Here is a 576,716-nt window from a genome sequence, read left to right on the forward strand (position 1 = left end):
ATGTGTGTGTGTGTTTGTGTTTGTGTATGTGTATGTGTGTATGTGTTTGTGTGTGCGTGTGTGTTTGTGTGTGTGTGTGTGCGTGTGTGTTTGTGTATGTGTGTGCGTGTGTGTTTGTGTGTGTGCGTGTGTGTTTGTGTGTATGTGCCCTACCGCTAGAGGGCGCCGCTGTATAATGTTGCATAGGGTATATGGAAAAGGTACAGGATAATTTCACAACTTCTTACAGTGGCGTGCATTATTATTTTAAATTCCTTGTAATACTCAGAATGATGGTTTTCGTTGTTGTCTGTCTTGGGGATAAAGTAGAAGCTGGGATATCACCTATCCATCCAAAACTGGATTATGGTATCATACATGTATATGTATTTATATATAGATAGTGTTTCAGAATAAAACAGTCTGTTGAGCAACCCACAATACACACGTTACAAAAACATGGCAGATTGCTCCATATAGAGGGCTGACTGAACAGCATGCATGCAGATTAGGAATTATAAAATCATGTCAATCTGTTCCTGTGTGGCATTATCAAGTTTCGTGCCAGTGCTGGTGTCTTTGCCAGGCTGTTGTAAACGTTGTTGTGTAGAATCAACCATTTTTTTCTCCTCTTTCCCTGCAAAGAGGAGATTCGTTATTCATTATCATGATTAAAAATACTATAATAATCTGAGAGGATGTATAAAGCACCTTGGAGTAAATCAAATTTTAGTGGTTCAATGCAGTGACCCTTCTTTACCCATACTAAAGATAAACCCAAGATCAATCATTACAAGATCATTTAAGAAAGTGAATTCTTCAAAATTGATAGATGGAAAGATAAAAATCACTGCAGGTCAATCCTGTCCTGCACTCACTCTTACCACACTTGGTTCTGTGGCGACGGATGCAGAGTATCACGGCAGATGCAATCAGCAGGACTAGGATACCCACAGACAGAGCAACTGCCAAGGTGCTCACTTCACTTGTTTTTTCCATTTCGTTGCACTGCAGCTCACCTTTATAGAAAAATAAGACAAAGATGTAATTTAATTCGGCTTTAAACGTGACAAAGCTGTCAGCAGGTAACCCTCCCTCTCAGTGACATGAACTCCTTGAGTCAGTATTCACCCTCCCTTCTGGCTTCTTTACTTCACTTCTGCGCTAGCAGCTGGAGTAACCTGGAGAAGAGATGCTGGAAACATCTTCAGGAAGCCTTTACCCAGAAAAGGCGGACAATGATAATATATACATATCTATCTATGTATCTATCTAAAAGTAAATTAAAACAAAACTCACAATTCTCACAAGTGGCCAATATTCTGTTCAGCTTGTGTCGCATCTCCAGGTGGCTCACATTGTTTTCAGCTACACAGACAAGCTCTCCACAGTGCTGGGACATGACGATGACCTCGGCCTCCTCAAAATCCCTGAAGGAGCGCCAGACCTGGGAGGATGAGTTGACTCCCTGCCACAGCACACGCAGGTGTCTTGCTTTCGGTGCCTTGCACACCAGCCTCGCACTCTGCCCGGAGCCGGAGGGGTTAGGAATCTTTTCAATTGTCAAGTTTTGCACTCGGTCTGTGGTACACAAGGGAAACAAATGGACAAATAACTCCATCCTCCCTCTGCTTTCTAACTCCAGAGCAGCACGTCTGCAGGTGTAATGCCCTGATACTGCCAAGTGTTGAAATGAAGGCAAAAGATGACATCATCCAATAATGTTCTTGTAATCCAAACAAATGTTAAATGACATATGACTTAAGCAAATAAACATTGCTATTTTCATTAATTACGCTGTGATCCTAGGTACCATAATCAATCAATCAGCACTGATCCTCCCCCCACCTGTCCTCGCACAATAGACCCAGTCTGAACACAGCACAGTTTACTGGCCTGAGACTACATGGAGGTGGTGGTTGTCCTGAGCAGCTGAGTGCTCAGGTGAATACAATACTGGATGTCAGAGGATCTCCATTAGAGGAATATTACTATTCTGTCAGTTCACTTTGACACACTTGACTGCCCCCCTACATTTCACAGCACAGTTTCCCATACAGATCCCCAGTAGTGGAAAAGCGTATTTTTCCATCTATATTGATGACATACAGAATGACAAGCGTCCAATACATACCCTCAATGCAGAGATCAACAGTGGCTTCACGCTCCTCTCCACTTTTCAGAGCAACACTGAACGTGTAGCGGGCTTCATCCGAGGACCTGAGATCTTTCAGCAGCAGGGAGCCGTTGGGGAATACTTCCACTCTGCCTTGATAGGCTTTCGTAGTGCTAGAGCCCCGGTATATGCTCATGTATGACGTGCTGCTTTGCATCTCCCATGCTGTATCTAACAGATTATTCCTGGGCAGGTTGTAGCTCACAGACAGAAGCACGGACTTCCCCAGCTCCCCACAGACCTCCGCTCGCTCACTTTCAACTCTGATTGAGGTGTCTGTGTCTGCCAGAGGAACGAGTGTTGTTACTGGCAGGGAGCTGCAGGGCACACACTTTGCATACTTCCTAAAGTTGTGGGTTCCCCAGACATTGAACATCTCTGACCACTGTTATCGGCTGCTTCTACTGATGGGGCTTAAACTAAATCTTTAATTCTGGGAAGGCAAAGAGCTTTCTTAAATGTAAAATATTCTTTACCACAGTGTTTCTCAACCCTGGTCATGAAGTACCATCTACCCTGCTGGTTTTTGTTCCAACCAAGGTCTCAGTTACTTAATTGAACCCTTAATTGAAGTAATTTTTTTTTACATTCAATTTTTTAATTGTGTAACTGATAAAAAGTTGGTTCCTTATACAATTTTATACCTAATGTAAAACCCTGTTAAAATAATTAAAAGGCTCTGATTTAGGAAATTATTACTTCAATTAAGGGTTCAATTAAGTAATTGGGAGCTCAGTTGGAGCAAAAACTAGCAGGGTAAGGAGTCCTCAAGGACCAGGGTTGTGAACCACTGCTTTAACACTTGATCAATATAACCCTACTGCTGTTGATATTAGATGTACTAATATGAACATGTACAATGCACGCTTTCTGGTGCACTCGTGAGGTAATCCTCCTGGCAAAACCCCACTGGAAACTCTTTCGATTTGTTTGGTCAGCTGATTTAGAGTGTAATAAAAAGGCTTTGTGTGGATAAAAAAAAGGAAGCAATATAAACGACGATCGGCAAGTCCTACATGTTCGCTACAGCAGGACATTCCGTGGGGGGGTTTTGCTCCTATTTCACCATATAATATCAGGAAGCCACCACAGAAACCCGGCGAAGAGCAGGTGCATGGGAATACTACAGGCAAGATACGCTGGATGGTCTAGCCCCATGAGAACAATCTGTCAAAGGCACAGTTATTGCAACACACATGGCAAGCTGTCATCTAATAAAGTGTGGGAAAAATCCTAATTCAAAACAAAGAGCCCTGTGCAAGCACGGACTTGCTGAAGCCTGCTATTATTAAACTGAGCCTGGCTTACCTGTGCAACCCACACAGGTGAGCACGGAGAGCCACACGGTGAAGATGCATGGCTTCATTTGTGCCGAGTCCCAATCTATCTCAAATCAGCAAGGCACAAACATCTGAAAGAGAATTAACAAAGCGAAAGGTTAAACAAACAATTGCGAACTGAATATATAAAAGGATAGAATAAGTGTCCTCCGGTTTATTACCACTACTATTACTAATTTGTATTAGTATCCAATGGATTTATTCGATTAAAAGCAAATTAACTTGATCTATGAGAAAACTAATGTTATAACAAATAAACTCACTACGCATCAGAAGTTCCTGCCAGGTACACGTTGCCATATTATAGATTTATACATTATTTGATTTTAGATTAATGTATATTTTGGAGTTTAAGTTGACCCTCCCTGCCTAGAAATAGTAATTGCATAGTAACTGAAGAGTCGTAGAAATCCAGAGAGAGAGATATATTTCCAATCAAAGGTTTTTATTACAAGCAGCTGCAAGGAAGAGGTTAAAGAGGCAATCTCAAGAACAGTCTTAGAGAAGTTACAAACTACAGGCACTTTTATGCTGACCGGACAGGAGAGAAAGATAACAGCCCCACATGTCTGTCCCGTGATGAGCGGAAGTTCAGTTTCTGCCTGACAGCTGCTCAGGAAGACCCATATACAGTGAAACCGGGGAGAATTAAGGCATACGTAAGTTTAATATAAGGGGGCTTATTGAATATACAAAGCCCAAATGACTCTGTTCCTCTGGGTATCAGGGTTGTACTATAGCACAGTACCGTAACACAGCAAGGCCGTGAGACAGTGACCTTGTTTACACAGACACACAGGGAAAGACATGCAGTTCATCAGTAACCAACACAAACCTGTGGTAAAATAAAATGGTTTGTGTCCATATGGTTATATGGTTTGTGTTAAAAAGCTATTGTCCCAGGCAATAAGTCTTAATTTTATTTTTTATTTTTCGCAGTTTAAAAAGCAGTATTCAAATTTAGGCTATACTTTTTGTTGCATGACATATTTTAGATGAAATCTGAAATCGACATTAAACATATGTGGTGAAAATATATTGGTTTGTGTAGCCACAATCTATTTTGTATAATGAAAAGTATGACCACTATACCATTCAATAAATGTAAACTGCCTGCAAATTCAGATATTGTATACAAAAGTGAGAAGGTTAGTATCTGAGTATGATGGTATGTAAAATAGATCTAGTGTAATTTAGAAATATGTAATATTTTTAACAATGCAATTATTAATAAAAATAACAGTGCTGTTGCTAAACACAGAAAACTCTGAAGTACAGTTTTACTCTTCAGTCGCTGTCCATTTACTGTTGTGCCATCTATAGCAGAAGTGTAATATATTGAATACTTACTTTTCAGCACAGAGCTTAGATTGAACGTGTAATCCATTCACAAACTCCCACGTTCACAGAGGATCTTGGTTTTTAAAATGGTACCTTTATATACTAAGGAAAGAAAAGTGTATGTCTACCAGTATATATGAGATCAAATCTGTTTACCTTTTCAACAAAACTATTAACCAACCCAAAGCACTTTTCGAGTTGCTTTCCTTGCTGCTGAATGAAAACTGAAACTGAGTACTCTAAAACTCACCTGACAAGAGCAGCACTCCGTGTGCCAAAACTGGCCCCTGCGACACTGTTTAAAAAAAAAATTAAAAAAAAAAAAAGCATGAAACAACAAATAAGAAATGGAGGTAGGTGTTAAGACTGGTCTGACTGAAATGATAACATTCTTCACGCAATGTGCAACAGGCTGAAAAGCTATGACAAAAAAAGTTGAGCTGAAAAGCAGAACACAGAAACAAAAAAAGAAGTAAGAATGGAAATTTTCATTCAATCCTACAGAGATTCAGAGCACCTGCACCGTATTACCACAGAGCACCCAGGTGCACAGATTGTTACCCTTTTGACACATGACTGATCTGACTGTAATTCAGTACCCTGTTCGAGCTGCCTACCCGCTGATCTCAGACTGCTGGCTACGGATGAATCCCTATGACTGTCACCACTGTTCTAGCTGGGCTTTTTTGGGGCAGCCTGTGTCAAGAAATGGTATATATCTGGTGTCCAACAGCTACAGCAACCGCACAGAGTGACTTGATTAGTTTCATGAAGAATTGAGAGAAACCAGGTCAGGAAGAGATGAGAGCCAGATGTTGGACTACACTGACCACTCAGCCAGATCTGTAGAAGTGTATATGTCAGGTGAATGAGAAACGTAACACTCAGTGTCCAGTTTTAAGTGTAGTCAACATGGAGAACAGTATAACACAATGGGAATGCAAGAGCTTTTCCACATTGAAACATCAGGTATAGACCAGAAGAAGGGAAAGCTGTAAGTGCTCCAAATCATGCCACAGTTTCGGAGTAAGAAGTAGCCGTTCCTTCCGTGCTCACATCAGAGATCACGTTTCGAAAACATTGGCCTGTGGTTTTGTGGATTGATTTTTCTCTTACATGCATTGAGAGAATGGCCAAAATTAAAGCAGTTACACAGAAGTGGCTCCACACGATGGGCCACGGCCCCAAATCAACTGGATGGGACTTTTACATTTTCAGTCATAACCTGAAACTCATTGCCACAGATTTTTGGCACAGTTAACAGCTACTTGGTTAACAGCAGGAATATGTAAACAATCATCAATATATTTGTCATTCTATTGGAACACAAACTCTCACTTTTTATTTTTTTATAAACCAGCCCTGGGACTATACTGAACTTGATTCTCTTTGGTTTCTCTGTGAAATCAGCAGTTTGATTACATGTTCATCTGTTCATTTCTGCATCATGCACACAACAACAGTTATTTTCAAGTTTCTTTTTTTAAATTGCATGTCTTTGCATGCACACTACACCGTACCCACATACTCACTGATGTCTCATGCGACGCAGTGGCAATTTAGATGATTGATTTCAGTAATGTTTTAACAGTAATACAATGCCAACATTGGTGCTCATTTCAAGCAATTTCTCATTTCAACATTTCAATCTGTTCAATAGTCATTTTTAATTCCCCACATAATTACTAACATACACACACAACGTGCATCTCTGTATACATGGAATCCATAATGAAGCTCATTGAAATAAATAAAATGTATATATCTTCCTTTTCCATGTTACTGGTTAGCTTGTGGTGTCCACAGCTGTGCTTATATCTCAGGCACAGTCATGTCCATGGCCACTTTATCACTGTGTTCTGTTCTGCACATCAGAGCTCAGTCTACGATGAAAGCAGTGGGACCGGTGTGCTCATACTCCGGTGTTGCCTACCTCTACTTCCTCTAAAATCCAGAGTGGCTATAAATGACACTCTCTCACTTCCACACTCCTTACGTAAGCACTTGCTAGGTTTAAAATGCTACCCACAGGCCACAGTGAAGTTAATCACAACAGGACAGGATGGGAAGGGATGTATGGTAACGTGTCTACCCCAGACAAAACCCTCGTCATCACTTTCAACCACAGAATGAACCATAAAAATTGTTTCTGCTTTCAACGTGTAGTGTTCAAATCCCCATTCCCAGTCTTACCTCACGGCTCACACACTCATAAAAACATCAGTTGTCCCTGTGTGTCTTTCAGGGAAGGCTTGGAAATGGTTGGGGTGATTCCCCTCTCACAAGGCTTGACAGAAACAGCAGCCGTGAAACAAAAGCATACAGACACCCAAATATCTGTAAATATGCATGCCTAAAATTATGCTGTTACTCAAACCCTTCCCAAACCTAGGTGGTATGTTTAGGGTTAACTTAATACTTAAAAAAATAAAAGAAAGGTAAAGGTTTAATAGGAGAAAGTCAGAGGAAAAAGTGGCCCAGGCAGCATCCTGTCAAAGGAAATATGTAATACAGGAAAGAAATACAACTGAAACTGTTGAGAATTTTCAAGTTATATTAAGAGAAGTTAAAGCAAGGGAAATGGAGCACATGAATACAGAAAGGCAGTTTAGGCAAACGCATCAGACATTTGCCAATTGATCATTACCTTGAAGCAGCTGTGCAGGAACCTGGTTTAGCAGTCTGTATTGTTGCCTACAAATGAACAGTACACTGTTTGTATGACTCTGCTCTTACTCCTCCAGGATCTGTTTCCTGCCCATCCTGGCAGGAACATGACAGTTCAGATGAGGAATCTGGATGCCACTCCTCACCAGGACGGCTGAGAGCTGAGACGACGCTTACAGTAATAAAATAAAAAAGCTGTTTCCTGCAGTGATCTCAGGGAGTTTTCAGGGACTGTTTTGAGCCCCTTGGGAACCTCTAGGCTACTTTTACATGTGAAACATATAGACACAGTAGCAGCTACAAATTGGCAAGTGTTTTTCACAGCAGTTGGGGTAGAGGGTCAGTAAGACTCGCTGCATACTGCCAATGGGAGCTTACAGCTGAAGCCTATTATGGGAAAATATAGACTGAACCTCAATACGTCAAGGAAATACAAGGATGAAAAAGCACTCATCCGACCTGTGGCCAAAAGTGGTGCCCATTGTATTCAAACAATACTGGTAATACTACATACACAATTATAAAAAGCAGTCCTAGGAAAAAGTAGCCCACATACAGTAAGGCATGTATTGTTTATCAAGCAAAACAGGTGAGACAAATTTCCAGCACAGATTTAAAACCACAAGGAAAACACTTTTATGATATCAGAATAAAACTTTTCCTCGGTGGGGACTTTTTTTTCCTGCACTAGGTCATACCTATACAGACATTGATGTGAAATGTGCATTACATAAAAATTACACAAAGCTTTATTCCAATTGTATATTAATCCAGAATATTAAAATGGAGATGATCAGTGAAAAAGTGTATATTCTGACTCGCAGCAGGACTGATCTACTGGTCAGCCGAAAATAAAAGTCTAAAAACTAACCTGATATGTCTGCCAGACAAACCTGTTCACCCTGGGAAATCACCAAGTCCCTGCCTTTGTCCTGCTCCCCCATCCCCCCAACACACTTTAATTCTCTCAACAAAATCACAACAGCTCTACTTCCCCATTCCCACAATACTGTAAGCGTCAATCTGCACTCCTGTCAGCGGTTACCACAAAAGCAAGTGGCAAGTCAACAAAATAAAAAAAGGTTGTGGGCAGGTTTTTGTAAGCTAATCTGTTCCAATCGATCTGTAGAACAGATATTAAGGCCTATCTGCATTCCATTCAAAACAATGAAGGTAAATCTTCTATCCATTAACATGGGGGTGAAAAATGTACATAGTGAAAAATGTAATTGCATGAGGCATGGATTGAGGTGATAGGGGATTGTGTGTGAAGGTATTCATACAAGCTTTGCATGTTCATGTGTGCCTGTGTCAATTGATTGAAGTGTGGAAAAGTCCTCGTTACCATCCTATCAAATTTGGGGGAGTAAAAAAAAAAAAAAAAAGGACAGCTTCCAGTTTGTAAGAATTGTATCTGGGTTACACATGCACAAGTGACAGATTAATACTAGACTCGGGTACAGAAGACCAACAAAATAAACACAGGAGAGAAGTTTGTTTTCCTTTCCTTTTAATTCACCAGGACTCAAAATGTACAGCCAACTTTAGCCAGCTTCAATACAGTACAGTAACTACCCAGCCACCTGCAGCAGCTGGAAGATTCAAGTAATTTCAGCAACATAAACTTAGCAGCTAAAAATGGGTTTAAATAAATAAGGGAATAGCCAATGGCCAGCCTTGGCTTTACAGATTGGGTCCGTGGGGTTACAGCATTTCGTTTTTTTGCATTAGGGGTTTTAAAATTAATCCACCTCCTCAATGGTTGGGCCTGAGGACCCACCGCCCGAGGGAGCACCCCCCGCCCCAGGGAAGCCCCCTGGCATCCCGCCAGGCATCCCACCAGGCATGCCCCCTGCGCTCTGGTACAGCTTGGTAATGATGGGGTTGCACACCTTCTCCAGCTCCTGCTGCTGGTGCTCATACTCTTCCCTCTCCGCCGTCTGTAAGAGGAGAGAGTTTGAGGTGAAGCAAAAAGTTTCAAAACAGAGATTCAGAATTTGTGCTAGATTATCCAGGATTTATGCAAGTTTAAAGCTAAGGGGTTTCACTCGCTAAAACAGATTTCCCACTGCCCTACCAAAGATTTGAAGTGCCAAGTGCCTACAGTGTGAACTGCAGTCTGATTGCTGAAGGCAGACTAGGGCAATGATGATATGATCTGCAGGAATCCAGTGTCGGACGATTTGTTCCATGTGAAGCTGTTTTTGCACTGAACCTCAATAATGGTTTAAATTAGACTGATCTCAAAGGCTAGGAATGGGGAAAAATATTAAGTCTAGTACAGGGCTAGCCAACCCTGATCAAAGACAGCCAGAGTATGTTTGTTATATCCAAAGAGTTAACAATGGATTTCATTGGGCTCTGTCAAAGGTTTTTATTGACTTCTAAAACCTGAAGGATTGTGGCTCATTAGGAGCAGGGTTGGCTACCACTGATGTAGCAAGACTTTAAATCAAGACTTTATTCCTGGCCCTATTCTAGACTAAAAAGTAATTGGAACAGTGAAACAGATCAAGGACTTTAGGGCAAAAATTCCAAGGCTCGAGGTTTACAGAGATTAATCCCTGCATATGGTGTGGGCTTTGAACATACCTGGTTCTTGTCCAGCCAACCAATGATCTCATTGCACTTCTCCAGGATCTTCTGTTTGTCCTCATCACTGATCTTGCCCTGCAGCTTCTCATCCTCCACTGTGGACTTCATGTTGAAGGCATAGGACTCCAGAGAGTTCTTTGTGGACACCTTGTCACGCTGGACGTCATCCTCAGCCTTGTACTTCTCAGCCTCCTGGACCATGCGCTCAATATCCTCCTTACTCAACCGACCTGTTATGGGGGAGGGGGAATTAAAAAAAGAGCTTTAGGACAATTCATACATTTACCAAAACGTATCAAGCCACTGATGCATTTAAAAGTTGAACTCCATGTGGATTCCTGCCCTGTACCTTTATCATTGGTGATGGTGATCTTGTTCTCCTTGCCAGTGCTCTTGTCAACTGCAGAGACATTCAAGATCCCATTGGCGTCGATATCGAATGTGACCTCAATCTGAGGAACGCCACGGGGAGCCGGGGGGATGCCGGTCAGCTCAAACTTGCCCAGCAGGTTGTTGTCCTTGGTCATGGCTCTCTCACCTTCATACACCTGAACCACACATAAAAGAGTTAATATAAAATCAAGTGAAAAGGGTTTATTATGCTTAAGGTTTTCAATACAGGTGGGCAAGATGAAGGTCAAGTGCTCGCTCAGACATCCAAGGAAGGTACTTGGGGCCGTCTCTGGCCTTTCAGCCTCAGGTGAACTACTACGAATGGCTTAGGAATCTACTTCATCACAGCGAGCAGCATTAGACCTCAACACTGAAAACCTTCTGAATGAGCTCAGCTTGGATCTGCCCCGGGATGCCCCTCCCTGCCCACCTGAATCAGCACACCGGGCTGGTTGTCAGAGTAGGTGGTGAAAGTCTGGGTCTGCTTGGTGGGGATGGTGGTGTTCCTCTTGATCAGGACGGTCATGACACCGCCGGCTGTCTCGATACCCAGGGAAAGGGGGGTGACGTCCAGCAACAGCAGGTCCTGCACATTCTCAGATTTGTCACCAGACAGGATAGCGGCCTGGACAGCTAGAGGGAAGAGAGAGAGAGAGAGTCAGACACCTGGAAGAGGAGGACTGCAGCTGTCTGCATGGCAGTGCTCTCGCTCAGACATCCAAGGAAGGTACTTGGGGCCATCTTTGGCCTTTCAGCCTCTGGTGAACTACTACGAATGGCTTAGGAATCTACTTCATCACAGCGAGACATTGGAACAAACACTGATCAAATCTAGGACATGCAGCCAACATCCTGACATTTACCTGCTCCGTAGGCCACAGCCTCATCAGGGTTGATGCTCTTGTTCAGCTCCTTCCCATTGAAGAAGTCCTGCAGCAGCTTCTGGATCTTGGGGATACGGGTGGAGCCCCCCACCAGCACGATGTCGTGGATCTGGGCCTTGTCCAGCTTGGCATCACGCAGGGACTTCTCCACGGGGTCCAGGGTGCCACGGAACAGGTCTGCGTTGAGCTCCTCAAAGCGCGCCCTGGTGATGGAGGTGTAGAAGTCGATGCCCTCATACAGGGAGTCGATCTCGATGCTGGCCTGTGTGCTGGAGGACAGGGTGCGCTTTGCCCGCTCGCAGGCGGTGCGGAGACGGCGGACGGCCCTCTTGTTGTCGCTGATGTCCTTCTTGTACTTGCGCTTGAACTCTGCAATGAAGTGGTTGACCATGCGGTTGTCAAAGTCCTCTCCACCCAGATGGGTGTCCCCAGCAGTGGACTTCACCTCGAAGATCCCATCCTCGATGGTCAGGATGGACACGTCGAAAGTGCCGCCGCCAAGATCGAAGATCAGGACGTTCCTCTCTGCGCCCACCTGCAAAACAAACCAGTACTTTAGCACCATTATTTCCCCCAGGTATGGAGAGAAGGGGGGGGCGGGGGCACGCTTTGAATCTCAGGAGAAGCAGCAGTGTTCGCTCAGACATCCAAGGAAGGTACTTGGGGCCATCTTTGGTCTCAACCTCTGGTGAACTACTACGAATGGCTTAGGAATCAACGTCATCACAGCGAACTTTCATATTAAGTGTAACAGGAAGGGAAGCTACGGGAACAGCATTCAACTTTAGTCCATCTACTGAAGGGATGCCTTGGTTGTTGATCTTACCTTCTTATCCAACCCATAGGCAATGGCAGCCGCAGTTGGTTCATTGATTATGCGCAGTACATTGAGACCAGCAATGGTACCAGAATCCTTTGTGGCCTGACGTTGGGAGTCATTGAAGTAAGCAGGTACAGTAATGACAGCATTGGTTACAGTCTGAAAGAGAAGATTAGACAATGCTTTACATTTCACCAAGGCAGAACAGGAGGAGTCAATTGCAGGTATAGGAATTCAAGCACCTAGAATTTAGAGACAACTCCACTCACCTTCCCCAAGTACGCCTCTGCAATTTCCTTCATCTTTGTCAGGACCATGGAGGAGATCTCTTCAGGGTAGAAGTTCTTGAGCTCTCCTTTGTACTCAACCTCAACTTTGGGGCGACCACTGTCACTGATGACATTGAATGGCCAGTGCTTCATATCAGACTGAACTACGGTGTCTTCAAACCTGCGACCAATTAAGCGCTTGGCATCTGAATGAAAAAAATAAAATAAAAATCAGCAGCTGAAGCAGTGACAATTTTAAATTTACTTTCTCATGGAAAGACCTAGGTGCTCACTCAGACATCCAAGGAAGGTACTTGGGGCCGTCTCTGGCCTTTCAGCCTCTGGTGAACTACTACGAATGGCTTAGGAATCTACTTCATCACAGTGAGCACTAGGGGTGCAGTTTTATTGAGCATACACTGAATCTCAGCAAACACCACATTAAACACAGCAGATTGCCATTGGCTTCATTACCTTGCATTTTATTTAAATAAGAATGTTACTAGATGCACCTCAAAAGGCATACAATTACAGTTCCAGTAGCAACAAGAGGTCACAGGCTCTGCTAGGCCATGTGAGGAGCTAGTTATCTTACCGAACACTGTGTTGGTGGGGTTCATGGCCACCTGGTTCTTGGCGGCATCTCCAATCAGACGCTCAGAGTCTGTGAAGGCCACGTAGCTGGGCGTGGTCCTGTTGCCCTGGTCGTTGGCAATGATCTCCACTTTGCCATGCTGGAACACCCCCACACAGGAGTAGGTGGTGCCCAGGTCAATACCCACTGCTGTTCCCTTCGACATGGTTTCTGTATAGAGGGGAGAAAATTCCATGATACCTCTAGGGGCGGTAGTGAGCAGTATTTCAGAGAAGGTTGGCATCCCACTACCAGGCGTTCAGGCAAGAATGCACATCAAAGCAAACCAAGTGTATGCTAAAAGGCACTTGCATAGAATGCATTAAATACACAACCTAATTATAGAAACACATTGTCCTTTCATTCGAGATGTCGGTGTAGCAAGAACAAACAAAAATAATCTGGCAAGATATAAATTCGTTATAGTGTACATATAAATAAGCCCAATGTCCGTTGCGTAACTGTATAGGATAACACGAAGGTCAAACACCAAATCCCTCCGGTACAGCTACTGTCAGTTCACTGCTGTAATCTGACTAAAGGGAGTGTGCGACTGCCGGACGCCTATATTCATACATTTTATATAGTAATTTAAAACGCTATACATACAGCGGCATCCGCCCTATCGATGGAAAGTCCTGACGCTACAATACACACTGAAGGGAGAAGGGTTAAGGGAAGCAAGAGCACTGGGATTAGGATCCAGAGCATTAGTGGATAGAATAAACTGGATTCTCCGCTCCAGCCTCAAAGGCGCGGATCTCCATTGTGCGCATCTGCCGTCTGAAGGATGCGCGGCGCGGCATCCCGCAGATGGCGGGGGGGTCGGGGTGGAATATGTTCCAGAATGACATAATGCGATTAGTGATCCTCCCCGGCCATCTGCACCTACACACGTGGTACACCCCCCACACCCCCCTAAGGACAAAGCCAGGATTACACTGCAGCACGCAGCCCCGCACCGCTCTACACCTCAAACTGGGGCGGACTGGGCACTTACAGGGGATCAGTATGGAGGTGACATCGCACAGATCAGCAAACCCGAGAAGGTGCAAGAACCGTGCGAGCGCATTGCATCAAAACCGCGTCAACATCAGACAAAGACCCGCGTAAAAAGGCACGAAGAAACCCTTGCATTATTAAAACCCCACCGCTATAGATCAGCTGACGCCCCCGCACAACACATTTAAAAGGTGGTATCTTGGTTTCTCCGGGCTTGATACAATTTAGCAGACCGAACATTTACACATGAACTGGCAGTTGTATCTACAGACACACCGATCACACAAGCGATGCCCGAGATGAAGTGCAAATCCCCATATAGATCATGGATTAGACGAAAATCCACTATTCTTGCACAATGGTCTAAGCTTTTTTGGAGACCATTTGGAAGGGGAAGAAAATTGTGAAGATGTGGTTACCTGACTACAGTGTAATTAAGTGCCGAATATAATTACCTGATTTCAATGTAAATATGCGATGCTCTAGCCGTCTCCGCACTGCACTGAGAGCGACCCGCAAACCGGTATCTTCCTAAGTAGCAGCCCCCGCATCTCTGGACCCACAGAGAGCCAATCAGCGTCCTCACCGGCCAAGGACGACGCCTCTGGACCCACACACAGCCAATCAGCGTCCTCACCGGCCAAGGACGACGCCTCTGGACCCACAGAGAGCCAATCAGCATCCTCACCGGCCAAGGACGACGCCTCTGGACCCACACACAGCCAATCAGCGTCCTCACCGGCCAATGACGACCCCTCTGGACCCACACACAGCCAATCAGCGTCCTCACCGGCTGCTGAAGAAGCCTCTGGACCAACACACAGCCAATCAGCGTCCTCACCGGCCACTGAAGACGCAAGCCCAGAAGCCAACACTTCCACACAAATGGTCAATCCGCCATGGAATAAATTGGTAGTGAGATTTGGAAAAGCAGCAACTGCAACAACAACAACAACAACAAAAAAAAAAAAAAAAGATAAAAATAGAGAGTTTTTGAAGTCAGCTGCCTGCACTTTGTAGGAGGAAACTAGCAACGTGTGCTGGCGAATATTAACACCTTATTCGGCTAATTTAAGCGATTTTCAGAAGAACGGCTATGCACATTATTTTGCGTAGTCCATTACACATCATTCTGCCATAGATGGTCACATTTAGGTCCAGCCCTCCTCCTCACATCAGTAACAGTGTGTATTTTGAAGAGCCACACACTGCACGATAAACAAATGCAAGTGCGTCTTGTGTTTGAACCTGGAAGATGAAGGAGTGAATAATTGATAGGGACGGGAGTCGAGATGTCGGGTGCATCTTATGTAACCGGCTCCTGTTACCCCTGCAGTCGCTATAGGCTTCTTACTGGTAGAAAACCACACATTTATATATTCAATTAAGGATTGCACCCAGGATGGCTTGTTTTAGATGAGGATTTTACAAGAAATGTATGGGAAACAATCCAGAAGGGAAACACTTTTAAAATTAAAATAAATAAAATTAACCATCACAATTTGCACATCCCCGCTAGCATTACATTAAATGGTCACAGTGTTAGACTAGGGTTTCAGGTTTTACGCTGAAACTGGAGAGAGCACTCACTCGGATCACAAGCGGGGATTTCTATGGTCGTCCATTCTGCTGAACCCTTCCAAAAGAAAAGTGAGATTAAGCCTAATGGAGCTATTTTAAAAGCCTGGGGTCTTCCTAAAATGAATTACTTCCATGAGTCAAACCCGAGGAGTGACTAGGAAAGCAGTCGGTCGGATATATTAAATGTAATTGCTTTGAGGCGCCCATAGATTTACAGGCCAGTGTATTTATAACCAAGAGCGGTGGCGCTACAGTTCGCGAATTGGCATTATTGACCGGCCACAATTACGCATGCGCAAGATACTTGTCAAACTCCCTGAGGAAAACGACTTATTTTCTCTTCGTAACCCATAACTATAAGTTTGTGCAGCCATTGACGCTGAAGCCACTGAGCAGCATGACACTCAATGACCCTAAGCTTAACAACTTGAGCTTTTCCCAGCGTCTGGAAGGTTCAGTGAAAAAGTTATTGCCTCACCTATTCGTTTAACTTATATAGGCTCCTTTACATTTCAGTTTATAAGTTTTCAATTCTGTAATACAAATATATACTGTATTATTATTACTATTATTATTAGTGGTAGTAGTAGGACCTTAATCACTATTATGGGGTTTAAAATGTGTGCATTGTTTAACGTTATAGTTAGTATGACTGTATTCCTGAAGACAATGTTGTGATTGATATTAATCAATCAAGCCATTTGCATTTGTATAGCGACCTTTGCAGGGTAGCCACAGAGCGTTTTACAGAGTGATACACATACTACAAGAAAGTACATACAAGCTTTAACAGTTTAAATAAAATACAATAAAGTAAGCCAACATAAAAAATAAAAAAAAACATCAGGCACGGAGGAGATAAAAACTAAAAACTCCTATGGATGGCACTATCACTGTCCTGTGTGCTCATGATGCCCATGAAGTCATTCAAATGCCACTAGGTGGAGTCCTCCCACACTTGTTTTAACGCCAGATATAAGCGAAACATTGTCTTCTGTCCTCCTCAGATGTTAAGTACTTTAGAGAATTGAATTCAAAAGTTTACATATAATCCTGATTCACTCGGTATATACATAGAGCAAAACTGACCCAAACTTGGGAATTTGTGAGGCTTAATTTGATGAACATCAGTCATTGTTCTGTATAACAATTAGTGGGATGACTCTCAGAGGAAGAAATTGAAAACTGGGCCTTGCTTTGCTAAATGGCAATTTGAAACATTTATCCACTGGATTATTTTAGTGATCATATTAAGTGATCACCTCCCTGTGTCAGATTTATTTTTCTCCTGTTTCTCCTGTTTCTTTTCCTGTTTTTTGAAGGGTGTGTGAAATATTTCTGTCTGGAATGGAAAGTCCCAAGAAGCCAGCATTTTTTTTATTATTATTAATTTGAGGAAGTTGATAAGTGTGTGTCTAATATGTTGTTTTGCTTTTGTGGGTGAAGCACATCCCCTTTTCTTTAATTTTATTTCTTCTCAGTAAAACACAGTTGAAATTCTTGACCTGGAAATCCCCATATAATTGGTATTTTTGTCACCAAGTCTTGAGTCTTGAGTTAAATTCTGAAAATTGTCCTCTTATGTACATTGTCCTAATCCCAATTTCTGGAAATTCCAGGTGGGTGAAAGTAAAAGAAAAAGAAGAGAAAAACAACTTTTCCTCTTAATATTTTCCGACTGGTATATTTTCTAGCTATTCATTTGTTTGTCTATTGGATTTTAATCTTGCAGAAGCTAGATTTCAGAATGGCTTACACTTTGTCTTCACAGTGTACACATGACTTTGTAACTTTATCCTTTAATTGTTTTTCTTTACTGTTTGAGTTAGAGGTGTCTTCCACTTTTTTCAATCAAAAGGGAAGTTTTATCTCGGTATATACATTTTTAACTCCCCACATATAGAACATTGACTTTAGAAAAGTATGGATCACAGATCCCCTAAAACAAGCACTATACTGAACTGTGCCTTCAACCAAACTGGGTCGTCTTTGTCTATGGTTGTAGCTGACACTTCACATCCTTAATCTCACAGTGTTATTCAGTGATTCATTTAATCAATATTGTTAAACTATAGTTATCAATACTGATGTCTTTTTAGAGCTTGTTGAAACCTGTTTGCTGCTCACTGTAGAGAGTTAAGAAAATTGTAAACCTTTAACACTCTGTATTAATCACCAGAGTGACTGCACTATGTAGACCCTCGTAAATGTAATCAGGTGCTGTGGTTGATTAAAAAATAAAAACATTTAAAGGAAATACACGAAGGGTTGTAAACAGATCGCCCCGCCTCACCCCAACGATTTCTTCATCAGGGGGATCCAAATGTTATCAAATAAAAATATAAATGACTTAATGTTTTTGAGACTGAACTGTGTGAGTGGAAAACCCACGGCTGCAGTGTTGCTGATGTCACGGAAGCCCCCGGCTTGATAAACGCCTGTCAGAGCGACTGCAGACAGAGGAAGTGTGTGTGAAGTGGCAGGTTTGTCAGAATGAAAATGGCTATGAGATTACAGACGTTCGTTCTTCTTGTCTTCATGATTGCGAAGGGTGAGTAAAAAGTTTGAGATATATTGGTCTCCTGATGAAGGCAATTTCTTCAACCCTAAAAGTAGAACTAGGTAGAGTAAGTACCTTTGTTGGTTTAATTGCATGCGAGTCGGGTCGATGCAGTGTGGGGAATGGTGTTGGGTGGCTTTGGAGCTGTCCTGGGTTCCAGTCCATGGTGTGAATGCTGCTGTTGTGTGCCAGAGCTGGAGGCTTGATCACTGAGAGGCTCCTGTCACTCACCCAGCAATGGCTCACTGTAATGTCCCATCTGGGGTTTCCCGATTAACATGACAAAAATTGATGGAGTGAATGCCATTTGTCTAGTTCATAAACATTATGGACATCTCAGGTGGATGTGTGGTTATGCAATGCAATAAAGGATTATTTACAGAAAAAAAAGCAAATGTAGCAGTTGTAGTAGTAAACACAGAAGTAGTAGTTTAGATCCTAAAGGTAAATGTGTAGAAATGTATTTCAGGAGATCTGGACAGGGGGACTTATACAGTACTACACCTTCCCCTCACAGCACAGCAAACTGAGGTTGCATAAAAAATAACTAAAATAATAACTAAAAGACAAAACTCTAACCTATTGTTATTGTGTTATTGTGCTTGTGGTTGAGTGTTGCATACAGGTTTGGGATTGATAACGATACCCACATCCTGAGTGTAAGATTTCACATTCGATTATGGCAGAATCCTCAACTCTGCTCACCGCAATTTACAAATTGCAGCACGATTTCAGGCTACCTTGACAATTAATTTGTAACAAGCAGTCACTTTCCTTTCCTTTCCTTTCCTTTCTTTCCTTGCCTAGCTCAGCTGTCCCAGGGACTTTTGGTGTACAGGCAGCTTTTCAATGATCAGAAATCCTGTTGAACCAGAGGCTTTTTGATTGACTCAGGACTCTAACTTCTTCCTAATAAAATCCCACTGTCGCACAAGTAGTTTGTAATTTGTGATCGGTTTTTGGGTAGTGTTTGAATTGTGTCAGAGGTCTTTGGGGGGGTCCCCAAGGTGGATGGGGGGAATAACACTATGAGGTAAGGTGTAACACATCTGGCATTAAATAAGAAATATATTTTAGATTACCAAATCAACCATTCCATAAACTTATGGATAATTATTTCCTTTCCTATATCCTTATTTAAAAGGATACATATTTACATTAACCTCAATGTACACACTCTGCATGAACATAAATAACTTTTAAACTGTCTTACAACCTTATTATTTTAGATAAATTTCACTTAAATCATAATGAGGAGAAATTAATAACTAGAATCATTTCATTCAGAATGACGAAGTTTGCTCCATGTAACTATTTTTTTTCAGGTTAATGTTAGCATAACTAGCTACCTACAATTGTCTGATAGATAGATAGCTAGCTAGCTAGTTAATGTTGAAGAAAAAAAAAATCAGCTAGCGGCTACATTACAAACTAGCTATTGCTCAGCACAAAGGTGAAGAATTGGAAAGTTATAGTAACTCAAGTGTAACAACAATCCTAAATCAGAGAAGAATTTTATGTTTACACTTACTTAGCAGGTGAACACTTGACGAGGCTCTGCTTTGTCAGTCACCTGCTAGAAACTGCTTGACAAAACTGCGAGATTGCGCACATGTGATTGTTTAGAACTTCACTGAGGAATAAACATCTAATTTGGAACACTGATGAAAATTGGGAGAAGAGGATAAAGTCACATTGTGTCAGGGCACTAATTCCGACAACAAATTATAATTGTATTCAATGAAATAGCATGGGACCCCCCCAAGTTCAATTTTGTCTCTCTTAACTCTTACGGGGGTCCGGGCCCCCTACAGCCCCCCTTCAGTTTGAACACTGGTTGGGTAGAAGTCTTAAACATTTGACTAATATTCACTATACCTGCTGTAAACCAACAGTAAACAGTAAATACAGTAGACTTGTTGGGTCTTTATTTTACAAACCTGAAATATATAATATGCATGGTTTATGGCTGATGATTAGTTGCTTGAGTTGTGAATTCGTTTTCAGTCGGCAGTGTTGAGACTTCAAATGTTTTTTATCATCCTGTTATCATAATCTTGTCAGAAATCAACCAAAGAATCATTATTGATGAGAAAGAAACATTCTCTGTAATGTATTGTAATAAAAAGAGAAAACAAATTCCACTTAATGGTTTTAACACCTTCGTCTGCCACAGAATGGAGAAAAATTTTCTGACCTTTTCCTTTCAAAGATCCCCAGCCCACCAGCTAGAGGTGTGAATAAGCCCCCTGTACCCACATCATCATTTACAAGAACAATACAGTTTTCTCTCCCCAGCTTCTGGTAGTTACCAGGCCCATGAGTAGCCCCATGGGTAGCAGTGCAATTCATTATGTAATAAACAGGAGATTTTAACCGTTCAGAGTTCTAAGTGTACCGTTCATGTGAGGGACCCCGCAGGTCTAGTGCTCAATGACACCACAGGCTTCCTGTTGTGAAGCAGTGCTGCAGCCAGTTAAATATAGAGCCGCTGTGAAGCTCCGTGCAGGCGGTCTGCCGGGGCTGTGGGCAGTGCACAGTGCACAGTCTGTCACCGTTTCCAACGTGGAGCCCATGCTCTGTGTCGGCATCAGTTGAGGGGGCCGGTGGCATCATGCGTCACACTACTGTACACTGTGACTCACACTCACTGCTGCTCTCCCCCCTCTCAAACAGGAGGAAGCAGGGCTATAATAGGGGAAAGGTTTCCTGGGATATTTATTCTTACAGTTCCAGTGGAAAAGGGGGTGTGGGGCAGGGGAGAGTAAAGATGTTAAGAGGCACAACCTGGGCTTGAGGTGGCAGCCTTCCCATGCCATGCTCTTTTTATTAACCTCTGGCCCCCCTAAAAGAGGGGCGACTCATGGTTTTCATCACGTACATCAGAACACTCTGCCTTCAGTCCCTCTATTCCTTCACCCAGGTTTTCTCATGTTGGCACTTGTTTATTTTTTGTTTCTCCTCCTGCAGGCAGCACAGAGCCTGTGGCGGCAAGCGTGACTCTGGTGGAGGGGGGGACACTGGTGCTGCACTGCAACATCGACCGTGGGGACAGGACACACATGGAGTGGAAGAACCCACGCGACTTCGTGGCCTTCTTTAACAACCACAGGGGTGAGTGTGCTCTGCTCACACTTCTGCCGGGGATGGGGTTTAAGAGGGACATTCATTACAAAGTACGCAGTCAGAACAGAAGCGCCCCCCTTCTCTGACAGTTGCCCACTGTTACGCCACCAACCCAGTTATCACAGTTGTGTTTCCTTTGCATGGTGGAATAGTGAGCTGTCACTTCACAGCATCAAGGTCACACTATGACATGTCTACTCCTCCAGCCCATTCTGTGTGAACTGGAATCTCTTCAACGGCTTGTGGTCTTCAGTGTCATTTCTGAAAACACCAAAACATTTTTTTAAATGTTACCTTTAAAAAGCCCACTCACAGATTTAATTAATTCAGTGACAAAAGCAGGGGCTGTGGGTGTGGGCGGTTGTAGTTTTGGGGGCTTAAACCAGCTTTCCATTACTTAGCTCAGCATTTGTAGGGCTTGAAAGAGGATCTAAAATGACCCTGCAAATTGTTTGTATTTCTCACAGAATACCTACATTTTTTTAAGTTAATGTCAGGTTAAATTTAGTTTGACCATGACTGACAAGAGCGATCCAACACAAAACTGGAAAAATCAAAATCAAAAGCACAGTTGCTCAAGCTGTCTTTGTGGAGTAGTGGGAACAGTTTTTATCGGGCTGTGCTGCACCTGAGTCTGTCCCTACAGCCTTGAACCCTGTGCTCTGGCAGGCGAGGCTGACCAGCTGCTGACAGAAAGACGCTTCTCTTGCATTACATCGTAGTGCGGTACAGTAGGGTGCAGACCTGCTCCTCGAAGGCCAGAGGGGCTTCTACTTCACTGATTTAAACTGAACTCTTAACCACTTGAACTGCTCCCACGGGCCTAATGCATGGGTTGATAAGAGGAGGAATGTCAACCTGCTGCATGGTGGTGCTCCAGGACTGAATATGAAGTGTACACATGGCGTTTTAAAGTGTTTTTGTTTCTGCGCCTGTTCTGTAGGTCTCAGAGACCAGCGCTACCGTATGGTGACCTGGTCTGCCACGGAGTTCACCATCAGTCTGGCCAACGTCACTGTGAAAGACGCAGGCGTGTATAAATGTCTACACTACCCAGAGCCAGTCACAATCAGGATGGTCAAAGTTACAGTTTTAGGTAATGTCTGTTAAAGCATCTCTATCACATATCTCTTGAAATTTTCCAGTTCCTTGTTTGTCTCATTGTCTCTGCTTTTTCCCCCCACTGCTATACAAGTATTATTTTAAATCTGTTTAAACATGTCTGAGAATAGGTGCTCTGATTAAATTTAGTTTCCTTCACACACAAGCAGACCTCTCAGTATCTGTCATAGGATGAGTGCCGATGTCTATATTTGTCTTCAGCAAACAGTTTTTTTTTTTTTTAACTTGGTCTTTTTATCTGCTTTGTAGAGTGATGGAAATTAAAGCACAGTCGCTCTTCTGGTTGTTCCTGTAAATGAAAACACAGCCTACATAGAAATAAGGTTCTGTCTGCTTTTCTTCCCAAGGTGTCCCAAAACTGGAGATGGAAGAGACAAATGACAGAAAGATAATAAAGTGTTCTGCATATGCCAGCTATCCGTCACCCAGAATCTCCTGGCTGTTTGACAGTGGATTAGAGCTGGATGGTAAGCAGAATGAACTGTGACCTTTGGGGAAAGCCATATGAGCTCTCTGAGTCACACTGGGAGATTGTGGCATCAGTATGGGATGTTTGAGGCAACGTTCCCCTTTCAGGGCTATTGAGAACAAGGCAGTGGCATTCAGATGACACTTTAAACAAGAGATCTGACAGTTTCATTTTCTCCCTTCCAAAAGAAAAAACTAGCAATGAAAATTCAGAATTAGATAGAAGACTATATATATATATATATATATATATATATATATATATATATATATATATATATATAAATGGAAAAAGGTCACAAAATGCAGAAATGAGGAGATAACAAATCGCCACTGTAAATCCCCACACTGGGAATCAAAATCTCACTGAAGAAAAGTGAACCGAGAGTCTGTATTTCCCCCAGCAAGAGATGAAGAAATCATGAGACACTGTCCTGTCCTGCCATGAGCTATATCTCTTATCAGTTCCCTATGGTGCATGAGCAGGCCTATTCATCGCTGACCAATAGCTCCTCGCGTGTAGGTTTTGAAACACACAAACTTTTTAGTAGTTGTAGGAGTATTGTTGCTGAAACAGATGTTCCCCCTTAATAATCATCTGTGTTTCCCGGCGTGACCGTGTCTGTCCTGTGTGTGCCCTCAGCTCAGCCACAGCACCACTGCAAAGGCGACGGAGAGGCAGCCGCCTGCTCCTCCATTGGCACTCTGGTGGTCAGGTCTCATCGGGGGAGGGTGACTGTGGATTGCGTAGTCCGGCACGCTGCTCTCCATCACCCATACTTCAACGGATCAATCAGTGTGCACAGCAGCTGTAAGTATTAGTTTTGATTTGTGGGCCCCTTCAATTATTCAGGGTGATGTGAAGTTCAGACGAAGGCTGCCCCTCTCTCAAAATACCCTTGTAAGTAGGCTAGTTATACTGGTGATACTGACATTCATTTGTCAGCAAAACAATATCCAGCCTCAATCCAGGAAGCTGCTTGTTGGGGTCTGTGCTGTATCTTCTGCCCAGTGGAACAAGACAGTGTAAACTGACAGCGGATAAGGGGCTTTGGGAGTCCTGGAGTTCTGGTGGGGGACCCAAGTCTGGGGCGAGATGATGGTGTAGTCCAGTGAGGTCATCCTCATTACACATCTGTCTGCCCTGCATTGCCTAGCTCTGAAGGCACAATTGGAGAAACTAGACTAAATTACACGCACACCAATTAGAAACAAAACAGCCTAAATAGCATGTCTTTATGATCAGGAGCCTCCGGAGAGTGTGGGACTGGTACAGTCTGCCTTTCCTCCAGTGAGCAGGCATTTCTCAATCATTGCAGTCTGCTGAGGGACACGAGGCATTTCAACAGTCATCGCAAGAATGATAATGTGTGCCATGCCTTTAGTCCAGTTTCTCCAATAAGAGGTGATTTTTTATCTAATCTTGAGAACAAGTGTGAGCAGTGAAATGCTTTATGTATTTTAGACCCCTTCATGTTCTCTGTTACCTGTATTGTTTCTAGTGGCAAGGCTTAGAAATTACTCTAAATAGCTTCCTCTCAGGCTTACATTTGTTTTAATAACTGTACCACGGTTTCCTGCTCTGTCTTGGTTTCCTGTCACATTGTTTTATTCAACTGCAGCTCTTTTCACAAGCTGCCAACAGCACAGGCTTTTTCACAACTTAATTGTTAGAGAAGGGAAGGAATAACATGAAAACATTTTGTTACATTTCACATTTATAGCACCAAAACTAGTTCAGTAGTTCACCACATTGTGCCTTTCACATCAAAAATAGTTTTGTTCTCCTTGTGAGGTTTTAGATCTGGGCTTTAATGCTGATGTTAGTGATGCCATTTCTTTACATACCTAAGAGAATCTGCCCCTGCCATTACTCAGACCAAATGTGCAAGTAAGTCCAAATGGAAAGAAAACCATCAACCTACAAAGCATGTGCAACTGAATTTAATTGTCTGCACTCACGGCTAAGCTAAGGCGAGTGAGAAGCACGGGTCTAAGGTTATTTCGGTTTGTGTATTTTCAGCTGAAGAGAGAGGCATCACTTCAGCATCCCCTACAGAGTACAGTAGCAGCCCTGCATCGCAAGAAGCCACAACCCAGCATCCTGACACAGCAAGTGAGTACTGGGGTCAGCAGACAAGTGCGTGGGAGGGGGGCGGTGGATCCTGCAGGTTTCAAATGCATTTCATGTTAAGATGCAGGCATTGTGGCACCCCCTTGTGGTACACATATTTTCTTACAAAGCAGGACTGAATGAGTGCAGTCACACTAAATACAGTACTGGTGTCGAGAGACACAGTGTTTCACCTGTACCACTACCAGCAGCAAGTTAGTTGTACATAGAGATCTCCCATGCCTGTGCTGTCCAGGCCCAGTCCTGCTTAGCTCTTCACAATGTAAAACTACAAATCAATATCTGTATTCCAGTTGCTGTTATAAGGCTGACATCAGCATCCCCAGCTGATTCACTGGTAAATGTACACAAAATTGCATGTAGGGTATAAGCTCAAATTAAAACAACATGCTTGACAGTCTTCCCTAGATGTAGTGAGCTCTGTATTAAGTCACTGTGATCTCTCTGTAGACGAGACTGTTGCCTCCCCGGCAGCTGTAACTACGGAGTGGGCCTCCGGGAACCTCACCAACAGCACTATGGAAGGTAAGAGGAGGGCGGCGACATTTACTGCTTTTCTTCACCTTCTGGGTTCTTTTCAATATAATGCAAACGTTCCCGGACAATAATTTTTCGGGAAGTATTGTAACATCTCTCAGATTACATGTCTGATACACTTATCTTTGAAAACACAACTAGGGTACCATCTCCCTGCAACTACTTGGTGCTTAAAGGGTTTTAAACTACAAAACCTATAGTTCAGAAAAATATGAGCATAAGTAGCCGATTCACAATGACCATAATAATCATAATCTGGTTAATCTGAGGGACAAGAGGTTATGCTTGAGTTTAGTGGGGAAGAAAAAAAAACTTGTGACATTCAGACATCTCCCCACATAACCACTTAGGATATAAATCCTTTTTAGGTGAAAACTATCAGTTCCTCCGGGCGTTGAGGTGGGTTGCTGAAACCTTTGTTTTGGTTCAGCTTTCCAGTTGCAGTGCAGTCTTAGCACTCTTAGTGTTCCAGATTGCTGTGTGTGTGTGTGAGAGATCCACAGGGTTACATAGCTGCTGGTCTAGATTGTTGTGTGTAGTCCCCTGCTGCTGTGGGGCTTTGGAGTCATGAATAGATTCTCCCTTGCTGCTTGTTTAATCAGAGAGGCCCCTTCCTTCCCATTTATTGTGATCTGCCACAGTCAATCCACTGTTTCCATCCAGCCCCAGATCCCTACTGATCTCTGCTGCCTCTCTAAACATGAGCTACTGTCCAGTTTTTAATGTCCTTGCCCCTGGGTGTCAGTTTCCACCTCAGTGACTACAGCAGTGTTTCTTGTTCCTTCTCAGAGTGGGACAGGAAGCGGCAGGAGTGGAACGGCGCTGTGCTGCTCTCCCTGGTGGCGATTCTCATCTGCGTGCTGCTGCTGGTGGTCCTGCTGTTTGTCAAGAAGTTGAAGAAAGCCCACACAACGTGGAAGAAAGGTGACCAGCGCCAGGCCTTCTCAGCTGTACCACACCTGTGCTGCACTGCATTGTACTGCACTGCTGCTGTACCCGATCACTGGGCACTTCACTGTGCTACACTGTACTGCTGTTGTTCCTAATCACTAGACTGCCACACAGCATAGATTCCTTTGCACCATCTAATGCTGGGGTCTTTTCAAGCTCCAAGGCAGGTGGCATCTTACTAAACTTATCTATTCTTGCTTTGACATTTCTTACAGAGAATGAAGATTCAGACCAGTCTTTGGAGAGCAATAAATCCAAGTCAAGTAACGAAGACAAACTTTCACAGGAAAGGAAATGTCCAGGTAAGAACTTCACCACCAACAGTTACTGCTGTGATCTGCAGACTATTTTGGTGATCCCTTTGGCACTGTGCCTGCTGGGTACACTGTACATGGCAGAAATGTGATTAATACTGTACAGTTAAAATAAAGAAAATCTTTATGAACATAAATTGCAGCATGACCATGTGTGCATCACACCCACACTGGTACAGGGGCATGAGCAGACACAGATCATTGTCTACCCTGTCTTCAGGGCGAATGCTCAGTGATGTATCACCGTGCTGGGATTAGTGTACAGGGCAGAAACGCCCATTCACCTCACTGAAATGGAAGTTAAATGACTGCCTTAAATACACATTGATGCCCTAATATATGTGCATGTGTGTTTGTCTGTCTGCATTTGCCTCTCACTTCCAAAGTAATGCAGGACAGAACACGCTTAACCTCTGTTGCTTTCCCCTCTTTGCAGGATTTTATAACTTAAATTTCATGAAGTACACTGTAGAGGTGCACAATGAAACGGAGACTGAGGTCAAGAAGCCAGTGGGGGCCAGGAAGCCAGAGGAGGCAGAAAAGCCAGCGGGGGCCGAGAAGCCAGCGGAGTCTGAGAAGCCAGCGGGGGCCGAGAAGCCAGCGGGGGCCGAGAAGCCAGCGGAGTCTGAGAAGCCAGCGGGGGCCGAGAAGCCAGCGGAGTCTGAGAAGCCAGCGGTGGTCGAGAAGCCAGCGGGGGCCGAGAAGCCAGCGGAGTCTGAGAAGCCAGTGGGGGCTGAGATGCCAGCGGGGGCCGAAGAGCTCCCAGAGTTTCCCAATCCCCCTGCTGCAGAGGCCTGGGTGGCCCCTGCGAGGGAGACGGAAGTGTAGGAGCTGTGCAATCTCCTCTCAAGACCAATTTGCACTGTGAAAGCCTGCACCATGCACTTTACAAACTTGACAGTGTTGGACAGTCCAAGTCCTGGGGAAGGAGGGACTGCAGTACAGGGTCTCCTGTTTTTTGTTGGACCAAAGCTCTCCATTAACTTGGTTGGATATTTAAATGTGACCAGTTAAGCACAGTTTCCAGGCTGACTTCTGGTGGGCAGCTAAGGAGACCCAAAACAATGGACGTTCTGACCAGCACTGACACAGGGACACAATCACAATCTTGGTTGTACATCCAAGGATAAATTCTAAAAGAAATAGCTGCTATCACTGCTGGCCCTGTACTGTGAAGAGAGGGAAGGTGGCGGACTCTCGTTTCTGAACATCTTTGTTGTATTTTGGTTTCAGTAATGGGAATGTGTGGGTTTGGAATGTTTTGTTGAAAATAACCAAGCACTGTTAAACTGTGAATATGTATTATTTTTATATATAATTTATTTCAAATGTATAGAATAAATGAAATTCTCTCACGTGAAGATAATTTATCAATTGTATTAGGTCCCTTTGAACATTTTATTTTCAAGAGGAAAGTGGAAAAGGAATTACTTTAACAGCTACCAATAAACTAGCAAGATAAATGACTCGTTGATCTTAACAGGACTTCCCAGTTAGATTTCTACCTTACCCACACTTTTTATGTGAAGGGAAGTAGTGTAAAAGCCCTGACATGGTTATGCAATGATACGTCCACATCCACCCCTTAGGAACATGAGAGCTCCCATGAGCCCCAGTCATACAACCACCACTTTGACTGGCAAAGGCTAACTTGTATTTGCACTTGTTTTTCTGTATTATTTATTCTCCCATCCCCTTTTTTAATAATACCCAGATCTGTGAATGTTCTGGAAGGTGGATTTGCAAAGAGTCACTTCATAATTAATATCCAATGGTTTTCTGGAATGCCCTTCAACACAAACAGTTCACAGTTTACATCTTACCGTCTAAGTGTGTATTGTGGTATGTTGAATTGGGGGTAAAGACAACACCTTGAGAAATGCAGAAAACATTGGACTTTCAATCAAGCCTGGTCTCTTGTGTGCGGTTGAAGTTACCAGTTGAACACATAGTTATCTGCGCAGGACGGCCGAGACCAGCCCGAGAGGCACGCTGGATAGGAGCGGCTCTGAGGCCCGCATGTGTCGCCCACTGCCTGCCCATGGGACACGGATGTGTTCATGCCTTATTATAGAAAGTGCTAGAATTGACGAAGCAGGAAATGAAAAATGTGGGCGATTTCGGTGTCAGAACTAAGTAATTAACCGGATTTAACAGGCGATTACAGTGAGAACCGTGAAGTTAATTAAAGCCATGTAAGATATGTATCTTACTCTAACTCACACCAGGGAAGTTATTCGGTTAGCAGCGGTAAAAACACACACAGAGCCTTTCCCATTCTGGTGATTTATCGATGTCGATCTTAAAGTTTAAACATGGGTTAACGTAACATTTATGAACTCCACACATACGCAAATAATTAGCACATTTACAGTTATGTATTTTTAATTCAAAGAATTGTAAGTAAATGATTTCAACGGACAAAAAAAAAAACGAATCCCCTCCCCCACTACTTCCAGCGCCCGACCAAAATGGGGTTACGAAGCAATGCGAACAGCGTGATTGGTCACCCGGTGGCCTCGCCCTCTCTCGTCTTCATTGGTCCGGAATCACCCCGTTACTTCCTGGGGGAGGGTCCTGGCCTACTATTGGCTCATCGGGTTGATCGTACCGTGTGATTGGCCGGGCCGCTGAGGATATGTTCTAGAAGCTTCGCTTGCTTCTTTCTTTCTCGTTATAAACGCCGGTGTGGAAGGAAGGCCTCCGCCCGATTGTCCATTCACCGAATCATCAACCTCCGCGACCAGCCAAGGTGAGTCTCTTCGGAGAAAAAAAATAAAATATATATATATATATATATATATATATATATATATATATATATATATATATATATATATATATATATATATATATAATGAAACTTCATGTTTGTACGCGTTTTTATGTTAATTTAAATGTGTATCTGTAATTCAAGTGGAATAGCTCCAGCTTCAATTTCCTTGCAGTTTATAGACTGGTTTAATCTCGTTTAAATAGTTTCGATAATTAAAACATTTCGTGTTCTTGTTGGATGCATACGATTTCTTCCATAAATGATCAAAAACTCTATACTTCGGGATATAAAAAGGTTGGCTTTGCGGTTCAAGGTATTTTCGCATTTATGCAGATGGTTGAGAAACAAAGGTATAGTTTGATGTAACATTTTTTTTAAGTTTGTTTCGTTTTTAGTTTGCCGGATAAAAGTAACTACTAAACAAACATGGATAATTAGGAAATGTAACTCCTCCGGAATGTCCTGGCGTTAAAAAGCACGGACACGGTCTATTGTTACATTCGGTGAACTTCTTCAGCAGGGAAAGGTGGTTTATATATTAATTAAATAGTCCAGGGAGAACAGACTTCCAGAAGGTTCCGTTGCGCCATCTTTCTCTTGCTCTGAAGTTGCGGGCTGTTCATTTGCCGGAAAGTGTCCACCATGTGCTCAGTCCCCCCGCGCTGCTGCTCTCTGCGCATGCTCCGCACCACGTTGCTACAGCGCGAGGGTGGCGGCTGACGTCAGGGCCGCCATTTTGCTCATGTTACCGGTTTTTGGCCACAGCGGGAATGTGGTGCCTCTTGCATCCGGCAACGGGCGCCTGAGGCACCATGTGTCCTACCTCGTCTCACGTCGGCTTTTGTTCTCCAAGCTCTCAAATATAAACCTTATTATATTTATTGTATCCTATCCAATTTAAAGGGGGAGGCAGCTTTTTAATTCAGGTTGGTGCATGCAAGTTGTACTTCATTCTGTTTGTAGCAAATCTTAAAACTGGGCTATTTTTTTTTCCTTTCTCTTTAGGCATCATGTCTAAGGGACCAGCAGTGGGTATTGACCTGGGCACCACCTACTCCTGTGTGGGGGTGTTCCAGCATGGCAAAGTGGAGATCATTGCCAACGACCAGGGCAACAGGACCACGCCCAGCTACGTGGCCTTCACAGACTCTGAGCGTCTGATTGGAGATGCCGCCAAGAACCAGGTGGCCATGAACCCCACCAACACAGTGTTCGGTAAGATAACTAGCTCCTCACATGGCCTATTGAAGCTTGATGATCTGCTGTTAGTATTGTTAGTATTCATATAGTATAAAAGGATGAAACTAAAACATGAGGTGTTAAAACCAAATGGTAATCCACTGTTTGGCAATCAGTCATGTGGTGTTGCTGAGATTCAGTGCATGTAAAGTAAAACTGCACCCCTAGTGCTCACTGTGATGAAGTATATTCCTAAGCCATTCGTAGTAGTTCACCAGAGGCTGAAAGGCCGAAGATGGCCCCAAGTACCTTCCTTGGATGTCTGAGTGAGCACCTAGGTCTGTATGTGAGAAAGTAAATGGATCCAATGATCACACTGTGCTTTCAGCAACCTTTCATAAAAACAAAATTAAATCCACAGATGCCAAGCGCTTAATTGGTCGCAGGTTTGATGATGCGGTGGTACAATCGGACATGAAGCACTGGCCATTCAATGTCATCAACGATTCCACCCGTCCCAAGGTCCAGGTCGAGTATAAGGGCGAGTCCAAGTCTTTCTACCCTGAGGAGATTTCCTCCATGGTCCTGGTCAAGATGAAGGAAATTGCAGAGGCCTACCTGGGCAAGGTGAGTCAGTTCCTCTGGTTGTTGGTTATAGTAATCAGCTTTTGGAAGAGCGGCTCTGAAAATCAGCTGCTCAGTATTCCAATGTAATTACCTTTTCAGCTTTCTTGGTACTTGAATTCCGGACTAGTCTGCTTAGCTTCAAGCTGCCAAACTTTTTTTAAATCTGGCATTGCTTATAATAAGGAAAAGTGCTTGTGGCACATGGGTGGCTTTGTTTTGTGAAGCTTAAATGTGCACAGATTTGATGTTTGTGTTCTGTGCAGAAATAACCTAGTGTCTCCTCCTGCAGACTGTTACCAACGCCGTGGTCACGGTGCCAGCTTACTTCAATGACTCTCAGCGTCAAGCTACTAAAGATGCAGGGACCATCTCAGGGCTGAACGTGCTTCGTATCATCAATGAGCCCACCGCTGCTGCTATTGCCTATGGCTTGGACAAGAAGGTATTCATACGTGCTTGTATAGTTGCACCTTTAACTTGATTCAAATGTATGCTTTACTGTAGCATATTTACTTTGTCAGTTTGAAGCCTGTAACCTCTTTACAGCCAAGCCTCTGCTATAAAAGCAGTCTTTTTGCTGATTATGGTATTAAATGTGGTCATTTAGGACACCCCATCAGATTTCCCCAGGTGAAAGTTCGCTGTGATGACGTTGATTCCTAAGCCATTCGTAGTAGTTCACCAGAGGTTGAGAGACCAAAGATGGCCCCAAGTACCTTCCTTGGATGTCTGAGCGAACACTGCTGCTTCTCCTGAGATTCAAAGCGTGCCCCCGCCCCCCCCTTCTCTCCATACCTGGGGGAAATAATGGTGCTAAAGTACTGGTTTGTTTTGCAGGTGGGCGCAGAGAGGAACGTCCTGATCTTCGATCTTGGCGGCGGCACTTTCGACGTGTCCATCCTGACCATCGAGGATGGGATCTTCGAGGTGAAGTCCACTGCTGGGGACACCCATCTGGGTGGAGAGGACTTTGACAACCGCATGGTCAACCACTTCATTGCAGAGTTCAAGCGCAAGTACAAGAAGGACATCAGCGACAACAAGAGGGCCGTCCGCCGTCTCCGCACCGCCTGCGAGCGGGCAAAGCGCACCCTGTCCTCCAGCACACAGGCCAGCATCGAGATCGACTCCCTGTATGAGGGCATCGACTTCTACACCTCCATCACCAGGGCGCGCTTTGAGGAGCTCAACGCAGACCTGTTCCGTGGCACCCTGGACCCCGTGGAGAAGTCCCTGCGTGATGCCAAGCTGGACAAGGCCCAGATCCACGACATCGTGCTGGTGGGGGGCTCCACCCGTATCCCCAAGATCCAGAAGCTGCTGCAGGACTTCTTCAATGGGAAGGAGCTGAACAAGAGCATCAACCCTGATGAGGCTGTGGCCTACGGAGCAGGTAAATGTCAGGATGTTGGCTGCATGTCCTAGATTTGATCAGTGTTTGTTCCAATGTCTCGCTGTGATGAAGTAGATTCCTAAGCCATTCGTAGTAGTTCACCAGAGGCTGAAAGGCCAAAGATGGCCCCAAGTACCTTCCTTGGATGTCTGAGCGAGAGCACTGCCATGCAGACAGCTGCAGTCCTCCTCTTCCAGGTGTCTGACTCTCTCTCTTCCCTCTAGCTGTCCAGGCCGCTATCCTGTCTGGTGACAAGTCTGAGAATGTGCAGGACCTGCTGCTGCTGGACGTCACCCCCCTTTCCCTGGGTATCGAGACAGCCGGCGGTGTCATGACCGTCCTGATCAAGAGGAACACCACCATCCCCACCAAGCAGACCCAGACTTTCACCACCTACTCTGACAACCAGCCCGGTGTGCTGATTCAGGTGGGCAGGGATGGGCATCCTGGGGCAGATCCAAGCTGAGCTCATTCAGAAGGTTTTCAGTGTTGAGGTCTAATGCTGCTCGCTGTGATGAAGTAGATTCCTAAGCCATTCGTAGTAGTTCACCTGAGGCTGAAAGGCCAGAGACGGCCCCAAGTACCTTCCTTGGATGTCTGAGCGAGCACTTGACCTTCATCTTGCCCACCTGTATTGAAAACCTTAAGCATAATAAACCCTTTTCACTTGATTTTATATTAACTCTTTTATGTGTGGTTCAGGTGTATGAAGGTGAGAGAGCCATGACCAAGGACAACAACCTGCTGGGCAAGTTTGAGCTGACCGGCATCCCCCCGGCTCCCCGTGGCGTTCCTCAGATTGAGGTCACATTCGACATTGATGCCAACGGCATCATGAATGTCTCCGCTGCTGACAAGAGCACTGGCAAGGAGAACAAGATCACCATCACCAATGACAAAGGTACAGTGGGCAACGTGTGTTTGACTGATGGGGTCGGTGGGGAGACTTGCTCTTGCCTGCAATTGATATTTGAAAGATTATGCATGGTCTAAAAGCTGTCTTTCTTCACAGGTCGCCTGAGTAAGGAGGATATCGAGCGCATGGTCCAGGAGGCTGAGAAGTATAAGGCAGAGGATGACGTCCAGCGTGACAAGGTTTCTTCCAAGAATGCACTGGAGTCCTACGCCTTCAACATGAAGTCCACAGTGGAGGATGAGAAGCTGAAGGGAAAGATCAGTGACGAGGACAAACAGAAGATCCTGGACAAGTGCAATGAGGTCATTGGCTGGCTGGACAAGAACCAGGTGAGTGACATAACAGGCTGGTTATTCCTTAGTGGTGACATTCAATGCAGAAAAGATGGGTTTTAATGCTCGTTGGCCATGTTATGTACCTGGACTAAACTGTCCCTCTTCTTGCAGACTGCGGAGAAGGAGGAGTATGAGCACCATCAGAAGGAGCTGGAGAAGGTGTGCAACCCCATCATCACCAAACTGTACCAGAGTGCAGGGGGCATGCCTGGTGGGATGCCTGAGGGAATGCCTGGTGGCTTTCCAGGGGCTGGGGCTGCTTCAGGAGGAGGAGGATCCTCTGGACCAACCATTGAGGAAGTGGATTAAACCACTCCACACTACCTCAATCAAATGTTTTTCTTGAAACCACAAATTTACTTGAGTCTTGATGGTATTGGGCTTCTTTTAACATACTTTTCCCTCCCCTCTTCAGGTGTTAATGGTCACCTCACTTTACATTTTGCACCATTCAGACTAATGTTTGTCTGAGTTGATGGTATGTTTAAAGATGCCCCTTGCCATTGTCTGTATATTTAAAAAGGAATAAGACTACTGGGCTTTTTTTTTTTTTAAGTAACTCAATACTGTTAAAGGAATGTGCATTTTTCTGTTTTGTTAATGTTTGAACTTGACAAGTGTTCGTGGCATTTGCATTTCCACTGCTACAATGCATCAAAAGTGAATTTCTGGTTTCATAAAAAAATAAAGTAAAAAGACATGGTCCATCTTCCTCTGTGTCTGATTATTTCACCCTTGCAAATCCACACTCACTTGACTACTCTGCATACATGTACTTTTAAAAGTGAGGTTTTTGTTCTCGCATACCTGATTTCCCCACCCCCCACCAAAGCTTGAGGTAAAGTTCTGTAGATTTGCACCAAATGACAAGGCCTGTAACCTTCACACAGGTATGTATGTAAAACTGGCAAAGATGGGAGTTACTCTGTAAAGCACATGCATAAGATAGTCTGTTGTACATGTTATTTGCTGATGCCCATAGGTAGGGTGATTTACAGGTTACATACACATTGCAGAAGTGCAGTAATGCAAGCTATAATTGAGATTACACAAAGTGATTAAATGCAAAGCATACATGTAGTTTGAAGAGATGAGAGATGAGGTCTTTGAGAGGGGTGTATGAGAAATACCAGTCCACTGATTTACCATTGCATAAGGAGCACAATGTGTAATATAAAGTGCAAAAATATATGCTCGAATAAGACCCTATATAACGTAGTCTGCGCAGGTGTCTTGTTATCGGTTCTGTAATCTGTTCAGACTAGATGCCGAAGTTCCTAAAGTGGCGTAGTTGAGTATAATAATGGAGGCGCTGCTGTGTTGATCTAAACACTTGTGGAAAAGGCATTTTTACTTTTAATTTATCTTCAATAAAATGCTGAGAGCGTCATTGTTGTAGTGAAATAAATTTAGAAAATAATTACATATTAAATAATTACTTCGCTCCACGCTCTACATTGGAATAAGCATGCCGCTGCTTTCTTGTATCCACGGTTACGGTACACCTTATTTTGTGTGTTTATATATATATATATATATAATTTTTTGAGATAGAAACCTATATAGTCAGCCTAGATGTAACATCACAAACCTTGTGTAGCTTTGAATTAACAATGTGAGGGTGAAATGCTTCCCTCACCAACATGGCTGCCCCTTCCGACATCTTTATTCTGTACCGTGACGACAGACGTGCGTTGCCAGGGCTGCGACGCTGTTTACCTCCGCGAGCCGGGCGCGGACTTGGTGAGTCTTTCTTTCATAATTATCTCCGCGTTATAAAATCTCTAAAACGGGGTGTTAATTGTATTCAGATGTTTTTATCTCATTTTAGTCTGTTTATTCATTTTTAATCTTAAACCTATTTTTGAAATATACGTTAGTAGTAGTATTCTTTATAGTATTTTTAACAAGGTTTCTCATTTTGAAGTCTCCATTTTGTGATAATGAAAGTTTTCTTAACCATCCAAATCTTCAATTAATAAATATATGTCAATGAATGAGTCTTTTTACACCTAAATAATATTCAAAGTCTTCATTCTGAACTGTGATATTGCATTGAAGTGCAGAAAGCCGACACTTCTCAGAACATCCTGTATTACTCTTAAGAAGGTTGCCTAATGAATACTCTCCACAATCCAGGTCTTATTTCCTTTGTGCAATAGGTTAATTTTGAAAAACACGAAAATGTGTATATTACATAATTAAATATCTATCCGAATAAAACATCTGTACATTAGGACGTTTCCCAATGAAAATACGCCGTTTTAACATTCAGTGCAAAGGGTGACCGCCAGAGGGCGCCGTACTCCACATTTGGTTTCATTGAAACAGTCCTGCTGCTTGTGTTTTCATTACTACTGAACTAATTAGCTAATTTAACCAATTATTCACTTAACTGAGCTGAGTTAACACCCATAATCCTAGATGTAGTGTAGGTGGTGATTTAAAGAAACCCACAGCATATGAATGAGACCTACTGGATTGTGGTCCTCTGGGGATGGATTAGAGCAGCATTGATGTAGTGCAGACCACAGTACAGTGTCTTTACCTTCCCATTGCTGCCTGAGCTCACCGATCAAATTCCTAACCAATTAGCCCTTTTCTAACTAATTCAGCTCCTGTATTGGCTTAATTGGGCCAATTTGACATAATATCCCCAGTTCTTAAGGTTCAGCTGTTTCGAAGGAGACCCATAATTCCTGAGTCGAAAACTGCTGTGGTAGAGGATGCATCAGCCGACCACCACGGAGATGAGCAGCAGCCCAGGTCGACAGAAGGTGCCCAGGGCGGGGGCTTCCTATGGACGGCTGAAGGGGGTCCCCGAGGGGCCTTCCTCACTGGAGGAAGACCTGCACCTCAGTCTGTGGGACTCCCTGGAGTCCGACACCGAGAGCCTGGCCCAGGAGAGGCGATACCAGCTGGAACTGCAGAAGCGGATCCATGAGAGCAAGGAACTGCTGCTGAACCCTGCGGAGGAGGAGGAGGAGAGGGAGGAAGGGGAGCAGATGCAGGGGGGCTTCAGCAGACATGACAGTGGCGAGGATGAGGAGGAAGAGGAGGAGGAGGAGAGCTATGTGTTTGACAGCCTGGATGGAGTGGCTTTCAGGCCAGAGCAGAGACAGCCAGCATCAGATGACACACAGCCACGGGACGGGGCTCTGCAGGAGGGCACGGAGAGGACAAGGTAAGCTAAAACAACTGACTTCATTCATCTTTCTTTCTTTCTTTCTTTCTTTCTTTCTTTCTTTCTTTCTTACACCAGTTATTTAAGTCTGAAACACTATCCGTGACCGTGACCACTATCACTGAAACCACACGTTCCAACAACTCTGCCAATGAACATGCCACCCTCACTGACAGGGCTCTAATGGAGACATTATGGAGAGAACAACAGTCCCTCTCTGTAGGGAGCACTATGAGTATTAGCCCTTCTTTGGAACATTTAACTTTGAAAACTTGATTTAAAACACTTTAGGATCATAAGTGTTGTGTCCACTAGGTGGCGTCAATGTTACACAATGCAGCCATAACTGGATGCCCAGAGTGGAATCGCAGTTTGCTCTGTCCTTGCTGAAGTAATTTGTATTACAGGCGTCCAGCTGTAATGCAGTTTGGAAAATGTTTGCACTGTAATGAAACCTGAGCTCCGTAAGGGATAGGGTTGTGCTCTACTGGGTTAACATAACCAGGCGGTATTGGAAAACAGGTGAAGAGTTTGGTGTTGGCGAGGACTGGACTTTTGGCTGTTGACATGGGTACATATGTGTGTATATATTTTTATTACATTTTAGGATTGACTCAACTGATAATTAATTTAATAAGAGCTACAGACACCGCTTATACATGTTTTCTGGTGCATGTGGGGTGTTTTGGAGTTGTTTTCAGCAGTTTATCTTAGTTTTGTACTATTGGTGCTAATTCAGGTGAATGTGATTCAGACCATTAGATCAGGGATGCAAATAGAAGGAGGAAATCCCTACATCTGCAGTTAAGTTGTTTCTGAGTGATACTGCAACTTGTTAAATCAGTTCCCCTTGTTTTTTTCTTTAATTACTTAAGATAAGATGGATACTCTTCAGAAATCTTAAAGGCATTTTTTCATGTACTTTTTAAATTGGTAACACATATACCTACCTACATACATAAATATATATATAGATAGACATGATATAGCTCCTGCACAATCTGTCAGGGTATATTGTCTAAACACAACAGGATAAATAATTCCACTTACCCCTGAAAATAGCAAACAAACCGTTTGAGAGCCAATCAACTGTAAAATCATCGAAATCCAATAAATAATAATAATAAAAAAAAGCTCATTACCTAAAAGTCCAAGCAGATGCAAACTCTCATAAAGGTTACAGACCAACATATGGTTCGGTGTATGAGGGGGTGTGTGTGTTTGAAAACAGAAGAGCCTTTTCTAGATCGGCAGCCTATAGCATAAACATTCAGGCAAGATCCTCATCACAATACACCTAATGAATATAAATGTTTTGTAATTGGAAAAAAAAAATGTAAATAACACACATCAATTTACTGTACAATTATGTAAAAAAGCTTTAACTAAAGAGTTATTAGAAGTGTGCTTTCTCATGGTTATGAGGCTAATGTAGTATAAATTGAGAATAACGTTTCTATTAAAGGAATTTAATTAGGCCTAAACTGATAATACGATGGGGAGTTTTTTTTTTTTTTTTAATTAACCACAGAGCACTCTTAAAATAATGTGGCATTTGTTGCTAAATAACAAACAAAGGATAAATGGTTTACAACATGCTTTTATTCACCTGCCCCACAATGGGACGGGGGCAGCAGTTGAATACATTTTGAGAGCAAGCGCTGTAATTGTACCGGGGGGGAAGAAAGGACCCTAATTTTAGTCATTTCTCTAAAGCTGGCTCAATTTAATGGAAAATTGATTTGTATTTTGTTTGATGTTGTCACAGTAAGCACTAGTAATGTAGTCCATTAGCATTAGCATGTGCACACCTTGTTACACATGCATACGAGCGCCTCTCACTGCGAACCCGCCGGTGATCCGGGAGTGGTGAAGTGGCTCTGCTCTCAGTGCCCTGGCAGCGGTGTGCCGTGCCCATTATCCACGGTGCATTTCAGTCCACACAGAACAAAGCGGGCTTTCTTTCAGCTGCTGTGTGTGTGGATGACCGCCCCCTTCACGCTGGTTCTGTTCCCATGCAGTGACCCTGGGAGAGGACATACAGGGTCCGCCACTAGAGCCAGTAGCCAGCCCTGTCCATGGACAGTGCTCCCTGTCCGGCGACACTCTGGGCAGTGCTGCTGATCCCGAGAGACCAACACTGAGCTTTTTCTGTAAACCTTCCCACCCTCCTCTCTGTCTATCTACTGAGTGTCTGTTTATCTGTCTGTCTTTCTACATGTCTTTCTGTCTGTCTGTTTGCCTGTCTGCTTGTCTATCTGACTGTCCACCCATTTGTCTAATCTGATCTGAGTTGAACAGTTCTTTCAGAATTGGCTGGATATGGTCTGTAGTCTGTGGGAATGGGAGAGAGGGGCGGATTTGCTATTTCTTGTGGGTGTTGTTGGCTGAAATGTACACTGTGTTGGTTTTTATAGAGAGATTAAATATACACCTGATTGGGTATGTAGTAAGAAATCATTTTGAGCTTTAGATTTCAGAACTCGTTTGTTTGGTGTGTGTTTTTAGTCCCGGGTTGCTGGCCATTGAATCTATTCCTCTTTAATATCAACAGCCTGTCTTAATGAAGATGCATCTTTTATATCCTTACACTATTAAAAAACAGGTCAATAACCTGGAAATTTTAATGCATATTTCACACAGCTGTCTACACCAGTTAAAATGAATACATTCATTAATCAATTAATGTGAAGCTCCATTAAGCTGAGTCATTATAGAACAATTTCCGCCCCCTCTCACCCTTGTGTGCTGGAGTGCTTTACACCCAGGCATGTCTACATATAGAAACATAATCTAAGGAGGAGGTCTTGCTCAATTCACAAGGAGACAACAAAGAACTCCCCCAGTAATTGATTTAATGAGTTCTCCTCTGTCATGTTGGAAGCGGTGTATTAGGTAACAGTTTCATTGCAGGATCATGAATGCCTCTTCAGTTTCATTAGCCGAAAATTGCAAGTTTAATAACAAATTAAAACATTTTTGAGACGTATTTTTGCAGCCTATATTTTTAGGGCATTTAGATTAAATAAAACTGCCCCTGAATTTTCGGGCCATTAAAAAATCACAAATCTACTTTTCTCCTCTTTTTACTTTTTCTTTCTTTCTTTCTGTGGAATGACGCTGCTTCTCTTGTGTCTCACCCCTGCAGTCAGGCCCACTGGGAGGATGAGTACGCAGAGCTGCGATACGACCCCAACTGGAGAAACAACTTGCAGGGAGCTGGGGTCTTCAGGGAGGACCAAGACCAGCCTGCCGCCAGCCCTGAGGAGACACGGGCACTTGGAGAGCCCAGGGAGGTGGCAGGGCTGGAGGTGAGCGGGGTGCGGGCGAGAGGGCAGCACAGCAGCCCATGTGTCCGCTTTAATGTGAGCGGGACTGACAGGCAGACAGACACCTTGACCAGGCCGCCTCTCACTCCCCACCACCCCGGGCGTGGAAAGCCCCGTGAGGCTCTACAGCAGGAGGGCCCTGTGAGGAGCAGGGCTGGCAGGGCTCCCCGAAAGCAGGAACCAGAGCCTCCATGGGACGATCCTGTTGAGCTGTTCTCGGACAACAGAGAGGAGCGCTTTGATCAGCTGTACCACAACTACAGCAGGCAGCAACAGCGCACCCTGCAGCCGGAGCCTGGGTGGGGCGGCAGCCACCAGCCCTGTGCAAACAAGCAGCACAATAAGAGAGAGAGCCACGCTCATCGATCACGGGCCAACCCCCCAGGCCCCCGGCAGGACTTTGTGGAGCGCAACAAGCAGACCCTGGGGGTTAGTGCCCCCAAGCCAGGCTCGTACCTGCACACTCACGGCACCAGGAGGGAACAGAGTCACATCACACAGGTAGGTAGAGAGAGCTTTTTCCAGAGTTGGGGATCAATTCCCCCCTAGAATTGGAATGGAAATTGACTAGATTGAATGGAGGTGGAATTGGAATAGAACAATTTACACTGACTTTGGCTTTTTACACTTCTGCAAGTCAGCAGTGGTGTAGCCATAGGCATAGGTCTTGGGGGCAGAGTGGGACGTGTGCCTGGAAATTGTGCCCCTCAATAGTCTGTGCCCATTTCCATATGCGTAGTGAACGTGTGTCCCCCAATATTGATAGGGTCCCCCTCGCTGCTCAATAAGAATATTAACTAGTCCCCCCACTACACAACTCTGCTCACCCCCCCCCACCTGCGGAGGACCCGAAATGCATGTCTCCCCCAATTGTGAAACCAAACCTACACCACTGGGTGCAACATTTTCATACTGGAATGTGAGCGCAATGCTTATCGACCTGCGTGAAGGGGCAGAAATTACTTGTGATAGTTTTTTGTGTGAAATTGGTTCACACTACAAAAAACGTGACATGCTTTCTAGAAAGGTAGTACTTGTGCCACAATGGAACCATCGAAAAACAGATCTGCTTTCTCGCCATATATGTGAGTTTAGAGACTATAGATGTGAAAAGTAAACAGATTAGCTGAAAGTCTCTCCCTGGGCAATAGCTCCCTGGGCATTGCAAGTGAGTTTTAAAAGACTAAAGAAAGAGATATAAATGCTAAGCAGAGTGTTATATTGAAAGGCGCTTTTAACAGTGCTGTGCAGAACAGCGCAGAACTTGGTGCCCTTTGACAAATTACCGCCAACCTCTGTCAATTAACGGCGGGAAATCAGTTCAAACTCATTATGTATTAAATGGTGCTGAACACTTATATCATAATTACTTGTTTATTAGCGGCCTATTAAACTTTAATTTCACACAGAAAGGCTTTCAACAATTGCTGCAAACCTTTTGTTTATTCATAAGCCTATAAAAAAGGTGTCAGGTGACCTCCTCTAACAATTCCTTTAGATTCACAGCTGATGCGAACGCAGGCCTTTCCAGTGTATCCAGCCTTTCGGCATTGTCATGGTGATGAGCATTGTTGCCAGATGTGCTGTGCTTTTTGTGCTGTTGTTGTTAAGTGTTAAATGAAGAGTTTGCAGTGGATGTTGTAAAGGAGCAGGGCACTGGGCCTCATGCCCTTATCAATGGAAACCCTCTCATTATTGTTTTTTTATTTATTTTATTCTATTTTGTTTTTGTTTATTCGGGGGGGGGGGGCGGCTGTGGATTGATATTGTAAAATGAGCGATAAGAGGGAAGAAGGAGTTTTAGAAGTGGTTTAGGATAATGAAAGCATGGTGATCCAATACTATTGGTTGATACAATGCAATTGAATATAAACCGATCCACAGGGTATATTCATGTCCTCAGAGGGTTGATATTCAGAGCTTTGTGTTAAAAGAAAATGTTTGGCACTGAAAATGATTACACATGGAAACAGCATGTTATTTATGTATGTATTTATTTACTTATAATTATTTTAATTTCACTTACACCTTGGTCCAAATTAACTCCCTTTCACAAAGAAGCAGTAAAACAGGACACAGTTCCATTGTCAAATAGTGGTTTAACAAAACAAACAAACAAAAACTAAATACAATTCAGTTAATCATACACTGGGGCAAAACACAGAGAAGACTAAGCAAATATAGTGTCTGTTTGAGGTCATGTGATTAACGTATCACTGAAAAACCGACTGAAAACGTGAATAATAAACACAACCAATATACAGGACTGTTTGGTACCATTAGAGTGTGTGAGTCCTTGGATCCACTAGGGGGCACACAGATATTACAGAAATGCTCTTTCAAACAGCCTAGATCCGTTTTTCTGTTTGTTCTTAAACTGACTAAACTGACATTGAACGCACTCTCAGATAAACCATTTTACAGGCACCCATATTGCTTCAGCTGAGTTATCATATGTTACATGTTGTGCTGCCATTGTCATTGGTAAAGTTTTGTAATTTTAAAGGAGAATTTTATACACTTTGCTCAGTTTCTTTCTGACCAGCTGATCGTTGTGCATAACTAATCAGATTTTAATTTTAATTAGATTTAGGCTCATGCTTGTTCTTCAGCCTATGCTCAACACTCAGCCATCAACCTGACATTGAATGAAGGAACCATAAATATAAACACTAACAGCTGGTTTCATAGCCTTGATTGGCACTAGTCTAAGACTACTCTACCTACAATAGCATTGGGTAGTCCCTGACCAGTGCTAATCTGGGTCTGTGAACAGGGTCACAGGGTCTGTCATAATTTTTTATTTCTGGTTGCCCAGCAGGGAAGGTGCCATTAAATATTACTTGCCCCAACCCCCCCCACCCCAGAAATGTACCTGCCCGACTGTTCGCGTGAAGGTTATAAGCAATGGTGTCCTGGTGTGGCAATGGATTGATTCCATTTGGAATCATGGACCCGGGGGGCTTGGTTGATGGATTCCCGACCTGGGCTGGTGGGGGCTGCAGACGGAAACTTGCAAAGGACTGCCCAGTCCCAAAAATGATAATCGGAAATGAATACTTTGTAGATAGCATGTCCATTTCCAATATAAACAAATCAGCAATGGTGACATAAGGTAAAATTATCACTTACCCTGTTGGGCATGTAATACAGCAAAGAAAGCCTGCCCTACAGAACTTGGACCCTGCGTCAGGCAGATGGGTGGTCCCTTATGTCGAACCATGGGTCAGATTGGGTCAGAAAGTGGCCTCGGAGTTCAATGACAGTAGCAGGCCAATAGTGGGGGAAGGGGTGGTAGTGAATTGTTGACCCGGGTGTTTTGGGTGCTGGCGAATTTCCAAGGGGGGGGGGAGGGTGCTGGGGTTTCTGGCGATTTGTTGACCAGGGGGACGGGTGTGTGTGGGGAGTTTCCAGTAATTTGAAGACTGGGGGGCCAAAACAGTCCACTGATCCACCGGCCCACCGGGGGATGGGGGGTAGTCCAAACATGTCTGATGGCACACAATCGGACAATCCGGGCTTGTCTGTGAAACCATCCCTTCAGGTTTCAGATATCTGTATGTTTTATAACAGATTTGTGTTATAATTATAATTATATATACAACTGGGGTAATTTACACTTTATTTATCTGCCTTAAATATATTTGACTACACCAGTTTGAGAGTTAAGTTTAGTTTACACTGTACAAAAAACATTGTTTTGTTTGAATTAACTATCCTAAAATGTAATCACAGGGAAGCTGTGACAGAGACGTACTGAATTTGAGAACAGGATGATGTTTTGTTTGTACATGAGAGCGACTGGAAACCACTGCATTTATTGGTAGGGTGACCATACATCCCGGTTTTACCAGGACTGTCCTGGATTTTAATTAAACGTCCTGGTGTCCCAATAATTCTCTAAAATTATTTTAGATTATACAGTTTTTAGCTTTCCCTTGTTTAGATTCACTTAAAGCTCTTAAGCCTTTAAAATAGACAAGGCATTATTTATGTCAGGGGTTCCCAAATTTGTTTTGCCCAAGGACCCCTTTGCCAACCACATTCTGTCTGAGGACCCCCACCTACAAAAAATGCTGCAACTGCCTCATTATACTATGTTGAAAACTGGAGAACATAGAACCTTATTCTTAGCTGACAAGATTCAAAGAAGAGCTCATCTCACTCCTTATTAGATGGATAGGCCTGTACATTCTTTTGTAATTGATCAACTAAAATAAGTATTTTTAAAAATATATTTTTTGCGCGGTGGGGGGGAGATCACGGACCCCCTAGCGACCCCAGTTAGGAACCTCTGATTTATGTGATCACATGAAGAAGCGAACATTTTCTAACTACATGTGATACAGTAATGCTAATATAGACTGTTTTCTGGACTGTATATTTCATACTGATATGCTAACACACATGACAGATTTAAGCAACACAAATGGGGACTTTTAATTAGGTAAGTGCTAGTTCTCCCGCAGAGGACTAATAAGAGAAAATATCTGGGGTACTTATTGTCAGTGTAATTGAGACATGAGGGAGAAATCATGTCATTTTTGTAAACATGTTGCCTAAAAAACAAAGGTAACTAGATGTAACAGCAGCAGATATCTGGACATTTTCAATATGTCCCGGTTTCTAATTTTGAAAATCTGGTCAGCCTATTTATTGGTGTATTCAGTTTCTTTCCAGAAGTTCAGATCCCCTCTGGGGGTAACTCTGGAGTGGTTTGCTTTGCTCTGAGACAGATTGACTGACATTTAAGCACAGATATAGAAATGTATTCACTATACATATATATGTATGTATGTATATATATCACCATCAACATCAGCCCATATCAATTCACTGCTGGATGAAGTCCTCCCCAAGATGTTTCCAAGTTGTGCAGTTTAGGTGTGATTTATGACTGTGATTCTAAAGAGAAAAACACTAGCACAGTTTTAGCCCATGTGCTGTTAAACTTCAATACATTGTGTTGTAAAGTTTTGAATTTTAGGTTGTATATTTTACATGATGGCTAATGGCACTGGATTACTGTTTTTATACGTGACCTTTTAACCTTTTACGGTGATGTAACACATAATCTTATCTGATCCATACTAGGCAATAACATCTATATTTCATCCATTAAAAAATAAACCAAAAAGTGTTTCATGAGTCACAATGGCAAGTGAATTGGGCAGAACACAACTTTTTAAATAAGTGTCTTTAAATAGGAGTGGAATCTAAACATTTGAGTCAGTGCTGTGTCGATTCTACACTGCGGTCTGTTAATAATAGCACAGGTCTATGAAGGAGAGCACAGCTGAGTGTCTGCCAGTGACCTCTGGGATATCCGAGCACCTGGCACAGGGGTACACGTGACTGGGGTTTCTATAGCGCTGCGTTACGTGCGCATCCCTTACATCGTCAGCGTTCACCAGTGCAGAGGAGCCTGGCGGTGTCATAATGCTGTCTATCATCCACATTAACATACTCGAGTGCTGCTCACAATGTGGCATTGTCAAGACAAAAGGGCCTCCCAACCCCCCCAGCATGCATGTGCCCTGTCTCGCGGCCTCTAATTGATCTCTGTGTTTGGGGGGGTTTCCCCTCTTCAGCCGACCAGCCCCTGTGTCTCAGACGGATGGGGTGAGCTGTTGAGGAGGGCCCTGGTCACCCGATCGCATTCAGAGTGGCTTGTTCAGCTCGCTAATGCCTAAATAATCACGGCTCATTCACATCAGCGAGTGGCGCTTGCAGGGGCAGCCCGCGCCAAATCCGATATTGATTTCAGAGTGACGGCGCTTGTGCTAGTCCAGAGCACTTCTATTAAATACTCCCAAAAGATGACAGAAAAGAGAAAGAGAAAACCCAAAGCAGAGCAGACCGTGATTATCTTGTTTTTCTGCATTTCAATGGAGACCAATTATTTCCCTTTTCAAATAAATAATAAATTAATTAACAAGCCCATGAACAATGGTGAAAACACTGAACGCTTGGTGCTTAAATACATAATCATGTTCTTTGGGAAACAGCCTGATACAATTAATTGGCCACTTACACTGTGGGTTGAAATTGTGCTAGCGAATAGGCAACTTCTGTGTTTATCGCAAATGCATTTGTATTGCGCTGGAATACGTAATAAATGTGTGTACCCGTGACACAGCTACTGTGCTCCTACTTGCCATTGTAAAGCGTTGCTCTGTTTTGCGTCCTGAGCGAATGGAGACTAATGGGTATTTTACAAAGGATGCCAGAGATAGGGTTCTCCAAGAGAAAGCTATTAAAAACATTTTATACTGTCATTTAAAACTGTGTGCATGTTATCTCACTATTTTAAGTTTATTGTTATTATTATTTTATTATTGTTGTTGTTGTTGTTGTTTTTTCTACTCCTACTTCTTGCATTTTAAAAATCTGTTATTGTTAAAGGATTAACTTTAATTTATGAATGAGGTGTTTCTTATGTATTTCTTTATTTGTTTGTTTGTTGTTTGTGTATATATTTAGCATACGATACCCTACAGGGAACACTGCATTGCACAGGTAACTGGTGTAGGTACAGAGCCACACTAAGCTATTTAACTGTGTGAACTTCAACAGTCACCAGCCATTATGACAGTGACAGCTAACACTTTGTATCCGATCACCCTTTTCCTCTTTTAATGATGAGCGGGTTTGTCCAGTTGTACTTACACAAGGTAAGGGTGCCTGTACAGTTCCCTATCATTTTGGTCTAAAGTTTACAACCTGTTTACAAAACTTGATGTGAGCTGATTCAAAACAATTGATGGTCGATAGAGTCAAAGTCCTGAATATTTGCTGTACGATACACACTGTTCTGACCATTAGTAGTGTGTTCTGAGCTTCATTGTTGGATTGTTCAAATATCTGAAAACTCTCAGTCCTTATTTGCTTTACTCGAGCATTCTGTGTTTTTCTTTTGTTCTGCTAACGCATTACTCATGTGGTTTAGTCACTGTATTCTCTCGTTACCTGTCTGCCCCGGTTTGCTTTATCTTTAAACACGGCCCTCAGAAGAACAATAACATGGAGAAGAAAGAAAAGGAGACAGAAGAGAAAGGAGAAGAAAGAAAAAAAGGCCCCGGAAATAATCACATCAGTTTATCGGGCGTCATCGCTACTTGTTTCCAAGGCCAGGTCTGAGTACGCTCTTGGGGCTTTTGAAATGCACTATTTGGTCTTTGACAGGAGTTTCTGGCTCATTAGACCTCGATAATTAGGGATGTTATTAAACGTGCGCAATCTCGTAATGCTCCAACTTTTAGCCGATGAGCTCCGAAGTCATGAAGAGGTCCTGCCGAGTCCCTTTGATAAGGATGGAAGCAGCAGAGCAATCTTCTGCCTCGGCTCTCAGGCCCAGTCCCCCGTCATCCCTTCGACTCTTACTTCAAAGCCGAGAACATAATGTACAATTCCTTAATAGCCCCCGAGCCGGGCTCTCGGAGCTCTCTGCTACTGTACGCCTTCCCTCAGTGTAAACACCTAATCAAGATTGCCTGGGACCGCCACAATAGCAGCCAAATGCAATTCAAGATCCACGGGCCTTTGAAGTCTTCATTGCAAAGCTGTGTTTCCCAGTCCGGGGGGAAAAATGGCACACCGTTATTGCCGGGCTTTGTTGTGCCTCGTCTGCAGAGGAGCAATTACTGGGCCTCAATTTAGCAGAATAGACATTACACAGCTTACCGTGCTCGAGATGCAATTTCACTTGATCATTTTCTCGATTTGATTGGGATTATTAAAATGGTTTACAAAAGGCGCTGGCGGCGGTGTGGGCAGAGGTTGAGCCCTGTTTCATTTTCGAAGAGATAATGAGGGAGTGTGTGCTGCCCGGCGCCGCTCCGTACACACCTGTTGAAGCAGCCTACTGCCTCTGCCTGCCTGCCTCACACAGCACCAGGCCAGCCCAGCAGGTTGACCCACACACAGGGAGCATGTCCAGGGCCTGTGTCAGACCACCCCAGCACACTGCTCTCACGCTCAGACACTGCTCTCATGCTCAGACACTCAGACACCGCGCACAGTGCTCACTCTCTGATACTGCCCAGCAGTCAGTTTTTTTTTGTTGCTTCATTATGTTTATCAGTTTATAAATGTAATACAGTGCAGTGATAATACTTTTGTAGGAGGTACATCGTGATAGAGACGTTCCTGGTGTTCTCAGAAATTTCGGACTTTTGTGATTTTGGGATGTTATGCTGCAGTTCGATTCAGAGGCTTGTCACCTGAATTCGAACCCTTTTGCAATGCTCAAACGTGGCAGTCTCCCATCTGAAGTTCGGCCCACAGACTAGGCCAGCCTGGAACCTGGCAGCCTCAGCTGAAGCAATGAAACCCCCCAATTGCCAGGCTGCTTAATGTGAAGATCGCCACCCGCAGAGACCCGGAGACAGAGAGGACACTGTGGACAGCCCCCGCTTCCCTGCCCTTTCAGCAGATAGATAGAGCAGTGTGGGGGAGTCTTTATTGATGGATATATTACAGCTCAATCCACTCGCTGCAGCACGGCTGTCTGTGACCTTAGCCTATTCACAGGCGCTTTTAGAATTAGCGGCATGCACTGAAGAACTCTTCAAGCTGTCAATAGTATCGATTGAACCAGATACTTCTTAGCAACCAAAGGCACCAAAAGTTAACTAAATGATTTTCATTACAGCATTAGAAGCAAATGTGTTCAAGTGCTTTGATCTGTGGGGCTTGCCGAAAAAAAAAAAACACCCATGTAAAATCTTAAATACCCATTTGTTTGTCTACACACCCCATCTTGTTGTTTGCAAATATTGAACAGCACTGGTTAAAAATCTGTATAGAGACTATAGTTTGTGTGTTAATCAGCGTATTGTGTGTGTATGTATTTTTTCTTTCTTGACCAGGTGATAGAAGCTGCACAAGAGAGCAGCAGCAGCCAGGAGGGTGAAGAGAGCAACTCTGACCCAGAATATAGGTGGCAACGGAGAACACAGAAGCTGAAGGTGCGTCGTGGTATGCACTCCAATATTATTGCTCTTTCCCCTGTTTGTGAGGCCTGAAAGTCTGTTCAGTCCAGGGCTACTCCTTCCTTGCAGACCACATCTCTTATAAATGGTGTCTGCAAGGCCACCCTGGGGAAAACAGCAGCTTCAGGGACTGACACACCTGGTCTGGAGCTCTGGGGCACTTCTGTGTATTCAAAAGATAGTTTTAACCTTTAACATTATTAACTAATTAATTACGAAATTAACTAGCAAGCTGGAACTTGCATGTAGATTACCAAATTATTAAATATAATAATTATGATGATGAAGTTTGTTGCTGATGTTGTTGCTACTGTGCTGAGCATCGCTGGAATGTGTGCTGTGTTCCTGGGCACAGAAATACTTCCTTGTGATTGAGTCATCTTTACCAGATGCCACCCTTCAGTATGCTATTACAAGGAGCGCAGGAGGCTTTATCCTGTTAGCGCTGACCTATTCCTGTTCACTAGCTTTTGCAGAGCAGCGCATAATAACCTTGTGTTTGTTTTCTCTTGAGTTTCAATTATTTTGATTAGCAACCAGCATGTGAATTAAATAGATTAATATTTATATATCAAGAGAGTTCTCTCGCTAGCTATACATTCCTAACAGAAGCAGCTGCGTTGGTAGATCATTTCCAGGTTCTTGATTAAGGCCTGTTAAATACTGAATTCATAACCAGGAATTTCAAATATTGCCATTTCATGCTTTTTACGTTATCCATCTGTATAATGTATTTTTTAATGTATTTACTTGCAGCTATATTTAAAAATGTACAACCAAATGCAAATTGTTTCAACTGTGGTCCTATTATTTCCTTTATTTATTTTTATCTGCAGTGTTTTAAAGACACCTGCTACCACAGAGTATCTTACTATATGTACGTCACTTTAGTTCATCTTCAACATTCTTTCCTCTTCAAAATATTCTGTGTCATATTCATGGTACCCATTTTTAAAACAAACCAGCCCTGCCTTACTGCTCATGGCTGTGTGTGTGTGTGTCTGGCCCAGGCCCTAGCTGAGCCCCAGAGTGACATCAGTGACCAGCCGTCTCTCCCCAGGGATTCAGAGGGAAAGCGTCAGAGAGGCGAGGCCTACGTGCCACCTTCAGTGAAAAGAAGCCCTCCTGCATGCCAGGCACCCGGAACCCCTGGGGGGACGGTGCACCTTGGGGGAGCGAACAGACTCAGGCCCTGAACAGCCCCAGGGGGATACACGCGGCGCAGAGGAGAGAGAGGACAGTCAGCGTGGGCAGGGCCCAGGTCCTGGTGATTGAGGAGGTAGATGGTCACGGGGCTGGAGCTGCACAGGACCTGGGCAACTCCCGCTCATCAGGAGTGTCAGCTGCCCCCTGGCCCAGCGACACGGCAATGGATCGCAGGGCCCCCGCGCTGCACCTGAACATCAACCTCAACACTTCTGCTGACCTGGTGCCCTACATCCCACACAGGCCCAGAGGCCCCACTCTACCCCCTCCTTATCCTGCCGGCAACTGGGCTGCAGACAGGGCAATGGAGGACCACAGAGCAAGGTCTGGCATCGTTGGTGTCGTTCGCTCTACCCCCAGCTGCACACTGCTGCTCTTGCAGCTGTTCTCAGCAGCCCTTACTGGCAGTGTCTGTGTTGCAGGTTCACACTTCCACAATGGCAGGACCACACCCTCTCCCTAGGCTCCCAGGAGCCGGATGACCAGGCACACACTTACAGTCTGGGCTCTCAGGGGTCAAGGTCCTACGCTGTCCTGCCTCCTATTGGCCACACAGCAGGCAGTGACTCGCAGCTGAGTGGGCGAGCACGGGGGCACCTGAGAGGCGACATGCAGCGCAGCAGCTCAGAGGGGTACCTGGCCCAGCTGGAGAAACAGAAGCAGCTGAAGGAGAGAGCCAACTACAAGGTGCCTAGGGGTGGGTGCATGCGGGCGCGTGCATGCAGGTGTGTGTGCGTGTGCGTGCGGGTGTGTGTTGGGAATGCTTGTATGTGCAGCTCACTTTCATTTTTAAATCTTAGTATTATTACATAATATATATATATATATATATATATATATATATTGCTTTTTATAAACCCATGAACAGATTTACTGAAGTGCACTTTTCTCCCTGCCCATGGACGCATCAGATGAATTGCATAAGTAATGTAAGATGCAGTTAATTGCTATAAGATGATGACAGGGGACACGGCCGCAGCTTATCCTGACCGTATTAGATGGTAACGTGATTAGGAGAAAGCTGTCTTTCTAATGCCAGCCTGCTCAGAGGGATATGTGCGTGTAACATGACTCTCCATGGCGTTTGCCAGCTTGTCTGAGTTCTCCCAACATTGACCACTGGAGACTTTGTACTCCCTCAACTGGAAGGCACAGGAAATGTTGGTGATGAGGCTTTTTTCAAACTTTTACTATTGCTCTCATTGCAAAGTTAAAATAACAAATAAGGAAACCACCGCAAAAAGCTTTTTAGCCTTCATTTAAGGGTGAGTGGCGGGGTGATCAACGGCAGATCAACAGCCAGAACTTTGCAAACGTCTACAGTATCCTTGTCCCATGTGAATGACATGGGTTTAAACAAACGGTTGAAAAATATGAACATAATAATAACAGTAATCATAAGTTGTGTAACTGACTACTTACAACATGCATAGCTGTAAGTGGGAAGTTCTTGCAGTTTGCTCTTGAAATTGTACAAGAGGTATTTTATGTCATCAACTTATATTTAGTTGCCTTTTAAATTATTATTTTTTAATCCCTGTTGTTGTTTTGTTTTATTTTTTGTCCAAAAAGTTGAAACATAAGTAGCTAGCAGCCAGCAAGTTTTTTTTAAATCCACTACAAACGTCCCACTGAAAATGAGGCTTACTGAGCCCAGCCTGCTGAAACAGTAATTAAATTGATCTGCAAGACATGTCTGTGGTGTTTAAGCCATTGGGGCATGTCTAACACAGACCCTGTAGCATTGTCTTGCTGGAGATTTAAGGACAAATTTGTGAATTGACAGCCAAAAGGAACCCAGGAGCCGATCGCTTGGAGAAATGCAGATCTTACAGTATCCGTGACCAATGGCTGATTTAGAAGTCATCTTAAAACCTTAAAGGAGACAGTCTGATCTGAAATAATTACCCTCTTTTGTTCAGTGCAGCTTGTGTATTCCAGCCAGAGTACCCTGTGGATTTACACAAGGGATTAGAGCCCAGCCTGTCCTCAGAGTGCTGCTCCCAGCAGCCCACACTGGGGGACCAGCACTCGCTGTGCTGTCTCCCTAACCATCAAGCCCTGCAACACAAATTGGTTCAGATTAAATAACGAAAATCAAATAATAATTGAAGAAAGCAAACAAATGTCTGAGGGGTGCAGCCATCTGTAAAGAAATAGTCAGGCTTCAATTTAGGCTAGTTGGTTGAGATTGGCCGAGATAAACATATCGCTTCCTTCAGCTCAGTGATGGAGGAAGGACCCTGGCGCAGTGAGTTCAGGGAGACAGTTTGTGCTGCCCGATCGCCAGTGAAACCAGGAGCCCAATCAAGATTGTGATAGTGATTGTGTGGAAGCATGATTGGGCTGTGCTGGACATTCCACAGTCATGTGAAATATGAACATACAAGCAAAATCAAATACAGGACATCTATGCTTACCATATCCATTGTAAATTTAACTGAGTTATGACCACGGGGGTGTTGACTTCTGCCTGACTCTCTATTTCCATTCTCTCCACACACCCCGGCTTGGCTTTGCACTGTCCGCTGGAGCCCTGCAGATTCCTCTGGGCTGAAACGGTGGTCAACAGACTTGGAAGAGATGGGAATTGATAAATGAGAGCAGTTGAATGAAGTACACGTATTGAGCTAAATGAGCAACAGAATCACATCGTCTCAGATCAAGGGTGTGAATGCTGTCGTGTAGAGCTGTACATACATTAGCTGTGAACATCCTTTGTGTGATGGGCAAATCTCCCTGCAGGCCTACACGCTGGAAGACTACAGGAACTTCAAGCAGGACGTGAAGCTTGGAGGTCTCGGACCCAATCACCAGGTGTCTGAAGAGACTGTGAGTGTCCGGTGTTGGTCATGCCTCTGCCTCACCAGCGCATGTTATCTCATATTTATATTTTTAAATTCTGTTGCATAATTACACAAAAACAATGAAATTACCAAATATTCTGCCGTGTATATTATCAGTTTAAAGTTTTTTTTGGGGGTGTTTTTATTAACCTGTGCAGATTGAAGTGAAAAATGTCATATTGCAAGTGCCTATAAAATGTTTATGGTAATTCATTGATTGTAAGAAAATAGACATTTTTACTTTCATTATTCACATTCACTGAATTCATTGGGCGCAGTGACGTTGAATGGAGAGCTGTATCACTTGTGACTGATGTGTGTCGTTAGATTGAAATAGATGTGTCTGATGAGGGAGGTTTTTTGTTCTTGAAATGTTGTGTCTCAAGGGAAATGAATGCGTAAATAATCAAAACACACTGAGCTTTCCTTTTCTTCTCTTTGTGTGTGTGTGTCTGTTTTCGGGGGGAGGTGTTATACTATAGGTCATACAAAGACAGGAGGCTTTAGAGAGAACAGGGCGCTTGTTAATTAAATCCCCTTTGTAATCTTCCACCGCTTGCTTGTTCGCTCGGCCGTTCACTTGCTGCGTTTGGCAGGCGGAGAAGATGAGGCGCCAGAGGCAGTACTCAGAGCTGGTCCGGCAGCAGAACAGGACACTCAACAGAAACCCTCTCCAGCCCTCCAGTGTCCCAGCAGGCAAAGAGAGCCGGCCCTGTGCTCCTCGGAGGAAGGTGAGACTCCAGCCTATCCAGCAGGCCAGCACTCCCTCTCACTGTGTCCGGATACCTGTGGAAATAAATCAGATCATCAACACATATAAATACCTCTTTCATAAGTATAGTTTATATATTTATATAACCATTTTCCTTGATTTGTTGATAATTTTGTTGTCTTAATTTTTAATTAAATTTGTATTATGTTATGGCTTTGATTTTAACTCCAGAAATACTCAGATGCCTAGTGGGTGAGTCACGCTGTATAAAACATTGAGTCATGATGGAAAAAATCATGACAGAACAGTGGAAAACAAAAACGAAAGCTTAGGTCCGGTGACAATCTCTCTAAGACATGCTTCATTGTCGGCACACCCTGCAAGAGCCTCTTCAGCACACTAAGCAATTTAATAATGAGTGAGGATAGTGCTTGTGTTTATTAGAGTGACTGTAGCACAGCTTATCTTTACACTCAAAACTGTGCCAGAAAGCACCCCTAAATGATTTGAATTTTTATACATATTGCTAAAAATATTTAAATTAATTCATACAACTGTTTTACTCCTGAGTGGCACTTTCACAAACAGTGGAAAATCAGGCCTTAAAGCTAAACAAGTATTGATATAGCCAAGCAGGACACAGCCCAGCTGCCCTGGTCTGTCTGGGTGTCACGGCTAATAGTTAATAATGCTGCGACTCGCACAGGCACACAGAACATGCCCTGTACACGTGTGACTACTGAGTTTTAGCTGAGAAAGCCACGCAGGGAGTCTGGGGATCTTTAACATGCCTGCTGTCACACTACATCTCTGTGCTGCAGGCTCTGGAGTATGCCAAGAACATTCCCAAACCCAGGCCGCCCCCTCAGCCCAAGGCCAATGAGAAGGCAGGAAGGATGGGCTACACTGAGCATACCCAGTACTTGGAGGACTTGGATCTGTCCCAGCTTGCAACGCTGGAGATACTACAGAAGAGACATGAAGAGGAGAAACAAATAGTGGCCAATTTGAAAGCCTTACATGCCATCTAATCCCTGAGCTGACGTTACTTATGGCAGCAGTTGCACAAGGAACCTCTGGCTGTAACCTTGGCGTCTCTGATGTAAGGTTCATAAGCACTTACTGAGGTAAATGTGCTTAGTCCCAGAAGTGATGCGAGTAATGACACCAGGGAACATACTTTATAGGCCTTGAATCTTACTAATCTTATATATATATATATATATATATATATATATATATATATATACATACATACATATTTTGTTTATATTTGTATTACTTTTAGATAAATACGAATCTGATATGACCAATTAATTGTATTTCATTTTTATGCATAGTTGTTTATGCTTTTATGTTTATTAAGGCCGTCTCTTTGGATTCTATTCGGTCTTGTCTGAATAAATATAGTGTATCGATATCATATGATTTAGCATAATGCTAATAGGATATTGTAGTACTATTTAGCATTACTTGTGAATGCGATTTTGAAATCAGAGGATTAACAGAAATTATGGAAACAAAAAAACAAAAAGAAGTATAAATTCACGTTTCAGATTAATCCTGTTTTCAGATTAAAGTTTCATAAAATATTGTCCCCCACACAGGCCTGAGAGCACCGAGGTGGACCAAAGCAGTGTGTCTTGCATCTCAAATTGTAGCTCACCTCATATCACGCAGGCTGGAGTATGACTTCAGATCTGTGTAGAGCTAAAGGTTATACACTGCAGATTAAAGATTTGGATCCGTTTTCGAAGGGGACACAGGTCTCCCACTGTAGACTGCAGAAGGGGAAGTTGCACAATATCGGGATGTTTCGAGTCGCTCAAGAAAGGCAGGACAGCGGAGCCTTTAGTCTTTGTGCATCAGCAATGAATGATCGCTGTGAATTTAGATGTCCACATTGTGCGCTGGCTGTGGCAGATATGAAGCATTTGAACTGAAAGGGGTATATTGGTTTCAATTGAAGAGGTGGTAATTAATTAAATTACATTTTCCCCGGCCCCTTCTCTCAGCGTGCACCTGGTTCCACTGCTAATCTCGAATAATCCACAGCCTTTTCAGTTCCTGATTCTGTCTCAATATTTCCTCTTTTTTTTTTTAACTAGTCCTGAGAAAAAGAAAGACAAAAAAAAGAAAGAAAGAAAATGAAATGGCAAATGGGTCAGAGAAATGATGGCACTTTGAAGCAGTTCTGATTAGAGACCCCAAACTTGTTTTCGGTACTTAAAAGTGATATCCCCCCTCCCCATAATACAAATCTCAAGCACCTATTTCTTAAATGGAACCTTTAGATGAATATCAAAGAGCTATTTACTCATATGTAATATTTTAATTAGATTATAGTCTCTATTTAACCCATCATGGCTCCCTTTGATGCTCTGTGTTTTTAGTGTTTAGCCTCAGATGCGCGAGGTAATGAATACTGGACCTTTTGATTTAATGAGAAATGCTGCCTTTCCAAACCAACTCTCTTTGCATCTTTTTTATTTTTCCTCCCCAGCTATAGAATTCGGTTAATTGAAGGAGTCTCTCTCCACCACACATTAAGGAGGCTAAATTAGCATTCCTTTTTCAGACGGCAGGGCACAGGCAGGCGTGCTTGCTTTGATCCAAGGACTCTGCTGAAGTGGGTTGCAGTCTCCTGAAAATGAGCTGATGGCCTTGCTATTAGAATAAAATGCAGATGCACCCATGTGTTGCAAAATGCTTAATCTCTTAATTGATCACCTTCCACACTGTCTATTCTCTCCCCGCTTTTTATTTTCTCAGTAAATCAGAATCACGTTTTGAAATTAAATGAATTGCTTTTCAAAGGGGAAAAGTAATGCACATCCTCTTTGAAAAGAGAAATCAGCCCTATTAATGTAAACCTCCCAAATTAATGTGAACTGCCTTCCTGGTACAAATTTAAATGACTATATAAGCTCCATAATCATGGCCATTTAGTGATAAAAGGCTAGGTTTCATGCGTGTGTGTTGTTCTAAGGTGAAATTTCTATAGATGTGCGCAGACTGTGTACCTAGGATGACTGGGGGATCTTTTGATCTTCTTGCTAAATACTAATGCAAATGCTTTTCTCCTCTTCGGCAAGCTGAATGGGTGCAATTTACACAAAAGGAAAACAAGAACATTACAAGCTTCCATCTGGTAGAAGTAAACCTCTAGAACTAATTTCGTAAGGCTAAACAAATAGACAGCGACAGGATAAATGGCCAGTGGACCCTTGGGTTGGATGTAAAGTGAGCCACAAGTGAGCTCTGTCTCTGGGCCTTGTGCTCTTTATACAGATGGCTTGTTAGAAAAGCAGGGCTGGGTGCAGCAGGGGCCTAGCAGGACTTTTTTGTCCTTGCCCATGTAACAAGCACGAAAACTATGTGCAATACTAGTATCATGATATCACTCTGCAGTGTGCAATGTTAAATCACATGACTGGTATCCCAAGCACTATGTTTTCAAAGCTGTCTTCTAGCCCTCAACTGTGCAGTGTGGGTACAGTAGGACAGACTGGCTCTTGTGCACTGCTCTAAACTGTCCCATGGTGAAACTGAAATGTAGGATTATATTAATAATAATAATAATAATAATTATTATTATTATTATTATAATTATAATGATGAGCATCATCATCCTCACCATCATTGCCTTCATCGTGTTCATTTGGTTTTGTTCTGCTGGGAACCAAGTGACCTGTAGTGACCCTGGGTCTGCACAGTGAAAGTGTGACCTTTGCTATCCTGCCTGTCTGGTAAATAACAATATCTCTGGGAATGGAAAATTATAAATAGGCCCAAATAAACCATTAAAATAAAAACATTAACTCAATTGAACACTATTGAAAAAGTTTGGGATTCCTGAGTGCTGTTGGTGAGCATTCACTCAATTTGATGTAATTATTTGTAGTATTAGTAGTAGCAGTTGTAGGAGTATTACTGCTAGTAGTAGGTATACTGATTTAAGTTTGTATTTTATTTTTGTATAAAATTATTGGAAATAATAATAATAAAAAAAAAAAACATAACTTCGTCTGTGTACATAACATTTTAAAACCATCCCGTTCAAACTGTGTTGATAGTGTCATTTATCCACACACACCCCGCCCGGCCAAAGTACTGTATTTTGTTTTGTGAACTGCAAGATGCGACAGATTTTTGCGATAACCGTTGTCTCCGTGCAGATTTTGATGCACTTTGAATATGTAATGTTTTAGAAATAATTTACTGTAAAATGTAAATATATCAATCAAACAAATAAACAGTTTGTCATCATTGTGCGTATTGTGTCGTTGTTTACTACACTGATACCTTTAGCAATATTATTAGGAGGCTTCTGGTAGATAATAACTGAATTAAAACTACCCCACCCCGCTCTGTTGCGCACTGAGCTCCAGTGGGGATGGTGGCGGTGTAACTCCCTCCCTCCTGCGCAGGGCAGTGTTGCGTCCCTTTCGCCGGCCTCGTCCCAGGACTGTCTGTCTGACTGTCTGTCTGTCTGTCTGTCTGTCTGACTGTCTGACTGCCTGACTGCCTGATGCGCTACACCTGCGTCTTGTTTGAAGTCTGGACTTTGTGGAAATATGTATCGTAAATAATAATAATAATAATAATAATAATAATAATAATAATAATATCATTAAGTCAACCGCACAAATCGTTACCCCCCCTCCTCCAGATTACAAACCATTGGAAACCCCTATTAATATAACGAAATTAAGTTCTGAAGAACACATTGCCATAGACTGCGTGTAAATCTCCCAGTTTAACAGCCTGGCAGCAGGTTTAATGATCATGACAGGTTACAGTGAAAAAAACCCCACAGCTGCAAATGTTGAACTGCACGCTCACCTGCGCTGCGTATTGCCTGCCCCGTTATTCCAATACAGTTTCCAATACAGCTTTACACTCCCGCCGCCTCCACACATACCGGACTGCATGCGTACTTATTTACTGTTTCTTCTGTCAATGAGACGATTTCAAAGGAGCCTGACTGAGAATGTAAACGTCATCTGGGGTCCTGTGGTGAGGTGTGTGAGAGGGATGAATGCCATCATCATCATCATCATCATAATCATGCTGTCCTCCAGTACGCAGCGAGAGACAGCGACTTTTGAAATAAACCCACATGGGATTAGGCAAATCACTGAAACGGTGAATAATAATAATAATAATAATAATAATAATAATAATAATAATAATATATAGAGGGTCCATTTACTAAAGCAAAAATTAACCGCGCCAAACTTCAGGGAGATTGATATTAGCATTGCCGTCCTGTTTTTATTTTTTAACAAATTGATAATTTGATGAAGCAATCACCATGCAAATCTGATTGCAAGTGTTGTTTCTTTTTAAATAAAATTATGCTTAATATTTATTATTTTATTGTTAATTGTATTTTTACTTTTAATTGTATTGGTGTTGATGATAACATTGTTTTTTCTCCTATTGCATTGTAACTCCTTTTAAAATACATGAAGTGTTGTCCTGTTGACGCACATTGTAAAAAAGGATCCTGCAAAAACAAAGACGTTAATTATGAAATCTGTGACCATTATCTGATCCATTATTATTATTGTTATTATTATTATTCACAGTATTATTCAGTTTGGTTAGTTTTCAATTTTCTGCAGATTAGATTGATCTTAAAGTTATTCAATCTTGATACGAAATCGTAATGTCTGGTTCGTTGAAAACTTCTGTTACGGTTAAAACTTGGATAAATTTAGTAACATTATCATTATTCCCTTATTAATATATGTGTATTAGTTTATATTATGTTCAAGCCGCTGTGGCAAACATCAAACGGCGTAAAGTAAAGGGTTCATAATTATCATGTATGTCTGCAGAAGGAACCAAATATCTGTTTGGTTAAAAAAACAAAAACAAACAAACAAGCAAAAAACACAACAACACGAACTTCTAACGAAAATTATTAATATTTGCACATATATTTTGTTTTGTAAATGTATTTACAAATGAGATTGTACAGCGTTGTTTAATCAAAATGTTAACTTATTTTCAATTCTGTGGCATGTTATTGTCTGGACAATAGTGGACAGCATATTCCTGTAGTGGTTTCGCATTTGAAATCTAAATCACCCAATGGAAACACATTTTATAGGAAATGACCACATGTAAAAGGTTGCTTTTGAAATTTAATTAAGATAAAGCAATTGAAGGTATAAAATAAAAATACACCTAAAAAATCCCGAAATTAAATCAACATATTATAATTTAATGGACAACACGACCTTTGAAAGGACTTGGGCAACGTCATCACAATGCAAGTGCTACAAAATAGGAACATGAAGAGAAAAGGAAGTATAAAACCGCTCTGTAATATCCATCATACTCGTTAGACGTTAAAATGTACATGGTAAAAAATTAATAATTTACAGATTGTCTTTACAATATACAGAGATGATCCTCCGTTGTCTCACATAAATAAGTGTAACAATAAAAGCGCACAAGAGGCATCTGTTTTCCGTGAGGATTTATATATTTAGGATCATCGATATTTGTATTGGTGTAAAATAATGTAGAGAATGAGAACATATCTGGCCCCAAAAATAAATTAAAACAAACCAAAAATGATATATATGTGTGTGAGAGAGAGAAAGCATTTTCAATAAATAGAATAACTTTCACATGTCTTTGGTTGACTTCCAACAATAACAACAACAACAACAACAACAACAACAATAATAATAATAATAATAATAATAATAATAATAATAATAATAATAATAATATATTGTTATATGAACACAAAAACAAATAGATTTTGCACTTGAAAGTACTCCAGTATAAAGCTTATGTTGATGTCCTGTCGATACGGCTTTTGCGCTTTTCTTGTTATTGGACTTGGAGAGCGGAGTTAAGTACATCTCAGTAAGTGTTATCTCATGTGATGAGAATTTGCAATAAATATGAGTTAATATGATGATCGATATTTACAGTCCAATAAAGACAGGACGCTCCGGCATCTCATTCCTGAAGGAGTCACACCCGCCCGTCTCTCTGCTCCCCTTCCGACCAGCGGTCCGGTGGAGTTGGGTCTGAGTCCGGATCCGTTTCTGCCTGAGTCCGATTTATAATAAATGATCAGGGGAGCAGATATCGTCGTCCTCGATGTCCACGTCGTCTTCATTCTCCTCCAGCAGGTAGGAGTCCTGTCCTCCGGAGATCTTCCCCTCCTGGGGGTTGTTGTCCGCCCCTGCGCCCTCACTCTCCACAGGCGGCTCCAGGGCGCCCGGGCTCTTCTGCTCGTCTTGCGTTTTCCGCAGCTGCTTCTTGTGCTTCATCCTTCTGTTTTGAAACCACGTTTTTACCTGCATAACAGAGGACGTTAAATATACAAACACGTGTGGCTATTCAAGTGACATATGTTGGCATACACAGTATATTATAAGGTGTATAATACACTCTCATAATATACGCTATGTATATTGTGTCTGACCTGTGTCTCCGACAGGCTGAGGGCCGTGGCCAGCTCCACCCGCTCCGGGGTTGACAGGTACCGCTGTATCTCGAAGCGCTTCTCCAGCCCCGATAGCTGCGAGTCGGAGAAGACCGTCCGGGCCTTCCTGCGGCGGCAGTGCTTCCCGGGCAGCTCCGGGTGGTGCTGGAACAGCGCGGGGACCTGCATGCCTGCACAAGTATTATTATGATGATTATTATAATTATGATTAGTATTATTGTTGTTGTTGTTTAGTTCTTGGCAGATCGAGGCTATTTACAGGTTACAGGAGCAACACAAAAGAATGGCACAAAAGGGCATTTCGTTTTCCAGGGATTTCACAATTGTTTGACTATTTTATTTTATTTATTTTACATTTATTTCGTTTTATTTTTAAGTTTTAGTAAAACTTAGAAGAAAATGAACTGAAATGAAGTGAAAACGTCAATGTAATCCCCAAGTTATACGATTGAGATAACTTCCATACTACGTTTATGCAGACATTAATTAAAATAGGAAGAACAATATACATTTATTATTGGGTCCAATGACTAATTAAAATAATTTTTAAAATACGTTTTAGAAAAGTATGTATTCGATCAAAATTAATTATGGATGAAACTGGAAGAAGGACAGTTGCTAAATTCAAGGTACAGTTAATGTGGGGCATTAGGACAAGTAACAAATAAGGTTTGTTTAAGTGACCTTCGGACAAAAGACAGCAGTGACCTATATTGGGTGATTTTAATGAGACGACGTTTAAAATGTTCCACACGAAACGAAACCAAGACAGTTTTGAAGCGCATTTTCAGTTTGTTCTGACACAATCACTATTTGCATGTATGTATGCGTGTGTACAGATGTGTATAAGACAGTTATTCATTTCAAATGTGTCCAGCTTTATTTTCAGTATTTTCCTCTCTCTATTTAAATCCATGCACAATGAACAGTGAAATTAAGTGTTTCTGTGCTCAAATTCCGTTTGGTGTAGATTAATGTAGACTTGAGATTCACAGATTTTCAAGCACTCTCGGCTCTTTATTACCATATTAAAACGTTAACTCTCAAATAAATACATTGGTCATTTAAATAAATGTACAAATACAAATATAATATATATGAGCAAACATTCCTAATTTCTAAATCCTAGTTTGAATAATTATGCTTTTACCAAAACGTATATTTCGTTCCTTCAGCCTACGTATATGATCATCATTTACCCTTTGCCTTACCAGAGAAAAATGCCTTTTGATGTTTGACACATCGGCTTTGGATATAATATAAACTAATACACATATATTATTAAGGAAATAATGTTACTGAATTTAGGCAAGTTTAAACGCATAATATGCTGGACGTTTTCAATGAACCAGCCTAAATTAACTTCTGTATCAAGACTGAATAACCCTGAATGTCAATGTAATCTGCAGAAATTTTACTTTTTTAAACTTTTTTTTAATGACTGGTAATAATAATAATAATAACAACAACAACAACAACAACAACAACAACAACATTACTAATCATTTCCCCGAGGCCCGTCTGCACTTACCCGACGCGGTCAGGAAGTAGGGGTGGTGCTCGGGCTTGTGCAGTGCGTGGTGGGGGTGGGGTGCCAGCAGCGTGGGGGCTGGCATCAGGGGGTACCCATATTCTAGCAGGGGCACCCGGGACGCCAGGGAGCTGCCGAAGGGCGAGGAAAACACTTCCCTCAGAGGCTTGGGCTTGTGCAGCAAGATGTCCTCAATGAAGAACGACGTTGGCCTCTGAGCTGGCATGGGGTGGCCAGGGGATGTGAAATTGAGGTTCATCTCCGCTCTCTTCTGTGAGCATGCACTAGGTCGCCAGTCTCCAGCAATGAAGTGCCCTGGGCTGTTTTTAACAACACCTTACTGTGTCAGTCAGAGCCACTGAGAAGCAACGTAGCTCTTCCACGACCAACACAATCTTGTTAGTGCCCTAAAGTTATAATCACCCGAGCAGAGGCAGGCAGGTGAGTATTTATTGCTGCAGATGGACAGCAGCGAGCTGTGAGACGGATTTGCGCTGAGCCAATAGCAGGAGCGCAGGGCGGGGGAATGAATTAGTTCTGTATGAACTCATTATACTGACGGAGACGGGGGGCGGGTCGCTCGCCATGGTGCTGAAAGGGTCTTTCTGTGGGGAGCCCCAAAGACTGCGAGGAGCCCCAAAGATGGCAACGAGCCCCAAAGACAGCAAGGAGCCCCAAAGACAGCAAAGGGGCCCCAAAGTATACGAGAAGCTACCCAAAGCTGTCTGGACCCCAGCCGGGGGACACACCGAGTCCCTCACAGACCAGCACGTTGTTTCAGGAGTTATGAAACAGGACATTCAAGATCAAGACAGTAGGAGAAGTATGTGCAACTTGATGCGTCTTCATCTTCTTCTACTACTACTGCAATTATGAACTATTGTATATACTATTGCTGCTGATATACTACTACTACTACTACTACTACTACTACTACTACTACTACTACTACTACTACTACTACAAATAACAACAAAAATACCAATAGTAATGTTGTTATATAGAGGCTTGAAAATTAATGCTTAATGAAAACTACGTGTAGTCTGCACGCAGATGATAGTAGATGATAGTAGAATACCCACATATAAATGCATTAAAATTGTTTCTGTTGTTTCTTATAATTTATTATTATTGATAGTATTAATGCTATTATTATTATTTCAGTCATTGTTGTGATTAGAACAATTTAAAATATAAATTTCTGATACGTGTATACTTTTGATTTATTTATGATGGAATCGGTTTTCCATGGTGAAATAACACTCCTAAAAACGAGCAAACAAACAAACCGCAAATTGTAAAGATGAGTGCAGCTTCTCTCTTTTCTTTTCCCCAGTTGATCATCTTTCGCAGTCACGCGTTCTAGCCCCGCCGGGTCTTTTCGTGGGGATTATTACATTGTACTAAAACAGAGCGAGAGATCATTTCAGCTCATTTCCCGCTAAATTGGCTCTAATTATTGAGATTAAACTCTGTGAAAACACAAGTAGGCACTCCTTTTGCATCTCCGCGGTGGAGGCGGTAATTTGCTGAGATCCAGTTGTCCTCACATATCCAATCTGTACGGCTAATGGTGAAAGTGTCCTAATAAAACACAGACTTGTCGCTGCAATGCAATTAGCTGATTAGCCGAGATGTGCTAATCCTTGGGCGCAGGGACGGGATTTCCATCCGACCAAGCAGGTAGAGCAAATTAATTACTGGATTCAATTAGTCCTGAAAGTGCATCACTCCAGCAAGTGTAAGACATGTCTTCCATATGGATGAGCCGGTATAAGGTAAATAGATGAGCACCTGTAAGTGACTACAAATGGCAGGGCCGCTTTGGGTTTAATGGAGCTGGAAATGGGAGGCAGGATGAAGGAGTGTTTTTTTCTTTTCTTTTTCTATTTCTTTGTAATTGTGTTGCTTTCACAGGAGCTCATTTTGAGAAATATATCTGTATAGCGCACCAATAAATACATAGCGGAATAAACAAATAAACAAATTCATAGCTAAATAAATAAATAAAATCGAGTAAGAGATACTGAAGTTCAGATGCAGTATAAAGACTTTTATTAGAACATTAACTTTATTCTTATTAAATTAATAATAACGCCCAAAACATTGCAATTCTTACTGTGACACTTCCCTTTATAGGCCCACAGTACAAGATCCACATGTTTTTGTTGAAAGTTTAGAGAACTGCGCAGAGAAGAGTTTCACATGTATATCTTAAATTTGGTTTAAAAATAAAACAAACATACATTCAACTAATACTACACTAAAATGAAATAAAACAGTTTGGTTTAAACAGAAACAAGTTATAAATGGGAATGTCTTAATTCGGTGATCATTAGTGCAGTCTTGCATTAATGTTGAAATTGCTCACAAAGTGCTGTTTTATACTACTGACACAGTCCGTGTAGGAATCTGTGCGTCTCTTAAAATGATCAAATACTATATTGTTCTTAATTACACACGATTAACAACATTGTTGTCCAACTATTTAGTTCTAATAATGTTGTTGTTTGATGCCCTATTTATTTATCCATGTTTGTTCATTTAATGTATTAAGTATTTATTAATTTAATTCTAAATAAAAAATAATATTTGTATGTGTGTATAATATTTTGTATATATATATATATATATATATATATATATATATATATATATATATATATATAATTTATGATTATACATATATCATTTTATTAAACTTTTACGTTTGACATAGCTTCAATATTGATGCGTATGATATGAAATCTGGTGTTGTTTCCCAATTGGCTGTGTAATTATACAGAGTTGATTGAGACCTCTATGCAGAAGTGAGTCCTGCCTCTGATGACCTTGTAGGGTGGTTTGTCTCACAATAGGGTAACTGGGTGCTTTTGGAAGTAAATGGGAAAATAAATGAATTAATGGCGATGAAAGTGTCTTACAGCATCGACAGTCCAGTGCATTAATCCAGACGGTTGCGGGGGGGTTAAGCCGCTTTTTTATGAGTAATTTAATCAAGTGAAAATGGGGATGCTTGCAAACGCCGCGTCACTTTTAAGCGACGCGTTTGTTGTAAGAAGCTTGTGGGGTTTAGTGCAACTTGTATATTAAAGCAGCCCAGTTTAATTCCCACGGTGCCCCTGTGTGCTGGGGATCTGTGTGTCCCTGTTGTGTGTCATTTCTACTACAAAGTGTAATTTCTAATACGTTGCAAACGGTTACATAGTATTTCCTTAACGTTATATTACCGGATTTATGCATTTATTTGTATTGCAAATACGAAACAAATGACAAGAAAATATTATTATAATACAAGTAATATTGCTACTGTAAAACACCTTCCAATGGTTAGTCTTCGACTTCTGAGACGCATGATAATTATAAGGTATTTCCCTTAATCATTATACAGTAAAATAGTAATTACCGTGTGTGTTTTCGAGGTTTCCATGTTTTTATAATGTTGTGCTATTATAAAGGCTTTAGATGAGTTGTTTTGAAGTCTGTTGTGTGATCCAGCTCTGAATGGGCGCCAGTTCCTCATTGTGTCAATAGACGGGTCTCTATGGGCCGGCGAGCTCCAAAGCTTGTGAGACTGACTCTAATTATGTCTTTTATTTTAAATACTTTTAATAAATAATCACCCAGGATGATTATATATATATATATATATATATATATATATATATATATATATATATATATATATATATATATGTCTTTCAACTTCATCATATTGTTGTTCGTCTGACAACATGGCTTAGCTGAAGTGGGTTTTCTGTCTTTACTAAATGTGAATATTTTTTGTTTGTACGAGGAACACATACACAAAAATATACATATAGCCTACGTGTGTGTGAATAATGCACATGGGGGCGAATTAAAATAAAGCATTTGCCTTCAGAAATATAAACTTGTAGTTATCCTAATTCTCGTACCTGTCGTGCATAACGTATGAACTCAATGTTTAACAGTTAGCCTAACGTGTTTAAGTACATAATACTGGATAACACAATAATGTATGTTTCAGTAAAGTTTATATATATATATATATATATATATATATATATATATAGATAGATAGATAGATAGATATGTATATATATATATAGATAGATAGATAGATAGATATGTATATATAGATAGATAGATAGATATGTATATATATATATATATATATATATATATATATATATAGATAGATAGATAAAATAATTCACCTTGCCTATTAATATCGACAATATAACCTACGTTCAATTAAACATTTACAACGGATGCCAGTGCTATTTTTGCTGTTGTTGATTATGTTATTATTATTGTATTACTATTATTACTAGTAATAGAAATAGAACCATAACGGAAAAAGAAATCGCTGCTGTATGTATACAGGCTGATAATGAGATGTGTGTCTATGAAATGTGACTGACTGAAGAGGACTCCGCGCTCAGGACAACCTCCCGCTGCTGTCCACCCAGGCCCTGCGTGTGAAACTCGTGCTTTAGCCTGATATATTACTATTATGAATAATAATAAAATATACCCTATACATATATTTGATTATTAGCAGAATCAAATCACGATTAGAGAAGTGTAGACCATAATGTCATATAGCCTATTGGTTAGCTATTAGTATTATCACTTTAACTACATAAGTATTACTATTCTAATGCTGTTTATTTAGCCTCTCTCTCACACGTGTATATATATATATCTATCATTGTCCATTGCGCGCACCCTCCGGGCTCAGGAGCAGCACGCAGTGAGACACACGTCCAGCCCTGTCTTCCTCCACTCGGGGCTGAGGGGCAGGTCCTGTTCGGTAGATACTGCCAGGGTCTCCCGTCCCTTCCATGCTGCGCTGGGCTGCACCAATGGCCTCCCGCAGTGAGTGAGTGTCGCCTCGGAAAACTTGCACCTCAGCAATGTAAAGTCTAGAGTATTACCGGCAAATATAGTATAATACTTAGTCTTCTTATGTACCTAGTCCATGTACTGTACAGCTTCAGTGTAAGCCGTGTCTCTGTCGTGTTGCGAGCACTGTGACTTCAGTGGGTCTGTTTCTGGTCAATCCCAGTTCAGTCTCCGAGGGGGATCACATAGTGCATTATTGCACACCTGGCTTACTGCACACGGGGGCCGATTCCAAGAAAGTGTCTTCGCCTGCTTCACAAATACAAACTGCGAGTTATAGTAAGTCATTTATGAGGAATTACCTCAATGTTTAAGAGTTAGCCCAACGTGTTTTTAAACACATGAGATGGATAATGCTTTGATCACATAATGCTGGATGAAATAGGTTTGAGTAAAGCTATCTATAGGATCTGTAGGATTTGTAAGAGTGCATGTATCTGTTCTCACACCCAAAACCCCAGCTGTGGTTTCCTGTCATTTCTTTCACATACCTTGTGTGCGTCTGAAAGGGGTTGTGTGTATGTTTGTGTGTTTTATTATTATTATTATTATTATTATTATTATTATTATTATTATTATTATTATTATTATTATTATTATTATTATTTTAATATAAAACCAAATCTGGACCTATGAAAATGTTCCCTCACTTTTACATACAGAAAAGTAACTCTGGTAACAAGGTGTCTGCAGAAGTTGCTTATTGTCCATTCATAATTCATCCTGGCCTGAACAGTGTGGGCTTCCAGTGAGGTTTGGTGTTGGATATGCAGGCGGTTGATGATGTAGTTGGTTTTCACAGTGGGAGCAATGGTGGGCTTGTGAGCAGGTGGCGTCACCTTGCAACAAAACAGCAGGTACGGGTCCTGTGGTACAGCAGCAAAGGCAAAGGACACACACGTCCGACAGACACAGAAGACAAACTGTGATGCACAGGGTAGACTTTTTTTACTGTCATGGTTACTGCCACACAACCTGTTGTTTGATTAAAACTGTCCAGTTACTGGTGACACAGCCACATTGTTATTGTAACATTATAGGATTGAGAAGCTTTTGGATGTTTAAGAAAAGAGAAGGTTATTATTTTTGTTATTGTGTTGTTTTATTTGTGTTGATTCAAAGTTAACATTCCAGTTTCAGCATGAACTGGAAATATTTTTTCTATATACTTTTTTAATTTAAAAAATGTTGTGTGGCTAATTCATAAGTATCCAGCAAAGAGATCAGATTTGTTTTTTGGAAGATTCTTCTAGTGGGGGTTGGGACTTCTTGGGCATTCATGCATACGATAGGCACACATGTAGAAAATACCTAGGGAAAATAAAATGATTAGTGTAAAAAAAAAAAGAAATACTCACTTAGACCACTTTTCAGTTTTTTTTTCCTCCGACACAGACATGAATTCTCACCACTTTATGCGTTCTTAAATATAAAAGGTTAGATATCGACAAATTATAGTAGTGGGTATAGAAGACCAGTATGTTGTAAATGTAACAAGTTTTTGTAGGTTCTGCAGATTGTCCTCTGTTCTTTGGGTCTGGGGAAAGGAAATAAGTCCTTGCGAAACAAATATTGGGGTTTGACATCAGTGAATTGATGTTTTGGTTTAATATTCATGCAAAGATGGAACCTACTTAGTCTCTCATTCAGTTTTAACTCATTTGTTTGTTTCTGTGGTTTGGGATGGTGGTTATATGTATATAATATTTTATAAATACCAACATACATGTTCTTTAATATGTAATATGTAGGGTTGCATGAATGGTCTTTTATTTGACATTTCCATTGAAATCCTCAAAACTGACCTGAAAAGAATGTGAGAACCACCGCCACCCAGCCGATGATGTAAGACCAGGAAAACCTCCAGTTTCCATACCGTTTACCGTAGTAGTTCACTGTCACTCCTGTATAGACAGCCATCGCCAGCAGTACAAAAAAGCCTGGAACCAACAAATAACAATGCCAGCTAAAAGTGTTTGTCATCTGTCACTTGGTGCACTTTAGTTTTAGGCTCTGTTTTGGTGATCAGTGTGCACACTGCTGCTGCAGAGAGTAAGCTGGGCTGCTTTTCTGTATTCAACCTGCAGCAAGTCTCTGCCTGTAAGTGCTCATTACGGGGTTCAGAAAGCCAAACAGTGGATATAATAATGCAAATAGACAACAACAACAACAACAACAAAAAACACTTACATGAGATGAAAAAGAGGATGCCTGCAGCAAAGGTCTTGTCAAACCTGTCGAATGAGGAGTAGTGGATGAAGGCCATGATCCCGACGATGATGCCAATGAAGCAAGCCAATAAGGAGAGAATCATGAAGGCCCGTGTTGCGTCCCAGTAGGCTGCAATATGGAACATGCGTGACACAATGGAATGCACCCTGATGATTTTCTGCATTGTTACAGTAATTTAACTCTCTCTTCTATACAGCTCAGTCCATTAAGCATAGCATTTACACAAAACCGATTGTGTCATTTCTGAGCTGGTGTGGAGAGACCAATATGCAATGTCCCTGAGATCAGGTGTCTGAGCTCTTTGACATGATGATGTTCTTTAGAGGAAAATACAAAACAAAAAATTTTATTCATTCATTTATTTTTTCCATGTATGCTAGTTGTCTTACCGATGCTGTCCGTGTGTGTGAAACACTTTCCAGGCACACAATATCGCCATAGGCCATGATGCATATAGTTGCCTGACTGGCGGTACTGCATCCAATAATCAGTTGCTGTGGAAACAATCAGGAGTATATTCCCCACGCCAGCACAGAACAGCCCTCCTCCCATGAAGCTGTACATCCTGCACCAGACAAAACGAGAGTGCATTCACAACCATGCTCTTATCACAGGCAGCCCAGGGCCGTTGTGTTCTTAAGTTGTGTGTGCCACAGAGTAAGGCAGACAGAAATACTGGCAATTTGCATGAAATGCTTTTGAATGTTGTGGTTCTTTTCTGATTACAGTGAGAGAAGAGAAAAAAAAACACAAACGAGAAGAAGGAGTAAATTGTTTTCCATGGTTTTCTCTCAAAGAAATTACGCTATGATGGAACAGTGGTTTGAAACAGCAGCATTGTAGGGAGCCAGCGAAAGATACATATTTTGCAGTGTGTGTAAAGAGGTTTTCATATTCACCTACCATGACATTTACAACTCGCCTCTGACACATTTGTCCTCAGGTCTTTGAGAGACATGAAATAAAATATACATTATTTTACTTAACTCTTTGCATGATATGATAACCAACATTAAGAATGCTGTGTACAACCAGTGACAGTGGAACCAAATTCAAAGTGGGGTTGGGGGTGGTGTTGGGGGTGGTGTGGGGTGGTGGTGCAGGGGGGCACAAGGTTGAGTGACGCCCTAGGTAAACATGGCCCCCTACACAATATCCACACGGATGTCTCCCCCTTCGGTTTTATGTGGATTTTTCTGATCATAGACTTCACTGTAAAGTCTGCAGCTTTCCAGTCCTTCAGCTGCGTTGTCAGGAAACCACCAGGTGGCGACACATGAAATGTCAGAATCGGCAATAACTCACACATGGTCAGATTTGAGGAAAGCTTTTCAAACCAAATGGGCAGACGCCCCTGTGTGTGTATTTCAGTGTTCCTGGTGAACATGCACCCTTGGGTGTACTGGGTGGTGTGTGTCTACTTAACCCATTTTCCCACCTGGCCCAAACCATATATGTTTAACATATGGTATAAATCTATGATCCTTATGTGACTATTATGCCCAAATTACTATTTGTTTTGTAATACATATTTATATCAAATGTTGAAAATATTTGGTAGAAATTAATATAAAATAAATCTATGGATTACAGAGAGATGTATTTAAAATATATTTCATATAATAAACAAAATAGGTGGACAGTGACATATTAATAGTATAAACATCATACATTTCTACCATGTGCTATAAATATATGATTGTTCAATTGGGGGGGTCCTGATGAGGATGAACTCCATGATAACTGCATTACCAATTAGTTTCTTCCTCATATTTAACAAGTTACATCTAAAGAATCCCACTGAGAAAAATTAGGCTTGCAGATGTTTAACATATGAGCTTGTTAGCTTGTTTTGTAATGCTAGCATTACATCTAGGGGAGGTCTAAATAAAGGGGAGCTGTGATGAATGCAGGTGAGTATAATCTGACTCTGTGAAAGTGCTGACCTGACACTTTACATCAGAACGCGACATGCACCGTGTGTCGCATCACCCAGGGCAGAACCTGGACAGGCACAGAATTAAGTCCTGTATGTGTTTTATATAGGAACTTAACCTATGTGTAAAGATATCCCTATATACAGCTTGGTTCTAAGCCAATAGGGCAGCATCAATATAATTACCATCCCAAAAAAATAAATCGGAAGCCATTTTCTTTGGTTAAACATGTGAATTAAGTAATACAGAGATGCCTGTTTTAAAAGTAAGCTCCAGTTTTTAAAGATAAAAAGACATGCACAATCACATAAATTACCAAGTGGCAAGTGAATTATTGATTTGTTTTTGCCAGCTGCATGGGTGTCAAAATATACCTTAAGAGTCTATAGCTGATATTTTGATAATAAACTGTGAAACTTTAATAAGTACACTGGAGAAACAAACTGGAGTAAACCTGAGATAATTAGATATTATATGTCTGGATTTAATTATGGCACTTTTCAAAATTAACTTCAGCTACAAGACCTTGACACCGTAAGCAACAGCTGTAGCAGGAATTTGTAGAAATGTTGTAAAGACACTTAATAATAATAAACAAAACAAAAAAGACATACCTTTATGGATTTCTTCTAGGAAGACTAAATGACTCCGTATTAAAATTCAGTTCAGTAACAAAATACACCAAGAGCCAATACTACCAAAACAGGCAGATTTCCAGCAGCTGTTTCCAGTAATGTGTTGATAGTGAATAGGAAACACAGAAAGAACAAGTCAAGCTGGCAGACAATGGGACAGAGAGATGGGAACAGCCAATCAGATGGCACTAGTTTTGTAGTTTGGGAATCTGCTGAAAAAACAAAAATATTTAGGGATTGCAAGTTTGAGTAAACTGATGACAGCGTGGTTTGATTCAAAGTGCAGCACGAAAATCTCTTTAGTACAGAGGAGGTGAGCTGTTAAATCGGAGCCCCTGGGAATTTTTATTTTGCCTTATTTTTATGTTGTTTTAGTTAAAATTGCATGTGTTAGTCCTGCTTTCAGACTGACGTTTTAATAGAGTTTGCTGCACAACAGAAACTTTTACCTATTACAATACTATAACGATACAACCTACAAATGACAAGACACACACAAACACACACACATCCTGGAGTGCCACGGACAGGAATAAAGTGCAGTTGTGTTTTTATAGGAGTAGCTCTGTGTCACACATGTTGTTTAGATAATGCAATCTTGTATGACTGCAAAAAAACATTGTTGTTGGATAATAAAGAACTTAAGAGCCGCACACATGCACACAAGCATGGAGGCGTGTACACACACAACTCTTACACTGTATACACCCTGACATGGTTAAATGTCTACATGCAAAATATAGGTGAGCATCAGAGTGATTAAAAGTAACAATGACTTTTAATTAAACTAGATTTGATCTGAAGGAGATAAAACTATCTGTGCATATATTTATTTTATTTTAAATACTTTTTAGTGGTAAACAGCACTTTCATACAATAAGCACTAATGATCTTGGTAATTTACTATACCTCTTTTAATTTCAAAATCGCACACATGAATAAATATTAACAGCCTGAAGAAGGAGAGAATAGATGCGGCAGCATACAACCCATAATAAGGACCTGCCATTAATTGTATAAATTAGCAACAAATTAGTTTGATTATGTGCACTTTGCTGTGTTTGGATAACACCCATAATTGAAAGCAGATGTCTCCGAGACTAAAATAAAATGCTCAATAAAAAAAAGAGAGAATTCAAATGAAGAATTAATGCATTAGCTGCTTATTATATTCATAGTGAATCAGTCTGGGTTTCTATGAATTTTCTCAGGTTTCTCTCTCACACCTAGAGAGCGCTTTTTCAGGCCCAGTTCAAACACAGTTCAAAGGGAAACACTGCCGGTGCTCTTGTCCTTCCCTGCACCGAGCTGCAGAGCCGGGTTTGCGGACCGTCCTAGTGTTGATCCGTTCAGCAGGATTTTCACAACGGGGACAATAGGAGATTGGTGGCAAAGTGATATCTAAAGCCTGACATATGTAACCAAATCACTGCTGTTATATCTTCCAAGGTGCAAAAAGTGAATGCATGCTGAACACTTTATATAAGCTTTGAAAGGCCTTTACTACGTGACCCGAATTCGGTTTCAGAAACTAGCTCATCTCCATTGAGAATCAGCCTAAAAGTGTAACCTTCCATTTGGCTAACCAAGAACCAGCTAATATTATTATTGTTGTTGTTGCTGCTGCTGTTGTCTGCTTCTCTTATTTCTAATTTCACACGCTTTTATCATTTGCTGCTTCCATTACTTGAGAATAGTTCTGTTTTTTTGTTTAGATTTTTTCCAACTAATGATAGCAAGTATCATCATAATGTCTTGGTTTCAGGCAGGGTCACTTTTGCCTGAAAGGATGAGGCAGTGTTGTGGATGCTATTAGAAACTTACTGCGCGAGTGGTTTTCAGTGAGACCCTTTTTATTTCCACAGCCCGCATCCATGGGCATTCACATGGCAGAAGCACACTAATCATCGAGGTCTAACCCCAGGAAACTGGAGAAGTGTCCGTTTATTGCAATAATGTTAACTATAGGAAAGTCCTATTTCAGGCTTATTAGCTTGTTAGGCAGCACAAGTCTGATGCTGATGGCAGTGACTAACGGTATACCTTTTACTGTGCCTTTGTGTTTTCAGTGTTCTGCTGTGTCCACAGCCAGGTGCACAACCCCCCCAGTGCATTTGTTTAAGGCCCTGCACAAAGGAGGGGATGGATTGCTCTTTTCATGACTTCTGCAAAACTAAAATGAGCTGCAGCCCATAAAGTCACAGCCCATAAAGTCACTGAGTTGACAAAACCAACCAAACACAGACTCAGCCCATAAAGTCACTGAGTTGACAAAACCAACCACACACACACCCAAACACAAACTTGGCACATTAAGTCACTGAGATGACTCCTCTTTATGCCAGTCCAGCATGATAAATCTTGTAACTGCTTTCCTCCTTGAGGTGACTTATTCATAATATCTAAGGAAAATCGATCAATAAATCAATCTTGAAATACATCAATAACTAAAACTGTGTGAGTGTACATATTCCCCTGTCTCATGTGCACATTTACTTACATTGTTTACCTGGCAGAGAAGAAGCTTGCCACTGGGCTCTGATGTGGCTTTTGAAGGCCTTCTGCCAGAGCTGCTGTCTATTGCTGTATCAGTTAATGTGCGTCAACCTGGCTGTCACCGTGGGTCACTGTGTACTGCGCAACAAAACACTTTTGATGTCCCCTTGCTTTCTTTAATCAAAGCACTTCGGTTTCCTCGTCAACCCTTTGATGAACAAATTGTGCATTGAAATAATGCCTGGAAAGTCAGTTCAGACGGCCCTGGATGCGTGTGCCTTCTGCAGTGCTGCTGGCCCTGACTGTGAAAACTGCTTCGAACAGAGATCCTTAAATTCTCTGACTTATTGCCTTATTGTAATATGCTTTCCTACCAAAATACAGGGCTTTTGTTTCCGCAATGGTGGTGTCATTTTAATTCTAGTGCTGCTTTGAAGTACCTGCGTTCTGTTTCTGGTAGGGTGCTTGCGTTCGAACACCTTATTGTTAACAGTCACAAACTACAGCTGCTATTATTAGCTGCAGTGCTGCTACTTATACAACTGCAACTAATTATTATTCTTATTGTTGTTATTATTAATATTATTATTATTTTCCACCCTTCCCCTTTATTATCCAAATTGAGATTTCTTTAAGGGATGTAGGGACACTGCATCACAGTTAACCAAGCTATCTGGGGGTATGTTGAAGCGCTTTCCACCCAGGTTTTAGCAAATTTAATGAAATATTTGTTTAATTTCAGACTCGGATGAACAAATTCTTTACAGTGCGAAATTAAGAAGGGCATGTGTTCTTTTCATGTCCGCTCCACATTCTTTGTCGTTCCAGATGGACTTGTTTCCCCTTGTAGATAACCTTCTAAAGATGAAAGGAAGACTGTAGGTCCATTACATGCATTAGAGAGAGTTTCTCAGACCAATTGATGACTACAGAATACAGCAGGAATGGATTTTTCAAAGATGTGAGTGGCACACTTTACTCCTAACTTCATTTTTATAGACTGCCGCCTATTTTGTTCTATTTCAACTTAGCCAGTATGAGGGCGTTTTATATCATTCTGTAACCACAAAGTGGACAATATGCTTCAGCGATGGAAAAGCAATTCTGGATCAAATGCATCTTGCGATGAAGGTTTTTCAAAGATGAATTCTGTTATGAAAAGAAAGCATTTGTATGTGTTCAAGGCGAAAGAGGTCAGATACTGGAGATAGGAGGGGGTAAAAAAGCAGATAAAAAGCAGACTATTGAATTAATAGATCTCATCTAAATCAGGAAATTCGTTTACAGGTTTTAACACAACGTGACTTTTATTTCCTGCTTTTTGGTGTGGTTAACTGCAGCTAACTTTACTTAAATTCTGTGAGTCCAATGTATGATTTTATAGTACAGACAATCACAAATTAATTTCCAAGCGGAAGCCTTCCAGAACAAAAAAAACAAACGGAACAAAACCAGGACATTTTTGACTTTCTCTTCTCTGTATTTCAGTGTTGCTGCTCATACTGTCTGTGTCAGAGTACTTGAAATCAGGAATGGCTGAATGCATGGCTTGGCTGTCTCCCAAAGTATGCTGGTGTGGGTAGCATGGTGCCAGGCTGGGGCTGGGGAGGGGGGTCTGGGTAGGGGGCCAGTCTGCACATCTGGAATCACAAATATATATATAGGCCTATATGTGTATGTGTGTGTATTAGGGGTGTGAATCTTTTGTCATCATATGTATTCAGCTTGATAATTGTTTAAGACCAGGTCAATATTCCTTTCAAAGCACACCTAATCAAAATATAATTTGTAACAACCCTTGTTAAAAAGTAGTGTACTAAACGTATGCTTGGGTCAAAACAGTATACTAATGGTGTACTATTTTTGTAATATTTTGGCCCAGTAAATGTTACATCGGTTTGTTTGTGCTCTCAAACTTGCCTTGCCTAAAGCTAACTTTCTTGCTTTTTAAAAATGATAATGAAGCAAGAATAGCATTCAAATCATCATAATTCCACAAACCCGTCTAATTGTAAAAATAACATACAAGTTATAAAACCTGTGTGATTGTAATTGTAAATAAAGCATGCTACTTTATACACAGTTGCATCTGCTGATTACTGACCTCAAAACTACTCGCTATCCATTAACTAACATTAACTAATGCCAACTTTAGTAACACACCATCATCACAAAGACATATTTGTTCATGAGTCCCTCCTCTTTGTTTTTTCTTCTGCCTTACTTTTATAAATGAAGAAGGCTATAAAAAGTGACTGAAGTTCCTTCTGCAGGTGATTGGCCACATAAAAAAAAAGTTTACAAGCATTGCCTGCAAAGTGTTTGGCTCCATAAAAAATGATTGACAGTTACTCCAATGACCAATGCCAGCACACAATCCTGTGTGGTTGTAGCTTGCCTGGGGAAGGAGTGAGTTTGGAAATAACGCAAAGTGGAGCGGTCTATACATGTCAGAGTGTGATGTTATACCATGCATTAGGGGCGAAGGCTGGCTAAATGGTGGTCAAGTGTCTATCATATGGAGCCATTTCACAAAAAGAAATAATGAAATATCAGAAAAATACGTGATGCACTCAATTTATTAGATTATAACCATTTAAAACTCGATTTATGGCCTATGTTACCGATTCCTTTAAATATTGCAATTTGACGATCGATGCAGTTGAATCGTTAAGAATTCTGATTGATGGATCGAGAAAACGAGAATCGTTACACCCCTAGTGTGTATATATATATACATATGGATACAGAAACTGCAATCAACGCAGAGAAGCATGGAAAGATGTATGCTTGGAATGTGGTATGTGACATTACTGAAAGAGTGAAGATGTTAAAATGGCAATGGGCCAGAGACATTGCAAGAACAGACCAAAGATAGACAATAGAAGCTACAGAACGGACCCCAATAGATGGAAAAAGACCTAAAAGACAACCAAAGAAAACAAGTACATTGAAACTAGTGGATGATGATGATATGTATATTCCATATCCATTCCATTCCATCTAATCCTCAATTATTGAAGTGTCCTTAGGCGGTAGGTCACTTAAGTAATTAAAGTCCTGGTCAGTTTACAGTGCTGCTGAGGCAGGGTCTACTAGAGCAGAGATAACCTGCCTCCCTACCCCCCTGTCATGGAGGTCTCTATGCATGGAGGGGAGGGAAGGGCTGGCAGGCAGCGACAGGCCAAACCCTTCAAGTTTCCCTGAATAATTTTGTTTGCTCTTTGAAAGCCTTAAGTTGACAGGTATCTTTTTAAAAGGAAGGGAACATGCTGATCTCCTGACAATGACATGACGAGCTGTCCAATTCCTTCTCCCTCTTACCTGTCTGTTTTTCGGAAGCAGGCAACGAGCAGGAGAAAGTGCTCAGGGCTCATCTGACTGAGAAAACTGACATCATTACTGCTGAAGTGCATTTGTTTATTTTTATTTATTTATTTAGGCATTTATCCTTTTTCTTCTTCTCCCCATCAGTGCATGGCTGTTGTTGCTCAGTGGTGAGGTACTGACAGCAGGGTTTGGAATAGGGATGAATTAACAACTGTCGCATGATTATTATAGCCAATTCATGCAACTGAATCACTTTATTTATTTTTTCCTGTTTCTTATTTTTACGGATCGACAAGCTGTTATGCAACATATTATACATAAACCTTTTTTGTACACTCATTCTGGATAGACAAACTGCCCTGTAGCCTTGTTCTTATATCAGCCATTTTGAAAATGCTTCCACGTGATTTGTGTTAGCCTTTGACTCTTCTTTGTTGTTGTAGTTGTTGTTCATCTTCATCTTCTTCTCCTTCACTCTATAAAACCTACAGTTTCCCTGGATATTCATCCCCCGCCTCCTCCTCCCTTACTCACACTGTTGGCCCAGGTCCCTGATCGCCCTCCTGCCTGCGTTGGCCACAGGAGCCTTTTTCATGTCACATTTCCGGCTTTTACATTAAGCATCCCACTGCCGCGGCACGCTCTGCCTCTGTCTCCCAGTTTCCCTTTCCATCCTCCTCTCCCCAATTACTTAAATCCTCAGCCTTAACAGCCTCTTCTCATCCCACTGATATAAAAGGACGCCCACTCCTTCTGTCGGCAAGCAGAGAACCAGGCGATGTAATCATTTTAATGAAGGAGTTTACACTTTGTAATCACATTGCTTGCTGCTTTTACCACCACAAACCACAAATCAAGCAATATATTTATTTATTTTCTCAGTTTGAATTTGGCTTAGCTGCTCAGTTGTTCAGACACCCTTTTTGAGAAATATATAAAATAAAATACCAATCCAAAGAAGCAGAATACTCTAAATCCGTGGCCAACACCTGCTCATTATTGTAAGGATAAGATTCTCTTTCCCCAGCCATCTTTCACGGTTGCTATAAAAAGAAGTTGATATCTATCCAGTGTCTTACTATTGCTATTCTCATAATGGGAGTGAACCACCAGTTATGTGCAGCTCTTGTTCTGTCTGCTCTGTGGTAAAATTATGTTTTTCAAAATTAGTTCATCTTTTTATTTTTGCACATTCAAGGATCTCATCACTAATAGAAGCACAATTACTTGGAAACAGATTGTATTGTTTATCAAAATGTTTTTTTAATGCTGCAGGCTTTATTTGCCGATCATTTTGAACATTACGAAGGGTTATATACACACATACATACAGTACTGTGCAAAAGTTTTAGGACGGTGTGAAAAAATGCTGTAAAGTAAGAATGCTATCAAAAATAGACACGTTAATAGATTATATTTATCAATTAACAAAATGCAAAGTGAGTGAACAGAAGAAAAATCTAAATCAAATTCATATACCACCCTTTGCCTTCAAAACAGCATCAATTCTTCTAGGTACACTTGCACAAAGTCAGGGATTTTGTAGGCATATAGTCAGGTGTATGATTAAACAATTATACCAAACATGTGCTAATGATCATCAATTCAATATGCAAGTTGAAACGCAATCCTTAACTGAAACAGAAACAGCTGTGTAGGAGGAATAAAACTGGGTGAGGAACAGCCAAACTCAGCTAACAAGGTGAGGCTGCTGAAGACAGTTTATTGCAACAAGGTAGTTATACTGCATCAGCAAGGTCTCTCCCAGGCAGACATTTCAAGGCAGACAGGGGTTTCCAGATGTGCTGTCCAAGCTCTTTTGAAGAAGCACAAAGAAACGGGCAACGTTGAGGACCGTAGATGCAGTGGTCAGCCAAGGAAACTTACTGCAGCAGATGAAAGACACATCAAGCTTACTTCCCTTCGCAATCGGAAGATGTCCAGCAGTGCCATCAGCTCAGAATTGGCAGAAAACAGTGGGACCCTGGTACACCCATCTACTCTCCTGAGAAGTCTGCTCAGAAGTGGCCTTCATGGAAGATTTGCAGCCGAAAAGCCATACCTCCGACGTGGCAACAAGGAACTGGGGTGCAGAAAAATGACAGCAGGTGCTCTGGACTGATGAGTCAAAATTTGAAATATTTGGCTGTAGCAGAAGGCAGTTTGTTCACCGAAGGGCTGGAGAGCGGTACATGAATGAGTGTCTACAGGCAACAGTGAAGCATGGTGGAGGTTCCTTGCAAGTTTGGGGCTTCATTTCTGCAAATGGAGTTGGGGATTTGGTCAGAATGAATGGTCTTCTCAATGCTGAGAAGTACGGGCAGATACTTATCCATCATGCAATACCATCAGGGAGGCATCTGATTGGCCCCAATTTTATTCTGCAGCGTGACAACAACCCCAAACATACAGCGACAGTCATTAAGAAATATCTTCAGTGTAAAGAAGAACAAGGAGTCCTGAAAGTGATGGTATGGCCCCAACAGAGCCCTGATCTCAACATCATCGAGTCTGTGTGGGATTACATGAAGAGAGAGAAGCAACTGAGGCTGCCTAAATCCACAGAACTATTTGAAAGATGTTTGGGCCAACCTACCTGCCGAGTTCCTTCAAAAACTGTGTGCAAGTGTACCTAGAAGAATTGATGCTGTTTTGAAGGCAAAGGGTGGTCACACCAAATATTGATTTGTTGTAGATTTTTCTTCTGTTCACTCACTTGCATTTAGTTAATTGATAAATATAATTTATTAATGTCTATTTTTGAAAGCATTCTTACTTTACAGCATTTTTTCACACCTGCCTAAAACTTTTGCACAGTACTGTACATACATGCATATACAGCTCTGGAAAATATGAAGAGACCACTTAACATTGATTTATGAACTTGGAGTGGTCTCTTAATTTTTTCCAGAGCTGTATATAAACAGTGTGTATATATCTTCTTCATCATTGTTAGCATGTATCGTTCCACTGATGGATTCTAGGTCTTTTACAGTCTTTTAGGATCCATTCAATAACTTCCTTTGTCCATCTTCTTGCAATGTGTCCAGCCCATTGCCATTTTAATATTTTCACTCTTTCAATTATGTAAATATTTTTCATTTGTTCTCGGATCCATTCATTTATTTTTCTATCTCTTGTTTCGGAGCCATAAGTGAGCACTGGTAATATGTGATCAAATATGTTTTTTCCTATATATATATATATATATATATATATATATATATATATAGCTAATACTAAATAATAGTATCACACACACACATACACATAAATGTATATCTATATAGATGTGTGTGTGTGTCAGTGTGTTTTTGTTTGTGTTCGCATGTGTTATTAGTTTTTTGAAATTCATAAAAGACATAGATTGACCTGTCTCACACCATATTGAACTGAGCTTCCACACATGAAATCTGAAAACTCATAATAATGGCTATAAAGCCTTTCCCAATCCTTTAAATTCAGGAGCCAGATTCCCCTTAAATGCTTAAATCAACTCTTTAGAATTTCATCCTGGAGTCCTCGAATGTCTAATTTGTACAGCGAGCACTTTCTGCATTTCCTCAGCATTTAACAGGTAGGCTTAATCAAAACAGCATACAGATGATTTTGTCTTCCCTGTCTGGCAGCACTATGTTTGTAGGAAAAAAAACCTTCCACTTAACCACTTAAATGAATATATCAAGAAACTAATTTGCCATTTTAATTGCATGATTTAAGTAGATGCTGCTTTATTTTTTCCCTCGCCCTTTTGCTTGATTTCCAATGTGCGCACACATTGGATTGATCTATGAAAAGACTACTAAAATCACATCACTTAAGTCCTTTCATTTCCTTCGTAATGAAATAATTGAAATTCCTGTCAGTGTCTGCACTTTAGTGCCACACAAACATTGTGTGCACTGAAGGAGGGGGGGGGGGTAGTTTTTTTTTTTTTTTCTTGAAAGCATCAGAGATTCATTCTATCAGCCAGCCCAAGAAACAGATCAGTACTTGTCTATTTCGCTGAAATGTACTGCTCCCATTAAGTGATTGGTTGGAGAAATGATGGGAGATATATTTTTTCCCCCTCTGGTACATCTCTTCTGTTTTGTAACACTGCTAGCAGGCATTAGGTATAGCTCCTTGTGTCCCAATTTTGACCAGCTGCAAAGATATCCATTAAGGAGGCTCACAGCCCTAAATTTTTCCATTTTCTCTTTCACTGAACTTGACTCGCCTATTATTCCTGTCTCTATTTTGTAATTCTGTGGTACAAATTATATCAGTGAAACCCTATCTCTCTTTTTATGTTTCTTACTGCTGTAGCTATTTGCTGTGACTGATTTTGAAGTGTAAGATTGGAAGCATTATTATGGTTAATAATGATGGATGGATAAATATATAAAAGTTTTATCTATGTCTAGTCTTGACAACATTCAGGACACAGTGAAATCATATTTAACCATCAGTGTGAATCCTTATTTTTGTCAGTATCTGAAAAGCATGAGAGATGCCTGAGTGTGAGTGGGCTCTGAGCTTTACATCTCACACATCCAATAATAAAGACATATACGGTATATTCGTGGTGTCAGATTGGGAGGTATTGAAAATGCTGCACCCATTCTGGAGCTTACCTCCCCCACACCTTCTTAAAAATAAATTACAAAATGTTGATCAAGAAAAGTTAATTATTTTTTGTCCGTGAGCTTACCTACTGCTGTATTTTGTTGTCGTGGCACCGATGCTTTAACATGACATTGATAGTTGTTATTTTCACCATATGCCAGCAGCACTCCATGTGTTGAATCTCAGAGTATTTCTTTTGCAGTTAGGTTTAATCTACACTACAGCATGTGAGATGTTTGGACTTAATCTGAATTGCTCATTGCTCAATTTAATTTAATTGCAAGAAAATTGCTTTTTAAAATGTTGTATTTTTTATTAAAGAATGTTCTTGAAGCAACCTAAATGTAACTGTCAGCGCATTCTACCTAATGCTCTGTCTTTAATTAAAATTTAATTTAAGATTTTCTTTTTTTTTTTTTTTCTATTCAACATCCGAACCATTGATGAAAATTTATATTAAAATAAAATTACAGGAAACCATGTGTTAATACATGTAGCAATCCAATGGAATCGGATTCACATATCAGAGAGCAACCTAACCAGACTGATGTCCAGAGGGACGGGTCATAGGTACTGACCTGCCATAAGCGTGTTTCTGATCAACCCTAAATCAATTCAATATTCAGAAGTACTACTGATAAAACATTCATAAATAAATAAAAACAACAGCAGAACTGTTTTTTTTAATTGTAATTTAAATGTATGTATGTATTTATTTTAGGTGACCCTGTGCAGAATAGCTCCACTGAACAAGCCTTTTGAGAAATATACCTCCTGGGTCCTGACTTCACCTTCAGTCTGTCTTAATTACACTATTGTCTGTGCTTGGGCCTCCTGGGGTCCCATCAAAGGGTCAATAGAACTACTACTTAAAAAAAACAAAAAAACAACTCAAAAATTCAATTGCTTCTCAAAGCAAGGGACAGATGACCAGGGAAAATAACTGAGTGTACAGATAGCAGAGTGACTGCAGAGCTTTGTCCAGGACCCTCGATGAAAAGGAGACCTTGTTACCTTGTAGAAAAGCAGCAGTCGAAATCAATTAGGCTACTCAGCATCAGGCAGATGGCACTTTGTGTCACGATTCATCGCAAGGGGTGCAGGCTTAACTCGTCCTCGCCACGCCAGGAGCCCCCAGACATGATACTAATTGAGTTCTCACTGGCAATTTTACACCCCTATGTGAGCAAGAAAAATACACTGCCAAGGCATGGACAAGCGCAATGTTTCCCAGAGCTGCAAATGAGCAGCATAATCCGTGGGCAGATTGGAATGAGAGAAAGAGGGTTATCAGGGCACATAGAGGAAAGCTGGGGCGTAGCAGTGGGTTCCCCTCTTTCTTTTTTTCTCCTGTCGTTTTTTGGCAACCTTGTTGAAGCAGGGCTTAATGTTTTGATATTTTTACATAATTAATTCACAATAAGAAATCAAGTCTTATTAAATCAAAGCAAAACCTGAAACATCTCTAGAATAAAATGAACAAAAACCAAATAGGACTCATGCGTTTAATTATAATTAGTTTTTCTTGCTGACTGTAATGTTACTGTTCATAGCTATTGATAATGAATGAAAAGATCTAACCAGCTTACTTTGGGCATTCTTTGAGCTCTAGGACTCTCTTTGGAAATCTTGGCTGAGCAAGGAGCGAGCTAGTGAGGCGGGTGTGTCTTTGGTGTGACCGCTTAAAAAGCCCGCCTTCTAACTATAGAAAGAAAAGAAAAAAACAAAGCAGCTAATTTAAATGGACTGTTGGATGGCGATCTCATGACTCACTCGCCAGCACTTTTGTTGCAGCTAAATAGGAAAGGTCTTTCTGGGTCAGCAGAGATGTATTCGGTTAAATGCTTGTGTTTTTGTGCCGTGCTGACATGGGTCTTGCGGTGGAGGTCCTTGCTCTTTGCCAGAATGTGCACAGTACTTGCCAAACATTTCCTTGACCTCTGCCTTCAAGCCGGGGTACCGAGACACACGGCTTCACGTCAAGAAGATTAAACGGCAGCAGTGGGAAAATTGTGTAAAAAGGGGGTTAATACCATTCCTTCCTGTCCCCCCTGCTATCCCCTTTACTTCTCCTAAATCCCCCTCTGAATTGGGGGCTGGGTTTTAAGCAGATGAGCAAATATTGTAATGTGGGTATCTGTAATTGAAACAACATGTTCTCCTAATAGGGTGAAAGGGATCATGAACTTAAACATGAACTTGCGGGGCACATCACTGGGGGGGTTTCTTTGGGAGCCTCCATGATTTAAAGACATTCATTCATGTAAGGAAGGCTAAAAAGCTGATCATTAGCTGTATATAAATTAGAAATTATTACTTGATGAAAAGAAGGAGGAAAAAATTATAATAAAACATGCGATTTAGCATCACTGAGTCCAGTGACAATAAAATGCATTGCCACAATTGTTTTTCCATGTGTATATGTAATTTTCTATGGTGTATTAAATAATCCTGGTTAAGTCAACATAGATAGTGTTATTTTATTTGCCTTTTATTTTTAAACTTAATAACTGACTCTTCTGAAAAGGTAGTAAGAATGTTATTGATTTTATTTCATTTTTAACAATGACACCCAGCATACAAATTAAAATCCCAATAAGGCTGATATGTCTATAAAAATAAAATAAAAATAAAAAATCCCTGTGCCATTAGGCTCTGTTCGGAGAGGGGGTCTTATCAGGTTCAATATGTAGTTTAAAACAGCATTGATAAAAACATTTTATTTATTAATATATTTTTATTAAACAGGTGTATCAAATTGAGGTCTGGGGGGGATTCAACCGAAACCTACCCGCTAAGAGCAAATTACAAGACTATACCTCATAGTGGTTACTAAAATTAAGCTGCTACTAAGTACAGTTCTGTAGTTTTCTATTACCAGATGAGTCAATTTTTTTATTTAATCTCAGCCCTAGCTTTTATGACATCAATTTGCTGTGAAATATTATGTTGTGAAGAATGAAACCCCACAGTCACCTGACATAGCATCTGAGGTACTGTACTTCCTGTATTCAGTGTTGTTCAGCTTTGGAAAGCTGAGGCCTTTCCGGGTTTCACTTCTTTACCTTTTGTAAAAGTGCTTACTGCTACTAGTTAGCAGCACATATGGGATGATATAGGCTATTTATTCCCTTAAAAGGCCAATATGAATTGAAAAACAAAACAAAAATGAAAACAATCAAACAAAAAAGTCTGTCAGACAGGAAAAATTAAGAATTATTATTATTATTATTATTATTATTATTATTATTATTATTATTATTAACGAACCTGATGTACTTATGTGGGAATTCTTCAGGCAGGTTAGAATAGCTAGGGTGGAAGGGAGCCGGACCATGCCAGTTACAGTGCACTGAAATGCACAGTGATGTTGTATCCACATTCAGCAGGCAATGTGTGAAATTACGTGTCGACCAGAGTCTCCACAGATGACCCACCTTGGAGATGTGCAGTTCCGTATTCCTGTCTGTGTGTCACTGTGTAATAACTTATGGGCAATGTTGATGGCTTTAGGGATGAAAACATGTAGGTTGTTTTTTTACACAGTTCTGCAATGTCTCTGTCTTTGGCTCACGCAATGTATAATATTACAAAACAGAATAATGATCCTTAAGTTCCATAAACAAATAAATGAGTCAGCTTTTAAACAGTACTACCAGGACCAGGAAAATTATAATTACCATTACTAGGAAAATGTCCGCTTTTAGAACTGGAATTCAGCAGCAGTCTGCAGCTCATAATGCTTTTGTACAGCTTAAATACCTTCATTGAAGCAATGACCTCAGTGCCATGTTTTGCAAAATGGGAGTTCAATTTCATGAGCTGTTTCTCTGCATTCCCTTATTGTAAGAGCCAATAGGTATACTATACTTATTATTATTATTATTATTATTATTATTATTATTATTATTATTATTATTATTATTATTATATTTTTCCCCACTCCACTTTATTAGTTTCTTGTCGAGCCTCATTGCCCCCTGACACACAATAAAGAGCAATAACTGGAGACGCATTACTTATCCGTTTGTTTTGCATTTGTAACCCTACCCTGCTGTTAGGGTCTAATTATGAGTGCATTTGTGTTTTATAGTGCAACTTGTTCTTCTATCAATTGTGTCAAGGCTGAAGCTAAAGCGCAAATTTGCCACTTCACAGATAATCAGGGCCAACAGTCAGTAATTAGTGTGTTTATGAGGCAATCTTTTCAATTATCCCCTCCAGTACTGATGGCACAATCTGGACTTCCTGATTACATGCTTGTTGCCTCTGAATTGTAAGGCTACATGATCCTTTACTGAACTTCCTAATGGAGGGCTGACATAAGAGTACTGTCTGAATGCAGGCTGCATTTTATTAATTTTTAAGCACTCTGCTATGTATTTCAATTCTCCCCGAAACGTGATTTACTTTTAAAAACCTCCTTTCATGCGTCTGACTGAGGTCCATAAAGACATCAATACCTGTATGTCACTTTCAATTAGTGCTAATGATTTAAAACACTTTTTTTGCCCCCTGTATATATATATTTTTTATGTTGTTCTGCATTTGCACAGGCCGTGCAGAGAGAGAGACTCCAATAAAGCAGATCTAATTGATGCAGAATGGAGACTCGCTGAATGTGGCTGTTGGTCGCAGAGTAAGCGTGTTTCTCCTGTTGGAGATGTGCTGCATGCACCGCATTGTATCACTTGGCACCATAGTGAGGTTTTATTTCCCATGTTGAGATCAGATCTGTCTTTAAAAAAGAAAGAAAGATGTAATACAGAATTACTTTCCATTTCACAGTTTTATACTTCTGTGTTCCTATGCATTTTAAACTTATAAAATAAAATAAAATAATAATAATTTAGTTGGTTGTTCTGTCATCTGTTGTTCCATGATGTGAATGATAATAAATGTCACAGTACATTTTCCCCCAGCTTCTCATAATACTTCTACTACTAATAATATTGTTAGGGACTGGACAGGTTTAATGCAATAAAAAAAAAAATCACTGGACTAATATCCTAGACAAATGTAACTAGATGCCCTAAGGTCAAAGAGAACAGTGCTGGGAGCAGCCTGCAGTCAAACAGGTTTCCAATCACTTGAGATTTGTCAGTTTCGCTGGCTAGTTTTTTATGTCTCGCCAGGGAAAATGGAAATGAACAATTAATTCAGGTTGCTGTGATCACAGTCCCAGGTGATTGGTGAAAGTGACTTCACACTTTAGAGCCATTCCAGTTGTGCTAAAGGTCTGCACCCGGGATGTTTCCTCATGCCTGTGTTTGTGTACTGAATATGACGATGGCTGCACATGGCGATTGCAAGGATTGATGATGCTGCATTCTGTTGTGTTTAATAATGTATTTCTTTCTGAGAAAAGCACAATGGACATGAATGTTGAATTCCTGCCTTTATAGGAAATGTCTTAAATACCTGTCTCTGTGACAATTGTATTCAATTTTATATTTATGATTTTTTAAAGTTAAACAATATAATAATATAAAGGAAAAAATGCATGCCATGTTAAATGTTTGTATGGAAACAAAAGTGACTATATTAAATGCAACCAAATTTGTATTATAATATTCTTTAAAATAAGAGAGAAAAAAATCTGTCATTGATCCCAGTGAAAAAGGACAGGAGTGGCAGAGGGGCTTATTATGTGTAAACAAACATGTATTTTTAATCTACTAAGAAACATGTGAGGGTTGTTTAGCACCACTGGGTTCCTTTAGTCTAAATGCTCAAGAAATACAATACTGTGCTTTGTGGATGTCCTATGCGTATTCGAAAGTTCAGCTAAAGCTGGGGAAGAATATAAATTGAACCAAAATAAATTAAGATGTTTGTAAATCCTTCAATCAACTATTCAGTACAAAAATAAAATATGAATATGCTGCATATTTGTCCATACCAATTATTATCCTGTATGTAGTAGTTATTGGATGCAGTAATGTGGGTAATGCATTGTGCCATTGCACAGCGAGAGTGATGGAGTGGGGGATGAGAGATTAAGGTGATTTTAATCATAGATTCATCCCAGTTATTTTCTTCTCATTTTCACATCTTCCGTTAAACATTTGAATAGCGGAGGAGCCAGCAAGCTCACAGTGAAACAAACAAAAAAAAATCCTTTCCAGCAATTAAAACATTTAAAAGCCCTCACAATAAAGACTTAAGAAATGTTTAATGCAGGCAGATGTAAGTTTCTCTGAGACCCTATTGAGCCACTCAGCATGTCTGTAAATGCAAATAATGAAGAAATGGGAAATGGAGTACAAATTGACCCTTTCTCAGCATGGGAAGCTAGTTTGTACGGGTACCTGTGGAGGACATTTCACTTCCCATCAATAAAATAATTTAAAAACACATTATACTCTGTTTAAAAGGAACCATTTGTCTGACCAGGTGATTTTTAAAAGACCTACTGGATTAGTGCCATACTGTTTCAGGTACTTTTAAAACAGCACAGAAATCAATAAGACTTAGGCAACTATTGTATTTGAAAGGATATTTAAAAGTGAAAGAATTGTTGGTTAAAATACTGCATTGGTTAAAAATAAATACATAAATGGGTGAACATTGTCAATATAATATAAATAAAAAGGTAAATTATTATTTTATGAAAATCTTTTTTGTTTTAAACTATTATTACTTTTTAATCTCTCTCTTCCATCATTCAAAGTAATGTAATAACTGTGCCACAGTTAAGGAAAACAATCAATTTTGTTACTTTGAGTTTTTTTTTTCCCTATTTGCCATCACAGTTTTCTCCAATTACATATCCTGAATGTTTTAAAATTTTAATGTACCATTTTTTTAAAGCAGCAGTGGGTCTTGTGTAGAGCGATCCTGCGTCTTGTGGTTCAGTCGCACAGAAGACAATAAGCATTTTTTAGATGGCAGACTACAGCTGGTACACATTCAATCAGAAATCTCTGATTATAAATGCCTGCCTCATTTAAACTGTGGCTTTCATCTACCCTCACATAATGCAAAAGGCTTAGCTATTGTACTACATTAAGTAACATACAAAGTGATTTAGCCATGTGATTTAATTAATTATTATAAGGCAGGGGTGTGTGGACACTTGATTGTAGTGTAGTTGGAAATGGATCCCCATGACTCTCAGGCATTTTGTTTGCTGTAAACTTCTAGAAGGTGTGCTTAGGTTCGAACACTGCGGTGATGTGTTACATCACGTGTAAACAATAATTTCAGGACCAGCTTCACTCTCATTTCTGCATGAATCCATGGGTCATTCAGTGTGTATTGCTGAAGTACCTCACATTGTCAGACACATGGATAAAAAAACGCAAAGCAGAGGGAACCACTTCCTTCTCGTTAACACACATGCCATCTGTCCAACGATTAACACCTAATGACAAAATCTGCAGTCGAATTCTATATATGCTAATGCACTATTACCAGATTGACTGTTGCTTTCTGGTGTGGCTTTAATTCTCATTAGTACAGCACTGTGTATAATGGAAAGAGGGTTCAATGTACAGTCTGCACAGGTTTTTAGTCTTCACTTGATTGCATTTTAACACACCTTTTTAGTTACATCTTAACCCACCCTTGACCCTTAGGAACCCAGAGTGATACATATGTAACACACAGAGGCCTGGTAAATTGGGATAATATGTTTTTGTCAAGCCTGTTAAATGCCTGTGACATAGATATGTCACACTGGGTTCTTTAGGGTTAAAGACGTTGTTTCCAATACGCAGAACATTCTAGATGACGGTTTATTATTGAATTGCCATCATTATTGTATCAGACCAGAGAACACACTTATCTTGTGGTGTTGAAAATTACAATCATTTACATAACAAAGTAAATTCCAGAATTCTGTGGAATACCGGGATGTATTTGCCAGGGATGGAACAGTATAAAGCTCTTCTGTAAATCAATAAATAAAATATGAATTATATTATTAATAAACATACATATATTTGGGAACATTGCCTTTCACATATTTACAATTAGTAGTAAAGCTAGTCAAAGTCAAATGCAATCATGTACTTCATTCAATCAGATACTTCAGTCATGCTGGTGTTTGATCTCCTGGAATCGGGGTCCTCTTCTCCCTTGCATTACTCGGGGAGACCAGAGAACTTTCTGGGACTGTGTTTTGGTAGTTCCACATTAAGGTAGCTGCTATAGAATCAGGGTGCACAGTAATAATCAGTGGGATCACAGTGGCTGGCACTGACAAGTGCTTCTCGACATGCATCGTTTTCTGTTTTTATTTTTTCATTCACCCCTGTTTTTGTGCACTGTTTTAAAATTGTGCTTTCACCTACATCACTGCAAAGGGTAAATGATACGAGGAGGTTTGGCTTGCAACCGTAGTGATCATGTGGAGAAAATTAAATGTATGATTACAAATATTGTTTTATTCAAACACGTAAAAAAAAAAGTATTCTCACATAGTTAAAAACAAGGGGAAGCAAGTATATTGATTGTCTTTTGTTCTGTGTTGCCAGTGCTAAGCTCAGGCTGACCTCTCATTTGTGACCCTGTTGTGGGGTAATGAAAAAATAATAATACACATCTCCAAAAGATATGTAAAGCGTAAGGGATATCGGTGCACCCCCCTTCTCATGTGAGAAGTAGTTTGCATCTGCTGGGTTTCTGTAATGGAAGTATCTGTGTGTCTCACGGTTGCGATCTGAAGTTCTTAGCGTCTAAATGAAGCAGTGATTTGGCATGTTAGTAAGTGTGTTGGCGCTAATAAGAGATGGGGGCAGCGTAATGGAGGAAATATCGGCGAGATCACAAATAGACAGACTGCAGCAGGAGCAAGTAATAAAACTAATTTCTGCTCCGTCTCTGTCACTGAGGAAAGGAAAATGGGGTCAACAGAGGTTGAGGCAGCACGAAATGAGCAGCTGTTGCCTTACGACGGGGAATAGTGAAGGGGGAGTGACACAGGAGAGCACAGGCAGTCTGCCCAAATGCAAGACTAAATACTTTCAAATCAGAAATACGACCTGCGCATAGTTATTTATGTATTTGCCTATTGTTTTAACCCCCCCCTTCAAACCACAGTGCCCTGAGAGTGGTCAGGTGTGATGGAGTGCAGACTTTCTTCCCCTCCACTGCTCTTCACACCTGTGGAGTGTCTATTTTATCCCCACGTCTGTGTTGTGTGGTAGACGTGACCCTTACCTGCAGGACAGAGCGGTACAGTATGAGCTGACTGTGGTATGTGCACTGGGGGGGCTCTGTATATACCTGCGCCTTTGTGTGCCAGCTGTTTGTTAGCCACACGTTTGTTAATGCAATAAATCTATCCCTATGTCTTCTACTATGCAGTAATTTAATAATGTTGATGTACAGTGGAGGGCTGAGTTGCTGAGAGATACTGCTCCCTCCATCTTAACAGGAGCTATGCTGTAACATGCCATTATCGCTATCTGCATGTGGGCTCGAGTCCTACAGTTTAATTGGTATTCTGAGTGCACCGCGGGGGAGCAGGGCATTTTGATTGACTGGTTTATTTACATTTCGTGTGCTTGTTTCTCTTCTGCTGGGCTGCAGTTTGCCCGAGACACCCTCCTAGTGGGCTTCCTTAATAATCAAGGCAATGTCCCTGCAGCACACGCCATTAAACCTTACCTTTGCCGTGCTACAGCTGTAAAGTGACTTGGGGAAATTCTTGTCCACCATTTTAGAAAAAAATGACATGAAGGAGACTTTTGTTTTATATACATATATATTTATGTGTGTGTGTCGGTGTCTGTGTGTGTCATGTGTTGAAAATGAAGGGTTAACTTAAAAAGATGAATGACAATAAAGCAGCAGTGGGTTTTATACATATTTTAGCCTAGATCAGGGTTCTCAGGCCAGAAATCAACATATCTCCTGAACTGCTGTCCTGTGTTGCAGTTGCTTTTAACCTTGAGTGACTACTTTAAAATACAGTTATTGAAGTTTGGGGGTCTGTTGTGCTAGCCTACTTTTGTAAGGTTGTGAAGATACTTTATGCTACTAATGGCTAGACCAAATCAAACATTTGGCCTATCTGCGAATCGCAAAGTTCAAACCTTAACCATATTCTGGTTTATTTTATATGTTAGTAGGTCGTGTGAAGGGTGTCTTATTGTATAACAGATGTTATCTCGTGCAGTTTCGGGGAGAGGACCAAGAAGCAAAGCTGAGCTTATACAATAAGATACACCCTTCACACCACCTATTAACTTATTATAAATCACACATGTCAGGATTAGACAAAGTAGAGAAGAATTTATTTTCATTAAATTTTACAATCAATCCCCTTCCTCTCTGTCTAAAAATGTTTTTGTTCAGGACCTGCTGTAACTGATCTACAGTATAAGCTGTGTTGTGTTTTCATGCTGCTTAAACGTAATGAAACTATTAAAAACAAAACAAAAAACAAACAAATGTAGGCCTACATCCTGTGATGCTGTGATGCTGGCACTACTCGCATTAACTGTCCTGAACCGTTGCTGGTAACTGAAGAATTTGTAAATCCTGATAATTCTATGAACTGGATGACATTCATACATAATTGGTTTGGTTTGGTAATGCTGCTCTGAATTTGTTTTTTAATGTGATTTATAATACTGCCATATCCTTCCGTCTACTGCTTCTAAATCAGGACTTGATAGGGTACAGGTCAGCTGTTTACTATAGCATTTGATGTCTGCACTGAAGTTCAAAGTTTAGGTTTGTGTTAATTGATCATATTGCAAACACCAGATGAAAAAAACACAGCTCTTAGAACTGTCTAAACCCCAGTTTGCTGCAATTACTGATTTGTTTTTGCTGGCTGTCTTCAAGACACTGTTGAGACCTTTAGAAGTGTTGTCTGTGTTCCCTTTAGAAACGCCTGCATAAAGGAACGGAAGTGGTTGTAATTTGGTTTTAGTAGAAAATCAAGCGCTATTTATCTGCTTATAAGTGGGAAAACAGGGTTAACTAAACAAAAATCAATAGACGCTACCAGTTAAGACGGAGTTCAGAGCGTCGAGCCACTCTGACAGTGACACGCAGCAGGTACAGAGAAGGAGACCGAATGCAAATGCAATTCTCAATGAAGTTGCATTAAGCCTTTCCCATCAGGAACAGTGATGGATTAAAAGGCTGCTGCCGCTCCATAGTTTGCCAGTCAATGCTCTTTATTTCCTGCATAACCCCAATTTCATCTTCTTCCCACACCATTAGAAAGAGTCGATTTGCTGTCAACTGCCATCTCTGCAGATGCATTAATGCGAGCTCACAAAAGGATGACACACTGCATTATCACCTCACTTGCTTTCAAATTAGAGAATATTGCTGCCTCCTCGCAGCTTGTGACATGTTAACACTATCAGCTATTTGTTGTGATTGGGCTTAATACATTGTGTCTAAAGATTTCATCAGGCATTTGATGACAGAAATAAACCACTGCCCACTGGGAAATTGGTCTGATTAATAGAATTAGGCATCGGAAGGGAATCAATAAGAGAGGGGCGGTCACGTGACCTCCATGGAGACACGAGTCACCGAGAAGACTTTTGTCACAGTGGAGGAGGCCACAGCCCGTCCTGAGCACCGAGCACAGTGGCTAATAGGGCCTCTCCTACTCAAGCTTCTTAAAAAGCTGGGGATTAGTACTCTCCCTTCATTTTTTCCCCTCCACTACAGCGTGCAATCTGTTCAGTAAATAGCCGAACCATATGGGTCCTGTTGGATGTGGATTATTTTAACACAATGCCGTTGCGCACAAAGGAGAGTACAGTATGGATTTTAATGTGGGAAATAACGGCAAAAAATAAAGTCTTATTATTTTTTACTTTTCTTTTAGCCTTTCCTTTATTGGCATTTTTTATCATTATTATTTTTTTAATATTATATATTTTTTCTTCCCTTTCATAAACTGTAGTGAGTTAAGTGCTCTCAGAATGGAGCAGTTCTGCTAATGTATCTATGTCCTGACTTAATGCTTCCATATGCCCCCCCTTCACACACACACACACACACACACACACACACACACACACACACACACACACACACACACACACACGCACACACACACACACACTCACCCCCCACTCCCTCCCTCTCTCTCTTCACCTCAGGACCTGCGCTGACTGTTTCACTGTAGATGGAGATGTGATGTGAGCTGCCGTTTGCTTAGAGCTGAGGAGTTGGAGTTGAAGCGGAGGACGAATATTTCCCCATTGACCAGTTCTGTCCAGACCTGTACTCAAATCAGGCTGCAGCACTAGAGACATAGTCTATGATCTCTGGGAAGTCAAAAACATTATGCTTGTTAATAAATATAATTAGAGTCTTAGCTACGGCTTCAGAACTACAAATAAAAGCTGCAATCTCAGGACTTAGTGTGATACTTAAATATTTAAATATCAACAGTAATTCAAAAGTATTTAGGTTGTTAAAGAAGAGAAAAAAGATTGATGACAAATTAATTGAAATATACACATTAAAAACAAATGAAAGTGCTGAAAAAGCAAACCATAATTATTAAAATGCCTGTAGGGTTGGTTCTTTATTATACAATCTAAACACAAAGATGTGTATAATTTTACTGTTGCATATATGTATTGATTATTATTTTATTTGAATTAAATATGGCTGAGTTAATTAGCTGTTGTTTTGGCTGTTTTTTTGGGGGGGGAGGGTGTATTCTAATTAGGTTAGGAATTATATTGTTTGCACTCATTCAGCTGTTAAATGAAAGACAAATCTCTTTATTAGGGAGAAATCACTGTGAACGATTGAATGTACAATTTCTATATAAAATACCTAAAAAATTTGAATGTGCCTGCTAATCACATATTATTAATATTAAACAACAGTTATTATTTTATAAATGCATGCAAACATAAAAGTATTTTCTGCCAGTTGTTTTCTCTAGATTGTTTAATTAATGAAATCAATATCTTAATAGCATTTTTAAATTATTAAATTAAAATGAAAACCCAACAAACTGATCAGTTAAAAACAAACCACTTTATATATCAAATATATTATATAATTTCAATTTAAATAATCTTCTTCCTAATTATCAGTGCCCTGTTTTCTGCCTGTTGGTCCTCGCCCTGCCTTTGACAGTGTGTAAGGAGCAGGTCGGGCTGAGTGATGGGGGATGCAGCTCAGATCAATGTGTTTGTCAGGAGCACACCCTTGTGACGGGAAGGTGCAATGGAACCGAACTGCACTTTCATTCCCAGGCCTCCGTGGGGCCCTTCTGCTGAGACTCCTGTAATCTGAAAAGCTATTTTGGTGCCTTTACTGCAAGGAACCTTTTTGAAAACTGTCAAATACATGGTGTATCTGCTGTGTATCCCACACAAATCCACCATGATTGGTTTGAAAATGGGTTTTGTACTCTACTGCATAACTGCTGCAGCCAGGGCTGCTACAACCACTGCTACTAACACTACCACCCCAGCCACTGTGCTGTGCAGAGCGTCTCGAGGCTAGAGTTAAACTCAAGAGGTTGGCTTGACAGCTGACTGATCTGTAGTGAAGCTTGTTTTCAGCACTGTTCTCATAATAAGAAACACTGACCTCTTGTGGAAATAAAGGTTTTAGTAAAAAAAAGTGTTTTCTTAATCATCTGCCTCTGTCAAATCATCTTAACATTTCAAGGGTCAATATATAATTATTAATGTCACCTTAAGCCCTTGCTAATCCACTGCTGCATATAAATTACTTCAACTAAAATGCTGAATAGTACAAACATGTTTAATTCCTTCAGATCTCTAGATTTTTGTAGCATTTTAAGTCCAGAAAACAACAACAATAATAATTTTGTTTTATATTATTATTAAGTTTCTTTGCTCAGTCCACTGACAAAGTGAATACAGTTCCCAGAATAAATAAGTAAAAAGTAGAAACATCACTCCAATATTAAATAAATGTGTGTTCTGTTTGCTCAAGGGGAAAACAAAACCACATAATTAATAAATAAGACAATCAAACAAATCAAACAAAGAGTAACTATAAAACAATCAAAAAGTACCTCCTGAATTGCTGGACTGCGTATTATTTGTCATCCAGCCAGCAGATTGCTGTGTTAGTGAAGGTCTTGACTTGCACTGCTGTTTAACCTCATAACCCCAGGAGAGGCCTACAAAGACATATGACTTTGTTAGTTTTATCTACTGCAGAACCCCCCTCCCAAGACAAACAGCTCAGCGATTCTGTCTGCAGACATCAGGGCCTTTTAACCTTCCGATTTGTTCTCTCTTTGTGTGTCTGTGTTTTTTTTCTTAACCAGAAGCTGTTTCGGATGAAGCCTGGGCAATACACCATTGCTACTGCACTAATCTGGAATTAATGGTCAGGACCAAAAGAGAACAGAAGATGGCATTTTGGGAGCAGTGGGCGGGTGCTCTTGAGTCGACAGAGCGGGAAGAAAGGAGCTGCGAGGTAATCGCCACAGATTTGTTTTTCCTTGTTTCATCTCCTATGAAGATTAGGGACATAAGGTCTAATGGCTTGAGCTGGGAACGATAGAGAGGTAAGGAGAGAGATGGGGCAATGCACAGGGGCAGTTATTGGTAGGTATTTGGATTTTTTTTTTTGACGAGCACATGGAATTCCAAAACAATTGTGCACACAGCTGTACCCGACCTGGTTTGCGAGTCCTGAGGTGAGGGTGAATTTAAGTAAACCAGCATCTGCTACAGTTTCCGCTTCTCTTCACATGCTTTACCAGCCATAGACATTCATTGTAAAGGTTTACTACAGCTAATGGCACTGAGGAAGAAAAGGACAGCAGCCACAGTAATGGTGCTGTAGTAAATCCCTTAGGGCTGGTTTCACAGGCCCAGATTAGCACTAGCACTTGAATTACCCAATGCTATTTTAGGTAGAGTAGTGCAAGACTAGTGTGAATCAAGGTCTGTGAAACCAGCTGTTAGTGTTTTATCAACACCTTTAAAGTATGGTACTGCATTTCTGGGGCTTTATTATTATTATTATTATTATTATTATTATTATTATTTAGTTTTTTTCATTCTTTAAAACTCAAGTTGATGAATCTCCTTTAGAAGATACATTTATATTTTTAAGAAAAGCATTTATGAGCAGAATTACACAAGGAAGGAGTAGACTCTCCGGTTTCATCCAACATTCACCCTCATTTTCTCAGTGACCGGTTTATTGTCTGTTTCAAATTGAGTCAGTAAGAACCTCCAGTACAAAAATGCATGCACTGATTAAACTGCCACTGTTGTGGTGCATTGTGCATAATTCTGCCAATGAAAAGAATGCCCTCTCTGATATTGGCAAGTGCTCTTTTTTAAAAATGTAATTCATTTAAATTCAAATAAAAAAGGCAGTTTTCTGTGAGTGTGGAATGTCTGCTTGCAGTTCTTTCTGCCTCACTGGTTCCCTGTTGATGCCCCACTGACCACAGCAGGGCAGTGCTAAAATATGTGCTTTAAACCCCTTAAAGTCCAAGTTAGATAGTAGAATTCTCCCAAATGGATAGAAAGGAAATGCCCCCCTCGGCTGGTCCCACATCAACGTTTTCCCAGTCTGCTTCCCAGACGCTGTTGTGAGTGCTAAGCAATCTTAAAGCCATGAAAAGGATTTGCTTTTATACCTTGAAACTGTATGCACACATTTGTAAAAAGGAAAGAGAATGAAAGGGGGGGGGGGAAGAAGTGTGTGAACTCAGATCTCTGACTTTCCTCTGACTCTTGGATTTATCTTGTATGAAAATGTGACATTGATTTAATCTGTGTTAAGCAAAGTTTATATCATCGGTATGGCTCAGTGTGTCATCGGATATTGTGTTTCTTGATGCACTCAAAGATTTTCAGATTGTTTCTTTTTTTTTGTACCATAAACTCATGCATTTATTTGCAGCGTGTAGGAATGCATCAGGTTTTAAGATTAGCCTGTATTTCAGTGCAAATGGTCCTCTTAATGGAGTGCAAATTCAATTCAGATGGGGTGCTATAGCTTGGCTTATGTGCGAACCTCCAGTGCTCTAATAAGTTTGTCTTGGTCAGATCTCAGGAGCTGTCAGGGCTGGGTCTGATCCTGGCTTTGATGAGTAAATCTCACCTGTGAGATCACCTTTTAAATCCCACACTCACTGAAAGTGCTCTTGGAGGAGCAGAACATATTAATCAAGCAGGATGAAAAGAAAAAACAAAACATTAAAACAATGCTTTGTGCACAGCGCCCAGCTTCCCAAGGGAGTGACTGGGCTGTGTAGCAATTCAAGGTCAAACCACTTTAAATGGATTTCCCTCACACTGGACAGGTTCTACAGAAAGAGAAAGTCTTCTGGTTACCTTTCCACGTTTACTCAGACCAGTGCTTTTCTTAATTAGTTGCAAATGAACATGTTTTTAATGTTTGCCACTGAGCAGTCACAGCTGCCTTTAAATCCTGCATGAGATGATAAGAGTCAGGATCGCTCACCTGTGGCCACGTTGATCCCTTGGCTCAGTCAAAATACATACGTATTGTTTTATTATTATTATTATTATTATTATTATTATTATTATTATTATTATTATTATTTTCTCCTCATGTTTACACTTTTTTTTATAAAGCAACTACAACTCAAACAAAAACTACAGAAATCTGTGTGCTGCATGCAGTTTGGACTTTTGACAGTTATTTCTGCATTGTCTGGGTTCCTTTCAGGAGTGAATCAGGTGGATCAAGTTAATCCCATTTATTCCCATTTATGTATGGGTCAATTGTAACCAACTCACAGAGTTAGTACGGAGTTCCGTACTAAGTTGCGTACTAGTTAGTACGGTACTATCTGCGTACTAAAGTTAGTACCATTGCAACAGAGCTAAGTTGGAGACTGGCTGATCCTCAGCTTTAACACCTGCTAAGGATTGAGTGTGTTGTTGAGGTGCAGTCAGTGCAGAGGCCGGGCCTCGGCTCCACTAACACACCTGAGCAGAGCTAATGACGTGCTAATGCGCCTGCGCTTTGGCAATGTTAATCGTGTTAAAATGCGAATGCCATATAACACCATATAATGATACATTAATTTTAGTAGCATAATCAATAATACAATTTCTACAGAAAATGTTTTGTGATGTTATATATATATATATATATATATATATATATATATATATATATATAAATATATTGCATTTCCCATTGCATTTTATTTCACCTAAGGAGACCCCAAAACATTATCTAGACTAAACATGTAATACTTTGATGTGAATTATTTTGAAGAAAATAACGGGTGTGATGCACAGGCAGCCAGTGGAGCTCCAGCGCTTGGTACTGGTACTATTGGCATACACTAATATACGAAGTCGTCTACAGGATACATACAGCGCAAATGTATTATAACTCCATAGTATTCATATAATATTGCATTGCAATTCCAGTTGAGTAATAATTACTGTATAACATTCAATCTCTTATTTCAAAGTATTTCATAAAACCTTTCAACGACAATTTGTACACTGGTTATTTGAATTATGTTTTTTTGTTAGCTGTGGTGTCAATTTCACCAGTGTACACCAGAACATTATTAATAAATTACATTTTGTCAGTGTCACAAACAAAAACGTAACTATTTGATGTGTAAAACAAAACGATTAGTGGTTATGAATCGAGTTATGAGTAGTTCATTTACAAAAGTTGTGATTTGGCACATTTTGTTCCCCTTAATACGGTACTCTCCTTAGTTAGTCCATAGCTGGAGTAGGACTAAGTTAGTACCTGACTTGTTCTCCTCTAGGGGGCAGCAGCAGTGATTTTGGGCTTCGTTGCAGTGGGTATTAAACCTGCGGACTAGTTCACTACGGAGCTGCGTACTAACACGCATCATCTCCAGGTAGTGCGCAGCTCTCATGTCGTTGCAGTGACCATAGAGAGGAGAGGGCCTGCACAGATGGGTTTGTTCAGACCGAAGGCATTCAAACACTGTCTTCTCTTCTCGTGTTATTGGACCTGGCACGTCTTATTGCGGGAATGAGCAACATGCTCCCACTGCTCATAGTGCTGCTGGTGAAGTAGTGCCTCTGGTCCGAATCTCTCTCTGCGTTTCATTGGCAAAAGTGTGAGACGGCAGAGCCCTCCTGCTTGGCGGAACGGGCCAGGATTATCTTCAGGTGCAACGAAAGCATGTAAAATTGCACAAATACCTTATTGAAAAACAGAAACCACCTGCCTTCCCAGCCCCTTCCCTGCTTTCTGATTTTTCTTTCTATATACTTTCTCTCTGTCTGTCTCTCTTTAAGACTCACTGAATGATCTGACAGGGCCAGAGATCCAGCTAATGGAAGTGAGTCTCTAGATCATTGCCTGCTGCCATCCATCATTTGAATCAGACACTTTTCTAATCAGCTTTATTGATCGGTACTCTGGTGGCATTGCAGCACAAGCAAAACACGGGGTGAAGAGAAAACAGGGTAGAAAACTTTGAGAAATTCTTACAGGCTGCAACTAACACTTAAATCATAATCATATATTTATTTGATATACAGTAACACATTTGTTTCCCTTTGTATTAACGTCCACATAAAAGGACAGCTGAAGTGATTTTAGTAACAGGCCTTGATAACTTTGGCCTTCAGTTTTGAACAGTGACAGAGCATAAGGAGCATCTGAAACCCACCGTTTCTCCACTCAGCGTGTTAACGTTTGCCTCAGTACTGTATCTTTTTTCTCCATATTACTTATTACTTGGTGTTGTGTTCTATCATGTGCTGTGCGACTAAATATATTCTGTGCAATGTTTGTAAGGCAGGTTGTGTCTTTGAAGCTGAGTTGCTTTTATTGAAGGTGCCAGCCAGTTACATAGCAAAGCTAATAATAACACATTGCAAATATGTGGGATATAATGCGCACTAGGAGATGAGAATCACTGAAGTGTGTTATGAGTGTGGCGATTATGCAGGAATCAGCCACTCACTCCCCCGACTGCAGGATGTCATGTTTTTGATGGTCAGATCCTTCTGTTATCCACTAGAGTGTGCTCACAAGCCTCCGAATAATGTATTTCTCAACAGAGTACCTTAATCCTGTAAACCTTAACTTAAAGACCCTTCAGTAGAAACAAGACAATGGTGTAACAAGCAAGCACTAATAATTATACACATCAACCACAACAATAATAATCATAGCCATAATAATAATCATGTATAATTTCATCACCTTAGTTCCTCCCACACCAGCCTCTATTTTCTTTCTGTTGTCGGTAACTCACAGACTAATTCCTCTGTCTCTCTGTCTCCTTCTGTCTGTGGACAGTGGGAGCTGCAGGGACATGCACCCAGCACATACTGTAACAGGCCTCTGAGAAGCGGCTGGGTTATGGGGCAGCAGGCAGGGCGGTGGGGAGCTGTGTGCGTCAGGGCCCTCTCTGCCAGAGCTGTCCTTTCGGTTATAGTGGACAGCAGGTGGTGCCATGGTGCCAAGCACAACCCTGCCAGGATAGAGGCAGCTCAGCAGGGCAATCTGCACATCGTCCAGCCTCTCTTTCATCCCCCCTCCCATGTGCATTAATCTGGAAGCAAATTAAGCTATAACGAATTATATAATAATAGGCTTAATAAACAACAACAGGAACATGCATTGGGGCATGCGGTGCTTTCTACTTTCGGGATTAGGTTGAGTGTCTTTTTTTCCTTTATCTTTGTATTATTATTATTATTATTATTATTATTATATTGCATATTTGAAAGTTAAAAACAATTAGACCCTAATTAATACATTTCAATATGCAGTTATTGTACTAATGTAAATATTACAGTATGGACACCTAAAGCTTTGTTATTATTATTTATACCTTCTGAAAATAATCTACAAAATAAATGAATATTTACAGTGCCTGTGGTGTTTGTAGTTATGCGTGTAATCTAATAAGAGGATCTTCCTCATGAACACTGAGACGAGGAGAAGAATATGGCAGGGAGCTGCACAAGTGAATGCAGTGCATTAGTCACCCGTTTGCCACTGCAGGAACACCAGCACAAAAGCACACAACCTGGTTCTACAGAAAAGAAAATTAATCGATTGATGGATGGAGAAGTAAGGCCAAGTTCTGCTCTTCACTCCCATAATAGCGTAGTGTTCACAGAGTGGCAACACCATCAACACTAGACACCACTTCCTTTCAGAATTCACTCATGTTTAAAACCAAAAGAAAAACAGAAGCACAAAGAACAGGAGGAGGAAGGTCACAAATAATGGATTAATTTCTTCTTGTGTAATTGAATTATAACGATCTGGCATTATAAACCAACTGAAAATTCAGAGAGCTTGAATAATTATAAATAAATACATACTGTATTTGCTGTACATTTGTGTGGATCAACATAGCAAGAAGGACACACTCGAGTATCTAGTCATGAATGCAGAGCTTCATGATATTAGGAGCACCTTTGCCTTCCCCCCCTTCCTGCCTTGAATAACTGAGTTTATTAAGAACTGCTGGGCAGATTCTCCCTTCTTGTGCATTAAAATGTGTACCGATCCGAGTGAGAGAGAGAGAGAGACATGTATAATTGAAAGTCTGAGATGACAGTCCGAACCGTCATAATCAGCAAATGGAAAATAATAATAAAATGCAGCCCCCTTCAGCCGAAGTGATGAGGCAGCACTCATCAACAATAATAAATACAGCATCAAAAAACTGCAGAACAATGCAATTCTGAAGATTTCTCTGGAAAATAATACTGCTATCCTCAAAAACCGCTCCATGCTGCATCACACTGGTACTATGTCTGCCTTCCCTATCACAGGCCTTGCTTCAGAGGAGGGGGGAGTAGTGAAATGAATTAGTCAGTTACTGATTGCTCCTTTCAAATCTTGTGGACTGTCTAGGGAAAACGGTGCACCACGTTTAAATAGAAGTATAAATCCAACAAAACAAAATTACTGACAACCTGCATTTGAAACATGACTTTATTTAGTTGTAGATCTATGAATATTTGTCAGCGGTATCTTTTCAAAGTTTATTGACAACTGATCAGGCCAAGTGAGAAGCAGTGAAGACTTCCGTTGACTGAAAGAAGTTAAAATGTCACTGCACAGATGACTATGCTGCCCTCTCGTATACATTATATGGCATATCTTGAAAGCCTACAGTTAAGTTTTAATGGTTGATGTGTTTTTAACCTTCCTATCCTGTAGAAAGGTTACACATTGAATTGGATTTTCATTTAACCCTGTGTCATATTCATAAAGGGAGATTGTCAGTAAGGTTTTTGTATGTGTAGAGGGGGCAGTATATTTAGAAAGTAATCAGCCATAAAAGGTCTGACAATTCTCCCGCTGAGTTTAATCCCAATGTTTCAAATAATCCCAAAGTGACAGGAGGAGTAGAGTAACATGCTGTCCACACCAGTAATATCACACCTTCAGGAAAGCCCTGACAAGGAGGGGAGGGGAGAAGGGGAGCAGTTTGGCGACGGCATGTGGTGATGTTTAAATGTTGATCATTTTTGCCACCATTTTGATCCTCGCTTAACCTGGAGAAAACCAAGTTAAAAAGATGTAAACCGTGGACTGCCACTCCACAGAAATCAATGAATCACCAAATAACAGGGTTTGAAATGAGAGGTGTGAATACCTGTGACTACAACTTGGTGTGTGTGGTTATAAATGCTGAGGGGTGAGCTCTCTTTCACAAATTCTAAAGTGGGTGACGGCCCAAATGGGCTTTTGGATTTTGAATAAGCCAATTATATTTCCAGTAAACATTAGCATTCAGTCATGCACCAGTATAAGTAGAGTCGGGTAGGTATCTGACTGAATTCTTCAGTTCTGCGGAACACACAGATATGACATCCATTCTAAATTTAGTTTGCACAGCACAGCGACTTGTTTCTGAGGAAGTTGCCGTGCAAAATGTCACAAAGAACAGCGAATATGTGCAACCTGTGGAGTGATGAATGCAAATAGGTAAAATAAATTCACACAGAACTCAACAGCTATGAAGTAGGATGGAAACACAAAACCTGACTTGGAAAATAAATAATTTTCAGTCACTCTGCATACTTTGGGTGCTTGTTCTTTTCTTTTTTCTCTCTCTCCTTTTTAAGGAGATGAGCTCAAGCTCTCTTAGGAAATAACTCACTCTTCCAGCCATCTAATTACTTACGGTGGAAACGAAGATAGAAAAACCATCAGGATCTTGTTGTAACGCCTTTTCTGTTTTCTATTCAGATTGTATACTCTTTCTGGATCGTGTTTATTTTAAACACACACCGTTGCATATGAACTTAGTTTTGAGTTCAACAGCAACAACGATAATTGGTTATTATGATTATTATTATTATTAATACACTTAAAAACCATGCAGACAGGCCTGATGGGGAGAAGCCAGGCAGGGATGTGGCAGTGGGAAGTGTTGTGCTTTATGGGTCTATGATGTTGAGAGCATAATATGACGCTGAACAAATTACAGTGCTAAACCCAAATGTGGCACACTGCTGTCACTCATGGCTGTCATCTACCTGTGGGCATTTTTATTATTTATTAATGGCCAGTGCTCTTATTTATTATGTTTATGAGGATGGTTCCTTAATATATTGTTCTGACTATTTCCTCTCTCCAAATTAGAATTGAAAAAAAAAAGACAGGTAGCTTCTGATTCAGGTCAGAAAGTACCATGTCAATGACAGTAAACATGATGACTCCTCGTGCTGTGATGAAGTGACGCCTGGAGCTCCGTGACCTTACTATCCGCACAGATTTTAAGTAATAATTCGTCTCCCTCTGTGTTTTGCAAAACCTCGCTCTGCTTCACAGCGTTTCCAAACAATTTTGTGTTGATTGAGCTCCTGACACAACTCCGTCTGAAAGAAGAAAGTGAAAGAGTGACAGAAAGTTGAGGTCTGCAGTTATAAATAGTTGTAGGTTCTCAAAGCTATTTTCTGCATATCTTTCAGCATTTATTTTTCTATTTCAGCTTTTGTCAAATGGCTTAGTCCTCTCATACTTTATTGCCTGTTCTTATCTTACACTTTTTACAAGGATTTTGAAACTATATTTTGAAAGACTTTGCTCTTAAATGGCTTCTTTAGGATACAGTCCCCCCCTGGTGAAAATGCAGCGTCTTACATGTGTTTTAGTTTTGAAGCTGTAGCCGGAAGAAAAACGTCTCTTAAAATCTCAGATTGACCTCTTGAGAGTACATGTACCTTTCAATTTATTTAACCTGTCTCTTGCTGCGTGATCCACGTGTCTACATTTGCATATGACAAAGAACTCGCTTGACAACTGGGGGGGAAAATAGAATTAAGGATAACAATATAAAAAGCAAAACTCTTGAAATAGGAAGTTCTCAGAAGCAGCAGCCACCGTGTTTCTTCCGTGTGCTCTGCGTGGGCTGTGTGAGTCTTAAGCAGGTGGAGGTATTTATGGAAGTCAGATCACTAAGTGAAGCAGATGAGACATTAGCGCACACAGTAACAGCCTGTTTCCTGGGTTTGTCTGTCTCCAGGGGAATACACCTCAGTTTCTTCCCTGTGTGCTTGAAGGAAGAAGGCACCAATCTTTTGCTTGTTTCCATTTTATTGGGTTTTGGTTTTGGTTTTTATTTTGTTCAAGATAAACTTCTGCAGGTCTGGTTTTAGGTATAGGTATTGACTGGTGCACAGTGCTGCATCCCGGTGCTCCAGGAAGTGTGGATGCATGTCAGATAATATTAACCGGACTGTCACCCAACACAATCGCTTGTATGGTTTTGTATTTTTTGTTTAGTTTTTTCGTGTGCCTTAAAGTAGCTAAGTGGGCAGGGCTGCCTCCTGATTTCCTGAGCCAGTCTCTGCTACAGAGCAGGCCTCGATTGCCATTAGTGGACTGAGTCACTTTATTGATGCAGTACTTCAACTCTCGTGCTCTTAGTGGTAATAGGGTTTCATTGAACAATGTAATGATTTTTCACATTTACAGTAAAAACAAATTCACTTCAGAATTACCTCCTTTGTTTTGATGTAAAAGAAAGAAAAGTCAATACTGACCACCTGATGTCTGCCATCGTTTCATTGATTCATTTTTCTTTATTTTTTTTCCCCTTCCTGTTTATGTTGTGTATAAATGGAGCAGTCTATGTTGCCTTAATGCATCCTGTTTTAATAACCTGGAGCTCAGTGGTGTGAGTCGAGCAACCTATCCTGGCTCTAATCAAGAAAACAGCGCTTGGAAGCGTTTGCACTTAGTGGGAGCTCATCTGGTCCATTCATCTCCTACAACATCCTCCTCTTTAACGGGTTTAATACAGTGGTCTCCTCAGGATAAAAGCTGGAGGCCTGTGCATATTAGCAATGGAGTTGATCCCTCTATCAAACTGTCAGGGGGTGCTGCCAGAAAATGTGTTTAATTTATTGAATTACTCTAAATTGCTTTTCCTGCACAGGCTGCATTGAAGGACAACACTTAGTTTTCTGGGGAATACCGGGAGATGGTGAAAACTTTGAAAAGGTGTTCAGGTGTCGAGATAAAGTGAGACAGAAAGCTCTTATTTGTTAATTTTCCCAGAGTCCGGTCTGTAATAGATAAATAAATGAATGAATAAATACAGTTACAAAAGGCTTTTCTATCCGTTGCATTGTACCTCTAATCTCATTCGGTTCCCGCGGTGTGATGTATGTGATTTCCCTGCTGCCTTTTCTGCTTTGACTGTACGGGGAATGGAACTGAAAAATAGCTGGCAAATCCTTTGAATATTTCTGCAGAAAGACAAAAACATTTCTCAGCATGCAGATGGTTATACCATACTTACCATTATCATTATTTTCATATTATTGGATGTGGTGTACCATTACCCTCTTACCTTACCCCCCCACCCATACCGCATACAAAAAACTATTTCTACAAACCTGCCACATTATTATTATAGTTATTATTATTAGTTTAGCAAGTACAGACCATACACAGTATGTAGAGAATCCCGAGATTTAAATTGTTCCTCCAGAAGATGGATGGGAGACTTTGTGAGACACATTGTGTGCTGCTGTTGGGAACTTTTTGATTAAAAAAAAAAAGAAAAAGTGTATCAGCTCTTCTGCAGTTCAGCTCTTCATACATTCATCATGGGAAATAACCTATTGTACATCGAGGCAACAGTAGTCACACTCACAGAACTCACATAACAGAGTACGGGGCGAGTGAGGATGGAAGTGGAGAGAGGCTACCAACTGATAAGGGGGGGGCAGAGCCCGTCGGCACAGCCTTTAAATACAAATCCATCAATGACCCTCTGCCAACAAACAAACCAACAAACCCTTTTTTTGCATGTCATTTCTTTTAAAGATTTAACTTAAACCTTGTGTATTTTTTCCAGATTTAAGAAATCAGTAAGCCTTTTTTCAACATTTATAATTACTGCACCAGTTTCAGTTTTTTTTTTTGTACTTTAAAACCTAGGCCAATGAAAAGGTCAGTAAATACATAGCATAATCACAGCTTCCTAATATTTTTTTTGTTCTGGCGTTAATAATGTGCTCCGATACATCCATGACATTTCTCATTTGTGCAGTCTCTTTTGATCACTCTTGACTAAGCTAAATCGTTCTGCAGAGAAAAGGGCATTTCAATCACAGTGGCTTTTTTTTTTTTTTTTTTCCTACCAGATTTTACAAAGTTGAATTACCTGAAGGCAGGGAAGCATGTTGTGTGAGAGCGAGGGAGGTGTTTGCACTTAAATTGGAGTGACCTTTAACTAGTTAAAATTTGGGATTTTTCAGACTGGCAATTACTGCTTCAGCTTTATTGGGTTAAAATTTAACCATTCAATAGTCTCTTGCTCTCTACAACTAAACAAACAAACAAACAAACATACATATATATATATATATATATATATATAATTATTTTTTTCAATGCATTTACTTTGTTGTACCCTCTTCTATTCTTAACAAATAAAATAATAATCAGTTACCCAGCCTACATGATCAGTAAATTGGCCTAGATAATGGTGGTACATGCATTAGACTTCACTGCACTTATCTTTGTACTTCACCTGATATTCATGAACACAGAACCCAACCACTGTGACATTTGAACATACTGATGAGAAGCACATCCAACTTCTTTAACAGCAGTGGGAATTAATTAGTCAGGGGATGCAAACATTAGAATTTAGTTGCAGTTGGCTTGGTATTTTGAGGCCTTCATTCTTCACTGTAATTTAAACTACATATGTAGTTCAGGAGGACTGGTTTGAAATAAATAATGTATTGTGAACAATGTGATCAGTAAAAAAAAAGAAACCGAAGCCACACAGTCTGGAAGTGCTGAGCGCAGTGCAAATACAGTAATATTAATCTCCAAAAGTGAGATATTGCAATACAAAGCCACGAACAAGTGCAGTATCAATAAAAACAATCATAGATATTTCATCACATCAAACAGGAATTATTTAATATCTTCTAAACTGATCCGCCAGTCTTGGGGAATGTATAGTATTTATTACAGGGAATCTGAGTTTTGTGTACAGATGTTTGAGATGTTCGGTTTGCCTTTGAGTCCCTTTAATACCTGCTAAATTGATGTATTCCTTTTGAATCTATTGTGCGATTTCAGACCGAAGGTAAACTTTTTTCCCTTGTGTAGATATTCACATTAAAAGGCAGATCAGGTCTGAATTCGCCTACTGAAAAGTGAATTATCTGTTTCATGACATGCCTCTCCCCTCCTATTGTTTTCAACAGAAAATAATCATACATTGGTTTCATATTGACACAGTGAAACAGGTGGCAGTAACTGTGAACTGAGGATGGCCTGCGCTATGCATTATTTAACACAGCCTTGTTGTCATTTCAACAGACCCATAACCTCAGGAACCTTAATTGTTTTTTTGCAAAGCAGAGATCTGGAAGCATTTTGCAGGTATGAGATTTAACACTAAAGGGTAGTGACCCTCCATTGCAATAACCAATAAATACATAGAAATAAAAAATAAACCCGCAAATAAATAAATGATGTACTTGTCTGTTCTCTTCTGAAACACCATTAATTTGGCTCCTCAGCAGCAGGTCAACATGAATGACCTTTAACCTTTCCTACATATGATGGAATGTAACGGACAGAAATAGGCATAATTGTTACTGATGTGAATCTCTCTCCACAAGTGTGCTGCAGCATTCAGCATTCACGGAGGTGGTCCCTTTGGCATTCTGGAAATAGAAGGAAAATAATATAGTCAGATATTTTTAATATGTTAAGATTAACTTTTTATTTTTTAAAGAAATTGCTTTATGAATACATGTATAACATTGTGAGGGTGTAATTATTTAATTAATCCACAATGCATCTGAAATACTAGCCTGCTTCTCAGAATGCAGAAACGGTAACACTTTACAATAAGTGTCTATTATCTATTATTCGGACCGAATGCAATGATTGGTCGATTATTTTTTAGTCCTATCCCTTCCACAGAAGATTGATTGATTGATTGATTGATTGATTGATTGATTGATTGATTTATTTAACATTTAGACCACTTACATTATTGATTGCTATCAGGATGTGAAGAGACTTTCAACCAGTATAACAAAAAATGTTTCTGGAAAAGATTGCATACCCTACCTTTTTAAGATGAAGAAGTCAGTAACTAATGCATCAACAAGACATTTGTTGAAAAGTATTTGTTAATGTTAAGTAATTAAATAACTACTGCATGGATTAAATTTTTGGTTTATCTTTCTTCATGTCTGACTAGTCGGATGCAATAATTAATGCAACCATGAAATATAAGTAAATATAATAACATTATTTATGGTAAAGCCAGTATTTATTTAGTAAGTATATAAAACTGTAAATTTTACTAATATTTCACGGTTTCACAACCTGCTTCCACAACGTTTGAAAAATGCAGTAGGCACTCTAAACTCCTGACTTTAGTGGTGATTCACCAATGGCAGGTTAGTAATCTGTGCCCTAATACAGGAGACATGGTTGTCCAGCAGGGGTCACTTGTTGCAGCTCTCAAAATGCTTCTTCCCAGACACAGTCTTCAAGTGACGTCTCTTCCTTGCACACCATTATTTCATGTCAAAAGCAGGTGGCTTTCAGTCCTTTAGTAAAACTAGTTTCAGTAATGCTCTGGCAGACACAGCTCAGGCCTCTCTGAGAGACAGCCTCTGCCCAACTGTCCTGGAGCTGCTTATAACAATCTGTGGCTCGGCCAGGGAGATCTCCCGGGCCACGAGACACCCCCACGATCCCTGGCTACGTTTGAACAGTTGCACTGGTGAAGAAGGTTATCTGTCGCAGGCTGGTTACCAACCTGCAACCCCCACGGAGTGGGACTGCGCCAGTGCCCGCTCACAGTCTTTCACCAGAACAGCCCCTGGGGAGTTCCCTCTGGAATCCTCTTCAATGGAAGTAAATGAAACATATTTGAAGAAGGAATCTGGTCTTAGAAGATACTGCAGTGACACATCATAGCCGACACTCTCACCACATCCCTGCACTGTTAAAATCTGCAGATGCCAGTTCTTTGCATTCAGTAAACATGTGGAGTGTCTGCTTGTGATCAGTTTTAAGTGGGCTAAGCAATAGCAAGAGAACTTGCTTGGACCATATACTTTGGGCTATGTTTAGCACACATTTATTTTGAGAAAAAATCTTATACTTTCACAGAATTGAAAAGAAACATTTAAACTGACTGTAGTGAATTAGCATCCTACAGGATTAATGTGACACTACTGAATTTATCATGCTGCTGTCTACTGAGGAAGAAAACTGGTTTACATTAAGTTAGGTGTTAAGTGTCTTCTAAAAACGTCCATTTGTCGGATGTCTTTATGTGGTCTCAAAAATGCTTAGGTGTTACATTTTTCAAATGCTTATTAAAATGTAACAATGTTTTGTTTTTTGCTCATAACACACTATCCACCCCCTTCACTGAGTAATGCTTCCGTACAGCCTCAAGGCATTTTTAGATGCTGCGTTGCATTAGCTAAATTAATCATGATCCTGTAAGATTCCTTTTCCCCCCAAACAACACAGTGTAGCTGGGAAGCAGAAAACGAATGAGGGTTCAAATGTCCTCGGTTTTAGGAGCTCCCATGTCCTGATTGCCTGATAGGGGAATGTTTCCCACAAGGAAAACTGCTATTGGGTTAAGGCTGAGGCACCAGTTGCTGTAGTAGTATCTCCCTGCAGGAGCTGTCCAGCAGATCGCTCGCGTTTGGCATCATTAACACTTGATCCTGCACTACACATGTGTACATGTATAGGTGTATATGGTGTGTGCATGTTGGTGCATACCTGTTGCTATTTGGGAACTATATACAGCTCTGGAAAAAATTAAGAGATTCTTTTTTAAAAGAGCTGTATATAAAAAAAGTGTCTGGGGTCCCTGTACTTTCACGTTTAAGTGACCTGGGAAAGATTTGACGCAGAGGATGGGGCTCCCAGCACGGATTGAACAATTTACAAAACTCAGACCTGTTTAAGAACTCATCAGCTTGCTATTGCCATTGACAGAGGTTAACACTTGCACACTACATACACATAGTTTTGTAACTGAGACGCTATGAAAAGAATAATTGTACTGTATCTCTTCTGGATTGACTTCTAATCGTGCAGCGTAGGGAGACGGTGCATGCGTGTGTAAGGCGCCTTAACGCATTTGGGTTATTTTATTATATAATTTATACGTTTTCACTATTAAAACATATTGTAAGGCGCATATTAGCTTGTGAATACATGCAACAGACAGGTCGGACAGTGCAATGTGAAAAGCAGCTCACAGGGACGAGTGCACATCTTCACACATACATCAGGCTGTGTATTCAATTTGCACTACACGAAATATATCTGAAAGAGCTGACCTTTACCTGTATGCTAACCAGATACAGACTACATTTAAAAGAAAGCTTAACTGGTTAAAAGGGTCGCATTTTAATAAAATGTTTGTATTACCTTTGCTAGATAGCATATGCAATATAAAGGAACAGCCTCCTGCTGCTGTTGCGCCGACTTCAGTAAGTGTAGTGCACTTTTATTTAAACAAACAAACAAACAAACAAACAAACAAACAAACACACAGAAAAAAAAACTTAAAAGGGGCAGACGAGACTGAGACATAAAGTAAATCAAAACAAGGAAGCAAGCAAACACAATCTCGCAGTTTTATTTGTGCTTTCTCTAAAATGAATGCATAACTGCCTCTTGCACTGTACCTTTTAAAGCCAAGGGAAGCCTATCCACGGCCAAGGCTGTAAAGTCTTTCACAAGGCTTAACCAATAGCTCGGGTATGAAGGAGGGACTCTGAGCTGCCTGCGTTGGAGCTGTTTCTCAGTCCGTGTGAGATTGAGAATAAGCAGCGGGACACAAAGCCTGGCTACCCATCACTGTACAGTGGATTTTAAAACCAGAGCGACAAGAAACTACTGACTGAAGCGCCATGCACAATCCAGTGTGTTGGGTTATCCTCACAGGCATGACTGCTCTGATTCTTCATCAAGGTATTTATTTATTTAATTTATGCTGTACATCTCTTTGAACATGAGACGCACCTCACCTGTGGAAGATTGCAGCTCCACCGCATTCTTACACGCGTTACAAGTGCGTTGTAAATGTGGCAATGGCAAGTGTGTTGTAATTGCATCTGACACTTGGAGGCTGCAGTGCTGCCCATGCACAGGCTGAGGTGCTTTTCTATACTCTGTCTATATGGCAGGTAAATCCGGAGCTACTAATTCATTTAGCAGGCTGTGCGCTGCCGATGTGCGTATTCTGCGGCCGTGTGCTCTGGGCACGGGGAAGGTCCCTATAAGTGCCTATCAACTTTTCTCATGAGAACATCTCTAAACTTTAAATGTGATCAGCTGAAGTTCACAACAGAACGCCCAGAACTCCAATTTAATTTTGTATGTATGCATATGTATGTTTGTAACTAAAGTTTAATGCAAGTAAGTCATGCGCAATCTTTAATATGAAATTGCGCCATTTGGGTTGCCTGCATGCTGCACATTATTTCAATTGAAGTCATGTTCGCAACACAGAAACATTCAGTGCACAGTGGCTTAAAGCCTGGTTTCCTCCCCTGCTTTCTTAGCCTGTGAAGTGTTGCTCGGGACGGCGAGGAGGTCATTGCATAAAGTTGATTAAACGCTGGTTGTTAATCCCCCCTGACAGCGTGTCCAGGTCACCAAACTTAATCCCAGTGAACCGAGCAGCACTCTGGGGCGATTAAAGACCCAGCGCAGCTGCCTGGCACATGAAGGCGTTGATGATTTAGGTGTCCACAAACTGGGGCCACTGTCGGCGTTTAAAAGTCACCCCAGAAGTGATATACCTGTACAGGTTTATTTAATACATTCATTAATTTACTAATGCCGTTATCTCATCAGGTTAGCTTTGATAAGAACTATGCTCGGTGCCATCGTTAGCCTGGGCTCTGCATATCAGCCCGTTATTCCCGGCGTTACGGGGGATGTTTATGTGGTTTGAAGTGGAGCCGTGCTGAATTACAATTGAAGTGAAACAAAAAAGAGCCTTGATAATCATTACCGCCGGGCATAATGCATAATCATATTTTCACTACAAAAGCCAGCTTGTTTTTACACGAAACTTGATGTATTTCCAGTGAATCCAAAGACATCTGCAATGTGGATCCAAGCCATATTCAACGATGTGGCGTTTAATGTGGCTCATTAAATACTCTCTTTTTGTTAGCGTCTGTCTGATCCACATAGGAAGTGCCAGCAGCCAATAATGAAAATATATTAAAAATGAAGCAGTTTTCCAGTGAAGTTTGCCCTCCCTCTCTGCTTCACTTGCATGTGGCAGTGGCAGATGATCTGATCTGAAATGAATGGTGTTGTGGGCAGACTGCTGCATCTCTGGGTCTCCTCAGCCCTTCTGCTTTCATGGTCCTGTACCAGATACCACACTTCACACTCGCAGGTAAAACAAATACACAAATGAAGGCAGGAATACATGCATACTTAAGAGCCGACTCACAGAGTGTGAGGTAACACAATTGGCCCCTTTTATAAAAAGTTAAACTTGACATTAAACATGGTCAGAAACCAAGTATGCCAAGTTTGCCAGGGGGATAGTTTGCTATAAAGTGAAAAATCATATCAGACAAAACAATAAGGATTGTGTCCAGCGAGCTCCTTCTCTCTGTAGATTGGGGTGGGAGTGCACCTCGCCTCTCCTTTTGCAGCAGCAGTGGAGCACCTGATGCCAGCGTGCAGCACATCTGCCTGCAGTGATCAGCTCTGTGCTCCGGGCCCCTTTGCCACTCACCTGTTTTTGGGGCTAATCACTGGTGCCCTGGCCCTTAGTCTTTCAGGACACTACCTTAGTGTGTTCTGAATATGCCCAAACCTTTGGGTTATCACCCTGGCCTGCCCAGAAACACGCTGCCAGAGTGTGTCAGAATGCCCAGGTGGCTGTTGCAATGGCAGCCGTCGACAGTCTGCTCATCTCTGACTCACTGATTGCAGGTATTTCTCAAAGTGACATCATCCTCCCAGAGTTGTGGATGCACAATGTGTTGTTAACCAAATACAATGTGCATTAGGCACGCTCGTAACGTCAACAACCCCTTCTGAGTGTGGGATCAGCACTTTGACCATTTCGCTGGGGGGGTAGTGGAGGGGTGGTAGAGCACCCGACCTTATTGTGAAGTGTGGGAGGGGAAGGAGGAGGGCATTAGAATGCTGAATTTGTAGTAGGTGAGTTATACCTATTGATCGGAGCTGCTGATATCTCCACCATTTAAGCAACTGGTGTTTGAATGAGGTGGAAAAAAAGCCAGCTATTTGTACTGGTACATTTTGTGTGTTAAATATGTGTGAAAAAATAACCCATAGCGAGGTTCAAGTATGTAGTTCTATGTTTCTTTTTCTTTTCAATTTTAGTTGTGATACCCATCCTGCCTTTGCAGCACTGTGTGCCATGTTTAAGATTACACCAGGGCTTTGTAAGACCTTGACGGGAAATGCAGACTCTTGGTTCATGTGGTGGCTTCCTGGAAAATATAAGTATGTGAATCAACTGTAACTTAATGTTTTATGTATTTATTTATTTCAGATGGAGTTGCTTTTTTAGCTGCAGGGTCCTCAGTTATGTAACTGTTTTGTGCTCCACTTTCAACCTGGTTTCTTTCTATAGGCAAACTCTCCCATCCCTGTTAATTAATCAGAAATGAAATGTTACTGAACATTCAAAGCAGTTGAAAGTAACATATATTATTTATGTCAATCGCTTTTGAATTTAACTTTCATGCTGGATCCAAATTGTCATTTTTTAAAAATGTTTTTGCTTGCTTTTGTAACTGGTTGGAAAATTAAAATTATCCAGGGTTTTCGCCCCAGTTACTCAGATAAAACAAGAGCAAGGCACCATTACAGTACTCAAAATCTCATGGTAAAACTGGTTCACCCAAAGGAAGTAGAAACTGATATGTTATTTTCTTATGACTAACCTTGAATTGTCCCCCCACACCTCCAAAGTTATACAATTTTATAGATACACCTTCAGAGTAGATATATTGTGCAAACATAAGAGGCTTCCCAACTCATAACATTTATTGTAGCTCTGCAGATAAATACGGTAGAGACAAACACTCTTGGTAAAGGCCTGTGCTTACTGGAAAATAACTCCTTTAATAGGTAACAAGTCAATCCCCCAAAGAGTTAAGCTATTGGAAGGGCTGATTGCACACTTGAGAGAGTCAAGAGAAAAGTGTCAGTTTGGTGACACTGGAAGATTTTGCCTCCCTGACAAGGAGGGTTAATAACACAGCCAGGGTTGTAGTTAGTCACGCAGTACAGTTACAGTAATGTAGATTGGGCATTCTTCTCGGACTCTGAGGAAGCAGTGTCCTGAATGGAGAATTAATCTTCTGAATACACTTCTGGAATTTTGAATAAGCACTTGCAAGTAAGAGGTGACAGATTTGGAGATGGGTCCTTGCACAGGCAACCGCAGGTCCATCTAGCTTGAACTGGCTGTGATTGTGGAAGAAGATTGTGTGGCGTGGAATTAATGGGAAGCCTATCTCTCCGACATGTTCAGCTGTAAGGTAAGCATTGTGTACCTGCCCAGCAGGAGGTTTGTTTTGCCTTTTATGGGAGAGATGCGGGAACAACTTCCTGTGCACTTACCATTCCCACCTCTGTTCTCCCACTCTGTATTTTAAAGTGGGGAATGGGAATTAGAGAGAGCACAGGAATGCAGCATAGTGATTGGCAGGGGAGTGTAATTAATGCTTAACTGACTGGAAAAGCTGAGAATAACAATTAATTTGCATCTTTAAAAACCTGCAGGCATTAGCGATTTTGGTTTTACTTTCTAAAGAATGTGTGTGCACTTGTGCATGTATACACGTGTGTGTGTGGTATTCTGGAAAGTGTCAGTCAGTGAGATTTTAGCCTGCTTGCTGCATCGTCATATGTAGGCAGAGCAGTCCGTGTTTGTTTTTTCCCCCCTCCAGATGTGAGTGTATAGTTGCCTAAATGGACTCTTATACTTATTAAATATACCAATAGATATTTTTTTTCTTGTTGTTGGAAATGTTTTCATAATTGTTTCATAATAATTTCATAAGGTGTTGGGCCACCACGAGCTGCCAGAGCAGCTTCAATGCTCTTGGCATAAATTCTACGAGTCTCTGAACTCTACTGGAGGGATGAAACACCATTCTTCCAAAAGATATTCCCTCTATTGGTGTTTTGATGATGGTGGTGGAGAGAGCTGTCTAACACATCAGTCCAAAATCTCCCATAATTGTTCAATTGGGTTGAGATCTGGTGACTGTTTAGGCCATAGCATATGATTCATTTTCATACTCATCAAACCATTCAGTGAGCCCTCGTGCCCTGTGGATGGGGTATGGTCATCCTGGAAGAGACAAAATGATAGAAAAGGATATAAATGTTTCATAGGATGAAGGTGATCACTCTTTGTAATCATTTGCAGTGACTCTTCCCTCAAAGGGACAAGTGAACCCAAACCCTGCCAGGAAAATGTCCCCCACAGCATAACAGAGCCTCCAGACCGCCTCACTGTAGGGGTCAAGCAGTCAGACCTGTACCGTTCTCGTGGTGTATGCCACACATGCACTTGCCCACTTATCGTGAACACTAGCCAGTTGAGCGTCTTTGTGACTGAAGCTCCTGCCATTTGTGCCCCAATAATGACCCCTCTTTCAAAGTCACTTAGATCCTTTCCTCTTGCTATCTTCATCCAAAATCGAGGTCAACTGGGCCTGCTCAGTTTCAGTTTGCTCCTGGTAAATTCCTGTATTGTTACTTGGAGTGCAGTATCAGTCTGTATTTCTTATTTTTCAAGTTGTTTTGGAGTATTGTGATATCTCTGTTAAAAAGCAGCAGGCAACCAGTAAGAGGAGGCTGATGGACAACTGAATGCAAGTCATTTTTTTTTTTTTTAATGAATGCTATTCAGAGAATCTGCTGACCTTGAGAAATAATTACCAAAACAAACCATATTATATTTATTGTGTATGAAGTATGTAATTTGTAAAAAAATAAAGAAAAAGATGACTAAGATGTCAGGGACAAGAATAAATAAATTAAGAAATCATTAAATGTGATGATGCATTTAAAAATCCAAGGTAATGGTTATGTGATCCATCATGAGTTATAGAGATGTCTCAAATGACCGTCTTGTTGAAAACAACTTGTACAGCACATCTGCAGCAAACAAAATGTATTTTTAAAATAAATATATATATTCTATGAAAATAAATGCGAACACCAATTTACTGCATGTATGTGTGTGTTTGTGTGTATATACTGTACATATACACTCATCTAAAGGATTATTAGGAACACCATACTAATACTGTGTTTGACCCCCTTTCGCCTTCAGAACTGCCTTAATTCTACGTGGCATTGATTCAACAAGGTGCTGAAAGCATTCTTTAGAAATGTTGGCCCATATTGATAGGATAGCATCTTGCAGTTGATGGAGATTTGTGGGATGCACATCCAGGGCACGAAGCTCCCGTTCCACCACATCCCAAAGATGCTCTATTGGGTTGAGATCTGGTGACTGTGGGGGCCAGTTTAGTACAGTGAACTCATTGTCATGTTCAAGAAACCAATTTGAAATGATTCGACCTTTGTGACATGGTGCATTATCCTGCTGGAAGTAGCCATCAGAGGATGGGTACATGGTGGTCAAAAAGGGATGGACATGGTCAGAAACAATGCTCAGGTAGGCCGTGGCATTTAAACGATGCCCAGTTGGCACGAAGGGGCCTAAAGTGTGCCAAGAAAACATCCCCCACACCATTACACCACCACCACCAGCCTGCACAGTGGTAACAAGGCATGATGGATCCATGTTCTCATTTTGTTTACGTCAAATTCTGACTCTACCATCTGAATGTCTCAACAGAAATCGAGACTCATCAGACCAGGCAACATTTTTCCAGTCTTCAACTGTCCAATTTTGGTGAGCTTGTGCAAATTGTAGCCTCTTTTTCCTATTTGTAGTGGAGATGAGTGGTACCCGGTGGGGTCTTCTGCTGTTGTAGCCCATCTGCCTCAAGGTTGTACATGTTGTGGCTTCACAAATGCTTTGCTGCATACCTCGGTTGTAACGAGTGGTTATTTCAGTCAAAGTTGCTCTTCTATCAGCTTGAATCAGTCGGCCCATTCTCCTCTGACCTCTAGCATCAACAAGGCATTTTTGCCCACAGGACTGCCGCATACTGGATGTTTTTCCCTTTTCACACCATTCTTTGTAAACCCTAGAAATGGTTGTGCGTGAAAATCCCAGTAACTGAGCAGATTGTGAAATACTCAGACCGGCCCGTCTAGCACCAACAACCATGCCACGCTCAAAATTGCTTAAATCGCCTTTCTTTCCCATTCAGACATTCAGTTTGGAGTTCAGGAGATTGTCTTGACCAGGACCACACCCCTAAATGCATTGAAGCAACTGCCATGTGATTGGTTGGTTAGATAATTGCATTAATGAGAAATTGAACAGGTGTTCCTAATAATCCTTTAGGTGAGTGTATGTGTGTATATGCTTTTATATAGTTTGTGATTTTTACCATTAATTTATTCAGTAAATCTCATAAATTTGTTTTGTTGTAAATACATGATGTACAAATGTGTTCAAGTAGCTGTTTGTCTTCTGGAACCTTCTGGAGTGGCACTGGTAATGAAGGAGATTACCAAGTAGATGGTGGATTGGTTCTTTGTAGTCGTTTTGTACCATGAGGTTGCGCCGTTAATCCTGCTGTCTGTGATTACTGCTTGGCTGGCTGGTCATCTGTCTGAGGGGGGTGGGGGGAAGGCTTAGAAATTTCAATTAGTGCTATCACTTATTGTGGTAAAGCACATTCAAAGCAATGATTAAGATAAATAAAACCAGAGGACCTACTGCTTAAGTCTTTAGGTCTGCCATGAGTTTGCTTTTCACCTATGGAGATGCACAAACCAATACCCCCTCCCTCTTCCACCTATAGGCAAAAACACAGATAGTGACACCTGTAATTACCCATGATTATATTGATTTATTTATGGATTAATTGATTGCCATCCATCCATCTTCAAGAGAACTTATCCTGGTGAGGGTCACAGGGAAGCCAGAGCTGATCCCAGCACACATAGGGCACAAGGAAACACCCAGGATGGCAGGCCATTGCTGGGCAGCACACATAGGGCAATGTTAGAGAGACCAATCAACCTAACCCACATGTCCTTGGACAGTGGAAGGAAACTGGAGTGCCCAGAGAAAACCCACACAGACACAGGGAGAACATCCACTAACCACTGTGCCACTGTGTCACTCTGGATTAATTGATTGATTTTCCCAAAATACTGCAGTAAAAACTTTAGTATTCACATTTGATCTTTAATAAATTAAAGTAATTTAATTAATACTAAAAAGAAAACAAAGAAAAAAACCATAAATATATTTTGGACCATCAATATATCAGAGTAACTACAGCATAAGGAAACAGCACCCAAAAAACTGTTGATTCACTTCTGTATACATTACTTTATACAGTTGTGCTACATGTAAGTGGTGTATTTTGTTGTAAATCACTCAATGGTAAGTCTATTGTTGGATACATTTTTCTTCATGGGTAATGCCAGCAATGTTCCCTAGACCTCAACAGAAATTGTGCACGGCCCCTTATAAAAGCTCAATGTGCTATATCATGCACACAGAACCTACAAAGTTCACCCTGGGTAAGAGCGACTGCTTAGAAGTAAAAGCTGTGGTAACAAAAGCAGAGCTATGGTAGATCAGGATAAAATCACTGCAGCAAAGTCAATGAAATGTGTGTGATATGAGTAAAGTGGGAGATAAGTTCTCATACCTGTGTTACCGCTGTAAATGCTGCACTGGCACACAAGCGTGTCCAAGTTAATGTGTCCTGTGCAGAAGTATGAGAAATTATGAGCGATTTAACTCGATAACTAATAGTGTTGGAACCAAAGGCATCTGTGAGCCAGAGAAGTGAGAGAGAGAGAGAGAGACGTCTTGCATGCATCCAACTTGAAAAAGTATGCAAATTGGGATGATTGTGGAGTGCAAAAGTACTACAGCTTTGTAGTTGAAAATAATGTTCTGTTTCTGAAGTCAGTCTCCGCGTGTCAGACAAAGCTGACATTGTTATGAGCTTATCACCGTGTCTAACAATTATTATTCTTGGTGCACTTTTAGTAAGGCATGAATATGCATTGTAGTGACACTGACATGCATTTTTCCTCTGTGCTCTTACATACATTTGGGAATAAAGCCAAATAAAGGCCTGACAGAGTGGAGTCTCTCCTCGGGGATTGAGCACAGTGAGGCAGGAGAGCACAAAAGCGACTCGTCTGTGCAGCTAAAAATGGGAGACGCCACAGCAGTGCTGAGGCAAATGGTGTTGTTAAACTGATAATGCTTTTCTTCTTAATGTAATGTATCAGCATCTGTCACAAACTGCAACACAATACATTAGTTTCCTTGGCATTAACAAATAAGATTATTGATGGGATGTATATGAAGTCCAGCATCCAAGTACAGAGAGACATACATCTTCGCTCCTTTTGTTTGTTGCTATCTCACTTCTTTGGACATCACCCCCCCCCCCCTTAATGTTTAGCGGAATGATTTTAATTGAAATTTCTAGCTCAGTTTAGGTCCAGCCCAGAATTTCTGCTTTGATTTCACGTCAAATAAGCTTCATTTGAGAGGAGTCATGACCTTGCTGAGAGACATTTTTTGAGAGTTTCATGCAGGTTAATTATGCCTAGACTCTTGTTTGAGCCTCAATTAACTGGATTGGAATTTCACCGTATTTTAGTCATCAAATTGATTTTTTTAAATATATATATATTAGCTCCTGTATGATATAAAAGTAAGACAGCTATTAATACCTTTCCTATTTAAGTAAGCTTGATAAATAGTCTAATGGCATGTTTAGGCTTGTATTCATTGCTCTTTATTAAAATGGTTCTACTTGTGTGATTAAATCAACTGTCTGGCAGCTAAACGGGACTTTTATAAGTGCTGTTAAAAATCAAAATAAATTGGTCAATAAGAGTAAGAAAATGTTTTCCTGTCGACTGCTTTATAGCAATGCTGTTGTGTAAATATCTAGCCTATCAATGTGTGCTTGTTTGTTTCACAAAGTAAGGGAGTAAAACAATGAGAGAACTGTCTTTCAACCTTAAACCTTCAGACCTGAATTTGTTCGTAACTTTAATGCAACCAGAAATGAGACTGAATAAAAATAAATGTTTTATCAAAGCTCCTTGATTGTTAAACTTTTTGTCCATTTGAATGGATATCTGGTCTGAACAGTTCTAAAATACCAATACCAACATTATATGATAGCATCATATATAGCACTATAGTTACGGTACAGTGTGAGGTCATTAGACTGCACCATTTTATAAAAGGGTATGTTATTCCTTATTATTTTATTATTTGTATTTATTATTTTATTTTATATTTTATTTTATAGTTATTATCAATTCATTTTCTTGTTCTGATGTGCTGTTTTTATAGTAGTAAAGTACTTAATCAGTACTGGAGAACTGAGTGCAATAACAAGGTTTCCAACCTACTGTGCATTGTAATGGATGGCAATATTTGAAAAAATCCTGTATAAAAACTTTAAATCAAACATCTAATATTAAAGTTTAATTAATAAGTTCCATCTTTAAATATTTTATTAAAACTATTAAATCTTGCAACCAACATCAATACATTTGAGTAAAACATGCACTAATGCTCTTTACTTTGCCATGTGGGGTGGAGTCCTGTCATGCCACTCTTCAATGAGGTGGATGTTTTTCAAATTACAAGATGAGCTATACTGCCATTTGATTGGTTGTTAAACAGACAATAAAAGGAACTTTAGGATATAAGGGATGTTAACTTCTACAAAAGCAAAAAAAAGACAAACTACCGTGTGACATCCATTATAATGGACACAAAGTCTTAAGGGGTTAAAAAAAGACACAAAAAAATCATAATGTTTGTAGATATTTCAGTAAGAGACAGGGTGGTTCCTGATGGTTAGAAACAGGCTCCCATTCATGGCCAATGTGCTCCTGATGGTTTCAGTTCTTCTTCAGGCTGAAGTTTCTGGGCCTTCTCCCTGATTCTCTCTCCTTTACTGGAAAAAGGGGCATATGGAGACAGTGTCACAGGGCGGTTAGGGTTAATCCAAAACCGGCCTGCTGTGGGTGACATAGACCAGCAGGGGCAGGCCTAACATTGTCAGATAGCCTTTCTAACCACGGTCAGTTTGTTTGTATGGGCAGCAGTTATGTTTGCATGGGCGCATTGAGGAGCTAAAGGCAAAAGACGTTGGTTTACTCTCATTGCACAAATCTGGCTTTGATAAAACGTTGATCTGCTAATAAGACTAGATTTTCAGTAACAATTTCTAGTCACTGTTACCACTACTGCTGCTGTCACCTCCAACAGTAACAACCAGTGTGAAATTGTAATCTGTTCTCTGTAAGTCACAAATTCAAATAATTAATGTAAATAAATGCATTCACTAATTAAATAAACAACATACATACATACAAAAATACAAATCAAGTAAAGATGAAAAATAATAGTAATAATACAATTCAAATCCCCTTATGGCTTATTGGACAATACATTTTAATTGTATCTTTTGATTAGGTAACACAGTTAATCTGATTCATGGATTGAAAGAGGAAGGAGAATATTCAAATAAATACATAAATAAGAACAAGCTGCTGCTCTGTTTTTTTCCTCATTTGACATCTATTGCCTTTAATCAATATTAATACGGACTGTGTTTAGCAATACAAAAAGTCTAGTGTTAATGAATGGGGAAAAAAAACCTGTTGTCTTCTATTAAAGTTATGTTCCTTTCCCTGTGTTGCACTATTGATAAAAATACACAAATGGGTCCTAGTGGAATAAAATGGTCAGTAATTTGACGTTTTCAAAATGTATTTGCGAATCTTTGCATTGCTTCATTGCGGCTACCGCAGTGCTTACTAAATGCCATTAAAGCTTATGGGGATGTTCATAATTAATGTTCAACGCCTCAGTAGCGATCTTAATGGTACTTCTAGGTCAATATAAAACTGAATATTTCTCATTAATCATGCGGCTTCGTTTGGGCTTCTTGACGAGTTTTTGCTAAACTAAGAAAATGGATATCTTTCATTCTGACCTGGAACGTGCTGTACTCACGGGTTTGAAGAACGATACAAATACATTAGTCTTTTCCAGCTTGCCTCTCATACCAGATTTTAATTAACCCAACCAGTGCATTAAAATGCACTCTCTCTCTCCTTTTTCCAAAATGGGACATATTAGAAATGTACATATTCACAGCAAGTATTTCTTAAATATCAGCAAATGAGTCCAAATATGAAGTAACCACAACATGATCTTCTCTATATTAAATAATAAAATAAAATAAAAATGCAGGAATGTGGAATGATGAGATTCAGCATTTTTAGAGTAAGCTAGAAGGAACATGCATAATTCCTCGCATTATTACAATACTCAGATGGTTATGCTAGAAGCGTCCTGATTCTTCAGAGGCCTGCCAATGACTTACCCAATGACCTGCTCCTGAGACAATGGATGAATACCAACCATCCAACCAACAAACAAACAAACAAACAAACAAACAAACAAATAAATTGTGTAGATGTGCATGGCTTATTGAGGGCCATCTCAGAGAATATAGTGAGGGCAAGCGATGTCCTTGCTGGAAAATGTACAGTGAGGGAAAAAAGTATTTGATCCCCTGCTAATTTTGTACGTTTGCCCACTGACAAAGAAATGATCAGTCTATAATTTTAATGGTAGGTGCATGTGTTTGTTTGTCTGGCATGCTTTTGGAAATTATCTTCTAACTATCTAAAGTGCCTGCCCTATTTTTATATTTATTTATTTAGCTCCAGAATGTACTGGAGTCGAGGATTATAATGCATTTGCAGATGCGTGCAGCAGTTGCTCACATTCACAGTGCTATATATATATATTTTTTTTTTTTTCCCCGAAAAGGCCTATTTATCAGTGTCATGGTGTTCAGAATCCTACTTGTATAAGTTATTCGGGTGGAAAGGATGTTGATGCCAGCACTGTTTGTTTACTGCTCTCCTTTTATTTCCATTCTTAACCTGAGAGTTCATTATGGCCAACTATTATGAATGCAGAGCACTGTAAGGCAAAAGATGTCCACCACTCCTCAGCACTCCACGGCATCTTTAATTAGTTGCATGCTTCTGCAGCATCCCCATGACTTACGCCGTTTTCATGGGCGATGACCCGCTGCTTCCTGTTGTCTCATACAGAGCACACGTCTTCACTGCTAAGCTGACAACTGATAATCTGTTTTCTATGTACAGGAGTGTAATGAGGAGGAGTGTGTAATACAAGTATTAGAATGCAATAGCATAGCAGGGCTGGCTTTCTGTGTAAGCTGTTATAATTTATATTGCATTTTATTAAGTAACAGAAGTGAGAAAGTACATGTGTGGGTGCTACAGTTAATTTGAGAATAAGCTTGCCCTTGATATATATGTCAGTGAAAAGAGAGAGAGAAGGAAAAAAATCTAGATTTTTTTGTGTAACCATTACATTCATTCCTCCCTTGTGAAAATGTACATCTTCCTTTATTCTTTGTCTCTTTACACAGTTTAAGGGAGACAAAGCTTGGAAAAAATATATACAAGTGGTTGCTTGGTGTGTATAGCGCCAAGTGCTTCAGAAACATATATTGCCTTTTTAAGTGCTGCAATTACTGTGTCTCTATGACTAAATCGCTAACCTCTTATAACACTCCGCTTCCACTCCCTGTCACTTTGCTGTTCGAAACACATTACTGAATTTGTCTCTTTGAAAGGTATAGTTTTGAAGAGCTTTTCGCTTACCCTTCAGGGCATGGAACGTGTGAGGTATGAGAAGACCTTAAAAAACACTCAATCTCCTGGGTAACTGCTGGTCAGATGGCGACATACGGTTAAATCAAGTAATGCCGTAAACAAGATTGAATCCAGACTGCTGTTTCATATTTAGCACTGAGGGGCAAAGAGCACTTTACTTGGAGCCGGCCAGAAGTTCACAGCTGGGGTCAGCTTGTCCCTGTGGTGAATGGCATTCCTGGAAGAGGAGAGCTCTGGAGAGCAGAGCAGCGTCTTGTGGCTATAGGAGCATTTTTCTCAACTTTTCAAGGTCTGTCCCTGTCAAATTTCCCTTCAGACAAGTGGACCAAGATGGCTGTGCTCCTGTCCATTGATTCAGAAGGAATCAGGAGACTTGTAATAAAGGACTTCGCACTTCTTAAGCCTCATGAATCAGTAGATTTCAATCCAATTATGGACCTGTGGGATGCACAGAGAGGATGCCTCCTGGCCAAACCACATCCTGTTCTGTATGATGATGATGTGTTGTGTGTGTGTGTGTGTGTGTGTGTGTGTGTGTGTGTGTGTGTGTGTGTCTGTGTGTCTGTGTGTGTGCATGCATTTCTAAGCAGGCTGCTCCAAGTGACAAATCCTTTTCAAATCAGTTTTTGTTTGGTTTGAAAAGCGTTTTTTCAGATGAAGGTCAATGTGAAAACACTTGTTGCCACATCTATGACGGTGACTTTCAGAATTTATAATCCTTCTAAAATACATAAATAAATATATAATTAACTAAGATGTTCTCAATGTCTTTACGATTAACAAATTTAACAACAATTTTGAATAATCCTAAAAACACAGACTTGCTTAAGGACTGGTGTCTCCCTCAAAATAAACTCGGATTGAAAGAGCTCCCCACACGGCAACTGAGGGAGTCAGGACCTTGGACAGGAACTAATCTCCAAAGGTACTCGGTGTCCCCACTGCTGCATTCAATGTGCATTACAGATTCAGCAGCTGTGGAGTTAATAGAAAAAGTAGGAGGCTGACACACCTCTTTACCTTGAATGTCTTTTTCAAAGTCTTTTCTACTGTTCATATATATTGAGAGATGATTTCTTTTCACAATGGTAAGGACTGCTCTCATTGGCAGGCAGTAAGTAAACTGACATTGATAATGATGTTGAACACTGATAATATATTAAGCTTATTGTGTGTTTGTTTGTTGTTTCTGTTTGCTGCGGTTGTTTGAGGATTGCTCAATGTGAGTTGTGCATCTTAGATTCCAATTTTAGCCCTAGATGCTCTGTAAAGCTCAGAGGGCATAGAAGGAGAATTTCTTGCCACTTAGATATCCACTGACATATTCGACAGGCATCTTATTCTTGTTTCCATTTTTAAATCTTTTTGTAATTTGTATTAATTTCTCTTTGGTGTTCTAATGAAATTAGGTCTCGGAGGGAGCAAGTTTTCTAAAAGTAAATATTTTGTATTGAGAAACTGTAATGCGAATCAACTCGATCTAGTTAACAGTGTCCATCAGCACCTTCTGACTCTAAAATAACTGCAAAATATAACATTCATAAGATGAGAGTTACATTCAGAAACTCAATATGATCTGGTTTCCTAATATATATATATATAATTTGTATTTTAGAAAGTGAAAGTGTTTTTAAAAATAAATCAAAGGCTGTGTTTTTTTTTCTCTCCATATTTGTATTTCATAATTACGTCACATTCTTATCTTATATGTAGCACATACAGAGCTGACATATGCAAGTGGTAACACTAAGGTATTTTGCAATGACAAATAGGTGAGTATGCAAACTTTCTATTCCACAACTGTGCCAAACTCATAGTGCCAGGGCTGTAAAATCTGCTGATCGTTGGCAATTTCTTTATAATTATGTTTTAAACTGTTATAAAATTTTGGGGAGGTTGAAGTCTCTATTCCCAATAGCTTACTAAAATTGAATTCCCTCTAATGAGCTCCCTTTATGGTCAGTGGGTGATTACAGGACATATTAGAATGTACTCCGCCAGTGATCACAGGGAGCTAATAAAGGCCTAATGGAAGTGTCAAGATTTTAAATTCCTTCACAAAAAAGAAAGAAAATGCAATAAAAAAAACCACTGCTATGTAGTTGAAGTGAATCTCAGCACGGCCCAGATGAGTGTAATATCACCTGACACAGATCGCGGCAGAGTGCAGACAGTGGCAGGTAAAATGCAGCCATCAGCAGTAAATCCCCTTCCTGTTTTTGAAAGAATTTCTTACCTCTGCTTTTTGTTCAAGCAAGTCCTGGAGCCAAGCTTTGATGAAAATCACCATTCATTTGCACACAGAGGACAGGTTTTTTCCTGCACATCGTGCTGCTGATAAATGTGTCAGTGTCAGTGGGAGAGGGGAGACTTTCATTGTGCTGCATTTATTTGAACAAAACAAACAAATAAACAAACACAAAAACAGTACAGCTGAAGCCTTAAATCTAATTTACGATACCCTTGTTTTTTATGTAAAGAACATTTTTTTTAAAGAATAAAAGAAAACCATATTTGCAAGCTGTGGCAATGGGAAGTTTCCCCTGCAGCCTGCCCAAAACCACCCCTGAGGGGAAACACAGCTTCTGAGCTGGGAGAGAAGTCAGGTGATGTCGCCTCACAAATCAAGTTAACCAAGGAAATTGAAAAGTGTTTTTTTTTTGTGTGTGTTTTTCCTCTCCAAAGCCTGATCAATACTAGCAAGTGTGTGACAGTGGTGGCATTTGAGCTCCCAGGCTAAACGTGCAAACTTAAACTGAGGCTTCAAACAGAAAATGGGGAAACTGCTACAGTAGGTGAGTTTGTCAGGCCTATTTATTATACAGTTGCACTCTCTGCATTGTGGAAGTGGATAGCTGGTCTGTTGTAAACTGTGTGGATTACCCTTGGAAATAAATTGTATGGTTTACAGTTGCAAAGCTTCATCATAATCCAGTGCACTGCAAGTCTTATCCTACTGCTGCTAAGGACCTTCTGTGAACACTGCCTAGTTTTGTGGAATTCCTCTGCTAATCTATTTGGTTTTGATTGGATTTACTCTCTCGAGCCATCTAAGTATCACTTTTTTAAGTTACATTGGTGACACTTAATATTAACAACACACACATGGTGAGTATACACAGGGTTACTCAATATTTGCACCCAAAGACTGTCCACTTAATGTAAAGTGTCACGTAAACTTCTTAATCTTTGATTCAGTAGTGTTAATTTCTGTATTTGAACTTAATGTACAAAATGTAATAGATATTGAATTCCAATTAAGTACACTTTGTGCCTCACACGTATAACAGTCCCCCTGGACTAATGAACAGGCTCCTGTTTAATATCTATGTTTTATTCATTAACTGCACTCTTTTGTATGGGGTGTTTGTTTCACAGTGAATTGCCCATAATGGATCATTAATATCCTGCATTTTAACCATATGGAGAGGAGCAAGGAGGTCACGGTAGTACCTAAATCAGGAAGGCTGGTGCTTAGCAGTAGAAGTGAGTCACTCTAATCAGTTAGTAAGGCAGGGTTCACTCCTGACAGAGACCGACAGGGAATGCATGAACAGCCCACTCCTGCCACAGAGCTACTGCGTGTGGACATGCGTCTGTTATAAACATGAGTGGGTAACATACACGCTGACATGCAGTCTTATTCAGGAGTAACACTTGCTCCCTGGTGGGAGTTAATTAATTTGGGAAACGAACAGGCTACCCCCGGAGCTGGGGTTGGAGGAGTGGGGAAGTGTGTCTTGGGGCTCACCAGACACCGCTTTATGCTGGATGCTGGAGATACAGACTTAAGGCACAAGCAATGAAAAGAGAATCAAATAAATAAATTAACTCTCCAAAGTCCAACTTTTTTTTTACTTATTTGTTTGCGCTGAAGCAAGTAAATCATTAAAATTGATTTTCTGTCTCCTGTGTGGTCTGCCTCAATACTGTTTGTTTCTTCCCTCTTTTCCTCCTATAATTATTACTGATATTGCTGCACTGCTGACTGCTTCTGCTACTTCCAACAACATCATACATGGTTAGTCAAGATAGATATTCCCGGTTCCTGTCCCAGCAGGCTGTATTTCTACACAAAGGACTAACTATTGTTGATATGTTTTGTGCCAACTTTGGTTGTGAAAATGAATTGCTGACTGGAAGACATTCAGTTCTGTCTCCTTATCTATCTAACTGTCTCTCTCCTGTGCTATCTCTCTTTCATTCCAACTCTCTCTCTTCCTCTTTATCTGTCCATTTTGCGAGGTCCTCTTATGTGCAGCTCAGAGATCCTGGTGTAGGCATTAAGATCAATAAGGTATCTAATTGGCTGATAGATGATTCTGTTTGCTGAGCCCTGGAAGATGAAATTACAAAAAAATAACTCCAAACCGTCTGCAATCAGAACAGCGCATTGTTCTTGTGGAGGAATTCTTGCACGGAGACAGGCTCAGTAGAGAGCTCTATCTCCATCTCATCTCTGCTTCCTGAAAGCAGGAGAATAAGGCAAGATTTTTTTTTTTAACAGATCAAATAAGAGATATCAAACCTGGGTCTGTTAGCAGTGCCCACAGAAGTATTTCAGCACAGAAATGGCTGTCTTACGTGTGACATACTCAGCCCTGCTCATTTTCATTTTGCATGTTCATAACCGAGAGTTTAAGCTAGATTAGTGTGAAGATGGCATTTCGAATTGCTCTGCGAAAAGGTGAAATTAGGAAGTAAGAAAAGGTCAGAACTATAAAAGAAAATATTAATACTGTGCAAAGCTAACCTTGCACCTCCGTAGCATTCGCCCACCATCTTTTAATTTAATATGACCTTAAAAAATCTCGACAAAATCTGAAATGGTTTTGCTGGTACTGTGTTCCTCCATCCAAATACGAACAGAAGTATCATGTCATCTCCGAGCCTGCAGGGCAGTCTGCAGTCAGTGACGAATGGTGTCTTGTTTATAAAGTACCATGGCCCCTCTCTGCTTGTCTGAAAATGTCATTGAGACATTTGGCTGATTATAGATTGATTCTCATGTTTAACCAGATGGGTTCCAGCTGTACCCTTTCATCCTGGGAAGTGAAGTATGGGCTGGCTGTCCTGTGGGTGACTGAAAGATTTGCGAGAGATGTTTATACGCAGGCAGAGAGCATCAACACACCCAGGAAAGTGCTGTCCAATAGGCACTTGTTTACCCCTTTTCCACATACCTCTGATGTGCCAGGACACAAAAAAGGTTTGCTGTTCATTTTATCCTCATGCATCTTAATTATCATTTATAAATGCATTTGAGTTATTCTTCTCTATGTGTAAAAGAGCTACAGAGCAGTTGCCCATAGAAGTATAAGCATTAGGCTGAGGTAAAATGGGCTGCTACTTAATTCTGATTGACAGACACTGCGAGCCTCGTTATCACTGCCTGATGCCAGAGCGCTGTGGGGAACAACCCTACAGACAAGGGCCGATCACATCCATGCCCCCAACACTGTCACAGGGATGTGTGTTCAGACAGGGCTGAAAGCATAGGACACTTCTTTACTTTTTTATCTTTCCTGCTTTTTTTGTTTTCCTTCTTTTTTTCACCCAAATGATGCCGATCACAAATAATTCAAGATGAGATAATTGGATACTGCCTCTGAACTCTGGAAGTGCCCAGAGAAGTCTTGTGGAGAAAGGAGCAAACTTGGGAAGACTCATCCAAAATTAAACGCGAATCATGGACTCTTTGTGAATATCTAAAACTTTCTGAGGGGGCTTTGGCCTTGTCTGGAAGAAACAGAGCACTGATAAAAGAAACAGCATATACAGCTCATTCCATTTGAACTGTGGCAAGAGGGTTTCCAGGAATAGGATGGAAATCGTGTTTTAGAAGTGAAAGACGCTGGAGGTGCAGCGGTGTGCTGGGACAGCTTCCCGTCTGTATGGACAGTGGACAGGCGTTTTATCAATCTTATTAGGATGACTTGGTGAGACTGAAAAATGGGTGGCTGAATTTAAATGCACAGCAGTTAATTTCACCTTGCTTTTTACCGTGTAGAATTAAAGGTGCACTTTTTGTTTTGCTGGTTTTGGGGGTGGACTGAGACAGGACCAACATGCTCCTGTTGCTCAGGACATACAATGACTAGTTGGTAAAGCACAGATTAAATTGATTGGCAGACTGTGGAGATTGTTAGCCACTGCACTTTTAGGACATTTTGTTTAATCCAGATTAAAGATAGAGAAGCAAATAAATAAAAGCTAGAAACAAAAAAACTACTTTTCAAATTTTCTAATGAACACACAGATACATATAACCAAAAAAAAAAAAAAACTTGATTTTGTTTATGTTATTCTTGGAGAGCTCAGTGTGAACATCACAAACGTGAGCTAAACTGAACCTTTTCCCAGTGGGAGCAGGAGCCACATAGTCTGGAAGCGGGTCATTTCTGAATTACTGAAGCTGCACAATGCACTGAATTCCTTTCCAATAGCTGTTTGACTCCACTGGCCCTTTTACAGGAGACACCCTATTGAGGTGTTACATATTTTTATATTAAAAATAGGCTCACACTGGCTGAAGTGCACTCAAATAATATTAATAAATAATATAAGAGCTCATAGCATAGATACAATTCAAAGTATACCTGAAATAAATGAGGATGCCTCTTTTCTGAAAACTGAACAAAAGTAAAGTGAAAAAAACAACAACTGTTGAACAATCAGAGATGGCCTTCGAACAGTACTATAAATAAATTAAAGTAACCGCATGAAAAGAGATCTTTCTGTACAGCATTTAATATGCGCTAACACAGAACCCACAAGAGTCTTTACTGTATGGGATGATTTGAATAGTATTACCACAGGAGAGTTTCAATGTGAACTGTGTTTTCTCTTTAATGGGTAACCTTGGTAATGATGAGCGTGGGGGGGAGCAACTAGCAAGAAAATGCCATGTTATCTTGAAACACAGTCTACCCTCTGTGGTGCACTTAATAACCCATTCCACTGCCACAGTGGCTCTTCTTTAAAGCTTCATTGAAGATGCATTCTGGACGAGGAATAGAAATTCCCCTTTAAAGTCCTGAATTTCCATCCTTATTAGAAGCCAATATTTATTTAACATGCAGCGCGGAGGGAGGGAAGGGGGGGTGTGGGTGGCGGGGGGCCACGCACAGTTTATTCTGGTGGACTTTGTTGTGGGATGATCATTCATCCTGACAGATTTGAAAATGCGCTGACATCTGGGGTTAAAGTTCATCCATATCAACAAATAACTAGCCTTCCTGTGTCAGCTTTGAAATTAGCTTCACAAACCACCAGAGCTTTCATCTGCGGCAGGAGCCAGCAGCCTAATCCTATTACAGGACACATTGATGTGCGCGCTTCTGGTGGCAAATTTAATCTGTTGTGCTGTTAGAGTAAGCATTTTTTTTGTTTTTCTTTCTTGTGCATTTTTTTTAAGAGAAAATAGGTAGATGTATCCAGTCTTAGAAAAAAAACAGACTAGCGAAAAGTAGCTATAATCTTCAGATTTCTCTGTGTCAATGGTTGGCTTCTGATGTATGTAACGGTTTAAACGGGCAGAGCAGGATCAGAGGCCTGGCTGTGGTTGCGGTACCATGCCCTGCCACTGGGTGTCCTAATACAGCAAGCTGCTCTTAAGATATCGACAGAACTGCCAATGCGTCTGTCAGCGGGAATGAGCAATAGACACGCTAACAGACGCGGTTATGAGTTTTCAGTTGAAGTAATAACATTTCGCCTCTCAGCACTGCCAAAGCTGCAACGTACAACAGTGAAACGAGAGCGGCAGCAGCAACATCGAAACGACTCTTCCCGTTAGAAGGGGAAAGTCCACACAGCCCACGATCTCAGAAACGATTCTAACCGTCTGTCTTCATCTCAGCTTCCCGTCCCCACAGTGGGCGTGCTGAGAGCGGTGCAGGCTGGCACTCAGAGTTTGGCGCTGGTGGAGATGGCTATGCTGTAGAGCACAATGGTGGGTCTGGCTGGGCTTTGCATTGAATTGCCTTGGGATAGTTGGCAGGAGGAAAGTGACGCAAGCTGTAAATGTGCAATTCAGTCATTAATGAAGCAGCAGCCAGAGTGGTGGAGCAGGCTTCAAAATTAACACAAGGCAGAGTGACAGTGTGTGCCTGGAGCTCCTGCAGGTTTTAATTCCTGTTGTAAAAAAACAAAAAAACAGAAGGATGACGACAACCACAAAACTGTAATTACTGCAGTTGTTCAATAATGTAGTTTAAGAATGAAATGCACACAGTTGTCATACTGCATGTCATACAGGCTAGGTGAAATAAAATGCTTTTTTCTCTCCCTCTCTCTCTCTCTTACATAGTTTGTGTTGTTGTTAGACAACTTAACACTTTTTCATTAAAGTGCCGTACTGTAAGATTCAGATGATTAATGGGGGTTTCTGTCAGCTCACATTCAAGGGACATGTGATTTATGTAATGATATGTGTGGGAGATTAACATGGCCCCTATGCAAAATGCAGTGTAGTGATTTTTGTTTGGGTGTAGAAGCGGTGTTGATTTTGTTTCTTTTTTTCTTTCATGTGCGGCAGCCACATCTCTGATGCTTTGTCAGCACTGGGAATAGTGACATTTTTCATCAGTCACGAGCTGAGCTTAACGTGCAAGTATTGTTTTAGACTTCGAATACATGGAATGCCATTGAGCAGGGGAGGGTGGAAGAGCAGTGCTTTGAGTTTACACTGAACAGCCAATAATGCGCTTTCAGGAAGTCGATTGTGTGTAAAGCAGTCAACTGAATCGTGAATCACAGTACATTGTTGGTTTTCTGTTGGCGTTCGTGCAGCTCTCCCTAATAAACTGCGGTTTGGCATCTAAGACACCCCTGCAATAAAGGCGTTGGAACCTGGGGCACAGCGAGGCTCAGCTCAGCCCGGGTTGATCAGTCTTTCATGGAATTACCAGCCATTCTGGAGGAGCGCAGTCGACACATTTACATTCATGCTCTCGGTCATACTTGGCATTCAGTGTTGTGGAGTTTGAATTGATAAAGCTTTACTCTGTAGCCACTGAAGATGTGTTAACAGCACTGCAAGAAAAACGCAATTAGCCGGGGCAAGATAGTCATCTGGAACAATGGGCCTGTGCAGCTCGTACAGCAGGAGAGAGCCCCGGTGTTAAATCTGTGAAAGCGAGATTATTTCCGTGGGTTTATTAAAGTTACCGATCAGATCCTAAACATTTGTTTTGGGGGCACGTCTTTCATTTGCACCTCTTTATCTGCGTTGGTCCATGATGAGACTTCAACACCCCCCGTGGCTGTTACATGTGGCTTTGTGTTCTTGGATGACTGCAAATGCTTTGTGTTTGTCAGGGGTGAGGTTCGCACAACGTGGAGCCAGACAGATATGGACAAGGCAACGTGCTGCTTGGTGATTCAGCTTTTGCAAGTCTTTCTCTTTTTAAAACTCACTCTTGGGGGAATATCATGGTGGGGAAATTGTTAGCTTGTCCTGTTCGACACTGACAGAGAAAACTTAAACGTCTGAGACCACAGCAGTGGGTGAACCATGTGCTGCTTTCATCCTGACAGAGATAGTGTCTGCAGTATAGATCCCAGAGCCGATTTCCCCAGCTAAAATGTTATTAAGATACAGCTTGTGTACAGGGAGATTCAGCACACTTTTGGTGTTAGCATATGAACACCTGTAATAGCAGGGAGCTGTGAGTGTACATTAAGTGTAGTTAATCCAGAATTAGTGAGATTGTACAGGGACACTGCCCCAGCTTGCAGTGTGTGTGGGGGTGGGTGTGTGTGTGTTTGATTGTTTATGTCTGTGGATGCTCACAGTATATGTTTGTGTTGGTGTGGTGTGGAATGTGTTCATGGGGTTGTGTATGTATTTGGTGTTGTGGTGTGTGTGTAATGGATTGTTCTGTGGATGCTTGAAGTATGTGTTGATGTGGAATGTTTATGAGCTTGTCTGTGTGTGTGGTTATGAGGTGCTGTAGGCCCTATGTGTGTTAATGAAGTTGTGTGTGTGTGTGTGTGTATTTGTGGGGTTGTTTGTGTGTCTTTATGAGGTTGTGTGTGTTTCTGAGCTTGTGTGTGTGGGGGGAGGGGTGTTAAACAACAAGCTTCCCCTGTCCTTGTGAATTTAGTTTACATACGTCCTCCAGAGGTCGGTTTAAAAACAAAAACCTCAAAAACAAGGTATCATTACAGCAGCTAAACCCACACCTGCACGGCTCCCCGTCTCTCTCAGATCCTAATATATTACTACTGACCTCCAGATTGCAAGACCCCATGCAGCTCACAACACACTCTGCTCTGTTTCATTTCCTCAGATCTCATCTGCAGCACACAAAACATTTTAGCATCTAGGCAGCTTCAACAATTTAAAGAGAAAATTCAGATTTCAGAGGAAGCGCAGTGTCCTGGAGTCCTGTAATTTAAAATTAATAAACAAATAGATAAACAGACAAATAAATAAATAAATACATACATACATACATTTACAGGACTGGAGATTAAAAGTCCAGGCATTTCTGGAGAGCCATTATTATTCATTGCGCTCGTTACACATTCTCCTTTTGAAAAATGTCTGCAAAGCCAATACAAGAATTGTTATATGTGGTATATTCTAAGCAGCAGCATACTTGCCCTTTTCAGATAGAGAAGCAATACCTCTAACCTATTTGATTGATGGCCACAGTCCTTGTACTAATGTCCTTTTTGTAGGAGAAAAAAATTGAGGAGGCTTCAGCAATCTGCTGTCAATTTGCAGTGTTGATTAAAGTCAGTTAGTATCAGGATTAGAAACACCTTGAAGAAAAACAAAATAGGACTTGAGTGCTGTAGAAATACTGGACCATAATGTCCTGTCCAGCTGCTGTTAGCACCCAAATGACATTTCAATCTGTCCATGAATGAGATTTTAATGCAAGTCCAAGTTTTATTTTAGAAACATCATTTGCATTGACCTGGTACCTGAAAGAAGTGATACTAGTGACAATAGTCATTTATTGAAAGGCTATTTATTTATGTATTTACTAACCAAAAGATGACAGTGAAGTAGTACTTTAAGCGATATTCATGTTTTTTTCCTCTACAGTGAAGGGTGAAGGGGACTGTCAGAAGCAATACTTTATGTACATTTAACAGAAAACTAAAACAAAATGCATTCAATAATCAAAAAGGACAGAACAGTAACTCCGGACATGGAATAAAAAAGAAAAAAGACTCATGTACTTCTGCAGATCCTTCTTTTCAGATCTCCTGCTGCAATTCATCTCACTCGGGGTGCAGAATTAATTCATTTTCTTGAGTATGTGGATTGATCCGAGCATGCTTTAAGCGCCACATTGATAGACTGGTAAACAGTATTCATTGTAAACTTGGCGAGCTGTTCTGAAATAAGAGCTGCTTGTCCCCTGGGGAATGTACACAGAGTCTGCTAAGGCCTTGCATTTTAACCTTAGTTGGAGCGAGGCAGTTGTTTTGTCTCGTCCGTGATGCATTGCAAATGTGTCGACTTGGGGGTTCTGTGGTGTACAGGCACCCCTGGTCCTCTCCCAAAACAGCCATTCCCATCTCCATTGCTTTACATTGCTCCATTCTATATTATTATTGTTATTGTTGTTGTTTTAATTGTAGCCCTTATCCATGGTGACTTACATGATATTTCATGGGTTCCTTACAAGAGGTAACAATATCTCTGTAGATAGTTAATCTGCACACGGCAAGTGGACACTCTCCTTCAAGTGCTAGCTGTGTAGATTGGTGGGTGTGTTGTAACGTGGGCCTGGTGGTGGGGCAGTGACGTGGGGGGTGGCTCCACTATGAGAGGCAGGGTTTACCACGGTGCTGTAGCTGGCAGGCACCTCCCCCTTCATTCTGTTGGGCTTCAACGTACTCCGGGCTTCGATCGCATAAAGCTGAGTCATATTTGGTGTCATACCCTTGAACAAAGTCCTTTACCAAAATTGCTCCATTATCCGTATAAAAGGGCACTCATGCAAGTGGCTTTGTACATAAGTGTCAGCTGAATAAATTAATTGTATTAATAGAAAATAAATAAACCTAATACTTAACTTAACCTGGCTTCTGGTTGAGGGTCTGCCAAAAGATATAAACTTTGGTCAGCAAACATCTGTTTTTCATCTGCAGCATATGTCTCCGTCTGCTATTATTAGTGGTGTTCCAAGCGATCGTTGGCTAGCCCAGTTGTGCGCATTGATAAAAGCTGAATGATGTCCACTGTGAGAAAACGCAGGTGTGGAAAAGATAAATTTAATTAATATGCTGGTAATTGAAAAACAGTTTGGCAAAATTAGCTGTAGTTAATTTGGAATCAGAAAAAAAATTGTCAGTAAGCAATACGCTCTGACGGTAATGTAAAAATGAAAAATGATAAAAAAAAACTGCAGCTGACTCAATTGGAAAGAAGTATAGCAAAAATAAATCAAGGTCATATTTTTCTCAATGTGGAGGACTGCAGAGTCTCCAATCCTGTGTGCTGTACAGGTTTCCTGGTCTTGCCTGTGATGGTTCTGCACATTCAATTTGTTTCTTACAAGCCTGGATGAGAAATTATTGCCATGCTGCATTTCAGGAAAGTCAACTTTCAATTTAGAGAATAAAAAATAAAAAGAATAAAGAATAAAGCTGGGGGCTTTATTTGAGTGTTTTGCCCTGTCAACCCTGAACGCTGGGTTAATCCCAGCCAGCAGCTTCACCCAGCGTGGCCCCCCGTCTCAGGGGGAGCTCTGTCAGCTCTGACTGCAGCTGCTTCTCACACACAGGAGCAGGGTTTTCTGAACCCCGTGAACGATAATGGTACCGATTTAGATTTCATTTAGTCAGTCAAAATAGCTTTTTTATCTTTTATTGCCTCTGCAATGTTCATCTCCTGTTATAGCCCTGCCACACAGCCAGGGGCATGGCACAACACACTGGGCCAGGATTTGACACATTATGGTGTTTGTGCCTTCTCCCCTTCATGCTTTGTATTTTACACAAACTTATTACCTGAACAGTCTTGCCTTTTTATTTCTTTAATACTGTTGGGTCCTGCATGCAAATTGTCTTTGAGTGCAAACGGAAGCAAGCTGTTGATGGGATTTTTTTAAGGATTAAAAATTCCCCTCTTTTGGAGCTGAAAAGTTTCTGCTTTGCCGCTGTTTAATGTCAAGGGCCAGGCTGTACACTTTTTATTAGAATGCAGAAACATTTTCCATTCAAGCTGTCAGCTTGATAGCTTCCCTGCACTCCCAGTTCTCTGCGTTAATTTAATACATTGCTCCGTGATCACTCAGAATTAATAAGGAAATCAACTGCAATAACAGCATATTTCCCTGTCATCAGAAATGCGGAATATTATGTCAGCTAGCAGCTCTGACTCTCTGTCAGCCTGTAACTGATTAATCTACTGCTCTCCTATTTTTTATTTGGGTTTGAATAATTAACCACATCAGATGTCCACCATGGGCAAATCATTGCATCACTGTATTAGAATTTACTTTTGAAAAGTGAGAAATGTGCAGGCATCCGTTCCTCTATCTAAAGTGTTGCGTTTTCAAGTGCCTTCTACTGTGTGTCATTGGTTGCTCCATGTCACATATTGATCCTCCCATTAAAACATAGTATCACGCAAAAGGTTGTTACCATTGGCTCCTCTTTAACAATGATAACAGTCACAGTAACAATGATAATAATTCACAACAAAATATCTTCCTGGTATATACACAAGCTCCCACTGATCTGTCAATTGGATTGTAGTCAATGAGACTACGGCAAAACTGAAGGTTAAAGCTAATGTAATAAGCATGTATCCTAAATGACTTTCATTGAAATTGTATGGGGACATGATGGCATGCTTTGTCAGCAAGTGCAAGGTTATCTGGGGAGGAGTTTATATCTCACTAATATGACTATGGGATGAAATACTCAGTGTAACCTTATTCTGGGTTGACCTGTGGACATCAGCTCTGCCTCTTTGCAGTGTGAAACATAAGGAGTGGATTCGGGCTTCAGAATATTATTTGTGGAATTGCTTCTCTGCTGTAAATTGTTTGGAGAAATTGGGGACAAACCAGGGGTGCAAAGCCAATCAGATTACCTTTTGCTATCAAAAGTAGGTTAGGTGTTGACACTGTCGTTGACATGGCTCCGTTAAAAACAGACTAGAAATAAAAAAGGAATACCTATCGTTGCTCCCCTTAAGGTAATTAATTTAACAGAGCCACTGTCTGGGTCCTGTGAATCACTGCCTGGGAGAGGGGGTCTTGTCTGCAGTCCCGCTTTTAGGCAAACGCATAAATTGTATTAGCACTGACTTCATAACACACCAAGTGACAGTCACTCCCACAGTTTTCAATGCATTCTTCTGAGCTGTTTTCAGCCCACTGCAGCCAGAGCTCTCTAAAGATGATATTTTATGAAGGGATTTTCATTTATTTAAGAAACGTGGAGGAGGGTTGGTTGAGAGGATTTTATCCTCATCTGTTCTGGTAGCTCTTTGATTCCACCAATTTAAAAACGTTGTAGGGCTCCACCGCTCTATCAGTGCACATATACATAGTAGCTAAACAAGAGCAGATTAATTTGCAAGCACATACCAATAAAACAACTACTTTTACAGGTCTAAAAGAGACAGCTAGATCCGATCTGTGCCTTCATCTATGGGGAATCATTGCAGATATAGGCTACTACGGGACTCTTTTATCAGCCAGATCAGCATGCACTGTAAATGGTTAATAATGTTTACTGATCCAGGCCTGTTTTAATATTTGTCAATAGTAAAGACAGACTAGAGGGTGAGGGAGGACAGTGAGATCCTTTGGAGAAATTAGTTAATGAATGGATAATGGCCAATGCATACTTCTGAGTATCACCGAACAATAATAGGATCCGGAGTCAGGGAGCTCTATTTCTGTAGATGATACCACGACTCGACGTCCTATTCCATCTTTTTTTTTTAAACTGACAGATGCAGTTGATTATGTGTTAACATGTTGGTAATGCAGAAATATGACAGACCTCTTTTGGTAATCTAGAAAAATGTAAGGCTGGTTTTGAAATGGAGGTATCATTAATATTAATACGTAATATATAATCCTTGCCCTCCTGTGTGTTTCCTTCCTGTCTTGTGTGTGTGCTTCAGAGTTTCAGATAAGCTGAACCGCACCCATGGGTATTACTGTCATATAAACTTAGTGAAATCAATAATAAACCAACAAGCTCCATTCATTTACAGACTCAGAGTGTTCCTGTCCCCTGTGTGTCAGTGTTTTCCCCCTGGCTCGGCTCTGTTCTTGCCCCGGCCTGCCCCAGGTCACATGTGATGAGACTCTCCCCGCTGTGTATTGAGCATGGCACAGTTATATGCTCTCCTATGTGAACACACAAGGCATGCTCTGTATGCCCTGTAGATAGTACTGCAAGCCACACTGTGTTGGGTAGCCTGCACTGGTTAGTCCTGGGACAGGTGTGGGAAAACACTGCTCCACAGGAGACTAGACAGGCAAAATCCCTTGATGTGTCTGCCCCCCATTACCCCCCTGCCAACCCCCTTGTTTTCCCATACTTGGCTCTGTGTTTGTGTGCCCTTCAGCATGCGTTTTCTAGGTTTCAGGGTGCCGGGGGTCAAGATGTGCAGTAAAAGCCCATTTCCTCATGGAGTCCTCACACTTCATCATCAATCCTAAAGGGCCCTGCACACTCGACCGCATAGCTCTCCTGATTGCAGATTCTGCACTCCCATTCTGAAAGCCTGTCATTAAGGAAAAGGTCAAAGGGGCCACTGTGTACTGCTCTTCCTGATACTGTTGCAAAAATAAATGAATAAATACACGCTTACATACATTAATGAAACTGTAAAGTTTTCCATTTAGACAGAGGATGGGGGTTACGGAAAGCTAATGACAATAATAGAGAACAGCACAGTACTGCTATCACTTAACTGCAGGAGCGGTGCCATTTACCCCTCAAATTTGAAAATAATCAAAGAAGAATCACTTACAAACATTGTGACCTTTTCCAGTGACTGCGGTTGAAGGCACCCTTGAAAATCTCTCATCCATTCTTCGCGTTCTTTCCATTTTAACCCTTTCACCTTCTGGCAGCCACTCGATATTAGGAAGGTTTCATGAAGTGCTGCAGTTAGTTAGATTTGAAATAGTATACATACGTCCTAAAGTGAAGTGATTATCACCCATTAGGATAAAAAAAATTAAATGAAAAAACAAACATGCAAACTCAAAGACGTATGAACTAAATGTTTATTCATTTCACATGCAACATATTTTGTCAACCCCATCTCCCTCTCTCTCCCTGCGATCAGCTGTGCTTTCACAATAATGTCTCTTTGGGAGATAGAAACCCTGTTCAGATGTTTGCTGGACCAGCTGTAATTCAGTACTCAGCACCAAGACAGTGGTTTACAGCAGCAGTCAGGATCATCTGTGCAGATTAAACTGTAATACCCACTTTCTCATCACAAGGCCAGGAACTTCAGAATGGTAGGTTTTCTTGTCCCTTTATCATTTTCCCAGAGACTGAAGTGTCACAAAGACAGTCATCCACGATGGCCATTACAGTGTCAAAGGGAAGGCTGGATTCCTGTGCAGAGCATTGTGCCGCTGCCGTGTTTGGTGTCTGAGCCCTTTTAAACATCTGACTGTGTTCCTCTTGGGCTTAGCTAATGGATGTGGAAAGCAGGGAAAAGTTTGATGACAGCATAATACTAGCTCCTGAGGTATTAGTGTCAAGCTGGTTGAGTCATTCCTGTTTTCAATTTACTGCTCTACTAAAAGAAAAAAAGAAGCATCCATTCTGTTCTATTTTATGTAACAATCCAATAATGTTTTCAGAGCCTTTGTTTGCTCGCTGAGAAAGAATTTCATTTGCTGCAGAGGAATATTAGAGGCTAACATTCTTTATTAAATAAATGGAAATCTAAAATGGCTTTGTAATGTTAACTTTTATCAATATGTTGTTGTTTTTCTTGTTGTTCTGGCTTAGTTTTCTACAGTACTTTGCAAGCTTAAATATCAATTTGTTCTGGATTTTATATCTGTATGAACTTTAAAAGAGAAAAAGTAAATAGCAAAATGGATAATTTACTTAACTCACAATGGTAACTTGGAACAGCAATTTTCTAGGGCTCTACAAAAGTCTAGCTTAACAAACTTTGGAACTGTAAACTCAATAATAAATAACTATGCAGGCATTAACTTATTAACTTACCATAGATGCAGAGCATCTGCATCATGTTAGATAATCGTTCGGTAATTCAAAATTATATTTCAGACCTCATGCCATCATGTGTTTAATACGAGCTGTCAGCTTCAGCTGTGATCCTATCTGAAATCTTTTTTATATTGGTGTCCTTTTAATGCCGTTCTTGAACTCTGCAATGAATTTCTTTCCCAGCATTTGAATACTTAATGCTTAATATTTAAATTATGGAAATAGGTCAAGATGAGCTTTTAAGACGCTAGAATCATTTGTGTGTGTGTGTGTGTGTGTGTGTGTGTGTGTGTGTGTGTGTGTGTGTGTGCATGTGCGTGTGCATGTGTGTGGTTAAAATAGCACTACAGTGCTGAGGATTCTTCTCGCATGACGCACTTCCTCACAGTCTAATTCCATACAGAATGCATTTGGTTCCTGTCTTATGCAGGTTGTTGCATTGGCGGGTTATTGTTTGGTCTCCTTTTGGGCTGGCAGACCACACCTTGAATGATCCTGCGATATCCCTGAGAAAGACGGACAGATTGTGTTGTTAGTTAAACAGTCTGCCCCGTGAGCATTATTGGTTACAGAGCCTCAGGCCTTTGCATACCTTTTACTGCAGGCTGCAGGAATGTTGACAGCTGCTGTGGTGGAAAGTCTGCAGCACTGGAACTAGAAGCCGTTCTGGTCTGTGTAAGCGTGTGTGTGAGTTTGTGTGTGGGTGTGTCTGTGTGTATTTATGTGTACGTATGTGTGCAGGTTTGTGTGTGTGTCTTGTGTGAGTGTCTGTGTGTATGTGTGAGTTCATGTGTGTCTGTGTTTGTGTGTGTTTGCATGTGTGTGTGTGTGTGTTAATGTGTGTGTGTCCGCTTTACCTACCCGTCGGGATAATTAATTAAAATAAAGCCCTTGTTTTAGTGCAGGATGTATTTTTTGTGGCCTTTACCACATTAGACTCATTAAGGACTGATTCATAATGGTAAGTGCTTGCGCAGCGCTCCCCAACAGAGGGGCATCTGAGAGTGCCATGGTTACGGCAGGGTGCTCTTTCCAGAGCCTCCCACACACACTGACCAGGCTGTGGTGGCACTCGTCTCGGCGCTGCGTCTCCTTGCCTGGCAAGTGAAACCCCAGCAGGCAGAAGAGTTAAATTCCCCCCAAAAACGGGCTAAACACCAAAAACACTGACCTCACCCTCCTCGATGAATTTATGCTTTCATGCTTGTTATTATTAATCTCTCAGAAATAATCTGCCTTTTCTCAGCTTCTTACACTTGTATGCACCTAATGTGGAGAATATAGGAAAGTGGATTAATGGCTGTGATTTACTAAGTCTTCTCCTTGAAGCATGTAGTCTAAGAGTATTAATGGCTTTGACTGTGGCTGGGAGAGCTAATAACAGAGTTCCTTAGATCCTGTGTAAGCTGCAGCCATTTTTAGCCATCACTCTTCATTTGCTCTCCTCTAACAAAACAGAGTAGAGCCTATGCAGGTCTTCACAAAGTGGCACGTAACGTAAGTAAATAGACACACATTCCTAACCCACAAAGAGAGATGAACATGCTCCAATCCAGTGCCTTGGTGAGCACACACTGCACAGGAGCCACCACCAACCAGATGATTCACCCGGTTGGAGTCAGTACTGTAATGGAAGGATGTGGGTTCTTGGTTCAGTGCTGCCATGCAGTGTGAAGACGGCGATAAAGTAGAGGAAGAGGGAACTTCAAAGGCTCTCCAACAGTGCCATGGCCTGGATGCTTTCAGGACCCCTATGCGAGGGGTATCCTTGACTGAGCCCCTTCAAAGTCTCCCAGTAAACCCACTGTCTGGGACTCCTCTGCACACACTGTCTGCCAGGAATGGGCTGCAGGAGTCTATGCCAGAATAGTGGGAATACACAGATACCATCCGAGCGTGTGCCTGTTTACTACTAGAGTTAATGTTCTAATAGGCCAAATTACACTAATTAATTTTGGATACATTTGGACTCCCTGTGGTTCTCAAGACCCTGCAGAGAGGGGAAGTATGGAGCGGATAAGTTTAGATGGAGGAGGACTTGCTGTAAGGAAGGTTACATAAGAAGTGTACCTTGCAATTATAAGTGTGATTTGAATAAGTGTCTTTGTAAGCTTTGATTACTTGCATTAATATATACATCTGTTACTAAGCAAAATAATTGATCACACAACCTATTTAATTCTGCAAACTGTCTAGAAGCTGAACTGGCACTTGTTCAATTTTCAGGTACCTTATTTATTTGTTTATTGAGATATTTTCAAAGATGTTAAATAAGGTAATTCGGGTGTGGGTGTCACGGTGATTTAATGGAAAAAAATAACTATAACGTAATCTTCAAATTCAAAAAGGCTGAATTACAGAGCATGTTTCTGATCTATATAATAATCATTATTTTCGTAATTCGGCAAAACGTATAGTGTGTGTGTGTATACGAAGGGAGTTCATTTTGGTTACCATGTGTACGATTGAATGTGTTCACTAGAATACAGTGGCCATAAGGAGCTGGGCTTGGAGTAATTAACCCTTCAATCCCCTTGCCAGCCACACATTCCAAATACTATACTTGCTGCCAGGTTTTTACTGGGTGGATGCAGGTTGCCTCTCACAAGCCAAAATCCATTTGTGTTTGGCAGGTGGGCTGAGGTTTTGATTAAATCTGGGCTTGATCAGTTAAGCTGCAGTATCTCAGAGGGTTTACCGCAGTTCCTGTCAGTGGAGAGGCTGGAGCCCAGAGATCCAGCACGAACGAGCTAGGCGTTCGGCAGCCTTCCCGTTTCACTGCACCTCCCAGTCTTGGGTGCCTTGGCGAGTGGCTACATTGTTAGATAGCAACATTTCATAAGAAATTAACGGAACAGTAAAGAAGATTATCCTTAATACCTCAATAAAATAATTAGATGGGGAGAAAAATGTCTACAGCATTATTGTCTTTTTCACAGGAAGACTAATTGCACAGACTCAGTTCTGGATAGTGCTCTTGGCTTTGAGCGCCGGGTAAAAATGTCATATCTTGGCAAGTTTATCCATATTGCAAAAAAGGATTAATTATAGATTTGTGTTTTCTTTTCTGTGCAATTAAATACTTCATTTCCCAGTAGCTAACCGGGATTTTATAAAGTAATACAGGACTATTCAACTAGGAAAAGGAAAAAAAAAAACATGACTGAATATAATGCTTGTGCTTATGAAAACAGATGAAGGATTAGGTTTGGTCAGAGAGTTTGAGATTGAGTTTGAGACTTCCAGCTTGTCTTTGTGATCAGGGGTTGGGATGAGCGTTAAGGTACTTGCGATAACTAAGGGTTATTAGTGGTAAGAACCGCCAGAATCCCAGCCCTAGACAACACCACTGTTTGAAGATAGCCCCAGTCCAAAGCTCATCCAGTCTTGCCTTCCATACGCGAAACACAACTAGAGTTTCTTGTTACCCTAAAACAAAACAGGAGGTAAAATACTGTGAGCTATAGATAACGCCAATAAGATTGTCAGAGAGGACAGGCACACATTTATTTTACATTTCAACCATCTGTATGTGACACTACCTGGAGGATAACAGGTACGTTGTCTTAACTCATCAGTAGACATTGAGATGAGTCTCTAATACCTGAAGACTTCAGGACAATGCTGGAGGCTTGTCATAACTACAAACAAACAACGACTGAAAAAACGACCCCGGACAACATTGGACAAAGTGCTTGTCTTGTAAAGCATTGTACTAACTGTCACCGTTTCTTGGTTTATATTTTTCTGCACTAAATGTAATGTTATTTTCATTATTATTACTATTTTTTATTTTTTTTATTTCTTGGCAGACGCACTTATCCAGGGCGACTTACAACATATGTGCAATACAAAGTGCAAGAATACAGATAAGTACAAGGCATGTCAGTCTGGCGTAGGTTGCAATATTGATAAAATCTAAAAAAAATAAGGGCAGAAACACACACATTATGATTACATTTCCAAAAAGTAAACTGTTCTCTCTCTCTCTCTCTCTCTCTCTCTCTCTCTCTCTCTCTCTCTCTCTCTCTCTCTCTTTCTCTTTTTGTCTCTCCCTGTCTTAGTCACACTCTACCTCTCGCCTGCTCTCTCTTGCAAACTTCCACAATCGGGGAAAGAGAGAGAATATGGAAAAGGCAATGCTTACCATTACATATATATAATACATAATAATAATAATAATAATAATAATAATAATAATAATAATAATAATAATAATAATACAGACATTTTAAACATACATGGGGGGGGGTGTGAAGGTGAAAATCTCCAAGATGAAAATGAATCGAATTTTTGTTAAATGAATTACCAAAATTAGCACCTCTCGTTGATGTAGAGTATGTTAACCTTTCATTGAAAGCCCACAGACAAAAAGAAAGCGAAAGGAAAACAACGGCAGTGCACCATTTTACAGTAGAAGCACTTAACTGAAAGACGTGCAGCCTGGGGTTTGTCTGCCCATCATGAAACTGCCAGAGTGGACTAGCAATTACACATTTCAGAACTGTTAAGTACCGAGCTGCAGAATGTGAAGGAGGAAAAATAAAATAAAAGGTGCAAGATCTCCATGGCGTGTGAAGAAAATTCAAAACCGTAGTGATGATTTTTACATTTCTCCGGGCTTTCGCTCGGAACCCAGGTGGCTTTTTTTGTACCAAGAGAAGGCCCACTTCTTATTCTGATTCAGGTTTCCATTAAAAAAACAACTATGGCAGTTCAAACATTGCTCAGGTCATGTTTTTGGCAACTTCATAAAGATCCTTAGTTATCGTTAGGTAGGACCTTTACTCTTAAGTGTGAAACAGGAACACATTAAAACGCAAACCACAACATCAGCAAGAACCCTTGACAATCCTCTGTCTGCACTGTACTGCAATCACAGCCTTTTTTTAAGAATAGGGTGGGGTGCCTGCTCTAGAAGGATAATTGACTGATTGATTTACCAATTCAGAGACCTAAAAGACTGCATTCCTGCACCCCCCTCCCACAGTTTCCCCTCCCCACCTCAAGTCTTTATTGGCAGGGGAAACTACACAACATGCATACCTATTGGATTTAATTGTACACACCTTTACCTGGATCATACGCCAGCACTCTCTTGGAGGAACGCCCATAGAGAATAATTCAAGCACTGCCGCTGGAATATTTTGGGGTGTCTTGATATATGCAGTCAAATAATCATAACCAGGGGGGTGTGTAAGAATCCAAAAGTGACACCAGTTCCTTTTGAATTCCATTCACGCTTCCAAACAGTGCCCATTGTTTCCTTTAAGCTGTGAACTTTACAACCCCCTGGGTGCCCTCTGCCACTGACCTTCTTTACATTGATCTGTGTGGCTCCCAAGAGCCCTCTCACTTCACTTTCACAGGCTGCATTCCAGGGCCTCCAGTGTGGCCGCGAAGTGGTGCTCTGCAAGATAAAGACGGGGGGTGGGGAAACAAAACAACACAGTATCCTGCTAGGCTGGTGTTGGTATTCGTGTAGTTGTGAACCTGTAGTTCTAGGCTATGTGCTGTCAGTCTGGTGTAGGTTGCAATATTGATGAAATCTAAAAAAATAAGGGCAGAAACAAACACACAATGGGTTACAATGTGTGCAATTAAAACAAATGTGATTCTATAGACATGGTTGAAAAAATTAATTTATTTTTTCCAGAGCTGTATTTGGAACCGGTGAGGTCCACTCAGCCCTTCGTTGAGGGCACGGGCCTTGCTCAAACTAATCTTCTCAAGTACCTTATACTCTAGATTAGGGTCATCTGTATTATGAATTGGCACATCGCAGGCATGGCTCCGAGCACCGGGAACTCGACCTTGAGCTGGAGGCTGATAAATATAAATGTTGTAGCGGAAGCAATCGCTCTCCCTTTGTTACTCATAATGAGAACAGAAGAGATACCATCTGAAGCAGGTGGGGAGGAGGGCCGCGTGGAGCTCCATCTTTTTCGCTTGAGGGACTCAAACATTTAGGAAATGGCCTTCTTAATATTTGCATTAGGAAATGAGGCTTACCAAATGTAAATACATGACTGTGGCAATGTACTTTGCTTCAATTTGCTTCCTTTAAATATATTGGCACACATGAGTGAATGGATGATTAATCTGCACTGCGTTTGTACTGACAATGTAGTCTGAGCTACTTATGCTTTTGCACTGTATAAAATATATAACAACTATAAAACAGGACAGAAAATACAGTGTACTGTGAGCTGCAGTCTTTCATATGTTAAGTGTTTTTGTGTTTGCTTCATCTGCTCCTTTACATCACATAAGGGTAAAATGATGTGATTTGAATTAAACATTGTGTGTTTTTTTTTACATACAAGGTCGCATGCTTTTTCTCTGCAGATACATTAAGGGGGAAAAAAGGAAATGTCAGCTTGTGAAAGAAATAAAAGCAGGCAATTACTATAGTGTAGAAAATGCTTTTGAACACTGATACTTTAATGTGACTTGTGAGTACAGCTGTTTTTTGTTTTTTCTTTCTAAATGGGTTGAGTGTAATATTTTAGAAAATAAAGCATCAGAATCACTTTCCTCCTCATTTCAATTAATGGGCTGTGCGAGTAGGAAGATGGCACTTTCTTGCCGGGTCCTGAGTGCATTAAACTGAATTATGACGAAGAGGCAGGCTGTCTTCCCAGTCCCATCCTGTGGCATAACAATTGCCATTGAGGATAAGCCCCAAAAGATCGAAGGTCTGATTGATCTTGGGCTACATGCAACGCTGAAATGTCTGGCTTATAGAAAAAACTGTTTCCATAGTTGTAGTGAGTACTAGGTGTGCATTACAACAGAGTAGGATGATCTCTGTTCGATGTCACACATCCAGCATTCCTTAAAGAAATTAAATAGATAAGAATAATAACAATAATAGTATTCATGAAACCACCACCCTCTTTTTTCAGAGTTTCAGTTGCTGAGTAAAAGGTAGATAGGGCAGAAAAGAAAAAAGTAAATGTTAAGAGGCATTAAAGAGATGGTGAGAGGAGAGTTTGTAAAGGGTCGCTGTGGTCATCTGGAAAGAGGAGAAGTGTAAAATTGCTTCAGATACTTGGAGGTCCGTTTTAATTAGTTTCCCTAGACTGAACTCCCTTTAGTGTAATGGAGACAATTTCACCCGCCATAAATCTGAGACGGCTCTGTGAAAGGAAAGAGGCTTTCACACTCTGGGTTTTTTCGATGGCTCCCTCCTTCCATTTGCAAAGTTTTTGTTTTGTTTTGTTTTTTCTTCTAGTGAGTCAAACAGTCATTCTTACAAAGTCGTCTCTTCTTGCTCTTGCTGTTGTTGTCATTGTTGATGTGCTTCTTTGGAGGTTATTTTCATCTGGAAGCTGTGTTTGTGTTATCATTGCTGAAGGGTACATTTAGATGCCGTTGTCAGTCCAACTCTGATATTAAATAAAAGGTTGGGTGTTACTGCGGTGCATACTAAATAGCGCTCAGATCCTGAAAACCAATTCACTGGGGGAAGCTTAGCCGCAGCCTTACCAGCACTCTGAATCTAACTGTCACACGTCTCGTGACGAATGTGGGAACGTTGCCATTGCTCGAAGAAAAGACTCAGTCATTTAAGCCATCTTGCTTTTTTAGTCTCCTGGTAACAAGGTCACACAGGAAAGTTCATATCAATTAATAAGTAACTAACAAACAATCAAACAAACAAACAAAAAAAACAAAATCTTGGATAATCCAAGTAATTTAATCAATGACTCTTGTGTTTCACAGTAGATGTCAGGTTCTTGTGCTATGCCTGAATAATAACAATAATAATGACAATAACACATTTATAAAACTACCTTGAATAATGCAGCTCATTTGTTTGAGGGTATTGCAGCTGTAGTTAACTCATGTGCAATAGCATTGGCCTGATAACAATTTAAACATGTTTGGAGAATAGAATATGTGACTCGCCAAATTGTGTCGACAATGACTTGGCTTTACTGCTTTTGATTTTACAGTTTTCTATATTCTGCAAGCTGTAAAGTGAGTACTGTGCATGACACCCATCAGTCACAGGTCATATAGCAACACCTCATTGTTTGAATTAGTGCCTGAGTGAATGTCTTGAGCATACCCAGTCACTCCTGGAGAAGAACATAAGTTACTTTAGAGCGTGGCAAGGCAGCAGTCATCAAGATGGTGCTCGAGTCTTGCGCTTGGGGGGCTCTGAGTGGCGAGGCCAACTAGGGGCTCACACAGGAACTGACACTGCATGCACCACAGAAACCCTCCCCCTATGCAAGCAAGTATGTTGGTGAGTGCAGAAATAAGCCACATATCTCCACCATCCCATCAGTAACCTATATGGGCTTGTCCTGTGACACATTCTCATGAAGACAGGGAGAGACCTTCAGTGATGTTTGATACAGTGCAGCACCCCCCTGCTAACAGCAGTAATGGTGCTTTATTTTTCTTTCTTTCTCTTCTTGGGGGACATCCAGTCATGGCCTGCAGCGACCTTCTTTTCTGATTCTTAAAAACAAAACAACCACTAGAATGGCTTCTCACATTGGGACCCTTGCGCTCTTGCTGATTAAATAGCAGGGTGCATGTTTAGGGGGCAGAATATTCCGAGGCAGGGGTATGCCATGGGGCCTTCAGTTGTCATCTGGGCTGAGCTCTCCGTCATGCGGCTGAATCAATTTATCAGTAGCAGTGTGATCTGTAGCCACTGATTGAAGACGGCACATAAAAGGTGGGGGATAGTGTTTCTCCAGGACCAGGCTTACAGGGAAAACGATGACTGACACCACAGACTCCCCCCGCACGATGACACAGCACTTATTGGCGATGGTCTTACGTGTATGTGAAATATTACAAACTGTTGACTTGGAGCGGTACTTAATTAAAGCTCGGCACAATACCTACTGCAGTCGCACTGCAGCTGTGCTTGTTAAATGTGAGTATGTGGATGTCTGAGAGCGTTGTTGGAAGGTGTTATATGAAATTGCATAACTTTAGGTGCCTTTAGGTAGCAGGGTCATTATGACAGCTTTTTTATGATGCCGTTTCAATTGGATTGATTGTCCTCCTGGTTAATAGTCTCACATTCATATGAAACCTGTTTAATATAAATTTTACAACATTTTTGAGGATATATTTTCTATAAATTCCTGAAACAGTTTAATGCAAAGATCTGCTTATTTTTGACATTTATACAAGATTTTTAATAATATAATTTTGGCGTGGAAAATATAAATATTTTAACAGCTCGGAAAATGTTGTGTTGATGTATGAATAACGAGTACAGCAGTCCCACAATATGAGCCCTGAGAAAGATAAATTGATTGCAACTGCGCGAGGGAGCCCCACAGTCCTCGTATACAATGCCTCTCTGTCAACATGAAGATGATAACTCCCACGTTGTGCAGAGAAAGCTGAAAGTATAAACTGGAAAAAATATATAATTTCAAAATCCTTCTGATGCCTTTGGTGAAATGTAGTGTTTAATGACCTAAATAAAGAGCAGCACAATGCATTTCAGTGCAACAGATTGCATTGTAATTTTAAATTTAAATGTAGGTAGATTCAGACACATCTATTTAAAAAAAGTATGCAATGATCAGACTCTGTGGTTTACTTTAACTCAATGACAAAAAAAAAATGCATGTGATGTCAAACAAATTATAATATTTCAATAAAAATAATATATATGTTGCCCTTTGATTAAATTTTTTCATTTATTTTTTCTGAATGACCTATTGCCTTTATTACTTTTAAGAAGCCCACTTTAACATTTATTTTGTTTTATTTATTTGTTGCTACTAATTCCGCTGAAAAGCAACAGTGATGGGTATTGATACCAAAGGCATTCCATAAATGTCAGAAATAAATGAATTATTGATCTGTGTGTTGGAATTTAGGAACTTGGATCATAAAGATTTTCCCCCCCTTAATTTAGATTGCTTTTCCCCTTTTAGAGCTGTGAAACTATCAGCACAATTCATGGGAAAACACAAGGTAGTGGACAGAATATTAAGTGTTTTTAGTTAGTATTAGCAGCCGTAATTAAAAAAAAAAATCCTTCTACTGTTTGTACTTGCAGCAATCAGTGCCTATATTTGTGTGTGTGTGTGTGTGTGTACACATAGATTATCAACCCTGACATAAACCAACATGTTATTTGATTATCTTACCTTAAATTCATATCACCATAGGATTTAACAGAAGGACCTTTTACCGATTGATGTATTAATCATAAGAGCAACAGAACATTTACCTACAAAACCTGCAATACACAAGTGTAAGCTCCTGGTGATTTTATTTCTAGAAGTGCAAAAACATCTGTGCAGTGCATTGAGTGTACATCTGGGTTGTGCAGCTTAAATTATTACAAGATAGAACATTATTTTTTACATTTACCCAGCTGAGCAATTACTGGAGAAATCTAGGTAAAGTACCTTGCTCAAGGGTACAACAGCAGTGCCCCCACCTGTGATTGAGCCCACAACCCTGTGCTCCAGAGTCCAGAGCCCTAACCACTACTCCACACTACTGCCTGTGTATGGTGGTTTTCCTGCATATCCTGAGGTAAAGCCACAGACTTGAACTTGCTGCCTGTGACCTGGCCCGGCCGTGTATTACTGGGTCTTTGCGGAACCCAGTCCGCATCTTCTGCTGCTTTCCAGAGTCACTCTGGAGAATCCAGAAAGCAGTGGCTGTAGAATATGGGTCACCGTGTGCACCCAGTCCTGCACCCAGCCCTCACAGCTGCTCTGCTGCACCCACACGGGAGAGATATGGACAACATAACATACCTTCACTGTGCAGGGAAGTCTAGAAGTCTGGGTTTGCTTATTAGTAGATGTCCCCTCAGAAAATATATATTAATAATAATAATAATAATAATAAAGCAATGAGAACAAAATAGAACCAGTGGAAAGAATAATAAAAAAAAGCATGATAGAAAATGGCAATCTGACCTTGTTTGGACACAGAGCATTTTACAATAATATGAACAAGATAAGCAAACCCACTACTTGGTATCTTATCTTCCTCTTCATGAGCAGAGTGTCTGTGCTTTCTGACAAATGATACATCTGTGTCCCAGAAAAGCATAATTATATCAGTGGGAGGAGAGCCTTCGCAAAAAAGCTCATCTCCCTCGCAGTGCGGGAGCTCTGGAATCGGGTTTCTCTCTCTCTCTGTGCCTGTGGATCCCGAGCGTTGTGATGAAATATGCAAAACGCTCAATCAGACTCATTCTTCAAAGGCCTAGGTGTCCTATACATGTAATGCATTTTCTACACATTTTATTTCGGGGGGGCGGGGGTTTGTAATGTTTTATGCAATCATCTGTTATGCTTTGCCGAAGTACGCAAATGCTTGCAAAAAGGCCTGTGTCAAGTTGCCATTCTCATCTGTCTGCTGTTACAGCTATGTCACAGGACATCGTCTCAATTGTTTCCCGTGGAATATTTTCAGTGAATACATCTCAACTGCCTTTTTAACGGCTGACAGCCCCTAATCTCTTCCCCTTCTGTTATTGTCAGATATGTGATGAGTCCTTAAATTCACCCGCAAATGAATGTATTCTCTGTCATCGTGTTTCAGAGCTGCAGGAAAAGGGTGCTTGATATTTGCTGGTGTCTCAGTTACCACTTGTCTGTGTGGTAAGAGGTGCAGACAAATCACCACGGCAGGTATAACAGCTATACCCCATTGCAGGCTTAGCCAGGTCTCAGTGTCTTGGTGGGAGTCAATGATTAGGTGTGATTTGTGTGTAAAGGAGTCTGCTGGCAAGTTGGGTGTACAGAGGTTCCCTGCAGATTTTCTCTGCCTGCGCATGGGTTGGGGGTAGGGAGATATCAAGTGGATCGCATGTCCAAGTGGGGGGTGGGGGATTGGGATGGGGCAAAACAAACAACAACTGTGAGAAACCGAATAAATAAATACAAATAGATTTTTACTCCTGTGCCTAGAATGTAGGTTCCTCAGCTGTGCCTGAATAGTAATAATAATAATAATAATAATAATAATAATAATAATAATTGTAAACAATCACCACATCTTTGGAAATATTAGATCAATGTATTAGGTTTTAACCCTACATTACGTTACACTGGACACACCAAGACATATAATTTGTGTACAAATTAATTAAAATAAAATAATAATGACTAGGCCTCGTTGCAGTCTCTGACAGTAACAGGTTCTTGTTCTCCGTGCATCAATGGATGCTAGCAGCTGTGCTTCTTCCAGCCCCGACTTAATATGCAAGTCACATTTTACAGCCTTCACAGATGTTAGTCTTGTCTGTCTGCTCTGTAAAGTTTACTAATGCTTCTTTGCTGCCTGTCCAGAGTTTGACTGTGTGCCCATTTACTTTAACTCACATTGAGGAGGAATCTTCCTTCAGGGTCAGAGTCCTGGCATTCCTTGGTGATTGAGAGCATCTGTGTGTGCCTGTCTCCACCTCTGTGTGTGTGCCTGTGTTTGTCCCTCTGTGTGTGTGTGTGTGCGTGTGTGTGTGTGTGTTGTGTGATACTCACAGTTTCTCCTGAAATGTAATGCTGTTCAGTTAATTTACCACAGTACTTCATCCAGTCCACAGCCAACTCATGTATACACCCTCTCCTCCTATAGAGGGTTGTGGAACAGTGGCTCAGGAGTGCGATGGAAAGTGGCAATCTCACAGCAACATAGGCATGAAAAAAACCTAATGGAAACGCTGAAACCAGAATAAGATTAATACTCGTTGAATCAAATAACAAACCGGTAAACCAGAAAACAAGAAATGCAATGCTGTACTTTTGTCTGTGAAGTATGCTGTACTGTACCTAATGAGGAATAATTTGGTTATCAACGTACAACATTGTTTCTCGTTTTATCGAGTTTAGTGGTAAAATGATCCGTGCAATGGGGAAAACAAAATACCTGTTGGGCAGTGATGACTATCTGAGTCTTATCAGAGGGAGCAGAAGTGCTTTGCTTTCCTGTCATGACTGTTTTGGCACTGATTGTACTGTTTAAGTGTGGCCGTGCACAGGAAAGGAGTCCTTATAAAGCAAATTGATGAAGTTATTTTCTGGCCAATGAAGCTTTGCATGTGTCAAGAGTTTTATATTGCTTGTTCAGTCAGTATGCTGTGGTACTAATCTTACGAAAAGGCAGGCTATCTAATTGCTTACAATTATTTATCTTCCTTACTGTGATTTCAGAGACTGTATTTTCAAGTCAATCCATGTAGGCCAGCTCATGTGTGCACATTGGTTGAAAATAATAGCAGACCTCATGCTGTGCAATTCCACTGGTTCTCCCAAGAAGTGCTTAAAAGGAAGAACATAAGAAAGACCTGGAATATGTGCAAGACTGCCGAAAAACTTGTTCCCCAGCTCCAACTGGAACTTTTATTTCTTTCCAACTTTTGCAGAGAGCTGCAAGATCCTGACCTAATTGGAGCCAAATTAAGAATCTGTTTTTAGCCTTCGGAAAATGCTAATGGAGGCAATATGTTTATAAAATGATGAGATCTAATTTGTTAGTTTTCTTTTTCTTTAGCACATTATCAAACTGGCTCAGGGAAGTCTGGCACTCATCAGCTGGCAGCTTCTTCACAGCAATAAAACCTCCCCATTAATGGATGTAAAAATGTGACCTCAACTACTGGAGAAGACAGTGATTTATAGGAGGATGTGAAGGGGGCTTTGCCCCAGGATTTAATATTCTATTGATAGAGTTTAATTTCTCTGTAGAAAAATAAGATTTGTGTTTTGTTATGCACTGCATAGCAGTTATTTTGTTGTGTGTGTGTCAGTACACACTGCTGAAAGTATTATTTATTTATTTATTTCCTTCTTTCCTTTTTTCTTTCTTAACATATGTCTTTACCCAGGGGGACTTGCAGTTCTCACAAGAAACATTTTCAAAGTGTAGCAGGACTCATTGTGTACATGAGATCCGGTGTCGTAAACCCTCTGTGAAATCAGTAGAGTGTATAAACCTCCTGCATCGGGAGACCGGCCTTTTGGCGTGGTGGGTGTATCCTCTGCTGGGTGGAGCAGTGTGGAAGCACTCGGGGGAGCACCTGTATCGAGGGGCTCTAACAAGTGGAGTACATACAATCAGTCCAAAATTCAATGAGCATACATCCTAGTACAATGAGCTAATCTGAAAACGTGCTAAAGGAATGGGTTTTGCATTAGAGAAGTTACAGTTGATTGACTGTGCAAAAAACACATCAGTAATCAAGAATATGAGGGATCAGAGTTAAATAAGAAAGTGCATATGAACCAGAGTGATGAGCTGTCCAGGAGAGCAGGCTGCGGTTTTACAGGTGCAGTCTGAACAGATGTGTCTGGAACTCATCATTGTCATTATCATTGCCTTATGATAATCATCCCTGCCTCCTCTGCAGTCCTCACCTTATTGGATTGCCACTCACACAACAATTAATACTCTGAGGATGTGCGGTGAGCTTGTCAAATTCATGACTGCAATCAATGCATCGTTAATGCCTAAGAAGTTAATTTGTGAGTGTTATTAATTTCTTAAAAAATGGAGGTATTGATGTGTACCCTGTGGATTTCCAGTATATTATTTCCTCTGCTTTAGGAGACGCCTAAAATGCGAAACGTGGCCACTTTCTGGTTTCCTCAGAAGAGACCTTTCAGTGCCGGAGGGCTCCTGTGTAGGACTTAACACTCACAGCTAGTCTGCGAAAAGGCTCTGAATTTTAATCTTTGAAAGTTCAGCTGTGGCAGTGTGATTTATTTTGTAACGGTGTGAGAGAAAATCTGAGAGCAAAGTATTGGATGTGGAGGGTAAGACTCTTAAATATTAAAAAAATACCTTCACTGTCTTCGCTTTTTTTTTTTTACTTTAGATGTTTCCGTCAACCCCAAAGAGCATAAATATTTCTCAAGGAAAGCAGACACATTCCTTTGGTACCCTGATTACTGCTTCCCAAAAGGCTTCTTTGGTATTTAGGATGAAACGGTGGATTAAGGCATAGAACTGCTTACAAGTCCAGTCTTCACCCTGACTCTCTCTCTCTCTCTCTCTCTCTCTCTCTCTCTTTTTCTTCACTTCAAAATATCATTTGCCTAGAAAGATTAAAAGCAAAGTGAGTGACTGAATAGGACAGAACAGAATAATAAAGTTTTAAGCTTCACTTTCTTAAATCTGTTGAATCTTTTCTATGCCAGCTGTTATAAATACTGCTAATAAATACATCTGAATGGATTAAGCTGCTTTTTTCATTGTATTAAACAAGGTCTGAGAATAAAACCATGAGTTCTGGAATATATCTAGAATATATACAAGAGAAAGGGGGAGAAAAGCTCAGTTGTAAAGTTGTAAAGAGCAGAGCTAAATTTCAGTTTCGAGGCTGAAACGTAATTGTGTTGAAAAGAGCAGCTCAATTACTGGAGTCGTTAGCAAAATGATAAGCAAGAAACTATATTGAAAACACTCACCCAACCCCAAGACATTAAGCGAACCTGAAGTACCAGTTCACTCGGCTGGAGTAGTGAAGCTACATCACATTTGAAATTCATTACAGGAAGATGAAGTGGGTGTAAGGAGCTTAACTTTTGAGTAATGACAGGAATAAGAAATTGCGGGAAAGAAAAAAAGAAAAGTTGAACAGTCCAGTTCTGACCCCAGGGTTACGTGCTGGAGTTCTGCTGAAATTGAGGCCTCTGAAGTGGCTGTATGCTAATCAAGGCACTGGTGGAGAAGAATTATGTATAAGCAGAAGTGGTGCAATTTGGATTTCAAAGTGTTGGCATTTCCTACACTTACATCACAGGTAAAGTCATTTACCGGGCTGCCAGTTCAGTAGTCTTATTGCATGCATTTATAATGGACATGAGAGATCCAGATTCCCTGATTACCATCGATTCTTCTGCAAATTATTACACTTTGTTTGCTTTGGAAGCGGCGCATGAAAGGGTCTCGGAGATGGATATTATATCTCCCAATGTGGTCTGCATTGTGCAGTAGAATGGGCAGGTTGATGATAAAGTGGCAGCACCAAAGTTTGGCTTGTTGCAGGTGGTCTGTAGGAGAAGCGTTTTATCAGCATTTAGAATGATAATTAAATTTTGATCCTCAGAAGAGAAACCTGGAATTAGAGACCTGCGCTCCCCCCACAGGCACAGTGGCAGGTAAAGGGAATGATAGCTGCAGTCCCACAACCTCATTCATTCTGGATTTTTTTTTGGGGGGGGGTTATGTTTTGTTTTTGACAGTCTTAACCCTCTTGTTCTCCGAGATAAATACAGAACACCACCATCTATCACAAACAGAAACAAACCCACCGATATACGCTGTATGTTGGAAATGCAATATTATGCATAAATTGTGGTCATTTGCATAAGTTCAGTTTATAAACGAGTCTAACCTTTCATTAAGGAGAAAAGGAGAAGAAACTGTCATTTCATAAACTCAACATATTATAAGACTCACAGCCCAGCAAACCTTGTACACCCCACCCCCTCCCTAACCTGAACAGAGAACTGTATGTAGCTGGGTTTGAGCATATCACAGGACTTTGATTCATGCTTCTATATGATTTACAACTTAAAAATAATAAGTAATAGTTATTTTGAATGATAATACCAACTGTAGCCTTATGCAAAGGTGTTTAAAGTTAATTTAATAATTATGTTTTTGAAGATGCCTTTTGTGTTGTAGGCTGCTTGTCCTGTATGTGTGTTTCGGCTCAGGACTGCAAAAGGACTTACTTTGAAGCACTCCAATCAAATTAATTGCCTGTTTTTATTCCATGTTTTATTGTTTCTGTTTTTCTCCCCCATGCGTGTGCATTTAAATGCTCTGCTCTTGATATTCAGTGCATCTCTTAATTGTCGTCTTGCTTTCCGAGCTGTAAATTAAAGTTGATATTTCTTTGATTTGTAATTATGGTACAAATCTCTGTTTGTGTCATATCCACTGCAGAGTGTCTTATTATTTTCCTTGAAAGAGATAAGTGTTTTGCTCTGAGTGAATACTTGATACATTAAATAAATAAATTCTGTCTGGAGATGTCAGCATTAAATTATTAAAATGGAAACAGTACATTGAACAGAGATTGGGGATTGACAGTAAAGAAATGATCACCTCTTTTTATGTATGTATGTATGTATGTATTTATTTATTTATATATGTATTAAAGATGCATTATCAACAACTGATGGCACATTCACAGTTCTGAGATGAAAAAAAACTTGAACTTGTCTCATCATTAATAGCTTTCTCTTGAGCTTAATTAGGGTGCTGAAAGAATTTAATGGAAAATGGAAAATGAAGATGTGTGTTTGGAAGGAGCAGATCAGACAGTGATCCCAGGGGGTGTTTGGGTTGGGGGTGTGTATTGCCTGGTGTAGTGTTGCACTGTGTGCCGCAGAGGAGCCCGGAGGCTGCCAGGGGTGTGCGTCCTGTCCGGGGAGCCACATCAGCTTTTTGTGCTTGGTGCGTTTAAGGGGCTGAGTTTGGATATCGCCGTGACCATGAGGGAATGAGTTCAGTGGCCGGCCTGCGGGTTCCTGTGGAGATTAGCAGCTACTCTTGACAGGAAATGAAATGTGATTGCAAAATAGCAGAGGGGGTGCCCTGGGTTACAGAGCTACCCCCGCCATTGCACCTTCCATGGGTCAATAATAATGCCCATAAGCTGCCCTGTGCACTAAACCCTCCGAGGATTTCATTTATGTTTGCAGCCAGAAAGCATCGACTGCAAGTATGGATTTTGGAAAAACAAAATAAGCGTTCGCTTGTTTGTTGTTTTTTGTTGTCAATGCTATTGGCTGAATGCTCGGATGTGGGATTAGAGCAGGCAATCAGTCCCAGAGGATCCCCTATGTTCGCCGTGCTTATTGTGTGAGGAATGGATTTCTCAGTAGACAGGATCCACCCCTTTAAGTAGATTTTAAGACTCCATGCTTTTCTCTCTACATAAACAATAATTACTCTACTTTAAAATATGTTGTGTTTCTGCCTTCATTTCACTGTGGCAGAATCCCCAAGCATGTCATTTTCGATCTGTTTACTTTCTGCTATGTCGTCCTTAGTGCTGAAGATATCAGGAAAAGACACACAGACTCCTGACACCTTGATACTTTAAAATATTAATGACGGAAAATTTGTGGCATCATTAGCGTCTGAACTGTAGATATCCATCATCTGTGGGGACACTGTGAGCTTTCAATATTAATGCGGGGGGAATTTTGACAACTGGAGATAAAAGCCAAACTTGGGAGTGATCTTGTTAAGTGAGCAACTCATTTATATATGAAATCCAGAGATGTGAGTAAGACCAGAGACTTAATTCACAGATTTGAATTGCTTCTAACTATCCAAGAGTGTGGTTTCACACTGCAACTGATTTTGTCTTGCCTTTCATTAAATTACACCTATTATTGTCACTTATCATATATATATAAACACAATCATAAAGAACCCAGATTGCAGTTTGTCAAGCAAATATGGAGTTTGTGTTTACAATTCAGATTTTCTTCACTGTGATCTCAATAATAAATCTTTTCCCCAGCCCCAGAACCACACTGCAGGAAGATATTATGAAGACAGTTACTTTTGGGCTGCTGCTCCCTTTGGTTATCGGTGGGGCTCCTTCCCTTGTGGTTTGGCATGACTTTTTTCTGACGGATACTCAATAATTTACATACAGGGCAGACCTTGGGTTTATTTCAGTCCATATGCTGTTTATTTCCGCCGGAGCGCTCAAAGCTGTGCTTAAGGTAACCCATGTAGCAGCGTGACAGTAATCTATATTTTCTCTAAAGCCGAGGTATCTGATCTGAACCGTATGAAACCTGTTCAAAGGATTTCCAGAGGGGGGAAAAGCTGAGGAAGAGGGAAAGATCTCTTGTACATTACGAATACAGATTAAGGGTTTAAGCCAAAAAAAAAGCTTATTTACAGCAATAATGAATTAGTGAAAGGTTAGTACATTCGGATGGCTGGCGCTTCATTGTGCCTCTGCATTTGGTAGCAGCCGCAGAGTAGCTGCCCATCCTGGGCCATGGCCGACTCGCCACCTTTTCCATGTTTCTTCAGTTAAGCTTGGAAGGTGCCGAAGGTACCGACCCAGACTGAAGCCACCTCGGACCTCCAGTACCATTATTTAGTGGCCTGTTCGTGATGTGTTCAGGGATCTTAGCAGGCTGATGTGTCAACTCTCAATTAGATGCCTATTTAACTCTTCCAGTCAATTAAGTGGTGTCAGTCCTAAAACTGGCACAGCCTCCAGGAGAAACTGGAAGGAGATGTTCCCCTCTGGTGCTGTGTTTTACCAGGTCAGCCTGGCCCTTGCATCCTCTCTCTAGATTTTCCCCTCAAGGATTCGCAATCCACTGCTGTGTTGTCTTGACCTTTCAGGATATTAAAAACAAAGAAACAAGACGCGACTAATTCTAAATTGTCAAGTGCTTAGATTGCTGGATGATTGAAAGGGTTTAATAACCAATGTCAGAGAAACACGTGCTTACGTGCTTATAAAGGGTTTCAGTTCTCATCAGGTAGGGGCAGCCTGTGGAAGAGATAGTATTTATTCAATGGGTGAGATTCTAGTTGAGATGTATTCTGTTGCCGTTCAGGTAAAAGGTACAATCGGTATGGATTTTTCGAAGCCATAATGCAGATCATTTGCTAACACTGAACATTTGAACACAGTCAACAGTGTTCTCAATTATTCCTGAACACCAAGAAACAAGCACTGTCAACTCATAAAACCTGATTAATTCCTAACATCTTGTATCATAAATAAATAATAAACTAATTAGATTAAACAAAAATCATGGTTAAAGCGAAACAGTTTAGTTTCCAGTGACAGTTAAAAGGTGACGATGAAAACAATCATTTTCCAATCACAGATAAGGGAGAAATCAACCCCCTTGTGGTTTTGTGTGTTTTGTTCCAGATGCCATCAATGTAATGTCAGCGCTGACAGCTGTAGTGTCCTCGCAGCATTGTCTTGTTTTTTAAGTAAACATTTTTTCAGTCTGCTTTCATCAGTCCCTGTTGTCAGTTATAAAGCAGTTAGCACCCACAGTGCACAGATGATGGTTGAAATTAAGTGATATAGAAACATTTCCCCCCCCCTTTTGCTGCAAAAGAATGTGATCTTTGAGAAAAAGACTGGCAGGTGGATTGTGTTCTGTCTGCCGCTGTACTCAGTAGATAAGTTGCGATGTAGTGACATTCTCTTTGAGCTTTTTCGACATGCAGTTTCCAGAACTTGGCTCTGTTAAATTGTGCTGCATATTCCCCTCACAGAAGCCCACTGGGAATACAGCGCACATGCATATGGCTTCTGTGCGATTTCCACCTTAGTGGAGGCACAGCAGGAGCTAAGCATTGATCTGACTTTCCAAGAGAAGGAACTGAGGTTGCTATATAAACTTAAAATAAAAAGAAAGACAGAAAAAAAGTTATCCTGGAACTAAGTTGGGGGGGGGGGAGAAAAAGTACAGCAAATGGAAGCGCTGCATTTCTTTGTGTCTGCATTTCCCAGTGTGCCTGTGAGTCAGCTGTCATTCCAACCTACCACAGCACTCTCTCCATACCAACACAACACAAGGGCAACTGAAGAAGAAAACTGCATTCTCTTGAGCTGGGGACACATGAAACATGCATCTCTCTCCTTGACCCATGCCAGAACACAGTCAGCAATGTTTCGGTGCATATTGGGAGGACTGAGTTTCCTATAAATGCCTCTGCTCTCTATATCACCCAATGCTGTATAACTGAAATCTGCCAGGCATTGGAGAGAAAAGGGGCAACCTGATTGTAGTTTTCTCATTTACGTGCTTTAGTGGATCATTAAAGTTAAAAAAAAGGCACAGTATGAATAGAGTAATACGCACGGTAGAACTTGGGGTGATTAATGCATCCCTTGAATAAATTTACTGTTTCTCTGACTGTCACAGTTGGTCGTACCAAAATGGATAACGGTCATTGAATTATTTCATATCACGTTGTGTTGATGTTTACTTGTCCTTTCATTAAATTTTTTCTTAGTTTAATAAATCATAGTTATTATAGTATGTAGTGTTTGAATGAAAAAAACAAAGACTGTGTGTACACATATACTGCACCCTTTCTGCTCCTTCTTTTCTTTAAGTGAAACAGATCTAAACTTGGTAAAGCTATCTTTAAAAACAGAAACCTACACATAATGGCAGCTCAACCGACTAGACAGCCGGGTGTATATTTAGAGACAGGAGTAAAGTAACACCAGTGTGTTGGGGTGGTTGCTCTCGTTAGGGCCTCCAGAAAAGCCGTTTTAAATCTTGATGGTGTAATTGACTTTAAAATGCCGCATTATTCCCTGGATGGCCCCTCTAATGGAATTCTAACGTAGCAGTAAATGGAATCTTTACAACAGTACTTTTGCAGTTACTGAGATATATGGACACGGGCAAGGTCTTAAAAATCAATGGTGCGATGGATTCTTCAGGAATCTGTGTAGGTTTTGAGCAGACAACCTGGGACCTACTGCCTCTCTCAGATCATGCACTTTCTTCTCTGCTCTAGCTACAGTCACAGAATACAATGAAAAGCATACTGACTATTATTATAAAAACTATTATTTTTGTTTGTTTTATATCTCAGTGGTTATGGTTATGGTTATCGGTAGAATGTTTTGGCCAATTATTATTATTATTATTATTATTATTATTATTATTATTATTATTATTATTACAATTTCTGATAATTATCACTAAATGAATCCCAATGTTCAAAACCCACAAAAGCTGCAGTCTGATTCTGGCTAGTCAGTATTTCATAATGAGTTAGACGACTAAAATGTTAAGTATGATCATTTTTTTCATATTTCTAACCTTGCTAAACCTGCACCCCATCACACTTTACTCGAATGGCTTAGCTAAGTAATGAGTTCATGTGAACCATATGACATTGTCAGAATTAGTGCTTGTTGAAGCCAAACTAATTAACCTGCCTGGAAAGTGTGAGCCGCACGGAGGTAGTGGAAAAACGTCCCAGAGAGAATCCACATTTTTCATTTCCGTACTAAAGCGTTCGTATTTCCATTTTTGTTTGAAGTTCTTCATGAAAGATTTTCTTTTTCTTTTCAATATTGAAAGCCATTAGAGCCCTTGAAATAACTGCATTACCGAGCCCGCCAAATCTCACCTGTGCTGGTAAATGGAAACTTTTCCACTTCCCATCAAATTATGCAACACTGCTTACTGCATTCGTGATGAAGAGGCGAGTGTTCCTGCAGGTAATTTACTTTTTGGTTTTCACGTCAGATTAATGCGAACACTCGAACAGAGGAGCAGTTTAAAGGCTCATACACACTCCAGCTTCAGTGTATTTCAGGAATATTTCAGAGCTCTAGTGCTAGGACCTTCCAGCTTCCCATTGTTGTCTGTTAAAATTAGACACACCAGCTGTCAGTATATTATATAGTTATGAGTGATAGCCAAAGATGGGCTTAGACTCCTGTGCATTTCAGCATGTGTGCACAATTCAGTGCATCTCTTTCAGTGATTTATTAAATGGTGTTGTAAAAGAAAATGAACAACATCAAAAACTAGCATAGGGCATTGCACAAGGGCACAGGAAGTTCTGCTGCACTTTTCAGCATCCATCAGGGTGTCTGTGGAGAGCTGCTATGAGTTTGTGTGTGAATGTGTGTGTGTGAGAGAGAGTGGTGTGTGGTGTGTGTTTGTATGTGAGTGTGTGTGTATGTGTGGTGTGCTTATGTGTGTAAATGTGTTTGGCATCTTTGCTGACTTTAAAAGCAAGGGCATAGACACATATTGATTTGGTTGAGGCACTTCTATGCATTTGTGCGTTTCAAGTGGTTTCTTTTACTTATTTATTTATTTATTCATTCATTTTCACAAAGAGGTTTCATTGAAGCTGTATGTATCGCTGTGTGTATCACTGTGGGGAAAATGCTCAGGCTTTTACTAATGCATCTCTTACACCAGGTTGGATCTGAAGTGCCTTTTCTGTGTGGATTCGAGGCCGCCCGAATCTGTCACACATCGGTGCTGGCCAGGATCCAGTGGGTTTCCACAGTGCTGTCAGATAGTCCCATGAATGGTAAAAGGGGTCTTAATCGGGGAGATGCAGACTGATAGTATAAACGCCATCGTCGTAGGCAAGCCTGGGATTAATTCTGGCAGGCTCCCGCACGCCGTGCGCTAACTCCCCGATGATTGGCAGCAGACATGCTCTGTAGGACAAGTTAGACAGAGGAGATGCTGCCAGCCTAAAATATTCCAGCACCCCTGCAAAAGATTTGTCTGGTGAGAAACCGACCACTTCTGTAGGAGCTGGCTGTGATTGTCAGCCCAGGATTCGCACAGCTTATCCCTTACATGCTTCTGATTTTTCACAACGTGTGACTGGGTGGAAAAAAGCACACCGGAAATGGACAGGCTTGACGAGATTTACTAATATAGTCTCGGAGGCCTCTGCAACAGGAAGCCCCTCGGGTCAACTTTGACTTAAACAGCCATCTCTTAGGATGAAGTCTAGTTTGCGGTTTGGAGTTCAGCATGTCCCTTATGAGGTCTTCTTGACATTGATTATGTTCAGCCCCTAAAATCTTATCTAAAATCTAAATGCTCTAAAATCATATGCTTTAAATAAATAAATAAATACATACATACATACATAGATAAATAAATGGAAAACTGCCTTGCTCTGCTTTGCTTTGCTTCACAGACTGGGAAATTAGATACTGGTGTAGCCTCTAATTCTCCAGTAGACATATTGCCTCTGATGTCTCCTCTTGAGCTTTGGGAAATTTGGTAGGAGTGAAATAGCATATCCATTTTCTTCATTGTGGACCGGAATCCTTATGTGGATTTTATAATGGATGGCTGCTTCATCTAAAGAGTGTATCCCTAGAACCTGTAATCTGGGGAAATCTGGGGAAAAACAGGACTGGTAATGATGAATTTAAATGCAAAATGCAACCTGACACAGGATACAAATTACAGCCATCACTGGGCTAAATGCAGTAAATTGAAGAGCAGATTTGAAATGTAACATGCTGCATTTCCAAAGATGGGGAGGAGAGGAATGGGGAGAGTTGGCTAAGAACTAGCCAGGTTACCGGCAAAGACAGGAATAACGCAACACACTATCATTGTGCCAAATTAATATATAAGTGTTTATTTCTCCATTTATATTACAGTATCTGACATATAATGTATGTATAATATAAATAATTTGTGTGTGTGTGTGTGTCACACTATAAATCATCATCATCATCCACAAGCCTATATCATCCCCCATGATGTTTCCACTTACTTTGATCTACAACCTCCCTTTTCCACATTACGCCTGCAAAGTTTATTTCATCTCTCCATCTTATATGTGCTCTTCTTCTGTTTCATATATATTATATATATTTATCAAAAGGGCTTCTAACTATATTGCACTGCTTCTACTACTAATGCCACATACCTAAGATTGGGTAAATGGCCAACATGAATCATGAGCCACTGCCTGAAAAGTTCAGTCTGAACCTGAGCAGTCATTGAAATACAGTCTCAATACAAAAAAAAAGGATGGAAGGATAATCGTGGAAAGAGCAGAGTTAAATTTGATACACCTGGCTCAGCAGTTTTGGTCTGCTTTGTATGTGACTTTGTCTTCGCATGTGAACTGCCTTTGCCCCAGGCTGAGCCCTGTGACTCTGGCCCTGGCACAGTGTGGTGACTCTGCAGTGTCACTAACGCACCCCTGAGGGAAATGACGTGGTAGCACTGAACTGGCTAGGTGCTGCACCCACACGGAATGTGAAACTTTATTTTATTATCATTATATATGAATAAATACATATTTTGACTATGTTTTAGAATGTTTTACCGTGTTATCAATTAAGCTTATTTTTCCTCTTACGTTTTTTTTTTTTAAATCAATCTAGGACAACCACAAATCAGTGGTAATGAGGGCACTTGACAGCTTCCATGCATAGTGGGTTGGGGGGTTCTGTGCTTATTATTTCAAATGAGAGTATAATGAGAATTTTAATTGGTTTTTAATATCCAAAATTGTATCGAGTGAGACTGAGTGCAGAGGAAATGTGCCCGTTGAGTTCTTGTGAGATCAGAGCAGAGGAGCGCGACTGGGAGAGGAGGACGTAGAACACCCAGGTGTATGGAAAGTCGTCTCGGGGTGTTGAGGAGCTGCTTGTGATTGGCTCTGTAACTCTGGCCCATTTTTAGGACAGTGAAACTGGTACAGTACTGGGTCACGTAATCACCAACAAACGAAACTTGCCTTTTTTCATACATGGAAATTAATTCTAAACTTTCACAAGAAGTATAATATATGCCATCCTCGCTTCAAAGGAAATATGTTCTTAACAGCATTTGACTGGCGGTAACTTGAACAGTGACACACAGAAATACAAAGGAAATAGGGTGATTATAGTAACCCCTTCAAACCTTCTGAAAATGACTATGCATTGATGTTTCTCTGTGATGAAAACTCATAGCTGAGAGGGATTATGCTTTTATTGTCTTCTATGTGCAAAGCTTTGTTGAGAAGCTTGTATCATAATGTACTTGACTATCTAATCTCTGTTCAATTACTGACGTTGAAAAAAAAAGGAAAGGAGAGAACGTTTTGTATGAGGTTTCTTACCGGATTGTCAGCGACCACTTTCACAGTTTCAATATGTAAAAAAAATACAAAGATATAACTACAAGAATTAAAATGATCTGCTCTCAGGTACTAATCTAATTTAAAATACTAAATCAGCAAACACACAGGTGTTCCTTTGATCTATTGCTTTCTTGCCATTTCACATTTTGCAGTGTTTTTAAATAGTTTTTTTCCCAATTATGATTATGATTATGATTATTGTCATTATATTTTTACTCTTGAAGAAGCAAACTAAACCACTCGATTCTACAGCCTGCAGCTTGGACTGAGCCAGACGAATCTACAGGGAGCTCTTGGTAGTATTTACATACAACTCTGTTAAGATTTAATTCGCTGTCATTTATATTCCTGGCAATGACCAATAAATAACCTTGAATTGTCCAGCATCTTTCCTCTTGTAAATTACACATTAGTCTATCAGGGTGATCAGTGCAAATGGAGTTGCCACAACTCCCCTTTTTCAAGCAGCTAATTTATATATAAATGTGTATATATATATGAACAATTCTGTATTCTGTATGAGTTGGGGAAAAAAATCTATTAGAGAGTTCAGGGAGCAGCTTCAGAGACTCTGCCTGCCTCTGATGTTTCTGCCCATACAGATTGATACGCCTGTCATTCTGTTTCCATATAGCAGGTACAAAGACCTGATGAGCAATGCAGCAGCCAGAGGAATCCGAATTGATACGGATAATAGATTAATTAAAACTGAGTAACTAGATATTTCATTTTCAGATCTTCCATGGCTTATCTGAAGAATAGACAATTGCTTGTGCACACTGCATTCACAAATAATTAAGCTGATTGCGTTAATTTATTTTTGGACGTTGCCCAGAGAGTTGCATCATATTGAGTCTATTATTGATAAATGTCAGTGGTAATTGAGTTCAGACACAACTCTCCCTTCTCTAAACCCATTGGTCAATTGTTTTTTTAGATACTGCTTTAGAAAAAAAAAAAAAAAAACAATCTGCCAACATTTTAATTGAAACCTCTCCAGTTATTAATTTTCTTAATTATTTATTATTTCTTTCTTCACACAAAAAGCATTTTTTTCCCCATCCCAATAATACATTTGTGTTTAATTCCGGAAAACAGATTGTGAAAAGATACTAATTTAATCTCCCACAAGTCAACGCTGCGAGAAGCAGCAGACGTACAATGTTAGTTAAACGTGTGAGTGCGTGCTGTCGGAATACCTGTGGGAATCCATGTGAATTCCCAGGCACAAAGCAGCTGAGGAATAAAAGGTCTTTTAAGTACAAGTACAAGACTCCCTGGACAGAGCCTGGGGTCAATGCCAGGTGTCTCACTGGCAGAGTGCTTGCCTGTAATTCACCCACACAGCCAGGAGATGTCAGTTTGGTCTCCCTCCCCAGTAAGCGAGCCAGTTAGCTCTCATTAAGAAATCATCCTATTAATTGATCTTCACCATATAGGGAGTTTTATCATCCCATTGCGGCCTATCAGCAGATGAATGAACAGAGTGCTATGAATGGATACTGGCATTTCTTTAGCCCCTGCACTTGCTTCTGTGTGAAGTGCAGTGCAGTGCAGTGCAGTACATGACATTCATTCTGTCCATGAGCCGTGCAGTTTCGTTAACCACAGTAGCTGTGCATTCTTTAAATCTCAATTTAATCGGCTGATGTGTGCGGCACCTCTTAGACCTCTGCCACTCGCTGGATTCCTCAAATCCTGCCGCTGTGTGCATCAGATTGTTGAGGTGTCTCACCCCCCCCCTCCCGTTCGCAGCGGCGGTCTGAGACAAAACTGTGATTGCCATTTGAGTCTAATGAAAAAACATTTAATATCTTTGATGGCTCATCTTCTGGTTCACAAACAATAACAATGAAGCCAATGAAGAGACTGCAATGAAGTGGAAATAAACAAATAATTGAGGCCCTGTAGGGAGGTTGAAATGTATATGTTTGTGTGTGTGTGTATATACACCGATCAGCCATAACATTATGACCACCTGCCTAATATTGTGTAGGTCCCCCTTTTGCCGCCAAAACAGCCCTGACCCATCGAGGCATGGACTCCACTAGACCTCTGTGGTCACAGGTGTGCTGTGGTATCTCGCACCAAGACGTTAGCAGCAGATCCTTTAAGTCCTGTAAGTTGCGAGGTGGGGCCTCCATGGATCGGACTTGCTTGTCCAGCACATCCCACAGATGCTCGATTGGATGGAGATCTGGGGAATTTGGAGGCCAAGTCAACACCTTGACCTCGTGATTCATCAGACCAGGCCACCTTCCTCCATTGCTCCGTGGTCCAGTTCTGATGCTCACGTGCCCATTGTAGGTGCTTTGGGCAGTGGACAGGGGTCAGCATGGGCACCCTGACTGGTCTGCGGCTACGCAGCCCCATACGCAACAAACTGTGATGCACTGTGTGTTCTGACACCTTTCTATCAGAACCAGCATTAACTTTTTCAGCAATTTGAGCTACAGTAGCTCGTCTGTTGGATTGGATCACACGGACCAGCCTTCACACCCCACGTGCATAAATGAGCCTTGGCCGCCCATGACCCTGTCGCCGGTTCACCGCTTTTCCTTCCTTGGACCACTTTTGATAGGTACTGTCCACTGCAGACCGGGAACACCCCACAAGAGCTGCAGTTTTGGAGATGCTCTGACCCAGTCGTCTAGCAATCACAATTTGGCCCTTGTCAAAGTCGCTCAGATCCTTATGCTTGCCCATTTTTCCTGCTTCTAAAACATCAACTTTGAGGACAAAATGTTCACTTGCTGCCTAATATATCCCACCCACTGACAGGTGCCATGATAACGAGATTATCAGTGTTATTCACTTCACCTGTCAGTGGTCATAATGTTATGGCTGATCGGTGTATATATACATATATTATTGTGACAGTATTATTATTATTGATGAGGACATGTGTCATTAAGTTAATCTTGCTCACAGTTCCCATGGCAGCTCTGAGAGTTGGAAGGTGGCTCGTGAAGATTGAGAACTGGAGCTCAGATGAATGCCGAGTGGTATATCCCAATGTGTTATCACACTGGTTTAAGTAACATGCCTGTTATAATTCTTGTTATGGTTCACATCCTGAAACATTCTCAGACGTATTAGTCTTAAGTCCCCTACACTGCACCGCCACTGCACTGCGAGATATCGTCCTGTATCTGGTGCTAAGCTGTGTCCTCCAGACTGCAGACCTCTGCACACACAGCAGCCATGATGTGTAGAACAGGGCTCAGCAAAGTCTCCCTAAATGGCTCTGGATTAAAACCTCTGCTGAGTGACATTATTACTATTACTATTGCTATTATTATTACTATTACTTTTACTATTACTATCACTATTACTATTATTAATATTGTTATTATCATCATTATTATTGTGCATAACATAGTTGTTATAATACGTATTTATACCTATTATTACTACTACTGATCTACAGTATGGCTTGAGTCAGGTTTAGGGTATAAATGTGTAGAGTTGCGTAGCACAAAAAGTCAGACCCTGCTGTATTTGGGTTTGTGAAGTGAAGAGACTACACAGCACATTCTTTTACTAGCAATGCTGGATAAACAAGAGCAACCAACACCAAGCTTCAGGGACATCCAGAACAGTTTAAAATCATCCTAGGTCGAGAGCTACTTTAGGGAGACTGAAGTATTTCAAAATTGAAACAAAATATGTATTGTAAGAATAACTTTTTTCCTTAAATCAGTCTCACTCTTGCACACTACTATTTTATATTTTCTTATTCCTGAACTCCTGCAGCACTGCCCCTCTCAGTGGCTCCATTAAAATGTGCAGTGCGTATCCGTGGGATTGAATGTCTACAGAAGTTGTCCTCGTTAATAGTTTGAGAGTGTGACTGTACACTGACCTTTCTCTCCATCACCTTTGCGTCGCTTCCGTTTATTCTTCTTACCTTCAACTAAACATTCTTCTCAACAAAGCTGAACACCATTGGGAATATTGTCTGCCTGGCCTGTTAAAAAAAGGAGAAAAAAATCATAAAACGCCCCCAGACACTTCAACTAATCTTTTCCCCTGGGGAGATGAATCAAGTCTTTAACATCAGTCGTGAATGTGGTTCAGAATACATATCAGCTCGTTGAAAACTTGCCTCACCACAACCCATCTCTCTCCTTTCTAATTTTCCATAAGTAATTGACTCGGCACCTCAAAGAAACTCGCTTTTTCTTATTTCACACCCGGTGTCTGACTGATGAGAGCCAGTCGCTTGACACAGCTTCTGAGCTGAAATTCCAAACACTTGTCTTGTTTAAAAAAAAACATAACATCTGTGTATCACAACTATGCATGTATATTTTGACGTTCTTTGCAATTTACTGTAGTACAGAAAGCCCAATTCCAAGCACTTACTGGAGCTGTTGACTGAAGCTGTTGTGAAATCACTGCTGTCAGCGAAGACATTGAAACAGTTTTAACCCTTGAAGTGAATTTTATATCTCCAAGCCAAAGCTTTCTCTATGTCACATTCTGCTGCTTGGTTTCACACGAATGGAATCCATCCTTTTGACTGCTTTTATTTTTACTCATTGAACATTTTGACAAGCTATTGCTCTTTAGAAACAGAAATGCTTCTTTTTTGCCAATGTCTGGTTCAAGCCAAACAACTTTCAAGTTTAAAGTAAATAAGCAACGTGTTGAAGTGCACTAAAAATCCTAATTTATGAAGTGGAATCGCAGCAGTGGCAGAAAGAATCGCTCTTGTGTGAGCTGATGGGAAAATAACAGTGTGGAAAAGGTTTGTGACTGGTGGCTTTTGGGACTTTGACACACGTCTCCGCTTGTGTGAGTGGACATGGACAGAAAAGGAAGAGATTCAGGTTTATAGGAAGAAAATATTTATGGGCATAACTTTTGAAACAGAACTCAGTGCCTTGATTGTTAAATACATTTAGAATGCATTGCATTATTTATATTGTACTAGGCATGATCTGCCTGTTAGAAAATAAAGCAACCCTAATCCCTAAATTAAATACATCCAATATGGCAAATATGCTTAATACCAGAATGCATGGAGACAGTGAGTCTTTTAACTAAGCAACTGCCAAACACTGAGAAATGGAAGTATTTTTAAGAGATTTTCAGCGGGTGTTCATTTCGATTGCTCATAATTACGTCTGCTGCTGTTTGTTTTATACATTTCTTTTGTTGTGCATAAAAAGCGCTGTTAGTTCTTGACAGCAGAAAGAAGGGTTCCCCTCAAAATCAGTCAACTGAGGCCTTCTGTTTGTGAACAAACGTGCGCTTGTTCTGAGCAATCAGCAGCAATGGGAGCTGCAATCTGAAGCAGTGAGGTCCTGCTCTGAATCACTGAATCACTGCACTGCAGAGAATGCCACTTACCAAAATCCAAAACTTTCAAATTCTCTTATTACATTTGATCTGTTTACCCGCCATTCACACTCACTGATGTGCCACACAAAGCAGCTATTATCTTTTAATTAAGTCATGTATGTTTGTATTTATTTTAAGATTTGAATGATGTCTGAGAAAATAAAATGCTAACCTACTTAAAATATAAGTGTGTGAAACTAGGCACCAAACAAATAGGGTACAGAAATTGTATTCAAATCATTAAAATGTATTAAGAGTTTTCAGTTTGTTCTGAACAATACTTCTGAGAGCAGGTATCCTTTTTTTTTTTTTATAAAAAAAGTTAAATTAAATCTGTTAAATGAAGTGTATTGAGAAATACCAGCATCAACGTGCTTAAAACCGTTTGGCAAACTATTGACAAAGTCTGGCTCAAAACAGCAGATTGGCTGAGCTTGTGGAGGGTTGTTTTCGGAAATGGGGCCTTTGTCTCGTCTGGAGTTCGTAATTGAATTTAAATGTATTAGTTGGTACTCAGTTTGAGTGGTGTTGGATGTGCTCTTTCAAAGCATAGCCGAATCACTGCAGCTACAATAATATCTGCGTCAGAACTAATTGTTATCAATGAAAAACAAACTCCAGCAGTCATGGGAACAAACAGTCCTCTCCCAGGAGTGAGCTGACTGACTTAATTAATGTTTGCCATTTTTTTTTTTTTAAATAGCAACAATTTAAAATTACTCATCACATTTATATATATATTTAAGATATTTTAAGGCAATCATCCTTGCCAAGTTAAACATGTTTCTGAGGGACCTTCACAAGATAATTCTGCCATATTTTATTTAATTTTTTTTTAATATTATTTATTTATTCCTTTAATAGAATATAATTAAATGAAACAGACCTGATAGTATTACATGTTAATATGTTTATTTTGTGAACCACAGACATACTGACAGTCCTGTGTGCTTTCAGACAGTTAATCCCTCAGACACACCACCAGTCTAGTTTGCCAACAGTCTGCACGTTGGGTAGCATGGCTGTACAGCCTGTGCAAAAGGGAATGTGCTCAGGCTTGTTTCAAGATTAGATGCTCTCTTTCCATTAGTGTAGTGGAGACCTCCTAAGTCACTGTAATATCAACAGCAGAGAAATCCCAATATTTGCACGGGGGACACTGTTTGGAATGGCTGAGATTTATAGACCTGGCAGCCCGTATTAAGTAAGTTGAGGAATGCAGACTTTTTGAAGGACACATCTCCCTGGCCTCCAGCCAACTTCTTCCATGGCCTCGATGAATATATGAAATCCTGCGATTGTCAGAGCCAGCAACAAATTTACAAGCATGGGTAAAACATACATGCATATATTAAATTAAAAAACATTGAAGTTGTAAATGTCCACTGCCTCTAGTTTATGGCTTTGATGCATTATATTGGTCTGAAGGATCCTATCTAGTCCTGAGGAAGTTTCACATTGTTCTGTACAGATCGTAACCCATGCTGCGGGTTGTTAATGGCATTTTAGTTCCAGATTGATCACTGGGGTTGGTCCATAACTGTCTCATTATTTCATGATTTAAGCTGCTGTATCCACCACAGCTGGTACAGGTAACTCCCCTTGCCATCGCCCCAGGGAGTCACTGGCTCTGAAGCATGCTGTTCTTGCACCCAGCAGGTACTGTGCTTCCTGGGTTTAAAAGCACATTTCTTATGGGGCTTGTTATTGTGTTTCATTTTTTGCAGAAAGCTTTCAAATGAAATGACATAAAATACATTATTTTCTAACAGCATTCTGCTTGGTTACGTCACAAATAGTAGTCGGGGGATCTTCCAAACAAGATGCCAACTTAAATTTGATGCATCCTGTTTCTCAAGGTATACATTACATTAAATAATTTCCAAAAGCCTTTGAGACCTGATTAGGCAGAGAGCGAGAGATGCAGAGCAGAGAGAATGGAAGGGCAGCTATCAATCACGGTGACAGAGACAAGCTCTGTCGACACGCCACTGAATACAAAGCAGCAGCCGACATGTTTTGTGGTGAGGAGGACAGTCCTGTCACCTGCAAGATTGATTATATCATAATAAGAATTTGAAGGGGTCTCGACTGCACTTCAAAATGAATCATGTAACAGATAGGGTTGATTTGCCTAAGCAGGGAGTATGAAGTGTTAATTGAAAAAAAAGTATTTTTGTATTTAATTACTCAATAATCTCATTCCAACAATTCTTTCAAATTCTATAACAAATAACAAAATAATAATAATAATAATGATTAAAAAAAAATCATATATACAGTTAGGTCCATAAATATCTGGACAGTGACACAATTGTAATCATTCTGGCTCTGTAGCCACCAAAATGGATTTGAAAGGAAACAATCAATTCATCTTTAATTTGATGATAGTTACATCCAATTTGGGTGAACGGTGTAGGAATTATACCCATTTTCGTATGTGGTTCCCCCAGTTTTAGGGGTTGAAAAGTAATTGGACAAACTAACATAATCATTAATTAAATTGTGAGTTTCAATACTTGGTTGCAAATCCTTTGCATTACAATGACTGTCTGAAGTCTGGAACCCATAGACATCACCAGATGCTGGGTTTCTTCCCTGGTGATGCTCTGCCAGGCCTGCACTGCAGCTGTCTTTAGTTTCTGCTTGTGGAACACTCTTGGGGTGTTTTGCCTTCAGTTTTTCCCTTAGAAATCAAAATAAATTAGATGCTCTCTTTCCATTAGTGTAGTGGAGACCTCCTAAGTCATTGTAATATCAACAGCAGAGAAATCCCAATATTTGCACGGGGGACACTGTTTGGAATGGCTGAGATTTATAGACCTGGCAGTCCAGGAGAGAGAGCAAAATCATTAGGTGTGATCAAATCAACTATTTGGTACATTCTTAAAAAGAAAGATCGCATTGGTGAGCTCAGGAACACCAAAAGGCCCGGAAGACCACGGAAAACAACTGTGGTGGATGACAGAAGAAATATTTCCCTGGTGAAGAAAAACCCCTTCACAACAGTTGGCCAGATCAAGAACACCCTCCAGGAGGTAGGCGTATCTGTGTCAAAGTCAACAATCAAGGGAAGACTTCACCAGAGTAAATACAGAGGGTTTACCACAAGATGAAAACAGGAAACAGGAAGACCAGATTAGAGTTTGTCAAAAAACATAGAAAGAACCCTGTACAATTCTGGAACACATTCTATGGACAGATGAGACAAAGATTAACCAGAATGATGGGAAGAGAAGAGTATGGAGAAGGGAAGGAACTGCTCATGATACGAAGCATACCACCTCATCTGTGAAGCATGTTATGGCATGGGCATGTATGGCTGCCAAGGGAACTGGTTCCCTTGTATTTATTGATGATGTGACTGCTGACAAAAGCAGCAGGATGAATTCTGAAGTGTTTAGGGCTATATTATCTGCTCATATTCAGCCAAATGCTTCAAAACTCATTGGACGGCGCTTCACAGTACAGATGGACAATGACCTGAAGCATACTGCGAAAGCAACCCAAGACTTTTTTAAGGTGAAGAAGTCGAATGTTCTGCAGTGGCCAAGTCAATCACCTGACCTGAATCCAATTGAGCAGCATTTCACTTGCTGAAGGCAAAACTGAAGGCAGAACGCCCCAAGAACAAGCAGGAACTAAAGACAGCTGCAGTGCAGGCCTGGCAGAGCATCACCAGGGAAGAAACCCAGCATCTGGTGATGTCTATGGGTTCCAGACTTCAGGCAGTCATTGACTGCAAAGGATTTGCAATCAAGTATTGAAACTCACAATTTAATTCATGATTATGTTAGTCTGTCCAATTACTTTTGTGCCCCTAAAATTGGGGTGACCACATATGAAAATGGGTGTAATTCCTACACCGTTCACCCAATTTGGATGTAACTACCCTCAAATTAAAGATGAAAGTCTACACTTAATGCACATCTTCATTGTTTCCTTTTAAATCCATTGTGGTGGTGTACAGAGCCAAAATGATGACAATTGTGTCACTGTCCAAATATTTATGGACCTAACTGTATATATACTATATTATATCAACCTTTCCTGATGTTTTTTATGGGCACATATTTAATCTGCATTATACAATAGTACATTTCACTGCCTTGAGGACAACATGTGGAATTTTATCATTCCAAGACATCATTAATGTAAAGCAATTGAGTTATTTTCTATAGAGGAGAAAAGTATTTTCTCACAAAGTCACTTAAATTAATCAGATTTTTTTTAATCCCCTGTGCATTTATTACCAAAATGGTGTCAATTAGTGCACAATAAGTACATTTCCAGGAGTTCTTGTTGCGACTACTGCATGAGAAAAATATTAAAATTAATTAATTCGACATTGCTGCCTACTGTAATCTGAATCTAGACTACATTAAAATATCATTGTTATGTAGTTATGCTTTTACATACATCACTACCTAATGGAGAAACCTCTTACATTTCCATCTGGGCAGTCTGTATTATTTTATGTTTTTATAAGGTTGTGTCTGTAGCTTCATAAAAACACATTAGCTAAATGGGCTGATGTTTTCTTTTTCTTTTTTGGTGTGTGTTTACATCCATTAGAAAACCAAAGCATTCCTGTGTATGCAGTTAAAAGAACAAATAAAGAGAGGCCATTAGCCAACCCTGCTATTTAAATAGATCCACAGAACAACCATAACTGCACAGAAACCAAACTCAGTTCACCTGAAAACAAATGTACTGAGGCTCTTGTTTTGAATTCATCTTGTAATCAGAGGGATACTAATAATGATATATATAAAATATATCCATTTCCATTTGTTCCTGAATGACGAGGGCTTTCAGCTGTGGAGAATAGTGGAAAAACAGTGAAAAACACTAAGCACTGAGACCAGGGAGCGGGCTGCACTGTGCTGGTGCGCTGACGGCATGTTGTGTTCAATGAAGGTGTATTTAGCGGAATGATTTATTCAAACAAAGGAAGTGGTGCCACACTCCTGCTGCTGCAGGTACAACCTGCTCCCTCTGCCGCGTCTAATTTATCATCTCCCAGCTTATCTCTGAGAAGTGTGGAAATGTGGCAGACTTTTTCCTGATAACCTGGCAGGAGAAATAAATAAATAAATAAATAAATAAATAAATAAATAGCTATGTGCTGGCTCTGAGGCTGTTTAATAATGCTAACAATGCCTGACAGACAGACAGACAGACAGACAGACACAGACACAGACACACACACACACACACACACACACACACACACATATATATATAATAAGTTCGAGATTTTAAGATACAAAAATAATTTATATTTATATTACATTTTTATATTATCTTATACTTGTTGTATTATTGTGAACCAGTCAGCCTGCTTTCACAAAATAAAAATAAATGAAAGTATTATAAATATTAAGCATATGGTTTAATGTCAATATTTGTATTACATTACAAAATTAAGATATTTCTGTGATTCCCCAGTAAGTTATCGCTACAAGGTTTCTCTTTAAAATGTAATCAGATTTTTCGTTAGTAGTTTCCAATTAAGACTCATGATGACTAACAGTTTTGATCAAACAGCATTCAGATAGCGAGAGGCCTTGTGTTTGAAGTATTGGCGTTTACATGTGTTAAACAGAAGCCATTAGAGTGTTTTTAACTGGTCTTCAAAGCCTGAAATGGAAATAAGACTTAAATACCAACATCTATCTATTTGTCTATTTATATATCTATCTTTCTATCCAGCTATCTGTTGTCTATGTGTCTAGTTATTTGTTTGTAATAATGAAGCAAATATGTTGCATGGAAGTTGAACGGCATTTTCAAATTCACATCACACAGTATCTGTAAATGGGTCAGAATTGCCTTGCATTATGGAAAACAACTTCAACCTTTATAAGATGCACTTATGTGCAATCAGGGTTTCAGACAACCTTTCAGTTTGTCAGCCTCAGCAGAAAATAAATAAATAAACAAACAAGATATTTTGTTAATGCTACCATTTTATAAATACTTTGTCAGGGATCTATACTTTTGACACTCTTTTTATATCATTTACAATTCCAAGATTTTTCTACAGAGCCATGTAATTACTGTAATTATAACTTTTTTTTTATATAATGAAAAGAAGTATGTTTTCTGTATAAACAGTCAATTGCAAGAACTCTCCGTAGTCTTGGAGACAGGATTAAAACACATTGGATTGATTATTCTAGTGTGTTACAATAAGCGGTTTACTGAGACAATATTTGCATAGAGTGTAAGGAAACATTCTTCAACAGTTTTGAATCCACAGGAACAACACTCCTGCTTCACTTCAATTGGCAAGGTACTTTTCATTTGTATTTGACATTTTGTTGCTCTACTTACTGCATAAGATTTATGAACAAAGGTTTTACTGATATTTCCTTATAGCCTTTGTCAAAATATTGCTAGTCTTTTCCTATAAAATGTATGTGCAGTTGTACTGTAGATCAACACAGATGCCCAAAACCTTCAGGTAGCTAACCCATCAATCCCAGTAGGTCCCCTGGCTTATTGTCGAGCACTAGGACTCTAAAATGCTTTCAGTCTGTTTCACCATGGATATGTGGATTGACCCAGTACTCAAATGATTTGACAATTTACATAGATGTTTTTCCCCACCATTTGTTCTATTTATTTTTCCTCTCCCCGGAGGCAGAGTTGCACAGGCATTTTATGTTATCGGCTGTGTGGGAAAAATAGATTGTTTCCCTCAGTCAAAGGAAATAAAACGCTGGTTCCTGTGCTTTCATTCTAACTTTGCAGTACTGTACAAGACTTCTGCTTTCGTTGTGTCTCCATCTCTGTGTTTGGTGACGGCTAACTTTGCATCCGTTGGGCTGCTCAGACTTCAAAATGTGACTGGCTGTTTTTTTGCAAAGGAGCAGGAATGATCAATCGGCGTCTTTAAGACAAAACACGCTTGTCTCCAGAGAATTTTTTTGTGGTGGTTTTGTTGTATAGTGTTTATTTATTTTTCCTGCAGAAAACAATAGGATTATAACTATATTATTTTCCTGCCTGTTGTTGGCTTGCTAAGTGGCACAGGTACAGGTGTAAAGGGCCTGACATGCAGACCAGAAGGGACTTTCAGCTGCTACACAGATGTCCATTTGTGTTTCTGCTCAGGAATAAAAAGATGTTTATATTCAGGGTTCATTTGTAACGAAAGGTGATGTTCCATGCCAGATCCAATGCGAGACACATGCCCCTTTGTTGTATGATGACAGCAAATCATCAAGGCACATAAAACATATTGTGTGTGTGAGACACAATCACACTGGTCCCTTTTCTGATTGTACCGCAATTCTAACAGAACAGAGAATGTGTTTGATAAGAAGAAACAAAGCTGTTCTCACCATGCCAGTTCATTGTTAAAGCGGGATCCTTGATCAGATATGAGGCAGCTGTGTTTTCGCTTTGTCTTCCACTGTGCCACTTGCAGCAGCACTGTTATTGTCTCAGAGCTCTCTTTTAATACTTACTTGATAAAGCGTGTCCTTATTACAGACACATGGGACGAGGCTGAACCCAAACAGAACCAGACGTGTGTGATTCGTGTCTCTGTTGCTCAGCTGCTTGTCCCATTGGGAAAAAGAGGCCTGCACACTGGTTGGTCCAGCTGTGGGACTCGTGCAGGACTGGCCTTTGCCCAAAGGTAACAGCCTGCATAGAATACCGGTCTTCCAGGTTAATTAATTAATTAATTAACTGTGAATATAAAACCCCTTACATTGTTTATTTAACATCTGTTTAAAGTGAGTGACAACATATTTTGTTCTTAAAAGTAATCCATTGGCAGTTCCGTGAAATTACAGAGCTGCAGCGGATGCCTAATAAGGATACAGCATGTGTACTATGGACTAAAATCATTCCTAATGGATGTTACTCCTCCAGACAACAATTATGAAAAATATTACTCTTTATAATTATAATTTTACTTCTCTACCTTGAGAATTATTATTTCTGAAATGATCATCTATCACTATTTTTCACTACATCCCTGCAGTTTTAGTTATGGGGAATCCTCGTTGATTGCATGTTTTTAAATCAGGCAATATGTCATTTCTGAAAGTTTCCTCAAGGTGCCTGCTAAGTTCACTCAGTGGATGAAAACATCATCTACCTTCGGCTCACACAATCATTTTTTTCTCTTTCAGAACTGTATTACTGTGATTGAACAATCCATCACCTGCACTTCCAATGCCATAACTAAACTAATCAGTAGATTTCCCTCACACCAATTTCAGAGAGGTTTACAAATTCCTCCCCGGGAGGCTTGTTTCTCTCCTTACGATATTCAGAGCAAGTCTCCAATATTAAACGCTTGGGAGATGTTGTACTGAAATAGATAGCATTAGCAGTACAATGCTGCAGTTAAACGATCACTTTAGTAACCAGTCTAGCTCACCTCTCTTTCCCTGTGAAGTACAGAATCTGTTGTCTGTGCATAAAAAACCTTTACCTGTAGACAAAACAAAAACTATTCACAGAAACCTTACAAAGGACTTTATATAATTTGTGGCTAAACCCTTTGTGCAGAGCATCATTGCCTGTACATTTCACTGAAGGGAAAAATTGAAAATGCCTTTGATCTGTCTCAATGGAATAATTAATATCTCTTTTTAGAATCTGTGCAACGCATTTCCACAGTGCATTGCTGTGTGTGTCTGGAAAACTGAACTGCACCTGCGAGTATGCATTGTGAAGTGATTGGAGCTGCTCACTTGGTTTTACGGGCTGTTGGAATGGTAAGCTTTATGAAATAAATACATAGTGACAAAGCTGGCATTATATACTTACTGCAGGTAATTTAAATATGATTAGGGATAAAGCAGTGATAACGTGCACAGTGTGTACAAACACTAAATGTCCCTGCCTTATTTACAAATGCTGTATCTGTATTGCAGCCTTTCAGACACTTCATTATACAACGTTAAAATATAAGCAGTAATAAAATGGGTTTTTACAATTCATAACTTGTAGAGCTTTACCATTGTCAGTTCGAAATACTCACACCTTAATAGAGTATAAAACAAACTCGAGACAATTTAATACAGGCAGTAAAATATACAGTCAATGTCATTACTGTGCCTAGTAGGTTTTGTGCTGATACGTTAAACAAATTATAAATAATACCATATAAAAAGCATTATCAATGTAGTTAACAACTTTTCAAGTAACCTTCAGATAGGATGTCTGTTTCAATATGTACATACTGTATCTGCTGTCAGAAAGATGTGATTAAACAGCAAGAACTCAGCTTTACTATGTGATGACTGACACCTCAACTCTCTGATGGATTAAATATATTTAACAGGTTGCCTTGTGAGTGCCCTCACTTTCACTTTCCTGGAAGATAATTCATTTATAAAGGTTTATAACTATATTTATTTGTAAGTTTGTTTATTTTATGAATCATTTATGTATCAGTTTATTTATTTATTTGTTTGTGTTTATTTTATGAATTGATTATTTAACAATTTAATTATTAATTGAACTGTTTATTTGTTTTTATTAATTTCGTGGAACACTCATTTCACATTTCAGCCAGCAGTTGCCCACCTCCTTTTCTGTCATTTACACACACCAGCTGCTGTGGTGGGCCTGATGACACCTGTGCGACCGGGTGGGGCCCTGGCCCAATGCCGTACTGTGTGTGGTGCAGGGAGGCCGCTTTTGCCATCACACACTTATTTAGCGCCACTTTCCCCACAGCACTGCTGCAGGCTGGGTGAAGGTCACAGAGCTCACCGCACATTGTGTGGAACCTTCAGGAAGTCCTTAATAGTTTAACAGCTCCACCCCCAGGGGTCCTGCAGGTTGAACTGGAAAGACCTGCATTTACAGTTCACGTACAGTTTACTTTCACAGAAATACACACTGTGAGTTGGCACCACTACTTCACAAGCAACTAACTCAAGTACAAGTAAACTGCAGTGTTAATCTTTGACCTCTGTGTTATGTGGCTGTAGTCAATGCACTGCCTGGATAAGCATATTCAATGGGATCGGATTTCAAATTTTTGTCATGATTTGGCTTTTTCACTGTCAGGTGAAATGACGCAGCAGCCTTGTGTATTTATTCCACTTCATTCACTATTTACTGTTATTTCAAGTGTGAGGACACCGTTTCTTGAATAATAATGATTGGTTACAGCATAAATGATGTGCAATATTTTCTGCCTCAGCAGTTAAGATTATGCTTCAAATAATGTGTTTATTTTTTTGTATTTTAAATTGGTGAATTCGTAATGGTGATTCTGTGAAGAAATCTTTCTAATTTGATTGTGAATGAAATACAATTAAAATGTTTGAGGCCTAAGGTTGGAAAGCATAGAAGAAATACAATTTGCTGATAAAAATTAATCAAGGCGTGAGATCTCCTGGGACAGAATTAGTTTGTGATTTATTGCTAGTATATTATTCAGCTTCATCCATCTGCTCTGATCTATACTGCAAAAAAGTGAATTCCCCAAGTGAAATTGCAGCGCGGCCTAAAATATTGTGTTCTGCTAACTTTTGTGTGAGTGTCTGGTTTTTATACTACATTTAGCTTGTCTCAGCATGATTACTCTTAACAAGTGTGTTTGCAGTTTAATGAGTGAGTCTGCTCAAGTCTTGCCTGGGCTGAAATTTGGCAGAACACCAAAGAAACACAAAACAAACAGAAACAAGATAAATTAATAAGAACATAATTTAAATTAAGTAAGCGGGTTACACTATGTATTTTATAGAATGTGGCAGACATTAAGCACAGTGATAGGTATTGCAATCTGTTTCACCATTTGACTGTTTCACTACTTGTTAGACTGGGATATCCTAATAAGATCCCAGAATTACTCATATTTTACAAAAAATTGCATACCTTTCCAACCACTTCGTTTCCTTGTTAGTATCAAGACTCTGTACCAATCCTGTTTGTTTGCTGCATTGTGTTTTAGAGCTCAATTTGTAAAGAAAAATAAATACTGGAAAATTGCTGGAAACTAGCTAGCTGTTCCTATTATCATCACTCAAGAAACTGTGGATGAGTCCATTTCAAGTGGTTCAATTGCACAGTCATAACTTCTGTGCCTCTTATTCATTAAGATGGAGCTCCAAAATGCGATAAAGCAGGCAAGCACCACAGGGTCACACAAGGAAATTGAGTGGTCACCGTCAATATCTCATTTGGAAAGCTAAGGTTGTCTGGAGCCCTTTAAAATATTTTTAGATAGTACTAATTTTGATGGAACAGCAGTTCACCCAGTGTGGTGTGGCATGCTTTTTGCATATAATGCGTTAGCACTGGAGAGGAACGTAGAAGAAAACCCGTAATTAATTAAAAGTGTATCATTTTGCATTTGAAAAACAAGTTAATGTAAAAGTAAAGTGCAAGGAGTACTGTGGTAATATCTGACTCTTACTAACACAGAGCATACATGATATTACAATGAATATATAAATACATTATTTAAAGGGGTCTATTGTGGCACGTTGGGAAAAAAAAAAAAAAATATATATATATATATATACACTCACCTAAAGTATTATTAGGAACACCTGTTCAATTTCTCATTAATGCAATTATCTAACCAACCAATCACATGGCAGTTGCTTCAATGCATTTAGGGGTGTGGTCCTGGTCAAGACAATCTCCTGAACTCCAAACTGAATGTCTGAATGGGAAAGAAAGGTGATTTAAGCAATTTTGAGAGTGGCATGGTTGTTGGTGCCAGACGGGTCGGTCTGAGTATTTCACAATCGGCTCAGTTACTGGGATTTTCACGCACAACCATTTCTAGGGTTTACAAAGAATGGTGTGAAAAGGGAAAAACATCCAGTATGCGGCAATCCTGTGGGCGAAAATGCCTTGTTGATGCTAGAGGTCAGAGGAGAATGGGCCGACTGATTCAAGCTGATAGAAGAGCAACTTTGACTGAAATAACCACTCGTTACAACCGAAGTATGCAGCAAAGCATTTGTGAAGCCACAACACGTACAACCTTGAGGCGGATGGGCTACAACAGCAGAAGACCCCACCGGGTACCACTCATCTCCACTACAAATAGGAAAAAGAGGCTACAATTTGCACAAGCTCACCAAAATTGGACAGTTGAAGACTGGAAAAATGTTGCCTGGTCTGATGAGTCTCGATTTCTGTTGAGACATTCAGATGGTAGAGTCAGAATTTGGCGTAAACAGAATGAGAACATGGATCCATCATGCCTTGTTACCACTGTGCAGGCTGGTGGTGGTGGTGTAATGGTGTGGGGGATGTTATCTTGGCACACTTTAGGCCCCTTAGTGCCAATTGGGCATCGTTTAAATGCCACGGCCTACCTGAGCATTGTTTCTGACCATGTCCATCCCTTTATGACCACCATGTACCCATCCTCTGATGGCTACTTCCAGCAGGATAATGCACCATGTCACAAAGGTCGAATTATTTCAAATTGGTTTCCTGAACATGACAATGAGTTCACTGTACTAAACTGGCCCCCACAGTCACCAGATCTCAACCCAATAGAGCATCTTTGGGATGTGGTGGAACGGGAGCTTCGTGCCCTGGATGTGCATCCCACAAATCTCCATCAACTGCAAGATGCTATCCTATCAATATGGGCCAACATTTCTAAAGAATGCTTTCAGCACCTTGTTGAAACAATGCCACATAGAATTAAGGCAGTTCTGAAGGTGAAAGGGGGTCAAACACAGTATTAGTATGGTGTTCCTAATAATCCTTTAGGTGAGTGTATATATATAATGTGTGAGGTCCTGCATTTTAATAGACCAACAAGGTTTGAACTTGTTTTCTGCTGTTTCGAGTTGGTCACGTGTTTCTAAAATATGCATTTGCTTGAAGTGTTCCCCCTCTAGTTCATTGAACTGTGCCTTCAGCCAAAGCAATTTCTGATAAACAACCAGCTCAGCAGGATTCTGGAAATTAAGGCGCAGGCTGGCAGACAGACTCTGATTGCAGAGCACAGCTAGCAAAGTTCCTGTACGCGGTAACATTAAAATAATGCCATTTCGTACGGGATCCAAGGGCAGAAAAGTTGCACAAACTGAAAACGCATGAGGTTCTGAAGTCGTTAGTGAAGGAATGTTTAAGGGCGTGAACTGGGAGCTTATGCTTTAATATGCTTGTATGTGACTGTGTGTGTATGTGTTAGTGGTTTGTGAATGTGTGTATACATGTATGTATTATATAATGCAAATGTCTGTGGTAAGAACAGTGCCTTAATTACAATGTAATGTTTGATATAGTATTACACTATAACTGAACCACTGTTGTTGTCATGGTTTTTCTTCCATCACTGTCCACATTAGAGAATAAAGAACCCCCTTATTTCCTCATAATTTGCTGTTTGTAATAATTACAATAATATTTATAATAATAGTAATGGATATAGTAACATTAAAAATAAGACTGATACTTTTAGATAATCAACAGTAAGAACTACACTAGGAGCAGACATCTAGACTGGTTTCAAAGCGTGTGCAATTAATATGGCTTTTCGACATGCAGAGAGACGCATTACACAGTTAAGAATCCATTCAGTGTTTACCATGTCATTGTAGAAGGCAGTTAGCAAATTACAAGAGCATTAGACAGAAGGAGGAGGGAGGCTGTATGTGTGGTTTCTTTTACATGAGAAATGCTATGGGGTCTGTATTCTGTAGAAGATTGAATCCTTGGGTAATCATATCTCCATATACAGGAAAATCACCACGTAATATATTCAATTTTCTAGTTTTTCTTGGGAATATGCAAATTAAGCAATGCTTGGTGTTGCTGTCTCTGAAAGGACTCAAACACAGGGTAGTGTTGAGACCGTGTAGTGGGGAAAAGGGAGTGCATTTCAAAACCAGGCAGTGGCACAGATCACATGTCAGGACTATGAATGTCAGTAATCCAAATGTAATTATATTTGAACTAACACTGCAGATTCCCACAACGCAATCATGCTGTATAGAGAGGCTTCAAACTTAATCATCTTAAAGGTTTAATCAACAAGAAAAAGAACAGGAATAGTGAAAGGTTTTTTTTTCTCTCGCTTCTTGCAGTGGGACACCAAAATAGAAATAATTAATTAACTAATAATTAAGAACATTGGGAAGGATTTGAGGCTTACAATGAATTATTTCTAAATTCTTGTAACTACATAAATGTAGGCTTTGTTTTACATACATATTGACACATCTCGAAATCACTAAAGCTTAATATATTCAGAACATTGTATATTTATGCAATTCATCCTTTGCAAAAGATACTGTTGAAATATTGTCAACCATATGGAAATATGGTGAGACCATCTTACTGGTGACTAATATTTATTACATGTGTCAATATTACTGGCTACTAGTTAAACTCTGATATATGATATATGGTTCATTTGCCATATTATTTTCATTCTAGTAGCACAAAACAAGATGGGACTCCTTTTGTCCCCTTTGGGTTGAGTCCATATTTCTCTGCTCTCCCACTACTATGCATCCTCTTAGGAACTGTATCATTATGGAGCCCTCCGAATTAAAAACAACACACAGACCTTCGCTGTAATGCAAGTGTGAAATGTAAGGATGAATCAGGGATTTCCATGATGCTGCCTGGTCTGTCTCATGTTCCAATGCACACGGTCACACACACCCTCAGCCTTCCTTCATGATTTTTATAGACATCTCCCGGCAGCCCCCTACTGGGGAGAGAAAACAGGCCTCCCTCCCTCTCTCTGGCACTGGCATGTAAGACTCCTGTCTCACACTCCCACTACGAGAGGGATCTGCAGGAGCATCCCACTCCTCTCATCATTCTCACTGAAGAGCACCACAATATGGTTGTACTAATGATAATATTGCTACTAATAAAATTAATTATTATTATTATTATAGATTTTTTAGCAGTTGCCCATATCCGTGGGCGACTTACAGTTTACACAAGAAACATTTGAAAGCATTACAAAAGCGCAGAAATACAATCAGTACAAATTACATTTTAAAACATTACAAAAATGTTATAGTGCATGCCAAAGGTTATTGTTTGTGGCACAGACAGAGGAAATTAGTTGTACCTCTATTGACTTTGCAAGGGTCCTGAGAGCAACCCTGTAAATTCACAGAAGCAATGAGTGGAAAGCAGCACTGTTACTTTAAGCTAAGGTAGATATCTGCATTCTGTACTGTACCTGTGAATATATCTGAGGCCATAAACATGATTCTTATTTATTTATAATTTTTTAGTAGAACAGATAATGGGGTTTATGTATTTATTATTTCTTTCCTGCAAGGTGTTACCTTGAAACACTGACAATGGCTACCTGTACAGAATGATTCACTCACAGAGTAGAGGTGACACCGAGCCACTGCAGTCATTTTAATCCTTGTGACAGGATTTCGATACAGTTTCTCAGAGAAGGACATTATGAAGTGCAGAGACAGGGACATGTTTTTTTTCCTTAGTCAGAAATAAATGCAGTTAAGGTATTCAACATTTTTACTAATTTTCTACCTTGGAAAATCCATTTTGAAGCCATGGCCTCTCAGCAAACAAAGAGGGCACTGCAGGGTCTTTTAATCTGCAAGATATTAACTGGGGCAGCAAGTTCTTCAAGCAGGTTTATACATTGATTTCAGCACACAATATACACACACACAGTCGCAATGCACACACACACATAGTATACACTCACGTAAACCCACACACACAGTATACGTGGAATGAGCGGTATAGAACACCATCTTCAGTGCACCCTTTGAATATCGCAGCTTCCCAGAATCCCCCTGCAGTTCAGCCTGGGGTCTCCCCTTGGCATTGCTGCCATACTCATCGTACGTTGCCCAACGGAGACGCAAGCGGATACCATGAAACTCGATCGGCACACCATGCCACCCCAAAAACAGGAGCCTATGGTCAGAGTGCTTTGCTCTTGCTGCAGTGCTTTGTAGGACCTTGAGAGACATGTGGCAGCAGTTTAGAAAAATCAATGTTGCTCTTTGTTGCCGCAGTGTACACTTGGGCTGATTTCATATTTCTGTAAAGCACCTTGAGACGTCGAGAGGCTTGAATAACTCAAACTGCAGTCACGCAATCTGTGTTCCTGGAGGTTCCCACCACCAAAGCCCAGACTAGACTTTATCTACTGTCCGGCCATTGCTGTTGTCCTCATTTCCTTCTCACCATTACCGTGACATAATTCAAAACTCAGGTACTGTCTAAAAGCCAGTTTAAGGTCCAGCAAGAGAAGAAAAAATGTGCCCCATATTAATACCTAAAAATTCCAAAGCCCATTTAGTTTTTGTTTTTGTTATTCATTCTCATATTAGTCCTCACTTACACTCAGTCATAGTCCTTAATCGATATTGGTCTACCACACATTAAGTGCCTCCTAAAGTGGCTGTTAAAATATTTTTTTATGAGTGTTACTCAGTGAGATCACGTGTTCTGCAGAGCCTGCCTGAGTCATAGCTAGGTTTTGCAGTGTGGGTTTTGATTTTGTCTAAAATGATAAATGGATGGAGGAAATTGAAACTCACCTGTCACACAGCAATACTGTACTACACCTACAGATGGCGACACTAGTGATAATATAATATATTATATAAAAAAAAAAAAAATATATATATATATATATATATATATATATATATATATATATATATATATATATATATAATAGTGGTAATGTAACACCACTCTGATCACCTTCGGCATGTTTTCATTTCTATTTGAAGTGATTTAAAAAGATATTGGTACAGTCTTCAGTGCTGAGTATGAAACTAAAAGCTGGCCTCCAAGACACTTTAAATTTCATTCTTCCGATTGTTGTAGAAGGCGGTTTCTTTTACAACAGCAAAGCAGTGTAAGCGGTTTCAAAAGACCTTTCCCTGAAACTGAAGATCAAAGTCTATAATTAAAGCTTTCAGCATTACAAGCAAATATTACCCATAACCACCTCTAAGCTTTAAATTATCTTTGCTATGGATCTTTAAGTGCATTACACAGTCTAACAAATTGTACCATCTCCCTTCTCAGCACAAAACAATTGACTTTTTCCTTAATTTCACATTACATAAGCAGATCAATTTTTGTGTCAAACAAGATGGATGTATAACCGGTATTGTAGCTAATTTGCAGAATTTAGGCTTAAGTATGTGAAGGGACATAACAATAGCCTACATTATATTATTATCATTATTTCTACTACTACTAGTACTACTATGGCTGCTGCTACTAAATTATAATAATAATGGAATATATATTACAAACAGAAGTAAGCAAATAGTAAATAGGTTGTGACAATGAAAATCTGTATATCACTTTTATACAGGTCTACCTCTGAAACATGAATACCAAAATATGTCCCAAGAAAAAATACTTTTTTTTTAATACAGATGAGATTCCAAATTCTCATTCAGCTCCACTACTACCAGGAAATAATGCACTTAATCCATAGGCTGGTTATAAGTGTATTGTCCGAGGGTGTGTGCTAGTGTAATTGAGTGTTTTTAATGGTCTTTAAAGCAGTACAGACACTTTATACCCAGTTGACAGCTGGAGAAAGGGAATGCTGTAGCTGTCCCTGGCAATGAAAGCGAAACGTATTGCAGCAGAGTTTCAATTGCTTTGATATTTGTGCGAACACATCCCAAGTAATAAATCCATCATCTCAAAATAAACGTGCTTCTCTTTACTCACTGCTATGCAATCAGATACAGAGACATATCTTGCCAGCTCATTTAACCTTTGTTGGAATAAAATTAACAGAACCTCGTCTGCGACCATAACTTGGATAGCACTGTGGAAGGAAGGAAAAAAAAATGGCAGAAGATGACGCATAAGATAACTTTTGCTAAACCATGAAAAACATGGTTTATTTGGCTTTGATCGCTTCAGTAGTGTGCAGAGGTTATTTGAAGGAAAATCCAAATCCAAATCCTAAGGTGATTATTACTCTCCAGCTGAACTCCAAATGACACGTATATAGATAGATAGATAGATAGATAGATGCATGGATGAAAGAATGAGTTCATGGATTTGTAACCTAACAAGAAGAAACCGTGAGGGGATAGCTTCTACAGGTTGTTTACGAGCTGTGTAAATGCAGTACAGTACAACGGGTGCACAACATGGTAAAAATAGAATTGCAGGTGCTTACTGTCTTTCAGGTAAAGACATAAGGGAGAACACACAAATACAATGGGGCACAGCCATGCTCTCCCTTCAGCACCTGGATTGCCGTCTGGTTGAGAGTCTGGGGGCAAGGTGGCCCATGTGGTGTGAGGAGGCTCGCTGCTGGGATGAAATGATAAGACGCCTGTTCCTCTGAAGGATATTTCAAATTAATATCAACCTGGCAGCTCAGTTCATGTGGTCTGGATAGGCTGTCCTGGCGGTGCTGAATTACCTGTCTCAAGGATGGAAGCTCTCGTTATCGGACAAGAGGAGAGACAGTCTCACCTGGCAGGCCGCCTGTCGGGCCAGACTTGTGAGGGGGGTCAAGAAAAACAGCCTCTCTTTTCCTCTGTCTGTCTGTATTATTATTCCTGCGATTGGCAGTGAACTTCACGGAGACGCCGAGTCGCTCTGTAATTGGTTTTTAATTCTGTGTGAATATGGAACTTCTACAGAAAAGTTAATGCTGTGCCTCAGGCGGGATTGAACAGAAAAGAAAAAAAAACACATAGAGCATTATAATGGAGTCTGTTTTAATAACCTTATCTGTGACGAATCATAATGCCACCAACCATGGATTTGGAGACAAATCCAGTTGGTGGGTTTTGTTTTGTTTTTCATTTATTTTTTCATACAGTAGGGGATTAATTTATCCTCTGTGTCAATCTTCAGAATTCAGTAGGAAAATAATTCAGGTTATTTTGAAGGTTTTCCTTTATTGTGAGTAAAGCTGATCTGCAGTTTTCATTCATCTATTTATTTATGTTTATTTTTAATTTGAGGGACAATTTTATAGGTTGAAGGAAGGGGGTCTTTAGATTAATGTAATTTTTTGGTCATTAAAAACTGAATTTTGTGCCTTGATTGTGGACAAACACAGAAATGTGTTCCTGACTGGAGTGGTTTGCATTGTGACAGTTATGTCTTGTCCAGGGCTGAAGGGAGTTGTGTTTTAAACAGCTGGTGTGTGTCTTGCTGTTTGTCTCTATGTGTGTCATGCCCTGCTAGCGACCAGAAGTAGTCTGTGGAGCTTTATATATCTTCACTTTTTTTATTCTTTTTTTTCTTACAGTTGTAATTGGTTTTCTTCCCAGGGCAGCTTGCGAACCCTGCAGTTAGACACATCGGTCAATGCACCTATCAAGCCGTGAAGTCAGCCAGCTTCTTCCGCAATCTATTAGCAGATCTTCCCCTGTTGAAGACGAGGGGCCGCTTCAGTCTTTCCCATCGCCCTTGCAGATCCGATGTGCGATACTCTGGCACAGCTTGTAACGCTTCTGAATGCCCAGCAAACTGCAGTACAGTTCACCGTGCCTTGTAGGCCTACATTCATCTTCCCAGTCTTTTTGTCTACACAGTAATATATTGGGATATTTTCCTTTAAAAAGGAAAGAAAAAGAGCAAGGATGGGTCCTCTGTGGCTCACCTTGTCACACTGATTGATAAGTATGGAGAGCCCATACCTGTGCAGGGCTCAGGGGGGTGGGGTCCCCGTCGTGACTGTGCTGACATGGTTATCTGAGCAGGGGCAGCTGAGGGCAATGTCTGAGGAGAGGAAAGCGTTAAGCTAGGCAATAAGCTGGCTGCACTGTGCCAAAGAGATGCGGAGTCTTGAAAATAGCTCTCCTGCTGTGGCCATCTCCACCTCCCAAGGGCCACCTCTCCTCTCATGAGCTCAGGCTGTGGGTGGGGTGTCTCGTCACAATGAGCAGATCAGGCATCAGGCACTCAGAGTCGGGCCAGAATCCGGACATGGTGACCGGGAGCCTGGGATGTTACAGTGAACACATCCAGCCAGTGTAATGAGCATCTTCTGTAGACGTCACTCGCCTATGTTCTAAGGAGCGTATGACTCCCCAGCAGCCAGGGCTGGGTATGGCAGGCAGCGGGCCCAGTGTGGCAGGGCTCATTGTGCACAGCACCTGTAACAGTGGTAGCACTGCTGAAGAATGTACTAACGCTCACATGTCAGGGGACCAGCCTTTTGGCATAGGGTGATATAGTGTAGTGCACTGCAATGTAGTGTAGTGTAGTGTAGTAGAGTTTGCTGTAGTTTAGTGTAATGAGGAATCGAGTAGTGTGCTGTGCTCTAGTGTAGTGGGTTTGTCACTTGTGTGACTCAGTGTGGCTTGGATGCTTGGGGTGTGTGCCTGAGTGTCCCAGTTTATCTCCTAATCCCCTACGTCACCTCCGCTGCAGCAGAGGGGTGAGAAGGGCTCCTGCATCGGGCCTGTTTTCAAACACACCACCCACTGTGGTGGGGGGGATTCCTAAACAAAATAGTTTGAAAGAAAATGTTAAAATGACATTTTTAACCAATTTAATTTATATGTATAAATAATGACAACATGTGTATTGTTCCCTAGAGCTCCCCTTCACAACTTCTTTTAGCTTCATATATTATTCCGTATTTTGTGATTCCCCCACCCTGTAACAGTAATTATTTAGACTCAGCTCAGAGCAGGCTTTCGCAGTGTGTCTTTCCTCATTCTCTTTGTCATCCCCAGCACACTCTGAGAATACTGTGCTGTCTGTGTCGAGAGCAAGAAGTGGGTCATGTTCATGCAAAACCTGAAGTTGTTCTGTGGAATGATAGATCATTTTTCATTAAGGGCAGAAGACTTTGGAGGTTGTAGAAGTTCTTATGATATTCTCCCTTTAATAATGCATGTTTACAAATATTAATCAAAGATTGACAGATGAGTAGGACTGCTTGACACAGCACGGCTCTGAGGCACCTTGTGTAGTTAACAAAGAAATAAGAGGGGAAGGTAACTAGGAATTTATTTTATTTTAATTTTATTTTTTTATGTTTGTTCTTGATAATGATTCTGCCGAGGCTGCTGGGAAGTCGGAATCCTGGCTGCTGTTCTCATTCCATCAGGTTGGCTGGCGTCGTTGTCTTGGGGAGGTCTTTGATCTGTCATGCTGCTGATGCTCAAAGGAACAATGAAGGTTGAAAACAGAACTCTATCGCCAGAACCCTTCACTAATACACAACACACATGCACACACATACATACACAACAAACATACACACACATATTCTATACTACGTATGCACAGTAAGCATTACTATTTTAGAATGCAGGTATCTAATTTGGAAGATTTGCCCTTTTTTTTTTTAACAAGTGTTGTTCATGTATCTGTGATTTACCCAAGTTTCCATTATGATTTTATACTTGTCTGATACTGTATCTGTAATAATGCGGGCAGCAGCCACCATGCTTATAACCTTAGGCACAGGTAGGCTGCTGTTCTCAATGCTAAATCTGCGGGAGAAATTGCATGTGCAGATAAACTGTGTAATAGTTACAGCAGACATTCCCCGCAGGAAAGATAACTTGCGAAGATTACCCAGGAAAAGGCTGTTTTGGAGAAGAAGGTTGTTTGTGTTTGCGATTACACAGATCCTGCTTTCTTCTTTTAATTGGGTTGCCGTTCTGTTTTGGCAGATAGAATGCAAACTGTGTCGCAGTGTGTGGAAATGTTTGATTATGGGAACAGACCAATCATTTGGGTTTGTTCTGTATATGTCTGTGGCAGAATGGACATCTGTAATGTAAAAACAGAGCGGACCTTTTGGTTTGCCCTGAGGCACTGTTGTACAGAATGCTGAAAACCTGTCTGTGAAGCTTTGTCTTCTTCTTCTTTTTTTTTTTTTAGGGGTTGAGGGGGGGCAGTAGACTTATTTGTCTAGGGAAAACTTCCAATGGCAATTTACTTTTTCACTATGGTGGCAATACATTTTATCTGTGCTTTTTTAACAGCTTATAATTAAAGCCATATTTCATTGCAGATTGCATGTTTGAGTGTGGGAGATAGAAGAACACATTAAAAAGAAAAATCTTTCACTGTATTTCAGACGGTCCACATCAACACTTAAGGGGTACACAGTGTAGTTTTTAAAATGTTGTGTTGCACTAGGAGACCGGGTGTCTGTGTCAGTGTTCACAGACTGTTCGTTAACCTGAGATGCCAGCTAAGGATGACAAAGCACTGGGTAAATGGAAAAATGTGATTCTGCTCAAAATCAGATTCACCTTACCTTGAGCAATTATTTACTCAAAATATATCAACTGAATAGACAAATACTGTGCATTTCTTATTCCTCATGTGTCTAGCTTGATAGTATTTGTGAGGAGAGTGTAATACATATCCAGAGAATCTACAAGGCCATATTGATTTTTTAAATATATTTATTTATAAGTGTACATGTGTGTTGGAATTTTTTCATTACTGGAATTGCATGATAGACCAATCCAGCTCAACGTGGTTTGACAGACCTGACTGCGGGCCTGTTGAAGGCTCTCACAGCTTAAAGGAGCGCTTACACTTTGGTGAAGAGGTCAATTAAGAAAGTTGCTGAAATGCATTGGCGAGCTCTGAAGAGTTTTACAAGGTTTCCAGAAACGTGGAGTATTGATTTCCGCATGGCCCTTCTTCGGTTTTTCACTTTAAAATAAATTGAGCACATCAAGTCATCCTAATTTCTAAATGTCCAGCCCTATAAAACATTCCAGTATTCAGTAAATATAGCATTTGCCTTTTTTTATATATGAAACCACTGTCTGCATTAATCTGAATCAATGCAGAACACTTTTGTGCAATTAAATTCAATGAAAGTGTATGTGTGGTAATTGTAGAGTTGAAATAACCTTGAAAAGCTTATATGTGTGTGTAAACTTAAATTGAATTACCAAATACATTTTTATTCTGTTAGTACCTGGAACTTCAAATACTGCAGCTGTAAAGAAAAGAAAAACACTACAACTCTGTTTTATAATGAAGGATCAAAGAAGTTTATATCTGTGCTCAGGGGCGGACTGGAACCAGGGGGGTGATGGCTGGTGAAGTCTGGGTCCCAATAAAGTGCGATCCATGCGGGTTTGTCAAAGAGTGGTTATGGGTGCCGACGAAGTGCGTTTCGGGGGGGGTTGGTGTTGGTGATGTGTGGTCTGGGTATCTACATGGGGCGACCAGCCCACATGGGAATCGAACGGCCCACCGAACTAAAAAATGGACCAGCCCTTCTGGCATTTGCCAGAATTGCCTGATGGCCAGTCTGCCTATGTCTGTGCTGTAGACAAGGTGGTGCAGTAGGTTAAACCGATGCAATATATGTATCTTATGTCCATTTAGTGTCAAGCAAAAGAGAATGAAACAACAATATAAACTATATATATGTAAGTGAATAATAAGTGGGAATATCTTGAGCCCATTGGAATAGAAGGGCCATCGGCAGCTGAAAATTAACATAATTATTAATTAATATGCAAATGAGGACAGATGTTCATTGAGCAACAGATGTGTTGGCATGTTTAACACCAGGATATGATGAAACATAAAGGGAGGAAATATTGACTGGGAAGAGAGCAGGGTAATTTATTAAAATGTGTGGTGTGTCACTGAGTTATAATTAATAGTACAAAGAGGAAAATTAAATACTTTTCATTGAGTAAAAGGATCTTTAAGTACTTTAAACGGCAGCAAATTCAGAAAGGTTGTTTTATAGCATTTAAAGTTATTGTGTTTTTTTGCAGAAAGGAATATTTATGTAGCTATGGGTTTGTGTACGTACGCATCTATTTGTGTATCCTCTTTGATTGATGTGCTTCTGAACGTATTTCATATTTTATGTATGCATGTATGCATGTATGCTTGCCTGAATTCTGGTATGTATGTATGTATGTATTTAATTCATTCAATTAATTACTCATTGCTTCCTTTATGTTACAGTTTTCATCAGGATTCAATAGTCTTTAATGTACCATTATCCAGTTCAGACCTACGGAAAGGGAGGCAGGAGTCCCTAATTGAATTAGATTGTTTTACTATAATTTAGCACAGGAACATAACACAGTTCAGATTAATTGGCCGTGGGCTTGTGCAGCGTGGTCCATGAACCAGAGATCAAGCAGCGTAACCGTGCTGACCGTGAAGCACTGCCTGTGCAATTGAGGGGGAGGTGCCAGTAAGATGGACTTAATTCATTTGCAGGAGTAATTAGAGAATGTTCTGTTGCTATTTTGCTGGTGCTTTGTGTACGCCTATGTGAGATAAAGAGCAAGATCATGATAAGCCTTTTTTTTACTGCAGATCTCTAATTTGTGATTCATGTAAGAGTGCAAACTGGTCCTTGAATCAGAGACTCGTGCGCTTCGGATGATTAAAAGCCACAGGCCGAGCTCATGCAATTGTGCAGTGCCTGCAGCAGACTCTCTATGATACACCAGACGAGGGAAGCAAGTCTGGCTTTTCCATTAAAATCACCTTTCCTACATTGTTCATCACAGAATGGGGTCCTTACTGAATGAAGTTACTTGCCACCTTCTGTTGAGAGATTTTCACAGTTTTGTGTTCCACTTTTTTCTCATGTTTAATTAATGTTCGGGAAAGTTAACACAGTGCAAACAGATTTACTGCCTTGCTGTTTTATTTTCACAGTTTAGCTTCAGCTGGGTGGGTGGGTGTCACACTCTCACATCAACCCCCCCCTGGGGCCAGTCACACCTGCTGAGATCGCTGGCTGACCCCTCAGCTCCAGGCGTGCTCTAAACCACGGTGCATGGATGGAGCCAATTTGCATGGATAGTTCACAGTTTGTATCACATGCAAGGGTTAGCAGGTCAGCAGCAGAAGGGTTTATCCTGCATGCCACATCCTGTTGCATTAGCAATCGCTACAGAGCACACAGAATGAGCTCGTAGGTGGGGTGTCCTGGTAGGATAAAATGGTGGAGCCCACCTTGGTTGATGTTAAACCTCTGCTGTGGAGAAGGGAAAAAACTAAAGTGGGTTAAATGACCTGTCAATTGCCTGGCGAGCATAATGATTTCGTAATTTTAAATATTATTGTTGTTGAATTTATGTAGACCTGGTGGCCTCTCTTTTCATCAGTGGTGCCACGAACACAAACTGGGAACACATGGTCATTATTGATCAATGAAGCAATAACTTGTTCAATGACTCTAGTCATTGAGTGTTGAAAAGGGTACATTTTCTTTACACCAAATCTATTTAACAAATCAACTTCTTAATTGATGGCAGTTAGATTGTTTCAGGTGTTAAGATATCGATGATTAAAGTGTACCTCTCTATTTGTACACAATGACAGCTTCATTGGCTAGCAAGAAAATGGTAGTCATAAACAGTCTGGCTTGTCACCTGGACAGACTTTCCATTGTGTCTTTAATTGAAATGTGTGTACTGTGCTTAAACTGCTTAAATGGCTGCCTGGCTTTCCTTGCATTCCTCCTTTCTCTCTCTCTCTCTCTCTCATTATTTTGCAATGGATGCTTAAAGAGCAGACTTTTTTTTTTTTCAATTAATTGCTGGCAAGAAGTGGGAGGTGTGAATTTAGTGGATTTTCTGTTTGAATTATTGACTTGTAGGCTTCCAAAAGGAACACCAGCTTCAATCAATTCAGTGAGGTATTGCTTGGGAAGGTACTTGCTTTTGCATTTGCACTTGTTGCTCTGAGTGATATTCTTGCAAACAACTGAAACGATGGTGCACACAGAATCCCGTTAATATTGATGTTGTTGTTGTCATCATTATTTAAACTGTATAATGTTACCTGTAATCTTGTTTATGTGAAGAACAAGAAGATAACATCATTGTAAAAAAACACTATAACATTAAGTGTACTCACTGAAGTGAATAACATGAAAGTTTCAGAGAAGCTCAGAATAGGCTATAGGGGATAATCTAAACAGATGCATCTTAAAGAGACATGGAAAGCTGGCAAGACACTTTGCGGTCTTATTCCTCCAATGTGGGGCCAGTGAGGAGAGGGAGCAAGTGAGCCCCAGGGCGGTCAGACACTTGAGTGTTAGCAGTTTCTCCAGGGAGACCTGATGTCACAAGGATGGCCAAGCGGCTCTGCAGTGTTCACTGTCTACTGGAAAAAGGAAGCACAGCAAATTCGGTTATGTAATAGTTAAATGGCTGGTGTCCCGCAGGAGCCTGACCTCATGCTCTGCTGTGAATCCACTTTGATATACTCCTTCAGCCTATTTGCATAAGCCCTCCTTTAGAGCTGGCCAAAAGCCCTGAGATGCACTTACTAGCTAATCCCAGTGATTGCCGGCGTACACCTTAAGTATGAAAGAAAAGCCTCTCTTTATCCATGGGTGTCTGTAGATCGGACAAGAGAGGTGGGGAATTTGTTATGCACAGTGAAGAGGCAGTTTCTGTACAATAAGAGCTGTGCACCACAGACATCAAGATTTGAAAACTGTCTGCTGAGTATTACAAGAAGGTGATGAGAGGACCTTGATGATAATTTTATTGTATGAGTGGGCGAGGAGCTGAAAGGGCAAGAAGCAGAGGTCTCTCTCTGTGGAGTTTGAAACAATGTGCAAATGACTGATTGTTGGGGCTTCCAGGATGTTGGCTTCCAACTGGTCTGAAGTGGAATTCCTTACAATTTAAAAAGTTGCCCATTTAAAGGGCGGTAGCCGGAGAAGTACTCTCTTTTGCCAAGGCTCGCTGCAGTGCATGCTCGTGTCTGAGGCACCACCACAACCAATCAGTGAGCTTCTCCCAATGCCCCGCCTCTCTACGCTGCTTGGAGTACATTTGTTAACATTCCAGTGCTTTTAAGCAACCGATTGAGCATCCACTTCACAAAAACAGACCCTCAGGACTGCAGAAATAGAAACCTTTATTTAAGTGTTTGCTCTTCTTTCTGCTTGACATCATCTTACTCTTTGTTTCTCACCCATGTCTCTTTGGCCTCACCTTAAGTTCTAGGCTATATCTGCATCCACTCCTCAGGAGAGCAGCACTGTGAATAGGCACACTGCTGGAGCTGGGCCCAGGGGTGTAATCATGCAAATGTCAGCTTGCTGACTTTAAATATTTTTGTCTTTCCTACTCTGTGAGTTTTTGATTTACTTAGTTGTGGCGAAGAAATACATTTACTGTATGTATCATAAGACTTGTTTTAACCAACACCTTAAACATTTGATCTGTCTTTAGATATTGTAATGTATATGGTTCTGTGACATTTTACTGCTTATGTAAATGACAACTGCACATATATATCAGTATTTTCTTGAATTGGACATTTGCCTTCCTAATGCTGGACAGGTTTCCTTTGATTTTAATGTGTTGGAGTGCACGTCCACATACCTTAAAGGTCATCTTTATATTATTGCAGCTCATATTATGGCTCTGAGTTTATTTAATCTGTCCCTGTGCTTGTCGACCCATCTCAGGTTTTCATTGGTCCTCCATTAGAAATTGCCAAGGACCCTAGCTAACATAAATAAAACCCCAATTAAAACTCCTTATTAATAAAGTAAAATAATATATACACTACTGGTCAAAAGTTTTAGAACACCCCAATTTGACCAGTGTTTATTGAAATTTAAGCAGTTCAAGTCCAGTGAATAACCTGAAATGATACAAAGGTAAGCAGTAAACTACCAGTTAAAAATAAAAGTTTAGGTTACTAAAAACTGAAATAAATAAAAACTGGAAAAATGTTGGTGTTCTAAAACTTTTGAGCGTTAGTGTATATATATATACACTCACCTAAAGGATTATTAGGAACACCTGTTCAATTTCTCATTAATGCAATTATCTAACCAACCAATCACAAGGCAGTTGCTTCAATGCATTTAGGGGTGTGGTCCTGGTCAAGACAATCTCCTGAACTCCAAACTGAATGTCTGAATAGGAAAGAAAGGTGATTTAAGCAATTTTGAGCGTGGCATGGTTGTTGGTGCCAGACGGGCCGGTCTGAATATATCACATATATTTCATATATCTGCTCAGTTACTGGGATTTTCACGCACAACCATTTCTAGGGTTTACAAAGAATGGTGTGAAAAGGGAAAAACATCCAGTATGCGGCAGTCCTGTGGGCGAAAATGCCTTGTTGATGCTAGAGGTCAGAGGAGAATGGGCCGACTGATTCAAGCTGATAGAAGAGCAACTTTGACTGAAATAACCACTCGTTACAACCGAGGTATGCAGCAAAGCATTTGTGAAGCCGCAACACGTACAACCTTGAGGCGGATGGGCTACAACAGCAGAAGACCCCACCGGGTACCACTCATCTCCACTACAAATAGGAAAAAGAGGCTACAATTTGCACAAGCTCACCAAAATTGGACAGTTGAAGACTGGAAAAATGTTGCCTGGTCTGATGAGTCTCGATTTCTGTTGAGACATTCAGATGGTAGAGTCAGAATTTGGCATAAACAGAATGAGAACATGGATCCATCATGCCTTGTTACCACTGTGCAGGCTGGTGGTGGTGGTGTAATGGTGTGGGGGATGTTTTCTTGGCACACTTTAGGCCTCTTCATGCCAACTGGGCATCGTTTAAATGCCACGGCCTACCTGAGCATTGTTTCTGACCATGTCCATCCCTTTTTGACCACCATGTACCCATCCTCTGATGGCTACTTCCAGCAGGATAATGCACCATGTCACAAAGGTCGAATCATTTCAAGTAGGTTTCTTGAACATGACAATGAGTTCACTGTACTAAACTGGCCCCCACAGTCACCAGATCTCAACCCAATAGAGCATCTTTGGGATGTGGTGCAACTGCAAGATGCTATCCTATCAATATGGGCCAACATTTCTAAAGAATGCTTTCAGCACCTTGTTGAATCAATGCCACGTAGAATTAAGGCAGTTCTGAAGGCGAAAGGGGGTCAAACACAGTATTAGTATGGTGTTCCTAATAATCCTTTAGGTGAGTGTAATATATATATATATATATATATATATATACACACACACATAGACAGACGTGCTCAAATTTGTTGGTACCCCTCCACAAAATAGTGCATTCTTCATATTTCCTCAGAAATAACTTGAAACTGACAAAAGTAATTGGCATCCACCGTTGTTTATTCCATATTTAATAGAAATCAGACTTTGCTTTTGATTTTGTTTTTCAACATAATATTGTAAATAGTAAAACAAATTAAAATGACATGGACAAAAATGATGGGACCCTCAACCTAATATTTTGTTGCACAACCTTTAAAGGTAATCACTGCAATGAAACGTTTTCTGTAGCTCTCAATGAGACTTCTGCACCTGTTAACAGGTAGTTTGGCCCACTCTTCCCGAGCAAACTGCTCCAGCTGTCTCAGGTTTGATGGGTGCCTTCTCCAGACCGCATGTTTCAGCTCTTTCCATAGATGTTCAATAGGATTCAGCTCAGGACTCATAGAAGGCCACTTAAGAACAGTCCAATGTTTTTTCTTATTCATTCTTGGGTGCTTTTAGCTGTGTGTTTTTGGTCATTATCCTGTTGGCGAACCCACGACCCGTGACTGAAACAGAGCTTTCGGACACTGGGCAGGATGTTTCACTTCAGAATGCCTTGATAGTCTTGAGATTTCATTGTGCCCTACACAGATTCAAGGCACCCTGTGCCAGGCACCCCCAAACATAACCAAGCCTCCTCCATGTTTCACTGTAGGTATGGTGTTTTTTGTCTGTGAACATAGAGCTGATGTGACTTGCCAAAAAGCTCCAGTTTTGACTCATCTGTCCAAAGGACATTCCCCCAGAAGGATGGTGGTTTGTCAATATGCATTTTAGCAAATTCCAGTCTTGCTGTTTTTTTTTCTTTCAAAAGTGGAGTCCTTCCATGGAGGCCACTTTTGCTCATAAAGCATTGGATTGTACAATCAGAAACTGACGTACCTTCACCTTGGAGTTCATCTTGTATCTCTTTGGCAGTTATCCTTGGTTCTTTTTCTGCCATTCGCACTATCCTTCTGTTCAATCTGGGGTTGATTTTCCTCTTGCGGCCGCACCCAGGGAGGTTGGCTACAGTTCCATGGACCTTGAACTTCTTAATAATATTTGCAACTGTTGTCACATGAACATTAAGCTGCTTGGAGATGGTCTTGCAGCCTTTACCTTTACCATGCTTGTCTTTTTTCTGATCTCCTCAGACAACTCTCTCCTTTGCTTTCTCTGGTCCACATTCAGTGTGGTGCACACAATGATACCAAACAGCACAGTGACTACTTTCCTCCATTTCAATAGGTTGAATGACTGATAACAAGATTGGAGATGTGTGATACTAATTAAAGAAACTAATTTGTTTGGAATACCACTATATTCCAATTATTTATTATGTTTTCTAAGGGGTACCAACAAATGTGTCCAGGCCATTTTAGAATATTTTTGTAGAAGGAGCAATAATTCATTTATTTTCACAGCTTCTTTGCTTTATTCTATGACATACCAAAGACATGCAAGTATACATGATGCAATAGCTTTTAATTTCATCACTTTTCAGCAAGAATGAAGCATTATTTCAATGAGCTGTAAGGGTACCAACAGATTATATATATATAGTGGCACAATGGGGGATTGAGTATGTGCAAGCAGGTTGTATGGGTGGTTGCAAGTAGGAGAAGTCCCCCGACTCAGGCTGCAAACTCTGGCTGTGTTTCTTTTAAAACAGAAGTCAAGGGTTCTTTGTCTTTGTCTTTGTTCTTCTCTTCCCGTTTTTTTGTTTTATGCTGCTACTCAGTCACCCTCCTTGTCCCTGCCAACAACGGGTATGAGACAAAGAACTAAATGTGTGGGTCCTCCCTTTTATGCAGGCAGCCCTGAGACACCTGTTCCTGGTGGTGGGTCAGCTGACTGCTGGAGTAGGTCAGCTGACAACCAACAGGAAGTTGAGTGCTGGGGTTTGTGGGCAATGTAGTTTTTTCCGTGTGTTTGTAGGCCTAGCAGCCACAAAACGAAAGGAATATATCGGTTCTCTGTAACCCTACCCCACACTGTGTTACATACCCTCCTCCTCGGCTGAGCCACGTCAGGCGGATCATTGACAGATGAAAAGAAAGCATGGACCCAGGACAGGGCGTCTGCATTGCCATGTTTGGAGCCGGAATGGTGGGAGATCTGGAAATGGAAGGGTTGCAAACTGAAAAACCATCGGGTTACCGTAAATGACCTCCCAACAGGTGGCTGTGTGCTAGGTTCAGAATGGTTTTTCTGAATGGACGAGGGACCAGCAGTTGCTCACTTGCAACATCACCCGTCTTCCTTACTTGTGTGGAATGAAAGTTAGAAATTATTTTTCTCACTTGTATACTTAAGAAAGATAAGGTCAAGCTAGAAGGTCAGGCCAGAAGGAAGCGTGATTTTGGGTTGTTATTTACGATGAGAACCTTGGAGACAATGTCAAACAGTATGATTTAAGTGCCTGCTCCCTAATCCATGTGTTGATCTATGAACTCTGTCCTATAATGATATATATTCTGCTTAGCTAACTTTTAAGATAACATAGTAATGACTTTCTGATTATAACCAGATCTTTGATTTCTGTGTATAAAAGCTCTGATTGTTAAAATGAAGGCAGAGCGACTTGGGATCTTCTTGATTCACCGTTCCTCTCCACGCTGCATGTATTAAAGGCGTTGCAACTAACGTTCCAACCTGATTGAAGATTGTTCTTCTTCCACATTTGATACAAGAGGTCTTGTTTGAGGGAGAAATGGGGGTAGGGAAGTGGTTGGTCCACGTCAAGGGGTTTCCCCATCCACTACCTGCAATGCACTCCAGTCCCATTGTGCTGCCCCACAACATCCTTTATACTGCCGTATGTCAACGTCCGGGGCCTTCTTTGGTCTGGGTTGTAGAAGGGCCATAATTTCCATTCCCCTTCCTCTTCCAGCAATGTCCAGCAGTTCTACCAGTCCCACTGTAGTGGTTTTAGTCCCTGGATACACCGATGAAGAGGTAACAAGTTTATTACAGAAAACATAAATACAGGTTAACCCGGAGCTCTCCTCTCATATGAAGTGAAGAAAATAACTCAGGATGTGAGTTGGAGAAGCCTTTTTGTATCTTCAGAGACAATGAGTCTTCTCTGTCAGAAGTGATTACATCTCATTAAAATACAGTTGTACAACATAGTTTACCACATACATAATAATTAACACAGACCTAAGTTTATTACTGTTGTTGAAGTGTTTGATGAATTGATTGGTGCTGGTCAGCATTATTAGTCAGCAGATGTTTATCAAAGACATTGTTGTAAGTCCTTAACCAAATACCTGTGCACCAAAACACACAATCTCTATACTGTTTGACTGTTTCAGCTGATTGAATATCCAGAAGACAGTGGCTGAATGAAATCATGAAAAGACAATGTTTGATTGAAGTAACCTCTTGGATAGAATAAATACAAACTAATGATTGCTTCATAGATAAACTGAAACAATGTATACTATAACAACATGAAACAATTAATAATATATACAGAATATAAAGGAAATAATACAAGTAAATTTTCCCACTACACCACTATGCCAGTTAAGGGACCCCTCTGGGTGTTAATCTCGACACGGGCCGTAGGATAGGTTCTTGTGTCTCCATGTACACACGTGATGGAGATTGGGGTCTGTGGGTAAAGATTAATGCTGGGGACAAGCGTGGGAGAGATCAAGGTCACCATACTGCCAAGAGTCCAAGATGGCTTCCACCTCTTCCCCATTCACCCGCACTGGGCTAATGCTTGGGGGCTGGCTATGGTTTCCCCATCAGAACAGTGATGACATGACACTGCTGTGCCAGTGTGGACTCTTTCTGGGGGCAATTCCATGATAGATGTCCTTGTGGTGACTCCAAGTCGAACCAGGATCTCAGCCTTCAACTTCTCATAGTCATCGGCTTCGGCTGGCTCCAGGTCATAGTAGGCCTTCTGGGCATCCCCACTGAGGAAGGCAGCAGTGAGTCCAGTCCATTTCAGTTTTGGCCATACCTCTCTCTGTGCTGTGTGCTCAAAGGTCTTTAGGAAGACCTCCACACCATTCAATTCAGTCATTTTCTGAATGTACTACCTTGAGGCAATAGGGGCAGGTGCGGGAGCTTGGGCAGCCTTTATTCTGGCCATTGAGGCAGTGAGTCACTGTATTTCCAGGCTCATCATCCATTGTCCCTTGCGCTGCTCTTCAAGTAGTAGGCGGTTACTCTCGTCCTGCTTGTGAAGAAGGGAGAGGATACTCTTCTTCATAGAAGGGGCCAATCTGCCCTCTTTGTACATCGACCCCAAGACCTGGGCCAGATCTTCTTTAAGCACTTCCCAAAAGATCTTATAGAACTCAGCAGGGATCCCATCGGGACCCGGTGTCCTTCCAGAGTTAAGACTCTTTATCACCTGGGAGAGTTCAGTGGTGGTGATCTCTGGATCCTCCTCCTCCTCCTCATCCCCCTCATTGCGGGACTCCAACAGGGACAGAAAGTGATGGATCAGATTTTGATCCACCACCTTCTGATCGTACAACTCCCTGTAGAAATCCCGCACCACTGTCTCAACAGCCTCTCTGCCCTCCACCTCTTGCCCCGAGGAGTCGATCATGGAGGACATTGCAGGCCGCCTCTCCTTCGTTTTCTTGAAGAAGAAGCGGCTGCATTTCTCATCGTCCTCCATGATGCGGACCCTGGTAAGGACCTTGATCTTCTCTTGCTCCTCCCGATAGAGGGCGGAGAGACTCAGTTTGACCCGAGCCACCTCCTCAGCTAGGTCGAAGCCTCTGAGCTGTAAAAGACTCAGGCGCTGGAGGCGGGCGTTTAGATGGGAATATCTCGCCCGCCTCTCACGAGCTTTCCGTTTCCCCAGCTGAATGAAGTAGCCCTTGGTCCTTTTCTTCACCATCTCCCACCACTCTATGGGAGAATCAAAAAGGTCCTTCAGGGTCCTCCACTCCTCGAGGCGTCTGCTAAAGGTCTTAATAACACGAGGGTCATCGAGCAGGGAGGTGTTGAGCTTCCAGACCCCAGGCCCCGACTCCTGTGTGCTCAGGATGAGCACCTCTGTCGTCAGGAGCCTGTGGTCTGAAAAGAAGACCGCCTCTGAAGACATGGCGGTCCTCTCCAGTGGCTTACTGAGGAGGACGAGATCTATCCTGGAGAAGGAGGAGCCAGAAGAACTCACCCAGGTGAACAAGGGGACCAGGTCCCGACCTGCGTCACAGAGTTCAAAGTCCTCCAAGAACGCAGCGAGGTCCCTGCTGGATCCATCGTTACGGGGCTTACTCCGGTCTACATCATTCAGAGCACAGTTGAAATCACCTGAAATGATAACTGGTAAGGTGCCGATCAGGAGCGGGCGTAGCTGAGGGAGAAAGAGGACTCTCTCTCTCTGGCTGGTGGGGGCGTAGACATTGACCAGCCTCAATACAGCCCCCTTGTATTTAAAATCGAGGCTGGCCAGTCTGCCCGCCTCTATAACCTTAAATGCTTTTACCTCTATGAAGGGGTTTTTCAGGAGTACGGCAATCCCGTCCGCTCGGGACACATTGGACCCCGACCAGAAGGATTCTCCTAGGGTCCAAGTGTCCCGGAGATCTTTATATTCCTTTTGGAACGGGATGCCGCACTCCTGCAAACAGATGATATCCGCCTTCATACCAGCCAGAGAGTTTAAAACATCGGTCCTCTTTTTCACCTCAGCAATGCTCCTCACATTTATTGATATAATAATTAATGCCATAATGGCTGTGAGGGCAATTACCCGCTCCGTAACAATCATGTAAAGAAACCTTTCTCTTCCCCACTCCTCTCTTCTCCCTCACCTAGCTTAGCGCTAGCACCCATCATTTCAATCATTTGCCTCACCGCTTGATCCTCTAGGAAGACTATGGGGGGGGCTCGGCTCCCGCCACCCGGTAAGGCTGGCGAAACTCCACTGGGCGCAGGGCCCGTGGTGCTGGAGGTTCTCCCTGGTTCCTTTGTGGCCGAGGCCCGACTAGCAGATGGCAGGGCAGAGGCTTTGTGTACAACTGGGGAGAGAACTGGGTAGACACCGCTAGTTGTTCTTTTAACTAATGGTGGGGGAGGGGGTGGTCTCTCCCTTCCCGGCTGTCTGCTGCCGCAGGCCTCCTCCCCCAGCGCCAGTGACCTTGCCATTACGTCCCTTAGGTCTTTATGGGAAAGGACACTGGCGCCGATTCTCCTCTCTTGAGGACCTGCGGCTCTCCCACTACTGCCGGGAGGGCATACCTGACCCCTCCCCTGGGAGAGTCTCAGTTGTGGGGCAGGAGGAATGTTATTTCTAGGGGGCCTCTCATCCACCAGGCTGCCCACTCGGGGCAGTGGAGAAGGCCCACTGCTCTCCTCTCCGGAGTCAGAGTGGGGCGTGTAGAAATTAGAGGGAGAGGTCTCTGCAGCGGGGGAGGAGCTGGCGGGGGGGGAGAATTTGCAGAGTGGATCCTTTTATTCATCATACCCCCCCTACCCATGCTCCTCTTTTCTGCTCTCCTCCTCCTGGTCAGATGTTCTCCGCCGCAGACCTTGCACTTAACAACAGTGCAGGCTGCGGCTAAATGACCCAGGGCCCCGCAGTTCCTGCATAATTTGGGCATGCCATGGTAGAAGACAAGCCCCCTATTTGCTCCTAGTACCACGGTGCTCGGCAGATGGCGTACTCCGCCGATGGCGGCCACTTCCACCTGCAGGCGCACCTGCCACCGCCGAGCACCGGTCCAGACCCCGTCCTCATCATTAACTCTCCTGCTTTCAGACAGGATCTCACAGTGTCTCCTCAGCCATACCTCTACATCGTACTCTGCCACTGCTTCATTATAAAACTGGATAGTTACTATTTTAATCTCTCTATCAGTCAGGGCATCGACCACAAAGTCACTCAGGGGCATACTATCTTTTTTTTCTCTATATAGATTCCAGAAACTCTCCAGCACTTGAGGGTTCTTAAAACTCACCTCAAACACGTCCCTAGGTCCAGGCAGTTTAACCACGCAGTTCAGCTCAGAAGGGGCAAAGCCCAGGCCCCTCTGCAGCACGGACCTGCTGAACTCCAGCCGGGTGAGGGCCGCGGTCTCGGCTCCAGCCTCACGGCTGAAGCGCACCGCATTATGGCGCCTCACACCGGCGGTTCGCTGGGCCATGCTGCGCTTTCCTACCTGGGAGAAGGGTCCAGAGGCTCTCAATCCGGAGGTCGGGGCAAGTCCACCTGGCTGGGGAGCAGCTTCCACCTCCGGGGCTCTTGCAGGGAGCGGGCCTTGCGGGGAGAAGTCCGGGCCCTGGCTGCAGGAGGCCTCCCTCAGGGACGTTGCCGATCGGCCTGGTCGGTCCCTGGGATCCGAGGCCTCTCCTGGATCCTGGCTGGTGACGTCAGCAGGGAGCAGTCCTGGTCAGGCCGGGCTCCGGGTAGATGGTCGGCCGGGCTTCTGGATGGGACCCACACCGTGAGGAGTCCGCCGACTCCTCTGGCTAGGTCCCCTGTCGCTCCCGGTCCGTCCCAATCGCCACTCGCCTCGGCCTCCGGACCGCACCAAGGACCCAGGACTCTGCAGCTCTGTCAACCGGCACCTCCCCGTCTCGTCTGGTCTGGCCTGATGGATCAGCTCCCTGCAAGGAAAAGAAAGAGACTGTCAAATACAGTTCGATGCCCCCTGCTGGACAAAGGTTTCTCTCACTATTGGAGGGAAACCCGAGTCCAAGATGTATGTATATAGGCAATGGCATAGCCAGGAATTTGTTAAGGGGTGGGGTTGGTCAAAATGAGGGCGAAAAGGAATGAGGAATTCCACGGCTGGGGGTCTGGGGGGCCTCCCCCCCCAAAAACTTTGAAAATTAAATACCTGAAATTTGTAATTTTGGAGTCAAAAAACTTAGCTCAAAATCTCCTTGAAATCAGTCATATCTTTGCTTCACAACCACATATTGCTATGGGACACATCCAGCGAAAAATCACATCAACCGACATTATGCAGGTAAACTAGACGTGGTTTCTGGTGCTCAACATTGTTATTTTGAGCATGCAAAGTTCCAGAATGCAGAGGCAGTGCATTAAGAGCCCCGCCTCGCCACACTCTACCTCTGGGGCCCCAGTGCCTGTACTGTCTAATGCTGTACAATTGATCGTGCTCCACTGGATAGCTCATGTTTTTCTGTTTGCACTGGCTGGCACTCTCCGTCCTCTACAACTTCTTTTGTAAATGAGGTCACAGCTGGGTCCTCTGCTGGAAAGGTATTGAATTAGAGCTGGCCACTTCAAAATACCATCCTGCAGCACTCGAACTATGTTGCTGAATATGACAGAGAATCTTTGAGATACAATTACCCTTCAATTTGTACAATCATGGTGAGTCTGTCTGCTGCTCTGAAGTTGGCCTACACAGGAAAGAGAGCGGGAGAGAGATTTGAAAATGCATGCACACACACACACTGTCTGTTTATATTTGTTATCATTGGTTGGTTGTTTTTTTGTGTCCACTTGCACTGTTTTTTTAGTTTTTTGCACTGTTCTACATGTGCTGGAGGTGACTGTGACCGTTGGAAGAACATTATTTACTACCCTTGATGTAATGATTATTATGTAATGACATACAAAAAAGCTTCATGTGCACATTGCAATGAAGTTTCCGCATCACTTAAATGCCCAGGCCCCTTCGCGAGGCTTCAGGATCGCTACACTACCCTCCAGTAGTTAGATGGAGCAATGCAGGCTAATAACATCCCACTCTTTACCCAGTGGTTTTCAAACCGGTCCTGGAATACCCCCTGCCCTGCTGGTTTTTGTTCCAACCAAGGTCTTAATTGCTTAATTTAACTGTATATATATATATATATATATATATATATGTGTGTGTGTGTGTGTGTTAGTTCAATTAAGGCTTCAATTAAGCAATTAAGACCTTGGTTGGAACAAAAACCAGCAGGGCAGTGGGTACTCCAGGACCGGTTTGAAAACCACTGCTTTACACCAATGTAACAGTGGGGTTCACAGTGCAGTGAAGTTTCAATAAATTGCTTTAGAATTGCTACAATATGATACTTGAATCACTCTTGATGGAGGCTTTTGAGGCTTTTGTTTTTCTGGCTTCTGTTGTCTTGTACATGGTTGTCTATACACTTAAAGTGATTAAAAACAGTATATTTTTATGACTTCTGGATGCCCTTTGTTTCGCATGGACCTGTATCATTAATTTCATACCCTGGGAAACCATGAAAAAAATCCATATTGCATTCCACTGCATTTCCTATTGGGGTCTTTAGTATATTTTAAGTTTGTAATGTGTGCCGTTTGTTCAAGCAAGGGAAGTTGGAACATCCTCAATAATTTCAGGAAAACTGTCTCTATCTGTAGTCTGTCAGGTTAACTGTCGTTTTCAAAGCTTGACAACCAATATCATGTAATTGCTTAATATATTAGTGTGACTACCAAAAACATAATTACTTTTTCAGCGAAGTGGAAAAAAACATCACAATAAACAATTAATTGCAGATTTCAAACTTCTCGAATTATAACCACAAAGGAGCCATTAGGAAATTACATTTCCATATTTTTGTTGTTGTTTTTTTAGTTCACTCAAAATTCACTCGAACTACAGCCATAAATCATTCATGCATTTGGACCTATTTGTATCATTTGAAGTAAATAGACAATTTGATAAAGATGCTGTGGATGTGCTTGTTTCACTAGCTGTGGTGTGGGGACTGGGGAGGTCATGGATCGAGAGGTTTTGGAGGTTCAGGAAAAAATAAAACACATTCATCAATAAAGCTGTTTACTTTAATTAAGAACAATATTAACCAAATGAATGCCATTAGCTGCAAGTCAATTCCCAATTACCACAAGGCAGAGGTGAGTGTCCAGCTTCCTCCGCACCTTGGCTGAGATGTAAAGGCTGGTGCAAAATAAACTCTTCTTATTCCTGGAGACGAGTTTTCTGTGACTGTAACAAATGGCACCATGCAATCTTAGCAATGACTCCAGCAAACACACACATGCATACGCACACCAACATACACACACACACACATGCACATATGCTATTCCCTAATCAATATACTTTCTGTTATCTGCACATAAACTCTATTACTGTTTGTAAATAACTTTGCCCTAGAAAGGCATTCCTCCCATATCTGCCATGCACATTGTAATATATTTGCAGGAATGTCTCAATTGATTTTTTCTCCACAGAGTAAAATCTAATGTCATCTAGCAGAGGTTGTGAATATTGCACACTTGGAAGACACAGCAATGGTCATGACATAGGATCTCGATGATGCAAGTTTGCCTTAAAAGTAGGGAGGAGAGTTGGTTTCAATGGGCTGGATGCATAAATCAGTCTGCACAGTGCTGTTTTTGCACTGGATTTATTGTAAAGAAAACCAGCTTCACATAAACTCCAACAGCTGGTCGATTCATGTGTCCTTTTGTATTTTTTAAAAATGATCACCTTTTTCCCCCTTGTATCGCTCTCTCTCTTTTTCTCCATACTCTTGTAGTATTCACACCCTTCATGTTATTCAGTGATTTATTTGGTTTAATACATAGTGTTCAATAAACTAGTTATGTATTAGTGACTGTGGTAACAGAGCAAGGCAGTGCCAGTGAAATGTTTAGTCAGCCCCTGAATCGGTGTTAAGTAAACTTTGAAAAGATCTCAATCAGAAAGAAATATGGTATTATGAATGGTTATTATTAATCAAAATTAATCACTGAATTATACAGTTCCGCATGTGAATACAGCTGTATACATCTCCCCCATCTCCCCACATTCCTCCTCAGGTTTTGAATTATTTTCATTCAGCTTTACCCAGCATGTATATGGGAGAGAAGGAAGCGAAAACACAAGGAGAGTTTTGTCTTTCTGCACCACTGAGTTTGCTGTCGAAAGCAACAAAACTTGGCTGCATCCTGTTATGAATGAGAATACATTCATAGTAGCAGCTGCAAGCTTTATGATTTCTTTAAAACCAGTAGGGAGCAGATGCAGACATTCTCCTGAAACAAACACTGAGCCGCCATGAGCACAAATAAAACACCCAAAGTGTCTTGGAAATAGAAATCCACATTTCCTGCCCCTTTACATAGCTGCTGCTGTTGTTATTGTTACGTTTGTTTGTTTGTTTGTTTGTGTGTATTTCTAGTTTAAAGTATAACTTCAGTATGTGTTTCTAGTTTAAAGTGTACTTCCAGTGTGTATTTCTAGATTAAAATGTACTTTTCATCTGCGGAAAGGCAGAAAGGACAACAGAAAGCAAGAGATAAAAAAGTGGATAGGGCCCTTGAAAAATGTACTATATACAGTATATGCACATGTAACATCCACCAGCACTCAACTCCATATGCCTCATTCATTTGGGTCTGATCATGATCTGTAACGGAGGTCCAATAGACTTGAAAAGGCTCTATTTCTGCCCTGTAAGCACAGCAGGAATTCTCTCTTTCTTCTTTGACATGAGATCAGATTTAAAGCTATGGGCACAATTTTCAAATACTGTAATTGCAGCGAACATGCAAGAAGTCACACTTCAGAGTAATTTTTTAATCATGTCTTTAAAAATACAACAAAGGGATGTATGAAGATGTAACCAGTATGCTGCTGTTACAGTCTTGATACTGTCCTGTATTTGATTTTCATAGCCTGTTTCTGTGTTTATTTGGAAGTGGAGATTTGGTGAGAGTCTTTCTAAACTACCTGTTTCTGGAATCTGGAGTTCAGATGCAGAAGGAAATTCAACTGAAAAAAATAATGTAATGTTTACTTACACTGAGATTGTTTTCTTTCCACCTACAAAAAAGATACACACATGTATATATGAAACTCACACAAAAAAACAGCTAATGCAGTTTTTACACAAATAGTCACACATGAGGAGGCATCCATCTAACTTTGAGTACCTTACCCTTCAACTTTCATCATGTTGCTAGAGAATCATTAGAGATCATTATTCAAACCCTTAATGCATCTCACATTTGGGTTTGCCGGTGTTTTAGCCTTTTGTTGGTTCAAATCATTTCTGCCAGTCGTTCACCTGTCACTCCAGTGGGAAGAAAGCTTGTGACCGATCATAGTCATTAGTCACACACACTTTCCCTGATGTTCTATTTGTCTTTCATTCGAGAAAAAAAATGACAGGAAATTACACATTTGCAGCAGCGCTTCTTTCAGAGGAATACAGGGATGTTTAAAGCTTCTCCCGTTGCCTCTTCTTGTCAGTATGAGAACTTTGGTAACTCCTTATTTCATCTCACAGATTTGGAGTTAATTTAAGTCTTTGTTGGGTGCTCCTGGCATCCACCGATCTTTGGGGAAAACATTCAAGAGAATGCTATCAAACTGAAACTGTACTGTAACCCTTTTCTGCTTTATTCATGTATTAAACTATATTGTACACATGCATGTAGTCACCTCTAGGGCAGTGAGAGTTAATGTTGCCTGTGAAGCCACTGTCAGCCCTTTTCTCAAATGGTTATTCTTGGAGAAGCTCGGACGGTGACTTGACACATCATCGTGTTCTCATTTGTCCTGCTTGCTGCTAAGGCTTGCTCTGCAGCTTGAAAGCCTACAATTTGCATAATTTTCCTAGCTTTACTAATATCAAATATCTAAGATCTAGTAAATGTCATTGCTACAATGTAATCTGTAGCTTTTGGTTGGCTCAGAAAAAACTCCCTGTTTAAAGACAAAGTACCTAGGCTCTGAACAATGTACAGCTCTGGAAAAAATTAAGAGACCACTGCAAAATTATCAGTTTCTCTGGTTTTACTATTTACAGGTATGTGTTTGGGTAAAATGAAAAAAAAAAAATCTATAAACTACTGACATATAGATTTTTCTTCTTTTCATTTTACCCAAAACCAATACCATGTAATAGTAATGCCCAACATGTAGATGCTGATTAATAAATTGCAGTGGTCTCTTAATTTTTTACAGAGCTGTATATCCGCACAAAGTCTATATGTATGTGCAGTGGCGGTTCTAGACCATTTTAGCTGGGGGGGCATGGCTGGGGCAAGTTGTGTTTTAGGGGGGCCATCATCATCCCCGCAGTTAGCCGAATTAACGGGGGGTGCTGACGGTTTTTTGTACGCGGTGCTAGCAGGGGGAGAAGTAAGAATGTTTTATCCGTGGTGCTGGTTGGGGGGGGCAGCGGGGGGCAACCACTACAGTTAGGGGGGCAGCTGCCCCCTCTTGCCCCCCTGTAGATCCGCCCCTGTGTATGTGGACAACATTAGCTTTGAAAATGACATAGCTGCCCAGTAGTAGAGACTAGTAAATACACTCTGGTAATACTCTTATATATATGTATTCCAACTTTTACTATATGTCTAAATTATTTTGCACTAATATAAATGTCACTGTGATGTTGAATTTGGCTTCAAGCGAATCTTCATTTTGTGCAAGATTCAGGTCCAGTATTTTAGAAAGCTATTAACATCTACAGGAATGTGTTGGTTCTGTAAGCTGAGGTAAAACAATATATAATCAAGACAGGAAATATATCCAGGCACACAAAGCAGGGTTGTTTCAACAGAGAAAGGGCAAAGGGTGTTTTGGAAAACATAAATACAGTGTTCAGCAGTGTCTGCGTGCCATGCTGTAGAGGTATCCGGCTTGCATATTTTAGTGTTGACTGCATTTTAGGTATGTACAGTGAGGGAAAAAAGTATTTGATCCCCTGCTGATTTTGTACGTTTTCCCACTGACAAAGAAATGATCAGTCTATAATTTTAATGGTAGGTGTATTTTAACAGTGAGAGACAGAATAACAACAAAAAAATCCAGAAAAACGCATTTCTTATAAATTGATTTGCATGTTAATAAGGGAAATAAGTATTTGACCCCTTCGACTTAGTACATGGTGGCAAAACCCTTGTTGGCAATCACAGAGGTCAGATGTTTCTTGTACTTGGCCACCAGGTTTGCACACATCTCAGGAGGGATTTTGTCCCACTCCTCTTTGCAGATCCTCTTCAAGTTATTAAGGTTTCGAGGCTGATGTTTGGCAACTCGAACCTTCAGCTCCCTCCACAGATTTTCTATGGGATTAAGGTCTGGAGACTGGCTAGGCCACTCCAGGACCTTAATGTGCTTCTTCTTGAGCCACTCCTTTGTTGCCTTGGCTGTGTGTTTTGGGTCATTGTCATGCTGGAATACCCATCCACAACCCATTTTCAATGCCCTGGCTGAGGGAAGGAGGTTCTCACCCAAGATTTGACGGTACATGGCCCTGTCCATCGTCCCTTTGATGCGGTGCAGTTGTCCTGTCCCCTTAGCAGAAAAACACCCCCAAAGCATAATGTTTCCACCTCCATGTTTGACGGTGGGGATGGTGTTCTTGAGGTCATTCCTCCTCCTCCAAACACGGCGAGTTAAGTTGATGCCAAAGAGCTCAATTTTGGTCTCATCTGACCACAACACTTTCACCCAGTTCTCCTCTGAATCATTCAGATGTTCATTGGCAAACTTGTACATGTGCTTTCTTGAGCAGAGGGACCTTACGGGCGCTGCAGGATTTCAGTCCTTCATGGTGTAGTGTGTTACCAATTGTTTTCTTGGTGACTATGGTCCCAGCTGCCTTGAGATCATTAACAAGATCCTCCCGTGTAGTTCTGGGCTGATTTCTCACCGTTCTCATGATCATTGAAACTCCACGAGGTGAGATCTTGCATGGAGCCCCAGATCGAGGGAGACTGACAGTTATTTTGTGTTTCTTCCATTTGCGAATAATCGCACCAACTTTCTCACCAAGCTGCTTGGCGATGGTCTTGTAGCCCATTCCAGCCTTGTGTAGGTCTACAATCTTGTCCCTCACATCCTTGGACAGCTCTTTGGTCTTGGCCATGGTGGAGAGTTTGGAATCTGATTGATTGATTGCTTCTGTGGACAGGTGTCTTTTATACAGGTAATGAGCTGAGATTAGGAGCACTCCCTTTAAGAGAGTGCTCCTAATCTCAGCTCGTTACCTGTATAAAAGACACCTGAGAGCCAGAAATCTTGCTGATTGATAGGAGATCAAATACTTATATCCCTCATTAACATGCAAATCAATGAATAACTTTTTTGAAATGCGTTTTTCTGGATTTTTTTGTTGTTATTCTGTCTCTCACTGTTAAAATACACCTACCATTAAAATTATAGACTGATCATTTCTTTGTCAGTGGGCAAACGTACAAAATCAGCTGAGGATCAAATACCTTTTTCCCTCACTGTATGTATGTATTTATGTATGTATACTTTAATTTATTTATTTTAGAAAGATAATAACCTTAACTGGTACACCCCTTATTTAGCATCTGTAATATTAGACACAACATCTTATACAAATCCTTTTAATCTGTTCCTTGCTTCCAGTGAATGGTGATTTAACTGTACTTTAATTAGTGATACTCTCTAAAACATTGTCTGTGACTATTCTGATAGCTTGTTAGATCACTTCAAGCCTTGATACAAGCCATGCGTTCAAATAAGAGTACATTTTCAGCTACCTGGTGGTGCTATCGGCCTAATCTTTAAGAACCAGTCATGCAAGATACCACCTGAACATATGCTAGGAATCCAAAGCCATCCAGGATCTAGTCAGCTTTTCTGAGTGCTTAGTAATTAAGTTTAAGCTGTCTCCTACATTTAGTCTCCCATGCAAGCTGGATAGCGTTAGTGAGAAACCTTTCAGTGTTCATTCTCAGTCTGTGCCCTCTTCACCCATTCCAGAAACATAATTGGCACTCTGATGATAAATGGAGAAGTGGGAGGAGTTCACAAAGGCATCTTCTACAAAGCATTGCTAGAGTCTCACTTACATGTTTTCTTGAACGGATTAAAAGATTAATCGATGCTGTGAAATTAGAAAAAAGTACCACAGAGCCTAATTCAAAGACACTTATGTATCTATTTCAGTTGTGCATTTCTAGTACTGTGACACTCATTTTGTCTTTCCTATTAAACATGCTAATGATCCTCTTGTTAAAGTCTTTGTGAATTCCCCGCTGTGTCTTGAGCAAGCATATGTTGAAAGCTATAGTACATTAACAGTATCCATAAATTATATAAATAGCACTTCAGAGATTCCTGAGCCTTTTCAAAACTTGGTCAGACATGACTTCAGAACTCTCGTAATGAGATGTAATAGCTAATACTTCACCAGTGTCTTATTCATACTTTCATGTTTTTGATTGTTTATTTGGCTAGTTTTGTTGCTATTCTTCCATTTGATCGATGTTTTAGTCCAGTGTATCAGTCACTGAGCCTGTGCAGTACACATAGGCATCATATTCAGTGTAACCCAGTAGAGCTGCCCATGCACTTCTTAATATACAGCCATTACCTACTCTGTCTCTAGATCATCAATACTTGGACAAAGCAGCCTATCGCGGCCTTAGGAATAGCTTCTGGCGTGAAATGTGAAAGTGGAGTGTAATCAACTTTCTTCAGTCGGGTTTTGTAGATATGCCTATTATAACCTCAGCCCAATGAGGCATCAAAGCAGTAAATTCAACTGGCCTGACATCCATCCTTACCTAGCACAGCAGACGTCATTACTCTGGGGAGAATAGCGAGGCGATATTGAAATGACTGCAGGTTGCCTATGATCAGTGTTAACAGGTAACAAATAATATCAGGGGATACACATAACAATACATTGCATGAATATGAATAGGCACGAGGCAATTTTATATCCCAGTGCTTTTAAATTATGTATAATTCTTGGTTAAATGTGGTTTTTAAACAAATTGATATATAAATTTCAATTACATTACTGTTCCATGCTGCGGTGAGTTACTGGTGTGTAACTCGCCGCCTGTAATTTAAATTCATGTCATACTTTACAGTGCTCACACACTCCACTTTTCTAATTCCTCACAGAAAATCACATTTGAGAAAAGGCGCATTTTCTAGACTTTTCTAATTGAGTCTGAATGTGTGTGCCAAAATAATTTCTCTAACGTGAGAGTCCGGGAGTTCCTCAGATATCAGTGTGCATGCACAACCCGGTGAAGTGCGAAAACTAGAGCATTGAGCAGTACAGTATGTTTTCCCTCTCAAAAGGTTAATCATGGTGGGTGTGATGCCCAACATGTAGCGTAAAATATCTCATCACCTGACGGGCAATCTGGGATAGCACAGCTTTTCACCAAGTTTAAAGCTTGACCAAGATGAAGGTGTTCAATATATTATAACTAATGATTATTGGTGTTGTTATTGTTAATATTCTGACAATGGGAAGAGTTAGCTGCTGCTGAATACCATTCAAACTTATGCTTTGCTTGGTGGTGGTGATGGGGGGTGAAAATAACACCTTTGCTGACATGACTGTGAAGGCTGCCAGCTGCCGTCCAAGAACAAGGGCTGCCTGTGACATCCTGTACGTACACGCACTGGAGACTGGATGCACTGTGTCAGTTCATGTTTCTGTCACAAGAATCACTTTCAGAAATTTGCATCTGTAGTGTTATTTAAAAGACCGTTCAGTGAGCGGATAAAGGAGAAAGCACCTTCAATTTGGTCTCGCTGGATGAGTATATGCCCTGCAGCTGACACAGTGCAAATATTGCCAGTGGTGTTGAAAGCCCAAGTTTTCGGCACGGCTCCCTAGCCATCGCCAGCTAATCTCCCACTGTACTGTGCAGTGAGACTTGAACCGGGTGCTGGTTCTGAAGCCAGCAGGCAGTGCAGGGATGGCTCTGTGCCTGTGCATCAGGTACAGCAGCGAAACGCATGACTTAATGAGAGAGACAACCGTTTCCATGCCTGACGTGCTGGAGCGATCAACCTCACTTCTGATTAGCAGGCAATGACTGGCAACGGATCGCCTTCAAAAACAAAACAAAATAAAATAGTAAATGAAATAAAATAAAATGCTGGAGCAGAGCGGGATGGCATGCACTCCAAAGTCCTGAGCACTCCTGGGTATTTATAAGTCTGTGATGTTGCATGCCTCTGTAAGCCCTTGCCTCGGAGGCTACCCTAAGCTCCCTGGCGACAGCCTTGTGTGTTGTGGATGAATGGAAATCAGTTTGCTGTCATCCAGATGGATAAAGGCAATCCACCTTGCAGACAAGCAGTGGGAGGCGGTAGCAGAGTGTTACAGTTGTTGTGCTCCCTGCAGAGACGGGCGGACTAATGGAGTTGGGCTACCGGTGCGGGGGACTCTTGCGGACACCATTTGATACAGATTTTGTCCCCCTCTGTGCTGGAGAGACAGAGGCCACCATCCCCCTCAGCTGGAATGGAAACTCAGACCTAGCCCGTCATCATCAAACCGTCAGATCTACTGGAGCTGTAAAGTAGCTTCCCATTAACTTTTGTTATGAAAAAAAATCTATTATTTTCTTAAAAAAACAAAAGAAACATCAATAGAAAATGCCGGCATGCAGAATTCCCTGTGTGCTCTAAACATATTAATTATTTTATCACTGGAAGGAATGAAGTGTCAAATAGAACCCACAATGGAAAATAAAAGGTTTTTATAATTATTGCTATTAATTTCATTATTGTCATTGTTGTGGCTGTTATTGTTGTTTTCCCTGTAATACAAGAGCATGAGAGAGTAAAATAGGGATTCATGTACTGTAGAGGGAGGGATATTTGTGGACACTCAGCATCCATTCATCCTCCCACAGTGTTCAGGCAATGCTCCTCTGCACCTCGTTGAGCAGTTTTCATCATCACGCCACCATTAAGCAACTATCATTCATCATCATATCAGTCTGTAGCTCACTGAAGAGGGCATTGACTGTCATTGACTTGTATTCAATCTGGCTTCTGCATTGTACCTGGCATAGTTATCACAAGCATGCGCGCGGTGTGTGTTTGTTTGTTTGTATGTTTAATAGTGTGTGGAATAGGGTCAACAATAAAACCCAGGATGTTGTTCATGCAGGAATATATTACTGTAAACACCTGTGGTACAAGGAAGCAGTGAAGTAAGAGCGCCTGGCAGGCAGCCTCAATCTGAATGGTCAACAGAGCTCACATCGCATTAATTACACGACTCATGGAGTACTGTGACAGCTCCCAATGTGTCTCGTGTTTTTCAATAGATAATGTCTGCCACGAATGCTGTTGCTACTACAGTTGCTCTGAATTTTACATCACTATGTTATGATTGGCAGGAGGCATTGGTACCGGTGCTGCCTTGGAAATCAGCAAGCTGTTTAGCCTTTCAGAAGTACAATAGGTTCTGAATGTCTCCATTTTGTGGATTTCTACCTTAAAAAAATAAAACTGCAAATAAAGTGGTGTGAAATCCAGCAACAGGAAGGGCAGATTTGTGCACAGTCTGGTGAGGAGGGAGATCAAAAGTGAGAACAGCTGTCTTTAATGCAGCAGTTTTGGGAGCCAGGTGGAATGACTAGTTTTTAATCGATATTTCATCTGTCGTGGAAGCAGAAAGAATATGAGGCTCAGGGTGAGGAATATCCTCCATATTGTTTCTCTCTCTCTTGCTCATTCGCTCTCCACACGCCAAGACAAGATGAGGTCAAAGAAAGCAAAGAGGCAAATTTGTGTCTGTTGAGAGTTTACAAGATCAAGCAGTCTTTCAGAGAAGAGGCTCGTACAAAGTGCCTTATCATCTCTCAAGCAGCGGTACTATGTCTGCCTGTTATGAGCATCGATTAGTTATTGTGTCTCATTGCCTCACTGACAAGCTCTGTGATCCCTTTATCTAGTGTCTGCTCTGGAGGAACTCAGTGCCGGGGTGACGGCAATGCCTGGTGATCACAGAATGCAGGGAAAGGGGAGAAAAAACTGTAGAAAAGGTTGCCCTCTTATCATTACTAGAGATCTCATTGAGTTTGCCTGTGCATTCAGACAGTGAACACGAGTGTGATGGAAATGAATTTATTTTTATTTATTGATGTGTTTATGGATGTATTTATTTATTGTTAAGATAAGTGTAGTAGAAGATGGAGGTATTTTAACACATTCCAGATGGAAAGTGATGTGTTTTCTCAGATGATTGTGTGTGGTAAACACAGGAATGGATGGATTGCTTAATTTATGCAGGGTCTTAGGGACACAAGCCCTGTCTTTAGGCTGCCTTCACAAGGCCTTCTCCACCATGCTGGGGGCCAGGCGACAGTGAGAGCCCGGGCGTCACAGTAATATACGCAGAAATAAATTGATTATTTGGCTGAATCTTTTTTTTTTTTTTTTTTGCAGCAGCGGCACACTTCTTGTAAATTATTTAATGATGATGATTATTTTTGTTATTATTATTCTTATTATTATTATAGTCTAGGATTAAATACATCTGCGGGGCCCAATTAAATATAACCATCCCAGGCCTTAATGCTTTGTTTTGTATGTGGCAGAAGCAGGATGCAGCCCCATGTCCCATGAAGCACTGCTATTTTTTCCTTTGCAGGAGGTGGGTGGGCTGCAGCTCTGATTTAACTCATTCATTTTCATGAATAGGTATCTGTGGATGAGGTATTTTACCCCTTTGCTTGTTTGTTCCGTCGGTCTTAGGAGTGCCCTTAGCAGAAGTCATTTTCCTCCCCGTGCATAGTAAAATCTGTGATATGCAATTATATTCCTTAAATGTACAACACTGTAGTCTCTGGACAAGGATCCCTCCCATTCTAATAAATAATAGAAATAGTTCACAGTCTGCCTTTCAAGCACATTCTTCATGTAGAAAAACCGCGATGGAACTGTTGCAGAATAAAACATGATGAATAATTGAAAAGGTTATTGAAAAATTAATCATTGCTAAAGCCAGATTGAAGGTCACATCCTTTACATGATATCTGTATGCAAAGGGGCAGCCACATTAAATCCCAAAATCCTCAAAATGTATTATTACTTTCTGTGCATTTTGGGTACGATTGGCTAATGGTTTTATCTGTAAATAATTACCATGTAAAAGCAGCATTGGCGTGGTAATCCTCTGATTCTTTTCACGGTTTTGTTTTTGTCTATTTTTTGGGGGTAATTGGACATCAAATATTTATAAAGCAGGTTCTCTGTGTGAGATGATGTGTTGTCTTTAAAAAAAATTTAATGACATTCCATGATAATACCACTGAAGATGTTAACATCCCAGCCTTGCTCAAATATGCATCGCTGGCACGTGGTTAATGGTTAAAGTGGTTTCAACAAGCAGTCGTCCCATACTTCTAGATGTTCATTGCAGAGATCTGTATTCTCTCTAATTGACAGGCACAGCTGGACAAAAAGCAAAGGGGGTTTGAGTAATTGAGCTGTTTCCTACCTACTACTGGGAGTGAGACAAAAAACTAAGAAAAACAGCCAATATTGATTTCACTTAGGGTAGTAGAAGGTTTTTGGAAAAAGCCTGTGATTTGGAGGCATCAGAATACATCATGTACTCTGTAAAAAGAGAAGAACATTTTGTATCCCTGTGATGTTAAAATGTTATGTTAAAAGCCAACATCCCTCTTTTCGTTTTTTTAAGATGCTGATACAGTTTTATACAGTTCTGTAGTATGGAGATGGACAAGGAGTTGTTCTGAAGGAACTTGATCTTGACATTTGAAGTGAATGAATGCGGGAATGTCTAACTTACACTAAGTGTACTTTACATTTGGAAACATTATTAAGTATTTGTTAACATTTCTGTATGCCATCATAATGTATCAGGCTAGGATCTGTTTATCTAATTCTCAATAAGTTATTGGTTTTGGGTACACAGCTGAGCTAGCAAGTCCTGCAGCAAACAGTGCCTTAGCTTTCATTAGAATACAATAGATAACATTTAATTAGAATGGGAGTTTAGCTTAATTTTAATTATAGATATAAAAACATCTGTCTGGTGTATATTGAACAGTAATGGAGATATCTAAAAATGACATTAAAAAACAAAAACGTAAAGCTAAACTCCTTTTATTGTGGTCTCCTGTTATGTTGGGATACTCTAGACAGTCTTATCTTGTGTTTCTAATAAAATTAATTTTATTAATACTGCAATATAAATTCACTTTTTAATACCTTCTAATCAAAATAAATTCCATTTTAAAATGCAAAAGTGGAATCAAATTAAATTAAAGTTGTACAAACAGTAGGTTGTCTCAGACTAATATTAATAATCATGGTGTAGCACAGTGTTAAGACCATCTTTATTAATCTCGCATTTTAAAATGCTTATATTTTATTGAAATGTTTCTCATAAAGAACACTGGTGATGCTGGAGGCAAAGCGTGAGTGCCAGTTATTTTTTTGTTTGGATAGTGGACGGGGAAAAAGCAAGAGAAGGATTTTGTTAGATTTTTTTCAGAAAGATAAATGTAATAAACATAATTGCAACGAATAGAACTGTACTGCAGTTCTACAAGCCAGCATTTTTGCAGTACACAGCGCTTCCGTGCAAACTTAACTCCATGTTTAATATGTTTAAACGAATTCATTTTGCCAACAAACACGTTTCCAGTACAGAAACAAACACGGGAAAACCTACTGTTTATGTCAATTAGGAAATTCGCTGCAACTCTTCACCACTCTGTTACTCTGTTGCTTTGAAAGAAAGTTATTTCCCGCAAGGCCTGTTCATTTTACACTGCTCTGCAGCGGGATGTTCAGGCGTGCGGCTGTGCGCCGACTCGCTCAGCAGGGACCGGGACCTCTCCTGCTCTCAGCCCCGAAATCAAGCGCAGGAACCGGATCAAAAAGATTCCTGTGCAGCGCCGGGTCGGAATGCAGGATTTGCATTCTCATCTCATTGAACTCAGATTGCGGTTTTTATTCATTTTCATTTACACTTTTGTGTTGTGTCTGTTTTTTCCTTTTTGATAGTGTTACTATGCCTAATTCCAAAAGTCACTTTGTGGCAATGCATACGTCATGCCTTTTTGAAGCGGCGCAGTAACACAAGGCTCTCTTTAACCCGGAGTGCACAGCATGAGCCGATTTCTTAGCCAATTATTTTTTGTAAAACAACGGGGAAAAAAAAATAGATAGGAAATTATGCCCTTTTAATTATTATTTGCAGCAAACTCCTTAAATATCAAACTGCGTAACCTTGCCTGTAATTCCTCCAGCATTGTGTGAGTAAACAAGCCGCTTTAACCTTTTCCTTCAAAATCAATCTCTTTTCCCCACTACCTCATCAAAGCCGCTTAAATATGCTCTTCCTAGCATGGTGTCCGAGCACACAGTGGCGTTGACTAAGCAAAGTGCATTGAAACCAGGCAATTACAGAAGCAGTTCCGAGGATCTATAGGGCCGAGGAACTCGAAATCCTGAACTGATTTAAATACATGTGTTTATGCTGCCTCCAAAACCCATGTGTACAACATAGAGAATAGTGATAATCCACAATGTTGAATATGAAAATAGTCAGGTTAGCTCCTGAATAAAGAGGCGCTTTATTAAGCTCTATACCTTAGCTTTTGCATAAAGAAACTGTCAATTGAATCCTGGAACATGACCTGCAATTTACCATGGGAAATGACATGTCCGTCTATTTCCTGAACTGTATCTCCATTATTGTAAAAGTTACCACTGTCTTTCATTCTTACACAGGGCCTTTCAATAAATCAGTACGTGTGCTTGAGTTTATTTCCGCAAAAATATTTCTCCATACAAAGCAGTCAAAAGTCACATTAATTAGTGGCTATCACTTTGCAAGTTGGAGGATTCCAGGCTAAATACATTTTTCAAAGTGTGTAATATTTCAGTGGTTTACCTTGTCATGGCAGACACAGGTTTATGGATCAAAGACTGATTCCAGTGCACGGCACAGACAAACGCTGGGGAAATAAATCCTTCAGGCAGAACATATCAAGTTCAAAATGGAGATCTGCACTGGAAATGCAAAATAATGAGTAATTAGGGGTGACTCTTATTTGGGGATGAATGTTGTTGAAAAGTTGCATCTATAAATACATAGATTGTGGTTCTCGGAGGAAAATCACCACCTATTACTCTATGCACTTGCTAAACTTGAATAGGTGTCTACTGTAATACACTCATTCTGCAGCAGACATGTTTGTTGTGTCAAGGGCAAATTCATGAAAGTTGCTTGAGAACACAACGGCATACTAATGAACCCTCGTTCAGAGAGTGACACATTTTTTGTTTTACAAAAAGTACTGCACAAATTCAAACAATTCAGGTGCACAAATGTCACGTTGCTCCCTGTTGTACCTTTTGCTCTTTTTGCCGCCAGTTTACCCTGTCATTTTAAAGATTCATATGACTTTAAATATTAAGACAATCCATGCCCTCTAGATTTTCAGAGCAGTACCAGCTGTGTGTTCTTGAGACTTTTTGTTTGGTGAACTTCCCATGAAATCGCTTGTACTGCTATGGTTTTAGTTTTTTCCTCTCCCCATTCCCTCTCCACTTTTACAAGCTGCTGATACCCTTTCTTCTTACTTCTCAATCTTAAGATCCCATCCTGTCATTAATCAGATTGAATTTCATAGCGGGAAATCATTTGAGTATTTTTTTGGTATTGTGAATGTACGTTTTTAATCCACCAGCAAGCAAAACAGCCGGAGGTTTGCACAAGGTTAATAGGAGTGAAATGATTTTTCTTTTGTAGAATACGAAACCGGCACATACCAATTAAATGTATATTTGTGAAACATCATTTTTTCAGTGGTCCTAATGTTGCTTCACTTCAATTGCTCAATTTTTTTTTTATTTTTTTTTAGCAAATGAAATCCTGTGCCTATTAACTGTATATAACCCCCAGCATGGTGGCCGGCAGCTCTATGAGACGTGATGAACGTGCTGCAGTGAAACAAGGCAATTAGAGCAGGAGCAGAGGGGCCGTGCAGATGCAGGGAGGAACCACACACTTGCACTGTGCTCCCTCACTTCCTGGTTAGGGTTGGAGAAACTGCACCCCGCTGTGAGCAGGACCCCACCCAGACCTGCGACACAGATGTTACATTACTGCTTCATTATGATTATTAATATTGTCATTAGTTGTATTGTTTCTGTAGGGTAAACACTATATCTTCATATGTAAATAATTTCACAGGTAGAAAGTGAAATCTCAAAAGAAAAAAGGTGTGTGTGTGTGTGTGTGTGTATATATATATATATATATATATATATATATATATATATATATATATATATATATGCCATCTCATTCTGATGATGAAGCTCAGACTACAGTGAGAGGGTTGTGGGTGCAGTGGTGGCTGTAGCTGATGTGTTTGCATGGGGCTGGGCTGATACAGTTGCACCTGGTCTGTATCTGTCTGCTGGGCTGCTGTGATATGGCAAGCGGGTTCAGATGGAACCTCTTATCGCCCTTGCTTCTGGGAATGTCAGAGTCTTTTGGGTGACTGGCCAACTGCCTCAAACCTGCAGCCTCCACCAAGCAAGATACACCCTGCAATGCACTATTGCAGCAGGGAAGAAAATGCATCCTGACCATTAGGGGAGTGCATTATTATTATTATTATTATTATTATTATTATTATTATTATTATTATTATTTGGTGGCCCATGAACTCACAGGTTTCTTCAACAAATATAGAGTTCCAGGTATAGATTGAGCAAACAACGCTAATAAGGTGAAGGGTTATGGTACAGTGTGTTTGAACTGTGAGCTGTGCAGTGGACCAAGGACTTAACATATGTGCTGAAGAGAGCCTAGGGCTGCTCTTCCACAGTTGGACTCTGTGGATTTACCTATTGCCACTTTCATTGCCTCAGGGACAGTGATCTTAGACCCTGTGCGAACAAAAAGAGGCTTTGAAATGGTAAAAGGCAACGTGCAGCTCCCTGCCGGGCGAAACAGTTCAGTCAAATGGACTTATAATTGTGATGGAAAGTTGTAGATTAGAAGCTAATAATCTGTAATTGAACATAATTTAAAGCAACATCCTGTGGCATCCAATGATACTCAGGCAGATAAAACGAGAACAATTTTCTCCACAGAATCCAGCTTTATTGCGCTCCTCACGTCTCATAGAGGAAATGAACATGAAGCAGGAAGCTGGCTGAAGAGCTGGTTGTCCTGGTGGTGATGGTTTTATCCCCAATCAAACCATGTTTAAGAAAACAAAGCTTACAGTTTACTGTAAAGTGAAGTCAGTTTGATTGTGCACTGCTCTGTCATGAACATAGGACAGGCCAAGAGAACTTCGTGTTTATCAGGCTCATAAGACTCAAAATTTGTTTTTGTTTCCAGTGCTCATCACTTTGATTAACACTGTTCTGATGTTAAAGTATCTCTAGAGTTTCTGCTACTGCTACTAATACTAATACTAATTCTGCTACCACTTATGCTGCCATGACAACTACTAATACTTAAAATAATAATAATAGAAAAAGATGCACGGTAATACTGATTGCTTTGCTGAGTTAGTAGAAAACCAGCTTCTTCAGGTCTTTTTCATGAACTCTTGGCTCCAGCTATCTGCATCCTGCTAGTATCACATGTTTCCTACATACAGTAATTTAATTGCTGTATCGTTGAGACTGAAGTACCAGTGGAACGCTTCTACTAAGACAAAGTAATACATGCAACTGATTACCTCGGCGTGCCCCAGAATTAGCACGGCCACTTTGTTAGTTGGTGTGAAATTGAAAATCTCTTGCTTTCTCCTCAGTGGTTTAATTGCCCATTGAGAATTGAGGACGCAAGGCAATTCTTTAAGGAGGTCCATTTAAAAAACAACACAATCTCCAAGATAATTAAGAATAGGCTTCATGGGTAATGCCATGTCATCACGTTGCAGATGAAATGGCAATTTATGTAAACTAATACTTTTTAGGTTTTGTTACATATTTGATTACATACATACATACATACATATGGTCCAGTGTCCACAGTTTAGGAGGAAGTGCTTAATGAGAATCACAGACCTGTGGTTTTTCCCCTTCATTACAACTCCTCCTTTACAACTGTGAAAAGTGCAAAAAGAGCATCAGCGTATCATACAGAAAACACCTGATTTGCACATCTGCAGGTGGGAAATTAATAGGTTGTGCAACAGGTGGAAAAATTAAATCGCAAGCAATTAACAGGTAGCCTGATCTCTTTTGCGCAGCTGAGCTGATGCACTTTTGCCAGATTGAGACATGTGCCATGATCATTAACTGATCTCGACTCCTTTTGATTGATTTCTAAACATGGTGCTCCTCTCAGATGTTCAGAGTCTGATCCTTGGTTACCACAGATTAGGGTTGCCCATGCAACTATAGCCACCTCTCAGTGAGAGAGCACAAGGTCTCACTGAAGAGAGCCACCTGTCAGACTGTGTTACCTTTCACTACAATTGTAATTGTCATTGGTATTAGCAGCATATTGGAAGACGTGGATTTTAAGACAACCACACATCATAAACAGATCAATAGGGAGACGTGTCAGGGATGGGGGAGCTGTGTGTGAATGGAGGGATACAGCACACTTATGTGACACTGTGTTTGGTGGTGAATATGCAAAGCTTTTTCTTTTTTGGTTTGATTTTTTTTGTCTTGTACATCGTAGCAAATTAATATCCCAAGACAAGATTCCCTTTTTCCCCCGTTGTATTATTGAACTCTTTAAGTACATGCTTAAATAACTCTCAAGTCGTATGGGAGTGTCAGGGAGCAGCAGGAGCTAGAGCAGAGTAGTGTTGCATGGAATGAAGAATTTCTCAGGTAGTTTGAATACGCCGTACAGACAGAATATTAATAACTTCAAAGAACCCAGCAAGCTCTGCCCATATGGATTCCCATCTGCTCAGAGAATCGCACTACTTTACACAGATGGCTTGTAAAATAAATAGCCATGTGAAATCAGAATTGAAAGAGGCCAAGTTTTAAATAAATATATTAATACATAAATTAAATCAAACAATAAAGTGGAACTCTGGTTAGGACTCTCAATTTTCCCCCCCTCTGAATTGGTAAAATACATTTGTTCTCCAGAAATCCTGAATATTTAGCCCTCTCTGCAGTCTGCCTTTTGGAATGTAAACATGCAACTAATTAATACCCCCACATTTTTAAGGAAATACCTGAGAACAAAAAATCTGGAAAATTGTAGACCGTTGGGAGATGACAAGGATAGTCAAACTCCACAACCAGAGAATTCCATGGCATTACAGAGAGGTCATATCTTGTCATACCACCAGCTGTGGCCTCTAGTGACTCACACTCAATCAGGGTTGTCACGGCTCTGCCTCGACTTGGCCAGTCAGCGGACATGAAGTGTCACGGAGAAGCAAAGCTCGCTTGGTCGATATATATGCACCAAGCATGTGGGAGAAGAAAAAAAAATATATACAAGTTAAATAAATGAAGCTCTGGGTGTTTATGATTTCTTAGCAATTTTGTTCTGCAGTTATGTTTCCGCCACTCGGGCATTGCATCAGTTTCAAATCAACCATACCAGAGATGTAAGTAAAAAGCACTCTCATCTAGAGGTGTGAGTAACAAAGCCCGAGTCGAGAGTGTTTGCGGTCCTGAGCAGTCTGCCCACGGCGCATGTGGAAAGCCCATTAGAGCTGACAAGATCTCTAGTGTAAAATGCCCTTCACCTACCACATGTGACTAAAGTGTTTCCAAGGTGCAGGGGAAAGATGGCTTTCTTTGAATTGTGCTGTGTGACAACAAAAGAGGAGCCCATCTGAGCTGGCCTGGCTGGGCATTAGCTATGCTTTGTGGTTTCTAGGTCTTGATACTCAGCTCTTCTGTGTCCTGTTAATGATCTTGAAAGACCTTGCTTCCTCAAAGCTACCCTAGCAGCTCTTCTGCATTGTGGATTCCTGCTCATTGCATTCCTCCCTCCAGATCTGCCCTGTCTTCCCTTTGTGGACTCACAGATGCCATGGTGATGCTGCAGACCCTCTGAAGGTCTGCAATGCATCACACTCAATTAAGTGAGCTATGATAAACATTACAATTGCAAACCGTCATTGTGTTTCTCTGTTGCTTTCCATTTGTCAAGGGACTCCACTCTGTCCTTGTTTTCTTTCTGTATCTCCTTAGTCTTAATATGGACTGGAGCTAGAATTGTATCTGAAAAAGATGGGTTTATTTAGTAGTTCACACTGGACTTCTTTTAGGTCTCATGCCAAACAATGTGCTTAATAGTATGTCTCTGTTTATCAGATTGTCTGTTTGTTACTTTATTTGTTGATGAATGAAATAGTTTATTTATCCCGATAAGATGTACCTTTTCTCTGTGTAGACCGTAATGCCTGTGTATTTCTCTTTTCTTCTCTTCCAGGTAAGTGCACAATATGGTATGTCAGATGCTGGCTCCACATGCAGAACCAATGACCCCCGCAGGTTTCCCGGCCCGTTTCTCTCATCACCAGAGATGTCTTTGTCTCCGATGACGGTTGGTCCTGTGAATGGCGTTTTTGGGTACTGTCTTTTAAAAACCCACCCATAAATTTTAGTGCAGATTGCTTCGTTTTGGGTTCTTCAATGCTGTACATCTGTACATGCAAAGGCCTGCTCCAGTCCCACCCGCCACATGACTGAATTTGAAATGGCGTGAGGAGGTTTTTCATGGGCAGTAATTAGTCCTCCTGTACAGCCAGGACCATTTTGAAATAGTGACAGATGACACAGCTAGTTGGCTCAACTTTAAATAGATCCTAGCTAAGTCTCCACTTCCATCTCTGTGTTAATGTTTTAGATGAAGGAGATAAATCAGGATGTTACAGGTTGTCAGTCATCGCTCTTTTTAAAACTGGGGATTTTATCTTTCTTTATGACTTCAGATACACTATTTTTGAAAGAGGCCTTCCTGGGCAATGGCAAAATCCAGTAGGAGGTACTTCCAGACCACACATCCCAACTTTAATAGTATTCATTCAGGTGATCCAAAACAGAAAACATAGTGCTTTAAAGAATCGCTGATCAGATTTACATTGTTTGTTTTCTGACAGTAACTCTCTTGACAGCAACATCATTATTATTTGTATTATTATTATTATTATTATTATTATTATTAGTAGTAGTAAGAGTTTTAACAATAGTAGCAGTAGGTCACTACCACCAATACTACTAATCACCCTCGTTAATCGCCCTTGTCATGGTAACAGTGGAATTGTGCTGGTGCAGTGTTATCACCGAGAACATCTGTGGCGAGGGGAAGCTGGAAGTTTTCAAGAGGCTTTGGGTCGATCCGTCAGTGTTAATGATGTTTGAGCAGAAACAAATCCCCGCAGCTCGGCACCAGCCTACGGCCCCCTCTATTGACGTCTGCTTGAGAGCTTGATATCTCATCAGTATGATAAACTGTTGTTTGGAGGAGCAACTGTTGAAACCCGTACTGCTGTGCATCTCTCTTTGATCCGTCGCCCACTCGAGTGTAATTGCGAGTAAATTGCCCATCAGCTGCCCGTGAAGTAACACTGCAGGCCGAGGAGAGGGCTGTCTTTCTCCAGTGAGAGAGGAAGTGGCACATGTGTAGGACACTCGGCACTCCTCCTTCAGCAGACGTACCCAAATGTTATCTCTGAACCGAACAGGCGGCTGCATGTGCCGTTTACATCAAGGTCAGTTCGTTTCAATTGGGGGGGGTGGAGTCATTCAAATTCGTCAGCTGTAGGAGTGCGAAGGCACTTTTGAAATTGATACTGTAATTCTAGCCCCTTACATTTCTTTTGTTTAGGCATACATTTTAATACTGCAGCAGTGACAGAGCTGAAATGATTTAATTACAGTGTTCACAGAGGTCAGTCAGCTGTTAAATAGTCAGTGTTGATTAATTACCAATGCTGGGTACTAATGGACTGGCTGAACTTCTCAGAAGCAGATTGTACTCTTTTAGCTGGAATGGGTAGCTTCACACAACCAAACTCACCCTATTGAAGAACAGAAATCATATATTTTTTACAATTTGTTTGATATATTGTTTTGACTGCTGTTTTCATTGTTTCTGCTGGTGGGGATAGACTGGTGGGTTTTTAAAAACAACTGCTTGTGTTGAATTAGTTTCTTTAACGGCGTAATCGGCTCTGTTGTCGAGTTTATTAAATTGCCTCGAGCTGCTGTCCATTTCGCTGCAGCTGTGAATCCGTACATGTAACGCCGAGTCACAGCTGCACACAGCCATTCCCTTCTAGTTAGTTAGGCACTGTAATACCAATGTACAGTACTTTTGCCAGGGATTTTATGCACTGGTAAATTATGAATTGTTTTGTTTGTTTTGATGTGTTTTATTTTTCTCAGAGAAACGTTCCTATTGTTTTTCAAAGATATATTTAAGAAATCCTGTACAGAGCTTTGCAAACCATGTCTATGTGTTCAGGATCAGTGGCAAGTGGCACATTGACTTTGAGAACTCTGTCTCGTTTAACATCCAGACATGGCAACTTGAGTCTGTGACAGGTGCATGCATAGGTAACGAACAATCGATCCCATGTTGAATGCAAGGTTAACGTCTGTAGTTAAAAGTACTGCACAGGAAGACCATGGTTAAATTGTACAACTCCCAGCAGAGCACCAGGCTGAGCAGGTCCTGGCAGTTATTGCCTGGAATGGCTGGAACAGTACAGTTTGTATCTGGTAAGGATGTGTCGCAACGATCAGGTAGCCTTCCCTGGCTTGTTATGTTCTGACAACAGGGTTGCCGGCAGCCTCATTGACGGCGAGTGAAACAGCATTGCAGTTCGCCTAATCGGGTGTTATCCCGGCTCAGTAAATAAAGGTGAAGTGGTTATCTGAGATTAACGCAGAACACAGGTAGTGTTTAGAGTGCCTTCCTGACACCTGCAATCACCGCTAACGCCTTGCCCCTTGCCAGACGCCTTGCCAGTCCTTCCTTCAAGGTCATTTAAAAAAAAGAAAAGAAGAAAAAAAAGTATTTAGCCGGGCTTCGCATGGTATGCTTATCAGTGCTTGAAATGAGCCAGCAGCGTAATACAACTCAATCATGTTATCGGCAGTCGATATCTCAGAGTCAAAAAGTCAGAATGTCTCACTCGGTGAACCAGTTCTGGGATCCCAGTGGAATGTGATAATGCCACGCACAGATTAAACTCAGAGGCACTGCACAAACTGAAACAATAAGGGATGGATATCAGTCACACAGATGAGTGAGTACACTAGCTGCGTGGGGCTGCATTAGACAGAGCCGGCCATCCGGAACGGCAGCCGGGCGGCCAGGGGACGGCGAGGCTCAGGAGCTGAGAAATGGTGTTCAGCGCTTCCATCAGAATGTAATTACATGGCACATCCTTCACTCCCCCTGCCTTCAACAGATTGTTTTTTTCACTTTGCTTAAATTAACTAAATACTGCAGCAATATCTCTTGGCAGTGCTCACTTCTTATAATTTTCTCCTGAATGTTGCTTTTTTTCATTAATATTATTTTCTTTATAAATCTGTAATGGCGCGACTAGACAGGGAGGGTGGGGCTGGAGGCAGTGGTAAGTGGAGCGCCATTCTCGAGCTCAACAACTCATTAACCTTGACGTAGCTCTGATGTCGCATGCAACAGATCTGTGGCTCTGTTCGCTGCTCTTGGTAACCAGCAGGTTGTTTTTTCTCCCCGATACAAAGGGGAATGTTACCATTAGAATGCCGTGTGCAATCGCATCATAATGACCATTCTATTTTAATACAGTATGCTTCATTGCCCGCTCCATTATGCAAATGGGTCAAGAAGAGCTATTGACCAAGGACGTTAGCATAATGGAGCAGGTAATTGGGCTCAGTCGCAACGCTAGCTGTGGAGAGTGGTTCTCCATATACACGGGCTCAGAGCTTCACTGCTGCCAGGTTTCTAGAGCCGCACCACAGAGCCACGGGCCACCCTGGGCCAGGGGGCTGGCACTGGCTTCTGGTGTTTGTCCCACCTCAACTGGTAATTACATAATTGATGCATATATTTACTAAATGTAGCCTGTTAAGCATGGCTTCTGGGTTGGGAACAGGCAGGGATGGATGGAGCTAAGTAGATGTGCAGTACTGCCCCCCCAGGGCCAGGGTTGTCCCACAGGGCCTGCAGAGAGCCTTCATGGATACCTGCAGCATCAGTCTTCCTCACCTCCAGCTCAGGAGGAGAATCTGCGATATCTTTGTGCCGTTATGTGACTCATATTAAAGCTGACCCCGGTTTCACTGTGGACTGTTCAGGAGTAACGCAAGGTGTGCGTAGGGACATGAATTATAACAGCACAATTCAGTTTCTACACTGGGTGGGCGGTGTTAGGATATATCACAGTGAAAAGGTACACAGGTTCAGTCAAGCCATGGTGTGTCAGGACAGAATATCTTTATATTCCTGAAATAACAGGATCTCTCTCTCTCTCTCTCTCTCTCTCTATATATATATATATATATATATATATATATATATATATATATATATATATATACACTCACCTAAAGGATTATTAGGAACACCATACTAATACTGTGTTTGACCCCCTTTCGCCTTCAGAACTGCCTTAATTCTACGTGGCATTGATTCAACAAGGTGCTGAAAGCATTCTTTAGAAATGTTGGCCCATATTGATAGGATAGCATCTTGCAGTTGATGGAGATTTGTGGGATGCACATCCAGGGCACGAAGCTCCCGTTCCACCACATCCCAAAGATGCTCTATTGGGTTGAGATCTGGTGACTGTGGAGGCCAGTTTAGTACAGTGAACTCATTGTCATGTTCAAGAAACCAATTTGAAATTATTCGACCTTTGTGACATGGTGCATTATCCTGCTGGAAGTAGCCATCAGAGGATGGGTACATGGTGGTCATAAAGGGATGGACATGGTAAGAAACAATGCTCAGGTAGGCCGTGGCATTTAAACGATGCCAAATTGGCACTAAGGGGCCTAAAGTGTGCCAAGAAAACATCCCCCACACCATTACACCACCACCACCAGCCTGCACAGTGGTAACAAGGCATGATGGATCCATGTTCTCATTCTGTTTACGCCAAATTCTGACTCTACCATCTGAATGTCTCAACAGAAATCGAGACTCATCAGACCAGGCAACATTTTTCCAGTCTTCAACTGTCCAATTTTGGTGAGCTTGTGCAAATTGTAGCCTCTTTTTCCTATTTGTAGTGGAGATGAGTGGTACCCGGTGGGGTGTTCTGCTGTTGTAGCCCATCCGCCTCAAGGTTGTTCACAAATGCTTTGCTGCATACCTCGGTTGTAACGAGTGGTTATTTCAGTCAAAGTTGCTCTTCTATCAGCTTGAATCAGTCGGCCCATTCTCCTCTGACCTCTAGCATCAACAAGACATTTTCGCCCACAGGACTGCCGCATACTGGATGTTTTTCCCTTTTCACACCATTCTTTGTAAACCCTAGAAATGGTTGTGCATGAAAATCCCAGTAACTGAGCAGATTGTGAAATACTCAGACCAGCCCGTCTGGCACCAACAACCATGCCACACTCAAAATTGCTTAAATCACCTTTCTTTCCCATTCAGACATTCAGTTTGGAGTTCAGGAGATTGTCTTGACCAGGACCACACCCCTAAATGCATTGAAGCAACTGCCATGTGATTGATTGGTTAGATAATAGCATTAATGAGAAATTGAACAGGTGTTCCTAATAATCCTTTAGGTGAGTGTATGTATATATATATATATATATATATATATATATATATATAGTACTGTGCAAAAGTTTTAGGCAGGTGTGAAAAAATGCTGTAAAGTAAGAATGCTTTCAGAAATAGACATGTTAATACATTATATTTATCAATTAACTAAATGCAAAGTGAGTGAGCAGAAGAAAAATCAATCAAAATCTACATCAAATCACCCTTTGTCTTCAAAACAGCATCAATTCTTCTAGGTACACTTGCACACAGTTTTTGAAGGAACTCGGCAGGTAGGTTGGCCCAAACATCTTGGAGAACTAAGCACAGTTCTGTGGATTTAGGCAGCCTCAGTTGCTTCTCTCTCTTCATGTAATCCCAGACAGACTCGATGATGTTGAGATCAGGGCTCTGTGGGGGCCATACCATCACTTCCAGGACTCTTTGTTCTTCTCCTATATGCTGAAGATAGTTCTTAATGGCTTTCGCTGTATGTTTGTAGTCATTGTCATGCTCCAGAATACATTTGGGGTCAATCAGATGTCTCCCTGATGGTATTGCATGATGGATAAGTATCTGGCTGTACTTCTCAGCATTGAGGAGACCATTAATTCTGACCAAATCCCCAACTCCATTTGCAGAAATGCAGCCCCAAACTTGCAAGGAACCTCGACCATGCTTCACTGTTGCTTGCAGACACTCATTCGTGTACCGCTCTCCAGCCCTTAGGTGAACAAACTGCCTTCTGCTACAGCCATACATTTCAAATTTTGACTCATCAGTCCAGAGCACCTACTGCCATTTCCATGAAGGCCACTTCTGACCAGACTTCTCCAGACAGTAGATGGGTGTACCAGGGTCCCACTGTTTTCTGCCAATTCTGAGCTGATTGCACTGCTGGGCATCTTTTGATTGTGAAGGGATGTAAGCATGATGTGTCTTTCATCTGCTGCATTAAGTTTCCTTGGCCGACCACTGCGTCTACGGTCTTCAACATTGCCCATTTCTTTGTGCTTCTTCAAAAGAGCTTGGACAGCACATCTGGAAAACCCCCGTCTGCCTTGAAATTTCTGCCTATTCTGAAATTACTGCTGATGCAGTATAACTACCTTGTGTCTTGTTGCTGTGCTCAGTCTTGCCATGGTGAATGACTTTTGACAGTAACTCTACCTTGTTAGCTGAGTTTGGCTGTTCCTCACCCAGTTTTATTCCTCCTACACAGCTGTTTCTGTTTTTTTTAATGATTGTGTTTCAACCTACATATTGAATTGATGATCATTAGCACCTGTTTGGTATAATTGTTTAATCATACACCTGACTATATGCCTACAAAATCCCTGACTTTGTGCAAGTGTACCTAGAAGAATTGATGCTGTTTTGAAGGCAAAGGGTGGTCACACCAAATATGGATTTGATGTAGATTTTTCTTCTGTTCACTCACTTTGCATTTAGTTAATTGATAAATATAATCTATTGACATGTCTATTTTTGAAAGCATTTTTACTTTACAGCATTTTTTCACACCTGCCTAAAACTTTTACACAGTACTGTATATACACACACACACACACATACGCAAATATATGTGTCTGTGTGTATTATTCATCCTGAGATCCTGAATGCTCTTTTTTGAAAACCTTCCCTTGTATCCTGGAGCTCCAGGTGTGCTCCCTGTGGAGCCCAATTCTATCTGCTGCAATGCACATGAGATCTGATGCTGGAAGTGGATTGAGGTTTGAAGGAACTGGTCTGTTTTAATAATGAGCAGATTTAAGTACAACAACAGGAAAAGTTAAATCTTGTTTTCATAAGGTCTCCTTCCAGAACAGGCTCAATTACAATTTGCTATAACTCTTTGTAGTGTTAATTGAGGAAAAATGATAAAATTTGGTTGCGAATCCCGTGAAACTCAATTATCCCTGATTGCTGCAGATATGATTCAGTGCCATCAACATGTATTGCTTTGATTGCTCAAGCTGATGTTGAATCTCTGTTTTCTTTTATATTTCTCGCTCAGCAGCTGCCAATGTTGGTATTTGGCGTGCCTGAAGGCTGCTCGTAATACATTCTGTTAACACCTAATGATTGAAAAACTAATGGGAGAAAATAAAACTCTGGGAGAAAGAAACATTAATGGTCAGGAAGTATTGGTGTCTGTGTTGCCTTGAATCATGCTCCAAAATATGACATCATCAGTCTTTGCTGTGAAAAAGACCTAAGACTGCGGAAAGGCAATGTTCTAAAGTCCTGTAGAAATCAGACTTCAATATGAGAGAGAGAATCAATTGGGACCTGATAAGCTTGCTGTAGTGTGATGTGATGCATTTGCAAGAATAGCCCAGACCAAATCCAAAGGTTTTTGCGCTATAAATAGATTCCCAGTGACACACAAACACACACACACAAAGAAGATTAAGACGAGATAAGCGTGGTTCATATAGAAACAGACACTCCTGGCGAAGTGCGTGCTGCGTCTGGAGGCGACTCCGTGGCGGTGCAGTGAACTGAGTGGCGCCCTCTAATGGAAACTCCTGCTAAGTGTGCCAGTGCATGTAGGTGTGGGGATGTTTATTTAATATCCCAGGTGAGCTGTAGAGGTGATGAAGAGAAGATTGCAAGAAACGACCTCGTATTCACCCTGTATAACATTTTGTATGTGCATATCAATATACATATAATAATTACAAAAGCTCTCCAATAAGTGACTGCATATGTATTTCAACTCACTTTTCTGTTGATTAGGTGATTTGCACAAGGGATCATGTGTGAATCTAGTGCTGAAACATTACAAGATTTTACACTGCCCCTAAGTGTCATTATCAAGTAAACATGTGCTGAGCTTCCAGGTATTGAATTCAGTGCCCTCAGTACATCACATTACCTCAGTATTGTTCAAATAAAACTACTTATTACCACCAGGGAAATATCTATCTGTCTGTCTGTCTGTCTGTCTGTCCATCTCTCTGTCTCTCTGTCTGTTTGTCTATCTATCTATCTATCTATCTATCTATCTATCTATCTTTACAGAGGTCATTACATAGCATAGATGTTCGTTTATACGAAGATGTGTTATCTGCTGCAGTCAGAGACCTGTAAGCCTGAGGAGAGATGCCATTAAAACTGAGAAAGCCATTACAAATGCACCTGTATGGGCTTTCAGGGAGCAGTAGGATTGTAATATGTAAACTGTGGAATATTTTTCTCTGGGAGGTAATACCCTGTAATTGGATTGTGTCATTGGCGCTCACATTGGGCAATGGGATTTAATCTAAGTGGGATGTTGAGACTTGCAGTGATTACGAATTTGGGTGCGATCAATTCTAAAATGACCAATTAACCTGCCTAGATTTTAATTATCACTGTGGATTATAATATTCAGGATGCTGCTAATTAGCTTAGCTCTGACTTAACTGCCCAGTGATTTTTCTTTTTTTTTTTTCTTAAAGAAACTCAGTATTAATTTATTTCCTTTATCTGATCTTTTAATGCCAAGATTGTACTCCCAGCGGAAGTGAAGCTCTACATTTAAAAGAGTATTGTGCAAATTATTTAGGGCTATACACATATTTCATAACATGAAAATTAATTACTTATTTTTGTCTTCAGATAGTGTAAGCCTGCAGTACCTATTGACTGTACTTCTTATCTGTAAACACACAGAGACACCAGAGCTTATCCAATCTATACTTTAAACTAATAAACAAAGTGTAACTTTTGTAATTCAGTGGATGTGTGTAGCCTTAAAATAGCATATGATTTAAAGATGATGATAATTAATGATATTCTGTCTTTAGGCAGAGTCCTTTATCCAAGGCAATGTATAAAATACTTTGTCACATTTCACAAGTGCATTTGTTTGAAGATATTTGATTCTGATCCAAGCATTAAGACTTTTTGCACAGCTTTTCTCTAAGTTCTGTTTCCATGCTGTGTCGTCTTTGGGAGCATCAAGTACTGCAAATAATAGTTTATGCAAAGTCTATGCTTTGGTTTGTGGCTTGAGACATTTATTGTCAGCTCCAATCATCCTCTCCGTGCCTTCCCTTTCAGTTCAGTCTTACCTCATCAGTGTAATTTCAGCCGCACTTGTGCATACACTATCCTTGGGGTTACTAAAAAGCATTTTGAAGCACCTTTGGGAAAATGACCACTTGGATTGTGCTACATTTTTGTAAACAGTGACATGGTTCTTAATTAACACATTACCAGTTAGGAATCGAATTAGAAGTGAACTCTTTTTTGCTCACTTACAACCTGTATTCATCCCTTTGCTTCACAGTTTAAGCTGCTAAAAGTGGCATCTGTGGCATCTAGACTAAGTAGTAATTAATGCATGAGGTGTCAGAGCAAGATAGATAGAAAAGTAAGACAGTAAATTAATTTTTTAGCAGTGAAAAAAAAAAAACGTATTGCTTTGAGTCATTCAGTCTTATGAACAGTTCTGAGTCTATTTAAAATACATATTATCACCTTCCTCGCTGGCACGGTTTCATTTTGTGTCGAAAATTATTAACCCTCAAAAATGTTTTTTCAGATCTCCTGAAATCTGTGCCTCAGGCATCACTTAAGTTCAAATATTTTTACTGTCAGTAGACTTGGCCCCAGTCGCAGTCACTTAATGGCAACAGTTAGGTTCAGAGAAGATTCTTCCCTTTACTTAATGTTAATCTGTCATCACATTTTGAGCTTTCAATATGATAAACTGTGTTGTTCAATTGGTGGGTGGGCCAATGTTTTAATTTCATCTGTGCCTAATTGGTGCTGTTTAGGTGATGCCCATTGTTATATCTTCATATACAATATAAGGGTTAACATCTAGGTAATACAAATGTTTACAAACATATCCTTTCTGTTAACTGATACCTAAACATGTATAGTTTCAATGTAAATGTATATCATTAATATATAGCCTAAGCAATACAAGATGTGCTCATCATCTGCCAACTCTCAATTAATAATTATATTAAATAAATACATACAAAGTCTATATTTGTTCACAGTCAATATATTCAAATGATTCCCCATTTAAGTAAAGCATGGCGATACAGTATTACTTCTGATTATTGATGTAAAGATACAAACACAACTTATACCGTGCCTTAGCAGACTGGCAGTTTACTGTTGGTAAAAATTGTGGAAAATTTTGATTTAGTTGGCTTTGATGTGGTAGCATATCATGTCCCCTGGTATTAGTGTCTCAGGATCATCTCCTGTCTGCTGCACTTAAGCTGTCTTTAGATTTTCCTATGGCCTGTGACCTGGTTTATTTCAGGAGCAGCTGTAGTTTCATTACTTCTCCCTCAAGGTATATAGATCATTAGCAACTTTATATTTCTCAATCTTATTTAAGGAGGTTGAGGTACTTGGGTGCTGCTGCATACAGTTTTTTTTTTTTTAACTGACCTTAAAAAACATAAATTCAGTTAAATCTCATATAAGCAATATTCCATCTGGTTTGTTCATAGCAGAAACCTAATTTTTCTACTTCCACTAGGTAGCTATGATATTGGTTACAGACTTTGTGCTTCTTCAAATAGCACAGATTGCCAGATGTCTCGGTATGCTTTGATTGAGGAGAGTTGTCCTTGTGGTACAATTGTGATTGGCATTGTCAGTTAGACTTGTTTATAAGGCAGCAGAGCTCATCTCTGGAAAGAGATAAAGTATTGGAATAAATACAGCTGCCAACCAAATTGCCAGAGAATATTTTTAGTCAAATATGTTGGGAAATGTTCCATCTGAAACGCAACATGGAAATGTGATTTAACAGCGCATTATGAAAGCTTTCGAGAGCGTTGTGCTGTTGCGTGTTAAATGTTTTTGAAATCTTATTTTTTTCTTTAATAAAAGCGTTTCATTTGAAGTTCTGCACTTTAAAGCAACGGCTAGAAACCGTCAAAGAACCAGAATCTCATGTGTTCCGGAGATCAAATCGCTTCACAAGCATGTGAGGGGGGAGCAAATCAAAGCTTTGGTCTTGTTCTGGTAATATAGCCATACATAATTTAGGAGTGCTGTTGGGGAAAATAAAAAGATTTTCAAAAGATCCCTTTCAGATATTGTGAATCCAGATACTGCCAAAAGCCCTCGAGAGGAATTCTTCCTATTGGTTTCTGAGACCCATGCTTTATGGTAACATTAATTATTTCAATCAGACCATTTTCCTGATTATGATCAAACTTCAGCTCTGTTCATTCAGATTTTCTTCTTAAAAAACTAGAAGCATACATACCTACATACATATATCAACCAAACAACAAACAAACAATAAACACGTAAATTAACAAATAATTGATTTTCGCATCACTGATTTCATTTCCAACTTTCTCTGAAGCGATTTGTATCTTTCCTCTAGCATGTCCTATGCAATCAGTTAGCACCATGGTTTCTTTGTTATTGTATCTTAGCTTTAATACTATAATGTCTTCAAGGGCATATTGTGATAGAGCATTTATTACTGTTTTTGTGACGTCGTCTTTTTTTTTTCCATTATAACCATGCATTCTCCTCCCCTGGCATTTGCATTCTGATTTAAATTCCATCACTTTCCCTACGACGTCTTCTGATTACATTCACAAAGTTCGCGAAGTCGCAAATGGATTCACACATTTAAATATATTTTCTTGTCCTTGTAATTGTAACTGAAGATTAACTGCTGTTGAATGTCACTTCCAATATCAAATAAAATTGTTTTGTTTATTTTTTTCATCATGTTTATTTCTTATTTTTCATCACAAAGTCCCAGGAACCTATTTGATTACTGAAGCATCACATTGTGACTTAATTTTCCTCTAAAAGTACATACCAATGACGGCCATTTTGAATGTAGATAAGCAATCTAATAAAGTCGGCATAATAAGTAATTCTGCTTATTTATACCATTTAATGCCATTCAGTGTACCCCTTCAATGCATGTCATTCCTACTTAGTTCCACTAGTATAAATGCAATACAGAGAGGGTTTTGTATATATTGTCTGTATTCTCATATTTTTTAACAATAACATTGTAGGCCTACATGAGTTTGAGAGTATAGTACAGGGATACCGTTTCAGTTTTTGAGCTGGATTGAATGAAGCGTTCTCTAATGATTGGTTGGTGGCAGCTTTTAGCTGGGTGGAAAAGCAAATGCCACCCAGTGTAGGTACTGGTTTGAGGATGTGTCACTGGGGTTTGGGGGTCAGAGTTCAGTCTTTAATCTGTACCTTAATCGCATCAGAAGTCTGTGTTTTTCTCTGCAATGATTAAGTGCCAGATTGAATTTAATTTTTTTTTTCACACAGTATTCAACGTGTGAAAAACATTGATCAACTACAAGACCTGACTCACCCCTTACAAGTAAAGGAACCTGGTGAAATGCATTGTATGTAATTGGTTAGCGTATAAACAGTAATTAGTTAAACTGTGATTGGTTACCTGTAAGGTCCGCCTTGTCCTGGAGGAAAAAAAAATCTAATTCTAATCTTATGTAATTGAAGTTTCAGCAACCAGATGTGCTTAACTGCTGTGGCAGCTGCGAGTTCATGATTTGTAGACAGTTTTTTTTTTTTTTTTTTAAGAGAAAATGCATTATTAGAACTGGTGGTATTTTTAACAAAACCGTAGAGGACAACATTTTGACTAAAATTCCAGTTATGTCAGTTTATTAGCCATGGTCATAAATAATACTAATAAAATGAATACAATGAAACAAACAATACAAATGTAACAGTTCAAATTAAAAAAGGAATTATAAGTAATTATAAAAATATATATTTGTCGGGATTGTAAGGTTCTTTTAAAGTGTTGCTAATGCCACTCATTAAAACCTGTCCTGTCCTGTTTCAGTGAATGTTCAGCCATTGTGCACCGTTTTCTGGCTGTTATACATGTGTTCGACTGAATTAGGAGAAATATACCATGTCAAAATGGGCTCGACAACAGCTGTGTTTGTGTGTCAGCGTCTGCAGTGTTGCATCCCTTTCTCTCCCGTTTATCTCACCATCAGAAGCCCTGATACCAACACAGGCTTAAGTGCACTTTGGTATATTGTTGTTGTTGTTATTATTTTTATAGCTATTATTATTGATAGCAGGTTTAAAACAATAATAATTAAGTGTGACAGTGAGAAAACCTTGGTGAAGCATAAGGGATTTGATTAGCAGTCATTACCTTAGGAAATAGTCATCATTCACTATAAATGTAAGTGATTTAATTAATACAACATAATGATGTATGATGTGTAGTAGCACACTCTCTCTGTGGTATTTTGACAAGATTGTGCTGTGGTGTGTAAACAGCACCACTTCCACAGAGAGGGAAGGCCTTTGTCAAAAATGTATCCTATTTTTAGCAAGTTCAATATTTTATATTCCTAAATATGTGCATTTCAATCTTTCACTCTTTTGTGTGTGGTGGGGTTGGGTGGGGGGGGTAATAATACAACGTGTGGTAATTGCACTTCAAACACGATGCAAAATAAATCAAAAGCAGAGAGCTCCTCAGCAGTCAGTGCGTTCGGAATAATGTGAAGATCTCTGTGTAATAAACAGAGTGCTTAGTGCCACACTGGCTTAATAAATTATACTTTCGGAATCTCATTACTCTAAACAGCCCTGAAACACATGATTAATGATACTCCTCTAATTATACATGCAGTGTTGGAATGCGTTTGATAATCTCATCTTGGCTGAAATTTATCAAATTTTATTGCCAGTAGCATTTTGATACCATGTATAACTGCACGTATCCTAAAATACATTGTTTAGGAATAAGTGCCACCTTTTGTTGATGAAGAATGCTCTGGCATACAGATGATGACTCATATTCAGGTTCGGCTGATCACTACTGTTTAGGTATGATTTTGCTTCCACCCTTGGTCAAATAATGACGGGCTCTGAAGGTTACAGAACAACCGAGCAGAAAATGTGCTCAGAGAAAAAGCAGCCGTTCGGTAAATTAGAGCTGAAAATGCCATTCTTACCCGAGAGAGTAGGAGTAACAGGGAATGAAAGTTACCTGTTTCAGTGATTATTTCGTTGGTGAGTATGTATGCATTTTTATTTCGCAGGCCCCTGCATCCCTTAGACCCTGCACTGGTGTTAGGAGCTACACAAACCACTGTCCGTACAGTGGAGAACCACTACAGGCTTGTTCTGTCAACCATCTGTTTTCGAATCAAGTGTCTGCAGCCAGGGATGGAAACTGACATAAAGCAAAGATGAACGTCTTCTAAAAATGTTAAAACCAAAGACTGCTCTTCACAAACTCGCCAGTCATGTGAGGGAGAGTCATTGTGATACCCTTCCCCAGCCATAGTCCACAAGCCCCCTGTGGGGTAGTCCCCACATCTTCACTGACGTTTCTCCCCTCCCCTTCCCTCTCCCCTCAGAGGCTGCCAGTGATATCCAGCAGGTTGGTAGCAAGAGAGGCCTGCTGCCTCGTGCTTCTTCTGATCCCCTTTACACACTTGCAGTATGTGTTGGTTATTACTTAATGCTACGTCTTTGGTGTCAATCCACATGAGTGCCTCACTGTTAAATAATTCATGTGATGTCATAAAATCCCAATTTGTGGAATTGATGGCACTTTAGCACAATATATCTCTCTCAAATTATTTCCTCCAAAGTCTCAGTCGGTCTTTTAAAAAGCCATATGCCAAGTCTCCTATCTGCCGTGTCATAACTTCTCATTACTGCCTTCCACGTGCAGCCAGCAATGGGAACTTCAGCCCAGACGCTTCCTGTCAGTGGTTACGGCAGAGTAGATCCATCAGTATTTTGGTATGCACGAAGGGATGCTCACAACACTGGGTTTTGAAAACAATGTAGCTGTTAATGTCAATTATTGAATTGGAATGAAAATAGCTTAAATTCAGCAGGGAGATGCATTAATGAAAACCCTTAAGCATTTAAGCAAAGCAAAAAAAATGTTTTAAGTTTTTATGTTGTCACTATAATTCACTATAATCGCAGATGCTTGTGGGATTTTCCCACCCATGAACATTGTGTGAGTCTCTTGGCATTTCATCTGGAGTGTGTGTACAGAAACAATCCCATGCTACCCCAGTTAAGAGACTGGGCTTGAAGAGAGATGGGCAGGGTTAAAGGTCTGAACCTTAGCATCAGCAACCTCTGTGAGGGCTCTGATCACGGTTTTGAGATTCTTGTACCTTTACTGGCTAGACACCTTTAAAGACTTTCTGCACAGGTGATGCACTGAGGAAGTAATGCAGAGTCCTGAGATGACAAGGCAATTTGCAGGAGCACATTTACCTCCCCAGATTTTTCTCCCCGTGTGTGCTGCCTGTAAACTGGGTTTTCTTTAACAGTTTGGTTCAGTGTTGTATGCAGCCATACTAATACCATATTGGAACAAGAGAAAAACAAAACAAAAACAAAACAGCATCACGTCTGATTTATTGCCCAGGTATGGTGCATTTCTGTGTCACATTAGGAATCAGTGAAAAGTACATTTGCTTCATCTGAATCCATCTCCGTTGTTGTTGCTGTTTAAAGTCCTGGATGGCATGCACTGCACTGGGCATACTTTCAAAGTACTTCTCATTTGTAAAGGGGTTTCAGGCCAGTGCTGCTGTGTGATATCTCTGTTGTTTTCCATTATGCCTCAGTGAAGGAAGATGAATGGTCTTATGCATGATAAAAACAAAACAAAAAACTGGCTAACAATGAAAACAACATTTTTAGGTACAGAAATGAATTGTGTTGTCAGAGTTGTAGTTGTACAGTTTATACACTACCTACAGCGGGTGACAGCCCCCCTAAATAGAAAGAAAGAAAACACAATTGTATTTGTCTCATGATAGTGACAGTTAAGGTTCAGCCTAATCTGAATGGTAAGTAGTCTTGTGTTGTTACTAATTCATTTTAATTAATTAGAAAAGCAAAGGTGAAAAATCCAAGGTAAAGAAGCAAACCAAATTAAAACTCTGTCCCTTCTGCCAATTACAAATTACAATTTCAATATTTGATGGCAGCATATTATTGGACAGATTTCATCCATCTACCTAATGAGATATCTAATTTATTCTGATTGTTTGAAAAATATATAGGCCTATATATAAGTAAAATGAAATACATCACAAATTCTCTATCTCGCACACACACACTTTATGTATTCATTTATCTATATTTACTGCCTTGCAGTGGATTGGTACGTTGGCTTGTGACTTGCATATTAATTACATTTACAAAGATCCACGATGGCAAATCGTGTCCCTTCAGGAATGTGTAATAGCAACAGGGATTTTTAATTTTTATTTGACTGGTATGTCAATTAAAAAAATAAGTAATAATAATCTGGTCTGAAGTTTGGATGATGATAGTATAATTTATGTTTTCACACCAGATGTTAATTTCTTAATTCTGTTACACTATGCTACCAGGTATATTAGAAGTTTAAAGTAAAGTATATTAGAGATAGAATTTATGGAAAGAGGAGGACATAGTCATGTGTTTGTTGAATCAAAAAGCTGGGTTATCACTTCCCTGCTCGGTGCTCCAGTTGTCCAAACAGAGGTGTTAGCGATGCAATTTCTAAGGAGCTGCTCTTGACTTTTATTTTTTTATTTTTTATTTTTCATCATGCATCTTCTGTTTGTGGTGTGTTTTCCACAAGAATAGGTGATGAAAGTTCATATTTTCCTCCAGTGGATTTAAGATACATAGCAAACCAGCATCATAATCAGATTACTCTTTAATTCACTGGAGTTCACTTGTCATTGTTGGTGTAGGCTGTGCTACCTTGAAGAGACTACCTAGCGCTGCAGAGATAATGAAATATTTAGAGTCCGAGCTCCAGTCTGTGCCGCCATGCTCCCGTGGGAGTGACTGCTGCTCACAATGACTTTTCTGGCTGGAACACCGTACTTGGCTTGACATAATGATGCTCTTTAGCACACGCTGGATGTTTAAGCATTAGGGAAGCATAAAACGCCTCTGAATTGTTACAGATTGTATCTGAATAGCCCTGTAACAACTCGCATCCATCCACTGGGACCGCAAGCACACACGCAGCACACACTTGTCTCGGGTGGGCTCCCTCCTCACTGATGGATGGGGTAATAAAAAGTGCCCCCACTCCAGTGAGGAGACCGCCACTGTGTTCGTCTGCTAATAAAGTGGGCATTTTGGCTTCTCTTATAAACAGATATTTTATATGAACAGGAAAAGAGGTGTCAGCATCAAAGAACAATATGAAATATGACAATGAATAAGTGAGCAGTTAATAAACCTCAGAAAGATACTCAAGCCTTTAAAAAAAATCATAATCTACTATAATAAATAATTTTATATAATAATACAAATAATAATAATTATTATTAATAATACAAATACATACTACTAGGTTGATGTTTTTACAGTTGTTTTATGTATCCATTTATTAATTTATTTAGCTTTTTGTGAAACCTGCAGAATTTGACATGGTTTGGTGGAGAAAGCTACCATGCCTTATCTGCTGAATGCATTATAACGGATGACTGTGCCCCCTACTGTCGCACCCAATTCATGACTCGTTAAGCAGAAACACAAATCAATCTCCTCCATCACCTGCTGGCCCGGTGCAGTAAAGTGTGCTGCTTGCCGTGGAATCGCACTGAGCACATCAGGCTTCGTCCGTCTGCAGGCTGCCATTATGCAGTCTCTCTGAATTGCTAGCATATTTCTGCAAGCAAACATGACTTATTTTTTTTCTCTTTGAGTTTGCTGAAGCAGATACAATTCCACTCCTGAGCTATTATTTATTCAAGAGGGTTACTGTGCTGACTTAACACTAAACCTGGAAATTACAGTTCTGTAAAAAAAAATACCATAAATTGCTATAAAAAAAACCACTAATTGAAAACTGAGGAGCTCGAGATCATTAGCAAGCATGGCGACATGACAGAAAATAGTCAATTCTTCTCTTCACAGCAAAGTCTCTGTAATGAAAATGGAAAACAATTAAAGTAAATTCTAATCAGCCTCTTTCCATGATATTTTGGAGGGAAAGCTTATCTGTAAATTCAGCTATAAAAATGCAATATATAACATGAACATAGAAGGCATTTTTCTTCATTCCTGTGAAGTAGATAAACTAGGCATGATGGGCTAAAATTGAATTAATCAAAATAGTTTTTTTCTTTCCTTTTTCTCTCTGTGGATTTGGCATTGTGTGCATCTGATGGTACAAACACAGACTGGTGCTAGAACATAGAGCTCATATCATTTTAACTCTGCTATGGAGACAGTGTTTCACATAATCATAGATTTATACATGCATGGCTTATGGCCCGTGGATGCACCTCATCTTTTGAAAGGGGGGTGCAGGTCACATTGTGTCCGTGTCTTCCTGCTACATCCCATATAAAGTAGTTATACAGAATCTGCTCTCCATGTACTCCCTATGCTAATGCTTCATTTTCATATGGGCAGAAAAGTAATTATGGAAAAAGCTAATTTTTAGAAACCATAAAAGAAGGTGATTTGAAGGAATTACTTTGTAACAATGAAGTCCATGGACATAATTTAGCCTAGTTGAGAGCATGCATAAGGCTGTATGTCCCTTTTGATGCATGGACCCTTACTATTTTTTTTTTTTGTATAGCTAATTGTATAGCTTTTTTTTAACCTTTCTGATTGATGTCAAATGTCAGGTTTTCCCCAACAGAGCAGAGCAGGATACTGAGATGTCAATCTGGTTGTGATCACGCAGTGCTACTTTAACTGGTTATCTTTGTGTGCGTTTAAAACAGAATTGCCATTCCTTGATGCTATAATAAGGAAGGTAGCGTTTTTAATGATCACCAGTAGCAGTTTTTTATTGCCTGTTTATGACAGTCATATTGTCTGGTTAGAGTGCGCCTAAGCCTCTTTAAAGTGGATGCATTTCAAAGCCCAAAAAAAGCAGGATCCATTTACTCTTTCATTAGTGCTAAAATGTACCATCATTCAGACCACAAGCAGCTGCAAACTTCAAAGCCATTGAGTTAAAATGATCAAATAATACAGTGAAGCGTTAGGTCCTGAACGAATTCACTGATCTTTCGCTCGACGCTGGAATGATGCAAATGTCTGTAATGTATTTCCTACACATACAATGTTTTTATAAGTCTATTACATTCCAGAAATAAATACAATAGAAACAATAAAAAAACTAAGTAAAACAAAAATATAAATAAAAAATATATGGATACTTTGGTTTGATTTTTATTCGGCTCCATAGACAGCTGACAAAATCAATAAGGGTGATTTAATATTGGGTGTTGACGCTCCAGAGAAACTCTTAAGGAATGGTCATTTGGTAGTTGTAAAAAGAAGTGTCTGTATTCAAAGTACGTATTTTAAACTTTTAATTCTCACAGCCATGAGGCCAATATCTTCTTGTCTGGAACACGAGCTGTGTCTTTGCAATGCATTGTGCCACAGAGCTTGTAGTATATGACATTTAAGACATGCGGCTCTGAGGAGACTCACACTGATAACTGTATAACTATCTGCACTGTCTATGGTGCATGTATTGTGTGCCACGGTGCTCCTTCTCTCTAGGAATCTCAATTAAGTTTTACTGTTCTTTTTTTTTCTTTTTTTTGAGAACCATCAGGTTCATGACAGTGATTGTATAATCTCCCCTGCAGTGTCACTTTGACAACCTAACTGACATGTACATATAGGGCTGAGGTGCAATCTGTCAATAATTTAATCTGAGTGTTGGCGTGTGTGTGTGTGTGTCTCAGTCTGCCTAGCTGTGTTGAATTCCCCTGTTTACAGGTCCAAAAGGAGCCAGTAATTCCACATTACAGGTCCTAAAGAGAGTGACTATGTGCAGTGCTGGTGACTGTTCAGTCACGTCAGCGCTGTATAGCGCCTTATCTCAGCACTGTGTTTGGGAGGGCTTGCTTTGCACTTTTGTCAGGTGGAATTGAGTCATTGGCTTGCCATCTAGAAGCCACAGTGACAGGAAGAGCAGGGCCACAGGCAGACATTAGAGAGAGAATTACATTTCGGGAGGGGAAAGGATGCAACCACAACAATATGTGAAACCAATAGTAACAATATATTTTAGTTTAATTTACCGTGAGATAATTAAATGCCTTAAAAAATAAAGTGTTAATTCTCTCAATTATTGGTGGTCTGCAACCCACTTTTTCTCCCCTCGAGCTGTAATAAAGCAAAACTAAATTCCAGATTTAATCAGGTTTGAATAACCAGACCAGCTGCGAAAATAAGAGTGACTTGAGAAAGTGTTTGATTCTCTCTTCGTGGTAGATTAAATGAATTAAATGGAACAGCACTTCAGGGATTTTTATTTTCCATATGAATTTTGAAAGTTAGCAACACATATAAAGATATGTAGAGTGTGTAATGTGTTAGCGCTGATTAAGAGAAAACATTTAAAAAAAACAGGTAATTTCATGAAAAATCATGGATTTTTAAAGAAAATAACATAAAAATCCATAAAACCATCAAGCAGAAACATTCAACCTGCACTGCACTGAAATGTTCCCTTGGAAATCTGACAATTCATCACATTGAGTTGTCAGTCAAATAAACACCTAACAAACTGAGAGCATTCATTCGCAATTGTTTTTGAATGGCACCAAACAGTTTTCCATTAAAGCAAAATGAGCTATCAGATTTAGTATTATCCCTACAAATCCATGTCAAATAACAAAAATAATATTGCAACTGGTTACAGTGCTTTTACCTAAATTAGTTTATCTTATTACTATCATTTAAGGAACTGCAATTCTGTGTGATTGTGTAATGGGGCTCATTCCGTATATAATGAGCACGTCAGAAAGTGACATAACCCCTCAGGAAAAGTACAGTGTTAAGTGCCCGTGGTGGGAGACCTGATCTTTTGGGCCCCGGTGGTTTGAATCCCAGGTGGGGAGCTCTTTCTACCCTTGCTTGTCTGTGCCCTTGGCATAATGTGACTGGTATTGTTTGTTCCACATATGTCAAATATGACATAATCTGTTACAGGTGATCATTGTTCTAGGACCTCATAGAAAACATCAAGTAGACGGGAGTTAATTTATCTGTGTGCCTGGGTGCCTACCTGTGTGCACATGTGATGCTACATTGATCTTTGTGTTGTTACCTGCTTGGCATTCATCTCAATTATGACTGGATTATTTATGGCCTCACCCTCATAGTAGAAAATGCATACAGTTAACACACATGTATAAACAAATCTAAACAAAAACAAAAACAATTTAATTTGTTTAAATCTGCATGTGTTTTCATGTATTCGTTTTTGGTGAGCTTCTCTGTGCGATCTAGTAATTCAGAAGTTACATCCCAGTTGGACAGTATTGTCAGATGTACTTTATGAACTAAGAAAAATAAGTCAAGCTTCTGAAATCTGGGCTCTTTATTTATTTTTCCATCGCTGTGCATTTTTTTCACAATGTATCAGTGTCAAGGTAGGCATAATTTTCTATCAAAGTCAGCATTTATCATACTGTTATTTAAAAACTGCTTTTCCACTCTCTTTATGAAAGCACGTGCCACAACAAAAGAAGCAGCCCCCGGTAAATGAATGTGTACCGCAGCTTAACATAACGTGACCAGGACAATGCTTGGGTGATGCTGCCAATAAATAATGAAGCGCTATCGCAGTCATATCATTAGCTTAATTATACCACTCGGGGTGATGGTTCACATCGCTGTGTTTGCGTGCACCATGTCTGATAACTGAGCTGCAACCAAAAAAATGCATATAAATCTTGTTGACAGTGGGAGAGGTGCATTTTAGAATCAAAACACCCCTGGGGTAATGTTAAAGTAAGCACTGCCAGGGTGTATATGGCGTATGTGTGCATCTGTCAATTAATTGAAAATGCGTGCTGAAAGGCTGTCTATGACATTCACGTTCATTTGATCATGATGACACCAGTGCCCAGAGAATTGTAGCGTGCTCATCAGGGTGGCAATCATTGTGGTCTAAATGAAGCACGCAAGAAAACAAGCGGTTCAACAAACAGGCATGCATACCTCAAGTGAATATGTATACATGTATGCCTATTGAACACAGGCTGATACACACCCCATACAGCATTGTCAGAGCATTGTGAGAACTGGAGGGGAACTTCAATAATGCCGTGCCAAGGAGAGAGGTCCATCAGTGAGGCTCTACTGCAGAGGTCTTCAGCTCCAGGTTGCCCCTAGCCAGCCATCCACAACTAAGACATTCCCTGCAATAGCACACTGCTGCATTACCAATTTACCTGTTTATAAGTGTCCATATCAGTAGATTGTGGCAGGCCAAGAGTCCCTCTGTGAGTCCAGGAAGGAACATTTGCATATATTAGCTTTCCAAGAGACAGACACCTACATGGACTGCAAGGGTCTAGGGATATCTCCTGACTATTACATATAATGGTATATTGTGTTTTTGGTGATTATAATTTTATGTTTTTTTTGTTTCTTGTATTTCAATGAAAGGTCTGTAGTCCACTCAGTGACTCACAAGCTGTGGGTGTTCCAGATCTTTCTCCATTGTGGGTGTGGTTCCCAGCATGCCCTGTAGGTTTTGCGATAGATTTAAAAAAATATAACTAGCAGCTTAGATGACACATGCTTGCTTTTGTAATTCATACTGCAGTTTGTGGCCCTGTTTAATATTCCTTCACTTGCTGCTCTCATGGCCATACAGTCCAGTAAATTAGCTTTGTTTATCAATTTCCTGCAAGGAGAAACATACAGTCTGTTTAGTTATCTACTTATCTAAGTATCACTACTAATTGCCCAACTTTGGGTTGTCACCTGATCTGAATTGATAGATAGCTATGGCTCTTTGTACAAAAGTGTTGGCTTCCTGTTATAACCTAGTTAGTTTTACTGCAATCTTTTCTAGTACTTTGCTAAGATTGTCAATATGTGTTGAACTAAACCTGTATTACACTATTTTAAATTAGATGTGTCAATATATGATAGGTAAGGTATGTAAGGTGTAATACTGGGGCTGACGAAATACCGAATGTATCCATTTGTCTATATGTCTGTCTATCTATCTAGCTAGCTAGCTATCTATCAAAAAAAACACACACATAATAATTGCCTTCACTGACATCTTAGTGAGTATCCTAGCAACAGCAAAGATGTTTGATGTTTAATCAAGGTTGAGTGCAAGGTTAGTGGATGTGATGAACCCTTACTGTGCGTCTTGCATCTTCATGCTTTTATACTGAAGATCATCAAGAATAGGATGGTAAATGGAGTCGCTTTCTGGTGTTGTGCCAACAGCACATTTTTCAATCACTCATAAATAGATACAAACAAGAATTTAAAGTAATTGATGATACTTTGTTTGCAGGTGACAATAGTGGTGTATTATTTGGTATGGTATTGCTTTGTATGGTTTTAGGTTAGTCTCAGCAGTTGTAGTGCAGTCTAGGTTAGTAGTGTGCATAAGTAATAGTATGTGACAGAAAGTAGGTTAGGAGCATGAGGGTACAATATTGTATTAGAGGAGTTATAAAAGGTTTGAAATGCTTAAAGGGGAAGAAAACGAAAATCTATCACAACAGATTTCAGAACACAAGGATGTAGTTGATAAAAAGTAAAGAAAAAAGTAGAAAAGATTAAGCTGCCATATGTGCTGCCAATAGCACTGCATTGAATCCGACATGCGGGCTGACCACATTAACGTGCATTTGGAGAGCAAGAGACACTTAAAAGACTCATTAAAGAGATTGCTGCGAGCCAACGCTACACAGGCCTTTGGGAGATTACACTGAAGAGCAGCACTTAAGACTGAGAGTTTGTAAATATTTTAAAATATGTGTCATTATTCAGGCAGTTACTGTGTTAAATGTAAAGATTTGTACGTTTCCAGGGTCCTAATTATGCAACACTTCACTACACTACACTGTATTGTATCACACACAATACTACAAAACTGAACTGAGAAGACAAGCCCAATAATGAAACAAAGTTTGACCCCTACAAGAATAAATAATAAAATAGTTTAGCTTGGTAAACACGTGGTCATTTATAGTTTATCATGGCAAAATATGGTTAAATAATGGTAAAGTGTAGTATGGTTAAATAATGGTAAAAGCATAGTTAAAATGTTACAAATATGGTAAATCCATGGTAAAATATGGTAAAAGTGGTAAGAATGTGGTATAAACAAGATAAAGTAAGTATACCATGCTAAAAACATGGTATAAACTTGTAAAGGGAAAGGTGGTGTGGCATGGTAAAAATATGGTAAGGTATAGTAGACACCAGTGGTGGTGTGAGATAAGCAGGCAAGTATATAGGCCAAAGACTGCATTCTTGTCCCTTACAACACGCCCCCTGTCCCCTACGAATGCCCCCCCATCCCCTACAACTCCGTTAAGACAAAAAAAGAAATGTCAGCAATGGCTTGACAGAAGAAAAAGAAGAAGAAGAAGAAGAAGAAGAAGAAGAAGAAGAAGAAAATGATTTAAAACTTTACTGATAAGGAAGTATAAATGTCAGTGTCAAGGTGAGGAGCTGCGAGAGACCTGTTTAATTAGTGGAGCAGCGAGGAGCCTGAAAATGAGCCTAGGTACAACAGCACTCAAGAAAAGTGAGAGAAGCAGAGACACAGAGGAGCCTCCAGCCTCCTTCACATTAGCAGAGAGCTGAGCAAGCTGCAGTGCTGGCTGGTATGTCAACCCCTCCAGTCCAGCGTGTCCTCACACGGCCATGTGTGTCCACTGCTGCCCTCAACGCAGCCAGGTGCACACTCTCCTTCATTGCCTCCATGAACACCGAGGTAAAACGCAGTTCAGTTTCTCAAAATCGTTTAGCCAAGGGAGATTTTATGCTGAAGCAGATGAAAAGGAGAACAATAAGAGTATCATTCATTAAAAAAAAAGAAAACAGCAAACTTCCTGTCTTATGTCTTGTAAATATAGGGCATCCTCAGAGCAAGGTAATCAATTGGAATATGAGTTTATTCTTGTAAGGGCGCTCTGATGTCCTCCTGAGTCCTGCTGTAAGACGTTAGAGCATCTTTGTCAGACTTATAAGTGGCTCGCGACTCCAGAGATTCACTTTCATGTTCCTGCCTTCCTGAGCATGGCTGTCCTCTGCACAGCGTAGAGGGACTGTTTTGAACTTCCTCTCAGAGGATGAACTGCTTGTTCATCAGCCCACAATACCCCTTGTTCAGCATGCGGTTGTCCTGCAGGGCCGTGTGTGCCAGAGAGAAAGCCCTCTCTGCCCGTGGCTGTGATTAATTAATTCTTCAGGCAGAATGAGAGAGTTCATTCCCAGCAAAATAGATAGACAATGACATCTAATCTAGGCAGAGTTTTCAATAGTTAATGCTCTGTCATTTTTCAAAGTGGACAAGACACTGTATGGTATTTTCAAGCACATATGTGTCTGTTTCTTTCCCAATTCCAATCATTTTTTAAGTATATAAGAACATAAGAAAGTTTACAAATGAGAGGAGGCCATTCGTCCCATCATGCTTGTTTGGTGTCCATTAATAACTAAGTGATCCAAGGATCACTATTTTTGAATGTTCCCAAATTGTCGGCTTCAATCACATTGCTGGGGAGTTTGTTCCAGATATAATAGATATAATAGAACATAATAGAGTTGTTTGTGGAAACAACACATACCATACAGATCAGCACAATCTGTCAGTGTTGAATAAAAAGGCAGTTTGGGAGCAAAGTAGTAAATTAGTTTTGCTTAAGGTAATATACAGGTATATTGCAATGAAAACATATAGCCTGTATACTTTAGACTGATACCTTGTTGTGAGACTTCTTTAAACTGAAAAACATTCAGTCTATGTATTTTTATGTTTGCCTGCTTTGTAAAGGAAAATAATCAGCTCTTTTTGTCTGTTTAAAGCATTGAATTTAAATCCCATGTCAGTCCATTTCAGATATCTACAGTAATTTACAATTAATTGGGTATTGACTGGAGTGCTGGATAAATTCTACTTGACAAATGCTGAGGCTAGACAGTCAAATGGCTGCTGAAAGCTGGTTTGACAAGTCTGCAATGTGAAAAGCAAGTATTCAATACTTGCAGTCTAGCTGCCACTGCTGGACTGAAAGCCCGAAGACAGTAATGGATTGCCACTGAGATGTAGCTTGAAGCACTCTCACCAATATCTTCCTAGATTTTGCAGAATGATGCACTAAACCCAGTACATCCACCGACTAAAATAAAGAAATCTCCAGCAACCGACCGAAAAATTGTACAGTATGAGTTTCAGCTCTGCATTACTGTGCAGGATTTTTTTTTTTTTTTCATTTCACGGGAAGGCATTTTGCTGCATAAATGAGAAAGGGAGAGTGGTGTTAGTAAAAGGTTAACAGATATTTTGTCAAATAATCAGAAGAGAGAAAACAGAAAGAATCTACCTTTCGGTTTGACTGCTTACAGGTGGAGCCTTCAGTGTCTGGCATTGTAGGCTGCTCTTACAGGTGGGGTGTTCACAGGTATCCCAATAGCAATATATAAGTGTAAAACCTAATGCTCCGGTGCTGCACTTTTCCTCCGTATATGTTTGTTTGTTCACAAGCTTACACTCCCTCATGACTGGGACTGTTTGTGGCCAGAAACTAAATCTAGCACAGTACACCTTCTCAGTTGAGTTGCGCTGATGAACCTACAGCCACTGTCTGCACTGGACAAAGCACAGGAGCTCAAAATCATTTAAATCCATGACATATTTATGTTTCTATTCTGCTCACATAATATTACTATCGGTGAATCACTGAATGGCATAACGCGTCTTGATTCATAGTGCTCTCGCTATTGAATGAAGTCCCTTTCACTTTTCATAGTTTGTGTATGGGATTTTGAGGTGAGATTCCATTGGCGTTCTCCTTTGTGGCTCTGGAATGGAATGGTGAGCCATTGTTCTGTTCCAGGGCTGTTCTTCATGGCTGTGTGTGTTCGACGGCAGCACAGCGCCCACACAAGAGCTACATCAGCACTGCTGCAGTCATCGCGGTGCAGGCAGAGAACAGGCCTGAGAAACATGGGCCTTCTGGAGCGAGCTGCTCGGGAACGTGATAGAATGGTGAAATTATTTCTTTAGCACTCCTAGTTTAAACAGAAATCGGTCCTTTATTAATGGAGAAAACATTGGAGACATATTCAGTGGAGTTCAACGAAGTGAAAACTATTAGCATCTATCAACCCTGACTTTGCTGCCAGACACAAGAACATCCAACTACGTTTTTTTCTTTCTTTAAACCTCAATGGGAAACTTTTTTCATTACCTTTGAAAGATAACTTTTTCTTTTTTATGCTGAGATTAATAAATTGTAATTTTTTTCTTCGAAGATGCTGTGATTCTTTTGGCCCGTTCTTGAAAAGGTACTGAAGCTAGGTTTTCATGGTCATAGTATGTTCAGGATTTGCAGTTATCGTGCACATTCAAATACAAACACTCAAACACACACACAATCACGCACACACTTATACACACGCACACACAGACATTATCTACACAAATGTTTATATATCAATAATTATTAATGTTATACTGTACTGGAGTTATTATATAGTATAATGTGTATCATTGGAGTGTTTGTTGATTGTACCATTTTAGACCAGCATTTTAAGACAGTTCCTTAAGAAACACTTTAGTGTTGTAATTGTACTCTTTTATTATACGAGCTGTCGGGGTGTTGGGAGATTGGCATAATACATATAATTTCTAGTGTGGACAGGAACAGTCTCATTGGATTACACGATTAAAGGTATATGTTACCACCCTGAGCATGATTTATTAAGAAAATAAACTGTTCCGATAAGGCTAGAATTAAGCTTGGCGGCGGGAACAGGATCCGTTAGAGTGTTTTTTAAACATGTGCTTATCATGTTAAATCGTGGAGGTTTTTTAGGGTCACACACAGCACTGGGGGCTGATATGGTTCAAGAGCTGTGGTGAGTCATTGACTAATGTGTTTATGTGTGTGTGTCTGTGAGTGTGTGTGTGTATGTGGGGGGGGCGCGTAACATAATTTTTCAAGATTTTTCTCATTGGTTTTTTCTGGGTGATACGCTGACAGGCTTATGGTGTGTTGTGTATGTTAGCTGAGGGTACAGAGCAACAGGCTGCTGAGAATGGGGCCTGGGCATACTCTGTCTGGACTAGAATGTCATTACTGGGGGCAAGGGGGGGGCAGCTGTATTTCATGGGGAGGCAGAAGGTTGGCAAAAGTCATTCGGCCGTGCCTGCATTTATTTTTATTTCACATATGTTTCTGCACGCCCGGGGTTAAAATGACTTTCTGCACAGGGAGAACATCGCTGTGTATGTATGACGAGCATCACAAACCCATGTGCACCATGACCCATTTATGCACATTTATTTCACAAGGAGGTGCAAGTGTGTGTGTGTGTGTGTGTGTGTGTATGTGGTGGGGGGGGGGCAAAGTGAGTTTGCTGTGGGTCAGTATTTCCACTGTGTCTTTAACCCACAGCCCAAAATGATCCATTACATAGTCTGTATTGTGGGTTCACCCAAGTCAGTTATTCATAGTCACACTATACGGAATTGCAAATGTTTAACACAGAGATAGAAAAACAGATGAGTATACATACATACACATATATGTATACTTCATTTTATATACATGAATCTTGTGTGACTCTACCTGTGAATCAGTTGTGCCATCTGACATTTGCCATGAGTAATATAGATAGATGGAAGGATAGACAGATCATTCAAAGACAGAGAACAAACCCCCAAATTAAATACAAGTACACTCTCGATCTGCCAAGGCTGGTTTCCGTGTCGATTTATAAGATTTAACTTCTTGATTTGAGCTAATTTACTGACGAGGGAAGCGCCTCAGGGCAGTACTAAGAAGCAGGCTGTGTCTGCTGAGTTACAGCCCCTGCAGGAATTATATTCTCCCGAAGGTAAGAAAGCCTGACACCATGGAGGCCATAGAGCTGCTGCTCTGTGCAGGTCAAGGCACCTGCTTATTTAGTTTTGTGTGATCTGTTTTATTTGGAAAGGGGAGGGGAGTAATTCTGAATTTAAAATTTGAATTTTGCTCTATTTGTCTGTAGAGGGGGAAGTAGAATGGGGAAACCAGAGGCAGATAAGAAACTATAAATGTGGAAGAATGTCTTGGGTGGGAGTCAGTGTTCATACGTAATGAGGCAGGGCTGTATTATCACAAGAGAAACATTGGTGGAAGACCAGAAAACAAGATAATGTATTGTTGATTGATAGTGTGTTTCCACTTATTTCCACGAGGGGGAGAAAGAGTCCTACTAAAATCAAGTAACCTACTTTTGTTTGGTTTGTTAGTTTTTTGTATTGTTTTTAATACCACACCCCCCACACACTTTTTTGTAATCAGCTCTGTACTGCACAGTTTTTCCTATCACCTCAATATTTTCATGCACTATAATATCAATCTACTAAAAGGCACAGAGAGACAGAAGCTCTATATTGTATAAATGTTGATCGAATGTGTTGACAAAGGGTAATAGCATACCATTAGCATTTCTAAGCACTTATGAGCATAGTACAACATTTCAGTGTAAAGTCTGTAAAATAACCGACTCTGTGAATAAAAAGATAAATACAAATCATAACAATAGTACCACAAGCATACAGATATTTTTTTAAGCAGAATCAAATCTGCAACTCATTCCTCAACCCAGTCTGATTACAAGGCAAGTTTAGTGTAAATATAAAAGCCCCATCAATACTCTGACCCTTAATGATAAGAAAATAATCATAGCAATAATACCCAATCATGGAAAAACATTATTTTGAAACAATTATTCGTGTTATGATATTTGACAAATTGGGCATTTTAGAGTAATTGTGCATTTATGTGATGTAGAGATTAATCTTTTAAACATAAACTGCTTTGTTGGATTCAGTTTGAACAATACTGTAGTGGGTCTCCCATGAAAAAGTAACAATATTTCTTGTTGTAATTAGATTTATACTTTTTCTTTGCTTGGCAACTGACTTTCATCTGTGTGTATTATTCAGCCTGTGAGGGAGTCAGTATGAAGTGCTCTCTTGCACATCTAGACTTGAAAATCACAGACACGCACATCAAAGAAAGCCAAAATAAAAGTCCTATTAACTTTTTCATCACAGGCGCATTTCCACTGCAGAGAGGACAGAAAAGAAAGGTGCTGCAAAGGACTGTGTGATACCACAGTGTCATGTGCTTCAGACTTTTACCATAGCTGCAGTTAAACTGCTGTAATGGGACTGAAAGGGAAGACCTGTTTTCTGTGTCATCATTACCTATTTCATATTTATTCCTTCAAGTTTTTTTATATAGTCTTTTCATTTTAATAAATTGACTTAATGGCTCCATCCACTGGACATTGTTGATACAGCAAAATAATAGCAAGCAGGACCAAAGAATGGGAATGAGAGAAGCAGAGAGAAAACATGGAGGTGTTCTCTTCTAATTCCTTCACTGTGACACGAGTCCTTGAAACAAAAAGATACATTAAAAAGAAAGGAAAAGAAAAGCTAAACCTTTTCTTCAAAAGAAAGAAAAGGAACAGTTGCTCTTGCATGGCAGAGGGCCTGTGGTGGGTGGGTGAGTTACTGATTGACAGCTAGATCGTGTTAAATTTGAGCAAATACTATTTCCTTTTGGGGAAAATAAGGAGCTGTCGGTTGTCATTGAAGCGTGATGATTTCTGTTCACAGATAAAGCAGAATGTATTCTTATCAGTATATTAAATAGCCCTAAGATACTGGGCAGGATGGTTCTCCTAACCTCATTGTCCACTGTTTCCACAGTGGCAATGCACATAATGGCTTACTTTGGTTGACTGCTAATAAGCCATAGATCAGAGCATTTATGCAAAGCAAGGACAAATTGTTTGTCAGAAATTATTGATCTAAAACCTGTAGTAGTAAACCAATTGCAGCATTGTCTGCATCAGAGTTACATCATCTAGCAGTAACACAGACAGGGGCTGAAATGCCTGTTAGCACCTCAGATGGACTTGTCAATGCCTGCTTCCATTGAGACATACTGATACTGACATACTATCTCTGTGTGTATGTGTGGTAATTTTCTGGAGAGGTTTCCGGTCTAGTTTTCTTAATGTGTGTGCATAGTAGTTTCAGATCAACGTATCGGCATCCTTCAGAAGGATTGGGCTTGGAGTTGAAGGCTGGTACAGTGAAGTGAATGGTGTCTCAGGCATCGTTGTGCTGCTACTGGTTTCTGACATGTCTCTTCAGTGTAATTCATGCACTACCTCTCTTCTCAAACTTCTCGAATCCAAACATGTGCCTGGATTGAAAACTGACATTGTAGTTTCTGGGCACAAAGACAATCCTACATGGGCAGGGGCACGATAACTGTGCAACAGTGCATTATTCTCATGGGTGTACAGGATGAGGATTTGAGTCAGACGTTCTGCGTGAAATATCATTTTTTCTTGTGCTTGCACAGCAGATTTCCAAACTCTCGTCTTTCATTGGGCAGATGAACTTACAGCACTTTACATGCGGTGTATACAATATATAAATCCCACAGGAGGACCGAAAAAACAAAATGAATGTTATACAACCATTAGTGCTCATATTTCATTCAGAACTGTCTGTGTTTTGTACTGCTGTGCCTTTCAGTCAGAGACTAATAACAAATATGTACATGCTTACAATGCATGTGGATAGTGAAGTATTTGTTCTATTGACTGATGGCATCCGATGTGTTTGCTGATTCTCATTCCTCACTTGCAACTGCAAAACCACCCTGTGGAATAGAATTTGTTTGGATCCGATTACAAATCTTAAACTTCTCTTAGTTTGTAAAAAGAGAGAGCTCTATTTTGTCATTAGAAAAAACATAGACTGCAAAAACAGTCCTGCACCCCAACAATGTGAAAAGCAGTCAGCCCTGTGTATCAATTTTGTGTCTTTATCGACAATTGGCAGACAAACTTGTAAACATCAGAGGACAAGGGAGAAATTTGCTCTATGAGACCAAATGGGGAAACTCGATGGAATGAGACTTGGTGCCTGGTTTTGAGGGTCACATCTGCAAGTGCTTACTGGAGCCAGTCAGTAACAGATTGTTGGATGAACTTTCAGCACTGCCCTGGCCAGGCTGTTCATGATGCAGGGTACTTAATATGGCCATGGTCAGCATACTCCTGAGCTAAACAGAGTGCGACAGAGATCCCTCGACAGGCACAGCTGTTATCAGGAGGTGCCAGCTTCCCTAAAGTTCCCCAGACAGCTGCCATAAGTCATTACAGCAGGACCACTGTCTGCAGCATTTCTGTTCGCTATTTTTCACATAATTTCAATAAGCTGGCTTCCGGTTTAGCTTTGGTTCATTGGTTTGTTTTATGTGGAAATTACTGTTTTTGGAAATTAGGATTAGTGTGTGTTTGTGTGTATTTTGTCAGCTTTGTAAGTGCAATTAAAAGGATATACTTAAGTTGTCACATACACTGATCAGCCATAACATTATGACCACCTGCCTAATATTGTGTAGGTCCCCCTTTTGCTGCCAAAACAGCCCTGACCCGTTGAGGCATGGACTCCACTAGACCTCTGAAGGTGTGCTGTGGTATCTGGCACCAAGACGTTAGCAGCAGATCCTTTAAGTCCTGTAAGTTGAGAGGTGGGGCCTCCATGGATCGGAGTTGTTTGTGCAGCACATCCCACAGATGCTCGATTGGATTGAGATCTGGGGAATTTGGAGGCCAAGTCAACACCTTGAACTCGTTGTTGTGTTCCTCAAACCATTCCTGACACATTTTTGCTTTGTGGCAGGGCGCATTATCCTGCTGAATGAGGCCAATGCCATCAGGGAATACCGTTATGGCTGATCGGTGTATAATTCACCTTTCCATTCACAGAAGCAGAGAGAGTGTGCTTGCTCATTTTAAACAGCAGATGGCAGTATCTCTTCACATATCTATTTTAACTACAAAAAGTACACTCCTATACATACACGCATACACTCTTTTAATTTCTGTATATATATATATATATATATATATATATATATATATATATATATATATAGCCATAAACAGATGGCTTATGCAGGTTTAATTCTCTGCTACTGTAGTTTATTGAGATGTTTTGTAAACATTTTCAGCAAAAAAGCCCAATTCCAAAAGCCATTTTCAAAGGGAAATTGAACTGTTGAAGTGGATAGTCCATAAAATACTGTGGATGGCAGAGAAAAATGAAGTATGATGTTGGAGGAAGAGGGTTGAACAGTGATGACAATTAGATGTGCTCATGTCGTGTCAATATGTTTTAATGACTCAGGAGGAAATGTTCATGTTTGCAGACCAAATACGTAGTCATAATGTGAACATGTAAGACTCATACAGCAATTCTTACTGTGAACTGCAGACAGAAAATAATTGAATTGTGTTCAAGGGGTAGGATTTAATATTTAATGTAGGATTTATAATAACTACTACCACTACTACTACTAAACGTGCTGGCTGAGCAGTACAGTTCTGAATGACACCTGGTGATTCTCGCACACTCAGTGGGAAAGACTTGCAGATAAATTTGCGAGTGTCACTCATCCTCCCATTGTGAACATGGCAGTGCTGTTCATCCTTCAGTTCAGCCAAAAGCCTGTCGCATTCAGAAAGGCCGTGTCACGAGCAGTAAGCATTGTGCCAGCACCTGGCACTTGTGTAATCACTGAGCCCAAAAAAGACCCAAACGCATACACATTCCTTCGGTGTTAGTGCTTGTGTAAATCTCAACATCATTCTGGAAAATGATGTTCTGCTGTTCCCATCACTGTTGTGATTACATAAATAACAGATACAATAAAAAAGAAAAAAAAAACAATTATGCAGCATCTCCCATTAGCTGACCCATTAAATCCGTCTCCCTAGATAGTTAAAGATTGAGTTCAAACCTATCAACAGAGATCCCCGTCTCCCTCATGCAGTATTCTGAATGAATTACAGTCTGCTCTCTTGCATTGCTTCATGGAGCACTCTTGTTGCAGAAGCAATAATATGAACAACAACAAAATGTAGAATACTGACCCTGTAATTTGTTATTTATGTAAGAAGAAGTAATCTCAAAAATATATATTTAGTTTTAAATGGATTTTAAATGGTACGATGTGTGTGGCACCTGGGCCCTGTGGAAACAGTGGGAATGAACCCCTATGTCTGGCTCTATAAGGCAAGTGCTTTTCAAAGCTTGTTTCAAGGACACTCAATGGAAAATAAACTTGTACCAAAATCCATTGTAGGGTCCCAAAGAAGAACAGACAATAATGAGTAGATATGTAAAATATATATTTATATAAAAATATATTAATAAATATATAAGTACATTCTTTATTACCCCAAAAATATATCAGCAGTGTTAATGGAGCCTAAGTAATTTGACAGTGACTGAGTGCCACCCAGGATTAAGTGCTAGATTCATGCTAGGGCCATTGTTCTCATATGTAAGCTAATAAAATAAGCTAGTCTTAATATCTTGGTTATTATAAATTTATAAACAACCATTTGTGCAGCTAAGACTAGAGTGTTATCCAGAGTGGAGCAAAAACAGTAAAGGGAATACTGTTGTAAGGTTGTCTTTATTGTTATTATTATTATTGTTTGTTTGTTTGTCTTTACCTCTATTATGTGTCCGCTTGAGTAGTGGTCTTAAAAGCAGCTAGAGAAAATGCATTCCCTCCTGTCAGTGTTCAGACACCCACACACATGACCACATAAATGGGTGAAAACTGTAGCTAGATTGATTTAGATTTTGGGCTTCTGCTTGCATTTTATTCATATATATATATATATATATATATATATATATATATATATATATATATATATATATATATGTATAATGCTATCTTATTTTCTCTTGCTTATGCTTCCATTAAGTTAAGGTACATCCAGAACTCTCAGTGAGAAGGTCAGGTGGAAACCTTTTCCTTTTCTTCATGGATACGTTGAGTTTCTTCTGCTCTGACAGATTATACATCATAGTTTTTAATTGCTCCCACTGGGTTGGAATTCACACTGTTTGGAGGTTTTTAGCCATGGTACATTTACAATTCAGCATTGAGATTACTTCTAACAAGCACCATCAACAAACAGACCTGCTTAAGAGATATGTATGTGGCCGCACAGAGTGAGAGAGAGGAGAGAGAGAACTCACCTCACACTAAGAACTAAGTAGCTATTATGGCTATTTACTCCTCATCTTTAGTAACACTGGCAGAGATATGGATAGGGCTAGTGCTCACATTGGTAGTAGTGTATTTACAGAAAGCTCTGTCATTTGCAGTGCTGCTAACAAGTGATGTACTTGTAGACCAGCCATTGTGACAGTCCAACAGCGCACATGGCTTTGGCGGATAGACCACTTAGAGTAGAGTTAAAATCCCCTGGTTGTATGGCACCATGGCAGTGGACATTGTGGTCTGTATTCCACTCTTGCCTACCTAGGCCATGGAGATGATGTCAGCACATGCCAAACTAGCCACTGGTGAATTGGAGAAACAGGCAGGGGATACTGTCCTTGCTCATCTGATTTTAATTAGCTTTGTACCCAGCCTTTCGCTGATATACATAGTCTTCTAATCTCCTTTTTGATGCTTAGCCTCAGGTTCAGAGTAGTGCAGTTGGGGTTGAATCCTCGAAGATGGTAATGGTTCAGCCAGCGAGCTGAGTGCCAATACAGACTGCTCTCCAGCAGGCCAAATCCTGACCACCGCTCTGCTTTTCTTTTTGCATTTACCAACCACATTAAACAGTTAATCTGCAGTATCAGTGTAGCACACTTAACATGGTGTTACTGAAAAAAACAGGGCTATTGCCATTTTAAAGAGCAGGTTTCAACAAATATATAGATCATTTTGTACATCCACAGGTGTTCCCAGTGCTGGGGTCAAAGGGCACTGCAGGGAAGCACACCACCCACACTCACACCAAGAACAGAGAGCATGACAGAACATATTTACACCGATATAGATAGAGAAAAGAAATACAGCTATAGTACTAAAATGAGCAGCCATAATGCAAAGTGATGACACATGGGTAATGATGTTTTTGAGGCACTATAAAAAAATTAAGTCTTTTCACTATGATTTTACATCGACCAAAGGCGAACAACCTTGTACAGGAATTATTATAAATTTAAAGTTTTTAAGAGAGGGTTCTGAATTCGTTTTTTAAGATTTTGACTTCATGCAACACAGTGGTGATGAGTTAAGTTGGGGTTTAATTGGAAGTAACCAGTGCCATGGAAGACTAACACAATAGAAAAGAGCCTATTCCCAGGGTCGGATATGCAGAATTCAAATTTCACAGTTCTTCATCAACGCCTACTTGTTTTCTGCTACGTTAGTTCTCCATCCCACAAATTATAATGTGGTGCAGAATGGAAAAAAAGGCTTCTTTTCTTTTAGGTGATAATGAGGAATTGTTGACTCAGAAATCCTTCCCTGTAAGGCTGAGTAAAATGATTCATCGTAGTTTCCAGTTCGGATTGCTGATGAATGGCAGTGCAGGCCTACTGATCTCGACTGCTCGGAAGCAAACAATTGTCACATGCAAACCGCTGGTGTTGGGTTTCTGTCTCCTGTCACTTGACTGCCTTTTTGTAAAAGTAAATAATTAAGTAAATAAGTAAAACCACATCCACTATGAATGGGAACATTTAAGCCACACTGGACAATAGTAAAGATAAATATTTTTACCAAACACACAAATATTATTTTATAATTTCCCGTCATATATTTATTTTTGCCACAATTTAAATGTATGATTCTTTACATCAGTGAAAACACTTAAAACAAAATGTAAAAATCATGTGTTGAGGTGTCTGTGTGCCCGCGTGTGTGTGTGTGTGTGTGAACTGCGTCAATCAATACGTTCCCTTCTGAAAAGTGCATTAATATCAAGATCTAAGCAAAATGAAAGATGGCTTTGCTTACACCCCCTTTGAAATCCTCTTTTCCAGTTGCGCAATAATTGATCGTGATGTGCCCCCATTTTCCTGCTGTGTCTACACAGTTACTGTGATTTGTACAGATGATTGGACTGGAAATCCTTTGTGAAACTTTAGCTGAGGTGAGAGGAGATGAATCTGTGCAGATGGATGCTTTTAAATCTCATCTCCAGGTGGTGGGACTTCACACATTCAATGCAGACTGACTCAACATTGGGGCAGTTCCAGCTTGGCTGAACACAGTACTTATGGGTGAAACAGAAATATGATACATGTTGCTTCTGTCTGGAGTTGTCTTCTCAATTCCTCTCAGATCTGCTAATATCTTAGTTGCACAGTGGGTTTATTCTGCATACTGAACGTTTTAATGTGTGTGTGTGTGTGTGTGTGTGTGTGTGTGTTAATGCATATATGGTTACATATGGTGCAGTGGAAACCATGACTAAATTACAGAGCTAGTACAAGCAATTAAACCAGTTACATTTTATTTCCCTCTCCATTTTCCATTATTTTACCCTCAAGGAGTCAGTTACCTTATGCTGTGATTCAAGGAATCACTTTAAACAATGTAAATAATGTGCTGCCAAACAAAGTGATTTTAAGAGGTAAACAGGGAAGTGACAATAAACAAACTCAATGGCAGTGCTTCTGCCTAATTGTCTTTATGTGGCAAGACAAACCTTTTTCATCTCTGCATTTTAACACACGAAAACATTTTAAACTCTAAAACTCAAAAGAAAGTTATTTTTTAGTTTTCTTTCTATATAAATTAATTACTATCACATTTAAGTTAAGAATATCCTGTCCAGTGTTGGGGAAAGTTACTTTTAAAAGTAATGCTTTACAATATTGAGTTACTGTGGAGTAGTGTTTAGGGCTCTGGACTGGAAGGTTGTGGGTTCGAATCCCGGGTGGGGCACTTGAAGGTACTTCACTTTAGAATGCTCCAGTAAAATGCCCAGCTGTATAAATGGGTACAAATGTAAGTCGCCCTGGATAAGAGCATCAGCTAAATGACAAAAATAATAATAATAATAATAATAATAATAATAATACTCCCTAAAAAAAGGAACTAATTGTGTTACTTAGTTACTTTTTCAGGAAAGTATTGCGTTACTTTTTCTTGCCTGGCTGAGGTTCGACCTCTTCCAGGCCTTGCAGGTGTTTTTTGACTATTTTTTGCACTAGTGTTTAATGCAGTAATGCATTGGACAACAGACTATATAACATACACCTTAATTTTATTTTAAATTAGAATCCATTTCTTCTAGTTTATACTAACAGATAGATTATTAATAATTATTAGCACAGCTAAACACATTTAATGAAGTTATGTTTGACAAAATAGGGCAAAAGACATATCTTTAAACATTTAAAGTGTTTAATAACTTAAAACAATAGAGAACAAACAAGCTTTGGGCTTGAAGGTAGTTTGAAATGTCGGCGCCACTAGTGTTAAATTTTTTTAATACAAATTAATTAAACTGAAAAAAACTTGCATTCCTTTTTTTTAAAGTAACTCAAATATTAATGTGTAAATTTAGAAAGTAATGCTTTACTTTACTTGTTACTTCAGAAAAGTAATATTATTACGTAACAGGCGTTTCTTGTAACGCGTTACCCCCAACACTGATCCTGTCAACCTTTTATTTTTTCATCAGCACTAAATATGAATTTAATTAGCAACTTTAACACACTCACCCGAAGCATAGATGCACAATTAAGTCAAGGCATCATCGCAAACAGTTTTATAATAGAGAAAATAATTAAATCCCACATTAAAACATGTTAGAATTGGTGCAAAATTGCTTCTGAACAAGTGCCTGGTTTCCAATGATTTCAAAGTGTTATACCTTAGGTTCCTGCATTAACCAGGCTCTCCAAAACCAAGCATCTTCTCAAACTGGACTGGACTAGAGTGTGGGTTGTGTAATTGTTCTGGGGTTTTGGCACAACGATGGAGATGAACCCAACACTGGGGGCTTATTATCCTGAATTAATACCTCATGATGTTATCCACAGGCACTACATTCCTGACATGCTTAGCTACTGCTTATTCTCAATAATCCCAGTGTTTCAGAGGAGAGCTATCCTGGACCAGGGATGAAATGCAGTCAGTGCCATCTGCGCTGCACTGCTTGTAAAGGGAAAGTGGGCACGCTGTTAAACCAGGCCTCCTCCTGACTGTGACCAGAGAGCCTGCAGTAGCGAGTGCAGCAATCTTTGCTGGGTTCCAGACTTTAGGTGGTTGGTGGTTTGTGTTATAATTGCAATGACAATTGTAACTGTGTTACAGTTCACTGGCAAACCCCCATCCCCCCAGTCCCCTGCCCTCACTAATGTGGGCCTGTGCTCTTCCTCCTCAAGACTCGGCAACACAATGTTTACATTTTATATACATCAATAGGCTTGATTTAAACAATGTGTTTTTATTATACTGTGGTCTTCAAGGATTGTCTGTTTTCACTCGTGTTGGTGGGTTGAGGTGTACCAAGTATATAAACACGGAGTGATGTAGTTCGGTGCGCGATCAGTTACCTGTTTCCATGTTGCGTTTTCTTGGAATATTGTTTCATGTATGACGGGCGTGAAGGATGTGTGCTCAAAACATCCTGTTGCTGTGCAGTCAGAATCTAGAACAGAATCAAATGTGGCATTGTCTAAAATAGATTGCTCCAGAAATACGGGTTCTGTTTACATTATCTTGAGGACTACAAGGCTGCTCCATCACCCCAAGGGAATGCCTGCCCTTCCCTGCTACACCTTTTCATCTTGGTATCACCTGTGATGGGCTGCCTGGGCAGACTCTGCTGATGCATATGAAAATAACACACTATACATCTGTTACTAAGCCAGGGTTAGTTCAGCAGTATCACAGCTGGTTTGGGAGTCAATGAGGTTTCTCTTCACAAATATCCATCATCCTCTTCTCTAGAATCTGTCAATTTGTCTCGGAATACAAGGGCTACTTCTCAGATGGAGTTTTGAAAGCTTTCCATTTTGTTACACACATGCATATATATCTATATATGAATACATATTATTACTATTATTTAGTTTTGTATTACAAAGAAATAACAGCAGCGTACACAGCCTATTTTACATAACTTTAAAACAAAACAAAAGGAGACAACAGGACTCCTTCTCTACAGACCATGTCCTGCTGCTGTCCTGGGTCAGACCCATAAAGGAAACAAAAACAACATCAGAAAAGGAATGGCATTCATGCATCAACAGCTTGATAATTTGTCCCCTTTGTAGTCCACTTCCACCAACTCCCACAGCCCTCAGCAGGGTGGCAGCGAAGATGGATGTGCTGACCAGACTGTGCGCAGCGTCTCTCACAAACACGACACAAGGCAGACTGAGCCAGCCACGTTTGCAGGACTCACTTGGTCCTGGCTTCCCACAACTTTTGTGTTTCTGTCTCATTTAACAATTCATCAGCTGAAAATGACTGTGACAGCACTGGCAGCTCCACCAATCCGTCAAGAGCTGTCAAAAAGTCATCAGAACTCAGAGATGAGACCCACTGCTGGAATTTCATTAGTACCCTCAGCCAGACAGCCAGCTACACTTATAAGGCTCAGATAGATAATAAAATCCTATGAGCAAAACAGGGGAGATTCTCTTGGGATGGGCTAAAGCATTATTCCTGGATTGACTGACGTTATTTTTCTTTTTCTATTCTTTCGGGGTTGCTCCTGATTGAAATGTTTTCCCCTTTTCTTCTCCTTTCTCCTACTTCTCCTCTTTTTTCTTCTGCTCGGGTTTTTCTGGGGAAGCATCTTGTTTTTGTTTTGTTTTTCTTTAATGTAAAAATATGAAACTGTAGATGTTCCCCTAGGCTCCTGAGCTTTCATTCTTCTGAGTATTATAAGAGCAACTAAATGCTGTTCAAAGAGACCCCCCCCCCATTACCACCATTATAATTGTAGCTTCTTAATAATAAAAACCACCAAGGCTGAATATTGTTCCAGCACCAACACAGAACGCAGTGTTGGCCTTATCCACACACATTGAACCTGATCTGCTTTTGACAAGTTTTCATTTGGTTTGATAGAATGCACCACCATGTTTTTGAAGGCTTGCTGTATGAATAAACTTGGATGACAGTGTTTGACAGCTTCCACAATGCAGTCTTCCAAGAGCCTTGCAGATGTCTGTCTTCCCTTTTTAAACACCCAATAGCTTCTGATGTTGGAAATGTCAGTGCCATGTGCATCGACACACTGTGTGTGTGTGAACAAGTATGTGAGTGCGCATGTGTGTTACAATACATATTAAGTTATATTGACAGCCCAATATAACTCAAAACTAGAGATTAAACCTTTTAACGTTAAACCTTCTTGCATATGTAGCATCCTTTCATGCACTGAGAATGTTGATATTTGCTAAACAGTTACATTAGAAAGCCAAGTGTACAGTATCCCTTTTCCCAACATGCATCACTTTCAATAGGCAGAGTAAACAGTACCTTCATGGGATCGGAAGGCTGATACAGAGCTTGGTTCTGAAGGGATTGTCTCCAGTAAATACTGACCTCTTTAAATATACAGAGCAGGCACTTTCATGCTAAGATGATCACACATTGTGGTGTGTGGCTCGTGTTTTAAGCTTTTGAGGCAGACTTGTGTAATTCTGATAAATCCTGAGTTATCTGAGGATTTGCTGCTCTAGCCATCTGTTCTACTCAAGTATTCTCATATCACTGTCAAAATTACACAGCTACTGTCCATCTGCAGGCGGATTTCAAACTGTGGTCAAGGAAACTCTGAAATTAGCATGATGGAGAGGAAAGGGGAAAATGACAAGTGAGGAGTTTATGTGGGTTAATACTCCACATATGTTTCAGCTGACAGAAATAAAGAATGTAGATATTAATTTCCACTCTCAGGAAAGCACTTATTAATGCTTGAAATACATGATTATTTCTCACGCACACACAAGTATATATATATGGGCAGCAGTGTGGAGTAGTGGATAGACTCTGAACTCAAGTAGAGGGTTGTGGGTTCAATCCTAGCTGTTGTACCCTTGAGCAAGGTACTTTACCTAGATTGCTCCAGAAAAAAAAAAAAAAAAAAAAAAAACTCAATAAAAAATAAAAAATGCATAATTGTATGTACAAATAATGTGATATATTGTAACAATTGTGTGTGTATATACAGACGGATGACAAATTTAAGGAAAAATCTGAATAAATGAGTGGAGTAACATAACAAATGCAGATGCCTCCAAACAGGTGTACTGCATTATACAATTAAGCAATTAACATCCTATCATGCTCTGTGGCATGTACGAAAATGCTGACCAGGCACACCTGACCTAGATTTTTGGATCAAGATGGCAAGAGGAAAGGATCTAAGTGACTTTGAAAGAGGAGTCATTATTGGAGCACCATAGACACTGATCTACAGAGAGATGGAAAAAAGTGATATGATCAGATGAGTCATCCTTCACCATATTCTCGACTAGTGGGCAAGTGCATGTGTGATGTACACAAAGAGAACAGTACAGGCTGTTTGATCCCTACAATGGGGTGGTCCGGAGGCTCTGTTATGATGTGGGGGGCATTTTCCTGGCATGGTTTGGGTCCACTTGTTGCCTTAGAGGAAAGGGTCACTGCAAATCATTATAAAGTTATTTTACCCTGTTTACCCTGGAAAAAAGAGTGATTAGCTTTATCCTATAGTGAAACATTTCTATCCTGATGGGAATGCCCCCATCCACAGGGCATGAGGGGTCACTGAATGGTCTGATGAGTATGAAAATGATCTGAATCATATGCTTATGGCCTTTGCAGTCACCAGATCTCAACCCAGTTGAACACCTGTGGGAGATTTTGGACCGACAGCGCTCTCCACCACCATCATCAAAACACCAAATGAGGGAATATCTTTTGGAAGAATGGTGTTCATCCCTCCAGTAGAGTCCAGAGACTCTAGAATCTGTTCCAAGAGCATTGAAGCTGTTCTGGCAGCTCGTGGTGCCCAACACCTTACTGAGACACTTTATGTTGGTTTTTCCTTTAATTTGTCACCCGTCTATATATATGTTATTTATCTAGATGCATGTGTGTTTGTTTTCAGTTCATCATTACTATTATTATTATATTATATATTATTATATTATGTATGGACTCGGCTGATACTTCTATCCATCCACTGTATTGAAGGAGTTTATTTATAATGGAAACAACACTGCGTTCTTGCCGGGGCTCGTGGAGGGGCAGCTGTGGGGAGAGATATCATCAGGCAGTCATTCCTCTTGGCTGATGGGTTTATAGGATATCAGTGCCTTCATTCGGTAAGCATGGCAAGAGAGATTCAGAATTCATACTTGTGTTTTGGTAGGTAGAGAAGATCAGCAATGTTGTTTCATCTCCTGAAATGGCATTACTCCCTCTACCTTAATCCCTCAAATGGACCTTCAGGCAGTCAATTTGAAAGCAGCGAGCTGTGAAGCTGTAATAATGATGGGTTATTGACCTGTTTGCTGTTTGGGCAATGAGGGCAAGAACAACATCAAGAGCTCCTATTACTCACTGCAAGAGGCCTGTGAAGTCACATACCTTTTCTTTTAAATAAATACATGGAAATATAGAACATTTCCATACAAATAAATAAATACATACATACATCAGAAAGCACTTGCTAGACTGAAGCATTTCCAAAGACACGAGTCATTCTCTGCGTGTCGTTTCCAACAGTATCCCTGCAATTAAATAACCATCAAAACACACAGCTCCTTTCTTAACACCGTGCCTGTTTGTATTGATGGGTCTCTCCAGGCTCGGCGGTAGTCCAGCTAATCCGATAAACAAGAGATGAATGTGTTTGATTGGGGACGAGGAATGTAAGATCACAAATAGGCGAGAGACACATTCTTTCAGAGTGTGTATAACAATATGCATTATAGTGACTATGGCTCATTGGTTATAAAATGTTACGTAATTGCTTTAGATTCCATTTAAGGATCATCGCCTTCTTGTGGCAGAATGACAAACCGCCAGGTCTCTTATTGGATTGCTTTCTTTATTGGATTCTCTACCACCAGAATCCTTCACTGAGTAGCCGTTCAATTAAACGAGACAAAGCTATTAGTTAACTACTGCAGATATTAGTTAAATCTCATAATAAATGCAGTGACATCTATTAGAGGAATTTATATCCATTACCATTAAATCAATTACTCAGACAGCACAGAGATGCAAGTAAATGAGTGAAGAAAAGTTTGTGATGAATAATCTCTGCAGGGGGGATTGGAAGTAACCCGAGTCGTTTGGCTAAACCCACCCTTTGGACCATTTATTAATAACTGGCAGCGGTCTCCTTTCTCGTGTACACAGTCTCTCTGACTGGGGCTCCTAGACAAACTTCTGTGGCAGCAGAATGCCAAAGTCACATAGCACCCGCTGTTCTCCAATCTGACATTTCAAATTGTGCATTTAGATCCAGAGGAATGTTATTACTGTTGTTATTGGGCTGTCTGAAAGACTGTGTGTGAGAGAGGATTGAGTGAGCGTTTTGACAAGTATATATAATTGCTGCAGTGGCAGTGGAAAATAGGGAGCTGTCTGGGCTTCTCAGTAAAATCACACATAGATGTGAAAAACTGCACAGGGACCTGCTGGCTTCTGGCAAAAGTTTATAATCCGTTCTGAGGGGACAGATAACAGTGTGCCCCCAAATCCCTTATCAGGGTGCATTAGCAGCTCTCACAAGATGGGCAGTAAAAAGGAAAACACATGTTGTATATTTATTCTTCATAAGAATGGGTGTTGTGTGAGGGAAATTTCCGAGACAAGTCAATGCTTTACTGTTGCAGAGACAGAAGCGCATAGGAGTAGGCGAACAAAAGTGGCCTAGGCCCAGGGTCCCCTTACTTAGGCTTTTTCGCTGTCCATACTGCTGGTTTCAGAGCCACATTGAACCTGTGACTGGATACAGGGTGGCTTCAGTGTGCTGTTTTAATGGGAGGTCTCCAGGAACAGGTTAATTTGTGAGAAAACAGATGAGCAGAAAGGCTGTGCTTGAAGAACACTACTCTGTGGACCCTTGTGAGACATCATCATGTTCAGTAAAACCTGCATGTTAAAAGTTACAACCCACAAGAGCCTGACATTTTCCCATTGCCCATAATGACAGTGTGATGGCGATTAACGTTATTCTGTTTAACTCTCAGGGGGACTGTCACATGTTGTTGGACTGGATTAAGTGTAGTTTAATACAATATTGCAGTGTAGAGTTTACATTAATAGTCTGTTGGGGTTGTTCAGAAAGCCACAACCACAGACCAGGAAAGATTAGAAGAGGGGGTTTTTTATTACAGAAGCTTCTGGACCGAGAAGAAAGAATCTGCACATCTTGTGCTTTCCAACTTATCTCTGAAGTACAAGTGAAACTCGCACATATTTATACTCTGAGTGTATGGATATCTATTGCTAAGTGCAAAAGACCTTTTACTTGTGGATTGTGACACAGTTTGGTCAGTTTCAGGTCTCAGATTTTAACTGACTCTCCCTATAAGGAGTGGACCAAAGGACAAGCAGCGTCTTGGGTCACATGGGTCATTTTACAGCTGCTGCCGATTTGGCTAGTGGCATATTTAGCAGACCTATACATTTCTGCTGACCCGTAGACTAAATACATTTAGAACACAGTATATTATCCTATTCAAGTCTAAATTGAAATACCCAGGCTGAATACAACACTGATTCAAACTGATTGAGATATTGTAAAGTTATTTAATAGATATTTTGAAGAAAACACCTGTTAAAATTTGTATTGGTAATTATTACCAGACTTAACGTCTATTGTGAGTTACTATCCAATTTGTTTTTTTAAAGAATACATTTGAATAGACCTATAAGATAAGGGGTTGGGTTTTATCCCAAGCTTGATATACAGCTCTGGAAAAAATTGAGAGACCACTGCAAAAGTTTCTTAAATCAGCATCTCTACATGTATGGCAGCCATTCCATTCCATTCATATTTGTATTTGGAATTTGAGAGAAATGTTGTCAGTAGTTTATAGAATAAAACAAAAATGTTAATTTTACCCAACACATACCTATAAATAGTAAAACCAGAGAAACTGATTATTTTGCAGTGGTCTCTTAATTTGTTCCAGAACTGTATGTATATATACAGTTAGGTCCATAAATATTTGGACAGTGACACAATTGTCATCATTTTGTCTCTGTACGCCACCACAAACTTTCATCTTTAATTTGAGGGCAGTTACATCCAAATTGGGTGAACGGTGTAGGAATTTGGAGAGATCAGTCTCACCTGCATTACTTGTAAAATGTTGGAAAAAATGATTATACAGAAAATAGAGGAGCATCTTAATGAAAACCATATTCTTGGAGATAGTCAACATGGGTTTAGACGAGGCAGATCATGTCTTACTAATTTATTAGAATTTTTTGAACATGCAGCTGTAGATCATGTGAAAGCATATGATATGATATACTTTTGATAAGGTTCCACACCAAAGACTGATCCTCAAATTGGAAGCTGTAGGCATTCAGGGTAATGTAAGTAGATGGATTATGAACTGGTTGATGTCTAGGAAACAGAGGGTGTCGATTAGAGGAGTTGCTTCTAACTGGAGTGAGGTTGTTAGTGGAGTTCCGCAGGGATCAGTACTAGGGCCTTTGCTTTTTCTAATCTATATTAATGATCTGGACTCTGGGATAGTTAGCAAACTTGTCAAATTTGCAGATGATACTAAAATAGGTGGCTCAGCAGATACAATCTTGGCAGCACAGGCTATTCAGAGGGACTTAGATAATATTCAGTTGTGGGCTGACACCTGGCAAATGAAATTCAATGTGGACAAGTCCAAGGTATTACACGCAGGTAACAAAAATGTCCACTATAATTACACTATGGGAGGAATAGAACTAGATGAAGTAACGCATGAGAAAGACCTAGGAGTCTATGTGGACTCCTCACTTTCTCCATCCAAACAATGTGGGGATGCAATAAAAAAGGCAAACAGGATGTTAGGGTATATTGTCAAAAGTGTAGAATTGAGAACAAGGGCAGTAATGTTCAGACTGTACAATGCACTAGTTAGAGCTCATCTAGATACTGTGTGCAGTTCTGGGCTCCACACTTCAAGAAAGATATCGCTGCTCTAGAGGCAGTTCAGAGGAGAGCAACCAGACTTATTCCAGGTCTGAAGGGAATGTCCTACGGAGAGACTGAGGGAACTGAACCTTTTCACCCTGGAACAGAGGAGACTACGTGGGGACTTGATCCAAGTCTCCAAAATCATGAAAGGCATCGACCACATCAAACCAGAGGAGCTTTTCCAGATCAGCAGGGACACACGCACCCGGGGACACAAATGGAAACTGGGCTTCAAGCCATTCAAAACGGAAAACAGGAGACACTTCTTTACACAGAGAGTCGTCACAATTTGGAACAAACTCCCCAGCGATGTGGTAGAAGCTGAAAGTTTGGGAACATTTAAAAATAGACTGGATAGGATCCTTGGATCACTTAGATATTAATGGACACCAAACAAGCACGATGGGTCGAATGGCCTCCTCTCGTTGTTCTTAATTACACCTATTGTTATATGTGGTCCCCCCAATTTTAGGGGCTCAAACGTATTTGGACAAACTAACATAATCATGAATTAAATTGTGAGATTCAATACTTGAATTACAATGACTGTCTGAAGTCTGGAACCAATAGACATCACCAGATGCTGGGTTTCTTCCCTGGTGATGCTCTGGCAGGCCTGTACTGTAGCTGTCTTTAGTTCCTGCTTGTTCTTGGGGCGTTTTGCCTTCAGTTTTGCCAACAGCATGACTGTTTCCTTTCAAATCCATTGTGTTGGCATACAGAGCCCAAATGATGACAATTGTGTCACTGTCCAAATATGTGTGGACCTAACTGTATATATGCTGTTAGAGAAATCTTTAGTAGCAATTTAATTATTTGCAGAAAGCAGTCTGATATACAATGAATTAACGTTTGTTTCACTGAGTCAGAAGAACCACACCAAGGAAAAGTAATGACTCATAAAGACTAATGAATGTCAGACTCCTGTTCTAAAATAGGCTTTCTGTAAGGGAGGGGTGTGTGCTTGTTTCCTTCAGCAGCTTATTATCCCAAACACACAGCCTTCAAGTCTCTAGCAGTCGCAGGTGGGTTAAATTGCAGTGTGAGGAAAATACTGTGAAGTTAGACACATGCCATCAGATCAGCCAAGGTGCATGTCTTTCCCAAGAGAGGAGGGAAACACATAGATAGAGGAGGAACTTTGTTATGGTTATTTAATTGGTGTCCAGTACTGTCTGACACTCTTAAATGTTTCAGAGGTTGACAGAACATATTAGTATCCAACTAATGATACCATATGGTATATACCATAAACCATTTGCTTTTGTTTGTCTGGATAACAGTTTGCCTCTCACTCTACCCATCTTTCTATCAACCTGACTGCATGCTTTTCTGTCTGCTTTGCCTGCCTGCCTGTCTCTCTCTTTATTTATCTATTATAGTCTTTCTATACACCCAAAGATCATTGTGTACACCTTTGTGCTTTACATTCTTTGATTTTAAAATTCAAATATCTGGTCTTTATGAGGGCAACAAGGACAAGTGCTAGGTCTGGATGTTGGTCCTTAAAGAGCACAGAAAATGCCTTGTGACCCCTACTGGTAATGCCAATATGATATGATCAGAATCCAACCTTTGCTTTGAGACTGGTACTGTGGTAAAGCCCCCCAACACATTACAATTATGCCAAGCAGATGTTTAAAAACTCTGTAAACCTCACATATTTTATTCATGTGTATTTGAAATTCCCCCCCAGTTCATTAATTCCCTTTATTCCCTACACTTTACAGTTGGTTTTAATCCCTGATGTTTGCCCAGTGGAGTTAAGTACATTGCAGAGGACTTTTAACTAGTGCTATTCATTTTCCTTTTGCTAAACTCTGCAAAACATGGAAGATTGGCATTACTGAGTATTCTATCGATTGGGAATGGGGCAATAGTACAAAGGCCAACCCCATTTGTTTATCCAAATTCCAAAGCCTAAAAATGTTGGTCTTTGATGACAAATAGCAAGTAATGTGTTTTCTCTACATTGGTCTGAAAGAAGGCACTGTTCAACCACAGAAACTGGCATTTTCTCGTGACATTGGTGAGGTTTTCAAAAGTGGGCGAAAAAAGAGAGAGATGGAAAGATTACATTCCTTAAAATATGATGACAAAAAATGCACAAACATTGCCGCAGTCGGTTAATACAGTTCAGAATGACTCAAAGCTGTGCATCTCAAGGCGATCTCGCAAAGTCGCCAGATGCATTTCTCCTGCTGTGTGTACAGAGAGAGGATCATTTCCATTGCCACTCAATCTGCCGGCTCGTCACATGACATCATTGCAAATCGTAGGCGCAACCGTGAAAAAGTAATTTCTTGTAACATCAAGTTTGTCATAGCTGTGAGTCTTGTGGGTGTTAGTGGTAATCCAGGAGGGAGAGTCTTTGTCACTGGTTATGTGCTTCTTAACGAATGAGAGATCCCGGGAACCAAAACCCTTGAAGAAATTAATGAAATGTAAAATCTGAGCAAGGGACAAGATTTTTTGAATAAATCTCATTAAAATTACTTTCATTAGATTGATGGTACCTACAGTATACAAACATATTGTGGGGGAAACAGCAGGTGTCAGTGTGTATCAAAAAGCAATGCAAAGTCTGCCAAACCCTAAGCAAGCTGTGTGCTTTCTCTTGGCTTGATGTTGTAAAAAAAGGACAGACCGGGCAGCTACATAAAGTTCAGATTAATGAAGTGGATGAAAAAGTAATTGTTGTCATTGCCGCATGGTCCGAGTAAAGGTTGTGTGGAGTCCTACATGATTCATTACTATGGGTTTCCATCAGAACTATATTAGAACAGCATTGCATTAGCTGAAATTATTCATACTTCCTCAGCTGCTCAGTTGTGGCTTTAGACATGAGGACTAAAGATTTTCTTCTGCTTCTTCTTCTACTTCTTCTACTTCTCCTTCTCCTTCTCCGGACTGGGAGCAAAAAACATCCCTGGACTTTGAATCACTTTGTGGTACATGGTGGGGGGATGGAGTGCTGGCAAAGTGCGGTCCAGGGGACTGCTGGCGAAGTGTGGTCGGGGGGTGCTAGTGAAATGCGGTACAGAAAAGGGATTGGTGCTGCCGGCCCAGTTAGTGCTGCCCACAGATATTTAATAAAACAACAACAGATCACCCCCGGCCCACAGAGGCCAGTCCGTTACTGCCATGGAAAAGGACAGTATTTTCTGCACAACGTGAACAAGGTGTTGTGGTCTTCCCTCCCCTTCGGTTTCTGCAGGGGTGAATATTGTAGCACATAACAGATTGCATCGGAGGTTGTTTCAGTATTTGCTGGTATTTTTTTTTTTTTAAACCGACTATTTAAAGTTTAAATGATAATAGTTGTAACAATGTCAATAATTATACACAATCATACTATAATAATTCTAATGATGATACATGGAATTTATTTGATTAAAGGTGTACCATCATTGTTTTGAATTCCTAATTATAGAATTTAATTTATTTTAGAGTGGCCTCTAAGGAAATTGGTAAGAAACCAATCAATTAGTCAAGCTTTTAATCCAATATGTACCTCACATGCCAGCCATCTGCAGGTGTGGTACAATAAAACCAAATACATAAATACATTTACAGTAAAACTCAGAGTAATAAGGAATTCACAGCTAATTTCAGATATAAATCCCAACACACAATCACTCACCATTGATTAAAAGCCAGGGCGAAGAAATTAATTTCTGGTGACATTCTGAAAGGCCTGGCCGGACCGTCAGAGCTGGGCAGGGTGTCCACAATCTCTGCTGTAGCCTGGGATCTTATGTAGTGCAGAATGTGATTGTGAATGTGAAGCGCAGCTGTGTCTGTGCTGTATGACTCCGGTGCAATGCAGCTCACCTTGGTGTGACTTTGCATTGAGATGTAATACTGGAATAATGTATTTAGTGCACCTTTATACTTTTTTTAAAAATATTGCACATCATCAGAGCCAACTCTCAATACCACTCTCAAGAAAACAGGCAGGAGCTAAGTCAAAGAAGGAATAAATAAAGAAAGAAAACCAAAAGAACAGAAATGGGTCAAGGTTACATGCAGCACTGCATGGGTAGCATGTCATTCATGAGCAGCAGGAGTGTCTGTCCCTCTGCAGTGAGTTCTGGCAAGGAAGAACTGCCACTGAAAGATGCTGCACTTGGATTGTGCTGCTGCTGTCTTGTCATGCAAGGTACAACTTGGTAATCTCAGATTCAAATTATTCCTCAATTTGTTTATTTTTTTTGGAGCTAGTTAGATATCAGTTAACCTAGATCATGCTGTGAAGGACAGCAGACAGATGAGGTTAAGCATTATATTCAAGCTTCATTAAAGTACACCTGGCACCAGGAGATGTTTATTCTTTCATAATGTGCATGAGTGTGTGTGTGTGTGCGTGTGTGCGTGTGTGTGTTTGTGTGTGATGCTGCAGGTAGTTAACTTTATGAGGCAGTGGAGATGGCATTAAATGAGGGCTGCGTCACACTATGCCCCCCTGAAACTTAAGGGGCCAGTATTAATTCTGCACACTGATTGAAGACAGACCTGATGTTTAAAGTCACCACTAAATCAGGAACTAATAGATGATGATAAGCAAGCATGACTAATACCGTCCTTAATAGGCACAGCGTGAGATATCTACTGAACGTGACTTAACTTATTTTCGTTACCTATAAATAATCTGTTGGTGAAAATCTGCATTAACTAAGTCAGAGAGCAACAGAGCTGGTTTCATTGAAACATTGTGATACTTTTGTTTGTAGATAACATTTAGAATAAAAAAATAGAAACCTGAGATAATACCATAGTCTTCCCAAGGCCGCTTAAGCACCTCAGTTACCGAGGCGCTATATTTCTGATATCAAGATTGCAGAGGTGCTATAATTTTAAATTGCACTATAAATATTGTACCAATGCATTTATATTTCAAGAATTTGAAGAAATATCGCAGTTTTTTACATCAAGATTTCGAGACATTGTAGTATATACAAAAGCCGATGACAAATGAACGCTTCTGATTGGCTGACGAACAAATCGCAATCTCTGATTATGCCCAAAGTCGCAATTTTTGCACTTACAGACAATCCTGGGGAAGACTTTGAATACATTATATATTGGCATTAAAGACACACTCTAAAATGTGACACGAAGGAACCTGTTAGAGGAATGCACCTGCATGGGCACACAGGTTAAATGTGTTTCTGAACCCCTGCACATAGAATGTGTGGTATCCGAAAAACGTTTCTTCACTTTGCCAGTGTTACCAGTCTGACATTCGTTTATTTTTTCCTGATTAAACAGTTTTACTGAATTTTGAATTTTATCATGTATAACAATAACATAAATAAAATTGAAATTAATGTATTGAAATATACAGATTAAGATTTAAACATACAATACATACAATGATAAGGCAAAAACAATACAGATATTAAGTAAATACATAAAATAATACTAAAATAAAAAAAATATATATATATATATATATATATATATATATATCTAAGGTAATAATAATAATAAAAAAAATCCTGCTTCCTTGTATGAGCCCAGATATCAATGTCCCTTCCAAATCTTTTCGTTTTAAACCTGACATTCGTTTTTTTTTAACAGATGCTCTGTAACTTGCTATGAGATTCTCTTTTATCCTCCTTTAATATCTCTTCACATGACTGTGAAGAATGTTTAGATTTACCATGTTAAAAATATGAACTTTTGCTGCAAGAAAATACTACTGGGAAGGGCATTTAACTTATTGAAACAATTGTTCCACTTCTCAGGGTAGTTGTGTGACAATAATGCTACGCAGAAACATTTGTTAAATTACAGAGAGTCGCATAGTTTGTTTTATTAAGCGTTATTTTATTGACATAAATACTGATTCTAACATGTTTTGTTCCAATTGAGGAGCTGTCATGCAGTGTAATGCAGTGCAGTTGTTGCACACAGATGTATGTGCATCTTTAACCCCTGGATCTGCTGCATTATGAAAAGTCAGTTAGTTAAGAGCCATTTCAGTAAATAACTTCTCGGTACTGACACACATCACATTGCTGGACTCTATTGCCAGGCTTAACAAATGCTCCCTGTTGTGTACTGAAGGCTCAACTCTGGCCTTCATGGTTAAACTGCAGCTCTTAAGTAGATGTACACACATCATACCTTTCACATCAGCCCTCCCTGGAAGCACTCCCCGGCAACGTTACCTGCTTCACAGAGGGTGGCTCTTGAAAGTCTCTTATAATATTTTCCTGTACGCTGTATTAGATGCTAAATTAATTGTTATTGAGACACAAGGTTATATATGACCTACAGGAAAACAAAGAGTTACCAACCAGTACAGTTCAGCTCCAAAGTTTTGTTTATTCACTAACTGACCAGAAGAGTAACATTTCCTGAATAAACTGGAGCCTCGTATGCCGAGCAGTTGAATAAGATGTATGTAGTGCTGTTTTTTGGATGGGGGAAGGAATCTGTTAGAGAATCATTACAATGACAGTGTATCTGTATCTGCAGTCCAGCAGTGTCACGCCATGGCAGGGAATCCATGTCTTTGTTCTCTCTGAATTGGACCCACTCCTTGTCCCTTCACCGAGTGTGGGAGGTCTTTAAGGCTGACCTTGCCTGGCTCTGTCCTGCCGCTGCGGTTCCCCAGAACAACAGACTTGTGTCATAGTCAAATGACCCTCTTTGTTATTCACGTAGACGGCACTGTGTGGAATGCCTCCATACTTCAAGGTCTCTGTTGTGCTTAGCCTTCACGAGTTTGATTGAGAACAGATGAACGAAGTCCACAATTAGAGCACAGAGCTTTTGCAGTTTAACAATCAGGCCTTTGCATGGCTAAAAAGCTGCCCTGGGCCTGGCCTGCACTGTCTCTCTATACGTATTGATGCCTTCATAACAATGTGCTTGCTAGATCTTATTGTAAGCCTATGTAAGAAATCCAATCTGTACAAATATACGTACCAAATTAAACCTAGGTCACCTCCTGGCCCCCGTGCATTCCCTCGACATCATTCTGCTTCCTCACGCTTGCTGTTCACAAGCTGTCCAGTTTTCACATACATCCTTTTGATCTCGTAAATATGAAAGTTTTTTTTGTTGTTGTTTTTTTTCCTTCAGTCGATGGATTTTCTATTTGCAGCCATTCTTCATTTTGGGATCTTGTGTCAAAATAAATCAAAATATAATTTTTTCAGCTTACTAGAAAATGAACGAGCTCTGTAACACGGCGAAGTGTGCAGCCACCCGGCACATCCCTGTGTTACAGTCAGCAGATCCCCAGAGAGACGTTGCCTTTCAAAGTCTTGATTGGACCACACTTATAGAGTGCAAAACAAAGATATCACAGGTAGTGGATGGCACAGGAGAAGTTCCTTTTAAAACACGGAGAGCTCACTGGAACTGACAGGGAAAGAGTGATGAAGGTAAATAACCCCATACCGTTGCGAATTCTGTTTTACGTGTAATGCTTCATCATCTGTCTCCAACACATTGCAAGTGTGTGACATTGTTCCCTGGGTCCATACAAATGCCATTATAATCTATGTCTAGACTGAGCCCTTTGCTTCAGCTACTGAGAAAGTCAATACAGGATCAAATCCTGACATGGGGGTCACAAGTTGCTGCCGCAGTCGATGCCACTTTGGGCAGGATTATATTAAAACAGAAAGTTCACCACAAGAAAAAGCAAGCATGGAAAAAGGAGGAGAATCCAACTGCTGGCTGCTCTCTGTATCAGCATCAAACAGCTGCTGCTGCAGTGTGCAGTGCTTGTCTCCTATTTATTAGCATTTCCTGTTTTGGAAAGGTTCTAAGTTTTATTTTTTATTACATTAGCACATGCATTAACTTTATTTACTGTAGTTCTTCTGTTACTGCAAGTGTCAGCGTTAGGATAATAATAATATTAATAATAATATTATGATGATTTTTATTTAACAGGGAGCATCTAGAACTTAAAACTGAAATCAATGTGCTGGTGATCTGATCTTCAGTACAGGGCAGTGTGAAGTAGTGCTGTGCTGGTGATAACAGTTTATAGCCTGTCAAGGGAGAGATGAATGATCTACACATTTGATATGTAATCATCCCATTAGGTATCAGTACAGTGTGGTGCTCTGGAACTGCCATGGGTGTTGGGTGGTAGGAAAGGCAACAATAGCAACTGCAGCAACAGCATTGATGCTAATGGCAGTCTACAGAAAATAGTAATAATTATGTCAGCAACTGTAAAACAGTGTGTGGGTATGATTATAATTCAGCCAGTCTTTCTCACTACTTGCATCCATGTAGCTAGATACTGGGCTGACCATGTGTGTGTGGTTTCCAACAGTACGGGCAGTACAGCAGTCTGGAGTCCAGCTGCTGGAATGGGAGAAGTGGAGGATGTGGCCCTTTTAGACACAAACACCTAGCATGACACATAAGCAGGGAAGGCAGTGGAATTATATTTTCCCCTTCGTTGCCAAATTATGGAGCTCCTGTGCCAAATGTACTCTGCATTTGCCAAGTGGATTCAATGACACCATCTAATCATTGTAACAAGGTTGAACACGTCAGATTGCAGCCCAGGATTGGGTTTTGTCATTTGTGAAAGTAAGCTAAGCAGCCTCTGGGGGGGTATTTTAGGAGAGGAATTTCAGGTCATTGTTATATCCTGTCATAATCGTCTCTCATTTAGAGCAGAACAGGGAAAATCCTAACTGCACTAAGTGACATCTGTTGTGATAATGCAGAGAAATGCATATTCACCCTGACAGGTTCACTCTCCTGCGCATGGCTTGAAAACTTGCAAATATGCAGGGGGTAGGAAACAAAAGGGAAGAATCACATCTGCATATTATGGCTTAGGAAAACACTGAAATATGAGCACAAGGGTGACCTTTATTATATGGCATTTTCCTAATTTTCCATAAATTATGCAGGAGTGTTTTTTTTTCCTCCCCCCCCTTGAAAAAATGAATACTCTCCCTTTACATTCCCATGAGGCTTTTTGAATTGATGAACCAATTAAATACTTGTTTAAAACTGTGGAGGTTGGAATGGGACAAACTCCTACAAAAACCCAGAGTGCCCCAGTGCAGCCCTGTAGTGTCCGCAGTAATGACACTGGGGTACATTTTTGAGCAGAAGATTTTGTGTCGACTGTAGAGGTAAGAGCTGCTCAAAGTGGTAAAATAAAATGACATAAAGTACCAGCACTGAGCTTCCTTGTGTGACAATTACAGCTGTCAGACTCTGTAACCTCTGGCGTGGGTGCTTACCTGTAACAATGGCCACTCCTAGAGGAAGGCGTGTAAGTCTTTTAATTTGATAGGAGTTGCAGCCTTTATCTTCTTAATCCTTACTTCTTAGAGAAATCTTTTTTTTTTATCACGACAGTTCAATCAAACTAAAGAATTGTCCTGGAGCTACTAATAGCTTGGCTGCTGAGCTCAAAAGAGCATGTTTCTTGATTCTTTTGTAAATCTTTCTGTATCTCACTTGGGCCTTGGCAAGTCCCTGGGTGATTATAGTGGGATTGTGTGCTCTCCAGGCTAATACAATAATACTGCGGCTGGGCTATTACCGCTTGATGCTAATGCCTGCTGCCATCTTAACAGCAGCACTAAACCGCTGCTGTGCAGGGCATGGGAACAGGTGGTGTGACTTCAGTGCTTTTGAATAAAGGGTAGAATGTGTATCACTTTTTACAGCATGTTGTTTAAGTAAAGCATAAGGACTCCTTATTTTTCAATGCACTGATAATAATGGAATTGAGAATCCATTCACATCTGGTCTATTTCCCTTTTTATTAGACAGCCCTGTTGGATTTGCATAGATATATGTAATTCTCAAATATCCTGTATTTTTAAATGTTATTTATTTATTTATTTATTTTTATTTCACCACATCTCCATTCTGAAGAACTTAGTTTGCTTAGTTTTGCCCATAATATCCATAGAAGAATGAAAATGAAACATGTCTGCAGGGAAGGGTCTTATTTACATCTAAGACCATTATGAAATACTCTTGGTTTGTCCAAGGGCTTCTGTGAAGCTGCAGTGTTTATTAGCCGTAATTCCTCTCAAGAACTGCTGTGTGATGTGTAAAATGAAGCAAACAAAAGTGACTGTCCTGAGGCATTACAGTCACCGTGTACTTTCACATCAGATGAACACTCCAAGAGATTATGTGTCAGCAATATGAAGTGCCTATTCAACAAATGAAAAACTATTTTTCTCTAATAAATAACAAGATGAATAGGATGTTAGACTGTAATGTGTTTTTGATTCATATCAGTCTTTTAAGCTCATTTGGAGTAATTTATGGCTCTGTTAGAAGCACCTTATGTGTTTTTATGTCTGACAGGTGTTTGATTGAAGGGGACACAATGAATATCCTTTTTTTTTTTATCAAGGTCACATTACTGACAATTTTCAGTGGGAGATAGTACAGTCTGCATTCCACCGTCTAATATTTTAACAGATTCCTGCAGGAAAGCATGATGCATGTGGTATCTTCTACCAAAAAATTCAATTATATATACACTGCTCTGGAAAAAAATGAGACCGCTGCAAATGTTTCTTAAATCAGCATCTCTACATGTATGGCAGCCATTCCATTCCATTCATGTTTGTATTTGGAATTGAAGAGAAATGTTGTCAGTAGTTCATAGCATTAAACAAAAATGTTCATTTTACCCAACACATACCTATAAATAGTAAAACCAGAGAAACTGATCATTTTGCAGTGGTCTCTTATTTTTTTCCAGAGCTGTATATATAGCTAGCTAGCTAGCTAGATAAGACAGATATTAATGCTGTGACCAATATACTGCTGGTTTTCAAGCCACTGAGTGTTATTATTCACAAACTATAATTGCAACACCCCATTCTTCCCTTATTTGTTATAGACAATTAATATACTGTATGAATTAATGTATTTGTTATTCTTAATTAATGTATTTAAGCCCAAAACTTACAGATCAGTCATTCCCAGTCAGTCTTTTTGTGCCACAGTGACTTCAAGCATGAACAAGTGAGCCGTGGTTAACCAAGTCACACCTGAGAAAAATAAAATCAAAAACTTAGAATCGGAGCAAGAGCAGATAATGCTAGGTGGTGCCCTATGTGTCTCTCCTGATGTTAACACTTTAAGTGAGACATAAGCCTGCCAGTGAAAGTAACGAGGGAGGAAGTTTCATAAATATGTATTCCAATTTTCTTTGCACAGTTTAATCACTTAGTTCGTTGACAATAGTACGGAAGCCGAGGAGTGCAAAGGGTGCAAAAGCAAAACAAACACGTTAACAGGACGTTGCAGCAACCAGAGAAGAGAAAGCCATTAAACAAAACCCGACACATCCCAGAGAAAACAGCAGCAACATTTAGAAAACGCGTGGCGGAAATAGCTATACTACTACTACTACTACTACTACTAATAATAATAATAATAATACACACTTATTTAAGAGTATTATTAAGCTAATAGCCCATTACCAGGATACAGCTCTGCAATTCAATACATCAGTAACTAGGGCTACCATATGGCTCAGATAATTGTACAGGGACGCTTTGAGACAGAACAGGATTTCCAATTTCCTCCTAAACTGAACAGTATATTTACCTGTAACTCGCATTAGCTGAACCTTTGCTGAGATTAATGCTGTGGCGGAATTGCTGCAGAACACAGGGATGTTGCTTTGATCGTATTTACATACTGGCTCATTACATATGAACAAAATAGAAAGTAAATAGCAACCGGTTGCATTTAATTCTTAGTATAATACAATTAATTGGTGTTGATGGTAATATCACCATTATTCATTTTTGTTAAATGGTTAATTTACACATGAATGTAGTTCAATTTAGTCCCAATCCCAAACTATGTCTTTGCCCGCCCCAGAATCCTATTTCCGCCGCGTTTACTAAATGCTGCTGTTTTCTCTGGGTTTTTTAATGCCGTTGACATTTTTCAAATGTTTTCACCCTTTTCTCTTCTCTGGTTGCTGCAACGTCCTGTTAATGAGTTTGTTTTGCTTTTGCACTCCTCGGCTTCCGTACAATAGTAGCAATAATCAGAGCCATTTCTAGGCATAAGAGACATATGCGGCCGCATACGGACCCGGCCGCTAGGGGGCCCCCTAGCAAAAAATAATATACAGTTAAATTCACCTCACTTGCCATCTATGCTATAACACCTAATTCTGCAGCATCGACGATCACGTTTACTAGCAAATTGGATTTGGCAATTGTAACTTGGTCTAGGTCAGCGGTTCTCAAACTGTGGGGCGCGTCTTCCAAGGGATATCTTTAAAATAGCGCATATATATATATATATATATATATATATATATATATATATATATATATATATGTTATCTTATAAAATAACTCAAATTAAAAAAGAACACAGAAAACTACTGATTAACGTTCTGCTGTTCCAAAGCAACACTCACCTCAGACGTGTATTTGGATATCGCGAAATTTAATAAAATGTATTATTATTATTATTATTATTATTATTATTATACGTACGTTGTGTCGTTTCTCCTACAAGTAAACACGCCAGCAACGTGCTTAGGGAGATTGAGAAATTGATCGTTTTGTGAGAAAGGCAGAAAAGCGTCCAATACAGGCTGAAGTGAGGGCAGCAGAAAAGTCGTAAAAATGACGAAGTTTATTTAAAACTGGGCTTCAGCATTAACCGCAATAAATGTATCGCTGAAAGATGACTTATGTCTCTTTCTGTCTACATTGCAACGCCGAATCCCACTACGTTGTGCAAAGAGGAAACAAGCACACCCACACACTGATAGGAATAATGAATAATATACTTAATCTCTCATTGGTTTTGTCATGTTTCTTAAATGTTTGCAAATTATTATTTTAGCTGTTTCCATTTCTACTGTTTTTGATCTCAAAATGTATACTTATGATCTCTATATTGATCAAATCCCTACATTTGTATTCATGTTTTTGTAACATATTGTTGTATTGTTTTAGTAATCTATTTGAGATCCCCTGGTCTAGATAGACTTATTTAAACCTACAAAGTGTGTAATAAATACCAGTCAGGACCCTTGTTGACTGACAGACTGGGGCAAACGATTTTAAACCACTAAACAAATGTCATTGTAAAAATAGGATTGGGAAAAATAGGGGGGCAAATACAATCCTGTTTAAGGTCCCCAAAAGGCTAGAAACAGCCCTGACAATAATAATAATAATAATAATAATAATAATAATAATAATAATAATAATATATTACTTTTGTGGATTATTATTATTTTATTATTATTTTTATTTCTTGGCAGACGCCCTTATCCAGGGTGACTTACAACATAAGCGCAATGCAAAGTGCAAGAATACAGTTAAGTACAGTTAAGTACATCTATACATCTATGAACATGTCACTCATCAGAAGACCATTAGGATATCTGTTTAGAGTATCTTTAATTAGTGATCACATGCTGTCACATGACACACTATTTTTTTCTCTGTGTTTTTTGGTCTCTGTCATTTACAGTCTTTTTTTTTTTTTACCTTTCAGCGGCTTTTAATTAAACCTTTGAGGTCACAGTTTGGGGAATAAGTCTTACTCGCGTGCTATAAAATTTTGATTACCTTTGATTTTCAATCCATTTCAACATTCAAAGAATATTGATCTTTAAAAAATATAAACAGTAACACATGCATTTTGATGCAGAGAACATACAGAGTATTGGGGAAAAAAAAAGATCCAATTAACTGGACACAAAGAATCAAATGTGTGTTTGTCTTTTCTTCATGTCTTAGCATGAGTGCAGTGAGTGCCTAGAACTGAGGGATCCTTCAAAGGAGTCCATAATGAATTGATGAGGAAACCGCCCAAGGAAATATTTCTGAACCGCCTGTCAGAGACTAATGCCAGACACATCCAACACAAAGAGTTAAAAGACAGCCATTGTGTTTTCACTTTGAATTGAAGAATTTATGTATCCTTCAAGTACTAATGAAGGGCTGTTTTTTTCACTTCTATTAATCACCAAATATCTTTCTCTGAACCCCCCCATATTGATTCAAAGTGTAATTTTCTTTGCGTTTCTCAAGACTAAAAACAGTGCCGTCCACATCCTGCTGGGTTCTGATATTACTGAAAGTGTTTTATGTCCCCCTCTCAAACATGTCTCCCAGGGTCAATGATGATCTACAGGAAGTCCTTATTATTCATGATTGCTGCTCTATCAAAGAGAAATATAATGGCAGTGGATGGTTAAATACTTGGATGCAAAAGTGGTGCCATGACATTTTAGCTGTATAATCAAGATTTAAAGCGCAGGTTTATTATTCTGTCGGCACTATAAAGCCTGTGTAGTGCACCCTGTTTATGGATGTTTACACAGAGCTAATTGGCTTGTGAAATGAAACTGGCTTTTAGGATTTTTAATTAAGAAGTTGGGTCAGAGTTAAAAAATGTAATAAAATTAATGTTGGAAGAACTGTAATTTTTTACTGTTGTTAAAGACAAAGATTGAGATTCCTCCATGTAAGAGTCTTTCAAGGTCTCTAATTTTTGGCATTTGAGCAGAATATCAATGGACAAGAAAAGAATAAGGTATTTTTGCCAAAGTCATATTAATGTTCATTTGAATGTATTAAAATATGGGTTTATTTGGGAGTAAGTGATATGTATATATTATTATTATTATTATTATTATTATTATTATTATTATTATTATTATTATTCTGTATGCTTGTTTGTTGATTTTAAATGTGCAATTATATTGACATTGATTGGACAGGTCATTTGAAAAGCTTGTCAAGTGTGAAATTAGTTTGATTGCTTTGGAAATGTGCTCAATTAAAAATTGTGTTGTTTTCCCTCTCTGTCACAGTTATAAAAGTTTGAATGCCACTCAAAGCAGTGGCTGTGACCCCTCTCTGCAGCAATGGTACAGAGACATTTGAAAAAGTTTTCTCAGCAACTGGAATATGTTAGGGTTGTTTTTATTTACACAAATAAACCAAGACACAAAGACTCTCTGATGTGACTGCTGGTATTTTCAAGTTATGATTCTGAAGATTTTTTTTTTTTTTAAGATTATTATGAGTTTATATGATTTATTCCAAAGGAAATTAACTATTTCAAAAGGTCAGGAGTGTTTTTTTTTTTTTTACGAATGTCAAACATCTATTTCAAGATGGATACCTAATTTAAAGCAATGTATTCTTTCGAAGTAAAATGTTCACTGTGCCCCATGGAACCCGTCAAGTTATTCGGTCCACTCTCCAGTCTTTCATTTGTTTGTTTGATTGCAATTTGCCTTGAAAATGTGACTGCCATTTACAGGTTAGAGACATTTAATTGATACTAACTTCACTGATATTCTAATGAGTCAAAACATAAAGCATTGTGTATGGCATCACTGAGATGGCAGAGCCGCCGAATACGTTTTTAGCATCAATTTGGAACTTTGTGGAGCTTATTTTCATGGAAAATGCAGAAGCTCTTGAGTTTCAGTGGGAACTGAAACAGAGCAGAATTTAACCTTCATAACAGCAGCACCCTTCAAGCACGCCAGGTTGTTTGGGCTCGTGTGAAATGCTGTTCTCAATTCAGGGAGTGCTGCACAGAAGGAATATTTTGGGTGGTTCTGCTTTTGCTTTGTTGATAGTGCTGTGGTCAGAAAAAATCTTTCCGTTACCTTGACCTAAAACATGCATCTTGTACGGCCAAAATAGAATATATGAAACTAGCACTGGAAAAAGCGTAAAACAAAAACACAAAACAAAACAGAATGCAAAGTCTGCTGCCCGTGCTTCTCTCCCTAGCAGGGTATGTGTCAACCCCATCTCCATTATTAACATATTTCCTATGCTGCCTGCAGAGTTAAAACTGACTCCTGCACAAGGTTAACACCGGTTAATGTGCAGTCACTTGCCTTGAACCTGGAAACATATTAAACCTGCCACATTAAACAGCAGCAGTCTTCTGCAACTGGCATGTGCTCTACATACTACATGTGTGAAGGCCAGGGGAAGCTATTCCTGGATACAGGATGTCCAGGGTCACCCAGACATCTTGCGCCAGCCCTCTAGGACCGGCAGCAAATCACGCTGACATCCACATGATAAAAACAACGTTCGTGTGTTTCCACATGCACCACTCCATCGGTCACCAAAATGGTGCACAAATATCACAAAGGTGTCCTCTGGTGCTTTAGTGCCCAGAGTGTGCACTGTGCCATCACAGGCGAAAGGGATGTTGTTTATTTCTGGCTCAATAATTAGAAAAAGACACACGCTTTATTTATTCCAGTCTTTCTTTGCAGTGTTTGTATTCTACAGTGCTTAAGGTACAGTATTCATAAAGAAAAGTGCAATGGCAAAGGCGACAGTGCAGCGGCTATCGGCCCCACTGTTTCTTTATTATCTGAGTATATAGCTTTGTATGTAGATTAAACTGTCACTTTTTATGGCTGGAAAAAATGCAACTTTTTTTGCCTCTAACATTTGTTTATTTTTCTGTTTTCGTTCTCCGCCTAGCATTCTTCATTTTATTTGTTTTATTTATCAGCCAGATAGACCGATAAACTGAACCTGATAAGCCAGGTGCCCTTGAAAAAGCATTAAACGGATTAGGGGATCAATAAAACATCTTGAAATCGAAAGAAAGGGATCAGCCCATTAAGACAAGTGCAGAGCGCAGGCCCTGTGCTGTGATCTCAAAGTTTGAAACTATTTGCTTAGAAAGATAAAAAAGAAAAGGAAAAGAAAGAAAAATAACAATTAAACTTAAGTGTATTTGACCAGCTTTAGCTGTTGAAAAGCTTTTCAAACATGATGTGCACATCTCACTAAAAACTCTAAATACCCAAGTGATATACAACCCTTATGATTCCTATATGTGTTTGAGTTTTATTGTTATTGTTGCTGTTGTTATTACTGGGAATCCAGATTTCCTTGGTATCCTGTGTCACTAGGCTGTTGTCACATGCTGGGTCCGATTCCTTGTGCTCTAGAACCCAAGAACAGACAATAGAGAACACAGAGGTGTGAAGTCATTATCTGCAAAACTGTGGCATTGTTTTAATGTAGACATCCTATGCTGTTAATTGGATGACGTCACTGTTCTCTCCTAGGTTTACCAAAGGGATTTCAAAAATGCACTCCCAGAATACCTTCTTTCAGTGTGCACATGGCTTGTGCCAAACAATATTCAATCAAATTCTCACCTACATAAATTCCTCAGGCAGTAATTGTATTCCTCCGAGACATGGCTGTATTCTTGAAGCTGATTCTGCCAGGGGTTTTCTTGTCTAAACAGTTTAATGTAATCTAACTATGGTTTAATAACAGCATACCTTCCAATGTGAATATATGAACTGCAGACAATTTTTTATTTTATTTTAATGGAAATAATGTATTTACTTAACTCAAGGGGGTGGTGGTGTGAAAGGGTTCTTTATTGTTAGAGACGGAGAATTCTAAAAAAGTATAAGCGAAACAATTACATGAAGGCAGTGAAATTGCTTTCGGATCTAATCAAATTCCAAATGAACTTCTGTTCTGATGAAAGTGAAGTAGAAAGAAAAAAAAAGCATTGCTATATTGCATTCAATACATTGCAAATGTTTTTCAGAGATAATTTATTCCTATAAAGCTGAGGATGGTGCTGCTGTTATTGATCATGTCACTTTAAATTTTACATGTTTTGAGACAAGTCTCACAGCTTGAAAACCTGGTACCCGTTGAACCCAAGAGAGCCTGTATAGGCAGATGAAATCAGAACTCCTGAATACCGTGGTATTAACAGTGAGGAGCCGAATGTCACACCAGTCTATCACGTCACCCAGGGACGACTCCCTAGCACTTTGAAAATAAAGACTTCCAGCGTGGTAAAATGATTCTGAGCAGGTAACGCAAGGCAACACAAAGAGCGTACAGATAGTGAGAGAGAAACGAGGCATCCAGTGTGCCAATGGGGGTCACAGCCCAGCATGATGTGGTGTAGCTTTTAGGAAGCTGCACAGGGAACATGCACAATACACGCTTTTCTCTCTCCATGTAATCTATGCATGCAAAATATGCATCTAAAGACAGGGTTTCCAAGGAGACTTGTCTACATCTATCTAATTAATACAGATAACGGTCTCACTCTGGTTTTCATGTGTTTTTAAGTTGTGTTATTTTGTGTGTTTGTAGTTTCACACCAGTTTGAAGGGCTGTTATTGTTAAGTGTGTGTATATATATATATATATATATATATATATATATATACACTCACCTAAAGGATTATTAGGAACACCATACTAATACTGTGTTTGACCCCCTTTCGCCTTCAGAACTGCCTTAATTCTACGTGGCATTGATTCAACAAGGTGCTGAAAGCATTCTTTAGAAATGTTGGCCCATATTGATAGGATAGCATCTTGCAGTAGATGGAGATTTGTGGGATGCACATCCAGGGCACGAAGCTCCCGTTCCACCACATCCCAAAGATGCTCTATTGGGTTGAGATCTGGTGACTGTGGGGGCCAGTTTAGTACAGTGAACTCATTGTCATGTTCAAGAAACCTATTTGAAATGATTCGACCTTTGTGACATGGTGCATTATCCTGCTGGAAGTAGCCATCAGAGGATGGGTACATGGTGGTCATAAAGGGATGGACATGGTCAGAAACAATGCTCAGGTAGGCCGTGGCATTTAAACGATGCCCAATTGGCACTAAGGGGCCTAAAGTGTGCCAAGAAAACATCCCCCACACCATTACACCACCACCACCAGCCTGCACAGTGGTAACAAGGCATGATGGATCCATGTTCTCATTCTGTTTACGCCAAATTCTGACTCTACCATCTGAATGTCTCAACAGAAATCGAGACTCATCAGACCAGGCAACATTTTTCCAGTCTTCAACTGTCCAATTTTGGTGAGCTTGTGCAAATTGTAGCCTCTTTTTCCTATTTGTAGTGGAGATGAGTGGTACCCGGTGGGGTCTTCTGCTGTTGTAGCCCATCCGCCTCAAGGTTGTACGTGTTGTGGCTTCACAAATGCTTTGCTGCATACCTCGGTTGTAACGAGTGGTTATTTCAGTCAAAGTTGCTCTTCTATCAGCTTGAATCAGTCGGCCCATTCTCCTCTGACCTCTAGCATCAACAAGGCATTTTTGCCCACAGGACTGCCGCATACTGGATGTTTTTCCCTTTTCACACCATTCTTTGTAAACCCTAGAAATGGTTGTGCGTGAAAATCCCAGTAACTGAGCAGATTGTGAAATACTCAGACTGGCCCGTCTGGCACCAACAACCATGCCACGCTCAAAATTGCTTAAATCACCTTTCTTTCCCATTCAGACATTCAGTTTAGAGTTCAGGAGATTGTCTTGACCAGGACCACACCCCTAAATGCATTGAAGCAACTGCCATGTGATTGGTTGGTTAGATAATTGCATTAATGAGAAATTGAACAGGTGTTCCTAATAATCCTTTAGGTGAGTGTATATATATACACCGATCAGCCATAACATTATGACCACTGACAGGTGATAACACTGTCACTGAGTGGGTGGGATATATTAGGCAGCAAATGAACATTTTTTCCTCAAAATTGATGTGTTAGAAACAGGAAAAATGGGCAAGCGTAAGGATCTGAGCGACTTTGACAAGGGCCAAATTGTGATGGCTAGACGACTGGGTCAGAGCATCTCCAAAGCTGCAGCTCTTGTGGGGTGTTCCTGGTCTACAGTGGTCAGTACCTATCAAAAGTGGTCCAAGGAAGGAAAAGCGGTGAACCAGCGACAGGGTCATGGGCAGCCAAGGCTCATTGATGCACGTAGGGGGCGAAGGCTGGCCCGTGTGGTCCGATCCAACAGACGAGCTACTGTAGCTCAAATTGCTGAAAAAGTTAATGCTGGTGCTGATAGAAAGGTGTCAGAACACACAGTGCATCGCAGTTTGTTGCGTATGGGGCTGCGTAGCCGCAGGCCAGTCAGGGTGCCCATGCTGACCCCTGTCCACTGCCCAAAGCGCCTACAATGAGCACGTGAGCATCAGAACTGGAGCTCGGAGCAATGGAGCAAGGTGGCCTGGTCTGATGAATCACGAGTTCAAGGTGTTGATTTTGCTTCCAATCCAATGGAGCATCTGTGGGATGTGCTGGACAAAGTCCGATCCATGGAGGCCCCACCTCGCACCAGACAAACAAACACCAGTATTTCCCTCATTGAGTACTCATAATGCACTACCCCGTACCATAGTCAGCTTTGCAGTTTTCTCTCCGGTAATAAGCAGCCCAGAATAATCCAGTAAGGCAGAGGTCTGTGCTGTTTGTGGATGCTTTCTTCATGGGTGCACTCATGGAGTGAAAAACCTGCTAACAAAATGTCCTCTTGCTAACAGCAAATGGCATGAGAGGGTTTCAAATGCATGCATTTCAAATAACCGCCATTATCCGGGTAAGTGGAGCAAAGCAAATCCGGGTTCTGTTTACAAGATTGCTCTGGGTTGGATAAACGTGCTCTGTGAGAAGGGGGAAGATGCCTGGGACATTATTATGATTACTGTCCTTTTGGTAGGAAACTGTCTTGATCAGCTCTGGTTTATTGTTCTAATCTCTTGGAAGATTAATGAAGAAGGTAAAATGTAACAGATGCATCTAACAGTGCTATTTGATGGATGCATTGATATTACCTGTACACATGATAGTTGGTTTGACCGGTGGACGGGGCCTAATGGATAGATGGAGCCTGGACTACAGCAAAGGGAGAGAGTAGTAGGAGCATTTTGGAGAGAGGAGGTAGAGTTATACTTAGAAGGAGAGTTATTGTAGTATTGGGAGAGTTTTGTTTGTTATTTTTTTCAGTATACCATTTCCTGTTTATTAGTGAAAACATACTTTTTGTTTTTGTTTTGTTTTATTTTGTTTTGTTTTCTTTTTGGTGAACACTTTTGCTTTATTGTATGATGTTCATTGTAAAAAATTAAGAGACCACTCCAAGTTCAGAAATCAATGTTAAGTGATCTCTTAACATGGTATCCTGCCTGAAGGGTGTGTGGGACACTGTAAATAAAAGCAACTTCTTTTTACCCTATTTTTGAACTCCGGACATCCCTGTATTAATTACTTGGAGAACCTGTCGGCCGCTACCCACAGAGGAGAACACGCTTTGTGGGGAGTTGTGTGACAGTTGGTGGTAGCAGTGGGATCCAGTCTATGAAAGAGTCCAGACCTGTTTTCTTGATTTCAACTTTCCAAGAAGGAATACATTCATAATTGCAACATGGTGAGTGGAGGCAGGAAGACAAGGTCACAACAGAAGGACCCACATGCGTCCATGTCCACATCAGAGGAGGAAATAGTGCATCCCAAAGTCCCAGTGAGACAGCGGAGACTAAAGAAGGAGACCGTTGCAGAGACCGGTGAGCTGGTCTCCCTTTTCTGGGACTTCCTGGTTGCTCATTAAAGGCTTGAGTAGGGCGTTTAGGATGAGTTGAGAGGGCTAAGACAAGTCTTACAGCCCATCCCCGCTACAGTGACACCACCACAGGTTGAGGACCTCGTGACGACTTCTTCCGACCCCAGCACCTTAATGCCGTGCATCAGAATGCTCGGTCAGCCGAGGACCAGCAATTCAAGAGGAGGACAGGCCTGACCTGTCAAGAAGGGAATCAAAAATGCCCTTATACCAGGAGGGGGAGGACATTGAGAACTATTTGCTTCGCTTTGAGAAGCTGGCCAGGACCTGGGAGTGGCCACAATCAGAGTGGGCATGCCAGTTAGTCCCGTTGCTGACTGGGAGAGCTCTGGAGGCCTACTCAGCAATGGACAAGGACCAGATGGATTCCTATGGTCATCTCAAGGATGCTATCCTGGCCAAGTTCGACGTGTTGGAGGAAACCTACCATCTTCGCTTCAGGTCTACTGTGGTTCTGGCATTCGAGTCACCCCAGGAGACTTACCATTGACTCCGAGACCTGTACCGAACATGGATACGTCCAAGTCAGCGCACCAAGTAAGAGATCGGAGAATTGGTCATCATGGAGCAGTTACTCAGAGTCTTGCCTTCAGGCGTGAGAACCTGGGTTAAAGAACACAAGCCAGAGAATGGCCTAGCAGCTACGAGACTGGCGGAATAGTACTGCAATGCAAGGCGAAACCTCCCACGGCCACCCGTTCAGCCCAACCGGCCACCTCAACTACCCGTGCCACAGCTAAGTAACTTGAGGGGGGATGTGAGAGGGGAAACATGTCATTGATCTGTTTCTGCTGTTAACAGCCAAGGCATAAAGCAGCTATTTGCTTTTAGGATGAGTCTGAGAAGTATGAAATGCAGACTGTGCCTCCATGTGCAGATGTTCTTGTGAACGGGAAGTCTCTTAAAGCTTTGGTGGATATAGGAAGTTCACTGTCCCTGGTTAAGAGATGTCATGTGCCAGATGCTGGTATTGACTATCAGAAGGGGGTAAAGGTTCAGTGTGTGCATGGGGACAGCAAAACATATCCAGTGGGGGATGTGACCATCACCATCAATGACCAAGCTTTTCTGGTAAGGGTGGGGGTGGTGGAATACCTATTTAATGAGGTTGTATTGGGGAGGTATTTCCCAGTACTGATAGATGTGCTATCGGAGAGAAAGGAACTGGTATGTGTTGCAGTAACGCGGTCTCAAACACAGACAGGTTTAGAGCCACTCCCACAGGTACACTCTTCTATCATCCCATCTCTGGGCAGAATACGAAAGTCTCAAAGACAGAAACATTGTGACAAAATAGCAGGTTCTCCTATCATTGACACCCCAATGCCAGACAACTTACCTGTACAGTCAGTTTGGAAACTCCCAGCCAATATCAGTGCTTTACAGCACTCTGACCCATCCTTAGCACCCTTGTTCTGTAGGGCTGAGAAAGGACACAGTCAAGCCAAGGTCACAGGTGAAGATCAATATGAATTGCACAACAATATTCTGTATGTAGCTGGTCAGCAAGCAAGCCGCTTAATTGTTCCCTCCTCCTGTAGACAATTGGTTCTCCATCTAGCACACATCATCCCCTGGGCCTGTCACTTAAGTCAGCAGAAGACCTACCTCTGCATTGGTGCATGGATAGCCATGGATATTGTAGGTCCAATGGAAAAGAGACGTGCAGGTGATCAATACATTCTTGTGGTTTGCGACTATGCAACCAGGTACCCAGAAGCTTTTCCATCACTACAATCACTACTTCTGCCATAATCCGTTCATTGATTCAATTAATTCCCAGAGTTGGCATTCCAGACAAGATACTTACAGATCAGGGTACAAACTTCACCTCAAAACACATGGCACAGCTTTACCATGCATGGTGAATTCAGGTGATAAAGACCACTCCATACCACCCCCAAACAGACGGGTTAGTTGAACGCTTCAATCCATGCTACATAAGTTTGTCCTGACACCGGGAGGGACTGAGTTAAATGCCATTTTTGTTATTTGCCTATTGGGAAGTGCCACAAGCCTCTATGGGGTTTCCCCTCCTTTGAGCTTCTGTATGGGAGGCAGGTGCCAGGTCCACTGGAGCTCCTACAGAAAAGCTGGGATTGGGGTTCCTCTGCGTCTGTAAGTGTGGTCTCCTATGTGCTGCAGATGAGGGACTGGCTGGAGAAACTGAAGGAGGAGACACTGCAACATCTGGAGAAAGCCCAGGAGAACCAGAAGAAATGGTACGACCAGTGTGCCTGCAACCGTGTGCTTCAGCCAGGTCAGAAGGTCCTGTTGTTACTACCCACTTCCACCAGCAAACGCCTCGTGAAGTGGCAGGGGCCTTATGAGGTGCTGCAGAAGATTGGGTCTGTGAGCTTTGAGATCCTTCAGCCATACCATGGAAGGTAGACCCAAATCTACCACATCAACCTCCTGAAAGAGTGGAAAGAGAGGGAGCCCAAGCAAGCTCTGATGGTGAGAGCAGTGCTGGAAGAGGAGGAGGATGAGCCAGAAATAGATTTCAGCCCTGAAGAGCCATCCCAGGCTATAGATCTGACGCACCTTCCCGTAGAGCAGGCCACCACAATGAGACGTGTGATTGCAGATTTCCCTGAATGTTTCCAAAGCCGACCTGGACTGACGGAGCAAGCCATCCATCACGTTACTCTAAAAGATGCCTTTCCTGTTTGTCAACACCCCTAGAGTGTCCCAGAGAAGATGGTGGATGAGCTGAAGAATGAGGTCCAAATGATGCTGGAGATGGGGGTGATCGAGCCATCCATGAGCGAGTGGTCAAGCCCAGTGGTGTTGGTGCCTAAGAAGGATGGGAGTGTCAGGTTCTGCATCAACTTTTGTAAGGTCAACGCTGTCTCTCACTTTGATGCCTAGCCCATACCCAGGATAGATGATCTGTTGGAGAGGCTGGGGAAAGCATACTTCATCTCTACCATTGACCTGTGCAAAGGGTATTGGCAGGTACCATTATCAGAGGCAGCCAAGGCCATCACAGCCTTCAGTTCCCTTTGGCCTTAATTAATTCAAGGTCATGCTTTTGGATTACAAGGAGCTCCAGCCACATTCCAACGGCTGATGAACAACGTCCTACGAGGATGTGAGAAGTATGCAGCAGCATATTTGGACGATGTTGTCATCTACAGAGAAACCTGGGAGGACCATCTAGTTCACGTGTGGTCAGTTCTGGAGAAGATCCATCAAGCTGGACTGACCTCGAGTGCGCACAAGTGCCACTAGGCCTTGAGAAGAGACCAGAGGCCTTCAACATGCTGAGAACCTACCTGTGTTCCCAGCCAGTCCTGAGAAGTCCTATGTTTGAGAAAAAGTTCCTTGTGCAGGTGGATGCATCTGACGTTGGACTGGGGGCAGTCCTGGCACAAGGATAAAAAGAACAGGAACGGCCAGTACTATACCTCGCAAAGAATTCGACCTCGAGACAGACAACAGAGCTCTGACCTGGATCCATCAGATGAAGGACCATAACTCTAGGTTGACCTGGTGGTATCTGGCTCTGCAACCCTACAGGTTCAAAGTAAGGCATAAAATGTGGCCGATGACTGTTTGTCCCGATTGCCATACATGGGCAATCTCATATAGTAGAAAGGTAATGTGACAAAACGAGTTGTCACGATTAAAACACCAGACACACAAACACCAGTATTTCCCTCACTGAATGCTCATAACGCACTACCCTGCACCAGTATATAGTAACCCTGTTTACTTACCGTACCATAGTCGTGTTTGCAGTTTTCTCTCCGGTAATAAGCAGCTCATAATAAACCAGTAAGGCAGAGGTCTGTGTTGATTGTGGATGCTCTGCTTCATGGGTCCACTCATTGAGTGGAAAACCCGCTAACAAACATTCCTCTTGCTAACAGTGAACGGCAAGAGAAGGTTTCAAATGTATGCATTTCAGATAACTGCCGGGTAAGCAGAGCAAACAAAATCCTGGTTCTGTTGACAAGCTTGCTATGGGTTGGATAAACTTGTGCGTGGGTATGAGAATAAATAACATTAACAGGGTAGAAACCTGCAGTCACTCTCTGGCAGCCGGAACAAGCCTAAATGTATCTTCTTGTAAAGTGTTTGGTGAGTTATTGTGCATGTTTGCTGAAATTTCAAGCCTGTTGCTGCTATGTTCTTTTGTGTAATGCAGGAAAAAAACACACGCAAGAAAATAGTATCAATAGCACTTATGGTGAGAGCAGCATAAATACATTTCAATTGCGAAGAGATTTACTTCAGCTGATTATATTGGACAAGTGGTACCCCCCTTCAGTCATCAAGCCTGAAATCTTTTGTCATTCAGGGCTGCACGCCATAGTCAGGATCAAAGCTTGTATAATTATCTTGGTGTCTGAGTAGCAGCACACAGTGCGATACTGTGGTTAACATCTTAACAATCAGCGTCTCCTCACATCTCCTCGCATATCTTATTACGCTGCAATTCAACATCTGAATAACTCAAATTTGAGGTTACATCTCAGAAAATTAGAGTATTGTTTATTTATTTATTTGTTTGTTTGTGTGTGTGTGTATGTGTGTATGTGTGTACGGACTGGACATGCACAGTGATAATATTCAATTCAATGCTCTGTACATTGTGACTGGCAAGCCAGGCAAAGAATAGGCAATCACATTCCAGCTGGTGGAAATGTGTGACAGAGCGATCTGAAATCACAACAGGCCGCAGGAGTTCTGTGAGAAGCAATGGCAGAAGCTTGAGTAGGCCTTTTGTATTGGTGCCTGTGGGAGCTATCTATAATGTGTGCATTTTATTGTCATTGTCAAACTCGACCCTTCTTGGCATTGTGAGGTGTCTTTGGGAAGAAAATGATATGTCTTTCCACTGTCATAGTTTACTGCTGACATGTTCCTGTGTTTAGGTAGGAGGAGAAATGTAAAAGTAAATGAATGACTGAATGCATAAATGTAGGCACCCAGATGTCCAGAACATAGTCAATGCATAAATAAATGCATACCATAAATACAATAATTTACATTCTTGACTGTTGACTGAATGCTACAAATAAGAGTCCATTTGGTTTTGGCCAATTCAGATATGAATTGTTGTTTTATTATTATTATTATTATTATTATTATTATTATTATTATTAGGCTCCCATGCACAAAGTGCTGGAAGCCTATTGTTTTTGTTGGGATTTATATTATTATTAGTTTTTTTCCTTCTGCCAAAATTCAAATTCAAATTGCCCTAAAACGCTCATACATGCATGAAAACTCACAAAACTTGCAAGTGTTGTAGAAACCACTTATACCTACAAATGCAGTGAAAAGTAACCAGTAACGGTGCTGCCACCAATATTGCGTTTAGCGGCGAAACTGTGAAATCCTAAAAAAATATTCTTCTCCAAAACCAACGGACACATGCATATGCCACTTCATACTCATGTATACCTTATGCCCCACTATTACGCTTGTCCATCAGAAGTCGCTCGATCGCATGCTTTGTCCGCAGTGTTGCGTTCTCTGATTCAACCTCTGGTGCCTTCTTCTCCATACTGTAATGCCCACTGTCCCACAAATTGTTGTGCGTGACACATCCACAGAGTAGTATCAAGGTTGTTAAAGGTGAGTTGCCCCAGTGAAAAACATGGGTGCCGTGGGCCTGTGAAATAAAAGATATGCTCTCCGTCAGCCACGTTACACATTTCCTGCACATTGGAATACAGTACACACATAAAACTCTGCACATATGTTTATACCTATGCCTTGAACATAAAACCAGAGAATTAAGTTTGTGGGTACATGGTTAAGCCACAATATTGGATTTAACATTTGTCTGCATGTGAATATGGAAACAGCTCCTACTCCAGAACTATAAAGCCCAGTGCCCTGAAGTTTTGCACGTTACATAGATACTACTATTTATCAAATCTTCAAGAGGCAAGTGACTGCATGCAAAAACATGGCAGCTACAAGCAAATGACTGTGCACATATGCAAAATACACCAATTTATAAACACATAATATTTGACCCCAAAATAATCCCATAAACTATACTCAAAAAATCACCAAATTTGGTACAGTAATAAATGACAATGTTATGCTTGATTGTGGTGTGTTTTGTCACCAACAGCGCGGTGGCCATGTTGTTTAACATCCAGCAGTGAATATGTACAGAATCGTCAAACCTCTTACACTTTTCAGTGATTAACACTAGTATAAACATCTGTCATAGCTGATGAAGCCAAGCTGATAGGACACAAAACCTGGCTGCCGTAAAACAATCAAATTTACAGCATATCATTTGAGCCTAATACTGACATTCCTTATGTAGACCTCTACCTCCATCGTGTGGCCAAACCAGTTAATTGCATTCTGCATCTTGAATGACACAAGAATGAAAACTTCACTTATAGGCTAGAATTGAAAAATACTATTGGAGCTTACATAATTGAACAATGCAATCAAGAACTGTATACTAAAGTCCACTGAGATTAAAATACACACCTCAAATGTGTACTATATTGGATTGACATTGAAAATTACACATTCAATAACACAATAAACTACAAATGCCTTCTCAAATCTGAAACCTACTGATATAGCTTGGCAGCCTTAAAAGTTGCATGCAACTTCTAGTTATTATTATTATTATTGTTAGATGATGTAGTGCTTGTAAGAGTATGTACGAGGCAATGAAATCACAACAATGCAAACTAATGGCTTCTTATAGGACACAGAGTAAAACTGGAATGGGGGGGCAGTCACAGGCATGGGAGGAAGCATGCAGGGTGGAGGTGCTGGAAGGAGACAAGGGGTGTCTGTTGCAGGGGGTGCACTTCAACTCCTTGCAAGGGTATTGAGTTTCTTCAGCTCTGGATTAAAATCTGTCAAATAATTTCTCATTTAATGAAGATCACTCAGGCGTCCGACCACCCCCAGAGACCTGTGTGGGCTTTGCTTTTGTCTCGCACAGATCCAGACCCAAACCTTGCATTGTCTCTCCATGGCTGTCTTCTGACGGCACTGTTCCCTGCGCTTGTTAATAGGAAACATGTAAAGCGTTCCACTTAATCACAACGCACAGAATGGATTTCCTATAATAAATGTAAAGTCGCTTTTAATATATTTTGCATAAGGCATTATGGCAATAAGCATGCTGTTTTAGCTCTAGGTCTGGAAGTAAACTGAACTGTATACATATTCATCAAAGGGGACGAAAGAAATAAAATTGTCAAGGTGATTTGCCTTTCATGTGTTGCGTTAAGCTCCCACTGAGGGACTATCTCAGATCAGTAAATAAACCCAGAGCTGGCGCCTGCTTGTTATTTATTTTTATTATTTATTTATGTGGGGTTGTTGTTGTTCAAAGCATTTCCGATTAAAGTATTGTGGCTTGATGTGTATGCAATATTTAAACACTCCCTTAGAGCAGCTTGGGATTGATACTTCATTAGTGAGTGAAACTTGTGTCAGTTCTTCATAATACATTCATAATAGCCCCTTTTTAAATGGTAAAATTATACTGATAAATAAATGAAGATGAGTGTGTCCATGCAGGCCGCATAGTGCTGTTACACCTGTATCGCGTGTGTGTGGTGAAAGTGTTTTTTTTTTCTTGAAGCAGCTGTTGGTATTGATTGAAAATGTCATTAAACATTTATGATCTTAGAAATATAAAAATCAGTTTCCAAAAGATGGGCCGGAAAACTTTGCTGAAGTCATTAAATATTCAAAAGGGGACTTGCTGAAACTTTATTATTATTTTTTTCTTCCGCTGAAATAACATTGTAGGGATTTGGTATCACCTTGTACTTCACAGAATGGGCAGGAATTCATTAACTGAGATTAATCATATCACACCTTTTCCACTTGTAAAAAATGTAGGAATATGTCCGATTGTCTGACTGGTTTGACATTGTGTTGCTTTGAAAGGGAAATGAATATGAATTATGTTGAAGTTCTTGCTCTTTTGTCTATTATTTTGATCAGCACTTGTAAAAGACTGCTGCAGTTGAATAGCTCCTAATAGCCTGTGCAGGGTTTCAGTTTAGTAGAATATGTTCATTCAAGTGTATCTTCATTACAAGTGAGAATCAAATGAATAAAGACAGCATGTTATATTATTAAGAACCGAGATATGAACACACTTTCAATGCTCCGACTAAAGGAATGAATTCTATTTGGGGATGGTGGAAGGTCGTTGTATTGTCAAAGGTTAAGTCCCCTTTGATAAGTCAATAGCGGAAGGAGGTTTCTTGTGGAATTAATTAATTAAGCAGACTTAATTAGCTTGATGCCTGGTTGACGTAGTGTTCTATGCTACTTACAAGGATTACTGCCTCTCCATTTTTCCTCAAGGTGAAATTAATTGAAACCAGCCCCATGCAATGCTACTGTCTGCCGTTGGCAGTATGTATGTATGTATATATATATATATATATATATATATATATATATATATATACATATACACACACAGTACTGTGCAAAAGTTTTAGGCAGGTGTGGAAAAATGCTGTAAAGTAACAATGCTTTCAAAAATAGACATGTTAATAGATTATATTTATCAATTAACTAAATGCAAAGTGAGTTAACAGAATTAAAATCTACATCAAATCCATATTTGGTGTGAACACCCTTTGCCTTCAAAACAGCATCAATTCTTCTAGGTACACTTGCACACAGTTTTTGAAGGAACTCAACAGGTAGGTTGGCCCAAGAACTAAGCACAGTTCTTCTGTGGATTTAGGCAGCCTCAGTTGCTTCTCTCACTTCATGTAATCCCAGACAGACTCGATGATGTTGAGATCAGGGCTCTGTGGGGCCATACCATCACTTCCAGGACTCCTTGATCTTCTTTACGCTGAAGATAGTTCTTAATGACTTTCGCTGTATGTTTGGGGTCGTTGTCATTCTGCAGAATAAATGTGTGGCCAATCAGATGCCTCCCTGATGGTATTGCATGATGGATAAGTATCTGCCTGTACTTCCCAGCAGTGAGAAGACCATTCATTCTGACCAAATCCCCAACTCCATTTGCAGAAATGAAGCCCCAAACTTGTAAGGAACCTCCACTATGCTTCACTGTTGCCTGCAGACTCTCCAGCTCTCCAGCCCTTCGGCGAACAAAATGCCTTCTGCTACAGCCAAATATTACAATTTTTGACTCATCAGTCCAGAGCACCTGCTGCCATTTTTCTGCATCCCAGTTCCTGTGTTCTCGTGCATAGTTGTCGCTTGGCCTTGTTGCCACGTCAGAGGTATGGCTTTTTGGCCACAAGTCTTCCATGAAGGCCACTTCTGACCAGACTTCTACGGACAGTAGATGGGTGTACCAGGGTCCCACTGTTTTCTGCCAATTCTGAGCAGATGGCACTGCTGGACATCTTCCGATTGCGAAGGGAAGTAAGCATGATGTGTCATTCATCAGCTGCAGTAAGTTTCCTTGGCCGACCACTGTGTCTACGGCCTCAACGTTGCCCGTTTCTTTGTGATTCTTCAAAAGAGCTTGGACAGCACATCTGGAAACCCCCGTCTGCCTTGAAATTTCTGCCTATTCTGAAATTACTGCTGATGCAGTATAACTACCTTGTGTCTTGTTGCTGTGCTCAGTCTTGCCATGGTGTATGACTTTTGACAGTAAACTGTATTCATCAACCTCACCTTGTTAGCTGAGTTTGGCTGTTCCTCACCCAGTTTTATTCCTCCTACACAGCTGTTTCTGTTTCAGTTAATGATTGTGTTTCAACCTACATATTGAATTAATGATCATTAGCACCTGTTTAGTATAATTGTTTAATCATACACCTGACTATATGCCTACAAAATCCCTGACTTTGTGCAAGTGTACCTAGAAGAATTGATGCTGTTTTGAAGGCAAAGGGTGGTCACACCAAATATGGATTTGATGTAGATTGTTCTTCTGTTCACTCACTTTGCATTTAGTTAATTGATAAATATAATCTATTAACATGTCTAATTTTGAAAGCATTCTTACTTTATTGCATTTTTTCACACCTGCCTAAAAACTTTGCACAGTACTGTACACTCACCTAAAGGATTATTAGGAACACCTGTTCAATTTCTCATTAATGCAATTATCTAACCAACCAATCACATGGCAGTTGCTTCAATGCATTTAGGGGTGTGGTCCTGGTCAAGACAATCTCCTGAACTCCAAACTGAATGTCTGAATGGAAAAGAAAGGTGATTTAAGCAATTTTGGGCGTGGCATGGTTGTTGGTGCCAGACGGGCCGGTCTGGGTATTTCACAATCTGCTCAGTTACTGGGGTTTTCACGCACAACCATTTCTAGGGTTTACAAAGAATGGTGTGAAAAGGGAAAAACATCCAGTATGCGGCAGTCCTGTGGGCGAAAATGCCTTGTTGATGCTAGAGGTCAGAGGAGAATGGGCCGACTGATTCAAGCTGATAGAAGAGCAACTTTGACTGAAATAACCACTCGTTACAACCGAGGTATGCAGCAAAGCATTTGTGAAGCCACAACACGTACAACCTTGAGGCGGATGGGCTACAACAGCAGAAGACCCCACCGGGTACCACTCATCTCCACTACAAATAGGAAAAAGAGGCTACAATTTGCACAAGCTCACCAAAATTGGACTGGAAAAATGTTGCCTGGTCTGATGAGTCTCGATTTCTGTTGAGACATTCAGATGGTAGAGTCAGAATTTGGCGTAAACAGAATGAGAACATGGATCCATCATGCCTTGTTACCACTGTGCAGGCTGGTGGTGGTGGTGTAATGGTGTGGGGGATGTTTTCTTGGCACACTTTAGGCCCCTTAGTGCCAATTGGGCATCGTTTAAATGCCACGGCCTACCTGAGCATTGTTTCTTACCATGTCCATCCCTTTATGACCACCATGTACCCATCCTCTGATGACTACTTCCAGCAGGATAATGCACCATGTCACAAAGGTCGAATCATTTCAACTAGGTTTCTTGAACATGACAATGAGTTCACTGTACTAAACTGGCCCCCACAGTCACCAGATCTCAACCCAATAGAGCATCTTTGGGATGTGGTGGAATGGGAGCTTCGTGCCCTGGATGTGCATCCCACAAATCTCCATCAACTGCAAGATGCTATCCTATCAATATGGGCCAACATTTCTAAAGAATGCTTTCAGCACCTTGTTGAATCAATGCCACGTAGAATTAAGGCAGTTCTGAAGGCGAAAGGGGGTCAAACACAGTATTAGTATGGTGTTCCTAATAATCCTTTAGGTGAGTGTATATATATACTCAGAAAAAAAAGAAACGTCCCTTTTTCAGGACACTGTAAGATAATTTTGTAAAAATCCAAATAACTTTACAGATCTTTATTGTAAAAGGTTTAAACAATGTTTTCCATGCTTGTTCAATGAACCATAAACAATGGTTGAACATGCACCTGTGGAACGGTTATTAGTTAAGACTAACAGCTTACAGACGGTAGGTAATTAAGGTTATATAAACTTAGGACACTAAAGAGACCTTTCTACTAACTCTGAAAAAACATCAAAAGAAAAATGCCCAGGGTTCCTGCTCTTCTGCGTGAACGTGAGGACATGAGGACTGCAGATGTGGCAGGGCAATGAATTGCAATGTCCGTACTGTGAGACGCCTAAGACAGCGCTACAGGGAGACAGGAAGGACAGCTGATTGTCCTCGCAGTGGAAGACCACGTGTAACAACACCTGCAGTGCATCTGAATATCACACATGCGGGACAGGTACAGGATGGCAACAGCAACTGCCCGAGTTATACCAGGAACACACAATCCCTTCATCAGTGCACAGACTTTCCGCAATAGGCTGAGAGAGGCTGGACTGATGGCTTGTAGGCCTGTTGTAAGGCAGGTCCTTACCAGACATCACCGGCAACAACGTCGCCTATGGGCACAAACCCAACTTCGCTGGACGTGATTTCCTTCAAGACAGGAATGTCACTTTGCTGCCATGGCCAGCGAAGAGCCCGGATCTCAATCCCATTGAGGGCTAGGGCCATTCCCCCCAGAAATGTCTGGGAACTTGCAAGTGCCTTGGTGGAAAAGTGGGGTAACATCTCACAGCAAGAATTGGCAAATCTGGTGCAGTCCATGAGGAGGAGACATTATGCCATAGCATTATGACCACCTGCCTAATATTGTGTAGGTCCCCCTTTTGCCGCCTAAACAACCCTGACCCGTCGAGGCATGGACTCCACTAGACCTCTGAAGGTGTGCTGTGGTATCTGGCACCAAGACGTTAGCAGCAGATCCTTTAAGTCCTGTAAGTTGCGAGGTGGGGCCTCCATGAATCGGACTTGTTTGTCCAGCACATCCCACAGATGCTCGATTGGATTGAGATCTGGGGAATTTGGAGGCCAAGTCAACACCTTGAACTCGTGATTCATCAGACCAGGCCACCTTCTTCCATTGCTCCGTGGTCCAGTTCTGATGCTCACGTGCCCATTGTAGGCGCTATCGGCAGTGGACAGGGGTCAGCATGGGCACCCTGACTGGTCTGCGGCTACGCAGCCCCATACGCAACAAACTTGCGATGCACTGTGTGTTCTGACACCTTTCTATGAGCACCAGCATTAACTTTTTCAGCAATTTGAGCTACTGTAGCTCATCTGTTAGATCGGACCACATGGGCCAGCCTTCGCTCCCCACGTGCATCAATGAGCCTTGGCCGCCCATGACCCTGTCGCCGGTTCACTGCTTTTCCTTCCTTGGACCACTTTTGATAGGTACTGACCACTGTAGACCGGGAACACCCCACAAGAGCTGCAGTTTTGGAGATGCTCTGACCCAGTTGTCTAGCCATCACAATTTGGCCCTTGTCAAAGTCGCTCAGATCCTTACGCTTGCCCATTTTTCCTGCTTCTAAAACATCAACTTTGAGGACAAAATGTTCACTTGCTGCCTAATATATCCCACCCACTGACAGGTGCCATGATAACGAGATTATCAGTGTTATTCACTTCACCTGTCAGTGGTCATAATGTTATGGCTGATTGGTGTATATATCGATATAGATATATACAGATTATATATACATAGACATTTTATTACTGGTAACTGGAATGTGTTTTTGAAAACAATCGTGACATCGCATGACAATGGCACAGTAAACTTTCTGTTGTGAACCACTTCTCTGCTCTTGCTGCCCTTCCTTTCGTGGGCGAATTGGAATCAGCAGTGGGCCGTACTGTTCAGTACTTCCTCAGATATTTGACTGGTTATCCTACCTGGCAGCTTTCTGCATTGTTATGATTTCTGTCATGTCGTGGATTAGTGCTGAAACATTAGTTTCCAGTAACACTAGTTATAAAGCCTTCCTATCTCAACTTATCAACATATCAGTTGTATTTGATATCTCTTCACTATTTCTAGGGGTCCACTTAACTGTCAGTCATCGCATAAAAAAGCAGGAAAAAGAGGCAGCACCTTCCATCTGGGGCATTGGCAGCACACTCCAGACACCGTACTCTGAGCATGCCCTTGGAAAAAAGTGTGTGTGTGTGTGTGTGTGTGTGTGTGTGTGTGTGTGCATCAGAGGGAGGAAAAGAATTAGAGAGGTGTGTGTGTGTGGCATAAAAACAGTAAATCAAAGAAGTTGCTTGAATTTCGTAAACTAAACAAGTTGTCCCAAGCAGTGTGTATTTCACCCCACAGATGATAGGTTTTACAGCCTCTCCCCTGTATTATATGCAGTGGGGATCCGTAAATCTGTCAGCGAGTGAGTAAATTCCATTCCTGTTGTAATCTCATTTGCCTGTGGTGCCAATGGAGCATCAAATATGGGTGACTTCTCTGGCACCAGATACCTCTGCAGAGCTGCGAAGTAAATTCTACCTGTCTCACATGAGGTGCTCCATCAACCAAAAAAAAAAAAAAAAAAAAATCCATTATCCTGGAATATTTTAATGGTCTAATGGAGTCCTTATCTTTATTTTGCAACTGAAAAATAAATTATACATGGTGCTAAAAGTTCTTACGTTATCATGCAATGCATTTACATATATACATATATACAGTACAGCGTGTCTGTTTATCCTGAGCCGCAGTAACAGGCGGGCTACGGGGAACTGCTCTCTGATTTAATATCATACACAGCCCATTCTGACGCCAATTGCAAGGGCACTCCGTCAGCCTTCTTCCGGCACTGCTGTAGAAAATCACAAAAATGTATATATTTTTAAATGTTGTGTACCCTGAAGCTAAGTGCTGGCACACACTATCAGTGTAGTTTTATATGGAACAGTCTGGACCAGTGTGAGGGTGCAGTGCATGGTTATTGAGGATTTAGCTAGAGATTGTTTTCCAGCCTCCACTTAGTGCAGAGTATACCCCGGTGTTTATATTTCACAGCTTCCCTCTGACAGTACAGCAGCTGTGTCTGTTCGCTTGTGTGCACAAGGGTGCTTGTTCTTTAGGCATGGAACCTAGAAAAACAAACAAATCTATCGTCCAAATAATTTACAGCAGTCAACCATATTGCCTGCTGATTCCTAAACCAAGTTATATATATATATATATATATATATTTTTTTTTTTACATATACAGTTAGGTCCATAGATATTTGGACAGTGATACAATTGTCATCATATTGGCTCTGTATGCCAGCACAATGGATTTGAAAGGAAAAAAAATCCAAATTTAATTTGAGGATAGTTACATCCAAATTGGATGAATGATGTAGGAATTTCACCCATTTTTATATGTGGTCCCCCCAATTTTAGGGGTTCAAAAGTATTTGGACAAACTAACATAATCATGATTAAATTGTGAGTTTCAATACTTGGTTGCAAATCCTTTGCAGTCAATGACTGCCAGAAGTTTGGAACCCATAGACATCACCAGATGCTGGGTGTCTTCCCTGGTGATGCTCTGCCAGGCCTGCACTGCAGCTGCCTTTAGCTCCTGCTTGTTCTTGGGGCGTTTTGCCTTCAGTTTTGCTTTAGAAATCAAAACAAGGCAATCAGAGAGATAGCAAAAACATTAGGTGTGCCCAAATCTACTATTTGGTGCATTCTTAAAAAGAAAGAACGCACTGGTGAGCTTAGGAACACCAAAAGGCCTGGAAGACCACAGGAAAACAACTGTGGTGGATGACAGAAGAATTATTTCCCTGGTGAAGAAAAACCCCTTCACAACAGCTGGCCAGATCAAGAACACCCTCCAGGAGGTAGGCGTATCTGTGTCAAAGTCAACAATCAAGGGAAGACTTCACCAGAGTAAATATAGAAGGTTTACCACAAGATGAAAACAGGAAACAGGAAGACCAGATTAGAGTTTGTCAAAAAACATCTGAAGAACCCTGTACAGTTCTGGAACCACATCCTATGGACAGATGAGACAAAGATCAACTTGTACCAGAATGATTGCAAAGAGAAGAGTACTGAATTCATGATTATGTAATTTGTCCAAATACTTTTGAGCCCCTAAAATTTGGGTGACCACATATAAAAATGGGTGTAATTCCTACACCTTTCACCCAATTTGGATGTAACTACCCTGAAATTGAAGATGAAAGTCTACACTTAAAGCACATCAAATCCATTGTGGTGGCGTACAGAGCCAAAATGATGACAATTGTGTCACTGTCCAAATATTTATGGACCTAACTGTATATATATGATCATTTTGGGATGTTGGTACACAGAGGGATAGACACAGCAAGGGGTGCTTTTTCAGCCTGGTGAGCAGTAGCATTTCTGTACTAATGAGATTTCCACATTGTGTATGTTCCATTGAGTCTGGTGATTTAGCCTGCTTCCTTAATTAAGTATGGAAGAACAAGAAAAAAATATTTAGTAACACTTGTAAAAAGGAGTAGGAATAATAAGCAATTACTTCAGTGTTAAGACATGAAACAGCACTGCATTGGGGTTTTTAATTTGTCTAGAAGGATATCTGCCGTGACAACGTGTCTGTGCCAGTGTATCCATCGAGTTCGATAGCAGCTGCCCGTTCTGCTCGGACTGTGTTCTCCTCATTGTAAAAGCAGGCAGATGCACCACAGGCAAGACACATTTCATACACTCATTACATACATGCTTTTTACATTGGATAATTTGCAATCCTAACTCAGACTGTTGTTTTATTTAGATAGAATAATAATGTTAATAATGTTAACTAAGAACAGAAGGCATCCAAAACAATCCAAGTTCCATCATCTATCTGTGTGTGGCATGAAGTAATGACTAATTACCAGAAAACAAAACAGACAAACTACTTTTGTGAAACAAATGAAAAATTACTTTAAATTATAAATGGATATATACACTCACCTAAAGGATTATTAGGAACACCTGTTCAATTTCTCATTAATGCAATTATCTAACCAACCAATCACATGGCAGTTGCTTCAATGCATTTAGGGGTGTGGTCCTGGTCAAGACAATCTCTTGAACTCCAAACTGAATGTCTGAATGGGAAAGAAAGGTGATTTAAGCAATTTTGAGCGTGGCATGGTTGTTGGTGCCAGATGGGCCGGTCTGAGTATTTCACAATCTGCTCAGTTACTGGGATTTTCACGCACAACCATTTCTAGGGTTTACAAAGAATGGTGTGAAAAGGGAAAAACATCCAGTATGCGGCAGTCCTGTGGACGAAAATGCCTTGTTGATGCTAGAGGTCAGAGGAGAATGGGCCGACTGATTCAAGCTGATAGAAGAGCAACTTTGACTGAAATAACCACTCGTTACAACCGAGGTATGCAGCAAAGCATTTGTGAAGCCACAACACGTACAACCTTGAGGCGGATGGGCTACAACAGCAGAAGACCCCACCGGGTACCACTCATCTCCACTACAAATAGGAAAAAGAGGCTACAATTTGCACAAGCTCACCAAAATTGGACAGTTGAAGACTGGAAAAATGTTGCCTGGTCTGATGAGTCTCGATTTCTGTTGAGACATTCAGATGGTAGAGTCAGAATTTGGCGTAAACAGAATGAGAACATGGATCCATCATGCCTTGTTACCACTGTGCAGGCTGGTGGTGGTGGTTTAATGGTGTGGGGGATGTTTTCTTGGCACACTTTAGGCCCCTTAGTGCCAATTGGGCATCGTTTAAATGCCACGGCCTACCTGAGCATTGTTTCTTACCATGTCCATCCCTTTATGACCACCATGTACCCATCCTCTGATGGCTACTTCCAGCAGGATAATGCACCATGTCACAAAGGTCGAATCATTTCAAATTGATTTCTTGAACATGACAATGAGTTCACTGTACTAAACTGGCCCCCACAGTCACCAGATCTCAACCCAATAGAGCATCTTTGGGATGTGGTGGAACGGGAGCTTCGTGCCCTGGATGTGCATCCCACAAATCTCCATCAACTGCAAGATGCTATCCTATCAATATGGGCCAACATTTCTAAAGAATGCTTTCAGCACCTTGTTGAATCAATGCCACGTAGAATTAAGGCAGTTCTGAAGGCGAAAGGGGGTCAAACACAGTATTAGTATGGTGTTCCTAATAATCCTTTAGGTTAGTGTATTTACTATATTTAAGGTTTATGAATTCAAATTTAATGGATTGCACTTTCTTTTCTTTACAGCTTTATACCAGGAAGTCAACATGTTTTCTGGTTGTAATGCACAGGCAGTACTGTTACATGCCTTATATCAAATTCAAATTATAGATGCACAATTAATTCAAATTATTTTTATTATGGTAACACAGCGAGCCAGATGGCAGCATCAGAGTCACTTATAGTCAGAAAAGGGAGCTCCGCAGCTTAGCCTGTTAACCATGAAGAGAAATCGGAAAAATATACATTTTGATAACTATCTTCATAATGAAAGTGGAAGAAGCCTAAAATAATTTGCATATGCAGATAAGGTTATATAACTAGGGCTGCTTACTTGCAACATTTATTTCTGCTGTCGTTACCTTTAATTAGCACTGTTAATCCATGTCTGTTTCTCCATTAAATCGAGAGATCTGATGAAGAGTCACACTTTCATAAATAATTGCTTTCCATTAAAAGGGCACTTTTAATGCAACAGATTTATAATCATGCATAAAACAGTCAAGGTTAAAGCAGCCAATAGATTTTTCCTTAACATTGGTCCACCACCACCCACACTCCTCTGGGATGGAAGGGGTCAGCTGTGTCTGCACCAGCATGTCGTAGGGCTGCTAGAGGAAGCGGGCAACTGGGAAGGGGATCTCAGGAAACCAGAGTAATGAAGACGCAGCAGGCAGCCCAGGCCTCCTTAGCAACGCTCCTGAGGCTTCCGCAGATCAAGATTCGCGTGATGCACTATTGTGTCCAGCGGCCTTCGCAATGTTTTGAAATGCAGTATCCAAAACCCACATTTTAGTTCAACTTTCCCTTTTATAAGCAGCATTGCCCTAAGCCCCTCCCCCCATGACCAATGGTCCGACCACACTAACTGGAGCAGCTCCACAATCTCTCAGACTCAGTCTGCCTGACACAGGCCTGTGTTAATTTGGTATAGTCTGTAGCATTTCTCCTTGGCAGGGGCCTCAATACCCCTGCAACCTTGTAAAGTGCTGCCAGGGGATCTTTAACATCATCAGAGCACACAGAGCACTTTCTGCAAATGTGTCAAGGCTGTGCCCAAAACGTACCCTGAACAGCAATGAGCAAAATGCAACAAATTGCCCCTCCTAATGATTAAGAACAGAAACAGGACACTGAGCTTGTAAGTTAGTATGCTATCTTCAGTCTAATATACAATTTGAAAAACTATTCCCCTCTCTAATCTTAGTTAAACTGACAGATTGTTATTCTCATATAAACACCCTGCACATGAGCTATTATGTTCTGATACTCAGTTCAAATTACTGTTATTATGGTAGACTGTTATAATTAGACAACTAAGCATGATACAGTAGCCCATTTAAGCACGATGGAGACCTTACTTTGAGCACACAACATGATAGGATAATTATCCAGATATAATGTTTTAAGTAGTGTGTCACAGCCATAGACCAGTACTCTTCTCCCAGTCCAAACACTTCCACTTCTCCCCACTAGATGTCACCATCAACCTTCCTTACCAGTCACTTCTTCCAGCTCCCATCAGTCATTCAATCAATCAATCAATCAATCAATCAACAATCCTGAACACCATGTGCACTTGTTCAATCACCCTCTGCCCCCATTGCACCATGCACCTCCCAAACCTGGTTCATTGCTTCCCTCTGATCCCCATAAAAACCCCTCACTGTCTGTCATAAGTCACAAAGTTTTGTCAATGTTAGCTACATCTCCGAGCAGTCTCATCGTGCCTTGTTATAGCCTTGTTTCCTTGACCTCCTGATTGACATCCCAACCACAACCTTGCTCTTCCCCTGATTGCCTGTTTGCCTGATCACCTGACCCTTGCCTGTGACCACGACCAAGTCTTTGCCTTACCACTGATAGCCCTGTCCTGCCGATATCCGACCTCTGCCTGTCTTGACCATCTCACCAGCACCACAACTGGGTTCCCCTGTTCCCATGCCTGTGGTACATAACATAGTGACAGTATTTATTTTTGCTTCAGAATGACAATACAAAAATTATGAAAAGATAACTTTATTTCAATTTTGTTCCAATTCATATCCATTTCCTATTTCTGAAAAGGAAAATGATGTCAGCACTTATACATGTCATTTTAAGTAACATGCTGAATTGTGTGTGATTAATTCCACAGTACATCATAAAACAACTCAAATATTTATGCGGTAGAATTTCTGTTTCCATCTTTTAAGCAATCACCATTACTACTCAATGCATAATGCATTAGACTTCGCAACCATGGAGACCCATAAAATGTGTACATAGAAGTGGAGATGTTTTGACATTCTTTCAACAGTCTTTTATATTTTTATGGAAATGAAAAAGAATATATAATTATGTACACGCGGCAGTGTTACAATCGGTGTCTGAATCCTTCAGCGAAACGAATCGCCAGAGGCCTACACACAGAGTATTTGAAAAGCTCATGACTGTTCAGGAGTTTGAAACAGTCATCTATCCATCAGGGACACGTGCTGCAATGTTACACTCCAAAGAGCGTGTTTGGTTGTGAAGCGCGGGAGAGGCATTGCGTGTGAGAAGAGCCGTCCCACGCTGAAGTCAGACGGCCCCCGCAAGAAAACATGACGTGGTTATGACACAGTGCTGTGGACAGCAGGGTGAGTTCTCGACTTCAGTCTGCACACGATAGACGGCTCTTTAATGCACTGTGATGCCTGGATGTGACTCAGAGGCTGTGCTGTATTGTGACAGTGCTTCCTCAGAATGTTATTAGATGTGGATTTTTTTTTTTTCGATTAATAAAAGCCCGGTAAAGCTGTGCATACAGCAGTCTTTATGATAGGCGGAGAATGATGGCATTATGCTTCCTGTTGCCTATCCCCGAACAGTGCCAGAGCATCCCCCGTGCTCACAGACCCCCTTTTTGTGCTGTGGTTTTGGCGCCATGCAAACAGGACTTCACAGTGCTTCTTTGTCCTCCACTGTTCTGGTATGGTCTGTTCTCTCGTATAATTTTATGACTATTCTCTTGGGCCTGGAAAGGGACTGTGTTGGGCCTGCTGGCTGCATTTTATATGCCATGCCAATGACCTGGTCTTATGCACATCAGCCATCTGTAACTAAGGAATGTGTTTGGTGTTTATAATCTACAGCTCCACACTTTGTTGTCCTACAACCCTCGACAGGGTTTGTTGTTTAGTTTGTCTGGCTAATGTTTCAGAAATCTATTCAACCAGGCTGGACTGAAAGGACAGTTTTTTTATGTATTACAGGGGTTCTGTGTTTCTCAATGAGCGCGAAATGGGCACCCAGCATCACAGTGCAGGTCAAAGCCGAAAAGGGTGAAAAATGCAACAGGACGTTAAGAAATCAGAGATGCAGCGGTGATTAAAACCTATTCATCTTTGTGTCTTTGGATATTGTAGCTGTGTTGTATTAGTTCTGGAGGTTTATAGTTTTTCACTGTATACATCATGCCTCTGAATGTTGGAGTCAGTCACATTTTATCAATACAAGTAGCACTGTTTCTCTTCATAAACAAGTTTCCTTTCCTCCCTTGGAGCTAATGTTGCTTAAAGAGAGAAATGGAGAGCATTAAAAAATACCAGGGGAGTGAGCAAATCGAACTGAAGCAGAGGAGACAGTATTAATACAGTTCAGTAAGAAACTGTGATTCTTAGACTTATCAAAGCAATCTTGTCCTCAAAATGCAGCTGCAAGAGTGATAGCAAGTGATACATTATTATTCAATCTTGATGATTAAACCATGGTGATAAGATGTAAACCACTCCAGACTACCTCCGCCTTAAACTTTGTCAAAGCAGATTAATTTGATTTCACAAACACATTGCATCAAGATATTAATCTGCAGAAATAACGCTGTTGTCATTTGGAAACATTTGAAGTCTTGAGAAATCTTTATTAGATGGGGTATTGGTGAGAGCAATGTGACAGTTCCAATTGCCTTTATCATAATGGTTCACCATAAAGTTCTTCAGACCAGAAAAATGTTTTATTAAACTGTGATTATGAAGGGGATAACAATCTTTGAAGCAATATGGTGAAACATTTCAGCATCTGTTGCATATCAAGGTATCTACAGTAGCAGTGCTTAAATGGAATGCCATGTTACTTTCTATATGATGAAGAGGTAGCCAGATTTCTGCCCCTTATAATTTTCCTAAATCTAGGCCTCTTAATATGAAATCTAGCTGCTGGCAATACTACTTTAAACATTATTAAAGATGTGCTGATACTGTCTGTTTTTTTTTTTTTTTTTTTAGAGTGGGGTTTATCAGTGATCCGCCACTGTACTTGTCTCAAGGGAAGGAGTGAGAGTGTTCTCATGACTTTGAAATGTGCTAATTTTAGGATTTTAGCTGAATTTAAGTTGCGTTTCAGTGCGCCTTTAACTCCTCTGCATCGTCACCTGTGTATTGAAGTCTTCTGTGGTGTACTTGTGTGACCGATCAAAATCCCTAACTTGTTTCTCAAATGTACCTTACGTTATTTGATCACCGTTGTTTTGTAGGTTTCCTCCAGTGGGGTCTGTTTGGGATTTCTGTGAGTGTCATATTTCTGGATAAACACAGACTTCAGCGAGGGTCAACGCACATGCGCTGAGTCGTGGTCCAACAGCCAGCTCACTAACAAATTAAAACTAAAACAGCGTCAAAATCTGTTAACTTCAGCTATGAAGATGATTGTACATTCCTGTCAGGAACGCCCAGCTATTACAAAATCTATTCCCATTCTCAGAGATTAGAAGAGCTATGAAGCAGTTTCCTATTTCTTACAATGTTATTATTAAGGGGCTATAAAACTTACAGAACAGAAACTCATTAAACCTCAACAGCAGTTGTAAATATCAGGCTGTATTTGTACGGAAGGGCTTACAGATAAAGTGGATTTCTGTCTTTGAGAAGGCAGGCCATCGCTGCCAGATTTTACCTAAGCAGTGACAGATAAGGCTTGTCACACTGAGCCACACATCACGTGCTGCAGGAGCGATTAGGAGTGCCTGTGAGGAAGTGAGCTCCTCTGCCACTGGCCTTGGTATCAGTAAACGGTGGCCACTTCCAGCTCAAAGGCTCCTCAGCTTGCTAGCCAGCACAGCTTTCGGAATGTGCTTGCATTGCTTAGAACCAGATCTTAGGACCGGTTCATGGTCCCGTTCCAATGTGAGACCCTCGGATATCTTTATAAATCCATAACTGGACTCTTATTATATGTAGTGGATCTCTGCAGGACGAGGCATTGGTTACCAAACTCAGGACTAAGGCCTTCTGTGTTTATCCTCCATTGATGTTTGTAATTCCTTCCCATTTTGTTTTCTTTTTGACTTTGTCTTCAATAGTTAGCTGTTGTCTTCATCCTTAATTAAGTATGCTTATTTTAAGCCAGTAGAGTTGTTTTCATATGTTAAACTGAGAAAATAAATAATTAAATGTATCTGCATTCGTCAAGTGGCTGAAACCTATAGAATAACCACGGTAAATGATGTGGCTGACAATTGAAATGCTTTCAGAGCTCTCAGAAGGTAGTTGAGTATTTTCTTTTTCCTCTTGGGATCCAATTACTGCATACATAACTAGCCCACTCTGCTATCCAAGCACTAGGAGGAAGCAGTGGAGTTATTGAAATGGTCTGAAATCTTTAGGGCTCAGATGACCAGGTCATCAAAGAATAAACTTCGCTCGTACAAGTTGGTCACCAACAATATGTGTGTATGTCGTTACATCCATTCAGTCAACAATTTAATCAGCTGATAAAACAGGATTAAGATGGTCGAAGTCGATGGTCCCAAGGAAAGGTCAGTTTTACCAGTTGATAAAATCGTTGGATAAACTGATGTAATAATAAGCATATATAATTTTCAGTACACAGTTTGTAAGTGCAGAACTCTACATTGATCACGACTCCCCCTTGGAATTGAGTGGGTGGGGCTTACTTTTGATCTATTGGGTCCTTACTGAAAGAACATGTGGTTTAAAACAATGGAAGACTAATGCATGTGTTTTATTTGTTAATGGCTAGAGTTTCTTATTTATTTTTTCACTGGAGACAAGGAAATTATTTTGAAGGGCTGTAAAAAAATGCATCCCTGTAGATTAGTGGTTTATTTTTATTGCATCCCTTTAATTTAAGGCAGAAACTCTAGTGCGTTGTAACCATGGTCTTGATTCCTCAGGGTCCTAAGTGGAAGTCAGAGACATGGGCAACAGCATCTGGAACACATGAAAATGAACTGCACAGTCATTCTCCACAAGCATTTGCTGCCCATGCCTCATTGAGCTTGTGTGTGAAAATGGATTGTGGTTAGAAACAAGTGACATAGGCTTTTCTTTTCTTTTTGAAGCCAGAGGCAGCCCAGTTCCATAAATCAAGAACTTAGCAACTGAAGGAATGGCTGCTGCTAACATCTCTTTGGAAGCATCAATTTCAGATCGGTCTCCCCATGCTTTTATCATGGCTGAGCCCCGCTATAGTTTTCTGTGTTCTCTCCCTATAATGTACAGTGCAGCACAGTACATTTACCATGCTTTAGGATTCTGATGATCTTCCCCATCACAGTTTTTTCGTACTGCTGCTCTTGTGTTCGTCATGAAATTAACAGCCTCGGGAGGCTGGATAACCTTCCAGACCCCTGTTAAAAAAATGCGTATGCAAAGGGGGTTCACATCATCATGAATGCATTTAAGTGCCTCTGTAATGGTCCATGAAAGTGGTGTCTGCATTGCTTTATGGTCCAGGGGCAGTTTACCAGATTTGAAAGCCGCAAATTGCAGGCACATGCTCTACAAAAAAAAACCTGTTTTTTTTTGGGGGGGGGTGGGTATTGGGGGTGAACAGAAGTTAGGAGATTTCTCAGTTGTGGCTTACAGCAGCTCACAGTAGCTTTGGATATAGTAAGTGCATTCCTGCTGCTGCATGATAACCCCAGAAGTGAAAACGGCTGCCGGTGGCCATTCTGCTGTGCTGGTCTTAGGCCCTGAATATCCGCCCATTGTGCTGGTTGCCAGCTGCATTGACCTCTGCTAACAGACATTGCTACGGCAGCACTGAGAATGGCTCCCTGACATTGGAGTGGTTTGTCAGCAAGAATGGTTTTTGGTTTTGCAGAGAACACATTTATAACACACAACCCCTGTGAAGGTGTGTAAATAAATCTACAGGAAGAGAGAAGATAAATGTGAACACACACAGGAGGTGAGAAACTTCTGGAATATTGCACTCAAATGAGTCCTTGCAAAGTTCTAGTTGAAAGTGTGAATGTGCAATGTCAGAACCTGTCCGCTGCGAGTGGAGTAAGAGCACAGGTGGACCTTGGCTAGGCAACAGCCTCCTGGGATGTGCTGCTCTCTCACACTCCAGCCTCTCCACTGCAAAGCCCCAGCTCCCAGGCAGATAGATTTATTCACCTCATTCACAATCAAAGGAATATACAGTGAGGGAAAAAAAGTATTTGATCCCCTGCTGATTTTGTACGTTTGCCCACTGACAAAGAAATGATCAGTCTATAATTTTAATGGTAGGTGTATTTTAACAGTGAGAGACAGAATAACAACAAAACAATCCAGAAAAACGCATTTCAAAAAAGTTATTCAATGATTTGCATGTTAATGAGGGAAATAAGTATTTGATCCCCTATCAATCAGCAAGATTTCTGGCTCCCAGGTGTCTTTTATACAGGTAATGAGCTGAGATTAGGAGCACTCTCTTACAGAAGCTATCAATCAATCAGATTCCAAACTCTCCACCATGGCCAAGACCAAAGAGCTGTCCAAGGATGTCAGGGACAAGATTGTAGACCTACACAAGGCTGGAATGGGCTACAAGACCATCGCCAAGCAGCTTGGTGAGAAGGTGACAACAGTTGGTGCGATTATTCGCAAATGGAAGAAACACAAAATAACTGTCAGTCTCCCTCGGTCTGGGGCTCCATGCAAGATCTCACCTCGTGGAGTTTCAATGATCATGATAATGGTGAGGAATCAGCCCAGAACTACACAGGAGGATCTTGTTAATGATCTCAAGGCAGCTGGGACCATAGTCACCAAGAAAACAATTGGTAACACACTATGTCGTGAAGGACTGAAATCCTGCAGCGCCCGCAAGGTCCCCCTGCTCAAGAAAGCACATGTACAGGCCCGTCTGAAGTTTGCCAATGAACATCTGAATGATTCAGAGGACAACTGGGTGAAAGTGTTGTGGTCAGATGAGACCAAAATCGAGCTCTTTGGCATCAACTCAACTCGCCGTGTTTGGAGGAGGAGGAATGACCCCAAGAACACCATCCCCACCGTCAAACATGGAGGTGGAAACATTATGCTTTGGGGGTGTTTTTCTGCTAAGGGGACAGGACAACTGCACCACATCAAAGGCACGATGGATGGAGCCATGTACCGTCAAATCTTGGGTGAGAACCTTCTTCCATCAGCCAGGGCATTGAAAAAGGGTCGTGGATGGGTATTCCAGCATGACAATGACCCAAAACACACAGCCAAGGCAACAAAGGAGTGACTCAAGAAGAAGCACATTAAGGTCCTGGAGTAGCCTAGCCAGTCTCCAGACCTTAATCCCATAGAAAATCTGTGGAGGGAGCTGAAGGTTCGAGTTGCCAAACGTCAGCCTCGAAACCTTAATGACTTGGATCTGCAAAGAGGAGTGGGACAAAATCCCTCCTGAGATGTGTGCAAAGCTGGTGGCCAACTACAAGAAACGTCTGACCTCTGTGATTGCCAACAAGGGTTTTGCCACCAAGTACTAAGTCGAAGGGGTCAAATACTTATTTCCCTCATTAACACGCAAATCAATTTATAACTTTTTTGAAATGTATTTTTCTGGATTTTTTTGTTGTTATTCTGTCTCTCACTGTTAAAATACACCTACCATTAAAATTATAGACTGATCATTTCTTTGTTAGTGGGCAAACATACAAAATCAGCAGGGGATCAAATACTTTTTTCCCTCACTGTAAATCACAAATTCTCAGTGGATTGGAATTCTGAGGGCTTTTTTTCTACAGTGACCCGTGCCGGTACAGTGACCCACACTGGTACAGAGACCTGTGCTGGTACAGTAACCTGCACTGGTACAGTGACCCACTGGTACAGTAATCCAAACTGGTACAGTGACCCACGCTGGTACAGTAACCTGAACTGGTACAGTGACCCAAGCTGGTACAGAGACCCAAGCTGGTACAGTGACCCAAGCTGGTACTGAGACCCACACTGGTACAGAGACCCACGCTGGTACAGAGACCCGTGCTGGTACAGTGACCCACGCTGGTACAGTGACCCACAGTGGTACAGTAACCCGAACTGGTACAATGACCCACACTGGTACAGAGAACCACGCTGGTGCACAGACCCACACTGGTACAGTGACCCACGCTGGTACTGAGAACCATGCTGGTACAGAGAACCACACTGGTAAAGTGACCCACACTGGTACAGTGACCCACACTGGTAAAGTGACCTCACTGGTGAATTTACTGTAGTTGCATGCTTAATTACTAAATTACCCAATCAGCCTCTGCTGATTTAAGTTAATCAGCTTCAGCCTCTTATGTTACACTATATATATTAATAATAATTAAAAAATGACATTGCAGTGTTCGCTCTTGAAATATTCTGCCGCAGTAGCAGTGGATACTTGGTACAGTATGTAGATACAATATCACACAAGCAGAAATAGAGTGAGGTTTTCACCGATCAGACAGGGAAAGACTAATTTGCACACAAAATGCAAGACTATGCAGTACAGAGATTTAATTGGCTTATATGAGTCTTGGAGCTGATACCGAAGTATATATAAATTGTTATTATCTTCTATTTATTGATTTTATTTTTAATTGAAGCAAGGTCAAGGAGTTTTGATAGCAAGCAGAACACATATAGCCAACACTTTAGTCTAATGAACAACAAATGTGTCTATAGCAATGAGGAAGGCATGGGAAATATGATCATGGCTGAGACTCAGGACTGTGTATTGAGATTTAGTCCAGTTGATTGAGATTTCAATGGCAGGTGAGGATGTGATGTACAATTCTCTTCACTTGAGATGCGATTCTATAATAACACAGCAGAATGGCAACTGTGCTTGGAATCACAGACCGATGCGTTTTCACTCGAGTCTTGTGTCTTCTGTGTATTAATGGATTTTGTGTATTTGCCTCTAAACAAATCAATGGTTTTATGCTGTTTAATTGTCATGTGAAGTGCCATGCACAGGATGGGAAGAGATTTTAATTGAAGCACTGCAGTTCTCCAGTAGCACTGCCAGGACTGGTGTAACAATAGAACAAAAGTGAATCTTATTAAGAGCTTACATTGAACAGAAACAGAGGAATAGGGGGAAGGAAATTCAATGTTTAATATTCTCTGTTCTGGTTCTCTTCATTTTATTCCAGGGACCCTTACCTGTTTCTTTGTGCACTGAAGCAATATGCCAATTGAGATGCAGAGGAATATAAAAAGTGCAAGAAGGCTTTGTAAGGCTCTAGAACAAAGAGAGAGAGAAAGAGAGAGAGAGCGAGAGAGAGAGAGAGAGACCTTTTGGCTTCTTCTGTCTTATAATAAGAAAGGTAGCAACCAGGAGCAGTAATTAACAGAAAATATATTGGTGAGACAGTTTAATATTGAAGTTAAGCACTAAGAGAAAATTGAAAACGGTAATTAAATCAGGTATAAAATGTATATTAACATCCACATATCTAAAATCCATCCTCTAATAATCTGCATGAGCCTTTTGATTGATTTATTTACTGATTTTAATCGGAAAACCACAGAAAAAGCTGCAATATTTTTATTTTCTATGCTTTTTTTTAATTGCTAATTTAATACTCATTAAACTGGGGGGAGAACAGCACTTGCTATAATCGCTTATAATCAGCAGTACTAACAGGCACCAGGAGAGCTTCCCCTCTTTACTTTGTGAGTCACCTCGGTCCTGAGTTGAATACTGTATCACCTGCCATTTAAACTGTGCATCCACCTGCCCCTGGGATTGCCTTGAACACAGCCTGGAGTCAGTCTTGGCAGCAGACCCAAATTTAGTGTGCTTTGAACTTGAGCAGTGTTAGCCCCAGTTAGGTCTGCAGGCGGGGACAACTCTATTTGTCTGTATATGATACACAAAAAGGAGGAAAGGCCTGCAGAATATCTTTGCCTCCCACCACACACGATTAGCAGAAGCTTTCATGATTGCTTTTTAGGATATCAGATCACAATAAGGGTTATATGTGAGAGGTGGCCATTTGGCCCCACCTTGGGCAAGTGGTTTTTGGCAGCTAATCGGTTCTGAATGTCATCCGGCCTTTCTTTGATACAGAGTCAAATTCAGCAAAGTGACTGGCAGCTGCTCGACCACCCATTACTCTTTGTGTAAATGAAGTGCCTCCAATTCTCAGTCACTGCCACGCCGGGGCATAATTGGCCTGTGTGATGCCTGGTGTTCAATCAACGCAATATGAACACACCCCAGCTGCCCACTGCACTGTGCCGCTGTAGATATGGTTTCATCCCAGTGTAATGTCACGCAGCACAGGGTGGGCAGGAAGTTGTTCTTGTCCATTAATCCTCCGAAAGGTCAGATCGCCGGTCCTTGGGCAGAGTGAGTCTGAGGCAGGGTTACCAACTGTCCGTAAATTTAGACAGTTCGTAAAAAAAATCTTAATTTCATCTGGTCCGTAAATCCATAAAAAAGTTTGACTGTCCGTAAAAAAGGCCCATTACTACTACTTCATTCATCGCTAAATTTCTGACTGCCATCAAACTTTCCTCATAGTTACGAAACATTATTTCAACAAAGGTTTAATGAAGAGCGTAGGTAGGTCAATGACAATCAATCGTGTTACCCAATCTGAGGACAAAGTAGGCGGATCCGCCCAAAATGGGGGCATCAATTGCAAAGTGTTCATTATCGGAGGAACGATTTGTTTACATCGGGTAATTCCTGGTTTTAGAAATTCAATGCGCAATGCAGCACAAGGGTCTAGAATTGACCATTGGAGAGGATGTCACTGTGTGTGTCGTGAGCCATGGAGATCCGCCTTTACTAGCCAATCGAAAAAACCCTGTCTCAGGCAGCTGGAATAGATGAGCTGATAAGAGGAGTCGGGTTACAGACACTGAGCCACCCAGAGCCAGAGAGAGAGAGAGAGAGAGAGGCTTTTATAATTCAGATTTTATTGCTATGTATGTGTTATCTATGGATTCAGAACAGCTTCAGCTATGCATGTGTGCATATATTATGTACTTATAATGCAGTATATATTATATAATTATATTATATATTATAAGTGGAAAATGTGCAATAAATTAAAAAAATAAACAATTCGATTTCTTTTTTTTTTTCCAGCAATGGAAAACAGAATCTGATCCAGATTGGGCACCCTTACCCCAGCCAGCCCCCCAAAAACTAATCAGGAATAGTACAAACGCCAACAGGACATCTCTGCACCATAGGGTGTTTATATACATTTTATTTTCACACTTTTATAAGACTAAAATAGGCGTGTCTGTAAAAAATATGGTATGTCAGTAAAAACAGTCCAACTAGTCAGTCATATCAATAAAACCTCAAATGTAAGGTTGGCAAGCCTGGTCTGAGGTCACAGTCTACTTGTGAAATAGCATGGTCAGATTTGATAAGCATTTCGAATTTGTTTCAGGTTAACAGGCTAATTCTGAATGACACAGACAAGCATCTGCTTTTGTAAACCAATTACGGGCAACCACAAGCTGATTTTAACGTTACAACAATATGCAGAGTGGACTGATCAATGTTACCATCTGTTCCCTGCAGAAGACATTACTCATCTACACTGGACTATTTACTGCACAGCAAAACTAAACACACATGTTCAATACTGCAAACTAGCCTTCTTTTATACTGGCTTTTATATATTTAAACTTATATATTGTGTCTGAATATGGAGGGGTGCAAAATAACTGAATAAATACATCCATGTAAAATGTTATTGACAACATTTCAGTTTTAAGAACAGTTAAAGAAATAAACATTATGAAAGTGTATTGGTTTTGTTTGTTCGGTTTTGGTTTTGTAAACTGAATCTGCTATCCTCACCCCCAGAAACACTTTGTATGAGCTACCATTCAGACTGGCATTGTCTTATCTTTGTAGGAGATAGAGATAACATTGTATCTGCAGTGCTAGAGCACTTATATTAGGTTTTGGAACAGAGCCTAGACCACAAAACACCACAGAACACCATTGGGTAATCTCACCAGATATCACTTGAATTAAGTTTTCAGTTATAAAACATATAAATATATAAAACGTGGCATAATATGTATAAAGATGCTCAATTCTCTGAGCCGATCAGCATCCATTACCCCTCAGTACAGTGCTAGGGCTGGTATTTTGTAACATTATTGAATATCTGCTCTGCTAATCAAGGGAGTCAGATACCTCTGTTTGCAAATCAATCTTTACAGGAACCAAACGAAAAATAAAAAGTGTGTGTGTGGGGGGGAATCAAAGTTTAATTAGTCTTTTACAGATCATAATGATCTACAGCTGAGTTACAATTATCTTCCATATTCTTTGTAGTTGTCAGCTGTTTCTAATACTCCTGATGAGCAATTGACTTTGTTTCACAGGCAGCTTGTCATGCTTTTGAACTTAAAAGAGCGCAATGTTCAGCTGATGACTGGCTTGATTATAACCGACTTTTGACTCATCCTAATTCCTGTGAATCCCCACTGAACAGACTTGATTCTTTCTTGTACTGTTAAAGGCCATGACTTATGCCATCATCTCTTAGTGACACACAGAGCTGCGATTTGAACGGAAAAATGCTTTAATTACCATGTCACTTCCACTGACAGGCTCGGCGCTCGGCAGTAGCTGCGCGCTATTATTGTGTTGCTGCTCCCCAGAAGGAATGCTACTATGTTTAATTTCTCAGCGTGTGGGTAAAGGGCTGCTCAGCATACCCACATTTTGAGTAAGCTGGAAAACAAACCGTATGCAGTATTGTCTGGTTGGTAGATGGATATTTCATTAGAGCAGTACACTGTGGCCTACTCCAAAGGGAAGATTGCATGCAATCTACTGTATTTGCAAATACTATATAGATTTTTACGTACATAATTCACATTAAAAAATAGTATTACTACTACTATTTGTATTATTGTTGTTGCTGTTATTTTTTCTACACAGCAATATATTAGCTTGTATGCATGTATGTATATATGCATGATAGTATGAATACAAACACGCACATACATTTATTGATTCATATATACATCATTACATTCAGTCACCTTTCCAGAACCGAATAATTCGATCTGAAGATCTCCTCTGTAGGACTGTACACGCTTGATTTTACGCTTAAAATAGGATTTTTAACATTTGCCCCCATCGGAGTTCATAAATAAATCTGCCGGCTTGGGTGGAATTTCTCAGATTGTTGGATCTCACATTTGGCAATACTGAAGTGATCTTGGAGAGCTTTTGAAATGTGTACCCATCCATCCCTCACAGCATGATGCACTAAGCACATTAAGTTCATTTGCCACATTAGCCAAGATTTAAGATCTCAAATCTTTTGTCAGGGTCTACTTCTATCCTCCATAAAAATGCACCATCCACCAGGGCTGCTGTGTCCCCCTGTCCTGAGCCTGGTTTGAGTGTGTGTGGGAAGGTATGGGAGATGAAGTAATCTTACTTCTCCAGACATAAAACTATGACAGTTAAAGTTGAATCATAATACCTAAAAGTAAAAAGACAATTGAATCCGATGGTTTAGTTGTCCAGCACAATCAATTAGGGTACACAATACATGTTCTGCTCCAGGTGTGACAATTTCTTTGCCATGCACCCCCTTCCTATTTCACATGTCCACTCGCTGTTTGATCTGCACAATCAAGTTTTATTTACATTGGCTGCACATCAGTAGTGGGGATTTTCGCTATATTTATACTGGCTGCATGGCAGAAGTGGATTTAGCTGTAATGTTCTTTGCCCTGTATCCATGCCGCTACTCAGGACTGTTCTTGCTGCCATGACAACACTTTCTAAGTCTATCATACAGCGATGCAGGAGACGGAGGGGTTGGAATGAAGAGAACTCGCATCCTACAGAGAAAACAGAAAAGAAAAAGAGAGAGAAAAAATGCATTCACTTTTACAGACCTTACTGTCCCAAACCAGAGATGACCACAAAACAAAACAAAACAAAAACACACACACACACACACACACACACACACACACACACACATACACACTTTATCTCCCTCTCCATCTCCTTCCATCACACACACACACACACTGCTCCAGTATTGTCTCCGGGGGATGTTGTTCCTCTCTGCTCAATACCGCAGCACCAATCACAACAGCCTTCTCTGTTTTCTGTGGTGCTTCGCGTTTTGGGCAGCTCGTCTGCTGGTTTGTGTCTTTGGGGGTATGCACTCCTTCCACCCCTCACAACTAAACTTCTTGCCAGCGCAGTGTGATTAAGTTGCATTGCTGCTTTAATTGGGCGTTTTTACCCTGCACTCTGCCTTTCCTACTCCACGTTGATACCGGCTGGATAAATGCATGCTAAAACTTCCTACTTCCACAGGAGAGAGAGAGAGAGAGACTGGCTGTAGTGGGTTTCGTGGTTATAGTCCTCGCCTGAGTGTTTGCTGCTGCTGTTGTTTTAATCAATGCGCTCCCAGATCCAGCAACGGCGCGATTGCTGAGGATTTCCACTGCGCAGGACGCATCCCTACTTCTCTCATCCAGATTCAGATGCTTCACCTGGAGTGAACGGGGAGCCGGATTAGATACCTTCTCCCCCCCCCTCCCCCGGTGTGGGAGTTGTAACCCTATGAGTCTGCGCTGACCTGCGGGAATTGGCAACTATCTCCCTGGTTCGCAGGAGCGCAGTCGGTGCCGTTTGCGCGCAGGATGGGTGTTTTGGGGCACTTTGCGCTGTCCTGGCAGGCTCTGGTGGTGCTCTCTCTCAGGCTGCTGTTTCTTGTGCCGGCAGGGGTCCTGGTGCGCAGCGGGGAGTCCCAGGCTGACAACAGGGTGCTGGACAACATCACCATCAGGCAGGGGGACACCGTCATCCTCAGGTAGGACGCATCAGTTTGGATTTGGGGTTGGTTTGTCTCTTGCGTCCGCGTTATGGAATTATTGCAAAAGCTTCCCTAACTAACTATTATTAATAATATTATACAATACTGTTGTTATTATTATTATTATTATTATTATTATTATTATTATTATTATTATTATTATTATTATTGTTCTTGTTGAAGAATGTCGTGTATTTGTAAATAATAACAATGATATCAATAATATTATCAATAATAATAATACATTAACATACCCAGTGCACTTCAACTAGTTTTTTCTGTAACGTTTAACTACCAATTTGGCTTAACGACTTACCTGCATGTTGTTGTCTGTTTCTATTTCCATCCGTTAAATCTCTTAAGTTGTTTTATTATGTATGTTGACTCTGTGTGGCGTTTGAGACGTTTAACTTTTAATACCACAAATATCTCTCTGTTCCACGATTTCCAATGATGCTCTTTTATATATCTAAAAATCCACAGAGAGGTAGTATTTTAGTGAGTGTTTGTATTTGATTTGTATTTTCTCGAGGAAGCACTGTCATATTAAGAGAAGATAGCACAGTATGTACTCGGTGAAGATAGTCTTACTGGAGCTCTCCAAGTGATTGTCGGTGATTTAAGTCTTACATATCCCCAGTGTCTCCTATGGAAAGAGTGTCATTTTAATGTAGCTTTTGTGGCTGTAGAAAGTAAAGACTTACAATGTTTCAACACATAGCCTCTCTTGAGACCTCAAAGCATACATTGAAGGATTTACATCTTCTGTACCCAAGATATAAAATACAACATTTTTTTAAGTAAATAACTCCCTTACCCCGATTAGCATCCTTTACTGCTGGTTGGGAAGTTCCCTGTTCCAGTTTGGCAATTGAAACCTAACCGAGTTGAGAGTGAAGATCCTCCAGTTTCCTGCAACTCTTACCGTGTGGGCACAGAGTCTCCACGGCTCTTACATTGAACATAGACTTTGAACTCGGCAGGGTGGAGACTGTAAATATATTTGTTCATGAAAAAAGAAAATCAAATATTGTTTTAAATGTATTACTAATTAAAAGAAAAAAACAACAACAGTGGAATGATATTATTTTAGGAAATTGGTTCGGCGTGAGCATCATGATTTCCCAAAGCTGAAATGAACATTGAGGTACATCGAAGACAAACACCTGTGCTACCCCAGACACCCCTCTCTCACACTGAACATGGAGCCTGCTCCTTCAATACACACCCGTCCTTCATGAGGCATTGAGCAGGTGTTACCCAGAACTACCATTAGGTGCTCCTTAGGAATGCCCAGATATATTAATTGATTCAAATATACTTGTATATATACTTTTAAAATTATAAGTGAGTTTTGCGTATTGCAGTGCTATGAAACACCCCCCAATACCACTGCTTTAGTCACACACGCACACGCACACACGCAAACAATCCATCTTGGTCCTAAAAGCCAAACCCTCCTTGTGGACTTTTGCCTCACCATAACCCTTACAGTTACTGTCCAAAATACACACAATTGGAGCAGTCTGCACAAGCAGCATTTTGTGTGACAATTTAGCATTGTTTATGTGTGTGTGTGTGTGTGTGTGTGTGTGTGCGTACAAATGCTAATTTTGTCAGACAGTCAGCCTTGAACTCCAGAGTGCATCCCAGCCGCTTGCAGCATTAGCACTTGAGAGTGTCTGATCACAGTGTTCGAGTGGAATGGCCTTTTACCGCACCAGAGTGAAACTGACGATTTAGCTCTGCACACTGTCATTTACTGGCCCTTTACCGCAGAAGCACTTGAGAGGAACTACACAGTTTGCCACCTTTTACGGATTTTCAAATTGCAGGAATAACACACAGTATAAATGCAGTGCAATTGACTTCCACACTAGTGAAGACCACAAAACAGTTATGATGTAAATCTACAAATGAAGTCCAGATGTTCTCAGTTTGGCTCTATTGTGCAATGACTCATGGTACAACTATTTTTGGATATTTCTGTTTGTTTGTTAAATTTTTTCAGTGGGTGGGGTGCTTTAGGGTAAACACCAATGAGCCCTATAATGTGTGAACAGGCATCCACTGGTGCTGTGATGCAGAAGTCAGCATGGAAGATCTTTTTCGGATTTCAAATGTCTGCATTCACAATCCTCCCACCCCCTCTGATGTTCCAGGCATGAAGTTTTAAAGAGTCAAGCCTTTTCCCTCAGATTTTCTTTCTTTCCTGGATTTCAGTGTGGATCTCTTTAAGACATGTTCAGATATATGAAGTATCTAACCGTATTCCTCGGATATTTATTTAAATGTCTTTAAATGTTCAGTAAAACAAAAGTTAAATCTGTGACAAAAGACAAGATTAAAGTGAGATCTTAAAAAAAGATGTTAACATATCAATGCCTTTTTTTTCACTTGGCACCTCATAAAAGAGACGTCATCTGCATTTAGTTAATTTTTAAATCCACATGGCAGAATGCATTGACGTGTCAGGAGTCTGACACTTTATCTCAATATTTTAAATCTGTACATGTTTTACTAAAAATGTGAACAAAAGGAAATTTAAATAAAACTCCTCAGGAAAGTTTGTTTTATTCTCGCTGGATAATAGTTTAAAATAATTTATTCTTATATATTTTTGAAAACCCTAGCCTCTTGTCCTTCTCACTGGAGCTTAGGTTGTCAACATATTCCAGCCTGAACACAGATCCCTATTGCTAATGAAGACAGTCTGGTGTGGTGGCAGCACTAACGCAGATTTCGGGAACGGTGGTTTATGAATGTGTCTATCTGTCTGTCGGTCTGTCAGCCTGTCTGTTTAAAAGAAATGCATGTAGGCACTCCACAGAGAACTTCAGAGATGTGAAAGGTCATCCATTTTCTATAGAAAGTGCTTCAATGGCCTAGAGAACAACTGACGTTTAAGTAATTAAATTGAGATCCTAAATACTAATTAGAAGTCACTGACTGCCCTAATTGCTCAATTTCAGACTTATTAATTTTCTGTACAGGACAAGTGAGTGCAGGTATTTATAGCCACTGGGGTATTAGTCTGTGATAATTAATAATTATTCTATGCATAATCAAGGTACTTAAGTAAGAGTGAATTCATTTAAGAACATGTCTGCTTGGAAAAAGTACCCAAAAAGCCTAACATCTGATAGGTCATCATGGCCGTGCTTAACCAACTCTGTGAGGGAAAGGCCAAACTTCAATTTCCTCCCACTCCCTTTTCATCTTAATTTTACAGTTATAATCCGGTAGGTTTATATATGACCATAGGTTGCAAAAGTAAACAATGTGCTAAACTGCTAGACCTGTAGTTTATAAGCAAATGTGATGTGCTTAATATATGTTTACCTCCATCTGCGGTGTGTACTGATCCCTGTCTGTGATGGGGTGAGCGTGAACATTGCTGCCCTGATTACACACTCGCGTTGTTCACTGGGCCTCCTGGAGCTGCACTCCACTATCACTCCCACCGCACGAGCTCTCCTGCCCTGTAGATCTATATCGATCATTTGAGCAACAGCCACGGTGCCTGCATCATATTTGTACTGACATATTCTCATATATTGCAGGAATGCTTCTGTAAGCACTGGGTGATGACGTGTGGTTATTAGGAGGCAGAACAGGGGTCATCTGTTTATGGCTAATTTTATTTTAACACTAAGGCCAACGTTGCGTATTGTTTAATTATTTTATTTATGTTACAGCATGCATTGGTGAGGGCATTTGTGATTCATATATTTATATTTATTTTTATATAGCCTATATTTTTTTTTGTATACTACTTAGAAGTGTGATTTGTGTTTCTGACATATCTTCTCAGAGTGGTATTCAGGCACCCAGCTTTGTGTTTGCAGGCAGATTCTGCATTTCTTACACACCGAGTTTGATTGAATAACATGGACTGAAGCAAGTTTATTACACTTCTTGAAAAATGAGTCAGTAATGCAGCACTGCATCCACAGACCTTATTCAGCAATAGACCTATCTAGCTGCTTTTGTCCATGTGTTCAAATATTAATATACTGTATTTTATCAGCGCTTGCATCTAGTATCTTTCATCTTCATTTTGTTTATTTGTTTTAGGTTATTTTATTTGTGGTGGATAATATAATAATTTAACACTGCAAACTAGGGAAGTGCATTGTGTGGAATATGCCCTTTAGAGAGCCAAGAGATTAACATATTATATTGCTTGCTTCTCTGCTTTACATAAGAAGGCTGTTTTATGTCTACTTACAGTATTGACTGCATTGCACTTCACTGTGCAGACCTTCTGGAACCTGCTGTCTGAATCACCGGCTTCTTTATTGTTGTTCGAGACAACTGACTGAACTATGAGTGACACCAAGCACGAATGGCTTTATTGTTCTATTGATCTCAGAACAAGAAAAAACAACCCCCCCAAAACAAGGAAACATAATAAGCATCAGTTTGGTGTCGCTCGGTTTCACCTTAACCTGCTGTGTAGGACTGTTTTAATAACACGGACGACTTTTTCATTACCATGAACAGAACTGCCGATTGATTCGGAGAGGTAATGCCACCGGGGCACAGAGAGACAAGCAGGAGAGGAGGGTTATGTACTGAACAGCAGCAGTGTCCATCCCTTTTGTCAGGCAAACGTGTGTAGTTAAAATTGCATTACTGTTCAAATGCAGAGAGCTGACAGGTGTAGGGGTGGGTGTCTTGTTGTGTGTATCAGGAGAGTACCTGTGTGAAGGTGCATTTTGATCACATTATTTTGAAATGTCTTTTTTCCTCTATAGCTGACAACTGAATTAACGAGCAAAGGAGCAGATTTTGAGAGTCTGTGTATGCATGTGTATAATATATGAGTGTGTGTGTTTGTGTGTGTGTGTGTGTTTTGCTAGCAGGGTTTTATCTTCTCTGTGTGATCATCGTGTTGTACATCGTGTTACAGCTTTTATTAGGCCTGATGTTGAGCAGTATTTTAAGCAAAGACCCTGCATTTTTGTTTCTGCATTGTTAGTTTCTTCTCAGAACTCATATTGTCATAAATGGGTCAGACAATATCCTATCTATGATGTACTGTTTGCAGGATGTATCTTTGAAAAACTTACTGCAGTAAATCCTGAGCTGGCATGTTCATTTCTGAATACGTATATCTGTTAACACACATTTGTATGTCTTATCTACAATTTACACTTCCACCTATGTACCGATTGGCAGGGCCTTTAATCCTGATGTAATTGCGACTTGGGAAAAGCACAGCTGTGGTGCATATAAAACTGTATCTGAATTTGAATTCAGTTTGTAGATAGAAATTTCACAGGACAAAAAGAGGAAGGCATTCAATGGTGCAGTTGCACAGAGCAAGAAGGAGAAGAAAGTTGCATGGAAGATGATCGGAGGGATCAGAGGTCACCTTCTGAGATGGTGGTGATGCGTTATTCAATACGGCAACAGGATCTTTAAAAAAAAAATGTATCTATTTTTCCATAAACTATCAGCACAACAATGAATAGCCTACATGTTATCAGCATATCAGGTAGCCTGTCTGGCTGAAGCTGCGAGGCTGGGTAGCCAGGGTAGGTCATTCCTGCAGCACAGATATGAGGCACTCAAGTGAACCGCATGGATCTAAGCTCAGTCAGCTGTTCCCGGCCCCAAATACCGTGCAGAATAAAGCTCTGAAAGATCAGGCCATTGCTCGTTTTTTTGGTTTGTGAACCTCCACTGACGCTGAATTTCAGAGGTACAGACTGGATAAGGGCCTGGGGAGAGTAAATCCTCCTGCTAAAACTACATTTCTAACTTTGGTTAAGGGTACGCTCAAGGTTTTTCAAGCTTTTGTAATTTCGCAGCTTTGTAAGATACAGACAAGGGCAATTTTGTCAATTGTTTGCGGCGCCTTTAGATGGGAAAACACTTCATGCGCTTCTAAAGGAACAATCCTCGGTGGGGACTGGCTCATCGCAGGAATCCTGTGGATATCTGACTGCTGTCAAGTGATGCAGTGTTATGGAGCACTGCACAAGAGCCCTTGTGTGTAGCTGATGGCAACGATCAAGGCGACCAGTGCACCCAACGCAACAGCAAACACAGAGGTTTGTCAGAGCAAGCGACTGTGTGTCGCAGTGCAGGAAAGATGGCATTTGTGTGGGTTTGCGTGCCAGAGTTGCCGTGCATCTTCCAAACGCAGTGGGCTTCGCAGTGGCAGCAGATTGTAAAGACCTTTGCTCTGTGGATCAAGGTCAGTGTTGGGACCAATTGCTTGTGAATTTTAACAGCTGTTTTGCTTGACTTGGAGAAAGATGCTGATCCCGCCCCTTTTCTGGTGGTAATGGTGTTATTAAGACAACTGACATGCTTTGCCCCTAGCTACATAATCTGCTCTCAAAGGTCGGGGGCAGGGGGGTTAAGGCTGATGTTAATGTTGTGAGTCTATGCTGCACATGGGCCAAGATGGAAAAACAAACAAAACACACAGGTGATTTCAAATGTGTTTGCATGTTTTAGGACTCAAATGCTTGATTTTTTATTTGTTATTATTTGATCCAAAATTAGTACCATTGAAAGAAATCTGACTTCCCATCTGCCTATCAATATCTACAGCATGACTACCCATGAGCTCATGGGAGCTGCTGCACGGGAGCTTTCATGTGTGTCTCCTCCAACATGTATACGCCACAGTGTAAATCACAAATTAATAAAAAATAAATAAAAAAATTTAAAGTGCTAAAGAATGGCTTTTCCCTACTGTTGTGTCTGTTTTGAAGCTACAATAAGTGTTTTACAAGTTAAATTTGCCGCTTGTTATTAATAGTAATTGGATGCGCTTCAAGCTTCAAGATCACTAGATATACCTCTGAGGCTGCTGTGAAAGTAATGCTGTAACACGTTGCTGGCTTCTTAATACATCTTCTATTGAAGAGAGGAATGTGTCATTATTGCCTAATATGTTTAGCATGTGTGCAGATTAGGGTTACTGTGGTAGCATATGGTCCAGGAGATTTTCCCTACATGATATGGCAGGTTTTGAAGACAGTTCCGTTAGCAATGTGAAACTCTGCGACCAGAAGCTCTGAAATCCATATACTGATTAATGTGTTTCCATTTTTTAAATGTGTTATTTTATGATTTTTTGTATTCATTTATTTAAACTTCTCAATCGTCAGTTTTAACTCCACACACAAATGATCCAAGTCTTCCTGCTGAACTACGATCCGCATCGCACTGGCAGCAAGCAGTGAAGTCGTGCTCGACCAATAGCCGGCCTACACACACAGCAATTCAGTGTACTGTGAATTGACAAGATAAAGATGGGAAATGTACAGCATGATGATCACTGATGAAGGCCCTTTCCCATGATAGTTGCTCCAGACAGCTAATATTGGGATGTGAGCAGAGGCTAAACGGGCCAAGAGTGCACTGTTTTAAAGAGTGAGGAACAAAAAGTATGCAAACAGCTAAGACAGTTCAATTCTACAAGGGAGCCTTGAGTTTAGTCTCAGAGGCATGTTGTGCAAGTTTTTAGGATCTGTATCCTGGCAACATACAGTAAGAATAGGTGGCATGAAGTACGTTGTAAATGGACATGGGAGTTTCTAGCAGTGGTGTGCACATAGATCCCTTCAAAGATACTGCCCTCCCCATCACAGCTTAAAAAACAAACACAAAAAAACTGTAAAGTGCAATGAAGATTGAAGGTAGCTGTGGAAAATGTTCCTCCCTGACAAGACGGGAAAAGAGTAAACCTCGGCTCAGTGTATATTACTGCGCCTGCAGAGTCATTGTGCGCTGAAAGCCCGTGCACTTTACACAGGGGCCAGCTTCAGCTTTCACAAGGCCTGTGCGCCTGCAGTGATGTACTTAGGAACAGCCTTGATCGGCGGAGAGGTGGGGAGAGTCAGTGACAGCGATAAACAAATAAATCAGCGTTAACCAGACTGTGTGACTCCCAAGGAGACTGGAAGTATATGGTGCCAGCGTGAGAGTGTGGCGTAAAATGAATGAGATTACTGAGGATTTAGTGGGCAGATTTTTCAGTTTAAGTTCTAGGAATGTCAGCTTTCCTAATGACCTTAGGAAAATTGCCTTTTCAAAAACTGGCAAAACAGTAGTTTTTTTTGTAGTTTAGTTTTGATTTTATTTTTATTTTGGTTGGGGCAATGCATGTACTGTAATGTATGTATGTATTGATTGAGTGTGCCTCGCCTGCTCTTTCCGATGTGCATGTGTCCAGGAACAACAATCAGAAAGCAGGATGCGAGGAACAGACGCTATTTAACCAAGTTCACGCAATCAGCCTTGAAGTGTCATGTGTGCCGTGTAATTAAAGGAACAATCATCCACATTCACTGAACCCGTCTGTGTGTTCCTTCAACAATAATAACAGGACGTTACTGCCATTTATTTATGCTGCTTCTAAGAACGTTGTTAACATAATCAATCACTGATGTGCAGAAAGGTAAGACTGTGAAATTCTGAAAAGAGCTTGAGGCTTTGAAACGGTCTCCTTTTTTTTCTGTCTCATATTTAGCCTTTTTGCTGTTGTTTTCCTTTTTTGAATCACCTCACAACACAGTGACTTTATTACTATATATATATATATATATATATATATATATATATATATACACACACACAAACACCATCTGATCTGGGAATTGACTGAAGTTCCCCCCTTCTATTCTTTGGTTAGACTGCTCACGGCAGTCGAATAATTAAGCAGAGAAAGTGATTGTTGATGCTCCTAATGATCGAGTTCTGTTATGTAAGTAGTTAATGGAGTGTTACACTAGGGGGCGCTGCATAAAAGATATTGTCAAGGAGGTGAGGCGAGGCCTGGTGTAAGCAACAACTAATAAGAACAGCACTTGCGTAGGTCTCATAAATAACACAGTGCTCATGAGTTATTGAGGAGTGTAAAGGCCAGACGAACAGGTACTGTAATGACAGCGTGAGAGCTAGGCTGGGCTAGGTTAGAATATAAAACTATGAGAACTTAACCCGTCAGTGTTACCTCTCAAGAATTAACCACAGAAAGAAAATAATTAAGCTCATGTAAATTTAGGCTGCTTTATGTTAAATGCAGACGCAGTATTCATGGCCAGTTTACGTGGCAGATAAAGTCATTAATCTTCCACATGCCACATTCATTTTCATGGTGCCAGAGATGCCGGTCATTCTGCTTGTTCCTAATTATTGTGAGATGTGCACCAGACTTCAGTGTGCTGCTGTGATTCTCAATTATTATTATATACGGATTGGACAGTGTCTCGTGCTTTTTCTTGACATCCTCAAGGAATTTCTGAGCTCCCAGCCTAGTGAGACTCTCAGATCTAATTTATGAACAAAATAATAATAATAATAAAAAACAACATGCTCGAGCTGTCACTGAGGACAGCGTTTAACTTCTCAACTGGCAGTTACTGCAGTGGAGTGATGCAAGGATATATTGCAAGTTATAGAAAATGAATTTAAATACAGTTTCTTTGTGCGCTCCTGTCAAAGAAATGGCTTTGATTTGGATGTTGTAGCAATCATGCCCTCACTGGTTGTGTGGAGGAAATTCTGTGGATTAGTGTGAGGCAGACAGGGCAGAAGGGGTTTCTGGGAAATATGGAATGGGATTGGTCAGAGATTACCCAGAAGTGTTCAATGCCCATCAGATTGTCTAGCAGTCTAGCACCTGATGACTGGTGCTAGACTGGGCAGACTGTTATACCAGGTAGTCAGAATATAAAAGTTTATCTGACATTAATGGGAGTTTGTGCAAAGACTGTCCATCAGCGCTTGGGGCTTTCTTTCAGTCTTGTGGAGTAATAAGTGAAAGGTCACAAGGTATTGAAACCCTACCATGGTATTTTTTAAAGTTTTTTTTTTTCCTTCAGTAAAATTTATTAAACTGCAGCACACCGGAACAATTTTATAGTTCAATACGAGAAAAAAAACAACCCAAAAATCATTGCTGTGAAGCTGGCTTTGAAGTTGCACACATGCTCTGCCAGTTTGATCTCATTCCTTCGCTGTACAAGACTGACATATTGTCATGACCGGAATACAATTTCAAACAGAATATCCTGTTTTATTTTCTTATAGAGAACTGGGGTTCGTGATCTAAAATACCGCCTGCTGTGTATTGTACTTTAAAATACCTTCTTCCTGGTTTTGTTTGCCTGCCAGTCCAATGCCACCACCCAAAAAAATACGATTGGTTGTGAAATTACGTTTTTCTTTCTTTGTGTCAAGCACTGAAGCAAAATGCCACTGCACCTCGCACTGTTACTGCTTTTCAACCTAAGCTCTTCCCCTGTACCGCTGTCATTTTTGTGTGTGGATACTTTTGTTGATTTTGCTTTTATTGGATATATGTATAGCCAGTACAATTATATAGGTTTTATTAATTTTCCTTAATGTGCTCTTCTCATATGTGTGTGTGCAACTACAACCAGCTGCCCGTCTTTGCCTTTGCAATCGAGGCTGTTCAGTCTGCAGGTGAGCGCTTCAGAATCCTTCTAGATCAACTCCATTCATCTCTGATGTTCCCTGAACTTTATATTAAAAGGAAAAACGTTGTACACCTACTTTAATCTTATTTTTGAAGCCTTTATTTACCTCCCACTCCAGATGTAGCCAGAAGGCTGGAGAGGAGGCTAAAATTAACTGAGGGTGGCAGAGAAGAAAGGAGATGGAGAAGAAAAGAGAGCACAGCGGGAGATGAACGTTTTCACAACCTAGGAATAATCGCTGCACCCCCCCCCCCCCCCCAAAGTGTTGTGTGCTGTGCGGTGCTAGAGTCCTCTGCAATATGGCTGTGGTTTGTGTAAACTCTTTACCCTGGAGAGATCAGGCGGGCACACTGATTTGTTTTGACACTGTTGGTGTATTTCAGTGTGGGGGTTAACCCCACTTCTGTTTGACTATGGGTTCATGTTACTCTACATTTGGTTAGCTTAAGGCAAACTGAAATAATGTCATGAATATCAATGCATTGTCTCAGTAAATTATCTTTACCAGTCTCCTTCTTCTGAAAGCTGTAACTGTGTGTTTATGGTGTGTGTGTGTGTGTGTGTGTGTGTGTGTGTGTGTGTGTGTGTGTGTGTGTGTGTGTTGTCCCATTCTGATGCTTTGCACTGCGCTGCACTGGGATATGAACCAGTGTACCTTGTTAAGGTGGATGGAAATGACTACCAGACTCTTTAAACTTTAAAAGGGTTTCTAGGCTCCATTAGATAGATGAAGGGCTGGTGTCGCAGAATCTGCTTAATTGATTTTGCTTGTTTTCACAAAGTAATGCCTGTGCAAACAAGGGGGTTGACAGACAGGAAAGTTAGCTGTGCTTTATTACAGCTATATTTACACTGGGGTTAGAGTTTACCCCAGTGCTCCTTCCTACATTTCTTTACTTTTTTTTTCCTGGGTAGTATTTCATTAATCTCCATTAAACCTGGAAAACCTGGCAGGGGAGGAAAAACAACAACTTTTCTACTGAAGGAATGGATAGCCAAGGGAAGGAAGTGTGACCTGCTGCCTATCCCTAGGGATGCATAGGAGTCCCAGTTCGTCCTGACAAGCAACCCCGGCCACTGCCTTTGGCTGTGTATGATTATTTGGTGCAACAGAGTGTGGCTGCAGATATTTGTCCAGCCCTGAGTATTGCTGGGGACCAAAAAGGTCCCTTGTGGATCTGTGTAACCATTCCTCTTTGTATCCAAACAGTTAGTGTGGTTTCCTTGCCTCCCAAGAGTGGAAGTAAGACAGTGCACTGATGGGGTAGTAATGTCATAACTTTGGCCTGGTGGAGTAATCCAGTTTGGTTCCAGTTTGGCTGCAGTTTTATGATGCATCTGTTTGGGAATAAATCATGTTAAATATGGGTGAGCAGTGTAAAATGAATATGTGACACACCTCAAATTCTTGCTGACAAAGTGAAGAGGGGGGAGAGGATGGTGGTGCTGACAGAGAGACAAGATGTGTGGAGGGTGGGGGGGGCAACTGGGGCGACTACCTTATGGAGCATGGGGCATGAGGCAAACTTATTAGCCAACTGTTACATTCGGCCACACCTTGGCTATGCTAGAACTTGTGATGGTCTTATGTGTTTGTTTCATGAAGGGTAGGCAAGGGATAATACAATGTGAGATGACTAAATCCAGAAAAGGAGATATGGGAATAAGGTCTCTGGTCTCCTGGCATCAAAGGACTGAGAAGCAGCAGCAGCAGTAGAAACAGCAGCGGGAATTAGATGGGTTCTCTTTCACTCTGTATGAGCAACAGCTTGGCCTACATTCCCCTGCAGTACTTTATGGAATAATCTCCCATCTCCAGTGGATTACAAGAGAAGAATGGCGTAACCCTAGATCTGGGATTTTTGTTTCAGTTCTGATTTTCCAGTAAGCTTCCCTCTCTCTTCTTCGCTGATGCTGTTTTGTGTGTTTTCGTCTTATCTGAGCTATTCACAGATGAAATGAGGATTATGCCTACTGTGTTAAATACCAGTATGTGTGAAGGAAATGGCTAAATTTGGATTTCCAGGTTTAATTACATGCAAAAGCAAATTTTACGAGTAAAAGGCGTGCAAGGGCTTGTAGGCATTCAGAGGAATCTCTCATTAATTTCTTACTGCTCTAAATATTGTCACAAGAAGCAAACCGTGATGAACACAAATCAATTGTGAATCATATCTTAGGGGGAGAGAGGGGGCACAGGCTGGCATCTTGGTATTATATGCACATCATACCTGAGTTTGTGGAGTTCTGTTCCATGGTTTTGTGGCTCAAGATGTGACCTGTTGTAAAACGGCATATTTTACATTATTTCTAGCACATGTAGGTTGTAATGATTTTGTAGTGAAGACTTTTCTAAAGCAGAACACCAAAAGACACCAAAAAATACCGGTCTTCGCTGCAGAGATATTACTGTAAAATGTTGGGTCCAAAGCTTTTACTAGATGGACTTCCTGTTTTTGTTGACTAAAGTTATGTATCCAATTAACTAATTTAAGGTACACACTTACTTTACTTAATTTTCTGTCCCAGTAAAATCTTTGGCACCGGTTACCTGACCCAATATTACTTTTTCAGGCACTGCCATTCCAATTACATTTCGAGAGCTCTGATCCAGACCTGGAAAGATGTTTGAGGACAGTATGATGAAAGCTTTTATCTTCACCCGCTCACCGATTTGTTTCACATCACATCGCCGCTTAAGGAGGGTACATGTATGAAATAAATAAACATTAAAAATTCAAATAAGGATGGAGGGATGCATTTTAAAGTAATTATAGATGAGAGACATTACGGCTTAGTCAGAGGAAGGGAAGCGTCTCCTTGTTTAAATAACACCCCTATGCCCTGCCCTTTGGGAGGCCGCAGGCTTTCACAGTCATAGTGGATGATTCCGGTTCCCCTGATTAAAATGAAAATAAAAATCTTCTTAGAAGCAGGGATTTTGTGTGTTTCTGTGATTCTGTGTAACCCTATACAACCCCTGCAACAGACACAAAGATCATTGTCGCGCATACGTATGTCAAACACCCTTTAATTAAGATGGCGTGTGACAGTGACACCCATCAGGGCTGATCGGAGGGAAAGTTTGAAGCCTTGTGATGTGTGATTGCTAACAGTTAGCAGGTTTGTGCCTCCAGAAAGTGCTTGAAACGCTGCCTTGAAAGACTTGATGTACAGATTGTCTGTCTGCCACTTAGCTGCTCTTAATTGCCATACCATCGTGATTGGAAGCAGAGGCTTTTCATTGAGCGCATAAATTAACCGGCCTCGGATAGAGAGTGGCGATCTCTCTTTTATTCCTGGTTCATGTACAAGCACTCCCACACACACACACACACACACACACACACACTCACACTCACACACACGCACGCACACTCATGCACACTCACGCACACACACTCACACATGGGACATGGGGCGGAGTCCTAGGACATGGGGGGGATGTCCTGGAAGATGGGAGTGGTCATGCCTTGGTTTGTGAGATTACAGAACAGCCCTGAAACATGTATAACAAATAATATTTAAATTTTAAACATAAACCCACACTCATCTGTATATCTGTGATTGATATTAACAACAGAGAGAACAGCTCAAGACAGGCTTAAGTGTAGAGGTTGGCATATTCCACTGTCTGTGACCCCCCAGGGGAATCTGCACCCCCCGCTCTTGCTTCGGTACCTCCTGGATTGGTGTGGGTCCTCAGCCATAATCTGGTCGGCCAAGGGGACCCTTTGCCAAAAAAGTTTGGGAACCCCTGCAGTATATCATGAATGTGTCTGAGACCAGTACAATGGTAGGTAATGAAACACTGTAAAACACTACCTAAAGATAATGTATTATTGTGATAATAATTGTTGTTATTAGTCACATTAAAACTATAATGATTATCTGCATAAAAATCTCTCCACATTCAGGAGTAATTGCCTCTGTTCTGTGTTGCTCCATTGGCACGACATGCTGGCTATTAAGACACATGCTTGATTGGAGCACTACACAACAGTTCCCGGTGACTTGTCTTGCCATTCCTGTTATTAGGTTGAGTGTGAACCCTCAAGGGCTTCGAACTGAATGCGTTCCTTATCTATCTATCTAGCGTTGGGACACGGTAAGAATTGCCTCTTGATGCTAGGCAATTTGCAAAGAGACTTCCAGTACTTCACCTCTCCCCCTCTTGGGAGTCTCCTCTTCCATTAACTGCACAGAGCAGGGAATGTTTTGCGATCTGTTTTAGGATAAGAAGGCATCCGAGGGTATTAAAGCTACATTATCTCTCCCCAAATGGCAAGTGCCTCAGCAGCCAGAGAGCGAAGATTGCAGCTGTAAAGTTTCATAGAACTAAAAGACCCATTACTGCAGCAATTAATTGCACATGAGTTGTGGCTTCTTGTGATATGGAGTGAATGGATCCACATAATGAATATGGATGGCGGGATCTCCACAGAAAACATGTGCTTCTTGATCTTTGATAGGAAGTAAATCAATCAATAAATACATGTAGTAAAAGCTGCTTTAATAATGTGTTGGATTGCAAACATAAATAGCATTAGCCTACATAGATACACACACAGATACATAAATAAATACATAGCTTGGTTGTTGCTTGTACAATTATTTACCAAAATGAATATTCATGGCTTTGTTTTGTTTTTGAAATGTGTGTAATATTATATAGCATATGGCTTGAGGAATGGACATCATAAATCTCCTGAGTGTAGCTTTTTTAAGACTGCAGCAAAGTTCTGGTGTTGAACATAGACATAAGAAGTTTTTTGGTTTCCAGCACCGGCAGCCCTTTTCACTCCTATTGTGGTTGTTGGCAGAGGACTAAAACCTGCCACCTCTGTCAATAGCCTCCCAAAGGAGATTCAGTAAATAGAAGACAACTGATGAAGTGCAGGTTTCTGTTAGCTTTTTTATTGGCTTTCATGTAAAGTAGATGTTTCATTCATATCAGTCCCATGCCAGGTGTGAGTTCAGGGTTCGCATTGTCTGTTCCTGCCCGATCAATGCAATCAGCCTCTGTTCTGTTCATTTTAATGGCATTGGTGATTTCAAATGGATGATATATGACAAATATAATGAACCGGTTAATCCAGTGGTGCTGTAAGTGTGGGCTGGCCCTGCACAGGGAGACAGGCTGATGCTGAAATTCGAGGGAGACCTTAGAGAAGTGTCACACAGTGATTTGTCAGTTTTCATATGTTTTTCCTTTGCATTGCCAGGGTCATGGTTCACTTTGCCTCTCCCCCCTTTAGCACACCTCCACTGTCCTCTCCTACAGTTTATGATGGATGTACCATGGTATACTGCAGTACAATCTTATTGGGGGGGGTATTAATGTTGGTAAAGTTGGTGTTTGCAGAGGCATGCAGAAATCTATCCCAGTGTCCCCAGCTCTCACTATGCATATCGACCCCAGCCCGAGTTCAGCTAGCTCTTCAGAGTGATGTTTCCTCGGCACTAGAATACCATGCGGCAGTGGCAGGAAATGTGCTTGCTTGGTTGCTATGGGAATTGAGTTTTCCTTGTGTGTTTTCAGTACCTGAAGCTGGGCAGATGCATAGAGAGTCAGGATGCATGTTGAATGAGCTGCATATTGAACATATTACCCGAGCATATGAAGATCTACTGTCTACTGTCCTCTCTTTACATTCAGGTTGCTGGGCCTCCCGACCTTCGATATGCATGGACTAGGCCGGCTTTGACTGACTCGTGAGCCTGTGCATCTCCATCCACAGACAAGAGCAGCCTAATGCACAAGCTGCCAGTCCGCACAGCGGGGCAGAGTTTATGGAAAATTACTTGGCATTGCAATTTGCGATTGCGCTTGGTTAAGCAAACCCCCACAGTGTTCTGAGCGAATCGGGTCCTCACTCTTTCACAAGTATTGACATCTTTTGAAGTCTCTGGGAAGCAGGGAAAATTAGTTTTGACAACCTATGAATCAATTGGGGATTACAACTTCATAGAGCCCTGCCAGGCAGTGAGGAGACATGCGTTCCGTAGACAGTCTTTAGTTATGCTTCTCTAATTAGACAGCCTTGCAAAAGAAAGACCTCTTTCTGTACATACATTAATATATGAATACATTAATGCATACATACATACATACATACATGCATACATACATACATACATACATACATAGTATTTATGTATTCATTATTCTGAGGAGAATAAAGGGATGCTTTGCACGCCAATAAATTAAAAGTAGGAGATTAGAAATATAATAAACATTAATCAATTTAAGGAAGAGTACAATGCCATAAGGTCTGGCGTTAAATAATGTAGTGTCAATTAAGAGACTTTGCTGTACTAGCCTCACTTAAAAAGACAAGAATGTCAAACAGGGAAGATCCCAGGCTATGGCTAGTTATTACATGCACAGCACAAGCTCTCAATCAACAGCTTTACGTTGGGTTTAAATCCTACCAAGGAATTCCATAGGAGCAGGTACCCAAGTCACCTGTGGCACAGCTTTACTCATTCACATGGGTGCTGTGGGTACAAGAGCACACTGAATGATGTCAGGGTGAATTCAATACTCTCCGTACTGTATTGAATGATAGCAAATAACACGTACCAGTGTGAGTGTGGTGAAAGAGGCTCTCTCACTCTCTCTTTCTTTCTGAATGAAGAAGACAATCCACACAACAGGCTACATGGCCCAGTACAAGCAGCGATGATAACAGCAGTGTATAATCCTGTGAAATTGTGAAAGCTGCTCCATTATTATAAGCTAACGATCTGACTTCAAAGCCTCTCCTCTTTATTTGCATTGATAGAGAGGATTGGCTGCTGCGGTGCCCATATAAGGTGGGGATGAGGTGTTTTTTTATTTATCCTCATCTCGACTGGCTATGAGCAGCGTTGTCAGCAGGGCTTATAACATTATAATGGTGTATATTAAAATTCCTTAATTAACATGTAATTATGCATTAATCACTAAGCAGCCACCTTACTTAGTGGAGTCAGAGATCTAATTACATTTCTGACACATTGTGTAGCCTCGTTATCTGGAATTACGCTTCACTTTAACAACGGTCTTGCAGAAGAGAGACCGAAGTGCTTGTGACTGATGAACGGATTATGAATCATTTGGCTTCCCAACACCTGTCTCCTAAATATCCTCTGTTGTGAATATGCCTTTACATTTAAGTGAAATCCTAGAAAAATATGTATTTTTTCTTATACAAAGAGATATGTAATATCGTTTCCTAACTAATAAGTTTATCAGTTACATTGCTTATGTGCTTTAGGCTAGACCCCTTAGGTTTATAAATTACAATAAGGGTAAATTAGTATTGCACATTCCCTTTTACATTTTGATGTAGGAAATATAAATATTAAATATATACTCTGTAAAAAAGACAAAATAAAAATACAACATCTGTAGTTTTTCTGCCTGGTGACTGCCTGCTCTTCAGGGCGGTATGCTGTACAGGTGTACTTTCATTTCTTAATGGTCTGTTGACCTCTTGTATGGGTGTCCTGATCAGAGGAAACATTGTAGCAGTTCGGGCTCTGGCAAACAAGAACTGGGTCTTCAGAAGCAATGCTGAAAGTGGATTTCCCTTAGGGTTCAAGTAAAGGATTAATCTTCAACAATTTATATTCTCAGTGGTGTAACACAACTGAACCTCCCTACTGTGTCTCAGTGCATTCCACAGTCTCTCATCTTCTGCTCCCAGCCTGAGCGCTCATTGTTTGTGATTAATTATATATTCTCATAAAGTGGTGTTTCTGCAGAAACTGCAAAGTCTTGAATATATTACTTATGTATGTTTAAAACATGAATACACCTAAGTGCTTTATCAAAACAATTAGAGGACCATTATTTGTTTTTGTATTTTGTGGTGCATGCGCTGTAGTGAAACACGCAGACAAATGGATTGAAACCATTTCCTTTCATCTCCTACATCAATATTCAGTGACTCACATGGAGAGTCTTTTTTAATAAGATGAAAAACATAGAACGTTCTTTTACAGAAAGGGTTTTGTTTTAACCGAAAAATTAAGAACACCAGTGTAAGCTTTGCGGTGCACTTGGATGATGTTTTATGGAAAGTAAATGCTTTCTGCTCCGGTGTTTGTTTCTATTTCAGATGCCGCTTACCTCTCCTTTTAAAGACAGAGGAAATAATCCCACACTAGTCTAATATCCCAGCCTTCCTACAGCGGTTAAAAATAATAACAACAAAAAACAATGAAAAACAAACCACCTTGTTGTTCACTGCTCTCATTAGGAATAGGATGCAAGATGCAAGTTAACTGAAAGGGCAGTGCAATGAAGAGGGGAATGATGGGAGATCCCAGCCTCCCTTAGTGGCTGCCGGCTGCTGCCTCCCGAAATGGAGCGTCGACCTAATTGTTACATTATGGTTGATGTTATGTGACTCCTAATAACACATAAAAAAATCATCCTACAAATGGCTCTCCTGCATTTGTTTGTCCTATAATTTATTTAAAGATATTACACGCATTAGTGCTTGAAGGCTGTTGAAAACATCTCCCGTATTGATTGCTACGGACTGTAAATCGATGAACTTTGCAATTAGTAATGTTATTTTTGCCATACTTCTAAGACGGCCAGACTTTGTGTTGGGTGGGATGAGTGATCCCAGGAGATGCGTGGCTCAGTCAGGCAGTATTCCTGCTTTTTGTGGCAAGTGTGTATTCTCAGTTACACGTGAAGGTAAAAACTCAAGATATTGGATTGGATTCAAGAGCAAATATCTGAAAGAGTGGGCGGCTTGTGGAAGTTGGTTTCTATTGCATTGGTGGGTGACAGTGAGTACTCTACCCAAGGAAATTTCTTAAGTAACCGCTTTTCCTCTGGAAACAGCGAGAAGCTTTAAATGAATGATGCTTTATTTGTTTAATTATAGTTTAAGGTCGGGAATTGTTTGACCTGCTCTAACTATATTATTTGAAGGCTTGGGGATGTCTTGCCAATTATTGGGTAATGAAATACGAGGCATATTGAGTTATTGTAGGAAATTGTCATTATCCTTTATTCTCTGGATAAAATTAATAACAAATTAAAGAGAGAGAAAAATGTTAAACCCCAGAAATTTAAGAAATAAATCTTTAAAGGGTAAAGATTATATCAAATAAAATTGTAATGATCTTTGTATAAGTATATTAATTTATTAATGAGCTTTTTGAACATCTCTCTCCCACGGGCACGTTTCTATGAAACTATTAAAAGACCAGAGTATAATTCTAGGGATTGTCTGCAATTACATTTACATAGAATTCCTCATGTTTGAAGATACGATTAATAATGCAGCGACATATATAACTTGCCAGGTAAGATGTATATTTAGTCTCAGTCATATTATGTATTACAATCCTTCAAGTGCTTTGACTTTGTGACAATTGTTCCTTATCAGTGTCAGTTCTTTATATCCACAAAACATACAACTCTTTGTCTTCATTACTTCTTAAATTTATTTTATTTTATATAATTTTGTTTTATTTAAATGTATTTTAATGGTTTACATGAGCAGCAACCAGAGAGCTCTCTTAGCAAAACCCTGTAGAGAAAGATTTGCCTTGTTGTGCTCTTATCCTTCTCAGAGACATCTTATTTATCTGTGAAGTGTGTTTTTTCACAAAGGAGAGTGCTGAAGTTCACAAATGCTGTGGCTTCTTCCAGCTTGGCTGATGGAGAGATGTTCTGCAAGCTTATCTGATACAGATCTAAGCCAGGTGGAAAAGGGTTCCAACTGCATCCAGAAGTGCCTGTTTATTACCTGACATCCAGGCTGCTTTTGATTTCTGGAGTCTTGTCTCTGTGAGGCAACCAGTTTCAGATTAACTCGCTTCTGACTTTCATTGCTCTCCAGCTGCAGCTGAGGTGCATCTTACCGCTGTTCGTGTGGCATGGATGTGGTGGCAGCCATGGCTCGCTCTCGCTCGTGCAATGTGTGTGTTACGCTTGAGCATCCTATTCTTCAGCCCTGGTTGCTTATTGCATTTCCAGTATTTAAATATTCATGAGGTGGACACTTTTACAAGGACGGTAGAGGGAGAGCAATGCTTTTTATTATTCCTTTCGGGAATTGAACGATTGAGTTCCAGCAAGTTTCATACATTGCGGTACAGTTAAATGGGGAGGCTCTCCGAAGATTCCTTAAAGCTTCTTTCCCTCCAACTTCAACGTCACTCGAAACTTTAAGAGTTTAATAGCTCAGCCATCCAGAGTTTTCAATCCAGAGGAAGTTAACCGTGTTATCCTCCGGTCCCGATGCCCCCCTGGTGTGAAACGTATTGCCAAATAAATCTGTCAACAGAATTTAAGCGGTCAAGGCTCAGGATTCATTTGTTTGCATTAAAGGCAGCTGTGCTCCGCTGCGGCCTCCCCCACCCGTGTGTTCCCTTCCCACATGTTCTTCAGGAGGGCAGTATCTCAGATGTCGCTGTCAGGGTGTCCCCAGCCTGGGACTGGCAGCTCGTTGTTGCTGGTATTTAAAAGTGATGCATACACTGCATGTGACGCACTGTGCAATCTTTTGCCTCCTCTCGCTACTGCAGAGCATCCAAACACATTCCTTCTCTTGGCAGTCTGGCAGTCAGACACACTTCTGCGGGTTTTTCAAACATCTGTAAATTATCAATCACCAGCCCCCCAGTTAGGCCTGCTGCCATTGGTCTTGGCCAGTTACACTCACTAATGGAGTCCGTTTGTGTATTTAGGACATGGTTAAAATGGAACACAGACTTTCCTTTCCAGAGCGAGGGTTGGCCAGGCCTTCTCTATAGAGCTCCAGAAACCATGTGAGGTTGCAGGAATCCTTATGTTTGGAGCAGTTTCTAAGATGATTAAATGTATCCAGGGCATCAAATACAGGAATTAATTAAAATTAGCTGGATGCAGCTGCACAGCTCTGGAAATGACATTAATGTCATGTTTCCCCAGTCCTTTCTGAAGTGTGAAATGGGAGATATGGGGATATCCTGTTTTCCAAGCAGTGTTTAACAGTGCTCTTCTTACACACATAACTGATCCAGGACATTACGTAGTTGTGTCAGTTATTTCCAGAACACATCATACAACTGATCACCTGACATATCAGCATATTTTGCCATATTCTGGTTGTACTGTCCTTCTCAGGCTGCAGTTAAAGGCAACCTAGTTGGTCTGTACATGTACTGTAGCTCTTGTTTTACCCGCCGGTCTTCTTTAATAGTTTGCAGAATGAAAGCAGGAGCAAAGTAGCCACCTTTGTGATTCATTCTGTGTCATGTAAATTATAATTAACATTTAGTTTAAACTTATCTGGATTTTTTTTTTTAATTCTATTAAATAAAGTTAGTCTGAACCTAAGGTGGTATTCAATACTTTATAACTGATGCCTACTTGCAGCAGTGTGGCCGATTGTCTGGCATGTCATGCTCTATGTAATTTCATTGGTCGTCACTTTGCCAGAAGGAGCTCGGGGCACCGACACATGTTGCACTGCAAACATCAGAGGAACACTGTGCCATTTGTTAAATAATTAATGTGCATATATCAATATGTTGTGCACACAATATCTCGCTGATGTTATTAATCTGTGTGGAGCAAATGTCATGTGGCCAGCTCAGGGGACATCTTCCTTGTGAAATGTTCAATCTCTGGGGTGAAGAGCAGTAGGAGAGATGAAATACAGAAATCCACATGGGAGTAAGAGCAGCTGAGCTGTTTGTCTCTGTGTCACAGTGACAAATCAATTTCAAGGGCAGGAAGCTTCTTTCTTCTCACTCCCAGGAAGGCTGACACTGTCCCGTTCAGTCTTTGTACCCTGTTGCTGGCATTTAAATAGATATCGGAGTGAGTTAAATAACAGAAGGCTGGCTGTTGGACATATTGATTTCACAATGCAGCAAAAGCAAATTAAAAGAGCAACTGAAAATCAAACCATACGGGTTAGCCACACTTCTGTGGATATTAAAAGCTTTACAGAACATGCCGTCATGAAACAGGCCTCAGGTATTCAGTCTTCAGTTTTAGCATCAAAAATTGATAACGGTAAAATGATTTCCCAGCGCATCACACCCTGAATGGATCTTTTATCACGTAACATTTTGTGTGTGTGTGTATGTGTGTGCTTTTACAGCTTACCCTGTTGGCATTCCTCTGTGTAATTTTGCACTGAGCTGCTTAATTTGTGTTCCCATATTAGTAAGTAGGCCTACATCAGCAATTTGCGATGTTTCATGTCATTCAGGAACCGTGCCTCACAAGTTATCTGACCTCATGCTGCTTCTGCAAACATATGCTTACTTTTAATGCTACTTCTTTCTTCCCCTGTAAGCCGCATGTTTGGACGATCCTACATCTTGTTTTGATGGCGGGCCTTTTCATTCTGGAGCGCGACACGAACATGGTCTCATGTGGAGTGTAACGTTTTTATAATACTATATTGCAAATAGTGTGCATTGTTTGTGTTTAAATGGGGTTTAAAATCGCTTTTATAACACAGTAATTACACCATCCAATGTATTTACAGAAAAAAAAACAATAGCCAAAAGAGCAACAACAATACTACTCTGAATGGCTCGTCCCTCTTATTTAATTCCTGTCCTCTTTACAGTGCTGCTGAATTACACAAGAATATGGCACGCATTTCCCTGCTGTGTGCCCATGGCCCACTGTGTGTGATTTTCCGGTACTGTATAAGGGTGAACACCACGCACTGCATACTGCATTACTCTGAAAGCAGTTTTGGAGCCTGTCATTGAGTGACATTTAAAACACCTCTTGCCACAATGGCTGATATTACCCTCGTTTCCTTTCCAGGCACTATTTTGATGTGCCGTTTTAGAGGTTCCAGCAGAGCGCTTCAAAACAGCTGAATTCATGCCTGTTGGCGTCAGTGGTGGATTGCGTTACTATTGTCTTCAACAGGAAGCTCAGAGTGTGGGCTCAGTGTGCAGCGCCTGTGGGCTGAGGATCAAACCTACAGACACATCGACTGGTGCCTCCTGCCAAAGGTGGGCAGGAATAGAGAGAGAAAGATGTGTTTAAAAATAGTGCACTAAGGATACAAATGTGGAAAAATATGTTAAGCAATGGTGCTTCACATCTGAGGCATTCTGTGTTCAAGAAGGAGGTGTTAAAATGATTGGGCACGAAATTACATTACATTTTCAAAATAAATAATTTATGGTACAGAAAATAAATGAGCTCTTTCTTTACTGTTTGAAGTGCAGTGTGTGGCATACGTGGTCTCTCCAGGTGTCATTCATATTGCTGAAGCTCATTTTGCAAAACTCTTTACTGTCTGACTTAAGATAATGAACTCATTTCCTGAACTTCCTGAAAATCTGACTCCAGCTGTCATTTTACCTCCTGGCATATGGATGTCAGCTTGTGTCTTTACAATGACTTAATCAGCCTGGCCTCAGTTCTCAGTAAAAAATAAATAATGTATCGATTACTTCCAGGTATTATACCTTGGGGCACGTATTACTTCTTTGGCTATCTAATTGAATAAGAATCTGAAACACCATGCTATTTTCTTTGAATTTTAAAAATAATACATATTACGCGTTTGTGCCATTATTCACCGGCCAGATGGCCAAACACACCAGTCTCCTGTGGAGCTGACATGTGGAACGTGTGTAATGAGATCCTGTTGCATGTCCTTGATGGTGTGGGACAGCCGATGCAGTGATCAGTTTTGTAGTTTCAGAAATATTGATGGTTGAGCAGGTCCTTTAGTTAAGGGGCCCACACAGCAGGGCCCACTTTCAAAGGAGATTTTAAATGTATCGTAACTCCAGGCCTGTATGGGAGGCTGGAGTTTACCTCTCCACTGTTTAAACTCCTCTGTCACTTACTGTTATCGTCACTTTCATTTTTCTTTTTGTATTTCCCTGGAACTTATCGCTTTTTCTGTGATGAGCCCAATGTGAGCAGTCTTTTCAATTTCAAGCTTATTAACGAGGGATATAAAGAACTCTGCAAAAATTAAAGGGTAAAATTAGCATTTGTAGACATGATCTCCTGTGAAATTAAACAGAGCAGGGACAGCTGAAACAGTCTTACAGAATTATTTTCATCCGATTCGTCATGGCTTTGTTTACTTGTTTACTGCCTGGGAGGAGATCCGATGAGGTTTCGCAAGTGTGTTTGATAATGGTTAGCACGGGCTCCCAATTGCAATAGGTAACTCCGCAGGAGAAATCAACAGCCTGAGGTGTCACCAGCCTCCAGAAAGCACAGGAATTAAGCAGGCACGTTTCTATTATGGTGCTGAACCCACAGAGCGTGGAGAGAGTGTTGTGGGACTTATCCACACTCGCACAGGCAGGCTAATCTACTATAACTGATAAAGTGCGGAAATTTGGTAACAAGCCTGGGTTAGGGTAATGAGGACTCTTGAGGTGGGGAAGTGGAGGCAGGGGGTGAATTGATGCAAATACAATACAGGCAAAACAGCTACTTCAAACTCGACATGGACACTGGCACCGGAGGAGAGAGAATGGAAACTGTGTGCAAGCGGATGCGGAGCTGAGAGAAATGTGTGCAATTTGTACATGCAGAGGTATGTGTGTGTGTCTGGAAAGAGAGAGCCAAGCCTGACTGTGCTTGCAGATTTACTGGGATCCTTCAGGAAATTGCTGGCTCATGTATAGCAGCCAAAGCCCTGTGAATGCTGAGGTGAGCACAGTTGACCTCACAGACTTTGCTGGTTTGTAACTTTTCTTATGTTCTTATGCTTCAAGAAAAAACAAGGCCTACCAACCAACCAACCAACCAAACAAACAAACAAGCAAAACATTTAATTAATCTGACAAAGTTATACTCGTGAAGTGATCACCTTCCGTCCTTGGTGTTTCATTGACTAGCCCATGGCACCTCAGGAGGGCTCTTGCAGTGATTCTGGCATCCCAGAACCCATCCGTCCCCGACTCAGCTCAGCCCTACTTCCTCATGCATCAGCTTTACTTTCTTTCCTATTGTGCTTGAGGACCCGAACAAGAATAATTTATTCTCAAACCACAGCCAATTGCTGCGCCTCTCTGCTGCTTCAGATAAGTTCTTCACTGTGCAGTGAAATGCCGCAAAAAATAAATAAATGTAAGAGTAGAAGAGATGTGTGGTACCAGCCCATGCAGGCAGGATAGTTACTAGATTGTTTGTATACTAAGTGGTTGTCAGAGTGGCTGTATTTTTGATGTTCACTATTTGAGTTTAATTGGTAGCTGTGCTTCAATGTATTCTCATTTCATTTCTCTCCCTGTCACTCCTGCTGTCTGATTCATGCCGGGGTCTTGAGAATAAATGTGTGGTAAAGTGGCTTGACAGCTCGCGAATTGTTCTAATTTAATCAAAATTGTTATAGCAAATTAAAATGATCTGGAATATCTCATACCTCTTAATATCTTTTTTAAAATTAAAAACAAAGTATAATTGTGGCTCTTGGGACCTGACTTACAAAGAGATGTGTGTTTGTCTCTGTGTGTGTGTGTATGTGTGTATATATATATATATATATATATATATACAGTAGTGTGAAAAAGTTTTAGGCAGGTGTGAAAAAATGCTGTAAAGTAAGAATGCTTTCAAAAATGTGTTCAAAGATTATATTTATCAATTAACTAAATGTAAAGTTAGTGAACAGAAGAAAAATCTACATCAAATCCATATTTGGTGTGGCCACCCTTTGCCTTCAAAACAGCATCAATTCTAGGAACACTTGCACAAAGTCAGGGATTTTGTAGGCATATAGTCAGGTGTATGGCGTGGAAACAAGGCCAAGTGACTCAACTATGCATGAAAACACAGGAACTGGGATGCAGAAAAATGGCAGCAGGTGCTCTGGGCTGATGAGTCAAAATTTGAAATATGTGGCTGTAGCAGAAGGCAGTTTGTTCACCGAAGGGCTGGAGAGCGGTACACGAATGAGTGTCTGCAGGCAACAGTGAAGCATGGTGGAGGTTCCTTGCAAGTTTGGGGCTGCATTTCTGCAAATGGAGTTGGGGATTTGGTCAGAATGAATGGTCTCCTCAATGCTGAGAAGTACAGGCAGATACTTATCCATCATGCAATACCATCAGGGAGGCATCTGATTGGCCCCAAATTTATTCTGCAGCATGACAACAACCCCAAACATACAGTGACAGTCATTTAAGAACTATCTTCAGCATAAAGAAGAGCAAGGTGTCCTGGAAGTGATGGTATGGCCCCCACAGAGCCCTGATCTCAACATCATCGAGTCTGTGTTGGATTACATGAAGAGAGAGAAGCAACTGAGGCTGCCTAAATCCACAGAAGAACTGTGCTTAGTTCTCCAAGATGTTTGGGCCAACCTACCTGCCGAGTTCCTTCAAAAACTGTGTGCAAGTGTACCTAGAAGAATTGATGCTGTTTTGAAGGCAAAGGGTGGTCACACCAAATATGGATTTGATGTAGATTTTTTTTCTGTTCACTCACTTTGCATTTAGTTAATTGATAAATATAATCTATTAACGTGTCTATTTTTGAAAGCATTTTTACTTAACAGCATTTTTTCACACCTGCCTAAAACTTTTGCACAGTACTGTATATATATATATATTTAATTTATATAACATTTAATTGTAATTGTAATGGGCCCTTGATGAAGAGTTCAAACCCAAGGCACAGCAAAGAGTTGTGATGCAGATATAATAGTAGGCAGTAATACTAATAAATGCATATTTAAAAATATAAAGCTTCTTTGAGAGCATGATGGGCAATCATAAAATTAATTCATTTTTCATAATGGAATTACTAATGTAACATGCTTCATAATATCATAAAGAAGTAGGGAACTTTACAGGTAATGGCTACATACACTAAATGACTAGATTACAGCTAGCAATGTGTATGAGACCGCGGGGCCCTGCGCATCTACAACTGAGAATGAAAACCATAATTGAAAGAACAAAGACAAAACCTCAGCCTGTTCTTATTGCCTACTGCCTTCTACAAACTGACTTTGATAAGGTGCTGTTTCTGAAGCCCAATCCAGTAAAGGCCTGTCAAGCCCCATACCCCACAGGTATACGTGGATACCCGTTATATCAATGTTCATTAATTATAACTGATCATTTATATACACTAGACATGAACTCACAGCACTGCCTCAATTATCCATGCCTTGGTCACTTACGAGTACTCGGTCATGTGAGCAGCTTTCTCTCATGTAACCTTGAGTCTTCTGCTCAAGCACTGACCCAGCGCCTGATACAATGTTTATTGGAGTATGAAGCAAAGTTCCCGAGCATTCAGCAGCGCTGTACTAATAATTCATTATAAAAGATAATCATCCAGTACACCTTGACAACGATGTGCATCTTTGCAATGATGCGAGTGGCCACTGTCCAGCATAAACACAGTGGCGCGCACCCAAGCTTTGTCCCTTTCAATAGAGGTAGCCTGTTATTTCTCAGTAACCGTGTTCTCTCATAGTAATACAGTTTTTTCCCCAATTTGCTTGCTTAATTGTTAGCCATCAATAACTGGGCTTGCTTTAAAATCCTGCTCTGATGTTAAAGTCTTTAATTTGCTAATTTGATTCCCCGGGTACCTGGGGTAAAATACTTCCCAATCAACATGCAGTGCAACATTTAAGCCTTCTTTTCACCAGGTTTTATCTCCTCGTGAACCAGTTCTTAATAACATGCAGATAATTGCCTGTTCACATATCCCACTGAGAGCAGTGAAAAACAGGCTGTGGTTGCTCCTGCGCCCCGGTGTGTGTGTGCGGCTCGCAAACTAATTGGACAGGGCATAGCCAACCTCCGCAGCCTCCACAGCCTCCGCAGCCCCGCAGTGCCTGGCACACAATCACCAAGTCTGAGCCGGCCGAGGACAGCAGTGATGAATACACAGCACACCTGCAGCAGCACTCCAACAGAGACAAAACCCTTAAAACTTGTAGTTCTCCCTCTTCTTCTTCGCCTTCTTCTCCTATTGTTATCATCATTATTATGATACATTTGTCATTAGGTCTTCGCCATATCTGCTTCCTTCGATATGTGTATCTCTGTTCTCACCTAAGTCAACAGTCTTTTGCCCCATTGTCAGGATGCTCTGTGGTGGGAAGCAAGGAAGGAGATTTCTCATCTGGGTTTTAATGTCGTACTGCTCATAACACAGGCTTTACTATAGCTTATGCATCTTTCATTTTTCATATTTCATATTTTTAAAAAATATTAAAACTAAACTTAATAAACTAAATAAACTTATAATTATAATCAATATTATTTATTTTTATATTGGGCCAGACTTTCAGGGGTCTTCAGTTGCCTGTTGTCTTAGTATCTTCCTATTTAATTGGCTAATTGGCATGTGATTTAGTCTCCTACGTGCATTAATACAAAGCGCTGTCAACACAAAGCTGGAGATGTTGGAACAAAATGTCTGAAACACTGAATCGTTTTAAAAACCTAACAAAGAGGAATGCAGGTATTATATTGTATTTCATGCGGTGGTACTTGACTCCCTGTGTGCGTCAGCCGTGCGCTAAGAATGAGGGGCTGATCAGGAGTAGTTAGGTGTATTGATTAGAATCCCAGAGCTTTTTATTACTCTTCACGGTCATGTCTGAATTGAGTGTTTGCATCAAATCAACAGGCAAATTATGTTTCTCTTGTGTTAATGCGCAGCTCACAATAACGTTATTCAGAACAGAAGCCATACAAACCAATTAGCAGACATGATAAAAGACATTGTGGCATGTAAGGAGTGAAGAAAGGTCCTCCTGGGGCAGAATGCATCTGCACATTATTCCAAATGCCAACCGCCCTGTGTTACATCACTGACACTTAATGGATGTCTGTAATTCAGATGCACTTATACTTACCAACTAGCCCACTGCATATCCAAGTTGATCTATTGTCATTCATTTAATTTTAATTAAACTCATATACAACACTCCTGATTCGCTTTATGATGATAAGTTTATAATAAGTATCTTCTAATAAGGATATTTTAACCATTTTGTTTTTAATTATCATGAATTTCCCTCCACTACTACTTTATCTGATTGCTGCTTAGGCGACGGTCACTAGTCTAACTCAGACGAAATGTTGAATAAAAGTGGAAACCAGTGAATCAGATATGAATCCAGACATAAATAGTTCCATAATAATAGGTCTCTTGTATGTTTGGTGAATTTCTGTGTATGTATGGAATAAATTGGGTTGCTAAAGGCCATGATTTGCCTTTTATGTATTTTTTGAAATATTTGAACTGCTGAATCGAAGCTCAACCGGTCTGTATTCATCTCAAGCTCTTTACCTGCCTGGAGCACTATCATGAGCTGTCAGTCATTTTCAGAAACAAGTTTATTTCACAAACATAAGTGTCCCAACAAGCATCCAGCCTACCCAGTGCTTCCAGCATGCACTTCTTCCGGTAACCGATTCCTCACGAATCCCTGTCTGCATAAACATTATAGTGCATGTGCTGTTCGATTGGCACCTAAACTGTTCAAAACAAACAAGAGCTCTGTTTCTTGGGAAAATGGAAAATGGGTTTTAAAAACAAAACACATAGATGCATTTCAGATAATATAGTGTAACACATGGCTGCCAATATGTGACTTCATATAGCGCATTTTATTGCGTGAGTTGTTTATTGCACTCTGGAGGGTAGTTATTAAGGGAGGCTGCTGCTACTGTGCCAGTGTCAGTGCTGTCTGTCACCTTTAATCAAAGCTCTCGGGAAGTTTCCCCCCACAAATATTTGGAGTTTGCAGACTTGATCCCACAGGTCCTGCAGGTGTTTGGAGGCATGCAGAGTACTTCAGACAATGCATCTTTCCTCGACTTTCCTCGTCACCTTTCTACAAATCTGTATAGTCATGAGTGCGGAGTCAGCATTGACCGCTGTACGTGTGGATGCTCATTCTAATGCACTAGGTTCTGCCCACAAATGTATATGTTAAAATTACACATATTGATTAACCTTCCCAAAGCTGCCATAGTAATGAAATCTTGGAATCACTTATTCTAAAGAACCACAATAGTTTACCACATACAATATATGATCCATGAAAGGAAATTTCTAAAAAAGACTAAACAAGAAATGTGTTTAAATTGTAATTGCAACCAGTTTCTAATGATTCTTTGTTTTTGGTGTACACAGATGAAAATCAGTTTAAGGTCTACACTGAAGAGTGAAAACGGGACTGATACCAGTGCTCTCACCCCCCCGACATTCCTCTCCTCAGTCATGTCCCACATGGAGCAATAAAATAAATGAAATGGCTGGATCAAAAGAGCTCGCCCATTAACTGGTCAGGTGTGGAATGAACTCTCTTTGATTCTGTTTGAGGGCACAATTCCAGAGGCAGCCAAATCTCTGAAGTGCTAATAAAGAAAGTGGCGGCTGCAAACAAGAGAAGTGTGTGCCTTTCTGAAAATTAAAAATGGCAAAATGGTAATAGAGACTGTCTCAGGTCGGAGGTATCGGAGGAGGATCATAATAAGGCTTAATTTCATTTTACGTTTTAAATTAAACTGAATCCTATTCTTTATTCTTTTGTCCCCCTATGATGAATAAATGACAATGATGTGTAGTTCTACAAATTGTGTCTTTGCATTTGTCTCACACTGTATGGAGTGGTGCAGACAACTGTAGTCTTACAGCATAAAAAGGCTCTAGTACCGAGTGGGATTAGCTCTTCTCCTGTGTTGTGGAGCTCATTGGTATTTAGTAAAACCAGTATGATGTATTTAGTCCCCACTGGCTATGTCTCGTGGTTAACCTTTGCCACTGAGACCAGATATAAATAAATAAATAAATAAATAAACAAACAAACAACTGCTGATAAGTGTTTTAAATGAGAAAGTGCAGCAAAGTTCCCGCCGCTGTTGCTCATCATAAATACAGGGCACCAAAAATTCTGTCAGACACGCTCTGTAATTAGCGGAGGGCTGTTTTTAAGTAGGATTAAAGGTTAATGCTGAGAAAAAGGGTAAAGAGGTTTAAGAGATTTCCAAGTCCTCGGCATACATTAACAATCCCTTTCCAAGCACAGTGTCAGTTCACTATTGACAAGACATTATAAATAACACTGTAGATTTGTCTTAACAAGCGCCAAGGTTAAATCTAACTGGATTTCATATGGTATCGGGGTAAAGTGAAACTTCAGAATGTAGTCTGGCATTTTCTGTTTGTCCTTAGCGAGCTATTTTTATAGTGGCATCAATAATACATAATGGGAAGCACAAGGAGATTCACATTGACTGCGGATCACGCTGCATTTATTTTGTACCTTTAAGAAACAGAACGCTGAATTAATATTTTAGTTGACTGGGGGAAATGGAATATAATGTATTTAGGAACAAGAAATATGTATTCAAAAATGTTTTGTTTTTCTTCATCAAAGTTATTGCTGTATTCAATAAGCTATTCTTCAGGCTATCTCTATCTATCTGTCTGTCCATCCATCTGTTTATCAGACCTTCCATCTCCCCCTGTTTGACACACCTGTGATTTTCATACAGTTCTGCCTTCCTGATCTCTCATTGTTGTGGTTTTGCCCATTACTTCTCATGGCTGGCCTCTGCAGCTATACCAGAAAACTATTTTTAACACAGTCGATTAAGAATGCATGGAATAAAAAGCTGGTATTCTGGGACCATCCGAAGTTTATATTGAGAGTTTGACAGAAGCACCTAGCTTGCCAGAGAATGGTGAGTTCAGAAGAGATGAGTGGCTGCAGTGATTATTTTGTGTGTGTAGTGTTCTGATATAAATTGGAAAGCTCTTTTGTTTGTGTTTGTGCACATGCATGTATTTTTGTCTTCATGATTCAGCACTGAAAATTGAATAGATTACTTTTTACCAATGGTATGAGCTGTAGAGGAGCAGATCCTTTCAGTCTGCTATTTTAGAGTTACTAAGGAAGGAGTTTGCTTTCATTGGCTTTGGTCAAATATCACTGACCAATGTTTATGCATTGTTTTTTGTTTGTTTTTTATGTTTATGTTATGTTTCACCTACTTATACCTGTGTGCATATTTCACTCCGGTACTTATTTCTACTGGCATTTCACTGGCTTTTGCTTGTTCTGGGCTGGGTTGGGTTGGGAGGCACTTCGAGGGCTGGGCTGTACTGCTGAGATGGGAGGAAGGTTTGGAATCAATGTGAATAGGCAGCGGTTAGGAGGTTAGACAGACTGAGCATTCTGTGCTATGGATTTCCAGTTCTAGTTACGTATAGAAGTATCAATAACTGACACTGACGTTCCTCCAGGAGTGGGCTGTGTGCCATCACTATGGTAACAAGGTGGGATGCACAGTGCAGATATGGGGTCATTAGGAGTTAATGTTACACTGGCACTGTGAGCAGTCTGTAATGTAATGTAGCCTAATAATTACTAGTGCTATAATTGATATTGTTTTTAATAATGATGCTAATTAATTAATTCATTCATTCCTTAATCAATTAATCAATCAATTAATTGATTTATTGTGGCAGGCTCCCTTATGTAAAATGCAATGCATTATATGTGCAAGCAAAGGAAAACTATTAGAGCATTTTAATGTATTAATATAAAACCAAAATCCGTGAATTAAAATTTTAATCATTATGAAATACAAGGTACGAACAAGACCATGATTTTGTGGATTCTTAAGTGGTCTCCCGCTTTTCCACGGCATCTCTCTCTGTCCCTGAACAATGTGTTTAGAAGCCCAGTGTCCTGAGCTGTGGACATTTCTGTCATTGCTCAGGACCTCAGAGGTGACCGTGGGAGCCTGCTCGTCCACCAGCTCTGCAGGGAGTTACGCGCTTAGCCCTCTGCAGTCTCGCACTCTCCACTAGCTTCGCTAACCCCCTCCAAACAAGAGCAGGTAGCAGCTGTGACACTTCCCTATGTCTCTCGCTTTTTAGCTGTTTTTGATTACTGTTAAGGATGAGTTCAGATTCATTTTAAAGGGGCACATTTATTTAGTTATTTGTTAGTTATTTGAAGCAATAGTGAGAGAAAAAAGGGCATATATTTAGAATAGAAAATAATGTGTGCTACTTTGATTTTTGCATTTCCAAGAGAGTGCAAATGTTTCCTCCCTTCTAATCCTGCTTAAAGGTTTAAAAGAACAACTGCCACCTTGTCTTCCTTTATCCCAATGTGTGTGATTACCTGAGGTACAGAGCAGTGCATTTCCTTAATACTTTTTCCAACCAACTCCACCAACTGCTCCATTATCCTCCACTGATTAGGAGATGGAAGGGTAAAGCACTGAATTATGGGTAGGTCAAGGAAGGTTGACACACACTAGAGTCAGCATAAAAGAACAGCAATAACTTACTGGATTTGTAAAAGAAACATAACACCTGGCCTACCAAAAATGGAATGTGCTGTCACTAGCACTTTGGGCAGGCTGTCATTTGCAAAAGAACCTGGTGAGGTAAGTGCCAGCTTTAATTTATACATATATATTAGATTTATGTACATAAAGTCATAGAATGAGTCACAGTATACTTTATTTATAAAGCAATGTAACATAATCCATTCTGTACACAAACAAAAAACAAACATAATTACAAATATTCCTTCTATGATGAATTGTAAAGTTGAAAATAAATCCATTGACAGACAACAGAATGTGTGTATTGGAGAGTCAGCATTTATTGGGTGGGATTTTGTTATTTTTTTATTAGCAATGCTAGATATTTCTGAAGGCGATTTTCAAAACTCAGCAAACATTATGTTTCTCCCCTACAAACAGTATGTGCTGTACTTTCATGTCAAGGACATTTTGTATAGAACAAAACAACACATAATTTAAGACTTTGCAGTGCCCTTGGGAAAATGTACAATAACTACTATGGTAAAATCAAAGTGAAATGTAGGAAAGCAAAGTGAAAAATATGATCAAGCATGGAGAGGCTGCGTAACCCCTGACACACACACCATGGAAAAGCATGGCATAATAAAGTATCTGTACATATGGGGAAAACCATGGGAAAACAATGGGATAGCTGTCTCTGTAGTGTGCAAATTTACTGTGGTAAACTGCCGTGAGGATGGGCTGTCTGTGTGTTAGGCTGGGCCTGTTAGCAGCTGTGTAGAAGAAAGCCAATAACCCTGATCTTGCCCACGTGTCTGACCCTGGCACAGTGCAGTAACACACCCACTTGTAGTGCTGGAGACCCTGACTGACTGAGCTATGGAAGCCAGCCCAGCCCAGCCTTTACTGTGCAGCACACTTTACCAGCATGGAAGCTCTAAGAACATGCTGCCTGGTGACACACAATTGGTTTCTATAAGCACTTAAGTAGGTGTTTGGTAGCTTTTTGTTATTTATTAGAGCAGCTGTATTCCTTTTAGGAAACTTAACCTTGCTTCTTGTTTGCACACTTCTTGTAGAGAATTTGACCAAATTGCTTTTTTTTTTCTTCTTCTCTTTGCTTCATTGTACTTTACATGCAGTGTGTTACAAGACAGCCTTGACAGACAATAATACCAGATCAAGCAATGTATGTGTGTATATATTTATGTATTGTTGAAAAGGTTAAGAGATAAATCATATTAGACACAGATATTCCCTAGGCGGTCAAGACGGTTTGCTTGCAATATTAGTCTTCTTCTTTGTATTCTTCTTCTTCCTCTTCTGCGTCTCTGTGCTGCTGTGGTGTAGAGGCACATTAAAGCACAGCATGGGTCAGGTCACACTCTGACCTCCTGTTTCACAGAGCCTGCTTTCCTACTCAATTAGAATTCACACTATTTAGCACTAGAGCTGGTATGTGGTGCTGATGAGCAGTCTAATCCCAAGATCAAATTAGTTTCCAGTCAGGCATTTATAGACACAAACACAAGACAGACAATCATTCATTATAACAAGGTATCCATGGGAAACAAGGTGAGGACCGTATAATATTTAACTTAATGGGTTTAAAGCAAACCATTTTTCACAGTAAATCAGATTTGACACGACGGCACTAGTGAGAAACCTGAAAAAATATGTGTTTTTCTTTGATATATTCACATCCATATCTATATCTATATAATACACACATACACACATATGTGTGTCTGTTTATATATTAGTGTTATTGGTAGTATTTGTTTGGTTTGTTTGTTTGTTTAGATCTCCTTGTTCTAATTTCATGTAAAAATATATGTTTTAATTTAATTCATTAGGCAATCAGTAACAATAGCTGTGTGCATGATATTGATTTAATTAGACCCGGAGGGAAACCGCAGATATTATGTAGGGAGTCTCAGGTTCCTCGAAAACAAGGCCATGTATCCAGTACACTGTGCTGTGCCTTGTTTATATCACTTTGCAATTAAGGCATGTGTTACTCCTCTCCAGTACAAAATACACAACAAGAAGTAGAAACCAAAACAAGTACAATTAAATATATTATTATATATTACTGATTGAGCAATGTAGCCTGCTTTCCCCTAGCTTATGTGTGTAAAACCTGTGTTTAAAGACATGCTCGTGTTTTATTTTAAATGTACTAATTGAATGAACATGGAGAAACAATGCACAGATATTATTGATTTAATTAGTTTGACATTGTACCAGTTCATGACTGTGAAGTCTCACAGCTACATAAACAGAATATGTCTGAGTCATGCTAAACAATCTGATGCACTGCTTCAGTTCACATGTACGTAGTAGACATTTGTGCTGGATTAATCAAAGCAGTTGAATATGCAGGACAGTAACTGCTTTCCTGTGATGTTGAAACCAGGCCTATTTGAAGAAGGCTGTGTGACACGTCAGAGCATTATTAATACAAGTACCTAGGAATGGTAATGTGCTGGAGCTGCTCAGGACACAGAGACCCCCCTGTCTTTTTCAATTTACACATCTGGAAAGGTCTCTCCACCAGCTCTCTCTCCCCATATGGTGAAAGTAGCTGTGCCGTGATGGAGTCAGAATCACAGAGGAGACTGACATCCCCACTGACAGGGAGTGAGAGTGAGAGTGCTGTGATTTATTAGCTATCAAAACCAAGCCAGGGCCTTTGCCAGAATATTCAGAAATAATTCTCCAGTTTACTCCGCAAGGACTGTCAGCTCATAAAGCTAAATGATGCCTTCTGGAACACACTCTTGTGCTCTTTATTCTGGAACGGGAAGCAGGGCACATGTCCGGGAGTGTTAGTGCACTTGTGTGAAAGTGTCACTTGGATTGGAATGGCAACTGGAAGCCCAATTAAAGCTGCCTGTTTTCATTCAGGCTTTGGTATGTTTGGTGGAAAGACATCTTAAAGCCACTGCTGTCCACCTCTTTGGTGTGTTTGGGAATTCTTCTGTCCTTTAAGGAAGCAGCTGGTTGTATCCCCCTGCTGAAGGAATCATGAGAATGATTCACACCATTAGGATTGTATTTTGTGGGAAGTGGGCAGTAGCCTATAGATTGTCAGCATTATTCCAGTTAGTGCTTCTCCTTTTTCAGCATGTTTGTGGCATGTTCTGCTATCCATTCTTTCTTCTTTAAGGTAAAAACTGGGAGAAAATTAAGTTTCATATTTTTTCATCACAAAATGACAGGTGTCAGTTAGAAATTCCCTCATGGGTGGAGACAGTGGTGTACAATGAGATGCACAGACCATAATAAGATCAACTGGAAATTAACACCTCTACTTAAGAAATACTTAAAGATGCTAGTATCCTTTTCATAGTACCTGTACAGCCATTGTGTAATGTTCCCTATTAGCCCAGCCCTTCAGATTAGAGAGTGAGCCATGGGACTTGGCCACAGCTGTGGAAGACAAGACCAACACACAGCGTTAATAACCTACTCAGATGTTTCTTCCATGACATCGTACAGTTATTTCAGGGGGCTATTTTTCTTAAATAACCTGTCTTTTGCAAATATGTACACCACCATTTTAAGGACATTCTGTGTGGGTCTGGCTAATTTGTAATAAGCTTTTCATACTTCAGCTCTATACAAATTAAAATTATTTTTACTGGGAGATAACCAGAGAACGTAGGAGGGGGGTTGATTTTCCCTCGCTTTTCTGCCTCCGTGAGGGTTTTAAGTCTTGTCACTTCCAGCTGTTTACAATTAAGCCCTTTAGTCGGTAATACATCTTGAAGTGACACAGTAAGAAGGGGTTAGAACAGGGTAATAATAAGACTGAATCATGCATGCAGTCTGTAAATTACCATCCATTTTTTAAATCTGCCTATTTTTTGCAGTTTGTACTTTTCGTTGCATTTATGCTACACCAATTGCTTTCATTATAATGTATGTGTGTGTGTTGGGGACCTCTGTGTAGCATTTCTGTTAATGAATCGATGGTCAACTCTTGTGTGGCTTTGTTTTTCATTTGTCCTAATGGATCAGAGAGAGACTACTGGCTAAAACTGCATCAGTCTGAAACTGTTGCTTTTCCAGCCCGTACGGTCTGTTTTCCAGGCACCTGTTCTGTTGTCCTTAGTATTTGTTATGCTTTTGTATTATCAGTTTTTCTGATGTCACCCCCATTGGTCCAATTATATTGTCTTTGATATGAAGAGTGTCATATTTAATAGTTGTCTGTGTTAAGTACATTGCTTTTCCATTTCCCCGAGCGGGGCCTGCTTCTGCATTCTTGCATTCTTTGCGCCCACCACAAGGTCTCGGTCTCCTGCAGGCCCCCTGACCCCACACTCGCATGCCACAATTATGCAGCACCCCCCCAGCAGAGAGCAATCAGGGCTGCAGCGTTTACCGCACTTTGTACGCAGGTTACGGTGGAGTCGAGCTACAGCTCTCCCCTCCACAACCCCAGCGCTCTCTCTGCCAGTCAGACTGACACTAATTCAAGTAGATTGAATGTAGACCAGCCTCAGGGTCTCCAAACAGGGAGGAATGGTAAATATTGATGCCGCTGGCTGATCCCAACACTAAGTCTGGAATGTATGGAAGGCAGCCTGGCCCAATTGGTAGTGTGGCGATTACTGAACAGAAATGAACTGTATGCCAACACATATTCATTTTTTCCATTGTTTTTTTCAATTTTTATCAGTTGAGCAGTCTGAACTGAATAATGATAATAAATGGTAATAAATCCTCTTTCATGCAGCACATTTTCAGCAAATAATATTCACAAATTAAAAACAAAACAAAAAACTCTACGATTTCTTTGTGAACAGTCCTATTTTTTATTTAAATAACAATTTGTGTTTCATACCTGGAACACTAATACAATACATTTTCAGTGACAAATAAAATCAATCATCAGTTTTTCTTATTATCCATTTCTGTAAACCTGTGTATGGTCCATTCAGCTAACGTATGTGAAGTAGAGAAGTGGTGGGCTGTTCGGCCTTTCCACACTCAAACAGTGAAGCTCCCACTGCGCCAGCTTCTTAACTTACAAACAGTGGTGTCATAGTGCTAACACATGCAGACACACACATCAGCATGCGCACGGAGGAAAAAGCAAAACAGCACATTGACAATTCTTTTTGTCCTAATCAGATAGGTTAGTTAACCTTGTCCAGAAGTGAACTGAATCATTGCCCATCCCAGGACAATGATAGACCTCTCACTGCAACCAATTAAACTGTGTCAGGAAGCACTTCATTTTTCAGCGTGCAGGATGTTTGATAGATCGCCGGCCAGCACAAGCGGAGCAGTCAGGCATGGAGTCAGGTCAGCTCAGACCACGGCAACGCGCAGCCAGACCATGATCGATGGAGAGGAAATGATGGCCGTTATTTATAGTACCACAGGGCTATTAGACCCTACCAGCAGCTTGCTTACCCTCTGCCTTCAGTGGTTACCCTGTGCCAGCCAGTGGAAGATGGAGATTTGCCTCTGCTGCTTGGAAACAATGGTGCCCATCGACTGACCTCACCATCTTTAAGACGGCATTTAAAATAGTAGTAGAAGTAGTGCTATGAGCTGTAGTCACAGTGATGAGGCAAGTATGGGTGAAATCCCCCCATGGAGACTTCAGAACCAAGTACCCCACTTTGGATCACTCAGTGGCGGGGTGTAGGAGGAATACAAAAATACTTTTGCAATGTGACTTTTCCAGTCATAGCGTGTAACGTATTGTACAGTTGCTTGTTTAGCAATAAAAAGACTTGGCACTTTATCGGGGTAAATTAGTCGTGCTTTGCACTTACTATATCCAGAGCACATGTATTCAAAGATCAATTATATTGTCATTCGCATAACTGTGATTGTACAATTATTCAGTGCTTTCATTAAGGCATTGAACAAAGTATTGTAGTTGCTATTGGATTTTTGGAGCAGAGGTTTAAAATTGCAGTACAAACAGGATTGACTGTTTACTGATTGCAGAACTGATTCTGTTTCTTATTAATGTGTTGTTGTTTCTTGTTTAGTTTTCCAAAATAAAATCATTCTCTCTCACACACACACACACACACACACACACAAGAAAAGGGAGACTGTCATCACTATCTGTAAGATGTGATTCTTCAGGGTTTACAGTTGCAGTTTGTGGTTGAGAGGTCTTTGGTTTAAGTACTCTATAAGGCCACAGTTTCCATGCTTTCACGCCCCCATGGGAGTGATCTGAACATAGTCTGGAATAACCCCTGTTCATTTCCTTGTGCTTCTTAGCCATATAACAGCACTTAAATGTGTCTGACTGAGATGCTACAATTTAGATTTATGCACCGAGAGAGGTCATTGCTGTGGTCCGCGTTCTGAGAAAACGACACTGTGCAAAGAGAGTTATTCCAAATGTGAGGCAATTCATATGGCGTTCCATTCTGCCTGTGTTGAAAACTGTTCTGATCGCATTCAGCAGTATGTTAAGCCAAAAAGGCGCATGTGTGTTTACAAACTGGCACAGTTAACCCATCAGCATCAAGTAGATTTATGGACTATACAGACCACCACAGCCAAGCCTCTGTTGGCCAGAGGTGTCAGTCGGGGCAGATTGTTTCTCAGTTTAACTCACAGAGCACAGTGGCACTCTCTGCAGATCCACAGGAAGTCGTCATTTGGATTTCTAGACTCACACAACTCCTGAGCTGCTCAGGCTGATTAAAGCACAGAATAAGCTTCCTGCTAGATGGTGTAAATGAAGCTCCTTAGACTGATACTTTAAAACTGCTCAGATTGAAACTCCAATTAATCACTTCACCTTAACTGAAGGCACAAGTAAGCTGGGCTTTCCAACCCTTTCACCCTCAGTCAATAACAGCGAAGGGCAGCATTTCTCAAAACAGTGTTCCTCATTATATGTCCCTTGGCCCAGAAGTGTCCCTCAGCTGTCTCTGTATAACCTGTGAATTATGAGCTTCCTATATATAAATCATGATGTGTATATATATATATATATATATATATATATATATAGTGATGATGTTAAAATTATGATGGGCCTGACACATTGCAAGAAGAACAGACCAGGATGGACAAAAGAAGCTATCAAATGGAGCCCAAGAGATGAAAAAATACTTAGAAGTTGACCACATAAAAGATGGGAAGATGAAATAAGATTTGATGGCTTGACCTGGAACGGAGACGCTATACATCTAAAGTGGAAACATCTTGGGGAGGCTTTCATCCAGCAGTGGCTGCTTTTGCTGATATACAAACTGCATATATATATATATATATATATATATATATATATATATATATATATTAATATACACACATATGTAGCAAGCCCCCTTGTTTCTGAGATTTCAATGAAACCAGGTTTGAAATCTGTAGTTTAATGCTCCTTTTAGCATGAGTCACTATGCAGTCAGATTGGCAGCACATAATTCTCTTGAATGAGCTGAAAGGCTCCTTGAGATAAAATCTTGTTAGTTGAGTTGCTTTACTGTTTTTCAAATGTACTCATAACAGGTGCCTCAGATCTCTGTGTCGTCATTTAGAAATGGCCATGGAATAACAATGCCAGTAATTATGAATGTAACGGCAGGTAGTGGACAGCAGAAATAAATGCTGAATAGGGCCTGGGTGTGATTATGCTTGGTTAGGTGTGTCCTTATATGGAGCCTCTAGTTTGTAAACCAGAATACTCTGAAATCAAGTGCAATCAGTGCGTTTGGGTGCCCCTGATCAAGGTAAGCTGCTTCCTTCATTGTCTTCTAATGCAATCAAATTGGATTGTCTGAAGCGGCTTCTAATATGAAACTAACAACGTCTCTGTAATTATCATTCGGCACAGCTGGTATGCCGCTATGCCGTAGATCACACGCTTATCACATTAGAAACTTCTGAAAAAAACAGAAAGGAAAATAATTTACAAACATCAAATGGAAGCGTGCTTGTGCTGTGATTGATCAGTTATGTAAATGGCGTTTTACAATTATGCAGGGATACCAGGGTTCAACCACAATTATAATTACAATTAAAATGTACCCATCATTGTCATTGTAAATATGAATTACGCAATTAAATTGTAATCGACCTCGGGTCTGACTGGGCAATATCTGTGAAGTTTTCTGTGAAATTAAAGCTAGCTGTGTGGTCAGGAGCTGCTGTGCTGCATTTTAAACACCACAAACAAGACTCTGAAAGTGTTTATGGTAAACAACAATCTTCTCTGTGTAGCTCAAAGTGCCATCTTTATGTGTTTCTGCACCTCCAAAGAGGAAAACATTTAGTATGTGTGGTAGCTGTCTGTTGTTCAGACCCAATCAAAACTATGACCTACCCTGGAGTCCCAAAATACAAACATGTACCCTATTGTGGTAAAATGTATGGTTAAAAGAAGCTTTCTACTATTTTTAAATCAAAACACGATAGGGCACAACTTTGAAAATTGTGATCCGCAGGTGGGTGAACATTTTGATGGGGTCTAGGCCTCAATATCAATATCAATATCAAATATCAACATTACAGCCAGCCCTGTCTGATCTCAGTGCCAGCAACAAGAGAACTACCATTGTAAACATATGACTGGTAAATTAAGTTCTGTAAACAGTTCTGTTTAAATTATTACTATTGTTTATTTTTTTTAGAAGTATCTTTCTGATGAAGAATGCCAACTGAAGTAAGTTTACACACAGGCCTAGTTCCCTGGGCTCCTCTTGGTGTTGGAATTCACCCCAAGGTGTTTTGGTGAGGATGAATGCTATTTATGCAGGGCAGATGGAGAGGGCCCAGTGTGTGTTTCTTTGATGGTATGAGTTTAGAGTGATGTCATTCCAAGACCATGTGAAATAGAGCTGTAATAGACTGCTGCTGAGGCAGTGTGTGTTTTTGATCCCTGTAAACCAGAAGAGCACTGAGCGTCCTCATCCTTCCCAGTCTAATTTTCTCTGTCACTCCTCGCGGGTCTCAATGTCTTGGCATTGAGGGTGGTGGGTAAATTTTATGGACTGACTCTCTGTGTTGGTCTGAATTGTAAAATACAGATTGGAAGAACAAAATAAGGATTTCATTTTTAGTGGCCCTCATATGTTGTTTTTATGTATCTTATTTCCTGTATGTATATCACTTAAAACATTAAGGATTTTTTATTTTTAGTCTATACATTTATGTTGCTTAATCTTTTACCCTTTTGAAGTGAGAAGATATGATCTGACTGTACAGAAGTGACTAATTAATACGGCCAATCGAAAATGAAGGCTGAACCAAGTCCCGTCCTCCCATAAACAGAGTGTTTTGTAATTGGATGTAATCCCTAATGTGCGGCCCTGTGGTCTTGATTACTCTGGTTCCTGAGAGGTTTCAGTATAAACGCTGATTATGTCAAGACCTTCTCAGCCCGTGAGATTGTGAGCCATCAGAGCTCATGACGATGTTATTTTGCAAAAGGGCACCTTCACTTGAGTCTCTGTTTCCAGGAGTGAAGGTGATTTTCACTGAGGGGCCGTCTGGTAGCCCTCTCCACTTAGCTGTGAATCAGAGAAAATGTGCTGGAGATGAACCTGTCACACTTCAACTTAGGCAGCACGAATCAAAATGATTCGTTAATTGATGATTAATTGCTTGGTGCTTTTTTTCCTTTTTTTTCCCCCTTCTTCGCAACGTTACCCTTTGCAGGCTCAAATCTGGGGGTGACTTTCATGCGTCCATTATGTGTAATTGCGACACAATTACAGGTTGTTCATATGTAAACAGATGTCACTGCATTATACAGTGTTAATTAATACTTTGCTGTGCATGAGGAAATAAGGAAGATAAATAAATCATTTGGAAGGAGAGGGGTCCTTCAGAGAGAAGGGTTTGCTGTTTGGAGCCCTGATGAAGAGTTCTTGGATGATTAAGCCGCTAACAATGGGGTGAGTGGGTGGGGCAAGACCATCAGGCATTGCTCATCTGGAACGTGTCTGCTGTGCCAATGCTCTGAATTCAGTGAGCGCTGTCCCCTTTACTTACTTACCCTATGTCATTCAGCAGCTGGAAGGAGTGAGTATCTGAACGTGTGTGCATGAGTCAGTGTGTGTCTGTGAGTGAATGTGAGTGTGCGTGTCTAAGCATGTGTGGTTGTTGCGTGAGTACGAATGCATGTTTGAGTGTGCATGTGAGTGTGAGTGAGTGTGCCTGAGTGAGTGTGAATGAATGCGTGTGAGTGTGAGTGTGTGTGTGTGTGTCTACGCATGTGTGGTTGTTGCGTAAGTATGTATGCATGTTTGCGCGTGTGTGTGTGCGTGTGCGTGTTTGTGTCTCTGTACGTGGATAATGAGGCACATTTTATGTACCTGATCTTACTCTCATCAACTCCAAGTCTGTTTCTTTTGTTATTCACTCGTTCGCTTTTTGTCAGCCAGAGATATAACCCTTTCTCTCTTCATTACAATGATTTATCAATATCTGCTGCCAGCGAATGACTCGGCTGTACTCTCCTTTATCAGATTTCTCTTTGGAGCCATGGAATATTCTTCATTACAATTTTTTTTTACCTGTTTCAAATAAATAAATAAATGCATACATGCATAAATGCAGTATTGAGATGTAGATATGAAAAATAAATGATTTAATGTCTTCTTTTTTCAGCCTAACAAAAAATACTGTATAACCTCGATGTAACATTTATTTCTATGAATCTCCTATTTAGTCATTAAAAAGAAAAAATGCAACCACCTCCAATGCACCACTTCATATCACAGGGTACAATTGAGTTTAAAGCCATGCTCTTTCTCAAATTGAAATTCAGGGTCCTGTGTGACAGCGAGGTTTGCTAGGTTGAATGTGATATTTTTCTCACTGAAACGAGAATGTTAATGATAATGCAAAGCGTGTTTTTTCTTTCTTTCTTACTTTTCAAAACGTTCTTAATAATTCTGACTTAAATGTGCTAAGTATCATTTGATTTATCATTTTGATTGATCTGTGGCAATCTGATGGGCTTGTAACAACAGCTGCGTTATATTTAAGCAGTTTCAGAGTCTCACTGGATGGTGTTATGTGATTTTATAGCCCCCAGGTTCAGGACTTGTTCAATTGACTCTGCCGAGATGATAAGTATTAGGAGGCTTCTAGCGTTCTTTATACCTGTCTTACTGCATCTCCTCCTCTGCAAATAACTGTTCAGCAGTGTCAGTGATCCCGCAGAGCTTGTCCTTATTATTATTAGTCTGATACTGATTCAGGGGTGTGTGTGTGTGTGTGCGTTGTGAATTCGACTGGCTGTGGCCACCCACTGGGTTGCGACAACATCACAATGCCAGGCCGCAGCAATTTAACTTTAAACGCACCAATTGCATATAACTTGATTAGTTTTTGACTGCTGCTGACACGCTCGGCCTGCCCTGCACTGCTGAGCAGCTCCCCGCACAGCTTGTCCCAGTTCACACCGGAGGCTGACTTTCACCCCCAATACAGCTGTCCCCCACGGGGTGTTTCGGCGTGCCTTGGGAACGTAGAGCTGCTGGGCCCATCACTTAATGCAGTATGCAGCTAGAGAACAGCCTGCACCGGGAGGACGGGTGACCTTGGGGGTCGTCGTGACCTACTGGAGGCGGCCCGGGACGCTCAAGGCTGCTGAGCTGGGTCTCCAGCTCCCCAGTCAGGTGTTGTATCTCTGCAGCATGGGACTTGGCGAGGACGAACGGTGACTTCCACAGCAGGTGACGTATCAGGTGGCGGTCGCTTGCTGGACCTGGGTGTCTTTCAAAAGAAGATATCAGGACAGAGGAGATGGGAGGGAGATGCAGCATTACAGTTTTTCTCTCTCTCTCCCTCCTATCCCCCCCACCTCCACCTGAGCTGTGCCTTTTTGGCTGGTCTTGGCAGCAATCCTGTGGGGCTGCAAGTGATGAAGTTTTTTATCCGCAGAAGGCTTCTGCTTTTTATTCCTGCTGTTTAGTACAGCAGTTTTTTTTCTAGGCAGGGTTGATGCTTTATACATGCTTCGTAACAAATAATGTGATTTGTAATCAAATGCAAACTCTAAACAATGCTGACTGTGTGTCATTGCACTTGATTGAATATTGTATCACATGTATTCAGGTTACCCCAGACGTTTGTAGATTGTTTTACCAGAGGAGCTGCTTTAGCATGGTTAGCACAGGAATGATTTTGTCTCAGTAGTTTTGATCACTATATGCGGTTGATGCCTGTATAAGCACTAAATATATGTATTAAAAACATATTCTGTGAATCACCCTTTGAATAAACTGGAGATCTGCATCTGCAGCAGGGCAGTTAGACCTCTTTGCTGTTAAGTCAATGACATCAGCTTGGCAGAAACTGTAAAATCACCATAGTAACTTTACAGGTTACAAGTAAACTTTACAAGTAAAGTTATTTATGAGTTTGTGAACTCGGTCAAAGCTTCTGCTGTCAGTGTGACTGCAGCAAGCTGTATCATTTCATTTGTAGAGTTTTAATGTGACAGAACAGTGAAAGGTACGAAGGCAATGACTTTTTTCATGTTCAGGGCAATTTTATGTGCGATTTTAAGCCAAGTTTGGTGTCTAAGGAGATCACAGGAAAGGTAGAAAGGAAATGTTCCACACAGGGGAGCTGAGCCAGACAGATGCAGGATAATTGATGAAGGCAGTGACCTTGAGTTTTGATTTCAGTTCATTCGGATAGTAAGTAATCTCTATGAGTTTGCAGAAGGTCAAGTCAGAGACGTAGGGGTTGTAGATTGCAGGTGAATTTGGAAATGTACCTGATCCGGCACTCAGACCGATTTCATTCAATATAGTTTGATTTCTTAATTATCTCCCCACCTCACTACCTGCAAAGTGATAGTGCCTTTAAGAGACAACGGTAACCTGGAACATTGTTATTGAAAGAGAGAGAGGAAAAAAAAGAGTTAAAGAGACACAAATGTAATTCAAATCAAGACATAACACCACAAGGACTTGTTTGAAAAAACAGAAGTGTCTCAGAGTATCTTTTGCCCGGAGTCAAAACTACGCTCCAGGGATCCCTCCTTCATGTCATCATTAAATATAAACGACATTAAAAGGCAATGGAGAGAGCAGCTTGTGTTTCACAAACACCGGCCGATTGTATTTGTTTTTCAATTCTCCTTTTCACACAAGCTCAGGTTGAGAAAGAAGTAGACCAATCAATCCAATCACTCGCTCAATCAATCAATGTGTCTATCAATAAGTAACTTAAGTAAGTAATTCATGATATGCAAGATATCAAGTGATGGCTAAGACATGGAACTAATTTCAAACCAATTGTGTTGACCTATTTTGCACAGCTCACCAAGTCATTAATAAGTTGTTGCTGTTGTTTTTTTGTTTTTTGTTTTGTTTGTTTTTTATATCTGCCTTCCATACATACACAAAGAGGTAGGCAGAAACACCTGTCTGGGCAGATAGGGCCCATGGCTCTGTGATGCATATTTGGAATATTGTTGTTTAATGTGACAGGCGGCTTGAAGAGGGAAGTGACTGCTATAATCCAGCCTTTATTATATATCAAGAATCCCAGTGGAAAATATGAGACGCACCTCTACAGATGTTTCCACAGGTGATGGGGAATGTGTAGCTGCTCCAACTGGCCCCAAACATGTTTGATGTTTCTTCAGGCATAACCAGCACACAGCATTGCAGCTGTCGTCTCCTCTTCTGGGGCTCTCCTTTTTGACGCTTGTGGAGATTGCAATTAAGCTGCATTTTTCATGTTAAAATTGGAAATATTTTATTTATCGCATTGCCGGTGTTAATTGCATCCCTGGAAGGTACCAAATAAATAAATAAATAAATAATGAAATAGTGCTAGGAGAGCAGGCTAATCACCTGTTGACAAATTACAAGGTTGTATTTTCCTAACAAGGCACCAATCTTAATCAGTCTGCATCATGAAGCAAATGCACAAAAAAAAGAAAAGTAATCAGATGCAAAATACAGGGCTTCTCACCGTGCAATGATGGTACTAAGGAACAGGAACGACATTAGTTTTCTGGAAGGCACTGTGTTTCATAGCTTTCCATCAGGGATTGTGATCTCTGTCTGCGCTCGGTCCCTGATTTGTCTTCATGTGGTGGGTAGCGAGAGGAGACTGTGACATAGCTACTCATAAGGTTCTGCGGATGAGGTCTAACATATGACCTACAGCACAGCACAATAAGCCACACCTTATTTTTAAGATGGCCGCATCTGCCATTGAGGAAGTTCCTCCTTACATAAATAAATAAATTAACAATTGAACAAACCAATGAAGAAATCAAAGACCATTGGAAAAATCCCCCTGTACACAGGTGGTCTGAGAGGTGAATGGCTGCGACTCATTACCCTTTGCGTAGTAAGGACTCCAGCAGTCTGACGAAGCTTGTGTTTCTCTCTCTACAAGAATTGTCTGTCAGTGGGAACAGAGACGTATTGATCGGTTTTGCTTGTTCCAAGGCTGTAGTTACTGTACCTGACTGAGGTTCTCCCTTGGCCTGCTTAGCAAGCACACTCCCTTGAACAGGAGAAAAAAATAACAAGAACATATAAAAAATAAAAATAAAAAGAGAGATTTTACAGTTTCCACAGAGGATTTTTTTTTCCTTGCCACTTGGGAGAATGAGCCCTGTTATAAAAACTAAATTGAAAGTGTCCATATGTTTAATAAGCTGTCAGTGATTCAGTGTAGATGGGGACATGCATTCTGCATGTATAGCTGTGCAAGCCTGACACCTGCTGCTCTGCCCTGCTGGCTGATGCAAAAAAATAAATCTGTTGCATGGTGTGCCTGCAAGCGTCTCAAAGACCCTGACAAGTGAATATGCTTTTATTGATACGCTGTTACTCTGGGTTTAAGAGCTGCCTGGGTTTGCAGCAATTGACTGGTTCAGTCAGACCTGATCCCCCATCTATATACACCTATGTATATAGCCCCCACCTATATACACACACACACACACACACACACACACACACACACACACATATATATATACCCTCACCTAAAGGATTATTAGGAACACCATACTAATACTGTGTTTGACCCCCTTTCGCCTTCAGAACTGCCTTAATTCTACGTGGCATTGATTCAACAAGGTGCTGAAAGCATTCTTTAGAAATGTTGGCCCATATTGATAGGATAGCATCTTGCAGTTGATGGAGATTTGTGGGATGCACATCCAGGGCACGAAGCTCCCGTTCCACCACATCCCAAAGATGCTCTATTGGGTTGAGATCTGGTGACTGTGGGGGCCAGTTTAGTACAGTGAACTCATTGTCATGTTCAAGAAACCAATTTGAAATGATTCGACCTTTGTGACATGGTGCATTATCCTGCTGGAAGTAGCCATCAGAGGATGGGTACATGGTGGTCATAAAGGGATGGACATGGTCAGAAACAATGCTCAGGTAGGCCGTGGCATTTAAACGATGCCCAATTGGCACTAAGGGGCCTAAAGTGTGCCAAGAAAACATCCCCCACACCATTACACCACCACCACCAGCCTGCACAGTGGTAACAAGGCATGATGGATCCATGTTCTCATTCTGTTTACGCCAAATTCTGACTCTACCATCTGAATGTCTCAACAGAAATCGAGACTCATCAGACCAGGCAACATTTTTCCAGTCTTCAACTGTCCAATTTTGGTGAGCTTGTGCAAATTGTAGCCTCTTTTTCCTATTTGTAGTGGAGATGAGTGGTACCCGGTGGGGTCTTCTGCTGTTGTAGCCCATCCGCCTCAAGGTTGTACGTGTTGTGGCTTCACAAATGCTTTGCTGCATACCTCGGTTGTTTCGAGTGGTTATTTCAGTCAAAGTTGCTCTTCTATCAGCTTGAATCAGTCGGCCCATTCTCCTCTGACCTCTAGCATCAACAAGGCATTTTCGCCTTGGTTGGTTAGATAATTAATTGCATTAATGAGAAATTGAACAGGTGTTCCTAATAATCCTTTAGGTGAGTGTATATATATATATATATATATATATATATATATATATATATATATATATAAAGCTTTTTTCCAGCAGTTGCAGTCTCTGTGCTGTGGAGTCTCAGCTGCACCCCTCCACATTGCCTCAGTGCGAGTGTGTGTGTACTGTAAACCAAGGACAGCCAGGAGCTAAGGACACTCAGGCATCAGAGCAGCACGCGCTTTGGATCATGGTTTCATCTCTCATCCGTTACACTCCTCTTCAGAGAGTTATGTGTGAGTGAAAGTCAATTTGTCCTCATTGAGTCCTGAGTAGGGATGAAACGGTATGAAAATTTCATATCACGATTATAGTGACCAAAATGATCAGTTATCAGTATTATCGCGGTATTGTTAAAATGTGCTGGAAATGTTAAAAAAGTACTGATACAAACACTGAAATCATTTCACCAAGTTGTATATTTAAAACCAACAACAAATAAAATTAGCAGCACTATGCACTTTTTGTGTGCATAAAAATTAAAATAATAATATTAACGTTAAAGATGGCACCATATATCCATGAGAGGTAAAAGTTTCCCTAGTGCAGGTTATATTGAACACAACTTTAAGTAAGCAAATCAAATGTGCATATAAAAGCAGCACAAGTAAAGCAATGTGCATGAAGAAGGCGACGACTCTCACACACACATCTATATATATATATATACACTCACCTAAAGGATTATTAGGAACACCATACTAATACTGTGTTTGACCCCCTTTCGCCTTCAGAACTGCCTTAATTCTACATGGCATTGATTCAACAAGGTGCTGAAAGCATTCTTTAGAAATGTTGGCCCATATTGATAGGATAGCATCTTGCAGTTGATGGAGATTTGTGGGATGCACATCCAGGGCACGAAGCTCCCGTTCCACCACATCCCAAAGATGCTCTATTGGGTTGAGATCTGGTGACTGTGGGGGCCAGTTTAGTACAGTGAACTCATTGTCATGTTCAAGAAACCAATTTGAAATGATTCGACCTTTGTGACATGGTGCATTATCCTGCTGGAAGTAGCCATCAGAGGATGGGTACATGGTGGTCATAAAGGGATGGACATGGTCAGAAACAATGCTCAGGTAGGCCGTGGCATTTAAACGATGCCCAATTGGCACTAAGGGGCCTAAAGTGTGCCAAGAAAACATCCCCCACACCATTACACCACCACCACCAGCCTGCACAGTGGTAACAAGGCATGATGGATCCATGTTCTCATTCTGTTTACGCCAAATTCTGACTCTACCATCTGAATGTCTCAACAGAAATCGAGACTCATCAGACCAGGCAACATTTTTCCAGTCTTCAACTGTCCAATTTTGGTGAGCTTGTGCAAATTGTAGCCTCTTTTTCCTATTTGTAGTGGAGATGAGTGGTACCCGGTGGGGTCTTCTGCTGTTGTAGCCCATCCGCCTCAAGGTTGTACGTGTTGTGGCTTCACAAATGCTTTGCTGCATACCTCGGTTGTAACGAGTGGTTATTTCAGTCAAAGTTGCTCTTCTATCAGCTTGAATCAGTCGGCCCATTCTCCTCTGACCTCTAGCATCAACAAGGCATTTTCGCCCACAGGACTGCCGCATACTGGATGTTTTTCCCTTTTCACACCATTCTTTGTAAACCCTAGAAATGGTTGTGCGTGAAAATCCCAGTAACTAAGCAGATTGTGAAATACTCAGACCGGCCCGTCTGGCACCAACAACCATGCCACGCTCAAAATTGCTTAAATCACCTTTCTTTCCCATTCAGACATTCAGTTTGGAGTTCAGGAGATTGTCTTGACCAGGACCACACCCCTAAATGCATTGAAGCAACTGCCATGTGATTGGTTGGTTAGATAATTGCATTAATGAGAAATTGAACAGGTGTTCCTAATAATCCTTTAGGTGAGTGTATATATACAGCGTTATTTCTCATTGTGCACTGAGCAAGGAATGTGTAACCAACATGGGACATACAGTCAGTTTTATAACACTCAACAAGTTGAGAGACAACTTAGTTTCTTTCTAAGATGAACGAATCAGCCAGACTCTAGTCAGTGAGTCATTGAATGAGTTTTGCTGGGCAGGTCAATTGCGATCATCAGTCAATGCGCTGCTTCCAGTTAGTTGCCATTGTTGACCCATGTAGACTGAACACGATTTACATTTTGTAAACATAAATACTCCCAGATCGGATGCCCGCCTCAAACGCCGAGCTAAAACTGCGTTTTAATCAGACAATTACTAACGTTTACATATGGCTGTCTGAGTCTGGAGCTCATATGGACAGGAAAGGCTATATCATGTTCATATACTGAAGATCCATCAGCAATAACTGTAGGAAATGTACGATTGATAAAGCACACTAACTGTTTATATGAAGGTCCTCGAAACACACACATATTAACAGCGTTTTTAAACAAGGGATGGCGGTTGAAGTGCATTTATCACATCTGACAAGCACAGAGCACAGTTAGATAGAGAGAAATTGCAACACTAAGACGTTGCACTCGTGTAAAACACCAGAACCAGTGACTGTACCGTGAGTCTCAGGCTGAGTCTGTCTGAGTCTGTCCAATCAGCGCTCTCAAGCTGTTGACCAATGACGCGGACCTATGAGTCTAGGACACGCCCCCAGCAGAAACGGGGCGTGGTTTTGGCAGAACTGCGTTAGAAACAGCGCTGTTTCCACACAAAACTAAACCCGCGCTGCTGCTGCGCCTGCGTCAGACTGCTGCTAACTTTGGTTGATGCGGGTCAGTATTTACCGTGTGTTTTTAAAACCGCGGTAATCAAACAAGGTCTTAATGATAATTAAAATTTGAAACGGTAATACTAACCGTTGGGAATTTCACCGTGGTTTATCTTGAACAATTTCATCCCTAGTCCTGAGTAATAAACAATACTCACACGTTATTTTTGCTTTCTCTGTAATAACCTTGATTATCTATTTATTTATTTATTTAATTGAATGAATGAATAATGTTTACTATTTACTCACAGTGGAGAAACATTTTCAGCTTGGCTGTTTTGTTCTGAAGGGACTATTTGCAATGTCTGCAGTACAGAATCTTCTATTAGTGTGACAGATGGCCTTTTTGGGCAGGAGTTAGAGAGGCAGAGTTGCTTATGGGGCCGTGACCACAACTCGACTGCACTTTGCTTCCCCAGTTTGTTTTGTGCAGCCACTGTCCCTGTGGCCTTTGAGTTCAATGGTAATCCAGGGCTTTGTTGTGGTTCATCATTATACATTGGCTGATCTATAGCTAGGATGCTGGTTCTCATATTTCGCCCGAGGGGGCAAAAAAGATTATTCGCCGAGATGTTGACAACCACTGAACAAATGTGATTAACTTCCACATTCTCATCAGGACCTCCTCCTCACCTACTGGGAGACTGACTTGCAGCTCAGCACGGTGGAGGGAGAGCGTGAGCACAGCGTGCCAGTCCCACACCAATAGGATGCTGGGAAAAATAAATATTTGTAAATCCAATGACTCCCCTGCAATTTGATAGTCTGCCCCCAGCTGCCTTGTGAATGATGCACCCTTGAATGGTGAAAAGATTATTATAGGGTCCCTGCCGACAGATTGCAGAGATTTATACCTGCAAAAGAAACAGTAAGACGAAATAATCCGTAAAATAGACACATTTAGCATTTAAAGCACAAGGTAAACAGTTTCCTTCCATTCTCTGGCCTGCAAACAATCTTTGATTGAAGCGATGCAGCCTGGAGACTGCCTGTAGACTTCCAGATTAATAGTGTCCCCCAGCTGTTTAGCAGGCATTATGAAATACAGAGTGCCGCGAGGCAGGTCTGCTGGGACACATGTCAGCAAGTGGTTTTGTAATGCAACATTTTCATCAAAACAGGTTTCAAAACAGCTGTTCCAAACAATGACAAATGTACACATTCCAGTAATATAACAACCCTGTGAAGACTGGAGAGATGATAACGGCACTCTCACAAATTTCACCGGCCACGTCTGCCATTATCTTCCCCTCTGTAGTGCAATGAGAGAAGCCATTACCTGCGGCATTACATCACAGTGTTCCTCAGCTGGTTCACACTGCTGCCACGTTCTCACCTGACCCCGAGAAGGCAGTAACCGGCTCTGACACCCTGGGGTCCCATTAACCCTATGACACCATCTGCATGCTTTTCAAAAGGGGCAAGACAGTGTTAAAGTCGAGGTAAAGAGTTGATGGTAAAGTGATTTTTAAACCCTAATGTAGGGAAACGAATTACTTCATTTGTGTTGTTAAAATGGACACAAGATTTGTTTGAAATAAATAGTTTACAAATCATGCTATGTTTGACAAGTCGCATCATCTACATACAGTCACTATACACCGATCAGCCATAACATTATGACCACCTGCCTAATATTGTGTTTGTCCCCCTTTTGCCACCAAAACAGCCCTGACCCGTCATGGCATGGACTCCACTAGACCTCTGAAGGTGTGCTGTGGTATCTGGCACCAAGGCGTTAGCAGCAGATCCTTTAAGTCCTGTAAGTTGCGAAGTGGGGCCTCCATGGATCGGACTTGTTTGTCCAGCACATCCCACAGATGCTCGATTGGATTGAGATCTGGGGAATTTGGAGGCCAAGTCAACACCCTGAACTCATGATTCATCAGACCAGGCCACCTTCTTCCATTGCTCCGTGATCCAGTTCTGATGCTCACGTGCCCATTGTAGGCGCTTTGGGCAGTGGACAGGGGTCAGCATGGGCACCCTGACTGGTCTGCGGCTACGCAGCCCCATACGCAACAAACTGCGATGCACTGTGTGTTCTGACACCTTTCTATCAGAACCAGCATTCACTTTTTCAGCAATTTGAGCTACAGTAGCTCGTCTGTTGGATTGGACCACACAGCCAGCCTTCGCTCCCCACATGCATCAATGAGCCTTGGCCGCCCATGACCCTGTCGCCGGTTCACCGCTTTTCCTTCTTTGGACCACTTTTGATAGGTACTGACCACTGTAGACCAGGAACACCCCACAAGAGCTGCAGTTTTGGAGATGCTCTGACCCAGTCGTCTAGCCATCACAATTTGGCCCTTGTCAAAGTCGCTCAGATCCATATGCTTGCCCATTTTTAACATCAACTTTGAGGACAAAATGTTCACTTGCTGCCTAATATATCAAACCCACTGACAGGTGCCATGATAACGAGATTTCAGTGTTATTCACTTCACCTGTCACTGGTCATAATGGTATGGCTGATCGGTGTATATATATGTACTTTCGGGGTGGGGTGGGATTAAGAGATTCACTCTGCAATTTGAGGAAACAGTGGCTGTAAAGACTCTGCAGCCCTGTTTAGAGCAGCTAAAGACGGTACTCTCTTCAGTCAGTTTGATGCTGGAAATCAGATAAAATGTTCACTATCGGCTCACTACAGGGAGCTGTTTGTGGACCAATGTGCTGAGGAGATAAACAGTAGTTGAGGAGGTCTTATCATGTGTTTTATAAGTTATAAAGTTCAGCCTTGTTGATCTTTATGTTTTTCCTAAACACTTACTTATAGACAGTAAAACAAAATAAAAGTATATAAAGTCAGTAGGAGGGAGCAAGGAGAGCTCTGGCAGTTTGTCCCAAGAAGTGCACAAGTCTTCCCAGTTTAGGGAAAGGGCATGGCCCAGCCTGACCAACCACCCGACTAAAAGGGAAGAGAGGTTTGCTGTTCCACAGGGTTCCTTCCAAGATTGTCAGTGAAAAGCAATGCCGTTCATGAGAACAATGTAAAGTATGTATTTGTCACTTACGTTTGACTCAAGCTGTGTTCAGTATATCGCTAATCTCATTCAGGGCCGACGTCTGTTGGTCCCTTGACCTGTCACTTTTTATTATATTGCGCATGTATGCATGGATAGATGTACGTGGTCAACAACATCAACCGGGATTATGCAGTTGACTCTTGAGCCCCACGGCTGAGTCAGGTCTTTGATGGGTAAGCATTCAAGGCTGGCTCTTGACCATACACTTCCCTGTCTGCCATTGCGGTCAGTATCGGGAGCAGGGAAGCAGGCTCAGAGAAACTGAGGAGTAGCAGGGAAGGCCTGGGAGAGAGCGTGGTTTCTCCCAGGTCGCTTGCATTCTTGTGGAGATCTGATATGATATTTAAATGATTTTGAAGCTGTAATACCAGTCATTATCAACAGAGTGAATTTAGAAAAAAGTGGGACATTTCTCTGGTACATTTAGAAACATACGTTTTTCTGTGTGTGCGCGTATGTTTTTTTATTTACATTGTTTTAAATATTTGGAAACTAAATAACAAATTAAACTGCTCTCTTCACAGCAGCAGGTGTAATTGAATGGATGAAAGTCTAGCAAGGACAAGGGTGAAACTGCTTTCAGTTCACAGAAATTAATAGTAACCTTGTCCCAGGTCTACTACAGCAATATATCATTTATAACAGTTGGGTTACAAAATAACAAAATAGGATGCAAGTTAAAACTCAGATGTGTGATAGGAATACTGCAATTTGTGTGTGTGTGTATTTCAAGGTGATGTCATACATTAAAATGTAGTGTTTTTTGCTCATGCTTTATGTTACATGTATTTGATGGGAAACAGTGTACATTAAGTGGGCAGTCTATAGAACAGAGTAGAAAACAAAACACATTAAAAATAGAGCTGCTTTGCTTCTGGCAGTTTTTATCCATGTGAAAAAAGTAGGGTACACCAATTATTCTGGAATCTCCTTTTGTCCTTCTTTTTTCAAGTAAGCAGAAATAACCTGAAAATCTGTGAAGTGTCAAGCTTAGTTTTGCTGAAAATTTTGTTGGTTATTTCCCATTAGACTAGTGCATATTAACATCCTGTAGGTTTTTCTAAAATATACTTACTAAAATATTTATATAACAGGAAACAAACTTTCTCTTCGTCCTTGTGTGTGCAGAGAATATTAGCTGAGCATTTGTATGCACATCTTAACAGAAAGGCCTAAAGTTTTTTTTTTTTTCTTCATGTAAAATTTATCTTCATCGTTCTTCATGTTTTAAAAAATGAAATAGTTTTAGTCCCTCAGAACTAGTCACTGACGGCAAAACATTAATATTTTAACTCCAAAGATCTACAGTACTCCGAAAGTTGTCTTCAAAAGACATACTGCATTCTAATTATGAGGAAAAAATTGTCATGTATTTTTAATAACAATTAGACATTAATGTGTCTGGGTATAAATTGCTGATGGGCTGCAGTGGTTTATACTGAGTCCCAGTCTTCCTCAGGCCTTTCAACACAATGTTAGATCATTTTTTTTTTACTACACAGAGAGGGTATAGCCACTTTATTTGGATTAAATTGGTTTGCTGTCTGCGGCACAGTGATAAGAAACCTAGACTAAGGGTGTTACTTATTATATATATATATATATATATATATATATATATATATATATATATATATATATATATATATATATATATATATTGTGGTGCAGTGCCAGGTAGGCCACAAAATGGTCACCAAGAAGGAATGACTAAGCTCTTAGGGGCACCTGACGTGCAAGACTCCCTGGGTTGGCCTGGTTCCTGGATAAAAGCTATGGGAGCTATAGGGGGTGTAGGAGATAGAGGGGCAGTCAGAGCAGGAAGGAGTGTGTGAGTCAGAAACTGAGAAGATGAGAAGACAATGATCATTGTCCTTTTGCTTGGGCATGTTTGACCTTTTACTGCATTATTATTGCATAGATTATATATATTTTCCTGTGCTTGCTGCACAGTCTTGTGCCATAGTTGATCCGTTAAACAATATTAATACTGGGTAGAGTAAAAGTAACTCATTTATACTGTGTAACTTAAGTTTTAATAGATAAAGCCACGTCGGTTAAGAATCTTAAAAGCAGATATAGCCAGAAAATACAGATTAAAACTAAATCGAGCAGCATTACCTAGGCCTATATTATAAATATGCCTTTAGATACAGCTGAATCAATAATATTTGTTTTGTAAATACACGTTATTTTTAAATTGTTATGAATCAGTGAACACTAGAACCGCATGGCCGCATATTTTGGCCGGCTTCTGCAGTACAAAAGTAAATATCTCTGCGTATGTGAATTTCGCCCACTTATCTGTTCTTATGTTACTAAAAAAATGAATTAAATACCTATACGGCATTTGCTGTAAACTCGTCAAATGTAATAACTAAGTTATAAATACTTTCTTCAGCCACCGGACCACAGTTTATTTATACTGAATACAATAAAGCCGACAATCTGGAATAATATATATTCATATATTATTATCATTATTTTATTAGCAGATATACACAAAATATACACAATTGAAGAATCACACCTGATCTAGCTCTCATCTGCCTGTCCTCTCATCAGCTCAGCAAGTTTCTAACTTTCCTTTTGAATTCACTCTTGATCTCGTTGCAATCCCAGGTCTCTGGATCAGTGCCTTGATCAGTCACTAATTATTTTGTATCAGGTGCAGGGCTGGCATTAGGCTGGTTGCTGTTAGCGTTTATTAGACTGCTGTTGGCACTACAATTCAGTATCTACAGGACAGAAGATGCAAAGATACTGCCAGGTTGTTAAATGCAACACAGACAGGCCTGTCGATGTTTCACGTTGTTGAAATGCAGTCTGTGGTAAATGCACTGCAGTGTTCCTGCATTGATGCGTGCAGCTGTATACGCAGTCAAACCCATTTCAAAGTGCTTTCACATTGCTTAAGATGTTATATTTTATGCTATTTGTATAACTGGTTGTTTATGTTTTTACTAACATATGTGCATACCAGTTTACACAGTTTATTGTATTATTAGTTTGTTCATGTTTATGTAGCCTATGCGCTCGTTTTGAAAAAAATAAGAAAAATACTTACATTTTCAATGCAAATGCAGTGTTGTTGCAGTTAAAATGTTGTGCGATGTTAATATGTAAAAATTTCAAGATTAATCCAACTGTTTATTTTTCATTTTCGTCACACAGCTGTTTTATAAAGGAGAAGCACATTTTGGGGTGCGGTTGTTGCATCCGAAATCTCGGCGGATCTAGTGTTAAGAGCTCACCGAATGTAATCAGTCGAATTAATACCACATTTAACAAAAATACTACAGAAAAGTGGTGCAGTGTCTCGGAGAATTGTGATAATCCAGGGTTTCCTTTTGTTTGTCTATTGGAAATCTGCGAAATGACAGGACTTTTTTCTGTCATAAAGGGAACCACTCACAAGGCCAGGAACACAACAGTGAGGCACGTTTGTTTATCGCACTTCCGTAACTGATGCTTTCAGAGCCTCGTTTTGGTTAAACATCTGCTGTCTCTTCTTTGTTTCCACCTCAGGTGTATGGTGTCATTGTGCGGACAAAAAATGTATATTTGTGAAAGACACAATCACACAATTTTCATTATACAAGGAGATTCCTCCGATACTTCGATATTACGGAATGCATAGCTCTGAACCATTTCTGAAATTTGGTATAGCGGTAGTATCGAAGTATCAGTATTTTTGACAACCATAGGTGCCACAATATATGTGTGTGTGTGCATGTGTTTATTTAATTCTTTATGTTTTTCTCTGAAGGCTGCAGTAATTTGCATGTACAGTAGGACAGTTATAGTGGTGTTACTGACCACGTTATGTTACTACCATGGCAACATGTCATTGCATGCTCAGAGCCACTAACCACTTTGTTTGTCTGTTTAAATACGGTTTTTATCAGCCAGAATGTCATTTGATTGTAATGCGGCTCAAAGTTGCTATTAAGCAGAAAGGCATTGTCTGCTTTTCCTACAGCATCACAATCTTTCACAGGCCCGATTAGAATCAGTGTGCTCTGCTACAGCAGCGTTTGACTCAAATAGAATTAAATGTTACTAAATGTACTTTACATCTCCTGTCAGGGCTACCCTGACAAAAAAGTCACTACATTGCGTTTATTTTATGAAGAAATACAGTCAGGATCCTACAAGATGGGAGTGGGATATCTTTGACATTTTTTTCAGGTCAATTGTCTTCGTTAGCTTGGTCTTCAATAACTGCCTTCTCTTATGTTTACAATTTTTAATAAATATAGCACTTCATTTAAAGTTTGACATAATGTGTGTCTAAAACTGCGTGGAAAATCCCTGGTGAACACTGGCATTTTGAACACCTTAAATTTGGGGTTTAAACATTTTCACTGTAGACTGTTAACAATCTATTAATGGCGAGTCTGCTTGCATGTGATTGGCTGCAAAGATTGATGCCCAGGAAACAAAACTGTCATCAAGCTCCATTGTTCCATCTGTGGAAGGAGACCGAAAGAGAAGCTTCCATGACAAGGTGACATAAATACAGCAGTGCTCAGAGACAGTGCTGAGAGACGCATCAGAATGTACAATTAACAGATTTTCAGTTCAGGTTTAGGCACCTTTAGCTTGGTTTAGCTCTCTGACCTGTGTTGTATAAAGGCCAGTGCTTTGCCATTAATCTTAAAACTCGCAATCGTAAACCATGCCCGGTACGATGGATTTCAAGCACCCCGGGTCCTCTTCTTTCCCCACACCTAACAGCTGTCCTTGGCCAGCTAGGAAAAGGGAATTGAACTGCATTTAATTCATTGATCCCAGAGGGCATGGAGGTTGCCCTGTCTGAGCATAAACGCTGAAGTAGGAGCCGTGTGTAATGAGACGCTGTGCTTTAGGTTATCAGTGAGACAGAGATTAGGAGCCTCTCATGATCGGCTACAGTATCAACCCACAAGAAAATGAGCAGGAAGATGTTTCAAAAAGACAATGAATACTGAAGCAGGAGGAGACAGGTGAGATTAAAGTAATTGCTGGAACAACGGGAAGGTAACACAGGGAAAGTCAACTAAAGTAATTTCTTTTTACCTCAGCTTTACTGCAGAATATTTATGAGTGTCAATATATATGGTAAAGAATGATTGCTCCATGAAAACAACTGAAAAACAAACAAACACAAATCTCGCCCAGAGTTGTCTTGCAACGGATATGAATATTTAATTTGAGAAATTAAAAATAATCGCTCGAGTCTGTTCCTTGCAGGGTATCTTGGTTTCGATACTGACAGCCGCTCTGCTGTGCAGCACAGTTTCCATGCCTTTTTTAATTGGTATGTTTCAATTAAAGGTGCAGTACTATGCACACATACTATCATGTACACAAATGTCGAAGGACCTTCAACCAAGCCTTCCTGAAAAAGAACCACCAAATTGACATCGGCATCAGATTCTCACAGGAAGAGAATGTAACTCCACTCCCCCACCACCATCACCACCTCTCCCATCTCTGGCTTCCCAGGAAGAATTGAAGACAGCTTTTAACAAAGACTGAACTCAGTTTTCTTTAGCACATTTTTTAGAATTGTTTTATAGAAATGTACTGTAACTCATTTTGTATGTTTTTTTTTCTCCTACAAAACATAAACTTTCTTCACATTTGGGCTTCTCCTCTCAGAGCTCATTACAGCCCTCCAGCCCTCTGCCTTTGTGTTGTTGTTGATGTTGTGTGCAAAGCTGCAGTTCAGGAGACATGCAGAAGGGGGCAGTAACACTGTGAAAGCTCTTCTCATAAGCCTTCTTATCCTGGGAGTTAGGGTGATAGCTGGATTCTTTCAAGATGTATCAGCCCTGACAAGATACATAAGTGTACACTTTGGTCTCATGCTCCTATTGCTACTCTCTGAAGAAGGCTCATTCCTGAGGGGTCTTGTGTAACAGTGAGTGTAGCCTCTTTCCTCAGGCCTCTCAAGAATAGGCACTAGTCTTGCCAGTGATGAGCGAGAGCAGGAGAGAGGGAAAGAGTCTTCAAGCTTACAGGAAATGTTGCAAAGCCAGCTGGGAGAATCCAAGCACATGTTAGACATGATTGAAAGTTTGCTGAGATCGAAAAGGCAGAGGCGAGGAGGGAGGAAGGGACTGTGAGGAAAGTGTCAAGAGCGGCCTTGTTGCTGGTGCTGTTGCTCGTTCCAAGACTTCAGTTTATTGCTGCCGATTCACGATGGATATTCCACCACCCGCTGTGACCCAACGTGATATCGGTGCCTTTGAAAGATATGTCACAGTCAAACTGTGGCTCCCAATCAACACACTGTAAGTGTGTTAAAAATAGGGTGTGTGTTTCATCACCTTCATCCTTCAGTCAAAGTTCAGTTTTGAGCAGCACCGTTTTGGCATGTCGAGAGACACAATGAAGGGCACTGCAATGGTTTTAGCTCTTCATCATGTAGTCGCGGCTGCTGCTGAGTCGCATGGGAATCTGGATGCCTGTTAGAACTAACACACACAAAAAATACAGTTTCTGCAAGGTTATAGTTACAGGCAGGGAACTCACAGAGTTTAACATGCGTGCGAAAGGTAGGGTATGTAACGCAACAACCTCACAGTGTTCTTCCGTTCTTCTTGGGCAACGCAACTCACAGCGTACAGTGAGAAAACAATGGCCTTGTATGCAGAACAGAACAGCGAGGTCATTAAAAGGACAATGGAGTAGAAACTGCTGTAGGCACGGGAACAACACCAAGGGCTTCTCTCCCAGGGCTACTTCACTGTACTGCAGATTGTACACCTTTGTACATGAAATATAATTGTGCATAAATTCATAAATCTCTCCCAGGCAATCTCGGACACTTGTGCCATAAAGTATAAGGGTTTTGGACAACATGTTTTATTGATGGAGGGTGACTGTGGGACTCCAGTGCCTAACAATGAAGCCTGTGCTAAATTAAACAGGCTGTTTCTTGCTGGCTGTGTGAATTATAAATCAGACCAGAGGTATTTTTTGCTTTTTTAAACAAGAACTCTCTTTGCCATTAATGCCCAATTATCCCTAATAACAAATTATTGAAAAAAAGAAAGAAAAAAAAACATGGGTTATTCCCAGAGGAGAGAGGAGTTGAATTAAGATGCTATTTTCTGAAGTACAAACACTTGCTGACAAACAGGGCCTTCGATTGTGAATGCAGTCTGTTGCTCCGTGAAATGTATAGTTTCAGTAACTGACCTCCAGTAACCTCCAGTGTCTGCATCTGTGTGACCAAGTCAAAATGTCAGATCTATCAATAATGCAGATCTTGTTTAGTTATAAAGCCACCCCCTTAGTTACAATTTACTGAAACACCAGGAGAAACACGATACCCAACAACACAGTCATCATAAAAATAATAGTTAATCTTCAATAGACAAGCAATATGCAATAAAGTAGCATAATTGACCTGTAAGTCAGCTGACTATAAAATATTATTCAGGAAGCATATGGCATAGCCTGCTGTAAGTTTGCTTTGTGCTGTACGAAAGTCACCTGAAACTTTACACATCTGGGCTTGCTTGTCTGGGTGACAGACTTCACAGTTTCTCCCTGACAGCTTTATTCTGTGCAGTCAGGGCTGGCAGCCTCATTAATAAAATATGTGGCGAAGCAGTTTAATGTGCTCTACATAGTGAACTTGCATCTCAACACTGTTATGGGAAAATCATGTTTTATTGATGGGCAAACTCGTTATCGTGGATGGCTCCACCAAACTGTGATGAATTGTACTTCTGTGTTAACTGTGGGCATTACGATTAATATTGTATAAAGGTTATAGTGTCTCACTGTCCATGAACTGCCTGTGATTTTTTGGGGTTTATTCTTTTGTTTGCTTGGATTCAACTTCACACCTCTACTGAGATTGTGTGTGTGTGTGTGTGTAAGTGTGTATGTGTGAATATATATATATATATATATATATATATATATATATATATGTGTGTGTGTATATGCATGTATGATCAGAGGATCATTTTCCCATTCATTTTATAATTTTTCAATCATTATTTTATGAATTAACAGTGTAATACTGTCTATAAATTGCCTTCTCACCGATACATGCCAGTAGTTAAGTAGGGTGTCTGTTCTGTTGTTACACCAAATTATCTTCCTTCACACGAGGGACAATTTCAGCGATAGAAAGAGAACAGTGCTAGGATTTTCCACAATACTATTAGCATATGACCACAGAAATTAAAAATAAACCCAGCATTAACCCTATGTTATATCTAGGTTTTTATTTGTACTAGATTTGTTTTATTCATTGTAATTACTGTTCTTCTGTAAGAGGTCAAAGTGCACAGAGATTGTACACTCACAGTGCAACACAGAAGATATCTTGAGATATGTTTGGAAAGATCCTCTTATACATAGACCTCAGAGGATGTTAATTATTGACAGGAAAAGAACCTTTCTATAATACCTCTAGAAATGGTTATCAGACTATAATACTATACTTTCTGACCTCTGCTCCAAGCTGTTAAATTCAACTCCTATCTCAAAACCATTAATATTTTCTAATTTGCTTTTGCTTTTTACTTTTTACTTTTGAAATCTGTTAAAAGGCCATGGTTTTTACTTTGATCTTCTTTCTGTATTGCACAGATTTCAGAACAGTCTCATCAGATGTTTGTTAAAGAAGACAGTTTATCCGTGCAAGCTTTTGAGTAAATCGTAAAGTTACCAAAACTAAGTTACAGGACAGTGTTAAAGATGTAATCAGACTTACAGTTCCCATAGTTCTGTGTAGGTGTTTTTGTTGTTGTTGTAATTGCACATCCATATCAATTATAAATATCAAGTTCCAGTATTGTGGCATCATGACACATTTCTCTCTGAGTGGGCACTGGCAGAAAGGAAAAGAACATATGCAAAGGTTGCAGATAAGACCTTCATCTTTAAATGTCTAAAATGTTTGCTGATATTATATTTTAGCTTCCACATTCTGATGGGTTATGTTTCTCTCTGTGTTATCAATTGTATGTATTTATTTATTAATTTATGAGGAGCATCATAGTTTACAATAATAGCTCATATTTACATATATAGTACTGTGCAAAGGTTTTAGGCAGGTGTGAAAAAATGCTGTAAAGTAAGAATGCTTTCAAAAATAGACATGTTAATAGATTATATTTATCAATTAACAAAATGCAAAGTGAGTGAACAGAAGAAAAATCTACATCAAATCCATATTTGGTGTGACCACCCTTTGCCTTCAAAACAGCATCAATTGTTCTAGGTGCACTTGCACACAGTTTTTGAAGGAACTCGGCAGGTAGGTTGGCTCAAACATCTTGGAGAACTAAGCACAGTTCTTCTGTGGATTTAGGCAGCTTCAGTTGCTTCTCTCTCTTTATGTAATCCCAGACAGACTTGATGATGTTGAGATCAGGGCTCTGTGGGGCCATACCATCACTTCGACGACTCCTTGATCTTCTTTACACTGAAGATGCTGCAAAATACATTTGGGGCCAATCAGATGTCTCCCTGATGGTATTTGCATGATGGATAAGTATCTGCCTGTACTTCTCAGCATTGAGGAGACCATTAATTCTGACCAAATCCCCAGCTCCATTTGCAGAAATGCAGCCCTAAACTTGCAAGGAACCTCCGCCATGCTTCACTGTTACCTGAAGGCACCTGCTGCCATTTTTCTGCACCCCAGTTCCTGTGTTTTCATGCATAGTTGAGTCGCTTGGCCTTGTTTCCACGTCTGAGGTATGGCTTTTTGGCCGCAAGTCTTCTATGAAGGCCACTTCTGACCAGACTTCTCCGGACAGTAGATGGGTGTACCAGGGTCCCACTGTTTTCTGCCAATTCTGAGCTGATGGCACTGCTGGACATCTTCCGATTGCGAAGGGAAGTAAGCATGATGTGTCTTTCATCTGCTGCAGTAAGTTTCCTTGTCCGACCACTGTGTCTACGGTCCTCAACGTTGCCCGTTTCTTTGTGCTTCTTCAAAAGAGCTTGGACAGCACATCTGGAAACCCCTGTCTGCCTTGAAATGTCTGCCTGGGAGAGACCTTGCTGATGCAGTATAACTACCTTGTGTCTTGTTGCTGTTCTCAGTCTTGCCATGGTGTATGACTTTCTGCTTCAGTTAATGATTGTGTTTCAACCTACATATTGAATTGATGATCATTAGCACCTGTTTGGTATAATTGTTTAATCATACACCTGACTATATGCCTACAAAATCCCTGACTTTGTGCAAGTGTACCTAGAAGAATTTATGCTTTTTTGAAGGCAAAGGGTGGTCACACCAAATATGGATTTGATTTAGATTTTCTTCTTTCTTCTGTTCACTCACTTTGCATTTAGTTAATTGATAAATATAATCTATTAACATGTCTATTTTTGGAAGCATTCTTACTTTACAGCATTTTTTCACACCTGCCTAAAACTTTAGCACAGTACTGTATATATATATATATATATATATATATATATATATATATATATACACATTTCTTTTTTTCTTTGCTGTGTGTTACATTTTGAGTTTTATAGTGCAGGGACTACTGGTCAGGTTATGGTTGCCAGTTACAGTGGAACAGTTAAAGCATTCTGTTGTGTCTGGTATACTATGTTAACATCTCCTATGTTCATGAAGACTGTGCTGTACTGCTGTTTAAATCTCATTCATTTTTCTTTGTTTCTTTCTTTGTATTTGTTTTTTAATTACCTTTTTGAAAATGGTAGGCCTATTTATTTTTGACCCCATCTGCATGAACCTGCCTCACTCTTAACAATCTTTTATCAAGCAGGCTCAACATTTCTAATGCCAGCAAGGGGTTTTGCAGAATAAACAAAATAACAAATCAAGCCACCAAATTGGGCAGTGGTTTCTGACCAGCTTTGCGCCATTGTCTGTTCTCTTCCAGGTGTCCGCAGGACAATGTAGTGACACACACAGCCTGGCTGAATCGCTCCAGTATCTTGTATGCGGGTGAAGACAAGTGGTCGGTGGATCCTCGAGTGAGCCTGATTCTCCTAAACCAGCGGGAGTACACCATCAAGATCGAGAAGGTGGACGTGTCTGATGAGGGCCTATACACATGCGCAGTGCAGACACGCAGCAGCCCCAGGACGACATCGGTCCACGTCATAGTGCAAGGTACAGTCGTTTTGTTGCTAACAGTGTGACACCATTATGGATGCCCATATAAGCTAGTGCACTTAGGTGTATGCTTGTTCGTCTGTGTGGCTGGTGTGGTTTCGACAGTATCTTATGGTCTGAAGAGTCGAGAACACGGTTGTTTTTAATGTCAGCATGTACCTTCGAGCATGCTGAATTCATCTTGGCAAAGGGAATCTATCATGTCTTCTGGGACTGTAATTCTGAAGGATGGAAGTGAACTAAAAAACAGCAAAATACCATAAAGTACCATAGTGCGCTGACAATGGTTGATCTAAAGCACGCAGCCAAGTCACCATCAGAATCGCTGAAGAGTGAGAGGAACTGAGTGCTGGGCAACTGATCACAGTGGCCAGACCTCAGTCTCGCTCAGCTGTCCTGGGTGGCTGTGAGTGTAGGCCGGGGCTGCCAAAGAAACACCAATCTCAAAAGAGTCCAAATGGCTTGTACTGAAGGACGTGGGGATAATGTTAACTGGATAGACTCAGCAAGAGCTTTGACACACAATTGCTCATAGTAATAGATTGCTTTTTTTAATGCATATCATCAGTTTTTGGATAGTGTGTTTGTGTTTATATATATATATATATATATATATATATATATATAGAGAGAGAGAGAGAGAGAGAGAGAGAGAGAGATAAATATACACCGATCAGCTATAACATTATGACCACCTGCTTAATATTGTGTAGGTTCCCCTTTTGCCGCTAAAACAGCCCTGACCTGTTGTGGCATGGACTCCACTAGACCTCTGAAGGTGTGCTGTGGTATCTGGCACCAAGACGTTAGCAGCAGATCCTTTAAGTCCTGTAAGTTGCGAGGTGGGGCCTTCCTCCATTGCTCCATGGTCCAGTTCTGATGCTCATGTGCTGCTTTCGGCAGTGGACAGGGGTCAGCATGGGCACCCTGACTGGTCTGCGGCTACGCAGCCCCATACGCAACAAACTGCGATGCACTGTGTGTTCTGACACCTTTCTATCAGAACCAGCATTAACTTTTTCAGCAATTTGAACTACAGTAGCTTGTCTGTTGGATCGGACCACACGGGCCAGCCTTCGCTCCCCACGTGCATCAATGAGCCTTGGCCCCCCATGACCCTGTCGCCGGTTGACCGCTTTTCCTTCCTTGGACCACTTTTGATAGGTACTGACCACTGCAGACCGGGAACACCCCACAAGAGCTGCAGTTTTGGAGATGCTCTGACCCAGTCGTCCAGCCATCACAATTTGGCCCTTGTCAAAGTCGCTCAGATCCTTACGCTTGCCCATTTTTCCTGCTTCTTACACATCACCTTTGAGGACAAAATGTTCACTTGCTGCCTAATATATCCCACCCACTGACATAATGTTGTGGCTGGTCGGTATATATATATATATACACTCACCTAAAGGATTATTAGGAACACCTGTTCAATTTCTCATTAATGCAATTATCTAACCAATCAATCACATGGCAGTTGCTTCAATGCATTTAGGGGTGTGGTCCTGGTCAAGACAATCTCCTGAACTCCAAACTGAATGTCTGAATGGGAAAGAAAGGTGATTTAAGCAATTTTGAGCGTGGCATGGTTGTTGGTGCCAGACGGGCCAGTCTGAGTATTTCACAATCTGCTCAGTTACTGGGATTTTCACGCACAACCATTTCTAGGGTTTACAAAGAATGGTGTGAAAAGGGAAAAACATCCAGTATGCGGCAGTCCTGTGGACGAAAATGCCTTGTTGATGCTAGAGGTCAGAGGAGAATGGGCCGACTGATTCAAGCTGATAGAAGAGCAACTTTGACTGAAATAACCACTCGTTACAACCAAGGTATGCAGCAAAGCATTTGTGAAGCCACAACACGTACAACCTTGAGGCGGATGGGCTACAACAGCAGAAGACCCCACTGGGTACCACTCATCTCCACTACAAATAGGAAAAAGAGGCTACAATTTGAACAAGCTCACCAAAATTGGACAGTTGAAGACTGGAAAAATGTTGCCTGATTTGATGAGTCTCGATTTCTGTCGAGACATTCAGATGATAGAGTCAGAATTTGGCGTAAACAGAATGAGAACATGGATCCATCATGCCTTGTTACCACTGTGCAGGCTGCTGGTGGTGGTGTAATGGTGTGGGGGATGTTTTCTTGGCACACTTTAGGCCCCTTAGTGCCAATTGGGCATCGTTTAAATGCCACGGCCTACCTGAGCATTGTTTCTGACCATGTCCATCCCTTTATGACCACCATGTACCCATCCTCTGATGGCTACTTCCAGCAGGATAATGCACCATGTCACAAAGGTCGAATCATTTCAAATTGGTTTCTTGAACATGACAATGAGTTCACTGTACTAAACTGGCCCCCACAGTCACCAGATCTCAACCCAATAGAGCATCTTTGGGATGTGGTGGAATGGGAGCTTCGTGCCCTGGATGTGCATCCCACAAATCTCCATCAACTGCAAGATGCTATCCTATCAATATGGGCCAACATTTCTAAAGAATGCTTTCAGCACCTTGTTGAATCAATGCCACGTAGAATTAAGGCAGTTCTGAAGGCGAAAGGGGGTCAAACACAGTATTAGTATGGTGTTCCTAATAATCCTTTAGGTGAGTGTATATATATATAATCATATTGGATAAATTAGATCTTTGTTATATTGTGGCACGTGTCTTTAGGTGTGTCAAGTGATTGTGACCTTAATTGTACTGAATATGCAATTTAAGCAGGAGAAGAGATCTGACATTTGGTTGTATAGCAGAGCTGGCACACTGCCAACGGTGCTGCCTTGATCGTCTCCATTATGACACTCTTGATCACCATTCAGCATCAGCCGTAGTGCAGAATAAGACATATTGGCTGAGGAAGAATTAAAAAAAGTTTTCTTCAGGGTTTCTACAGCCAAAAGATAATTAGAGGATGACGGTCTTGAACTGTCAGCTTTATTTCAGCTGTTCAGAGTGTGCTTCTCACCACCTTGGTGTTATTCTACATGAGTCAGACTCTTGATCTAGGAGATTGTGTGCAAGGAAATATGTTAAAAAAAAAAAAAGAAAAGAAAACATACATACATACATAAATAAATAAATAAACTCTCCCTTGGAATCCACTGCCAGTGGATTCCGTGCCATATGTTTTAATGGAGCGAGTAATTGTATAATTAGAGCTGATATAACAGTATTGTACCTTGGAGAAGCACTTTTTTGTTAATCAGTGGAATTCTCTGCAAAGTGATTGATGGGAATGTCAAGGCTGAGCACTGGTGCATTGAGGAGTATCTAAAAAAAAATTCAGAGATACACAGAGCAGGGTGAAGGGGGAGGGTGTGTATCCGGTATTGATTAAATTGCACTTAGAGAGAGAGAAAAAAACAAAAGCAGAGCGAAATGCAGCTCATCTAACGGTGTGGCCGCATTAATATTATATGCATATTATTTGTGTTATGCATTGGTCCAGGGATTTATTAGCTTTTCCCTCGACTGAAAACTGATCTAGCTGCCTTGTGCAATATGTTCGAAGACGCTTGTTGGTTCGGCTGCTGTCTGCATGGTATCATTGCTCTCTGTTGTGCATTATAATTCAGCCCAGATGGCACTTGAGCTACATATTTGGTGTAGAACGCAATTATGTAGGAGTGTTAAACTTTCGATCACTTGGGATCTTAAAAATGACTGTCAGCAGAAATCTCCAGCTGCCCCCGTGAAAGTCACATTGCAAAACAATTTTCTCTGCTGGGCCAGGGCTTGATTAGTGTATATATTTAGATTAAAGTAAGAGTTTCAATTAGAAGTGAATCGCTTGCGTATGTATTGATAACGAAATGCTGGGATGTGCATAAATAATTTCTCAACTTTTTGTACTTGGGAAAGAAAAAAAAAACAACCAGAATGACTTACGCAATTAGTAGTCATGTGTTGTCCGGGGGGACTGTTGCCTACTTCCAGAGAAATCAGGGGGGAGATCCTGACAGAATTGCAGCATATGTGTATGTGTATGTGTTTCTCTATTCCCGTTTAGAGGTCTCTACTGTTATAATCAATGTGGACAGCAAAAGGTCTAATGTGTTTTCCTGAAAAGCACATAGTTATATTGTTGTTGTTTTTACTCACTCTCCCATACTTTAATTTTCTACATTGTAGACATAATATCTAACACAGTTTTAATCCAAGATTGAGAGTGGCCCTTCCATTTTGAACATGCCTCTATTGTAACAGATTCAGTATTCATTTGATGAGAACCTGCGTTTATGTTATGAATCTTTAATCTCCTGTTGTGTCAGAGATCTAATTAACTGAAAGATCAAAGAGAGGTGCTTTAGCCTAGATTAAATGAACAAAAAAAAGAACAGCATACTAGTTCCTCATTTGAAAGGAGACCGACTTCACTCGCCTTCCATACAGTTCACCTCAGAAGGCCTGTGTTGAATTAATTTCTTGTCACAAATGAAAGGCCTTTCATTTCATGGCTTTAACCAAGTCTGCAGGGGTGTTTTCATCTCCAAAAATGAAACAAAAAGAAGATATTAGATCAATGTAAACTATTTTCTCTCTTGGGAGATGGAGCATAATCTCTCCATCAGGATAAAAGAAAGACGCTGAAGGAGTGGTGCTGTTGTGTGCGAATGTATTGACATCCTTAATCTGAAACGATGTTATTGTGTGATCCATTTAATTTAATTTAATACACATTGTTTGTTAAACAATACTAATCAATTTATGTACTTTTCAGAGGTTGTTAAGCAGTCCAAAGCTTACTCAGCCCAGAGCCTTGTATACCCTACTTTCAATTTCGACTTCATATGCTAACTTTAGCCATAATACATCGAACCATGGTGTAATGAGGTCACCAACAGTCACAGCTGTGTGAAGATATTGGTCTGTGGACAGTGGAAGAAGTATTGTCTAGTGGGCTCCAGGAGTGCAGGGCAGAAAATCCCCCTGGATGCATGAGCCTGAGACTGAGACATCAGCTCCAGCTCACAAAGGCTCTGATATGGGCAGTTAGAAGTCATCTGATCTGAACTCTCCTGCTGCTTTGCACAGCCTGGTCAGAGTTTTCCAGGTTCTCTAGTTCCGTATGTCTGGACATTGGAGATTCAGTGTTATTAATGTGACCCAGCTTTTTTTCTCAACCAGAGTGGAGGAGGACTAGTTTTTCAATTCCATGTCTTTGTGACTTGATGTTTGGAGCGTTTTGAAAGCGCATCATATTATGCACCTCCTGGATCTTGGTAGGAGGGTGGTCCTTTATTTATTTAATCACCATAATGACTTTAACATCACTGAATTTGTATTGGTTGATTTGAAAAAAAAATGTTATAAAACAAAAAATAATTACAGTTATAAGAGAGGAAGCTGTGTCTAATGATTTGCTGGGCTCCTGCTGGGCGGCTGCCACCATGCAATCAGCGCTGTGAACATTGACTGGGAAACCCCAGGAGAGCAGTGTGGAAGGTGGCGTCTCTGCGCTCTGTAACAGCGCTGCCCGAGACAGCCTGATCCTGGACAGTCGGACACTGACAGAACTTCTCTGAAGACGCCTGCCTCTTATTTTGAATTGGATCTGTTAATTGTGCCTGAGGTTCTGCTCATGATCAGTATTGTATTGGCACTGTATTGCATGGTAACCGATGGTGTAAGGAGCTGTGCTGTCACGGGCGAGCGCTACCCTGTGTTTCCAATCTGTCCGTGTTTGTGGTTCTGTTTCTCCTTAGCAGTTAAGTTTCCAGCTGCTTCAGGTTCAAAGGTTGCTTTAGGTCTTCCCCCCCCAAAAAACAAACAAACAAACAAATACCTATCTGTATTGGCCTGTCTGTATACCTGTCTGTGAACAAATTAGTCCATGACTTGCACTAATGTTCATATCAAGTCCTCTGCCAAATGTCAGTAAAGATATCACTGCGTATCACCTGAGCTCCTGCCAAAGTGAGTCATCATCCCGTATGCTCTCTGCAAACCGAGAGTGTAGCTTGTGTGCCACTTACAGCACAAGCTTACATGACTTTTCTCTCACAATCTCCTCCAGCTACTGAAGTGATCCTGCCTGCCAGTGTTGTGTCAGCTGTGGCAAAAAAGAAAAACAGAAATGTGTGAATTTGTTCTCAAAGTTATTAAAAAAAATCTTCTTTGAGGGTGAGACCTAATGCAACCTCTCAGCACTTCCGTGATACCTCTTGTCACCGCCTTTTTTTGTTTTTGTTGTTGTTTTTTACTTTTCATTCAAAACATTGTGTTCTGGTTTGTTTTGTACATTATGCTCTTCGCTAAATTGCTTAACAACAGCTTGGTCATTAGGCGAACGGTCCAATGAAAACTCTGCTCTGTTGTCTTCAAACCCCGAAGCAGGAAGGAGGTTTGATTGAAATGGTTCTTAGACACTTTAATGGAAAGGTCAGTCACCAGACAATAAACAAACAGCAATGCAGTTCCAAAATGATCGCATAAACATTTTACAAACAGGACAGGGTGGGCTCCATTATTATCCATCTCAGTCAGCATCCTGTGTGTGTTCACAGTGGGCAGGTGGCTTCTGAATGGATAGTTACCCTCCTGTCTGACTTTGTGTCATTATGTCCTTGATTCCATTCCACAGTCTAGAGGGACACTACACCTCACACTGTGTGTAGCTCCCAGAAAGTTCGGCTTATATTTGTTGTTATTTTAGTTAGTTGGTTTGTTTGTATTTTGAAAATCCTTCTCTTCTGCTGGAGGCTGCAGCCCCATACTTTCTACTGTGTTATAATTGTCTACCACTGATGGCCATACAGTTCAAGTAACAGGTGTGTGTGTGTAGGCCTGTTTGTATTCCATAGGATGGACTGTCCAGCGTGGCATGACTCGGTCTTCCTAACAAGACTCATCACCTGTGAAGGATGCTGTTCGCTGACAGTTTGTAGCTTTTTAATAGGCAGGAACGTATATGCTCACAGAATGGAAAACATGCTTTCAAATAGGTTTCTAATACGAGAATGCAATTAATTTTTTTGCATGCTTCACATATGAAGGGATGTTTCCTGTCATTACTACTTTGTTGAAAGTCAAATTCATACGTACATCTGCAGGTGCTGTCATGCAGAGGGATAAATATAGAATTCTATAAATGGGGTTAGTGTGTTAGTCACTGGTGAAATATAGGCACTTGTATTTAATTAAATTACTGCAAGGTGAAATATGAAATTATTGTGCAGGGACTGTCAGATCTAGAAATCTGTGCCATCTTGCATGACCACAAACACATCATGCATGGACAGTAGCTAAAGGAATTGGATGGGGAGGGTCTTGTACACCTACCAACACAAGAATATAGCATGTCACACAGCTGGCAGGGGTACACAGCTGTGCAGGGAGAAGAATGTAGGGGAGAGTGTACGGCCTGGCAGAGCCTTCCCTAAGGCCATTCAGCTCTGTCCCTCTAAACCCTGCGCGGTCAGAGGGAGGGGCTCTGTAATCCCTCCCCATGCAGCAGTGGGTCTGTGCCATCTCCCCGTATGTAAACATCTCCAATATTGTCCAGCGTAATGCAATCTTACATTGTAATGTTATTACTATATATTTTATTAGCCGTGATATTGTTTTGAAGACTTAATACTTGCATTGAAAAATGACAGGCCTGAGAATGATTATATTATTATAGGATTATTAGATTTACCGATGCCTCACACTCTGTACTGCGTGCTTCATGGAGAAGAGTAGGAGAGAATTGCATGTTTGAAATGCCAGATGATCAAGTGCCTCTGCTGTTTCTGTGTCACTTCCCTGTGACAAATCATATTTAAAGGAAGTCCTCCCCCTACCGCCTAAGACAGGCCTGCTATCAGCCGCATTTACATTCTTTTTTGCCACAGCCAGCTGAGTCAAAGACTTGACTTAGTCGAGCCCAGAGTACATTTTTTAATAATAATAATAATAATAATAATAATAATAATAATAATAATAATTCACCTCCCACGATCATTTCATCTTCATGTGATTTATTTAACCTTTTTTATTTGTTATAGGAGACTGTACTTTAGTCTCACTTTACTCTCAATTGGTATAATTACCATGTGTTTAATGTATGCCATAGAGCAGCAGATATAAAAGGATTAGATCTTATGATTCCATATATTTCAATATTGTAAGGAGGCAAGGTCCCTCATTAAACCGATCAAGATTCAGTTCCTCTGCACCAGTCCCACAGAGAGTAATGAGACATTTAAAATATTCCGCTGCATTAATGGTAGAGGAATAGGAGAGAAACATGGGAAGATTAATCTGTTCTACGCATTGAAGATCACTTCATTAATGGGTTCTTGCTCTTTTCCAGACAGGATTGAACTTTGGGGCCCCAAAACTGTAATCAAATTGAACAAAGGCTTAAAATGGGTCTCGTAGTACTAACAGAGGACCATTTTTTTAAAGAAAAGAAACAAATTCCTTTTGTTTCCAGGTGAGATTACACAGCCTGACTCCATTGGCAAACCCCGACAAGGGTGATTTCAGAGATCCATTTAAGAAACTATGAAAGACAATCGCCAGGCTGCTGCTGGGGAGATAAAAACAAACCGCTGCAGACGGCTGGGGTGATCTGAAGGGCCTGTTTTCCAAAGGCGAGCTTTGGTGTCAGTGGCTGTGTGGGAGAGGTGTCGTGTGTGTGTCAATGTGTCATAGGCAATTGCCTCACTGGAAGCCCTGGGTTTCCTGAAGAAAGCCTTGCCGCCATTGTCACCCTGTGTAGCAGTGGCGGTGTGCAAAGAAAAATAAATATATATAACTATCTATCCATCTATATATAGACAATATATGCAGGCTATGTATTATTGCTTCTCCAGATTAATGCAGATAAATAAACATAATTGAAATTTATTTTTCATAAATACATTAATAAATCTGTATTTGTTTCTGAATGTAGTTTCCCTTGGGTTTTCCAAATATTGGCCCACAATTAAATAAAAGGACAGGACAGGACAGTACTTCTGTCTCTCTCTAAAGCTGAATTGTATTTCAGGAACTACTCAATGGAAAATTTGATTTATCACAGGTTCTAAAATGGTTCGAAACTGGAGTCTGTTACTATGGTTTAAAGAAGGAAGAAAATGTTTTAAAGCTGTCCACAGAAGAAGTTATTTGTCTGAGAAATGACTTCACCCTGTTTTGACCTAGCACATTTTCATAGGCAGAACACTGATAGATACTCCAGAGCAGCAAATGAATGGGGGCAGAGGAGCCGAAATAAACCTCTGATTGGCAGCTTCAATTGGAAAGCTGCGGTGTTCTGTTCATTTCTTTCTCCGGAAATTACAACAGTGTGTAAAGCAAAGTGGTCTTTGGTAGTTTCTCACCCCACTTTCCCTGAAACAGTGTCTTTTAAATACACGCCAAGTGCACAAACCCCCAAAAAGAGGTGCTCAAAACCCAAAAGATGATGATATAAGCAATATTAATAAGAATAATAATGTCATTGGTTTTATGTGTATTTGTTGTTTCAAGAGAACTAGTGCAAATGCTACAGAGGGCTCTAATCTGAACACGTGCAAACTTAGCTATGAATAGAATAAGATGGGGGGTTCTTGTTTCGTGCACAGCAAAGGCTGCAAAGTGTTACTGACCTGAATGGGTGTTGTCAACTCGGACACTCGGTGTGCAGAGTCACTGTGTTTTTGTCTCCTACTTCAGGGACAGTGCCAGGGTGCAGATAAGTTTAAGCACTGTGCATATGTGGCCTTCCCAAGCCTGCTGTACACTGTTACATCAGAATCTATCAGATTTTTTCTCTGAGTCTTTTTCTTGATGTTTAGTATATTCCCCCATTACAGTCCACACCTTGACAGAGAGAATATTACTCAACCTGAATTGCAACCTGAGTGACACTTCAGAAGTTTGTGAAGACAAGACAACCTGAGTGATAAAAACCTTGTTGTTAGAGACAGACATGCAATAAATCCCAAGGAAAAATAAAGGAACGCTGAAATTTAAATGACATCACTGTTGTCAGGTTCAAATGAAAATACACACGTGTATCTAATTCTTTCCTCAAGGCCTGGGAATGTGTTGAATTGTTTTGTGCTTTTGTTCCTTTGCTTTATGTTCAGAATAAGACTATAGCTTAAATCCTTGAGAAGGATTTTTGAACCTCCATCTGTTTTCATTGGTCAGGCCACACCTGTTATGTGTGTGTGTATATGTGTGTATACAGTGAGGGAAAAAAGTATTTGATCCCCTGCTGATTTTGTACGTTTGCCCACTGACAAAGAAATTATCAGTCTATAATTTTAATGGTAGGTGTATTTTAATCAGCAATCAATCAATTAGATTTCAAACTCTCCACCATAGCCAAGACCAAAGAGCTGTCCAAGGATGTCAGGGACAAGATTGTAGACCTACACAAGACTGGAATGGGCTACAAGACCATCGCCAAGCAGCTTGGTGAGAAGGTGACAACAGTTGGTGCGATTATTCGCAAATGGAAGAAACACAAAATAACTGTCAGTCTCCCTCGGTCTGGGGCTCCATGCAAGATTTCACCTCGTGGAGTTTCAATGGTCATGAGAACGGTGAGGAATCAACCCAGAACTACACGGGAGGATCTTGTTAATGATCTCAAGGCAGCTGGGACCATAGTCACCAAGAAAACAATTGGTAACACACTACGCCGTGAAGGACTGAAATCCTGCAGCGCCCGCAAGGTCCCCCAGCTCAAGAAAGCACATGTACAGGCCCGTCTGAAGTTTGCCAATGAACATCTGAATGATTCAGAGGAGAACTGGATGAAAGTGTTGTGGTCAGATGAGACCAAAATGGAGCTCTTTGGAATCAACTGACCTCGCCGTGTTTGGAGGAGGAGGAATGACCCCAAGAACACCATCCCCACCGTCAAACATGGAGGAGGAAACATTATGCTTTGGGGGTGTTTTTCTGCTAAGGGGACAGGACAACTGCACCGCATCAAAGAGACGATGGACGGGGCCATGTACCGTCAAATCTTGGGTGAGAACCTCCTTCCCTCAGCCAGGGCATTGAAAATGGGTCGTGGATGGGTATTCCAGCATGACAATGACCCAAAACACACAGCCAAGGCAACAAAGGAGTGGCTCAAGAAGAAGCACATTAAGGTCCTGGAGTGGCCTAGCCAGTCTCCAGACCTTAATCCCATTGAAAATCTGTGGAGGGAGCTGAAGGTTCCAGTTGCCAAACGTCAGCCTCGTCATATATATATATATACATGAAATCTGTGTATCAAATATCTATATCTTACTCTATATACTTTTCTTTATATATCAGCAGCAGCAGCCTTTATCAATCTACTGCTGGTATGGTGTCTCTCTTCTATGTAACACCAGCAAAGCTTCTGGTTTCATCTTGCCATCTTTCCTGTGGTCTTCTACTAGGTATTTTTTCATCTCTTGAGATCCATTCAATAGCTTCTTTTGTCCATCTTTGATCTGATTCTTGCAATGTGTACGGCCCATTGACATTTTAATATGTTCACTCTTTCAATGATGTCACATACCTCTGTTTGTTCTCAGATCCATTCATTTGATTTAATGTCTCTTCTTGTTATTCCAAGCAGACATCTTTCCATTCTTCTCTCTGTCATTTCCAGTTTCTGTATCATATTTTCATTTAGTGATCAGGTTTCAGAGCCATAAGTGAGCACTGGAAGCAGGGACGTTTATAGACTTCAAGAAGGGGCTTCGAAACAGTGTCCAGGATGGGGAGGGGGGCTGCTGATGGTGTTTTTTTCTGGTGTAAGAGCAGGGGGGGGGAGTTGCTGACAGTGTTTTGCAGAGTTACTTCTTTTGTTGTATTATTTTAGGGGGGCTGGGAGAAACAACAAGGGGCGGCTGACGGTGTTTTGTCAGACTGTTTGGGTGTGCCGTTCATAATCGTATTATTTTAGGGGGGCTTAGAAAAAATACATGGGAGCTGAAGCCCCCTTAATAGGGTCTAGCGATGCCCCTGACTGGAATTATGAATTGATTATATACACTGATCAGCCATAACATTATGACCACCTGCCTAATATTGTGTAGGTCCCAAAACAGCCCTGACCCATCGAGGCATGGACTCCACTAGACCTCTGAAGGTGTGCTGTGGTATCTGGCACCAAGACGTTAGCAGAAGATCCTTTACGTCCTGTAAGTTGCGAGGTGGGGCCTCCATGGATCGGACTTGTTTGTCCAGCACATCCCACATATGCTCGATTGGATTGAGATCTGGGGAATTTGGAGGCCAAGTCAACACCTTGAACTCATGATTCATCAGACCAGGCCACCGTCTTCCATTGTTCCGTGGTCCAGTTCTGATGCTCACGTGCCCATTGTAGGCGCTTTTGGCAGTGGGCAGGGGTCATCATGGGCACCCTGACTGGTCTGCGGCTACGCAGCCCCATACGCAACAAACTGCGATGCACTGTGTGTTCTGACACCTTTCTGTCAGAACCAGCATTATCTTTTTCAGCAATTTGAGCTATAGTAGCTCGTCTGTTGGATTGGACCACACAGGCCTGCTTCTCCCCACGTGCATCAATGAGCCTTGGCCGCCCATAACCCTGTCGCTGGTTCACCGCATTTCCTTCCTTGGACCACTTTTGATAGGTACTGACCACTGCAGACCGGGAACACCCCACAAGAGCTGCAGTTTTGGAGATGCTCTGACCCAGTTGTCTAGCCATCACAATTTGGCCCTTGTCAAAGTCACTCAGATCCTTATGCTTGCCCATTTTTCCTGCTTCTAACACATCAACATTGAAGACAAAATGTTCACTTGCTGCCTAATATATCCCACCCACTGACAGGTGCCATGATAACAAGATTATCAGTGTTATTCACTTCACCTGTCAGTGGTCATAATGTTATGGCTGATCGGTGTGTATATATATAATTATAGCAATCTCAATCTTTATCTCATATACTGTCCAGTGCACAAGAAAACCATGGAGGGCTTTACAGGATTAATGTATACATAAAGCATAATAGATAAATCTGTAGATGGGAGAAAATCAAAATCATCCTGAGTAGAATATAAATCTCTGGTGCCTAAGCCTTTCTCTCTTTTCTTTTATTTAATTTATTTAATTTATTCATTTATTTATTTGTTTATTTATGTATTTATCTGTCTACCTGAGTATTATGTATGTGTATATTTATATGTTTATTTATGTATTTCCTACATGCATGTAGAGCATAGTGTCCTGCATGTGCGCTCTATGGTGCTTTCCTGCGGGTGCGCAGAAACACAGCGGGACTCTCCCGGGCTCGCTGTTCGCCATGACGTGTGTCAGCCAGGTGGGGCCTGTGGATTTTACTGCTTCCCAGAAGAATGCAAAAGCGACACTGAAGTTGAGTGTCCGGAAAAATCTAAATGCAGGCAGCGTGCCGTGGCTACGTAGCAAAGGATGAAGGAATAATGGGGGATTATTTCCCTAGCAACAGATTGAAAGGTAACTTAAATGAAAAGTGACTTTTTATATGGGTATCCTCATCTAACATTAGGAAGTAACAGCTGAATGGGTGGTTAAGACCGATGACTGAGGGAACAGGATGACATGAAACAGAATGCTAATTCATCCTGAACTGCTTAGGTTTCAAGCGGCCATTATTATTTTACTATTTGGTGTCAGCTTGATTTAGCGTCTCGCAGCTCTTTTGATGCAGCATTGGTTTCAAACGACTCGTCACAGACCAGAGTGGAGTCACACTTCCACCACACAGCTCCCCTGGTGCCTGTCTCTAGGCTGCGGTTCCCCACGCACCTCTTCTCTTCATTAGTCGTCATTAAAAAATAAATAAGCAAACAAACATGGAAAAATACATAAATAAGAAAATGGCCGAATACTTTCACCTGTCCTGCAAGGACAATATTTTCTCTCTGGTTCCATAATGGATGGTGTGGGAAGATCCATATCTGGTGGTGTTCCTCACATTGATCTTGGGCTATATAGTCTCCTCAGTTTTACAGACAACAACCAGCAATATGACCACCGTCCCATGAATCGACAGCACCGCTTATCGTGCTGTACTGACAGTAAGTGGCTGTATCATGCTGTTGATTGCTTCTGTATACCTGTAGGTAACAACACATGCCCTCTGCAGTGCACATGACCTCCGCTATAATCCATTACCAGTTCTGCGAAGCTTGTCCCAGCATTGGTTAGACAGTGTGTGTTGTATAACTTTAAACGCACACAGAATAAAGGTCACATCCTCAATTATCTTTTTTGATGTAAGAAACTGAGCTCAATTGGTATGAAATTACTATTCCCTAGCAGCAGAGATTTTAGGTTCAATCCAGACAGAGGCATCTTAGGAGCAAATGATTAAAACACAATATTATATCCTGTTGACTTATAAACCCTTTGATGGTTTGAAATGCTTGTCTAAAGGTACTGGGGGAGACATAGATGTATTAAAATGCAATTTAACATGGTTTACCTGATACAGAGGCTGACGAACACCAATCAAAGGGCAAGCCCCACCGACAGATCTCTTTATTGGCCTAGTGACAGCTTGTGTTATAAAGACAACTTCTCCTGCTGCAGTTCTGTTTTTTTTCTTTTTCTTTTTTTTTTTCGTCATTTGCTGGATGTTGACAACCATTGTGTAGATAATGGTGGAGCTGAGAATGTGACTTTTGAAATGCAAAGCAGGGTACAAAACTCAATGTCAAACACCTCAGCAGCAGGAATTGTTCACTGCCAGTGAACGTACAACAGAGTGTCACTCTTTAATGTGCGTGTTTATATATATATATATATATATACAGTGAGGGAAAAAAGTATTTGATCCCCTGCTGATTTTGTACGTTTGCCCACTGACAAAGAAATGATCAGTCTATAATTTTAATGGTAGGTGTATTTTAGCAGTGAGAGACAGAATAACAACAAAAAAATCCAGAAAAACGCATTTCAAAAAATTTATAAATTGATTTGCATGTTAATGAGGGAAATAAGTATTTGACCCCTTCGACTTAGTACTTTGTGGCAAAACCCTTGTTGGCAATCACAGAGGTCAGACGTTTCTTGAAGTTGGCCACCAGGTTTGCACACATCTCAGGAGGGATTTTGTCCTACTCCTCTTTGCAGATCCTCTCCAAGTCATTAAGGTTTTGAGGCTGACGTTTGGCAACTCGAACCTTCAGCTCCCTCCACAGATTTTCTATGGGATTAAGGTCTGGAGACTGGCTAGGCCACCCCAGGACCTTAATGTGCTTCTTCTTGAGCCACTCCTTTGTTGCCTTGGCTGTGTGTTTTGGGTCATTGTCATGCTGGAATACCCATCCACGACCCATTTTCAATGCCCTGGCTGAGGGAAGGAGGTTCTCACCCAAGATTTGACGGTACATGGCCCCGTCCATCGTCCCTTTGATGCGGTGCAGTTGTCCTGTCCCCTTAGCAGAAAAACACCCCCAAAGCATAATGTTTCCACCTCCATGTTTGACGGTGGGGATGGTGTTCTTGGGGTCATTCCTCCTCCTCCAAACACGGCGAGTTGAGTTGATGCCAAAGAGCTCGATTTTGGTCTCATCTGACCACAACACTTTCAACCAGTTCTCCTCTGAATCATTCAGATGTTCACTGGAAAACTTCAGACGGGCCTGAACATGTGCTTTCTGAGCTGGGGGACCTTGCGGGCGCTGCAGGATTTCAGTCCTTCACGGTGTAGTGTGTTACCAATTGTTTTCTTGGTGACTATGGTCCCAGCTGCCTTGAGATCATTAACAAGATCCTCCCGTGTAGTTCTGGGTTGATTCCTCACCGTTCTCATGATCATTGAAACTCCACGAGGTGAGATCTTGCATGGAGCCCCAGATCGAGGGAGACTGACAGTTATTTTGTGTTTCTTCCATTTGCGAATAATCGCAGCAACTGTTGTCACCTTCTCACCAAGCTGCTTGGCGATGATCTTGTAGCCGATTCCAGCCTTGTGTAGGTCTACAATCTTGTCCCTGACATCCTTGGACAGCTCTTTGGTCTTGGCCATGGTGGAGAGTTTGGAATCTGATTGATTGATTGCTTCTGTGGACAGGTGTCTTTTATACAGGTAACGAGCTGAGATTAGGAGCACTCCCTTTAAGAGAGTGCTCCTAATTTCAGCTCGTTACCTGTATAAAAGACACCTGGGAGCCAGAAATCTTGCTGATTGATAGGGGATCAAATACTTATTTCCCTCATTAACATGCAAATCAATTTATAACTTTTTTGAAATGCGTTTTTCTGGATTTTTTTGTTGTTATTCTGTCTCTCACTGTTAAAATACACCTAGAATTAAAATTATAGACTGATCATTTCTTTGTCAGTGGGCAAACGTACAAAATCAGCAGGGGATCAAATACTTTTTTCCCTCACTGAGTATATATATATATATATATATATATATATATATATATATATATATATATATATATATATATATAGTACACTATAATACTGTAGTGACCCGACCACAGTACTGAAGGGGGTGGGAGTTCCTGGAGTTTTTTTAATTTTACCTCTCTCTCCCCGGGAGAATCGGGCAGTCGTAAGCATGTGTAATTGGTTCTCTTGCTGTGCATACTTGTGGTTGGCAGGTCCCTTGGGGGACAGAGGCAGGTTCAAGTATACACCTTTAGAGCTACTAGAGTTAAAACAGTGGCTGTTTTATTTGATAGCATTCTTTTATTTTTTGGTGTTGACTATGGCCAACAGTAGTCTGTGTATTACCCTGAATAAACCGTTTATTTGAGTACAGTTATACAGGCTCTGAGTAGCTTCTTTGTGGAATGCTTCAATACAGTGCTGTACAATTCTACACCCTGCCCACCTGGTAAATGAAGCTCAGTGAAATTATTCTGTCCTATTCTTCCTGCATCAATAAGAGGCAGTTGGTGGAGCTTAGCTTAATTTCAGACATAGTGTAGCTCATTTCGGAAGTATAACAGATAATATCCATTATAGTGGATCACATTTAATGGGGTTCATTACCTTTGGCTTCCAATGACCCACAGTGTAATTGTGAAGCGCTGTGTATAAACAATGTCTCGCTGAGTGTCGAAGACCAAGTGTCTGGCAGCTCAGGGTGCGCTGGTGAGAAGGGTTCACTCACAGTGGGGGTTACAGAAGGACAGATCATTAGTGAGTATTTTAATAGTCAGTGATTATAAAAAATAAAAGCTATGGCTTTGTGCAGAGAGAAAAAATAACTCAAGCCATCTGTCCTTCACCTCTGTGGTGATCGAGTCATTGACAGGAGTTGCGTGATGATTGTACCCACATGGTAGCGGTATTTTAACACATGAACTCAGGGGAGAACTGGTAGCTGTGATTTGTCAGGTTGTCTGTCCTGTCCAAAAACTCTGCGCATGTATTTATTTATTAAAGATGGTATAAATGGCATCTATAGGACATCTTACATCAGGAACACAATTTAATTTTCATAAAATCAATAAAGGTCTGATGAAAAACTGATGTAATTTCCCCCTTCAGATTAAAATAATTAGGAACGTTCGGCATGTTATATGCATTTTATTTCTATAATCCATTTCCACCTCTGTTTTGAAATGTAGCTACTTACATGGAAAATATATTTTATCTCAGATGTTTTGATCTCTATTAATGAATGCGTTTTTAACCTTTCTTTGCTCATAATTATAATTTTTTGGGGTCGTTGTTCTTTTTGAAATGGCAGATATTTAGAAAGTACTACCTGTTTTTGCTTTCAAGAGGACAGTTATTTTAAAATTCTGTTTCATTATGCATTTCAAAGCAAAGAGAGCATCTTCAACTGCCAAAGACTGATGCCCATGAAATTGGTTCCTGTCACACTTTCTTATTCGATGCCACATCATGTGGACCATCTTCCACTTTCAACACCAAACTTCCTGTGAAGAATCTACTTCCATGACCCAGAAAAGTCTTGGTTTGACTATAGCTGCTTAAGATTTAGTTTCCTACACTTTCTTCTTTCTTCTTTTCTTTTCTTTTTTAAATAAAAGGTTCAAGCTTTTTTTGCTCTATGACTGTCATGCTGGGTCTTGTTTACCTCACAGAATGGGGCTCCAATTACACAGCTTCCACTGAGAGATTTGCCTCAGCATTGATGGGATTTCAAGTTGCTTTCGATGAAGATTTAGACTGGAAATGAATAGAACATTATTTGTTTAATTTCTATCAAGCTAATTTTAATTAAAATAAACGATGAAGAAAATGTTGAATCTGTGTTATGGAAAGTGGAACAGCAGGTTCCTGCAAAGCTTTTTCTGTTAATATCTTAATCTTTGATTATAGTGATTGTAAATGGCCTGTACTCATGTTTTTATTGCTTTGTGTTTGTTTGTGTTGGAAGTTGAAGGTTCTTATGCACTGTTTAAACAGCTCCAAAGAGCCATCAAAGGTCTCAACAAAACACAGAGTTAATTGTGTAGGTATACAACCACAGACTGTATTTAGATTTTACTGTCAATATTTTCACAGTAAAGAGTGATGTGATTTAATTTTCTTCATGAGAATGGAAATGAAGTAAAGGTATGTCATGCTTTTAAATATAACATGACTGGAACCCTCTGATGGCTTTACATCTGATTCAGTAATTTGTCAGTGAGTGATACCTTAAAATGTTGTGATAAATAGGCATTCATTAATGTAGCAGGTATTTATATCAATTACAGTTATCCCTGACTAGAGTTGTTTTTTCTCTCTCGTTCAGTACTAAATCTGTAGCTAAAAGGGTTCATGTAATGGGAACAAACACAGAACTCCACCCAGTGGAGGCCTGCCAGGTTCTAGGTATTGCTGTTCTTATACATGTTTATCTCTGCTGTATTCTGTTCTAATATATCACAGTAATTAAACATTTTATGTTTGCCAATACATAAATCAACCCGAATTTGTAATTAATTAATAATGTTTCTAAGAGTGTGTCCTAGTGACATTTAAAATAGCAATGCCTGTTCTAATCATGATAGAAATCCCTTAGGAGTTTCCCCTGAATCCTTATATTCTTATTGTGGGATATACTACTTTATACGTTTAATTGCCAGCTTCACTTCTGGTATTAATGACTTTGGCATAACTTGAAGGTACTAGGTTGTTCATCTTGTATAATACTTGCAAACAGTCCTAAATAAATCATTGGCTGCTGTATTGATTATCCAGAGCATTTACTAACCTAGATCTTTATAAGAAATATAACAAGCAAACTATTATCCCTGTCACTTGCTGTAATGTGAAGTAGCTTCCTGTTAGGGTTCATGAAAAAAAAAAATGTTTACTAAGATCTAAATTTGTCTGTGACTATAGAGGCGGATGATATTTATCCTGTAGCTGCTTAAATAGCTGTCCAAAGAATCTCCTCATCATTCCTACTCGTGTTAGGGGAAATAAGATTGTAAATAGAGCATTTGCTATTATTTCCCCATCTGCTGGCTAAATAAGATATTTGTAATGTCTATATTTCTGCTGAGTATCTTTTTTCCCTCTTTCTTTTTTTCCTTAAAATGTGCTCTGCAAATGGGTGGATTAGGAATGCAGTTTTATTACTGGGTGCTGTTCCGCAAAAAACTGCAAAGGCAATCGATAAATCAGTCAGTGGGGGAATTTGTCTAGCTTGCATCTTTCTGCTGTGTATTAAAACACAATTTCCAACACTTAGCATGACCTCACATCCATGTGGGAATAGAACAGAAATTCCTACCACTGTCTAGAGGTAAAAGCATGAGTCTTAAAAACACAAACAAATACACCGACTGTGAGAGAACGGCCAAGCAAGGCTGACAGTTTAAACAATATTGCTTGTTTATGAACCTGCTAATATATTTAATTAGTTCTCCAAAGGTATGTGCTTGTTCTTTCTTGCTTTTAATTGTGTTATGCTGTGATAAGTGATAACGGTTGGATCTGCAAACAGTTCTACAGGATTCCTTTAAATACTTTCAGTTGCTGAAAAACAGCTTCTTTCAAAGCAAGGTTATTTTGTCAGCTGTGTGTGTGTGTGTGTGTGTGTGTGGGGGGGGGGGTGGCGGATTTGATGAGCTAAGTTTTAGCCTAGGACGCTGATCTTTTTTTTTTTTAATACAGATATATTATTTAAGAACATCTTCTTTAAAGTGGCTGTATATTTATAAAAAAAACTGATTATATAAGTTTTGAAAATATACAATAATCTCTTTTATTGATTGATTGTATTGTTTGTTTATCCGTGTATTTTAAAAACACAGTAGACACTAAACTTTAATTATTTCAGTGCAAGGCTTTGAAGAGAACCTCTTATGCTGATCCACTGTTTGGAGGAGGTTTGTTCCAGTTGTGTGTGAGTGTGTAGTCCAGAGGATGGCTGAGATTTCAAAGAAAAGGCAGGGGGCTCCCAGGGGGCTCATCTGGTAGAAGCCTGTGCCTGGAGATCACTGTTCAAATCCAGGCTGCGCCACTGGCCGGCTGGGAAGTGAGTCAGTCTCTTGGCCGGGCACAGCAAGGATACAGAGGCCTACTAGCGAGCTTGCAGCTGTGTGTGGCGTGGGCTGACTTCTGTGTTCGTCTTCCAGTTGGGGGCTGTGGAACACCCCAGGAGGACAGCTGTTTGTCTCTTCAGTTTCCATTGGTCCGGCTTCCCCTGGACTTGCTGCCTGGGAAGGTGTTTTTAGGCAGGTCTTAAAAAGAGGATGGTTTACTTTGAGATTTGAAGTTTAAAGTAAATGCAGTAAAATGCTGAACAAAATATGGTGATGTATCCCCCTGTGCACGTCAGTGTGGAGCTCTGATGGAAAGTGATTTTAGATTCTCTCTCTGGAGTTTAGTCTCCGCAGTGAAATGTTTTTCTGGGGGGGCGGGGGGATAATTAACGTATTCTGAGTTGTTTAAATATGCTTAACACTCCATGAAAGTCAATATTAAAAAGTACTTTCCATCATTTATTGGCAATGGGAAAGGGTTTCCTTTTGTTCTGCCGCAAAACAGAAACTGCCACGTTACTATAGGAGGAGGGGAGCACATGATGTAATAAGCAAAACCCACTTCCCATCCTACTGCTTTTCATCCCCGTGGAATCGATGCTCAGTCTCCTCGTTTGACCCAGTTGCAGGTCAGGGGCTGGAAATCTGTGTTCTTGGAATTAAAAAAATAAAAAGAGATATCTCACGCTCAAGAACTCGCATATCATATAAGAAAAATTTCAATCCGTGTTGCACGGCTTTGAAATTACCATGGGATGTGGAGGTGGCAGGGAGAGAGGGACCTCGAATCACCTCATGAATATTATTGCATAGGTGAAAGAGAACTCTGATCTCAGGCAGCTTCTCTCCTGTGTTAAGCTTTCATTCATGATCTGTTTACTCAATGCACACCCCACAGACACACTGAGACTTTTTTGTTTTGGCACAAAACCACATACAATGAAGTGGAGGATAATAAGGAGAGATGTTGCTTTTATATTACGGAAAAAGGTAATACTGAAATTCCAGTGAGAACACACTCTTCATACCCACCAATAAGAGATGTGGCTTTGAACGTATCTGATGAAACATTCTATCCCCAGGTTTTTGAAACACTGCCAGACACTTTGTGTGGATGTTGCTAGTTTCTGTTTATTTCTTCCATTTCTCCTTTCCTCTTCTTTGCATATATACTTTTTTTTCTCCCTTCAAGGAAAATACATTTTATCTGAGGAGAGTTAATGAACGGTATGTGAATAAATAGCTTGGTAGGGGACAATAAACACATTTAATAGTAGTGTAATGAGCAAAGAAAGGGCCTCGTTACTATAAAGAACACTTTTAAAGCGCAATCGATTACAGCCAGCAACCTTGCCATCACCAGGGCTCTCAGCATTTGAGTTAATTTAGAAAACACTATTAAGGCTCCTTTGCAGTCGATGCCTACCATAAAACCACTGTGTAGAAACGGGGAGAGATGGGGCTGTGGGAGAGAGGCAGACTGTTCTTTTCAAAGTTAGGAAAGCTGTGACTTTCTGACCAGGCCACAGCAGGTTCACACCACCATATAATATTTGGGCCATATCGCCCACCTCTAGGCTTACTGTATTTTGACCACTTTACTCAATCCTCAATGTATTATTTGAATGCATGCCATGCTGAGGTTTAAATAGAGGTTACTCAGTGCACAGGGCCCAGGTTTGTGTTTGTGTTTTTGTGTTGAGCAATACAACAGATGCAGTAATCTTTTTTCAAGGTAGTAACCTCAAGGGAATACCCCTGGGATTACAGTGTCAGTGAAAGAAGTGGTTGCCTAACACAGCACCAAGTTTTTATTATTTGTGTGGGAATTTGTTCCATTCGAGTGATTTGTTGCACTCGTATTTTCTGATGATTAGTTTATGCTTCTAAGAATGCAAAGCAGGCGGCACAGCCTATCACGCTGCAGGGTACTAGCTCAGCTGGAGTGGGCTAACAGGGCCCGGGTCAGCTGATTGAAAATGAACATCACCCCACATGTTGAATTCCTCAGTGTGCATTGGAGTTGCACTTTCCTTCTCATTGTTTGCTGCATGGTTTGTAACTCTGTGTTTTGTTTCTCTTTCCACAGTTCCTCCGAAAATCACGAAGGTGACAAAGGACATGTCGGTGAACGAGGGCACCAACGTGACGCTCATGTGCTTCGCAAATGGCAAGCCGGAGCCCACCATCACATGGAGACACCTGTCACCCTTAGGTAGGAGAACCTTCGTGCTCCATCCTAGGTAGCTGCACACATGCATCACAGACCCCTCATACAGTGGCTTTAAAAGAGTTCTGCATCACCAAACTTAGATTCATGTGGTCAAATGTTTCATTGCAGTTTAATGCCAGTTGTGCTTCAGGACAGAGACACTTGTGGTGTTCTATGGTTTCGGATATATAACACAACTGGGGGTAGTTCTCTGTAGCTGAAGAGTTTCATTTGTTTCTAAATAAACAGAACTAAGGGAATATGAAGGAGGTCCTGTATCATGCATAGCCTCAGTGACAGAATATTACCAAACTCGGATCTTGTTTCCGAGCTGTTAGGCTTTTTAAACCTATAAGGGGGAAAAAAAGAATAACTAAGACAGAAAAACATTCTGCCTCAAGGAATCCCAGCTGTTGTTTTCCTTCAAGCGTAGGGTTACTTTGAGTAATAAAATAAAATAGGAAATAGACCAATTTAATTCCCCATAACTGTAATTAATTTAAATGCTTGGGCAGTGTCTCTATGGAGTGTGGTGCCCCAGCTCATAGCACTGCAGTCTGATCTGTGCTCCAGGTGTCCCAGTGGTCAGTGACACCAAAGAAGACCAGGCTACCCTTCTACAGAGGCTGAGACTATTCATTATATAGACACCGATCAGCCATAACATCATGACCACCTGCCTAATATTGTGTAGGTCCCCCTTTTTCTGCCAAAACAGCTCTGACCCGTCAAGGCATGGACTCCACTAGACCTCTGAAGGTGTGCTGTGGTGTCTGGCACTAAGATGTTAGCAGCAGATCCTTTAAGTCCTGTAAGTTGCGAGGTGGGGCCTCCATGGATCGGACTTGCTTGTCCAGCACATCCCACAGATACTCGATTGGATTGAGATCTGGGGAATTTGGAGGCCAAGTCAACACCTTGAACTCGTGATTCATCAGACCAGGCCACCTTCCTCCATTGCTCCGTGGTCCAGTTCTGATGCTCACGTGCCCATTGTAGGTGCTTTTGGCAGTGGACAGTGGTCAGCATGGGCACCCTGACTGGTTTGCGGCTGCGCAGCCCCATACGCAACAAACTGCGATGCACTGTGTGATCTGACACCTTTTTATCTTCCAGCATTCACTTTTTCAGCAATTTGAGCTACAGTAGCTCGTCTGTTGGATCGGACCACACAGGCCAGCCTTCGCTCCCCACGTGCATCAATGAGCCTTGGTCGCCCATGACCCTGTCGCCGGTTGACCGCTTTTCCTTCCTTGGACCACTTTTGATAGGTTCTGACCACTGCAGACCGGGAACACCCCACAAGAGCTGCAGTTTTGGAGATGCTCTGACCCAGTCGTCTACCCATCACAATCTGGCCCTTGTCAAAGTCGCTCAGATCCTTACGCTTGCCCATTTTTCCTGCTTCTAACACATCAACTTTGAGGACAAAATGTTCACTTGCTGCCTAATATATCCCACCCACTGACAGGTGCCATGATAATGAGATTATCAGTGTTATTCACTTCACCTGTCAGTGGTCATAATGTTATGACTGATCGGTGTATATAATCAGATGTTTTCACTTTAAACTATAGCTTCCCTTTTCCATGTCCTGCCTGCAAAGTTTATTATTTCACCTTCCATATTTTATGTGGTCATCTTTTAGATAGCTTCCAATGTCCATCTTTGATCTGTTCTTCTTGCAATCTTTCCAGGCCATTGCCATTGTATCAATTTCAATCTTTCCATATATATATTTAAATTAGTTTCAGCAACACTTTATTTTTTGGTTTCCCCTTAGGCTTTACTAAACCTTCACTGAAAGCCTAATTTGACTTAGTTATTGGCTGATATAGTTATATAACTGTACAAAGAGACTTTATTAATGGGAATATATTTGTGCATTCATCTGAATCACTGAAACCTACTTTGTAATAAAAATGGATTACGAGACGTTTATTGAATGTATTCAGATGGTTCATTCATTAGGAGATTGTTGCTATGGCACCAGCATCATTGGTGTGTTTAGTAAATGGGGATGTATTATATATTGAGAGGCACTCTCAATTGAGGTAGTTTGAGGAAGCAGAAGGAAAGGAAGTAGACAGAAAGCACTGTACCTGCACAGCGGATGTGTTTTCAAGCAACTGCAGCGCACCTGAATTAGTAGACATATGTGCATATGAAGTGGACATTGTGAAAAAGGCAATCATGAAAGTGTATTCTGCTGCAAAAGAACATCGTCTTGCTTGTGAGGATTAGCTCAGTGAAGCTGGAGAGGCACTGTGTGGGGCTGGGAAGTGTGGCACACTTGCTGTTGTCAAGTGTTAGCAGCAAATAAACTCAGGAACTGCAGGGCTGTGAACTCGGTGCTGACTTCGGTAACATACAGCGTACTACACCAGCACACGTCTACGCCTAGGGTTTTCACAACTTTATGATAGCCACACAACTGCAGACATCAGTGTGGAACAGTTTTTCCAGTTATTTGTGCGTTTGTTTTGGGTTGAGCGGGCGGGAGTTGTTTAGGTTTCGAGAAGCATGAAACTTCTGAATAAACTGAAAATAAGTCATGAACACGAACTCTGAGGCTGTGATAAAAATGCATCATTAGTAATGCTCTCAGTGTTAATGACATCTGATTACAGGTAGGGGACAATGTGCCACTGAGGTGGTGATCTCAAATGTTCATGTCGTGCACACGCAACCACGGCCCACAGAGCGTGTTGTGTCTGTAGCTCTAGTCATGTTCTCTGAGAGACAGAAGGTCTTGCTACACGCTGTAGGAAACCTCACTGCTCCTTGTTTATCCAAGCACACAACAGAAGGCAACTTTGCTGTATTATGACTATCGTGTTATTAGTATTATTATTGTTATTATTATTAGTGATGTCTTCTAGTTTACTGCGGCTTTGTTCCGCTATCTCTTTCTGCTTCCTCCAGTCCCCTGAAAGGAAATGCTCGCTCAAGGGTTTTGAAATGCTGCATGTCAGACGGCGTGCATTGTGAGTGCCTGGACTTTTTGACTTTCCATTGTGTCGTTACAAGGATCTCGGGATTGAAATGTTAATTTGACAAGGCTGTGAGTGCCCTGTTTTCAGAAGATAAGTGGAAGGTGCTTTGATGGTCTTCCATTTGCAGACACAGGGGGAGACTCGGGAAGGTGGCAGAAATCGTACAGCCTTTTCAGTAATGAGCTACTTTTACATTGCTGCACCGCACTGCATAGAACTGAGCTAATCAGAAGGCAAAGTAAGAAAACAAACGCACGCAAGCATGGATGCACACAAACATGTATTTTTGCAAACCCTCTGCTTACACATGGGAATAGTGTTGCATTCACTTTTCTTCTTTAAAACTCTGCAATCTCTCTTGGGGGCAAAAGTCATGTAGAGGTGTTCTAAATGATTTTTTAAATAGTCGATTTGAATGTTTTAATTCTTTAATTAATCGATTATTATTATTTTTATTATTGTCATTTAATAATGGCACCCTTACTAGATGATATTCTATCATATTAACTCAGTATTCATTAGGTTGTCTTATTTTGTTCATGTTCTCTATCCAAATAGCAAGTATTAACATTGACATCAATTTACATTTAAATGATGTGTATTAATCCGATAATTATTTCTCGTTGTTCAAATTGTTTTCAAGAATGGGATAATACTCCCAGTTCATAACTTGATGCATTTCCTGATTTACAAGGATGCATTACAATATTTTATTTATGTTTTTGTCAGAAGGTTATTTTCATAATAAAATAATAATAATATTTATAAAACAATATGAAACTTCTGCAGTCTCCAGAGATAATTTAAGATGGGTTTAAATGAGTAAGCCTTGGATTATCTTTCATTAAATGATTGTGATGCAGGTTTACAGGAGATGTGCTGCTCTGCAGATTTACTCCTGTCCTGTGAATGTGAAATTGACAGACTGGATATACGAGGTATCTTTTTCCCTTGACAGCTACAAGACAGCACAATATCTTTGCACTGCACGGGCTTAATGAAGGATGCCAATATGAAGGCCAGTGTCCAATTTCCCCCATTTCTCTGTGATGTTAATGGGATGTTGGTGGACGAACAAGTTCAGAGAAACACAAAGTATTTACATAAGGGCCAGGGCAGCACTCTGGGATGTGTGTTCAGAAGATGTGTTTCAGAAGGGTGTGAAGAAAGGTACGTCCAGTTTGTTAGGATTGTCAAAACCGTGTTGTCTAATTGATTAATCTTTCCACACACGCGTACCGTGCTTCTGCACTGATGTGTAAGAAAATTTAAGCCCGGTTTAAAATGTAGCTCTTGGATAAAATTAGATAATCTCTGGTGGGGGGGGCGTATTTTGTTCTTATTCCATATCAACTTTACATTAGTTAAACAGTTGGGATGTGTGGGCCATGCAGGGTTACAGAATTTTGTATTATTGGACGTGTTTTAGAAAGCTGTTGCTTATGTGCATGTATTAACCTTTCCCTTAGTGTGTCTGCCATAGACATTGAGGCCAGGTGTCAGGAAATAGTCTGGAGAAACGTCTTTCTTACTAGTTCTAGATGTTAACGTGCCAACAAAAAGTACACATACAAATAGACTGAACTGGTTTCTGCTTTCCCCTGCGCTGCTGCTATAACAGTCATGATCTCTACTTCTCAGGATCGTTTCAGCACCAATTTTGAAAACTCGTAAATCACAACGGGTATTTCAGAACCATTGTGAGTGTAAAAAAAACAGAAAATCTGCAAATAAGCTACAGATCTGCTGTTTTTGCTCCTTTTGACTGAAGTGTAAAATAGTCCAGTGACACAAGCATGAGTTTGATCTCTGTTTTTAGGATGAGAAACATGGGGCTGTGTGAACAAATCCCGCTGAGCTCACTGGCTGTGTAACAGCACTGTGTCAAGTGCCACTGTAATGCTTTTCACAACTATTGACATACTGGAAATACGGAAATACAGCTTTTTGTTTAGCCAAGCAAAAGCATTGTGAGGGGGCTGCATGCTGAAATATAATCATGTAGATGGTATCTCGTCATTGAAAATAATGTAAAGGGTTTAACCCAGCCTCTGGGGTTAATATCAGTATTTGTCAGTAACTACAGTGTCTGTCAACATTGGTAAGACAACATGCAGTATATGTGTATGAAAATAACATGAGCAAAATATGTATACAGTTGAAACTGTGAAACCTCTTGTGGATACAAATGTATATATAAGTGTGTGTTGTGTGCACTAGCAGCTAGAGTTGTCTGTATTCTCAGCACTTAATAAAGAGGGGATCATTGGCTGATGAGGGTTCAAAGGTTGCATGATAAGTGTGCAGTGCAGGTTAGATAACCGTTCAGAATCCCTATCTAGAGCAATACTGTGATCGAGTATATGTGGCTATGCTAAAGGAGGCAGATAAATTTCAGAGCCGTAAAAGATGACAACGATCCCTCACCTCGCAGGAGCACTCGTGGCAGGCTGTGGTGGAGCTGCTGTGAATAAGATTGTTGAAACTGTGCAAATTATGACGTTTCAAATTGAATGAGTAAATAAAGAACATATTTGTAAAGACAATTTTGCAATTTCTCTGCCTTTGATGAACCTATCTTTAAAGTCTTAATTTTGCAGGTAACAGGCAGACACCTAGGGAATAATTGTTTGAGGAAATCATAACACATACTTTCGCAGGTGTTCTTTGTAACATGCACAGTTTTTGAATGCCTGTCTGGAACTAGTGCAGTAGACACATATAAAACAGAAGCTTGCTCTCAGGTCATGTGATCTCAGATTGATCCAGGTTCATTTTAGTAGAGTGTGTTGGTTTTTGATTAGAAGTGTAAAATAGTGTCTCTGGATGCACTTCAACTACCTAAAACAGTTATTCATTTTCTTATATTAATTTAATATTAATAGCATGACCAATAGCATGACCAGGGTAAGTGATTGAGTGTTATAAGTTTTCAAAATACATTTCAACATAACCTTAACAACATTTGCAATCAGTATATTTTACCACTTACAGACATACAGTCCTTTGTGAAGGTCTTTTCTGCCCCTGGGTGCATTGGTTCTGCCCTCTCCACACACCCTTAATCCTCTTTAGGTAGAAAAATGGATAGATGGATAGATAAAAATAATCTCAATTTCACTACAAATATTACATTCGGGGAAGGGGGAACAAATGCTGCAAGATTTCAGAATATTTTGTCTCAATACACTTAATTCCCAGAACAGCTTGATCTACCGGAGCAGTTTTGTCAGTTTTTTTCAAGAGATAATTTATCTGTAATTCAACAAGGAGTTGTAAATAACTGGAATCTCTACATACAGTCTCGCTGGGCTCTCCTCCGCTTCCAGAGACAGCTGTCTGTAGGATTGGTTAGCTGTTTAATGGAGTGCAGAAGCCAACATGCTTTCATAACCAGGCATAATATAGCTAGATGGAATTTGTCTTTTTTTCCTCAGCTGTGATTTTATCATCAAGCTGTATCAGGGAAGTGCTACAGTATACTGCTGTCCTTCTGGCTCTCACACAGTATAGCTCTGGACACAGAACATTTTGTTTGCAATAACTATGCTGCAGCCTTTATGCTGTGAACAAGCAACCAATCGAGCAAGTTTTATGTAAAATTGTCAGCTGTGATTTATAGTGGATTTCACTTCGGACTAATATTTTTTTAATGCCATGCAAAGCTGCCTTCATACGGCATGTTTTGCTGGAAATCGGGGGTAAACCAGCAGCCTTGCATCCTAAAAGATTTAGGATGCCATTTTCAGTACGTTTCTTTTGTGTTTAAAAAGCAAGAAAAAACAAGGTCTGATTCTCATATGCTCAATAATATTTACAGACTTTTAATTTCAGTCTTGGTTTATACTTATTTCATAAGCTAGACGTGACATGTTGTGTGATTTTAAACGGTGCTTGAAGCATACAGTACCGAGTGTTTGTATTGTTATAATTAAATGTCCAGAACCCCGAACCTAACTAACACCACAAGTTGAAGCTGCATCCGTGCATCACTTTCCAATAAGACCTGACTTATATTGACTTGAAGTGTAACTCTTAAACCGGAACAGAGCCCAGTGGTACAGGCTGCTGTCTTTTCATTTCAGAACTGCTAGCATCTCCGTGACAAAACACAGGGCGGTGTGATGGGTTTCAGCTCATTAAGAAAACATCATAGAGCTGAGCGTACAGCATGTTACCAATGAAATATACATGCAGGGAAATTGCATCACTGCTGCCTGACTTCTTGTGAACTGAAGGTCACTGGTATTTCTCTACAGTTGTTCATGTTAATGCCCTCTAAAGGATTAGTGCTTAAATAATACAAATGTGTCTTGTATGATAACCTTAGAAATCGTGTTTCCCCTCTTATTATCACTTGAGTATCACGTCGCTCTGCTGTCAAAGGCCTCTGTCACTTTAAGGGGCGCACAGAGAGATTTTGAGCTACAAATACGCTCTTCTTGACAGTAATCTTGTAATTCTTCTGAGGGAAGAGCCCAGTATGAAACATTACCCACAGACAGTAGTACATTTGGGACATTAGCTGTGAATGTAAACTACGGTTAGAGACGTTGCTCTCACACCTCCTGGTAACCTTGGAACCTGGCTGACTGCAGGGCGATGTTGGGAAGACTGTCTTCCAGCAGCACCTGAGGCCTGGCAGGTCTGGACCTGAAAATGCACACGCCAGTCAGGGGCAGCTTTGCATTTAGCAGCCGCAGAGCTTTTCATTTATAGACATACATACATATACATACTGAATATTTATTAATGCTGTTTTGTAGATAGAAATCGTAATGTGATATTTGCAATATCACACATGCTGTATTTTATGCACAACATTCTTGTTCATCATCTTCTTCTTTTTCTTCTTATTATTACAGTACAATGTTCGGATCACATATTTCTACAGACCCCATCCCTTCCTTACCTCACCTCACCGCAGTATGTTTTACAAGTGTATGACTTCAAGGTGTTTTTGTAGGTGTTTATAGAGTTGTAAGCAGTTGCGAGATTGGCTTGTCTTGTCTCTGCATTTTGTCATCACTCTGAGATTAAACACCAAAAGGCTTTTCAGTTTAATTTCCCTAGTTCTGACTGTCATTGGCCCATACAGTAGAGTCCTCTCAGGAGTGTGTTATCACTGTGTGGTCTCCCTAAACAGCAGGTAGTGAACAAACCACTACTTTCCCACAGCAAAAGTGGATTTTTTTTCTGTCACTCATCAACACAGATAGGCACCTTGGGGAAAAGCATGGTTATGATCAAAGAATCTAAAACAGTACCAAACGTCTGAATTCATTTTAATTACCTTCTCCTGTGTGGCGTTTCATTTCCATCTTGGTTTTTCTGAGATTTACTGCAATAACAGGTTGTCGGAGCAGTCAAGAAATCCAGAAATGAATGGTAGCTGCAAATAGTGTTGCAAAATCCTAGAAAAAAAAAAGATTCACATATTAGTAAATGAAAAGTATAAGTTCGTCTGTAACTTCCAACTGCATGATAAGAAAGTTATTTTTGTTAATAAACACCTTGCCTGTCTGTTAGTAGACACTGTGATTGAGAAAACAAACAACTCAGATATTACAGTAAGTCCAATTGATCAAGGAAAGTTATATACAACTACAATTATGAAACGACAGAGGTGTAGTTTTTAACTAAAGGTATAGAGAGTTTAAAAGAGTTTAAAACAGAGTTTAATTTGAAGAAGCAGAATACAATCGCATTGTGAAAGGATAGCAATCTTGCAGTAAATGTCTGAATTGCTTATTATTGAATTGTGGGAGGTATATGGCACACCTGTAATATTGTTTTGTTTACTTTTTTCTCTAAATATTGATTGAAGCTTTCTCATATAATCAGATTCCAAAAAAATAATAATTGGAAATTAAACTGGCAGTTGATTTCACTGAAATGTGTGTGCCGTGCATGACTTGACTTTACGTTGTATTTGCGACCGTCTAAACAATGTAGTGAAGGCACGTCTCCCACACGATGAATATTCACCTGCACTCTGGCTGCAGAAGTAGGCCACACGGTGTCTGGAGCTGCCTGAAAAAGCTGTTGGTTTTGAAGTGTGGAAAGGGGCATTCAAGTCAGCTTTACATCCAACCTATCAGAGAAAGTAATTGGTTTTCTTAATTGGTTGTCAGAATCAATCCATTTTGACACATGCTCTATTTTTAATGTACAGTGGAATCCATATTAATGAAAATGCTTTTAAAAGTCTAATCATTTATGTGTTCAAAGGTTTCTACACACATCACTGTGGTGCTAGAATGACTGATGAATGTCTAGCCTGGTTTTCCCCTGAACAACTAAAGTATTTCGCATTCTTCTTCTCTTACTCCTTCTTCTTCTTCAAATGATTAAAGACTAGACAATGAATGATGCATTGTTGACAGCTTCTGTAGAGTCAGTTACAATTGAAACTTGTTTAAATTGTGTCTGAAGAACAGTGTAAACACGATCTCCTATTTCAGATTTCATTTTCATTGCATTGGTTTATCTTGTCGGTATTGCAGCAGGTAGAATTAACATGTCATTCAGATAAACTTTTTCTCCACCGCTCCATCCTTTAATAAGGAAACTGTTATTTTCTGCATTATGTATCTTTGTACTGAATGTTGTATCCATGCAGGGTTTACTGTTGAGTAGCCCGTGGTAGGCTTAATTGTGTTTGTTTGTGAAAGAGAACTATCAAACCTGTGTTTCATTTCAAATGTGACTCAAATGTGGTTTTGTTTTAAATCTGTTAATTGACAGATGCAAATGCCAAGGTCTTTTATACAATCTGTTACTACAGCATTTCCCGAGTACAATGATAATTGCTAATTTTCTAGAAATGTGAATTGGAAATGAAATTCAGGGTTGACTGTACTGCCACAGGGAACAATACCTTGTGTGAACAAGTCATGAAGAGGTTTTATTTTCCTTTTATAATTTTCTTGTTTTCATTTTTTCTTTTCACTTTTTCGTATTTTCAGTACAGGGCTTCATCTGTATGGATCTCAGGATCACTTTTTGTCAATATCTGTTTTAAGGTCCTCTAGCCCTGGAGGCTTATTTTTTATATATTTACACAGGTTTTTCACTGGACTTGAAAGTAATCGTAGAGAACAGCGGTGATGTGTTCCTCATGGTCAGTTCCGATGAATTTATCTCAGTATAGTAGTCTTTCTGTAGGTGTGCGTGTGCATGTGCCTTTTAATTCTTTCTCAGATATTTTTGGGGGGATTGTACACAGAAGGTTTTACCATGATTTTTCTACATAAAACAAATTCCAAGAATCAGAAAACAAACCACAGTTATGTCAAATACCATTGGTAAAAAAGGTTACATAATTTGGGTTCAAATAAAAATAATTTGTTAAATGAATAAATACACAAACACATACATACATACATACATCAATTCTATTAATTTACTTTTTTCTGTCTTATATGTGACAAAATCACTTTAATTTAACATACATAAGGGAAAAAAGAATAGAATTAAAAGATTGAGTAACAAAGCAGACATATTTGGAGATCAAAGAAGCTCAAATGCAATATTAGAAATAATTAAACATTCTCAGTGCATCACTACCTAAGAAACAAACAAAAAATATGATGTTAACATTCTTATTGTTTTTAACGATGTTGTTGTTCAATTTTATTCTGACCAAATTTTCCAAGCAGTTTAATGCCTTTACTTTACCAATATTACTTTATGAAACCTACTGCTGGAGATAAAGAATGAAAAGAAAAGAGAAATGTGTCTGTAGGCAGAAATTACCTGTTATTTTTTTTTATATTGTTAATTGGATGCAGTTTTCCTGTGTGTGCAGCTGCCCTGTTGACAAGGTAGACTTGGAGCCTCATATATTGGCCCATGATCCAAACCATAAACACACCAGGTGATGAATGGACCTAATGCCTAATGCTGTGATACTATTGAAATGTGTGTGTGCATATATATAGATGGACTGGCGTCCCGTCCTGGGTGTATTCCTGCCTTGCGCCCTATGCTTGCCGGGATCGGCTCTGGCGTCCCCTGCGACCCACATGGATAAGCGGTTTCGAAAATGGATGGATGGATTGATATATATATATACAGGTATATCTTGTTTTGTATGAGAGAACAAATTATTTGTAAACAAAATTCGAGCTAAACAGGGTTTGCCGTTGACACAGTTTTATTATTGCTTCTGTTTTTTATTACTGAACATAACTGACCTTTTTTATCTGCTAAGCCATCTATATCTGAAAGGTGAGTGTTGCTTTTCAGTTGTGGTAACTTGATATTTTGCTTCGTTTTATTGAACTCCAATGAGTAATGCTGTCGTTGGTTATTTATTAAATTGTTGTTATTTCATATATGGCATTTGTAATCTAGTGTGTGCTTTAGAAATGCATCGTTCTGTAGATCAAATTTAAATGGTATAAGAGAATAGGATCTCTCTATAGAATAAATGAATGCGAAAATATAATATATACAGTACATGTAAATAAATATAACCAGTATACAGCTCTGGAAAAAATTAAGAGACCACTGCAAAATTATCAGTTTTTCTGGTTTTACTATTTATAGGTATGTGTTTGGGTAAAATGTTTTTTTTTATTTCATTCTATAAACTACTGACAACATTTCTCTCAAATTCCAAATACAAATATGAATGGAATGAAATACATGTAGAGATGCTGATTTAAGAAGAATTGGCAGTGGTCTCTTAATTTGTTCCAGATCTGTATATAAATACATATATATATACAGATCGAATGCTTTGGCACAAGATTGGCCTCAGCAGAAGTAGGGTTCAAGTCACAGATGGTGTTGGGGACAAAATGACATGGGGTATTTGTGTTTCTGTTTACATAAAGAAAGTTAATTGGGCCCTAAATGATAAAAGGCAGTGGCTATCGTTTGGCTCTGACTACTAATTAGGTCTCTGGGGGACCGAAGTTAATGGAATAGCTTCTAATTACATGAAGCCTATTGAGTTTTGAGGAGGGAACTCTGCAGTAATTAAAAGGCTTACAATACTGTGGGGGGACAAATGGTTTCTAACACCAGTCCACCAGGATGACCTCTTATGGTGTGCATGCTCTCAGGCGTTGCTTGAACCATTCATGGATGAGCGTATAGGAGGTTGTGGGGGCTCCTGCCTGGGGAACTGAAGTTTCTCTGACTTCTCCTCTGATGAGGTCTTTGAAGGCCCCCCTATGTGGAAAAACAGTGCCAGTATGAAGCACATATGTGTGCTATGCCATGTTTCACAGATTAATTTAATATAGCATGGAGCTCTGGCAACTCGCAAAAAAGAAAAAAAAAAACACAACAACAACAACAACAAAAGCATCTATATCTTTTGCTTCACTTATCTCCTGGCACCCGGGAATTGGCAGCTTGCCCATTTGTATGCTCTTAATACTTGAATTAGCTGAAGAGTCCCTTCCTTGATTTATCCTGTATTAGGCTGAAAATGTTAAAATAGTGCACGAAGGTAGGTATGCATTGGTTGGTATTAGATATTATGTTAGGTTTTAACTGAGATACCCACAGTAGGATGCAATGGAAGCAGAATGGGCATATTTTAGACTGGTTTAGGGAGACCCAGTCATTAGATTTTCTCATTTTCTTCCCTCAGTAGTTGTTGCTTTTCATTACACTCACAAGCACATCTGAAGCTCGTATTATTTTTTCGTTGTATTTCGTTTTTTCGCCTCGCTTTGAGCTGCGTACATGTTAACAACCGCCACCTGCTTTTCTCCCCATATCATGAAAGTGGCGAACGTGTTGAGGATCTGATGTGGTGTTCATTGGCACGATTAAACACAATATGCATTAGCTGATGAGTGAATATGTTTATAATGCCTCTTTTTTATCTGTTGAATGAGAGGTAACAATTAAACACGTTACCAGCTAGGCTGCTGTTTATCTTTGTGGAATCATCAAGAGGAAAGTGGGGGGGTAGGGGGGGGACTGCATTAAAAACAAAGAGTATCCCACTAATTGAGCCCAGAGCAATACGAGTGGCTGATAATGGCATAGCACTTCATTTTAAGTGGCAGTTAGATGTGAAACCTTAAATGGAACCATTTTAACTGGGGGTTAGTGGAGAGCCCTTCATCCTCGAATCCCTCAATCAATTAGAAGCTAGTCTCATTTGCATCTGGCATGGCTTTGGAATCCCATGAATGTAATTACACCGGACTGGGACACTGAGCAGCCCCCTATGCCCTTTTCCTATCTGAAAGGTAAAGGTTAGGAGCAGTTTTGGAATCACAGCCAAGACAGGATTTATTTTTCTGAAGGCAGGTCCTCAGAGAAATGTATCCTGATTAAATCATCTCTCGTTGACTTTTAGAGGATTTATTTTTAAGTCTGTGGCTCGTTGTTTGCCTGGAGATACGGGTAATGTGTTCTCGGAGTTGGTTATAATTTTTTTGGGGCGGTGGTGAGTGAATGCTATGTTGGGAGAGGACAGATTTCCTACACAACATTAATTTATTTTCTGCAATAAATGTTCTACTTAGTACCCAGACCCTGTGCAGAGAGTCTACGTCATTTTCATTTGATTGTTTATTTTTTGTATGCTCAGTTTTCTTGACATTTTTTGAATTGTTATCTTCAGTTAACTTTAATTTAATTTTACTTCACTTGCTTCCTTCTTTCTTTTTAATCTCAGGCTGGGAAATATGAATGTTGCATACAATATAAAATCTTGGAAACCTTTTAAGCTGCATGGTTAGTTCAGCAAGTTCCATTGCCTTTTGGGAAGTCTCGCGCATCTCGGCAAACAGGGAGATTAAGAGCTGCTGTTTTGAATTCGTAAAACGTATTATTTTGCTCGTTATAATTAAAGTTAAATGCTTCTTGTTGAAAATGAAACTGTCTCTCTAATGACCCACACCTTGTCTCTCTTCCTTTTCAATTGCAGTCTGTCAGCGTGAACACTTAATTTATTCCAGTTTTACAAAGCTGGGATAATCTTGATGGTGACGGATTGTCAGCCCAGAAAAGACATTGTTAGTTGCCGATAATGGTCCCTTATCTAACTCCCGTCCATCGTGGCAATGTTTTCACTAGAGAACTTGTGTTTTTTGGACATTTATTTATTTATTACTATGCCATTTTTACAGCTTTGTTTCTCTCTGTTTCTTCCTCTCTTAATTGACTGTCCACGGTGACAGCACTCCCCTCAGGTAGAAAGAACACACAAACCTCCAGGTGTCAGGGGACTGGTCCTTTGCCATTGTGAGTGCGTTACTGGTTTGAGTGGTCTGTGCGGGGCAGGAGCTTGCAGGTGGCCAGTGGTGTAGATGCAAGCAGGGGACGTGGCCACACATGGCCCACGAGTACACTGTAGCCAACCCAAGCAAGTACCTTGTCCTGGTTGGAAGTTGTGCAGGAGGTAGATCAATGAAACACGTCTTCCACGCTCAGTGACAGCAGCAGTGCAGCGGGGCTCCTGAGTGGATCAGCCACTCAAAGCCCTGTCAGTTGGGGGAACACGGTTGGGTTCTGTGGTCATCACCCTGCTCACTTGGTGGGGTTTGTTCTTCAGGAAGGCCTTTAGGAAACACACTCGCCCCGTTCACATGGTGGCCTGCACTGAGTGTGGTGGAGCCCTCTGTCAGAACTGTAAAAGTTTCTCTAACCAAGGTCACTCACATTGTCCACCGTTACCATTGCTGAAACTGAAGAAATATATGCCAGCATGTAGCTGTAAAGGCGGTTGTGATTAATTTAAATGATGAATGGTTACATAAGCATGGGACTGACCCAGTTTAAATAAGTGGATTTCTTTGTTCTCGTTTAATTTCATATTCTGTCTGCTTTGTTTGTTTTTCCGCAATCATATACTTGTCACCGGTGTACCCCAGAGTGTTGCCTGAAGTCTCAGCAAACCGACCTTTCCTCTGTCCGCCTTTACCACGTCTGAATCGTGACCTCATTTGCTCCTGCCCTTTGCGAGACGCATTGCAGGCATTCGCCCTCTCATCTAAATCTGAAACTAATACAAACCAATCCAAAGGCCTGACAGGACTGTAACAGCACACGAGCAGCGCTGGACAGTGTGTGTGGCAGCAGGGTACCTGGCAAACGGGGACATTGACGCAGTTTACATATCCGCGCTGTCGGAGAGCTCCATCCGTGTTGAAAAGGTGATCATTTTGATTTTCTTTCCCCAAATAAGCCGTTCCTGCAGCCTTTCATGATTCTCACCTTTAAATCCAGCTGCAGTGTAATGCCTGATAGACTCAGTTTGACCCCCATCGGATAATATATTGTGCTTACCATCAAGCAGGGAGGGCAATTCTGCTCGCATTAGCTGGATTGCATGAAAGGTGCCCTGAGGTGAATGGCAGGAGTTGTTGTGTCTGCGAATGAGACTGACTGACAGAGCCAGAAGGCCATGTTGTATTGGGTGTGTATATCTCGATGCTCAGCCTGATAGAAAGCTGTGCGTTCTCGCTGGCACCTGTCAGTACAGCTGTTCTGACACAGCACAGCAGCTTTTTCGTTGGATGGTTTGTCTGATTGATGATTTGTTTTAAGGAGACAATCTCACAGTGGCAAGTTCATCTCTTTAAATAGTCTGTTCCCTCTTTTTCCTGCAGTGGTATGGGGTAAAATGGACACTGATAATAATAATAATAATAATAATAATAATAATAATAATAATAATAATAATAATAATAATAATACAGTTAGGGGTTAACAATGTGGGTTGGTAGCTGTAATATAATATTGTGTATGTACAGTATATGCATCATGTATATGATATTTGTAGGTACGTAGAAGTATATGTAAGTATTATCATCATTGTTATTATTATAACTGATCATTTAATGGAAATATCCAAGAGTAATCATAACCCACAATACAGTATGCAAATAGGGTGCATATGAACACTTCACTGTGTTTTTACAACACTGCAGCACAATAATAATAATGATTTTACAAGAGAACAAGACTGAATGTTCTTACGTGCAGACTAATAATAATGTTAATAATAATACATTCTTCATTATACCAAGAGGCATTGCCCATTGGCTAATACCAACAAATTAAGATATTCCAATAATACATGTTGCAGTACCCCAAAGGGTTTGACTTTTTTTTTGTGTCCATTTTTTTTTTATCTTGTGGTGGAAAGTGAATCAGTCCTTTCGTCCAAAGTTTCAGGGGAGAAAACCAGTGAACAAATACCTGAACACGTAAACAATAACTGAAGACATGCTAATGAGAAAAAGTGAGCAATCTGCATTTCTATGACAGTGAGTTATGTTCCGGCTGAACAGATAAATAGATAACACCCTTCCTAATTAGTAAAATCTGCTTGTTCTGTTGACCAGTTCAATCACAGTCTCGTGAAAGAAATGGTTGTGTGGAACTGTTTGTAATAAAGGAATTTATGTATGCATTAAAAGCCCCATTTCAGCTTCAGTTCTGATTGAATAATTACATTAATTTCTGTAATAACTGATGAAAATCAGTCTGTTTCTTCCTCAGCTGATTTAACTTTGTAATTTAATAATGCAAACACATTTTTTTCCCTCTTTTGATAAATTGGCTTCTGATTTACTAAGTCTCGCCATCGCGTATCTTTATGCTTCATTAGTGCATAGACAATAGGGGCTTTAGGGGCTGTCAGACCGCCATCCTTTATGGTTTCCATCCAAATCTCTATAATGAAACCATGCTGGTGAGGTGTCAACTAAAACCAAGGAAACAGATTTTTTCTCCACTTCAAAAATAAATAATGTATTTGTACATCTTCACTTCAGAAATAAATAATGTATTTCGTACGTGTTCATATAATGTTTACGTATTTGTTTGTTGTCTATAAAATTGTGTTCCTCTTCATCGGTGCAGTTGCGTGAAAAGCACTGTCCTCTTCGGCGGAAGAGCCACAGAGCTCTCCTAATCCTGATGAGGGCTGGCAGGCCTGTTTCGGCTCCATCAGGGCCAATCCAGCCTGCGTTTCTCTCCAGCCATTAAAGGAATGCACGGCTCAGGGTCAGTATGTGCAGAGCGTGCTGTGTGACTCAGATAGGGCCTGTTCGGAAACGCAGGGACTCAGTTAATTAGCTTTCAAACCTTGAGCCCTGAGTCAGAAAAATGTTTTGTTGTATTGTGATTTTTGTTGTTTGTTTTATTGTCTTTTTGCTCTCTCCTATTTATATATATTTATGTGTGTGTGTTTATATATATATAAACACACACACACACATATATATATATATATACACACAAACACACACACACACACACACACACACATACAGTGAGGGAAAAAAAGTATTTGATCCCCTGCTGATTTTGTACGTTTGCCCACTGACAAAGAAATGATCAGTCTATAATTTTAATGGTAGGTGTATTTTAACAGTGAGAGACAGAATAACAATAAAATAATCCAGAAAAACGCATTTCAAAAAAGTTATAAATTGATTTGCATGTTAATGAGGGAAATAAGTATTTGACCCCTTCGACTTAGTACTTGGTGGCAAAACCCTTGTTTGCAACCACAGAGGTCAGACGTTTCTTGTAGTTGGCCACCAGGTTTGCACACATCTCAGGAGGGATTTTGTCCCACTCCTCTTTGCAGATCCTCTCCAAGTCATTAAGGTTTCGAGGCTGACGTTTGGCAACTGAAACCTTCAGCTCCCTCCACAGATTTTCTATGGGATTAAGGTCTGGAGATTGGCTAGGCCACTCCAGGACCTTAATGTGCTTCTTCTTGAGCCACTCCTTTGTTGCCTTGGCTGTGTGTTTTGGGTCATTGTCATGCTGGAATACCCATCCAAACACCCCCAAAGCATAATGTTTCCACCTCCATGTTTGACGGTGGGGATGGTGTTCTTGGGGTCATTCCTCCTCCAAACACGGCGAGTTGAGTTGATGCCAAAGAGCTCGATTTTGGTCTCATCTGACCACAACACTTTCACCCAGTTCTCCTCTGAATCATTCAGATGTTCATTGGCAAACTTCAGACGGGCCTGTACATGTGCTTTCTTGAACAGGGGGACCTTGCGGGCGCTGCAGGATTTCAGTCCTTCACGGTGTAGTGTGTTACCAATTGTTTTCTTGGTGACTATGGTCCCAGCTGCCTTGAGATCATTAACAAGATCATCCCATGTAGTTCTTGGCTGATTCCTCACTGTTCTCATGATCATTGAAACTCCACGAGGTGAGATCTTGCATGGAGCCCCAGACCGAGGGAGACTGACAGTTATTTTGTGTTTCTTCCATTTGCGAATAATCGCACCAACTGTTGTCACCTTCTCACCAAGCTGCTTGGCGATGGTCTTGTAGCCCATTCCAGCCTTGTGTAGGTCTACAATCTTGTCCCTGACATCCTTGGACAGCTCTTTGGTCTTGGCCATGGTGGAGAGTTTGGAATCTGATTGATTGCTTCTGTGGACAGGTGTCTTTTATACAGGTAACGAGCTGAGATTAGGAGCATTCCCTTTAAGAGAGTGCTCCTAATCTCAGCTCGTTACCTGTATAAAAGACACCTGGGAGCCAGAAATCTTGCTGATTGATAGGGGATCAAATACTTATTTCCCTCATTAACATGCAAATCAATTTATAACTTTTTTGAAATGCGTTTTTCTGGATTTTTTTGTTGTTATTCTGTCTCTCACTGTTAAAATACACCTAGAATTAAAATTATAGACTGATCATTTTTTTGTCAGTGGGCAAACGTACAAAATCAGCAGGGGATCAAATACTTTTTTCCCTCACTGAGTATATATATATGTATAGTTTTCTCTGACTTGTATTCACCTACAGCCCTGTTCAAGTGTGTGGTTCATAGTAGTGATTAGTCTGTCACTTTGCAGTATTTAAAATTCTTGACCAGTGCCAGGGATTCCACACTATATTACTAAGGATGAGTTCCTGTCTGTTTCCTGTCTTTCCGGAGATGCACGATGATGCTTGTGCACAGCTACGCAGAGTCTGCTGCCTTGTTCGTAAAGTGACCTCATTGAAAACGTTGTCGTGGTCATTATCTGTTGACAATTAGAACCCATTTATTTCAGATAAATTCCACAATTAGCAACTATATTTCAGCTGCAGTGACAGGTTCATTATGCTGAAGGTCAGATTTGGCAACTGGGGTGATGAAGAGGGACATTTGAGTGTTTAAATTTACACATGCACTATTTCCATTACCAGCTTTTCCAGCCCAGATTATTCACTTGTCGTGTGGATGACACCTGGACCGAGGTGAGCTGGAGCTTTGCATGGCAGGGGCTTATATCTGCAGGTTTCAAACAGTTGTATTCTGTACCCAAACTGGTTCACTTTATTATTATTATTATTATTATTATTATTATTATTATTATTATTATTATTTCTTGGCAGACGCACTTATCCAGGGCGACTTACAAAATGTAAGCGCAATACAAAGAGACATCATTGGGGAGCGTTACATACCCAGTTGTAGAGAGTGCATGTATATATTTGAGATGCGAGAATGACTATCTTCTTGCATGACAACAGCATTGTTTATATGATTATAATTAGGAGAATGATGTAGTAGTTGTATTGTTGTACTGCATGCATTTATGCGTGTGTGTGAATTTTTTCACAACATGGATTTCTGACAGGATACCTCAGCCCAGCGATGTACAGTACACAGCACCAGAGCAGCGCTAAGGAACTTCAGGCTAAAGAACAGGGATGTTAATAATCCACAGCTAAAACCTCTATTGAGCTGTGCCATGCACAGATATGTTATTCCTCTAAGCTAAAAACCACACACTAAGCAGAGTTATAATGGGGAGAGCACAGACTGGACATGACTGCACTGTTAAAGGTGGAAGCAGATTAAGGTGCGAGTTCTTTGTTGGCCTGAGGGGCTTGTCATGATAGATTTAGTTTCAAGACTTTTATTGCAACTAAAGACATACAATATAGCTGTATTGTTTCATTATTGGTATGAGGCATTCATGTTCTCTCACCTAGATTTTGTTGTGTGGGCCAGAGATGGGAAACGGACTGGCCTGTGTGTAGTTATGCGGCATAACCGCCCACCTCAGGTGCACAGCAAAGTGGGAGAGCGTTCGCTTTCAGCCCCCCGAGGCAATCCATTCAGTGGTGTAACTGACACCCTCGAGTTTGCTGTTGAGGGTGTTAAACATCCCGTCATTATTAGTTTCTGGTATAATACATATACTTTTCTTCTTTTGGTGTTGTTTGATAATATATATGTGACCCCAAGTTATTGCCGAGATCATTTGTCAAGTATGTCTGGCTTTCATTATAGGAGTGTAGTCCTCTGGTAATGAATGCCTCTTTTGGTGACACATCTTGCCCCTTGCGTGGCAATGAATAGCACTGCGTGTTCCTCTAGAAAGTTAAATTCCACACAGCACTGTCAAGGTGGATAGCCTGAATCATCTGTTTAAGCATTCATGGTAAGCTGCCTTTGTACTGGGGAAGGCTCCCTCACTAAGGAGATTGGTGCTTTAGTTCTGTAGATGTAAGCAAGACATAACTGGAAAAAATGAAAAGCAACGGGGAAGGAGAAGAAAATGTTAATATTCCATCTCTGCCCAGGTCTGTTATAGAGAGGCCGGGTGAGCGTTCGCAGGAGGAGGTCTGATTTTTGTATTCAGGTTTATGATGGATAGATGGCTGGGGGCTCCGGCAGAATGGAACCTGCCACTCCGCATTGTTACCGCAGATCACAGAGCGTCTGATGAAAACTGTTTGACTTGTCACCGTGATCGTCTCCTTATCTACATTTCAAGGACGAGATGCAGGTCTGACAGGAAAACTTTCTCTGTTTACAGAAAAAGAGAATAAAAATAAGTTAGATTTACTTCCCTCTCCCCCTTCTTGTTGTTCCTTTCTTTATATCTATATATGTGTGTATGTGTGTGTATATATATATATATATATTTATATATAATGATTGCTATTTTCTTAATATTTATGTATTTTCTCACCATAGATTGTGCTGCTGATAAAAGTCTCTGCATGGCCGGGAGTGGAAAGCAAACATCAATCTTTCTTTCTTTTTTTTATCTTTTCTTTCTCTCATCCACAGAGATAGAGGAGCACTACTGTAGAAATGTTAATTTACACTTCCCCGAGCAGCTAAGCAAGCAGCTCAGCCTGTGGGGACTAGTCTATTTATAGAGGGGTAGGAAAAAGTTCACTTTTCTGTGTTCATGGAGAAAGTGGCTCCCGCAGCCTTGCAGGAATGGATCCCTGTGCCGGTCACTGAGACAGGAGCTGTGGGGCGTCCAGCTTTCATAGCAACGATGGACCCCTGCGGAGGAACCTGCTCTCTGACCACAGATTACACTGAGAACTGCAAAGGTCTTCTAACAACCACCACAGCAACTATGACAACAACAACTGTCATGTGCGCCGAAAGGGCAGCAGTTTCACACATCCCCAGCTATCTCTCTCAGCCCTCTAAGAGATAAATACAAATATACTTGAATATACCGATACAACAATGAATTCATATGGTGCCTCGGAGCTAACGGCAGGTGTCTCCGCTCAGAGCAGCATGGCACAACGTTGAATGGAATAAGAGAAGCATTCGCTCATGTTCGTGACTCCTGAAAGGTGCTGTTAGTGCTTAATTGTTTTAATTTATTTCTGTACAGTCCATTTCATTTTCTCATTGAAGAAGGGCACCAACTAATTTTATGCTCACATCCATATCTACAGTATTTAAAATTAAATGCACCAGTTCCCATTGGGTATTATTTGGAGTCTCTTACATTTGGAACTTGTTAGCAGTGCAACTTAAGCCTGTACCATACTGCTCAAAATACCAGTTGTAATTATTTAATCTGTGTGCTTGAAATACTTCTGACTCTAATCCTGTGCAATGTCAACCAACTGCCCCTCCATACCAGCTCCACTCAAATCATTATAGCTGAACAGAGCAATATGTTTCAGTCCCTCCTTGAAAATGTTCTGGTTCTCCTTCATTGTAGCACCCAAATTCAAGGAAAAATACTGGAGCAGAGACCTCAAAGATAAAACCTGTTATCTGAAACTCTGGGAACATCCTTTCTCCATACCTGGACTGTGCTGTGTATTGGGATTTGTAAATCACTTGCCCATAGAGACTCCCACATACAAACACATCTGTTTTCTGTTTTGTTTTTATTGATATATATATATATATATATATATATTATTACTTGATTTCATAGCAGAAACCCTTACCCAGGGTAACTTACAATATATCACATTCTTTTTTTTTTTAAATTTACCCATTTATACAGCTGGGTATTTACTTGTGCAATCTAGGTAAAGTAACCTACTCAAGGGTACAACAGCAGTGCCCCCACATGAACCGACAACCCTGTGCTCCAGAGTCCAGAGCCCTAACCACTACTCCACATTTCTGCGTGTGTGTGTCAGTATGCATGAGTGTGTGAGTGAGTGTAGATAGATGTAAGGACAGATGCATAGTGTTGTCACTTGTGATTTATGCTATGTTCATTTAATCTGCTTCACCTGTTTTACTGTTGCTTTTATAGTCCTATCGGTTGTGCCGCTACCTTTCATTAAAAAGTGGTTCTCATGCTCCTCTGCTTATTTCAGTGTTCAAACGTCGATTCATGATGTTTATAAGAATGTGCAGAACATTTTCATTAGTATGTGTTAGTTGCTATAGATCAAAACAGAAAAACAGAAACAGAAACAACAACAGAAAATAAGCCTTAATTGTTTTCAGCTGATTGCCATAACAGCTATACAAAAAAAAATGTTTGTCTTTTATTATATTTTTGTAATGATTTGAAGGTTTATTATTTTAATTTAGAAGTCCAAATGAAATTAAATGGTTGAAGTAATTTCAGCAAATGTGTGTTTTTTGTTTGTTCCCCCCCCCATTTCAGAAGAATAAGCAGTTTTTTGTTATTATTGATATTATTATTATTATTTATTTCTTAGCAGACTTGTCCATATATAAGAGCAATACAAAGTGCAATAATACAGTGCAATTCAAGGCATAATACATTTTACAAGAATTTACACAAGTGTATACGAGATATACAGTAAACAATATATAAGGTCTTGCATCCTAGATTGTAAAAACTGATAAGTGCAGACAAGATGCTAAGTCAAAGTTAAGAGCTAAGGGAAAGGGAGCGTAGCGGAAATCACAAATAAACAATACAAGTGCAAGTAATGCAAAGGCAGGAGTATGACAAAATGTTGTATAAGTGCAATCTTACAGGAGAATAAATTACTAAATTCCAAGTAGAGTCTGAAAAGATGTGTCTTGAGTAATCGCCGGAAGGAGGTCAGAGACTCTGCTGTTTTGACATCAGTGGGAAAGTAGTTCCACCATTTAGGGGCCAGGGATGAGAAGGAGCGGCTCTGGAGGAAGGAGAGTGGAGAGGAGGCAGAGTTAGTCTTCTGGCACTGGAAGACCGCAGTGGTCTGGAGGGGATGTATGGAGAGACGAGGGTCTGCAGGTAACTCGGTACAGTCTGCTCGAGACAGCGGTAGGTGAGGGTCAGTGTCTTGAACTGAATGCGTTCCGTTATCGGGAGCCAGTGGAGGGAGCGGAGCAGTGGAGTAGCGTGTGCGAATCGGGCCAGAGAGAATACAAGACGAGCTGCAGAGTTCTGGATGAGCTGGAGCGGGTGGGTAGTAGTTGCAGGCAAGAAAGCCAGGAGGGAGTTGCAGTAGTCCAGGCGGGAGAGGACCAGTGACTGGACGAGCAGCTGAGTCGAGTAGTCAGTGAGGAAGGGTCGGATTCGGTATGTTGCTCAGGAGGAATCTGCAGGTGCGTTTCAGCGTTGTGATGTGCTGAGTGTAGGAGAGCGCAGGATCGAGGGTGACTCCTAGGTTCTTACAAGAAGAGAGAGAGAGTGTCGTAGATTCTAAGGGGATTGAGATGGAGAGGTCAGCAGAAGGTGAGGAAGAGGGGGGAAAAGAGAAGATCAGATTTGGAGAGGTTGAGCTTGAGGTGGTGCGAGTGCATCCAAGCCGAGACAGCAGACAAACAGGAAGAGATGCAAGAGGGACTTGAGTGTGTCAGATTAGGGAAAAGACAGAAAGATCTGGGCATCGTCTGCGTGAAAATGGTAACAGAAACCATGGGATGCGATGAGGGGGCCCAGGGAGCGAGTGTAGAGAGCGAGCCCAGGAGTCTTGGGGTACGTCTGTGAGGAGAGGTTGGGGGTGGATGAGGAACCTCGCCATGTCACTTGGTAGGTCCGGTTGCTGAGGTAGGAGGAGAACCAGGTGAGAGGAGAGGGGGGACTGTTGAAGAGCTTGTCTGTGATCTTGGAGGAGAAGAAGGAGGCAACATCATCAGCAGAGAGAGGAAGGAGGAGCAGAATTTGAGGAGGTTGTTGACAGAGGATTCAAAGAGTGATTGGAAGTAAGACTTCTTGGCTGAGGAGGTGAGTGAGGAGAAGAATGTGGAAAGCAGAGTGGTAGAGTTCAAGGGCAGCTGGGAGTTTGAACCTCTTCCACTAAGGAGATGAGGTTATAGGCATTAGGGAGAGGGATCAGGAGCATGCCGAGAGGAAGGAGACAGCAGAACAGGAATCGGAGCGATAGTCATGGCTGCCTGGTGACGATGTGCAGTATCTCCTTGCAGTATTCTCCTCGCTGGAGTCCCACAGCTAGAGTCCCAGCCCTTTGTAAGCGTAACTCTTCGGAAGGGGGGCACTGAGGCTGCTGGTGCTGACTGCTGGCACGAAGGTCCTGGGGGGCTGTTGTTGGTGTTGGTATTGTTATCCACAGAGATATGGGTGGAGAGCTGGTCCTTTTCATTAATTACATAATTGAGCAGCAGTCAGAAAGTGTTGTTTCTCACCAGTGAAGTGGGGAGAATGATTGGCAGGTACAACAGAATAGCTTGAGATAATTTACTGCAAACTGTAATCTTGATCCATGTGTTGCCTTTTTTTTTGGTGGGGAAGCAAAAACGAATCCAAGATTGTATAAAAACAGATATTTAATTCAGCAGATAAATCTTTACTCCAGAAAAGATTGGAGGGGCTTTCTGGGATAAGTATACTGTCAAAACATCGCTTCAAATCTGTGGAGGGAAAAAAAAGAAAAAGAGACAAATAAATTCAGCACCCTCAAGTCATTGCTTTTACTTACTTTTCTGTTTTATTTTATTGTATTGCATTTTATTTTATTTTATTGTATTAGATAGTATTTCTTTTTAAGATGAATGTTTCAGACAGAGCATCAGATAAGCCAGTCTAGCTAGCTTTTCTCTTTTTTTTCCATTTTAATAATGATACAGAATACCTTCTCCTGTTTTACACCGCAGTGATTGATGAGCAGCTGTGCCTTACCTAGCTTTGCAATCAGTTTCTCTTATTCTGCTTCTTGTAGATGTTAATCTACCTAATGTACCAGCTACGGATTATCTCTGTGGCACTGCTGGGGGGCAGGGGGGGCTACTATACTATTATTTATGTATTTCGTGCCAGGGCTGTTGCTGCCTTTCTCTCTCCTATCCAATCTTCCTCTTGGAGAGATGTGAGACTGGATAGACAGGCTAGTAATGGCAGTGGGATTATTGGGTTGTTACCAGGCTTTTCCTGACAGGTCTGTGGTCGTGAAAGCCATCCATTTTATTTATTTATTTGTGTAAAGTATACACAAAGAAAGAAAAAGCTTAAGTCATACATGGGCAGAATTGTCCTGCCCTTGTCTTGAACTGGATGGCATCTGTGAGGGGGCGGTAATTCACACGCTCTCTCACTGACACGTCGTCCCATTCCTCACGATGACACAGTTCATGAGCATTGAGTCTGCGCCCTTCTGTGCTACATATACCATCACTGGTGTTAGTATAACAACTAAAAAGAATGTCTCCATTAACAAGCTACCTGGCACTGCAGCTTTGTATTAATAATTGATTTGGTAAGCAGGAAGCAACATGTTTATTTTAAAACAGAATTAATTGTTTGAGCCATTTTAGTAGGTCAGCACAAATACATGTATGCTTGCTTTTCAGAAAAAAAATATCAAATAAACAGAGTTCCAGAGGTGTATTCATAAATAATGGAGAGTCAAGCAGACTACAACACGTGCCATCTGCTTGCTGTTTGTAAGGTTGTTTTTTTTGCTGATGTATTCTGTTCTCAGTGCTGAGGAATCTGCCGCTCGTTTCCTTTCTCTCTAATTCGTTATCCTGATGGAGTGAATGATCTCCTTCATTGGGGAGGCAGAACTGTCTTCTACAGTACCACGCATGTGTTGACTTGAGGAATTCTGCCCTTCCCTAAGTGGAAGCTGCAGTCTGCCTGGTACTGCTGTTCAACTTGTTCGTTTCTCTTCCCCAACACGTTTTACACAAGGTCACACACCTTCTAAACTTCATTGGTGAGACTCCTTTGAGATTTTCCAATTTTCCCATTTGTGTACCATGAGTAATCGCAGAGGATCTGTCAGCAAGTTTTCTGTGTGGATAGTTCGCCATGCAAGTCCAGGTGTTACAGTGATGGGCAATTTGTCTTTGAAATAATATGTGAATTTTATCTCTACAATATTCCACAGCGCACTGCTGTTTTATTGTATAAATAATTGCTCTTGTTTATGAGAAGATGAGAAGAATGTTAGTTTTGAAACTACAGTTGGTTTTTTTGTGGTTGCATTTTGTTATATGTGTGGATTAAGTTGTGCTAAATTCAAGTTCTGAGAAATGTAGCATGGGTCACACGAGCTGACAGGGAATCAGTGTTGGGATGATTAGTATTTCCACCAGGAGACCACACTTTACAGACTCACTTAATCTTTGAGACTGACTCAGCCCTGAGAAGAACCTGCTCCTCTGCTCCTGCAATATTCCCTGCCATTTGTGCCATCCTTCTGTGTCAATAGCATTTACCATAGTGTTTGCAGTGAGACCTTGATTTCAAACCACCATGTCAGGCACTTCTCCAATCACCTGGACAACACAGCTGGAATGCGGAGAAAAACTGCACCACGGCCACCAAAAATAACCCTCCCCTGGCAGGCATGTGTGCACAATTACATTAAGATGAATTACCAGTACTTTTTAGCACCTGATAAATATATACTTTTAAAACCAGCAATATGTCTTTGCTGAAAGCAGGAGAAAAGAATTTTGGACTTGTGCAGCAGACTTTGTACAGCCTCTTAAAAATAAATTGACTTGGGGGGATTTTACAGCCTGAAAAAACTCTTAACTGTGAGCCGGCTTTCATCCCGGCCAGCTTCCTTTAATGTATCTAATTATGCAGATGGAGAATACAGACTTTAAGGTAGCACTGATGCATGCTGGGCCGGTGGGAGAGCACCAGATCTTGATCAGGGCAGACATTGTGCTAACACTTTGCTGACGCAGGGTTTTGTGTGCGCCTTATGGGCAGCATTTGCTTAAAAACACATAGTTCTGAAATCCCCTGGATGGAACAGCATGTCACATCGAGGAAACAAGGTCTCAGAAAAGACAAAACAGATGAATAAGGGCGGCATTTTCTGGTAACATTCACCGTGTCGTGTAGAAGTAGTAATTCCATGTGGAGAACAGTTAGTGTTGGAGGAGAAGGCCAATGAAGCCAGAGTGTGAGGCCCAGACGTTTCAAATGTTTGCAAAGGCAGATGGTTGACAAGGTCATCCTCGGGCCACTGTAGTAGCAGACAAAGTTCAGCTGAAACACAACACAACAAGCGACGAGCTGCGAGGCCCTGGATTCTATGCCAGGGGGACTGGTTGTTTTTCGTTTCACTTTCCACTCCAAGCCACAGAGCTGTCATTGGGAGTGATCGTTGGGGAGGCCTGGACTTTCCAAGCAAACGGGGCCATGGTGGCGTAGAGCTCGCGTCTCTTCACGGATGACTCATGATTGTGTCTGAGTATCCTGTACTGTTTCTGCACTGTCTGCAAGCCAGTCCTGAGCACTCTGTATGTGTGTGCACCCATTCCCAGAGGGCATTTCCATCCTGAAGCAGCTGGGGCCTGAGAGACTGAATTTGGAAAACAGATCAGGACGACTCCTGAGTTGATTGAGGAGATGTTTTAACATAGGTGGATTTGGGGGGGGGGGGGGGGGGTTGACTCATATCGTAGGTGGTTTTATTTCTTTTGGACCAATTAGCATTACCAGTCATACATAACACAAAAGTGTTTTTACCACATCTCCGTGCTCAGGTGCCTGTTTTAAGTGTTTTGACATGTTGGTGGTTTGGGGTGATAAATACAGTGCTACATGCATTGGCAGGTAGGATGGGCTTGTCAGTGATTAAATAGTTAATGTTGTGATGAAGAAGGTGTTTAACACTTGAAGGCTCTGGTGCAGTTCTCCAGACACTCCCCGTCAGGTGAGTGCGGGCCTTCAGCGATTCCCTCCATCACAGCCCCTTTCCTAGGTGCGAGGGACTTGTCTTTCTAGGCTCAGGAACCTGAATAACTGCACCTTTGATTACTGTCATTAGTAGCTCTTGGGATTGTTACTTTTGGTTTCTTTGACGTTGAGTTTGAGAAGTGTGTTTTTCCCTGTTTCCCACATCCTTCACAAATTAATTCAGTGCTCTGCATTCATGAAGCCTGACAGAGCCTGCTTTTAAGAGAAAGTGACAGAGGTCCAAAAAGTACAGCATTATACTTCCTCACTTATTGCAACGGGTGTTTATGTATCGCACATGTAGTTCTTTTAAGACAACACTTAGCATTTGTTTTATTATATATTTTTTTAACAGGAACGAATTCAAGTGAATCTCACTCCATTTTAAAGATTTCTCCCACCATGCATTGCATTCTGGTATGACCCTTCTGCAAGGGCAATAATCAACAATCAATTTAGGATGTATGCAAATGTCATGGTATTTTTAGTTTAATTTTCCTTGGTGACGGTATCAAATTACTCTTTAGTACAGATTGCCTTTTCTTTTTTGCTCTCTTGTTTTGCTCTCCTGAGTCAGGACGTATGGAAACAGGAGTGAAACACACTTCACACAGAGATGTCAGGATATTAATTGTGCAATGGAAAATTGCATATATGTAACATAAATATCTATAGATATATATGTGGTACATATATACAGAAGTTTATTTTTAAATGGTTTAGGAACATTCTTCTAAGCTGCAAATGAGCTCCAAAACAAATGAGGGCAATGCAATATATGGAGCTACTTAAAGCTACAAAGTGATAATCAGGAATATTGGCTTTTGGGGAACAATGAATTCTGGAGATTTGCTTGAATACAAATAGAGCTTTGAAGATGATAAGACGCCATTATCTGAGATCCAGGGCAGAGAATTAAGCTAGGTAACCTCGTGAATTTTACACACTCTATTTCGGCAAGCTTTCAAGTGGTATTTAAACATGAATGATGTATCAGTGCAACAGAGACGCTGCTTGTACGCTATCAGTCTGTATCTGGGGGAATTCAGAGACATAAAGGGTGACTATTGTGTTGGGGGGGGGAATGAAAATGATAACGAGCATTTATAATACATTAAACGCAGAGGAGAAGAAAACAACAGAAAAGGCGTAGTGGAAAGTAGAGTAACATTTTTGCAGCTGAATGCTTTGCTTGCTATCTAAACAGCCCTCTCCTCCATGGTCAGCAGTCATATGCTTGCTCTGCCTTAATTATGGTGATTTCTCTGGACTGACAGACAGAACAGGGATAATGTGTGGGTTTGCAAACCATATTAATGAAAATGTATTTCACAAATAAATGTAGAAATTATTAAAGCTTGGTAAAGCAGTGTTTACAGTGTAATGGAGAAAGAAAGTCCAACAGAAATATGCTGTATGATTGTATCTCAGGCAGGACCTTAATTACTAGTTGTGGATGGCTGCTTTGCATATCACATGTATATACAGCTCTGGAAAAAATTAAGAGACCACTGCAAATGTTTCTTAAATCAGCATCTCTACATGTATGGCAGCCATTCCATTCCATTCATGTTTGTATTTGGAATTTGAGAGAAATGTTGTCAGTAGTTTATAAAATAAAACAAAAATGTTCATTTTACCCAAACACATACCTATAAATAGTAAAACCAGAGAAACTGATAATTTCTCTTGTTTCTTAATTGTTTCCAGAGCTGTATATGACAACTTGACGAGTCTATTTCTTCCTAAAACGATTAAAAAAATAATCCAATTTAACTATCTTTGCAAACATTTTGAAGGGGAAAAGAGTCAGGCAATTGTTATGTATGTATTTATTTAAAGAGAGTAATAGACTACTTACTGATTGATCCTATCCTCCTGGCCAGGGTAATGTTTTACCTGCAGAAGGTCAGCTGTATCAGACAGAGCATGGAGAGAGGCTGTAGAAGTGATGCTTGAAAGAGCAGATGGAAGAACATCAGAGAGCACTACAGAGCTGCATGCCAGTACAGCAGTGTACAGCATCCCTGTCTCTCTCTCTCTATCTTTTGAGTTTATTTGCACAGTGGGGGTGCCTTAATGAAGTCCTGTTAACTGTTAGTGGCATAGGGAAGTGCAAGATGCAGACATGCGAATGTTTATGACACGTCACATAGCATACTCGTAGCACCAACTACAGAGTCAGTCTTTCGCTTTTCACCTTTGATCAGTTATAACTTTTTTTTTAAAGGAATGTCACCCCATCCGTTTGACTCTTCAGGACTTGCCCTCCAGTCCCGCTGCCTCTATGGAGAATTAACACTTTCACTATGGATGAAATAAAAGTCACTAAAAAACACCTTGCTGCATCGGCAGCCCAGCCTGCTCAAAGGAAAAGCATGTATAAGCATGTACTCCTGTACTTAAGATTGTTGTGAGAGGTCATCAGCGCTGTAGATAGTGATTTTCTGGCACCAGATCAATTGCTGGAGGGCAAGACTTGTTCCATTCAAGGACCAATCTATATTCCAGTCAGACACCAGCAGCCCTTGGCCAGAATAAGACAAGATGGAAAAAGTACAACATTCTAGTTAGGCAACCTTCCTGCACATTTAAATACAGTCACAGTTCCTGACCAGGGACTATTATAGCATTTATTAACAATTTCCTTGCTCGCAGGGAGGTCCATTAAATAATGAGAAATGCATTTTTTGCATCATTATAATTGTATGTGTGTGTGTGTCTGATTGATCACACATGTTGCATTTTACAGGCAGGCTAAACAGCCCTAATTCTGGAAAATGATTTAATTTAAAGCAAATCCAAGCCCTCGTTATGGAAGCTATTAAAGCTATGCGATGTGTGTTGAATATGTGATGCACGTTTAATGAGAGCGAGTTTTGGAGTGTAAACTGATGAGATAGGATTTCAGATTTTACTAATGATTTGTTAATTCACTGCTTGCCTGTGTGCCTATTGTGCAGATAAATGGGGAGGCAGGAGAGGGGTCCTCTCTCCCTCGCTCTCAGTTGGCCGCAGTGTGTTTGTAACTTTAGTGAGGACAACAGGTCCTGCTTAGGTCATGCACTGTGTGGGGAAAAAATAACACAAACCAGTGCTAACAGATTTCTTGTTTTCTCCCTGTGGGATTACCCAACACTGCTAAACTGGAGAGCTCCATTGGAACTACATTTGTGCAGGAATAGAAAGAGATGCACTGAACAATTCTCACTGTGGTTCTTACATGAACAGAAAATAACTGACCCTGGATTTCAAATGGCGTGTCAGATCCCCCCAAGATCTGTTCATTTATTTTTGACGTGATCTCTAGTTAGAGAGACATACTAATTAAGATTTTATTGTTATGCGGTTTAGCTCATTTCTCCTGTAAATCTATAAAATGTAAATCTTAAGTGACAATGAATTAAGCCTGTCTCTTTTGATTAAAAAAAAAAAACTCAAACCAGCTGTTTAACTTGATTTAATTTATTCCAGTAAATTCCTTTCATATTCTCGTATCTCATTCAAAAATACTTTGCTATTTGGTATTTAAAATCAAACTGACAGAATACATATAACAACTTAGTAAATAGTCACAATTACAAAAGGGTGAAGGAGCCTTTTCAGACTGCAGTCCTTATTCTAACTGCGTGTTTGTTTCAACGCTCAGATAACAACAGAAGTCAGGTCACATTGTATAACTTGGCAGTTGGCCACACTGAGACTATGAAGTTTCTCAAGAAAATAAATGAGCTATAGGATTTGACTCCAGAGGGGCTCAACACCAAGTTTGCAAACTGAATTTTACTGTATAAATCGGAAAATCTGAGTCTTCATGATGGATATCTTATATAAAGTAACTTTCTGAGGGTTGACTGCAGAATTGGAAATTAAATTTAAACTGTGAGGGACAGTTTTGGCTCACCTTCACACGGGTGAATTCCTTTTTTGTCTTTAATCTGAAACTTGGAGCCCTTGTCCTTCATTTCCAGGTTGATTGGCACTTACAATCCACTTTGTCATCTGTTGTTTTCCAGCTCAGGGTCCTGTTTCAGAGGAAGAGTACTTGGAAATCCCAGCAATCACCAGGCAGAGGTCCGGGATGTATGAATGCAACGCCGCAAATGAGGTTGCGACGGATGTGCAAAAAGTACAAGTAACAGTCAACTGTAAGTCGATCGCTGTCTCAATAACCCTCTTTACATTTAATTTAAAAATATACTTGAAACAGATGTAAATACTTAAAGGCCAATACAATTTTATTTATTTTAGTTGAGGACGCCTGCTTTTTTTTTCTTCTTCTTCCTCGTGTTCTTTTTTTTTCTCCCCTATTTTCTTTTTCAAATCATTTATATCCACGGCCAGGTAATAGAGCCGCAGATGCTGGGCGTCTGTCAGGCGTGTCAGAGAGAGAGATGGCAAAGCCTCGGGGATAAAGATTGTGCTCTGTGTTTCAGAAATGGATTTGGAGGTTTTGTCGAGAATTCTGGCCTTCAAATCAAGAAAGTCAGAAATTGTTCAGCGTGTGGAATTGAAGTGGTGCTGTAGACATATGGATTTTCTCCAGGCTGAGAAGCAGACTTAGATTTTACAGGATATCTGAGGTTTTTATTACAGTATATTACAGTTTAGATTTGTATGTATGTATGTATGTATGTATGTATGTATGTATGTTTTGGAACAGATTTTTTTATTTACCAGGCATTCTCCATGTTTTCCAGAATCCTTTTTCCTCCTGCCTTCACTGTGTATTATTATTTTTTTATTATTGTATTAATGGATATTTAAAATAATTCAGAGAAACCCAATTCATTGTATTCATGCTCACTCTGCAATAGGTGCAATGTGTTCGACGGGGCAGTGCATTCTGGATGTGTGGCTGGATTACAGGTCTTGTGTGAAGTGCTGTCTGTAAAGTTCTCTGCCCATTTTGTGTCTAGTCCCTCCAACCATCTCGGATGCGAAAGATGTAGGCGTGCCACTGGGGCAGAGGGGTGTCCTGCAGTGTGAAGCAGTAGCTGTACCAACTGCAGATTTTGAGTGGTACAGAGACGACAAAAGGTAAATATTCTTCTCAACGGCTTGCCCCACTTTATTAGACTGTAATACATTTTTAACTGATGACTAGACCAGCAACCATTTGTTCTGTCATTGAAATGTGAAATATAATAGAAGAATATTTCTAGATCTAATAGCAAATCAGTCAGTTGCATTATGATAGTTTCCCCTCCAAGATGCCAGTGTTTTCCAGCAGACATTTAATTTAATACCCTACCATATATTGGGATGCATTTATGAGCATTAAAAGACAATTATTTATTTTTTTATATCCTAGAAAAGTAATTGGTGGTATATGGTCATAATCTTTTCAGTCCATTTTTACATGAAACTTCACAACAAAATTCTGTGACTGTGTGTCAATATACACATATACATGCAGACAAATAGCTTGCACAGTTAATTATATATATATATATATATATATATATATATATATATATATATATATATATATATATATACACATACACACACATATGCTTTTTGTGGTAATTTAATCTTGAAGATGCTTTAGTTAACACCAAATGTATTTTACTTATACTTTTGTTTTTAAAAGACACAAGTCTCGACCAATTGTGTATTTGTCATCTCCCATTCCCTCCTGTCAATGTGTTTAAATGTATTAATATATCCATTTAAATGTTCTAATTTTGAACTTGTTTCTCGCTTAGCCTAAACACTACACTGGGAAGTGCGTTCAACCTTTCATCCTTCCACAGGCTCATGTGCCCTAATGAGACATATTAACTATATGTAACATTTTTCCTGTCATTACCAGTGATACAGCTGTTATATACTGATTCCTGTGCTCACAGTGACCACATTGTAAATGTCCTTGTCTTGTTTTAAATCTGTGACAAGTCATTGTAAAGGGTGCTATACAAATAAGAAATGATTGATTGATTGACCTAGGAACATGTGAACTGATGCCACAACTCTTTGCACCTCCCCCTAAACAGAAGCTTACACAGTACTTACATAATAACAGGTTAATCCCACAGATTACTGGAAACTCTGGAAAAGCCATTACACTCTTGGCTAAATGTCAAAACTCTGACTGAAAAGCCTAGAAAAAGGTCAAGTTCCAATAATAAATTTCCTCCATTATTGACATTTCCACTACACTTGTGATATGAATGCATAATTGTCATAAAACTGTAAGATATTTAACACTTTAGAAATCGTGCCTGGCTTTCTTATTTTTGGCTCAGTATGCCCTCCAGGTTCAGTATATCAGACAGGAAAAAGCTACTGAACAACTTCGCAAAGATAATAAGTAAAGGCAAAGGTTAGATCTATTGGTATGAAACATATAAGGCATGTTACTTGGCAAGACATTCATGAGCCCTTAGTTGTGATTTACATATTTCTTTGTTTGCATTTTCTTTGTTGAGTTTGGATATGATCGGCATTAAAAAAAGTGTTTTTAATGGAAGATGAACACTGATATATATGTATCTATCATTTTCCTCCACTTGTTTGAAAAACCCCACACGTTTGAAATTGAAATCAGCATCTGGGGCAGCAGACTCATATGAAATACGCTCAGGCGCTTTAATGCCTAACTGCCTCCCTCACGTTTCCTCCTTGCCTGGATATTTGTCCTCAGGATCTTGAATGGATTCGATGGCATTGAAGTCGAGACCAGGGGAAGACTGTCCATGCTGACTTTTTTCAACGTCACTGAGGATGACTATGGCAATTACACCTGTGTTGCCATGAACAAACTTGGGAGCTCAAACACAAGCATCATTCTGTACGGTGAGTATCAAATGAAAAGTGTTTTAGAAATCATCATCGCTGGCCTTTCTGTTTCTGGACTCTCTCACTTGACTGCTCTGGAAAGTTATAATTATGTGTGATCTAAACGAACACTATTCACTGGTTTCATTCTGGTGGCCTAATCTCCAGGCTAATTATGGGAAGGTTACATCAGTACATTTGTAGCTGTTAGACTCAACTGGCCTGTTACTTGCTTATCTAACACTTAAACCCCAATAAGGGTATGTATTTTTATCATAATTGAAAATTACTACATCTTCAGCAAAAAATGTTTAATTGGATTGGATGACCTCTACAGTTATACATTTGCTGGGACAATGTTTTTTTTTTTTTATGAATGAATGAATTCATTATTGTAATTCATTCTTAACACACAATAGTTTTCTATTGTCATGTTATTTTTAGACATGCGTCTGACAGATGTGTGAAACAGATGGGTGAACGAGTGTAGATGTGATTGCTTGTATGCTTCAGAAGTAATAACAGATATGGAAGTTCCTTCAGTAATGTGCAATCTTGCCACGTGATTCCACATGCAGTTTTTTTTTTCTTTTGCTGCAGTGTCACAGGTTTAGATCATTTACACACTTTGACTTTGTTAAAATGTTGCAGTAGTCACACAAGTTTGGGCACAGAGGTTGGGATTTTTTTTTTGAAAACATTGTTATCCTCCCATTGTCTGCAGCAAAGACATGTTAAATTTAAATACATTCAGAAGTCACCAAACACCAAAGTACTAACACATCAAAGGAAAGTATATCAAGTTCATAATATGACCTATTACCTAAATGTGAATTTTCTTTTAACTATTTATATATATATATATATATATATATATATACACTCACCTAAAGGATTATTAGGAACACCTGTTCAATTTCTCATTAATGCAATTATCTAACCAACCAATCACATGGCAGTTGCTTCAATGCATTTAGGGGTGTGGTCCTGGTCAAGACAATCTCCTGAACTCCAAACTGAATGTCTGAATGGGAAAGAAAGGTGATTTAAGCAATTTTGAGCGTGGCATGGTTGTTGGTGCCAGACGGGCCGGTCTGAGTATTTCACAATCTGCTCAGTTACTGGGATTTTCACGCACAACCATTTCTAGGGTTTACAAAGAATGGTGTGAAAAGGGAAAAACATCCAGTATGTGGCAGTCCTGTGGGCAAAAATGCCTTGTTGATGCTAGAGGTCAGAGGAGAATGGGCTGACTGATTCAAGCTGATAGAAGAGCAACTTTGACTGAAATAACCACTCGTTACAACCGAGGTATGCAGCAAAGCATTTGTGAAGCCACAACACGTACAACCTTGAGGCGGATGGGCTACAACAGCAGAACACCCCACCGGGTACCACTCATCTCCACTACAAATAGGAAAAAGAGGCTACAATTTGCACAAGCTCACCAAAATTGGACAGTTGAAGACTGGAAAAATGTTGCCTGGTCTGATGAGTCTCGATTTCTGTTGAGACATTCAGATGGTAGAGTCAGAATTTGGCGTAAACAGAATGAGAACATGGATCCATCATGCCTTGTTACCACTGTGCAGGCTGGTGGTGGTGGTGTAATGGTGTGGGGGATGTTTTCTTGGCACACTTTAGGCCCCTTAGTGCCAATTGGGCATCGTTTAAATGCCACAGCCTACCTGAGCATTGTTTCTGACCATGTCCATCCCTTTATGACCACCATGTACCCATCCTCTGATGGCTACTTCCAGCAGGATAATGCACCATGTCACAAAGGTCGAATCATTTCAAATTGGTTTCTTGAACATGACAATGAGTTCACTGTACTAAACTGGCCCCCACAGTCACCAGATTTCAACCCAATAGAGCATCTTTGGGATGTGGTGGAACGGGAGCTTCGTGCCCTGGATGTGCATCCCACAAATCTCCATCAACTGCAAGATGCTATCCTATCAATATGGGCCAACATTTCTAAAGAATGCTTTCAGCACCTTGTTGAATCAATGCCACGTAGAATTAAGGCAGTTCTGAAGGCGAAAGGGGGACAAACACAGTATTAGTATGGTGTTCCTAATAATCCTTTAGGTGAGTGTGTATATATATATATATATATATATATATATATAAAATAATTCTCAGGCTACATCACCAAAATCATGTGATTGGAAACAATACAGTATCTGTCATGGAATAAATGTCAGAGGAATGAACTTGTTCAGTTACCGAATACAGTGGATTTCTGTGTGTAAAAACACATTCACTTTTTTCTGGATGAAATGATAAGTTGCGAATTCAACCCCGGTTATCAAAGAAAGAGAAACCGCCCAGAGCTGGGTTGTCGCGCAGAAGTCTAGCTCCGGCAAAAGAGGAAGAATCGGGGAGTGTGTCCCACTATTTATAGCAGATGGAAGCGGGGGTCTGATGGGGTGACACAGTCCCCTGGACCGGTAGGCAGCTTTGATGCGCATACGTTCACAGAGTTCCCATGGGTAACTGCATAGTCCCTCCACCTCTGGGTGATTTCTTGACTCGAAGGATAACAGACCTTTCTGAAGACCTGTAGAACAGTCTACTTTTCCAAAAAGTACTGAGGGAACAATTACTTAAATTTCAAGTTACTTTCAGCAGTGAAACCCCAAGAATAAAAGCAGGCAAAAGGCAGGACACATGTCAAATTGAGTTATGCTGGTCAATCTTGACAACATGGTGTCCCCATAATAATGACCCCATGAACACTGATGTGCGTTGTAACGAGTTGCTTTCTTTGTGCCACTCAAGACTTGGCTAATGAAAGCTAGTGATGCTCTAAGATCCCTTTGATGACGAGAACGCAGAGCTGTTGTTAGCCTTTGAATTATTTGCACTTCACAAGTCTGGTAATTTTAACTTTCAATTTTATCACAGGTTTATGCATCAAAACATTTTTAACAAGCACTTATAATTTATTCTCTCACGAAAACCTCACAACACAGAGTGTGTGTGCCTGTGCGTGTGTGCGTGTGCCTGTGCATGTGTGTGAGAGTGTGTGTGACCGTGTGTGCGCGCACCAGCTAGGGTTGGAAATTAAAGTGATTTTCCATTTGTTTTTTGTTTTGTTTTATTTTTCTGGTTCAGAAATAAGTGAGCCCACTAGCTCCACACTGTTGCAAGGTTAGTACCAAGCATGAGCATGTTGTCCATTACTCACCTCTCCTCACTGACCGCAGGGACAGCCTGAGCTGCACGATTCAGCTTTGCCATTTCCACGTTATCAGTCACCAGTATTTAGTCATGGGCACATGATACCTAAGACACTTCTCAAAAAGCACCAATCAGCTTTTCTGTTGCTCATAAAACTGAAATTATGATTACTGGAGAAAACACTGCAAGAACACTACATATTGAGATAATTTCTGCTACCATAAATGTTCTGACACGCGTAATGATTTTACCAACCTGTGTCTTTCAAAGATTTTTCAGGAGTGCGTTCATTTAGAGGAACAAAGGCAATCGCCCATCTGATGAATAGCGATACATACGCTTCTCAGAGCTTAAATTGTTCCACAGAACACAATGTCTGTTAAAATAAGATTAGAAATGGTAATTGGGCTTAAAATGCCATTTCATAATATTAATAAACAAATTATGTTTTAATATGCTTGAAATACATTATTAAAATACCCAGAAAAATACATTAAACTGTATTTGCTTCAGTGATTTTTGCAATTACCAGAAAACCTTCCACTCTCACCCCACAAATTAAAATGGAGATCTGGAGCAATTACAATGTGGAAATGGTAGCTGGCATTGCTCTTATCTGCTTCCTGTTACTAACAATTTGTTTATTCTTTCTTCATAACTCATCACTCAATATGGCCTGACTTCCTTTTATTTTTGCCTGCTTTCTTATTTGGCATGTAAGTAATTGTTCTACAGCTGTATTTACATGTAGTTTTGTTCCTTACATTCTTAGTCTGTGTGTTGTTAGCTGAGTGTATGGGGGTGCTAGATCTTTGTTTTACTCTGTGTGCAATAACTGTAAAGAATGCTACTTTTCAATATTTTTACAGATTCTCTGTGTTACTAACTGCTGTCACACAAACAGGGAATGCTTGTTGGGTTTATGCATGTTGATATAATGAATTCTGGTAATGTCTTGTACCCGCAGCAAAGAACTAACCTTTGGCAAAACATTCAACCACTTGTGTACACATCCTCCTTTATGAGGGATTGGGTCTCTGTTGGTTTTCTGAGCGTTTTAAAAGCAAGCATTTAGGCTCAACCTTGTAATTGAAGATAATTTCTTGCTTTTATGTCAAATCAAGTTGTTTTTCCAGACATGTAATTTGTGTTGAAGTTTTTGCATTATTAATTAAGATTTGAATGTGTTAATTAGTTTAAGGTTCCAAAGTAAGCAAGAGAGTGTGCATTAACTGTTCCCTCCCTAGAGGTTAATTAATTGCTTTAATTTTGATTGTGAGAAACAGCTATTATTTTAATTATCCTGTTGCAGGGTTTAGTATAATCTTCTGTGTCAGAATAATTGGATAGTTCTCCCAAAAGAAACTTAAAGTGCAATGAGGAAAATCCAAGGGAAATTAAAAGTTATAGTGTAATACCCATCAAAGGAAAACCTCCGTAAACTGTCCTCCAGTATTCGCTCTGCCTGCTCTACAGTATTATTTATTTAACAATGAGTGCAAGTTATGGCAGCTCACAGTTCTCCCTATTAAATGCAGAAAAACCAAAGGATGAAGTAAAGGGAGCTGAGATGACTGTCTGGGTGTCATATGTTCAGAGCTCCAGGTGTCCCTGCACTGCCTCACTATATATAGTCAAATGGGGGATATGAGTTTCAGCAGAGCAACTGAGCTAAAAAACAAACAAGCTGTTAAATACAGTCAATCTTATATTTCATTTTTAACTGGATATATCTATATATTTTGTTTAAATCAATAACAGATAAGTGCAGTTGTCAGTTCAGAGCATATCAGGAATATTTTCAGATTACTTTATATATATATAATTTTTTATGTTACGGTATGATTTTGTGTGAAAGTCGCCTGTATGCTAACAATCTATTTTATGTGCACGATCATTTGCAGCAATAATGACCTTTTCTGTCATTTTCTGAGATATTTCAAATTAAAACCTCAGAATGAGTATTAATTGCTCAAAGAGCTTGGTTGCCTTTTGTACATAATCTGATCATTGTTAATTAAGTCACCCCCAGATATCCCATTTAGATAAATCTGCACTTTCCTGCACATGAAAACAGATAATAATATATTCAAATCTAGAGTATATCTGTCATTTCGGCTTTCCCCAGACAACTTTAATATAAACTAATGCCGTATTAGTTTTTATCCCAAGTCTTCAGTGTGTAGCTTGAGATGGGTGTGCAGGTTCAAGTTTTTGCTTGTACCAAAAAACACATTACATTGAAACAAACATTAAAATACAGTATTCCACAGACATTGTTTTTTATTATATATACAGAGAGAGGGAGAGAGTTGTAAAATGAGTTTATCAAGTCACAAAAGAAATTACTTATTTCAAACTTTATTACATGTATACCCCCCCTAGGAAACCCAGAGGAGAGCCTGGTTGCTGCAGTGTCACATGTTAACATAAGTGACTGCTGTTCACTTGAAAATACATTATCTCTGTAAATGCCCTGAGGCAGATGTGAGTGTTGATGTTGTGCGTTGATACGTCTCTTAGTTGGAAAAGCTCCAGGGGCCACAGATAATTTGGCATAATTAGACTGCAGAGGTGGAACGATAGACTCCTGTACATCTCAGTGCACAACGCAAAGGCAAGAGTGAGGGCACGTGTGAGCTGAAGTTTTCAAAGTAATCATACTGTTTGACCATGTAGTGTTGAGATGAAAGGGACAATCAGATATCTAATTAAAAATAATAATAACAAAAATAATAATAAAACGTGTGAGTAGATTCACACATAAATAATTTTAAAAATCCAGGAAACTGGAGAGCAATGTGTGATTTGGAAAAGCATTACTTTTTGAGTTGAGGATGAATAAATCAAATATGAAAAAATAAGATGAATTAGAAATCAAACACTCGTCATCTATTCATGTAATGTACATGCCTGTTGTATGTAAATTTCAGGTTATGATAAATTAATTAACCTCATAAAATCATGCTTTCGTTGACAAGATAGCACAGCACGATGTAGGCCTATAACACACAGCTGTGGTTCTCATCACTGGTCCCGGAGAACTCTGGATATGCATATTATTGTTCCAGCCGAACTCTAAATTACACAATTGGAAACTTAATTAAATTAATGTAATTGCCTATTTGTACTTTAGACCAGTGGTTCCCATCATTTTTAATGCCATGGCACACTTTGCTGAGACCAAAAACCTTGTGGCACACCAACATGAAAAAAAACAGAATTTACTAGGTATTGTCTTACCTGAATGGCAACAGGTTGCTAAAACTATTATTACACGCACATGGTATGTTAAAATATGTCAGGAGAAGAGTAATTAAAAGGGTAAATGTGTGAAGTGCAAGGTGTGGCCTTTAGTGGTATGGTAAAAAAGTAGACAGACATACTAAATAATTACTTCATACAAATCATTTATTTAGTGCAGGCCAGACACTAAAAACTATTTGCAGTAAATATAAATTAACAGCAAAATATGTTCAGTTCACAATATCTTATAACAAGTTAAACTAAGTGGTTAAACATAACAAAGGGCATTACAATTGTTGGAAAACAATAGCACACGGATCAAACGTGCTATCCTGTTTTATTCTATTTGATGAAACGTTTCTCAAATGAAATGTTTTGTTTGCAGACTGAATGCACACCTGAGCTGAGCACGATAAAAATATATCCACAGTTGATTTAAGCAGTTTCATATCAAATAAATAAGCCTACCAAAATGGCAAGGACAAACATATTAAATATTTATAAAATCTATTTCGTCCAACGTAGAAAAAGGACAAGCAGAGTGCAAGATAAAAACGAATTCAACATCTGTAATACATATAATCAATTGTGTTTCAGTACCACTGATGCAGCACAGGTGCGCATTCAGTCCAGCAAACAAAACATTTCAGTTATGAAACGTTTCCTCAAACAATAAAACCTGGATGAAGTCTGAATTATAAGTCTGAAAAAATTACATCATAGTTTTGAGGGGATAAAAATCTCATGGCACACTTGGGGAGTCCTCACGGCACAACATTGTGCCATGGCACATGGGTTGAAAACCACTGCTTTAGACAACTAAAGGAGGTCTGCTAGAACAGAAAACTGAAGGCTCAGCTGTGATCCTGAGAGCCACGAGCAGGCAGGATAAACTCGTTCAGCTCCTGAAGCTCACTCTACCTGCCATGTGATAAATGAGCAAACAGAGCACCCGAACAGCAGCGAGCAGGACGTGCTCTGGGATTTTGATTTTGAAGTACGCTAAATCAATGGCAAATAAACGTACTGAAGCCTCCCATGCTGTCATGTTACCCTTTGATAACAATAACAAGTCACTGACACCCTGTGACAGCAGTCGACTGCATTCACATTCACAGCGACTGGCAGGCTTCTCAGCGGCTGCATTGTTCTTAAACTGCGAGCTGATGGCAAATCAGTGCCCAGGGTGGCGTGCCGAGGTCATGGAGTATCTGACACCGCAGCTCACCTGCTTTCGGCAGGCTTCGTTTGAGCAGGAGGGCGTCCTCTTCCTCTTAGCATCCATCAAGAAAAACTTTGGGAAGAGGCATTCAATAAACACACCTCCCTAAGTGCAGTGCGTCTCTGTGCCAGAATAGTGAGGATGTCCACATACACACAGACAGGCTCATGCACAACACGTACACCATCGCACAGCAGGGAGATCTGATGTTCCCTGTACCAGCAGCAGGATCGTGCCTCTCCAGGGCCGGGACTGCGGACACTTGCACCACTCCTCACAAAGACACGCAGTGCTGTCACACAGAGCCACGGCTTTATATTCCACCTTTCCTGTGGAGACGAACATTGACCCGCAGCACAAAACTCAAGGAGAAAAGCAAAACATGCATGGTGAGAATGAAGTGTTAGGAGTGTGGCGCTGAAGCAAACGCAAACATCAGCTTGTACTTCTCCTTGGTTAAGCTAAGCTATCATTGTCAGTCCTCAGTTTGTGTGGTTTATTAATGCAGGGCACACTGTGGTAAAACCCAGCGCTGTCCATGACATTGTTGGCCATTTTAATATTATCCCAAAATAATATTAAATATAGGCTGCCGAGAGCTGCTGGAAAACGACTGCGCCTGGAGCTTGTGACATTTTAGCTCCCGGCTTTCCCTCAGTGATTTGTGATATTCGAGAACGTATTGAAGGAATTAGTGTGTTTTGCATCCAATTGTACATCGCAAATTGAAAAGCCATGTGATGCTTTAGCAGGATGGGATGCACAATTAATATTAATCCCATCAGTTTATTCTAAAGTATTGTGATGCTTTAATACCTTCAAGATTACTTCCCAAACTTATCAAACAAAAATGCAGTTTTGATTAAACTACTCAACTTCAAACCACTTCTTTATTGGTTTGTGATGAGCCCCATTTACCAGCTTAATCATTCATTATATCCCTTTGACAATACATGCCACAAGGATCATTCCGTATTAATTAGATTGCTTTCAAGTTCATGTAGACCATCAAACCAGACCATGTTATCCATTTTAATGAGTTGCATTAAGACAGAAAAAGTGGACTGCTTCATTAAAACCATTGAGTATGCTACAGCATAGACCACATTTATGGAGATAACACTTTTATGTGGTACATTTTTCAAAAGCAGGTGACAATTATTATACATATTGCATAAAGAACACCCCTGGCATTATTCTGCACTGCTGTACTCCCCAGAAAAAAGCTGGGCACTTAACCTTTCCAAGTGTGTGTGCTGTCAGTCATCCTTACACTGTCTGAGACATCCATGCTTTACACGACACACAGCTCCGTCAGGATGTCCAGTCAGAGTCCCGTCCGGCCGATCACAGATGCCTCTCCGCTGCGCACAGAATAGCCTTGAAGACCAAAGCTCCTTTTTACAGCCATAGGTGCCCTTAGTCATCCTCGTCCCCCAAGAGACCAAAGACTAAACTTCAATGAGTTATGATCTGTACATATCAAGCTAAAAATATCTCCCAAGACTGATGGTACCACTGAGCCCAACTCTTAGTCCAAACACAGTCATTAGGCTGCAAGCCCTCATCTAGATCCTGGAGTTAGAAGCTCTCAGTCGTTCAGCGTTTGCAGCAGTCCAGACTAGACTTTGCCCTGGGGCGGCATTGCCACTGACCAAGCAATGATAATAGCAGCCTGCCATCTGGACAGCAGTTGATTAGCTGGTATACAGCAAGTCACAATTAAGGTTGACCTACGAGGCTGACTGGTCAAGGATTCACTGTGCTGTTAGGTGGTGATCTGAAACCGCTCTGCGGGACACATTGGTAATGACAGACCCCAGCAGCTGCTCTAATGCCCATAATGAGTTCCCCAGAACAGCAGCACAAACACTTGCGTCGCTGCAGATGGACTGGAAGAGAGCAGGAAGCGACCGGATGTGTCTCAATCCCCTCTGATATCAGCCAGGCAGCGCACTCCTTATTAATATTATCTTTCCCTGATCACAAGACTGCTTCTTCAATATAATGTTTCAAAGTATTTCTAAAAATGTTTCTGATTGGTGTATTTGTTACTGCACTACATGAGATACAGAAGAACAATAATAACATATATTTAGTTAGGATGATTATGATTATTTGCAGAGAGACAGAAATTTTAAATATGAAGTTAACAAAAAAAAAAAAAAATATATATATATATATATATATATATATATATATTTTTTTTTTTTTTTTTTTTTTGTATTATGTGTAGGTGTGTGTGGAATCATTTTGCCATCTGTTGCAAATTATTGTTAACAAAACTGATTTATTTCATGCGGGTTTGCATTTTAGAGCTGATATTTATATCCTTTACAAAACAGCTATTTATGTTTTTTAAATAAATATCCCCTCACAACCCTGAGCAAAGCACATCTGGTTCACATTTTGTTTCTGACAGTTTGATTAATAGTTTTACTGTTTTTAATACAATTTATGTCCTTTTATATTCAGCAAGTGTCTTATTTAATTTAATTTAATTTAATCTTTTCTAGAGAAGTCCACATCGACAAATTATGCAATTTTGAAAGGTTGGTAATGACTAAAAAGTAATGACTAATTACATACTCTTTAAGCATTTAATTTAACAACAACAATAATAATCATAATCCTCACTAATCAGTATAAATTAACAATTTAGAAACTTATAGAAAGTGTTCCTCTTAACCCAGTTTGAAAGATGCACATAACTAACCAGGTGTGTTCTCTGTGGCTCCACGCATCACTGGGCATCCGTGGGCATCACTGGGCGTGTCCCTGAGGTGCAAGGCTGTGGATTGGAGGGTACAGAATAGGCTCCGCCCATGTGCACAGTCCTTGATTCTGATCCCACTGCCATCCACCCACCACCTTTCACCAGAACTCAGAGCACAACACCTGCACTGGTCCAGACACAGTGCTGTGAATTCAACTATTTAGGATCTCTTGTAAATGTTCTTCATTAAATATATAAATACATGTTTGGATCCTACTGTAAAATGCGCAGACTAATGAACCCGTTCTCTTTATTTGATTTAGTTTTCTACCCTGCTGCTCATAAAATTGTGGATGTGTGTGTGTGTGTGTCCTTCCCATGTCTTGTAGCCAAACCCCAGAATGAACTCTGAAATCTCAACAACTGCTTTATAAGATGATGATGGTTGTTTTAACCACAGCTAACAAATGCCTTCCTCGTTGACAGGGCCCGGAGCAGTGCAGGATGGGAACAGTGGCGGCATCGCCCCCCACCCCTCTACCTGTCTACTCATCATTCTCTGTGTGCAACTGCTGGTCAAGCTTTGATGCAAAACTCTGTCAGAGGGGCGGTTCCCTTTTCTCTTCCTCTTTTTCTTTTTTCTTTTTTTTTTTTCTTACCTCATCTCCCAGGACCACAGACTTTTGCACTGAATGTGCATAGGCTCTCAAGTCTCTCCCGGTTTCAAGGTCACAAAAGTTTTGCAGAAAAACAAAAAAACAAGATGTATTTTTAACTTTTTTTTTTTTTTGTCTTTTTGGAGATTTATGTACAAAATGTTACTGCCCACTTGTGTGGCTGCAGCCGAGCACCGCTTCTAATCTCTATTGTTACTTTTTTAATTATTATTATTATTATTATTATTATTATTATTATTATTATTGTTACCTTCTGATAAACACTCTGGCATCTGGAGTAAGCAGAGTATAAGTGTTGGAGAAAAAACAAATCAATGTGAGATTTTCTCCTCGACATTATAAATGGTGGTATTTTCTAAGTGCTGCGTGGTATATTTCCTTTTAGTAATATGATGAGATATTTTCAGAGAGTATAGATATTAAAGATATAACTATATGAATATTATTGCTACTAAATCAGTTTCAATTTTACTAGCAAAAGGCACAGTGCCTGTCTTGTCCAGTGTGCTATTGGCACAACACTATCCATACACTGACTGGTTCTGGCAACTCAGGGTGTAGGGGTCCGTATCATAATGCATTTACAGCAGCAGCTCCTCCTCTCCTCTCGTCACACCAGGAGACAAAGTTCCTGGCTCGTCCACATAGAGCCCAAAGAATTACTGGTAGGACATTGTACAGTCTTTTTTATCATTGTTGTTTAAAATAATAATATTAATAGGTGTATATATATATGTATATGTATATATATATATACAACCTGACATGAGCTCTAACTCTTCCTTGTTGTGGAATACATATTTTTGACAGTAGGTACTTAAAATGCATAATTACATACAGACTTACATACATATATAATTCAATATATCAATATTATTATTCAATAAAACATAAAATACCATCCAATAGCATAAGATATGATACCCCAACCCAGCTTTTAATCTGTTTAGTAACAGGGTAGTTTTCTATAAAAGTGTCAGTTACATGTCTGCTCATAGCGTGGCAGTAAAGAACAGCAGCTCTGTGAAAAAAGGCAAAGAAACCCCTGAGTCCGTGATCCTGTGTGCTGGCCTGTGCTCACTCTCACAGAGGTGGAAAGGCCTGGTTCTAATCCAGACCTTCATCTCATCTTACTGTTTTACATTAATGTATTTATTATGGAAGAGATGTGACTATACAGAGTGCAGTGAAAACACAAGCGAACAAAACAGAACAGGAGAATGAAAGGATCACACTCAAAATCAATGAGTCAAATGGAATGCAAATTCCTCTGCTATATTTACCGATTTGTTTATTTTTTTATTTCAATTCTCAGCCATGTCTTCTTAGCTTAGATGTTGTTTTAAACTGCTGCTCTGCCTCTGGGAGCAGCCTGTGTTTGCAGAAGCCAAGAACGAGGCTTCCATGCCAGACTAACACCTGGGTGCCCCTTTGGAAAACACTTAAACAGCACCATGCATTTCTGTGTTAGGTTGAACCGAATTTCCACCAGGGTGGGGAACAAAGTGGCAGACAAACCATTGTTTTTATTGGATCTCTGTGTGATCAGAGATCTAGATAGGCGGCGCTTGATTCCAGAAAATAAACATTTTACTTGGCATTTACTTGGTTCAAAGTTATAAACTGGAGACACACACCAGATACCCCCTCATCCTCTCCTCTCCAAAAAATAAAAAGGTCAATGCTATTTGCCTTCTGTGGTATCTTAAAAAGGTAAATGGAGAATAATTAATTAAGATAATTTTAAAATGTAACACGGCCATTTCTATCTTGTTGTGGTTGTATTTAATAATTGAATCACACTGTTCAAAAACATCTTCCATGCAAAAACAACTGCAGTGCAAATGCACCAAAAAGTGCACCAAAGAGCAATCTAGCCTGTTGTGGGTGTACTAAAAGCATATAGTGACATCAGATCCGGAGCAGTGTTGTGTACCCATCATACTGTCCACGCAAATGTCTTTAGTTCGGCCAAGTGTTGTGGTGGTAATGGACCTGAACATAGCTCAGATATGCACAGGCCTGAGGAGGCAGATCGGCCACAACATCCAAACAGGGAAGATTAATCATAGCAGGAAGGCAATGTGTTTAATTGTCAATTTGACCAACTTCACCCCATTCTAGTTTGGTTTAACCTTTGGAATGTATCATACATATTGATTTCTATCTTTATAAACATGAACAATGTATATCTACTTAATTAAGGTCCATGACATTTTCATTTTTATTTAATTTTTATGCCCAGGCAACTTGTTTTCTTAGATTTTATGGTAACACCTTCAATACTGTGCTATACTGCCTTTTTATTATCGTGTGTAGGCTACATGAATTAAAACAAACCAGGAAATTCAAGCTGGTTAGCCAGAATCACACATGGAAATGCTAAGCAGATCTCACTTTACTTTAATTGCTATAATTAATTATCCAATTTAGACTCGTACACGGCTGTGAAATTGGAAAAGATCCTTTACCTTTTCTTTTGCTTATTAGAGGCCTGGGGAAATGCAGAAACTAGACCGACTTCCACGCGGATGGTAATAATGGGCGCGTGACTCTGCTTTGGTGGGGTGTCTGTACTAGTCCATAGCCTGCGTCTGTGCACTGTGTCAGTACATGCAAGACAAGCTTGGTGGCTCTTATCAGACTGTGTTTGCACTGACAGGTCAGAATGGTTCTGTGGCATTATAAAGATGGTTTGTGTCAGACTGTTATTACGATGACTGAATTGAACCAGAGCAGCCAGGCAGGGGCTCTAGTGCTGTGTGTTGTATGTGGTCTTGATGCACCCTGTATTTCCTGTAAAGGTAAGGCCCTGGTGTGGCCCTGTCCGATGGTACAGAGACAAGGAAATAATAATGGAAGGGTTATGATAACTATTTGCTTGCTAACCTCACAGAAACCTCAAAGAAAAAGCTGTAACATGCCGTAGATGTGCACGGCCACAAAGCCACAGTCAAAACACAGCAGCGATGTGCACAGTGCAGGAGCGGAGAGCAATGACATTGAAACTCACAGCTTCTTACCTGCACAGATTTATTTTATTTGTATTTTTTAAGACCAGAGTATTGTCCATGAGTCTTCAACTTCACTGGGATATTCCCTGGGATATTCACACTTTCCCATTGTTTTTGCTTGCTATCATTTGACCAGTGTTTTCTTTTGTCTTGTTTTTAATAAATGCGTCTGTGCATATTGTCTGCTAATAGAGACTTGTGTGTCAGACTCATGTGGAAGAACGGTGTAGCATTTATTACTGGATTTACTAAAGCAGCAAATATTATGGGATGGGGGTTATTTTCCATCTATTTTTTTGTGGTTAAAAAGTGGAATTGCTGTCAACAAGTTTGCTGAATTACTTAGGATAGATTCAATAAAAGCTGTCAGATCACCATAGTTATTTCCCTCGATAAACCAGGGTGTAATTGGAAAAATTAGAACATAACAAGACACACAATGATGTAAAAGGCCATTCAAGTATCTAATTTTCAATGCTCTTATACATTTTTTTAGCTGTGGTGAAAATGGCACTTCTGTTGTATCTACCCCTTGGTATGTGATGTGATGTGGAAGTGTTGTCAAATGCTGTGGTATGTTCTCTATACTTCAGATCGAGTCCAATACAGTGAAGAATCGCAGGGAAGCCACAGCAATGTAATGTCAGTCACTGAGAGATTGTTCTTCTTGGTACAATATCCTATATAAGACATACATTATCAGTGACCCCTAATCCAGGACTGATGATACAATCTCTCATTTACACTATGCATGGAAACATGTATGAAGGATCATTTTTTAGTACAGTACAATCCCAGAATATATATTAAAAAAGGATTAAGAATAAATGACATTTAACTTGACTCCCTGTAATGTAAAGCAATGTTGATTCATTTGTATTATTTTTTTCTTCATGAAGATTGTTTGTGTCCATATTTAAAACTGACAAGAAAATAAAATGTTGTATCTAAGAAGGGTGGTCAGACAACATTTTTTTTAATGTATTAACAAACAAAATCCGTTTCACAGTCACATTGATTACCAGAACAGTGTGCTAGCAGTGCATAGTGTCTTCATGGCCACATGGTTTAAAAAGGTTCCTGTTGGTGGCAAGTGCAGAGAACAAACAGTGTTCCTGTTATGTAACTTCAGGAATGATTGCGTAAGGTAAAAAGTGTACCGACTGGAGGGCCACAGCCATGGCCAGATTCAAACCCCAGCCTCCCGGGCCACAGCGCAGTGACCGCACCACATCACTAAAAGGCCCTACTGATTCGCTCACTGTTACTTCGGTAGGACTGTGGCAAATTGACAGAAGGAAAAGCCTGTACAGTCTCTTCTAGAACTCTTGAAGGAGAAAAATAAAATAAAAACAAGACCAACAGCAGGATAATGGTTTGGATTGCAGCCATTTTTAAGTACCCTTCGGAGGAGTGTACTATATAACAAATCAGATCGTTTAATTTAATTGGCCATATTAATTTAACACATTCTCCTGCTATTTAATGTCTATATTTTAATTTATTTATGTAAAAAAGAAAAGAGAAGAAAAAAAAAACCCTAAGGAACTTATTTTTAATTCTAAAATCGGGTCAAGTAAAAATTAGAACCAGTTAAGGCTCTCTAGTGTGTTTCAGCCAGTGTGATTAAATTAAATAAATCCCAAGGTAATGTGAAGTTTTCAGCTGAGGACACTTGATCTAAGCTGCATCAAAATTGACTCCAATTGGTTCATGAGTTAATGAGTTCACTCCTCACTGTCACAGAAATCGAACCACAGATAGACCCAATGATTCTGCTGCAGCCTTGTTGTAGCTTCATTCTATTTATAGTATGTATTAATATATATATATATATACTTATTTATATGTATATATACAGTGACAGAAAAAAGTATTTGATCCCCTGCTGATTTTGTACGTTTGCCCACTGAAAAAGAAATGATCAGTCTATAATTTTAATGGTAGGTGTATTTTAACAGTGAGAGACAGAATAACAACAAAAAATCCAGAAAAACGCATTTCAAAAAAGTTATAAATTGATTTGCATGTTAATGAGGGAAATAAGTATTTGATCCCCTATCAATCAGCAAGATTTCTGGCTCCCAGGTGTCTTTTATACAGGTAACGAGCTGAGATTAGGAGCACTCTCTTAAAGGAAGTGCTCCTAATCTCAGCTCGTTACCTGTATAAAAGACACCTGTCCACAGACGCAATCAATCAATCAGTATCCAAACTCTCCACCATGGCCAAGACCAAAGAGCTGTCCAAGGTTGTCAGGGACAAGATTGTAGACCTACACAAGGCTGGAATGGGCTACAAGACCATCGCCAAGCAGCTTGGTGAGAAGGTGACAACAGTTGGTGCGATTATTCGCAAATGGAAGAAACACAAAATAACTGTCAGTCTCCCTCGGTCTGGGGCTCCATGCAAGATCTCACCTCGTGGAGTTTCAATGATCATGAGAACGGTGAGGAATCAGCCCAGAACTACACGGGAGGATCTTGTTAATGATCTCAAGGCAGCTGGGACCATAGTCACCAAGAAAACAATTGGTAACACACTACGCCTTGAAGGACTGAAATCCTGCAGCGCCCGCAAGGCCCCCCTGCTCAAGAAAGCACATGTACAGGCCCGTCTGAAGTTTGCCAATGAACATCTGAATGATTCAGAGGAGAACTGGGTGAAAGTGTTGTGGTCAGATGAGACCAAAATCATCAACCATCAACTCAACTCGCCATGTTTGGAGGAGGAGGAATGACCCCAAGAACACCATCCCCACCGTCAAACATGGAGGTGGAAACATTATGCTTTGGGGGTGTTTTTCTGCTAAGGGGACAGGACAACTGCACCGCATCAAAGGGACGATGGACGGGGCCATGTACCTTCAAATCTTGGGTGAGAACCTCCTTCCCTTAGCCAGGGCATTGAAAATGGGTCGTGGATGTGTATTCCAGCATGACAATGACCCAAAACACACAGCCAAGGCAACAAAGGAGTGGCTCAAGTAGAAGCACATTAAGGTCCTGGAGTGGCCTAGCCAGTCTCCAGACTTAATCTCATAGAAAATCTGTGGAGGGAGCTGAAGGTTCCAGTTGCCAAACGTCAGCCTCGAAACCTTAATGACTTGAAGAGGATCTGCAAAGAGGAGTGGGACAAAATCCCTCCTGAGATATGTGCAAACCTGGTGGCTAACTAAAAGAAACGTCTGACCTCTGTGATTGCCAACAAGGGTTTTGCCACCAAGTACTAAGTCGAAGGGGTCAAATACTTATTTCCCTCATTAACATGCAAATCAATGTATAACTTTTTTGAAATGCATTTTTCTGGATTTTTTTGTTGTTATTCTGTCTCTCACTGTTAAAATACACCTACCATTAAAATTATAGACTGATCATTTCTTTTTCAGTGGGCAAACGTACAAAATCAGCAGGGGATCAAATACTTTTTTCCCTCACTGTATATATGCATAGTTATATACATATACCATGTCCATAGAGTTGAATTTCAGAGTATCGATTAGCTATGGAGGAGGTGGAGCTTATAGTTATGCACGTTCTCATTCAAAGTCAAATGCGCTTGAGATCTGGTTTCACTCTGTGTCATTCATTTAGAGATGGATCATAAAAAAACAAATAATGGTGCCCAGAAAGTGAGAGACCTAAAAAAAAAAGGCTGCTGAGGAAGACGTTCCTAAATGTATGAAATTAACACTTATTTTCAAAAAAGTTCTAGTTCTGCTGCTGCTGTGCAGTAGTAGTTATTGAGGACGAGGTAGGGAGGCACAAAACTGACTCACAAACTGGCACATATCTATTGTTAGCCTACTGCTGACAGTTCATATTTTGTCTATATTGTAAGAAATAGGCTAGTACTGTTACAGTAGGCTAATTAGACAATGGGGGATTTGTTACATCACATGGCAGATGTAACAAATGTGTAATTTATTAAGTGGGGTTTGTATTCTTTTAAAATGTATTATACTTTGTAATTATGTAATTATGGGTGTTGCTGATATTAATTAGATAAGGGACTTTATAAATCTGGATTCATCATTTTTAAACTGAATGTTTAACTGCAGTACCTGATTCATATTCTCTTTGTAAATGCTTTTCACTTGCAGATTTGATTTAATTTAGACAATTGGCAGCTCATTTTATTGTTTGCTTCTGTTCTATAGATGCAGTGTTGCAGAGAGAGAAGGCAAGTCGGGATAACACATAGATAACTTATGCACCTGGGAGTATGTTTCCTTGGTTTTTAGTTACTATAGCCATGGCCTTTGTGTCTAGGTGTTACACAGGCAATAGATGTAATCTGCATTGTCTGTCAGCAATGTAATCTCCCACGATGAGATGGGAGATTACTACTGCACTCGTACACAACGGACAACTCCTTCCCTAATGCAGACTGCAAATTGAAACAAAGCCCTCATCAGATAACAATTTTGACAATTAATTTTACATTTCTATTATATTTATCAGACCTGGATTGTAACCTTTATTTGAAGCATTTTCTCCAAAAACTATAATTACAACGAAATTGAAAGCAACTGTCAACCAAAATGTAATAGTAAGGAGGAATTAATATACAGGGACAGGCAGTACCACTGGGAGGCAAGGCAAGAGAGGCACACCTATAGTGGGGAGTTTTATCTCCAGTTATTGGATTTGTAAGGTTTGTCTTAAACATGTTCTAAAAGTGATGGTCAAAAAAGAAGGACTATTTATCAACAGTCATGATATATTTTTTCAGTTTGTTGAACACTGATTCAGCACAGAGAAAACAGTCAAGGTTCAAGTAAAGTGTTAATCTAACTCTGAAAATGATTTTATTTTCAACCAAATCGATGCATAATCTTACAGATGAAAGTGTAAATACTTTAAATGCGCAATGAAAGGTGAAGTGGTGGGGTCCTGCTCACAGCTGTATGTGTGCGTTTCTGTTTTAGTTGTCTCTCATTATTAGCAGTAGTAGTGGTACAGAATGTAGTAGTCAATTAATGGCTGTTTGTGTCCTGCAGACTGACACCAGAGCCCAACAACTTAACCATTGACTTTTCTGTTCAGCGATGCTGGTGCTGCAGATTGCGGTGTTGTAGTTGCAGTATGCCACTTTACCCACACAAGTAACAACTCGCCCTCAAAATCTCAAAAAGGGCAGCAAACACCTTTCCTTTATATTCAGAATTCCAGATGTAACAATTGATTCACACATCTCTCCCCACCCCCCTCACCCTGTTTCCCACACACACACAGACCACCACACTGCCACCAAAATGCGGTACTGTGCAGAGAAAATGTGAGAAAGGATGGGTCTTTGTTTTTTATTAGGACAACTATGATGAAAGTGGGACAAACACAAGTGTATGAAGATGAAGCAAGGTTTCCATTGGTGCACTATTGGTCCATTGGTCTTGCTTCCCCAATTACTCCTCAACCTGTCTGTCCAGCCTGGGTCCCTCCAGTGGTGCATGGACGGTGCTGGATGACAACAAAGAAGATATTTCTGTGTCCCAAACTCAACAGGAAATGCCCTTGTGGTTTTGTACCATATTAAGACATTCAGGAAATAACGAGTGGAGCTTTCTGTCACATTCTGTCACTGCCTGGTCGATCGATGGCGGTCACAGAAATTATAATAATAATAACTTGAATTTAAAGTAGCTGAAGATACCTCGTCATCTGTGTGTGACAAAACATTTTGCATGATGTATTATTGTATGGTAGTACGCAGGTTAATATCAGTGATTAATATAGTATAGCAAGGTAAAAATGTGATATAAAAAAAGTGGTAACATAGTGTACAGTGGTAAAATATGAGGGAAGTGTGGTGTAGCATGGTATAAATATGGTATACACAAGAGCACATGCACACACACCATATTGGCCAAAGACTGCTCTCTTGTCCCATAAGACATACTTCTCTGTCCGCTATGAACTTCCACTGGCAGAGACTCAGGGCTATCAATTGCCGCATCGCATAGCTGCCTATCCCTTTCGTCAGGGGGCGTGTCTAGAGGTGGCCACCTCAGTGCCCATTAGTCAAGGTGATCAAACCACAAAGGTGGGACCAGTGACGCTTGTGGAAGAGCTGATCTGTGCCTGTATTCATAAACAATCTGAGTGAGAAATCGGCCCTAAGTGCCTGAAATATCTGAGTGATATCAATTTGATCCTACTTTTACTCTTTAAAGCTATTCATAAAGATTCTTTAGAATTAAAAGTACTCCTAACTCGACCGATATTTAGGAGACCTCATGAGGTCCACTAATTAGTTAGGAGTTGGCAGATGGCAGCAATAAGAAGACGGCATCAGTGTGTGAAAGGAAAGGTGGAATATTGTTTGTTACTGAACAAGTCAGAAATGCAGCACTGTCAGCTGAGATGAAGTTGGTGACAATGTTGTTGTGTCTGGTCACAGGGAAAATGCGACAATGTAGCAGTGATGATTTGGGACCATCGCAGACAGTAAATTGATTTCTTCCACACCACTCCATGTCAAATATCCCCAAAACGAGACGCATTCATAATCAATGCTAGCCTATATTCATCAAGGGTTTTACATTACACCAATTCTACATCTGAATGTTTTTCTAACAGTAATAAAAGTAAAAATAAGCATCAAAATGAATGAACAATTATCCACTCATGCACAGCATATTCATAATAAACTGTGTGTGTGGTGGCAAATGCATGTTAACTTTCATTTGTATTTTATTCAATGCAGAAATTTGTATTCAACAGTCTGAAATAGCAAAATGGTATAAAATCCTTCATGAATGTACCCCGTGTTTCCTCCTGTGGACAATTTCCTATGTACAACAAAAGAATAAATAGTGATCAATTTTAAGATGTTTTAGGTATATGTATGTATTGTGATTATGAATGAGAAATGAATGTAGCATTTTAATTCCATGTAGCCAGTGGCATGTCCAGACATTTTCAGTGGGGTGGCAGAGTTTACAGTTTTTCCATTATGGCACACATTTACTAATATATGCTAATACCCTTATATAAAATCTTAACCTTCAGTGCAAACACTGTATTAAGAATTGAATTATGATGTATTTGAAGAGGGGATTATACCAAACCTAAGCTGAATCATTTATTGTGTTTAACCATCATAATTATATTGAAAAAATCCACCTTGCATCAAATAAGGATGGCCCCCCTAAATTGGATTTGTGCTCCCCTACCCCCCACCTTTCATGTCTGTTATTATATTACAATCATGTACATATTATTGTTATACCATATGTTAAAATAAACACATATGCAATCATTCATTTTGTACTGTTGAAGTTTGATATCAACACAGATTATGGTTATTGTGGAAGTACAATTCGAGCAGAATTTGAAATAGAACAAATTATACATTACTGTATTAATGTAGAGAGCATGATCAGTTTTAAACAAATTAATAAAATAAATCTTTTAAGTCTTTACCTAACTTAATTTTATGCATTATACAGTCTGCCCACAATTGCGTCTGCTCCTTACAAAGATGAGCTTTCCATCTAAAAACGTGCTTTGATTTTCATCACGAAAGACATCCTGGATCCAGTCTGCACTACACCCCCTTTTGTAATGCATTTCAATACGATTTTTATTTAATTAGAGTTCCGGCTAAGGTTAGGGTTTCATATTTCCAGTAAGAATTGCCTTCCAATATGATGTGGATTGTATTTCTGCTTGGTTCCTTCAGTGAGAAAGAGCCACACATTGGTTGTTGAGTGAAAATACATTTTCACATATGTATTGAGTAATATTGTAAAGCTTTTCAACAGGTTTTTACTTTGATGAGGGTTCCGGCTAGGTTTAGGGTTTCATATTTACAGTAAGAGTTGACTTTTAATGTGATGGGGGTTGTGTTTCTGCTTGGTTTCCTGAGTGAGGAAGAGCTGCAGATTAGTTGTTGACTGAAAGTAAATGTTCACATATGCATTGAGTGATATTGTAAAGCTTTTAAATGGGATTTTTCTTCCATTAGGGTTCCGGCTAAGATAGGGTTTCATATTTATAGTAAGAATTGCCTTCTATTTTGTTGCTGCTTGGTTTCCCCCATTAACTTAGAAGGCAACATTTGCTGTAAATGTGAAACATTACAATATCACTAAATGTTTATATGAAAATGTTTAAGCATTGAGTGATATAGCAATGCTGTGACTCTTAAACTTTTTGCTTGCTCACACCCACTGCAGTGATCCATGGTAATGCCGCACCCCCATCAGGTCGAGGTGGAATCTGGGGGATGGGGTGGGAGTGCTGTTGCCGAGTTATCAACTGGGGTGTGGGGTCTGCTGCCGAACTGGATGGGCTCCCCCATTTCAGAAATGCAGTCATAAAAAATCTGCCATCACATCCCCTGGGGTAAGAACCCCTGGTCTAGAATCGAACAGGTCCTGATTTGAAATCCTGTACCTGTCTTCTGAAAATCTCTTGATTTATCAGAAAACTAAATTGCATTCAGTTGTACATGTTAAGTTGACATATTTGATTATCAAGGAGTAAAATTAATTGTGTGTTCCAGAATATTAGTGAAATCCCACACGTTGACTATACATACAGGTGCTCCACCAGGATTTGAATCCAGGTTCCATCAGCACAAAGGACTAGGTGCTGACATGATCAAATATCTGGTATATCAGCCTTACACTGACCCTTCTTACACTAAAACACTGCAAACAATTTATTTTCAGAAGGCAGGTGTTTCACCAGGACTTTAGCCCAGGGCCTACCAGGATATAGAGCAGAACTTCATGCACTAAGCCAAAAAGGACTACTTGCTCATGTGCTTGAATATGTTGTATATCAACCTCACACTGCCCTCTCCAGCACTTAAACAGCAGGAACAATTATGTGAAACAGATGCTGCACCAGGATCTGAACACAGGTCCTGATAGCTTCCAGGCAAGTATTTCATGCAGTAAGCCACAAGGACTCTCCTTTTAATTTATCAAGGTTCTGCTATATCAACCTTACACTGCCCCCTCTGTCACAAAAACTGTAGACAACCAATAGATTTTCAGAAGACAATGGCTCTACCAGGATTTGAACTCAGGCCTTGCCAGCTTTGTGACTAGCACACTGCATGGTGAACCACAAGGACTTAACTTGTAGTTGTTTGAAGATCTGGTATATCCATCTCAAAGTACCCCTCTGGCACCAAAACAGTGTACACACAACAGAGTTATGGAAGTAAAACACTGCCCCAGGATTTGAACCCAGGTCCTGTGAGGTTTCAGGCTAGTACACAATGGAGTGAGTTATAAAGGACTGCGTTTATGTGCTCAAATATCTGGTATTTCCACCTTACACAGCGCAGTAAGGTTAATGTCTGAATGTCATTTAGCATTTGATCTATGTAAGATGGAAATCTGGCACATACCTGTTCTTATGGTTAAATGATTAACATAATTCAAATGGCTTTATGGAATGTTCTCAAAGCCCTGCTGCTTAATCACTTACTTCCCCTCAATATTTCCTCCTGATAGACAAGACATGCAATTGACTCCATCGCAGACCCTCGGTCTTGCCAGTAAATTAAATCTATTGTGAGCATGCGTTGTTTTATTTAAGAAGTGCAAACATTTTACTTATTTTCCACGTGTGGTTCTTTCAGGAGCTTCGCCTACTGTATAAGTATTACTGTATGAGTAATATTCTCGAACACAATAAATGTTACTCCTTGATATTCAAAGATGTCAACTTCAGACGTACAACTGAATGCAATTTAGTTTTCTGATAAATCTCTACACATCCCAGTGAGTGTGTACAAATTGGTCTGCGTCTTTGGGACTGACTGTATAGGTAACATTAAATCATGGGCTTTCTAATTTTATATTGCCAGGATGTTTAAGATTAAAATAAACAAGCATTTTATTTTGTTTAGACTTGTATAATGTTTTCTACTGTATTACTTAAGGTCTCCCCTTTTCTACCTCCTGTAATTGGCTTTGCACAACTAACCAAGCACTTTTTAGTTTCTCACTAAAATCACTAAAAAGTTTGTTTTGCCTTTTGGTCTGGGCTGAAAACTAGATAACCCCTAAGGGATGTGTTGCAGATTGTAAGTACTGTGTTTAACTGTATGGTACCATATTGGTGATCATATACTACATTTCTGTACAATACATTTCTGTATTATTATATTTTATTTAAGAATGAATACTGTAAAATAATATCTATCAGTAGATTTTATTGAACAATTGTTTAAAGTGAAAATGTATAAAATAAATTAATGTCAATAAAAATTGTGTTTAAAAAAGTTTTGCTGAAATATTGCTCATTGTTACATAATTATTTAAAACAATGTAAAGAGTATTACCTACATGAGTCTAAATCTGCTTTCACATTAGACAGTTGAACCCAGAGGGACCCGAGTTCGAAAATCAAGCGCTTTCACATTGTCATTTTCAACCCGAGACGAACTGGGTTAGAGACCAGGGTTGAGATTTCCAACCTAGGAAGGAGTGCTCACGTCGGGTTGAAACACGTTATGTGAATTGTAGAAAGTGTGTTGTAGCACAAGGCAAATGTGAATGCAAGCAGGGCTGAACTCAGGGGTGAGTCGCCCCGGGGTCGGCCTTGGTCCACTCAGCCAGTATTAGATGGTGTAGTGTGAAAACATCTTAAATTAAAACCTGGACACCTCCTTAAAGCACTGTTTAGATTATGCCTAGCTTTCTTAACTTATATACCTTATTTTTTTATTCTCTGTAATGTGTAGATAATTTTTTAACCTAATTGTTGGTTAGTGCTTCTTAAACCATGCACAATGTCTTCTTGGATAAAGGTATCTTCTTAATAACATAATCATGTTACTACTACTAATAATAATACATTATGCCACCAATATACACTCACCTAAAGGATTATTAGGAACACCTGTTCAATTTCTCATTAATGCAATTATCTAACCAACCAATCACATGGCAGTTGCTTCAATGCATTTAGGGGTGTGGTCCTGGTCAAGACAATCTCCTGAACTCCAAACTGAATGTCTGAATGGGAAAGAAAGGTGATTTAAGCAATTTTGAGCGTGGCATGGTTGTTGGTGCCAGACGGGCCGGTCTGAGTATTTCACAATCTGCTCAGTTACTGGGATTTTCACGCACAACCATTTCTAGGGTTTACAAAGAATGGTGTGAAAAGGGAAAAACATCCAGTATGCGGCAGTCCTGTGGGTGAAAATGCCTTGTTGATGCTAGAGGTCAGAGGAGAATGGGCCGACTGATTCAAGCTGATAGAAGAGCAACTTTGACTGAAATAACCACTCGTTACAACCGAGGTATGCAGCAAAGCATTTGTGAAGCCACAACACGTACAACCTTGAGGCAGATGGGCTACAACAGCAGAAGACCCCACCGGGTACCACTCATCTCCACTACAAATAGGAAAAAGAGGCTACAATTTGCACAAGCTCACCAAAATTGGACAGTTGAAGACTGGAAAATGTTGCCTGGTCTGATGAGTCTCGATTTCTGTTGAGACATTCAGATGGTAGAGTCAGAATTTGGAGTAAACAGAATGAGAACATGGATCATCATGCCTTGTTACCACTGTGCAGGCTGGTGGTGGTGGTGTAATGGTGTGGGGGATGTTTTCTTGGCACACTTTAGGCCCCTTAGTGCCAATTGGGCATTGTTTAAATGCCACGGCCTACCTGAGCATTGTTTCTGACCATGTCCATCCCTTTATGACCACCATGTACCCATCCTCTGATGGGTACAGCAGGATAATGCACCATGTCACAAAGGTCGAATCATTTCAAATTAGTTTCTTGAACATGACAATGAGTTCACTGTACTAAACTGGCCCCCACAGTCACCAGATCTCAACCCAATAGAGCATCTTTGGGATGTGGTGGAACGGGAGCTTTGTGCCCTGGATGTGCATCCCACAAATCTCCATCAACTGCAAGATGCTATCCTATCAATATGGGCCAACATTTCTAAAGAATGCTTTCAGCACCTTGTTGAATCAATGCCACGTAGAATTAAGGCAGTTCTGAAGGCGAAAGGGGGTCAAACACAGTGTTAGTATGGTGTTCCTAATAATCCTTTAGGTGAGTGTATAGGGAGTGAAATAGGGGTGGTATTGGAATTGACTTAGGTCAGATTAGGGATATATAAAATGTGCAAATATAAAGCTTTTTGGTTGTTAAATATTTATGAGCCTGCCGGAACTGGACCAGCACTGTTCTGGGCAAAATCTGGCAGCCACATTTGGTCCGGAAGATGTGGGACGGTTTTGACCCGTTTTTGAAATTTTACCTGGCATATGGATCTGGGCCAGCTCTCGAGCTGAATGTGGAATGGTTCTGGGCCAGAACTATTTTGCTTGTCTGGATAGACTCAGATAATTTGCTTAACTTTACAAATTTACATCTAGTATTTAAAAAAAAATAAAAAAATAGCAAAATAACTTAATATGAAGTATCTCCATTGTAAATTGTAAAACGTTTGTAACCAACACTAAAACAAAACAGAAGCCAGATCCTAATTTATTTAGCTTTTGAAAACATGCAGGAAAATTAGTTTTGTTTTGGTGAAACTGCCTACTTTAAATTGATTGGCAGTTTGTATGTCAAATAATAGTACTACTGCCTGTCCCAGGGCCTCAAAAAGGGGTGCTATCAAAATACCCAGTGCCACCCGGGCCATATACAAAATGGCTGCTTGAACACCTAAAACACAGAAGTAGTAAGGAGCATATCTACCCCTCTGGTGGAGAGAATCAGAAAACAAATTATAACCTATTTCAGAAAATATCATTGCAGTATTGTTATTTTTATTTTTTTATTTTTTACCACATTACATCACACTACATTGTACCATGTTGTTACCACAGTACACCACTACACTTTACTCTGATTTCTGCTGTGTTGTATAATACAGCAGAATCGCAGCTTTTTTCATGTTTTGTATTGAGATATGAAATGAAAGGCCTGTTTCCAGCGCTGTCATTTACTGAGTCCTGCTGACCGCACGGACAGATGTGCCATGTGCTAGTGACGTGCAATGCGGTGCATATCAGAGCATCTCCATCCACACAAAATGTCCTAAAAGGCACCTGCTGGGTACTTGAACGGTTCACTGCTGCCATGCAAATCAGATGTCAGTCAAAACGGTTGCTCAGAGGCAAGCACTGGCATTCATTACATTGTCTTTAAACGCATACCGGTGAATATTAAAGTGCACAATTCAGTAGGCTTCATCACCTATTGCAGAATTGCTGACAGTGGATATTGCTATGCCATTGCTTTTTAATATTGAGGAGGATGATTATTCATGTTTCTTATAGTTTTAGTTATTGTATTGTTTTTACTTAATTCATTGGGTGAAATCCATGCAAGCCTGTCAAACGTCTCAGTTGGATCAGAGATACAGAATCATATTCAGCAACGACCACAGTCCTGTGTGTTTTCATAGGTTTCTTCAACAGAAAAATAAATCAATAATACAGAAAGCATGTAAGCTATGCCATATTCAGACGAGCTTAATTAAGTAGGTTCAAGCTCTGTGTGGCTCTTAGGTTGTGACCTCTTCACACCTCTGGAGTTGTGTAACTGTTATAGTTCTGTTTTTCCACTTCTTCAGTCAGATTTTCAGCTAATATCAGGGTTTTTCCCTCACCTCCTTAGTGGTTTGCCAGGGTGTGTGTGTGTGTGTGTGTGTGTGTGTGTGTGTGTGTGTGTGTGTGTGCGTGTGCGTGTGTGTGTTACAGCCAATCCCCAGGTTGCACAGAATATATTGATATTACAGTTGACAGCACTGGGCCAGTCAAATTAAGGATTTACCTGATACTACCATAAACTGCATGAAAGCACCTATGATGGTCAGATTTTCTGTACTAGAAGCATGTGGAATTTTCTGGGCAGCGAGTTAATTTGCTGGTATTTTGCTTTTGTGAAATAGTGCAGCTAATCGCATCTGTGAAAAGGCACGCAGTGGTGATGTATTGACTGGGATATTGGATTTTTTGGAGCCCTTGTGTAATCACAAGTGCTCCGAGTCTGCAAGATCCCTGGACTCACATCAGAAACAATACAAATCCATTCATCATGCGATTTGCTTGCGACAAACCTCACTTATAGCAGTCCATCGGATGTCACTCTGTCATGCTGCCCATTAAACTGCATTGATTATTTTTTTTCTTCCTCAAGCGCTTTTGATGTTCATGCTTTGGCTGCTCACTGCTGCCTGTCTGTGTGCTTTGGTATTCCTCTAGCACAATTGTGAAGTGAGCTATGCTGATGACATTTTCTGAACAGGAATGTGGCTTAACTCGGGGCCAGTAGCCTCCTGGAGATTGCTTCTGTGATGTCAGTTTTTCGGGAGCTGGTCGAGGTCAGGCATTGTATGCATTGCAGTGTAATTGTGCAAGCAGATATTTTAATGGCATTGACTTTTCATGTTTTATAGTGTCCCCCTCCTTCCAGGTTTGATTAAATGATTTGAGGAATTTGCTGTCATTGTTACACGCCTTACCAGAGTGATGAACAGGACAGAAACAGATCTAGTATTATATACAGTGAGGGAAAAAAGTATTTGATCCCGTGCTGATTTTGTACGTTTGCCCACTGACAAAGAAATGATCAGTCTATAATTTTAATGGTAGGTGTATTTTAACAGTGAGAGACAGAATAACAACAACAAAAAATCCAGAAAAAAACATTTCAAAAAAGTTATAAATTGATTTGCATGTTAATGAGGGAAATAAGTATTTGATCCCCTATCAATCAGCAAGATTTCTGACTCCCAGGCGTCTTTTATACAGGTAATGAGCTGAGATTAGGAGCACTCTCTTAAAGGCAGTGCTCCTAATCTCAGCGCGTTACCTGTATAAAAGACACCTGTCCACAGAAGCAATCAATCAATCAGATTCCAAACTCTCCACCATGGCCAAGACCAAAGAGCTGTCCAAGGTTGTCAGGGACAAGATTGTAGACCTACACAAGGCTGGAATGGGCTACAAGACCATCGCCAAGCAGCTTGGTGAGAAGGTGACAACAGTTGGTGCGATTATTCGCAAATGGAAGAAACACAAAATAACTGTCAGTCTCCCTCGGTCTGGGGCTCCATGCAAGATCTCACCTCGTGGAGTTTCAATGATCATGAGAACGGTGAGGAATCAGCCCAGAACTACACGGGAGGATCTTGTTAATGATCTCAAGGCAGCTGGGACCATAGTCACCAAGAAAACAATTGGTAACACACTACGCCGTGAAGGACTGAAATCCTGCAGCGCCTGCAAGGCCCCCCTGTTCAAGAAAGCACATGTACAGGCCCGTCTGAAGTTTGCCAATGAACATCTGAATGATTCAGAGGAGAACTGGGTGAAAGTGTTGTGGTCAGATGAGACCAAAATCGAGCTCTTTGGCATCAACTCAACTCGCCGTGTTTGGAGGAGGAGGAATGACCCCAAGAACACCATCCCCACCGTCAAACATGGAGGTGGAAACATTATGCTTTGGGGGTGTTTTTCTGCTAAGGGGACAGGACAACTGCACCACATCAAAGGGACAATGGATGGGGCCATGTACCGTCAAATCTTGGGTGAGAACCTCCTTCCCTCAGCCAGGGCATTGAAAATTTGTTGTGGATGGGTATTCCAGCATGACAATGACCCAAAACACACAGCCATGGCAACAAAGGAGTGGCTCAAGAAGAAGCACATTAAGGTCCTGGAGTGGCCTAGCCAGTCGCCAGACCATAATCCCATAGAAAATCTGTGGAGGGAGCTGAAGGTTCGAGTTGCCAAACGTCAGCCTCGAAACCTTAATGACTTGGAGAGGATCTGCAAAGAGGAGTGGGACAAAATCCCTCCTGAGATGTGAGCAAACCTGGTGGTCAAGTACAAGAAACGTCTGACCTCTGTGATTGCCAACAAGGGTTTTGCCACCAAGTACTAAGTCGAAGGGGTCAAATACTTATTTCCCTCATTAACATGCAAATCAATGTATAACTTTTTTGAAATGCGTTTTTCTGGATTTTTTTGTTGTTATTCTGTCTCTCACTGTTAAAATACACCTACCATTAAAATGATAGACTGATCATTTCTTTGTCAGTGGGCAAACATACAAAATCAGCAGGGGATCAAATACTTTTTCCCCCACTGTATATATATATATATATATATATATTGGGCATAAATAGGCTGCTGCCTAGGGCCACACCACCAGGGTAATGTTAATTATGATATTGGTTGTTTAGTAATTGCATTTCTCTGAGCTTTTGTACTGCAAATATAACCATACCTATCGTGCCATCGTGAGAATAAATTATTACTATTAACACCAAGTTGAACATTTTAACAAGCTGAACATGCCATCTTTTCTTCATTTGCCCTGTGGGTCTACAAAAATGCCACATCCATGCCATAAACACAAGACTGGGCAGGGCTGGCACACCCATTGAGCAAGTGTGTACAACTGCATAGGGTGGCAAGATGTGAGGGGTGGTGCCGTCTCCAGGTTTACTAACGTTTCAAAAGTAATGTTGCATCATGAATGTCCCGCCTCCTAAAGGCAAGTAATCACTCAGATGCATCATTAACATTTAGAGGTTCTGTCCTAACAGAGTTGGTTTTCAAAAACTCACTTCACTGATTGGGTCATTTACTTATGCTTGAAGGCGGGACTAAGCAGAGTGACATTCCAGCGAGCCTTTGACAGTTTAGAATTATTTTAAAGAAAAAGCTAGGAGAAAGTAATACTGGAGTTTGGACACGTTGTGTAAGCAGCGTAAGATGAAAGATCTTCATCATGAAACCATGAAATATTAGTCAAATATACAGTTTTCCTGATGAACTCCTTCAATTTTTGCAGTTATTGCTTTCAGAATATATTTGACTTTACCTGTAACAAATGCAATTGGCGAAAGGTCTTTTTTCAAGTTAGGGTCGATCATACAAACTTTGAACCTCAATGGGTGAACAGCAGCTTAACCACTTGACTCTAATGTCTGTTGAATATGATTAATGCTTTACATTGACCTCACAAGAATCAAACATTTTAGATTAATTGTCGCACGTGTGTAGTGCACATTTCTGCAGTCCTTGCTCATATCTGCTCTGCTCCACCAATGGGATCTCTGGGAATTTGTATATCTGCGCAGAACTACAACAACAACAAAATTTCTGAGTTGCTGTCATTTGTTGGTCCTGCCCTTACATGTGTAATGACCTAATAGTGTTACAGTGCTCTTGCCAGTGTTGGGGTCTGTCAGATCACTGGTGTTGTGGTCATACTGGTTGTTGCCCGCTCAAAGTATGGTACAGTGCCATGGCACTGCCTGTGCTGTTTAGAAATGTCTTTCATGCTGTTTCCATTGGTCTACCAGTATAGGCTCTCATCACTGTAACATCAGTACCATTAATTGCCTTTACGTTGGCACTCACTGTGCACCCAGCCTCAGGTCATCTGCATTTTTCTCTTAAATTTGTTTGTCTAAAAGAGGGGCCTCAAACTGTTCATAGCCTAGGGCCACAAAATGTATTAATCTGGGGCTGTGTGCGTGTGTGTATATATATATATATCCGGGGCTGTGCGTGTGTGTGTGTGCGCGTGTGTGCATGTGTATATATACACACGCACACATACATGCATATTATTATGAATAGAATTTTCTCTGAGGATCTAGTTTGAGTAATTATTGCTTTTCTTAGATGAGTTGCTTTTATTATTATTATTTTTTTATTATTTTTTTTTTCTTAGCAGATGCCCTTGTCCAGGGCGACTTACAAAATATAACAGCAATACAAAGTGCAGTAATACAGTTTTAGGTATTAATAGACAATGGGGATTTTGGACAGCCTTCAATAGTACCATCCTTCACAAGTGTGGCTTATGCTGTCGGATCTTGGTTTCAATATCTTGGGCACACCTCTGAGCATGGATGGTGTTAGCACCTGATGACCCTGAGACCCTCCAAGGCCTGTGCTGTGCTGCCCAGCAACAGAGGCTGTCAAATATCAGTCCTGCCATCCTAGGTCTTCTGCACCGCCAGCTCCTTAACTGCATTATCAAGCAATCAAAGAATTACAGAGCTGACGATTACATACCGAGGGCTTATTTGACTAGATCTTTGAAATGTTTCCTGTTTATTCGCTAAGAACAGGGTAATAGAATCTGTGTTGTGCAGCATGTGGTGCTGCTTGCTGTTTGATAGCTGGCTAAATTCAAGACCAGTCAATAAATTAAACACATTTTTGATTGCTGAACTAGCTAAGTGTTGTTAGGACTAAACCTTACTGTTAATTTCATTGCCTAGTGTAACCAAAGGGTTTCAGAAAAACATATACTGCAGCTTTTTAATATTCCACAAAGCACCAGCCCTTGCATTCATGCTGTTCCTTGTCATCTACTAACAAATATATTATTCATGCAAACATCTGCTTCATGTATTGCGGGAAAGTACAGTAGTAAATAGGGAACATTTGATGTAATGGCTCATATGTTTAAAATTGTACTGGGATTCATTTATCTTGCAAACAACAGATTCTGAAACCCGTGGGAAATCTGGATCCTGAATAGAGAAATAATAATTTAAAACAATGAAATAAAAACCAAAAGGAATGGTGATGTGGAAATCTAACCATAGATTGAGGTCCTACATAAATAGGTGATAAATGTGGAAAGCTTGAGGGGGGGTTGACAGAAGAGACTTGCCACTCACATTAATCAGTTATGTAAAAAGGAGAACAATGTTTCTTATTGAAAAGGCTTCCATATTTGTTAGCTTTGTTTTGTTTAATTTGTACATCTCTATCTTGTGTTTGTTTATCTTCTAAGAACAATGCATTCTTAGAAACAATGCCTGAAATGGCCAAATATACAAACTGAATAGTAATTGCATTTTATTTTATATTTGTATTTATTTATATGCTGAAAAGTCTCCTGAAATGAATTGTTATACATTGCTTATGTTATCTCCAAGTCTACATTGTTCTGCAAAGATTACTTCTGATTCAAGCACGATCTGTTGGGACTTTGTCAAAATAGTATGACTGTTGTCTGAATGGCTGAGACTTATTGTATCCTTGAATCCATGCCTGTGTCTATAAATACGCGTTGCGAAGACTTTCTACAATGCTGCCTTTCATGTGACAAAGGTAATAAGGGAAAAATGTACTTCCAAGCAGAAAAATAATAATGTAATTTAATGTTGTTTTTTGGTTAGTTTTTACATTTCTGTAAGACACTTTTAAGGGTGAGAGGTATCAGGGGGGAGTTGCTGGTCCTGCAATAACCCTGAAGCCATATTGTCTTAATTCAGACACCCAGAGAAACCATTTCTACAGTCTAACTGCCTACACATACATCAGATAAGCTTCCTAAAACATTTCACTCATCTACAATTCTAGCTTGAGATCAGAAACTGAAAACACTATGGGTACGGGAGCTGATTCTGAACTATTCTTCCAATCTTTGGGGGAGAAGTTGGAACAGGAAGAGTCAACTTGAAGATTTCGCACATGCTCAGATGACCTAGGCCTGTTTGTCCATTCATACCTCTGTTGTTTAGTGCTAGAAGTCCTGATAGACATTACATCCTAGGTGCCTAGTTACCTTTTATGGTTTCCTCTCAATAGAAAAAAATGGAAAAACAAACAGCTATGGAGTGAAGCGCGCAGAAATTTAGTAGAATTCTTGAATACCTGTTATGTGGAAATGCACCTTGACCTAGGAGAGCAAATTGAGGAGTCCATGTAAGGTTTCAATGTAAAACTCAATTTTGAATCTACTGAAATGTAGCTTTATGTTGAAAGAAAACGAAGCAAGGATACTATTGGTTTTAAAATCCAAGGCCTTTCTCCCCAAACATAAATTCCACCTTGATATTTTGACACCATTCGTTTTCATTCCTCATGTTCTATTGCATGCTTATGGAGTGAGTGTTGAATTGCACTTCGCTTTGAGAAACTTACTGAAAATCCTTTCCTGCATTTGTACTGGAAGGTCAACTTTGTCTCGTTGTGTATTTAAAACACCATGTTACCTAAGACTCCCTCTTTGCACTGAAGTCCAGAAAGTTCTGCCATTTAGTGCCACTGAAAAACTACTGGAGGAGGGATGGACAGATCCAAGGCTTAATGGGAGTTTCAAAATCTGAACCTTTCATTTGATCTTGCTTCATCTCAGCCAGAGAAGGCAAATTCCCCCCCATCCCCCTACACTTTCTCAAAGTTGGAAAGTAAAACTTCATCTTGGATATAGCCTACCTAAAAGCTGAGTTTAATCTTGTTTTTATTTTGGAACAAACTTCCCAAAAAAAAATTAATAATAATATGTTGGCTACACCAGTGGCCTGCATGTTTGAAAATTAACTAGTCACTCAGATGATATTTGCTGTATGTGAAACGTATGCACACTCTTAAATTGAAACAATGCTATTTGGTGGTTCATGTATTTGAATAAATAGTGTGAATTAAACTATACATATGTAATGATTTCTCTGCTGAGTTTGTTGAGCACTGATTCCCTCTGCAGAAAACAAAGATTCCAGCTGGTTGCACTTCAGAGTTAAGACATAGTGTGTAAATGTTTACTGGCACGCCTTAGAAATCAACCCCTGCTTCGATTTTCTGGAATCCTTATACGCTTCTGTAGTTATATTTGGAAATGGTGTGTAGCGTATCTTTTTGTGGATTTCAAGTCCAACTGTACTGTCAGAAAAAAAAAAAGACTTGGCTGTAATTGTATTATTATGCAAAGTTTTTTTTTTTATATGAAGTACCTGAACTAATCTAGACTGCTGTTTTTTATTTTTTATTTGAAACCATACTCCAAACTCTAAGGGGAAGAGATGTACTGGGGGAAGTATATTAACGTTACTCAGCATGATGTACACTTCCATTGCTTCTTGCTAAACAGTTTCCAGCAGTCAGCTTTGACAGTTCTGTTCAAGAGCTGTTTGTGCCAGCATCGATGATTAGAATAACAAATAGAAATGTATTCAAAATGAAAGAACATTACAGAACTGATCGTACCATACTCTGGTACAGTGCAGCATATGGAAATTAAGGTATTGGGACAATGCAGGCTGCTAAATTTTAAATTTTATTTTAAAAGGATGTGCTCTTATCTCAATGCCGTTAATTTCTGACATCATCTATGAGATCCATTGAGCAGAGTTCAAGAATCAAAATGTAATGTGTAGAAGGAGCATTACTGCAGTAAGAAAATTGAGCTTTTGTCTCCAGGTACTTTTTTTTCTTTTTCATTACCATACCATACAATATAATAGAAAACCGGTGTCCATGTGGAGTATTAAGGCCATGTGAATGCAATGAACCAAGTTTGAATAAGGGTTTTATAATACTTCTCTGTACTAGTGTTTTTCTGTTAAGTAACATGGTGTTCTTTTGTAGTGCTCTTGCCTGCATTATCAAATTCTGTATTTTTCGCTGTTGGATACGGTATATAATTACTGGTAAGTGGAAAGAGAGGAGGGGTGCAGAAAGCTTGTAGGTGGGTCACCTCTACTTCTGGTGGGACATCTGTCTCTCATTTATATGTAATTATATTCATTCTTTTCTTTTCCTTTTAATTTATTTTAATTCTGGCATGCTTTACTGGGTTCAGCCAGGCTGATTTTTTTAAATTATTCAAAGTGCATATTCAAAGTCTCCTGACACTGAAATAACACGTGTTTAACAAAAACAAACAAAAATTATACTGAGCATCCAAAAAGTGCTATTAAAAGTGAACTATTAACATGCATACTTTTTTTTTCTTTAAAATAAATTAAGGGAACCTGTCCTCTCTCCTGTTCTACGCACTTCTCTCTGTAGAAGCCAGTGAATAGCCAGGTTCTTGGTGGCTTAGGATTTAAACATTCCTTGTGGTAATATCTACATGATATTTCATTCACCTGTCCATAAACTATTGGCCTCCGCTTGTTGTGGGAGAGAAGCTCAGGCTTGGTGCTTCAGTCTCTCTTGTGTGTTACTAGTCAGAGGTTTGAAACAGCTGCTGCATATTCTTCAGCAGGGGTTGTCAGCCCTGCGTTCCACATGTTTTGTGAAACAGAAATACATTGGTGCCATCACACTGTTGTCGCAATCGCAAACTGGTGTTGGGGCGGCGAGGAGGAAAGAACATTAAACACAGTGTCTCTCCAAGATGTTGTGACGTTTATGCTGTACTAAATGTAAAAACTTAATAAGTCTCTGCATTAATTATATAAAGCTGATAAGCACATCCTTATGGTACAATGTAAGGGGGATATATTCACAACATGTGTAAAAAAAAGTTACCAGGGGGTAAATATTGTGTGTGTGTGTTGCCCTATGGGAACAGAAGATTTGATTTATTACTGTCTAATGGCATCATTTAATCTCTTCCGCTATTCTTGGAAATGGTTTGACGATGTAGTGTATTTTAAGAATGTCTTCAGGTTGTTTCCTATATTCAATGTGTGCTCCTTCAAAATGTTGCTCTTTTACAAGCACAGTGTAAAATGGTAAGCTTTTTCATATTGGGTGAAGTTAAACCTACTCATGTGCAAGACCCTCTGCAAATGCAGCTTAGTTTAATAGGTAAAGAAAGCATAATTCCCATAGGCCATTGGCATCTCTGTGTATTTGATTGACTGTTGGCAAAAATTGTATAATGTTTTATGCTTGCATCATAGCTGTATGTATCACAGAATAGAATGTACACATTTTGAAGTAGTAATAAAATCCTGTAAAATGTTAATGTCCTACTGGATGTCTTCACATTAAGATATACAAGGTTGAATAAAGATGTGAGAATTATGTTATGTAGCCTAGATATTTGCTGTGTGCTCCAAGTCTCTAATCTCCCAGTTTCTGTTTGCCAGACTCAGTAAACGGAAATGTCTCAGAGTGAAATAAGAACGGGAACAGTGTGTCTTCATGTGAAACATTACAGTAGTGTGGGTTTGGCAGTTGATTACCCTGTGTGTTGAGTTTAACCTGTCCCAGGAATATATTTAAGTGAAAATGAAATAAGTGAATTAGGCCTACATCCTAGAACCTTTAACCTTTTCAGTTGAAAACGTTCAGGACAATGAATAATGGAAAAGGAAGAAGAAAGTGGGGACAGAATCCCCCGGTCTTTGGTGTACTCATAGACCCACATCAGTGAGGGAGGATTTATGTGTGTGAATCCCATCTGCCTAAAAGCATGTGTAAATAGCTAATTCTCCAGTGCTGATAGTGAAACGCATTAAATTATTAAAAGACAATTGCGCTGTCATGGCTCATTAGGAAAAGATGGTGATTATCAGTGGTAAATAGTAACTGATTTATTTATTTATATGTTAGTTTGTTTGTTTGTTTGTGTATTTGTTTCATTCATTTATTTGGAGAAATGACTATGGGTTACCAGCCTGTATATTGGTGTGGGTCAAAGACACATAGGCTTGCTCTGGGCCCTTTGAAATTTCAGCTGTTGGAATGTCCAGCCTTCCACTCCAGCCTAAATTAATTGCTTCAGGTGAAGTGTTTGTAACCAAGAGGTCATACAGCTGATGTGAGGGGCAGCCGTATGTGAACACACTGATGAGAAAAAGATTATAGGCATCCTAACCAGCAGGTGAAAAAAGCAGCCAGCAGCAAAGCCAAGATCACTGCAGAAATCTCTTACAACTGACATAAGCTGAAGAGGAAAAACTTTTCAGAGCATGTGCTCGGAACGCAATATTTCAGTTCGGTTGATTTGGTGACTTTCATTTCACTGATGGAATGATATATATATATATATTCCTCTACTGCTCCTAATATTAATATTATTTTTGAGTAGCAGAGTTTTGATAGAATAGTATTCATGAATTTTAATAAATATAGTGTTGTGATTGATCTGTCCTGTGCTTCCTTTTTCTTCTCTCTGATATGGATGAACCACTGAGAAGGGACATCAGTGCTGCACACTCCCTGTCGTGATTTCCAAACAGGGACAGGCAACCCCTGTCCTCATGTGATTTGACTTCAGATTCAATTAATCCATGCTAGGAAGACCTTAAAATCTTGGTGGAAGTGCAATTGTAGGGAAACCCTAAAACCCTCGAGGACTGGAGCTGCCCATCCTTGATTCAGAGGACTAAAAATGTGGCGCATCCAGCAAATTACCTTGACCTCTCTATTTTAAAACTGACCCAGCACTAAGTACCCAGCCGCAGGTCTTGTCCTCCATACCAAACTGTTTAAATATCAGTCCCTGTGCTTCTGTGCCTCGTGCAGCAAATGCTTGTCCTTTAAAGACATTAATGGTGATCAGATAGAATATCACATTTCCAAATAGGAAATTACAAACTCTCAAAAGTAGGCTACTTCTACATACTGTAACTAACAGTTTTTTTTTAAGTGTCCTGAAAAGCGCAACAAATAAATAAAATGCTCCTTTAAATCCTCTGGGTTTAGGAATATATTTGAATATTTTAAATTATATTATCCTGAAGTGACAGAGTAAATAATTAATCCTTTAATAACTGGCGTCAATATTCTTTGTTTTGTTGTTGGTTCTCACCCCCCCACTTTTTCATCCTGGGTTGTTCTCAGTCTGAGCTTCAAGCACATAAAATCGGTAATGTAATATATTTCGGGACACCCCAGCAAATGTTACTTCGTTGCCTCATGTTGTGCAGTCTGAAGAACAAAGGCTCATAGTCAAGCTGTGGGTATAATTTTAAACCAAATTGAATGCCATCTGTGCAGAACTGATATATGTAGGTACTACATTTTCCACAAGATTAAAGACCAGCAGTCATTCTTAGATGTTTTTCTTTTTTAATTGATATATTTAAATGCCCTGCCCAAAGCTTTGCATTGCAGTCTGCAGAGATTTAATTTGAAATCTAATGAATTTCAGTGTTAACTGCTTTCGATCACACACCGCTTCCTATTGAGTTCATTGATTAAAGGAGACCTGCGTTGAAATTGATGATCATTGGAAAATGGGAACGAGTCCCTTCTCTCTAATGAATGTACATTGACTCCTTATTTATTACCAAGGAGGCGCGAACAGCACCGTTGAATCCTCGCCCAGTTTTGGATACCAGCTTTACGCAGGCTCACTGCTTTATGATTCTAGGCTTCTGCAGCATGGAAAAGATTAAAATAAATTTACAAATTCAAAGGATTTTTTGTTTGTTTAGTTAAATCAGAAGGCCACTGTGGTGAACTGTGATGAGGAAAAAGACATGAATAAAGAGCGATTATTTTACACAGTCCAAAGTATCCAGATGAGGCTTTATTGAGCAGTAAATATGCAAACGTCATATTAGACCCATTGAAGTGCATGCCAGAAGGGCCTCTTTGGGGCAGCCCACTATTGACATTTTAAGTAATTCATGGCTTGTTTTTTGATACTGGACTGAATTGAAACTGAGAATAAAGAGTTGGGGGGGGGCTGGATGAGGAAAACAAAACCCAAACAAACAACAAAAAACCCATCAAAGCTTGTGAGGGCTCAAGCATTAGAAAAAGTGGTTTTAGAGAATCGGGGGTAGGGGGAGCAAATCAATCTGTGATTAATGAGAGAACCGTCATCTTCTCATTGTGCTCCTTTGTTCCAAGGCTAACTAGGTGGTGTTTGAGATGAATAGGGAATAGCAGGGAAAGGAAGACACTTCTGTGTTTTGAATGCAGTACCTTTTTTAGCATGGAAATTATGCGGCTGAAATTCCAACCCAAAACAAATGCCAATTACGCGGGTTTCGTTTTCATTCAGTGTAGTCCACATGGACTGTTTTATCTACCTCCACAGGATCAGTGTTTTGGAACATGAGGCAGCCAGAGACCTGATTTATTAAAGAGAGAAAGAACTGGGCAAACAAACACACCACCACCCAAAAAATCAACAACAGCAAACAAAATACCCCTCCAAGAAAAATACATTAAAATGTATATAATTAATTAAAATCTTTTGAAACAGAGTCAGGCTGGAAAGGTTTTGTAAGCAAGGAGGCCTGCTATCTGTGAGGCATGACAGTGATTCTGGGAAGGACACAAGACCATTGAATCTTCTGCATTTTTTAAATTAGTGTTCAGCAGTTATATTGCATTCTGGGTTTTAGGTTGTTTTCCCAACAAATACTCACACGTGAGCTCACGCACTCACACTCTCTCACACACACACACATAGGTCATGACATAGATGGAGGCCTCTCAATCAGAAATGTATATCTGTTTTATATATATATTTGGTAAAACTGTCAATACACAGGTTTTCATATTTTAATTAATTTTGGTGCTGTGTTGTGCTTTTTTCCCATCCTATAAATACCCAATTTTGTTATGGTCCTGTGTACAAAAGAAAGAGTCTAACCACAAACCAACATGATTTGGATGAGTCAGATTAACACCTGTTGTCCTGAATGATTTAATGACTCTTCTCTGCCTGATTGCCTGCTTGGGCATTCTTGAATTTTGGGGTAAAAAGTTTACCCTGTTAATGTGTCTGTCTGTACTGTCAAGCTAATCAGCTAATATATATTGCCGAGAAAGTGTAACAACCCATCCTCTTCACAGTTGCTCTGTTTATGTAGGGACATATTCCTCATCTGAGCAGAGACGGAGTGAGAGTATAGAAGCTGTTGAGGAGTTTGAACACTTCAGAACAGGAAGTTCCTGCATGTTGCCAGTGTTTTGTAAAGACACATGTTTCGGTAGTTAAATCTGGATTCCGCTGGCTTTTCAGAGCTGGCACTGTTTGATGCATAATGATCACGAGTAAATGATAATGCCTGCTCCCAGACAGCCCTTTTCTCTTGGATGTGCTTAGTACTCTGCAATGCTTTTTTTTGTCTTTCCCAGAGACATTTCATCTCTTATGATTTTTAAAATAGCAAGGTGTGCAAGGAGCACAAAACCAGACTTATACGCATGTGGAAGATTCTTTGCTATAATTATTATAGTGCATCTTTCTTCCCAGTCATAGACACTCACAGCTAGGGATATAATAGCAAATAATAGCATGATTAGACTTAACAAGTATTCTTTATTTAATGATATGAAAATCACCCCATTGTGTGATTCCCGACTACGTAAAGACTGCCTTGAATGTATTAAAATTACATTTGGTATTCTGTTCATTTCCATATCCTGACAGTTTATAGTTTTCAATGCAAGAAGTGCAATGAGATATTTTATGCAATATTGTGGAAGTGAATCTCATCTCCTAACCTTAATCATAAAACGTAAACAATAAAACAGCCGTACTGGGTTTCATGAGCAGATTAAGTCTGAAAAGATAATGAAAATGTAAGTTATGTGATTCAGGGTAACATTTTAGTTTGCAAGACCACATTGTGCATGAACCTCACAATTATGGGAGCTACAACTTCAGCACAGTTTCATATAAAGGCTACAAAAAATAAAAAATAAATCTGCACAGTTGGAAAGATTCTATTGCACAGGAAAAAGCATGTCATGGAAGCCGCATCTGTCAATCAACAGGACTGAATGACTGAAATGTCATAGGACTTTCCTCTCCCCTCTGTATTCTGGCCTCTGAGGATCCTTCTGGCTGCAGACTGACAGCCTTTTAACCTGCAATGCACGACAGGTGGAGGAGTGGCAGCGGTATGGAGGGGGCTGCTTTGCATGTCTCTCAAGTCATGTGATCTTCTTTTTCTTCATTAAGTCAGTGCTTGATTTCTCATTCCTTTCAAATCAGGTAATTTAAAAACTTTAAATTGGTAATTCCAGACTCATTCCCGCACTCCTGCATTTTTGTTTGTTTGTTTGTTTTGTGGTTATTTTTGGCATGTGAGAATTTAACAAGATCCTGCTTAGACTAATGCTTGAAGGACAAAGCAACCCAACAGCTGGGATATGATGAGAGATTTGCATAACATGTATCTCTCCACTCATTCTCCACCTGATAATCAACTTGCGCTGATTAGCTACAAGTCCTAGATGTTGCAAAAGGTGAAACATTGTCACAGTGCCAGCAAAGTCATTTAGAAAATGCTGGGGACTAGTGGGCCATATCATTGTAGAGCTGTTCAATTATACAGCTGAGAAATGCAGGTCTGCCCTCCCAGGACTTCACCTGGATGGAGTTTCGAGATTCCTCCACCTAGAAGTGGAAGTGAAGGGGACAGCAATCGTTGTGGAAATGCACTCATTGTTGGCTGGAAGGAAGAAGGAGCTCTCAAGTGCAATCACTGAAATGTATAATCTTCTGGTCTCTTAACAGGCTTTGTGACAAGTGGAGGTCACACTGATTTTTCTTTTTTTTTTTTTCTCCCCAACACTTCTCAAGCTGTCTGTTTAAGCATCCAACAGTGACCTATTGACACAGTTAATGAGTCTGAATTGCCACGTGCCAATGTCCATGGGACTGTGCTTAAATTCTGGACATCAAGATCCCTTTCACTTGGAAATAAATAGTAAGTAAGCATAAGCCAGTGCCTTTGGAAGTATTGCAACTGGATACATATTTCTCAAAGCTGACAGAATTCAGGTGCAGTCTGAATTGCAGACAAGGAATTGCCTGTTCCAGAAGTGCAGGAAAAACAGTTGCTTAAAACTCTACAATTCTATTCTGTAAAACTGGAGTGAAGCATCTGTTAACAGGCAGAAAACACACACCTGATAAGTTGCTGTGCATATGACTGGACTCAGACTGGCATTCTTGTAATTATTTGGGCACTGTGGATTCTCAAACTATTCTACTCAATTAAAAAGTAGGCACTGTTGCTTTTTTCTGTTCAGTTTTCTTTTATCTGTGACTAAGTGAGTTAGACAAGAGTTTCAAGTCCTAGAGTACGCTTGGGTCTGCTTCTTTTGGATACGGACAAAATCTTGATTTATTGAACCATTAATTAAGCGAATAATTTGCTTAATTGTGCTTTTTCAATAGCTTTTCAATTCTCAATGCACTACATGTTAAAATTTGTGTAAGGTTTTACAAGTAACTTAAATATTGCCCACTTTCAAATGACCACAGGAGTTCTGACTGAGCAAATTATGTCAACTTGGGTCTTGGATACTGTGCTATGGGGCGTTGTCCCTGTGGATGGGATAGATTACACAGTCCAGAGAAGAAGTTTACTGTTATCCTATTTATCTTAGAGATGAGACCCGGGTCTGAGTGGGTGGCTAGATGTTGTTGTATAAGAGCTCTCACACAACTAAGTTTTTACAACCACTTTGTGATGCGTGTTTGTTCCCGTGCTCTTAATAGAGACTTGCATGCATGAACCAGGCAGCATTTTAAGCATTTAAAAACACAAAAATAAAACAAAAAAAACACACAGTCAACACAGTGTTGTTTTTGGCCCAGTGAAGCTGGTGACGAGAACCCCACATGTTCAGTGGTGCAATAAGAAAATCATTAGTGTGTCAGAAAATTTCATTAAACTTTATTACACTGCACAGTTACAACCATCTCTTACTCATTCTCAAATATAAAAGATACAACTATGCCATAACATGCACAAAATTAAGTTTAGTATGTTCATTTGCGGCGGTCGCCAAGAGGAGTCATGAAACATTTACATCTTATGTGTCTTAAGTGCTTTACACAGCCTTACCAGAACAAAAAAAAAAAAAGAAATAGACAGTGCCCAGTTCAAATACAGACGCATCTGAGAGTGTGCAGCATCTGTTCTGACACCAGGCGCTTCTTGAGGAGGCGATGCCTTCTTTTCCTTCTCGTTTGCATCTGCTGATGCCTCGAAGTCTTTCCAAGGGGCCATATCTCAGACACCCACAGCGCTCCTTTACATAACGCCAACTGTGTATGAGCTGCTAAACGTCCCGCTTATTATGCATCTTTAAGCTGAGCCAGGAGAGTGAAGAGCTACTGCCTTAAGAACATAAAGTTTACAAACGAGAGGAGGCCATTCGACCCATCGTGCTCGTTTGGTGTCCATTAATAACTGGGTGATCCAAGGATCCTATCCAGTCTATTTTTAAATGTTAAATGTGATACGTAAGTGCATAGGGTTGTGTTATCTATGGATTTCATTTGTTTCTTTTTTAATTGTATCCCCTCTTAATGACATCGTTATAATAGTATAATTGTTACATTTTCAAATTTAAAAAAATAAAGTTCTGGTAATTTGATCATGTTGTGAACATGATTTCAAATTTGATTCAAAAGAATGCAAAGGTTACTGAGAACATGAATCAATAAACAAAACATGTTATAATAGTGCAGCAAAAAATGACTTGGAAACCTCCCCAAAACATAGGCTATATATAAGTATATACACATAATTCATAATCTGCAGCAGTACTTATTTTCTGGAACATGTTGGATATTTTGCTTCTCTAACATGGATTTGTCAGGACCTGTGTTGTTTTTAACACTTGCTGGCCACCCCACTATTGTCATTTCCTTTGTTGCTTTGTCGCATTGTTTTCCAAATAAACTCCATCTCCCTCACACTTGCACTCAAGGCACTCGTGCATCAACACAGGCGAGACTGACTAACTCTGTTGCCTTCGGTGAGATTAGCCGCCACAGTGTGAGAAATTGCTGCCGGTGAGAGGGCTTTTTCTCTCTCAGCCATCTAGTACCCCTTGAAGGGATGCATTGTGGACATCCAAATGGAGTCCAGACAGAGAGATGGAACTTCGGCAGACCAGAATGTTTGAAGTGCAATGCGGTGGTGTGATTTATCTGGTCTGTGCAGGAGAGATGAGTCTGTGTGCCAGCTTTCATGACAAATCGTGACACAGGTGTTCTAATAGGCAACACCTTACGGCACATGGAGCACAGGTTATTGTTATGCAGTTTGTGATACTCTAATAAAACCAACAAACAAAATAAATAAATGAATCAATGTATGAATTGATAGTCAAAACAAAAAACAGCACCATGACATGACTGTATCAAGTTGAAACCGTCTTTTGAATTGTATGTATTTTTTATTTTATTTAGTAAAGGAAATCCTTTTAAATATTGTGAATGTTGCTCCCCCTTTTTTAAATTTCATCCCAGGGCTTTAAAGAATCAAAATAGGTAGTCCTTAATTTTGGGCCTGCAGTTCCTGAGGAGAGCAGGCTCTGTTTCTTTATAGCAGTTTAGGATCCTCACACTTCCTGAATATCACCGGTCCACTCTGTTCTGTGCATCACTTTTGCTGTGATGCATTCCCACCCCTAACGGTTGCCAGAGTTTATGGAGGGCAATGCAGTCCCCAGATACAAAGCCTAATTTCCATCTCCACGCTCCATAAAATGGCCTTGCTTCTTTTTTGTGTGTTCGTGTGCAGCTAGGAGCTATTATCAGCTCTGTCTGGAGGCAGCCCAAATTCAACATAAAAGGTGTTGATTTTGTTCTGGTAAGGCTTTGTAAAGGTGATCGGCTGTAACAGTGAATGCTTTTGATTAATTGTATGTAAAGAAATACATTAAAGGTGCAGTCTCTTGTTGCAGAATGTACAGAATGCCCGGCGATGACCACCAATGTATTCCAGTATTCCATTTTGTGAATCTTCTATTTCTATTGATCTATTTAACGGTATGACCAACATTTCCCCCTTTCACTACTCCTCAATCCTGACTGGCTGCCGCTACAGCTGTGATGCCGAGATGAAGACGGTGTGTGAACCCCACCCTCCTCCAGCAGGCTTAAGAGCTGGGTTCAGTTGCCAGTCTGAAAAGGACACTTGACAGGAATGTGCGAATGTCGGAGACGCTGGGAATCAAAAACGAAGACACTGCACCTTTAGATTAATTTTCCATTTACTGTATATACAAAATATTAACACACAATAAGCTACCATTAGACTTTACATTACATTCCAGACATTTTTTTGTAATTTATTTCCATTTTTCTTCCTTACAATATTATTCAGACTATTAAGAGTGAGCACCCTAACGGAATATGATAGGTATCCACTTAAACTGCAGTTACTGTCAGAATGAGATCTTGTAGGTTTGAAGGGCAAACACCAACAAACATTTTTTTTTCCTTTTTTCTTTTTTTTTATGGAAAAAAGAAGCATTTAAAACCACATATTATAGCCCTGTAGTATTCTCCGTGTCATAGCACTTTCTCTTTGTGATTTACATTACAGTTAACACCTGTGCTCACACTAACACAAGTACGATTAATACCAGTTCAGCCTCGCTGCCCGTTCCACCTCGGGATCTTTTTTCTTTTTTCCATCTCTCTATTTCCCCATCTGTCATTGATCCTAAATTATATTGATATATCACTGAAGTTAAAAAATAAAATGAGCTCAACAGCTTTTCGTCTTACAGTACATTTTTCGTTTGACTTTTGCCCCCCCTTCCCGCCCCTCCCAGTGAGAGTTGTCTCAAACTCTTCAGTCCACAAGCCCTGCATATCTCCTCAAACTAAACACATTGGTTTCTTTTAAGTAACAGAGTAGTCGATTTGGTCTACGATAAATTCTGGCCAGCAAGTGCGGCCTGGAGTCTTTTCAGATTGGACAAGTGGCTTCAAACAAAAGCAGTTATAAAAAAAGAAAAGGAAAAAAGAATATCTCTCAAGACTTTATAGATAGTCTGGGCATATTTTGTAGTACTTTTTTACCACTTTTGTTTCTTTTGTTCTTGCATTTAAAGATGAATGCTACTTATGCCTTTTGTAACTATGCGTATTAGAAAACTGGAATAGGTCCTTGTGTCATGAAACGTAACACTTAGTATGATGGGGTTATTATGCCGGCAGCATTGAGGTGAGGTTAACTCCTACTGTTCCGCTACATACCACTGGCAAAGACAAAATACTGGAATTCAATAATAAAACGAAGCAGATTTAATACTGTGTAGGGTGATTGGTTGGTTGATTACTTTTATTATTTTTCTTCCAAATACAGTCGACGTACAAGTCTTTCAAGTGGGTGAACGGATTGATCTGCTTCTCTGCTCACCCCTGTGTTATGTGTTTGTTATTTTAAAATTGTATTTATTTTTGTATTTACTTTATTATTTTACAGAGAGGAAAACAGGACAGGGCACATGTGTTGATCTGAATTAAACTACAATACTGAGCATATCCATGTAACAAAATTAGAATAAACAGTTTGATTTTTGTAATGGATTTCCTTCCATATATTTAAAAAAAAAGGTTGGAGAGCCACAGCTTCTGTGATTATATTAACACCTTAAATAAGTAACCCCAACCCCCTAGAAAATAAATGCAAACAAACAAACAAACCAGAAACAATGCCAATTTGACTGTTGGGTTGAAATGCTAAAATAATAATAATAAAAAAAATCTTGTGTTGATATTCCACTGCTCGTATTGAACTAAAAGTCTGTTGTAACTGTAACGCTGACGAAGCCGGGTGCCACCACAGTGGCATCAATACTTGAGAAGGTGCTGCAAAACGATAGTCAGCAGTAGGCTGAGCGAGCTGTGCAGGCAGAGCACGGCCCTGTTCACGTCGTGTACCGCTCCCGGGCCTGTGATTGCCGACAAAAAGAAACAGAAAGAAAGGAAGGAAGCAGTTAACCTGCAAGCCATGAAGGGAAAGCACAGCACAGACAACACATTCCTATACTGCACACCTACAGTGCAGTGCTTGGTGTGCACTTCATTTTCACAGATTTAATTCTGTATTTTAAAACTGTATTTGTATTTGCTTGTGCACCCCCCCACCCTCAACATCCAGGTTCATGTCTGATGAAGGATTCTGTGTCTTTGCATCTCGCTCTGTGTAATCTAATTCATAAATACTTGGAGATGTTTCCAAAGGAACCTGTGAATAATCCCTACAGGTCTGGGTGGCAGTACTGCTCCTTCTAACAGCAACTTGTTCTTCTTTTATGCTTTAACTTGAGGAGCATTGTAATTGTGACAGTAAAGATGATGCATAAAGAGTAGAGGTGGGGGAAAAATGTTTTAATATAAGAACCACAATTCTGTCTTCTAAGATTATGAATCGATGTGCAAATTCCAAAAATCAATCTTATTAATTTATGGGGAAATTATTTTTGAGAGAGACTTCCGCTGAAACGTGCAGTTTGTTTACATTGTGCCTTGCGTCTTTTGCAATCCAATGCGCAACTGCGGAACATGGGTGTGGTATTGACCAATGGAAAGGACATCACTATGCTCTGTTATCAGCCCTAGAGATCTTATTTTTTTTACCCAATATCACACCGTGACTCTATGAATATCTAGCCAATCCAAAGGACCCTCTGAAAGCCCTGGAACTCTCAGATGATAAGACAGATGTCAGATTACGCCCTGCTCAAAAGCCCAGTAATCAGAGCGCAGGGGACAGAGAAAACAGACTTTTAAATTGTAGCTTATAAACAACATGTTTTTGCTATGAACCACAATGTTTTTGGTAGCTATGGATTCAGAACAACTTAATCTAAAAGTCTTATGCATGTATAATGTACTTATAAGCAGTATATGATTGGAAAATGTGCAAATTTGCTTTGATCGATTCAAAGGTTTACTTCATTGAAATGAAGGAATTTGAATTCAAAATCGAATCAAGAATCATTTTAAAATCGAATCGTGAACCCAATAATCGACATCGAATTGAAACTTGATATTAGTAAAGATTTCCACTCCTGATAAAGAGTTAACTAATTGTAACGGTTAAGATGATGCATAAAGAGTCGAATCCTCTGCAGTCTTTGTTCTAAAGTGTGAGGTTGCATAACAGTTCAGTAAAAGAAACATTGTTAGGTGATTCTTCACAATAATAATAATTAAAAAATAAAAATTTTAATGAGACTATTTCACGGCATGGTTTGCAGGCATGAATGTACAGAATTTCTTGATTGACTCTTCTATTCATCAGAACTTATGTTTGTCAAAGCCTTATCAGGGGCTCATTTATTGCAGCACTGCATCCTGACATGGTATTGCTATGGAAGACACTTCAGAATTCTGTTGCGATTGTTTCCTTTTCACAACAGAGCTCAAATTGCTTTAATTGGTTGCTAAGTTACCAAGTGTCATAAAATCAATTATTTTATTCCTGTGTGTCCTTTCCTTGATGCTGAAGCTAGTTTGTATCTTAATGGTGTTGTATGTCTATCTGGCATTGGATGGGGAGGGTACGTCCATGTGGCACATGGCTTTGCAGTAAACCTTACAACTCCAACAAGTACATTAACAGTATGTCGTTGAAGATATGTAGGGTGGCTTTTTCATAACGCAGGCAGAGGTGCACAAAAACAAGAATGACTATTTGGATGGTGTTGGCTGGCAGGTATAGATTGAAAACTTAAAATGTAATAACAGCTGCAGGAGTTTGTATTGATTAATCATCGCGCTGTGAAGAAATCAGGGGAGACTGTTTCACTTGGTGAGGGATTATTCACATGACCATATTCTCAAGTTTATTGATCTCCCTCACCAGGTGAATCAGTTTCCCTAATTTCTTCCTTCTTTTACTGATTAAGTAATGCAACGTCTTGCAGGTGCTGTTCAATTACAAGGGTCAGTCAGCTCCACATTGTTGAATTCCCCTACCAGAAAAACACCATCCATACAAAAATATCTTAATAGAAATGCCTTCGGTGCTCTTAAAGGGCAAATTGCTTTACCTGGCAACTCTCTGGATATGTCCCGTAGACTATGAAAATTCAGTAACTTTACCAGGTCTCCAGAGAACTGTGGATTGTGTGGAGAGCCATTTGTGAACATTGTAGTAGGTGGATTTACAGGCAAACTTATTTGCATGTAGAAATCCCCCTTTACTATGTAACACATTATGTTTAACTTAAAATATATATGGGATACATATGTGGGTATTTGTGTTCTGAGGGTTGTGGGTGAATTAGCAGTCTCGGAGTTGGATCAGTCCTATGACCAAAGTTTCCAGGTGTGCACAGAGAAACTGGTTGATGATGAAAATAGACATTTACCTAGACATACACTTTCTGCATAGAGCTACAATGTCATTCTGAAATCTTCTTACCATACAGTATTATGCTTGCATTTGTTATCCCCATTGTGTTCATTGCCACGCAGGTGTAGTTTCCGTAGTCTTCTTCAGATACATTGAAGAAGATCAGCATGGATTGTCGGCCCTTGTTCTCGATTTTAACGCCATTAAGTCCATTGGCGAGCCTGGAAGACAACAGACTGTTCCAGCATGAGGATGGTAGTGAAAAGGGCTTCTTCTCAAATACAGAGAATTTGAAAAATGGTTGTGTATAAAATACTAATGTTTTTAGAGTTTTTAAATTAAAATCTTAAACTATATATCCATACACACACACATTTTTCTTTCCAACAGTCAGTAGATTTAAATAATGCAATGTGTTTTACTATTTGCAGTTTAATAAAATAAACAGGTTTTATATGAGGTTATGCTTTGCTTATGTTCAGTGTTAATTTGTTTAGCTTTGTTTTACTCATAATGAGATAAATGGATTGCATGCTGTAATAAATGCGGAACGTTTGCACCTGAAGATATACACCGATCAGCCATAACATTATGACCACCTGCCTAATATTGTGTAGGTCCCCCTTTTGCTGCCAAAACAGCTCTGACCCGTTGAGGCATGGACTGCACTAGACCTCTGAAGGTGTGCTGTGGTATCTGGCACCAAGAAGTGTAAGTTGAGAGGTGGGGCCTCCATGGATCGGACTTGTTTGTCCAGCACATCCCGATGCTTGATGCTCGATTGGATTGAGATCTGGGGAATTTGGAGGCCAAGTCAACACCTTGAACTCATGATTCATCAGACCAGGCCGCCTTCTTCCATTGCTCCGTGGTCCAGTTCTGATGATCACATGCCCATTGTAGGCGCTTTCGGCAGTGGACAGGGGTCAGCATGGGCACCCTGACTGGTCTGCAGCTACAAAGCCCCATACACAACAAACTGCGATGCACTGTGTGTTCTGACACCTTTCAATCAGAACCAGCATTAACTTTTTCAGCAATTTGAGCTACAGTAGCTCGTCTATTGGATCGGACCACACAGGCCAGCCTTCGCTCCCCATGTGCATCAGTGAGTCTTGGCCGCCCATGACCCTGTCCGCTTTTCCTTCCTTAGACCACTTTTGATAGGTACTGACCACTGCAGACCGGGAACACCCCACAAGAGCTGCAGCTTTGGAGATGCTCTGACCCAGTCGTCTAGCCATCACAATTTGGCCCTTGTCAAAGTCGCTCAGAGGCTGCTCCCCTTCGACACTCTCCGTGACACCCTTTGGACATCTCGGACCACCACTTCATTTCCTTCTCCCTTTCTCTCCCCTCCCTCCCTTCACTCTCCACCCACTCCCTCTGTCACCTTCCGCCGTAATCTCCGCTCTGTCTCCCCCTCCACCCTTGCCTCCACTGCCCACACTCTTGCCTTCCACTGACTGTTTTTCAAATCTATCTGTCAACTGTGCTACCTCCTCTTTGTTCTCCTCCCTCACCTCCTCCCTTGACTCTCTCTGTCCTCTCACATCTCGTCCTGCCCGTCCCTCCCCTCCTCAGCCTTGGCTCTCTGCTGTTCTCCTTTCAACCCGAACTAGTCTGTGTGCCGCCGAACAGAAGTGGAAAAGGACCAAACTCCCAGCTGCCCTCGAACTCTACCGCTCCCTACTGTCCACATTCTCGTCCTCTCTCACCTCAGCCAAGAAGTCTTACTTCCAATCTCTCTTCGAATCCACTATCAACAACCCTCGCAAACTCTTCTCCACCTTCTCCTCCCTCCCTCCCTCCCTCGTCTGGTATTCTCTCTGCCACGATTCGCACACGCTACTCCTCTGCTCCGCTCCCTCCACTGGTTCCCGATAGCGGCACGCATTCAGTTCAAGACTTTGACCCTCACCTACCGCTGTCTCGACCACACTGCACCAAGCTACCTTCAGTCACTTGTCTCTCCATACATCCCCTCCAGACCACTGTGCTCCTCCAGTGCCTGAAGGCTAACTCTGCCTTCTCATCCCTGGCCCCTAAGTGGTGGAACGACCTGCCCACAGAAGTCAAAACAGCAGAGTCCTTGACCTCATTCCGGCGCTTACTCAAGATGCATCTCCTCCGACAGCACTTGTAAAATTAGTCCTCTATCCCTGCTAGATAGCACTTCAGCTTATTATGCTCCTCGTGTTCTTGATTGTTTTCCTCCTTGCTCCCTTTCCCGTAGCCCTCGTCTGTAACCCTACATCTTGACAGCATTTAGCTTTCACCGTCCAGGATGTAGGAAGTCACTTACTGTACTTGTGTAAATTGTAAATTGGAATTTGTAAAATGTATTATTTTGAATTGCTGTTTTAGCTAAATTGAATTTATAATGATTGATGCCTTGTACTTCGCTGTATTTTTGCACTTTGTTTGCACTTATGTTGTAAGTCGCCCTGGATAAGGGCATCTGCCAAGAAATAAAAAAATAAAAAAAATAATTATCCTTATGTTTGCCCATTCTTCCTGCTTCTAACACATCAACTTTGAGGACAAAATGTTCACTTGCTGCCTAATATATCCCACCCACTGACAGGTGCCATGATAACGAGATTATCAGTGTTATTCACTTCACCTGTCAGTGGTCATAATGTTATGGCTGATTGGTGTATGAAGCTCTTGTTGAAAGTGAATTGCATGATCCATTGCTTAATTGAGTATTATTGGACATCTAGAGATGCACTTGAGTAAAGAGAACTTGTGTAAATATGTACCTGTTCAAATTGTTGTTTTACACAGTCCAGCATGCACAACCAGGAGGAAAGACAACCGCTCAGAACCTAAATAGGTGTAAGGCTTTTTGACAAAGCTCCTAACTATGGGTTCGGACAGTAAGGTAGTCTGTAATTACTTGACAAGTAACTCCCAGTTTTTACCTTTTTAAACTTTTGTTTTTATTATTTTTAATCTTCACAGAGTGTCATGCAGATCTTTGCTGAGAGGTTGTCCTTTTTGGAATTTATATTTACATTCTACTGTTCATGAAAAGTCTTACTAAAAATATCCAAATCTACTTTCCTGTCTTAGCTTTTCTCAACACATGCAGTTTTATTGGCTAATGGGGAAAGCAGGGAAGCTCAGGTGTCTCATTAAGTGGCATTATAATGCATGTTGACATCTACCCTCATGCTGTACAGACATGCATCAACTCACTCTCTGATTTTGCACAATATATATATATATATATATGTTACATAGATATCATTATCATGAGTATTGCAGAATATGGCAGATTGGAGATTAAATTAATTAAGGCATAGATCATTTTTTTTACCTGTAACTTTCACTTTAAATTTACCAATGTTGCATTGTTCCTTGCCAATGCACATTTCTGTATTCTTTCCAAAAATAAATGAATTATAGAAATAATTAAAAACTTAATTGTTTTATGTTTCTTGTGATATATAGGTTTCATATGATTGTATTTATTTATGTAAAATTATGTAATTTGCTGCAGTATACCAAGCACTGTGATATGTAAATCAATCACTGTGAGCTTAGTACTCTGAGGGTTAAGGGATGCCTTTTTTTATATACGGCTCTGGAAAAAAGTTTTTGGGGGGCAAAATATTAGTTGGCTGCAAACCATGGATGTCTACAGTGTACATCATAAACCAATATGTCAATCAATCAATCAGTCAGTCGATTCATGGTTTTAATTGGCAGCAGCCAAACTGAAGGAAATGGTCTGTAGACCAGTTACCAACAACCAGTTTCTGTGGTGGGTTGACAAATGGCTGACAAATACCCTTCCAATCCACTGGCAGAAATGTGCGAGTCGGTTAATCGGAATCAGAGCAGTGTTCCTCAAACCCAGTAACTCAGGACCGCAGCACTGCTGGCTTACATTCAGCCTCAGTTCTAAATTAGTCGATTTAACTAATTGTGCTTTAAAATGAGCCAGTCTAGCCCTATGTCTTGGTCTTGCACAGGTAAGGATACAAGAAGAGTGGACTGCACTGGACTGCAGCCCCTTGGGGAATAGATTTCAAGGGCACTGAAGTGGAGCTGAGACCACAAACATCTCCGCTCTACCCCTATAGCACTACGTCTGTTGCTGCACTTGCCTTCGGTCCTCTTTGTACCATTCAAAGTCCGCCACTGGAACAGCCGATGCCTCGCACTCAAGGACTCCTTTCTGACCGAGGGGAGCTCCTCGGCTTCTGGCATTGAAAATTAAAGGTGGATCTACAACACATAACAGGTTACATATTGATTAAGACAATGATGATGATGCTGATAATAATTGTGTAAGCTTCTAAAGGTATTATTTACGAATATATCTTGGGGGATTGTTTATCTTCAGCCACTGCAGAGAATGGTTCATACTTTTGATATAGACATGGTATTGTGTGCTAACATAATCTGATAACAGATTACACAGGTTACAAGACACATTGGGGGTAAAACCAATGCTAAATAAGTATATAGGAATAAGGGAGACATTTCCTGGAGAGGTTAATTTCACTTACAGTTGACCGTGACGCTGACTTTCTTGATGTTGGGAGCGGAGACATCATTGGAAGAGCTGCATTCGTAAACCCCAGACTGCTCTTTGGAGATTTCTGTGATCTCCAGGTATTCACCCTCACTTACAAATCTCTGGCCTGGAACAATAGAAAAATGAATAAATAACTAAATTTACAATGAGCAATGAGCAAGCAGGGAGTTTCACAGATGGATTGTGATAATCTGTGCGACCTTCTGCTGTTTAACTGTAATTACATCAAATTAGAAAATCATAAATGATTAATGATAAACATGCCATCTCAAACACCCCAATATACTTAATTGTTATTATTGTCATCAGTTAAGCATTTCCTGCCTTGCCATTTTAATTAAACTGATAAAGGCTTTTAAGCAATCATGCTGAGGAGAGTTGCAGGGTTGAGGGTGGGGGTGGTGTATCATTTTGGGGTTAAATCAACATTTTGAAAAGCCCGTCGTCAAAGTTTGCAAAACTGTCAAAGTTCACAAACAGACGTAGTCTTCCGGTTGCCAGTGTCAACAACAAAACGCTGATTGAAAATGCGTGTTCGCGCGTGTGTGCATGTACGTGCATGTGCGTGTGTGTGCGTGCGTGTGTGTGCGTGTGCGTGTGTGCATGTGTGCGTGCGTGTGTGTGCGTGTGTGTGTGTGTGCATGTGTGTGTGTGCGTGCGTGTGTGTGTGTGTGCATGTGTGTGTGTGCGTGCATGTGTGTGTGTGCGTGCGTGCGTGTGTGTGTGCGTGTGTGTGTGTGTGTGTGTGTGTGTGTGCGTGCGTGCGTGTGCGTGCGTGTGCGTGTGTGTGTGTGTGTGTGAGAGAGAGAGTGTTGCCAAATGAGGCATCGCCATAGCAACTTAGTTTATGCCATGGGGTTTTTGAAACTCAAATAAAATTGAACGGAGACATTATAAAGAAATGACATGCTGGAATTGCGGAAATGCTAATCCCCCCCACCTGTAGGCAAAGGGGATATTAAAATTCAGTACAACAACCCACAATGCTGCTTAAACCACTTTCCCTCACAATTAGACTGTTTTTGCTGCTATGTAGTGCTATATCCTCCCCAGAGACTGGCATTTCAGGTTGGCAGACTATAAGGAATTTGTTTTCAGCCATTGACCCTGTGTAGAACATAACGGGCTGAGGTGTGGCATAGAGCAAGTGTCTCATCACGTGCCCTCTACCCACATTTTCCCCAGAGTCTTCAAGAACTGTGAGAATTGCAGGATGGCATTTTTGTTTCCCCTGGAAATGGCAATAATTCTGTTATATGTGCCTGTTTCCTTGGAATTGATGTCAAGGGTGATTTGACTACGCCACCCCTGATTATACCATGGAGGCCGGGGAACCCATCAGTCACTCTTGCACTCAGGAACCCCACATAGGCTCGGAACAGGATCTCTTGGACAACCACCATGGGACAAGTACAGATGAGAACAATTGTGTTTTTATTTCACACATACACAGGGCAAGAAGTCTGCATACATTGTACAATTGGGGAAATAGTATATGTATTAAAACTGGTCAAATTAGTCTCTCTAAATCCCAATCCTATTGAGAACTAAGTACAAAATAAATCCAAACTGTCCTAACTAAAACTAATCCAAAAAATTGCTTCTCTTTTCCCCATAAGAATTAAAAATCGCAGCAACAGAAGAATCAAAGACACAAGAAAAAAGAGAAACAAGTCCAGTCCTTATCCATCTCTGGGCTGGTCCTTCCCAGAATCCTCTTGTAGCACAGTTTCGGTAACCAGTAGGTTCTCTTCCTCAATGTCCCTTCCCAGACCACTAATTGAGTTTTTTCAGGATCTCTTGGGTTTCACCTGCACCTGTACCAGATAAACCAGCGCTGTTTGTGTTGACACGGTTCCCACAGGAATCCACACAAGCTGCAAGTGAATCGATTACTATGAAATGTCTATTCCTATGAATCTGGCAATAATCTATTTTTCTCTATCTTTCTTTCAGATCTATATCAGAAACAGTACATAGCAATCCACTTTCAATAAATGATATCTCTGAAATCACATCTTCTCTTTCTTTAGCTTGCACTTACACATGAGCTAGTACTTAGCTTTGTTATGTTCTGCCATCCTTGTTGCCCAGTCTGTGTTTGTTTTCATCAGTTTGCCATTACTCGGCACACAGCAGTTGCCGCAAGTTCAGCGTCCAATGAAGGCAATCTCTGCCTCAACTCACACATCCTCCCTTGCTACTCTTTCTAGTCCTGCCATCTTCTATGTTTTGCCCCCTGTTCTGTACATGGAGTCTGCCTCCTTGCTGGAGAGGAGCACAGCTGATCTACTTATGAGGGGTGCGGTCACTTTATGATCCTAGGCAGCTGTGTCCAGTTACTGATTGTGCTAAAAAAAAAAAACAAGTGATGAAGATAACCAGTGAGCATTTTGCATGTCTTTGACTCTCTTGTGTGAGTAAATGGGTGGCATCTTCCGTTTCTTTCTTTTTAAAATCAGTTTCTCCAAAGATTTTTATTTATTCACCACATACCACAGATGGTTTGATTATACTGTTGGTGAATTTCAAAAACTTTTTAGGAAGGTGTGGAACCATTGAATGAATAAATATTAATTTTTGCTTTTTAATTTATGGATACTGTATGAAAGCTGCATAAATATTATACCATACTGAAGACTAAGTGGTGCTAAAGCCCCTTACAGATTTTATTTCGCATTATTATTCATAGTAGTGATTCCCACTGTCCCTACCTAGTAAAGCCTCAGCCAAGGAAATTGACATAGCAGAATAATTATATTATTATTATTATTATTATTATTATTATTATTATTATTATTATTGTTGTTGTTGTTGTTTTTTGTTTTTATCAGGTTAATTCTTTCAACCCTGCATAAACTTCTACAACACTTGAATGGCTGACTGACATACATATATATACACTCACCTAAAGGATTATTAGGAACACCTGTTCAATTTCTCATTAATGCAATTATCTAACCAACCAATCACATGGCAGTTGCTTCAATGCATTTAGGGGTGTGGTCCTGGTCAAGACAATCTCCTGAACTCCAAACTGAATGTCTGAATGGGAAAGAAAGGTGATTTAAGCAATTTTGAGCGTGGCATGGTTGTTGGTGCCAGACGGGCCGGTCTGAGTATTTCACAATCTGCTCAGTTACTGGGATTTTCACGCACAACCATTTCTAGGGTTTACAAAGAATGGTGTGAAAAGGGAAAAACATCCAGTATGCGGCAGTCCTGTGGGTGAAAATGCCTTGTTGATGCTAGAGGTCAGAGGAGAATGGGCCGACTGATTCAAGCTGATAGAAGAGCAACTTTGACTGAAATAACCACTCGTTACAACCGAGGTATGCAGCAAAGCATTTGTGAAGCCACAACATGTACAACCTTGAGGCGGATGGGCTACAACAGCAGAAGACCCCACCGGGTACCACTCATCTCCACTACAAATAGGAAAAAGAGGCTACAATTTGCACAAGCTCACCAAAATTGGACAGTTGAAGACTGGAAAAATGTTGCCTGGTCTGATGAGTCTCGATTTCTGTTGAGACATTCAGATTGGAGAGTCAGAATTTGGCGTAAACAGAATGAGAACATGGATCCATCATGCCTTGTTACCACTGTGCAGGCTGGTGGTGGTGGTGTAATGGTGTGGGGGATGTTTTCTTGGCACACTTTAGGCCCCTTAGTGCCAATTGGGCATCGTTTAAATGCCACGGCCTACCTGAGCATTGTTTCTGACCATGTCCATCCCTTTATGACCACCATGTACCCATCCTCTGATGGCTATTTCCAGCAGGATAATGCACCATGTTACAAAGGTCGAATCATTTCAAATTGGTTTCTTGAACATGACAATGAGTTCACTGTACTAAACTGGCCCCCACAGTCACCAGATCTCAACCCAATAGAGCATCTTTGGGATGTGGTGGAACGGGAGCTTCGTGCCCTGGATGTGCATCCCACAAATCTCCATCAACTGCAAGATGCTATCCTATCAATATGGGCCAACATTTCTAAAGAATGCTTTCAGCACCTTGTTGAATCAATGCCACGTAGAATTAAGGCAGTTCTGAAGGCGAAAGGGGGTCAAACACAGTATTAGTATGGTGTTCCTAATAATCCTTTAGGTGAGTGTATATATATATATATATATGCTTACTTACACAGAGTAACAGATACTAACTGGTACTTAATGTGTACTAATCCTAACCTAAATAATTATACTGCTTAGTCTAACCTACACACTATCACCAAGGCTTACCTGCACAATACCAATAGAGATTCATACACTGGGCAAAATGCATTTTAATACTTTAAATACCAGTTATTATAATATATTATTCCATTCTAACAATCACTACGTCCTCCCACATTTTTGTGCTACATATACCAAACTTCCTCCAGTTATTCTACTTGATGCTTATGGATTGCTTGTGCTTGTGATGGATATAATCAATAATTTAGTGTTATACAGCATATTATAGTACAATACAGTATGTTAAAGTAAAGTATATGAGGGTGAAGTGGATCAGCTTCTTTATGTTGACATATTAGGCCATAAATTATGACTTCTGTATGTAAATAATAATGTATAACAGAACTATGCAGTAATATGGATGCATTTTCACTTTCCGTTATGACACTGTTTTGCTCCCCTTCAACACTTTTCTCGTTTCTAATATTTGAATATGAAGTGTTATATTATACATTATTTTGAACAATAGTTGTGATATATATATAGGCAACCATTTTATTTTTCTGGCAACACTTAAGTGGGCCGGAAAAGAGTAAAAGAGCCTGATAAATACTAAACTAAACAAAGCATAGTTAGAGCACTGATAAGCAGTTATAGCATTGCATGTGTGTGCATATCCTGTTATTTAAGTGCTGACGATATACTCCAGTGACTGCAGTAGATATTTGTAAAATATTCTAAGCGCAAAAAGCTGCATCAGTGCATTAAAGTGTAAAGTTCAACAAATTCAACCCCTTAAATTTTATCAAATCATATTTATTTCTCTGGATGTTCTGAAGGTTCCCTGCCTCGCTGTGCACAAGTGACTCACTGATGGATATACTGTATTTACAAACTGACCTAAATAAAATAAAAAAAATGAACATGAAATATTTAGTACAACCACTCCAAATGCTCATTCACAACTCTCTCTCGTCCTACTGCACCTCCCCTCAGGTATCGTGCAATGAACATGGACTTCGGGTTTAAATAGGGCTTGGGACTATGTGCCTGTAGTAATGAAGATGGCAGGTCAAGGGAGGGGGGTGCGGAGACCAGGTATGGCCTTGACCCCTCACATTCCTCCCCTCCCTGACTACACCCCATACTGTCTCACCTATATATATATATATATATATATATATATATATATATATATATATATATATATATATATAAATACTGTGTTGTTGTTGTTGTTATTATTAATATACAGTAGTAGGCTGCTGTGTTTGAATTATTGTTTTTTTTTTCCTCCATGTCATGCCGCCCAATGAAAAGGCAGAGAGCAAGAAAGTGGCTGATACTGCCAGCAGTCTTAGTGCAGAGATACACGATCAACTGCACACACTGACAATTAAGACATCTCTTGCATTCACATTTTTTTTATTTTCTTTTGAAAGGAAATGCCTAATGATTAGCAGACGCTCATTTGGTGGATGACTTTTGAAAGTGTCAACGAGGCTCCTTGCCAGAATTAACCTGCCGTCTGTCCCCACAGGCCTCTTTCATTAGTACCGTTTAGGTGCAAACTTGCAATTATCTATGAACACATGACTTAGAAGCCGGAGAGACCTGCTCTTATTCATCTTTCTCTCATAACACTTCCTGTTGCTAAAAGCATATGGTACATAGCTAATTTGATCTGTATGTTCATGCACATGCAAGTATGCATTTGTTTAAATACCTCCTACGGATCTGGTAGAGTATATATGTTTTTTCTAAATTTTATGTCCTTATTTGTGACTTACCCTATTTATAGCAGGCTGCTCCAATGCTTTTTCATGTATATATTTCTATAGCAGCTGGGTATGATCTCCTTGTTAAGTAATTTTAAATGCTTGGCCTCATTTCTCGCTGCTTTTTAATGATAAATCAAAGCTCCTCTTGGCGAACTTCTCCTGAGCTAAACCTTACTCTGTGCTTGATGTCTCCTTAAATTGGGATCCTTAACAGCGTTTTTATGAAGTGTGAGAAAAAAGACTTTTGGTATATTCTGGAAAGTAAAATGAGATAGATGAGAGTGACTATAGCTATGTGTACTGACAGTTGTTATTTTTATTTTAAACTGATTTGTGTAGGAGGTAAAAAGTAGAAAATCTTAAAACCAATGCATAGAAAAACATAAACAAAAAACATAGTTTATCTATGCACATATATGCACTAAATATGTGTCCATTGACCACATTGAGCTGTATGGAGAGAGATGAAAACTCTCTTCGGGATCATTCAGTGTCATACCAGACACCTTATGTTTAGTTGGACGTGTAAAGAGATCTGCACAAAGCTTTGACAGTTTCAAACCATGACACAAAGCCTACTTCCACAGAAAAAACAGTAACACAAAGGAAAAGTGAATGGCATTTGGCTTTGTGTGAGAGAAAAGTGGGCTGAAGTTAAAAACAAAAGATAACTCAATTACTTATAATTACTTATAAAAGTGTTCTAACTGTTGATTAGCCAAGATAAAATATAAACTAAAAATTAGAAGGCTTTGGAAACATTTTTGTCAGTCCCTTCAAGATGTTGTGGAGGAAACCGACATTATATCTGACCTATCTGGCCTAGTGAGCTGGCAACTTACATTGCTTGTTTGTTCGTTTGTGTGGTCCGTTACATTTAATCTTCAGTGGAAAGCAGTGGCATAATAAAATAAGTGTCAGAGTAATCTGAATCTGCTATTAAAGCATCACGATGGAAGTATATCGCTTAAACACAGAGCAACAGTCAGCTGACCTTCCTTAAGAATATTCATAGAATCATGCTTAGGCTTTGCCTCAAAATATAGATTTTATTTGTGTAGTCAAGACATAAAAGTTCTGCCTTTTTTGTGTCGTATATAATCCTTGTTTGTTTTCTTATGTATATTCTTATGCCTCTTTTTTTCCATCCACAAGTGTTTGAACCGTTATTGTTGTTGTGCTGGGGTGTGCTTGTTTTAGTCGTTCATCTGCTCCTCGTTCCCGATGATTGCTCACGGTTGAGAGCTTGTGCCTTTTGGTTCACATTCCGGACCTCTTCAGCTGAGGAGCCGAGATGGAAACTGACAAGGATGGTTTAATGTTTGGGAAATGGGAAATCGGCTATTTGTCACATAGAAACAAGACTGTGTACCCACAGGGTAAACCTCAATGTAGAAGCATTGTCACAGATGTTACTTTGACACCATTAACTGTTCATCCAGGGTGTTTTGGAGAGTAGAGGGCGGGGGGATATATAACACTAAAAGAGAGGGTTATATGCAAGTGAAAGGAAGACCTTGGAAATAACCGCAGAATGAAACTTTATCCACCTGACCTTGAACACTGAGAGAGAGCCCCAGAGCTACTGTTCTTTTCCAGTACAGTCACTGTGTTCAAGTCTTCAGTCGCAAATTGCAGAGCTGCGTACTGGTGACGTGGGCAGCAGTACGGGCACTGTGCACAAAAGGCAGAGAGAGCCGTGCAGATTAAACCAGCACCTACTTTATTTACATACTGCTCGTTGTGTTTCCTAATCGCCTTTACACTCTGTGCATGAAATGCTGAAATGACAAGGACCCACACATGTTTGTGGACCGGGTCTCATTTCTCTGGGTGGTGTTGGCCATTGAATCTTGAAACCAGCCTGAGCTGGCATTCTCCTTTGTCTTGGTTGGATCAGAAGACAGGCTGTTATTTACCATGTGTTTGCTACTGAATGATTTCGATCTCTTTTGTTGTTTTGCTGGAGTTGAGAGTTTCAAGAATGTCTCTTCTTTTCATGTGTGTGGATACCGATTTTGTTTGTAATGTGAGATGAAACCTCAGTGAGGATTGTTGATGTTTTCAGCATTTGCTGGAATGAAATGGCTTAAAAGCAGATTTGTGTTTAATTTTATAATTAATGTATGCTGAAGATGAAATGCAGTTTATGTATTCAGATGTTATGCAGCTTTGGTTTTCTTCTTGTGTTCAGCCTGACATATTATTTAATTGCTATGTTCATTTTTATATATTATTGAAACCTAACTCTGTAGCGATAACTTGGGAAGAGATCTAACTAGATTCTTAATAATAGGCTAAAGGAGTTCTGAAGCACCTGTTTTGCTTTTCCATTGTATAGACCTAATCTGATTAACTCCGGTGTATTCCCCCATATCCATGATCCCTAAATTAATCACTGTTCAACATACCAAATCCTTACAGTGCACAAAATCTTTTATTTTCGTAGTTTTCAGTTGAATTGGTTGGTGGATCGGTTTTATATTGTAAAAAAAATAAAAACATTTTGAACATGTCAGTGTCTGAGAAGTGTTTTGTTTTTTCCTTTTTTCCCTTCCCCCTCCTCTCCTTGACAAGCTGTTTGGACTGTCTTTGAACTGAGCTAACTGTGTTGGCTAGCCTCATAACAAATTTAGTGTGGGGAAAAAATAAAATAACAAATCAAAGAAAGGAGTTGGACAGTATGGATGAAAAAAAGAGAACAAGAGAAGACTTAAACAGCACAGCCTTTATATTTTTGTGGACAGCGGTACATCAATTCCACACAGTAAATTCAACAGTGTCGAACTAACTCCAACAGTGTTAAACTTGACTCTAAAAAAGTGTTTATATAATCCACACTCACCAGAGTAATATTAACACTTTCAACAGAGTTGGCATTTTTACACTGCCTCAGAGTTAAAATTTCTGCTTTCAGGGAGTTAAAGCAACTCTTATAAGTGTTTATTTTATTTTATTTAACACTGCACTACTCTCAACAGTGTTAACCCTGTTACTCCATAAAATTGTTAAACCCCTGTTTACTCTGCTTTTATCAATCAAACGATAACTAGCAATACAACAAGATTTGCTTCTATACACTCTGGATGATCAGAAATGTGTGCATGTGTATAATTAATACTGTGCATTAAAATCTAGCAGTCCTTTGCTAGAGAGAGAGAGGGAGAGAGAATATATATATATATATATATATATAGGTTTACAATTTACTTTTCAGTAAACTAATGCCCAGACCCAATCAAACAACAAACGGATCAGGCATATACCGGTAATGCTTACCAGCACCACCCCAAACGATAAATAGCCAAACATTCTGGTTTGGGGTTGACTCAAAGACATGAGTTTGTAGTTAGGGTCGAAAAATCTGATAACACAAATATAAATACATTGGTGGGTAAAGATACTTTTACCCCCAAATAATAATTAATGTATGATAATTAACATTTATACAATTATTAAGAAAAACATAAAACCATAAAACAACAATTATTCAGGAAACTACCACAATGCATTGTGGGTATGGTGAATTCTTTGGTTTTATACCAGTACAGTGTAAAATTAACACTCTTTAATTTGACATCCAGTATTAACACTGACTCTCAAGATGGTTTAACTCTCAAAGTGTCAACTGAATCTTTTTAGTGTTGAAACAACACTGATTTTAACACTATATTATTAACCCTGGGATTTCAACACTACAGATTTTGCTGTGCAGCATCTTGGCATGGGGTCCAAAGTCTATAGATCTTTAAGACATTTCAAAAAGCATTTTTCCATTTCTCCAACTGTGACAGTATGTGGTCTTTTTACAGTCATCCCGATGACTTCCTGTAATCGGTCAACCAACTTTGTGTTTTTTATGGTTTAATATTACCCCCAGTGAATTAATCACAGTAATTTTAATCCCAAGAAATATTTATGTTTTGGAAACGAGAATCCCGTTGTCAGCTGCTCAGAATTCATTAATGCTATTTTAATGGAAAACAAGTCATGTCTAGATGTCTGTGGTCACCCCCCCCTCCCAGAAAAAAAAAAATGAACAAAAATAAAAACCACATGTGCATCAATTACAGTAATTTCACTAAAGAGCTGGGATAGAATGACTTTCCAGTGTTCAGTTAGAGATTTCCGATTTTTCCAATCAGTGGAAATGTCAAATACAGGAATAATACTGGATCATTAGCATTATCTCATTAGACTTACAAACTGTAGGTTCCTGGCTTTTGTCTATTGCTGTCAAATGATTAATTTTAAAGGTTATGTGATGGAAATGTAGCAATCTTTCTCTCTCTCTCTGTCTCTCTCTCTCTCTCACACACACACACTCTCTATCCTCAATGTATAACTTTGCAGTTGTATTTACAGTGCTTTTAATTCACTACTTGTATAACTTTTTGAAGCAAAAACAACACATGTTTTTAATTTCCACTGTACATCCAAATCTCCTTTGGGGGGGGGGCTTCATAAGTAATATTAATGTAATTGTTCATCTCTCCAAATTGTCAGGGACCAAGGATGCATGTGTATATACTGTAGATTGACGTGATATATCTGTGCAATACATCTATATGGTTGCGAGCAGAATAAAAACTGACTTTATTTTTTGCTGTCGTTGAGTTTTTGAAAGAGAAAGAGGGGGGAATAAAAACAAAGGCAAGGAAGGCAAGGAAGTGCTGGGGAGAGCAATGGGAGTGGAGTGGAGCCGGCCTGCGCCCCGAGCAGCGTGGGAAGCAGGTGGGCTGTGATGGCTGCCTCCTGAGAGATAGTCCTGAAAGCAGGAGTGCTCAGTCAGCAGCTGCAGCAGGGGATTTTACCTCTGCACACAGGGCGATAACTCACCATGTCATTGAAATAAATGGACTGGAACAAATTCAGCCTCACAATTACACAGAACTTCTGGCATCAGCATATAGCTAAAACACCAACAACAACTACGATGGAAAAAATAAAAGCAACCAGTTTTGACACAAATCTGACAAATTGCAGAACATTGATTGAATCAGTGTCAGACTGCTTGTTATCTTATTTATTTATTTATTTATTTATTTAAGTTAATAGTTTGTTAACTATCCTTTATGATGGGAGGCGTATACTGCAGATGAAGCATTTTCAACAGATAATGGAAGAAAATAAAAAAATATTGTTGCTGATTTCCATTTGTTGCAAAAGCAATAGTTAACGCTCTGCAAAATAGGCAGTGCACTTAATTCCTGACACTCCAGCTAAAGGAAGCTACTCACTTGTCCTCTTTTGTACAGTCTGAATGTGAACGTCATTTTTGTTTGTTCCCATTGGAGACTAATAACAGACCATCAGCCACAAGCATCATCTGTAACAAGAGTGAACTGTGGCCAGTCTCCAAGAGAAAAAGGTCAAATGCATGAATGAAGTGGCCAGCAAAACCTCCAGTTGTGAGTTCTACAGTGTTTAACTGAAGCTGGGAGGAGGGGTTAACATCTCTGTTGCATCACTTACTGTTTCATTTTCTCAACCACTCTGATTGTCGTCAGCACACTGTGAGGGAACTAATTTGATTGATGTGTGTGTGTATATATATATATATATATATATATATATATATATATATATATGCCTATATATTCCTCTGGATTTTAAAGAACTGACTGAATTATAAAGCCAAAAGCAAATAGTGTTTGTTTATTCATCATTTTATTTTTTTAATTGAGTTATAAGATGTATTCCAGAACATTCTCTCTCATTCTCGTGAGTTTAGCAGTTCTGCAATATATGCATAGCCATCCTGTATCCATGGTAACACCATGGACAACCCAACTAAGACCTGGGGCAGTTTTCATGATTTGCATCGCTTACTGTGCTTGAAGAACACTTCAGTAATTACCTGCACTGATCTACTCTTTTCATTCAATTGACAACCTTCATGAGTTCATCAGTGCTATTATATGACACTAATGCGAACACAGGTCCCGGTGTTTGTTGCCAGATTTAGCTCTTGTAAACCAGGGGTGTTGTATTTTAATGAAAGAGAGCATTACCTTATTCGCAGTATCAATTGCAAAAGCAATGACTAGGCCTGGGGAAGGGTTTTTTAATGAAATTCTGATGAGCATTTCATTACATGTCTTAATTTGTGAGGAGAAGGCATTATGGTATAGTTTCCCTGCCTCTGTAGAGAACACTCACATTGAATTGTGACTAAAATATATTACATAGTAGGGTTGTCACGATACTAGAATTTTGAACTTTGGTACGATACCAGTTCAATTTCACGATACACGATACCATGCCAAAAAAGAAAAAGAAAAAATATCACACAACATGCATTTCTTTCATAAAGATACACAATCTTCACTCCAGATCAAATGGGCCAGAGCAGTAAACACAAGTATCATAGTATTCAAACTTTTTCCAGATTTCAGTAACCATTCAAACATTTTCTTTAGCACAATTGAGTGCAGGTAGCTAATGACACTCATGTAAATTTTGGTAATTTCTTTGGCCAACATAACTGGTTTAATCTGGCTTGTTGTAGTAACAGTCAATAGGCACATTCATTTTTTACCTTTTACTGCATTATTATTGTGTAGATTTATAATATATTGAAAATGTGTTCCATATGGGAATTTAATGTCCTTTTATTTGATATACAGAACATGCATGTAACACACACCAGTCAGTGAATATAAGTATTTACAAGTTTCCACAGACAGACACAGGACAGTAAAGGTGAGAGGCAGCCAGCTTGTTGTTATCCTAGTTTCAGACCAGTCTTAGCATTGCTCATTTTGTTTTAACTTTGCCCTAATTTAAGTTAATCTTGTCTGTAGTTTCCCTTAATTGAAGTCAATTCAGTACAGTTGCTGAGTTGGTGAAAGTAAATAGGTTGAAGAAAGGTGATTTAGTCAAGGACTAGCAGGAATTCTGTTCCAGGTGGAGCCAGTTTGGTGTGAATTGGTGACACGTAGACAAAAGCTACTTAAAGCTGCTGTTGAGACAAAGAAGCAAATGTTCTAAATGAGTATTTCTCAGAGGTTTTTACAAAAGAAAAAATGGAAAACATGCCACAGGTTAACAATCAGTCCAGTCAAACCCTAAGAGAGATCAGGATAAATGAGGAGGAGGTACTAAAGGCACTAGCAGAATTAAAACTAACAAATCACCTGGGCCAGATGGTATATTTCCAACAGTAATTCAAGAAATTAGTGAAATTATGTACAGGCCTCTAACTAAAATATTCCAAATGACACTTAGAACAGGGGATGTGCCAACTGACTGGAAGACAGCAAATGTCATACCAATCCACAAGAAAGGGGACAAAACTGAGCCAGGAAATTACAGACCAATCAGTGTCACCTGCATCACCTGTAAAATGTTGAAAACAATGATTAGACAGACAATAGAGGAGCATCTTAATGAAAACCATATGCTTAGATATAGTCAACATGGGTTTAGACGAGGCAGATCATGTGTTACTAATTTATCTGAATTTGTTGAACATGCAACAACAGCTATAGATCATGTGAAAGCATATGCTATGATATACTTAGATTGGAAGCTGTAGGCATTCAGGGTAATGTAATTAGATGGATTATGAACTGGATGATGTATAGACAAAAGAGGGTGTTGATAAGATAAGTTGTTTCTGGAGTGAGGTTGTTAGTGGAGTTCCACAGGGATCAGTACTAGGGCCTTTGCTTTTTCTAATCTATATTAATGATCTGGGCTCTGGGATAGTTAGCAAACTTGTCAAATTTGCAGATGATACTAAAATAGGTGGCTCAGCAGATACAATCTCGGCAGCACAGGTTATTCAAAGGGACTTAGATAATATTCAGTTGTGGGCCGACACCTGGCAAATGAAATTCAATGTGGACAAGTGCAAGATATTACATGCAGGTAACAACAATGTCCACTGTATTTACACTATGGGAGGAATAGAACTAGATGAAGTAACGCATGAGAAAGACCTAGGAGTCTATGTGGACTCCTCACTTTCTCCATCCAAACAATGTGGGAAAGCAATAAAAAAGGCAAACAGGATGCTAGGTTATATTGTCAAAAGTGTAGAATTGAGAACAAGGGCAGTAATGTTCAGACTGTACAATGCACTAGTTAGAGCTCATCTGGATACTGTGTGCAGTTCTGGGCTCCACACTTCAAGAAAGATATCGCTGCTCTAGAGGCAGTTCAGAGGAGAGCAACCAGACTTATTCCAGGTTTGAAGGGAGCAGAAGAGCTTTTCTAGATCAGAAAGGACACAAATGGAAATTGGGCTTCAAGGCATTCAAGACGGAAAACAGGAGACACTTCTTCACACAGAGAGTTGTCACAATCTGGAACAAACTCCCCAGCGATGTGGTTGAAGCTGAAAATTTGGGAACATTTAAAAATAGACTGGATAGGATCCTTGGATCACTTAGTTATTAAATGACACCAAACGAGCACAATGGGTCGAATGGCCTCCTCTTGATTGTAAACTTTCTTATGTTCTTATTATACAGAACAAAAATAATACAGAAAATAACAGGCAAATATATCGTCTTGTGCTTGCTGCACAGTCTTGTGCCATAGTCAATCCGTTAAACAATATTAATACTGGGTAGAGTAAAGGTAACTAATTTATACTGTGTAACTTATGTTTTAATAGAGCATGTTGCTTAAGAATCTTAACGGCAGATAGCCAGAAAATAAAAAACAAAATCGAGCAGCATTACCTAGGCCTACATTATTTATGAATATGCCTTTAGATACAGCTGAATCAATAATATTTGTTTTGTAAATGCAAGTGTTATTATTAAATTGTTATGAATCAGTGAACACTAGAACCGCATAGCCGCATATTTTGGAGCAGCTTTTGCAATACAAAAGTAAATATCTCTGTGTATGTGAATTTCTCCTGCTTATCTGTTATTATATGTTAATAAAATTGAATTAAATACCTATACAGTGTTTGCTGTAAACTCATCAAATGTAATAACTAAGTTATAAATACTTTCTTCAGCCACCAGACCACAGTTTATTTATATTGAATACATAAAAGCCAACGATCTGGGCTTTGTAATTAACTCAGTCATTGTGAAATATGTATCGTGTTGAGAGCTGAAACACGTAAATGTCTACACATACTGCTCTGGAAAAAAATAAGACACCACTGCAAAATTATCATTTTCTCTGGTTTTACTATTTATAGGTATGTGTTTGGGTAAAATTAACATTTTTGGTTTATTCCATAAACTACTGACACCATTTCTCCCAAATTCCAAATAAAAATATGAATGGAATGGAATGGCTGCCATGTAGAGATGCTGATTTAAGAAACATTTGCAGTGATCCCTTAATTTTTTCCAGAGCTGTATATTCATATATTAATATAATTATTAATTTTATTAGCAGATGACACAAAATATACACATATACACATTTCATTATACAAGTGGAGTGCTCCAATACGGAGATATTACCAAATGCATAGCTCAGAACCATTTCTGAAATTTGGTATAGTGGTAGTATCAAAGTATCGGTATTTTTGACAACCCTATTACATAGCATGGGTATGGCTATTGACTGTATTGCTTTAAAGAGATGCATTGCTCTGGGACAATTCAGAGGATAACTGACTACATGACCGTCCAGCTGATGGGGAGACAACAGAACATAAACTGGGCAGGACATGAATGGAGATGGAAGCAAAGGTTGGTTGTAGTGCAGGAAGCACTCTACCACTAAGAGATGGTTCTGTCATTGGGCACAAGAGTGACTCTTCTGTTGCTTTTTAGTTTATCCTCATGTATTTTTAGATATTTTTTTTTACAAAGCCAAATTTGTCTCCTCACCTCTGGGGACTGGTTGCTTTTTATATCTGAACAGCAGCCCTAAGACTGTAAGCGTCTGTTGCGTGCTGGAGGCTACATCGCCAACATGTGCCAAGTAATAAGTAGGTTGCACGCAGCTTTCCTTCACACAGCTCGCAAACCAAGAAGATTTTGGGTTATTTAAAAATACATGAGCCCAAACCTCAACCAAAGAGTGGAGTTGCTAAGGGAACGCTGATGCACTACTCATTTCAGAACCTATAATATGCCCTGCTCACTTTTTGTTTCTTAAAGACATTTTTTTAAACAACATTTCTTGGTACTCACGATTGTAACAAACACAATTGGGCCTTCATGTCTAAGACTAGTTGTGGTGACCCGTCCTGTGTACAGTGAGGGAAAAAAGTATTTGATCCCCTGCTGATTCTGTACGTTTGCCCACTGACAAAGACATGATCAGTCTATAATTTTAATGGTAGGTGTATTTTAACAGTGAGAGACAGAATAACAACAAAAAAATCCAGAAAAATGCATTTCAAAAAAGTTGTAAATTGATTTGCATGTTAATGAGGGAAATAAGTATTTGATCCCCTATCAATCAGCAAGATTTCTGGCTCCCAGGTGTCTTTTATCCAGGTAACGAGCTGAGATTAGGAGCACTCTCTTAAAGGGAGTGCTCCTAATCTCAGCTCGTTACCTGGATAAAAGACACCTGTCCACAGAAGCAACCAATCAATCAGATTCCAAACTCTCCACCATGGCCAAGACCAAAGAGCTGTCCAAGGAAGTCAGGGACAAGATTGTAGACCTACACAAGGCTGGAATGGGCTACAAGACCATCGCCAAGCAGCTTGGTGAGAAAGTTGGTGCGATTATTCGCAAATGGAAGAAACACAAAATAACTGTCAGTCTCCCTCGGTCTGGGGCTCCATGCAAGATCTCACCTCGTGGAGTTTCAATGATCATGAGAACGGTGAGGAATCAGCCCAGAACTACACGGGAGGATCTTGTTAATGATCTCAAGGCAGCTGGGACCATAGTCACCAAGAAAACAATTGGTAACACACTACGCCGTGAAGGACTGAAATCCTGCAGCGCCTGCAAGGTCCCCCTGCTCAAGAAAGCACATGTACAGGCCCGTCTGAAGTTTGCCAATGAACATCTGAATGATTCAGAGGAGAACTGGGTGAAAGTGTTGTGGTCAGATGAGACCAAAATCGAGCTCTTTGACATCAACTCAACTCGCCGTGTTTGGAGGAGGAGGAATGACCCCAAGAACACCATCCCCACCGTCAAACATGGAGGTGGAAACATTATGCTTTGGGGGTGTTTTTCTGCTAAGGGGACAGGACAACTGCACCGCATCAAAGGGACGATGGACGGGGCCATGTACCGTCAAATCTTGGGTGAGAACCTCCTTCCCTCAGCCAGGGCATTGAAAATGGGTCATGGATGGGTATTCCAGCATGACAATGACCCAAAACACACAGCCAAGGCAACAAAGGAGTGGCTCAAGAAGAAGCACATTAAGGTCCTGGAGTGGCCTAGCCAGTCGACAGACCTTAATCCCATAGAAAATCTGTGGAGGGAGCTGAAGGTTCGAGTTGCCAAACGTCAGCCTTGAAACCTTAATGACTTGGAGAGGATCTGCAAAGAGGAGTGGGACAAAATCCCTCCCGAGATGTGTGCAAACCTGGTGGCCAACTACAAGAAACGTCTGACCTCTGTGATTGCCAACAAGGGTTTTGCCACCAAGTACTAAGTCGAAGGGGTCAAATACTTATTTCCCTCATTAACATGCAAATCAATATATAACTTTTTTGAAATGTGTTTTTCTGGATTTTTTTGTTGTTATTCTGTCTGACCTCTGTTAAAGAAGCTGTACTTTATATACTCTTCTCAATTTTAAAATTGTCCTAAGAAATTGACACACTAATAAACGTTAGCCATGTCCTTCAGTTTTGTATTGTAGCTATATTTACAAAATGTGGATGTTAGTATTGTTTCGGACCACTTACATGTGGTTAAGCAACCAGACTTATTCCAGGTTCCAGGGAATGTCCTACTCAGAGAGAGTGAGGGAAAATAACCTTTTCACCCTTGAACAGAGAAGATTATGTGGGGACTTGATTTACTGTAAATCTTAAGAATCATGAAAGGCATTGACCACATCAAACCAGAGGAGCTTTTCCAGATCTGCAGGGACACAAATGGAAATTGGGCTGAAAGGCATTCAAGACAGTAAACAATAGACACTACTTCACACAGAGAGTCATCACAATCTGGAACAATATCCTCAGCGATGTGGTTGAAGCTGACAATTTGGGAACATTCAAAAATATACTCAATGTGATTTTTGGATCACTTAGTTATTAATGGTCACCAAACGAGCCTGATGGGACGAATGTAAATGCTTGTTTTTAAACTTTATGTTCTTAAGTTGTGTTTGTGAGTTGAACTTTTCAGAGAAAGTTGGTGTCTGACATGCTCAGGCTTTAAGTAGGCCACCATATGGAAAAATGTGGCAACACCCCCATTGTGTCATCTCTTCTGTGTGTTGTAGGAGCTGACATGCGATGTACACGAAAACCCTCAGGAATGTAGCAGGGGCTGATGAATATGCATTTTCTCTCAGTCTCCCATGAAGCACACCTCGCATCTCACTTCCTCTGCAGAACTCAGGCACCATCCCAGCAGCATGTGTTGTAAACGGTCATGTTTGCCAGACCGGTACAGTGCCAAAGAACTCTGAAGGAGTTGGATTCTGATGATTGTGTCCCCTTCCCTATGAGTGATGGGCGTGAAATGCGCAAGGCCGATATAGCAGAGTAGTTAAAATCACCAAAGGAATAGAAAAATCTAAAGTGCTGAGATGAGTCAAAAGCACTTTAGTTGGTAAAAAGGTGATTATTCACCGGCTCAGGGGACCTGTGCAGTATCTGATCAGCTGTTACAAATGACCACATAAATAGAAGCTTTGCCGAAAGGACTCTGTAACAGACAGGATAGGACGATAACCTTTTAAATTGTATTATTTAGTCTCTGTCTTGGTGGGGTGGGGATGGGGGGATGCAATCGTCTCTGCATGCCACTTGTAACAAGTGATAAGTAATTATTGGACCTGTGGAAATAGGAAAGGAATGCATTGCCTTGGCATTCCCAGCCTTCGCTCAGATGCGTACACTGTCCGCATGGCGTCTCAATAACCAAGGCACGGAGAATCACCTATCATCTGCAGATTAAACGATGGGCCCCACTGTGATGGACCACACTTCCTTATTGCTGAAGTCTTAATTCAGCCTGTTACTCTGCTAATGCAGCCCAGCGGTGGCCAAGCAGTGACTCATTAGACGCACATTTTAATACATCACCAGAAAAGAAGCGCGGCCTAATGGCGTAATAAATTGGCTGTGCTGTCATCCTACAGGTCATGAGCTAGATTAGACTGCACTGCACCTCTCGCATCCCATTTTCTCTCTCTTTTTTTTTTCCAAAGCCGTTATCACTACAGTGCCATATCAGGGTCTGCTTTTAATTTTCCAAGATGGTTTTTCAATGGCAGGGTTGTCTTTGTGGGTTGTGTGTGGAGCTGATCTTTCAGTTTCAGCGGATGCCAGTGAGATGCATGTGACTTGTTACGGCTGCACTGTGTACATCACTGCAGACACTCGGGCTAAAATGTTTTTCATTAAATGGGAGGCCCGATTCCAGACTGATGGATCACAGTCACAGCAGGGCTCGTCGATGGATTTCTTGTCAGAGGGTACGTAAACATTTGTACTTAAAGAATAGCAATTTAGAATGGCTGTGTAACGAGCTGGTCAAACACATGACTGTGTTCTTCACACATCCGCTTCAGGGCACTTCGATTCGGAAGCAGTGAATCTATACTTCTTGACACGTGATGCTCAGTGTGATCCAGTTAACGGAGATATGAAATCCAGACCATCACTGATTATGCTGTAGATGTACAAGAGAGCAACTTATTCTACTTCAGACAATTCAGATCAGGTTTGACTTACTCACAAAGTACATACCAGCAATGTGCAGATGTGTGTGTGTGTGTTCCAATATTCAAGCATATTACTCTTCATATGAAGGCAGCAGAGTGGATATGCAGTTAAATAAAACTTGATTACTTGAAGGTAAGGTTTGTAATTATTATGATTTTATCATTATCACATTTTCTATCTTTAGGCTTACCATGTTCATTAAAAGAAACAAAAACTATTCTGAGAAGAAAGGAGAAAATAATAAAATGTGTATGTTCTCGGAAGACAAAGCAGGATGGTGTATTTTATAGACAAGTCACATTCAAGACCCAAGTCATTACAATTCAAACACTTTTGTGTTTTGCAAGCATGCCTTGATTTACAGCCATATAGTGTACAGTAATCTAGGGAACCTTTGTAAGCTTCCTGAATTCTATTGTGATGCACCTTTTATCACAGTTTGCAATGGTTTTGCAATGTTCTGTTGTAAAAGACATAGTCAAATATCCCCAGCAACAAGAGTTCTATTTAAATGCAAATTAGCAGTGGAAAAACTTAAGTGTTTTAGCAGATTTTATACATCTGTATGGCAATTGTCTACATTAATTCTCTAGCTGAGAGATTTTTGTTTTTGTAGATAAACAAGTAAATTGTTTGAAACTTACACAGCCTTTGCTGTCTAAGGCCATTTTTATACTTAATAGCTTTTGGCACACTTTAATTGCATATCGTACAGTGCGAAATAAATACATAAAAAGTAAAAACAAAACATACAGTACATCACCTTAATATCCGAATCATACACATGAAGAATAGAGAGCTAGGCTCTGGATAAGAGCCTCCGATCTTCATGGCTATATTTGAACAGACTCTACAGAGGTGTTTGCACAAAGTCAGGGGAACAGGAAATCTCAATGAAAATGTAAGACTCCAGGCAATTGCATCCGGCAGCCCCCCCGCCCACCGCCCTGTAACAACCTAATAATCCCGGTGTCATTATGAGGCTGTCTATCCATGGTCAGATCTCTCAGAAAAGATGATTGGAAAGGAAGGGAAAATGACTAGAAGAATGTGTGGGGAGAGATTCGTAAATAATGGTGCCATTTCCTTCCTCTAGGCCAGCTGAGATATGGTGCAGCTGGTACATTAGGCTGATTAGGATCTGCAGGAGCCGAAACACCAGCTCTCCTTGTAGCACGGAGGTGACGGACAGGTGTGCATCAATCATACTTCTTGCTGATGGCAGGAGCCGTAACAAAGGCAGCAGACATTTATTTAACATATTTGCTCGTTCATGCAAGCTCGCCAAATATCAAATAGCCATACACCGACATCTCAAAGAAAGGCATAATTCATTACCCCCCCACTCCTCTCTCTCTCTCTCTTTCTCAATATAATTTTTAACTTCAATTAGGTGAAGATGCTGCTTTCATTAACAATCCTGTACAGACTGTATTTCTTTTTCTTTTTTTTATCTCTTAGGAAATAGAAAAAGCAGGCTGTCGTGATTATAGTTGGCTAATGATAAGCAGGAAAAAGAAAATAATTCTCACTGAAATGGAGGACAAATCTGATAGAAAAAATGGGTCTGTAATAAAGTTATTAATACAGCACGTTAGCCTTCCCATTTGCAATATCAGATTGCACTTTAACATTTTCATTATGTTGCTTAATTTTAAAAGAATGATTTGATAAGTGTATGAAATACAAGGCGAGCAGAGAAACTATTCTGTCTCCATGATAATTACTTTTTAATTAGTATCATGAACCTTAAAAGATCACAGTATGTATGATTCAGGAATCCCTTTCCAGTGATAGATTTTTACAAAGTTTTCCAGGCAATTTCATCCATCCCCTTTTTAAGCTTCAGCATGATACATTTCAGATGACTTTCTTCTTGGTCCAGGAAATGTTTTCAGAATGGTGTTAAACATAATGGTCTTAATAATTTGGGTTAAATTGTTACACAGTATATTTAAAAGACCTAAAGGACAATTCTTCAGTACCTCAGACTTCATATTATCACATGTTTCTAGGCTACAATGTAGGATCTGATCTCTGTGACCAAAAGTTTAAAGTGAATGCTCTGGCCAGTTCCTGTGATAATGAAGCTTAAATTAATGTTGTAGTTGGGTGTCAACAAAGAACTTGAATATTTAAATGTGTTAAGAGTCTCCTGGTTTGTCACTTTTATTCATGTATGTTTTTAGATGTAAAGCATCTGATTGTCATTGAATATGGAAAGGTGAGATGGCTTTCAGATTTTGTCATTTTAACATACTGACCTAAGACCTAAGTTCATAATGTTCTTGCTGTCAGTGACAGATTTTTTGGAATATTACAATTATTAGAGAATCAATGTTGCAACTCTACTCAGACACGCTGTAGCAGAATAGCATTAGAGCAGCTCACTGCACTGCTTTACTCTGGACTGTGAAGATTGTCCACTTCGGAGAACGGTATCCCCACGACAGTGTCTCATGTATTCCCCACAGCTATTAATTGCTAAGATGAAACGCCACCCCCAAGAGGACCCAGGCCAATTTGATTAAAATGACCCAGTTTTCACGGTAACAAGCGTTCTGACATCTGTTATTTCAGCACAAGACGGACGTGTGTCGGGTCCCTTTGTGACGGGGGGGGCTAAAGTGAGTGAGACGATAGGAGTGTTGGCAGGTCCAGTTGCAGTCCCATCAGTGTGGCCATGCCATCCTGCCTTACCTTGCAGCCCTTTCGCTTTGATTCATTTCCTTTGAAATATTTCCAGTGAATAGCGTTCTACCTTGTGTTAGTTACAGTGATTTACTTTCCACTAAGTTCTCTTGCCATCTGTCTTTAAGAAGCTACAGCAGTCAATTATTCTGCTGCTTAATTAATCAAAGACCCGTCTCCCTCCTCTTCTCCGTCTGTGCTAGTCCAAATTCAGCAACTTTTCATTCTGTTCAGTTTCCTGTGTAGCACGTTAACCAAGTGTTCTCCCACAGTTACTGGTATCAAAGATACTCTTCAATAAAGGTCCTTTTTTTGCTTTCCACCTTAATTGAGCATATGGGTGTGTTCTCTGAAACTGCAGCAAAAGTGCGATCCAAACTTAAGCATTGCAAGTACAGACTCTCAACACTCATTAAACCCTTTCTCGCTTTCCACCTTAGAATATATTCAGCTCAGATGAGGCTGGCGAAGTTTGTGTGAATAATGATATTAAAAATACATATATAGTTTCACTTTTAATTTGAGAAAAAGCCAGCCAACACTTTTAGATTTTTAATCTTTTTTTTTTTAGGGAACTAAGTAGAGTGGTGTAAAGTGGATAAATTCAAATGATAATTCGACTCTCAGTACTTAGTCAGCATGGACTTTTAAAAATTCTGTCCTGCTGCGGCTATGGATGTCACTTCAGGCCGCAGCGCCGCGCACCACACTGACCTGAAGAAGTGAAAGAACACTTGGTTGTCATGGAAATACCGCAGAGCGTGGGTAAGGAGCAGGGGATAGGGAGAATGGGACTAGCTTAATGCAAACCTGTCTGTAATAAGAGCGCTGGTGTCGGGATCTCGCTGCTTCGCACAGGAGGGAAATTGGGTACAGTTGTGATTGTCAGCGCTGGTATGACTTCAACCCTGTCCTTGTGATGTAGATAAAAAGACTCCCTGTCTGACAAGTCGAATTATTTCCCCCCGTGCTCTGTGCCATGTGCAGCGGATCGCTGAGTGGCAGTTTCTATTCTTCCCTGAGCTCCGGAGCCCTCTATCCCTCAGCACCTGAGAAGGAGAAATTATTTTGCTTCCTTTTGTGCGGTTGCCCTTCCTCCGGCGGCCCTGATTCCTGGGCTTCTGCAGAGAGTGTCTTATCCAGCGAGTGCTGAGTAATAAGACGTACAGGAGCATCAGACGCGCACGGTGGCAGTAGAGAATGCCTCCCAATCGCAGCAAACTCTAATAACAATGTCATCTGTCAAGCGCTGCACCAGCAGTCTCGTCAGGCATTATTGTGCGTGTTGGTATTAATACCACAAGAAAACAGACAAACAAACAAACAAACAAGTATCTTTCTCATCATGGCAGCTGATTTATGATTTTGAAAGGGAAGTTGTGCTGGAATGCTTGTCAATCGTTTGCAGTGGTAAAAGTGCCCCATGCCTGCATCTGAAAAGGTGTGTGAGGCTAAGGGATTAGTGCCTGTTTGCTAGCTGGACTAACTGGCCCTGTGACTGTTATGCATTGAGACTGTGTTGTGCATTGTGAAAGTGTTGGCTTCCCTAGTGCCAGCAGTGTTGTTGAAATAATGTCTTCACTCCCATTGCCTCTTGCAAAGTCCTACAATTAAGTCCTCTCACTGTTCACTTCTCCCGACCTCCCCACCCCCCTTAACCAGTGAGTACAATGGGTTACAACAACTAACCAATTAAATAAATAATTGAAATTCCCAGTGGTAACTAGTTCTGAAAAGTCATGTGATTTTTTTATAATATACCATTGGTCATTAAGCATTTCTGTCAACACCTTACATTTTAATTTCCCATTTTAAGGAAACTGATGCCTTACAATTGCTGTTCAGGGTCTTACAGCTGCTCTCTTGGACGTTAACCGTTTAAGTGCAGGGCACAGGGAAACTGAGTACTAAACCTATCCTTAATGACTGGATAGGGAAACACAGCACTTCCTAAAGTCCTCTTGCCAACTTGTACAGGAAGGGCCAATCCAGACGGAAATATTGTGTCTGCTTGTCAGTTTGGTTGGTGACCGTGCCACAGGCACCGCAGCGTCAGAAATCCCAGATCCGATTTAATTGTGTGAATCGGGGCTCTTTTGCAATACGCCAGGCTGCAGGCGCTTAGACTGTGTTCCACATGGGCTGCAGGAGCCAACTGTGTGCTGACCCCAGCACGCTCTGACATTTACAAGCACAGGGTACCCAGCTCAAATTAAGTGGTGGTAATGATATGCGGATTATGAGTAGCTTGTGGTAAAAAAAAAAAAAGAACCCAGACTGCAAAACGCACTATTCATTAGTGAGCCGAGATGAAGTGAGTGTTGGGCTTAATGATGGGAGAGGGTTTGAGATTGCTCCGCTGGAGCTCTCAGGCTCTCTGCGCTAGACTCGGACAGCCAGGACTGATGCTGTTTGCATGGTAGAGAGGTACATAGAACCTGCACGAGAGCATGATGAATGAACTTCTATTAAGGGATGTCGGACAGTTAACAGGTTTACATAATAATAATCAATGTCTTTGTTGCACCTCTGCATTGCTGGGACTGATTAAGTGCTATCAGAGACAACAGAGAGGGTCAGAGGTGGGCTGTTTTACAGTGGTACCTTCCTCTAGCGTTACTGCAGTGTAACTCTTCAAGACGGAAGCTCCCAGAGGCCCCCACAGCTACAGAACCTGTCTTATTGGCGTTAACCTCTGAGATTTAAGGTCCGTGTTCCATATTGTGTGGATGTCTTTCATTACACAAGTAGAGGCCTTGGGGGTAAACCACTTTTTATATCATTTTTTTTTTTAAGGTTAAAAAAAAGGAAGGCAAAAAAAAAACACTTCAGTATTCTATAACCTCTATGAGAAGCAAAGGGAGCAGACATGAAGGTTATGAGTTAAAAAAAAAAGAAGTGTTACCTTCTGATATCTAGTACAGTGTATAATCAAGGACACTGTTATGTAACTTTGCCAGCTGAAGCTCGTAGGTCGTAAAACAAAATTTCCCCAGAGATGCTGTGCATCTTCTGAAAAAGCCTTAGGACAACAAAAAATAACTGTAATTTACAGGGGCTCCTGGGAGACGGGAGTTGGGGGAGAGACATTGTAATTTAATAAAAATAAAACAAATAAAATAAAATAAAGTATATATCTGTTCCTTTATCCTTTATCCACTTTCATGTGAGGGAGGTGTGTGAGTGAAGCATGCATTTGTAAAGTTTTGTTTTAATGTTTGTCACAATTGTTCTGTCTGCTCTGTGGGCCTGGATAACGCATCCCACAGCATATGCGAGGAGATGGGAACTCGGGGGACAGGCAAAGTGGTGAGAGTCCGGTAATCATGTGTCCTTATGGGATGAAGACCGCAGCACTGCAGCAGGGTGAAGCGGCCTTTTCACTGCTAAGCTGCGATTCCTTCTTCCAATACGGGGATAACTGAGGGGCTTGATTAGGGGGTTAAGAGCTCAGGCAGAAGGGTACCCTGAGGGCACTGAGCAGCCCTGTTGGTGGGTTATGCCTTCCTGCCAGTGCAGATTCTGGATAAATGCAACAGTGCCTGAAGCCTGTAATTCCTTACACAAACTCCTCGTGTCACGCCTCAAAACTGGCAAACTGCAAACCCGTGCACACTTACTGACCTGCCCTCCTGTATGCTGCAGATATCGAAGTGTTGACAGACAGATTAAACAGACAAAACCAACACATGTAAGCTACATTACACTCTTCTTAATTTCTTCATATATATATATATATGTATATATATATATATATACATATATATATATATATATATATATACACTCACCTAAAGGATTATTAGGAACACCTGTTCAATTTCTCATTAATGCAATTATCTAACCAATCAATCACATGGCAGTTGCTTCAATGCATTTAGGGGTGTGGTCCTGGTCAAGACAATCTCCTGAACTCCAAACTGAATGTCTGAATGGGAAAGAAAGGTGATTTAAGCAATTTTGAGCGTGGCATGGTTGTTGGTGCCAGACGGGCCAGTCTGAGTATTTCACAATCTGCTCAGTTACTGGGATTTTCACGCACAACCATTTCTAGGGTTTACAAAGAATGGTGTGAAAAGGGAAAAACATCCAGTATGCGGCAGTCCTGTGGACGAAAATGCCTTGTTGATGCTAGAGGTCAGAGGAGAATGGGCCGACTGATTCAAGCTGATAGAAGAGCAACTTTGACTGAAATAACCACTCGTTACAACTGAGGTATGCAGCAAAGCATTTGTGAAGCCACAACACGTACAACCTTGAGGCGGATGGGCTACAACAGCAGAAGACCCCACTGGGTACCACTCATCTCCACTACAAATAGGAAAAAGAGGCTACAATTTGAACAAGCTCACCAAAATTGGACAGTTGAAGACTGGAAAAATGTTGCCTGGTTTGATGAGTCTCGATTTCTGTCGAGACATTCAGATGATAGAGTCAGAATTTGGCGTAAACAGAATGAGAACATGGATCCATCATGCCTTGTTACCACTGTGCAGGCTGCTGGTGGTGGTGTAATGGTGTGGGGGATGTTTTCTTGGCACACTTTAGGCCCCTTAGTGCCAATTGGGCATCGTTTAAATGCCACAGCCTACCTGAGCATTGTTTCTGACCATGTCCATCCCTTTATGACCACCATGTACCCATCCTCTGATGGCTACTTCCAGCAGGATAATGCACCATGTCACAAAGGTCGAATCATTTCAAATTGGTTTCTTGAACATGACAATGAGTTCACTGTACTAAACTGGCCCCCACAGTCACCAGATCTCAACCCAATAGAGCATCTTTGGGATGTGGTGGAACGGGAGCTTCGTGCCCTGGATGTGCATCCCACAAATCTCCATCAACTGCAAGATGCTATCCTATCAATATGGGCCAACATTTCTAAAGAATGCTTTCAGCACCTTGTTGAATCAATGCCACGTAGAATTAAGGCAGTTCTGAAGGCGAAAGGGGGTCAAACACAGTATTAGTATGGTGTTCCTAATAATCCTTTAGGTGAGTGTATATATATATTATTATATATATATATGATTATTTTTTAAGAGTTGTGGCTATTTTCCCCTGTCCTCTTTTGCTAAGGAAGAAATTGTATAACAATGAATGCATAGATAATAATCAAAAACTGTGTTTTTATTAGTATTACTGGGACTTGAAATCTTGATAATTTCTGAAAAGAAAAGAAAAAGTCCAAATGGAAAGAAAAATCAATTTTGCAGTGTAGTAATGTTGCCATTTCCTAGCTGAGCTTTAGACATCAAATAATTTGCTACTCAACATTCCCTGATAAAAGCAGCACTAAGTTGTTCTTTCAATAGACTTTTCTCTATTTATGTAATGAGGGAAAAAAATAGAAAATAACCAATTATTTTTCTTTGGAAACAAATTGGACCAATCTCGAAGCACTTCTGCTCGCTAAAACCAGACGGCACATTACTGGGTCCCTGATATTGATTCATGTCACTGACAGATCTTTTACTGGGTCTTGATTTCTGTTGAATTTTTAATGAGATAATACTGTTCTATTCTAGACTGTCTGATTGTGAGTAAATGCTGTGTACATAATTGTGTTCAGCTCGTTTAAGTGAATGAGATTTTTCCAGGATAAATGCGAGTGGTAGACCTTCCTTATTTAAATTACCAAGACTATGGCTGCTACCACTACCACTTTCCCAAAAGCACCACTACTTATAACAAAACATGCACTCTAAACATAGCTGTTACTTCTTCCTGTATGGACAGGAAGCTGTCTGCTATCAAATAAATCAATACATAGCAATGCTCTCTAGCTGAACAGTGATACCTAAGATCCTATATCTAAAGATAGATGGTGGATTGTTTCATGGTTAGTTTGTGAAAAAGTAACTCCATATGATTCAAAAAGATAGTCATAGTCTGTTTAGTTTGTGAAGTACATTCAAGGTGTCTAGTGCTTAATGAGAAATGTGAAGGTTTAATCTGAGAGTGGAGTTGAGAAAGCATAACTGAATACCTTGTTAGTTATTTTCTTTTGTTATAGTTATTATATATACTTTTTTACTTTGACTGCAAGATTGATTCAAAAGGGGCTAACCCTTCTGAATATAAAACATTCTGTAATTAATTGAATTACAGTCATTGGACTCAATTTTTTCATATGCACCTTATTCAAAAGATAAATGCATAATTTACTGTAAGCTACCAACATCTGATTTTTTATTTATTTTTTATTATTAAACAATCAGGATTTGAAGCCATTTCATAATTCAATTAAAATACTTCTGATTTATGTTGTTTAAACTGCGAGATCTGGAGAGTGGTTATTAATATTTATCGTTTGGCATAAAGAACATGAGAAACAAGAGAAAATAATTACTTATGTTCCTACATTAATCAAATACCATTTTTTAAATTATTGAAATGGTTAATAAAATAATAAACGATAATAAAATATGCAAGAAATCTCAACTGGGTTTGGAATACATATCCTCTTTGTTGTGAATGTAATAATCGGAAGAGGGTGATGTGGGAGCTTGCTGGTGGCTGATATGCAAACATTTGACACTGGTTGGGCTGAAAACCCCCAAGATACCTTCCTGACATTTACAGAAAAGAATTGGTACTCATGAATAGTAAATGTGGAGAAAGGACCTTCAGAGTGAGATTCAGTAGATCTCTTTGTGTGCCTGCTTTGCTGCAGAATATGCTAAAACGATCCTTTTCCAGATGTATTGGTGACCCCCTTTGGATGAGCAAATGAATTGTATTGTATTTTTAGTTTGAAAGATGACTTCAGCTTAGGGTGGGAAGGCAGAGAGCGGACTCCACTCTGAATTAAAGAGGAGGAGGAGATGATAATTATGAAGATTAATTTATAATGATAACAATTATTATTATTATTATTATTATTATTATTATTATTATTATTATTATTATTATTATTATTCCGTTTGGAAATGTGGGGTTTTAAAAGGAGCTGTTTAACAAAACAAGGCCTTGCTTACCAATGACTATTATCATTATTATCATTGTTGATGCACATAATGTCATGGTGCGGATTTAATATATATATATATATATATATATATATCGTTTTAGTGTGCTTTACCAGACGAAACTGCCCGGAGCCAGTGCCCTCCTTACCACTCTGTGATTTTATCAAGAGCTTGCCAGTGTGGACTTATGAGAAACGCAAACTCCAATTTAAAGTAATACAACTAACATTGGTTGATTTTTGTGCTTGTGTGATATTGGCCATAGGTAAAGTGTATGTCTGAGAGAGAGAGAGAGAGTTCAGCTGCGTCAGACACATGGTTTCCAAATCCTTCATCATTTTGCAGATATCTGTGGAGTTCCTGTTATTATTTAGGTTGGGAATGACGAGCCTGGTCTTCTGAATGGTGTGAAAAGTGAAATTCCACTGGTCCTACAGAGAAAGCAGTCAGGTTTTATTTGGCCTGTACCTCCATTGGTTTTGCCATGCAGCCATCATAATTTGAGATAAAGCTGCCTGTGGACAGAGTGTCTTGCTCTGCTAGGAGTGATGAGGAATGCTCTTCAGCACAGGCATGCTTTGTGCCGTGGAGCCGCCATGTAGACACCACAGAGCTGCTTCCTGCTGCTGGGATTTTAGTGGAAGATTGTTTCAACATCAATGGCAAGGTGATTAATAGTGTAATAGCTCTCTGAACTGCCAACTGAAAATGAGGCCCGTGTGCAACTTTTGTCATTTCACCACGCAGCATCTGAATTCCCCTATCATTTCTAAACTCTGATAAGTAGCAGGTCGCCATGGTTACCTGATTCAGGGGGGAGGGGGGAGAAAAAAAACATCTTGGAATCACAGAGAGTCCCCTGTTCCTCCTCTTGATAATGAACTGAAAACAAACACCAAAAAAAATGCCAAAAATAAATCCCTTAATATATATCTTCATTAGGAAGGCCTAAGTCAAGGTATCTCAAGTATAATTGCACTGTGTCTTTGATTACCAACTGTCAATCAATTATGCTAATTTACTCAGCTCCCAGAAGAGGCCACAGAGCGATTATGGTTTTATAGAAAGTCTGCCTGAGCGCTGTTGTCTGTGGTTATGACTGGGTGACATCATAATAATAATACAACATTAATGATTAAGCCACCAAGTCACAGTAACCTCTGACAGAAGAACCTAGAACAGGCTCACATTATCTGTCTGTTCTTGCAGCCATGATTCACATATTGTGGAAATCAAACCCTTGGATCACAGCTGAGATTTTAACCTGCATGCTCAATTCAGTATACAGTGGAGCAAAAAGTTGATGCTCCTTCATATTAAGCCAGTTCAGAGGAACTGGAAATCATGCATGATCAATTCCCACATTGTTCTAAGGCTTAAGTCACCTGTCACCTGTTCCTATCCAGTAGTCTGACCGTGTTGTATTTTGTAGGAAAGCTGTGATGTCTGCCTCATTTGCATGGTTCAGATATGGTTTCTGTTATTGAGACAGGAAGTATAATGTTATATTTTTTGAGAACACGGTGTAGACCAAAAAATGCAACTCTATTGGGATTTGTGATTGCCGACTAGGTAGAAAAGATCATTGTTGGGACAGATTGTCCACCTGGTATTGTTAAATGTACCTGCCTAGTGTAAATAAACTTGCAGTTTTATCAATTATTCCAACTAAAAAAACACAATTCAATTAGAAGTAAAGAGTTTAGGATGTTGATGAAATTAAATCCTGGGGATCCAAAGTAATGGAACTGTTCTGTTCCACAAAAATAATTTTCTCGCTATACCCTGGCGAAACTGCAGTAGTTTAATGGAGCAGAGAACTGCTGAAATGTGAAGAGACAATCTGTATCTTTATATTATAAACGGCACAGACACAAAAAGTGAATTAAGCACAAAGTCAAATGAAATCACAGACAAAGGTGAGGGGAAGTCCCTGTGTTATCAAATGTAATATATAAAAGGTGCTAAAGAGGTTTTCAAGCTTACACCATCTTCAGAATCAGGTCCACCACAGATTCTGCAATGTGTGGAGCTCATCTTTCTACTTACGGTCTCTCTTAAAATGGTAAATGATTGACATGAATACCATTAATTATATCATATATGACAACCAGCATTATTGTTAATACATATTAATTCAAACTTACACCGATCAGCCATAACATTATGACCACTGACAGGTGAAGTGAATAACACTGATAATCTCATTATCATGGCACCTGTCAGTGGGTGGGATATATTAGGCAGCAAGTGAACATTTTGTACTCAAAGTTGATGTGTTAGAAGCAGGAAAAATGGGCAAGCGCAAGGATCTGAGTGACTTTGACAAGGGCCGAATTGTGATGGCTAGACGACTAGGTAAGAGCATCTCCAAAACTGCAGCTCTTGTGGGGTGTTCCCAGTCTTCAGTGGTCAGTATCTATCAAAAGTGGTCCAAGGAAGGAAAAGCAGTGAACTGGTGACAGGGTCATGGGCGGCCACGGCTCATTGATGCACGTGGGGAGCGAAGGCTGGCCCATGTGGTTCGATCCAACAGACGAGCTACTGTAGCTCAAATTCCTGAAAGAGTGAATGCTGGTTCTGATAGAAAGGTGTCAGAACACACAGTGCATCGCAGTTTGTTGCGTATGGGGCTGCGTAGCCGCAGACCAGTCAGGGTGCCCATGCTGACCCCTGTCCACTGCCGAAAGCGCCTACAATGGGCACGTGAGCATCAGAACTGGACCACGGAGCAATGGAGGAAGGTGGTCTGGTCTGATGAATCATAAGTTCAAGGTGTTGATTTGGCCTCCAAATTCCCCAGATCTCAATCCAATTGAGCATCTGTGGGATGTGCTGGACAAACAAGTCTGATCCATGGAGGCCCCACCTCGCAACTTACAGGACTTAAAGGATCTGCTGCTAACGTCTTGGTGCCAGATACCACAGCACACCTTCAGAGGTCTAGTGGAGTCCATGCCTCAACGGGTCAGAGCTGTTTTGGCGGCACAAGGGGGACCTACACAATATTAGGCAGGTGGTCATAATGTTATGGCTGATCGGTGTACAGTACTGTGCAAAGGTTTTAGGCAAGTGTGAAAAAATGCTGTAAAGTAAGAATGCTTTCAAAAATAGACATGTTAATACATTATATTTATCAATTAACTAAATGCAAAGTGAGTGAACAGAAGAAAAATCTACATCAAATCCATATTTGGTGTGACCACCCTTTGCCTTCAAAACAGCATCAATTCTTCTAGGTACACTTGCACACAGTTTTTGAAGGAACTCGGCAGGTACGTTGGCCCAAACATCTTGGAGAACTAAGCACAGTTCTTCTGTGGATTTTGGCAGCCTCAGTTGCTTCTCTCTCTTCATGTAATCCCACACAGACTTGATGTTGTTGAGATCAGGGCTCTGTGGGGGCCATACCATCACTTCCAGGACTCCTTGTTCTTCTTTACACTGAAGATAGTTCTAAAATGACTGTCACTGTATGTTTGGGGTTGTTGTCACGCTGCAGAATAAAATTGGGGTCAATCAGATGCCTCCCTGATGGTATTGCATGATGGATAAGTATCTGCCTGTACTTCTCAGCATTGAGGAGACCATTCATTCTGACCAAATGCCCAACTCCATTTACAGAAATGCAGCCCCAAACTAGCAAGGAACCTCCACCATGCTTCACTGTTGCCTGTAGACACTCATTCGTGTACCGCTCTCCAGCCCTTCGGTGAACAAACTGCCTTCTGCTACAGTCAGATATTTCAAATTTTGACTCATCAGTCCAGAGCACCTGCTGCCATTTTTCTGCATCCCAGTTCCTGTGTTTTTGTGCATAGTTGAGTCGCTTTGGCCTTGTTGCCACGTCGGAGGTATGGAAGGTATGGAAGGTATTGGAAAAGAGCTGGAAACCCCCGTCTGCCTTGAAATGTCTGCCTGGGAGAGACCTTGCTGATGCAGTATAACTACCTTGTGTCTTGTTGCTGTGCTCAGTCTTGCCATGGTGTATGACTTTTGACAGTAAACTGTCTTCAGCAACCTCACCTTGTTAGCTGAGTTTGACTGTTCCTCACCCAGTTTTATTCCTCCTACACAGCTGTTTCTGTTTCAGTTAATGATTGTGTTTCAACCTACATATTGAATTGATGATCATTAGCACCTGTTTGGTATAATTGTTTAATCATACACCTGACTATATGCCTACAAAATCCCTGACTGTGCAAGTGTATCTAGAAGAATGTATGCTGTTTTGAAGGCAAAGGGTGGTCACACCAAATATGGATTTGATGCAGATTTTTCTTCTGTTCACTCACTTTGCATTTAGTTAATTGATAAATATAATGTATTAACATGTCTATTTTTGGAATCATTCTTACTTTACAGCATTTTTTCACACCTGCCTAAAACCTTTGCACAGTACTGTACACGTATATTACTGCCACCTCCACTAGATGAAGATGCTAAGGATGTTTCATGGAGGTGGCTGGTTCCCCCTGGCAGGGCTCTGCTGGGAAAAATGTCAGTAGGCGTGAAAAGGCCCGAATGGAAAACACATGTCACACACTTAAGAGCGGGCAACGGAGAGATAAGAAAATGATCAGCGATGGGAATACATGTTCTATTTACTCCTCATCAGGGCTGCAGCCCGTTCAATATAACAGAGAAAGGAGTGATTGTGTGTGAAACAAGCAGGGATTAATAATGAAGGATTTAGGAAGGGGAATACAGAACAGTCAAGTTGAAACTGCTCTGCTGGAAAAAGTCTTATTGACATCAGTAGATTTTATTAACTGGATTTCAACATTTCAACAACTATAGTGAAGGCTGCGTAGGCTTTTTCAAATAAGGAGCCTGGTTCTCCAGATTTTAAACTGGATTTAAATGCAATGTCCCGGCGAGATTGATGAAATGAAAGCTCTGTATTTAGGCACAGCCATCCTGGACCATGTGAGCGGGAGATATTCGTTATTACTGCAGTTTAATGCCTTTTATTTTAGTTCAGATTATATGATCCTTTCTTCTATTCTGTGTTATTAAAGCTAAACTGCATTAAGCTAAATGATCCTTACAGTTAAATTTCTATGAAATTGTCTTGTGTGCTTTTCACACTTGTGTCCTTGTAGATTTATGCAAGTAAATCTTATAATAATCATCCCATTCTGCAATATTAGGATATTTGAAATGGATCAATTAGATGAGACACATTTAGGGAGTTGTTCCTCCTAAAGCAGATTGAAATGAAAAATATATTTTAAAGAAATGTTCCAAAGCGTCTTTTTTCTATTTTTGTGCCATAATGGGTAATGTAATCCAAGTCAGCACTTGTATTTGTATGACTACAATAACCTTTGTCCTACAAATACTGAGCAGGAGCTTCTGCAGTGGAGATGATTGATTCCCATCCCTACCACTCTTCATTTTTACAACAGAGCAATTGCATACTTTGGTCTTACTTTACACAGCTGGTAAAATGAACCTCAGTGATAACTGAAGTACCAGCCAGTACGTAATTGATTGAGTGAATGCTTTAGTGTGGACTCTGGGTGGATTTCATCTGCCTCTGCCTTAAATTTTATGACTGTTGTGCTTCCATGTATGTATTTTTTTTTATTATATATTATGTAACACCCCTGAGGATTTACTTTGTTGTCATATGCACAATTCATACTATTCATTGAAAAGGCTATACATTCTCTACATGTATTATTATTCAGTAGCCTATACTGTTTGTTGTTTCTAAATGGTCAACACTATAATACAGCAGTAGAATCTCTCTTTATTTCAATGTAAATTACTTTCTTTGCACAGCATCGTGGAATTATCTGTAAATTATAATGAATGTGGATGCCTAAATGGACATAGCCTACATTTTCTCTTGCAGACTAAGCATTGCTGCTTCATTAAGATAAATAAATTCATAAATAAAATGCAAATGCACAACAAACAAAACATAACAATCAAAACAAAACCACTCCAATTTAGTTTCAGTAGGTTATAGTATTGAGTTCTACAGGAAAGATCTGTAACCTCCAGTAATTGAAGGTATAAATATAGATCTGTATAGATAGATAGATAGATAGACATGGAGACAGTTATAGATAGAGCTATAAAGAGACATATCTGATGCTGCAGGGAGCTGGTCCTGCTACAGCAGCTTTATTGGCCTTAGCCTCTTTTACAGGGAAAATGAGGCCAGTATTATTACACAAAAGGAAATGCCCTCAGATACCCTTCTTAGCACCAGAAAGTCTCATTTTGGGAAGTATTTATGGTATTAAGTGAAACTCACACCTCTAGCACTGCACTGAGCACACGAGGAACATGGAGATACAAAAGCACTTGAGAGGAATTGAAGCCTGCTCTGGCCTGTTCGGGAGCAGCGAGGCCGAGATAAAACAGTTCAAGTGCTAAGTCTAAAGTAATTAATCTGACAGCTGTTGCGAGTACAGACCCTGTAGTCACTCCTGGTGTCAATTAAAATGACTAGCCCTCGCTACAGTTTATGTCAAAATGAAAAAAGGTTTTCCGCATGAATCCAAAACTTTTTTTGGTGCTGTAACGGAGGACTCTGTAATGCTGTGCATGTGTGCAGTGAGGGCCAATGCTTTAGAGAGAGAACATTAATCATGGGTTTTCTTGTGAAGGCGGGTGAAAAACTGAGGGAGAGGGGGGAAAACAACACATAAAATACCACGTTGCTCATATATAGTCGTGACAGAACTATGGGACAGTACTGCTTGGAAATAATCACATTTCTATTTGACTTAAAATCTTCACACTTCGTCAGACCGTAGGTGTGTAACAGCCATGGTGTGAACACGGGAGCGCTAACCAATATCCTCTAGTTATGTGAAAGTGCTGTTTGGTACTTTTATAAGGTTCCTCCCTGGAACATTCTAACAATGTGAAACGGGAAGGGGATTGTGCGAGAGATTTCTGTTTTTTTCCCTGGTGGGCACAGAGGTGCAGTGTTGTCCGTCACTCCCTCAGCCCTGAGTGATGTGTCAGTTGAAACTGGCTGCAGGGGGCTGCTCTATGCCTTTCATTACCTGGCACTCGCTGAACGTCTCTCCGCTGGAGTCTGTTTTAAGCTGTGAGAATAACACTTTTTTATATATATGTATGAGAGAAATGCAATAATAAGTAAAAAGTAATTATTTTGAATGCTGGAAAACCAAGCCACTATTTCTCAGTTTTGTCTTTGTCACTGTTCTGGTGGATATTACTGTTTAAACATTCAGATAGTTTTAGTGTAAGATTCCAGTAGTGGGCAGCGCAGTGGGGATTCACAGGTAATACATTAATCAAACTCGTAATTCATCGATTTGTGTCTCCTTTTATTCATGATAATCATGTTTCTCAGTACTTATAAGACAAATAAATTAAAATCAATGTAATGACTTGAAATGGGTGGTTAACTGTGCATGACAAATATCTTGCATTGAAATGACAGAACACACTAATTTCCACAGACCTGCTTTTATGATGAGCAGATCACTAGAGTATTTAAAAAAACATTCTAATGTGACAATAAAATAGCATTCAGTCCATAGGCATCTTGTTATTCTGCCTTGATTGTTAGGGCTGATCAATTTTCCCATAAATATAAACTACACTTTTAGGTGTCGTCTTCATTTCATCATCCGACTACAAAAGCTTGTGCTCCTTTTATTGCAATAATCACTGACGTTCTCCTGACATCTTGACAATGCGGAACAGATATTGGAAACTGGCACATTTAACAGTTCTACACAAAATAAGTAATTGCTCTTTTTGTGCTGCCTGTGAATTTTAAAACAAGATAAAGAGGGGGAACGGAAGCAAGCTTGAGTGAAAAAAGCACAGAGGTTCACCTCCATAAACTTTATGCTATTGTTATGCACAGCTTGAGTGCAAATGACAGACAATTTTCACAAGACTTTTCGCTGCAGGCTGCACAGGCTGTCAGCACAGACTCTGACAGGCCACTCCTGACAGGCAGACTGAGGTCACACAGAGGTAGCCCAGGGCAAGCAGAGATTAAACATGTAGGGGGAAATAAACTAACTGGGGGAACAACTGAAACAAAGAACTGTACAATTTGTTTTGGAGAAAATCTCTACCTTTCAGCAAAAGCCCAGGTGATCCTGTCAGGATGTTGCTGTTTTTTTGTTGTAGGTGCTGTTGTTGTGGTGGTGGTTGCTTTCTTTAATTTCCTTCCTTCTTATCATTAATTTCCCTGAATACGCTGGTGTCTGTTGAACAGCCTCAGTAGCCAGGGCTGATCAATAGCAGCAGCAGAAAGCACAGTGCTTGCTCTCTCTCTGTGGCTTTATCTGTTCAATTCATATCCACACAGCAATTCATTACTCCCTACATCGCTCCAGGCTTTTTTTTTTTGCTGTACAGATGTGCAAAATACACATTTTACACATTGTTAAAAAAAATCGAAATAACAAGCGCACGCTGTCCAAGGCACCAGTGTTTGCATTTAAATTATGAGCCATTACAGCTGCATATCGAAATGATATTCCATCCATATTATACCAGCGGGCCCGTGTGATCCTCTTGCATTAAACGCAGGCAGCATTTGATTCTGTTGATTCTGATTCTCTCTGACTTTAAAGGTGTTTACAGATGGAAGGGCAGATGGAATACTGATGGTGTTTGTTGAGCTCAGAGCCCTGCAAGCTACAGGTGCTAGCATTGCAAAGTAATTGAGGCCTACAACATTACCTGCAAATTGTGTGTAACTCGCAACATCTCCTGTTCTTTTTTGTGTCTGAGGTGCTTGTATTACCACAGTGAACAACACAAGCCACAAACTAAGAGAAGGAATTCTCCATGAGGTGTGGCTGAGCCGAGGTCATTCTCTCTGCACGGACGTGACCTCCCTTTTACATGATTTGTTTTCATGGTACATTTCAAATTCTTCCTTGTGTCGCTTGGAATACAGCATAAGCGTGCTCAAGCTCTCTCTCACTCTTTCTGTGTGTGTGTGTGTATGTGTGTGAATAGACCGACTTGTAATTTTCCCCAAAATGCAGAATTGCCAATTTGCCATTCAAAGTAACAGGAAATTGGATTTTGTTTTCATGTTATGAAAACTCCCATATTGTACAATCCATTACACAGGTAACCAATCGTACTGACAGCTGTCCTTGTTATCACAGGCAGGTATCCACTGGGGGCATCTACTTTGTTTAACTCCTCTAAGAATTACGCTTAAGTGATCACATGCAAAAACCTGACAGACCTGCTGCTTTAATGTAAATCATGCTGCAATAGGCAATGATGATTTTTCCTGACAACACTGGATAGTTCGGCAACTTACAGTTCTCCCAACACACTGCAGGCTTTCCCTTTATTACTCAAGAGTGTGTAGCAGGTGTACTTTGGAAGCATAGACCTACACTGGCTGTGAAGATTGGTCGCCACAGTGTGGCACAGTTTATGTGCTTTGTGTACAATTTTGTGAGAAATGGAGACTGCAGAAATCTTCCTAAAAGGACTAGGTGTTCCTAAAAGGTCATGGTTGTTTTCGTAGTGTTAAACAATATAAAATGGCACTTGCATTAATTATTATAAAATATAAAAATAACAGGACTGAATGTCCCGAGGAGCAGAAGTTACTGTAGTCAAAATCTATACTGTAGAATATCTTCTTTCCATTCTTTGACTGAACTGCCGAGTGTTGTTACTAAAGGCTTTGTGTTCATTGCTATTCAGCTTGCCATGCTGGGCTGCTGTGTGTCCAGTCATTTCTGACAGCACAGACAATCCATTCATCGCAGACACCTATTGTATATGAGGTAATCGCAGGGCCCTTCAGACTTGATGGAATAACCGTCACATTGAAGGTGGTAGTTAGATGGTACTTTTGACGAAGAAATTGGCGGAGGTGGAATTTATTAGCATGTGTGTTAGGGGCCACTTTGTCCCTGATGGGGAAGTGTGTTGTCACAACTCAAGCAGAGAGGGAAACAGAATTTTGTGAAATGAGAATAAAAATATATATATTTTTCTTCTCACATCAACAGCAATCCACGTTTCGTATTGACACCACACAATCACACACGCACCCATATACACATGTAAAAGTGCTGGCCCAGCCACTGCCCAGGCTCAGTGTAATTTAGCACAGGGTGGGCTAGGCTTGCTGAGCTGTAATTAGTTAGAAACACCAATCAAGTGCCAACTTTGAGTGCCCAGTATCTACCTCCATTCTAATCAGTGTGATTAAAAACGTAATGCAGAAATACATTTGAGCTGTTCACGATTAAAATCTTTATTTGTCAGTGTATTTTTCTTTATTTTTACCCTAATAAAAGTAAAGACAAGAATCAAACAAACAAACAAACAAACACAAATCTAAGAAAATAATCTTTTTTTTTCCATATCAATAGTAACAATATTCAGTGTGTGCTTGTCATATGTCTACAGCAGCCCTGTCACCCTGAGAGGGACAGACACTGACACCTGCCACAGTGGCCACATTGAACTGATCCTCGGTGTAAGGGAGACGTGGGGAATTGAAATGCCTTGGCGAGACGCTGACAGCACTGCTTCCTCACTGCTCCGATCACACTGACAGCTACAGCTGCCAAACTCCGAGGGTATTTCAGAAATGAAAACAAATGGCACGGGGTACTCTCTTAATTGTGTACTTTCCTTTACAGCGATATGCCTTAATTGCAATGGTAAACAAGGCTGGCTGGGGCTGTACTTGACATGGGCGAGCCCATAAACATAAAGACATCTGTGATTGCATTGGCTGTCTGAGTTCAATGACAACAGCATCTGATATGTGGACTACACTGTGCCATCTGTTTATTAACATTTTCACCGACTTTTCCTCCCTTTTGGTAGGTATTTTTCTACATGTCTTTGAAACTAATTTTATTGATATTGCCTAATTGATCTTCTTATGTTTTAGTTTTTTACATCTAGTTCTTTGCTAAAAAGTGTTATTTGTATGTATTAACATTATCATCATCACCAGACATACAACAACAATATATAATTGACCATCCACACTAATTTAATCATTCAAGTGCATGTATAACTAGGACTAGCCGATCATTTAAAACAAATTGCTTATTTTAATCCCCGTTGAGCTACCTGTTTGAGTGTCACTTCAGGTGTCTCTTAAGCCCAACATCACAAGACCACATGGCCATCGTACTCAGAGCGTCAGCAACCGGGTCCGCATTAATGGAGCACAAGGAGTTTGGAGTGGATTTAATTTATTTAGCATATGCAGGTTCAGCATATAGGTCCAACCATCCTGAGGCATTATCGTTGGAGGCTTGCTAGGTTGAAGGCCATCAATGAATAGTTAATTCCAGAGTGACAGTAGTAATCTCTCATAAAGAATTATAACAGTCAAACTGGAACTCAGCCATAGACCTCAAACAACATGTACTGTGGATCAACAGAAATATAACGAATGGGTTCCTTAATTAACTGGTAAATTCACAGCATAGGTAAATAGTGCAACAGTTTAGCGGAGTAATGTAGTCTTCGCCCAAGGAGGCCATGTTGAACTGCCCCTAGGCCCCTGTCGGCTAAGGCAGAATCATCTGGGACATACTGGTCTGTTTCAACTTTACCGAGTCATTAGCATGCCAAGGAAATCATGGAGAGGTGCACTTAAATACCTATGTAGTATTTATACACTGCCATCAAAAATGTATATGAGAATTCATATGTTTCTGAATGCACTCTCCTCATTGCAGACATACTATATCACTTTTCCCAGTGCATGTTTGTGAGAGAGGGAATACCCAGCTCGTTATCTTTAGCGTAAATTGGGCCTGGGGTCGGATTTTGATCATGTTTGTCCACAGGAAGCGGCTGTCTTGCTCTTCCCTCCCACTTGTTAGTGTAATTGTAAAGTGGCCCGATGCATCACGAGGTGGTGAGTTGTGCTCTCTCCTCTGACAGGCGAGCATTGATCCGAACTGAAGATTTGTCAGATTTCCACAGTACAGATTGTTCTCGGTATCACCCAGGTCAGTTTTCTACATTGATGGGGTTATTATTCCCACCTCTTGGGAGATGAAGTCGAAAACTAGTATCATAATGTGCTCTCAATGTGCCGTGGATCTTAACCCTGCTGTGTTACCAATTAGAACTTCCCATTTGCAAAGCGCCCCTTCCTTTAACACTGAGATTTGTTTGTTGTTATTTTGTACAGGGGTCCTTCAACACTACCAAGCAATCGACGGCCAGATCGATAGTCGGAAACGCACAGTCTGGTTACTGCAGGAGCAGTTCTGTAATTAGTACGGCCATCAGCCAGCCCTTAGAGAAACAAACTAAACAAATCAAACGGACAAATGGCCTGCATGTTTTCCTTCCAAGAACTACTGATTTTTCCCTTATGTGTCTATCAGTGTCACTTTTAGCGTAAATGAGGTCAGGGACCAGATTATACGGAGAGTTGCATGGTTTTATATTTTTAACCTTTGAAACCTGGAAGATCCTGTTTATAGTTTGTATGAAAACTGGATATAAGACATGAAGGCAAACTGCATGAAGTCAAAACTTGCAAATAGCTTACACACTTAAAGTTGCAATTTAATTCCCAGAAATAGCTAAATATAATTGTATTTAATCTCAATTAATGGGAACATGAATATGAATGAGTTCTTAAACAAAATAAAGAATAGGTTGTATGGCAGCATGCAGACTATTCCATTTGGCCATTTTCTGTTTCAAAACAACTTAATCATTTCTGGTAGAATCATTTTCATGGTTTGTATTGCCAGTGGCTTAATCTCATGGAAGATGCATGCCCTACGCTTGTGGGTATGTGGAACTCCTGCTTCAAAACAAAGTTTATATTTTTTAGGTCTTGAAAAGATCAAACAACACTTTTTTTCTAATTTAAATTAAAACTTTTAAAGAATGTCTTCAAGGAAAAATAAATCTGAAACAGACAATAGCAGATTTACATAACGCAGGGTTTATGTTAAATGTGTGCTCCTGGCAAAACACAAACAGTCACCAAACTTCAGAAGCAAATACTTTGTTAAACAAAAAGCATCAGACCCAAAGCAAGTATCTTCTCCTGCACATTGTGTTACACAAGATTAAAACAATAACTCAAAACTCAAAACAGTCAACTATTTGCTGAAGGCTAAAATCCTTTCATAGGCATTACAATATAGTTATATATAGGCATATGGTTTTATATTTGTCATCTCTAAGCATGGTTGGAAAAGTGACTATGGAAGAGCTGAACCATTAGACTACAAGACCTCTTCTGGTTGCACAATGTTGTACATTCATTTTGAAGTGGTTTAATCATATGATAATCTTGCCTACTGGGGTGACACTGTGGAAATAACTACTACTAATCGTAAGAGTAATGATAAAGTTACTCTGCTGGCTACTGTGCTACAAGTTGTGTGTCATGCAGTCAGCAGCATTTGTGCACTTCAGGACCACAGACAGTAATTCAGACCCGACTGTCTCCGGTCCTGGCTGTTGCAATGAAACAGAGCTGTGTTTTGGCATAGCACTACAGCATTGCGACGCAGAGAAGTCGACAGCTGCGGCTCTTAGCTCCTGTTGCTTGATTAGGTAACTGCCTGCACCAAATATGCACACGAAGAAGCCAATTAACCCAGCAGGTGTCTGTACCATGCCTAATAGACTGGCATCCTCATCAGTGACGGAGCTTGGTGGATTTCCTGATGGAAACGGGCACGGAGACGCGGTGGAGAAGAGTGCTCTGTGTCTCCTACTGAGCCCATTTAATCCCTGTGCTGTTGTTTATAAAGTTATAATTTCCTTCTGCATCTTAGCTGATAATTAGCTCCATTTTAATTCTTCAAGTGTCTGCAATCGATACTAAGAAGCTGAAGAATTCTTATATATATATATATATATATAATGTGGGTGTGTGTATAGCTATATATATATATATATATATATACACTCACCTAAAGGATTATTAGGAACACCTGTTCAATTTCTCATTAATGCAATTATCTAACCAAACAATCACATGGCAGTTGCTTCAATGCATTTAGGGGTGTGGTCCTGGTCAAGACAATCTCCTGAACTCCAAACTGAATGTCTGAATGGGAAAGAAAGGTGATTTAAGCAATTTTGAGCGTGGCATGGTTGTTGGTGCCAGACGGGCCGGTCTGAGTATTTCACAATCTGCTCAGTTACTGGGATTTTCACGCACAACCATTTCTAGGGTTTACAAAGAATGGTGTGAAAAGGGAAAAACATTCAGTATGTGGCAGTCCTGTGGGCGAAAATGCCTTGTTGATGCTAGAGGTCAGAGGAGAATGGGCCGACTGATTCAAGCTGATAGAAGAGCAACTTTGACTGAAATAACCACTCGTTACAACCGAGGTATGCAGCAAAGCATTTATGAAGCCACAACACGTACAACCTTGAGGCGGATGGGCTACAACAGCAGAAGACCCCACCGGGTACCACTCATCTCCACTACAAATAGGAAAAAGAGGCTACAATTTGCACAAGCTCACCAAAATTGGACAGTTGAAGACTGGAAAAATGTTGCCTGGTCTGATGAGTCGCGATTTCTTTTGAGACATTCAGATGGTAGAGTCAGAATTTGGCGTAAACAGAATGAGAACATGGATCCATCATGCCTTGTTACCACTGTGCAGGCTGCTGGTGGTGGTGTGGGGGATGTTTTCTTGGCACACTTTAGGCCCCTTAGTTGCCAATTGGGCATCATTTAAATGCCACGGCCTACCTGAGCATTGTTTCTGACCATGTCCATCCCTTTATGACCACCATGTACCCATCCTCTGATGAGTACAGCAGGATAATGCACCATGTCACAAAGGTCGAATCATTTCAAATTAGTTTCTTGAACATGACAATGAGTTCACTGTACTAAACTGGCCCCCACAGTCACCAGATCTCAACCCAATAGAGCATCTTTGGGATGTGGTGGAACGGGAGCTTCGTGCCCTGGATGTGCATCCCACAAATCTCCATCAACTGCAAGATGCTATCCTATCAATATGGGCCAACATTTCTAAAGAATGCTTTCAGCACCTTGTTGAATCAATGCCACGTAGAATTAAGGCAGTTCTGAAGGCGAAAGGGGGTCAAACACAGTATTAGTATGGTGTTCCTAATAATCCTTTAGGTGAGTGTGTATATATATAATTATATACTGTGTATATATATATATATATATATATATATATATATATATATATTATATATATATATATATATATATATATATATATATATATATATATATACACAGTATATAATATTATTTTTCTTGGCTGTGACATTTTTAGCTTGGTTGTCTAGACACTGACAGAATGGGGACATTTGTACTGATATATAATGATACAATTATGCTTTCACAGCAGAGATTAAAGAAAAGAAGTAGAAAAAAAACAGCTGGCATTACCATGAAAGCCATATCTGAGGTTTGCGTACGTGTGAGTGTGTGTGTGTGTGTATGTGTGTGTATAGTTTCACAGCGATTCCCGTTATTCAATTTAGCAGTCTCTAATTTAAATTTAAAATAATAATAATTGCACTAATAGACTTGGCTTGGTGTAAAACAGTTTCCTCCTCTTTACTAGTGATAACCGGTACTTCACACCTGCGCCAAAGGCAAATTCATTGTCCAAGATTTCAAATTGAATGGTTCTAATTTCCCTCTCTCCATCTGCTAAACTGTGCTGATGAGCATATCAAAACACATCCATACCTTAGAAATGTTTACGACACAATGGAAGCGACAGAAGTAAATCAACAAGAAGGTTTGAATTCAGCTGAAAGACAAGGTTTTCAATACTAGCTTTGTTTGCCAGGATAGCAGGTGACACACAACATACACACATACACAGTGGCATATGCAAACACACACACACACTCACATGGACAACTGCGCTCTCAAAAAACACACAACGTCAGTCCAGGCAATACGGAAATCTCCTCTTTCACCTAAACAATTTAAATCGATTTCAATACGGTCACAGTGCCAGGGCTGTCTCTGGGCTGCACTGCATTGATTTGCTAACATGCAGACCCCGGGACATTCGCTGTGACTGCAATCAAAGGTTTCTTATTAGAGATGGAGCTACTGAGCCTGAAGGTCAAAGGAAGAGAGGCTGAAGAGAGGCTGCTCTCTAAGTCTGACTTTGGCGCCTTTCGCTTTTTATTAGAGCCGTTTCTTCCTGGTGTTAATTTTTTGGTCTAGTGCTTCCTTGTGTTGAGCAGTTGTTTAGTTTTTTTTTTTTTCCCAGCTCTGTAAGTTTTGAAGTCGGAAGAGAGCTCAGTCTATCTGTTTCCAGCCATTCCTCACAGATTTATTATCATGGACTGTTTGAAGACATGATTCAGCTAGGCAGTATACACTCTGGCTCCTTTGTTTTCAGGATGAGTTGAGCAGAGGCTGTCCGAGCAGTAACACTGCTGACATTTAGATCTGAAGAATTACAATGGTTTTGCTTCATAGCTTGTTTACGTTATAAACCCTCGGCAAACTGATTCCTGTTATAAGTGTTCCGTGCCTGGAGGGCTCTTTTATGCTGTTGTTTTTTTAGTTTTTTTTGTTGCTGCTGTTTTCCCATTTAAAAGGTTGTGCACGACTGAGAACCCAGCCTTGAAGAAAGGAGTTTGGAAGCTGTCTAAAAGAGGAGTCTTCATACACATACATGTCCATATTTAGATTTAGGTTCACACATGAGAACGCCTACCAGACTGTCCTGTAGCCCCGCTGAAGTGCAAGAAGTTTAGCACCAAGACAGATGCCTATTGCACCAATACCATCTATTCTCTTCTGAAATTAAATGTTTGGAGTAGCTGTATGTGAATAAGAATGGTGATGATGATGATAAATAACCGATTGTTTCACACCCAATATTCTTTTCTACTATGCCTCACTGGCTTTAGCATCTCTGACTGTTTATGGGACACTCCCCCTGAATTCTGCATGGCTGCCCTTCTGAAGCTTAAAGCCGTCTGCAGGGCCCCAATAAGCAGCAATTAGGCAACATATGGCGATGAGACCTGTAACCAAGCAGAGCTGAGCTGGAAAAAGTCTCCACCACCCCCCACTCCTTCCCTGTTAATTCTTAGTCCACCCTGCTCGTTTGCATACCGCAATCTCATTATTGCTTGTCGACTTCACAGTATTTCACATGCCAGGCACTTCCCTATCAGCTGGGCCTGATGTTTCAGATGCTTCTACTGCCCTTCACTCTTGCCAGCCAGATGTGTTGCTGCAGACAGTCATCGGTAGAGCCTCTGAATTGCGTGTGACGCGTGCTGTCAGCGTGATAAATGTCAGTCAGAGTGACTGTATATTTAGGGGGAAAGCAGCACAAATTCCTAATGATATTTTATTTTATTTTAAGAATGTTTATCAGGGTGGTAGATGTTGAATTGGTTGTGAAGAAAAGTGAGTCCGTAGTTTGCCCATCTTTCTTACATAAGTAATTCCTGGTGTGAGTGCATCTTTTTTATTGAATTATATGCATATATGTATTTGTTTGTGTGTGTGTATTTATATGTGTATGTGTGTGTGTGTATATACACTCACCTAAAGGATTATTAGGAACACCTGTTCAATTTCTCATTAATGCAATTATCTAACCAACCAATCACATGGCAGTTGCTTCAATGCATTTAGGGGTGTGGTCCTGGTCAAGACAATCTCCTGAACTCCAAACTGAATGTCTGAATGGGAAAGAAAGGCGATTTAAGCAATTTTGAGCGTGGCATGGTTGTTGGTGCCAGACGGGCCGGTCTGAGTATTTCACAATCTGCTCAGTTACTGGGATTTTCACGCACAACCATTTCTAGGGTTTACAAAGAATGGTGTGAAAAGGGAAAAACATCCAGTATGCGGCAGTCCTGTGGGCGAAAATGCCTTGTTGATGCTAGAGGTCAGAGGAGAATGGGCCGACTGATTCAAGCTGATAGAAGAGCAACTTTGACTGAAATAACCACTCGTTACAACCGAGGTATGCAGCAAAGCATTTGTGAAGCCACAACACGTACAACCTTGAGGCGGATGGGCTACAACAGCAGAAGACCCCACCGGGTACCACTCATCTCCACTACAAATAGGAAAAAGAGGCTACAATTTGCACAAGCTCACCAAAATTGGACAGTTGAAGACTGGAAAAATGTTGCCTGGTCTGATGAGTCTCGATTTCTGTTGAGACATTCAGATGGTAGAGTCAGAATTTGGCGTAAACAGAATGAGAACATGGATCCATCATGCCTTGTTACCACTGTGCAGGCTGGTGGTGGTGGTGTAATGGTGTGGGGGATGTTTTCTTGGCACACTTTAGGCCCCTTAGTGCCAATTGGGCATCGTTTAAATGCCACGGTCTACCTGAGCATTGTTTCTGACCATGTCCATCCCTTTATGACCACCATGTACCCATCCTCTGATGGCTACTTCCAGCAGGATAATGCACCATGTCACAAAGGTCGAATCATTTCAAATTGGTTTCTTGAACATGACAATGAGTTCACTGTACTAAACTGGCCCCCACAGTCACCAGATCTCAACCCAATAGAGCATCTTTGGGATGTGGTGGAATGGGAGCTTCATGCCCTGGATGTGCATCCCACAAATCTCCATCAACTGCAAGATGCTATCCTATCAATATGGGCCAACATTTCTAAAGAATGCTTTCAGCACCTTGTTGAATCAATGCCACGTAGAATTAAGGCAGTTCTGAAGGCGAAAGGGGGTCAAACACAGTATTAGTATGGTGTTCCTAATAATCCTTTAGGTGAGTGTATATATATATATACAGTGGGGGAAAAAGTATTTGATCCCCTGCTGATTTTGTACGTTTGCCCACTGACAATGAAATGATCAGTCTATAATTTTAATGGTAGGTGTATTTTAGCAGTGAGAGACAGAATAACAACAAAAAAATCCAGAAAAATGCATTTCAAAAAAGTTGTAAATTGATTTGCATGTTAATGAGGGAAATAAGTATTTGACCCCTTCGACTTAGTACATGGTGGCAAAACCCTTGTTGGCAATCACAGAGGTCAGACGTTTCTTGTAGTTGGCCACCAGGTTTGCACACATCTCAGGAGGGATTTTGTCCCACTCCTCTTTGCAGATCCTCTCCAAGTCATTAAGGTTTGGCAACTCGAATCTTCAGCTCCCTCCACAGATTTTTTATGGGATTCTATGTTGCCTTGGCTGTGTGTTTTGGGTCATTGTCATGCTGGAATACCCATCCACGACCCATTTTCAATGCCCTGGCTAAGGGAAGGAGGTTCTCACCCAAGATTTGACGGTACATGGCCCCATCCATCGTCCCTTTGATGCGGTGCAGTTGTCCTGTCCCCTTAGCAGAAAAACACCCCCAAAGCATAATGTTTCCACCTCCATGTTTGATGGTGGGGATGGTGTTCTTGGGGTCATTCCTCCTCCTCCAAACACGGCGAGTTGATGCCAAAGAGCTTGATTTTGGTCTCATCTGACCACAACACTTTCACCCAGTTCTCCTCTGAATCATTCAGATGTTCATTGGCAAACTTCAGATGGGCCTGTACATGCCCTTTTTGAGCAGGGGGACCTTGTGGGCGTTGCAGGATTTCAGTCCTTCACGGTGTAGTGTGTTACCAATTGTTTTCTTGGTGACTATGGTCCCAGCTGCCTTGAGATCATTAACAAGATCCTCCCGTGTAGTTCTGGGGAGTCCTCACCGTTCTCATGATCATTGAAACTCCACGAGGTGAGATCTTGCATGGAGCCCCAGACCGAGGGAGACTGACAGTTATTTTGTGTTTCTTCCATTTGCGAATAATCGCACCAACTGTTGTCACCTTCTCACCAAGCTGCTTGGCGATGGTCTTGTAGCCCATTCCAGCCTTGTGTAGGTCTACAATCTTGTCCCTGACAACCTTGGACAGCTCTTTGGTCTTGGCCATGGTGGAGAGTTTGGAATCTGATTGATTGATTGCTTCTGTGGACAGGTGTCTTTTATACAGGTAACGAGCTGAGATTAGGAGCATTCCCTTTAAGAGAGTGCTCCTAATCTCAGCTCGTTACCTGTATAAAAGACACCTGGGAGCCAGAAATATTGCTGATTGATAGGGGATCAAATACTTATTTCCCTCATTAACATGCAAATCAATTTATAACTTTTTTGAAATGCGTTTTTCTGGATTATTTTGTTGTTATTCTGTCTCTCACTGTTAAAATACACCTACCATTAAAATTATAGACTGATCATTTCTTTGTCAGTGGGCAAACGTACAAAATCAGAAGGGGATCAAATACTTTTTTTCCTCACTGTATATGTTATATGTATGTATATATGTATATACCAGTTACTAAGCATTATGAGAGTACCAACAAGTGCAACAAAGTAATTGTGTTGTTTTCAAACGGATTGTGAAAAATGAACATCTGATTAGCTAATGAATGTTTCAAATCATGCAGGTGCATGTTAAAAAAAATAAAAACAAGAAACAAACTTGATTGTTTTGACTGTTGGGTTTGAATCTCAACTTTGTACAGATCTGTGGGGGCGTCTCCCTGCACCAGATCTTTAGATCAGCTCTCAAGCAGTAGTCAGGCAAGATGCACCACTTTGCAAGCAGGCTTAATCCTGCAAATTGGATTGCTTTGACTTTGTTATAGGTCTTAGGTCTTATTATACTCGGCTCAGACAGTGTGTGCCCATTGTGGACTCTGCGATATACCCAGTGTTGGGCCCATTGCTCTTCTGTTTAATATGCCGCCGCTTCCCCTGTTCCCCTGATGGCTCCCTGGAGTGTCTGTAACCTCCTGCGGACCCTGACACCAAGACTCTGCCAGTGTCGGCCTACATGGAGTTCGGTCAAGTGCAGCCTTGAATGAACTGCATTCTTATATTGCTCAGTTTGGAAAGCGAAAAAGAGAAGAAATGTAAAAAAGTGGTGATGTAATTGTTTTTTTTAAATATTATATCACCATGCTGGCGAACAATTCAACAATCTCATTACAAATCTAAACATAATTGCAAAAAATCCAATCATTGAATGAAATAGGATTTCCTCTCATGTATTACAACGTGCAATTCTTATTGTTCATTGAGGGACATTCCTAGTAGTGAAAACCCCAGTACCCTTTGTGACACACAGTCTGTAGCCTGCACTGTTCAGGGCTTTCTTGAAGTGGTAGCTGGAATTGCATGGGAAGCTCTTTTTTGAGCTGTAATAGTAAATCCTGGGATAGATCATTAGAACCTTGAGTTAACGATCGGCACTCCATTGAGGAAGCAGTGTTTTTGTTTTTGTTTTCCTTTCGGAGCTGAAGAAATTTGACCATGCATATTTATGTTCAGCATACCATACCTCACATGGCTGAGTTCACACTAAACAAATTGATCATACTGTCACCGCAATGCAGGCCTACCAAGGTACTTCAAGCCTTAATGTCATCATTTAATCTGAAAACTTTCTGAATGGCCTTTGCAGCCTCATTAATTTAGACAGATGACCTTTTCCCAAATCAATAGGTGATCAATGGATGGCTTGCCCAATCAGACACTGAACTCTAATTAGTACCTGTCCTGTAAAGAGTTTAAAATGCACTTTTATTATTTCAGCATGTAAAGTGTCTAATTATCTGTTAAGGACTATGCTTCTTAAAGAAATGAAGCTTCATTCAGATTGGCCAAGCAGGGCACTTGAATGAGAAACTGTGAGCACACTGTATAACGACAAATTAAGATTTAGTTTTTTTAAATGTCTACTTTTGTTTGCATTTCAGAAAAAAATCTTGCTTGATCATGTTCAGAAATATGTACATTTAGTGTATATGTTTCATTGTATCATGAAATAAAAATCCACAAATACAAAAAGATGGTTATATTTTGCCTGATTTAGAGACATCAGCATTGCGTCTGATCCCTTCACAAATCTGGATATACATAAACATATACAGCACATACACTCCTTACATATACATTAGACGTATTCCGTCACCTTTGCTTTAAACCCACTCCATTACAAATTGGAGTGGATCCACCTGGACCATGATAATGTTGAACAAACTGTGTTCACTGATGCTCACTGAATCTTGGAATGAAGCAATTACAACTTGCACGGATTTAACACTGTTATGGACACAAAGCTCTTGTTATGAGGCATCTGGCACGCAGAATTATAATTCGGACAAAGCTGAAAGTTACACCACCAAAAATATATAAAGACATTGCGTTTTGGGCAGTGGCAGACGGGGACAGACAAGGGCACACAAGTAATCTATACAAGGGGACCCTCATAGGACAGTTAAATAATTGATGAAGGCTCAAAGCCAGTGTTGATTCTGCAAGTGGATGAAGTTACAGCGCGGGGTTGTTGCAGTCTCAGTGGTGCATCTGTAGACAAGCCTGACGATTCACAGCATCTCCGCTTGTTGCCTGGGTATCCGTATTTATATTCCAACAAGCTGTCTAGCAAATCCACTTAAAATAAAGGAAGCTCTGTCCACAAGAAATTGCAATTATTTTTAAATAACCTTCTATTACCCTAATTATGAAATGGTATTGTCTGCATATGTTTGCACATCAGCCTAATGTGTTGAAACCTGAAGGGAAAGGGACAATAAAGTGACTAATCCTGAGAGGAAAAAGTCAGAGCCAAAGGAGTAGGTGTGTGTTAATTGTATTAAGTCGAACATTGAGCTACTTTGGAAAAAAAGATACTCCATTGCCTTTATTACAGATTTAATTTTAACAAGGTCATATTGAAGACCTTTTTTTATGTAACTCAATCGCTTCTCCATTTTACTGAATTAAAATTGTCAGTATATTGGAACTCCAGAATACTAACTATATTTTGTTAAAGGGTCAGATAGTTAGTCCATAACCTCAGCCACCTAAGGCACCATGGTGAAGCATGTACAGTCTGATGGAAGGGTCAAACTATTATAACCAGATGGTGAGTCAAAAATAAAGCTTAATTTCACCCCCAACCCCAACCCCCTCCAAAATAGAGATGATGCTCAGCCAGGTATGCACAATGACTTTCAGGATCCTAATACTCATTGGTTGAGGATGAGCTGCTATTCTCACAACCGATCTTCTCTGGAAACACGGATATAAACATCAGGAGGTCTAGAATGAAGAATTTGAAACAGACCTAGCTTTAAGGAGGCCTACTGTATTACTATGTCGGAAACACACAGCGTAGCATGCATAAATACACCAAGATAACACTACCACTGCTATTCCCAGAAGTGGCTTGTTGGCTGCCTTTGTTAATTTGTTTTGTATACAGGCACAAAGCAGTGCGGTGCTGCTGGTCCACATGAGCAGATGGAGCAGTGCAGTGTGTGAAGCTATTCTCACAGCTCTTGGAAGGTGTGTGGTGTGGGTTTACAGGATTTGCACAGTGCTGGATTATGCAACCCCCTAGTACACTTACCCCTAGTGATTTAAACCTCACTCTACAGGCCTTGGGGAAGTCCAGCACTGTGTGTTTGTGAAGGGGAGGGGGGTGTAGATGGTAGTATGGGCATACCAGCACCTGCTCTTCATTCCTGCCTCACAAGACAACTGGAAGGAAAGCAAAATCCTTTTCCATTTATGTGAGGAGTTTGAAGAATTCTGTAGGTTTTTCTGAAGGGGCTCAACTCTGGTTTTTAGCATGGCTATGAATGGGAAATTAGTGCATTTCTCTATGCTTGGTTTGACCTCAGAAATCTGAGCTTGCAACTGACAGGGCTGCTCTGAGAACAGCAGGGCCGGCAGTCTTCACCTGGGGCTGAGGCAGGGAAGTGTTTTTATACTTCACCAACCTTGCCATCACAGGCCACTGCCACTTCTGTCAGTGACAGATAAGTACAGGAAACATCAGAGCACATTTCCATAGTAAAGTTCACCTACTTACTGTACAGTGACCACTTCTGTACTAGTAGACCGGTTACTCTGCTTTTTTTATTTTTAAAGAGTCTATGAACACCTGTGTTGAAAATGTGGGTGTATTACAACAACACTTTCCAGTAATAGTGAAATTACATTTGAATTTGAATAATTAATTTCTGTAATGTGAATTCCAGCACACAAAAGGTGACGGTCAAAAATTTAGAAATAATTCACTCCTGAAACTCTTCAACACTGCCCTGTGCATTTTTCAGTGAACACAATCATTCATTTGAGGCAGGAATGGAAGGAAAACAAAGTTAAAAAATAATCAAATTTGTAAAGTATTCTCACATAGGATAGGAGTTATTATTTTAATATTATCACACTGACACTCGCTCACAGACGAGCATTAATCAAGAAAAGCTAATTAAATAACTCAACATGAGGAGTTTGATTATTATTCCCCTATCTAATTTTGAGTCACATAATACAAATTCCATGTATTCATTATACTGTTGTAAATGTCTCGCCTGCTGCAGCAGCAGCTCTCAGAATGCAGCTGCCATCATTAAAAATAACACCAAAAGCATTTGTTTTAATATCCCTCTGAAAGTCAAATTAAACGGTCAATAACGAAAGATTGATTACCCAGGATGATACTGCATTTCGGTAACCATCAAAAAAAAATCCCAACGTTGTCTCATTACACAACGTGTCTGTAACGCCAAGGGGTTTCGGCGTCTCTGCAATCGCGGCGTGAAAGGGGACACGCAGTGATAAATTAGCCACGTTTAAAGATTCGTTTGAGCTGCTCTCTGAGGAGTAACAGGAAATGACATGTTATTAAGTTGTAGTGAGGAGGCTCTTCCAGCCTTGACAAAGCTGGGGTTTGGCTTGGACTTCTTTCTGGAGCATCTACAAGCGCTGCCAAGCTTCAACCCCCCAGCGCACTAATCATGTCAAGCAAAATAATGCCTCCATCCAGAGCCCCCCACTAGGGCACACAGATGCAGACAGCAGATCTGCCTCATTTTTTTATTATTAACGATCAAAGTTCAAGTTTAATTAGCCACGTTCTCCATGATTTATGGTCGCCAGCACAGACACGTGCTTGGCACAATGTTCGCGCCCATTTTCCCACCAGAGAGCTGCACCGAAATTTGGGTTTGACTTTGCTCTCATAAGTTAATATGCCTGTTTGACCCTGTTTCGGTTTTAGGGCATTTCTTTTCCTCACAAAGCAAAGCAAAGACAAACTAACAAACAAATGAACAAACCACAATCTGGGCATGTTGTTGGGGTTCTCTGTTCGCCCCTTTACTGCTCTTACAGTGGCCTGTTCGAGAAACCGGGTACATAGTGGGGTATTTAATTGTAATCACACTGAAAATCAGACAGGCCTGTTGAAACTTGATCTGTATGTAGATATTATGATAAACTATGTGGAAGGCTGAATTGCTTTGTTTCATGTGAGCTTGTTTAACCCTTCTAATAAAGCAACCACCACCTGTGTGGCATCAATGCGTTTTGTTTTAGTCTAATACATTCAGTGTTACACAGTGGAAGTAGGTAGGCGAAGGTGTGCAGCTAGCTGAGAGTGACAGGAAACACCCTGGAATTCAACCAAGCTGAGTGGTTCTCTGTTCAAGAGCAGGGAGAGAAAGAGCAAGGGATATCATTATGAAAACTCCTGCAGGTACGCTGTCTGGAGACATGACATTCAGAGTGATGCCAGCAATGCGATTTTCAAACTAGAAGTTTTATCTATTTCTTTAATTCTTTAGTGAGCTCTCTTCCCCACCGGAGAGCTAAACACATTAGATACACACTGAGTAAGAAGACTCATTACTGTACATGACATTTGAGGTGTGTGGAATTGTTCAGGGAGGAAAAGTGGAGTTGAAAATTTTCTTTTCCTTTTTTATTTCAAATAGAATTCAGTAGTTAAGGCATTATTACCTTCTAGAATGGGATGATTAAAAAAGAACAAGTGGGAAGAACAGCACTGGTGCACACAGAATTTTTAAACACCAGCTTTCACATTTCAACTTTTCTCCTTTTACTTTCTTCATACTGTTTAACCATGCTATCTTTGATATGAATAATAGATATAAGATCTGATGTACAGCAGACCTAGAAAGGAAGATGGAAGAGGTGTGTGTGTTGAAGTTTGTGGTTATGAAGGAGGGATGGGTAAGGAGCCAGCATCGTCCACAGAGGACTGTTTGCTGTCAGCCTGGCAGAATCTTTAGGGCTGTATTGAGTTGTAATTTTAGACTGCATTGTAAAGTGGACTTAAACACAACTCACTTTGAAGTCTCCAACAATTTCTGTAAACTGTGTTGGAAAAACTCCTGTAGCATTGAATTGAACCAATGCCATCTCATGACACAAGAGTGAGGGAGAAAAATAACTAAAACAATCTAATGCTTTACCTGCATTTGAAGCCTGGAGCACCCAGTTGGTCTATCTGCTAAGAGGCTAAACTCACACTATCCAATACTGCACTTCTTACACAGAAAACACAGCTTTGTGCTTGCACTGGGCCATTCTTTGCATTCTTCTCCCCTGGCCGTCCTCTGCGTCTGACTCTGACTGCACCTCTCGTCACCCACCACCGCCCCGCTGGACCAGACTGATTGTAGGCTGGGACACACTGCCAGCTTCCTTTTCTGACTTCCCAAGACTGTGGAGAGCTTTGCTTCATTGTAGTGGGCACTCAGGGTCAGAGACTAGCAGTTAATTAATGGCTATTTATTTTATTGTTAATTGTAATGGCGGGTTGGGATGTTGTCGGGGAAAGGCGCTCCGCACATTTTAGGTTATTGCCATCAGCTGCTGAGAACTCTGCTCTGAGCTTCCTGGAGCAGGTGTTGTACAGCTGAGTGACTGAGCAGCTGTCCTGGGGCCCCTGGCCTGGGCTCACACATGTGTCTGAGGTCTTCTCAGTGCTCAACACAGTGCATGACTACAATACCAAATTGAATAAAACAGGGCAAGAAATTAACTAATATATATATATATATATATATATATATATATATATATATATATATATATATATAATAGAATATAAATATATAGAAATGTCTTGGCGAGGCCTTCATCCAGCAGTGGATCAAAGGCTGACGGTGATGGTGATCTATCTATTGTTAAGTCCTCACCCTATTCATTCAAATAAACACACTCATTTGCATTTTAAACTTATGCACTGCACACAAAATATATTTATAGATGATCTTTGCAAAATTTGACTTTTGAAGACCCTCTGTTTATGAAGGCATTAATTTATTTGTAAATCACAAAGTTCTGTGTTAATCTCTCTGCAGCTCATCCAGAAATGCCAGGTGTGCAGACTGAGCTGCTCATTCTGGGATAGGGGTAAATGTAGAGGTCATTTCGTGAAATATCAGGGACATCGCTCCTGTTACACAGAGCTGTTGCAGGTGCCTATGCTTGCGAGACATGGGGATGGGTGGGACTTGTTTTGTTACTCTCTTGCCCTCTCATTTTTATGCCATTTTTATTTCGCCCAATTTGCATGTGTGTGAAAGATTGGGTTCCAGTGGGTTTAATTAATGTAATCTTGACCTCAGCAGAGAGATCCTGTGTGCCTCATTGCTTCTGACTCTCAAAAGAGAAGAAAAAAGTACCATGAAAAGTAAGACACTTCCCTACATTTAACTTCACTTTCTGCTTTAAATGAAGCTCAATGTATCCATTAATTATTCTTTATTTGTATGTGTGTGTGTGTGTGTGGATAGATTTATTTACACCTAGAGCAATAATATGTTAATGTGAAGCCCCTCATAAATACGGTATTCCCTGCAGCACATCGTCACCTAATACCCATATAATTTCTGGCCAAAGCCGGTGGCTATTTTTATTTTATTTTTATTTTTTTAGAGTTAATCAGTCATCTTAATCCGCTTAAATCTTTCCATGAACAATATCAGCCCAGCCCTAGCGTGACAATCCAGTTGTCTCTTATCTCGAAAAAAGGTACAGCAGTTTCTACCTTGGTAGTTTAAACCAGTGGAGACTCATCCAGAGAGAAGCTGCAGGACAGCTGATGATGCTGTGTGGTTACTCCACTGGCAGGAGAAGCAGATGCAGATTTGTAGGGCCCATGTATGGAGGGCATTCTTCATACAAACTCTCCTTCACACTGTGCATTACACATGTATTGAAACATTTAATCTGCTTGGAAATACACTGACTTGTAATACAGCAATAAGTCACACTTGGAAGAAGGCACAAATGAAGATGTAGTGAATATGCACATTGACGAGAGTAATGACACTTTAAATTGTTGACACTTTTAAAGTTAAAAAATAATAATACTTGACAAACACATGATAACTATAATGATAATGAAGTAATGTTCAGACTGTACAATGCACTAGTTAGAGCTCATCTGGATACTGTGTGCAGTTCTGGGCTCCACACTTCAAGAAAGATATCGCTGCTCTAGAGGCAGTTCAGAGGAGAGCAACCAGACTTATTCCAGGTCTGAAGGGAAAGTCCTACTGAGAGACTGAGGGAACTGAACCTTTTCACCCTGGAACAGAGGAGACTACGTGGGGACAAGTCTTCAAAATCATGAAAGGCATCGACCACATCAAACCAGAGGAGCTTTTCCAGATCAGCAGGGACACACGTACCCGGGGACACAACTGGAAATTGGGCTTCAAGGCATTCAAGACAGAAAACAGGAGACACTTCTTCACACAGAGAGTCGTCACAATCTGGAATAAACTACCCAGCGATGTGGTAGAATCTGAAAGTTTGGGAACATTTAAAAATAGACTGGATAGGATCCTTGGATCACTTAGATATTAATGGACACCAAACGAGCACGATGGGTCGAATGGCCTCCTCTCATTTGTAAACTTTCTTATGTTCTTATGTTCTTATGTTCTAACTAATGTTTTACTGCTTAATATGCAGTTCAATACAGTTAATTGTTTTCTTTTAATAAAACTTTGAATTTTACATTTGGAATAATATTTGTTTTAAGTTGCATTCATTCCAGAACCCCAAATCCTTTTATCAATGTTTGTTTGTTTGTTAACATCCAATTTCCTCTGCTAATGAAACCATATTAGCTGTGCCAAGCTGCCGCAGTAAAATATATTATGAGAGATCCATCATTACCTGTAACACAAAGACAGCTAGTTCTGGCTACACAGCTCTCACACCGCAGCAATCTTTCCAAGTGGCATCTCCAAAAGGAGGCTCTAAGTGGAAGATACAGATATCTCAGGTAGAGAGGCTACATTTCCCTACTTTGAGAGTCAGACTTGCTCTCTCCAACGCATTTTTGTATTGATTTCAGAAAGTTTGCAGAACATATTTGACCAGGTCAGGTTCAATTTATTTTTGTATATTTGTAACTTGTTCTTCATTTTACTACATCATCTAGTTTCCTCATGGAGTCCACTCTTGCTCGTTATTGAGGTGCATCAAGCTGGAGTATTTTTGTTTTCTCTTTCGTTTGTCTTAATCTCGACTGGTGGTATGAAGGACGTTCAGGGGACAGATACAAGGTGTGAAAGATCAATCCTGCACAGAGCAGTCTGGTACTTTTGGTAATGCACAAAGCTCAAAGCAAAGCAGTGACCTGTGCTCAAAATCTGTCAAACTCAAACATCTACATGAAAGAAAAGAGAAAAAAAGTCAAGCTGAGCTGAGCTAGGAAGTGCCATTCCTCAAATCTACATGGAGCAGTGTCTGTGGATGGTACTAACCTTTTCATAGATCAGTTCTGCTAGGGAATGCATTACTTGATTTAAACCATCCACTATCTCACCACAGATGTACTTTAGGTTTTCTTTCCCGGAGTTCATCTCCTAAACCATGGATCATTGAAAGCCTTGAGGTCTTTTTTAAATGATGATCCTTATCATAATATTCTCAATATAATATGCATGATATTTTTCATGTGTGTGTATATATATCTCTTTGTGGGAAACTTTTGTCAGTTTTTCCAGGATTTAAGGCTACTTGCAGAGTGGAATATTGTGTAGTATTTGGTTTTGGAATCGTATTCTGGAGCGAACTTTTCGGAAGCAGACTTGAGAAAATTCTGCATGCTGATTCTGCAGTGAATATACCATTGCTTTAAGAATGGTGGCAAAATGTGCAAATTAGAACAGAGCCTGGCTTAATTTGCATAATATAGTTAGCATATCAGTGGAGCCCCACCCCTTGCACGGTGATGAACTTCGTGTGAACGCCTGTCAAGAAGGGCTTCTAGAGAATGGAAATGGCTCATCTGGAAGAAAAACGGGCTAGTAAAGGGTTACTCCTAGAGCCAAACACCATTACAGTTTGAATAATGTTTTTCTGAAATATATGTCTGACCTCAGTTTTTAGTTTAGAAAATAATTTTAAAACATGAGCAATATATGTGTATTAATGCCTGTATCATGTAGTCACTCTTTACAAGAGATCGATTTGCATCTGCCACAGTCTTGGTATGCATAATTAACTACCTGTACTATTCAAACTCCATGTAAGACTATGCCTTTCCTCTAAAACCAACAAAACAAAAAAGAGAGTCTCTCACTGTTTAGGGCTATTAGTTTGCCACTGAAATATCCAGGCATATCTGCTTCAGTGCTCTTTTTGCCTCTGTCATGTGTCTGTGTGTGTGTGTCTCACCATTTGTGCTTGTTGTCATTACTGGTATTGATTCAATTCAAGCAGAAGGTTGAACTGTGGGTACTGTTGTTTTTGGTACATTCATCATCGTTCTATTGACAAAATGCTATCAAACAGCATTGTGCCTGTGACAGAAATATCACAGCAAACCTCGCGCTGTAGAGGCCTCTGAAATAATAGTGTGAGTGCTGCTCATCAGGACTACTGCCATCCCAAGCTCTCCCATTGTCAGGCCAGAGGAAAGTGCCAGAAGCCTGTCAGTCACATTATCACAGTGATTACATTTTAAGAAATTGGACAGAAACTTATTGAAAGGAATTGGAGACATCTTACTTTGTGAAAGCAGAACAATTAAAATAATTAAACACAAAATAAATCAACTTACAATAGTCACACTTTGGTAGCTGACTGATAACATTATAAATTAGTTATAACTTATAGCAATGTATGGTATGGCCACAAAGTTGAACAGGTAGCTGAAAAGTGTCTCTCATCTTATAAATAATTTATAATTGACTTTTAAATGTAAATACTTATTTTGCAAGTAGTTTGAAGTTTGGTGGTGTGTAGAAAGAGAAGGGCACTTTAATGAAGAACATTAATTTAGTGGTGTACATTAATTTCTGTCTGGCACGTCCTACGCCCTGCACAGTGTTGCTTGTTTTAAGCTACGGCATGTGACCATAAATCCATACAAATTAATTTATTAGTAACCTTTGAAACCCACCTAAGTATGGAGATAACTTTAAAAGATAATGGTGGAAGCTCTAGCCAAGGAGATTTGAACTACACTCAGATAAAGTGAAAAGACTCATCGAGTCCTCATTTGCTCAAGACCTAGGGGAGGCTCAACCTGGTCCAGCTGAGCATGTTTGGTAAGCCTACATCGGGTTAAGACCTCTCCTGGAAAGGAAACCAAGAATCACCAGGGGCCCTTTTAACACCAGTGTTGGCTAGACAATCACCTGTAATGTTTGCTGCCAGTCTTGCTGAATCACTTGACATGTAATATTATTGGCTGTGTGTGTGCCGTGCGGCGCTCTGTGTCAGTGTGTTGTTGTGTGCTTGTAGCTCTGCGGTGGGGGTAGGGTGGGGTGTACAGGACAGCGTTTCATTCTCCTGCAGATGTCCCGAATGCCTGCTTGATAGCTGTCCAACTGCAAACGGAATAGATGGCGAGGCATACTGCACATTTGCCATCTGCCTCGCAGTGCTCAAAAAGCGTTTATGGACATCCAAGCGGTCCACCATTTCTCTGTGAGACTGTTTCAGAGTAGAAATGACCTGCACTGTAACTGCTCCATTGTGGAGTTAATATGTAGAGAATACACAGAATGTGACCAAACAAACACACAGACGAAAGACATTCTAAAGTGGCGATGCTCAAAACAACATATTATGCTCAATCTGACATACGCTTATTTGGTTGTGGGATCCTGAGGTGAACATGTAGCAGATGGTGTGGAGCTCCACAGTACTTAAAAGAGGGAGCTCTGCAACTGACTGTGGAGTTGTAAATTAACAGTATCATCTGCCATATTTGTGACAGTAGCTCCTTGGATCCTTGTGTAAATAATATTGGTCAGACCTGGTCCAATTGAGCTATCTTAAGCCAGCAATACATTCTTTGGTTTCATTAAGGCTGATAAACTTTAAGTAACTTTTCTTGCTCTACAAATTGACCTTCAGTATTATACACATTAAAAATATACAGTATATATTATACAGACAAATGACAAATAATGTAATGTAATATACAGACAGACAGTATACAGTATACAGACAGCAAGTTACTGAAGCATCGAACCAGTGCTTCATTATGGTGCTACAATACGAATTTCAGAAATAATAGTAATCATGGAGATGGAGCCTTCTGTGAGAATTAATTTTCTAATTCTAAATAAATGTGCTGCAGTACGTCACCGTTAAGTGAACTTTGGCAAGAAGGGGCTGAAGACCAAATGGCCTTTGGGGAAGTAAAGGTCCTTCCTGCCATGCTCAAGGGTAAAACGACAGGGGATTCGGGTCTGCACAAGGAGAAAGGAGCTTGTATTTAATCGAGCTCCAGCTAAAATTGATTGCATGCATATATTGAACAAATGTAGATTCCCAGCATAAACGATTCGCACAAATTGAAAATGTTTCATACCTTTCTGTACACCTGAAATCGAAAATGTCAAGATTAATGTCTTTGACTGTAATTTGTTTCAGGCCTTGTGCGGTTTTGGCTGTGCCCTGTCACATTACATCATCACACCGTGAAAGGCTGGGTGTCTCCTTGCGGCTTTTCCATGGGAAGGTTTCCATTAATAAGTGCCCTTCACCGGCGGCCTGATATTACTGACACATTTCCCTCTGACTCTACATGGTTATTAATTGTCAAGATGTCACAGTCCATTTGAAGTCATGCTGTAATTTCATCCAAGTAAACTTGATTTAGCTTTTTTTTTTGGTTGCGAGGAATAAAGGATGTAATTAAATATCATGTCATAACATGTGCAGAAATAAAAATAAAAAGGTAATCAACTAAACTAGAAATCCCTGATCCCCTCTCAACTTCTTACCTTGTGGGCTGTGGGCATGAGGGCTGCTTTTCTTTCCTATCTTGGGACCTTAGCATTGGGCCAGACCAGAAGAGCAGAAGTGCTCAGAAATGTCACCGTTCAAGAAGGCATGGTAATGCTCACAGTAGCAGCAGCGCAGGATTGTGAGATACTCAAAATAGCCTCCTCTGAGTTTGTTCTTTTCATTAAGGCACTCACAGAAATGTCAACAGAGATAGCATGCTCTCG

At 40.4% G+C, this 576,716-nt stretch overlaps 9 protein-coding genes and 2 non-coding genes across 19 annotated transcripts in view; 5 read left to right on the top strand and 6 right to left on the bottom strand.

The window, feature by feature from the left end:
* Positions 1-229: 229 nt before the first annotated feature.
* Positions 230-8,898, bottom strand: LOC136752462 (uncharacterized). Of its 2 annotated transcripts, XM_066707805.1 has the most exons (7): positions 7,484-8,898; positions 5,087-5,131; positions 3,464-3,566; positions 2,114-2,437; positions 1,279-1,560; positions 864-998; positions 230-616 (listed from the first exon to the last, which is right to left on the bottom strand). In XM_066707805.1, exons 3-7 carry the CDS (start codon positions 3,519-3,521, stop codon positions 495-497), a joined length of 921 nt encoding a protein of 306 aa, XP_066563902.1. In that variant the 5' UTR covers positions 3,522-3,566; positions 5,087-5,131; positions 7,484-8,898; the 3' UTR covers positions 230-494. The 2 variants fall into 2 exon arrangements, with proteins under 2 accessions (XP_066563902.1, XP_066563911.1); XM_066707814.1 differs by lacking the exons at positions 5,087-5,131; positions 7,484-8,898 and adding an exon at positions 4,846-5,061.
* A 98-nt stretch (positions 8,899-8,996) lies between these two features.
* On the bottom strand, positions 8,997-14,647 carry LOC136752457 (heat shock cognate 71 kDa protein). Its single transcript, XM_066707791.1, has 9 exons — positions 14,556-14,647; positions 13,060-13,269; positions 12,465-12,670; positions 12,202-12,354; positions 11,355-11,910; positions 10,922-11,124; positions 10,448-10,646; positions 10,096-10,328; positions 8,997-9,443 (listed from the first exon to the last, which is right to left on the bottom strand). The coding sequence occupies exons 2-9, from the start codon at positions 13,262-13,264 to the stop codon at positions 9,246-9,248; spliced, it is 1,953 nt and encodes a 650-aa protein (XP_066563888.1). The 5' UTR covers positions 13,265-13,269; positions 14,556-14,647; the 3' UTR covers positions 8,997-9,245.
* Positions 11,198-11,296, bottom strand: LOC136760223 (small nucleolar RNA SNORD14). Its single transcript, XR_010820181.1, has one exon. It is a non-coding gene; the product is annotated as a small nucleolar RNA SNORD14 (small nucleolar RNA).
* Positions 14,648-18,158: 3,511 nt separating the features above from the next.
* crtam (cytotoxic and regulatory T cell molecule) lies at positions 18,159-28,239 on the top strand. Its single transcript, XM_066707838.1, has 10 exons — positions 18,159-18,232; positions 21,212-21,355; positions 22,311-22,463; positions 22,837-22,956; positions 23,601-23,768; positions 24,981-25,073; positions 25,542-25,616; positions 26,418-26,552; positions 26,795-26,881; positions 27,330-28,239. The coding sequence occupies exons 1-10, from the start codon at positions 18,175-18,177 to the stop codon at positions 27,719-27,721; spliced, it is 1,425 nt and encodes a 474-aa protein (XP_066563935.1). The 5' UTR covers positions 18,159-18,174; the 3' UTR covers positions 27,722-28,239.
* Positions 28,240-29,511: 1,272 nt separating this feature from the next.
* On the top strand, positions 29,512-34,824 carry hspa8 (heat shock protein 8). The gene is made up of 9 exons (XM_066707826.1): positions 29,512-29,645; positions 30,675-30,884; positions 31,270-31,475; positions 31,765-31,917; positions 32,313-32,868; positions 33,093-33,295; positions 33,571-33,769; positions 33,881-34,113; positions 34,231-34,824. The coding sequence occupies exons 2-9, from the start codon at positions 30,680-30,682 to the stop codon at positions 34,426-34,428; spliced, it is 1,953 nt and encodes a 650-aa protein (XP_066563923.1). The 5' UTR covers positions 29,512-29,645; positions 30,675-30,679; the 3' UTR covers positions 34,429-34,824.
* LOC136760229 (small nucleolar RNA SNORD14) lies at positions 32,927-33,025 on the top strand. The gene has a single exon (XR_010820183.1). It is a non-coding gene; the product is annotated as a small nucleolar RNA SNORD14 (small nucleolar RNA).
* A 1,960-nt stretch (positions 34,825-36,784) lies between the features above and the next one.
* On the top strand, positions 36,785-55,605 carry jhy (junctional cadherin complex regulator). The gene is made up of 8 exons (XM_066714092.1): positions 36,785-37,303; positions 40,452-41,133; positions 49,503-49,601; positions 50,686-51,155; positions 51,254-51,518; positions 53,577-53,663; positions 54,274-54,408; positions 55,211-55,605. The coding sequence occupies exons 1-8, from the start codon at positions 36,846-36,848 to the stop codon at positions 55,418-55,420; spliced, it is 2,406 nt and encodes an 801-aa protein (XP_066570189.1). The 5' UTR covers positions 36,785-36,845; the 3' UTR covers positions 55,421-55,605.
* A 5,711-nt stretch (positions 55,606-61,316) lies between these two features.
* Positions 61,317-63,780, bottom strand: bsx (brain-specific homeobox). The gene is made up of 3 exons (XM_066704117.1): positions 63,401-63,780; positions 61,849-62,039; positions 61,317-61,720 (listed from the first exon to the last, which is right to left on the bottom strand). The coding sequence occupies exons 1-3, from the start codon at positions 63,657-63,659 to the stop codon at positions 61,481-61,483; spliced, it is 690 nt and encodes a 229-aa protein (XP_066560214.1). The 5' UTR covers positions 63,660-63,780; the 3' UTR covers positions 61,317-61,480.
* A 5,520-nt stretch (positions 63,781-69,300) lies between these two features.
* lim2.1 (lens intrinsic membrane protein 2.1) lies at positions 69,301-73,241 on the bottom strand. Of its 2 annotated transcripts, none has more exons than XM_066705366.1 (5): positions 71,426-71,479; positions 70,912-71,087; positions 70,481-70,630; positions 70,096-70,230; positions 69,301-69,601 (listed from the first exon to the last, which is right to left on the bottom strand). In XM_066705366.1, exons 1-5 carry the CDS (start codon positions 71,431-71,433, stop codon positions 69,540-69,542), a joined length of 531 nt encoding a protein of 176 aa, XP_066561463.1. In that variant the 5' UTR covers positions 71,434-71,479; the 3' UTR covers positions 69,301-69,539. The 2 variants fall into 2 exon arrangements, with proteins under 2 accessions (XP_066561463.1, XP_066562161.1); XM_066706064.1 differs by lacking the exon at positions 71,426-71,479 and adding an exon at positions 73,074-73,241 and having other exon boundaries at positions 69,304-69,601.
* Positions 73,242-113,748: 40,507 nt separating this feature from the next.
* Positions 113,749-474,650, top strand: ntm (neurotrimin). 5 transcript variants are annotated; one of them, XM_066707858.1, is made up of 9 exons: positions 113,749-113,930; positions 335,295-335,382; positions 401,703-401,935; positions 424,430-424,555; positions 456,866-456,997; positions 457,769-457,889; positions 459,499-459,650; positions 462,756-462,791; positions 470,492-474,650. In XM_066707858.1, exons 1-9 carry the CDS (start codon positions 113,870-113,872, stop codon positions 470,590-470,592), a joined length of 1,050 nt encoding a protein of 349 aa, XP_066563955.1. In that variant the 5' UTR covers positions 113,749-113,869; the 3' UTR covers positions 470,593-474,650. The 5 variants fall into 5 exon arrangements, with proteins under 5 accessions (XP_066563955.1, XP_066563983.1, XP_066563973.1 ...); XM_066707886.1 differs by lacking the exons at positions 113,749-113,930; positions 470,492-474,650 and adding an exon at positions 469,806-469,864 and having other exon boundaries at positions 333,970-335,382; XM_066707849.1 differs by lacking the exon at positions 113,749-113,930 and having other exon boundaries at positions 333,972-335,382.
* Positions 474,651-503,000: 28,350 nt separating this feature from the next.
* Positions 503,001-576,716, bottom strand: part of opcml (opioid binding protein/cell adhesion molecule-like) — a 558,777-nt gene continuing 485,061 nt past the window's right edge. For 2 of the 3 annotated variants that reach the window (XM_066707915.1, XM_066707899.1), the window contains 4 exons: positions 513,975-514,109; positions 513,570-513,690; positions 509,521-509,687; positions 503,001-507,040 (listed from right to left, as the gene is read on the bottom strand). In XM_066707915.1, coding sequence (XP_066564012.1) covers positions 506,940-507,040; positions 509,521-509,687; positions 513,570-513,690; positions 513,975-514,109 — 524 coding nt within the window. In that variant the 3' untranslated portion in view covers positions 503,001-506,939. The remainder of the gene's footprint in view (positions 507,041-509,520; positions 509,688-513,569; positions 513,691-513,974; positions 514,110-576,716) is intronic. The other variant, XM_066707907.1, reaches the window with a different exon arrangement.

Source organism: Amia ocellicauda, chromosome 1 (assembly GCF_036373705.1).
Source record: "Amia ocellicauda isolate fAmiCal2 chromosome 1, fAmiCal2.hap1, whole genome shotgun sequence".
NCBI classification, from domain to species: domain Eukaryota; kingdom Metazoa; phylum Chordata; class Actinopteri; order Amiiformes; family Amiidae; genus Amia; species Amia ocellicauda.

Excerpts from the sequence above, each read along its gene's own strand:
- crtam (XM_066707838.1), top strand. The coding sequence starts at position 18,175 with ATGAAAATGGCTATGAGATTACAGACGTTCGTTCTTCTTGTCTTCATG. Across the intron at positions 22,464-22,836 it reads GGTCAAAGTTACAGTTTTAG|GTGTCCCAAAACTGGAGATG; the intron begins GTAATGTCTGTT and ends TTTCTTCCCAAG. Across the intron at positions 22,957-23,600 it reads CAGTGGATTAGAGCTGGATG|CTCAGCCACAGCACCACTGC; the intron begins GTAAGCAGAATG and ends GTGTGCCCTCAG.
- LOC136752462 (XM_066707805.1), bottom strand. The coding sequence starts at position 3,521 with ATGAAGCCATGCATCTTCACCGTGTGGCTCTCCGTGCTCACCTGTGTG. Across the intron at positions 2,438-3,463 it reads CACCTGTGTGGGTTGCACAG|ACACAGACACCTCAATCAGA; the intron begins GTAAGCCAGGCT and ends TTCCTCTGGCAG. Across the intron at positions 999-1,278 it reads ATTGGCCACTTGTGAGAATT|GTGAGCTGCAGTGCAACGAA; the intron begins GTGAGTTTTGTT and ends TTTTCTATAAAG.
- bsx (XM_066704117.1), bottom strand. The coding sequence starts at position 63,659 with ATGAACCTCAATTTCACATCCCCTGGCCACCCCATGCCAGCTCAGAGG. Across the intron at positions 62,040-63,400 it reads CTACTTCCTGACCGCGTCGG|GCATGCAGGTCCCCGCGCTG; the intron begins GTAAGTGCAGAC and ends ATACTTGTGCAG. Across the intron at positions 61,721-61,848 it reads TCAGCCTGTCGGAGACACAG|GTAAAAACGTGGTTTCAAAA; the intron begins GTCAGACACAAT and ends TCTGTTATGCAG.
- LOC136752457 (XM_066707791.1), bottom strand. The coding sequence starts at position 13,264 with ATGTCGAAGGGAACAGCAGTGGGTATTGACCTGGGCACCACCTACTCC. Across the intron at positions 11,125-11,354 it reads GGCTGTGGCCTACGGAGCAG|CTGTCCAGGCCGCTATCCTG; the intron begins GTAAATGTCAGG and ends TCTTCCCTCTAG. Across the intron at positions 9,444-10,095 it reads GTTGGCTGGACAAGAACCAG|ACGGCGGAGAGGGAAGAGTA; the intron begins GTATGTTCAAAG and ends CTCCTCTTACAG.
- jhy (XM_066714092.1), top strand. The coding sequence starts at position 36,846 with ATGCATCAGCCGACCACCACGGAGATGAGCAGCAGCCCAGGTCGACAG. Across the intron at positions 41,134-49,502 it reads AACAGAGTCACATCACACAG|GTGATAGAAGCTGCACAAGA; the intron begins GTAGGTAGAGAG and ends TTTCTTGACCAG. Across the intron at positions 53,664-54,273 it reads ACCAGGTGTCTGAAGAGACT|GCGGAGAAGATGAGGCGCCA; the intron begins GTGAGTGTCCGG and ends TGCGTTTGGCAG.
- lim2.1 (XM_066705366.1), bottom strand. Across the intron at positions 70,231-70,480 it reads CATCCTCTTTTTCATCTCAT|GCTTTTTTGTACTGCTGGCG; the intron begins GTAAGTGTTTTT and ends TGTTGGTTCCAG. Across the intron at positions 69,602-70,095 it reads GGTTCTCACATTCTTTTCAG|GTATTTTCTACATGTGTGCC; the intron begins GTCAGTTTTGAG and ends TATTTTCCCTAG.
- ntm (XM_066707849.1), top strand. The coding sequence starts at position 335,213 with ATGGGTGTTTTGGGGCACTTTGCGCTGTCCTGGCAGGCTCTGGTGGTG. Across the intron at positions 335,383-401,702 it reads GGGGACACCGTCATCCTCAG|GTGTCCGCAGGACAATGTAG; the intron begins GTAGGACGCATC and ends GTTCTCTTCCAG. Across the intron at positions 456,998-457,768 it reads AGTACAAGTAACAGTCAACT|TCCCTCCAACCATCTCGGAT; the intron begins GTAAGTCGATCG and ends TTTTGTGTCTAG.
- hspa8 (XM_066707826.1), top strand. The coding sequence starts at position 30,680 with ATGTCTAAGGGACCAGCAGTGGGTATTGACCTGGGCACCACCTACTCC. Across the intron at positions 31,918-32,312 it reads CCTATGGCTTGGACAAGAAG|GTGGGCGCAGAGAGGAACGT; the intron begins GTATTCATACGT and ends TTTGTTTTGCAG. Across the intron at positions 32,869-33,092 it reads GGCTGTGGCCTACGGAGCAG|CTGTCCAGGCCGCTATCCTG; the intron begins GTAAATGTCAGG and ends TCTTCCCTCTAG.